The sequence below is a fragment of the Plodia interpunctella genome, chromosome 13, assembly GCF_027563975.2.
Source record: "Plodia interpunctella isolate USDA-ARS_2022_Savannah chromosome 13, ilPloInte3.2, whole genome shotgun sequence".
Classification (NCBI taxonomy): domain Eukaryota; kingdom Metazoa; phylum Arthropoda; class Insecta; order Lepidoptera; family Pyralidae; genus Plodia; species Plodia interpunctella.
Genome location: NC_071306.1, coordinates 1,855,027 through 2,431,742, shown reverse-complemented (window position 1 = coordinate 2,431,742; position 576,716 = coordinate 1,855,027). Strand labels below are relative to the sequence as shown.

General features: G+C 35.2%; 28 protein-coding genes and 1 long non-coding RNA gene across 59 annotated transcripts; 17 read left to right on the top strand and 12 right to left on the bottom strand.

Annotated features, from left to right (window-relative positions):
* Positions 1-13,451: 13,451 nt before the first annotated feature.
* Positions 13,452-50,001, bottom strand: LOC128674990 (uncharacterized protein). Of its 5 annotated transcripts, none has more exons than XM_053754031.2 (8): positions 49,647-50,001; positions 31,284-31,388; positions 23,152-23,235; positions 22,070-22,171; positions 20,004-20,127; positions 18,413-18,500; positions 17,952-18,050; positions 13,452-14,442 (listed from the first exon to the last, which is right to left on the bottom strand). In XM_053754031.2, exons 1-8 carry the CDS (start codon positions 49,705-49,707, stop codon positions 14,116-14,118), a joined length of 990 nt encoding a protein of 329 aa, XP_053610006.1. In that variant the 5' UTR covers positions 49,708-50,001; the 3' UTR covers positions 13,452-14,115. The 5 variants fall into 5 exon arrangements, with proteins under 5 accessions (XP_053610006.1, XP_053610008.1, XP_053610007.1 ...); XM_053754033.2 differs by having other exon boundaries at positions 20,019-20,127; XM_053754032.2 differs by having other exon boundaries at positions 23,161-23,235.
* A 26,129-nt stretch (positions 50,002-76,130) lies between these two features.
* On the top strand, positions 76,131-93,775 carry LOC128674850 (probable cytochrome P450 49a1). Of its 2 annotated transcripts, XM_053753797.2 has the most exons (11): positions 76,187-76,382; positions 77,184-77,262; positions 79,644-79,825; positions 81,193-81,326; positions 86,040-86,134; positions 86,707-86,817; positions 88,135-88,287; positions 89,737-89,946; positions 91,430-91,577; positions 92,125-92,364; positions 92,699-93,775. In XM_053753797.2, exons 3-11 carry the CDS (start codon positions 79,789-79,791, stop codon positions 93,014-93,016), a joined length of 1,446 nt encoding a protein of 481 aa, XP_053609772.1. In that variant the 5' UTR covers positions 76,187-76,382; positions 77,184-77,262; positions 79,644-79,788; the 3' UTR covers positions 93,017-93,775. The 2 variants fall into 2 exon arrangements, with proteins under 2 accessions (XP_053609771.1, XP_053609772.1); XM_053753796.2 differs by lacking the exon at positions 77,184-77,262 and having other exon boundaries at positions 76,131-76,382.
* Positions 93,776-101,467: 7,692 nt separating this feature from the next.
* On the bottom strand, positions 101,468-120,071 carry LOC128674766 (zinc finger protein 605-like). 2 transcript variants are annotated; one of them, XM_053753647.2, is made up of 18 exons: positions 119,446-120,071; positions 118,931-119,159; positions 118,058-118,344; positions 117,622-117,778; positions 116,676-116,833; positions 116,034-116,177; positions 115,156-115,343; positions 114,660-114,864; positions 113,259-113,318; positions 112,707-112,823; positions 112,057-112,146; positions 111,473-111,578; positions 110,733-110,797; positions 109,969-110,063; positions 108,994-109,114; positions 107,258-107,425; positions 106,756-106,934; positions 101,468-106,309 (listed from the first exon to the last, which is right to left on the bottom strand). In XM_053753647.2, exons 1-18 carry the CDS (start codon positions 119,569-119,571, stop codon positions 106,198-106,200), a joined length of 2,607 nt encoding a protein of 868 aa, XP_053609622.1. In that variant the 5' UTR covers positions 119,572-120,071; the 3' UTR covers positions 101,468-106,197. The 2 variants fall into 2 exon arrangements, with proteins under 2 accessions (XP_053609622.1, XP_053609623.1); XM_053753648.2 differs by having other exon boundaries at positions 118,970-119,159.
* Positions 120,072-120,520: 449 nt separating this feature from the next.
* CSN7 (COP9 signalosome subunit 7) lies at positions 120,521-122,335 on the top strand. The gene is made up of 4 exons (XM_053754039.2): positions 120,521-120,884; positions 121,062-121,314; positions 121,775-121,995; positions 122,120-122,335. The coding sequence occupies exons 1-4, from the start codon at positions 120,690-120,692 to the stop codon at positions 122,270-122,272; spliced, it is 822 nt and encodes a 273-aa protein (XP_053610014.1). The 5' UTR covers positions 120,521-120,689; the 3' UTR covers positions 122,273-122,335.
* Positions 122,336-123,439: 1,104 nt separating this feature from the next.
* On the top strand, positions 123,440-194,880 carry Ypel (Yippee-like). Of its 6 annotated transcripts, XM_053753111.1 has the most exons (7): positions 123,440-123,792; positions 147,679-147,730; positions 184,157-184,272; positions 186,106-186,242; positions 187,312-187,355; positions 189,103-189,211; positions 190,424-194,880. In XM_053753111.1, exons 2-7 carry the CDS (start codon positions 147,681-147,683, stop codon positions 190,511-190,513), a joined length of 546 nt encoding a protein of 181 aa, XP_053609086.1. In that variant the 5' UTR covers positions 123,440-123,792; positions 147,679-147,680; the 3' UTR covers positions 190,514-194,880. The 6 variants fall into 6 exon arrangements, with proteins under 6 accessions (XP_053609086.1, XP_053609090.1, XP_053609089.1 ...); XM_053753115.2 differs by lacking the exon at positions 147,679-147,730 and having other exon boundaries at positions 123,442-123,792; XM_053753114.2 differs by lacking the exons at positions 123,440-123,792; positions 147,679-147,730 and adding an exon at positions 159,277-159,551 and having other exon boundaries at positions 186,060-186,242.
* LOC128674530 (zinc finger protein 2-like) lies at positions 191,468-202,636 on the bottom strand. The gene is made up of 9 exons (XM_053753108.2): positions 201,676-202,636; positions 201,386-201,499; positions 200,695-200,820; positions 200,126-200,164; positions 199,499-199,634; positions 198,921-199,023; positions 198,159-198,285; positions 196,802-196,871; positions 191,468-195,747 (listed from the first exon to the last, which is right to left on the bottom strand). The coding sequence occupies exons 1-9, from the start codon at positions 202,221-202,223 to the stop codon at positions 195,496-195,498; spliced, it is 1,515 nt and encodes a 504-aa protein (XP_053609083.1). The 5' UTR covers positions 202,224-202,636; the 3' UTR covers positions 191,468-195,495.
* Positions 202,637-203,589: 953 nt separating this feature from the next.
* Positions 203,590-210,854, top strand: LOC128674529 (uncharacterized). The gene is made up of 11 exons (XM_064436317.1): positions 203,590-203,888; positions 204,279-204,363; positions 204,706-204,776; positions 205,207-205,525; positions 205,744-205,954; positions 206,412-206,494; positions 206,826-207,035; positions 207,511-207,672; positions 207,831-207,944; positions 208,517-208,619; positions 209,491-210,854. The coding sequence occupies exons 1-11, from the start codon at positions 203,783-203,785 to the stop codon at positions 209,668-209,670; spliced, it is 1,644 nt and encodes a 547-aa protein (XP_064292387.1). The 5' UTR covers positions 203,590-203,782; the 3' UTR covers positions 209,671-210,854.
* A 591-nt stretch (positions 210,855-211,445) lies between these two features.
* On the bottom strand, positions 211,446-213,268 carry Rpn6 (Regulatory particle non-ATPase 6). The gene has a single exon (XM_053753109.1). It carries the CDS (start codon positions 213,082-213,084, stop codon positions 211,819-211,821), a length of 1,266 nt encoding a protein of 421 aa, XP_053609084.1. The 5' UTR covers positions 213,085-213,268; the 3' UTR covers positions 211,446-211,818.
* A 624-nt stretch (positions 213,269-213,892) lies between these two features.
* LOC128674524 (uncharacterized) lies at positions 213,893-215,959 on the top strand. Its single transcript, XM_053753102.1, has one exon. It carries the CDS (start codon positions 213,898-213,900, stop codon positions 215,803-215,805), a length of 1,908 nt encoding a protein of 635 aa, XP_053609077.1. The 5' UTR covers positions 213,893-213,897; the 3' UTR covers positions 215,806-215,959.
* A 437-nt stretch (positions 215,960-216,396) lies between these two features.
* Positions 216,397-239,008, top strand: LOC128674525 (uncharacterized). Its single transcript, XM_053753103.2, has 8 exons — positions 216,397-217,280; positions 218,211-218,500; positions 228,362-228,509; positions 231,174-231,405; positions 232,744-232,856; positions 233,503-233,642; positions 234,418-234,592; positions 238,869-239,008. Exons 1-8 carry the CDS (start codon positions 216,917-216,919, stop codon positions 238,943-238,945), a joined length of 1,539 nt encoding a protein of 512 aa, XP_053609078.1. The 5' UTR covers positions 216,397-216,916; the 3' UTR covers positions 238,946-239,008.
* Positions 239,009-239,158: 150 nt separating this feature from the next.
* Positions 239,159-241,110, top strand: LOC128674527 (uncharacterized). Its single transcript, XM_053753106.1, has one exon. It carries the CDS (start codon positions 239,159-239,161, stop codon positions 239,990-239,992), a length of 834 nt encoding a protein of 277 aa, XP_053609081.1. The 3' UTR covers positions 239,993-241,110.
* Positions 241,111-242,614: 1,504 nt separating this feature from the next.
* Positions 242,615-249,660, bottom strand: BuGZ (Bub3 interacting GLEBS and Zinc finger domain protein). Of its 2 annotated transcripts, none has more exons than XM_053753104.2 (9): positions 249,415-249,660; positions 249,153-249,279; positions 248,799-248,925; positions 248,552-248,619; positions 247,824-247,948; positions 247,269-247,355; positions 246,613-246,886; positions 245,599-245,785; positions 242,615-243,196 (listed from the first exon to the last, which is right to left on the bottom strand). In XM_053753104.2, exons 1-9 carry the CDS (start codon positions 249,453-249,455, stop codon positions 243,105-243,107), a joined length of 1,128 nt encoding a protein of 375 aa, XP_053609079.1. In that variant the 5' UTR covers positions 249,456-249,660; the 3' UTR covers positions 242,615-243,104. The 2 variants fall into 2 exon arrangements, with proteins under 2 accessions (XP_053609079.1, XP_053609080.1); XM_053753105.2 differs by having other exon boundaries at positions 245,599-245,776.
* Positions 249,661-254,882: 5,222 nt separating this feature from the next.
* LOC128675001 (uncharacterized) lies at positions 254,883-258,385 on the bottom strand. The gene is made up of 2 exons (XM_053754047.2): positions 257,905-258,385; positions 254,883-255,878 (listed from the first exon to the last, which is right to left on the bottom strand). Exons 1-2 carry the CDS (start codon positions 258,089-258,091, stop codon positions 255,364-255,366), a joined length of 702 nt encoding a protein of 233 aa, XP_053610022.1. The 5' UTR covers positions 258,092-258,385; the 3' UTR covers positions 254,883-255,363.
* On the top strand, positions 256,127-261,347 carry LOC128675002 (uncharacterized). Its single transcript, XR_008405219.2, has 3 exons — positions 256,127-256,611; positions 256,750-256,826; positions 260,917-261,347. It is a non-coding gene; the product is annotated as an uncharacterized LOC128675002 (long non-coding RNA).
* Positions 261,348-264,195: 2,848 nt separating this feature from the next.
* Positions 264,196-318,269, top strand: Picot (picot). Of its 2 annotated transcripts, none has more exons than XM_053753940.1 (11): positions 264,196-264,540; positions 304,955-305,133; positions 305,654-305,772; positions 309,436-309,565; positions 310,006-310,093; positions 311,140-311,366; positions 311,886-312,035; positions 312,993-313,125; positions 314,331-314,452; positions 314,786-314,905; positions 316,410-318,269. In XM_053753940.1, the coding sequence occupies exons 1-11, from the start codon at positions 264,465-264,467 to the stop codon at positions 316,623-316,625; spliced, it is 1,560 nt and encodes a 519-aa protein (XP_053609915.1). In that variant the 5' UTR covers positions 264,196-264,464; the 3' UTR covers positions 316,626-318,269. The 2 variants fall into 2 exon arrangements, with proteins under 2 accessions (XP_053609915.1, XP_053609914.1); XM_053753939.2 differs by lacking the exon at positions 264,196-264,540 and adding an exon at positions 299,298-299,560.
* Positions 279,492-281,367, top strand: LOC128674932 (uncharacterized). The gene is made up of 2 exons (XM_053753941.1): positions 279,492-280,494; positions 280,631-281,367. Exons 1-2 carry the CDS (start codon positions 279,780-279,782, stop codon positions 281,320-281,322), a joined length of 1,407 nt encoding a protein of 468 aa, XP_053609916.1. The 5' UTR covers positions 279,492-279,779; the 3' UTR covers positions 281,323-281,367.
* A 108-nt stretch (positions 318,270-318,377) lies between the features above and the next one.
* Polr1A (RNA polymerase I subunit A) lies at positions 318,378-324,399 on the bottom strand. The gene is made up of 3 exons (XM_053753938.2): positions 324,239-324,399; positions 319,471-323,616; positions 318,378-319,255 (listed from the first exon to the last, which is right to left on the bottom strand). The coding sequence occupies exons 2-3, from the start codon at positions 323,611-323,613 to the stop codon at positions 318,452-318,454; spliced, it is 4,947 nt and encodes a 1,648-aa protein (XP_053609913.1). The 5' UTR covers positions 323,614-323,616; positions 324,239-324,399; the 3' UTR covers positions 318,378-318,451.
* Positions 324,400-324,812: 413 nt separating this feature from the next.
* LOC128674933 (uncharacterized protein) lies at positions 324,813-330,500 on the top strand. Its single transcript, XM_053753943.1, has 3 exons — positions 324,813-324,934; positions 325,025-325,311; positions 325,704-330,500. The coding sequence occupies exons 1-3, from the start codon at positions 324,875-324,877 to the stop codon at positions 325,954-325,956; spliced, it is 600 nt and encodes a 199-aa protein (XP_053609918.1). The 5' UTR covers positions 324,813-324,874; the 3' UTR covers positions 325,957-330,500.
* An 853-nt stretch (positions 330,501-331,353) lies between these two features.
* On the top strand, positions 331,354-333,688 carry LOC128674513 (uncharacterized protein). Its single transcript, XM_053753039.2, has 4 exons — positions 331,354-331,567; positions 332,187-332,369; positions 332,927-333,102; positions 333,452-333,688. The coding sequence occupies exons 1-4, from the start codon at positions 331,453-331,455 to the stop codon at positions 333,530-333,532; spliced, it is 555 nt and encodes a 184-aa protein (XP_053609014.1). The 5' UTR covers positions 331,354-331,452; the 3' UTR covers positions 333,533-333,688.
* A 113-nt stretch (positions 333,689-333,801) lies between these two features.
* On the bottom strand, positions 333,802-477,726 carry Pkc53E (Protein C kinase 53E). Its single transcript, XM_053753038.1, has 14 exons — positions 477,400-477,726; positions 351,991-352,022; positions 351,383-351,465; positions 347,287-347,398; positions 345,492-345,620; positions 345,008-345,204; positions 344,389-344,709; positions 343,950-344,123; positions 343,330-343,421; positions 342,172-342,365; positions 341,343-341,515; positions 340,731-340,895; positions 340,483-340,643; positions 333,802-340,104 (listed from the first exon to the last, which is right to left on the bottom strand). The coding sequence occupies exons 1-13, from the start codon at positions 477,582-477,584 to the stop codon at positions 340,491-340,493; spliced, it is 2,010 nt and encodes a 669-aa protein (XP_053609013.1). The 5' UTR covers positions 477,585-477,726; the 3' UTR covers positions 333,802-340,104; positions 340,483-340,490.
* Positions 477,727-478,758: 1,032 nt separating this feature from the next.
* Positions 478,759-491,870, top strand: LOC128674599 (rac GTPase-activating protein 1-like). Of its 2 annotated transcripts, none has more exons than XM_053753274.2 (13): positions 478,759-479,046; positions 480,119-480,321; positions 480,616-480,769; positions 481,398-481,558; positions 482,061-482,162; positions 483,993-484,119; positions 484,930-485,089; positions 486,462-486,585; positions 487,110-487,262; positions 487,925-488,175; positions 488,613-488,742; positions 489,412-489,539; positions 490,161-491,870. In XM_053753274.2, the coding sequence occupies exons 1-13, from the start codon at positions 478,935-478,937 to the stop codon at positions 490,192-490,194; spliced, it is 1,839 nt and encodes a 612-aa protein (XP_053609249.1). In that variant the 5' UTR covers positions 478,759-478,934; the 3' UTR covers positions 490,195-491,870. The 2 variants fall into 2 exon arrangements, with proteins under 2 accessions (XP_053609249.1, XP_053609248.1); XM_053753273.2 differs by having other exon boundaries at positions 483,990-484,119.
* Positions 491,871-492,106: 236 nt separating this feature from the next.
* On the bottom strand, positions 492,107-497,304 carry LOC128674600 (glycoprotein-N-acetylgalactosamine 3-beta-galactosyltransferase 1-like). Of its 5 annotated transcripts, none has more exons than XM_053753275.2 (10): positions 497,133-497,303; positions 496,743-496,791; positions 496,278-496,290; positions 495,714-495,833; positions 494,913-495,089; positions 494,315-494,420; positions 493,685-493,781; positions 493,481-493,586; positions 492,929-493,026; positions 492,107-492,531 (listed from the first exon to the last, which is right to left on the bottom strand). In XM_053753275.2, the coding sequence occupies exons 1-10, from the start codon at positions 497,258-497,260 to the stop codon at positions 492,394-492,396; spliced, it is 1,032 nt and encodes a 343-aa protein (XP_053609250.1). In that variant the 5' UTR covers positions 497,261-497,303; the 3' UTR covers positions 492,107-492,393. The 5 variants fall into 5 exon arrangements, with proteins under 5 accessions (XP_053609250.1, XP_053609251.1, XP_053609254.1 ...); XM_053753276.2 differs by having other exon boundaries at positions 492,934-493,026; XM_053753278.2 differs by having other exon boundaries at positions 492,401-492,531; positions 492,871-493,026.
* Positions 497,305-497,588: 284 nt separating this feature from the next.
* LOC128674594 (glycoprotein-N-acetylgalactosamine 3-beta-galactosyltransferase 1-like) lies at positions 497,589-502,967 on the bottom strand. The gene is made up of 7 exons (XM_053753267.2): positions 502,796-502,967; positions 501,826-502,151; positions 501,190-501,322; positions 499,921-500,026; positions 499,177-499,303; positions 498,558-498,706; positions 497,589-497,870 (listed from the first exon to the last, which is right to left on the bottom strand). The coding sequence occupies exons 1-7, from the start codon at positions 502,852-502,854 to the stop codon at positions 497,685-497,687; spliced, it is 1,086 nt and encodes a 361-aa protein (XP_053609242.1). The 5' UTR covers positions 502,855-502,967; the 3' UTR covers positions 497,589-497,684.
* Positions 502,968-503,038: 71 nt separating this feature from the next.
* LOC128674596 (glycoprotein-N-acetylgalactosamine 3-beta-galactosyltransferase 1-B-like) lies at positions 503,039-509,585 on the top strand. Of its 2 annotated transcripts, XM_053753272.2 has the most exons (9): positions 503,039-503,158; positions 503,281-503,372; positions 504,873-505,063; positions 506,455-506,569; positions 507,281-507,371; positions 507,701-507,803; positions 508,117-508,253; positions 508,399-508,570; positions 509,073-509,585. In XM_053753272.2, exons 3-9 carry the CDS (start codon positions 504,970-504,972, stop codon positions 509,189-509,191), a joined length of 831 nt encoding a protein of 276 aa, XP_053609247.1. In that variant the 5' UTR covers positions 503,039-503,158; positions 503,281-503,372; positions 504,873-504,969; the 3' UTR covers positions 509,192-509,585. The 2 variants fall into 2 exon arrangements, with proteins under 2 accessions (XP_053609247.1, XP_053609246.1); XM_053753271.2 differs by lacking the exons at positions 503,039-503,158; positions 503,281-503,372 and adding an exon at positions 504,373-504,607.
* Positions 509,586-512,078: 2,493 nt separating this feature from the next.
* On the bottom strand, positions 512,079-521,134 carry C1GalTA (Core 1 Galactosyltransferase A). 6 transcript variants are annotated; one of them, XM_053753265.2, is made up of 8 exons: positions 520,899-521,134; positions 517,000-517,130; positions 515,353-515,585; positions 514,707-514,845; positions 514,095-514,191; positions 513,544-513,670; positions 513,079-513,233; positions 512,079-512,729 (listed from the first exon to the last, which is right to left on the bottom strand). In XM_053753265.2, the coding sequence occupies exons 1-8, from the start codon at positions 520,902-520,904 to the stop codon at positions 512,559-512,561; spliced, it is 1,059 nt and encodes a 352-aa protein (XP_053609240.1). In that variant the 5' UTR covers positions 520,905-521,134; the 3' UTR covers positions 512,079-512,558. The 6 variants fall into 6 exon arrangements, with proteins under 6 accessions (XP_053609240.1, XP_053609241.1, XP_053609237.1 ...); XM_053753266.2 differs by lacking the exon at positions 520,899-521,134 and adding an exon at positions 520,626-520,845; XM_053753262.2 differs by lacking the exon at positions 520,899-521,134 and adding an exon at positions 519,166-519,756.
* A 1,922-nt stretch (positions 521,135-523,056) lies between these two features.
* On the top strand, positions 523,057-532,820 carry LOC128674592 (uncharacterized). The gene is made up of 6 exons (XM_053753260.2): positions 523,057-523,399; positions 524,110-524,338; positions 525,577-525,813; positions 526,632-526,970; positions 528,095-528,229; positions 528,730-532,820. The coding sequence occupies exons 1-6, from the start codon at positions 523,271-523,273 to the stop codon at positions 529,338-529,340; spliced, it is 1,680 nt and encodes a 559-aa protein (XP_053609235.1). The 5' UTR covers positions 523,057-523,270; the 3' UTR covers positions 529,341-532,820.
* Positions 532,821-532,920: 100 nt separating this feature from the next.
* LOC128674589 (exostosin-3-like) lies at positions 532,921-545,176 on the top strand. The gene is made up of 9 exons (XM_053753253.1): positions 532,921-533,784; positions 533,960-534,396; positions 534,575-534,847; positions 535,083-535,995; positions 536,488-536,687; positions 537,239-537,361; positions 538,668-538,854; positions 539,422-539,532; positions 544,905-545,176. Exons 1-9 carry the CDS (start codon positions 533,620-533,622, stop codon positions 544,983-544,985), a joined length of 2,490 nt encoding a protein of 829 aa, XP_053609228.1. The 5' UTR covers positions 532,921-533,619; the 3' UTR covers positions 544,986-545,176.
* A 106-nt stretch (positions 545,177-545,282) lies between these two features.
* On the bottom strand, positions 545,283-554,562 carry Pex14 (Peroxin 14). 2 transcript variants are annotated; one of them, XM_053753270.2, is made up of 6 exons: positions 554,330-554,562; positions 552,689-552,952; positions 551,710-551,924; positions 550,811-551,017; positions 549,745-550,031; positions 545,283-548,353 (listed from the first exon to the last, which is right to left on the bottom strand). In XM_053753270.2, the coding sequence occupies exons 1-5, from the start codon at positions 554,378-554,380 to the stop codon at positions 549,749-549,751; spliced, it is 1,020 nt and encodes a 339-aa protein (XP_053609245.1). In that variant the 5' UTR covers positions 554,381-554,562; the 3' UTR covers positions 545,283-548,353; positions 549,745-549,748. The 2 variants fall into 2 exon arrangements, with proteins under 2 accessions (XP_053609245.1, XP_053609243.1); XM_053753268.2 differs by having other exon boundaries at positions 549,753-550,031.
* Positions 554,563-555,045: 483 nt separating this feature from the next.
* Positions 555,046-566,824, top strand: LOC128674590 (calpain-7-like). 6 transcript variants are annotated; one of them, XM_053753257.2, is made up of 13 exons: positions 555,046-555,417; positions 556,698-556,834; positions 557,344-557,470; positions 559,066-559,228; positions 559,958-560,117; positions 561,467-561,649; positions 562,467-562,613; positions 563,106-563,333; positions 563,865-564,109; positions 564,590-564,792; positions 565,119-565,324; positions 566,208-566,431; positions 566,654-566,824. In XM_053753257.2, exons 1-13 carry the CDS (start codon positions 555,198-555,200, stop codon positions 566,796-566,798), a joined length of 2,388 nt encoding a protein of 795 aa, XP_053609232.1. In that variant the 5' UTR covers positions 555,046-555,197; the 3' UTR covers positions 566,799-566,824. The 6 variants fall into 6 exon arrangements, 5 of the variants coding, with proteins under 5 accessions (XP_053609232.1, XP_053609230.1, XP_053609231.1 ...); XM_053753255.2 differs by having other exon boundaries at positions 555,069-555,417; positions 559,949-560,117; XM_053753256.2 differs by having other exon boundaries at positions 555,069-555,417; positions 556,698-556,840.
* The last annotated feature ends 9,892 nt before the right edge of the window (positions 566,825-576,716 follow it).

The window sequence follows — 576,716 nt, the reverse complement described above, 5'->3', positions numbered from 1 at the left end:
ATGCCACAAGTAATCCGATACGATATATAGCGTTCTTGGTATCAATTAGTTTATAGTATCAAACCCTTCGATCTTGGACATAATAAAAACAATTGAATAACAGTAGGATCGCGTCAGATCGGACTTACACTGGTTTTTGACCGCGGCGTCGCTCGCGTAATTTTCCAACGGAAGCAGTTATTTTTCCGGGATTAAAGTTATCCTATGTCCTTCTCCGTACTTCAAATTGCATGTATGCAAAATTTCAAGATGATTGGTTGAGTAGATTGAGCGTGAAGAGGTAACAAATTTACTTTCATATTTATAATATAAATATTATATTATACTATATTATATTAAATTTATTTACATATAACGTAGTCAAATACATGTTCTAACCACCGTATATAAAAAAAATACGCGTATTTTTACATTTCTATTGTTTTTATTGCGATTTCAGTGGTGCAAAATGTCAGGCGCTGAATCTTGGGCAATTTATTACAATTTACATGCCTGAGCTCCATTCGAGTCGACTCGTTACTGATGCAGTAGTTGGCACGATGTAGACTTTATAAGTGCTATGATGTAAACGGAACATGAAGATCTGTCACGACTGGACTTCCTTGGAGCTACGTATCCGGAGTTGAAGGAATACATGCATTTCGCACCAGGTGATATTCGAGGGTTATGCAGTCCCTCTTTAGATACCTATCTGTTTAGTTGCTGGTAAGGCATGGGGTCAGCACAAAAGAGACGAATCTTTGAAGTGCGATCACAAACGAACCCCAGAGCATGATATTAATTAGTAGTAACAAAAACAGATTATAAACCCGCGTTCAGCTGTTTCCGATACGTTTATTTAAGATGATTAATTGTAGACATTATTTATATTTTGTCATATTCTTAAGAAGGAGTTTGAGTCTATGCACCGTTAAAAACGAATTTTAACTGTGCGTTTTTCTGCACACGTCACAGTTGATAATGATGCAACCCAACTAGTTTATAAGTCTTTAGTCGCCATACTCGTCTACATTAATCATTATATCTATGGTCAAAGTATTCAGCTCGGTAGAACTGAAATGCAGCAACTATTGTTACGGCTCAAAAGCATTGTTAACTAATGGACGGGGCTCCGCTGATTTGTATGAACGCATACATTAACTGGGTACAGTACAGCAGTTTATTTTAGTTAGCGTAAAATAATACGTGGAAAGAAATTCATTCAGTGATAACAAAGTAAACAATATGAGTATTACTGCACATTTATCCCGCCAGACTATACCACTGTATACACAAAAGCTTTGCCGCCTTTTACTATGTCGATTAAAACGTTTATTTTAGAGTACTTTATTAATCCTTTCAATAAAGAAACCTTACAAAAGTAAGCATTCGTTTGTGAAAATATAAAACAATGTAGCACATTCGGGTGCCAAAATATTGAGAAAAATCGTTTTCCATGAGATAAAAAAACTTCGAAAACGGTCGAAAAGAAGCTCGGAACATTTCACACGTGAAGACTTATTAAAATATGGACTTCATACAGGTAAGATCTTTAATCAAAATCAATCAATCATAGTCACTGTTGACGAAATAATGCAGACCATAACCTAAAATAGTGTTATTCTTTTCAGGATAATCCACTAAATCCTTCCTTTTTCCTTTAAACTCGCACTACGATTGCGTAGAACCTTCTACGCACCAAAAATACCTATTTTTGGTCCTAAATCTGCAACAATATTGAAAATTGGCGCTTTTTGCCTCCATTGGCAATGTTTGTGTACCTTAGTTGTAACAGTAGCGCCATCTGCGCTGAGCTTTGCGTAATATGCCCTATTCGGAATTTAAAATAAAAACTCAAATGTATAACTTTATTTTTGTTATTTAAAAATTTAATGGCCAGACACAACTTGTTATTAATTTTAAAAAAGTATGCTTGGTTTCGTTCGTTCAATGTCAAATATTGTACATTACGACAGTGACATATTTTTTAGCTAAGTTTTATTATGATTAAGAGGGATAATTTTCAAATCCTTTATTAGATATATATGATTATTGATATTGATGTTTTGATGATATCCAGGATAGTAGTTCATATAAAATATGTGCACGTAAAAGTGTGTGTTATATTTTACCCGTTCACCTTACATCGAATCCATTTAGTATATTTTGCTAGCCTATTCTTTTACTCACGTATCCAAATGTTCGTATTTACAAATTTTTAAATATACCTATTAGGACAAATCACACAGATTGAGCTAGCCCCTTATGGGATACTAACTCAACGATACTATATTTTTTAACAAATACATATATAAACATTAGAAAATCAGAAAGAGATTATTTCTATCATGGCCCGACCGGGGATCGAACCTGGGACGTCTCGGTTTAAGGACAAGCACATTGCGCCACCGAGGTCATCAAGTCGTTAGTGGGACACGTTTAGGCTTCGCTGGGATAAAACCAATAAATATACACCTAAACCTTCTTCTTGAATCACTCAGTCTATTAAAACCGCGTCAAAATACGTTGCGTAGTTTCAAAGATACATAGTGACACATACAGCGGGAATTGACTTTATTTTATACTAGCGACCCGCCCCGGCTTCGCACGGGTGCAATATTATGCATGTTATAAACCTTCCTCTGAAATCACTCATCTATTAAAACACCCGCAACAACATGTAGTTTTAAAGATATAAGCATACATAGGAAAGCGGGACACAAACAGCGGGAAGGGACTTTGTTTTATACTATGTAAAGGTAATGTTATAGTACATTTAATACCACAGTCTAATAAATATAACATCATATATTACACAGTGAAACAGCGCCGTACGTTGTTTGAGATAACACGAGAATGTTCACATTGTTATTCTAATTCAGCGAATGTAGTGAGAGGACGGTTCACGACCAAATGTATTTCTAAGTTCGAACAATAAGTTTTAAGTTTCAATTTTCGATGTCACCCCAATGTACCTTACATTGAGGTGACACCGAAAAAGGGTAGGTATATTCCGAAATTTAAAAAAAATCCTAATCTGAGGAGTTAGTGTGGGTTTGCATTTCACTTCTCACCATCGAATCGATTCGAAGTGAGACGCAGCGAACCAATCATATTGCGCTATTGTGACGCAACGACAACCACACTACGATGTGATTGGTGTAGGTACACGCACTTCGCCCACTGAGCGATATTTCCTTGTTGCCAACATTAATCTAGCCGCCATCTTGATTGGCCTGCAGCGTCATTTGGCGGGATTCATTAGTGTCAAAACTACGTCAGTTCAGCATCAAGTTTTCAAGTTCAAGTGTTTTTCGCGCCATTTTTGTCGATTCATAATATCCCTAAGATATTTCGTAATTTTCCCTATACTGACGATATTTCCTGTAATTTTCAAGGGAGAAAATGTCCGGACGTAGCTAGTCCTTTTGTGTCCGTAATTTTTTTAATAAAAAAAATTAAATTATTACTTTTTTAAATAAAAACTATGTTTAAAATTGCCTAGAAAGAAAGAAAGAAAGAAAGAAAACATTTATTTGCCAAAAACATGAGTACAAATGGTCAAAATGAATTAGACCTACACGTTTTACCGAATATAGGTATGCAAATATAATTAAATAAAGAGGAGCATGCTATCCACTACAAATCCAAAACAAACTATAATGTACTATACTAGCCCTAAATTCTATCAGAGTCTATCATTAAAGAAATCATTTAAAGTATAATAACATTTATCAGTTAATAAAGACTTGAGGTGCTTTTTAAATAGATTTAAATTTAAGCTTTTATATTGATTTGGAATTTTGTTGTAAATTTTCGGTGCCATACATACTATGCTATTACCGAGTAAAGCAGTTTTTGATGGGTGCATGCATAATCGATAGATATCTCGATGATTCCTCAATACAACATCAGCTAGACGAGGGAATAAATGAGCATTGGTTTTCACAAATGTTGCTACCTCAAGTATGTAAAGTGACGGAAGTGTAAGAATTTTGTGTTCTTTAAAAAACGGCTGACAACTATCAGTGCTTTGGAGTCTAAACATTGCGCGAATACAGCGTTTTTGCATTTTAAAAGCTATATCCTTATCCGTCGAATTGCCCCAAAAAATTATTCCATATCTAAGTAAGTATTGATTCCACTAAACCATGATAAGCTGTAAGAAGCGCTTTTATGTTTAATTCATTTGAGAGTTTAAATAGTACAAACGCCGAACTACTAAGTCTTTTACTAAGACCATCTATATGGGGTTTCCAGTTTAATTTAGAATCTATAGTTAGCCCTAGAAATTTTGTTGAATCAACTTCTTTCAACACATGGCCTTGATATTCTATTTTATAATTTTCCGTATCAAGCGGTCTTTGACTAAAATGCATTATATTGGTTTTGTCAAGATTTATCTTTAAATTATTATTATCAAGCCATTCAATTATGGATGTTAAAGTTGCATTAATATCTAATTGATAAATATTTACATCATTACATTTTATTGTTACCGTGCTATCGTCCGCAAATAAAGTCATATTATGTTTGGTAGTGTTTGGAAGATCGTTAATATATATTATGAAAAGAAGGGGCCCAAGCACACTACCTTGTGGAACACCATATAATATAGAACGTTCAGTTGATAAGTAATGTTGTTCCGATTGTGTTTTAGGATTGAATTTTGAAATTTCTGTTAACTGTTTACGATTAGATAAATATGATTTTATTAATTATCCTATAAAGTCGATAGGTTTATATAAGTTATGAACTACTTAATACCGGTGATTTGTATGTTGTTTCTGAATTTTACTTTTAGTAAAATAAAGAGTATTTATGGTATTTAATTTTGTATATGTCTTGAAATAGCGACCCGTTCCGGTATATACTCCTAAACCTTCCTCAGGAATCAACTATCTATAGGTGAAAACCGTACAACATTTTTTCCAGTAGATTTTTAGTTTATCGCGTTCATACAGACAGAAGGGACTTATTTTTATATCATGTAAAGATAACGATGAATTAACTTGCACATCTAGGTAACGGTCTAACCAATTTATTTTCTACTATACACTACACAGATTTTTTACGCAGTTACAAGCGATAAATATCCGTAAGCGAAACCCTTCCTTTTCTCAAATACCTTCGGGGAAAAGCTCTCTAAGAGAGTAGAGGAAAGAACAGCAGAGACTAAGCTTTGTACGATTCCTATCTTTATATTTCGATTTCGTTCGATTCGATTCGTTATTCTGGTTGTGATTTCGAGTGATTATGTTATGTAATATAAATGTATTTTTTAAATACTATTTAAATGGTATTTCATGTAATGATTGATTTTACGGACACGTTTCGTGCAATTACATCATTTACTTATGTGGACAAATCTAATCACTGTATATGAGCAAGTTGGTGTCAGATGTGTCGCAACGTCTATAGGTGACATAGGACACAACAGGGTAATAAACAGATTTCGTGCACTGAAAATGGTATGCATGTATTTAATATAAAAGGAAGATCGTTCTGCTTCTCTTTCTTTTGTATAGCTGCACGGCATCCGCTGTTGTTTTCGAAATCCGAACGACGGTTACTATTCTATTAGTATTTACCTCTTTTGTTAAATCTCCTCTATGTCCAAAGTGCGAACGCCGGAAGTGCGGCAAACCTACGCATCCGAATATCAAATACGCACATTCAGATGCCTTCACTCGCGATTAGATATAGGTTAATTTATTGGAAAATTACCAATGAGGGAATCAGAAATATATTCCATTTTTGTGGAATTTAAATACAGACTTTTTAAAAATGAAGGAAAGTGTAGTAAAAATAGATCTCTCTCTCTCTCATCTGAGAGTGTGTTCTAGTTTTTCTCAGCCAGCCCCCCAATCGCGCTGATTATTAGTGCGATTGGGAAGCTTTCAGCTCGATCGTAACTTAATCCCATCGTAACTTAATCCCAATCGTTCCTTTTTGATACAGTTTTAGTATCTCGAAAATAGTTTAGCATATTCTATGATCAAAATCTAATCTTTTTGCAGTCAAAACACCAAGTTTCACAAAGAAACTTGTAACCGAAATGTAAACTAAATAAATGCAAATGTTTATCTGTCTCTGTCTGTCTTCCTGTTACGCTTGCACATCTAAACCGCTGTGTCGATAGTGTAGAAATTTGCAATAGATACATGGTATAAGCTATCACGCCAAATACAAGCTATCAACATGGCGTGGGCAAAGTGTCCACCCCTGTGTGGTCGAGATTCCACCTTATCGTACAATTTAGTCATCAAGGCAAAAGCGAGTATGCATTTTTAAAGCTTGCGTGCAACACCCTAGACCTCATCATCAGGCTAGATTGAGGCCAAAGCACTCAAATTTTTCTTTTTACTGCTTGGAAGAGATTCTTTCATGAGATAAGCTTGTCATTGCCTTCTTTAAAATTTGTACTTTTTTGTATTTTATTATGTGCAATGAAGTTATTTCAATCAAACAAAACAAGAAAAACACAACAGAGTTGCAGGCAATAGCTAGGTTTAAATAAATGGCTGGACCGGTCGTGGTTCAATTACGATCCAGTTCAAGTTTTTAGCGAGATTGGGGGCCAGGACGAGCCCTTGTTCCGTTCACTGGAGCGTCCCGTCCCGTTATCCATCCGCATTGGATCCAATTATATGCGAATTAGATTAACAAGGTCTCTACTTTCAAGGAGTTAATTTATATTATTTAACATTTTATTGACTCCCTATAAATCGAGTTATTCCAAATTATTCCTTCAAGAATTAGTTTCTGAGAATATTATTTAAAAGCTTTAAACTCAATGCTCGTACTTGTATTCCTATTGATAGTTGTAATATGAAAATATAAAAAAACCACTACAGCTTCTAATTGTAATACCTGTAAATATATCAATATATTATCAATAGGTGTCGACATGTAGTCCGTAAAATAAGTAAAAATAAAACGAACTTTTCTTTTATTGGTTTCTGTAATTCACTTTTGTCCCTCTAATTTCGAAGACCCAAATCTCATTAATTAATTCAATTAAGGACATCGACCTCTTGTTCCTTAGTCCTAATGACAAACACTGCAATTCGTTCTAAGGGTAATTACACACGCCACACGGCGCGGCTCGTAAAGGTTTTATGGTATAATAAAGCCCTTTTAAGTGTATACCAGTGATTGGCTGTAAGTACTTTTGCTAATACTCGGCGTTTCCTCGGGTGATAACATAATTATACATCTAAAACTTCCCCAGAAATCACACTATATATTCGTGAAACTGTATAAAAATCCGTCCGGTAGTTTTTGAGTTTATCGCGTTCATACAGACGCGATAGAGGGACTTCTTTATATGTTAGGATAAGGATGGATTAAGTATTTTGATTCAATTTTGCTACCGAAGATACCGAATTCTATCTTGGATTTCATTCTTAATCGACTAGATCTTATATCATGAAAATGAAAGTTTGTGATCATATTTGGACATATTAATTGAAATCTGCTGACTTTTTTATTCTTTGATAAAGATACAAATAGCCTTATAAGTAATTGAATTAATTCTCATGCAATTGAAGTTCATTTCATAAATCTTCGCCAATTTTTTTCGAAGGTTTGAAACAAGTTCGATCAACACGTTCGATTGAACTTTTTCGATTGTTTTTTTCTGTGATTCAAAGAAACTGTATTAAAAAACATAAAAAAAAAACTGAGAAATTGATGATATGAACCAGAACTTTTCCAACTATGCTACAAAAACTTCGTCATTCGTCCAAACTTTAATAACACAGTTATTGTTATATTATTAAGATTGTTAACTGAAATGAAACTTTGACCTATAAGCTTATTTCTATATCCATTAACGTGTGATGGAGATCGGGGCGGCCTATTGTGGACTGGCCTTGGCCTCTGAGGCTGCTGTCGGAACACTGGCATAGACTAAGCAATAGTATTTTTTAGGCACATCTACAATATAAACATGTAAACAAAAATCATGATAAAAACTTACTTTTAATGTTTACATCAATTATACATGTACACAACATTAATATGTAAAGCATACAGTACAAAAGGAAAATATTATACACAGAAGGCCCTCTTCCAAATGGAGAACTTTAGAAATCGAAAGGAGCATCGTTTCATATTTAATTTCTCGTATTAGACTAACGTGTTACAGTATGATAAATGAAATTACACATTGTTACAACTAACATGCGAAAGGACTGACAACAGCCGTGGGACTATTTAAGTATTTGTATGGTATTTTTTTTCAAGTTCAATATAATTTTCAATTTGGTTCAACGTTAATGCTGATTTAAATTGTGTAGGAGACATGTCTGCGCTTACACACCACGCACGTAGCACTATCACTGAGAAGGATGCGTAAAACACCGATCTGTCATTTTCAGCCGTCAAAGTGTTACGCTTTGTTTGATTTACGGCATATTCTGGATTGGACAGATTCGTATCTCGACAGATTCGTTTGTTAGTCAAATAATTCAAACATACGGGAAATATAAGCTTTACTGAGAAACCCCACGAGGGGTCCGACTACCGTCTGTGCCTAAACGTCTGTGTGACACTGGGTCAAGTTCTCTGTAGAAACTTATAAAAAATCTTGACTATGTGGGATATTGTAGTGGCGTCAGCGGATTTGGTTCTCTCAACCTCGATTGTCTTAAGTGGTACTTATTAGGGGCTGTGACACCGCAAAGCCTGGGATTTAATAAATAAACCTTGAAATTGTAAAGACTAGGCTGTAATTTCTTTGCTTTTGTGAGAAGGCTGTGAAGTCGGGTTTATTAAAAAACTTTTTGTTTAACTAGCAATGTATGTATGTTCTGGTGGAATTTTGCAACTAAATTTTGAAACAGATATCTCCAACCGATTGCGCTAATATTTTGTACACACGTGTAATTTGGATGAAAATGCATTATTATGGTAAGCATGACCTGATGATGCGCCCAGAAGCGGCTTCCGACGGTTAACTCATCAACAGTTTACTGCACGGACATTATTTTTTGTCACACAATGAATGCAATAAAATGTCTGACAACAATAAAAACTTTTCTCAAAATGTAATTTTTGTTAAAAATCTTATTAGCCAAGATTTTTAACAAAAATTACTTTTATTATTTTTCGTCCAAAAACATTTCTTAGATGAAAAGCAAGAATGGCAATTTAAGGGATTTAAATAAAAGAATTGTGTATTTAAATTATTTATAATCTCTTCACATTACGATAAAATAATATAGATTAATAATTTGGTACCTGATTTGAATTATACTATGTACATCTTACGAAATATATTAACTATGTATTCACATAATGCTAAGATATTTTTGGTATTTTATACATAGTAACTATAAAAATTGCGTGGCGCTGCATTGCGTGTGAAAATAAAATTTAAACGACTGAAAAGTTTGTTGATTTCAAAAATAATTTCACGGTTTTACACTTTCAGGAAATAAAATAAATTAATATGCTTAGTATTATGAAGTCCTGATATTTTCACGAATGTGACGCGTATAGGATTTTGAAACTAATGACGGACGGATTAATGGTCATGGACCCGTGGTCCAACTGCTATGTCCAACTGATTGAACCAGGGTGCAACATATTGTAGTCCAAATTTAGATAGTATTTTTACCCACGATATAGTCCAACTGGTTAGCTAATCAATTCGATTTAGTTACAAACAAAATGTGTTTCATGAAAACAAAAGCTAATTGTAATGAAAAACTAAAAAAATCGAAATATTTACATTTAAGAAGTAAAGCTACATATTTTTATCATAATATATTTTACGATAATGTTAGATATGATCATTACATTTAGTCACGGTTTTTGTAGATCGTAAGTAGTTACTATCAAAAAATACTTAATCAGGTCTTCACTCCAATATTTCCCACAAGGGGTGACCCGAAATATTGATTTGAAGGTTGAGGTTAAACATAGAATGTTTATTGATTTTTCGTAAGGCTTATTAATTTTTCTATAGGCCCGACTGTTAGCTCGTGGTATATTGTAAATGTAAAACTATTTTTGTACCTAAATGTCAAATGTCAATATTTTTGTTATTTATTATTTGTCATGAATTCGAATTCGGTCTTTCATTGGTACATAATTTTATGTGGTATGCGATATTCCATTGATTTTATTGATGTAAGACATCTAATATATATATAACGTAGCCATGCATAGTAAGCTAAAATGGAAAAATGTGGACTTGAGATTTCCTTGTAATCTTTGTTCAAAAATGTCCGTTATTTTTTAAAATTTTCCAGCAACAAAAGCAGAAATATCGCAGACTTGTTTAACGTCAAGTAATTAGTATTAAGTTCGCCCAACAAACATCGCCAATCAACTCAATTGACTACCCAATAAACACGTAGTTTAAGGGCCAATTAACGTTGAACGGGGCAGAAAGTTTTGAATGTACTCGTACAAGGAATTTTCTTATTAGAATTTGGGCAAATATTTATTATTTAAATATTTCGAAATAATGAAAGGATTCCGATATAATTGTATGAAATTCCGATATAATTGATTTAAAAGAAAAATATATAATTTAGAGCAAGTTGGTAAGTAAGTTATAAGTAATGATGTGATTTAGAATAAGTAAGCGTGGGTACAGAAATGATTGTGTTAATTTGAAACTGAAAACTGTTTCCGATATAATGCATCTACATTTTCTATACATAATGATAATTTAGGTTATGATAATGTAGAATTAATATTGTTATCTTAACATACATATTATTCTATAGCATTTTAAAATTGATTGAAAGATTTCGGGGAGTAATTGACCAATTTATTATATTTTAAAAATCATTAATCTTAAAAATACGTAGTACTAGCTTTTGCCCGCGGCTTCGCCCGCCTGTATTTCTCTGCGAAAGCGGTTTTCATTTAAACTTCAACCCCTGGGGGTATTTAACTACATGCATACCACTTCATCAAAATTGGTCCAGCGGTTTAGCCGTGAAAGAGAACAGACAGAGAGACTCTCGCATTTATAATATAAGTATGGATATACAATATATTTCTTTAACTCTACATTTAACTTTGTATTTGGCCGTTATTTAAATATTCTAGAACCGAAGTTCTATGACCATTTATTCATAAACAATTACAACCTATTTATGTAAGTATATTTTATCCTTATCTCACTTCACAATATTTGATATTATTTGACAGTGCGAGACAAAACATATTTAAAAAATGGTTATAACTTTTTAATAAGAAGTACAGTTTTAAATTTTCAGTATATGCTTTTTGTGAGTGAAAATCTGTTTTTTTTTATTATTTTCACTGGATTAATCCATTTTAATTTATTAAAAAGAACTTGCGAAGTCAAATGAAAAAAAAAACTGTATTATAATATATTCTTACAAGTCAGGAGTAAAGAGTGAAAAGGACGAACGAGACAGGGCTAAAATAAAATGTATATTAAGAACTGATCAACTTAAAAATTAAGTGAAACTAAAAATGCATTCCTTAGTCGATAATTATATGGCTGACATATTATTATATGGCTGGATTACCGACTAAGAAAAATAAATCGATGGATTATAAAGGCATAAAAAACGCGTAAATATACGCGTAACTGTGTCTTACACTTTAAAGATGCCAGCATTTCGGTCACCTTTGGACCAGATAGCTAATTTAACTTTTGTTTTTCATATATTTATTGATATAGATAGTCAGCTGGACTTAAAATGGTCAAGTATTCTGTTTTATCCAATCAGTACGAGTTTGTTCCAGTTGCCGTGAACCCGGCTGGCCCATGTGTTCGGAGGCGAAGCGCTTTGTTGGCGAGATAGGACGGCGTTTATGGTGTCGTGAGTATGACTACCGCTCCGGATGGTGCCTGGTTCAAATGTCATCAATTGCTATCCAATGAGGAAACGCAGCTAGTGTAATGGGTACTTTTGAACCGGATACAATTCGGTGTGGCATTTTTGATTGACATTGCAATTATTTATGTGTTTTTTTTTTGTGTTAGTACAATAAGGTTGATTTTGGAATAAATATGATTTGTAGACAATGGTTATACAAGGGGACGACTTTAGAGAACAACATATTTACTAGTACTTGGTGATTTGAAACTTATTGATTTCTCGGAGACCCACCCTTAACTTAAAATGTGCCCGTGAAGGTCTAATTTCTGAATGTTTTGATTTTAACTTTAACAAAAAAATATATATTTTACATTGTACATTTGTAATAGAGAAAATAATTAGGTCGCTGTCATCTTGCAAAGCCCGGTATTAAGTTGCTGAGCATGCAAACTCTGGCAAAGAAATTAATTTCGTTTCCAACCGGGCGACCGTCGTCGGTGGCGTAAAGGAATGTAGAACAAATAAACAACATTTATAATAGAGGGAACATTTTTCTTGTATTTAAAAGGACTTCAAAGAAGCTCGTTATGGATGATGTCGGTGCCCAGGGCTTCTCCACTCATGGGGCCCTTGGACATTGACCGACGACTTTATATTCGTCGGACAAACATTGAAATATAACAGCTTAGTTGTGGACCTTAGTTAGTTGTTACACCAACGCTAATGTTCACATATGCCATAAATTCACTTGCGAATGAAGCGATGGTGGTCAGTGTGGCCACTCAGTCGGCTTCTACTTTAGATTTACATCCAAAAGGCGCACGTCTGATACTCAGGCACTGTGTGTTTGTGTTAATGTATATTCAGATCCATATATAAGCGCGCACATAGCGCTAATCTAAGTATATAAGTGTGAGCTGGTTTTGGGAAGAAATTGGGAATATTCATTCAATATTCTTACGTAATTTTCATCGATATTTAACGATTTTAATTTTAAAGTCGTTTAAGTTGTGTGTACACAACTTAATCGACTGTTATATTTCAAATCATTATGGCTGCCACTAGATGACGGTAATCGATTAGTTTTGTCACAAAAATGCCTTTAGGCGACTTGAAAAAAAAATCTGACATTAGTGTCATCAATAAATTCACTCGTAAAAATAAACTGTTTGCGGATTGGTCGGTCGTAGATGTTAATTTTTTTCGAATATTTTGAACGATTGTCTAATTTTGAGCCTGTAACATTTTCTATATATCTAGATTAGACATTTTAAAAGTAGCACCACACGTCTAAAGTCGCGTCGACCGCGCTATATCTCTACTTAAAGACAATAGATATGACGAAGAGAGAAAGAGACAAGGATACTAGACCTCTACTGGAGATATTTGAAGATCTTATTCTATGTTATAGTTTAAAAGTAAAAGAGATTTCTAAGTAGAGTACTAAGATTTTCTAAGTAAAAAATAGTTGGGGTTTTAGGAGTAGTTTGAAATGTTGAATTATTTTCAGATTTTTGATGGAAAAACGTAGTAAGTTATGTAGCTTTTTTGTGAAACTTTAGGAGCGAAAATCAATAAAAAAATACACGTTAACGCGGAAGGAAGTTGAGAGTGTGTAGAAAATGCATAGCACTATTATTAATTTTATTATTAATTGCACTTTCCTAATGTACGAGAGAGTGTCATTGAAAATCGGAAAATCATTGTTGGGAAGCTTACTGAGGCGTTATTATTATTTATTAATTACAACAATGAAACTAAGTTATATGACATATTTTATCTAAATGATAAAATAATACTTTAAAAGTTATAATTAATTATTTCACACACAATCTCTGAAACTAGTATATCTCATTTCTCACAAAAAAAACTATATAAAACTATTGTATAAACATACATAGAAACACACTATAGAGTATAGCTTATAGCTTTCAACTTAATACACACAACACCACTAAAATTAATTGCAACCAAAGAAAACAAAATTATAAGTTGCAACTATACAATAAAAAAATCTATTTAGTTTATGGTTGCAATATAAAAACACTCGAATTTTTGGTACGTACTACAGTAAATAAATTAAAACTGAATTTAAAATTAAAACTAATGACTTACAATAAACTAATACATTAAAAGGCTGCGGTGAAGTTTGTTGCGCCGCTTCTTCTTCACCAGCGCTTTGGAAGTCGGCAGTAGACTTAGTTTAAGTAATTTTTTGACGTCAATTAAGTGATGTATATGATCCTAAATTGAATAAAGAATTTTGAATTTGATTTTAAATTTGAAAACAAAAATAAATTTAATCTAAAAATAGTTTTTAAACGTTAGTAATTGTGAGTCTTCTAGGACTTCTTGGTCTGTTCAGATTCGAGCCGGATCCCCTCGCGTGGACTTGCACAGATCCTGAGGGCATATCAACAGCTGAATGTAGACTAGCTGCTCTTGAGGTCCGGGGGGAAGGGACGTAGACTCTGAGGTCGACGGCGCTGTGGAGACTAGCTGCTCGAGACGACCTCGGGGTCACTGGCCGGGAGTGGTCGGCGGGAGGCACCAGGGCGGGCAGGTCGGCTGCCGAGCGAGACCGCCGTGGAGGGCTCTCCGGTATGAGAGCCATGCCCCCCATGCTCCCGACGAAGACGGAGTTCTGGAAGAAAGGTTAATATTAGATTCCCTCGACCTTCATGGCCAAATGGTCATCATGCCGGACTGCTACACTGGAGGTCCCGGGTTCGAACCCCGGTCAGGTCAAGATAGAAAATGATCTTTTTCAAATTGACCTGGGTCTTAGACGTTTATATGTGGTCGTCCAAATCAAAAGGGACCTTATGGCAGCTGGCACTTAGGTCTTTATTGCCGTTGTTCCAATATAAAACAACGGCAATAATGGCCTAAGTGCCGGGCGCCATACGGTCTCTTGATTTCGACGGCCACATATATTGTATTAGTTATAGAATATAGTGTCGTTGAGTTAGTATCCCATAACACTTGTCTTGAACCTACTTTGAGGCTAACTTAACCAGTGTAATTTGTCCATATATATTTATTTATTTTTATTAGATTGTTGAAACAAGGGGGTGAATTTTGACGAAGTTTGTTGCGGGTGCTTTTTCTCTTGTTTTTATTCTACCAAACAGGCATGCGGCCCACCTGATGGTAAGTGGTCACCACAGCCTATCAACGCCCTCAACACCTTACTTTTTCTGTTTAAAGATTTGTCGAAGCGTATTTCTTAAATTGTGGTGTTTTTATACTCATTAATAAATTAGTATAGTGGGCACGTACTCGTATTTAATTGATAATCAAATATACACTTAAATTAAGCATCCCATGGTATTTTAAACTTAGATAATATAAAACTTGAATCTATAAGATACAATAATTCCTACCTATATCTATTAATCAGGTATTAAATTAATTAAAACCATTAAATTAAAACCATATATTTTTTAAATTCTATATATATTTAATATATTAGAACAAATCACACAGATTGAGCTAGCCCTAAAGTAAGTTCGAGACTTGACTTATATACTATCTCAACGATACTATATTTTATAACAAATACATATATAGATAAACATCCAAGACCTGGGCCAATTAGAAAAAGATCATTTTCCATCATGACCCGACCGGGGATCGAACCCAGGACCTATCGGTTCAGAGGCAAGCACTTTACCACTGCGCCACCGAGGTCGTCTAAATAAATATTTAATGAATAAATGAGAAAAAATATTGAATTATGTAATGACGAAGCATGTTGCTGATAAGTATTAGTAAGATACATCACTTTTAAACCACTAATGTGCAGGGTCACTGGTATCTAACGCATAACCTTCCAAAGGCGCATAAGGTACATTGAGACTAACATCTTCTGCGACTTTTGTCTAAACGTAATAAATACATTTTTTTTTCCATTTTTTAGTTTTAATGTCGTTTCTATAAAACGTTACCTCTATGTTCGATTCCACTACATAACGCTACAGTAACTGTAGGTACTCTCGTATTGCTTGACTATTACATAGAGTTAAGATATGTAGAATCGCAAATTAGGTTTTTTTATATGAAAAAAAAAAGACAACGAAAAGTCGTAGAATAAAAGTTGCTCGTTTTGATGTACCCAAGTAGTCTTTAGTAGGTTTTGCGTTTGATATCTGTAACCCTGTATAAGTCTGTGTTATAAACAGAGGGTGAAATTATGTTTGGTATCTCCCCGCAAACAATGGCTCATCTGATCGCGTATCCCGAGTGTCTACATCTGTACTAGGGCTGCCTTTATGACTTCTGATGAAGCTATTGACGTAGCTCGGCTCTACTTAGTGAATGCCAATGGTGTTGGCGTGGTTTGATAATGGTTGACAATGGTTGACAATGGTCGACAATGGTTGACAATGGTTGACAATGGTTGACAATGGTAGAAATTGGTTGACAATGGTCGACAATGGTTGACAATGGTTGAAATTGGTTGACAATGGTTGACAATGGTTTTGACATCCACGCAAATGAAATCCATGGAATTAGTAGTTACATTGTACGAAGTACTTACTAAATCCATGATAATATTCAATAAAAATTATGTCAAATATTTGTGTGTGTATGAAGTATATATTATGATTTTTTTTGTGTGATGTGTATGTGTATGTGTATGTACGAGTAGGTATTACATCAATCACAATAATTAAAATAGATTTTGGTGTAAGACCCATGGGAAATTACAACATTTTTTGTTTATTAAACACTTGCTGGCCCGTCCAGGCTTCGCGCGGGAAAAACCATATAAATTATTCACTTAAATCTTAAATTACTCTATCTATTAAAATAAACCGCATCAAAATCTAAGATTTAAGCGTAGGTACCTATTAGGGATAAAAAGACAGACATCGGGAATCGATTTTTAGCTTACCATCAACCTAATGTTTAAATTTAATGAAAATAAATTAGACATGATAATAATAATAATGTTAAATTGAAATTAATAATTTATTAGTTCAAGCGAATATTGAAGCGTCGAGAAGGATCTTTTGATCTTCAATGTAATTGTAAACATATTTAATTAATATAAATTACAAAATCTCTCACGGTTCCTCTATTTATTCCTCTATTTATTGCGACGACCTCGGTGGCGCAGTGGTAAGGTTCTAGCGACTGAACCGAGAGGTCCCGGGTTCGATCCCCGGTCGGGTCATGATGGAAAATGATCTTTTTCTGATTGGCCCGGGTCTTGGATGTTTATCTATATATGTATTTGTTATAAAATATAGTATCGTTGAGTTAGTATCCCATAACACAAGTCTCGAACTTACTTTGGGGCTAGCTCAATCTGTGTGATTTGTCCTAATATATATTATATTATTATTATACCTACTTACAGGTACTTATAAGTGAGTAATTACTTTGCTATTAGGTCCCAAATAGTATTCCGGCTCCAAATACTAGAATCGTCCAGACTTTTCTATTCTGCGCAATTTCTCTGCGCATTCAGGTCTCTCAGTACTTGTACATTTCACATCTATCTATCGTTAAGTTCATTAAATTACATTATCAATGACCTAATGTATATGTACTTGAATAATTTATGGTAATGTTTTCAAGTTGTATTTATTAAAATAATATTAATTTACTATACGCCTCGCTGTCTTCATACGTGTCGGTTACGGGTGCTCAAGCGAAAAGAAAATCTTTAAGCTAGTCTGTGACTATCCGTGAGTAAACTCTCTTATCTCGCGTGTTGCATGAGGGCTGACCTCAAAAGCAAAGAACAAACCATAACAGTTTGAAGAATCGGCTGTGATTTTACGACTGGCAGTCTGCTTACGTCACCACTCCTTGGAATCCAAGTTATTGTTGTCTTACTGTGTTTAGTCTTCCTTGCACCATTATTGCTAGAGCAGTTCGTTAGTATGGTAAGGTTACTTTTTCTGGTATAGAAAATACGATCCTATGATTAGATAAAACTAGATGTTACCTCGGGTTTCGCTCCCGCACTAATTTTGAAATAAAATATAGCATATAACAATCTTGGATGATGTACCTACCTTTTTAATGGTGAAAGAATTTTTGAAATCGGTTCAGTAGTTTCGGAGATTACCCGCCTCAAACATACAAGCTCAAAAACGCTTACCTCTTTATAATGATAGTATAGATTAAGGCAAATACCTGTCTCGGGCGGTGTGCTAGGTACCCACATGGCTGGTAAGGCGGGAAGGCACCGCCGCAGTCATACGACACACAGCCTCGCGAAAGCGACGCTCGGTGCTAGAAAAATATATAGTTTAATGTCATTCAAATTATCGATGCAAATAGAACAGTTTAATAATGTGATGCAAATAGATTTGAAGCTACGTATTCGTAGACATTTTAGTTACATGCAATGTTCTGACAACTATTTTTTGATGATCGTGTGACGGTGGACACGAAAAAGTGAAAAATCAATTATATTCTGAATTTGCGTAAAAAATGATATAATCAATAAAATTTATACTAGATCTGCAGCTCAGCCTACGGTAGCAATGTTTCCACATTAACTAAAATTGGGTCGGTTTAGACGTGAAAGCATGACAGACAGACTTTCGCATTTATAATATTATTATGGATAGAAAAGATGACATAGAACTCACATGAGGAGGTACTGAGACGGAAGCTTCAGCGAGGGCGCAGCTCTGTCGGTGCTGTTGTTGGAACTTCGGCTGGTACGGCTCCAACATCCTGCACATACAATATTGCCATGTTATCACACTAGAGAGCAGCACCAGAAAATTCGATGTAAACGCATATTAAGATATTGACAATGACAGCAGAAGTATGTCAATTATGTCAATTATGTCATCTTAGATCACATTCGTAATAGACTATTTTCCAATTAGTCAAATCAGTTGCTAATGCAAAAAACAAAAATTTATATGGAATTTGTATTACAGTGATATCTTGCGACACGTCAAATTTAGAGTCAAAAAGCATTTCTTTGAATTTGGTCGTAACAAAAAAAAATTGTAAATCGCATAATTAATAAAACTTATGAATTAAAGTCACATTTGATTATAAAATATATATTAATGAATTTTATTTCTTACACAGTCAAACAGCCAACAGATATTTATGATATACAACAATAGTTTTTTTTTAATCTAGCTCTCAGGTCCCATTGTTGGGCAAATTACCCCCTTTCCGTTTCCAACCACTTCTCCTCCTTATAATTTGTTCCCATATAGTTGGAGTCATATTAATTAATCTTATTAAATAAATGAATACAAAATTTTCGTATATATTTTCAACGCAAAATTGTAAAATCTAAACTGAATACTTCCATTAGATATATCGAAAACAGGTTATATCCAACTTCACGAACATAAACTCTTTCCACGATATTTCCTCCGATGAATCGAAAAATCTTTTTCAAAGAACATTTTGTATAAAATGCTGAATCGTTCCAGGTTGAAATGTGAATAGAATGGTGGAGTTGTGTTTTTACACCTACCTCTATGTCGTATTGTAAAAATATTTTCATGAACACAAACAATGTGTACGGATATAGAAGTAATGCAGTTTGTCACGAATGAAAATCGAAAAGTTGTAGAGATTTGATTCTCTCCAAAGTTTAAAAAAGACTGAAATTAAGGAACAATGTATGAAATGCGAAAAAAAAATCATTCAAATAATGAGGTTCCGTCTATGAGGTTATCAATACTGGTTTTATTAATCACACTTTTTTTTTAAATCACACATTAAAGTATCTACAAATATTTTGCGGTATTTATCTAATAGCCTCATCCGCTTATATTCTTTGAATTTTAGTTTCGGATGAGATGAAAAATCAAAATGTGATGACATCATTTATAAACTACACTGAGTAACACATGATCAAATTGTGAATCATGAAAATTCATATTCATAAAAAATATCAAACCTTCTGTTATAATATTATTCTAAGATTCTCTTTAAGTATCGTCTATAAAATTAATACAAAACATAAGATTTGAATTAAAAGCTGTTTGGCTTTTTTTGTTAAGTGTCAAAATGCGTGGCACTTTCTCTCTGTTTCATCTGAATGTTTTCCTGGTTTCTTCCACCAAGGAGCGTGGAAGCCCAGAGTCCACTCTCATACTTCTTCCTCTCATTGCGCGGCGTTTTGACCTAAGATGAATCTAATGGTTGTTACTTTTTACGAATACGGAGTAAAGTAAAGGAAAAAAAGAAAAGTAAGCTACGTACAGCTTATAGACGCACCTGATCTTGCCCCATCGGTTGAAGAAGAGTGCTATAGCAGCAATCCATAGAAGCAACACGAATGCTACGATCAGTGCTTCCTCTGCCCGCACCACCACGCCGCTACCATCTATGTGACATGACAAAATGTATGGACACACACAAACATATAGTTTTTACATGTATTGTTACTTACATTTGACGTGAAATCTTTTTTATTTTTTATTTTTTTTTATTTCAGTTTGGCACATAACAGTCATTATACAAGATTTTTACAATAAAATGAACGCTTATAGACAAAATCAGTGCCGAATCTTAAACTTATCTTTCACAGAGTTGATTTTTTCGAAACTTATAAGAATTAGAACAGCCATAATAACTCCACTGAAGCCATGCACAACTACTTATAACATAATTCTTTCTACGACTTTTTGAAGTAGTAAGTAACAAACGCTGTATTAAACTCTGTTGTTCATTTGTTTTGTGGTTGATTAATGACGTAATTTGGAAGATTTTGAGCGACCACCTCAATTAGAATCGATCGGGAGAAAACAAAAATGTCCAACAGTCTTACAGTGGAATTTAAACATAATGAGAACTTAGTTCATACAAAAAATTGTATTGTAGCGCGTACATTCGTACGCCATACAGCTAGTACAAACCGTGCAATAAACGTGCACGTTACGCATTAGATAATCGTTACTCAAATCTACGTGTTTTCCATAAACACCAGGTCAATTCCCGCGTCTATTGTTTAGATTTCCTGTTTTTTTATCAATAATATTTCGTGTTCGTTTCGTGTCGATCGATCTTGGCATTTGAATTAAGATATTGCCCGCCCGAGAATCGAACTGATGGTTTAGTGATGCATAATTAATGAAACTCGCTTGATAGACTGCTCAAGTAGACTTGGTATTGTATTACTTATTAAAGGCTTTAATAATTTTTTGTAGTTTTTGCTGTAAATATACAGATTTTTACTGGCCTAGTGTGAAAGGGACTCGCCTGTTCTAAAGGTTCAGTAATAGAGACATCAGGATAGATAGATATATAAATTATTTGTTTCTTCTATAACGCATAGTTTGCATAAGGCAGAAGATAAATTTCACAAATTACACTATAAAATAAATATACTAGTGGATAGGATAAAAGTCCCGATAAACAAACCGCACGTATAGGTTGAACGAAAAAATAATTTTAACAGCTCCCTTGACATGGGGCGGCTATCTTCGTTTTTGTATAAAAGTCAGCCAGAATCTATTAAGTTTGTCTTCTGCCATTTGTCTACGGAAACAAATAGAGAATAAAAAATAAAATTGTACATAACAGAAAATGTCTCCCGTGTATAAGTAGGTATACATAGTTTCAATATTGTGTATATACTATTCTTGAAGATTGTAACTTTACATTCAGGACTGGAGAAAATAGCAATTTTCTTGAAAGGCCGTCTTTTTTTCAAAGATTGGAATCATGAGAGATTGAAGAGAATTACTTTTAACTAAATCCCTTAAGGCTCGCGTCGCGCCAATGTTGAGTTTTTGCCAGCGCATCTTCTCAGCGTCGACTTCCATAACGGATATTATAAGTTTGAAATGGATTAACGGTGGCGACGTGGCGACTCTCTGTCACACCATTTTGTCACACTAGATATAGATTTTTCTTCACTGTATTTTATCTGGTCTGGTAAAAAAAGGACTTACTATAATAATTAATAATTAATTTTGCGGACGCAAGTTTGCTATAGCATTTATAACAATTAAATTTATTTTGTGTTTAGTTGAGCGTCCGCGAATGTGTAATTCCAGTTTTTCTCCTGCGGCAAAAGATGCTATTTATATGCTTCTTATTGTCGAGACGGGATGGCTATCAGACGGTGTGTGGCCACGCTGATCTCTCTGTTGTTTGCCTCGTTCAAGTCCTCCATAGTACAGGATGTGGTTCAGTTAGGACAGGATAGCAGGTGAATGTTGCTGGAGAAGCCCCTAGTTACGCTGTCGTTATTTTTTAAAGTAGGATTATACTTAATCCGACCTTTATAAGCCGGATTATAGTTTTTGTATTTATCTCCTTACCAATATCAGCTAAGGAAACGTTGGCACGAGGAGTAGAAGTGGCGGAGGGGTGCAGGCGGAGCACCACCTCCGCGGGGGGACCGCCGGTGGCGCCACTCCATTCTGCCGTCAATACGGTATACTTAGGGACGTTTGTTACACTTTATTGCACAAATAAAACATATACATATAAAGCAGTAAAAAAAGATGCGAATAAAGACGGATTTATCCCAGAAAGAAATTTCTTACAAGTAACCAATTTGAAAGGAAACAATTTTAAAGCAAAATGTAGTACGTTTATAACTCTCTCATCTAAACGTCGATTTCTTCCTCAGCCATAGAGCAATGGAGCTGATGAGCAATGAATATCCGCTTTAACCCGAAAGATACAGTTTTTCAACCAGATTTCCATATGTAAGGGATATCTCAGCATCTCTTAAAGGATTCTAGTGAACTTATAGTAGTGCACCAGGATCCCCTTACAGTAGAAATAAACCCCTAATGACAGTGCAATATTCAACTCTTCACACGACAACCATAGAAAGCTGAATCGCGCAAGAAGAGTTTTCAAGAATATACACATTAATACAACTTCTGATTTGACATCCCCGAAGATGTATTTGGTAAGTTGTATAACTAATGATAATGATAACGAAGAATCATCATCATCATCTGCAGCCCTCCGTGACCTACTGCTGGGCATAGACCTCCTTCCGTCTACACCAACCATCTCTGTAATGGGCCAGGATGGACCAGGATCCTACGCTCCATTTTCCAGTTCTGGGGTATCGTTCAGTTACAGTTTTACTCCACCTTCCATCATTCCTTTCTGGGCTGGGCACCTAGCTGGTGCTTAGGCCACTTCCATTTTAATGTCGCGACTCTGGAGACCACGTCTAGAACTTTCGTTCGACGACGTATCTCCAGGTTGCGCTCTCGATCTTGTAATTTGATGCCGAGCATGGCTCCTTCCATGGCTCTTTGCGCAACCGCAATCTTGTACATGGTTCCTTTTGTAAGAGTCCATGTCTCGGCACGTACCGATAACGTAGAATGTTAATAACTAAATACTAAGTTACGACACCCATCATAATCGGCTTTACCGCTCTCACCCGCGGAGATTCGCGACGAGGGTGCAGTCTGCTGTCGACTCGACACCTCGGCGGGGGTGTCCGTTCCTGAAGCTTCTGTTGGCAAAACAATTAAATGAGTCGTTTGAAGCTATGGTGCCCGCCCCCCGACGACTGCGTCAGAGCCATACCCCATTGCTACGTTGCGCTCCGTTGCGACCACGCAGCACATCGCAGCTCCATCGTCCTTCGTTGTTTTCTATAGGTTTTGATAATGACATGCATTAATGTATGTTGAAACTGCATATATTCTGCGTTGATCCGACAACGGACGTCAACGACGACGCACCGTAGCAATGGGGCATTGCTCTAATGCGTGGCTGACTGCGTAAGCGTAGGTATATTGTAAAAAATATGCAATATTATAATAGCTAATACGATAGGTTATACTCGTCTTGCTACTTTTTAGCCTAAATTTGAGGTTTGATTTACGTTACGTACGATTTGTATGGCGCATACGCATTTCATTTCACCTTAAGTCCGCACAAAGCTCGTAGAAAAAAGAATTTCATTCCGCTGTGATTAAATATATATAATCTAGTACGACCAAGGTTTTGGTGCCTAAGTACCTTATGACAGAATGAGACACCCAATTAACTTGTAAAAGCCCTCGGAGCAACTCAACCACAATTTAATCTGTTACTGAAATAGCTCGTTGTAAAGAGAAACTTTATTATTCAGTGCGACAGACAAGCGAATCGACTTAATTTATTTGTCGCAATTAGCATTTATATTATCCCTCTGTTTTATTCGCTGTACATTGTAGGCTCTTTTATGTCTGCAGAAAAAAGTAAAAGTCAATGTGTCAACTTGAATATGCCAAAAAGTTTTAAATTTCGAACGTGATTTTCAATCGGCCAGTAATATTCATAACAAAATTCCATGTTTTCATGCATTTTTTACATTTTGCACTTTTTCTTTTAGGATATATTTATTTTATGTGGCCAAAGATATTAAAGCTTAACTGAACATCAAAAATAAATTGCTACCATCTTGTTAAATGACAAATATGATCGAAATCATCTTTCGTCAAATGCGACCACTGAGATGTGAGCTTATAGATCCTATAGAGGTATCTGTAAATTTAATTCTTTGCTCTGCAGCCACATCGCAAAACTAGTTTAAAATATACATTAAAAAATGTACGTTCTGTATTTGTAAGAAAAGAAGAAATGGGACTTATCAAAAAAATCTTGAATTGGGCGGCTCCTTGGGTCCTAAACCTAGAACCCAGATGTTCTAAATCTGATAGGAATAGATTTTGGATTGGTTTGTGCATTAACAATATTGGTTATTAAAGTACGAACGTTATCTTTTCGAATTTTCACATATTTTCCAAACAACAGTGTCACAAATGCAAGCTCGAATATATAGTTTTTTTTAAAGGAGCAAAAATATACTTCATTGGAAACAGGCATAAAAACAAAAACAGACTGTTTTATTTTGATACTACAGCGATCTAGACAAACTGCATGTCTGTGATCACGACCCAGATTTTAAAAGTCGGCCTCCACTTTTCACGAGAAGTTGTAGGCAATAACGACCCTCGTAAAATGGCTATAATCCGCCAGAATCGACAAGATCGTGTGCATCCCGACGTCTTAGTACACCAGAATGGGAACTTTTTATAACAATCAGAATTCTGTGTTTTTAATTGAAAAGTTAAGAGTGTTAGAAAACTCAATAGTGATATACTATGTACCCCAGTACGTATGTTAATATTCAATCTATATATGTATTATTGTCCTTCAGCTCCCAATAGGCTTGGCAGCTGAAATACTGAGCAATGAGCCATGGCTCTGCCCCATCGCTGTCGTGCAGCGTTGCGACGATTCAGCACGTTAGCTACGTTGTGCTCCGTTGTTTTCTATATACCTATTCTGACCATGGAATTAGTACGTACTAACGAAGTACTTACTAAATCCATGGTTTTGACGACGTGCGCGCTGACGTGCCTTGACGTACATCGAGACTTCACACAAATTCTACGTTGTTCCGCGTTGATCTGTCGACGGCTGTCAACGTGACGAAAGAATGGGTCATGGCTCAAGGATATATCAGTACACTGCTACTATAGTAAGCCTATAGTATAATGTGATAACAAACAACCGGTACTACTTACAAAAAGGTTTTGTTTAACGACACTGTACAAATATTTGATTCGGTGCGGCATTCAACCTTCAGGCGACCAGTCAATCAATACTCAGGTAACCCAGTTTTATCTTATCAATTCATACTATTGATATGTGGATCGGTACTACTTTTGGATGAAATACTTACGTCTTTTATCACCATGGGGTGCCATCTTCGAATTGAAGTTTGGAGGTCAGCATACGGAAACCCTCGCGGCTTTGGGCCGCTATTTTCAGTTGGTTGTATCTAAGTCCGGTATATAAGATACGACTTTTAATATATCTTTAAACATATTATCGTTCACCTTTTGAGGAAACATCTAAAACACACGTCTAAAACAGTTGGTGGATTTAGAATTGTTTGTTGGCAATTAACTCAAAGTTTATTGTCTTTTTCCGAGTTTTATATGGTGAAATGAATTCATTTTTCACATATATATACACATACATGTATGGACAAATCACACAGATTAAGTTCGAGATTTCTGTTATGGGATACCATATTTTCTCTATTCTATTTTATATCATACACATGTGTAGATAAACATTTAAGACCCATCTAAAAGACAGTTTTGCATCTTGGCTTGACCGGATTCGAACCTCCAGTGTAGCAGTCTGGCACGATGACCAATGCTTCAGAGGTCGTTATTTCAAAGTGTAATCTGTTGATCATATTTTGTCAAGGCAACAGTCGTCGACGCGATGTAGGGAGTAATATATTTTTATTTATTTATCTGCCCTTGACTGTACTTGGTTCATAGATCAAACAAAAGATAAAAATACTTAGTTCATACAATGTCGAACCGAAGATATCGATGGCTTGAGCACTTAAGTAACGATTGGCAGTTTTATTAGTGGTTTAAATAGCCGTTAAGTTTAATTGCTAGGTTAACGACTGCGGTTTATATTACGTCAAGCAAAATGTTAGTCTTAAGATTAGATAATACCTACATTTACAAGTATTGAAAAAATAATTTTTTCATTAACATTACAAAATGTAAATGAATTTTTTTTTCCTAAAGTGGAAAACCTGTAAAAATTAAGTAATATTTATATTATACTAATATTATAAACAGGAAGAACAGGCAGCCTTTTATTTCGAAATAACGCGGACAACGCCGCAGTTAAAGTTATTATCTATAACTCATTCAACAAAAATAGACTTTTCCATAATATTCCATTACAGAAAAATACCTTTAAATATTTTTTCCCTCGAGGTGGAAAATTACAATTCATTTATAATTTCGCGTTTTTATGGTGAATTCGCGTAAAACATCGGTTAATTAATTCCTACGAATGTGATTCCCATGCGAAATGGCGCGCGGGCAGTATTTGCCGAATTAAAACATGTCTCCGTATGTCATCTATCAATTGACAGGCTCTACCCTACCAATGGTGGAGGCCGACGAAACCTAATGGGAGAAATCCTTTCGATATCGTATTGTATATGGCTAGAGTTCTGAGATACAGGCTTTGTTTAGTTTAGACACACTGGTGTCTCTTACAATATTTATATTACTTGTGGAGATCACATATTTCGAATTTTAATTGAATGCTTAAAATTTTGCGATTTGAACACTTTTGAATCTTCTTCTCAAGGAATAGCTAGTATGATACTTCCTCCATGACGCATTCTGGAACTCGTTTTGATGACAGCTATATATTGGTCAATACATGAAGATCAATACAAATTTAAATATGTACATTTATAATACTATAATATTAATACTCCCTAATTCAATATTAAAAACTTAAACAAGGTTAATTTAAGAGAAAGTATATTCGAGCATGAGCGACGACTTATAGTTCATCTAAATATCAGTAAAAAGAAAAGTACTGCTTCAAACATTGTTTAAAAAAATAGGAAGCTAAAATATTTGTTAAATTTAGCAGAATATTTACTGAAACAAAATCTCACTCAAAGTTTTAAATAAATTATTTTGATAAATTCAAGATTGTTCGTAACTTACGTTTACAACAAGGAGATTAAATTTCATCGCCTATTGGCAGGCAGTCATTGTCCTGTAATTACAATTTTCAAGAATTAAATTATATAAAGTCCTTTTTATTTGTGAACAGACGCAAATTGAAGTTTTTGGAGAAAAGGATACGGTGAAATTTGTTGCTCCGATTCTTCTTCACTTACGCTTTAGAAGTCGGCAGTAGACATACGAGTAGTTTTAAGTTCATTTTTGACGTCAATAAGTGATGAATATCATTCTAAGCTGAACAATTTTGAATTTGAATTATTTATTTATTAACAAGTTTGTTTCTTGTTTTCCTTATCTCAAAAAGAAAAATATAATGGTACCATTATAGGATCACTTAGTTGTCCGTCTGTCAAGACCTATCTCAAGAATATGTTGGGGTACGAAGTTGATATGAAATATTCGATAGTACCTACGGTCTCTTTCAGCTGTGGAAAAATCAAACTAGTTCAAGACGGTCAAAAGAAATGGCTGATTTTGGATTGAATAAAAATGTTCTAGATAGATTTAAAATCTACATGCGATAATTAATATAGCTTTTTAATGCACAGATTATATTTTATGCAAAATCCTATACGAGTAAAGATCGGGAAGCAGCTAGTTGTTTAAAATTATTTAGGTATGATGTGTCGAGAATCTAGTGAAGTACCGTGGTAGTCGCCGCTCCATACGTCAATTGAGGTGTAACGTTCACAAATTAATTAATACTCGCCGAATATTTTAAACGATTCGTTTTTTTTTTTAATTTTATATTTCACTTTTTAATTTGCAAATATTATGTTGTACGTTTAAAAAAATATATTTTATTTTGATTGCTACTGTTTAAGAGAATATTAATCTTTTAAACGATACTTTAATGTCTAAGCATAGTGAATAGAAAATCTGCAACAAATGGGACATGCTTCACAAGCATTAGTTTAATTTAGTTTTAGGACGCTCGCGAAATAGACACGAAAATATTGTGAATAGTTTAATTAAGTATTATTTTTTAAATATAGACAATGATCCTGTTCACTTCAAATTCTTACGGACCAAAATAAGTTTTTTAAAGAAAAATATCTAACAAAAATCTATGAAAAACTTTTTATATGCAATAGCAGTCTCATTTCGAATTAATAGGTTTCGGAACTCAACAGCAGTTGTTTGTGATATAATAATCGTAAAAGCGAAGCGTAAAGGGCAAGGACAAAATTGAATGAAGTACAATTCGATTTTAAAATGAAACGGAAATTTGTACTCGAAAGACTTGTGAATGAATTGTCTTAATTTCATTATTCTCTTCTTTCTTATTGGGTTTGTTTGGTAAAGCTGATATCAAATTTTATTCTGTCACCTTCATGACTTCTGTCATCTAGAAGCCGATCTGGAACACACTAATCAATCAGAATCCTCACATTTTTTCCTTCATCGGCAGTGTATTGGTATAAAAACTCATTTGGGACGTGTAGGACTTGAACTTGGGACCTTTCGATCATAGACTGATATCCACTAACTCTTCACGCACGCAATATACCTACACACACATAAAACATACCTACATACGTTAATTTTCATGGGAGCTGCGTGTTGCTACCCCTTAGAGTGAGAGTAGGTTGCAACAGTCAACTTTAACGTTAACTTTAACTTGCACAGAAAAATGTAAAATACCACATTTTGTCTAAACGTTGTCGGCTCGCAGGTTAAAGTTAACGTTAAAGTTGACTGGTGCAACTCGCCCTAAGTGCTACTAATTAGATGGATTACACTTGGGATTAATATAAATGTTAGTTTTGAGTACATAGGCGTAACTGCTTTTGTGAATGTCCTCATTAAGAGTGCTAGATAAGAGGGTTAGATAGCTATTATACTATTTAAAAATAAATACAGAAACGATTTAGGACCTATAGAAAAAAAAAACTGAATAAAGTGGAACGTTTCGTTCACATTTAATGTAAAGTGTAGCATTTTCTATGTTTTGTAAATAATAAAAATATATGGATAAATCACACAGATCCTGTTTACCCTAAAGGAAGTAAAAAACAGACAAAATAAATTAATAAAAAAAAAATTAAAGTAAAGTTTAGTGTGTCAAGGTAATATTAATATCATCCGCATCGAAATATTATCAAAAGTTATGATATAATATTGAAAAAATCAAAAATCGAATGGCCCAATAACAGTAATTGCTTGCTGTAACTATTTATCTATATTAATATCACAACACTTCCACAAATTACACAAGCAATATCGATTACAATGATAATAACAGTAAACGTCAATCACCGGCTATCATAAATCAGAATTGAGTCTATCTGTTGGGAACTATTCAAATGGAAACGTCAAAAGAATCGATTTACTACCCAATAATCGAGAATCATTTATGGGCCGATTTACAAAGAATTCGAAATGATAGAAACTTAGACGATAAAAAATGGTACAGACATGATAAAATAATCCCGATTTATTTATAAGGGATAGATCATCTGAAATATATTTTTTTATAGCCTATATTTTGTGTCCCACTGCTGGGCAAAGGCCTCCCCTTCGTCTTCCATCCTGAGCCATTTGTGGCCTACTACAACTACAACACTTAGATCTTTAAAACTATGCGACAAATTTTAATGCGGGTTTTTTTATAGATAGTAGTTATGGCGAAGCCGGCACGGGCCGCTAGTCTATACTATAATTATAAAGAGGCAAGCTTTTGTGAGTTTGTATGTTTGAGGTGGGTAATCTCCGAAACTACTGAACCGATTTCAAAAATTCTTTCACCAATAGAAACGTACATTATCCAAGATTGCTATATTTTATCTCAAAATTCCCACAGAAGCGAAGCCCCGGGCAACATTTAGTAATTTATAAGACTAAATCTTGTAACGAGAAAAACGTATTTATTATTATTATATATACCTTTTCATAAAACATAAACTAAGCCTTCCTTTTATCAGTCATCAAATTCCCTAATGAAATCGATAGCTCGATTGACATGAAACGAACTCGCCGAGTTCCGGAACACTGACTTTGCATAATCGATTTGATTTATGATCGAGTATTTTGGGGATCCAGTATCGGAAGTTTTCCTTTCAGTAATTGATGCATCATAATGAAGATAAGGGGAATTTTTTGGAAGTCTAATTAGAAGGAAGCTGATATAAGTATATGGAAAGCGGATAATTATATAGATAGGTGGGAAAAAAAAATATATTGAACTAACCCGAACTAACCTTGTTCTGACTCTCTCTCTCGTCTTAGTGTTTTCCAGTTTCGCATTTAATACAAATAAATCTGTAAGAGATCCCTAGAATAGGATAAGTCCACCGATGTACACAATCATTTTTGCGTGCTGCAATGAAGTAATTAAGTATATCAACAAACAATTCATTTGCGCACAGGTATACAACAAATTAAACAACTATAACTTGGTATGAACTTGACCATTAGGTACAGTCGAAGACAAGTTAACTAGTAACGCCGCGGTTAAGCCATTTCAATTCATTGGAAGTTCGCCAAATCACAAGGAATTTGGATATGTAGGATGTTCTGTTAACTGTACATTTGATTCAAAGATCACGCACACGAAAACGTAACGCCGCTGTTTCTCCGTAGGGTTTATAAATAAAGAAAGTTAGCCTTTTTGGAGCAAGTCACGCAATATAACCATTCCACTGATTGTATAGGTACTTCATTGTGCTTCTTGTAACTTGACAATACAATTGTACTTTCAAACTCTTATTTTTACGGCTAAAGGCCGATTCAGACCTATTCTATGGACGTATGCAGTAGATGTACGTATCGATGTGTCGCTGAGAAATTTTCTGTTCTATGTTTAAATTCTGACAGCTGTCAAACTTTAGCGAAACGCTCTGAGAAATACCAATAACCCTATTGGTATTTCTCAGAGCGTTTCGCTAAAGTTTCGAAAAAAAACCACCAAATCTGAGTTATTTCTTACAGACCTGTTTGAACTATTAGTTGTATATATTAATAAAATAGATATTGTTCTTACCTATCTGGCGTCGAGGCCGCTGTTTCCCCGGAGCTGAAGAGATCACGCCACGTTTGGCACGAAAGGCCTCCTTCCTCCGAAACCAATGATTGCCGCCTCCTTGCGCTAAAAACACGAAAAAGCAATATACTTAAACAAATGGAAACTACTTGTTCTATGACACGTATTAAAGTCGACTCTAAATTATATACATAGTACCTAGTTAGAATCATAAGATTATTTCCCGACTTATTAGATCCCTTTTATTAATTTTTGTAGCACATTTCTATTCTTATTCTATTACTAGCTTTTGCCCGCGCCTTTGCCCGCGTGAATTTTATAGCAAAATCTCAGTAATTATTTATCGCGTACTCTGTAAGACTGGTAAACGTAAATGATTTAAATTCGCATTTTTTCTCTTCTTTAGTTCAATTTCCAGTTTCCCGCTGCGTGTCTCGTCCCGCAAACTTATCCAATCCCACTTCCTGCTATGTAATGTAGATATCCCGTACCGTTTTCTACATATTGTGCCATCATGTTTTTCGCAATGTGTCCCGTCCCGTTTCCCACTACGTGTCTCCTTCCCATTTCCCGCTCCGACTCCCTCCCACTCCCGCTTTCTGCAACGCGTACCGTGCTCATTTTCTAAGACGTTTTACGTCCCAGTTTTTTATTAACAACAAACGTAAAATAATACAAAAAGTAAGGGCATACTTACTTTTTGTATTATTTTACGTTTGTTTTCAGCTTATTATCTTGAAAATTGTATTAAGTCCATACAATCTTTCGCCCCTCTTTTGAAGGTTGAGGGTTAATTTTCAGAAAAATCCGAAACACGTATTCATTAATTTGTTGTAAACAACCAAAATCCAAATTTTCATGTCAGTAACTTCAACGAAGCAGAACTTTCATATTAACAGTTTTCACCCCTTTTTCTTTCTACAAAATTTTAAAGTAAATCGGCTCCGTGGATTGTTATTTTAATTTTCCTACAAGACCCTCCTCATTTTCCGGGATGAAATGTCTATAAGATGTTAACCCGGGATTCCGAGGTATTTTTGATTCATTATTAGTTTTTCAATTATCCTACGGGAACCTGACCATTAAACGGGATGAGTATCTAAGATGTTAGCCCGGTATATAAAGTACCTACATACCAAATTTCAAGCAAATCGGTCCAGTAGATTTCGAGTGATGCGAGTTCAGACAGACAGGCAGACAGCCAGACAAAACTTTCCAAAACTATATTTTCGTCATCTATATCAGTAACTAAGTATATTCCATGAAGAATTTTTAAAAAAATCCAATGTACAAATTTGGCCTTTCTTCAATTTTATTATATGTGTTGATATGGATATTAATGATGATGATGATGATATTGATGATTGATATTGATTATATTTGAACTAGCATTTTCTAAAAAACTATTTTATTAAAGTTTTCAACATATAATTGTCACTGTAGTTAAATCCCATTAAGTCTGGGAAACATTTTAGTAACACCGGTCGCCTAAGACATATTTAATTCCGCCGACCCGTGACCTTCCCAGAGTACCTAGTCCTAACGAGTAGTCTCTATTATAAAATATATGTTTTTATAAGTTCAGGTATCCGGGGTAAACTACTCTAAAAGCTATTTTATTGCTGTGTGACATAGGGTTCTCAATGTTCTCATGGGAGTTAAGCTTAGTAGGTAAGTAGTTAGTATAAGTTATATATTCTTTGGTGGAATAAAAACTAATTAGATAACTTTTCAAGTCTTTGATTCTCTCTCATGTAAAAATATTACATTTTCATTAGTCCACTTAGTTTCAATACACTTATAAGGCCCATACTTGTCAATTGACGCCTTCGGAGAAAAGGCTGCGGTGAAGTTTGTTGCGCTGCTTCTTCGTCGACTGCTCTTTGGAAGTCGGTAGTAAGTTTTAACGTCAATATGTTATGTTATTGTCATCCTTAGTTGAATAAAGAATGTTGAATTTTTCTACCCCGATATTCCCAAGGGAGGAAAGCCCCGGAACGCAGTTTTATATAATTTGGTGATTAAAAACGAATTAGATAACTTTTAATCTTTGATTACCTCAACACCTAGGTCTAAAAACCCACAATTAGGCAGCTTTTAGTACGGTCATTAATCGGGTACGTAGTTCTGCCCCGCCCATGGTAATAGCCCGTAATGGTGGCCACGTAATGGAAACCGAAACAGCTACCTTTAGAGTAGCGGCATTGACCAGTTCATTACTCCTTTGAGTCATTGGTATTCTTTTATATGGGCTTCAATAATCGTACCTATAATTTGTACAATAATATTAATTTTAATTCATATTAATATTACAAATGTGAGAGGGTAATTTTTTATTCTTCTTTCACGTTAAAACAGAGTATTATTGACGATGTTTTGATGTCAATGATCTACACAGCTGTTATTGTGATTAATCCTAATTTATTTGTCTTTTAAAAATAAAACTCAACCGCATAAAAATAAATCGCAAAATTTCTGAATTCCATTCAAGTCGATCAAATTTGGGAATTGTTGTTCCCAGCCGATATGGGAACAATAGCATTTCCAAATTAGATTGATCAAAGTAATTCACGAGAGGATTATAGAGTGGTCCAATAAGGTTAGTAACCTTTACATAAAACTGTCACAATGTTTATTTAACACCTTTTTTTACCCAAAAAGTAATGGTTATCAAATCGTGTTTCAGAATTACGTTGTCGGTTTAAGGCCTTAAAAAAAAGAAACATAAAACAATACGTTATAGTGTTGCCGAAGGGGATCGTAACCATATATATCGATATTATCGATACAATTTCAGTGATTGACGATCGACAACGGTTGATGGCATCGTAATATTTACGAGTTCATGAGTTCGATGTCCGACTGTGCCTGCACTAGAATATAGGAATTTGTTTCTTTGTTTCTTTTGGCACAGTATACAGCCATAGTGTTTAAAAGAATTGGAAAGAAATCGAATTTGGAAATAGAACTGCAGCATAAATCGAACCCAACATTCTGGTCATTTTTGGAACTCTGGTCAGTCAGCAAGGCAGATGCAACAGATTTTTTATAACTGAGCTATCCAGGTCGGAGCGAAAGTCGAGCTATTTAACCATCCACGAAAACTAAATATTCCATCTGTATGTGTAATATGTACATATTTAATAGTATTATTATAATCATCTATTAATAATTATTAGGTGGTATATATAATATGTATAGTAGGTAAACTACATAACAAAAAATTGTGATAATTTTATCTTTTCTTGAATTTTAGTTTTTTCATCGAATTATTTATCAATTTGATTTTAGGTCAGTTCAATGATTGAAAGATGTAAAATTGATATTGATATAATTAAATTCACAAATTCTTTTGTTAATTAAGTCGATGCTACAGTATGATAATAAAATTAACTTAAAAATTGACCACAATTATAACTATCGGATAATATGTCTATAAAGAGCTGCGTTACGAACATTGGAGTTATAATGGAATTCAAACAGTTACAATCTACTGACCAGTTCGAATTTACGATTTTTGTAGACTTTATACAAAAAATTACATAGTTATGGAGTCTTTCAGATTAGACCAGATATTATAATGGATAGATTGTCTTATTGCGGCGACAAAATTGGGCGACAATTTTTTCTTCTAAGTAGGTATCTTAAAAAAACTAGATTAAAATCGATTCAGCCGTTTGTCTGCCACGATGCCATGGACTGACATATAGATACACAGACACATTAAACTTTAAACTTTTCTCTGGATATCGTCGGGTGTTTTATATAGTTAGATTTCGTTGAATAACCCAAATCAAAAAACAGATCACATAGAAAAAATAATAGATACCAAATTTTTTGTATGCCGATCCATACAAATAAACAGTTACAGTACAATTCTTCAGTGCTCAAAAGTCACAGGTGTTTGGTAGCCACTGGACTAGGTACAGTCAACCGCATGTCAAGTTATCTGATGATGTTGATAGGACAGAATTTATGAATTTCGACCGCATGTCAAGTTGTCCTTCTCTTATGCCGCGTTGATAGAATAGAATTTGATATGAATTTGAAATTCTGTACACTGCTAAATCCAACAAACGCACACAACATAACCCTTTGTAAGACAAAAGGTGGCAAATGTTAGTCTAGAGTCTACTGTTACTAAGCAGGTAATGTTGGATTGAATTACACTCCTTTGAGTCAGATTAACCTGTTTGCTGTGTAGGTTTGCGTGTTCAGAGGTGGTCTGCGGTGAAGCTTTATTTAACTTTACATTAAAATAACTTAAGATCACAATATTAAATCCTTAGAAAGAAATTACCGTTGATTTGTTTTTATCCAAACAAATATTTGACGATGACATGAACCAAAGGGGCTACCGTGAAACGTAGAACACATAGCATGTCATTACTTTCTCTCTTTTTTCTACGCTAAAACTATATGAAAAAAGAGACAACATGTGGACGTTTGTATATTTCGTGGTAGGCCTTCTTATATCTATCGAGTAATTATGGTTGAATATTTTTTTTAACAACCGCCTATTTTCTTCAGTCGGTAAAGCAAAAGGCATGGATTATGAATTCAGAGCCAATCAAATCATTTCAATAGCCAATTTGCGAAGAGAATGGGGGTGAAAGCGAACCCCCTTCTCTCGACGGAGCTAATAAGTACGAATTGCGATGTTTGCGATCAAACGAATGCTAACGCTCTCTCGTTTGTATAATGGGAGTGGAGTAGCTACTCTGCCCTTGCTGCTCTGTGTTTAACTGTTTACTCTGAATATCCTGATAAGTACTGCGTTTTAGAACGATAGTAAAGTGATTTTAACCTTTATGACACATAATGACGGTTGTTGGAATAGTTGAGATTCACAATCTCCTTCATAGTTGCTTAGCACTTAGTCGCCTCATACGACATCCACAGGATTTGGAGTGGTTCTATTCTAGGGCGGGAACGATACTCCTACAGGCAAACATAGAATCATAATTAAAAAACTGAATGCATTAAAGATTAAAATGCAATATAACCAACCAGAATGTCAATATTTGTCACAAAATTTAATTCCCATAATGGAATGGACGGTGGCTGAGTTCAGACTTTAATGCACGTAACATATGCAAGCAATATTTCATCTCGGTGTGTATGCTTCATGAAAGATAGATAAATTTCTTTGCACAAAACATGAGTACAATACAAAAAAGCTAAGCCTACATATTTTACAGTTGGCTGTTCTCCAACTAGTCAAATCAGATACTTTTTTCTAATGTAAAAAACACAATTTGAAACGAAGTTTGCATGACAGTACAGTTACAGTGTGACAGTAAATCGTCGAGGAGTTCCCACCTGTGGAGCCGTTCCTGGGTGTACTATTAGGTCATGGTTATCATACATACATTGTCATAAAAACCCTTGTAAAACTCAGGTAATTTTAACTAGAAAAAAAATTTGTTTTAATACCAAGATTTTTGTAACTTCTTACGCTGCCGCTTTTGAGGAGGACGCCAATAAACTATACCCTATATTTTTTATCTTATTACCAAAAACAATTATATATAAAGCGTATCAATTTTCTTGAGGAAGGAATTGTTCCCAATTTCAATCATTCCTAAAATTTAACTGGGATTTGTACTGACAAATAAATTATTTTAAGTTCGCTTAGTAACATTAATTATTATTTTTGTTATAATTTGAAAAACTGTGATATCAACTCGGCCGCTGCGGTCGAAGCGCTCTAGGAATGACCAGCTACTAGTACGAATCACAACTAAACTCAAAACTTTAAAGTCAAACGGAATCCAATTTTATTAGTCATTCCACGTCTAATATTGAAATTGGAATTTCATATTTCATTTTGTGGTCACAACTAGTTACTAGATAGCTATAAAAATATTTTATATCGAAAATAGAAGTCCAAATTCAATTTGTGGTCGTATCTCTATCGTCTAACACAAATATATATTGGCAATTCTATGCTTGGTCGGCATTTTAAATGGATTCATAGTTAGACCTCAAACGCACAAGCGTTTTTTTTGACGCGTTAAATAACCTTCAGGATGGAATATATGAGGAGCCATGTCAATATTTACATGTCAGTAGTCTCAATGTTGCGCTGAATGTTGGACGGTAGTTAAAAATGAGATGTGGTCGATTTTTTTAATTCGTGTGAACCTGGCCTTAGGTTAGGTTAAACTAACCTGTTCAACTGTTTAATGGGAAACCGTCAAAACACACGTGATCACATTATCGTTAGCATTTTAAGTAGACACAAAACAACGAGAGTATGTAGAGTAGTAATCATATTATTCAGAAATGAAACCCTTTTAAGGCACTTTTTCACGTCCATTTTTAATGAACATAGTAATTATAGAATAATTTCGTGACCTAATGCCGATTCATAGCTCAAAAGAAAGTAAATAAATCGTTTATACTCTGTACTCTCATCAGAGCGTTTTCCTAGTTCCTCCTCAGCCGGTGAGCGTCGGAGCCCAGGGTCCGCTTTACTACTAATTTCGTCTCCACTCCAAACCGTTTATTTGGTACATTGTGAATAAATTTAAATTATTCTTTACACGACTCTTCTATTTTACAACTGTCAATGTCTTGGCACCATAAAATTTACTACAAATAATTTACACATACCTAAATTGCTTCCTACTTTTGAAACATAACCCTTTCCTTGTAATTGCATTAAAAAAAAATTAGACGGTACTATGTATTTGGAGTGGGTTGCACCAGTAAACTTTAACTTTAACCTGCGCAGAAAAACGCAAAGTAGGCTATTTTGTCTAAACGGCGGCGGTGCGCAGGTTAAAGTCAACGTTAAAGTTGATTGGTGCAACTCACACATAATGTTATTTATTTACTTTTTTTAATTCCCGACTATTGCACTATGTAAAATGGGTCCCGCGCGTAACACCAAGAATTTAATTTACCTTCTTTCACACTAGTGTGAAGGCCGGAATTTAATTCTTCACATTAAGGTGCTTTACAACTGGACACTAGCGCCATCATCACATTTTTAGCAATTAATTTTATTTCTTAGAGAAAAATAATATTTATATTTTGATTATGCCACCTAGATAAAGAATATTTGTAGAAAGTATTACATATAGTTTTCTATTTCATTGGGTCACAGTCGACTAAATGGATTGTGACGCCCATGGTTTTCGATTTTTAACACGCTTTTATTAGTTCGACCTGTATGTATGTAAATTATATAATGGAATCTAAGGACTAATTTAACCATCTTCCAAGGATCGTAGCATCATGAAAATTGGCATCTTGTAGTTCTGATGACAATACAATAATATGGTACTGTCGAACTGATCGGATGATGGAGCGGGAAGATATGAACTGTAACTTCATGATGGAACATCGTATCATAGCTGTTTACGTGTGCTTATAAAAGCGTGTTTTTCTAGTGTTTTCTAAACTATTCATTTACTAGTTGTTCGCCGCGAACCTAGACCTCGCGAGCACAATAAATTTTAATGAGTTTTTAAAAATTTTGTAAAAACTCATTAAAATTTATTGTGTGAATATTTCATAAACGGCTTAACCGATTTTGTTGCCCCGCGACCTTAAAAAATTTATTGACAGATCCTATATATCTTTTAAATTTCATCAAAATCAGACCAACGGTTCGAAAGTTATCGCGTTACAAACAAACATACATGCAAAAAATGTATTTTTGCCCCAAGTAGAAAGACCTCGCTCGCTTTGCTCGCTCGGTCAATTAAAATGTGAAGTCTAGTGTGAAAGAGAATGAGGGTGGGTCAGCCGTGTGTTGTATTCCAAATGCAGAGCTTTATTTCTGTAATCATTGCATTTTGCATTTCAGTCTGGTTTGTCTGGGTCGCATAGAAAATAAGCGTATAGCATCATCATGAATAATAATACTCACTCATTTAGTAGCTGAAATTCAATTAAACCAATTCAAAGCAGTGAGTTTTTGAGGAAAAACTGTTGATTGAAGACAGAATGCGAACGCGGTGCGATTAATTTATATGCAATTGTACCGCAGACCAATATTTTTGGCCATAAGTTCAAATATTTGCCTGCGTTGGGAATCGAATCCAGGTTACAGTGATGGGTTGCGTTTACTTATGCCGTCCCAGATCTGTATTCCTAACAGCACTGCTAGATGTACAACTACTGCAAATAACATCTCTAAATAAAGCAAATGGCGCGCAAAATGCATGCCCGTGCATTGCTCATCCCGGATTATTGCGGCTTGATGCAGATTTCGGCTAAACGGCTATTGTTTCCAACAGCGAAATGCCGCGAATTTCAGTAATTGCTGCACTGTGTACATGCTTCAATTGTAAATGAATAATTTATTGCATGTATATAGTAATGTTGTTTCATTCACGTGTTATAATTTTGTTATAACTTTGCGTCCCCACGACTCAGGAGTAGTTTGATTTTATGATTTTTTTTTAAATCCTTACACAATTAAGTATATCCCACAATCGGCAAAGCCAAGACGAGGGGCGCTAATAATCATATAAAAATTCAATATACTTACAAAACGTATTATGATTTTCGGAAATAAAATTACTCTAATAATATACCGCAATGAAAAATCTGCAATGTATACGGAATCCGACAAAGATTGGCGAACTGTTCGTGGATAGTGTGAAGCGGCTATTATATTTTTACAAATTGTACTTTTGTGTAATAATGTTTGATTATATATAAATAAAATATACAAATTTTTCCGTTAACTATACTTTATGGCCGACAAATTTTGGCTTCAGGCCATCAAGCACTAAATGCCTATTGTTTTCACAAAACAGAATGGTCCCATATGCGGCTTGTATCGGGTATTCAGCCTTCAGTCACAGTATATAATAAACAGTTCGGTGTTGTATATGCACCGCGCTAACAATATTGCAGCTTTTATATTTTTAAAATCCTTTTTCACCAAATGTAAATCTTTCTTTTCGCCCTTGTACGTTTGGGGATTCGATTACAGCCATCCCTTGGCGACGATAAAGAAACCTTCAAATCCAAGAATTCCTTGATAACATTTCTGGAGAAACCCGCGACTATTCTGATAGCTTCAAGTACGTGGGCGAAAATCCGCTTACTTGAACAGAACCCAGACAGATTGGAACAACTTGAAAAAACTGCCCAATACTTATTTCATGAAGGTATTTCTTACGGCTGTGACATTTAGTATTACGGGATAGTATTAATCTTCTCATTTCCAAGGAAATAGGTTTCATTGTCAGTAAAAGGAAGGAATAAAACCATTTTTATTGGAAACCTTCAGTGGCCTATAATCTAGCGTTTATTTTCTACTTAGATCTTATTTTTTATTACAAAGACATAAACTAAGTTTTCTCTTTACGAGATTGTGATGACGGGACTTTCCTGGAGAAAATTCTTCTGTGATATCTCATCTTTGTCCATGTCCATTTATAGACACACTAGTGACCTGTCCCGGATTCGCTCGGGTAAAACCATAATAAATTACTTACACATCTGAACCCTCCTCAGGATTCACACACAAATCAAATCTCAAATATCAAAATCTACTGCGTAGTTAGATCTAAGCATAATGAGGACAGACAGAAAGCGGGAAGCGACTTTGTTTTGATACTATGTTGAGCACATTATAAACTTTTCACCTTGCATGCGGCCTTAGTGTGAGTTAGCAATTTTTCACTATCCAATCGATACGCAGTTTACCAATCACAGTGTGAAATTGTGACGCGACGATAACCTTATGGTAAAGTGCTGGTTTGCACTTCACTTCTCACTATCGAGCCTATTCGTAGTGAGACACAGCGAACCAATCACGTTGTTGTCGTTGTCGTACCGTCACAATGGCGCACTGTAATTGTTTAGCTGCGTCTCATTAGGAGTAGACTCTATGGTGAGATGTGAATCGGTAAATTTCGATCATTTTGATCGGCATTCCGACTGTCATTACCGTGCTTCGAAATAAAGAAACTTTCTAAAATCTTAAAAAAATGATTTTTATGATTTTTACTGTACTACTGTTTCATTTTATTAATAATATTTTACACCACCGCCAACACAGATTCTTTCATACAAAATTTCACCCCCTATTATAGTTATTTGGGAGTTGATTTTTGAAAAAATCATAAATTAGTAGTAAATAGATTTTTGTCTTTATTGATCGAAGTATGGTGGGTGGTATGGCTCAAACATTAGTTTGAGCACTTCGATCACCCACCCTCCTTTGCTATATGGGTTAATCCCAAATAGCAAAGTAGCGCTACGCTCACATATCGCGATGTGATTAGTTGAGTGCGTTACTGCCAAAAGATTCTATAGTGAAAAGCGAATTGTGACTCGCACTAAGGGCTCGCTGCTTTATACTTTTATATCGGAATCCAATTAAGCTCGCTCGCAGTTAGCACGACGACTGAAGCCGAAAGTTTGCACGCCAGCTCTCGTTATTAGCCGAGTTCAAAACTTTCATATTGATAACACATTTGCTGTTCAAACAGTGAAGTGGGGAAACTGTTTCATTGAATTCGACAGTTGTTTTTAGTTTTAATCGATATTTTAATCGATAAAATAAAGTTGTTATCTCTACCAGTAAACTGAAGTCAAGAGTTTATGAACATTTTAGCTTTTGAAAATAGAATTTGTCGTTTTTTACGCCGCCGAATGTATGTATATACACACATATATATATATATATACATGAACGAAGATTTGTATTTTCCATTTGTTAATAACTAGCGGCCCGTCCCGGCTTCGTTCGAGTAATACTATAATAAAAAATTAGCTTATGTTACTCCAGAACGTTTTGTATATATGTCTCAAATTTCATCAAAATCGTTTCATTGGTTTTCGAGTTTATTCAATACAAAGAAAAATACAATTCATTTCTCTATAAAATATTTGTATAAATAAAGAAGTACAGTAAAAGAAATTCATTCATATAAATGAATTCTTCACATATGTAGAGTTTAATTCAGGCGTTAAATAAACTTTCTAATTTACGTATTACACAATCACAAGTTTTTATTAATCTCTCTTACTCATAATACATTGTGAGTTAAATAAAAATGAGTGACAAATCTGATGACGCGCTATGAGCGGCCTACCGCAGAAACTTGTCATTTTGCGATCACCCTTCAAACCCACGCGTCCAAGCCACAAAAAACTGGTCACAGAAGTGTATTTTAGGTAAGTATTTATTCCGAATTCGCTTTTGCAAGCGGATTCGCCCGCGTGAATTTCTCTGCGAAAGCTGAACAGACATGATTTTCATACAAAATTTAACCCCCCATTATAGTCATTTGGGGGTTGATTTTCGAAAAAAACCTATATTAAAATGGTGGTCTTTAACGATATGCATGGCTAAACCGTTGGACCGATTTTGATAAAATTTTGTATTTTATAAAAATCGGTCCAACGGTTTAGCCGTGAAAGCTTGAATTCTTAGTAAACTGGACTGTCGCCAAAAGTAATTGACAAATCCAAACTCATAACCCTGAGATTACTATACAGTAAGTAGGTACTATAAGTACTCAAACATTCCTGACTTTAAACTGCGCATCAATAGATAGATGTATTCCTCTCAGCAAAACTATTGTCATAAAAACTTTGCACATAAAACTTACATTTATTTACTTCCAAACGATTTCTGCTGAATTTCACTTGCAATTGGCGGAAAATATCTCAGTTCAGACAATGAACGGATTTCTACAAATTTCATATAGAACAATTTGCAATAACTGAAATTGTGAGTATGAAGTAAAGTCAGAAGTAGGTATATAATATATACTCTCAGATTTGCTATGATTCATGGCAAAGCGAGGACGAGAGAGCTATGCATTTTGCAATCTACATTGTCTACAGACTTTCATAAAATAAATAAAAAATACAGCTCATATAACTACGGAGCCATAATCGGATTGCTATCATCTTGAGATTTTAAGAGCAAAAGGATGTTTCCGCCGACCTAACCTAACCTTTTTTATACCCCTAATTCTTGGCTACTTCTTTTTATTGCATTAGTCTTTGTTACATTAAATGTTTATGTTTTATATAATAACGTCTAAATTATGAAACACTACAATCTAAATATATGTAATGTAATAGTTGAGAGTTTAAAATTTCGTTTGACTTAAATATAGTATTACGCTTTAAGTACGTAATAACTAGATATATTAAAAAGTGGAAGTTTTTTATAGAATAGGGTGACAAACGAGCAAGCGCGTCACATGATAGTAAGTGAAAATGTACAAATGCAATACCATGAATTACAGGGGCGTTGCTGGCTTTTCAAGAATCCTTTTAAGTAGCATCGTCATTTCTTAAAGGTTTCAATGTCAATGAAATTATACGAAGAAAAGGCTGCGATGTAGTTTTTTTGCGCCGCTTCTTCTTCACCTTCGCTTTAGAAGCCGGCAGTAGACTCAGTTTTAACTAAATTTATGAAGTCAACAAATGGTGTTTTATTATCCGAAGTTGAATAAAGAGTTTTGAATTTGAATATACATACGAAAGTTAAAATAGTCACTTCTGTTAACAAAACTTTCGCCATATGTCTTGGACATGTTATCTTGTCATGCATAACATAACTACCGCACCTATTTATGAAAGCAACATTACTATAATCCTTTTTAATAAAAAACAAACGAGACGACAAAAAATTTACACGAAACGTAAACAAATACTGTTATTCAGCTTCCTTCTCTGAGACAAAGACCAGCTTGCTTGAAGTATTAAATTCAGTGGACGTTGGAGCAAAAAAAAAAACTAATTTGCCACAACTTGCCCGCTCCATTCATTTCCTCGCTTGGGCGAAAATATTTTTGTTTTGTGTTACACAAAAAGCGGTGAATTAAAAAGCCTTTTGAAAAATAGTTTTCTTTAAGTGTTACGAGAGAACGAAATTTTTATGTGAAAATATTTAAAGTTTCATTCTTAATGGAGAACTAACTTTTATTTAACTGTTTATTTAACTTAATTACAAAATATAGCGGGGTGTTCTACGTTTTTTCTACGCACATGTATCACAACCGTAAAAAAAGACATACACACAGAAAATACATGACCTAAAACGACCCAGAACCGCTTTGGAGCAGTTTTGGACAATAATTTTAATGACAATATTAAATTGGGAAAAAGGCTTGAAGACCAAGAAGTGTTAATCATACACACACACACCAAACTGACACATTTTTCATTAGTTTAGTATGGTTCTCAAACAAATGTACCTTTCAATACCTGAATAGCTTCAAAAGCTTTCCGCCAAGATCTTCAAACTGCATTTCACAAGCTGCGAGCTGGTAATAAATCAGGATAAATCGTGTATGAAATATTTAAACAAATATTCACGTCGGCAAATTGCCACGTATATAATACTCACATTATTTTTATGCTCATTTACGTGTATCGTTTGTTTTTATCTGTTTTTCAATACGTTATACTGTAACGTAAGTAAAATTAACCCCGTGTTTATTATTATAAACACGGGGTTAATTTTACTTACGTTACAGTTGTATATACTTATATAATATGTTGTATATACTTATACATTATATTATTAACACGAGGTTAATTTTACTGTAAGTTACTACAAATTATAAATTATTATATATAAAACACGTCTTGTATGTTTCGTAATAAAATAAAAATAATTAATTGTTTATTTCTCTCATTATAAGAGTGAGTCTTACAAGCTAGGTTTTATTATGCCCACGGCTTCTCCGTCCTAAATCCTTTTCCGTACTTCACACTATATGTTATTGTATGTCTTACTAACTCCAGTGGAAGTAGGAAGGATAACACCTTGTACACAAACCGAGGAAGCTAACAATTACAACAGTCCATCCAATCTAAGTTCTGATCTCATAGGATCAGATCTGTCACGGAGTCCGTGCCGCTTGTCTTTTCACAAGAGACGGATCAACTCGATTAAATATTTCGTACAGGCGTAATTAATCGCACGAGAAATACGCGTTGGAACAAAACGTTTAAGTGTCCGTCCGTGTACACAGCTGGGTGTTTCTCAGGGCGTTCCGACCGCTGCGCCCGCGATGTCATTACAATATTTCAAATTTTAACAAAGACAACAATTAGTTCTACTATCTGATTTTAAAATAAATTACCTGTGGTAATGTTAGTTTTATCGAAAGATCGATTTGGACATGATTCCTTCTTTAAGAAAATTGACAGCGCGGCCGCAGCGGTCGAAACGCTCTGCGAAACACCCGAATAAGCTTTTTCATCACGAATATATTTTAGGAGTGCTACTGTACATTCGATGAACAGCGTGTGGTTCTGCCCTAAAATAAGGCCACTCCATATTCTCCTGTGGATGTCATACGAGGCGACTAAGGGATACTTTGCATAAGCAACAGTAGCATTTCCAAGAAGGGTTGACATCACACAGGCGTATAATTGTAAAATAACAGTCCGAACGACACCATGCTTTGGATACGTCATATCAATAATGACGACGACCGATTGTTACATAACAAAATCAATCGCCATTACAATATCGATTCGTTTGAATAAAATATCCGAGAACCGCCTGTAAACGCGCAATTACTGTGAATATGAATGTGGACTCATATATCATTTAAATATTTAACTGTGTACGCATGTATGTGTATTTGTTTGTAGAATTATTCGTCTCTTAGAATGGAATGGATGGTTCTCTTTTAGACTGGAATAGGATTAGAAGAAATCAATAGCCTTTAATTATAAAGGTAGACAATAAAATGGAATGTTTTCTTAACATAACTTCTGAAACAAGTACAAATAAGTAAGGAAGCCAGAATAGCGGACGATTTGTTATTTATATCTTAGAGAAAACTGATGTCTACCTCTAAATTTTTTAAAACCACGTTTACTCGCGCACCGCGACATAAATAAACAGCTCATTCGTAAATTCGAACCGACCTGGCCTTAGGCCCCTCCGAAAAAGTATCTCTAGATATTCTATGTTATATATTTTATCTGTATACCAAGTTTCATCAAAATCCACCCTTTTTACATTTAAGGGTGAATTTCACGAGCGTTTTGAACGCCGCCATGAGCTATCATTAGTGTTTATTACCATACACAGTAGTCAATTTAATTATCCTATTTTAGAAATAAGTAAAGTACTGGTACAATGTTAATTTCATAAATGTTTAATTTAATTAAAATGATCCTTTATTAAAAAAAAAAATATGCGACACTAATGAAACGCCACACGCCGCGTTCAAACAGTCGTGAAATTCACCCTTAAATGCTTTCATTTTTGTTCATCCTTCTCAAATGTACTGTAATAAAAGTCACTCAGGTGTAATTGGTATAGTGTCAAGCTCTTTAGAAGATCATTCTGAAGACAACACGTGTGTTAACATTATTTTTAACTCGTGAGCAACTTACATGGTGTCTACAGATATCGTGTTTCTCTTTTACTCTTAAAAATAAAACGAAACTTCAATTATACTCCTAACTTCAAACCATTAAAATAGTAAATATTTACATGCTTCAAACTCCTATCATGGCTGTCGACGTAATTATTAAACTATTTATCACTAAAATTGTGTAACATTGTTCAATAAATTTACTTTGGAGACGCAAAGCGACCGCAAGATACGCCACTTCAACTTTGACGACATTGAAACAATTTTAAGCGTATGGTTTACTTGAAACTATATTGGTGTGGCCATAGATTTATATCAAATAAATATCGCAAGCTCACATCCTAAGTAGTCAGACCTTGCGCACCCTTAGTCTGAGGAGTTATCACGAAACATATAACAACGTAGCACGTCATTGCATTCTCTCTTTTTTTAATATACGATGCATATTCGAAGTGGGAAAGTGACAGTTTAGTAACGCGCTAATTGTTTGTATGTTTCGTGGTAGGCCTTCTGACTATTAAGGATGCCGAAGATTGTGCGAAATGAAGAAGAAAAGTAAAAACTGGGCTCCGATACTTAATGTCAGAGCGTGCTCAAAAATTACGTAGAGTGAAAGCCAGCACTCTTTTTTGGAGCTATTTTTATATCGCCATTTCTTCGACCATAAAATGTGTGATGAGTTATGAAGATTCGGATGTAATTTTGTGACCAGCCGCGTGCTTGGCGTCAAATATTTAAGGAATGCTGTCGTTGTCTAATCTTTAAGGCTTTCGTACTATATGCATGGAAGAATATGGAATAATCTTGTTCTACGGCGGTATTCATACTCCACAACTATATGAGATGCTGCTTCTCTCTGTGACTCCAAAAATCCCGAAGTTGACGTAAAAGTATGCGATGTGATATCAGTCAATACGTCAGTGGTACGATTGATAGACATCGTCAAAGTTAGTTGAAGTCTCGACTACACAATTTGAAGCATTAACAGCCTATTAATGCTTCAAATTATGTCAGTAAGATACGATGGATAAATAATATTTACATTCAGAACATTTCTGAGTTGGGTTAGATGTGACAGTTGTGATATAGGTACTTAGGGTGGGTTGCACCGTCAACTTTGACGATAACTTTAACGTGTGCAGAAAAACGCAAAGTACGTTATTCTGATTCTGGCGCGCTAGTTAAAATGAACGTCAAATTTGACGGTGCAACTCACTCTTTGTTAGTAACGATGCGACACGTATTGTATAGTTACTCAATCGTTGTATGTTATTGAATACTGAATAGGCAGCTGTTAAAATGGTAAAAGTTTATCTAGGCGCGTTATTTAGAGACTATTATACCACTTTCTGATAAAATATCATATTTTTATCTGACATATAAACTAACTGCTAAATAAATCTACAAGATGTGATGCCAGTCAACATTTTAACGCTATGTGTTCGATATGTTTCACCATATTTTTATGTAATTTATATTCAACTAGATTTTTCCCGCGGCTTCACCCGCTTATATTTCCCACATGAACAGTTATTTTTCCAGAGTAAAAGGTCCATCTCCACATTTACAACATGTATGCAAAAATTCAAGAAGATTGGTTGAGTAGATATAGCGTGAGCGTGAAGATGTAACAAACAAACTTACTTTCGTCTTTATAATATTAGTTAGGATGTATGTCTTTTTGATATTAAAAAATATATTCTCTATCTATTCATCACAGAAAGCAAGTTGCGACCGTCGACCGCGACCGCGTTCACAGTATTGTTGGTGCGAAATACAAAATACGTTATTAGCAAAACTCACAAACTCAGGAGATAGACTTTACTTCATAAACACCATGGTTGACGGTCGTGGTCATTACGTTGGAATGAAACACACAACAACTTTCCAGGCATTATTAATAGAGTGATTTGCCATTGCCTTCTCCATTTCACACACAAGTTAATATTCAAGAAGTATGCAGATTTCCTCACGATATACTCCTTCACCGGATGTAGCGGTGGTTTATAATGGCCACGAGTAGGATTTGAACCTGAGAACTTTGAATCCACAGGCGTCTTAACCATTCACACACTTCACACACGCTTTTATCAAACTCTAATAATACTGGTTACACTCGTAATTTCCGATGGTGATCCGTCATACTGGTAAACGCCTCAATATGTCTACCTTATTGTTTGATTGAATACTAGTTAGGCTACTAGTTAGGTTTGATTGATGACAAAATGTACCTTTTATTATGGTTTTTACTGTAACGTGAAAGGTTGAAGCAATAATGGCGACTGTGGTCGAAAGATCCCAAGTACGAATCTTACTCCCACCGTAAGGAAAATAGTCGATTCTTATTTAGAAAATTTAACATTTATCATGATAAGTGATATTCAATGTACAGTATTTTTTTCTACTATTTTATTATATGTATTGATTAGATATTGTCCGGAGTTGGGGCTTCGCTACCATTGGAAGTTTTGAGATAAAATACGCCACAGATAATGACGTGTCCTGTGGCGTCGTATTGGTCCTCACAAATGCGACCGAGTCGATACGCGAAGAAGAGGATAAAATGTATCAATAATATTGAGATGAAAAAAATTCTGAAACCTAGTGGGAATTGAGTATTGAGCTACGTATCAAGTAGTTTTTTTTTTTATTAAAAATATATATATATATATATCTTTTTCATTCGTGCATGCATCAATTTTGTTTCGCAACCTTTACCATACTTCCAAACATAAATTTAAATTAATCTGAGTACACATTATCTCATATATATAAATAGTATCATTATTCTTCATGCTACAAACTACAAGTTTTTCGATATAATCACTACTGAAGAGTAACGTCGAAAAACTCATTATTAAATATATTAACTGTCTAGCATATAACTATATTAAACACTCAAGTCGCTGATGTGGTTTAATGTAGATAATATATCTCCGGCCATAACTTTTTAAATTAGGTCATTAATTTCTCAGTTTTCATTAAAATACATTTTGTTAATGATGAAGTCTATAAAACAGGTACTCACTTTTTGCATTTCTTGTAATTTTTGCTTCATTTCTCAGTAAGTTTAATAATTCCACACTCATTTTATATTTCCAGTCATTTAAATAAACCTAATATTGTATGAAGAAAAAAAAAATTTAATTAAAACTACACTATATATTTTTAATATTATAACACAGTATTAAACCTAATATTGTATGAAGAAAAAAAAACTTCAATTAAAACTACACTATATATTTTTCGTATTAGTATTAGTAGATAATATTTTTTATTATTAAGATTAAATAAAAAATATATACTAATTTGAAATAGAAAAAAATGTATGGAAATGTCGTATTGAGTTTCGTAGCGCGCCTACGAGCGACGAGACGTGAGTCTACGCCGAACTCCGTCGTAGCACTGGCGTAGCACTCTCGTAGCGGTTTGGGTATCTATCTATGCGTAGTAGATAAAAAATGGGTTCGTAGTTCTGCTTACTAAGTAAAAGTCTTCTTTTCGGTTGTTAACACTAATGTCAGATTTTTTTCACATCGCCTAAAGTAAAATTTATGGTCTTTTTCGTTGTTAATTGGATAACGTAAATTATTGTTGTTATTGTAAATTGAATAGTAATTTACTTAAGAATTTATTTACTATTTACTTAAGAATTAAATTACTTTAAGAGTCTCGTTGTATTCATGAAACGTTTAGCTGAGAACAACGCGATGTTTAAAATCAATATAAAATCTTTTTTTCTTTTCATTGCTTAAAAAATATCTGTATTTTTCCATTAATTTATTACTCCTTTTACCAAAATAAAACAAATCTATTGACATATCGATAAATATGAAAAACACTTTCGATCACATATTTTAATATATTACGGAATGTGAAAATGACAACGGTTCATATTCTTTTTTTATGATATTAACTGAACGAAATCTTGAAACCCATCTCTATTGTCCGGATTTGATTTATTGAAGGGTATTAAGAAAATTATTGCCATCCCGTCCAGTAATCCTTCTTTTATGCTCCGATCTGACCTTAGCACTCCGGGACTAACGGGAGAATATTAAATGAATTTTATATGACAAAGGAAACTAATTTAAACGGCCGTGTATTCATAATTTATTAAAATTAACTTATGATGTGCCGTTTAACATGGGCGAAATGCGGGTTTTCATTTCACTTCTCACTATCGAATCGATTCGAAGTGAGACGCAGCGAACCAATCACATTGCAGTGTGGTTGTCGTTGCGTCACAATGGCGCACTGTGATTGTTTAGCTATGTCTCACTGCTAATCGATTCGATGGTGAGATGTAAGTAGCAAAGTCACACTAAGCACACCTGTTTCATGTTATTCATCAGCGGACTTTGGACTCAGTCGCTCAACAGCTGCAGATAGAACCGGGAAAACGCTCAGATGATAGCGAGAGACACGTATACACGTATCCCTCATGGAATAGAAAGAGGCAGGAGTTACGAAAAAACTCTAAGGCCAAATTCAGCTGTACACGGCAAGCCTGTTTGTGGAATTGAGATTTTAGTAGTGATAATACTTGAAGTATTATATAATCTGTGGTGACAAGTGTCAACAAATTTGTTGTGTGCGTTTCATTCCACGTAACGATATGTAAAACAATTCAATTATTTTTGTCTTTAATTGAAACTTATGATTGCATTGGTGAAGTATTTTTATACTACATCTTATATTTGTAGAACAGTAGGTACATCGAAAGTTGAAAGATTAGTTTGGACAAAAATAGGTTATAACAGAATGTTGATGCCATTTGATCCGTCGCTCGATCACAAAGTTTTCAGCTTTCAGTCGGCAGCTAACAAATAAAACTTTTTAATCGAAATCAAACAAACAAGAAACAAACAGATTATTTTGGTGGTCTCATACGTAAGATAAGAATTTTGGTTCGTCCGACATCGGAAACCGGTACTCTAAATTTCCTGTATAATTCTATATAAAATGACGTTCAGTTAATGAATAATTAAAAGAATGAGACGAAACTTTTGGTGTACAATATTTTTTATAAATACAAGTAATTGGTTTTCTACTATAATTTACTAAGTTATATATACCTTGAAGAAGTACTATTCAAACATTATGAATTCGCCGTTGCGCGACGCTCCATTTTTAGCGTTGTGCCTTTCCCATATTGCCATTATCCACATTCCTAATTCTGACGGCGCAGGAATAAGGAACGTTGAACGTCTTACAAAACCGAAGAAAAAGTATCCGTTGATGGAAATTTAGGAACGGCATGGATGTTTTTACCTTCCTTTTTTGCCTTTTTCTGTTTGGTCCTGAAGAAGCGGTGGTGGTGTAAGGGTTAAGACTCCCTGGGTTAAGCCTGTGGATCGAAAGGTACCAGGTTTGAATCCTACTCGTGCCAAATGTATTTGTATACCAATCTGACTCATGAACAGTTGTTTTCGTCGACCACCACTCGCTTCCGGTGAAGGAAAATATCGTGAGGAAACTATTAACTTGTGTGTGAAATTGAGAAGGCAATGGCAAACCACTCCATTACTAATGCCAAGAAAGTTATTGAGTGTATTTAATTCCACGTAATGACCACGGCCCTCAGCCATGAGGAATACGACTATGAAGAAAAAGAACGAAGACGAAAGAAGACTGACAGAGAATGCCTATTGTTAACATTTATGTTGTGCAATAAAGTTTAAATAAATAAATGTTTCAAATCAAATAAAATCTGTAAAATTTAATCTCTAAATTAAATGATGTTTACCAAAGCTACAAACTACTAGCTTTCTGGGAAATTGGTATCTGGGGATGGTAGATCACTAGGCATTATTCTCTTCTGATGTGGGCTTGGTGCAGAGCCAATGGGCTGCGTTTAATGGAATACGCCCGCATCGAGAATGTTCAACATTTCTTGCGAATGTAACGGCTTTATCGCGCTGTGCCAAATGCACAAACGTATTGTAATTTCTATTTTAGCTTCCAACACATTTTTCGAAGACTGTTTTATGTTTTGACTATGCTTGTACGCACTTAAACAGCGATTAGGAAGTTTTCACTTGCATGATTTGACCGACAATAACAGGGCAAGTTGAAAAAGTGTGAAAATAAAATGAAAAATAAAAGGAAATAAAATGAATTTTGAGTGAATGAATATCAAGCATGTTCAAATATTTTTAAATTGGAAATCTTGAAAATGACCGCTATCACTTCACTATATAGTATAATACAAAGACGCTACCCGCTGTCTGTCCCGCTGTATGCATGCTTAGATCTTTAAAACTACGTAACGAATTTCGATACTAGTTTTTTTCAATAGACAGTGTGATTTCTAAGGAAGTGTTTTGTGCAATTATAGTTTTACCCGAGCGAAGCCGGAACGAAGGTAGTGTGAAATAAAATTTATCAATTCTTGATGACCGGTCGAGATTCCTAGCCAATGGAATTTTCAATATAATTTAAAGGCAGAAATTAAACAAAATCCACTTTGATTTGACATTCACTTTAATGTCGGTTTATCTTACTGAAATCATTATTTTAATTCGATTCCCATTTGTGTGATTTATCTAGATTGAACTCGTATTTACTCAGCTGAACAAGTACCAAACTGTGATTGGTTTAGTTGTGTGATGATATAACCTTGTATTTTGGAAAACATAGTTTAATTATTTTTGTAACCGACATTGTTTGAAACTGATTTAGAACAATTGTTTTCGTTTTACAATTAATACATGTTTTCGTTCATATCACATAATTAAAGTAAAAAACAATTTAAATTTAAAACCTTTCAGATAAAAGTGAAAAAAAGTTTATTTTTTCTTTAAATTCCAATTCTAGACAGCTTAACATTCATTTCAAAAATCTAATCCTACAGATAAAATTGTACAAAAATAAAGATAAAAATATCGTTATCGTATACAAAATTGACATGGAATTTCGAATAAATGCTTTTCATTAAATATGAGTTTTTAATTTTTTGTTGTTTTGTTGGAAACCAACTCCAGGTCGGGGAGTCCCTGTAATGAATATTAAATCGAATACACGTTTTTAATCTATCTGGAATTTGTGGGCCGGTCGCTATGGATTACGATATTAAATTCTTGTTGAATATCGATATTTCATTATATAATTACAAAATTTCGATATACAATTAAAAAATAATTAATTCGAAAATAATTTCGTAATAATTTTGAATTATTACTGGATAATTTGCATTGTATGTATGTATATGCAATGGAAAATATTCGTATTACAAATTGATAACTAAGTACTCTCTAAAACTATTAATATTTTTAATAAATACTTTGATAAACCTAATGATATTATAGATCAATATTTTGCTTCATGTTTGCAATTATGTAAAATTAAATAAATATAATTATCACTGGTCTGGCACGTAATATAATAATCATCTTTGTTGTAACTAAACTTGATTTGCATGCTTTATTGCTAACTTGTGGATCTGATTATTTTATAAGACTAACTGTACATAAAATTTAGAAGCAAATAATTATATATTAAATTAAAATACTTTGTAGATTCTTAAAAAAATATTTAATTTACATTTGTACAAAAGATGGCGTATTTCTTCTAAAATTCTGTTTTTTTGTGTCAATATATAATTTTTTTCCTGGAGAATAGCAAATTCTTGCTTAGCCAAATAAATTATGTATTGATAAAATCTAGTCTCATCTAAATCTTAATAAGATCTTAATAAGGCTAATATCAGGACTGATGTCGCTACTTTTTGGTCAAAAGCTCTGAGTTATTAGTCAAAAATTTGACGCCATTTCGACTCACAAAGAAGAAGATTGACAAAATGATTGTTACCTGAATTTATAGGAAAAATTTTATCAACATAAACTAACTGACGACCTCGATGGTGCAGTAGTGCCTCTGAAGTGCTTGCCTCTGAACCGAGATGTCCTGGGTTAGATCCCCGGTCGGGTCATGATGGAAAATGATCTTTTTCTGATTGGCCCGGGTCTTGGATGTTTATCTATATATGTATATGTTATAAAATATAGTATCGTTGAGTTAGTATCCCATAACACAAGTCTCGAACTTACTTTGGGGCTAGCTCAATCTGTGTGATTTGTCTTAATATATTTGGGTATATTTATTTATAATAAATAATAAAGCATTTATTTGTCAACCATCACGTTCGCATTAATACTTGCTTGGTTAACTAAATGAAACCTTCAGACGTAAACTGTATACTAGTTAATAGGTTTATTTAAACCCGCGTTATAAAAATATAAAACATGTTGACCTTTCACACATTTCAACCAACACAAACTCATATTGCCAGCTATTTCTGAGTCACAAAAGGTTAAAGAAAGTTAAAAATAGGTTTATAATTTTCATATAACAGTAAGTTTATTTTGAAATGGGTTGAACGTTTAAATTTTATTTCAGAATTATGAGTGAGTTGCATGTTCCAATTTTGACGTTAAAATTAACGTCGTTTAGATAAAATGGCGTACTATGCGTTTTATGCGCTCTCAAAGATAAAATCGATGTTTACTGTACGTTTTATACTGAAATACAAACACTATGTATTATATAATATCTGATAGCTTACATGTTTGATTACCCTTGTCCTTGTTAGCGACAAAGCACGACGCAGCGCGACACATGTCAATATAAAAAGTATATATGTTTTTGCGGCCAATATTGGCGCCTTGATCACAAATTTCACGTTGTTTTACTTCACAAGACGCAAGTTACAACATTATGTTCATTGGTACACAAACCTTGGACCTTGGAACGTTACACCCTGGACTTCTTAATCACTAGACCACTAACGCTTCGTAATAAGTACAAGAATAGTTAAGTCGTACACGTATAAATTCACTTTATTTGTTTTACCTCTATTTGGGAGTTATTGGGAGACCTGGACGTGTCGAGAATATCAGGCAGGCCTGGTCGTCTGTCGTGGAGGGTTAACACAGGGTTAGCTGTCTGTCTGTTAATGCTTGATTACATATGAAACTACGTAGTTTCGGATATTACAATTTGAAAGAAACGAACCCAGTAGATTGTGGATATTTTTTGGAAAGATCGCGTTGTTGTATTTTCGTGCATATTTTATGGCTTGACTAGCGGCCCGTCCCGGCTTCGCTCGGGTAAAACCATAGTAAAATTATACACCTAAACCTTCCTCAGGAATCACAATATCTATTTAAAAAACCCGCATCCAAATTCGTTGTGTAGTTTTAAAGACCTACGCATACATATGGACAGACAGCGGGAAGAGACTTTGTTTTAAGATAGTCATTGATTATATGTTATGAGTGCATAACGGTTCACTAACGGTACACCAAAAAATCATCATATCATATGGCTTTAGATTTATGAGCAACTTTCTATCTTACCCTCGTGTATACCCGGTTGGTTTCATTTTCCGCTGTGACGCTCCGAAGCCCGGGGTCTACTTTAAAAGTCTAAACTAAAACTTCTTTTAAATTTCGAAGCAGTGATTTTACGATCGTCGTCCTGCCTAATGTTAACACTTAACAGTGGGTTGCACAAGTCAACTTTGAAGTTGACTTTAACCCACTCGTCACCGTCTATAAAATGGCACACTTTGCGTTTTTCTGCGCAATTTAAAACTAATGTCAAAATTGACTGGTGAGATTCAGAGTGGGTTTCATCAGTCAGTTTTGACATTAACTAAAACTCTATACGTCGGAGGTGCGCAGTTGAGCGGTGCAACTCACCTTTTGTTCTTCCTAAGCCACAAAGCTCGAAACCCAGGATCTTGTTGTCAGTTAAATATTTAGTAAAGACTGAACATTAAAACCTCATTATTTTCGGAGGTCACTTAATTTCAACATTTCAAGTAAGCTACTACCAGGTATTTCCATATTCATAGCCTGGGTTTACGACACATGACTGTAAAGACCCAAGTTTTCCTTTAAAATCCTGATTTATGCACAGACTATAACAAGGGTAGTGGCGATAAACTGAACGCCAGCACGAAGGACCAATTCCGTGGTTATAAATGTTTGTATGATATGATTCAACAAACTTCTAACATCCATTACGATATAGATAAATCAGAGTTATACTAGAGTCAGATACATTCGTCATTTCGGCTGACTACATCAGAAAGGCTGGTCATAAACGCGGGTGATGCCGCGGGCAAAAGCTTAAAAAAAAACTATAGTCAAATATCACTTCTTTTTAGACTAAAGTAGTAAGTTTATCATCGCCTTCCCAAACAAAAGTTTCCGCGACAATACCGCACGTATATAGGTACAAAACGTCCGGGATACGGTAGCAAAGTTCACGAACAAACTTAGCCCATATTTCGTAATAAATTGGTTGCAACGAAAATGTACAAACTAACTGAAAGTCGTTCAAAGTTATCTTAAGGTACATTCGTTGTCATTTATTTTATTGTGATGATAGCTCCCATCCTAAAACAGGACCATTCCATACTCTGCGATGGGTGTCGTACGAGCCGACTAAGGGATAAAAAGTCTCGACAGCTGAGAGAAAAAATCACATCTGAATCTTTCGGTTACAAATGTAACAGAAAATGAAAGAGATTGATAGGTATTAATTTACAGCATCATAAAAGATGTGAATATCTTATATTTACTGGAACATTAACCATTATTTTTCTAAGCAAAATTTCACAAAATCTTTCTTAGATATTGTGGCGAAAATTTAAGACCAACATACAAATTCCCATCAGAGCGAAATCTGGTAGCACAGCCAGTGAATAAAATAGAACCTCCTTTTATCTCGAGAGCTATAAATCAGTATCAAAAGCTCCGTCCAGAATCGCGTATTAATTATTTATACGGGACCACTAAACCCGTTGGAAACCGCGAATACATTACCCCTCACTTCACCGTTGGTCGGTTAAGATCTGTGTGGTCTAAGCTAGCGGTTTGGCCTCTATTCAAACATTCTGGAACATAAATAATTTTTGGAATGAGTTTAAAATGTTACTTGGTATGACGAAAGAAATTCACTGAACAAATATTTACATTTTAGTCATTTTTACAATCGATAATTTTAATAGTAGGACATTTTTAGAGCACTGGCCAGCATTCGGTTCGATCTATATTATCACTACTTGCTCACTTCCGTGGGAATTTCGGGATAAAAACTAACCCATGTGTTATTCCATATATGTTTCTTTTATCTATGGTTATTCCAAATTATATTCTACCACACTAAATTTTGTAACAATCCGTCCATTACATTTTGCGTGAAAGAGTAACAAAAATACCACCCATACATCCTTACAAACTTTCGCATTTATATTTGTATAGGAAGGAGGATGTCGTCTGTAGGCTGTCGAGTAGTGGATCCACTAAACGCCTTATCATAACGTTTTCTTGGATCATTATAAATAATAATGACCCTTATTTAGACTTTTATTAGAGTTTGATTATTCACAATTTTTATTTCACTGCACTAACTCCTAATGTGGGTGAATTTTTGAGCGTTTTGACCGCCGTTATTAACCTTCTTCAAATTTCAACAAAGACAAGAAACTTTTTACTACCCTAATTTATAAATAATAATCTGTGTTGGGGTGTAGTGTAAAATTTAAATAACATTTGATTTTTAAGATTTTAGAATGGTTCTTTATTTTGAAGGAGGATAATTACGTTCAAAAAATTCACCCCAGTATGTCACTTGCTGACATAGGCCTGCTCCAACTGAGGCTATTCCAATGGAACATTATTGGAAGTCTAGAAATGTAGTGTATTTGTTTTTTATTTAGTTTTTGTTAGTCATTGATATCGAAATAATACATATATAGAAATATTTTTTAGTTGTATACACACTAGCGCCACTAGGTAAAAATGTACATCAGGCATGAAGATAATAACTAAAACTATAAGATGCTAGTGTCTATGATCTAACTTCTATTATTTCCGTGATCTTGTCTCTGTTTTCTCTCTCCCGAGTACCTAAAAGAAATTGACTGCGTGTTCGTAAGAAAAACATTATTTTTAATTGTTAATTATAGTTTTTATATATAAATATTAGGACAAATCACACAGATTGAGCTAGCCCCAAAGTAAGTTCGAGACTTGTGTTACTATATTTTATAACAAATACATATATAGACAAACATCCAAGACCCGGGCCAATCAGAAAAAGATCATTTTCCATCATGACCCGAACGGGGATTGAACCCGGGACCTCTCGGGACCAGGGGCACTCACTTTACCACTGCGCCACCGAGATCGTCAATGCGCAGATAGAATTTCTTAAAAGTATAAAAGAATGTTATGTGTTGCAGGATAAGGAGTATGAGCCACAAAAAACTGACATTACCGTATTTACCGTGAAAGAACCTAAAAACCCAACCTACATTAAGATAACGTCACACATTTTGCAGACCAACGGGTCTGTCCGCAATGTTCGTCCGTGCCTAAATATCGAAAAAATCCGCGGAATGTTTTCGAGATCGGGCCCAGATATTACAGACAGACGCACAATGACAAGGGTCCAGAATTAGGGGTCGTGAGTAAAATATATTTTGCGGTTCATTTGTATTATGCTAATAGACTTGGAAAAACTTTGTTATTCGCAATTTTGTTATGATTTTGACAGTAGTTATAATAATTGTTGAATTATGGTGGAAATGAATCTTCTTCTCTATTAGGTCAAGATAGATCGATAGATTGATTTTTTGAAATTAATCCGGTTTTAAACATGTATATTTGTTATTTAAATAAGATTTTTTTTGTTCATAATTTAATATTTCACAATTTTCTTTCTCACTGAATGTGTTATTAGCAATAAGAGGTGTTAGATTTTATTCAAGTCGACGTTTACGATTACCTACCGCCATACATACTAATGAACAGAACTGTCCAACAATGTGTAGGATTCTTCACGATGTTTTCCTTCAGGCAAGTGGTGGTCTATGAAAACTAGCATACATGAGTAAGATTGATATACAAATTCATGTGTCACGAGTAGGATTCGAACCTGGGATCTTCGATCACAGGCGGACAGTCTTAACTTGGCCGCCACCGTTTCCAACCGTTCGAGTCATAGTATATTTATATTTTACAACCAGACTAAATTTTCTAACATACTGCTGCTGCGCTGCAGCGCCCTGGGGTTTCGCTCCCGTGGGAATTTCGGGATAAAAAGTACCCTATGTATTATTCCAGGTTATATTCTCACCCGTGTACCAAATTTCATAACAATCGGTCCAGTAGATTTTGCGTGAATGAGTAACAAACATACATACACACATCATAACAAAATTTCGCATTTATAGTATTGGTAGGATAGGATACAATCTCTCGTATATATATTGATCTTTCTTTAATTTTGTATTTTTTTCCAACTTTATTTGAGCGCTATGAATTATGCCGTTTAGGACAAACATGGAGAATAGTTCATGTAACAACATAATATTTCAAAAGCTCTTTCTTACCACATAATTACACCACATGCCTGATAGCGAGCCAGTCACGTAGAAGAAAAATGCACGAACAATCAACTGCAATTAAGTACAACAATTGCAATACTGTAATTCGGAAAGCCTTCGGAAAATGCTGTTTTAAGTTTTATTTCTAAGGTAATTACAGTTTTTTTTCCAACGAAATGGTAATTTACATTTTCGTCCGCAAATTCATTTCTAATTTCTGTTTCTAATCAAGTGCTTACATTATTGCCATCACTGATGTACTACTAATTTTTACGCTAAATTATTTGAATTGGCATTTTGCGTCATAATCTTTCTCTGACACTCGCCTAAAGGCTTCTGACATAGTCATGTCAACACACAATGTTAACACTATCAACTAATAGCAGTAGACTCATACACGATGCACGATGTGATGCACGATTCATCATGTCTTTCTATTACTGGAAGCAAGTGATGGTCTATGTGAACTATACATGACAAACTCATGTAGCACGAGTGGTATTCGAATCTGGGACCTTTCGAACACGGCGGACGTCAATGGAACACAACGCTGTAACCGATGTAGGTAATAATAACACTATTTCATTAAACGGTGGTCGAATTTCGCTATCATTAATAAAGAACCTCTATGAAAAATATCAAGTTACAATGTTTATAGGATTTTGTTTCGTGTATATTATTATGTCAATCAATCACCGTTTAAATTTAAACTAAGAAAATACCAAGACAGTTACTTACACAGATTATGTAATACTTCCAATAGTTAAGTATTGAAGATATTTTACTATATTCCACGGAGTTTGCTATTGAATTGGTAATCATAAAATAATACAAATTTAACATAAAACACACAATTTACAAACTGAAAAGCATTATTATTTTATCCTGCCTGTTTTAATATCACATACAGCCGGGATAAAAAATAATAAACTGTACCGTTATAATGTTCCAAACGTTTGCTTAGGACGGACGCATGGCGTGCCAAACATGTTATGAATTCATTATTAGTATCTTGTGAAATAAGTACATAAATGTAGTTTTATGAGAACTTTACATTATGTTCACGGTAAAAAGTATTAAATATATACAATATAGCGCTTTTGTATTTGAAATATATAGCTTATATGATGATATAACTCTTTCTCATCCTAGCGGGTTTCCTTTAATTGATTCGGCTTTGATTTAGCGACTAGCCTGCATGCCATGAATCGTCTTTCGAATAATAGTGGTCTGCATTATACATCCAAATAGTTCGATTTTCAAATCTAATAATTAATTTTTAAATATTATTTATGTAGTGGCCAGTTCCCGATTCTTATAGCAGTCCACGTAGTTATATCATTTCCAAGATGCTATCGACGTGACACTTCAAAGCCTTCTCGAAAATTGTTATGATTTAAAGATGACTATCGATTGTCCGTGTCGCGGTCTATTTCAGACGTTCTGAGAAATGACCGTAAAGCCTTTGGCTGTCGCATGCATGTAAATTGCCCGCTGTGCAACATTGCTATTCTATTTTGAGAGAATGGAATATATACTGTTATTCGCGTAGAATTCGTACCACGAAAGAAGTCCCGCAGATGTGGCGCTACCGTCACTGCAAACAATAATGTGGCCTATCCGTTAATGATAGTTGTCATGGACCATACCACGAATGAACGTGGTATGGTCTCTAATAAGTGTCTATAGGCTGTTTTTATATACAAAACTGCTGCTATTAAATATCAGGAAAAGGAAGTCAAGTGAAGTGAGAGAAGAAGTACCTAGGTAGTAGATGACTAACTATAGTTAGTATCAGTAAGATAATTCATTTCACATCTATCAATAACATATTGCCAGTGTCTTGGTATCGGGCTTCATTATCATTGTATATGATTTAAATTACCAACTGCGCTAAAATCTTTTTGCTGAAAAATTACATTTTTTTTTATTAAATACAAAACCTTTCTCGATTCGACAACTCGCCTGACTCGATTCAGCCGCAGTAAACCGATGCAATTTTCCCTGGGCATAAAACCCGACCGATTAAACGACACATACAGAGTTAACTGCTAAATATTGAACGCGATTGCCTTCCGACTCAAACGGACCTAAAGCTTTTATAAATTGGTATTATAGTCTACATATATCTATATTCATTTATATTGTAAATGTATGCATTTATATAATCAATTGGGTTATTATATGTATATAGGTATATATGTTCTTAACTATACTTATACATGTAAGTTTCGAACCGGTCATCAAGAAATGCGAATTTGTCGTCAGAACATGAAAGAAACAAGTTTGTTTGTTTGTTAGACAAATTAAAAAATACCGGACTTTCAATATTCATTTCGCTACAACTTTTTAACACCTAAACCGGTTTTGATCAAATAATATATAATATCTAAGAACCACCCCACAAAAATTAGCTATCAAATAAAAAAGGCGGCATCCAAATCGGTTCACCCGTTGATGAGCTACATCATGCATGGTATAACTTCAAATCTTGTACCTATGTATGAGCGGAAGCACGAATTAAACCCGGGCGAAGTCGCGGGTAAAAGCTAGTCCTAAATAACATACTGGACGATGTAACTATTTGCACTGTTGACAAATATGCAGATAATTCGATTTTGAAGATAGATATTTTTTTATGCGCCCCTCTCGCTTATGACGGCAGTATAGTTTGCAGTTGCGTGTGATTTGAATATTTTTCTCAATAGGATTCTAACCTAAACACATCACGTCTCACATTAGTGTCTAAAGTGTTTACCTTGCGGTTGCCATCCCTTTTAGTTTGCGCTGCCGCTGACCCTTCTTAGTATTCCTGTCCTTTACACAAATCCACCCAAATGCGACAAAATAAAACGTTTGAAAGACAGATATTTTCTTAAGTCGCAAACTTCCAATGTTCAACCCGCTGGCTCATACCAGCAGAAAATTCCGTTTTGTGTTTTATGAAAACAACTGTTACCTTAGTCTAGACTGTTAGAAGTACAATAAAACAGTTCCATTTTTATTTATTAGTTAAATAAAGTTAAAACAGTTCATTTGGACATAAATTTTCTTGATTTGAAAAGGAAAGATTTGTTGAAGAAACCCCATGCATAATTAAATCTAACTTTTCACTAATCTAACTTTCTAATCTTTTGTCGTCCTCCGTGGCCTATTGGTCATTATGCTGGAATGCTTCACTGAAGGTCCCGGGTTCGAATAGTTGAATGGATGTGTACTTAGTCAACACGAAACAGAATAAACATGAAGTTTCCGTGACAAAAATCTGAAAGGTCACACATGCATGTTATAATGTAACTAGATGCACCAAGCGGTATTTACCCGTGTAATTAATTTAAAAACTTACGTTTTTATACACAGTAGCACTATCTGATTTATAAAGCGCCATTGTCTATCAGACTTTTTGACCAAATCCTACGAGAATCGCGTACTTTCGGGATAAAAAGTATCTTGTGTTAATCCAAGATACCTCAATAGTAAATTTCATAAAAATTGGTCCAGCAGTTTAAGCGTGAAGAAGTAACAAACTTTCGCCTTTATAATATTAGTGGGATTATAGAAAAATAAGTGGATATAAAAACTGAATTATTGAAATTGCTATAAAACTATTAAGATACGTTTTTGTAAATAATAAAATTGATAAAAAAAATATGCAAAACAAAATTACTTATGTCTTATCTCCAAACATATTTTGGTTGGAGCAATCATGAAAATAAAACCAGCGCAAACCCGAGACGGCACGGGTCAGAGCGCTGCAATGCGTGATAGCGGTGCGTCAGAATTTGATCACTACTATTGTTCAAGCTATTGCTTCGGTGTAGGAAAACATCGCATCGTGAAGAAACTTACACTCTAGTTGATCATTTATCATCTAGCTGTAGCACGTCACTGCGTCCACACATTAAACATTTTTCGCGTCAGTTGCAGTCTGGAAGATTTCGGACTGTAAGCGATTGAAGACTCAAACAGCCCATCCATACAAACTTTATTCCATGCCTATCTTATTCGTATATTTATTTCTCATATTGACATAAGAGATTTATTTTTGGTAAAATGTATTTACCTACGTAATGACGTACATTTTCCTATTTAGGCAGCAGGCACCACCTTAGTTGTTCCACCTTATTTAATTTTGTTTTTACACAAAGGTTTATACCAAATGGAAAAAAATATCTTTTCACTTCGACTCCCCAGGCTTCGGTAAATGGGACGAAAAGATTTAGATTGTGACTTGCTGACAATATTAATAAATATTTACGTCAAACGGTCGTATTCCTTGCAAGAAAAAAAAGAGGGATGAGCTTCTTGAATTTTCTGTAGTTAATTTTCTTTGTATATTGTATGCAATGTACTGGATTAATTGTAAAAAAAAATCATAAGCAAACTCGTGACTGGATAGCATCATAAACAACAACGTTCGAAAAGAAATAAACTATGTCGCGTCTAGTGTTTCTCACAGCGTTTCAACCGCTGCGGTCGCGCTGTTTTGCTTTAAGAATTAGTTTTACTATATGATTTATTTAATCTGTGCTGTAGTAATGTAATTTATGGATGATTGATTCTGGAAATGATTCCTTCCTCAAGAAAATTGATGGATCGCGTAATGACAGCGCGGCCGCAGCGGTCGCATCGCTCAGCGAACCACCCCTCTACATTTGGATCCATAGAATGCGTTTATGTATAGAATGCTCGCGATTTCAGAATAAATTGTACCCATAAAAATGTCACGAGCGTTTACATCGTGGTACTTATCGACTGCTCTCCTCGCATTCCAAATGAGTGTACCATAGACTAACCAAAAACAGACAAACTAATAAAGAACACAATTACTTTTTTAAGGAGTACAATTGGTTTGAAGTTTGAGAGACTTAGCAAATACAGGATAGTGTGGCAAAACCCCTTAGACATGAAAATTAAAGTGGGCAATAAATGACTCTTAATAGATTGCTGATGTTCATAGACTGTGGTGTTTGCTTACCATCAGGAAACTATGTACTGTACTCTAAAACAACAGTAGGAGGAGAAGGGGTGCAAGTATAATTTCGGAAAATTACTTCAAACATTAATTATAAAATCATCATCATTTAGATTAGATGTCAAACTCTTTTAGGCGACTTGAATAAAGCTTGACACCAGTTTTAGCAATAAAATACACTCCAGCAATAAATAAACTTCGATTTATTAAAATAAATTTACTTAAAATTTTTATCATATTTGCCTGATTCTATATATTATTGCAATTTATATGAATGTCAATACAAGTTTTGTATAAATATACAACCCGAGAATTCCCACGCCTATCTTTACACGACCAAAACTAACATAGTATAGATATATTCGCAGCTCACAGGCATTTCTCTCTCTGTACTTTACAAACTCTTCGGGCAAAAACCTGTTTAATTGTCATGACTGGCCCAAAATCGACCTGTGCCCGTGCTTACTAATGAGAATAATGTTGCTTACCCGCCGTTTCTCCTTTATCCAGACTCCTAATTACACCGAACGAAGGGATTATTTGAAAAATATGCTAATGGAATGTGGAGCTTCCTGGATTATTTGTTTTGAATATAACCAAGTTCTTACGTTTCAGATTTGCTTAGCTAAAAGCTATGGGGTTTTTTCTTCATATAAGGGTTCTTTTTAAAGTTCAGTTTTGTTTTTTATTTCAAGGAGTCTTGAATGTATGCATTATATATGTTATAGAATATAGTCTAACAAAAATCTTGAACTTACTCTGAGCCTAACTGATCAATCTGTGTGATTTGTCCCTATATATATTTTAACGTATCAGCTATAGAAATTTAGTTTAAAATTGCTCATTCATCATCAAAAACTAAAAGAAACTTAATTGTCAGCCATATCTTCAGGCGTGCATCGTCCGTCATAGAAAAACACACAATAACCTGGAAATTTTGATGCAGACGTCTTCAAAATTATATTGATATCTCTTCAGCTCTAAATGTGCCATAAAATTAAACTGTCATCTTCAGCGAACGACCCCAGTAATAGCCCGACGCCTTGCGACATATAAACATACACTAGAATAAAACACGACAATCGTAAACAGAACGACGTAGTTGTACGCTTTATGTTTTATTGACGTTTCGCCGTTTTTTTTAAAAAAGGTCGTTTGACTGAGATGTCGGATAAAGTTTATGAGAGCAATCGTTATAAGGGAGAAATTGAGTTCAAACTTGTTCCACTGCATTATGCGGCATGAGCTTCCCGCTCTAGTAATGGTCCACGCCATCCTCGTAGTAACATACCTAGTAGGTAATTAGGAATAAAAAGTCTAGACAATTAAATATACAATAATAGTATACGCACAAATTATGTAGGATGTCCCTAAGGTCAATTTAGGAACTAAGTTACTTAACAATTAAGGATATTTGGTTGAGATTTTATTGAATCACTAGCTGCCAGCCCCGGCTTCGCACGAGTGCAATATTATGCATATTGTATATATAAACCTTCCTCTTGAATCACGCTACGTATTAAAAAAAAACCATCAAAATCCGTTACGTTCTAAGCATAGGTACATAGGAACAGACAGAGGAATGCGACTTTGTTTTATAATATAGATTACGATAATGGTTATAGCCAATCTTTATAATTTTAAGGTACCTATATTTTGTAAGCGGAGTCCGGGCTTCGACGCGTCACAACCGAGTATGAGTTAAACTACTTACCTTACCACGAGAGCAAAGTCACAAGACCCAATTAGTTGTTAAATAAATAGCCGCAGCTTCTCATCCTGATGGGCGAAAGTTGTTATCTTCAAAAACTTCCTGCGGACGCTAAACGGCGTGTTTTCAAGGACATTAATTAAGACTAGGGCGGGGGTCACACCGGCGCAAAAATTTGGTCACGATGATGAAATTATGCGGTGGAAGATATTTAAATTAAATCTGATGTATTACAACTATTAAAGAAGCTAAAATGAAAGGATATTTTAATTAATCCATAGTTCACTCCCACAGAAAATCGGCAGGATTTAAATACTATATATAGATAGAAATATGGCTGGAAATTCAGCAGTGTTTGATTATTTTGCCGACTTCCAAGTACTTATATACCTACACTATATAACGTATATAGATGCACTGCGCCCATAAAAAAGCATACGAGTAAAATTCGACTTCAAAGCTATTCAAATAAAAATTTTCAACTGTACCTTATTTTTGTGTGCTCATTTTCTTGTAAAAAGACAAATAGATACTCCAAGACGCCAGTGCAGAAACGCCCTTATGAGCAACATAAGGACAGGGCTGATTAACTGTGGCCTGCTCATCGCAACCTCGAGACTATCCACGCTGTAATTAGATTCTTACGAGAGTCCGCCTCTTTAGCAAGGAGTTTGCGCAGCCCTGTCTAATCTAAACTCATCCTTACATATTATAAAACAAAGTCCTCTAGCGCGTCTGTCTGTCTGTTCGCGATAAACTCAAAAACTACTGCACGGATTTTTATGCGGTTTTAACCAATAGATAGTGTGGTTCCTGAGGAAGGTTTAGGTGTATAATTTATTATGTTTTTACCCGAGCGAAGCCGGGACAGGCCGCTAGTATGTTATAAAGGGTTTTGTTTTATTAACTTCTTTTAAATCTAATGGATCACATCAAATAAACTTTTTAAATAAATGTTATGTTTATTTAAACAACAAATATTTCGCAAACACACGAATTGTCAGAATATAAAAACAATAAAGCCGTCTTGTTTTTTGTTTTAAGTTTTCGTAAAAACATTTCAGTCGTTTAAGTTACGTCAGAGAAAATATGTGTAGTAGGCTGAGAAGGACATCGAATGATCATTATAATCAACACTTATACTACATATGTAGATTTATGAACATAACATAAACATTATTAATGTTTTATAGTAAAAAAAATGCAATTTATTTTTCTATCCCTACTATATAGTAGGATATATATCCTAACTAATGTTTGGATACAAAACTTTCCTTCATTTTGCACCGCAACTCTCTTTTGCGAGTTGCTCTTCTCCCTCGCCCTCAAATGACTCACAAAAAGGTATAAAATAGACATTACTAACATGCATGCATGACAAATATATGTTCTAATGTCCAGATTTTGCTTCGGATGTACCTCGTATCTCACCAAGATCCATTAGTGTGTAAGTATACTATTTGTCAGAGACATGATGAGAAAATGGTGGCCATTTATCTGTCGCACATCACAAAAAGTGTTTAGTTATTTTGCTTAATTAAATGTCAGGATGATTAACCTTTGTAGAAATATTTAGTTCAGTCTCCATCAAGCAACTGGGAACCTAGTTTTATCAAATGAGATCATTTTTGCATAAAACTCCAATGGAAATAAAACTAAATCCATTGTTTTCTTGTAATAAGATACTACTGAAAAATACCTAGACTTTTCACAATACACTTCCAAATAGAAACTAAAATAGTAAATTACAAACTAAGATAAGTCATAAATATTTGAACTAATATTGGATTAAAAAATGGGAATAAAATTGTTGACTGCAACATTTTTCAGTCTGCAATTAAATAATTCCTACCGAATAGTAGAAAACGAGACTCGAATGGGTCTTATGAACGAAGGCCACACTGATCAACATATATGGCAACATAAACAGATATGGCTTCAGCAAATAAACAGTGCAATACTTTCTAATTTTCTCCCGGCTTCACTTAATTGAAACAGATGTTGGACATTTGTGGGTTATCCTACTAGATGTTACATACTATGAATACGAATGTACGCAAGCAATGTTAGAATTAAAAACTATTGAGATTACAAAGCGATTACAAATCCTTTATGTACACGGGTAGAATATAACCTGGAATAATACTTTTTATCCCCAAATTCCCACGAAAGCGAAGCCCTGGGACGCAGCTAGTTCTTCAATAAATTAGCCGAAAACGCACGCCTTTGCCTACTTGAGTTTCGTAGTATTGTCAAATCCTATGTAAAACATCGGTGTAGTAACTCGCCGCGTCATTAAAGTGAGGACGACGGAGCAATGGGGTGCGCCCTTAGGCATTAATGGGTTTACGATATTTACCAATTTTATTAAAGTAAGTCGGAATAATACAAAACCCTTTATTCGCGAGTGAAGTGTCGGACAGCATTTTTTTCATCGTGTAAACAATGAATTATCAGATTTTTCTACCATAAAATATCATACTTAAAAGTTGGCATTGGAGCGATGATATAAATCAATGTAATTTAAAAACCGTTATTTATCTTTTGTTACAATACAACACGCATTTTGATATTCATTAGATTATTTGATATGATTTACGAATGAAGACAGAACTTACCATAATTACTTACAATAAAAACAATTATTGATTTTTAACAAACGTACGAATTTGCGATGTGCTCAAAGTTTTAAAATTTCCTTATATTTTTTAATATATTTTAACTTGTTTTATTAAAATCAATGTTATCTTGAAAATGATTTCCAAGCTATATAATAATCTAATTTCAATATTCGTTGTCTGCAACGAAAAGCATTTCTTAGCACAGTGAAACTTATTTAATAAACCACAAACTGACTACATATTCCTAGTATTGTAGTTTCACAACAGAAACTTTTTTCCAACAGAAAAACAAGGCGTTGTACATTTTTTTGTGAGAATAATTTATGACGAATACTTTTCTTGCGCATGTTACACGTCGCATGGCGTCCTCACTTAGCGACGGAGAGCGTGTAAGAGTTTTTATGAAAAAATATTCTCACTGTATACGTCGTGCGTGTATAAAAACATACGGCGGCTATGCTGAAACAATGATGTGATAACATTTGGCTGAAAAGCATGCGCCATCTTTACGCCTACAGATAGCGCATGTTTCTCAGCCAAATCAATTCTGTTGTCGATGAAGTAACGTCTACGGTTTACAAAATAAGTAGCAAAAATATCGGCGACGATATTTTTGTTACTGCTAACCGTACTGAAGCAACGGGACGTTGCGTGGCAATGTAAAACGGAAACGGGACGAACTACGAGACGAACGGAGGTTTTCACTTTGCAGCTAATTCCAGAGTTAATTTGGCCGTATCAAATACAAATATGGGTTACTTCTGAGCCGAACGTTTGAAATGCCTCGACCGCGCTGTTATTATAATTTTTTAGTTTTTAACAACGACAAGAATCAATTTTATTACCAATCTGTGTTAATAAAATTAGTACACAAACAGTACTCCAGTACTGTTAATTTTATTAATATTTGATTTTAGAAACGATTCCTTTCCATTGGAAATTGACGGACGGTGATGACAGTGGACTTTTATGTGTTTGATAATGTCGAACTTCGCCGCGTCGACATTATGCCAAGTAGCATTTGTAGCTCAGCTAGGACACTAGGTTAGCGCTATGCGTACTCGCTTCTCATTCATATTTCGCGTGAATAATGGCAGCACTTAAACCGCCATTTTGAGTATTTTTGAGTAAAAAACTCAAATAGTATCTAATATTTTTTAATTTGCACTTGATTTATAGTAAGGATGAAAGGGAATGTTAGTGACTTCAATGAAAGCATCCTTTGTCAGACAGGATGAATGAATACTGTCTGGACATTTCTGAAAGTAAATAAAATCGCTACTCACTTTTTAGCTTTCCCGTTCAATTTTTTTATGCAAACGTTTCAAAGATTGAATCAACTGGACTCGTGTTACTCTTTCTTTGAAAATGTACACAATATTTTGCTGACACCATCGAAAACAACACGAATTTACATTAGACATAGTCTTTTCATCTAGAAACTTTTCATTTATTGACAGTCTGAAACGAAAGTCGTTAGAAAAATAACCAACTCTAACAAATGTAACAAACTCGACTGCCATCCTCTATTCAGTTCTACGTGTACCCTGGGCTTCGGGGCGTCGTGGCTAAGAAAACATCTGAGAATACCTCAGAGTTAGAGAGAGATATGTATATATTATATTTCCGTCAATACCAATTAACTACACGCCTTCAATGCGGTAATCACAAATCGGATATACGATCGAACAATGCTCGCTTTATTGAGATTTATGGATGATAAAGTACAGAGATTTGTATTTTTTTCGAATATTCACTGTCTATAAACACGGAGGGGATTCACCTAGTGTGTTACATAATTCACGGAACATAAGGGGCAAAATATATATATTATGTACTTGCGGTTCCATTATGGTGTCAGAGCGTAAGACTGTCAGCTGTTTCTCCGGCGCAGATTGCAAAAATCATTATCCATCAATATATTTCAACAGGAGATTTATGTCATAGGCTTTTTATATGTTCTTGTGGCGAATTGAGAAATAGTCCCTTATCCAAGGAACATACAAAGCTTTTAGCTTTTACGCCCAGTAGTTTCGGCCACCTTAGACAGCTATAATACCCCTAATTTCGATGCGAATGACGTACATACGTAGTTTCTATGTAACCTATTTTATATGAAGGACAGTCCAGAAATATACGTCGTCGATAGTGTATTTATTATTTATTATAACATCTAAAAAATCGCGCGGCACCTCGTCGCCGAATCATTGATACAAGATACAAGTTTTTTTCGTACAGACGTTGATGTAATTATACGATCAAAGAAATACCCATATGGTATTATGCAACGCACATATGACACAATATGAGAATGTCCCATTTATTGCTTATATTCGTTCCCAACACAGGTTCCCAATATACCTGCAACCTTTTCATCCCTTAGTAACAATTTATGAGATCAACGCGCAATGGCATTGATTCCGTTTGAGGACAAAATTGAATTTCTTAAATTATATTCTCTCTTCAATTTTATTTTATTTATTGATTTGTGGTACATAAATAAGGCTACTTACGTGTACAAGCTCCCCGACAAATGTCTCTATTTTGAAAAATCTTTTCTTGTGACATAACATAACCACGTAATGTACGAAGAATCGCTCATGGATTTAATAAGTTCTTACTGAGTACCTACTAATACCATGGATTCACTATAATAATTCTTATGTTAATAGAGACTAGAGACAATAGTAGGAAAGCGATCCCTGGACAACGATGCTCCATGGTTGAGGAATGAACCAAGAAAACACTCAAATGAAATAAAGTGAGTCACGTACAGTGAACAAAACTTGCCAATCATTTTTATGTCGAGGAATATATACAGAAAAAAATTATGATGAAAAAAACCACTTTTGACACGCACTGTACTGAATATTTCAACTTCAAAAATATTACAGGTATTGTTTCGTTTGTCTGTATTTTCCATACCACAAAAGTGTTAAGTGCTTACTGTGGACCTTTAAATGTTGAAAATTAATAAATAATAAATTTTAAAAAATTTTAGGACAAATCACACAGATTGAGCTAGCCCCAAAGTAACAGTTCGAGAGTATCCCATCACACAGTTCGAGACTTGTGTTATGGGATACTAACTCAACGATACTATATTTTATAACAAATACATATAGGTATAGATAAACATCCAAGACCCGAGCCAATCAGAAAAAGATCATTTTCCATCATGACCCAACCGGGGATCGAACCTGGGACCTCTCGGTTCAGGGGCACTCACTTTACCACTGCGCCACCGAGGTCGTCAAATTGAAATACAGATTAAAAATACTTACATACTTACTCAGGTACCTACCTATAGAAATTAGAAAACCAAATTCACAGTATTTTTTTCAGTGATGTTTCTAATAATATAAGGGCCTTCGAATAGTTATGAAACTAAAAAATTGTCATGAAATAGTTATTTCAATGCTTTTAATAATAAAAATGCGATTACCTTTTATCAAAACCACTCGGAGTCCTAAATTTTATCTAGTATACAAATAACATAGTAAACAACTAAATTAAACAAACGAGAAAAGTTTTCGGTGTTGATTGAAACGTGAAATGGAAAAAACGTATCGTACGAAAGTAAAATTAAGTTTTTGTGGTTTACAATTAAAGAAACATACGGGTTTATGTGTTGTATGCGGCGTTAAATTGTATAACAAAGTATTTACACTACATATTAAAATATATGACGGTATTATTGAAATAACCAAATATGATAGCTTAATAGTATAGTCGCGTAAACATATTTCTATAGAACCATTAATGTTTTCTATGAAATAATATATTTTAAGTTTTAGCATAGCCTATGTCACTCTTCAACCTTCAAACTATCTTCACACCATAAATAATCACAATACACTTTCGCATTTATAATGTTAATTTGGATGATTTGGTCATACGATGAACTCAAAAATATTTTTATTGAGTTTAGCCATTTGACTACGCGCGAGGCCCATGTGGTCTTATAGCGAATAACGCATTAATTCAAATCTCCACACTATTGTCAAGATATTGAAACGTAATGATGCTATTTCGAGGAAAATCTCGACTTAATGATGAAAGCTTTGTCGTGTCGCGTCAACTTGAGCTTTCAGAAACATGACACTCAGAACAAAGTGTCATTAACTTGGCTCCTCAATTTGAAAGATTGCTTTCACTGTAACCCTACTTGTGTGTGATCATTTTTAACCACCGACGACAGGGGTGACTTGTCTGTGTAGGCTGAGCTGATGAAATGATGCCAGCAACTTTTGGGGGTTTCTTGGGATATTTTAATGTATATTTGTATAGGTAGCCATATATATATATATTAATTCAAATCTCCACACTATTGTCAAGATATTGAAACGTAATGATGCTATTTCACGGCAATATATATATATATATATATATAGGTAGTTTTATTTCGAATTATCCTATTCTACTTATATATACTTATATACAATTGTTTTCCCGGTTACTTCCACCGCCATTGAGCGTCGAAGCTCAACGTAGGAAGTATCCGATCCTAAGAGTGTAGTGACATGAAAAATAGTAGATTAGTAATCATGTACCGACGCTGTTGCTGTCGTAATGTTTACATTTTAGTCAGTTTAGTTTTACAAGCGTATTTTTACAACATAATTAGCCGAACATTATAAGTAAAAAAGGATTCCAGCACCGCGAGGAAGTGTTTCCAGAAGGCTGGCAGCATTACCCCACTGCACCGAAATGACTAATCTAATAACAACAACTAACAAAACAGACATTTTTGTATATCTTATCTGCTGTAAAGTTTTACATAAGCTTGAGAATACTCATCACAAAACGCTCGAAGTTCCAAGGGCGGCGGGATCAAAGGAATGGCCTTGACACAAATCCACAGTCCCATGGATTATATTCACACGATGAGAGAAATAAGAAAATGCGATTGGTTTTTAAACAAATCTGAACTGAAATTGGAACAGTAGACAGTTTATATAAAAAAAAAACTGAAGATTTCATTGTTTACATATAATCAATTATTTTAAAATTTATTGCACAAATTAAAAAGTCAACAATACGTATGAATTAATCGAATAATATTACTGATTATAATCTGTATCAATACTAAAAACTGACCCTGTTTTTTTTTTATTTGAATTTTGAATTAGTCACATAAGCGAAAATATATGTTCTTTTTAGAAAATACATTTTGAACAATTTAAATCTTAATTCCTTGTTTCATTTCTTTTGAGTCCTTGTTATTGTAGGATTTGTATCTGTTAATACATTTATCGGTATCGGTACTACGATTCGTTTCAGTTAGGCTAATGCCTAACTGTTCTTAATAAGACAGTTAGGCATGTCTGTCTTATTAAGTCTGTCTTTCGTCTATCGTATAAATGTCTATCGTAGCTCAGTCAATAAATCATTTATACAATTATCTTCCTCATAACGAAATCATGTGGAATGAAACACATACAACGACTTCCTTGGCATTATTATTGAAACGATTTGCCATTACCACAGTGAAATGGAGAACCATTTCACACACCAAATAATTTATACACTAGAGTGCAAGTTTCCTCACGATGTTTTCCTTCGAAGTAATCTATGAAAATTACTATTTAAGAGTTAGATTAGTATACAAACTCTCAAGTGACACAAGTAGGATTCGAACCTGAGACCTTCAAGCTCACAGGCCTGAAAGCAATACAAAAAAACATGATTACATTATATCCCATCTTATTAGCAGAGTTAAACAAATGTATATCGTTCATTCCAAGAACACACGAAGGAATGGAATGTAAACAAATAGTTTATGAACTGCGACATCGCAGATTACAATCAGTAGCAGCAATTGAATCCTTGGTTCCAATCGGTCGTTCCTACATATGGATGTTCCTACCGGTTCAAAGGTCACCGCAGTAGGAACGGGACGTATGGGAATAGTTATCGATTCATTTCATCGATATTTTACTATAGAAACTTAGTTAAATTTAGTTAAGTGTTTTTTTTTATTTACATATATTTCATTAGTCTATGAACATCAGATTTACTTTGAAACTAAATAAAAGCGGGTAAAAAGGTAAAACTGAAATTTAAGTAATACGTAAATAAGTATACAATAAAGTAACAAAATTGTTTAAAATAACTTATGACTAACGATCCATTAATCTCACACTCTGATCACATGATTCGAGTGACTAACACTATAAATAATTATGGTTCATTGTTTGAGTTTGTTTATTGAATCCACATTTTTAAGTTTTTACTGTCCACAAATATATATATTTTCTAATTGTTAAATATGCTTACTATAAATTTCATTCAATATTTTATTGATATTATATTAGAGTTTTTATTGATATTATTTTGGATTGATTTTATATTAGAATATCCTTATCGTGATTGATAACTTTTACCAATCGATTATATTGCAGAGTTATCAGTTTCATCCTCAGATCGTAATAAAATTACCATGATAATATTTTTACATTTTTAACTGAAGTAGTCACGTCACACAAACGGAAAAGGGAAATGACTGAATATTACTCGAGATTAGAGTAGTGTAGCAGTATATTTAACCTCACTGATAAAATCAATAACACTTAAGTTTTTTACTTAGCTATAATTAGAAACAACACATCATTAATATAAGTTAACTGATATTATTAGTTATTGTTTTATTACTAATGATGTTATTATTATTAAGTTATTGGTAATAACTATTTATGATCATAAAGATAAAACTGCATGCTTACTAACCCTGCACAATTATGACATGCACTGCAAAATATAAATAAATCGGACGTAATAATATCTCATTATTGTTTCTTATCGTAAAAAAGCAGCGTCTAAAGACCCCATCACTACACTCTCGTCTTCATACCAAGCAGACGTGTGCGACCTCTAATTTCTGAACGACGCGAACCGCGTACTGGCAGTCAATAAAATTTAAAATAAAAAATACTAATAAAAGGACTGATTGAAAAAGTTTAAAAATATGGTCATGTGTCATTGTGTGATTTTGTGATTTTTTTTAAACAAGTGTTAATAATGACGAAAGTAACTTTCTTAGTTCGCCAATCATTGTAAGTTTTATTTTGTTTTTTTTTGGTTACCTACCTTATTTTTTTTTTAATAACAAATGTACAGTGCACTTTTTGAAATTTAATAAGGAAGTGAATTATATAAATCTCATTTTCGTTTTTTGCAGATACTTTCGAATCTGAACAAATTATTATTTTTTAACTAATAGTGTTGTCTGCGAAATCGCGATCACATTTATTTTTATCTTGTCTAATGACATACTTCCTGTATTGGTCTATTATATATAACATTACTTTTCTCACTTATAAATATAATATTTTTGTAGAAATAAAAAACCTACAGGTACATGTAAAAAAAAAATAATATGCTCCCTTGGATATGGATCAATGAATAGAATATTGAAGGCTTTGCCTAGCAGTGGGACAGATTAAGCAAAAATAGGCCTAAAGAAAGAACTGGTTGAGAAGTAAACAAACCAAGTAGGTACTAGTAGCTACAATAAGTAGTTTACGATTTGGTATTCGACCTTGACACCTCACCTGGATACGACAGAGTATCAAGTTTTATTGTACACCATACATGCCACAGATTAAACAAATACTTGACTGGGCATGACAAACTACATGTCATTAATTCCTAACACATTATTACACAGAAATAATTATGCCCTGATGATATTAACTAATGGGAGGCGTGTGGTTCCGCCCTGGAATAGGAGCACTTCATATCCTTGTGGATATCGTACGACTAAGAGATTCATGGCCAAAACAGCTGGCAACAACAACATTCCCAAAGAGGATTGAAGGCAGACAGGCGGCCGGTTGTTAAAATCTATTTTTTAGGCTTCCAGGCTTCGTGGCGTCACAGCCCCGAACACAAATGGGAACATGCGGAGATGAGAAAGATATATGATATATGATGGTTAGTAGAATGCAACTCGCCTCTCAGTCGCGGCCAAGTTGACATACATACTACAGTAATTTCGCACATCGGCATTGAAAATAAATCCTACTGACCTAATTTAACGAAGTACATACATTATGTAAAAAAACATTTAAATTTTGGAGCGGACAATGCCAAACAAACAAAAAGAACAAATTTGGCGGGAATCCAATGAGATTCGCAAAACATTTGACGATTATTTAACAATAAATATGGAACTTCACACGTGCATTTTTGTGTTCCTTTTTGCCATTATTAGATCTACGTAGGAAAGAAAAACAATCATATCAGTTCACAAATATCAAATTCCCAGTAACTATGTTATCAGAAATGGCTAAACAAAATATTGATTTGTAGCAAATAATGATAAATCACCATAGCTGTCTTCGGACATGGCCACCACCGCTTCCTCCGTGATTGCCTCTCCCTTCACTGAGCCTTCCTCATCCAGTTATGACCGACATGCCTCCTTACATCGTCCACTCATCTCTTTGCAGGACAATCTCTAGTGGTCTCTCTTTCTAGCGCTGTTTTCTCTAGATTTCTTTCTCTCTGTCTCACCATTCAATTGCTCGTTTAATCTATGGCTCGGCGTCCAGACGCGCAACATATTCATGTTCATTTTTATAAATATCCCGCCAATCTTCACTCGTGGAGTTCCCAATGATCATCATGACCTGAACAGCTCCAGTCTTCAACCTGATCCAATCGTTTATTAGTCAGATCCATAAGTTCAATGACAAAGATTATTTATTCGCAAAAACACGAGTTTATACATTATTTACAATGTGGTGTTAAAATAAAACTTAATCCTACATGTTTCACCTGGAGGGTATACAAATTTAAATGGAGAGCGTACTATCATTCCACAAAGTAAAATATATTTCGTTTGTCAATTTTAAATACAAATTATTGTAATAAAAATTATCACCACCTCATGGAAATAATATAACAATATCGAAGACGGAAAATTCAATCCGGAAAGATCTTCCAAAATTTTCCCTGTTATTTTCTACTCCGAATCAAAGTCAAAGCTAGTTTATAAAGGCCTATTAAATGTGGGTTTCTGCTAGGCAAAGTATAATTTGACAGAACTGTAGGCTTTAAATCTGATTTGAATGCGAAACGAGCCAGAGTTATCATCTTAATCCAATTACAGTATTCGGGCAATATTACTGAAGTTGTTGTTAATCTAACTACGTTTTGCATTGGCTTTTCTCCTGTAATCCTTCAGAATAACCACACAAATGAACTGTTTGCATAATCTAAATCATTAATTGATTTATTTACTTGTTCACTTGTTGTCAAGGACGATATACGTAACAATGGTCTGACTACTGACGATGCCGATGCTGCAGAACCCTGGGCTTCAACGCTTTGCAGCTGGGGATGAAAGTGAGAAAATGCAAATGAGAGACAGACAAAATAGACAACGAACAAACACACTTTGACATGTGGATTTCAACTATTTTCGTAGTATAGTGATACAATTATTAGCAAAACAAATAAAAATCAACCTTTGAACAATGATTACTTACTATAACTCTACAAATCTATGAAAATAAATTCAAATTTGCGTATAAACTTGAATGCGCACTTCATTAACAATGTATTGCTTACAATCTAAGTAATTCTAATGTGTGACTATCAACATGTTTTGTTTCACCTAGGTTCATTAGTCCAAATGAATACCGCTCTTGTACTCACAAGAGCGGTATTGTATATTACTTGTATCAGAATTATTATAACAACTCTGTTATAATAATTTTGATATTAATTGATCATTTTTCTCTTCAATAAACACAATAAAGATTTGTTGAGATTTTATCCAACTTTCTGCTCATTAAAAGTTGCAAAAGAAGTTCAAATTAAAAATATTTTTAAGTAAGTTTAAAATTTTAATCTTCTGACATCAGTTTATCTGAATCTGTTTATCTGAATCAGTTTATGCATAATTTAACAAATGTATTCATTTTTCAAACCTCTCTCTCTTCTGAGCTCATTCCGCTATCGTCTAATGAGCGTCAAAGCCCAGGTTTTCCTACATTTTTCTCCACGCGGTGTTCTTTATCTTTAATTGTCTACTTGACTAGGAATGAAATAAAATGTATACGCATTTAAATAACTAATTGTCACTTCAATTGATCAGTTTTATTAATTACGGTATTTTATTTCTTATTTTTTTGATCTTACTAAAGTGTATTAGAAATATTTTTTGACTCTAAAATCCGTGACCTCACAATCATCACTGCCATACAAGTTCCATATTAAATTTGATTGGTTGAAAAGTAGCCAATTGTAAGGTACGCATATTATGATGACATCTCACTACTCAAACAATCTACATTGATCGGCTGCAGGTTCCACAATCCCCGGCGGACCATCTGCTCCTCATCCAGCAGGTCATCGACTTCTCCTCAGAGATGGAAGGCAGCTGCCGCACCAGCCGTCGCTCCTGGGCCTCTGAAGCCCTTTGTCGACATCCCTGGACCACTAGCCCTGCCGATGTTAAGGCATTCCGCTCATGTCTTGCCTAGGATTGGTAAGTTAATTTTTTATTTTAGCCAAGAGAATATCTTCATTTGGACTATTATCTATCACGTATAACAGGTATTCTGAATGACATTCATTTCATCGTAGTATTTATTTCTATGTCGTAAATAAGTCGTTAGCCTGTTATCTGTATTCGTGTTAATAAATAATTGATTGACTGGCCGAAAGTACAATAAAATTGAAAACAACTTTTTGTGAAATAGGTATTGAATATTAGTCGTACGTTAGATCAACTGCAAATTTTATGCATTACTTTATCGCATTTGCTATTGTTATTCCGTAATGCAATTCCTTCTCTAAAGCTGTCAATCCAATTAGTGCAGGTTATGGCTACGAAAAGGTGCGTGATGTGGTCCCGCCCTACAATAATACCACTATTTACATGCTTCTGTGAGTAAATAATTTTAAACTTTTACGTTTCATTGTTAAACCCTTCGACCCTTAGGAGAAAATAAAGACAATTGAACAACAATAGGATCGCAGTACGATCGGGGCGCGCGGTAATTGAAGGGTCAATTTAACTTGCTGCCGTGGATGTTATTCGGTCGTAAAATGAGTGAGAGAGGATCTAAAAATATCAAAACAATAATCCAGAAAGTCGTTTCAGAACCAGTTACAGATTCGAGACAGTGCACTTTTTCAAACTTATGATTTATTTTTAGTGCTCGCCAGACCGGTCCAAATATTTTTTGCAAATTCTCTCTCGCGATACTTTTTATTCTTTGGAGATAGTAATGAAAGCAGACTTTGTATTTAAGTAGTTTTTAATGGGCTTCGGGACGTCCCGTCATTTTATTAATTAAAATTTCAAATCTTACAAAATTTCGAAGAGACGGGCACTCTTAAATTTTTTTTTTTCTAATTTTCATTTGTGTCTTCCATTATCAAGCCTTAAACTTTATATTAAAAAGTTAATACATCATTTTTACTGTGTTCATAACAACTGTAGGATCACGTTTACGTCAGTCATCTCAGAAAACCACACAAAAAATGCTTATTTGATAGAATGTATTATTGATTTGGGTTCAAATTTTCGTAGTTGTGGAGTCGATTGACCGCAGATAAAAATTGCATCTTCAGTGAAGGGGATTCTTTGTATTAAATAATTAATATGCGTTAATTGAATTGCTATTAATAAGTAACTATGTGGCTTGTGACAATAAATATGAACAACATTGAGTTAATACAAATGACAACAACAATAGCTGTGTAAAAATAAAACCATGCAAAAATGTGTCTATGACTCACTTTTAGATAATAAGCCTACAATTTTTAATTATTCTTCTGAGCACAATTCTTCAGAATACCCTTAAAACTTAATTCATATAGTTTTAAATAGACTATTCCTTTCAACAGGCAGTTTCCACCACACCGTCGGCCTAGGCCTCCTGGAGCGGCTGCGAAACCGCTACGGAGACCTGGTCCGCCTCGCCAAGGCGTCCAGAACCCGTCCTGTATTATACGTCTTCCACCCTGAGATGATGCGGGAGGTATGTCAACACTTTATATTTATTTCTATTGCTTGTATTTCAGACTGGATTCATTCGTAGACAGGCTAATAGTCACATAACAGCGATGGGAACAATGTCTCGATATTCCGTTTCTCCCTGTCTATGTCAGTAATTACTAGTATTACCAAGTATACATAAATTTACATTAATATTATCACGGCCATTTCTCATGGCGGTTCTAGCAGAGACTAGAAAGTTCTACTTGTCAATTAGTAAGCATATAATTAAATTAAAATAACTAATATTTTTTTATAAAATTATGATTATTTCAAAAACGACTTAACCGATTTTGATGCCCCGCGAACTTGAAAATTCTATTGACAGTTCCTACATACCTTTTTAAATTTCATCAAAATCAGATCAACGGTTCGAAATTTATCTTGTTACAAACATACATTCATACATATAAAAAATGTATTTTTGCTCCAAGTTGATTTGTTACTCGCTTCGCTCGCTCAGTCAGTTAATTTCTTTAAGAAGTAACAAATCAAAGATATATGAAGCAAATATTACTACTTCATGCAAACCGGTTCCTCCACCAGTCTACGAAGTAAACAACTGAGTCACGCGGCGTTAATTCATTCATGTTTACAAATTAATATTGGTAGTATATATTATTAAAGTAAATTAGGTCAACTGGGTAACTGAAGAGAAAACAAAATTTGTTTTCGTTCATTGCTCTAGTATATGACTAAGTTTTGATTCTGAAACAAAATAAGTACGTGATCTTTCTCGATAGAAAATAATTTTAAGAACAAAATTATTTTAAGGATACTAAACATGTAAAAGATGTACTTAATCCTAACTAATATTATAAATGCGAATGTAAGTTTATTTGTTTGTTACCACTTCACGCTCTATCTACCTACTCAACCAATATTCTTGAAATTTTGCATCCTTGTATTATGAAGTATGGAGGAGGACATAGGGTACCTTTCATCATCGTGGTTTATCCACGCGGGCGAAGCCGCAGGCAAAAGCTAGTAGGGAAGAAACGATCAAAAAAAGAATCTTAAGTAAAATCCTACTTATTCACCTATGATTAACTAAAAGTATGGTAAGTATAATGACAAAAGAATTACACATTAATAGATACATAATTTTATAACTATTTTATCAGTATATTGCAACTTCGGACACGCTTTATCTAATGACGCACGATGGGGTCATGTTTATATTAAAATTGGTATATTCTCTGTTATCTTTATTCTTGTACTCAATTTATTTATCAACAACGATATATGCAAGAAATTATTAAGTAATCGCTCGATTCCAGAATTTTTTCATCTCATTATTATTTTCAAAAATAAGTTTAAAAGTATGTGTGACATGTATAAAAATTCCATTTAAATAGATGCTTGAGTATTTTCAAAAAACATAATTGCTTGCTTGTAACAGTGGGGTATGTTGATTGGTTGAGAGCACCCGCTACTCTCTAATGACAATACTGTACGTCGGCGTGAGACGTAAAGAGATTAATTAATTCAGCCAAACTGGCATTGTCTCGATAGCTTATTAACATGTTCAATTTACATTACTTTTACGTTGGTTGTCGGGGGCTACTATGAAACACGTAGCACGTCGTTGCGTCCACACGTTCTCTCTTTTTTCACGAGATGGGAAAAAAAGAGGGCAATGTTAACGCAACGTATTACGGCCGGCCTACCTCGAAACATACAAACTATTTCGTGGTAGGCCTTCAAGAAATATCGAGACAAAAAAAATTTAGGACAAAATTACCAAAATGAATTTTCAAATTTTAATTAGAAATAATTTTTTTTCAAATAATTAACAAACTTAATATAATGAATGAGTAAATAATTTTCGCATATTAATAGTGCCATCACCAATAATAATATAAAAATATCTGTTTGAACTTTATCAACATTGTACGCATTTAACGAGCTAATTCACACCGCCAGCTGTTACATTTATTTATGACAGTTTCAAAATGTATACTGAAATACAATTAAATGTCAATAGTTTATGGTAATTGTTATTTCAACCTTCACCCCGTCACTACGAGTGGGTTGCACCATTGAACATTGACGGTAACTTTAACCAGCGCAGAATAACGCACAGTACCTATGCCATTTTTTCTAAACGTCAACGGGGCGACGGAGCGGCGCTAATTTTAACTTCCCAAAAAGTGGTGGGAACTGAAGGAGGCCAAGTACACAAAATAAATTTATTGAGCAAGACTGAAAATAAAATAAAGAAAAAAGATCCAAATTGTAAAATTACCATGTCGATTGTATGGAATTTTAACACACGTTGCAAGTGCACGGATGTATTATCGTGTTGCAGAAGTGCTGTACAGATGCACTCCTAATACCGTGCGATATTAGGAGTGCATCTGTACACAGGCCTTTATGTAACACAAAATTTTCAACCAAAACACGACGTCGGTGTAAACACCACCCAATATATAATATCTATTCCGGCAATTCGGTGCTGAAAACTGTTAATTGCTCTCCCTCCGCCGCAGCTGCTATATGTCTCGATTAGATGTTTACATTTATAGTTTACTAGCTTTTGCCCGCGGCTTCGCCCGCCTGAATTTCATTGGAAAATCTCAGTAATTTTTTTATCGCGTACTCTGCAAAACTGGTAAACATATATCCTACGGGAACCTGACCATATATCGGGATGAAATGTATCTAATTTTCCCACAGGACCCCTCATATTCCGGGATGAAATGTCTATAAGATGTTAACCCGGGATTCCGAGGCATTTTTGATTCATAATTAGTTTTTCAATTATCCTACGGGAACCTGACCATTTGCCGGGATGAAATGTATCTAAGATGTTAACCCGGTATATAAGGTACCTACATACCAAATTTCAAGCAAATCGGTCCAGTAGATTTCGAGTGATGCGCGTTCAGAGAGACAGACAGACAGGCAGACAGACAGACAAAAATTTCCAAAACTATATTTTCGTCATCTATATCAGTAACAAAGTATATTCCATGAAGAATTTTAAAAAAATATCCAATGTACAAATTTGGCCTTTCTTCAATTTTATTATATATATATTGATTGATGATGTATTGATTGATGATGAGTTATTGCTGTGACTGATGTGTCATTTCATTTTCCTTATAAGGCTGTAGATATTTGCTATGTAGACTCTTGAGGGCGTCGCGCATGGAAATGAATTTCCAATGTTTTGGAACACATGTACACTATCACTGCATTGAAATAACTGGTTTTATTCGGAATATAATAATAATAATAATACATAAAGTCAACTAAATATAGTTTTATCTGATTCAGTAAAATCGAGCACATTTTAGAATATTTTTATTGGCAAATGAAAAGTTTTAGTAGGTATTTCAAATTGTCTCATTTCATATTTATGGCATGAATGATAAATTGCGCTTATATTAATTCAGATGACTTAGCTTAAATAACCATTTGTTTTGTAATGTATCACATTTATATAATAAATTTACATAACACATTTATATAATAAATTACACTCCTTACTCTGTATCCTACCGCTGCCTAAATATTCCTGCAAACAAAAAATCTCTCAATTCTTGAAATCACTTGACTATGACAGCACTGAACATTTACTGCACCCTGACATATAACTAACGTGACTATTAATAAGTATTTACCTGAATTTACTGTTATATATGTTTACCTTCTAAGTTTATACCCTCAAGCTTATCAGCTTGTTTTATTGTTATCTTTGTAAGTACACTCTCAGTGTAAGTACACTCCTACAGTTTATTATTGTATTGTCTTTAGCCTTAGTAATAAGTAATAATTATGTTTGCTTAATTTTGTTTTTATTAATATCCAGGCTTTGTAACATTGTGGTATCAAACCCATCCAGATTGCACTGGTGTACACAGGTTCGCCTATATCAGGCACCAGTCTCCAGCAAGCTGCAGCACACATTACTTCTTTAATTAGTCTCACTGTAATGTTCATTAGCGTTTTGGAGAAAATAAAGCACTTTTTACTTTTACTTTACTTTACTTACTATAATAACCATATTTGAAGTACTATATGTTATTTATCATGGAACACCAGATTGGCACGTGTTATCTTGATGATTCGAGATAACATATATCCTTTGATCACCATTTTATCTGCACTTTTGGTATTCCTATCTATTTATTACAAAAAAATTCGTATGAGTAACTGTAATAGATATTTTTCGTTTCAGTTTAGTAATAAATTAATAAAACATATTCTTACTTCAATTTAGCATATTTCTGAATGTTCGCTGACTCCAACAATATGTATAATATGTATAATTGGTTATAATATAATAATCATACTCTTATCTCACTTTATGTGGGGTCGGTACAGCATGTCAGCGTCTTCCATTTCTCTCTGATGTTAACCGAACGTACTTTTCTCTTTCCCATACCGTGCAGAACACACTCCACCCGTCTAACTCTACTTCTTCCATCTATGAGTACAATACGGTCCAAAATGATTTATTGAATCAAATAGAAAATACAAAACAAGAAAATCTCAACACGTCCACGCCTCACAATGAACCTGCGCGTCAACGAAGTTTAAATAAAACTACGTACTTACTTACTTTGCCTTTTTTTGCAGGTTAAAGTTAACGTCAAATCTGATTGGTGCAACCCACTCTTAGTTTTATCTGTCACCTGTCTTTAATCAAAGCTATTTCTAGTAAAAAAATAAAATATTTTGTTGCCAGGTGTACGAGAGCCAGGCCACGGAGCCGCCTCGCTGGGAGCGCTCACCTCTGTGCGAACAGAGGAAGTCCGTCCCAAGCCTGTGTCCCATCTCTGGGTAAGTCATATTTGGACAATCTCTATTTAAAATTTTATCATCCATCCATCATAAAGAACCATTTAAACGTCCCCACTGCTGGGGCACCGGCCTTCCTTATGGATGGATAAGGAGTATGCACCCACCACGCGGGCCCATTGCGGATTGGCGGGTTTTAACGACTGAAAAATCATACAACTGAGACTAATGTGCCTTCTGAAGCACGGAGGAGCTCAAGATAATACTCGTATACATTTTAGTCACCCATCCAATGACTGACCATTGTGAGAGTATCTTAATCGCCACAATTACAGGCCGAGCGCGCAACCCCTTCGCCATTTAGTTCCCCTTATTTTTGTACAAAGGAAATAAGCGATCCATCTCACTCATCTGAGCGTTTTCTAAGTTACCTCTTTATACTATTTGTCTATAGTATGACTGCGAAAGCCTGACCTTATCTCTGTTTGAGAATACTTTTGTTGCTTAACTTGCCAAGGCCTGTCCCTTAGTCGCCTCGTACGACATCTACTATGAATGAACGGAGATCAAACAGCTTTCTATCTACAGTCAGTAACGGAACATTATTGTTTTAGGGATGAAACCAATGCCATTTGGACTGGACTTCGCATCCTCTTCCAAGATGGCACGATTTTGAAGAATTACGAGAAAGCGTTCGAAGAAATTGCAATCGACGCCACTGAGAGGTAAGAATTTTCCTTAATCCTATTTAATATTATAAATGCGACAGTAAGTTTGTTACCTCTTCAAGCTCTATCTACTCAACCAATCTTCTTGAAATTGTGTATACACGTAGTTTGAAGTATGGAAAAGGAGATGAGAAAAACCCCTTCATCCCGGAAGATTATAACCGCAAGCAAAAACTAGGTCTACATAATAATGCGAATTTGTATGTAAAGATATAATTTACTTTAACATAAACTTATCAGTGCACTTTGGCACACGGGCACAGATTAATAACTAGTCACTTGACACGGGTAAAATACACTTAATAACAATCATTTGTTTCTGATTCAATCCATATTGAAGTAAAAAAATAAATAAAATTATATTATGTACTTACTAACATGTAACTACAATACGAACTGCATACATCTGTAATCTATCGCACAATTATATAAACATAATATCGTGTATAATACGTTTACCAGCACGAGCTGAAACAAGCCATGAATCATACAATTAATAAATGTTTTTTTTCATCTGCTATGCCAGTCAATTGGTTGAATTTGCATTAATACAATTGCATCTCCAATGCAATTGCGTCAATGCAAATGCAGCGAACAGATGCATGTTCCTTTATTTATTTAGGTTTACCAACATTCCTTATTTACATCCATACTCAATTTTAGATTTTTACACAATACAGTTTACTAAATGTAATAAATACTTATAGGTAAACACGTCATGCATCAATATTAATAAGTTAGGGTAGATTAGGCTAACGAAGAATAGTTTATACAAAAAATTAACTAATTTGCTTAGTTTCTAGATATTGGAAAGCAGCTTTCCGTATTTCCTACCCAAGGAATCTGAATGAGTGAATATCCATTAGATTACGCAATTAGTTCACTAGTCTTCTAAGTCTTGGTACAGATGAATTTGCGCCAAATTTACTTCTACAGAAACAGGGACTAAGTGGTTCCTTTATGCCAGGATCCTCCTCTTTCAATCGTATTCCTCATGGCTGAGGGTCGTGGTCATTAAGTGGAATGGAGCACACATAACGACCATCGTGGCTACATTAATGGAGTGATTTTTAGATTATAAATTATCGAATAGAGTGCAGGTTTTCTCAAGACGTTCTCCGGAAGCAGGTGGTTACAGTGGTTAACATTCTTTATTTACAATTAACTATGAAGACTTTTTTTTTTCATTTACACAGAAAGTAATATAGTGTATTTGATCTGAATATCAAATACATACTACTTTCCGAGTATGAAAAATGTTTCTATAGTTTTTACTATTGTCGACACTTTTAATTTTTATGCCTTTGTCTCTAGACTTGGAGCACTGCGCTACGCAGGAAACGCTCTGAATGAGGAACTGGAGACTGAAATCTACCGTTGGGCGTTGGAGACGGTAGGCCTGATGATGTTCGGCCTCCGCCTGGGCTGTCTGGATGGTGATGTCCACGTCCCCACCCCTGACAATAAGTAAGTAGAAATAAAATATAGAAACATTGTTTTTTTTTTACCTAGTATAGTGCAAACGAGCATGGAGGTCGCCTGATGGTAAGCAAACACCGCAGCCCATGGACACCGGCAACCCGATACGGGTCACTGGTGCGTTGTGACTATTGTTTTATATATTTAAACTAGCTTTTGCCCACAACTTCCTATGTGAGTAAAAATCCGTTTCCCGTAGGAATTTCAGGAAATCCCTTCTTAGTGCACCCCTACCTAGACTGTCCTAGGAACCTGCACACCAAATTTCAGCTTTCTATGCCCAGTAGTTTCGGCTGTGCGTTGTCTGTCAGTCAGTCACTCAGTAACGCAAGACTTTTATAAATATAGATATTTTAGAAATATAGATATTGTAACAAACATGCGCTAGACTGGACCCCGATCAGCACGGGTCGTGGTCGAGCATTCGATCATAATCATAACACGTTTTTTTCATATTTTATGATCATATATTTTGTTATATTACCTACTTGAAAAAGCTTGGAAAGCCCTTCGGGCGTGAGCAAGAAACCGAATGAATTTCTTTCTGCACTTTTCCAAAGCAGTGGTCGTTCCGAATCCCATTCTAAGAAGTTGTCTATTTCTGCGCATACACATTTGACTTATTTGTAACGCATTTCAGATACGATAAATAAAAAAAAGCTAAGTTTATTTTCATAAAATACATCAAGAAAGTTTGTTTACTATCTTTAGAGGCCACTACCGATATTGTACGTAATTACGCATAATTAAATTGACCTTTACTGCAGATAAAAATATATTTATTGATTGTCAAATATAGCTTGCCGCTGTGAATAAGTCGTAGTACCCTGCGACGACGACAAAGTTGAGTGGTGCAAAGTTGAATTCAAAATTACGATTTTGTTGTTGCTAGGGCCTATATCTACACTGGTTTACTAAATTCATTAATTGTAGAGAAATATATTGCAACCATTTATCATCGTACGGTACTACGACTTTTTTACAGCAGCAAGCTATATTTGGCAATCAATGAATATTTATCTGCGGTAAAGGTCAATTTAAGATCTTGTATCTTATTATACCTTGTTATAGATATGTAATTTTTCGACGTTACAACACCTAATATATCAATATATTTATTGATAAATATATCAATAAATAAAAAAACGTCAAAACACCCTTGCGTTAACGGGTTAACGCTTGCGTTATATTTATGTTTACGCGCGTTCAATTTCCATACAATTTTGCAGTTTACGCACTGGTTGTGACTTCCGAAGCACAGGTGAAGAAGAAGCGGCGCAACAAACTTCACCGCAGCCTTATCTTCAAAGACGTATAAGATGACATACTGGTCTCCTGTCATGATAAGAAAATATATAAAAAAAAAAAAAACAAAAGTTTCCATTACTATTCAAAAATATTATATTAATATTACGTATATCTGTTATTATTTCATAGGACACCAGAGAAAACCTCAATGGACGATCACACGCCCGACCTATGCTCTCTCTCCAAGCGTTCCCTAGCTGACCTCACCCCAGCTGAGAGGTTGGTGCGGTGCACCCGGGAGATCGCTGATGGCAGCCACTTGGTTCGCAGTGAACACACCCTCAAGACTGACTCGCAGGTCTTTGCTCAAGCTCTAAAAGCATTTGACACACATATCAGGTGAGTTAATTAGCATGACATGAGACACAAGATCTCTGCTGGCTAAATCTTAAGCATTTATTGCATTTCATGTGGTTAAATAGGTTGTACCTATGGTTTAAAGGGTACATACTCGTATAGCTCAGACATGAACATGAACAAGGCTGAGAGCACAGCAAATCAAAATTCTGAGTTAAAACAAGTAGGTGAATTAAAATAGGTATTGGATTATCATGCATGTGTCATACGATTGTTAAACTAGAGTTCTCAAACTGACCTCTCCCTCTAGGAAACTAGGAGACAAAAGATTTTTTTTTAACTGTAATCATTCAGATTTTACCTACTAAAATACAGTTCGATGACTGTAATTAAAATAATTTGCTCTATAATAAGTTTAAACTTTCATAAAATTACTGAGTCGTAGCAAAAAAAATATCTACCAGTAAAATGCGCGCGCACGGTCAAGGTTAATTAATTACACGATTTGCACGAAACTATACCGCGCACCGCGCATTCTGTGCACGTTAACTTTCATAAATTGATGTTAAACTCGTTTAAATTAACCACTATTTTACAAACTATTTAAGAAAATTTCTGTCCTAAGTTCTAATTATAACTAAACCCCCTGTGTTCTTCGAATATTATTATACCTACCTATCCCCGAGGACATGCAAACTTTTATTGGCAATTTGGGTTTTTATCATCAATTAATTTATTTATCACACTTCATTAATATTCATAACATAAAGGTATTTTACACGTAGCTCATCATCGCTACATAGTATAAAACAAAGTCGCTTTCTGCTGTCTGTCTATTTCTATGTATGCTTAGACGGTATTATGTAGTACAAAAGAAACTGGTAAAAGATCAGTCCAACAATTGTCTCTACAAAAGGAAATATTAAATCTCACTATAAATTTTATTGCGACCAGCTGTTCCTTAAGATTGGGTCCCATATGGGGGAACAGATAAAATTCATCATTTAATATCTTTTAGTAGAGGCACATTCCTACGTACGTATGTACAGTCGAGGGTAGATAACCCTTACCCACTGAGTAACTTACTACCACAGAGATTTAAGGTATATCTGCTACCGACTGTACGGTGCAGTATTTATACTGGCTGAAGTAATGCGATCGAGATTAAGAGCAATGAGGAAAAATAAATTCTCATTTTATTCAATTTATGACAATGGAGACTTAAGTACTCTTCATTTTTATCAGGAGATTTCATTTCAAGCTAAAATGATGATAAAAATTCTAACAGTTTAGTTTAGACAAGTGGGAATTGACATACGAAATATTTCGTATCTCAATTTAATACATTTCTTGTTTCTGAACTTTAATTTTGATGATAAAATGATTCTGAAGATTTGTGAGCATGGATATTTCATCGCTGACTGGGCTTCGACACTATAGCGACGGAAGTAGCCAAGAAGCCGAGCGGCTTCTTGGTGGAAGATGGAAGAGAGAGAGAAAAACTCATTCTAAAATTTCTTTCCAGCCTGACTGACCACTTTCTGACGCGGGCTCTTCAAGACCTGGACTCCGGAGAGATGAGACCTGAACAAATACTTCTATACAAACTCCGACCCCTAGACAGGCGGATACTTCCACTGTCGTCTGATATCCTTCTTGCTGGAATTGACCCTGTGAGTATATTGTGGGCACCAATTATATTACAATAATCTTCAAAATGTCAAAATTAAAAAAATCTTAAAGCTGATTTTATTCTACTAATATTATAAGGTTTTTGAGGATGTATGTTTGTGTGTTTACTCGTTCACGCAAAATCTACTGGACCGATTGTTGTGAAATTTTGTAGACGGGTACAATATAGCCTGGAATAACATATAGGGTTGTTTTTATCCCGAAATTCCCACGGGAGCGAAACCCCGGGGCGCAGCTAGTTTTTCATAATACTTATATATTTCTAGAATCATCCAACTCGAAACAGAACTCATCATTATATTATTATCTCTCTCTTCCTATGTTATGGAGAAGAACGCAAGATCAATAAATCCGTAAATCTTTCCACCACACTTCGTTTGTCAAAGTGACAATGCATGAAACTGTGAAGATATATGTCGTGTTCACACAAAAACTGCTTAACCGAGATGTAATGAAGCTAGTAAGCTATAGTTAAATGTATTTATCCTACTAGATTACCTCTTTTTGAGTATTTCGTTTCTCTTCCAGCTGGTCCAAACAGCAATAAGCATGTTCTATCAGCTCTCCCTCCAAGCGGCACAACAACAGCGAGCCCACGACGAGGTAGCCTGGTCTACCGCCTCCAAAGATGCAGGTGCCGGTGCTATTGAGATGCCGTACATTGCTGCTTGTGTTAGAGAGGCTATGAGGCTGCTCCCAGCCACAGGAGGCGTTGTACGACGAAGCATGGAACCTCTCGCTGTTGGTGGTTACGAAGTACCTGAAGGAGTAAGTAATATAGACGAATAGATTAATAGTTTAGTCTTGTCTTGTGCTTCCAAAAAGGCAATACATAAAGGAATATTAACGTTTTATCCGCTCACGTACCTCATAAAATTTTTGATAGTCTTGCATTTCGTAGAATCTAAATAAAATTGCTATTACGGCCAGATTTCTGGTGACGTCGTCTGCATATCATATTCAGGTTGCTGTTCAATATTCCTTCGAGTAAATTCTAAAATCGAAGATTATATTTTTTGATTAACTACCATGACTCTTCTATACATGTCCCAGAGCTGTAACGCCTTCATTACTCAGTTTTTCTTATATATTTTTTCTGCAGGTAGACTTAGTCCTCGCACATGGTGTCAGCTCCAGATTGGACACAGAGTGGAGACGAGCGAAAGCCTTCATCCCCGAGCGCTGGTGCACAGAAGGCTGGGAGCCCATCCGAGCTTCCAAAGCCCATTCCTTCGCCTCCATGCCTTTTGGAGAAACCTGCCCAGCGACAGACATAGTTAATAACATGTTATCTCAATTGGCAATGAGGGTACTTGAGAAATACAGGCTGGAATGGCACGGACCCGCTCCGAACATGGCCACCACCGGGGTCAACAAACTTCAGCCGCCATTTTATTTCGTGTTGCAGAATGCGGCGTGATTAGCTGTGATATTTTTAGCTTACCTGTTTAGTGGTAATATGGTACGAATAGTGGCGTAGCTATAAAAGGGTTAGATTCAGCGGGACCCCAAAGTTCAGGGGGCCTCGGACTGAGACCAGCGACTTTTTTGTTGCACACACAGAGACGTAATTCTGAACGTCGAAAGTTGAATATTGTAACAGATTCTACCTATATTAGTGACCTACCTACCTATTAGTGATCTACCTACGTTAGTGAGATAAAAAATTTTGAAAATTTGATTGTAAGTTTTCAACCCGCCGCCCGCTTTACGTTAAACCTCGCTAGGAATGCTATTGTCGCTAATCACCCGCCAAGGCTATGTCCTACAATATGCACGGGAAAATATAGAGTGGTTCTCTTGTAGGACGCCACAGAAATATGGGTGAAATATTAAAGGCTCAAAGCCTGAAAGCCCATAGTCCAACTTGCCATGGAGATCAGCCCTGGTTCAGATGATCTCTAGCTACGCCACTGAGTACAAGTTACTCTATCTGTAGTTATGTAAGATAAAATGTCGTTTGCCATCGACACATTATGGTCATAATGTTAGACATGTTTTTTTTTATTGAGAAATTATAATTATAACATAATTACATGAAATGAATGAAATGACAAATGTCATTTGAGTGCTATGTAGTCATTTATGGTCATAGTCTGTATTCTAATTTGTATTAATAGAATGTAATAATGAGCAGATCTTTACATAGTTAAATAATAATAAATTGTATACCATAAAATGCTGTGCTTTTTTCATTTCGTCCATATATTTTCATATTTCCCTCGTCATGTTGAAAGATGTGGATAGTTCAGTTCACTATTGTGTATGCGACTACCTGCCACTAGATAGCGGTAGATAATCGTTAAAATCATGTCAGATGCCTTTAGTTGACTTGAATAAAATATGACACTGTAACACATTCGATATGAAGAATGATTAAATAAATATAATTAAACACATCAATATCATATTTACTTGATCTATACATATAATAAAACTGTAAGTGGGCTGTCTGTCTGTAAATAAAAGATAACAAAGAACAATAAGTACGGGGGGTCTTAAGGGACTAATAAAGGTTAAAAACATTTTTATTTTTGTCTGTTTTCTGCCTGTCTGTAGGTATGTTTGTTCGCGAATCACGCGAAAACTACTGGATGGAATTTGGATATGGTATCCACAGTTGTATAGTGGATGATATAGCTTAAAATCTAGTACAGGTTTCATCGCGACATGTTGCTTAGAATCCGAGATATTGACAATAATAAGTTATAAGCGGACGCACGAAAAACGCGAGCGAAGCCGCAGGCAAAAGCTAGTATTATAATAGAAGCATAATCAACAAACTCAGTAGTCAGCAAATAATGTCAGTCATTGATCACCAGTGGGGCGCGGAATGATCAATCTCTGTTAACACAAACAAAACAATTTAACGCCATTGTTATCTGACAACCGCCTGGCCGAGCCGAGGTCCAATTTCATACTTTTCGCTGTTCACCCGCGACTTCGCTCCCGGGAGATTTTCCCCGAATACTCTAAAGAATTTTGGAAAACCTTCCTGATTACCCGAAATTGGCTATTTTGACTGTGTAATAAATAAAATGCACAAAGGTATTTAAATTATACATAATTATTAACACGACAATTAAATGTCACAGTAATACATAAGTTTTATTAATTACGCGATTTACTATTATTTTGTAAAGTATATAGGGCATGTTATTTGAACCCAAAAATGTGACGTCACAAGATTTGACTATCCTACAAGCAAGCAATATTTTTTTGTTTATTAGAGAAAAAGTCAGATTTGACTAGTTGGAAACTAGCCGATGATCTCTTACGTATTTATCAAAATTAATGATCAATTTTATTTTCATTTGGAAAACAAACAGATAAAAAAACCATAATATTGAATTCGTATACAGCATGCGTATATAGTATACTTATATGGAATTGTGGCTGCACGCATTGCGCAAATTTCTAATTGTTTCTATAATCTGAGAATTGGTGGCTATCAGCAGCCAAGGTTTTATGTCCTACCTTCCTCTTACGCCTCTCTCTCTTTCTCTGTCTAGTCTCATAAACAGAGATGGGTTTACGCCTAATATTTTCCTAATTTCTTCCCAAAAAGTCCGACGTCAAACCCAAGGTTTTGGAGAAGAAGCCGGCTAAATACTGCGAGCAAACCCATTTCTGCTCATAAATGACTAGTATATTGTCATGCAGAATTAATTTTAGGCATCATAGGTCTATGAGAGAGTATAAAGGTACTTAATTCCAAAAACTGCCAATAAATCTAAATAAAAAATTAGTTACTAACAAGTCAAGATATTTCCAAAATTATAGTTCTAATTATGACAAATCAAAGGGGCAAATAACAATATAAACAGCATATTGACACAGCAAATGTAAGGATGTTTGAAATGAAAAATGCTTCTGAACATAACGTACTCAAATGCATTAAAGAAATAATCTGCGAGCGATGAAAGCCATCCGCCCACATCGCGACGTTGGGCCGTAACATTATTACAGACCTCGTAAATCTCTCAGGCTGAATAAAAAAGGACTGCAGAAGCCTTCTAATTCTTATCCCGGCCGGCAAAACGATCGGACATAGACCTCTAATATTTTTTATTAAGTTAAAGTCAAACTGGTGTTTCCTTACTTATATAAAAAATGTGAAAGTGTATTTGTTTGCCCGTCTTTCACATGAAAAAAGAGCTGGAGTTACATAGTAGGCTACCGCGGGTAACAGATTGTTATTCATAAAAATGTTAAAGTCTGTATACTTTAAGCTATACATATTTTGTCACTATCGTGATATCTTAGCAAAAGTATATTTTTATTGATAACAGGGAAAGCATTTATTCAGAAATCAGACCTTCACATGCACTTTTTCATGTCAATATTTATACTATGCAATCTGACCAGTAGATTAACAAACATACTCACATACTTACATATATACCTTACAAACTTTCGCATTTGTAATATAAGTAGGATTGGCTTTCTAATTCCTACTTAGTCTAAGACAAGAAATCGTCGGGTATCTGTTTTATCGCAAGGCGGAAAAGGACAAATTTCTATTTGACTTGGTGGGAATTAATGTCTGTGGTTATAGGATTACATTGTGTCTGTTTAGCATTTCACTAATTGATACAAGTAGATATTAGGTACATGTTGTGTTATCAGTATTTTTGTAAAATAAGTAAACTAATATTCTACTTGCTTTTTACATATTCCGTAAGTCTCCCAGATGAAATCCACATCTGCGAAGCTGTGGTTTAAATTCAGCGAATCAAATAGAGATGAGTCGAGTCGAGATGCCACTTGAGCGATGTCTGCATTTGCCAGGATTTCACACGAAGCGAAGGGCAATTTGATTTAAACGGTGCAACGATTTACGATACTATACCACTTACCTACTAATATGATTTTCTGAAAACTCTTCCATTCGTTTTAAGGAGAACATTATTTTTGTTTGTAAACGTAACATTCAATTGATTGATGAAATATAGGTAGTACATACCAATGGAATAAGGTAAAGTTAGGTTAGTCGTGCTGCTTGCAGGAGTTTGTGGTTTAATAATGTAATTTTATCTATGTCACATCTACCTACATAGTAATATATATAATTTCACAAAGCCTTCTGAATTCTAAAAATTCCTTGAATAATTTAACCTCAACAAAAATTTCATGTAGTATGAAAAGAGGTATTACATTATTGAACTTAATGTGTTCTTTTTAGAAAGCAGACTGACAAAGGCATAATGCGTAAAGGGACATCTATCCTTGTGACGTTATTTACCACAAAAATTGTGCTTTGCGGTTTACATTAGAAAAATGTGAATTCACAGACATTTTGTATCAAAATGAATTAAGTGGTACCTAACTTAAAATGTAGTTTTAAATCACGCGGGACTAAAACGAGAACAATCTCTTCGAAATAAATTTAATAATATGTCGACGGGCGACACGAGTCTAACCAAGGCGGAAGAAACTATGCAACCCAACTAATAGGAAGAGCTCACCGCTGTCCACTACTGCCCCTCCCAGAACAAAAAAATGTTTTTTGGTCGCTGGAATCCTACTAATATTATAAATGCGAAAGTTTGTGAGGACGTGTGTATGTTTGTTACTCTTTCACCCAAAATCTACTGGACCGATTGTTATGAAATTTAGTACATTATTCTATATTAAATAGGTACCTACGTAGAGCCCAGGCCTGTCACAATGACTCGCCCGGCGAATCGACCAGTATGGACGAGGGTTAATGGATGAATGACGGGCAGCTTCCAATGTGATTTGCATGTCTTCAGGGTTTTAGATAATGTCTAGTCATTACTTTTTGTTGAAAATCGAAGGCGGGATACTTTTAACACTGAAAAAACGGAGTCTCTAGAATAGATTAAGCGATGTAACTTTTGAAGTTTACCTGTAGGTAACAGGTAAGTCTATCTATAGCCGTTTGGGGCTGTGACGGTGCGAAGCCAGCCTAAATTAAGATTTAGATCCCTTATGATTGATTAAACAAAAGTGTGTGTAGTGCGAATTGCAATGTATCGAGTTGATTCGAAGTGAGATGCAGCTAACTAATCATAGTGCGTCATTGTGACGCGACGACAACCACACCGCAACGTGATTGGTTCGCTGAATCTCACTGCGAATCGATGCGATACTGGGAAGTGAAGTACATTCCGCACTTCACCACCATCTCTGCCTACCATAATACAACTTACAATTCCTGTATAGGTACAGTCAACAGCAAATAAATTATACCCTGCATGAATCTCTGCTTCTGATATCTGACGCTGCGCTAATATCGGCGAGTTTGCAATGAATTTGGGTAGGTTGATGTGCAGTTGACTGTACCCAAGTACTCAATTTTGGAGGCCTCAATAATTCTCCACTGACTCCAGTGAACAAGCTATCTCTCAGCAACTCGGGACGAAGTCGACGAAACTCAATTAATATTGAAATTCTTTTCCGCGTCAACTTGTTTCATTATGGACGATTATGGGAGGCCTTTATTGAAAAACCCATTTTCTTTTTCGTCTCAAAGTTAGGTATTTTAAGAAAGTACCTAGCTACATTATCACTTACTTAGAGAACAAATAAAAATTAAACTAGTTTAATTAACCTACCTAAACCCACAGCCTAAACGTAATATAAATATGTTTTGTTGATAAACAACCTGCATTTTTATTGATATGAGTGTAAGTAGTTAGGTGGATTAACACACGAAAATAAATTATAATCAAAATAAATGTAAATAATGATATGTGTGCCTAATTGAGTACCTACTTACCTTACTAGTTAGTAATCTGTGCTAATAGCTTTAAACTTCTTTTCAAATAAGTAATACAAAATGTCCGTCGATGCGTAAATTAATTAAAAGTCTCGCATGGACAACCCTTTGAAATCTCCAGACAATGGTTTAGGTACTTTGAAATCGATGCCAAAAATGCTTTTTGAGTTTGTGAATTTGTGCGTTTGAGGCGGGTAGGTAATCTCCGATACTCCGATTTCAAAAATTCTTTCACCATTAGAAAGGTACATTATCCAAGATTGCTATAGGCTATATTTTATCTCAAAATTCCCACGGGGGCGAAGCCCGGGGCAACATCTAGTTAAGAATATATATGTACTAACATAAATTTCGCAGTGTTTTTATACTTAGTAGGAAAACATCGCAGCAGCCAGCAAATTGCGTAAAATTTGCTTAAAATTATAACCAACAAAAAAAAACTAGGAATTTCATAGGTATAAGTAACAGATGTTAGTCTACTAAGTAGGTCATACATAGGTGGGTATGGGAGATGCGAGAAGACGGATACTTATATCAAATATCTTGTATGGAAATTTATTCCTTTCGAACCAAGTCTACGAAAATTTAACCTTGTCAACGACCACAAGCAGACCCGAGAGTGCGTTTTTCACAGATTGAAACAAAGAAGTTTCAATCTGTGAATCAAATCTCGATTTCAATCACATCGTATTCGTGCTGTTATGAACACTTCTCTTCGTCGTAAACACAGTCAAAAAGTAGAGACGGCTGGTCGGGAAGCTCACACAAAAACTAAAATAACCTAATTTGATATAAGTAGGTAGGAGTTACCGGTAGCAACGCTTTCTCTAAAATCGATAAATACTTAGGTACTTTCCTAAATAGGTATGCACAGGTCGTTTTAAGTGATGGTTACGAAAGTGTAAGTTACTGGTTATACTCTTTCTAATACGAATACGTACCTGGATGATTCGCAGAGCGTTTCGACCGCTACGGTCGCGCTGTCATTATAATTTTTCAAATTTTAACAAAGACAAGAATGACTTTTACTATATGACTTTACATAATTTACTCTGTACCGTAGTAATGTAAATTTTATTAATTGATTTTGGAAATGATTTCTTTCTCAAGAAAATTGACGGATTGTAATGACCGCGCAGCCGCAGCGGCCGAAACGCTCTGCGAACCACCCACCTAAGTATTCGATATACCGTGGTACATTTCGAGACAGGAGCTACGAGCCTATAAAAATAAGTATAGTTTTTTTATAAATTATATTTACACTGCATCTACTTTGTTCTTAAAATGTAGAATGAATATTTTAGCCATATTCTAAGGCTCCGTCTAGACTTTTTCATTTTATCCTGAGTCGTAACCTAAAATTGGGCGGTCTGGAACTGCCAGATTCCATCTGAACCTTTTACCAACGACTCCCAGCGGTGCAACTCGTCCTTGTACCGCTTGTAACAAAGCGAAACTCTTGCACTATATAAATTATGTGGATTTTTTTGATATATGTAGGTAGACATCTGTCTGTCCGAACTTAATCTAGGTAAGTAGTTTTTTTACCATTTTCGAGGCGAATTCTTGCATATTATAGTTATAACTAGCGACTTGAGCGGGCTTTGCCACATGCAAAGCCCGCGTCATTTCATAGTATGTATAAACCTTTCGGGTATATTATTACAGTGAACACACAGCATCAAAATCCGTTGCGTGATTTAAAAGAAGAAAGCTTAGAAACAGACAGACAGAGGCGACGGGCGTCTTTGTTTTGTAAGTACTATGCAGTGATCTGTTCTCTCACTATTGTCAAACTTTTTGTTGAAACAGCTGGACATTTCGTATTTAATCCTACCTATCCTATGATACAAATGCCATGTAAATACCAAAATATAACGTATATCTCTACAACGCCTGCGGAATTTAGTAAACTATGGATTTCCACTAATTAGGTACAAGGAGATATTAATTAACGATATTCCCGTCCTAATCCTGTTCAGGGTTACATACTCACGTTACCCGATTCATGTGAGATCACGACATGGCTTTTTCGTACTATGAAATGTTTCGGATGTCATATAACTCGATCTTTGCCTACGAGAATATTTTGACAAGGATCTCATTGTAGTATCATCCTAATAGGATTAGGTTAACTCGTTGCTCATATCTCGAAATTGTATGTGGCTCATAAACGCGCCCTGGAGACCGCCCCCGTAGAACACAAATGATTTTCTGGAAGGACGCGCGGAATTGGTTTATTCCTGGGAGATTAGCAGTCCAATTTTCATGACATACACTAACTCTGACGTGCGATTCCCACCCTACCAAGAATGAAATCAGATATATCCTCTAATTAGAGATTTAGAACAGGAAAAGATTTTATACTAGGTACGTACTCAAAAGCAAAGTACATGCAGTTAAGGCGTATGGAATATGCTCATCCCCCGTGAGTCCAAGCTTATATTGCACTTGAAACGTCTAAGTAAGCCTTCCAAATTGAAAAGTAACATGCAAAGAAGAATATAAAGAAGCTTAAGTACACCAACATTTGTAAATTTGCATAATGCATCTCACTATTTCACAAAATAATCGAAATATACGCTTATATTATGTACTATATATATTTGTTCTTTATATGTGAAATATATACATCATAGGTACTAAGGATACCGAGCAAATATTTTTCAAAAATATATTACGAATTATTCTACAGACTAAATCTATAACTTCTCAAAATCTTAAGTCATTCAAAATTAAAACATCGTAACTCCACTTTAAAATGTAAGGCTGCCCCGCTCCGATCCCCCGGGTGTTATAAATTCATAGCCAACGCGGTCCCGAAAACGTTCTCGACTCGCTGAAAACTTTATGAAACTTACGGTCACCACGCACGCTCAGAACGATTTTCTGAACAAATCTTTGATACTTGATCCCAATTTAAAATGTCGTAGCACACTTTTCTTTCATTCTAGAAGCCCTTTTATAAGCGACTTTAAAAAACGGATGAGGGTCTTAATTCGTCACAATGTTTTTTGTGTTATTCAAATAATAATGGTAAAATTTATGATAAACTGATATGATGATAGCTGGTACTCCTTCATGATTTGGTTGTATTTAAGAATGTTTTATACAAAATAACACAAAAACTGATTATAGCATGTATATTTTCATTTAATATAAAAAAAATTATAGATAAACTATATATATTTACATGTAAGTAAATGGCAAACAACTTGTCAAGATCCAACATAAGTCACAAGATAACATTAAAAATGGACGCCCGAACAGGATATTCAGGGAAATCCAACTAATACTGCCTACATGGAAATTTTATTATGCTGAGAAACGATATTCTTGTTTCTTACTCCGGTAAAACGCCAATAAATTAATAATCTGCTATCCGTGATAATATTGCTAAGTGGCAATATTAATAAATAAATTATTTATGAATAGAGTTTATAGTTGACGAATATAAAGGACGATGCCAGCTAGCCGGTTTTTGTATGGAATTATGACGCAGGCGTCTACGCAGCTGGCCACAATCATATAGAAAAAAGCGCACGCGATACGCAGTCTGTGTGCCTTAAAGTCAATTTAATTAGTAAAGTTAATGAAGACGTAAGCATGTAATGATAATCAATTACCGCGTGTGTCATTCATGTTCGCCAACTAAACGTCGAATAAAACACCATTCTAAAACTCGAGGAAGTTTGTTGAAATGTTATTTCCGCAATAAAAGGATGTATAAAATTTAATGACGCCAGCATAAAAAACAAGAACAAGTTTTAACAGCATTTAAGGTTATCTATTCTATCCGGAATGAGGGACTTTATATTCACAAAGGAAACTTCACACAAATAATTCGTTACAGCTTTGAAAACTATAAAAATTATATTCAAATGTATGCTGGAACATAATACCTATGTTCTTTAAATTAAATACTTACGTATACGTTTATGTCAGTAAAAAGTATGATACAATATTTAAGCGCGCGCTAGGTGTCATTCAGTACTATTAGTTTGTATGTCTATTTAATACAAATTCAAACTTAAGGCAATGAGAACACGGCACATTTTCCAGTGACATATATCGTTCATCATCTAAGACATCTACCACAGATTATAAAAAACGCTACACATCGATGGACAGTTTCTTTTACAACACTATTTGCTTCGAAATCACATTTAGAATTTAAATTGACGTAGTTGTATGGTAATTCAACTTTTTCTTTTAACAAATTCAATAGTAATAAGACATTTTACATATAAGAAAAAATATATATACTTTGATTTTTGACTCATAAAAATATTGAAAACATAAAATACGATTTAGGAACTACACAATATGATGGCTCTACAAAATAAAGCCATAGTAAGAGAAAAGTTGATTATTCGATTACTTTCTTTCAGATATGATAAATTTTAGTTTAAAAATGTTTAGACGAATGGAAGACTTAAACAAATTAATAACGGTTACGGAAGTATGCAAGTAGAATTACACAATGTATGTATATTTTCTATTGTCATCATTTAGGAATTTTGAAAAGATATTTGAGTAATTGGACTAATCTAGAATTTAAATAATTTAGGCCAGGACCCGTTAGTTTACGTATTAAGTAAATGTACACGATCTTGACATGTCTTTTATATTGAAATTCACACTTTCAATTTAAAATATTCGCACATTACAGTCTGTCAAGAAAATGAAAATAAATATGGGCGTTGTCTCCTGTCGGCCGGCAACACTGGATGTTTATCAACCAATCTTGACCATTCTATTTGGTAGTGCAATGGCAAAATAAATATTCTTTTTCAAATCCGTTTTCTTCGTCTTCTTGACAGACTTCAAATAATTCATAACAAAAATCAAATAAATTTTCGTAAAAAGCGTAAAGTGCTATGATTTTGATCTTTAGTGTGTATATTTCAATAAAAAGACTGTTTTACTTTTGTTTACCTTTTTAAGTACCTAAAAACGGGATATAGATAGGGTTGTGACAATGTGTAGTTGGCATTACATAATATTTGAATCTTAGACAATGTTTACCACCGGACCCAGACAGGCATAGAATTAGACATCCCTATCACAGACTAGATACACAAAAAAAAATCAGAAGTCTTCCTTTTTTAACCACATGAATGCAAATAACAATATAATTGGGAATATTACACAAAGCTCGGTACAGATGGCGGCACCTATACAAAACACCCGTTGCCATGGTGAACAATCAATAACATTTGTCATGCTTTGGAAGACTGTCATTGTCAATGTCAAAATACGCTGTTTAATTATAGTGCTGCACCCTGGCGAGATAACATTGCAGAAATATTCCCCTATTCAGTTCTGAGGCATGCATAAACTATAAATAATTTAAGAGTGTACCGATCGCACACTAGTGACACCATATTTTTATCGATTTCTGAGAAAAATATGATAGTGGCGGTAGTGTGTATTTCTCCTGTGCTATAAAAAAAATTAGAAAAATATTAAATTAGTTTATTTTTTATTTACTGAAGCTTTCTATAGCATGCACGCCACAAAACCCACCGAATTAAAAAGCTGTCAAATTGATCTTAAATTATAGCTTACAAATAAAAATCTTGAAAATTCAGATCTAACATAATTATCTCTATTTCAAATTTGAATTGCACACATCACCTGCCATTACTCATGAAAAGCGAAAATAATATATTTGTGTACTTAACTGAATCTTATTCGACGAGGCCGTTAAAAATACATTTAAAAAAACTAAATGCGATACATACAGGGGGATTGTACATTTTAATTACAAAACCGAAATCGGCGCCGTTATAAAACGTTGATATGTACAAGTTTGCTATTCTAGTAACTACAGTAACAACTAAACTAATTTACAAGAAAAAGTGGTATTCTGTCTTTTTACAACGCCCCATATGTTCTAAATTTTAGAACATTCCCATTAAGTATAATACAACACTTAATTTTCATTATTGCCATCAAAAATTAAGTAAATTTCGCATTAGTAGAATAATACACCAAATGTCAACTAGATATATTTCGATCAAAAAAGCCTGTCAACTATTCGTTAAAAATCATCAAAAATTGAGACTTATAAATATTATGGTTCATTTAATTTATTTAATTTTATGTAAGGCTGTATAAAATACTTCCAAGTATAGCTTGCCAATGTATAACTCGTCTAAGTTAAGATGACAGGGCCACTAATACAGTAGTATGCCTCGACATTTCAACTTAAAACTATAATGTTAATCATGATAACTAAATCCATGACTAGCTAATTAATGCTTAAGTCCTAACCAAGTCAGGCGCCTTCTCTTTTTATTACATTCGGAACCATACAAAACTTTCGATATGGCCTGCGGAATAGTAGTAAGAATATTTGGATTAATAAAACGGAGCGCCATTGTGGCATAAAACACGCTATGCGTGTAATATCGAGTATGGCATTTACGCACCGGGCGTGGAATCTATACATAATTCCATGACAGCATATGTTAGCAGCAAAATTATTCGGTAATCATTCATTTCTAGGCCTAAGAGCGCACAATGAATTATTTTTCTTATGACACGATTTTGTGACGGCCTATTTTTCGCACATGCCCGCTGTTCTATAAACGCTTAAAAATTATCACGCGAAGAAGTCACAGTGCGCGCAAACAGAGTCATACATAGCAAATTTTGCTGTCATGAGAAAGCACTATTACCTTGCATTGTAAATTATAAAATAAATACTGCATTGTTTACAGACACTGAACAAGAACAGTGCAATTTACATATTCTAAGGAAGACAAAGTCTATAATAGAATAAATTCATGTTATGAATCACTACTTTCGTTGGTTATATATTATATCAGAACTATGTTTACTGAAAACCTGAAGAAATTTTTGGCTGGCTGTCAGAAAATATTTTCAACAATCTATGCAAGTCTACTGTGTTATGTCAGTTTTATACCACAGTATTGTTTTAAGAAGAGATTTGATAGCCAATACAATGAGTGCTGACGTAATCTGTTTAGTTCACTGACAGAACTGTTTTTATTTACATTCGAAACCAAAGTTCGATGCCTTATTACACTGACCTTGTCACTGGAATCATATCCACACTATCAAACCATTGATCAGTCATTGGACGAGAAGAATTTATATTTCAAAATCTTATTCTAAGGTTTTCTGTACAAAAGACACATTTTATTGGCGTCCAAAACCTTATTGGGTGCAAATATAGTTACAATGACATTTTTCACTGGTCTCACATATCTTACAAAAGTTCTTCCCTTCTTACTCAGAAAAAAATTCAACAAGTTTATCTAAACACATTTGTCCCTTTTCAATATTATAGTAATTGAAAGAAAGAGACAAAAATACAACTACTGGTTGAAATTATTTGTGAATAAGAGGGTTTAAGTTTCACTTCACTTACATTACAGATATTCAAAAGTACAAATTGTACTTTTTGCTACTGTGTCACATTATAACCACTCAATGTGGTCCTTTGATTGTTCACAATATTATTTGTCCACAAAATCACATTCTGATGACTTGAATTGACTATGGTGATAAGGCCCCCTGGTGGGACAGAGGGCGCCATAGTGCTTCGCCACCGGGTGTTACTGCGCTTCAGTTGACAGACTGTTTTCAACTCCGCTGCAACTGTTAGCCGCCATTTTTGATTAGATCGACCAATTATCTCTTGCCTTAAGGTATTCTGGTATATTTCTGGGTAGTCGATCCTCCTATTCTGGCTCCATTTCCCCGAGACTCTCTGCCACTGCCCCACACACAAGCACTTAATTTCCACCACATCACTGTGCAATTTGTCCATCACTGGGGTCCCAGTGGCACTGTTGGAAGTCCTCAGCTCCCTCTCTCTTCACTCAGTCCAGTTGTTGGACTTGCACCACTGACGTTGGCGGTGGGATGGAGATCTCGTACTTCACCAACTCTGTCCCTAGCACTAGACCCCGAGTTACTTCTTTGAGCTCGCCACTGGAAAAAGACAGTACAAATACTCCATGTATAATTATCACTTGTAATTCGTTTCGAGTAAAGTCGGGGCAGATAAGACTTATCTTGTTCTCAACTATACTTGAATTTGTAGAAAAATAAATCAAGTGAAATTTCTTATATACATACATATGTAGCAATTCTTCTTATATACATATATATATTTTATCTATAACTAGCGTCCCGTCCCAAATTAATTCGGTTACTCACACTACAACCATAATTTTTTTCAAAGTTGCCTATGTTACTCCTGAAGTTTTCTTTTCTGTGCCAAATTTCATCAAAATCGGTCCAGCACATGAAGTTACCCTGAATGAAGCCCTATGGCGCGGTAATAGCGGCGAGTTGCAATGAATTTGGGTAGATTGATGTGTCGTTGAATGTACACGTATCCCGTATTAATTTATTTATTGTATAGCATCGGTTACCTGTTGGTGTGCCTCTTGTTGTGCGCGAGCTGAGCGGCGAGCGCCTTGTCGCGGATGATGTGCAGCTGCGGCGCCACCACGCGCCGCCCCACGCCGCCCACTGACCCCACTGACCCCACTGACCCCACGCCGCCCACCACTATTTGGTTGCCGATCACTTGCCCCGATCTGTTGGTTACCTGGGAAATAGACGGAGATTTAACTTATATTATTACTTCGACGCTTATATTGTACAATTACGTGTGCACTTCGCTTGAATAAGTGAGAAAGCGACCCCTAGGCTCCGACGCAAGCTATGGAAATAACTGGAAATGCGCTCAGACCCCATGATATCACTGCACGTACATGTTCACTTTTCTGTTTTTTGTTTTCATTGTACCCCGTTTTTAAATGTGTCTTGATATCAATAAATTAATTATCTATCAATTTATCAGTGTTAGCAATTAACATACTCAAGAAGAAGAATTTATCACATAAGAGAGAGAGAGAGAGAGAATCTCACCAGTTGTATATGCGTGGGCTGGTCGTCCTGCAGTTCCAACCTGTTCTGATGCACTTGGTGCACTTGTTGAACTTGCTGAACTTGTTGCTGGACTTGTTGCACGACTTGTTGCGCAGCTTGTTGGGCCTGTTGTTGCGCTTGTTGGTTCGCTTGCTGTTGTGCTTGTGACTGAAAAAAATATAGTTTTGGGTTACAGAATTTAATTTTTTTAATGATTTATTAAAAGCTGACGCGAAAAAAGCATAGGGTGTCACAGCTGCTTCTCCTCCCACGCAGTTTGTCAAATAAATGAAAGAGCTCTTGGAGATTCTGATCTTAAGCGAGTGAAATTCCAGAATCTTAATTCCAGTCTTAGAAAGATCTTCACAATGCTCTAAATAAATTAAATTTATTTTGAGACGAAAAAAGCGTGTGTTAAAATAGACCACACTCGGTAATCATGAATTTACGAAAACTTCATGAAGTAGTTTTTAAAAAAGGAATATCAATTTATTATACGTGTGAAGAAAAGGAAATGCGCTGGCCGGAAATAAATGACAATATAGTATTATGTCAATGTCATCGATAACTGCAGGATGTTTTTTTGTAGACGAGAACTTTTATTATAACATATTATATTGTCAATCTCAACCTTGACGTTGGCAAAATCATCGTTTTGTCGAATGATGGAGCCATAAAATTAAAAATAAAAACTTTTAATTATTAAAAAAATGTCGTCTTTGATCTTTGCTTGAATAGAAGAAACAAAAGTCGTTACAGTTACATCATACATTCAGGGGAGGTAATTTCATTATTATAAATCTAACTCTGAACGAACAGATCTGACAAACAAAAAAGGCCCTTTGTATTCTAATGAACAAGAGAAAGGGTTCTTCAAAGACAGACATGATATGTGAATACCAAATAGATTGGTAGATTACACACACACAGCACCCTGATTTTTAGGAGACTTTTCTAAATCTATGATTTTTTACTCTTTATAGACATTCACATTGGCCCGGGTCTTGGATCTTTATCTATATATGTATATGTTATAAAATATAGTATCGTTGAGTTAGTATCCCATAACACAAGTCTAGAACTTACTTTGGGGCTTACTTTGTGTGATTTGTCATAATATATTTATTTTTTATTTACATTCGATTCCAAATCTACAAAAATAAAACAAAGTTTGCAATTTTCTTCAAAATGAGTTTCACATATACTATACAAGTAAGATATAAAAAATAACTGCTTTTCACAAGTCTATTTGTTATGTATTCATGCACAAGTTCATACACGACGCCACGATTGTTAGCTTATTATCATCTCTTTTTTCTTCTTTCCTGAATATTAATCAATCAATTAGTTTCTTCAAATTTAAAATATATTTAGTACTAAATACACTGCTAACTAGAGGTCTCTCTGATAGTAAACAAACGCTATAAGTAATAATATTGATTTCAAAATCCTGAGGCAGAATCGATTCGAAGTGAGACGCAGTGAACCATTGTGGTGTGTTTGTTGTTGCGTCACAATGGCGCGCTTTGATTGGTTAACTACGTTTCACTGCGAATCGACTCGATGGTGAGATGCAAAATAGCGAAGTCGCACACAGGTTATGTTTACTCGCGATACTTTCTGATACTCGACTACCTATTTGAAACAAATACGAAAAATTCAAATAAAAATCATATATTCTATAACGTAGGGCTATATACATAGGTTGCTTATAAATGACAAGATAACAAACTTACATTCCTGGGCGGCAGGTCCATGTGCTGCCGCTGGTGCAGCATGAGATGGTTCTTCTGGAAGAAGGCCTTGCCGCACTGATTGCACACGTGCGTGCGCAGCGTGCAGCTGCCGTCCGGGTGTCTGCGGGTGCAAGCCCAGTGTGCGGATCAGTATTGTTAAGTATTCACAATATTTATACAATTACAATATTATAATATTGCTCTACTATTTAAATATACTTAGGCTAGTCATTACTTGAGCATGGCTCAACCTAATGACTATCCAGACTAATATTATAAATGCGAAAGTAAGTTTGTTTGTTAGTTACCTATTCACGCATTATCTACTGGACCGATTGTTATGAAATTTGATACACGGGTAGAAAATAACCTGGAATAACACATAGGGCACTATTTATCCCGAAATTGTCACGGGAGCGAAGTCCCGGGACGCAGCTAGTTGTGAAATATTTTAATTTACTAGCGCCAACATCAGCTTTGTTTCATTTCTTTTATTTTTATATTAACTTTTCCATTATTGTATTATGCCATATTGTAGTTTAATGTAAAAATATATACTTATAATAAAATTGTGGTGTACATAAATCATTTAAATCATTTTGCCAACATTTAAACTAATAATTGTAAATGTGATTGTGTTTGTTTTGTCCTTCTAGGAAATTAATTAATATGACTTTTGCTTTGGAAATAGCGGGAAGATTGCAGAGGTTTCATACGAACCAGTGTATTGTAATTTTGACAAAATCAAATGTGAAGAGATATCACAATGTACACAGAGAAAAATAAATAATAGATCTGTTATTTAACGTTTAAGACCAGAGATGAAAGAACTTTTTTCGAACGAAGACTTTTTTCTCCCAAGGTGGAATGGTTTTTATTAAAATTTTCCATCCGCGTTCGTGTTCCACTTTCACATCAAACATAGAATATGATTGTTTCCCTGCGAATGTCGTATAAAATAAAGCAATAAATCACCTCCTTTGATGCGCCTGCAAGCCGTGTTTAGCCGCGAACCCTTTCCCGCAGTCCACACAAAAGTGGATCTTAGGCCGCGGTTGTGCTATATGATTCTGAATCAAACAAACATCACTGCTTATGTAACCATTTACTCGATTACTCGATTGTAATTTATATAGTACTAGAGTCGACCGGCTTGCGGCCCACCTGGTGGTAAGTGGTCACCGCAGCCTATGGACGCCTGCAACATAAATGCAACGCCGACACCGAATGAATATTTTCACCCTCTTTTTTAACTGGCGGGGTCGCCATGTAAAATTGGGACATGTCATTGTGAATATTATATTACCAGCGGCCCGCCCCGGCTTCGTTCGGGTAAAAAACCATAATAAATAAGTAGCCTATGTCAATCTTGAAGACGATAGACGAAAGTCTATCTTTGTGCCAGATTTCCTCAAAATCAGTTCAGTAGTTTTGACTTTATTCATTAGAAAAAAAAAACAAAAATACAAATCTTTTCTCTTTAATATTAGTACGGATTCATTATTATGTGTCTTTAATGACATTAAAACCAGCAGTTAATAGGTTTGCCGATTTTGCCAGGACTAAAGAGAAGCGGCAAAGGCAGACATTTGTTCACTATGTATAATATTTTTTTATTTTTTTTTATAATTAGTTATAAAAAAATAAATAGCAGAGAGAAAATGGAAAAGTACTAAATAAGAGAATTTTAATGAATGTTCTAGATATTAATAGTACGAGAAAATAAGTGTTTCACCTACCGTGGCTATAACTTGCGTGTGTACAACGTTGTTGGGATTTGACGATATTATTTGAATGGGTTGATCTGAAATAAATACAAGTGATAAACACAACATATTTTTGCAAATTATGTTATTTCGTGATTTTTGTGTGCCTTCTTTGATAACATACAATAACAACATTGTTATACAATATATTTAGTGGATAGCTGTGGAAGTGTTAAATTTAATTATTTTATTGATTACAATAAAAAAAAACTTCTAAATGATGAAAATCAACGAATGTTTAGATGCTCATATTAATTCATTTTGTAATTAGTAGGGAACTTGTTCATTGACAAAGTCGTGAAAAAAACAGACGAACATTATTTTTAAGGGATATTTTTATGCCAAGAGTTTTCTTATAAGTCTTATTATGTAAACAATGTTATGTCTTTTTATGATTTACTAGCGGCCCGTCCCGGCTTCGCTCAGGTAAAAACATAATAAATTACTACACCTAAACCATCCTCAGGAACCACACTGTGCAGTAGTTTTTGAGTGTATCGCGAACAGACAGACGCGACAGAGGACTTTGTTTTATAATATGTAATGAAGCAATATGAATTACAATATATTAGGTGTGAACAAATTTGATTTATATTGAGCAACATTCAATATAAATCAAGTACTGTGAAGATTGTTTACATGTTGGGTTACAATAAAACATTTGAGTGTAGATACAGTCAAGAGCACATGAAGGTGTAGAGTGCAGTACATACTGTGAGCGGTGACCAGCCCCGGCTGCAGCGCGGCGGTGAGCGCGCACAGGTCCGTGACGCAGGTGCGGTCGCCCGCGTGCAGCCGCACGTGCAGCGACAGCGCCTCCTGTGCACACAAACACACCACACTACTGTACAATCAATCCACCGCTCATACCCCTTCCTCGGATATGTCCGCTTTTTGCATTATTTCCTACGTTTAAGTCAAAACAAGCAACACACTAAATATCAGTGACGAAATAAGAATATTGTAACAGGTTAGTCCACGTTGGCAAAAAAAAATAACACACAATCGAAAAAAAATGGATATAAAAATATACGTATTAAATGTAAATTATCTACCAATATTGTGAGGATATATGTGTGTGTGTATGTCTGTTACTCTTTCACGCAAAATTTACTGGAGGGACTGTTATGGAATTTAATACACGGGTAGAATATAACCTGAAATAACACATGAGACCTTTTTATCCCGAAAAACACACGGGAGCGAAGCCCCAAAGCGCAGCTAGTAATACATAAAAATCCTACTAGAACAAATTACATATACCGAACATTTTGTATTATATAAAACCAAAACTGACCTTAGTATTGAAGCAGGAGCCACACTCCGGACAGACATACTGCGGAGACGTTTTCGCTTCTGACACTATTTGTCCGTCAGCGCCGATCACCTACAACACAGAATTAATAAACCATCTATACTAATATTATAAAAAGGTAAGCGTTTGTGAGTTTGTATATTTGAGGCGGACAATCTCCGAAACTACCGAACAGATTTCAAAAATAATTTCACCATTAGAAAGGTACATTATCCAAGATTGCTATAGGCTTATATTTTATCTCAAAATTCCCACGGTGCTTCGCCCCGGGCGACATCTAGTTATGTATAAAATGAAACGAACCTGTGAACCGAAAGGTCCCATGTTCGAAACGTACTCGTGCCACATGAGTTTGTATACCAATTTGACTCATGTATAGTAGTTTACATCGTCCACCACTTGCTTTCAGTGAAGGAAAACATCGTGAGGAAACCTGCACACTGGTTGATTATTAACTTGTGTGTGAAATTGTGAAGGCAACGGTAAACTACTCTATTAATAGTGCCTAGAAAATTGTTGTGTGTGTTTCATCCCACGTAACGACCACAACCCTCAGCCATGAGGAAATACGACTATGTACTTAAAATGTACTTTATGCTCCATATAAATTTTGTTTCTATTTCTAAGGTTACCTGAACGATTTGCGGTTTGAAGTCGTCCTGTTTAATCACAGTCTGTTGTTGTTGTTGCTGCGCTTGCGCTTGTTGCTGCGCCTGTTGCTGGGCTTGCTGTTGGGCCTGCTGTTGTGCCTACGGACATCACGCAATGTTAGCTACGCCGTTTAGCTTCAGCGTTTATTTTGTGCGCCCCCGCTCATAATTTACATATCGATATCTTGGGTTCTGAGTAACGTATCGCGATTAAACCCATACCAGATTTTAAGTTACACCTTCCGCTATACAACTGTGAAAACCACATCAAATTTTAACCATTAGTTTTTACGTTTTGCGCGAACTAACAGCCCATAGTTACAGTTTTAATATATGTATACATATATGCGAAAGTTTGGAAGAATGTAATGCCTGTAGGTTTGTTACTCTTTTACGCAAAATCTACTGGAAGGATCGTTATGAAAGGCACACAGGAAGAATATAACCTGGAATAACACATAGGGTACTTTTTATCCCGAAATTCCCACGAGAGCGAAGCCCCGGGGCGCAGCTAGTTACAATTAATTAGATTACCTGTTGCTGTGCCTGCTGCTGCGCTTGTTGCTGGGCTTGTTGCTGCGCCTGTTGCTGCGCCTGCGCATATCACATTATGTATTACCACTCTTGCAAATCATTGTTTCAAGTACAATGCGTCTGCGCAGTGGACGATTTAAAAAGGCCATTTTTCCGTTGCGTAGGCTAATTATAGACACGCCAGATCCCACATCTCTTGGCAAGCATTGTACTTGAATCAGTAACTTTATACAAATGCGAAAATTCTTATGCTATAAAGGGTGCAAAAATAAACACGCAAGGTGAAATGTACCTTATGCGTAGGGCGCCAGAGTCGTTAATGGCAGCATCCTCTTTGTTACTTGTATACACACACGCGCTCACATACGCTTGTAATCGAAAGGTCCCAGGTTCGAATCCCTATCATGCCACACGAGTTTTTATACCAATATGAGTCATATTGGTATACAAACTCAGTATTGTAGTATTCATAGACCACAATATGGTAGATTTTTGAAGTTCCACCACAATATGGTGAATTTTTATATGGACTTCCGTCGTTTTTATCTTTAAATCTTCGTATAATGATCCAGCTGCATTGTCACAGTCTATGAATCTTGTTACTTGATATTGTTTGATTAAACATATTTCTTTTTTGACCTTGTCATCCCGGGCGGAAATCGTAAAAATCATGTCAGATACCTTTCGGCGACTTGGAATAAAATCTGTCACAAATGTCATCAATAACACACTCGATAACAAAGGAAGAAATAACGCAGTTTTCTACGGGATCGAAACACGCCCCCTGGTGGCAAACAGGTGGAGTTGCTTCGATCTCAAAGAAATCTGCATCAAAGTTAACGCACTGCGACATATGTTCTTCTAAACATGTGTTCACAGATTCTCATAATTTTTTAAGACCAATTCGATTTTCGTCTTGTCCTTGAGAGGGTTATGTTTTAATTGTCATCACTATTACTACATTGTATACAACTAAATCTGTTGTTTCCGTCTATTTTTAAGCTTTCTTCCTTTAAACCACGCAAAAGATTTTGATGCAGTTTTCACTGTTATTTAGACAATTTATTCCCGTATGTTTTTACATATATAAATAATAAATGACCCCGTGTGAAGCCGGGCCAGGTCGCTAGTAGAACTTGTAGCATACCGCTTTATGATTGTCATTTACCAATCTCTCTCATCTCAGGTATATATTTAGTCAAGAAACCACGGACAAGAAAATAATACATAACTTGAGCACAGCCACAATGAAAGGAGCAAGCGTTACTAAAAGAGTGTTTCCCGATCCGCAAGGTGCGGAGCCGCGTACCCCACCCGTCTGCCTCAGCCCCGCGTATCGCCACAAAAGCTAATGAAATGGCAATAAGGCACCACTTTGTTTAAATTCGTGCATGAACCTACCTGTTGTTGTGCCTGCTGTTGAGCTTGTTGTTGTTGCTGCTGCTGTTGTTGCTGTTGCTGTTGTTGTTGTTGCTGTTGTTGTTGTGACTGCGAGGAGGAGGTGATACAGTGCCTGGTTATCTTGCAGTGGTGTTGCAGGTCCTCTTTCGATTTGAACGCCTCGCCGCATTCTATGCACGCCACCACGCCCTCTCCTGTGTGTATTCTGAAAACGTAGAAAACGTTTTACAAATTCGATTAAGGGGCTATATGCACGCAAAAAAAATATATTAACAAATTATGCTACACTAAGTAAAGGATTTAATTAGGAAATATCATATTTTCCAATATAAAATGTATGTAGACAGTTTAGCAAAGAGATTGTGTAATGAAAATCTATGTTACTATCTTTTATAATCATTGAAAAAAAATCTTTTATAAATTTTCTCCGGCCGTGGTTCACGTGCCGGAAATTGCGATCAATGGCAGTCCAGATTTGTGTACAGCAGACACTCACTTCATGTGCGCGACCAGCGTCCGCTTCTGCAGGAACTCCTTGCCGCAGACGACGCACGCGTGCGGCACGCGGCCGTGCACGCGGCCGTGGTTCACGAGCTGGAACTTGCGCGCGAACGCGAGTCCGCAGTCGCCGCACACGAACGGCGACAGCGACCCGTGGAAGCGGCTGTGCATCACCAGGTGCTCCTGGGGTTGTCACACGTCCATCATCATGTACGAGTGTGGTACTCAGAGCGTTACGACCACTCCGGCCGCGTTGTCATTAACACACGTTAATTTTCATAAAGAAGGAATCTATTCCAAAATCATTATTTCATAAAATTGACATTACCACGGTGCAGACAGCACTAATTGTTGTCTTTGTTAAAATTTGTACAAATGGTAATGACAGCGCAGCCGCAGCGGTCGAAACGCTCTGAGAAACACCCACAAGACGACTTAGGCCGATCTCACACGACACTAGCGCAGAGTTCCACTGATAAGATACGCGATGATAGAATATGCGTCGTGTGCAAAGCCTAATGAAAATGTATGCCGGCGACTCACGAGCGACACGTAGCGTACCTGGAAGAGATTCTAATCTCCTGCCAATAACGTCGTGTAAGAAAGGTCTAAAAGACACAGCCAGACAGTTATGATAACAATATCCAAGGATAATCGACTGTTAGGTAGGCAGTCGGTTGTAAAGTCATAGACGAAGCTTGCAGACATCAAAGTACATTTTATTTAAATCTACCCCAGACTTCGTGACGTCACAGCCCCAAATAATAATAAATAAAACAGTAAACTCGCCGAAGAAGGGAAAAAGTGATACCAAGAATTCAAAAATGTTACGACTGGCGAAGAAACTGGATAAACACAATGTTTACTACACACCTTCTGCGCGAAGCTCTCCCCGCAGTCCCCGCAGACGTAGGGCCTCTCCCCCGCGTGGTATTTGCTGTGCGTCACCAGGTGGCGCTTCAGCGGGAACCCTCGCCCGCACTCGCCGCACACGAACGGGCGCTCCCGGCTGTGGACCTATATCACACATAGTACTAAATCATCGTGTGGCTTTACACTATCGACAAACAATTCGCCAAATTTTAGCGATTTCGATGTACATTGATGGTTATTCCTGGCGGTAAATAAAAGCTTTCATACAAACTACGCAATGTACGTTCATACGCGTTCGCCGACGATGTATAGCCGGTATTTCATTAACAAATATTTTTTAAGAATTTATTTAAAATGCAGACATGTGACATGACAATATAAATTAACTAGTCGTTGCCGGCGGCTCTATCCACAGGAAAAGTAGGCAATATCTCTCTCGAGCTCTTCAAACAAAAATCACTTCAATCCATGCATTTTGACTTTCACATTTATTTATTGAATAATAGACGGGAAGATTTTTTTCAGCTGATGCATCCAAAATTAATTTTTGCATAGTCAAAAGTATACTTCTCAGATTTTTACTGATAACTTTATTCAAAATTGATTTATAATATTAGTACTTATGTATACAAATATATTTACCCGTGAATGCGTAACAAGATGGTGCTTGAGCGTGAACGCCATCTTGCACTCATGACAGCGGTACGGCCGGTCGGCAGAATGCAACAGCAGATGTGTGTTCAGACAGTGCTTCCTTGCAAACGCTTTGCCGCAGTGGACGCACACATGAGGCCTCTCCCCTGGAAATAGAATTTATTATAATTTCTCATTTTCACTAGACAGAGAAAACTATATGGACGTCACAAGCAAGAGGGGCGCTTCTAACATTTCTTTATCAAAATCGAGTTTTTTTACGCTGTTATTAGATACAAGAAAAACGTATTAGTAGATTTAGCGTAGATTTTATTTCGTATTTCGAAAAAAAATTGTGTACGACCCTTTTTGCTTATAGCGGCACATTTCGTCATATCAACGTCTCGCTTGCTCATCTGCGTAATGTTGATTCTTTACCTCATAGGTTGAATAATTTATGGGTCATGTTTTGTTTACGTTTAGTAAAGTAAGAAAGTAATTGAGCATGGCTCACAATATATATTGAGTAACTATTAGTGTTGTGTGTAACGTTTTTATAATAAACAAACACAAGAAAGAGAAATATGTATTAGAAATACATAAAGGGAAATGGGACAGAGGGCTAATATCTTGTGTCGCGACCAAACGGTTAGGCGTATTTGAATAGTATTAATCCTTTGTATATAATTGTTTTATATTATTGGCTCAAATGATGAGTATTTTTTCTTTTTTATTAAACAATAAATAATTTTTTTTATCATTTTTTTCAAGTCTGTTAATGCCTACATCATAACTAATGCACTGAAATATGAATTTGATCTTAAAATCTCAACTGGTAGGTTCAGTGACATAGCATCATTCATACTTTACATAATCACCTTCATTTGTCCCTATTTAATTTCCACAGCCATGTGGAATTGTGCATATATATACTAATTATAATTAGCAGTCTTACCAGTATGCACTCTAGCATGAGTAGTAAGGTGGTGTTTCAGCAGGAAAGACTTCCCACATTCGTCACAGGAATATGGCCTCTCTTTTGGGGCTGCTGTGGCCACTGGTGTCAACACAGCTGTTGTGTTTAATAGTTCATTTGCTTGTGAATATACAGTCTGTGGAAAAAGTATGTAATTATTAAAGTAAATAAAATTATGAATGTAATTTTATTTTAGGTAATAAAATAATACAGTATAAAACCAATCAAGTGGTGGGTATCACCATAAAAACAAGTTTCTAACAAAAATAAGTCACATACAAAAATTCCCATAAATAATTCCTCATAAACAAATATTGTTGGTTTTATTTTATCAATGTATGTATATAATGTAAACATGCACAGGACATGACAAACTTTTATGCCCTGTACAAAAAAAAAGTAACTCAAAGAATACCTTGGGTGAGTTATTGGCGGTCCCTGGCTCCTGTTTAGTATGCAACAGATGGTGTTGTTGTATTGTATTAGTCTGTATAGTTTCTGTTTGTTGCGGAGGCGCCTCATTGATAGTTTTTATGGTGCCATTCAGTAATGTGTGGTTCAACTGTGATGCATCTATAACAGACGGTGTTGAAATACCCTGGGCCTGGAGTGCCCGCTTCATTAGGATTTCATTGCATTCCTCTGCTGTTAGTTGAAGAGGACCCAATGGTGTCATGATTGTTTTGGTTCCAAGATTTGCAGCTGAAAAACAAAATGTATGATCAATATCTTGTAAATATACTGTAGACAAAGATATGCTTAAGAAAACTGAGTAAGATACAGTCAACCGCATGACATGTTAACCTGCATGATCTTCATCTAATGGTAATAGTTGGCTATTTGGCAGGTTGATGTGCAATTGAGTGTACATTTAGGAGCATACACTTTTTTAATAATTGGTGATTGGTCAAATTTAACTTGCAGGATTTGTACTTAACATACATATCCTGCAAGTTAAATTAAATAAAAGCTTTTAAAAATTTGCATAATTTCCCCCATGGAGCTCTGCGTTCAAATGGGACAATAGACAAAAATATTTTTACTTGTTCCAAATTACATAAAATGTCAATACATATTTAGAAGAAATTCTGACAGAATAGATAAAATCTGATCTTTAGAAAACTGAAAGACACTTTTACCAATATTAATTTGGTTTCTAACATATAACTAAAACAATCAGCTTGGCAAAACAGGTTTCAAAATGTAAGCTAATTTTATACAGCAGTACCTACACTTAAATCTCAAACCACTGAATTTGATTTGAAATTATCAAATGGAAGGAGCTTACTATGTATAGTAGTAGTTTGATTCTGTTGTGAAACTCTACCAAGTGTGTGCACAGGTGTGTCGTTAAACACAAACATGGCTCGCCGGCCCTGCACCGGAGTCCCGGTTGTGACCACCCTGGTGACTTGCGCTGCGGCATTAGAAACAGCTGCTACTGTTACATTGCCCACTTTCTCTTGAACCTGTGGGGTTTTGTGTGACATTACAGTCAAAGTTGTCTCTGGGGATACCTGCAAAATAGTTTGTATATAATTTTTCTATAGGTTATGTATTATTTATATAAAGAGTTGAATAAATATTTTGTATTATTTTAGAATATTTGTGAGAAGCAGAATGATTGTGTGTGTGACAAAAATATTATGAACTCAAAATCTTAATTTAAAAATCTAGTTAGATTCTTGAAATCTTAAACAGACAACTTGAACAATTAGGTACCTATGCAGAATAGAACAAAAGAAGTGTCTAATTGCTACATAAAAGTTACGCTTTTTGAGGCTTAGGAAATGTAAAACTTACACTATTCCCTATGGTGTAACTCAAACTGCTGGGCGTCTCCACTTCACCTTTGGTTGGATCGGCCGAACTAGTGAAGCCCCAAGAGTAACCGAAGCCCGAGACATTGCTCGGCGTTGGCATACACATTTTCACCACAAAATTTCTAAATTTACATCTAAAAACAAACCCCACTAACACAAATCCACTATTTGATGGTAAACATGAACACTCATGACAGTTTGAACATTACGAACATGTATGTACACTTTCACAACTACTAACGCACAACGCACTCATCAATCAAAACGCCGACAAAACGACTTTTTACAATAAATTCACTTGTAAAGTTAGCATAATAGGTAGAGTGTAATCAATCGGCCAACAGATATTCTTTTAAATTGATCTATTTTATTCAATGTAAAAGGCGGCACAAGACAACGACGCTACACACGAAAGCCAGCGACATCGACACGCAAGTTAATTCGTGTAAATGTAACACTTTTACGCCTTTCTAATATATAAAAACAATTCATTTTATCATGTAGATATCAAATAACTACAAAAATCTTTGTATTATTGATTAATTCACAATTCTATGAAAACAATAAATTCATCTTCGCACACACAAAAAACCGGACGCCATTTTATTGTTTATGGCAATTTTGTTTTTTTTTTATGTATATGAATTGTGTCTCAGATATAATTTATTTTATGACCGATATTAATTATCTTAATAAAAATGATAAATAGTTGCGAAACAGCAAATTGAAACTTCTAATGTATAAGTATCTACATTTATAACTTCATGGGTAGAATACATAGATATAGAATCCCAGTGGTAACCTATCTTCTAATTGGGTTTGAACCTGACTTTTTGGGAAAAAACTGGGCGTAAACCCCTTTATGGCTACCATGTAAGATAAAAATACTATTAATTTTGTTTTCCGTGTGGTTTTGTCAATCAACCAAAAACATCTCTGGATAAATCTAAGGATAAATGGCAGTAAATTTTCTTAGCATTATATTTTTTTAATACCATAGATGAACTTAACACAGCTGTTAATGTCAAATCAGCCGAATGTCAACAGTTTCTGTTAGTGTGTGTGATGTGATGTGAAAATATCTATCACAATAGGAACGAAATTTTTATTTATTATTCTTGCTCAAGTAAAATATTACTTGATAAATAACTACGTATTTTCAATCAATAGCTATAAATTATAAAAATAGAATCATAACACAGTTTCAAAATCTTATCGGCCACCATGAATCCAATGTCAATGGACCGAGATGAACCATCTTCTTTGTTGTCTTTCTCCACGAATCATCCCCTGGAACAGTTCGTGCTGCTAGCGAAAGGTGCCAAGGGCTCGGCATGTGCGGAACTTATAAAACAAGTTCTTGAAGCACCAGGCGTCCACGTATTTGGAGAATTACTGGAAATGCCGAACATACAAGAGGTTGTTTTCGTTCTACCTACTTCTTATCTCATTTATTTTTGTTGATATTACGTAGCATAGAATGTGCTTTTTTATTACCTACTGTACTTTGAAGAAAAATGTGTGCTAGGTAATTGATTGATGTTACTCATTATCAATTTCCTGTCTAAAACAATAAAATTGTGTTTTTTTTTTCAGTTAGAAACTGGACCTTACGCATCACACTTCAAAACTCTAAATCTCTTTGCTTATGGCACCTACAAAGATTATTTGGAAAACAAATCTGATTACTTGGAGTTGAGTCCGGCACAGTGCAAGAAGTTGCAGCATTTGACTATAGCCACTCTCGCCACTCAGGAGAAGTGTATCCCATATAGTGTACTGCTTAAGGAACTGGATATAAAAAATGTTAGGGATTTGGAGGATCTCATTATTGAAGCCATCTATGCAGGTACTGATTAATATATTTTTTTAACACAGCAGTGTTGTAGTAATTTTTAAATTATACAGTCATCAATGTGTAATCGGATACAATTATTCTCTAAAAAGAGCAAGGAATGGTGGTCTAGTGATTAAGACAGTCCACCTCTGTATCAATAGTTTGGGATACGATATGCCAAATGAGTTTGTTACCAATATGACACATGTTTAGTAGTAGTTTTTGTGGAGTTAGGTTATTAGGAAAATATTGTGAGGAAACCTGCACTCTAGTTGATAATTTATCACCTAGTGAAATGGAGTAATCACTCCATTAATATTGCCAAGAGAGTTGTTGTGTGTGTTTCATTCCACTTGACCATGACCCATAGTCTTGAGGAATGTCTATGTATGGAAGGATTCTAATATTCTTGTAGTCTGATCTACAGCTACAGAAGAAAAGGTACAATAAATATTTTTCTTTAATTTTCTAGACATAATTCATGGCAAGTTGGACCAAGAATGCAAGCGTGTGGAAGTTGACGTGGCCCTAGGCCGTGATGCCCGCCTGGAAGATGCTTCGTCCATAGCTGATGTGCTAGCAGATTGGTGCAATGCCTGCGAAGCTGTGCTCAGCTCTGTTGACAGGCATATCCAAAGGGCTAACCTTAAAAAGGAGAGGTCTATTAGACACCAACAAGCTATTGAGCAAGAGGTGGGTTACTCTTGTTTTGTTTTACAACTATTAAATTCTATTTTTATTTTTTTAAGGTTAAGAAGAAACAACAAGAAATAAAAAATGTTGTTTTATAACTAAAACAATTTATTTAAAATTTCAGATACTATACATAAAGAAAACATTGAAAACTCAGGCAGAAAACGAAGAATCAGCGACGGGGGGCGTCACGGAGACTCACGCTGCGCCTAAAAAAAACTCAGGCAAAGGAAAAACCCCTCGGAATGCAGCTAAGTTCTGGCAGAAGAACACATAATACAATAATGTATAGTTGTGATAATGTTAATAAAGATTTTAATTATGCCTGTATGTAATAACATTGTTTCTTGTTTATTTTCACCCATCGCATTTTCAACTATCGATCGCAATCCTATAAGTACAACAGTATAGAGAACTTTATAAACTTCGTGTATTATTACATTCAGGGCTGTACTCTTTGAAGCCTCCGGTCTCCGGTCTCCGTATAAACCATAAAATTTTTATTAATGTAATTTTTCGCAATCTGACCTAAACCCTGCATGGGCGGACTGCCCATGCAGTGTTTAGGTCAGAATTAGTTATTATTGCCTGTAAGTTGCCAAGGCAATGCATGTGTCTCAGTCGTACGATAACCACGAGAGGATATGGAGTCGGAGTTTCTTATTCAATATTAACAAAGGCATCTTGTCTACGTCTCCATGAAATTCTAGGACCGTTATGGTCTGGACTGGGTTTGGAACCTACGTACCTATATATTTTCAGAGTTACCATTTTATTTATTGCGTAGGTACTCCGTCGGAGTATCTGCTAATTCCATGATTGCTGTGTTGCGTACTATTGAAATATTCTACTATCATGGTAGTATCTACTTATATCGAAAAAGTATGTCTAGTACCAACGAGAAAGGATGAGACCGTAGACAAAGAAAGTTTCCTTGCTCTTTGGGTAAGACCATCTACAAATATTAGAGTTATGGTTTCAATTTATTCATGTAGTTCTTGTTTCTAGACGTATAAACTAATATCGGATTCTTATATCAACTTCCACATTGTACTTATTTTAATATTATACAATATTTTTCAAAATATCACACCAAACCTTTGCATCAAACTCATAAAATAAAGCGCCTATGATTTAGTAATCTATAGCATTAACATTTTAGTAACATTACTATGTAAATACTGCAGGCGCAAAATTGTATTCTGAGTAAATGAAACTCAATGATTTTTAATATGATTAATTTCCGGATAATATTCCAAACAAACTGTACTAATAAATATCGACATTTTCCTATAGATATTTTTGGGAAATTATACTTAGCAACCCCCAGGTATATGCCAAATGCAAGAGTAGGCAAGTCGATTGCGGTTCTCTAGGAATGGGACGGAGACAGCGAACCACGCGAATCGACTCGGCCCGAGTTCTGCCGAACCGTCCTCTGTTTTGTTGACGCAGAAGCGCAGCAAATAAAGTGCGCAGGCAGTGCAACGATTATTACGTTCGCAGGCCACTAAAAGTGATGTAAATAATAAATAAAACTCAAAACATTATAAACAAAGACTCGATCTAGTACTTACTACGCGCGGTTCGTTTAAAAAGACTAAAAACCGTGTCGTGATTTTTATTAGCACCATAGCAACCGCTCAGCGTGAAACTACGACACAAGTGACGGTCGATTTAGTACAATGAATTCGTGATAATTTATCAAAATAAACAAATTCAGGTGTTTGCTAGAGACATTGTTGTTTACCAGAGCGCCGGAACTAGAGGCCCTTCGCGTATTGGATGAACAGAAAGGCAAGTACGCTTTGCCCTTTGTTAGGTCGCAGTTAGTCACCTTTCGCGTTACTCAGATGTTCATGGTCAACAGTGTTTACTTAATACTCTTTTGGAGACGCGACTTACTACGTATATGTACCTTCTGCAATGACATTAAAATACGATTGTAGAATATATCATTATTATGCAATAGATAATTATTGACAATATTATAAATAGACAAAGAACAAAGCCCTCGTTTGTCCGCCGCGCAATTAATTCATGTGCATCTAGTTTACAATAACACTCATTAATGCCGCTCATGATTATTAGCGTGTAATGAATGTTATGATTGTGTGGGATGGAGTTTCTTTGTTGTCCAGGCAGTCAGCTGTTCGCGGGGACACGGGCAAGGGGGGGCAACAAGACTGGTCCGACTGGTCCTGCGCGCGCGCGATCTTTATTTTATTACTTTTATAGGTTTTATTCCCTTTGTGTCTGCAGCTTTAACAAGGGTCATGAGAGTCGTGTGTCGACCCCTTATAATCAAGTTTTACACGTCAAATATTACTCAATTCTCCCCCGGGCGGCACTCGGCTCTGTTACAATAATACGTTTTTTATACAGCCACGTGCGAGCCAGTCTGCGTTTTTTTATCTTAGCTTTATTTAACATCGTATTAAAAATACTATATAAAGAAGTCAATGCCCGGTTTAACAATTTCAAGGCGTAGACTTGGGTTGAACCTTGGGTTTACCTACCTGTAGTAATATTTCGATTCTGAGACTTATCTCCGACAAGTATCCCTGCCGAATGAGCCGCCGACATAATGTTTTGTTAATGAGTTTTTCAACGACAGAAACTAACATCTACGAACGTTTCGCCAACAGAACGATTCATTCATGGGTGTTTCAACGACAGAATCTTTCACTAAACTAGGACGGATCCATCTACAAATCTTATGATCCGAAGGCTTATATACGTGCCTTGCGAAGCGCAGAATCATCTTTTTGACGGATAATCAGATGATTCAGGCCTGCAATGTCCTAGCCAAACTGATAATTTCACAGGCTCGGCAGGCTCATAGCGATATGTACACCTTGGTATGACAGTAATGTGCCATGGAGTAGTGTCTCTTAGTTCTGTAATCTTCGAACCTAGGAGACCTGATGATCTTTTTTGGTCATCTGGCCCTACAAGGAGAAAGGTTCCCCATCTGTTTAGTCAGATAGGTACCTATATGACAAAAGAGATAGAAGTGTGTGAAGGTGAAATAAATATCACAATATATACCTATCAGCATAGACGCGTAACATAGAAAAATACATCAATAGCAAAAAAATAATATCAGCACATAAATAAGTTATGCGGCACATAAAGGCTTCTATGATCTACCCATATAGGACAACGGCACAGCTGCTAACCCTTATGACGTCAGCAGCCCTAAGACTATTATATCACTATGCCCTTCCTCGTACAAGGTTTAACATGCATTCATAATAGTAACCTAAATAACTTTGTTTCCAACGAGCCGTGTTCTGATTTCGTTCACAAGCCATGATGAGTAATAAGGTTATAATCTGAGCCTGTGTAAAAAAAATTTTAGATCATATTTATGGATCATATCTATGGATATTTCATGGATGGATTGAAATGTTGCTGGATTTTAAGCCAGACTCCGGTCTAATCCATCTCTGCTCACAGAATTGTACAGTATCTAGATAGATACAAGCTAGGTAAGTTTTTACCACACCTTGATTTAACTTTTTTAGCCTTGTTTCCCGTGGAACTAATTTCGCCCAGCCGGTTGTAGAACCTGGGTACGCCCATGAATTGTTTGCTCTTTTTTGAAGTCTGTTGACATTTTGCGGAGTGCACAGTACAGAGTTAGGCCAAAATTATGTAATGATGATTTAGATGTTACAGTCAAGAACTTTATGAACTTAAGTAACTTCAGTGAAAGTTAAGGGTTAGTATTAGGTTAGTTTAGAATTTCAGAGGATAGCTCGGAAATAATTTTTCTCTCCTTCGACACATGGCACCGTGGACAGTAGCCTGATGTCTACATGTTTAAAAAATGTTTGTTATATATATTGATGGGACACTTTTTATATTTTTACAAAAATGTCTTCGTCCTTGGTAGCTAACTGCGTCAAAATGTAATTTTAATTTAACAAAGCATGCAAATTATTTATATACATAAGCTCACCATAAAAGCTAATTAAATCAAGTAACTAATAAAAATGTATAAAAAAAATTAACACGCAAACTTAGCTTACTTAATTGTTTAGTTTAATTAACGGATTTTTAGCTGATGGCCGCTGTTCTGTGATAATGGGAAAAAAATATAGTATCTATCCAGATGTGTAATATTAGTGCGTAAGGTAGCTCCTACACATACCCACTTAAATTATAGTACCTATCATCATCCTCCCATCCCATTTTATGTGGGGTCAGTCTCCCCCAAATCTCCGACCTGTTACATTAGGTACTCTTAGCTGTGGTCGTTCCGAAAAGCTAGTAGTTTGTAGCTTTGGTAAATAGGTATCATTTAATTTAGAATATGAGGTAAAAAAGTGCCTGTGAAGGCCTAATTCTGAATAAATGATTTGATTTTGATTTGATTCTGATTAACTTAACATTCCTACCCTTAATAGGCAGAATATGCTGTTGGTAGGTACCTTATTATTTTAAAAACTCTGTATCACCATGTTCTAAGAAATACATGATATATCTGATAATTTCCGGCTAAATGAGTGATTTTGATTTGATTCTGATTATGATAGCAATATAGGTACTGTCGAACGCACTCCATCCATCTCTTCTTTGATCTTCCTCTACTTCTTTTTTCCATTCAATTCCATAATATAAAATTCTATGAATGTAATACTGATATCATTTATCAGTACAATCCAAGAGATCCTGAAATAGTGAGACATGATTGACTTTTACAGTCTGCAGCAGATATCTATGCTATATAAGAAAGAACACAGGGTGGCTGAGGGTGGCTATAGTAGGTAGCTATTTGTATGTCAATCATTAATTTTACATTGTAGCTGGAAGCAATCTAAAAGCTATTTCGAGCTATCATTACTTCGCGATCTTATAGTTTCTTAGTGTATATTATACAAAGTTACTATGGTAAAGTCGACAGCATAACAATCTAAAAAAAATGCTAAATGTGTCAATTTATCTATTTGCAACGGTGGTAGTCTGTTAACGAAAGTCTCCAGATTCGAATCCTACTCGTACCACATAAGTTTGCATATCATTATAACCTAAATTTTCATAGACCACCACTTGAATCCGGTGAAAGAAAACATCGTGAGGAAACCTGCACACTACTGGTTGATTATTTAGTTCACTGGTATACATGCGACTAATTGCCACTCTGACACCAGTGTTAGCAATAACTACCTCGATAAGAAAGAAAGATTACCTCGGCATCTCTTTACTGTGGTATAATAATGTACCCTGTATGGATCCATGCATACATAGTCGAAATGTTGTTGACTGTACCTATAACCTATAATCACTGGTTAACTAACCTTGGCAACACGCAAGAATTTACTTAATTCTCGGTTATATCCGATGCTCTTGAAACGTCTAGACGAACTTGAGACTGGCTGGAATAATGAAGCATATTATTTATTTACAAAGTTCTGTATCCATTGGGTAATAGGATCGCTGCACTTCTTGTACTCACTCATAGCAAGAAATTTGTTTTAATACTAGCGACCAATGATGCACGGGGTTTAGATTGGGAATAAATTGTCTAAATAACAATTAAAGAAATACAACAGACAATAACAATAAAAAAAATGCTGAGTCAAAATCCATTGCGTGGTTTAAAAAAATAAAGCTTAGAAACAGACAAACGCAGTGGGCGACTTTGTTTTATACTATGTGGTGATACTTTAACTACTTGGGTAGTTGATCTAGTTGAAACGATGATCAAGTTGAACCATTAAATCGATAAGGAATTCAGTAAATAAGCTTTTATTCCTCATGGCGGGTATGGTTATGGCCGCATTACGTGCCTGTAATTGCGATAATAATAATTGCTAGAAACATTGATTAAGGTGTGGGTAGATTTTTAGGGTTCCATACCCAATTCAGATTGGGCATACATTGCTGATTTTTCATTGCAGAAATTAAAAGCTCTCATACGTACTATCTGGGCGTCTGAGTTCGGCGTTATTTTGTGGCCGGCATAATGGCCTTGCAAAATTGCTTTGATTAGCTGAGAACGAGAGATGGGATTGCGGCCGATTTTTGGGGAATAAACTGGGCAAAAACTGGGCGTAAACCTATCTCTGAGTGAGAATCGAAACCGCATAACTAAATGTACAGTCGCGGCTGCGGTTGGAGATTGTGGTCGCACTCGGCTGCAGCGCATTTATGCTTGTGGCCTGGTGTCAAATTACGGGGAGCATTGTTCCCACCAAGCATAGTGGCGCTCTCTATAGGTACCTATAGGTACTATTTTATTCTTATACTAGCAACCCGCCCCTGGACTTCGCTGGGGTTAAAACCTTTATAAAACTTACAACTATACCGTCCTCAGAAATTAACAGAAATCGTATAAAAAATCGTCCGCTGGAATTTTGATGAGAGTGAAAATCTATATACCTATACATATAAACCAAAGGGCGAAAATTTGTGTGACAAATACGCGATTTAGCTGCAGGCGGAGATTCGGTGGACAGCTAGTATCTCTATAAGTAACATCATTTTGTTCATCAGTTTCTCGTCTAAATGTCTACAAAATTTATATTATTAATGTTCATCTTTTGTCCTTTTGTTGACAAAGTCAGTTGTTGCTTTAGAAAGCAAAGTGCATCGCCCCAGCTAACGCCACAATACCAGTACTGTCTACAACGAACCTACATAGTTCTCTATGACGTGGAAATAGTGGTGTGATTTCACTGAATTCGAATGGATTGATGTGGTGTTGACGGTACTATGTTTCAAAGGCCTAGGTTTTCCCGTGCACAGGATGTATCACGTGACTTTTGTAATCACAGCAAGGAATATCAGCTTTCTAATGTAGACAGCTAGCTGAAATCCTTTCGTGGTGAATCATCACCAGGCTTGATGACGTCAAGGATGCGTGCCAATGGTCTGACAACCAGAGATGCCGACGACCGTGCGAAGTGGAGACGAAAAAGTAGGAAAGCGGACCCTGGGCTCGGACGCCCGAAGTCTGAGAAGAATCGCGAAAATGCTAATGAGAGAGAGAAAACTTAAAAATTCAAAAACTGAATACCTGATGTTTTTACGGCTCTTTCCACATGTAATTCTGTTATGTGACCAACACACACGAACAGTAACAGTACTGTCAGCTTGCAGTCCTAAATGATTTTATTGGCATCTTGTATTTTTAATCGTGAGGTGTGATTAGTGATATGCCGCCGGGGAATTCTCTACAGCAAGCTTCCAGCAACAGTTTATTTAGAAATGTCAACAGAAATTTGTCTTTGGCTAACAAACTTTGATAAACACACTTATCACGCAAACAAACAAGCTAAAAAGTAAAGTACAATACACCCGACCTATGTTTAATTCAACAGACGTTCTCATTACATTGGTTCAAATAAAACTATAATGATATATGTTCAAATAAAACGATATTTTTTTTTTTACAAAAATGTCATTTTGGGCACAAGCCTGTATTGTGGTTATAGAGATCTTACTGCATTCAATGCGCTACAAAAAAATCATGTCCGCGCAGTTAACCATTAAGTGAGGAGTTCCTTCGTTATTCGTTATATGTTGGTGAATTCTCAGAACATTGTTTTAGGTGCACCCTGTGGGTGCACCCAATGTCTCACCAGTAGGACACACAAAACACCTGTATGATTGTTCTTTTCGCAACAATTTGCGCAAACAAACCTAAAAACAATGTTCTGAGAATTCACCAAAGCTGTAATTCCAAATGAAGTTATAATTTATACAAAATTTCACACAACCAAGGTCCGTCTTCCGTTTGTTTTCAGCATTTCGTTTAGAGATTATTTCCAAAACACTGAATAAAGAACCTATAAGATTACATATTAGTAACACGACTTTATCCCATGCTGCATAAACAGAGCCAAGAGTCATGAAACTAGAAGACCACATTTAGATAAGCCCTTTATCCCACGTGGAACTATTTAGCTTCCGTGGGCGTAACTGCGTGGCAACACCTAGTTTAATTCCGGCTAGTCCAGCAACATACTATGACGAACTCAGAAAGACGCGAGAGACGAGAGCATTTATTTACCGCAATAAAAATCTAGCAGCGTATACCGAATGTGCCAAAGTTGGCAAACTGTATTATTTAATGTATACCTACCGGAATAACATGGATTGATCGAACTTCGCACGACACGAGAACAATACAAAGTTTTTCCATGCTGCAGCAAGGGGCAACCCTAAACGCGATTGACTTTCGCTATCATCGCATCCCTGCAATGACGTCACCGCCGCCCTACATTCCAAATGGCTGCAAGTTGCAACCTAGATTTGGACGCAGTTTATCTTTGTAACGAGTTTTTAAAATGATTTTATGGGCCAGATGTGGAATGTTAACACATTTTTTGTATGAAGGCACTGTTACGTATGATAATGTATAAATCAAAATGATTTTCGCATTTATAACATAAACAGTGGCTTGTCCCGGCTTCGTTTGAGTAAAAACATAATAAACTACACACCTAGACATTTCTCAAGAATTACACTATCTACTGGTGAAAACCGCATGAAAATCCGTGCAGTAGTTTGAAATTATCGCTAATAAACAGACAGACGCGGCGGAGAACTTTGTTTTATATTATGTAAGTTACCTTTTCTCCCGGTATTCCCACGTTGTGCCATAACAATTCTTATTTAATTCTCACGTTCTGGGGTGAACGTTTCATTAATATGAATATTCCGTTAATGATGCCATTACAAATGTAATTAAACATGTTTATTTGTGAGGTTATCCCGACTAACTGTTTGGGTACTTCGATCAACGCTCCTGACCGCGCACAATTAACAATAACAACAAAACATTAAAACGTTCAAAAAATAGATATGTATTTTATGTAATTTTCCTAGAATTCCGCTGCGGGGCAAAAGCCTTTTAAAATATTTTAAAATTATAATTTTATGAAAATTTTCTTTGTTTAGCACCATAGATATTATGTTCGATTTGACTAATCGGTAATAGCATTGAAGGATCAAGTATTTATTTCAAGAATATATCAATGTTCACAGCTATCAAAGCAATTTTTATTTATTCTACATACAGGAACAACGTTTTTGTCGGCGAATTTCTTTTCATATCTCTCTACTTTCAGCCATAGTTTTGTCCTTCCTGTACGACACTACCTCCTTTATGGTCCATTATAAGCCCTTTTTGGCTTTCCTTTTCCTCTTTTCGCTTCTATTTAACATAGAAAATGCGTTGTTTGTTCATAGTGGTGTATCCACTTAATCAAGTGCACCTGCAAGTGCATATTTATGTTTTACAAATAAATTTAAAAGTATAATTTCTTCTTCAATATTAAAATATAAATACACATAGTAATTATAAAACATTAAGTATATCAGTCACGCATCACATTGTTTAGGATTGTTTACTATAATTTAAATGATAATCTAATCAAATAGTAAATACATATGCAAAACGTTTCATTCGCGATTGATAAAAACATTAATTAAAATCTCAACAATAAAATCCATCTTTTAAAAAAGTCCCACTATCGCGTCTGTCTGTATGAATATTATATACTAAAAAACTATCGGACGGATTTTTGTAAGGTTCACCACATTGGTGAACCCTAGGTTAGGTGTATAATTTATTACGGTTTTACATCTGGTTTGTAACAATAATGTAAGTAAACAATAAGAAAGTCGTTGAGCGTTACTTCTATACATTTTTTGTTTTATGTGTCTGAATAAATCATCGGATTTACCTGGCTCATTTGCTCGGGAAAATAGCCGCTACAGGTCTTTCCTTGAATTGGTATATTAACCAGTGGAAAATCAAAGAGCATTTGCAGAAGCTAATGTTTTTACGGCTCTTTCCACGGATTTTAATAAAAAATTCCCCGATTTCAGACCTTAGTAATTATTTATATTAAAAAGTATATCAACCTCATTTCGACCCGCTATGTGAATTTTTGATTTGAAAATCAAAAATTCACACGAAACTGACGAAATGCGATTCGCGAAAGTTACTTAATCAATGTAATAGTTATACATTCCTCTGTGCAACTGTTTGTGCCAAAATTCTCCCCAAGCGGACGCGTCCTCTCCTCTGTCAATTTCCTGTTTTTCACACGGGAATCTCGCATTATGTGACTCATGCAGTTTTTAACAATTGAATTTTTCCCGCGAATTCTTCCAAGAACAGTGCGTTGTGCAGCTTTTGTTATTGTAAACAAATTAAAATAGCTCTCACCATCTCGCTTTGATACCTCGAATGTTTATGAAGCAATTTGGCAAATGTTACAATTCATAGTGTAGCATGATTTTTTAGTCGTCCAAAGGCTTTTTATATTCCTGTAGGTAGGTACATCATAAACTTACTAAATACAACCAATGCAACACCGGCAACACCGCAGTGTGGCACAAAATATACATAAAATCCCAGAATACAGTTTAATGACGGGAAGTCCAATCTCGACCCATAGCTAAGCTAAGAGGTTAGCCGACCGCAGTCCTAGTAATGATTTACACAGATTATGTAACCCACTTGGCTGACCAATCAGGGAACAGAACACTCCATACCGCATCAAACCAAGTATGTGAATACTTACATGAAACATTACTTAACTTGATGAAATTTGGCATAGAGATAGGTGAAACCTTGAGGAGTGACGGGGCGAATCGCTAGTTAGTATATAAAGAATTTAATATTGAAATAAATTTGATAAATAAATATAAGTAAAGTCTCATTATATTAGTCTTCTTTAATCTATTATATATTTATTCATTGTTCTATAACAACTTGTCTGTATGTTTATATATTTCTTCTATGTCTTTTTATTTTAATATTTTATTTTTTTGTCTAATTATTTAATACTATTAAGTTTACTGCACCCTCTTAGTTTACTTGTGTCTCTTTCCATCCAAAAGTTGGCTGGAAGAAATTGCATCAGCGATAAGTCCGCCTTTGCACTCATTATGTTTGAATATCTTGTTGTAACTGTACTCCTTTGTGAATGGTGCAATAAAGAGTTTTATCTATCTATCTATCTATAATTATACTTAGTTGTAAATCACCTGCAGATTGAGTTAGCCCCAAAATAAGTTCGACATTGTGTTAGATGCAAAGTCAAATATTTGGTCTTGAATGTTTACTTATATTTTATAACAAATACAAAATATAAATAAATATTCGATCAATCTGAAAATGACAATTTTCTATCTTGACCTAAGCGAATATCGAACCCGGGAGATATACGTTAGCAAGCATGACTGTTATGCCACGGAGGTCGTCATAATGTATGAATATGATTAATCCCACTAATATGTGTTAGTTCGTGAGGAAGTATGTGTGTATGGTGTGTATGTTGTTACTCTTTCACGCAAAATCTAGGTACTGCATGGACGTATTGTTATGAAATTTACACACTTAGAATATAGTCTTTTATCCCGAAATTTCCACGGGAGCGAATCCCTGGGGCGCAGATTGTATACATATAATATTACGACAGATTAACGATTGAATCTAAGCAACACTACCATACAATAGTAATGACAGCGTCTATAAATAAATAAATAAAATAAATATATTAGCTCAAATCACACAGATTGAGCTAGCCCCAAAGTAAGTTCGTGACTTGTGTTATGGTATACTAACACAACGATACTATATTTTATAACAAATACATATATAGATAAACATCCAAGACCCGGGCCAATCAGAGGTAGTCAATAGTCAGCTGCTGTGTTACATTAATGATTAATCTAATTTACTAACGTATAAGTTAGCTACTAAACTAACGAGGAAGCGGCCTTACAATGTTGCAAGAGGAAGGAAAGATTAGATGGCCTACTTTCCGAGCGGAATCAACAGTCGTTTCGTCAGTTTATAGGGTGATGCGTTACAAGTACCTTACAAACACACACTCGTTACTGCGCTATATCTGAAACGTTGCACAACTGAATTGGGTTGTTTGTAGGGTTACCATAGCTCAGGATTTGTCCTACTTTTTTTTGCGTGTCTATTGCAAACACTCTATTGGATACTAAATATATACATGCCAGAACTTAGCCACTTCGATGTTGCTAGCTTCCTGCTTCAGGATTTCAGGATTTGTCATGAGGTTTGAGAATATTAGGACAATTCCAAGGATTGCGGCCGGACTTCCATGCTAACTATAAATAATCAAGTTAAGAATTTTATATTTTGACTTAGATAAGAGAAATATAAGGGGAGATGTGGTATCTGACGAGTTTAGTACGAGTACCGATGTCTCCACATTTTCACACATTTGCAATTGCACACACCCAAATGAAAAATCTCAACAGCAAAAAAATTAATACTCTTATTAGTATGGATATTCAAAAATGCAAAACCCCAGAACTGGAAAACGGAGCGTAGGACATCCGGCGGCTAGATGGATCGACGATGTAAAGGAAATTGCTGGCAACAACTGGATTGGGATGACCCAGGACAGAGATGGTTGGCGGAGACGGGAGGAGGACTATGCCCAGCAGTGGGTCACGGAGGGCTGCAGATGATGATGAAATGCAAATATAACAAGACTACGTGATAAAATGTCAATATATCAAAAAATGTGGGAAGTACGTTTGTTTTTGTGACTCTGTTTGCATTTGTGTACAATGCAATAGAAACATTGCAATGGAAACTCTAAACAAAATATGCACTATGTATCTATTACGGAAATTATTTCATATACTACTAGTCTTTCACACGGTTCATATTAATATAAAAAAACGTAGTATTTTAAAATTAAAGTTGACGTTACCCGTTACTTAGTGACTACATACGCGTACTCTATCACCACCATCACATTTTTATGAAATTCTTTATACCGGTAAATAAAATAATATATTAGATTTTATTAAACAGTATTATAATTTTCCAATACACAATGTAGTCAAAGTCGGTTTAGTAAACTTCTAGGCACGGATGAAACACAGGCGGAGTTCTCATTCCGTCCACCAGGATCCCCTAACTCGATCCCCCAGGGGATCCTCGTGAACTCATCTGTTCATCAGGATCCTCTTTAACTAAAAGTACATAAAGTCAATGTCACACTGAGTATTTTATTGAAATTAAAATACTTTAAAAATTTAAACAGGTAACAAATTAAATTAGAAAATTGTAAAATAAGATAAATTACCTATATCTTAGGTAATTTATCTTATTTTACAATTAAAAAAAAATGTTATATCATTATTTAATAATTCTGTGTTTCCTGTATAAACTTCACTCTCATAGATCTCATCTCCGCTAATAATAACGTTCACGCTACAAAAACTCACACGAAGGTAAATGTAGTAAAACTAAGTTTACTTCTAAAGTAGGTTTACCGGGAATTTCAACGCATACCGTGGGGATTTCAAGAAATCCTTCCTAAGCTAAGCTGCTAGAATATTTGATGAGTTATGATATCACCACTGGAAGTATTGTGTAATCTGTGACTAATACGTTCTCGGAAAATAGAGAAAACTAGATGTTGCCTGGGGCATCGCTCACGTGGGAATTTTGAGATAAAATATAGCAATCCTGGATAATGTACCTTTCTAATGGTGAAAGACTTTTTGAAAAAATTCAAACTCACAAACGCTTTACTCACTATAATAATAGCATAGATTATGAAAAGCTCAACGAATCCGCATAGGATAAGTGGTGGGTCATGGCGTGCTCTTGGCCCATCCACCCATAAGGAAGACCAATGCCCCATCAGTGGGGACGACTATTTTCTAGCAGATGAGATTATGACAGCAACTTCGGAGGGGGTTTCGTAAACTTTCAATTCAGTTTTTATTGTGTAGTTAATTTGTAACATTAGCTGTGGTCCTTCTCGGCTGAAAATAAGGAACCCCAAGGGTTAGCGAACCTCAAATATGACCTCAATGTTTAATTCAACCTGGATCTGACGAAGGTCGCATTTAGGGCATCTCCGAAAATATACGACCCTAAAATATGTTACTAAAAAACGCGCTCGCTTTGACATGAACATGAACAGTTGACATTAGTTCTGTTACCCTGCATTGGTCTTTATGTGGTGGTAATAGTGGTGTATTTGCAACGAATTTTGGTAGGTTTATGTGCTGATTACTAAAGAGTATTGTACAAACGACGTCTTTCATATCCTCGCGTGTTACCTCGATGGTGATACCGAAGCCTGGATTTAGTCTAAAAAATATGCCTAAAAATATTGAAGATTCGGCTGTTGTTTTATAACCGGCCATATCTCTTTGAGAATGCTATTCTTTCCTACTAGTTATTAAGGTTATAATAGAAAGTCGCCAATAATAAGTACTATTTTTCTACCGATTTTACAAGTAGCTCGGGACTAAGCTTACTAGTCAAGTTACTATGGCTAGCAGCACATCAACCTACCCAAATTCATTGCAAATTCACGCTTATTACTGCGGTATAAAGGCCCATGTTAACTTGATATGAAGTCTGACTGTACCAACGGCTTCAGGCAAAGAAACCTTGCTGATTAGTTCTACATTAATAAGGCTGAACCTTCACAGCCTATGGCAATAATCCCCAATCGATAGATGATTAGCTGCGCTTTGCTTTTCAGGGACGCTTCTATTAGAAAGCAAATCTACTTACGTTAGTTTTATAGATTAAAGGATGTAGGTCAACAATGAAATAATTTTAAACAAGTTTTTTTTACAAAAAAATCATTTTTGCCACAAGCTTTTATTGTCGTCAGATCTTATAGCTTTTACCGGCTGACAAAAAACCCCATACCCGTGCTGTAAACCGTTGAGGAGTTCCCTCGTTTGGAGCTGATCCGGGCTGCACCATCAGGTCATGCTTATCATAATAATGCATTGTCATGGAAACTGAAGCGACGTGGGAAATTTCAACTCTGTAGGTCAACTGGGAGTAGGAGAAATCTAACTTGCAAGATTTCATTCCAGACAGACAACGGGACAGGTGAAACTAAATGTTTTTATTATAAGCCGCGTAGTAATCGATGTGGCAATTCATGATAATATTATACCTCTACAAGACTTTGACCAATACAATTAACGCCTTGCAACGCATTAGCGTTATTACTGGAAGTATTGTATAATCTGTGGCGTTATGAACACAGACATACACTTGACACGACACAAAATAACTCCTCATATCCATAGACAAAGAAGACTGTGTATTTGTGCTTATGACAGATTATATAACGTTGTTTTCAGATTAAGCCAATTAGGCACAATGCCTTAACAATCAAATATAGTTACTTGGCAACCCTGCCTGTGTTAAATCCTTATGACTGCAGAGATGTTAAAAGCTTTTGGAAGCTAAAGTATTTTGTAGAGAGCTTAATGGTAATTGCTTTTTTATACAAGACACTGCTGTGCTTTAGTGTATTCTAATTTTATAAAGTTTCATTTGAATACCACTATATCATCGTCGCAAAATGGAAGAGAATTTTATGAGAGTACAAAAGTTCATCATCAAAATTACCACCATAAATTCAGCAGTTTTTGTCCCATTGATTCGATCAGATACAACTGTCTCCTCACACACTCCGGAGGCAACTCCATTACCATCCATTATATATCCTGATCCCTAGTCAATATTGCTCCAAGCTTCCACGTGTACTACAGAACATCAACACTCTTGGTTTACAAACAAGACCCTTGTAACAGTACTAAACAAATAAATTATCGCCACAATTGTTTACTAGAGAATTACATGCATTTTTGTTTGCTTCAAACGTTAGGTTTATTTTGTTTTGCTACGCATGTGTACGAGTACGTTATGTAAGGAACGCTATGTGTAACTGAACAATCATTTAAGTGACAATCGGTGATAATTCAAGTGGTACTTAAGTATTATGTAAGCGGCGGCGCAGTGCGTATCGGCGTATTTTTTTAAATGCTTGTGCTATGAATGAACCCCGAAATTTTAGTCAACATTTTCTATTCTATTACGTGCGGGAATGGAGTGATCTTAATTCTAAGGTCATATTTGTCATGTTTGACAAATGGCACAATAATATGCATGCGAGATAGTCTGAAAATCAGTGTTGGACTTTCACGTCCAGCGGAATTCTGAGATGTCGCCATTTGTGACAAGCGTTCACAAGTTTTTCTCCGTTTCATTGTTGTTTATTTTATTATATTGTTATTATTCTTAGATCTGCGTCTTTTTACGAATAAACTATGTTTCTTCTATTCTTTAAAAAAAAGGTTTTAATCTTTTATTAAACGCATTCCGCAGTATTGGAGCTGAGAATATATTGTCGTTTTTTCATGCACCAGTTTCTATTGGTACTGAAGCTATAATTTTAAGTGTTTCTACTGACAATTTACGATGGCGATAGATATAATCAACATCGTGATAAGATTAATCACTAAATACTAAATATCATTTCATGCGTATCAATTTTCACTTGGGGAATTTCTATTTTTTTTTAATTTAACTGGCTGGGCAAAGATTTTCGTCTATTCCACTCCTAGTCCTATTGAGTTGTCCCTTATACCACTATTTTTCCAAGAACCGCGAGACCCTATACTTGGACCATATAGGTAGGAACAAAACAAATTAACATTAGAAAGCAAAAACAAAACGCTCTGTGTCCTTTTTGGCCGCGGGAGTGGAGCCCAAGTACTAAAATATTCGTCCAAAAATCTATTTATTAAAACTAGAGTCTTTTTTAATAGTTTTGAGAACTTGTACAAAATTTTTAAAAGACAATGTTATTCTCGAAGTTCAATCTAAAATGTTCATAATTACCGATGAACGGGAACGGGGAGTAATAGGAAGACCAAAAAAAGATGGATGCGATCATCCAACGGTCAGTGTCAAGGACAGCATGAACACGAAATGTTGAATCAAAAGGTCGAAGTGGAAAGTACTAACATATTATATTGACCTCGCATAAAAGAAGAAAATACGCAGACGGAGTTTACCTATGAGCGCCACTGTAATTAAGAGGGCTGGCACTGGCCATTAAGAAGTAGGTATGCAGTTATTGACGATCATTCCTCCAGTTCCTGTGGCATCGCTCTCAGCCTATTTTTAGTCTGTGACGCAAACTGCATGTAGGAATAGGAATACAAAATATAGAGAAGTTGTAATGATACCTGAAAAGATACTATTTTTACGTTATCGACAAATGTAATTATTAAAAAGATCGACACAAGCAATCCCTTGCCGTGCCCTTTAGTTTCATTAACTATCGTAATAATTAGCTTAGCAATAGATTGTCTAATTTGTTTGTCTAAGAAGATTGATTGTCTGATGATTCAGTAGGAATCGTTTCAAAACACGAAGTTTAAACTTTGTCCACAGCTTCTCTTATTGTTAATATAGTATCTTCTGTATTATTTTTAATTTTATAGCCCAGGAATAGGACTAAGTGCTCCGCTATGCAGATCAGATAGGTACACAACAAGCTATCAGGTCTGTCAACATTTGTAGCGCGGATTTGTCGAATTTGCAATTTGTAGCGACAGCATAGCTAATGCTTGTGGAACATAGAATCCTTGTAAATACTGGTCTTTGTAAAATGGCTTTTACGAAATGATAGATATGAATAAAGTGCAAATTAGTAATAATAATTAGTTACATTGTAACAACTGGTTGTGGTGTATTATTGTGATGAAAAATTATCTTGTGCATAATATAGATTCAGTTCAAAATTTTTATTTCAGACAGAGTAAATGTCATGTTAGTAACAATATTGACAAAACGAACAAGGGAATTAGCCTAAAGCTAATCACAAGATAAAATGAATCACAACTTAATAAAGAGTACTATAGCGAAACTAACCTTCGGAACCATTGATCTTTTTATTTATCGTAGCCTACTTGTAGTTGGTCGCTACGTCGACCTTTAATATGTCGCCATATTTCCTCCGGTTAAGTAGTAAAGGTTCCCGACCAGTCTTCTAGTCCAAACGGTATCCCCTCGGTATCTTAATACTTTCTAGAACTTCTTGGAGCTGCAAAGAGAGAGTCATTGGCTCAGTAAAAGTTAAGCAGTTATTCTTTTCAACCCCTTTTTTTTAAATTCACTTATTTTTCCAAAGATCTAGTCGGATATCGATTTGATGTGATCCTTGGTAAAATACATAAAAAATTTGAAAGTTATTGCGCAACTACTTAACCTCGATCCTTGACATCAGCGGTAAGTAGACAATGAAACCGAATCATACTGAATGTTTATACGTTTGATCCACATATGCAATGCCGTTCAAGGATGCAGTTTATTACATTAAATGTCAAGTATCAAATCGCTACAACAGTCACTATCCCATTCGAGGTACCAGGCTCTTATAAAATTGAAGAGCACTTGCGTCCAATAAAGACTGTCGAAGCGTCCTGAACCGGCGTGATCTGGTGTTGATGAGTCTTCGACCCTCTTTGTTCTATATGTTCTGTCCATTTATATCCATAATGAGCCATGAGTTAACGTCTATTGCCAATTACCAAGATTGCAGGAGCACTTATAGCTTGCTGCGTAACTCGGCTATATTCTTTATGCGTGGTATCTTGTAATGTTTTTTTCAGATTTTTTATTTTATCCAATAGGTATGTCAGCAGGTTCAAGGAGTATTACATTGTTTTATCAGTTACGGTTTAGTCACTTTCTCCAATTTGGAATTTTTGGACGATTATTTAAAATTTTAATACTAGGGCTTGCCTTTCAAGTTAAGTGACATCTTTTTAAATTGTGTCTTGCAATATAAAATTGCTTTCTTATAAAACACAGTGTCATCATCAAATCAATAGCAAACATACATAACACAGAATTCCTTTACTCCATGTCGTCCTTTACTGTCAGAAACCGTTCACGCTCGTTGTTATGTGGGGCGCAGTTATTTGTTACGGTTTCCATTTGGCCCAGTTACAGATAAAAGGATTTAAATAATATTTCATTCCAACGTTGTGAAGTGTGCAAACATTTTTGACCTATTTTACAAATTTATTGTTGTAAGATTCTTCCGGGATGCCGTTAGTTCTGATAAAGTACTAGGATTACATAAATTAGCAGAGATTTCAGTTGAACTCGCGGTCACATTCAACTAATTCATATATAAGAGTACACGTCCAACTGCCTAGTAGCAGTAGTAGTAGGTGTTTTAATACTTCTACGTCGATAAACTCAGTTTGTGTCTTGTATGCAAAGATTCTTACCTAACCTTACTTTTTAAATGTTATTTTGAAAACAGCACACATCCTACTTCAATTATAAACTAATCCTTCTAATATTATAAATGCGAAAGCTTGTAAGAATGTATGTGTGTATGTTTGTCACTCTTTTACGGAATATCTACTGGACGGATTATGAGATTTGGTACGCGGGTAGAATATAACCTGGAATAATACGTAGGTTTATCCCGAAATTCCCACATGAGTGAAGCCACGGAGTGCAGCTGGTAGACTGATAATGTTAAATTAAATAACTTGGACTGAGCGGCCGTTTTCAGCTGAAACTGATAGTTTGCAGCAGCAAGAGAAGTCTAGTGCTTGTGACCTAGGCCGAGAGGTCAACTCGGGTCGCTCCGGCCTGAACTAGGTCACAGGTTATTGCTTCGCCGCACCAATGGGAACCAAAATAAACTGGTTTGAATTATAAACGACATGCACGGATTGCGATGCAATAGGCTGGTCAATACTGGCTGTATTCTGTTGACTCCTGTTTTGGTAAACGATTTAGCTTGGCATTTAATACATTTCTGCCCGTATGGCACTTTTATGCTTGAAATTAAACCATATGTGACCTTCTATGCAGAGAATTAGAAGAAATGCCTGTTCTGTATACCTGCAATAAACGCTATGAAGTTAATGTTGGACTCCCAGCGACCCCTGGATACAGAAAAAGTGATTCCCAATCTCATAAATATCCCTGTGATTTCATGACTGTCTTCAATTGGATACTAGGAACACAGAAAGTGAAATGAATGGAATAAATGTGGTGAAAATATTTGTTTTGAAAGAAGAAACTTTAAATATGTTCATGTGTGCCGAACAAAGGACGTTTGCTACCAGGGAAGCAGAGATCAATAAGAAGTGTGTCGCCATTGTTTTGAGAGATGCAGGTGAAGCCGAGGGCACGAGGTCAAGCGCCGACATCCCTCCTCCCGCTGAATGCTGAATATAGGTCGCGGCTTGCCATTCTGCCATTCATCTAAACCGTGTCAGTAAACAATCTTCCGCTAAATATAGTTGTGTGACTACGTCAGCCACAATTTCACTAATTCTTCTGCGATCATTTCTATAAAAACCAACAGATGAGGACGGATGTCGATCTTCATTGGTTTAATTGAACGCAACCTTTAAGTTTTATTAATATTTCGATGTACATAAAGAGTTGATATGATTGATTATTATTTCACATTTCAATTCAATTACAGTACTTCGTCTAACTTAAAAGCCGTAACTGATCCATATCTGCCGATATACAAATCGGTAGATCTAATATCAAGCTACAGTCCTTGCATGGCAATATTTTCAGCACACAGTTAACCACCCTTTATAGAGGTACACCATGCACACTGTACAGAGTACTGCAATGTACACGTACACTGTACAGAGTACATCTCCTGTACCCTATTTAGTGCAAATAAATTATTTTGAATTTGAATTTTTTGAATGTGCAGGTTACTTTTGTTCCAAGGTCTAGCTCTGATCAAAATGTATATACACATGTCCCGTATATTCAGAACTTGGTATCAGATAAATATAGGTACTTCGTCAATAAGTCGACTGCAAATTAGTTGGTTACATTTATTAGAATATTATTAAGTCTCCCGAATGAGTTGAATATTAAAGAGGCATTTAGAATGTTCTGGAATAGAGGACGGGCATTCACCCCATCTCCCTAAAATTAATTTGGGAGATCGAAAATGTATTTATCGTTAAGAATTTCGCTGTCTAGCCCTCGAGACTAAAATTTCAGAGGTCAATCGCCGTCTGAATTGCAAGGAGAGTACCAATACTTATAAGTATTTATAAGTATTTTACAAAAAATATTTTAACTGATTATGCCAAACTAAAGAATTTTATTAGAAAGTATACTACTTATCCATTACACAATATGTACAGTTGACTAAATCGACAACCGCAGTCACCAAAATTCGTTAGTCAATTATATACTAAAATCCTATATTTAGTGTGACATAATGTGTTAAAATATATTTTTTTACTTTTCGCTAAGTAATAAAATGAATTGATAAGAATGTTATGGTGGCACTAGTGTGCGCGTACGAAGCGCCTTAATATCATCCATGGTGGTCTGAAAAACATGGAATGTGCCACCATTATATGACGAGCCGATAAACATATTCCATTCATCTTAGTCGTATAACTCGACCTTTCTCTATTTTACGTTAGTCTTAAGTTAAAAAAATAATAATTATATTTTAATAAACCTTGGCACATTTACTTATTTACATATAAATATAAATTGTGTTGTTAATAAAAGAGCGTTGTCTCTTGGCACAGGCATAATGCTTAAAAGGAGGCATCAATCTAAAACAGAGTTATCACTGTAAACCAGTTTTGGAAAATAAAAAATTATTATTATTCTCTGTTTCTTTTATATACTTACTCTTTTATATACTTGAAAGTATTTGATTTGTAAAATGAATAAAATCTGGACATGATCAGCTCTTTGACCTAATGAGACGAAGTATATTATGTTGTAATCGGTATTTACTTGCTAGTACAGTGAACCACATCCGTACTAATATTGTAAATTCGAAAGTCTGTCTGTTTCGCTTTCACGGCTAAACCGCTAATCCAATGTTGATGAAATTCGGATACATGTAGTTAAAAACTCCGTTCAAACATAGGCTACTTTTTTCCAAAAATCAACCCCCAAATGACTATAATGGCCCCCCCCCCATTAAGTTTGTATGAAATTAAATTCACGCTGGCGAAGCCGCGGACAAGAGCTAGTTACTTATAAATATAAACAGGTAAAGTAATAAATTAAAGAGCAGATGAAGCTTAAACACAATGTGAGTTTATTGAAGTTTATTTTAAAGCGCAATCGTGCATTTCCCGATGTGCATCATTGTGGCGGCGAGTATGTCTGCACCGCATTTTATTGTTTGATTCGAACGGGGACCGCGAACTGAATGGAGGTAGTTTACGGCGTAAGAAAATATTTATTACTCTATTGTATGTATTTCTCCGCACATATCCGAAGCTAAAGCAGAAAGAAGAAAATTAAAATTTTAGTTTTCTTTGTATGGAGATACATTTTTGCATCGCGCTTAAATTTTGATGAGGATCAGCCGTTGAAATTATGGCAGTAAAGTCAAGTCCGTGCTTATATGACCCAAGTGCATTGAACACTTGGCCGCCATAGTTTTGTACGTGATCGATAAGTTCATTTAATGTAGTTCGATAGATCGAAATAAACTATTTATCGAACTATATACTTATTATTTATTTTAAAGAAAGGTGGAAAGAGAAAGCAGTTTTGTTTCACTGCTTTTTCTTGTGGGGGAACAGTAAACAACTAAATATAGAAATAATAGCCCTTGCCCGCGGCTTCGCCCGCGTGAATTTATCTGCGAAAGCGGAATAGACGATTTTTATACAAACCTTCACCCCCATTATAGACTGGGGGTTGATTTTTGGAAAAAATAATTAGTCTTTGTTTGAACGGGGTCTTTAACTACATGCATACCAAATTTCATCACAAATGGTTCATTAGTTTAACCGTGAAAGCGGCACAGACAAACGGACATTTCGCATTTATAATATTAGTATGGATAAAAAAATGAAACAAATAATTATAAAAGAAATGTAGAATAAATATGCATTCAACACACAAAGCGCATGTGTAAGTACATGAAATCTCCAATTGTTTACAGCTCCATGTAATGTCAGTGATTTATGCCAAGTTGCGTGCTCATGCGCTTGCTTCATTGCAGCGATGCAATGACCTTCCATAAACAGTCTTTGTTCGATAAAGCTTCTCAAATAAACAGTACTACGGCCATAAAACGCAAATTTTATGCGATGGCGGCTTCATTTGTTGCATTATGATTGTCTTGGCTTACTAAACTTGAAAAACCTCTACCTACGTTACGTTCCTACGTAGGTAGATCCCAGTCAATCCTAACTAATATTATAAATGCGAAAGTAAGTTTGATTGTTTGTTACCTCTTCACGCTCTGTCTACTCAACCAATGTTCTTGAAATTTTGCATAAATGTAGTTTGAAGTATAGAAAAGAACATAGGATACCTTTCATCACGGAAATATTACTGTACCTGTGGTAGATTTTCGTTCGTGAGACCATCGAAAAAAGTTGGAGAAAAATGGCAAACTGCACTTTGATTACGGAAGAATCGAATCGCGATTCAATAGAGAGTAGTGTCAGTATGACACAGAATAATATTTTTCCTGACATTCACACTTCATGTGACTGTCAATAATCAATAGCAGTATGTTTGTTTGTTTGTAATAACTTTATTGCACGAAAATAAGTACATTAATCAAAATTAATACAAGAAAGATACATTGTACAACAACGGACTTATCCCATGTAGGGATCTCTTACAGTCAACCGGCGATAGGTTGAGAGGACGTGTATACAGTAGCGGGCTAGTCAGAAGTAATAACGTACAACATGAACATAGAAGACTATAAATTGTAAGAAAATAAATAAATATACTTAGGAAAAGTGAAATCTAAATAAATAAATACATAAATATATATAACAATAACAAAAAAATACATAAACAGTACACATACAGTGTGCCACAGAATATCTAATATTTTTCTTCACATTCAGACAACACGGTGTGAATTTTATTAAACCAATAGGATTATTAGGATTAAGCGATAGTCATCCAAACCTTTTTGAAATTTAATTGATGTTAAAAATAGCACCCTGTATTTTATGATAATAACAAACACAGAAAGTGCCCCCATGGAAACGTTACCTCGTCTCTGAGACAAGTTAATGTGCTAGTGTAATCATCTGGCTCGCATCGCATATTTATAGAGTTTCCGGTAGCTTCCGACTGAATTATGTACAGCTATAAAGCCAGGGCCTTACTCCTGAAGTATCCTTCAAACTGCAATGAGCTTTAAGTTTTATGTATGAGAGGCTAAAATAGCTCAGCACGGTACTTGTATTTAGGCACTCTATTACATGAGAGAGTGTATGCTTAAGTAAATAAATTAGATCCACTGATACAACATTGAGCCAATAAGAAATAAATCAATTTCGGCCTTTTACTTAGAAATTTCATATGATTATTTGAAAGATTTTTCGTAAATATGCATAAATACTAATGTGGCCTAAATTACACGACTTCCAGTCTTGCATCGTCCCTTTCTCTTAATTATCAATCCAGCAATAAAAATATATATAAGTACCTGCAAAATAAAACAGTTCTTCTTTCTTCCTCTCTTTCGCTATTCTTTCTCACTTTTTATTCTTTTATTCATTATTTATTTTAATATGAAAATCCTCTGCTTCTATTTGACACAAACAATAGTGGATGCAATTAATCGATTTAAAATCGTCGGGCACAGACAGCAATCCATTAACATGCATGGTCTGGAAAGTTGAGGTCTTTGGGGAGTCCGAATCGATTATCGAAATTGATGTTATTTAAAGAAGTTTTTCAAATAAATTAAGACATATTCAATGAATTAGCGAAGCTTCAGGAACGTGATCAAATTTATTTCACCTTTAGGAAGAGCTAAATTCTTGAGTGAGTGCAAAAAGTACTTTGTGACTTTTATTTCCATATTCCAACAGAAGCAAGGCTCTTCGACGCATATAATCATTTATATCTACCATGATTCTAAATCCTACTAATGTTATAAATGCGAAAGTTTGTAAGGATGTATGTGTTTGTATGTTTGTTACTCTTTCACGAAAAATCTACTGGACCGATTGTTATGAATTTTGGTACACGGGTAGAATATAAACTGCAATAACACATTGGGGACTTTTTATCCCGAAACACACACGGGTGCGAAGCCCCGGGGCGCAGCTAGTCATTCTATATATTAATAAATGATTTAAATAACTGGAAAAATTGTAATACATAATTAGTTCGTAGAGGTCTTGTTATGTTGTTCGTAGCACTTCGTAGCGCCTCGTAGCGCTCGTAGTAGTTCGTAGCAGATCAATACATACTTCTGATTACTCACATGATATTGGTAAAGTGCTGTTTAAACGCATACAATATACATACCCATATACATCCACACAAACTTTTGCATGTAAGTATAATATTGGTAAGATAAATATGGAGTATTAGATAGCGTAAACTATTATATAATCGCAGGCCATCTTGCAAGATGATTTACGTGCTGTATCATGTCAACATTGACTAATGTTGGCATGTATGTATTTCGCGTATCAGTCACAGAAATCAATCGATCATCGATCAATGTACTGCATGTCATATGATGTCGTTTATGTGAGTCATGATTGTGTAGGACAAGATTCATTTATTTATTTGATATGATTTTTTTTTTGTTTACATAAACATACCTAATATTTTCATATCATCTTCAAGACTTTATGAATGTTTTGTAACGGTTGAAATTTAAAAAAAAGCAATAAAATGCTATTTTTTTTTTTAAATTTAAACCCTTGTCAAGAACACACAAGTGTTCTTATAAGTGTTAAGTGTTCGTATCAATAGTAAAAAATAAGATTTTAACGTAAAAGACACATCAAAATTTCGTTAGGCGACCTGTTATAAATTATTACATTAATAGATAATTTTACTTTGTTTTACAGGTATGAAGTATGAAGTTGATGCGAGTGCCGAGAGAAAAGAACTGAGTTATGGGTAAGCGTATATATACCCTCTTTATTATAACAAAATTAATCATTAAAATACATTGCGGAGAAACATGATGAATTTCTTTATTTATTTCATTGCGTATGAATTTACTGTGCAACTATAACGTATTATATTTTAACTAGCGGCCCGTCCCGACTTCGCTCGGGTAAAAACACAATAAATTATACATCTAAAATTTCCTCAGGAATCTCACTATTGGTGAAAAACCGCATGAAAATCCGTGCAGTAGTTTTTGAGTTTATCGTGGACAGACAGTCAGACGCGGCAGATGACTTTGTTTTATAATATGTAAGGAAAATAAGGAAGTGCATCTTTATTCCAGCTTTATGTATTCTTCAGGAGTAATAACATAATTTAATTTACTAGTATACAGCTATCTCTTTCATGTCTACGTTCATCTGTTTACATTTTCTCCTGTGCCAAGTCGGAAAGCGTCCTTTGTCGTCTGTGGCGATGAAATTTGTTATTTTGTGGATATCCTGGCTAGACGGCACTCCTTCGTCTGGAAACCAGACTGTACCTATCTCTTTTACACTTGGGTCCTTTTCTGTGTGCGTCTCGTTTTATTCCTGTAAATCGTTGCAACTTGGCAGTCTTTTGTTGTCTGCACCCAGGATCCATAAATATTGTTTTGCCGATGTCTCGCCGAAGTGCAATCTTGGTTGCATTATGTGTAATCATTATTTTTTAAAATTTGTTTCCATCGGACCCGCTATACAATAATGCTTTGTGTGGGCTGGTGAGTATTATGCATTTGTCTCCACCGTTCTGCGCATAGCAATCGCTGCAGTTCAAGCACCCCGTGTGCAACTGCATCAATCTATCGCGGGGATATCGCCTGATGATAATTGAAGCCGCGTGCGCATCGAATGTATCACCCCCTTTATTAGGATGAGAGTACTTTCGCTTGTGTCATTTTATTCTCCCGGCGTCGATGAGAATGTGTTGTTTGTTGGTCCCACGTTTCTCTGTTTGCAGGCAAAAGACGTTGTTAACTTTTTAATCTTTTGTCAGTTGTTCTTCTACATATATCAGCTATCAAAGCCACGTCCTTCATATTATTATGGATTTTTTGCACTTGCACTTTTATATTCTGGAGTTGTTTCTATAAGAATTATTTAATACGAAGTTGATTCCAGGGAGCGGGTTGTATTTAGTGTTGAAATTAATTCTTTTTTTCAAAACCCGTTCATTACTTTATTATGAAGGACTGTCCAAGGTCGATTGATTTTATTTTATTTTTTGATATTAAATTGCGACACACCATGTAGTGATTAATTATATTTGTATAGAGTCTGCATATTTTGTAAAACAATGACTGTAGTTAACTATTAAACCTCAAAACTTGAGATATACAAAGAATCTTAAAAAGTTGCTCTAATGTTTCAGATGATTGATGTCCCTTTAATACAGAAGGTGATTAAAAATGTTGATGAGTTTTTTATGTAGCAACTTTGTTAAAATGCTACATTGTTTGAATAAATTTCCTTACCAAGTATTTACACCGATTTGGAATTGTTTTTTTTTTTTTCATTTTAAATTTGAGTAAGTAGGTAATATAAAATGACTTTAATTCGAGATTTTTGGAAAAGGTGAAGAAACATGTGTTTCTAATTTTTAAATATGGAACACGCCGAGACACAAATATATTATTTTATTACTGGCTGGTATATTACACTAACAATATCGTGGTATTTATAGCTATGAATATCGATTATTTAGATAATTAGTCCTTAAATCATGTCCTGAATGAATATTTTATAAATTAATGTTACATATAATTTGCGTTGTAAAGTTTTTATTTCGTTATATTCAAATCGTTTTAACCATTTAATAACCAACATAATTTTTTGCACGAAATTGAGCGTGAAGTGGATCTATTTTAGTTATTCGCGGGAAACCGCGAAAATTCCGAATGGCTGCCTTCGAGTGCCGCCATTACAATAAATCTGTTGTGTCTGAGGCAAATCTCTGTATATATTAATAATTTTCTGCATTTTACTCAAGTGGTTATTAGGAATTAAGATTATTATTATTATATTAATGAGAATGCGTTTTATTTTGACTATTTCTTTTACTTTTTTTAAATTTATTATGATGATGAATAAAATGGGTTAAAGGAACCACATAAAATTGTGCAAACATTTTGTAATTAAAGAAAATGTTGAATCCTTTGTGTGTTACGATGAAAATCGTATGTTTTAATATATGAAATTTAATGGAGAAATCTATAGCAAACCACTTAAAGCAGTTTTGAATACAAATATTATCTTTACAGACACACTGACTAATCAAATGTGTCGTTCAGTGGCAAATAGTGGTTTACATTGTAAAGGACTTGCGTCCTTGATTTGTCTCTTGGCTCAGAAAAGAATCTAGGCTATGAAGAACTTTAGATATATTAATTTTAAACCTTGCTTTTTTGTAGTCGTATTCCTCAAGGCCGAGGGTCGTGGTCAATATGTGAAATGAATCTTGCAACTAAATTTTGAAGATATCTTCAACCGATTCAGATGAATTTTTGTACACACGATTAGTTTGGATGACAATGCATGAGCATTATATAGCATAGCTACATATGTGGGAACTCCACAACGGTTTACAGCACGAATATGATTATTTGTCGCACATTGAATGCAATAAGATCTCTCTGACAACAATAAAAGCTTGTGTCAAAAATGTCATTTTTGTAAACTTATTTCTTTTAAAACTACTACGTTTTAATTAAAAGTGAATCAAACAGTTTAATTTAAGGCCGTGTTCGATCGGTCGAGACAAAGCGATGTCAACGGCCGTTCGGCTGGACGATGACCGGCGGAAATGCAGGTAGGTACACCAGCTGAAATGAAGACCATGTCTGCTCTGGGTCCTGATTGAGTATGATTTGTGTTATATTTGACTTATTTTAACCACTGAGTAAATAGAACTGAAAGAAATAAAATTCTTATTCGTCGCAACCAACACAGAATTACCATTAGTAAATCAACGCTCGGCTTTATCTATCAACTTATCAATATGAGAGAGAGTACAAAATCTGCTTCCCAGGGAGGTTTGACGTCTAGCAGGCGGCCGGTTGTAAAATCATGACCGATCGGAAAACTTTGATGGTTATTTAAACGCTGGCCCCGGGTTTAGCGGCGTCCCAGCTGGGAACTTCATAGATACAAGTTTCTTAATTACAATGTAACGCTTATTACTCCCAACCTCAAATAATATAAAATCACCGCTTGAATTAAAAAACTGCAATCGCGTAACCTTGCCACTTTGGCGGATTCTGTATGCATTGCTGGTTATTCATTGCGGTATAAAAGCGCTCATACCAACTACGCAATGTTCACAGTTCGGCGACAACGTGGAGCTGGCAGTAAGTTTTTATTCGTAAAGGTAAAATAAATAATACGTATTACGTATAAAACTTCGCCCTGACACCGATATAATGTAACAGAATCAATTGACACTTGTGTAGACATTTGTAATGTTACACTCAATCTAACCTGGTCACCATTGTTTTCTAGTTCGGTTTACGGGTCAGGTGAAGTCAACTATTTTGGCAATTTAAATTAATCAAATTAAGCAATGCCGCATTATACAAAATTACTATATTTTATTTTATACAAAATATATGATAAATAAAATTATTAATGCATGTCGCTTGTTTATACAACCGCGAATAAAAACAAAGGACAAGAGAGAAAACATTGGACATATTTGACTCTGGCCAGTTACTTTTTGCAATTGAGAAATAAAAATAAAAAATCTAACACATATATTTATTAGTAAATCTATTCGATAATTTCTATAAAATAAGGCTAGTAAAATGTACCTAAAGCTTTACGTCGAACGTCTACTAAAACCACTTTTGACTAAAAGCAGAGAGAGTCGAGAACAACTACTCCTGTTTTTACATTTCAATGTAATTATTACAGCTATTTTAGTTTTATTGTACTAAGTATGTGCCTTGCCGATTCACAAAAGGGAATTCAGAAACTTTATTGCTAATCGTGGATTACACTAAAGTACAGTCAAATCGACATCAATATCCCCCGAGGATCTCTATGCTGCAGTAACAAAAGCGGCAATGAATATCGGTAGCTCGATCGGCCTTTGCCGTAGACTGTACATGTGCAATGTGGATTTAAGAGTGAGTTACCTGCCTTGATTTAACCTGCGCGACCGACGTTTAGACAAAATGGCGTACTTTGGGTTTTTCCGTGCAGGTTAAAGTTAACGTCAAAGCTGACTGGTGCAACTCACCCTAAGTGCTTCACTGTTGAAATTCTCTAGCCAGACTATTTACTAAGCTAGATACTTAGCTCAGATCCAATCAAAATGTATTACAGCTGCACAACCTACATGGTCGTAACCGTAACCGTAACCGGAGTATTTGAATTGATTTAAAGGTTTATATTTAGAAATTGACATAGTTTGTATCATAGTTGGATCATCGTGATTACACCTGTGTGGTTGTAACAAGCTGGTGTGGCGTGTTCACGAGTCTGCAGAGGGCAATACACTGAACAGCTGCTACTACTTCTACTGAGAGATTTGGCGCCAAAGACAAACAGGTTAGGGTTGGGTAGGATAGGCCAACGGCAGCGGCTCGTTTTTTAAATGGAATTTTGGTTGGTTACTTTGCGTACGCGTCCATATATAGTATTGTACAATGTATGCAGCACGTGCTTTACGTGCTACATATAAATAAGCATAAGAATGCTTATTATTATTAGCCGGTGAAGACACCGGCTTTATTGTGACCACCCTACACATACACAAATAAATTATTGGGAAATTTATGTCCCCCCGTTAATACTGCACTAATGTGAAGGTGGATAAGTCCTGCTCAAATTCTAAAATGACACATAGGGACTTTATATATCGAAACAATGTGAGCGATGTCCTGAGCGTGTCAAGTCAGTAGTGGAACCACAGAACTTTTGACTTCTGTAGTGGAACCCGTTAAATGGAAACATTGTAAAAACAATGGTCAATGAATCTTGCGATATGGAACAATAAAACGGTGGGTTGCCTGCACTGGCCAACTATAAGTACAAAACACTTACCGCTTTCGGTTTGACTCACTGGTGCAAAGGCTGAAAAGCTGAGTGCTACCATGAAACATTAAACTCGTAGCATGTCACACACGTTCTGTTATTTTTTGCACGATAAACAAATAAATATATTATGACAAATCACACAGATTAAGCTAGCCCCAAAGTAAGTTCGAGACTTGTGTTATGGTATACTAACTCAACAATACTATATTTTATAACAAATACATATATAGATAAACATCCAAGACCCGGGCCAATCAGAACAATATCATTTTCCATCATGACCCGACCGGGAATCGAACCGGGGAGCTCTCGGTTTAAAGGCAAGCACTTTACCACTGCGCCACCGAGGTCGTCAACAGATTTAGACGTTAAATTTTGTACACCTGTTAGTTTGGATGATAATCGTCGTCGTAAAAGTTGATAAATAAAAGTAACACTATTATTTTTATTAGGTTTTTTATACTGTACTTATGTTATTACCTGAAATAAAATGATTAGATATGTAATAATTAAAAACATGTCAATCTAATGATAAACTTAATACAATTTCAACGGAGTGCGCTATCTGACAAATTATGGACTGGCCCATCAATAATTTATGAGGTCACGTTAATAGGGCTGACAGTTGAACGGTGAATGCCGTACGTGTTACAAAAGGTTTGAAATAGACCCGAATCGCATGACCGCCGTTCACTTTGACCTTTAAACTATTACCTAACAGAACTACTTAAGTAGCTCACTTATGAGCGGCATTTTGTTTCCATAGGGCCAAGGGCTGAGGGCCTATGATATGCGCAGTGAGGTATTTTAGATTTAGCGTCTTCCTTACAGTCGTATTTATATGGCTGAGGGTCATTAAATGGAATGAAACACTCACAACGACTCTCTTAGTAATATTAATGGAGTTGTATGCCTATTGCCACTGCATTTTTCTATTTCATATGCTAGGTGATGAATGGTAATTATCACTGAAGAATAACACGCGATGTTATTCTTCATCGGAAGGAGAATATCGTGAGGAAACCTAAGGAAAACGTGTGGCCGTTAAAGAAAACTACTAAACATGAGTCAGATTTGTACAAAAAACTCATGTGGCAGTAGGATTCGAACCTGGTACCTTTCGATTACAGGCGTCTTAACCACTGGACCACCACCGCTTCAATATTGGCGCTAGGAGCCCGTAAAATATGTGAAACATATTTAAATTTTTTTGACGATAGCATTGTTCTTTTGTCCGCCATGTTCAGTGCAGTGGCACCCAAAAGGCCAGAAAAAGGGTAACATTTACACGAAGATTCGACTATGAATCTCTAAACGGTCACCTGTCTGACCTCAACCCTCATTGGCAATATCATTGTTGCCTATGAAATCTGCCAAGGCTTTTTATTCCTTTCCTAATTCACCTCGGTATACGACCGTTATGCGCGTCGAACAAAACAACTTATAATAGAAAATGGAAAAAGGAAATCAGAAGCAGAAACTAAAACTGAAATGAAAAACGTGTAAGCTTTAGTAAAATACATATTATAAGGTCGAAACATCAGAAAATCAACAATTAATTTATCTACTACTAGCTTCCGACATCCGTAAGGGTTGGTCCTACCCTAGGTCGGCGCGACACGATTTTGACGTTCTGTCGTGGTAAAAAGCAATTCTCATTACTGCCTAGTAGTGTTTTGGTGTGAAAATGATATTATCAGCCGTGTCGCGGCCAGGTTGTGCGTCATTTGTCGCAATCAATATATGACCTGTGACGTGGACTCGGTCTAAATCCTACTATTTACTTGCTGAAAATATAACCTATTATCCCAATCCCAACTTAATATTATAAATGCGAAAGTTTGTTTGTTGTTTGTTACCTCTTCACACATTATTTACAGGACCGATTGTTATGAAATTTGATAGTACACGGGTAGAAAATAACCTGGAATAACATATAGGATACTTTTTATCCCGAAATTCCCACGGGAGCGAATCCCCAGGGCGCAGCTACTATTGTTAATTTATCAATGAGACAGACACTCACTGCACCCTTACATCACATGTAGATTCTGGACTGTACCATATATAACTCCGCCCATACCTCTCTGAAGTCGCGTCTGTGGGGTCTGTCTGTCTGTATGAATGAACGCGATAAACTCAAGTACTACCGGACCGATTTTTGTACGGTTTTCTCCAATAGATAGTGTGATTCCTTAGGAAGTCTTAGGTCCATAATTATTAGCGAAGCCGGGAGGGCCACTAGTTTAATATTAGTATGGTACTTACGTACTTACAAGTAAGTTGCCCAAATTGAAAATCAATTAAAACAAATCATTAGCTATATTATAATATTATGAAGAGGAATGATTTGTATTTTTGTTTGTAATGAAAATATTCAAAAACGACTTAGCCAATTTTGATGAAATTTGGCACAGAGTAAGGCGAAACCTTCAGGAGTGACGTAGGCTACTTTTTATTATGGTTTTACCAGAGCGAAGCCGGGACAGGAGCGGGACGCTAGTTAGCTATAACATTCTTCAGTTAGGAAATAACAAAGGACATAAAATTGGGAAGCTCAAATGTAATTTGACGGTAGATTGACTCGCGTTCGTGGAAGCATCAATGAAGCCTTGTAATAGGGATGTAAGCGAGCTCCGCTATCCGTAGCTGCCATAGTAACCGGATATCCGATAAATAACTAATAAATATTTCGAGTAGCAGCGGGGAGTTTCAATCAGATTAGCGATTAGAGTACATATGTATAGTACGCACAAACCTACACTCCCCTTCACAAGTAGTGGAAATGATTTAATTGTTACCACAAGCAAATACTCTATTTAAGACACTATTTACACATATACTCGTAAACATATTTTTAATGGTAATGATAACACAGAATAGTTTGCGTGGCTCGGCTTTGGAGCGTTCATAGCATAAAACATTTAGTGCGCGTTTTAGTGTAGATTAGTGTAAATATAAATTCGATGTTGGTATTGATATCCATATCCGAAAAATCGTTTAACATCCTTGGTTGTGATAATAAAGGCGACGATTCTGGGAGGCTTCTTGGAAATCTGTAAACAAATTACAATGACGCAGGGTGGTTACCGGGAAAAACATTTTTGTTTGAATGATACTATTGTATTATATTGCCGACTGTAACTGAATATTTAAATATTTCTATTACTGGGGATCATGTCCATCTTTACGATCAGATATGGAATATGGGCCAAGATCCACCTATAGGGTACACAGCTGATTAGTGGATCGTTATTAAAAATGATACTCGTGTATGCATGCGGGCAAATAGAACAACTTTTCCATACTTTTACTTCGAAGATCGATGTAGTACATACAGTCCACAGAACATCTAGCTATCTAAAACCATTACAACTTCGTCGTGTCAAAAAATTAATACAATAATAGTATATTTTGTAAATAAATAGACATGATAATCTATCATCGTCGTGATAATCTATACTATTAAGTATTATAAAGAGGTAAGCGTTTGTGAGTTTGAGGTGGGTAATCTCCGAAACTACTGAACTCAAAAATTATTTCTCCATTAGAAAGGTACATTATCCAATATTGGCTATAGGCTACATTTTATCTCAAAATTCCCACATGAGCGAAGACCCGGGCAACATTTAGTAAGATAATAAAGTACTTGTGACCGCTCTGTAAATCAAACATTCCCGAGAAACTAAGTAAACTAAATTAGATTTCCGGTTAGAATCAACTTGTAGGTACCACTCACATAGAAAACATTCAATTATAATTACATTATTTACAGAAAAAACCCCGAATCCAATCGCAAACTCCCAACGCAATTTAGCAATAAATTGATACCACAGAGCCTTCCATTCGTTCTTACGAATTACGATTGTACATCGCGGTTTAATCGATTCTCCAAGTGGTAATCAAATCGATTGACTACACAAGCCGCAGGCCGGTCGCAGTCTGAATACAGTAAGTACAGTTTAGCATTTTGTCCTAAAAGTCCTAAGTTTGGAATTCCGTATTCGTCCCACTAGACCAAAAGTTTATGGGAGACATTTTGACTGTTTGACATCTGTCATACCTAGGACTCAAGTTATATTTTACAAAGTATAGTGCTCTATAGTATTGGAGCGCATCTAAGCTTGAGTAGATAGATTGTACGTTGAATGATATAATACTAATGATGAAATGAATTGATAGGTATCAATGTAAACCGATTGGTTGGATTCTCTACGTGTCTGCGATACACCATACATCTATCTTCAAAAGTGTTTGTACACAGTACAGCTGAAATGTGTGCAATACAAATTTCTCTGAAAATAATGTTTTTCTTTGTGTGTTTATTTATGTGTTTAGAAAAATGATATATATATATATATATATATATATATATATATATATATATATATATATATAATTTTTCACGAGAAATTATATGTAATTCAAGCAATAGGTTTCTGGTGCTATTTAATATTGGAGAACAAGTTTCCCAAGAGGCCTATACTATAGTACTCGTATGGACGACATACAACTTGTAAGTGATCCCGAATTCCCGGGACTCGTCAGTTCTCGGAATATACGAGTACATATATACTTATTACTTCATATTAATTAACCTCTGGGCGATCTTAATAGATAAAATATTAAATTAATGTGTTTTATTTTCAGAATTTAAGATATTCGGTATTGTGACATTGAATCAAATCCAAATTCGTGAAGGACTTTATAACGTTATTATATAAAATGTTCTGCCCTTAAAATATGTAGTTCGGAGCCTATACGGAAAGAACTAGAAATAAAGTATGATAATAAATGTGAATATTACACGAAAGAAGCCACGGACGCGCATGCACTTTATGTTAATTTTGTATGCAAACATTCGGGAAAATGTAGTAGAAAAATTTTGTATTGCATTGGTATTTCCACCGCGTATTAATATATTACTAGCTTTGCCCGCGGCCTCGCCCGCGTAACTATTTGTGGCTGCGTCCGCTCATAACTTATTTAAGATTGACAATATCTCGGGTTCCAAACCATCCGTTATACAACTGTGAAAACAGCATTAAATACCATCCAGTAGTTTTATCGTGATGTGCTAACAAACAGTCTAAAATAAATTGTTTTGGCTTCTATTATTCCCATAAATACCCTCATTACTTATTTTTCTTTAATATCTCCTATGTACATAGTTAATGTATTTCTACGTAGAATTCAAATACTGGCAATAATTAATACGATTGATAGCCTAGTTGGCATACATAGGCTAAATGCGAGCACAGCAACTATAACAAAATTATTGAGCTTGTTGATTACAAAATTGGTTGTTGTTGTAAGTAACTTTTAAACTTTCGCGTTGCATAATTATATATAAAGAACAGGTATTAAACGCGCACATAGGTACCTTTTTTATTTCCCAGACGTTTCGGTCCTTGTTACGATTACAAAGGTCCGTGGTCACTGGGCGACCGACTCAGCGTGCTATAGCGACGACGTCTGTCCGGTAGAATCTACTTCTACCACCTTTGTGACAAGGTTCGAATCGTCTGGGAAATGAAAAACGTAACTGATCATGACCTCGTTTTCGTAGTTGTGAGGCATCGAGAGACAGGGCAATCAGATGTATGTGCCACAGAGCCCTGAAGGTAGCCTGTGAGGGATGAAGTATATGAGTGCATTCATCATCCTTCTTCCTCACCACTTCCCGTTATTTTGGGTCGGCGCAATATCTCTTAAGTGTATGAGTATATTGGAGTGCATACGCTCGTATGCTATATTATTTATTTAGGTGCAGAGGTAGGTATACTGCGTGCTAACGCTCTGGTGACCTTTCACAAACCGACAGCCACTAATTTAACCGAACCACATATACATAAGTTGTATTTTTGCTTGTAAAACGTCAATTATCACTACCAACACCACGTTTACTGTGACCCCAATAGTCAAAAATATTGATTCAAAATATCAAACTTAAACCTAGACAAAGTCTTCTTTCGTTACCATTGTCTTTTCGCTTGTTTCTGGTCATCGTTTCCTATTCAAATCATTTTTCTAGACCAGACAAATATTTTCTGGATTACGTTACCTATTAGTTTTATTTAGACTCCATTCAAACAGAGCCCAATTATCTGTTACTTTTCATGTATGTTACCAAAATTCATTAGAACGAACACGTTACAATCAGCTGTCGGTCTGCTGATAACGAGGCTGATAAGGTTGTTATTGTTATGGTGCGTGTAACTGCGACTGATTTTCCAATGTAACCGATCTGGGCAAATAACGGTTTGAAACGACACCGTTTGTCTTCGGCTGCGGCTACGCTCTCGCATGGATGTACTGCGTAGTAAGCGTTCCACGGAACACTTTTGCTGCGAAATAGAATGATTATAGCGAAATCTACAAATATACTCAATGTTTACGTGTTCATTCACACGCGCTTGTGTTGTGTGCGTGTGGCGTCTTTGCGCATGCGCAAACGGCCGCAAGCGAACTCTTTGTTTGTTGACAAGCTGGCTACGCCGCGGCAGCACAGCGGGCGACGGAGCACTGTTCGCGTGTGGACGTTAAGTTCGTCAGACGTGCGTTACGTTCTCCCAAAAATCATTCTCGTTATCGCAATCGTTGGCTATATTTAGTGCAGTTATTTTAAAGATCTTATTGCCTCTTCTGCGTAATATTTAGTGCACAGTGTTTTGTGGCGAGCCCTTGTTCTGTCACAGCAAAGAGTTTTTTCTCCAAGTTTTAAAATTACACGTTCACTACTGTGCCAGAAGGTAAGTATTTTTGGCGAGTTTCGTTCGATATCTGCGTGTATTTAATTTAAAACGTATAAATACACTAGAACGTTCGGTTTCTAGTCATTATTATTAGCAAAATTGCAGTTTGTCAAAGTAAGAACGAAGCCGCCGATATAATACTGATAGTGATATGAAAAATCATAATATTGGTGAATTGTATACAATGTGTCGATGTCTGAATGCATTTTTAGAAGAAGGTCTATCATTGACACCCCTTTAATAAAATTTATATTGAAATGCTACCTTTGGATGGACTTTATACATATTTGGCGAACAAATAATTTCATTTCACCCACTGTAAAATCGCTTATACATAATTTTATGGGAATAAAATAATGGTATAAATTTACCTACTTTACAAATATTAGGTAGGTACATAGATAGGTACATAACCTATGCGGGTACACGACCTAAACAGGCAAGTTCACAACGAAATTACAGTCTAAAATAACTGCTGACATTAATGTCAATGTCACTTCAATCGGAATTTTCGTTACAAGTTTTTTCTCGGATTTTCCGATTAACTTCTTTGAGAAAAATATTTTCAACAATTGGATTTGTTTTAGATTCGGAATCGTCCGAAACTAGAGAACAATTTCCTTTTAATTTTTCGATAAATGGGTGTCTCTCAAGGTAGTATTCTGGGACCACTATCTTTATTTTTCAATAGATTACTTATAAGATTTTGAATTTAAGATATTTGACAATAAAGGCAATAAGCAAGTAAAAATAATACACTATGCACATAATAAATGGCTTAGCCAATATTCAATACAATTATTAACTTTTTTGTAGATAACGCATCGTTATAGACTATCACTAGCAAAACATAAGCAACGTAACAGGCTTGCGACACAAGTGGAAAAGATGAAGTTCAAAAGATGGTCATTCGGCGTTGTCGCACGATTTCACTGGTTATATGAGCTGCATACGTCCCACTGAACCCCAAGACAACAGCCTTCCACTGCAGATAGATACAGTTATAATTCGGCTGCCGTACAAGGCGCATAGCGGTACCTCTTATGGTTCTCTGATCCCCTGCTAACGGTACCGGCTCTGGTGCTCAGTATAGCACTACATGACACTATGATTCAACTTTTTGCGGTCACAACCGTTGACCTAGCAAATGTATACTTATTGAACAGTTATGTTAACATGTAGGTGATGTAGGTGTGGATTTTTGTGCCTTTCAAGTTTTCAAATAACACCACAATTATTGTTCGAATCCTATTCAAATCCTCTATCTGCAAATATGGTATAAGTATTCTTAATACTAAATGCAAGCAAAGATGCCGAAAACAAGCATTTTGTTTACGTGAGGTTAACATTCTTATATTATTGCTGGTGAATGAAACCAAAAGATGAACTTGACAATGAAATTCATAACACGTGTCCGTCCTCCTACTACCAAGCTGAGCATGTCACAACAATCCATAATCTCCGCTTTCAAGCATCTTAAGTTACAAATATTTGCATGTTTCCTTTGTACTTCCTGCTTCAATTTAATGCAAATTGCGTTGTTATTCTAATTTCAGATATCATTATGTCAATGAACTAATCCATAACCTACTTAAGTGTAATAGACTGATAACTATCATAATCAGAGGTGATAAACCGCTTTTCACTTTTGCACCAAACAGTCTAGAAACGACTATTTATTATTGTGCCGATAACAAAGCTATCTTCAAAACAAAAGACGTCTCAATCTTTAACGACACTTTTTATTTTCATATTGTAATCCTAGGATTTCACAATATTACCTGTAAAGTATCATTTTTTGTAGTTTATTGTAATATTTAGTTCATATTTTTTTGACATCCTCTCTGATTGAACTAACAAAGCAGTTCCAAAAGAAACTTTGAATGATACTTCATTGCTATTTTTTTCTTGTAGCAAAACTAAATTCATTGAGCGTCCTATTGTGCACTTCAATAGTTAAGTGAAAAAGTAAGTTAACACCAACACCCACACCAGGTTTTGTGTAGTATGTCGACCTTTTTCGTGGAATATGTTCGTAGTATTTGTGCATTTCTTTAGAATAACTTTTCTACATATAAACTGCTTACTGCAGCATTTTGTTAAGATAGTGTTTACTTAATGTTTTAGAACCTATCATGACCCTTGTTTTCATATAGCTAAGAAGAGTCATATTCAACATAACCCTGCAGATAGAGTTTCAATCACTTCCTTTGTGGGTTTTGTGGCCCCCATTATGTCTGAACATTATCTTTGTATAGTACCTACTTACGTAGTAGGTACTTACGGTACTTATGTAGGTTTAATCCAATTTAGAGAATTGTTAAAAATATTTACTCAAATTTGATTACAACAATGCTAATATAGTTACAGATTAATATCTGGTGATCGTATAATCGCCCGTTTTAGTCGTAAATGGAAAATTTGTTTTCTAAATTAATTTGTCGAATTCAACATTGATTGAAAATTATACACAACCGGTTTCAAAATATCTGTTTAGAGAAATCGCCACATTTTAACCTTTGTCCGCTGCCTGGGGTCAACAAGGACCGGCGCAGTGAAAGTTTATAGACTAAACTAAATACATAAGTTAAAATTACAATCTGAAACAAACTTGTCAAATTCTGCAAACACGGTTGTTTAGAAACCAGTCTAGATGTATTTAATATTTAAATAAATAAATAAATATAAATATATTAGGACAAATCACACAGATTGAGCTAGCCTCAAAGTAAGTTCGAGACTTGTGTTATGGGATACTAACTCAACGTTACTATATTTTATAACAAATACATATATAGATAAACATCCAAGACCCGGGCCGGGGATCGAACCCGGGACCTCTCGGTTCAGTGGCAAGAACCTTGCCACTGCGCCACCGAGGTCGTCGATTCCAACCGATGTTGTTTTTTTTTCCTTTTGAATTCTGTTTTATTAGAAGGTATTTATATCCGTACGATCCATTCATCTACTTCATCTTCAACATGTCCCAATTTATTATCTTTTGACCCTAATAATATTCTTGCTCTGGAATTTTAAATACGTAAAAAGAACAGATCTCTGAAATGTGTTTTTTAATAATTTGGGCTCACAGCTGAAAAATGATGGAAGTTTAATTTGCTTCTGTAACATGAAACCTATTAGTGAAATTGTATTTGCAAAAATGATATTGTTAAGCTTCTGCGAGGTAATAATATATTGCTTGAAAGCGAAGCTAAAATAAATTTTGTTATATTACGAGACTTGGGAATTTTTATTGTCACAATTCATTGTGCTGCGACAAGACAACCTTTAGTAGGTCAGTGACCTCACCTTAGGTTAGTCTGAAGGCTGAGAGAACGGTTTTACGTTTCAGAGGTTTCAACTCTTTGCTTAGACAAACTAACTTCCACATTATTTTGTATCCTCTCTCTTGTTTGATTAATATGCATTACATTGCATTTGTACGATTGTTATGCACGGGTGTTAAAGTTTGTGCATGTTTTTTTTAATATTTCAGATGTATTGTATTTCCATCTGACATATAAAAAAAAACTTCAAGGTTGTCGATGTGTTAAATGAAACATTGTTATGATTGTTATACATTGGTGTTAAAGTTTGTTCATGTATATTTACATCTGAAATATAAAAAAAAGTAATTTCAAGGTTGTCGGTGTGTTAAAAATGTTCAGTATTTTTTTTAATGTCATTAGTGATCTTTCGGTCTTTATTAAGCCTAGTATCTCTATCTTACCTTTCAGACACTCACCAAACAATCAAAGTAAGTTAGATCAGAACTAAAAGTTCAAAATAAACTCCCGACAAAGAGTGTCCTCTAAAAGTGTCACAGTATTTGTACAGTTGCTTGACACTGATTACTCAAAATTGCTGCTCGTTTAAAACCTATGCCATTAGTTACACACATTTCAATGAATAAAAAGTATCTAGACCATTTCAATAACGGGATTCGTCATCGCTTTTGAACTGACTTCTGTACTAGCGACCTAGTTTACTAAATTTTTCTATTTTAATATTCTGATTTTCATACTTTCACGGACAAGTCCAAGGGCGCAAAATTTTGACTATGAGTCTAATTAATTCAATATTCTGTATTCACTATTATATATCCTCAAATTTCTTCTCAAGAAATTTAATATGCACAAAGGGTGAATAAACAATTTCCTCGTAAAGCTGCCCAATCCCGCGCTGTATAATTTGATGTCTAAAGAAGTATGCAATATGTAAGACTCAAATCAGACGCGTTGGCGAAACTCCAACGGGTTCAAGAAGAATATTTCCGTTGTTCTGAAACCCTTTGTAAGGATCTACGACGCACTTTCTATCATAATGCGCCGTAAATCTATAATTAATAGCAAATTGCGTTGCGTATGCGCATAATGTACTTCCCTTTTCTATTGTAGTCCATTGTCGTAATCATCTTATTTGCATAAGTCATACTTTTTATTGACTATATTTGGTAATATACCATCGCTCAGGCAAAGATATGACTGTTGTGTGTTGTGTATAAATGTTGCAAAATTTGCCTCTCATAATTAATGCGACAACCGAGAATTTAAAATTATTTTCACAAAAATCACTCCGAACAAATTGTACTAATAATATAAATGAGAAAGTTTGAAACCTCAAACTGATGTTTTGATGGATCTTCGTCTCTTACGCAAAAAATAAACAGATTACGTACTTCGAAATATAAACAAAGATAGATACAAAATAATACAAATGATGGGGTGAAAAAAAATGAGTATATAATATATGCTGCACGATTTACTCCGTTCATTTTCACAATTTCATAGCAAACGAAGCCATTCATTTTGAAGCAATAAAGGAGTCTGGACCATCTCCCCGTCTAGACGTGCGTGAACGAGACTCCCGTCTAGTCTGCAATTTTATATCCTCTCCTAGGAACATCACTACCTCCATGTGGCGTCTACCACCCCGTCTCATTAGTTTGAAGTTAGATTCAATAGAAATAAATAACTTGGGTTGGTTTTGGGTTCTTAATTGTATTTACAACTCCAGCGGTTCCATCTTCAACATCATTTATTACAGTCGTGTTTAAAACTTAGGTTCTGAAAACAAAACATACATACTTAGGTATACTTAGGTACTATACATAACATATTTGTCGCAAAAATTTAAAAGAAACAGATCAAAATGTCTTTTATTTATTATTAACGCATTTTAAATTTAGGGGCTGTTATGATTTATTTTTCTTTCAGTATATTTGTATTTTAATGTCGACGACTTTTGTAAATTGAGATTATTTAACGTCGCGTCTGTCGCGCCAATCTTTTTGCATCCCTCTACTGTAGGGCTGTCTCGCGAAGCTAACAAAATTTCATACTTTTCAGTTGTTGAATAATTAAGGTAGAAGTAATTATTTCCGCATCATAAAGTAATGGTTGGAAAATTATTTTTTTATAGACATTCAAACAACTTCAAAACGTCCTTGACTAAATATAAGATCGCTTTTCGATAGCAATGATAGATTTAAATATTTTTGACTCGATTTGTTTGATTCATTTCATTCAAATGGTCACGATATTTTCTTTATAAATTCTTTATTCAATTTAGGATGATATACATAACTTATTAACGTCAAAAAATTACTTAAACTAAGTCTACTGCCGGCTTCCAAAGCGCAGGTGAGGAAGAAGCGGCGCAACAAACTTCACCGCAGTCTTTTCTCCAAGGACGTCAATTCACAAATGTAGGTCTTATACATATATTAAAAAATTACATTTAAATTACAATTTGTCATTTTGTCCACATCCTGCAAATTACCAGATTTATTATGGTCTAATGTAGCAATTGTGAGAAACATTGATGGTCGGTACTTTAAAATAAAATTAATCCTTAAGTAGAATAGAGAAAATCCACGAAATTTTAAATTTTACGCTGGAATTTTATACAGGCTAATAAATCCTTTCAGCTTCAGAGAAAATTCATCAGCAAAGTTATCCGTCGTTGACCCAATTGAGCTAAATTCCTGTATTTATTTTTAACTACATAAATCTGGTGAATCATCGTATTATTGCGAGGACGCTGCGGTTCGGGGCCAGTAACCGAGTAATGTGGAGGTGCCTCGAAACATTATTAGCCTTCGGGCTCGCAGCTGCGACGAGCGATAAGCGAATTTAGAGAAAGTAATAAAAAATGGAAGACTTCCAACATTATTCGTTCGAGTGCTTTTGCTGTACTTTGACCTTCTTTTGTTGATTGAAGAATTAAATTTCATACAAATTTTTGTATTAGGTATTTCAGAATGTCTTTGATCGTTAGAAACATCACTGAGAACAAATGGTCACAGTTTCTTTAGTCCGCTTGAAGAACCTACAGTGATGAAAGTAGTGTAGTTTCGAAGAAACTATAGAAATACTAGAGATCAAAGTCAGTTGGATCATTTCAACTGATACAATTGCCTCAGTTGAATCGTTGACATCGACATTTATGCTTAGTCACATTGATTGGAATACTGAATACTTTTATGATATTTCCGCGATTAATAACATAGGTACCCAAAATAGCATCAAGTTTATTAAAGTGTGATTTTGACCTTGAAAATTTAAAGTTTTATTATCTCGGTATATATCCCCGAGCACTATCAGTACAAACCTTGTAATGAAAACTCAAACTTCGTTTATTATGAGAGAAAGGAGTTGATTCGACAATCTTATCCTTTCTCGTAATTTACATTTAAAAGTATAATAAATAGTGATAATGATTTGTATGTAACTTTCTCGCGGACGTTGATCAAAGCTCTCACCTTTTCTTCATTAGAAAATGATGATTTTCTAATGAAGAAAAGGTGAACTCGCATAATCTATAATTTCAGATGATGATCTGAAATTATAGATTATGCGAACGAAGTCACCGGCATTTTACAATGCCGGTATGGAATTTAAAATAAGTAACTGAAAACTTTTAAGAACGAAATATTCGATTACCAACCAGTTACTTCAGAAGTTTTAGAATAAACTATTATAAATGTTAACGCTAGAGTTTCTATTAAATATGTTATAGAAAGAAAATGAAATGTAAAAAAATTATTTGTAGAATTTTTTAATTAACTATATGGTGAAATCTTGCAATTCAATTTTGAATTTCAATCTTCAAACTATTGAGCTAAAATTTTCTTTACACGTTTAGTTTTGTTGGTAGTTAATTCTAATGCTTAACAATAATTTGTGATAAGCTAAATCTAATGGTGGACTGCACACACACACTTCACGCGTTGTTTTGAAACAAGATCTCTCTGACGACAATAAACGCTTGTGTGAGAATTATTATTTTTTACGTTATTCTTTCGTCTATTTATTAACGCTATATAATCTACCTTTACATACTTAATCTGTAACAAGTCCTAATCGCTTCAATTGACTGCAACATGTTTCGTTGACCTGCGATCGATATCGACACCTACTTGGGTTTCGTTCACCCCCTCCATCCTTGATGATACGAGTATGCTCGGCCAGTGACACTTGCACGGGTTGCGGTTCAATGATTTAATCATTCGCACCTTTTTGTATCGATTTAATTTAAATTCTAAAATCTACTCGATTGATTTTTTTATGGGCAACATTAAATTTCATATCGTTTGATCGATGACAGTTTCATACGCAATTATTATTCAAACTTTAGTTTGATACTTTGATCTTTAACGACAGAGTGATAATCTTTCTTTATCTGCTGTTAATCTTCTTAAATGTATGCAAAAAATATTTCCATTACCTCCGAATTTGTAATTATTTATTACTAGGTTTTGCCCGCAGCTCCATCCAACTCAATTTCCAATGCGCAGAGATATAATAAAAATGATTGTTGTAGCCTGCTTGTTTTCTTAGCTACGTAGATCTAACGTTAATCCTTATCGATTTTCACTAATTCTAACTGGAAGTAATGCGTCATCCATCAAATTTCTGCACGAATGTTAACCCGATTATTATATACGCAAATACTGGAGGATATTTATCGACCTATCACAGATCTCTGCAAAAATAGGACTACCATCAACACATCAGATAGACCTACCCAAATCATAGCTTAGTCGTTATTACCACCCCATACAGCTCAACGTAACATGATAAATTGAGAAGACGACTGTACTGTTTTGATGCAATATTTGCTTGCGTCGTGTTTCATACTTTGTTTGCTGATCTTCATTATATGTCTTCGAAGTAACTTCTTTAACTAACACGTGACGTTGGAGTTTCTACTTATCATGCCTCTCGTTCTGTTTCTTGGCTTTTATTTTAGATCTCAATACTAAGTAACATCACTGGCAAATCTAATCAAGCATTTATAAACAACAGATTCTTTGCAGATTTAGTCTTACTAATAGGCTCATTTGGCTATTTGTTTTTAGTTTCCATGTTTTTTACATAATTATAAGTAGCTACATTATCAGTTTATTAAATTAGACTAGCTACTAATTAATTTTTTTGCTCTTGAACACCTTCAAGCAAGGTTAAATGACCGACTGGTAATGAATACGTTCAGACAAAATTACAAGATAAAGCCCCGCTGCGTAATAGATAAGTAAGTAGAATTGGAGAAGCCTCTTTGTATAAAAACATATATTTTTCTACTCAAATTATGGGCTTATTAATTCGAACATGTTTTAGTATATCTAGGCCCCTGTGGCCTAATATGGAACATGTCGCCGGTCTCTCGCACCGAAAATCAAATAAAGTATTACTTATTCGACACGACTTTTTCATGTTGACTCTGGGCATTAAGCATTTTGTGTATATGTTATAAAATTTTGTATTATCATCCCATAACAAACTTACTTTACGTTTAACTTAAATTGTGTGATTATTTAATTTATTTTTTATTTAATTTATTTTAAATAATTTTCGCAATGTTATGAAGGCATGACAGAATAGTTCTGTTCTGCGTTCTGAGAAATTTCCACAGTATTTTTTCTAAAAATTTAAAGCGGCGAGAGAGGTACATGATATCCAACTGCTGGGATGGTAACCGCTGAAAGTAATAACTTCAAATATTGCAGAGAAGTTAAAATAATTTTGAAATATTCAAATGTCCATTGCACCCCTTTCCTAATGGGGTGAAATGAAAATGAAAAGCGAAACTCCAACGAGCGAAGGTGCGTGAAAAAGTTTATACTTAATAACTTTATTTCACGGAAATGCTTAAGTACAAATTAAAATGAATACAAGAATTATACATAGACAATGACGATTTATCCTATCTTTTGTTTAAAATTGAACAAATATGGTAATATACATATGGTGTGGATGGCGTACATCTAAATGCGTGGTATTGCATCTTACATCTCAGCGATTCGTCGAAAAGTTCTTGCTATTATAAGATAAACTATAAAGAACTATTTGCGTAGAGATTACTTGCATTGTTATTGTAGCCTGTCAGCTGAGCAACGCTTCATTGCTGATTAATAAGAATAGTGTGATATCTTTTAACAATGATGTTAATCATTGTCAGCTGAAAATTGTATTTTAGTTATTCTGCTACGTTACTAGAATTTCCTTTGGTGAATTGTTCATTTTCAGAAATATTATTAAGTACAACTTGATAAACACTATCCCTTATAATTTATGGATATTTGAATCTAATTCGCTAACCATCATTTTTATTTTTATACCTATCAGGTATGAATTATGGATGAATGAACTTAACTAACTTCAGCGTAAGTTCTACGCGTTACAAAATATCACATTTTGTATTCAACGAGCAAAAGAGAAACTTCACTTTTCAAAACTTAACTCTGCCAATGAATAATTAATAAATACCTAGTGAATAAAAATTTATGAAAGTGACAGTAATAGTAAAGAATAGCCGTAACGGCCTATCATTACATCATTTTTAGATATACTTTATCAATAAATATGAACTAACTATAACTACGCTCATTTCAATACGATGAGTTTCAAAACATTGCATTAACATACTTAATAATAAAACTCAGGTTAAATCTGTGTACACGGAAGACCTACGTGTCGAGAGACCTACAAATCCAACCGGTCCAACCAGTATTAGACCCGACGAAGAACCTGTCGCTCTTAGTGATTGTAATCAATTCGTGCTTCAACTCATACAAAAACTCTTTGAAAAGACGCGACTAACGACCCCAGTCTTTGTATCTCGAAGCCTTTGAGAGATTTATATTTTGCTCCACAATTATAAAGATATGATCGTGGTACTTTTTAGAAAAGCAAAAACAATACAAAAGATGTCTGATGATTTTTATCACGTCATACTCACTTTTGAATATAAGTCAGGCAAAAAGTTTTAAATTATCTAACAGACAAACACATCCGGAATCAACTTCACGTTTCATTGGATCGTTATTTATAAGATATTGTCACAGTAAATTCTTGATTAACCTCTTATTTTAAACAAAGGCCTTTTCCATTTACATGATGCTCTGTGTTGTCTTCACCTCGACACGTAATAAAAAATCTGCTGTCTCCAAGTCACCACACTATAGGTTCACGGCCATTTAATTGTTTATGTTCGCCTACACAGCTGTTTTTACCATCTGCTCCCGTGATACGATCTATAATTGTCTTTGTGTCAATGTGGTAAAGTGTAAAATTGCTTGTAATTAGTGCACAAGTCATGAATAGTGGAGCTATTACAGGTTCAGTTCTGGATTGATCGTAATTCAACCTTCCTTTAGCTATCTTTTGCTAATTGTCCTGTTTATGAAGGTTCCCTGTAATTATTCCATTATTTCTTATAGCGTTTCCTAAACCGTAACAAATATTTGCGTTCATTCGTTTACCTTTTAGGAAGATGAGATTAGAAGATAAAGAAAAAATAATGAAGAAGAACTAGAACAGGTGGAGGAAATTAGTCTTTACTCACATTATCTGTAATTGATCACATGATTTGATTAATTCTAGAAAAACTCCAACACTCCAGAACAGATGGAAACGTGATTTTATTAGTGTAATAAATAATATATATTGTCAAGTCACGAAAACACGATCCACGTGGAGTTTCAATGTCATGACTCCACGTTATCGTTGAAACCCTAAACTTATTTGTTTCCATTGCCGGGTGGGAGGTCCCGCTACCCGCCGGCAAACAGCTGACTCCACTTGACAAGTTGTTTGAGATGTCACCTCCCCGGTGTCTAATAATATGGATCGATCTTATGGGATACCACCCATGGGTTTGTTAAACATAAAGAATCCTCCCCTCTATAAAGGTTCTTTCGTTAAAAATATTGTATAGATGCAGTACATTGCGAGACTAATGGCTACTTCTAGCTCGATAATAGTTTAATTAGAGGAAACGAAATTGTTGTTTTCCTGAATTTAAACAGAGTTATTTTTGTACTTTCGACTTGTGACTTGAGGTTAGTATAAATCGAATGCGTATGCACTGCATATGCATTCGATATAGCTGCATATTATGCAGCTTGTATGTATCACGATTATGTGGAATTTTACGCAAAAACTCATCATCATGATTGCACTTTTGACATGGAAAGAGTATAAAGCTGATACCACAAATAGTTAAAACAATATTTACTTACATGATATTAATTTTGCTAGTTCAGCTTTCTTAAACTCTATTCTCATAAGTTTCATCTGAAAATATACAGACCATTTAAACAGGGTTAGAAGGGAATATATACCGATCCTTAATGTAATTGTGGGTGGATTGTGTACCTAACACTTTATTCTAGATCTTTCCGATAAATCGAAGGTGTTTGTTTGAATTCATTGGGTATTTTATTCAATGTTAATTTGCTCAATGTATTCAAGTGGACAAGAAAGTCCTTGTAACCACTCACTGATGTCTATTGTACTGTATGTAGTTATGAATATCTCACATATTTATCATTAAAAGCATTTATTGGTGAATTACCAATCTCTTCTTCGATCACGTGAAATATATATATATATAAATAAATAAATAGTCCTATAAGTTTACAGCTACCTGTATAGTTTCTTTTATATTAATTGCCTTCTTTATTAAGTTCAGTAGAAATAAATCCTTTATTTTGATATCATCAAATAATGAAATCGATGTAAAGAAAACCTATCTTATCTCACAAATGCGTAGTACCTCTATTGTATAGTTATAGCTACACATGTCCGGCGGTTGAACAAAGGATTTATCTATGTTCATGAGTTGTAAAGCCCTAAATCCTTCCACTTATATATCTATACTCAATATATATATAGATAGATAAAACCAGGTCCTCCATCAAAAAACCTTTCAATTTAGAACGAATCCACAATATTTCATCATTGATGCTACCATATGTTCATAACATTAGTAATACCGTTACATAAGATGCAATAAAACTGTTACACTAATGAAGAACTATAAAATATTATCGCTCTATAAAGCTAATAATAGGCAGTAAACACAAGATAAATTAGTTATTCAAAGGATTAACATCAACTGCGTTATATTGTTTTCATTTGTAGGTATTGAACGAATCAATATTCAATATATAGTTGGAACTTTGTATTCTTTCTTCTCTTGGCTGAGGGTCGTGGTCATTACGTGGGATGAAACACACACAACAATTTTCTTGGCACTATTAATGGAGTGGTTTGTCATTGCCTTTCACATTAGTTAATAATCAACCGGTGTATAGGTTTTCTCATGATGTTTTCCCTCACCGGAAGCAAGTGGTGGTCGATGAAATCCACATAGTTAAGGCATATATAATCACATATAAGGTCCCAGGATCCGACCCACAAGTCTCAGCCATTACACCACCACCGCTTCACTTGGAAGTTTGTCTACATACAACCATATTCATAATGTTTACCCAAACCCTTGTAAATGTTATGTACAGGTATTTACAACTCTAGATTGGACAATCTCAAAAACTCTCCCTTGTACACTTATAAAGCCGAGTGAAGATAAGTGAGCTAAGACAAACTACAATTTATTCATTCACATTTTTTTTTCATTTTTTTTATTTCATGGATCTTCAATTTTTTTATTTCACCGTGGCTTTAGAACAGCTAAAGTGTACCAAGAATTAACCTTAAGACATAACTTGGCAAATTGAATCATTTACTGTTGAGACGATGGGCCCATAGGGTCCTGAGGCAAAATCCATTTTGACTGAGATTTCAGCGCTTCTCCGTGAGGTATAACGGGCGATCCAAGGGCGGGCAGTTACTTTGCACAGAGGATTGCCATAGCGGTTCAGAGCTGCCAGCCTTCTTGGAACCCTTCCAAGCGGCGACGAGCTGGAATCTCTTTATTATTTATGATTATAAATTTTGTAAAAAAAATATGTAATTTAATGTTTTATAAAAATAAAATTGAATCATTCCGAATCGGTTATATAAAATGAAGCAATTCCTAACCATCGTATTTCATTTAATTTGCCTTGTGAGTGAGTGGTTTTCGGAAAATCTATTTCGATATCTCAATTGATTTGCGTCGTCAACTACAGGTACACTTGTTGAAAAAAAGTACCTAAACTAAGCTTATTTAGACTTGTCCATTCTAGATTTCTCGGAGACACTGTTAAGTAAGTGCTAGTTGGGAATTGAATAACTTTTCTTCACAAAGCTCCATTTTTTGTGTTTCCTAAACATTGAGAAACCTTACCGTTTATTATTCAATAATATCGATATCAATGACACTATAGTCATAGGTAGCTAAAATATCTGATAGTTGGAAAGTTATCTCCTGTTCATTCACGCTCCATTGGAAGCAAATTGACTGAAAATTATCTTTGATATGCCTGCGAGGTAGCAATTTTTAAGTGGTTTGGAAATTTTTAAATCATATTTTTTTCTTCTTCTGCATATTATTATTCATTTACCAACATCACCTAATTGTAGCTAGACTGACATGTCCTGCGAAACGTGTTATGCTTGTGAGATACCTATGCTTGCTGTATCTTGAATTAGCATTCTACAATGTAAGCACCATGTATTACGTGAATGCCCTGAAGTTTCGCAACAAATTTAAAGGTGTGGCGACGAGATCTACCACGCCACATGCACAACGGCGCAGATGGAAAAAGCCGACCAAACGAAACGAATAACAAGCCACACAAGTGATCCAGGACACTACGGACAGATGGCACGATGGTCGACTCACTATGGACAGCTAACAAGCCTAGACCGCGCAGACAGTGCGTTTTCGATTGGAAGCATAAATACAACCTCCGACATGACACCGTCTGTCGCGTGCGGTTCCCCAGGCGCAACACCTAGCCTGGCGGGAAGATCTTCCCTTTGTGGCGGTCGAGCATAATCACCTGGCTCCCGCTACAAAGGATACTGACATGTATTTCTTACCATTCTATTTGAAAGTTGTTTGAGAGTTTCAGACAGAAAATAAAAATAAGCGTGAAACATAAAGTTATCTTATAGGTATTACGTGTTCTAAAATAAATTTTCTGAACTGGTTCTATTACTATCCTTTATTCCATCTAAGACCTCATTTGTAACCTTTACCCTCCTAGATTGCGTAGTAAATCCCGCGACTTTGTACACTTGACGCGAAAATACCTTCGTTTCATTACATTCGTTCATTCGCTGGACCGTCAACGTAATCTTTCCGCTCGGTGGACTGGTGAAATCAATTTCATTACGCTAGCCCCAGGCGTTTTCTACAGTGAACTTCCATTATTACTAAATATTCGATTTAATGATGATTTACTTACTCACACACACACACATTTATGAAGCGTCCTATTCCAAAAAGTCTTTGATTATATGCTGTCCAATAGTTCATAGTCTTCATTATTAATATGTTTTCTATTCCACGAACTTGTACAATTATCACTATTATCAAGATCAGAATCGTAGATATTATTAAGTCTGGTTAAATGCATTAAAAATAAAGTTAGGATTCCTAAATATAGCTCAAAAATGAATCGATATATGTCCTTATATCATTGCAAGTTGGTAAGAATGAAGACTGGAGACGTCACCGAGGTATGTGGACGTTTTCATCAGTTTCCTGCCAGCGTCCACATTTGGCACAAACACACAAATACGTTCATTGACATTTAGCCAGAGTATATTTAATATTTCACCACTACTTAATACAATAACGCATGCATAACACAAATTATGGAATGATATGGAATATGGAATGATGAATGCTGTGATAAATTAACTGAAGACGAGTCATCATGAAATCAGAAAATGCCCAAGGACTCAAATGGCTGACATCAATCGTGAAAACTATCCCTAACTATCTGAAGTTGCGATATTTTTCTATACACTTCAATACCACACATAAGAATGCAGTCAACGCCAAGAAGAGCACAACACATACCGTCTCAGATGATCGTATTGAGAGCGAGTGCATTTTCCACGCCTTGCTCATATTTCTGTGGCGAATCTGTAAATGCCACATAGACAATTCCGCTTCCAACCGTGAAAATTGTTAAATTTTTTAATCACTATACTGTGAACCATTCGGATTAGTATTAAGGAATATTTGCAGCGAAAAACTAAATGTCTTTGTGGCAGTTAAGAAAAATTAAATACATAATTATGAGTTGAAGATGAGGATGGTCAACCACCATTGCGAATTTTGTGCCCATCCTACCTAAATAAAATTGACAATCTTGAAACCGGCTTGAATATAAACACAACTAAACCATGAAAAGGTAAAAGCTACCGATTCGACGCTCAACACGAATTGTCATTTCCAACCACAATGCCCAAAATAAATCGCTATCGATTGTATTTTGTTCAGGAACGTTTTATCTACATTAAATAAATATCCTCTAGAAAAGTATCTAAATCTCCGGTCATTGTAATCTTCATGGTCACTCTAATTTAGCATTATGACATCGTGTCATTGTCTTTGATTCCATTAGGTCGGTTTAATAACATCTAGCTAATACAATAGTTAATAGTACTCTAGGCATCGAGTGGATCACCGCGGAAGTCGTTTCTATATGTCGTTTCTGCAACTGCAGCGAAATGCCAAAGGTAATAACTGCTAGAGATTGATGCAATCCAAATGAAACTTTAAATCAATGGCATTCGAACGATTTTCTATCGTACCTTATACATACTGCGTAGCCGGTTTGCTTTGGTCAGATTATGTAAATGGTGAACAACAGCTGTGAGCAAGCGTGCTCTATTCCATGAAAGTATATCATGATCGTGCATTGGATTATAGGCTATAACGGCAAAGTAATAAAGGAGATAATGAAATTGTATAGGCTAATGCGCAGAGCTGTTATCTGGTTGCATAAGAGCAAGGGCTATTGTGTCTTTATCAGTTGTTGTCGTGACTTGTTTATATGACGCTATCGACTCAACCCGAGGCGCGCGTGTCTGGCTCTCGTACCATAATTTTCTTGAATGCATTGAAATCTATGTAAAATGGTGACATTTTGATTTTCTTGAATTTCTTCCGCCCCTGAAATATAAGTTCTTTTTAGTTATTTTTTATAGTAGATCAATAATGCTCTACCTAATAATTAATTACTGCATCAATGTGGTCAATTAGCAAATGTTTGAAGCCTTATACGATGTCGGAAGTAGTTTTTTCTAATCACACTGAAAACATACTACTTATTCGTCTTTAAGTATAGTCTTCAAATGAGTTTCACTTCGTAAAGACGTGAAGTTAATAATTCGTAAAGACTACAGTCAAAACAAAAGAAAACGAGAAATATTTAACCTAAGTAAGCGTATCTCACGCACAGCAACCCAAAAAATAAACGTAGGGAAATATTGTTTCCGTCGAACGTGGGCCGCTCACCAATCCCAGGTGTTGCTGTCACGAATATGTTTACACATATCAACATAAACTAATAAAGAAATATGCTTTATTAAATAATACACTTTTTTCCCCATATCCATGGTGCAATGGACTACTTTCTCAATTTCCCCTGAGGTCGTAGTTAAGTCGTGACTTGTAAACTCCTTTATTTAACAATAAACATCGAAGATTAGCTAATTCTTATTATTTAAAAATATTTGCAATAGTATATAGATCACAAAATTCGCATTCAAATATAAAAATATAGATCTATACCCATATAGATCTATAATAGATCTTGAAACCGCTAAATTGAGAGTCAAGGTTGGTCTGCTGATCTTCCCGCCACCTTCTAATTATAGACGGATGAAAATAAATGGACATTATTGCAAGTATTATTGCATCTGTTTTTGAAAGTAGTTAGTAGTTAATTTGCAACGTCGATATGTAGACATACAGATTTCAAAAAATCAAGATAACTCTTGTACTAAATGTCATCGAAATTTCCAAGATTCTTTGTATTAAGGATTAAAAAACATCGTATATCCTCAGAAACTTTCGAGTTAATATATAATAGGAAGAAAACACATTCATATGAACTCTCACAAAATGATTTCTCTTGCGTGAAATTTGTCGCTTATAACTTTTTCCATCAACTGCAATCGATACTGGAGTTCACGCAATAATACAGAGAAAGTTCCATAGGTCCGCGGCGGTCACGCAATGTTGGATTGTGACCAAGCAGAACTGTGGATCTAAACTAATGAAAATGTTATGGGAAAAGTTGCAAATCAGGTCAAAAAGTAACACTAACATTTACATCATGTGTTGATTGAACTTTTTATTGCACCAGATGGAAAGAAAGAAAAAACGTTTATTTGCTCAAACATATTAATACATACAGCGCAGTACAAATAAAAACAAATGTAATGCTTGAAACAAAATGGTCTCCGCTCAGCATATGATATTGGTGGTAGTGCTAACTACGACACTTTAGTTAGATAATATATTGGACTTAAACTACGAAAATGTGCATTTTGTCAATAGTTGAGAAGTCTTGATGAAAATTCTCGATAGTAAGATGTATTTTAATGTATCTTCCTTATTAATTTGAAGTCCTTGGAATCTGTTGAAATCTTATTTACATTTGAAATCAGTAATACAATTTCCATATCCAAAATGGCGATGGCGAATTAGCTCGAACTGGGTCGGTCCAATTTTCCAATTATTTGCAACAATTTGCCAGTAATGAAGTAGTCGTATTGGTTATCATTCGCAAACATTATCTTGTTTGTATTGATATCTGTGACACAATTCGTCGTTTTGCCGTTGACAGACTGCGTAGGATAGTCTTATCTATACTTTACGACTTAGCTAGTTGGCGATGTCTAGGACTGTATTAATTTCGTCTATTTGCTGTATTTGGATTAGGATGTAGTTTGGTTTTTTGCACGTTTCTTCCGATAATGATGATGATGAAAGAAAAGTTGGAGTCTAACATAGCACGACATAAAAAGTAAATACAATTCTTTTTAAGCACGGCTATTTGTGCTTTTTCGGTTATGATCATTTTTATTGAGGGTTTAAAAATGTCCTCCTCTCTCTGTAATTTGCATGTTTGAATGTCTATAGCAAACTCAGATTTGTCAGAGTTGTCATTCACCTAGGAGTATGGTGGTTCGTTGATTTAAATACTTCGTTTTCTTCCATTTTGATCCGTTTTACTGTTAATTTTTAAGTGTTTTTCCTGTTTACTCGTCATGAAGGCTTTTCACGAGTTCCATTTTATTTATATGATCTTTTCCTTCCATAATCTTCCTTTCAATTGAAGGTAAAACTATTCTAGTGGTCAGTGCAGAACAGACTTCTCTTAAGCAAGCGCAATTGAGTACTATAGTATACCATATGCAAGGTGGAAAAAGAAAAAACTACCTAAAGGCTAGCTAACGGGCTATTAATGCACTTAACCATGACAAAAAAGGAATGACTGAATCACTCTCATCTGTACATATAATTTTCTGACTCAACATTGGTTTCAGGTGGCGGGTGCGCGTTATAATCAAAAATTACATCTATGCCGATTTGTAAATCTTTACCTACAAACAATTGTTAGCTAAAACTATTAAGAGTTTCGTTTCCAAGATCCCTAATTGTCCAAAAAGCGATGATATTTATTAGTAGATTTAGTAGATTCACGACCCACCCCGCTCCAAAAAAGCTAATTGAATGAAATATATAATCAGGTCATTTTATTGAGAAGGTATTCATCGCAATCTTCGCAATGGCATCTTCTGCTGTAGTCTAATGCTATAGCAAATGAATCAGAAAATAATAAACGTTAACATATCGATAACAGTACATCATCATCATCATATCGAGTGTGTTATTACTAACACTGGTGTCAGATTTTATTCAAGTCACCTAAAAACCTTTGACAAGACTTTTACGAATACTTACCGCCATCAAGTGGCAGGTAGTCGCATACACTAGTGAACTATACTGTCCACCAGTGTGCAGGTTTCCTCACGATATTTTCCTTCACCGGAAGCAAGTGGTGGTCTATAAAAACTACTACTTGTCTATATGTGAGTCAGATTGGTATACAAACTCGTACGGCACGAGGTGGATACGAAGCTGGGACATTTCGATCCACAGGCGCACCACCACCGCTTCACTGATATGAGTACATCGTTTAAAGGAATGCAATATCGCAGACAAAACTCAGTTACGCAAACCTTTATTTGCATCGGGAGGTTAAAGTTATAAAATACAGGTCCCCAACCGCAACACGACAAAAGGCGTCATTTAATTAGCCTTCACTTAGATGTGTCAACCAAGTAATTTCCCAAGCGTCATATCATTATGTACTGTAATGCATTGTCTATCGGTGCATTGCGAGACAATGGCGGCTGGTTGCGAAAGTGATCGGAATCGAACTCACGACCAGCGGTATTTTGAGGTGGAGACATAAATATTTCTTGTTAGGACCATTAGGACATTCTAAAAAATGCGAGGTTTCATGTCATCGGACAGTTATCGATAGATTATGAAGTTGTTGATGCTAAATTTTGAATGCTTTTATCGCTCAATTTTTTTTGGGCAGTTTACATTAATCTTCACAATGGTGAATCTTATATACGCTTACTATCGAACATTTTCGCCAACACATGATCGTACATTAGTAGACAATGACTGGTATAGCAATTGAAACGAGTTTTAGAGGCAGTAAATATACCCAACTCAATTTCTCAAGGAGCTCTCGGCCATATAAATCTGGTTGAATCAATTTAGTCCACGTGTTTGTAACCTAGCCTGTGTCAACTGTCCCTAGGGCCTCGATTCGTTTGCAAAAAGCGAAAGTATTTGCATTTGATGAGAAGGAATGCTCTATTAACTACTATTTATTTTACAATCAATATTAAAGAAGGAAGCAATGTCAAGGACGGTAGGCGGTATTCCTTCTTCGATGTTAAGTCCTTCTATAATATCAGTATAAGTAACACTTGTAATACCTATTGATAAATTTTAAACTAGGTAAACAACAAAGACAAAAACTTCTATTCTAAAATTCAGATTGTGGAAAAAGAATTTTCCATATTCTGTTTTTTTTTTTTGTGTTGACAACCCTAGCTACGCCAAACAGTCTGTGGGGCGCACGTGCGCTAGTGGTTTCACAACAACTCTATGAACAACATAACTATATCATAGTTCAAAGTGCATTTTGTGAACGTTTGGCCTAATTTCAAATCCATAGCCACGTTTTTTCTATATGTAAAACCATACGCGGCTTCGCCTCTTTTTAAGTCAAAATTTTCGTTGAATGATTATCAGTTCTAATTATGTAATATAATATGGCTTTTATCAAAATACCTAATAACTATTAGTCTTTCATTATAGTTTCAGCCATTTCCGTAACTTTGAAACAATTCACCACACTTTAGAAAATTGGATTGTTTTGTTAATAGTCTGCTCGGCAAAATTCGGTCGTTTGGACATTACATTACATAGTACATACATGGAAATTGTAATAGGTAGGTCAATTGTGTTGACTGAAATGCAGGTATCATAACGTTAATTGGTTTAATGACATGATGCCATGTCGTCCACAATAATAACAAACGGGTTAATTAAAGATTAGGATAGTGAGCAATCATTCTAATTGCCAGATGACCCGGCAGGCAGGAGAGTTGTATTAGGTACTCTAGTTTTTTTTTTGTAATGTGGCTTTACATTTTTGTCCTGCATTTTTTAAATTATGTTTCCTAAAATCAACTTGACTAAGTTCATTTTAAAAATGTTTATGCCTTAAATTAAGACTTGTTTGAATTTATTTGTATGAAGATTGACGTAACTGCACCTAAAAACTCAAAAATTTACTTGAAGTTTTTGTCTAATTCATAATTATCTATTCAATAAGTATAGTCCAAAAATAAACATAGGTATATTTATAAAAAAAGTATCTGTTATAGGTGTACATAAAGCAAAGTTAGGTTAGATATAGCTACACCATTATAACTCATTATTATTATATCAGCATAAGTATATGTAAAAGATAAGCTGTGCATGGGCACAGTAAATATGATTTTACATAATTTGACATACGTTGAATTTTACCCGAGCGTGGAAACTGAAAGGAACACATTCCACTTTGTGTTGGGCGTCAACTTAGGTCCAAACTAGATGAAACTGTTCTGTGGAGTGGAGCAGGCAGACAGGCTAGTGCAGGTAAACCAGGTCGAGCTTATTTCCAAACAGCTTAAATTAGATTGATCACTTGCATATCAAGGCTCCATTTCCACTCTGAGATATTGATCTACCAACCTTTCAATAACGATTCGCGGATTCCACAGAAATAGTGAATAGTCGAACGCTATGGCAGACAAAAATCCACGAACTACTTCTCATTATTGCAGACACAACAAGCCTGTTCGAATAAGTCTGCCATACATAGATTTGCACATTGACCAATTGCAAACTTTGTCTATTCGTTTAATCAGTATTATACCTTTTAGTTTCAAGACCTGATTCGGTTTGTCTGTCCACTAAGACAGCAGTCGACAATCAGCGGGATTTATTTTATTTTGTCTGTCCTAAGAGATAGAAACTTTATTCTGAATCTGTATCTTTACAATATCTATCTATATAATAGAATCTATATAATAGAATCTGTATCTTAACAAAAGTTCAACCAGCCACTTCAATGTCCAGATCGTATAATGCCGTGCGAAATATTCACCACACATCGCCTACGTCTGCGGAGTGATTGTCAATCCATCTGCTCTTTATAATGCAACCCACGCTTAACATGACACCGTAAAGATGTTTTCGATCGCTTCTGTAATATAAAATGAGACACGGAATAATACATAATCCGGAGCAAGACTTGAACACAGCGGTGCAAGCAAACATGATCTCGGGATAGATCGAGATAGGAGAATTTGAGATGGAATATTTTTCAGGAATATTTTGTCCATTTCGGTGTTCTTGAAATTTACGGAGGAAAAAATCTTGTGTCACAAAACGGCGTAACAGAGTCAGTAGAGATTTAAATAGATGCTACATGTTACCTAACAAATCTGAATTAACTTCGGAAGAGCCTAAATATACCTCATTTAGCAAAATAAAGGCTAGTACTACTTAAACCATTCATTAACAATGACAAGTACGGTCCAGTGTAAACTGTAATGAGTGATGACATTGCCCGCCCGCTTCAGTACCTCAAAGTCGGTACTTACTTAACAAATGGTTGGACATTGTAACTACCCACGAGTACAGTGAAGGGCATGTCAAATTGCCCTGTATCTACCGCTATTATCTAAACAGTAGTAATAGCCGTGAATTTGCTATAGATATAGGTAGAATATTCTGTTGACTGTACATATTTACTTGAAGTATGGTCAACGCACTAGCGAGTGGAGCGAGACGGCCTTGCCGCTCTGATACTCCTCATGCCGCCTGAAAGTTCAAAGACTTCATAGTTTCACCGCTAGTGTAGGAGAAGCCAAATTCTATTTACCTATTAGGAATGAAAGATTACGAATCCATGCAATCCTGACTGATACACATGAATGACGCTTCAAAATAATACTTTTGTTCAACTAAAGTGTACTTAGGTGTTTCATATAGCATTATTTGAAAAATTCTAGTAAGAATATCAAGTAATCAGACATATTTATCTATTATTTATATTAGATATATTTATTAATTTCACGAAGGTTAAGCTCCTCACCATCGTGGAGAGCTTAATCAGCTTACAGCTTAATCATCATTAAGCTGTATACGTCATCTACTTTGTCAACCTCGGGACAAAATAACAATTTCTCCGTAGTCAAAAACCAAGCTTCTTTGAAAATCGCCTTTGAGCTCTGACTCATGATCAGATTGTCAGAAACTGATATTCTTGTACGTGTCCCACCTATATAAACAACCTTATATCTGATCCACGTATGTCCAACATGTGCCCGAAACAAAACCATGAGAGACTTGATGATTTAACAAAGACAAGAAACAATTTTATTACCAGACTTTTAATAGTAATCTATACTGGAGTAATGCTAAATAATAATCTTCGATTTTTGAAATGATTCTGTCCTCAAGAAAATTGACCGATGGGGCGGTAAAAATGCTCGTAAAAATAGTTCTCAAATATGAATGTATGAATAGTATTGAGGAACATATGTAATTACCTGATTTATGTATATACATACCTGACCTGAGATATATACGTTTTTCAATCTTAGTGGTCACGTACACAGCAGGAAAACCGACAAAAAGCAGACGTAATTCTCAGAATAAGTTTGCAAAAACTGCATCTGTGTTTAAATTTAGTAGGGACGAGCCCCGTCTGACAGTCGGTAGACTTCAAACGATACGGTGGAATCTCAAATTAGGTCTCATATCATATGAATAATCCACCACTGCGATCTTTGTTATAATATTTGCCAAAGGTTCTAGAATTCATCCTTGGAATACTCCAAGGATATACGTCATTGACATACATCAATAATCAATTTTTGGTTCCTCCAACTTGTTTCTTTTAATATAGAAGTTTGAGATTTATACATTTGTAAACAATTTTCAATGTTTATATTTAATTTTAAATATATTTAGACATAACTTAAGCAAAACTATATGTTTAATCCATTCAACACCTATAAGGAATCATAAAATGCATCAAACTTGCTGACTCTATACTCACTCAGTCATTAATTTAATTCTATTTTGTCGTACTTGTTGAGTAAGTGATGGTTATTATAACAAAAGGAGTATTTATGTATGTGGCCACGCTGACCGCATTGTCATTGACCTCTTTAAGACCTATGTACAGAAAACATTACGCGAGCTATTCTAACCTAGGAATAATTTTCTGTATCCATCAATGTACATATTTACCAGTAGGTACGGTCCAATACTATATGTCCTTTTCTCTGAAATCCTTGATTCTTCAAATGTGATGTCAGTAATATTCTCTTGGCTTGAGTTTTGGAAGCAAAAAAAATATTGCCCACTATTTCTTTAACCCTGAACATATAGTTCAGACTTTATAATGTAGGCATTATAGTGCTGGATAGCCGGGGCAGGGACGATAATGTTACTGTACATTTCTTTCCCTCAAACCTCCAATTCCTTATATAAATGACTTTCATATAAAAACATACATATCACACCTGTTTCCCTCGATCCTGACAAATCTCACTTGTTCTATACTCATCACTCTCAGAAGAATGCATTCTCCCCTGTTATGGAATCTAATATCTGAGATTCGCAATCTTCGTTCTTCTAGGTCGATCCTGACTTTTCCATTCACCACCGCTTCACAAATACTGAATCTGTAAATTATGAAAAACATATGCTTTGTATTTTGGAAAATAACATCAGTATTCGTTTGTCCACAGAGGGTGGCGGGCTCGAAGAGAGAGCGCGTGCCGCGAAGCAATAGCGCGCGCGGCAGGTGACCGACGGTCTGCGCGGCTGATGTGGGCGGCGGGTGCTTGCTGCTCGCGACAGGCAGGTGTGTACTGGACCATCATCTCTTGTACAGGGATTGACGTTGTGTATGCGACTACTTGCCACAAAATGGCGGCAATTGTAAGTCATGCCTTTAGGACTTGACCAAAATCTGACCCATATTAGGAATAACATACTCAATAAGAAAGGCCCCTCATCTCGGTATCAGCAATCTAGAGAACATTACTTAAAAAGCTACAAACTACTCGCATTTCGGAACAACAAACGCTGAGATGAAATGGCAAAATTGAATCTGGAAAACTCCATCAATTAATTACTAAAAAAAACTAGATTAGGTTTGGCAGAAGCCATTTCATTTTCATTACTGTAGATTATTTTGTTTTCTGATAATACGTACCTATACGTATTAACGAAACAACGGGGATAATTCATTTTGACAGAAGAGTAAATAATCTGTAACACAACTCCTAAAATAACTTTTTTCTTGTCTGAGATGCCTACACGAAAATTTTCCTTGATCAAAATGAACTCAAGTTATTTATGAATCGAGACAAAAATCTAATTTAAATCTAAGTAAAACCTTGAAGCTCGCCAGGCGGATGATCACAAGGTTATTCACTTAATGCGCTATACAAACAGCTATACTGAGTTCGTTGACATCACTAACATACAATATTGTACCTAAATCTTTTGCACAATGTTTTGAATTCGGAACATTTTGTGTCACCTCTAATTGCGGCGTAGAAAGAATCAGAAAAAAATAACCTACTAGTTTTTCATATGCTTATCGAAAGTCATGAAAAAAATAAACTTGAAGATATAACTGATAAGAATAAATAAATAGATGCTACTTCGCTTCATATTTCTTTAGAACCTAATCACCTACTGATACTTGACCTTTTCGTATCACAGTTAGAAGAAAATAATTTTAATGAATACGCATTAAAACATTCAAGCGATTTGTGTCATTTGCATAAAGTATGCATGAAACAAAGAAAAGTTATTTCCATATCAGTAAACAAACTTCGTTAAGTACCTACATTTCTGGGTACCTTATTCATAACAACGGCAGCCTGAATCATTTATGAAAACACCCCTCAAATTCTAATGAATGCCGTTAATGTATTTCTATTTTGGATCATACATTAGTCACTACACAAGTCAATCGATTTGTACAGTAAGCCACATAAATGTATTCCGAATGACTCTGGGTTGTGTATCTAAATGGAATCCTATCACACCTTACATCATTATTTTGTCGACTGTACTTATTCTAACCCATTTTACTTTACTGTGGAAAAAATCGGGTACTTTATGTATATCTTGTGACGTAATATCGCATGAGTGCTGTTACTTATGCCCTACGTGCACTATACCAAAGTTAGCGCATTCAGGATTGCAATCATCATCAATCATCAGCCTACCCTTATCCCACTCTATGTGGGTTCGGTACAGCATGTCAGTCATTCATTGCAATGTAGGTACCTATTTTAGGTGATTATCATGATTAATAGAATTATATACCTGCTTAGACCAGAAGATCATCAATTTTATTATGTATATATTATCGTTATGATGATTCATCATAATAACTGGGCAGATACTTCTGATGAAATAAGATACTGCAAACTTCAAAGTTTTCTTCTAATATCCTTCATATATATATGTCAAATCGAAAAACATTATTATTAATATTAATTTGTAATCCCAAAAATCCATCTTCAATCTGCCTCCAAAATGCCAAAATATAACCTCTAAAATCCTGAACGCGTTAATCATGGTGCACTTAGGGCAGCTTCCAGCGTTGACGCTGTGTCTATTGGTAGCTAGCAGGCACTCATGCGTGACGCTGTGTCTAACCGTGGCGCGGTGGTAGGCGAGGGCGCAGGCGCCGCCACCACGGCGCGCACGCCGGTCAAGACCTTCCAAGCGTACCTGCCGCCTGCGCACAGGACTTACAGCTGTATACACTGCCGCGCGCACCTGGCGAGCCATGACGAGCTTATCTCTAAGGTATGTTTTTACTTCTTTGGATTTGTGATCTTTACTCTCTTGCAAGCCAATATCTTCATCAACATCATATATTTTAATTAGTCATCTTTGCAATATTTTTCATCTATATGTTTTTCATCAGAAATTCATTCATTTACTCTAGTCTCACTCCTTCGAGTCCTAATGTTATTGATGCTTGGCTTTATCTTATATTTTTGTTTTCTTCTTCAATAATAATAATAATCTCCTTTTTACCCCTTGCATTTTCGGAGTGAACCTTGCCCTACTGCAGCAGCAACTCAATCTTTCCATCGTCTATTTTATTTATTTCATGATTAGTGAGAGTTCACGCTCTTTTCAGCTAGATTTGTGACAATTTTTTTTTTCATTGTTTGCTTGACTTGGTTGACACGCTATGTTCATACGTTCGATGTTGATTATTTCTAGATTCGCTATCATTTCGCTTTTCCTTATCACCACTTATTCATAGATATCCTCACCTTGAGATTTCTATATTTACATGTCCTTCATATAGATTTTCCGGATCCTGTCCATTCATGTAACAAAAAAATCTGAAATTAATAATGTCTTTTGGATTTAAAATATTAGGTGACACATATATGAAAATTTTATGAAATTGTACTTTTCTGTCTGTTACTATTTTTCATAGTTAATACTTTCGTTAGCCATCATTTATTATTGCGACAATGACTTTCGTGTGACGTTTATTGTAATCAATCTCAACATAATAAACGTAACTTGATTTGAATAACAATCAAAACAAACGACTTAGCCAAAACAAAAATGTTTTTGTACTTTCACTAAACATCGGACACATTGTTACTGGCTTGTTGAAGAATAAGCTACCTATATACAACAAAATATATGTATACATATTTAATAAATAAATGACATAAATATATTTATGTACAAATTGAATATATAATGAATATAGATACAGTAAAAAATGTCACGAGAAACTATTCATGCTTGATAGAGAGAAGATTGAATTTGTTTTTTATTACGTATGAATGCATTTTATAGTGATTTTATACTGCAATCGTTCTAATGTATTTTTGTTGTTTTCCAGTCGTTTCAAGGCAGCCAGGGGCGCGCGTATCTCTTCAATTCAGTGTAAGTGCTTCTTTCATTTTATTGGCTTTTATTAACAAAGTAGTTTAAGCCGAAAAAATAAGCGTCAGTCCAAATACGGATCGTTGCCAAATCCAGCGAAAAAAATTAAATAGTTAATGAAGTTTGAAACTTAAATTTGGAATTCTTTTCCAAATTGAAATTGTTATTCATATTACGTAAATTAATTTCTATATGTTGTAGGCTATACAATAAATAAATAAAATTGTGGCCATTGGGTACATACTTCTAACCGGATAGACAATATCAATTTGTGTTAGTCGCAACGTGGTTAATAATTTGTGTGTAACAAATCCATGCTTGTTGCACGAGTGTCATGCATATTTCATATGTGATATCGCCTCGTAGTCCTTGCATTCTGTCGATTTCAAAACCATTTGCGTTGTTTGCTTGGTAAATGTTGAATTCAACGTTTGCAACGGGTTTCTATTTAAGCGAAAATATTTTACGTAAATGATTGATGATGGTAAGTTGAAGTAGATAATAAATAGACAACACACAATGACTCACATCACTAACTATATAGGATATATAAACACAAAATCAAAGAACACAAAATCACATGTAACTAACGAACTTTAAATTATTCACTCAATTCAATTCACGCCGAAAAGGCTTTTGAATGAATAATTAAAAAGTTAACATTGTCTTGTTTATTAGACGATTCTATAGAGAACGTTTTAATGTCATTTTCATGAGAAGTTACTGAACCATTAGCCTCTCAAGGTTCTACCTGTTGCACTTACATTCAATACAAGCGCGAAAATTTCAAAGACTTCGTGCTTATCGAGTACATTTTACACAAAATTATGTTCCTGCGAAAATAAATCCCTGTGTTTGGTCACCAATCGATATCAAAACTTTTTTTCAATACTGTTTCGTGCATGTCTCGATTCAGCCAGTCATTCATATGCGTAGGAGCATTATTACTTGTACCATTCGTCCATTTCCTATTAGGATCTCATTGTCCTCACAAATTATCACAGAAGTCTGAAAAAAATCTGTGAATATCATCAATAACCTCATCGACGTAATGTTTAATATTTTGCGGTTTCTTTAAGAAATTGAGACAAGAATTTTTATTTTCTGTATGCGTGTTGTATTTTTTCGTGAGCGTTGTTAAGAATTTTATCTCATCAATCAGTTACGATCACAAAATAGGATTGTTGTTATAGTTACGATGCTATGCCGAGATCCCACTGTCTTGAGGCTTTTATTACCAAGTTACATGCGATACGTTACAACTTGCAATAAAATATACTAGGCTTTAAAATCTAATGGTAATAGCGAACCTCACGATACTATCGTGATGTTGGATGGTCGATAGTAACTAACCAGTCTATACTAATCGGTCAAATAGTCATAATAAAAATCATTATTCTTCTCAGCACAATTTTTCAGATTGTCCTTAAAACTAAGCTACCAAAGTTTGGAAATTGTGAGAGAATTGTGTCTGAGGTAGGTTTCAGAACAGAAAGAAAAACCTGTAATACAACACACCACGTTTACGTGTAAAGGAACGGAAAGGAACACTTCAGTAGCATAAGTGTCGTAATTTTTCCAAAAACTTTCGATGACCGACCCCAAATAAAGGTAGGAAAAAAGTTATTTTTCCAAAAAGTTGCTTGGAAAAAATTGCTCACATCGAGAAAGCGGCCACCACGGCACGACCACGGCAAAATTCTAGATCAGTGTATCTACAGATTTTTTACATGTAGTGTTGTTTCAGTGTGAACGTTGGCTGCGGGCCCGCGGAGGAGCGCGTCCTGCTCACGGGGCTGCACGCGGTCGCGGACATCTACTGCGAATGCTGCAAGACCATGCTTGGCTGGAAATATGTCAGTATTCTCTTTTCTTTATGCCACTATACGCAAACAGTTTACCGAATTTTGGCGGTTTCGAATTACAATGCTGGTTCTTACTAGCGGGAAAAAAAGCTCTCACATAGAAACTCCGCAATGTATTGTACCATCATTCGCATCAGCATTTATTGAGTTCGCCGATAAGGTCAAAGAGGATACGTGGATAAAGTATAGCCGGCGTTACGTTCAAAAATCATGTTAATATAACGAGTGTAACGTTTTTCGCGCGTTTTTCGCTCACCAGTTAACATGAGAATAGACATTTACGTAGGATTCGTATTTTCATTAACGAAATCATCATGTCTGCACAGAGCAACAGAGATATAAAGTAACTTTTTTTTATACGATACGTAGGTACATTACAAGTCTAGACAGAGACGTAAGTTTGGCTAATTCTTGGCGGACATAATACGCAGCGCGCGCGACCGAAATCAATCAACACAAAAGTTTAAGATGCCTTTACCCATAGTTATACTTTTGTTTGGCTAGGACGTATGTAGGTATTTATACTTAATAGAAATTGAAGGACACGATAATTAAATTATCTACTCATTACTGCTCACCGTTGCATAATATTAATATGCAGTAATTATCGGGTTGCTATTAGCTTAATCTGTGATGAGATGCCCCCTGACCTCCTGCCTCGCATGCCCTAGATGATAGGTCATTCAGTAAGGTCACTCTATATACCAATAGTAAATCTTGATAAGAACTGTTGCGACGCAATTTTGTAATCAAAATTGACATAGATAAATACGTAAGTATGTTTGTTTGGTAGTTAATAACGTCTTTTTTTTTAAGTAGCTATAACATGTCTCACTGCTGGGCAAAAACCTCTCTCTAACGATGAACGTCTATAATAATAAGAACGTCTAGCGATGGAAAAATGATTTATGCACAAAGTACCTAAAATGCAAGATATGCATAAAAATCCTAAAAATCTTTCGTCTACAAATCGAAATGACTAAACTGCACTAAGTCTCTCCAATGTGTAGGTAGTGACTAATCTTCATCGATTACAAAACTGGATGGAGGTTTAAAATTCGTGTTCGTGTAAAAGTTAAAAATGGTTTATAATTCGTGAGTGAAGTTTTCGCAACATTTGATAAGACTATTTGGTGTTTAAGTTTTCTTCTTTGGATACAGATAAAATCTCTAATATCTAACCTCACATTTCTATTATTTCAGGAACACGCGTTCGAATCAAGTCAGAAATACAAAGAGGGGAAGTTCATAATAGAACTGGCACACATGGTGAAGGAGAACGGATGGGACTAGGCGCGATGGCGCGCGTGATACGACTGGTGGGGAGCGAGTGGCGGTCATGGATCTTCTTGGACTGTGTCAATCATTGACCGAAGGCCTGACTCGCAACTCTGAAATGCACCAAGAGTGTTCTTTTCGGCTATAAACGAGGCCTGAGGCATCATGAGCCCGCGACGGCTTGAGCCTTCGTGATGAAGTGGCTGGCGAGACCACTCGCCTTTTTAGGTTATATAGCCCCCACCATTTTAAAAAGACATATCTCTAGAATGGTGAATCGACGAATTCTAAAAGATATGTCTTTTTGATGAAGGGATAGAGCGTCAGATCACGGAAGCGTAAATCGGAAAGGTTCGATAACTACTTATTTTTATCACACTAATTAATTACTATTGGGAGATTGAAACTTGCCGATTTACACACCTGCGGCGGTCCGCGCGACAGTGAGGATATAGCCTTATGTGCTCTTTTCATACTATAGTCGGCTTCTGCGCTTCAACACCGCCAGTCATATGTTATCGTAATAATACATAAGGTACCGATCTCAACGGCCCCGAGCCCTGGGGCTATCGGCTTAGAATTTATTCTAATTTTAATTTGAAATGTTAATTTCGGCCGATTCGGCGCACGCGCCGGGCGTTTAGTACATCGTAAGTTGTCTTAGTTTTTATATTACGTACTATGCATTGTACTATTGAGAGAACACTAATACTTTCTCTTGTCCCCTTTAACCTGTGATAAGTATGTTAGTATAGATTTTTTGAATTTCTTGATCGATATTTTTTCAAGAAGTTGCTCAGCGGTGTCAGAAGTGGTTCCTAATGATTTCAGCTGTACAATTTGCTTCTTATTTTGTGAGGAAACTAGTCGAAACGTTTATTTTATGGAATACAATTTCCATTTTATTTTACTTTGCGCCTGATTTAGTGATTTTTGTTTAGTTTTAGTTTGACATTTCGACGGTTCCTCTTTTGCGTTTTTTTTTTTAAACGGTACAGTTGACTTTATGTATTTGAGAAATTAGTTTTTAGTCGATGAGAAGAAATTCAAATGACGTATTTTGTAAGGATGTTGGATAGGAATGGCGGACTGTTTTATTATTCATTTATTATTATCATTGAAATGTATTGATTAGAACCATTTATCCATATATTTTAATGCATGGTACTTCATTTGTAGAAGCATAGAGTCTATAAGGAATATACGCTTCGAATGAATCAGTTGCTGAGCCGATCTGATCGCCGAGAATATACGAGGACGTCCGACTTTGATTAAAGAGTACCTACATGTATTCTTGACTTCTTTCTGTAGAAATTGTCAAAGATCGAAATAAAAACAATCACTGTGTATAACATTCAAGTCGTTTTATAAATCTGTGACATGCAATTTTCATTGCATCCTCAAAGTGACTCTTGGATTAAGGATGCAGTGGCGTAACTACAACTGGTGATAAATTCTTCATATTTGGAAATTTCTACATAAGAATGTCAACTCGAGAAATTTTGCCGTCGCATACCATTTATCAGAGCGTTGATAACTGCCACTAGTATATATACGATTGTAATATACATAACTGTAATAATACAAATTCATCGTAAGTCTTAGTGACGCTGGTTTGATGTATAAGATATTTATTTTTACAATAACATGTTGAATTTAAATGCTACATTAATCTCGGATTTGTTTAGATAATAAGACGTTTGTCTGATATCGTTATAGCCTTAACTGGTTTTGATTGTTCATCTACTTCTCACGTGGGTATATAAAATACAAAAAAATAAAAAACATATAAAATAATTCCATTAAAATATGTGCTGCGTACGCGCATGCATATGCCTTCAGTGTGCACGACAATGCTGCAACCTCAAAAAAATGTTTCTCTTTTTCCTGACACTGTAAAATGCTATTTAGGTCAAACCAAATTAACTTGTATAAAGCATTGATGTGGCATTAAATATTTACAAGAACAGAATAGCCTCCCCTAGCTGCTATCTTGCATCCATTATCATAATCAAGATTTGCAAGTCTACTGTTTCAATAGCAATGCAGCCATTTTCCTATTCGTTCCCACACGAAGTTGTTTATTTAACCGAGCTAACTTTTGAACCAATAATGGCTCTATAACTGGCTAGGCTTCATTACAATGCGTGTACATAAAATAAACATATTTATATCTGGCGATAGGATCATCATGGTATCTATAAAAAAAAAACGAAAAATAGACGTGGAATCAAAACCGGCAAAAAGGCGTATTTGTGACTGTGAGATGAACTGTGTGACCATAATAACTTTACACCGAAGCTTTTAAAAGTATAAATTATGTGATGCGAATAGAAAAATAGAAAAAAATGGGGTGTTATTTTTGTAACAGTAGATATTTTTCCACTATTCCACAAGCAATGCATTGTGAACATTGAGAATATTGTCTATAATTTTAACATTTACATACCTACGCAATACCGTCAACGGCCAATTGAATTTTGGCCATGGGATGTATAGATGTAAAATAAAATATATCGAATCTAAAATGTTAAAATTATATAAATATTAACGTGATTGAAATCAAAAGCACCCCATGTATGCGCAAACGTCTTCATATATCGAAATATATTGATATTTTGAGTACCTACGTTTGTATCACGTCGTTCTATCATATTCATTTAATGTGGTAAGGTTAATCGATAATACGCATTACAAGTTCACTTGTCCGTATAATGTAATCGTATTAACTGTTATCATAGGTTTAAAATGTTAAGAGTTATGATGCACAATGTTCAGTGAAAATTATCGAAGAATAAATAACAAATTCCATTTCTCATTCAATATTTCACAAAATTATAAAAGAAACCTTTAATTTCTTTTTAGCAGATCATTACTTAGACGACCACAAGTAATTACTTAAAAATCGATTAACGTAATGATAAGAATAAGACACATTAAGATAACCATAAATTGCTTTGTGATTGATGTTTTATCAAGTTTTATTTTGTGCAATAACAAGTTCACATAAACAACTAAATTGATTTATTGATAGTCCGAACTCGTATTAACAATTAAAATCTATTACATTTTCACCTTGAACATTATGCAACTAAATCGAAAATTATTGAGATTGTCACAGTAGTTTAGATTTAACACTCTTAGACCTTTATCTTTGACGCCGTTCAACATGACACTATAATAAATTTAAAAAATGTGCGAGAAAAAATACATATAAAAAAAACAAGCTAGATTTCTGTGAGGCATAATTAAAAGTATTTTTCTACTCGATCGTTTAGGGATGCTGTTAGATATTTTTGGACCATTATTATGATAAAAATGATCAGTATTCGCTCGGAGGGAAGGTAAAGAGTATAGTTAGTTTTGTTGGATGTTGGTGACGTGGTTGTTGTGGAGATTAGTGATAAACGCTTTTCTAGTTCTATATAAATGCACCCATAAAGTTTAAAAGCAGTCATGGCATTTCTGAATGGTGTTCATTTTATGTCGCTGAAGTAACATTCCATAATACGTTTCAGAGACTGGAGTGGGAGATTGTGATTCGATATAGACTGTCGAAGCTTTTCGCAGTAAGCCAAACCAATCACACAGTATGGTATTGTGAAACGATGCGAATGAACCATGCAAAGTTTCAGTGTTTATCGATTTACACTCTAGCGCTACGGTCTTTGATCATCAATCAAAACATCTTATTCATCACCAAAGTCCACTAGTGGACATACATAAGACACGTCATCTAAATCAATCAATGCATATACAATTCTATTATTTTTATAATTTATCGCAGTCATCGTATTCTAATTCATCACAGTATCGAGTTTGTATCAAAAATTCATCGTATATTGTCTTATTTTCTCATATTTATCACTTCAAAATCACGTCATTAAAAACATATTTAACATCAATCAAATCACAAATAAACATCTACCAATGATTAACATCTATTTACGGTTATCATTTTATTGGATAAGTTCACAAAAATAAATTTCATTATTATTTCATTACTGTCATACACTATTGGCGCCTAAAAAGCCATCATTCATTCATTGATTTTGCCGCCTAAATAATCCTTCCATTAATTTCATTCATCAACCGCCATCTTGGAAATGCCAGGTCGAAAATGGTCTTGGAGTGTTGTCTATGACCGGGGAGAGCGTATATTTAAAAAAGGTGCATTTTATGTACATTTCGCATATAAATTAAGGTATCCAGTTACATGTTTACCGGAAACCGCTTAATATTTTTGTATTTTCCTAGTATGTAACGAAGCATTATACATTTTGTGGTGTCTTCTAACGTGTATGCATTATGCTATAGATGAGTATTTCGTAAACATTTGGTTGAAATAATAAGTGCGTAATAAAACACTTTTCGTATTAAAATTCATGTCTTTTATTTTTTCCATGTCATCACATTATTTACATGAAATTGCATTGTAATTATTTTTCTAGCAGAGATGGGTTTACGGACAAAATTTACGCCCAGACGCCCAAAGACGCAAGTTTATGCCCGGACAGAAACTGGGCGTAAATATTATTGCCCGATTACCTATCTCTGTTTTCTCGTAAACCTTACCATTTAGATGCTCAAGTACACCCCAAGTAAATCAACTTTCTGTGATAAAATCTGACACCTGTGCCAGTAACACTCAACCTAGGAGCGTAATATGAAGCAAATTATTTTAAAATATTCAGACTAGCTCTGGACAAAGCAAAATTTAACCCAACATCCAGCAATGAGTAGGCATATGAAAATGATGTTCCTTCCAGAAACTCTTCACCAAAACAGTTGACCGAACAAAGAAAAACCTAATGTACGAAAATATGCTAATATGTAAATTTTTCTCTACTATAAATTTGAAAAAATACAAACAAAAAATACCGTCAATCTCATCAGACTAAAACCCAAGTACATACCAAAAACCATTCTACAGCTTAGTCGTATAAATAACGGTCAAATAAATCACAATTCACACGGAACATTTCAACACTTCACTTTCACTTAGTTCTAGATTTCCCGCCGAATTGCTTTTGAAGCTCCGGGTACATCTCGACACAGGCGCTCGAGTCCAGAAACTCCACGATGTCAGACTCGTTCATACTGTTCTGGTTTATTGTGTGGTCGACCATTTCGTCTATATCCAGGGGCTCTATTTTGACATCATTAATCATCATGGCGTCAGATTTGAGCACTAATATCGCTTGTTGGAGCTGCGTGTCCGTCAATGTTGGCAGGGTTTTGAAGAACATCTGAAATTGAATATTTCTTTAAGTTTTAAGGAAGACCTTTGCCCAGAAATGAAACAGTAGAATAAAAAAGTTTTCTTCAATTTAAGATTATTTTAACTATCAAATCTAATATAAAAAGATACCGCGGCCAAGTTAGATCTATCATACTTAAAAATATAGAGACAATCACCTATTTATCCCTTATGAGGTAGACAAAACCAAGATTTCGAAACTCGAGGACATGTTTAGCAAGCTTATAGGTGCAATTGATATCAAATAGTGACAGGTTTACTCATCGCCGATGGAATTCTCCAGTTTATAACCCTTTCCCCTGAATGACTTTTACAACTTGAATTGACTATTGCGCGTGAGAAGAATTATACTTATGTTATTATAACATGCTTTTTTTAAATGTGTGTCATTGTGAGGAAAATACATGATTTCTCAATCAACTGGATTATTCTGTTTTTTAACTGGAATATCACTCCCAGACTAGACATAGAAGACCTAATTTTTAATTTTTTTATTTGGAGGAATTCACCTATCTCAAAGATATTTTTTTATTATTGTGGTTTACACAACATCTCCATACATGTCCTCTCAACGTAAATCGCCGGTTGACAGTAAGAGATCCCTTCATGGGATAAGTCATCAAAATCAAATAATTTACTACAGAAATTAGGCCTTCACAGGCACTTTTTCACGTCATATTCTAAATTAAATTATGTTTACCAAAGTTACAAACTACTAGCATTTCGGAACGACCACTGCTAAGAAGAAATGCCGAAAGAAACTCATTCAAACAGTGTCTATTATTCCAGAAGGGCTTACCACTTTTAAAATATAATTTTTTATAAATTTGTCGGTTGTACATGTACCGTTCTTGTATTAATTTTGATTAATGTACTTACTTTGTCGTGTAATAAAGTTATTACAAACTAACATATCCACATCACTCTGTTGGTTGACTGTGTAGTAGAAAAAGCCCAAGGCTAGTTGTAAAATTATTGTTTACAATTTTTTTTGTATTAAAGTTTAATTAATAAATAAACATCTACTTTAGATGAAAACGTACCTTGCGCGTCATGAGCGTCATGCCGTGAGCTGTCCTCATGTGTTGCTTCAGAAGCGACATTCGCGGATACCTGGAATATTTTAATATATTACTGTTATATACAGAAAATCAAAAACCTGGAATATGGTCGTATGTGTATTATGGTGTTTTGCGCATCAGACTAGCTAGCATATCTGGTCTAGTGATTCGTAACATCTCATGTCAGCAATATAGGTGACATTTTACAGTTAGCTTAGTGCGGGTTTGCATTTTACTTCTCACCGTCGAATCGATTCGAAGTGTGACGCAGCGAACCAATCACTTTGCGCCATTGAGCAACGACCATCACGCTGCAATGTGATTGGTGCGCTGCGTCTCATTTCGAATCGATTCGATGGCGAGAAGTGAAATGCAAACCCGCATTAAGCCATTACATTAAAGTCTGTTGCATTTTAAGCTACCCTGTAACTTGAAATGCTGATATATGTCTGTGTGATGTTAAAAAATAATCACTACATATTACAAAACAAAGTATTCTGTCGCGTCTGTCTGTCTCTCTTTTTCATCTGAGCGTTTTCCCTGTTTCTTACACAGCCGTTGAGCGTCGGAGTCCTGTGTCCACATTCCTACTTTTTCGTCTCCACTTCGCACGTTCGTCTGCATACCTAGATTTCACACCCCGTCTATCTGTTCGCGATAAACTCCAAAACCACCGAACGGATTATTGTACGGCTTTCACTAAAAGAACAGCGATTCCTTGACGACCTCGGTGGCGCAGTGGTAAAGTGCTTGCCTCTGAACCGAGAGGTCCCGGGTTCGATCCCCGGTCGGGTCTTAATTGAAAATGATCTTTTTCTGATGGGCCCGGGTCTTGGATGTTTATCTATATATGTATATATTATAAAATATAGTATCGTTGAGTTAGTACCCCATAACACAAATCTCGAACTTACTTTGGGGCGAACTGAATCTGTGTGATTTGTCCTTATATATTTATTTACTAGCATTTGCCCGCGGCTTCGCCCGCGTGAATTTCAGAGTAAAATCTCGGTCATTTAAGAAAAATGATGAAGAGTATGTATACCAATTTTTAGCTTTCTGAAATTGATATTAAGTTCCATACAATTTTTCATTCCCCTTTTGAAGGGGTGGAGGGTTAATTTTCAGAAAAATCTGAATTTATTAATTTGTTGTAAACGACTAAAATCCAAATTTTCAAGTCACTAACTTCAACTGCGTAAAACTTTCATATAAAAGTTTTTCACCCCCTTCGGGATAGAATTTCCAAAAATCCTCTCGTAGTGCTCCCCTGAACTGTCCTAGGAACCTGTCCTACGCCCAGTAGTATTGGAGTATAGGAGGAGACAAGACAAGACACCTCTTGGGACAGATCTGGCAGGCGCAGGGCGGCGGCAGATGCAGGTGGTCGCGGCCCACGTGCAGCCGCAGCGCCGCCTTCTGCGCGTACCGCTTGCCGCACGCGCTGCATCCGAACTTGCGCACCGCTGCGCGCATAAACACGCAAACACAATCACAAACATTCTTTATTTGCAAAAACATTACATTTTTTCTCAATGTGGTGTTAAAAGAAGAACTTAATCCTACATGTTTCACCGTCCACGAGTATGCAAATTTAAATTTTTGCATTGCATTTCGGAATGCATTTCGGAACGACCACTGCTGAGAAAAAATGCCGAAAGAAGCTCATTCAAACAGTGTTGGTCATGCCAGAAGGGCTTACCATTTTTTAAATGTAATATTGATTCATTTGCAATCAATTGAACTGATTAGGGAATGTTAATGAAAACACATCTCAATCCTATGTAACTATCGACGGAAAAGTCTACTATAGTTATTGATTGACAATAACAGAATTAAAATAAGTTTACACAAGCTTTTACTGCTGTCAGAGAGATCTTAGTACATTCAGTAAACCGTTGAGGAGTTCCCTCTTTGGGAGCCGATCCTGAGTGCAACATCTGCATATGAAAACTGAATCATATGATTTCAACTATATAAGACATGTGGGACTAAAATAAGAAAATGTCAAATGTAATCAAACACTGCGTGTTTAACGCAAGATTTGATTACAGTTAAACAAACGTGGTGTCAAAAAACTAAATAAAAGCTTATAACTTACGTGAATGCGTGTCCAAATGCGCAATAAGAGTGGGTTTAGTCTTGAACGGGCGCTGGCAGTGGTCGCATATAAACGTTTCGTTCTTGTGCTTCTGTAGATGGCGCTACAATGTAACAAATTTCATTTCAGTTTCAAATATATGATTGTTATAAAAGATATGTTCAAAAAACGAATCTTCGTTTTCAGAGTCTATGACATTCACAGCGGACCAATCACATTGCGTCATTGTGACGCAACGACAACCACTCTGCAATGTCATTGGTTCGCTACACTTCGTATCGATCGATGGTGAGATGTGAAATGCTAACTCGCACTTTATTCAGATAACAATAGATGATGAATGACGCATGCTTAGTGTAGGCGATTGAGTTTCTCTCAATCTCAGCGTTTTCTCGGATTCTTCCTTAGCCGTTAAGCGTCGGATCCCAAGGTCCTCTGAATGCTGTCTTTTTGTTACACACACTATCCATTAAAAAACTCGCAACAAAATTACGCAGATTTAAACATCTAATCATACATAGGGACAGACAGCGGGAAGCCAATTCGTTTTATACTATATAGTGATTAGTGAGATTTACCGCGAGCGCAGAGAAGGATGTGTAGGCGCAGGGGCACTGGTGACAGCGGTAGGGCCGCAGCCCGCGGTGCAGGTTCTCGTGCGACTGCAGGTTGTTCTTGCTGTTGAACACGGCCGAGCAGATCAGGCACGGGAACCTGCCACAACACATTTTGTTCCACATTAGGGGTCATAAGTATTAAGTCGTATGTATGTGCGAGTGTTAAGTTTACTGACACCAATTAGTGTCAGTCTAAAATTATGTACTTAAAAGTTATCAAAATGCGAGCAGAGTTGTACCAAGGCAGGGGCTACCGTGAAATATAAAACACGTAATCATTGCGTCCACACATTCTCTTTTTTAGGGTTTTGTACAAAAAATAACAAAACGGAACCCTTATAGGATCACTTGTGTGTCTGTCTATTAGTATGTGTCTCACAGTTAATTTGCTATGTTAATCTACTGAACCAAATAAGGGACAAAATCAATATCAGGATCTAAAAAGGGACAGCATGTGGATTTTATTAACTTACTGCATGTTTCGTGGTAGATCTTCAAAATGTGCCTCATGTAAACAAAACTAATCAAATGTAAACTAATCGGCCTTAAAAACATATCATAGAACCACAAAGATAAATTATTACTCACGATTTTTTGACGTTATTAGAAGACTTCTTCGGGAGATACCTAAAAAAATATATCAGCATTTAAATAAATAATACTCTCTACAAACGGATCTGGTAGAATGTGAATAATAAAACAGACTTCACAGATTTCGACGTCAACTCTTCATTGATGACAACCCTAAGGGAGCCATCAAGATTTTACTTAATCTCGATATCTACCGTAGCTAGTTGAGACATCAGATCTCGCAATTATACCAAAGGCAAAACTCTTGACTGCGTCCCAATGGACCCGTTGAAGAAAATACGTAGCAACATAGTAATAGCCAGCATAGTTTAATGAGATTCATACAATTATTGGCTTTATTTGACGCGTGCGCAATTAGGGCTGCCACATGATGACTTTCAGTTATCCACTGTGCATGTTTATGTATACATTTTATTTACCTTTGAGTTAGCTCCCAACACGCTAACAAATTGTAATATGTATGTTGGTAGCGGCCCGCGCTCCCCACACCCCTCACAAGCCCACCATTGAGTGAAAAAAATTATAAAAACTGTAGGAAAAAAAGCAGAGTAAAGAAATGGACTTACTTTTTAGCTAGACCAAGGTAAGGTCGGCTGCGGCCCTTTCTGCCGAGGAAGATGGCGCGGGCCTTCAGCACTATGTTGGCGTCTTTGGCGCTACAACGTTTCTCGTGCTTGTACAGATTTGTACAGCTGAAAATGATGTATGTGTTATATATCATCACAAGTTGAATAAAGAAATTTGTATTCACATTTATCTGACTAAACACTAGTTGAAGATAAGCAGGATATACTTGTGTGTAACCATTGAAGAACTGGGTGAAATGGTCCCAGTTCAGGACTGATCACCCGTCTAGTGCTTGCACAGGCATTCCCAAAAGTAAAGCATATTTCTTCAATGGTTATTATTATTATAATAACCATTGAAGAAATATGCCTTATAGGTCTAGCCAAAATGATAAAGGCCAGCTAAATCTATGTCTATCCAATTAAACACAGGTAGCACTTTAGTCAAATTAGCCGTACCATAACATAGATATATTAATAAAAATACATGTTTATTTTGATTACCATTTTTAATTAAAGACCAGCAATAAACCTCCAAAAATAGACAAGACAAGAATCTTATGAACTCATTGATCACTTCTTGTCATTGTTAATAAGATCAGATCAGTGCAATGACAGAATAAAGTGTATTGATATAGAACTGCCTTTATAGCCCTGTAAAAAGCTGCCTGTCCATGTCTGTGTTACCAACCTTCTGAAATCAACTCCGCAAGCGTAGCATACGAGGTAACGCTTGCCGTGCTTCTCTTGCCAGTGGCGCCAAACCGCCGGCTCCGACTCGGACACTGCACCACATTTCACACATCTGGAAATAAATTGTCAGATACTAATCAGACAAGTTCACGAAGTCCAGGGACCACTGAGCAACACCTGCGTACTTTCACCAGTATTACCTCAGTATACTCACTGTAGTGTACACTTATGTAGTGTAGGGGTTGCAAAATAAGACTACAAAAATAAATTTAAAAAATGAATACTTACTCATACAAAATATCATTCATAACAAAATAATCCCTTGGTGGCAGTGGTCTCTTCACAGATTTCATTATCGCCACTAAAGTCTTTATTAATTGTGTGTAATTTTGCCTTAGCTCCGGATACTCCTTCCTCAAGTCTTCCACAAATGATTTCCGGAATACTGCTTTTCTTCGCTTGCTCCCCGAATCACTATCTGTGTGAAAATCACTTTCATTCCCCTCGGGCCCACTAGCACCCACATCTTCATGAATATACTCATAATCAGGGTTCATGTATGTTTTATCCAGCTCATCATTATCATCTTTCAAGTATTCTGTTTCCAAATACTCAGGTTCTGTTTTAAATTCTGTTGGTTGAAATTCTATGTATTCTCCAAGTTTAGACGCAACTTCAAGAACATCTTCTACAGACAACTTTGTCTGCAACTCTGAAACTTCCTCGACCTCTTGTTTTATTTGCAAAGGTTTCGGAATTTTGCCACTCCCGGTCCCGCTCTCCCAATTCTCGTCATCACCAATGATAACCACAAAAGTGTCGTCCTCGTTCTCCATCTTTGAGAATTTAATAGTCCTATCGGCTATCCTATTATTGTAAGTGAACAAAACAAAGTCTACAATTTGAATCAAAAGTTCCCAAACTTAATATTACTTTGACAACCGCCAAAAGATCTCCATAATGTTTTTTTCAACGGGGCGCAAAGGTGAGATGGTCGCGATCGTCACATCAACGTTATTCCTCATTCGACTCAAAATAGCTTAAATATAGGTAGCGTAAGCTTTTGTACGTAAACAGATAATTCTAACGTTGAAATACATAACACAATACTAACGAAACCGTAATAGTAAGAATCCCATAGCAAACTGGACTGGCAAAGGAAATTTTATCACGGGAAAATTACGCAGCCATTACGATATGACATGAGCGACATGACGGAAACAAACTTTTTCCTTTGCCTTCACGAAGTGTTGTGCCACCGTGTCGATAATAGACAAAAATAATCCAGTAACTATTAGAGTATTGCGTCATTTTTTAAAGTGCGACATAATGTAAATGTTCTTGTATCTGTAAGTGCTACACATTAATGAGTCTCATGATGAAATGAAAGATTAAAATTATTGGTTAGTAAAAAATAATAATTCGTTAATTGAATTTTGGAATGATTCTACCTCATTTTTGAAGTGAGGCTGTTTGCTTAGCAAAAATAAAAAATCGTTTTTGAACTGCACATTATGGGTGAAAATCGATCGAATGATACATTTTTCGTGATTATTTTATGTTTATCCTTAATTTTCGAACGAATTGATTGCATATTTTTGGTGCAACACTACAAAACCTAATCAGAATTTTTCTGGTTTAGTTTGTCTATAGATGTATTAAACAGTTCTAGATTATCCCATCGCGCCTATAGATACGTGTCATAGTTCCAACTCCCCTTACATCACCATAAATGATCCGTCTCCCCAAATTTTGCCCCAAGTTTAATTGTAACACATCTCGCTAGCTTCGATCGCTCGGTTAAAAAAGGAAATGTTATGATTTCAGAATTCATATTTTTGTTGTTGTTATGTATACATGTATGTAGTTGCGATATAATTTCATACTTTTTTATTCCAAAAAATATTTACTTTTTGGGGTGAATTATAGGACGCTGGCAACGTTATGCGGGCGAGTGAGGCGGCAGCATTGAGCTCAAGCATTGACAGGCGTGGAAGGGGTGCGGAGAGTTTTCGTGACACTATCCTTCGTACTAATGTTGTCGAATGCTGTATCTGGAACTATTTAACATCTATGAATTTGTCCTAAGCATAAGCCTAATTCATAGAGTATATAAGCTTGTCAGTTGACATGACAGCATGACAGAGACTTTGAGTATTGACATGATTGGATTGTTGACATTAGGTATCTATCATTTGATTCTTCTGTCTGTCTAATTATTATTATTTTATTTTGCCTGCCAGTTTGTTTGGTTTATACATTTGGGTTGTTTCATAGTTTATTCATAGCTTTAGAAAGGGCGCGCGGGATTATTGATTTTATGAATAGTTTTTGAAATTGTATGGAGATATCAAATTCTTAATGCGATTAATAAATCAGAATCTTGTAGAAAATCATGAGTGTCTTTAATAGTTCAAACACTTGTTCATCCAAATTTATTTGTAGCCCTGCATTGAATTCATTGGAATCTTCATTGCATTTAAGTTTATCTAGCTTTAAGGGTGAGTTCATCACAGAGTTTACATCTTTTAATAGAATCTTGTTTCAACTTTCATCCAATGTAAAAAAAATATTTGGTGCACCCTGAGCATCTACTTCTGTGTATTTATCATAAAAAATAATTGTTACTACATAATTATCTTACTTTGTCCAATCGTATACCACACAGGTTTGAAATAAAATAGCCTTGTTTTCAAAGCCTTTGGGTTAGGTGATATATAAACAACACAAATGTGAATTTAGTTGGTAAAAATTTCAAGTTTTATAAAGTTAAGGGAATATTCAAGAATAACTTATTTTCTCTTAAAATCTTTCACTTCACAAATTCTACTCAGTTATAATTATTTAAGTATGTTTTTGAATTTTCCATTAGGTTTGCATTTCATTTACAGATATCTTATTGGAATTTGAACAACTTTATATCAGTTCAGAACACTATAAAACACAATTGGTAGAACAAAAAGAAAAATGTGATAGGTAAGTTTGGTAGTTACATAATTTTATTATGAATATTCTTATAAGTTTCTTGTGATATTTAAAATTGAATCCTACAGTGACCATACACAACTTTAAATTTTAAATAACTGGTAATACATAGGCTATAACATAAGTATTGTCATATTATATTAGCAGATTTACAGTGAAGTTTTGTCTAATCGGGCCAACAAATATTGTAACATACTATCCCTGTTACTCATTAAAAAGTTATAGCATACCTTATGCTAAAATATTTTTTGACACTTTATAATATTTGCCATAGAAAGAAACAAACACAAACATTTTACATTAAAGTGTAAATATTAATGGATTTGTTTTTAGCAAATGCTGCAAGAGTTCAGAGGCACTAAAAGAAATTATAACTGCTAAAGATAAAATAATTCAATTAACAGGTATGTTGTACATCTTATTATTAAGTTTTGCTTTAGTTTTGTTATGAGGAATGACATGGGGCCTATTTCCAGCAGTGGGAAAATGAGAATGATGATGTGGGTCCAGTTGTCAATTCTTCCTCTTTTCGAGTCGAAATAGTAAACAAATTATATTAATTTAGACCAGTATGTATCATCATTACCCCACCTGTCCTCAATGTCAAATATAACTGAAAACCCTAATTTGTTTAATAGTCTGTCTGTCGCTTTCATGTTTAAAATGTTGGGGCGATTTTAATGAAATTTGGAATAGTTTATGAATGGACAGTAGGATACCACATGCGAAGCTGCCGGCAACAATCAGTCGGAATATACTTATAGCATACTGGCATGCTCCAAATTGACCAGACCGCGAATAGAATCATAAATGAAATAATTGTTCTTTTTATAGCTTCAGCTCTAACAAAGTTAAATGAGACCAAAAACCTCAACATAATAAAAGAAATCTTCAAAATTCTTTTTGGTGACACCACTCAACCTTCACCAATAAAAACTTCAAAAATAAAAAAGGAACTACAATCTCCCACTTATAGTCCAGATAAAGATACACTATTAAGTTCTAATGTGGATGTAAAAGAAGAGTCTGTTTTGGAAATCGAGGGAACACCCACTGGCCGTACAAGTCCTATTATACAGCCAAAAAAATTACGTAATGGACTAACTAGTAATTCTTCCGATTTTAGGGACAAAAAGAAATGTCCTAATGACTGGTAAGTTAAATAAAATTTAGTGTAAACATTTTTTGGAAGGAGATAAATTGTATTCAAGGTAATTAAATGCAGAGGTAGGTATAATATATTTTTTTAACCTAATATTATATCCTAATATCATAACTAATATAAAATGCAAAAGTAATTTTGTTTGTTACCACTTTTTAAACTTAAGCGTTTTATTATATAGGGTTTATAATCTTTAAAATTTTCCACAGGCCTTCATCTGAAACCAAAGCGATAAAATTAGTTTTTCCAACTTCAACACCGACCAAAGGGAAGAATGTCCAAGGGAGGAATCTCCGTCTGAAGCAGACCAAGTTTCAAGTGATGAAGATGAAACAGAGTAATACAATAGATGTGACGAGTTCACCAGAGTTCACTGGTGGGATTCGAGTCGCTAGGAGCGACAGCTTGGTCGGCGTACAGGTATTATTTATATCACTATATTGGCATTATATTCATAGTTTTTCGATGGCCTTACTAAAGGCGAAACATCCTCCAGCGTTCACATTGCTGTCTCCGAAGAATGCACTAGTCGCCTCGCCCAAGACTGTCCCTTACGTTTGGTACCTTCTCGATCTCCTGCCTGAATGATCCACTCCGAAAACCTGTTGGGCATGTAGACGAAATTGGGGGGGGGAACCCGTACATTAGAGGCGGGAAGTTGCATTGTCAATATAGTCAGGGTTGTCACTAAATATGAAAGACGTGATACTGTGCTTGTATTAATTCATTTTATTTTCTAAAAGTCAAGCCAAGTCTTGTCATATTAAGGGAGCCAAAGCTGCCCGCCCTTCTCGCATAGTCGCACAGATTCTTTTTTTTATGTATAACACAGATATACTATATAACATTATTTATCATGATATTTTTGTATATTCAGCCTTTGATCAAGAAAGAGTCAATAGAAAATGAAGATACAATACTCCCTTCACCTACGAGTGGTCCTACTAACTTCTCAGCGTCGTAAGTAACGATATCCTATGGTGAAGTTTGTCGCGCGGCTTCGTCATCTACGCATTAGAAGTCGGCGGTAGACTTAGTTTTAAGGAAATTTTTGACATCAATAGGTGATGTTGTATAATCTTTAGTTGAACAAAGAGTTTTGAGTTTATTCTCAAATGATTTGGCGTATGGTTCCGCCCTAGAATAAGACCACTCCATATCCGCCCTTGGGTGTCGCATCAGGCCACAAGGAACAAAAGAATCTGAAGCCAATTCAAAATTTAAATTAATTCAAAATTTAAAGTTTAGTTGAAATAAAAAGTGTGCCATTTAATTTTTTTATGTGTTCCAGATATAAATCTGCTGTCAAAAGTAGCCCTAGTAAATTCAAGACACCTTTACTATCCAATGATAGTCTTTTATTTTATCACTTGTTATCTGATTTCAATCGAGACAATTCTCGATTGAAATCAGATAACGTACTTACAGAAAACAAATGTGACGAAAAGGAAACATCGGATATAACAATTGAAGAATCAATTAATTTGTTACAGCCCAAGAGGTGAGCTAAATTATATTTTTTATCTTATAGATTCATAGATGAAGATATTCAATCGTTAATCTGTGAGAGTAAATTATATTTAATACCCGGAAAATATTTATGAGCAAAAAAAAATAAACCACACCTCAATTTAATTCTTTAAGTAGTACAAAGGCATTTCTTGAGCTTGCATGAAGTACTCTAGACCTGAACTTCGCTTCCCATCAGGCTGGATAAAAGTTAGCCATATATAAAGCTTTAACATAATAAATTAGCTTGAATTCTATAGTTTAAAAACCTAGTGTCTATGGGCTGGGCACTACTTTTGGATATTGTTCATCATCATCGTTAAGCATTTTTATTCACCCGCTGGGGCACTGGCCTGCATTATGTATAGACAAGGAGTAAGCCGCATGACTCACCACGCGCGGGCCCAATGCAGATTGATGCATATAATTTTATATATATTTATTGCTCTTGTTGTGTAAATTTTCAGAAAAAATGGACTAAAAAGACAATCACCTGTAAAATCTCCCTTTATAGACAAAGACGTAACAGAATGCGAGACACAGAAAGACGAAAGTTTGTCTTTATTGCATCATGTTAATATGTTAGAAGCCAATCAGGAGAATATCACACAAAAAACCCCACCGAACAGGTTCGTGAAAAAAATAGTTAATTTTTCCCATTTGCCTACAGCCAATATAGAAAAAAAAATTCGCGCCATTTTCGCTGTGTGTGTTGTCAAGTTTTAAGCGGTAATTTTTATTTTGTGCACCTGTTTTTGCATTATATGATTGCAATATTTCCTTCCAGCCCCAACAAAAGACCACTAGCGGAGAACATAAACGTGATCAACTTGCCCGAGGACGTCCACATCAAATCGAGTATGTCGTTGTTGAGTCGCGAGGTCAAAACTGAGGATAAGAGGTTAACATTGTATTTTTTAATCTTTTATTTTATCACTTGTTTGTCATGTTGATTGTCGGATGTCATTATGTAATGCCAGCTGCACACTAACTCAGACTACGCGAATAAAATGAACATTGCATAGTATGAGGGCTTTTATTTGCCGTAAAACCAGCAATTTTCGCAGAACCCGCCTAAGTTTGGCGAATTGTTCACCGGTAGTGTACGGGCATAAGGTGAAAAAGACAGCAATAATATTGGATATAGAATCAGAAAAAAAGAAACCGCCATAGAATTACCATAACTTATCTGTACTAATATAAATGTGAAAGTGCGTTTGCATGTCATTCTTTCATATCAAAACAGGGGATACCTATTGAATTTTGGCAATTAATAAGGTAGTAATTATATTTACGCTAGTAATACTATAAATATGAATAAAATACAATTAATAAGTAGGTTTTAAAAGATCATTATCTAAATGGTGCATTGGAAGGTATTACTTTTTGATAAATATTTGGAAAGTGACATAGGTTTACTTTTAGTTCATGAGATCCTAAAATACTTGTTCAGACTTGGAATTATATTTGCAGAAGAATGCCCTATCCCATGGAGCCCATTTATAAAGAGCCGACAGTGAGGAAGAAAGCTGAGAAGCGAGCCTTGCCGGGCTGGAGCTGTGACGAGTGTAAAAATGTGAGTTTTCACTTTGTATATGATCTGAAAACAGTATTGTACATTTTTATTGTTCAACAGTAAAAAGTATAATTTAGTGAAAAACACTATAATACTGTTTTTAGCAGTACAGTTGGGAACCCTTGTCATAAACCTATGTCTGTACAATCCTAATTCTAATAAGATGCATTCCTACCAAGTGTGTTGGCTGCAGGCTGCAGTAACTTTATATAAAAGGTATCTGCGAATCACAAAAGCCTTATTTTCTGGTATCTGTCCCAGTTTACCAATAGTGTGCAGTCGACGTCGATTTATCTAATGATTTTGGGAACCACTGGTAATTTTTTTAGGGTTCCGTACCTCAAAAGGTAAAAACGGAACTCTTATAGGATCACTTCGTTGTCCGTCTGTCTGTCTGTCCGTCTATCAATCACTTTTTCTCAGGAACGCATAAAGATATCAAGTTCAAATTTATACCAAATTCCCAGGTCTACGGTCTCTTTCAGCTGGAAAAAAATCAAACTTATACGTTAACGCGATCAAAAAATATGTACCTAAATACTATGCTGATATAGGAAAAAATCCAAAAAATGCTAATTTATACTTACATCACGGAATAAAAGTTATATATGTAATTAGTTTTGTACAAAATGAGTGCATACGCCCTAGGTAGCTACGGGACGACTAAGGGACTAATAGGCAACCATAACATTCCCAAGGAGGGTTGACGTTAGGCAGGCGGCCGGTTATAAAATCACAGCCGAATCTTGAAAATTTTGTACAGAACGTCGAGTTTAACTCTCACTTGACCGGTTTTGTTTTATAGTATATTGTATATATAGTTTTCTTGGTCTACAAAACACTTCTTTTCTTACTACAACAAAACTTTCAGTTCTACGCCGAGCTATACAAGGACGACCCGGAGATGCTCGCGCAGAAGATGCACGAGTGCTCCAAACACCGCGGCAGGAACAATCCTGTGCGACCCAAAACTCCTGAGGGGTTCTGGAACCCGAGGTGGGACGTCCCGAATAACACTGAGGAGTTTAATAGGAGGAACAATGCAGTTTGATTTGTATTTATTGTATCTATAGATTTACGCAAAATATTTTCTTAGTTTATTAAAAAAAACAATTGCGCCGGACTTTTTGGCTTAAATTGGGAAAATATTCGGTGCTAAATGGGTGCGTCTTGAAAGTGAAGAAATTAAATGAGGGTGTTGTACTCTGTTGGCGGGCAACACTGCATGTTTAGGAGCCAATCCTGACCATTCTATTTGGTATTGCAATGGCAAAAAAATGTAGTTCGTCCAAAATCTGTTTTCTTTGCTTTCTTGACTTGTCTCTAAAGTGTTTATGTAATCTATGGGTTTACTCCCAGATCTTTATGCTTATTATATTTCATGACAGTACAGAATATGAATAAATGTGATAACCTTCATTGTAGAATAGAAAACATTATTATTACAAATAGCAATCGAAATACACTGGTCTATGGATCACAATAATACTGTGTGAACAATACGGCTACTAACCACTAGATATCGATAGGTAGTCGTAAAAGTCATGTCAGATGCCTTTAGGCGACTTGAATAAGAATACTTGCAAGAATTGGATAAACGCAGATTGTGCAGTCAATAGATCTATAGACATCACCATCACCATCACCATCACTCGACCAAACCTGCATTTGGATAAACTGTTTGATCTTGTTTTATCAAACTTCAGTTACCTATGTTATGTTACTTTCTTATATTCTGAATTAGCCAGTCTCTTCTCCATATACTCTGCTATTTTAAAAATTCCATTAATTTTATATTTTTCTGTGTGATTTGTGTCCTCACTTCCCATTGTTATGCAATAACGTCATTTTAAATTTTATTCTCCATTCGACTATTTTGTGTTGTACTATTAAATTAAAATAGATAAATTATGAGAGCCAACCATAAATACCCCTAATGATCATGGGTATATTCTTGAACAGTTGTATCTAGTACAGTTTTAAAATATACATTTGAATAATAATCACAATTAATACAAACTGTGATCAAAAGCGTGAATTAGTTTCCATTTGCGATGCGATGTACATTGACCCTTCTAAAGATGACGTCATATAACAGAACAGAGTATAATTAAAACATATAGCGTACCTTTCTTACTTTTTCGAGAATTTAATAGTTTTTAAGATAATTCAGGAGGATATTTTGTAAGATTTTATAATGTTATGCAAAATAATAAAAATATACTTTTTAAAATATGTTTCGAACACTAATTTCTTTTACTGAACGATTTATTTAAAAATTACTTTCTAATATTCCATAGCTAAATAACACTGAATCCTTTATAGTTACACGTTAGTTATATTATACACACTTCTATGTATACCGGCAAAGTAGATATAGTTTTTTCTGCAATATAAACGTGACATCTCTAAAAGGAAACTTGTAGTAGGTCATGAGGACTTAACTCCTAAGTACCTATTCATTGCAAGCAACTCCCAAAAAGGGCTTGGAAGGTTAGTGGCTTAGATACACTTAGGTGCTGTTACCTATTGTTGTAGTTCTAAATGAAATATATGTGGGCAACGAGAAACAGCTCACTGGTCTGTCCGAAAACCCCCCTTACCCTCTAGTAGCTACTCCACCACAATCCCTAATTTAAAAGATATGGTGTATTTAATACTAACTTGTAAAGTTTACAGAGAGAACATAAAACATGAAAACAATTCCCTCATACATATGAATTAATATAGCACACAGTGAATCAGACAGGCATAAGTGTGCCAACAGTTAAAATAACATGACTTGCTATATCTACAGAGTGGGTGTGAGGTCAAGCAAGAACAACATTTGGAGAACACCTTTTATTTTTATATCAATAAAACAGAATTACATTAAAAAAGGACAAGTTATAAAATCAAAGACAAAGATTAGAATTTCTTTAAACTATTACATAGTTTTATAATAAAATAAAGCTACTAATGATGCACAGGCTTCAATCATCACTGAAGCTTCAGCCATTCCCCGATTTCTACAACACTTTTTCTGTTTTTTTTTAAATGATATTTCCATGTCACTATTTAACTTACATTGCAGTGGAAATAATAAAATTTTGTTTTGTCTCGAAAAATAGGTTTCATTTACAAATCATTTGAACTGAAAATTTATGGTTACTTTGATATACATTATACTTTTAATGCTACAACAAATTTACATGAAAGTCTATGATAGTTTCTTGGCTTTCTGGTAAAGAGTATCAACAACCTTGCTCATATGGTGGATGGTCTCAAGTACAGTCTCATAAGTCTTCTCTAGGGGTGACTCGTCAAATACAATCAGGACTCCCTCTCCTTGATCTAGGATTCCATTCAATTTCTTATCCAAAATCATTTGAGACAGTTTCTTCTCAACTTGTACTACAGGCAAACGAATGCAGCGTGCCACATGCTCCACTTGTACCCTCATGTATGGCTCAACAATTCTACATAGATTCTGCTCCAACATTGTGTCATAAAGAGCACCAAGATGTGCGCGGACTACTGCATCTTCTTCCAACTCCGGTTTGTAAGTTTTAAGTGCCGCTTGGAAATCAGCAAGTGATCTCTTGTGGGAGGCTGTTGCAACTGCCCGCATTGCTTCCAACTCTTTACCTGCATATTTGAGGGCTGCCTTGCTGCCACAAACCGTACCTACTTCTTCAGCCTGGTTCAACATAATTTTAGATAACAACATGTACTTCAAACCAGTCAGAGCTTTTGGGCTGTCAGCTCCATCATAACCTTCAAATGCTTCATAGAAATAAGAGTAAGCAGTTTTGAAATCACGCTCATCAGCTGCATGAAGTATACCAGATTGTAGGTCGAGGGCTGCTTGCATTTTAGGAGGACAGTAGATTGCATTTGCAGTGGTCCTGGCTGAGGTCAATGAGGCACGAGCTTTAGGCAGGTTGCTAAGTGCATGATAAGTTTTACTCTCTAACAAAAGTACTTCCACTAACAAGTTTTTATCATCTAACTTCTTGAGTTCCTTGAGCAGTGCTGTGGCCAGGTCCAAAGCTTCTGTATACATTCCTGTGTCGAAGTAGAGTGCGATTAATCTGGCCTCCAAACTCTGTCGTAGAAACGTGCGGCGTTCTTCTTTGGCCCATTCTATACACTCTTTACACAGCTGGACTTCTATACCGATGCCAGCTTCCAAATCCAGAAAGAAATCAACCAATGAACGCACCAACTTTGCAGCTTTAGCTTTACTGATGAGGCTAAGGAAAGGTCTAGTTGCTTTTATCAATTCAGCCAATTCCTTAGCTTTACCTTCCTTCTTGTACTTCTCGCCGAGGTTCAGAATCCCTTGTTCCTTGGCCCTTATGTTTTCTTCGTCATCTTCGGGCACCTCGCCAGTGCTAACCATTTTGTCGGTCATGCGGACGTCTTCGTCTCTGTTCGTCGACGATGACACGCGTGATCTCTCGAATAACATCGCTCCGGCCATGTTATTTATATTTATATGCTTATGCTATAAAAAGGAGCTAGATAAACAGTAAAGGCGCACTAAAACGACTACACTTTTTCTTTGTAATTTTGTATTATCGCAAAGTCATTGACGACCTCTCAGAAATAATTCGTAGACGCGGATTGTATAGTGTTGCCAGTATAAAATACCACAATTTCTACGTTTCTCAATATCAAAGACAAAGAAAACTAAAAACGATGATGGGCTTTACATTGATTATTACTGTTCCGTTTTTTCTCGTGTATTTCTAATAGGCTTTTCTCTATCTTTTTTAAGCAAAATAAAATAAGTCTAGTAAAGCGTAATACGTCCACACTACGATACGTAACTTCATATTAACACACACAATTTAAAATTAACCGAAATATTCCTGAAACCCTTGAAATTAAATCGCCCCTTAAAAGCCCCTAGGCCTCAGTCTACTGAGCCAGATGGTAAATCCACCACTGTGTAATAGTTCCAAGATAATTTTGGATAGTGACAAAGGGTTTAATTGGGTTTGAAGATTCCTTTGGATTTAGATTATGAATTTATTTTCTTTAGTAAAAATTCATTGGACATAATACGTACGACGAATAAAACCTTTCGGATAAAATTCATAATTTGGTCTACGAAGGTTTTCGTTCAATTTCAATTGTCATTAATAAAAACGAACAACTAACGATGTCACATAGACGAGACAATTATCGTTTTTGTAAACACGTTTATAACACAAGCCCCGTTAATTCTTACGAGCTAGATATATAATTATAAACGTTCAATTTCTTTATCGTTTCAATTTATGTGATAAAGATGAATGCTGAGAAAGATGTGGCATATTTATTCGATTTCACTAAAGAAGTAAAACAATTTTATGAAAACCCCGTTATATTTTTAGTGAGAAAAGATTACACTAATATAATATTTAATACTATGTGTAATATGAGATCAGCTATTCATGATGCTAATAAAAATCGTATTATAGATATGATTGTTGATTTTCATCTACATTGGTTGCACTCTGTTTATGAATTAGAACAATATAAAAGTAAATTAACTTACGAAATAAACAGGGATGAAATATCTAACATGATAAATTTCACTATTGAATGTATGGAATTCAGGCTGAAAAAATACATTAAGTACATGGAAACACATAAAGTAGGTCTGTCTTCTGATGTTCAAGCTAATATACATTCTGACATTGAAATTGTTGAGGAAATGCATAAAGAAGTAACTGATATCCTTTTAGACAAGTTGCAAAAATATAAAAAGTATACTATTGAAGAATGTTTTGGTAAAATTGGTCAAGAAGTTGATGAAATCTTCATATATGTTGATAAAATACATGATGGACTATCAATACTATTAAGTAAATATTTAAATATGAACGTCCCACATTTATCTGGAGATTTGACTAAAACACTACAACAAATTATCGACGAAATGCAGACATCAAACAAACCAGCTTGTAAAAAATTCATACAAGAGCTAAAAGTGAAGGGCAAGGAGCTAAATTCTATGATTCGCGGTACAGCTGCCCGTAATCTTGAGATAAGCAAAGTGGTTGAAAAAATTAATGTCCTTGAAGAACGAATAAAACGTCTACAAACTGAGCCATCTTCAGCTGGGCTAATGGCTTTAGTACACAAAAAAGAATATTTAGAGCAAAGGTTAAATTCTTTAGAAAACCTTAAGATTACTATAAAACAAATGCATGAAATGACTGATACTGAACTTGAAGATATAGCTGAAGAAGATTTATGTGTATGTGAAGATTTTTTTCAACTTCGAATTTTCAATCATAATCTTCCAATAGAAGAAAGGGATCGGTTAGTTACTGAACTTTGTTCTTTATGGGATTTAGCTGTTTTTGGAGAAAGGAGTCGTAAATCTATAATCTCAATTCTAAGTGCTGCTGATATGAGAGAGGAATATGCAGATGAGTTAGGAACTTTTTTCATCGATGGACATAGCCGTAAAATATACAAATTTCCTGATGATGATGTTTTATATCAGCCAAATGAACAAAATGAATTGGTACCACTCTCGGATGATGCTGAACATGTTTATTTTTTTGATGAATGTGGGCGGTATTTCATTGATCCTCAAACAAGACAAAGAATTTATAAGGCTCATGCAACTGCGAGTGAATATATGATGGATTCTTCAGGCGTTCTTCTAAAATTAAAGGAAGAAAGGGATGGTGTTGCCTATTATTATGATAATTATGGCCGTTATTATATAAACGGTGAAGGTAAACACATATACAGAGATGTAGATGCTGTTAGTGAATATGAAAATGATGGACTTGGCAATTTAGTACGTATTCGTAGTCAATTGGATTTATTTCAACCATGTCCTGATGATGCTAACGTAAGTGATGATTTTAAGTATTTAAAACGAGCTGTTGGGCCTGCTTTACGTGAATCTATAGCCGATTGCATTCTTCGCCAACCAGCAGATCCAATAAAATTTTTGTCGTCGCGATTACTTAAGTACAGGGAGAATTTAGAAATGAAGGAAAAGCGTGCTCGAGAACAAGAAGCATTGATGGTTGAAAGAGAGATTAGAATTGCAGAGGAAAGAGCTGCTGCTGAAAGGGCAGCATTAGAAGCCGCTTTACTTGCGCAGGGAGGAAGTGAAGCCAGCTATGACTCAAATTTGATTAGATACCAGCATGAAGATGGTGCAGCATCTATCGGGGCCAGTTCTAAATAATCTAATAATTTTCATTTATGAATTCGTAAAAAAGGTTATTTTTTATTTTAAAATTATTATTATTTTAAAGTTTGATTTTTCTATTTTTGTGATTAACTTCACTAATTTATCTGCTTACACATATTCAAAATATATTTCTCTTCATTACATTGAATTATTTTCTTCATTATTTTAAAAAGTTTTGTAGCTGTATATACAAAAGTTGAAATTTATTTCTGAAAAACAATGTTCAAATTTAGTAGGTAGTAGTTTCCCATCGTCTACAAGACGGTAGATTAACATAACAACACGTTTTTTTCTTATTTATTCTATAAATAGTGCTTTACTAACTACAACCATTATGAAAAACCGTGAGTGACACAATTATCCGTAAAGCTTTTTTATGTATTTCCATGGTATATAGTTCTTTTTCTAAATCTAGTAGGTATGTTCTTTTTTCTTTTCGTTTAAAATTAATATACTATTAGACCATAGATCATGTTAATCTCTTGTACGAATTACTTACTAAATCAATGATCTAAAATATGGATCATAATTTGAAATTCGATGTCAACATTTTGTCATTATGACAGAAGTCATCGTGACAGCTGATTATGATTGTCGGCCATATTTGTGTGAATTTCCGAATCATACGAAACGAATAGGTATTCGTTAAAGTTTAGTTTAATTCATTCGTACCTACCTATTGTCGGGAGGACAGTTCAATACATACTGTTTTTTTTTAGATTAAATCTGATCTGTCAACTTTTATTACTAAGATGCTGAATTAAATATTAGCTCCCCAAATTTTAAGATAGTTGAAACGTCGATAATGAAGTGATAGCTAGCAGTAACATTCGTTTCTTGTGCCTACGTACTTCCTAGAATGATTAATCTTTCGGGGCAAGGTTCTTCAGTATTTTGAGCATATTATTATGAATAATAGTGACGTATCGACCGATGTGTGTTGTTATCACGCGCCAGTGTGAACGCGAAGACTCGCGGTGAAGGTTCGAAGGGCCGCGGTGCTCATACTCATCGAATACGATAGACGACATAACATAGTGATTAATAATTTGTTTTTCAACTGATGGCCTTTGGTAGCCGTGTGGTTCGGACGTAGAGTGCTGCAATGGCTCCAAAACCGCCTCCGCCTCCGGGTCCTCCGCCACCGCCGGGGCCTCCGCCTCCTCCAGTTTTCAGTGGAAGTGCGAAATCAAGTTCATCTGATAACCGTGGTGCCTTGTTAAAGGACATTAGACAAGGTACGAGATTGAAGAAGACTGTCACAGTGGATAAAAGTGGACCTTACATACCTGGAAAGTCTTCAAGTGTGTTAAATAATAGTTCCCCAAGTGTTCAACCCACTCCAAGTGCTTGGAATGGGGTGCGGAGTGCTGCCCCCATACAGAATGGTGGTGGTAGTGGACCTCCCGGTCTGGGAGGGTTGTTTGCGGGTGGGATGCCGAAATTGAGGCCTACAGGCAAATTAGCAGGTTTGTTTCATAGTTTTAATTCATAAAACCATTTTATACATTTTATTAACAATTTATCCTACTAAGGATACATATCCATATTTATGATGAATGTCTGTTTTTCAACAACTCTTATTATCAGTTCTTTTTTATCTAATCTTAGATAAGTAATTAGTAACTATATTAAAGCATCTACCACAAGATTTTTGTGTACAAAAAAATACAGTAAACATGTTAATAGACAAATAACTTGTTTCATAAGTTATACATACAATATTTTTGAAATATGGCTGCTTGCCATCCTCATGTCATGAATGTAACATATATATATATATATATATATTACATTCATGACATATACATAAATACATAAAAAATAGCTTTTTTATAGTGATATGTAGATAGAAATGTTATGTAATGAGAAAATTAATGATCTGAAATAATAAATCTCATCCTGATTGGTAATAATAGAACTGTATGCTAATACAGTGTTCAATGATTTTAGTAATTTTGTTTTGTCTAATATGTTAGGTTATAAAAATGATATGTGAGTTACAGGCATCATACTACTATGAGCCTCATCGGAAGATGAGGCTTGCTGCCATTTGACTGGAAAGTCAACTGGCAGCATAGTATTGTAGTACAAGGGTTGGATAATGTTATAACTGCCCTTAAATTATCTAGAACTTAAATCAGGTCACAATATGATATTTTATCAGAAAGTGATGAAACAGACCCTACATCTTCCTTGTTTATGTACTTGTTTCTACTACTGACTAATAAACATTTTGAAATAGGATGAATATTTTGATGATAACAATTTTGGAAATCTGTTAAGCGCTTAGCAGGCCTAGTAATTGTTATTATTATTGCCACAGCATGGAATATTTAGATGTTACTAATAATATTACAGGAACTATTTGACAATACACATCAGATATATTTTTTTAGGCACGACACCTAACGGCCAAGTAAAAAGCGATGCTCCACGGTACCCCCCGCCTTCACAACCTCCCCCTCAGCCCCAGAAGCTGTCTCCGGACAGGTTCAGGCCTGGCGTTCCTCCCGCACCGCTTAGCAATGTCAGTTCTCTGTCTGCGGCTTTGTCAGATGCCATCGCAGCAAGGGACTCGCCGAGAGATCCCCCGCCGGCTCGGCCTCCAGTCAAGAGGCAGCCGAGCGATATAAGGACCAGGGGACCGCCGCCACAGCCCCCTGTACAGAAGTCGCCTATGCCTTTGGTGAGTTGACATTCTTGTTTATCAATTTTACAATACTCTTTATTGCGCCAAAGAAAAATACAGAAAAGTTATATCACACAAAACAAATAAAAGGCACAAAGTAGGACATAAAGCTAAAACGATCTTTTCCAATGAACATTGTGAGACAAGAAGGTAAAATACTTGAAAGAATATGTAAATCATTTTTTTAAATATATACCCAAATGTATATTAACTATAAGAGAATTTTAAGAATCGAATCGATTACGTAAATAGTAAAATAAGCTCATCCCACGTTGTTCATAAAAGGTAAAAATACGCTTAGTGGGGGGACCTACGGCGCCTCCGCACGGGTGCATTCTGTTTTTGGTAACATGTTTATTTTTACGTTCCTCACACGCCACGATTTTAAATAAATTTATTCGACTTCGATTTTAAATAGATTTAAATTCTAAATACGTTTGCAGATGTTTTGCTACTAGATGGCGGTAGGTAGTCGTAATAATACGTTTGCAGATGTCTTGCTACTACTAGACGTAGGTATTTCTTATATTCGTAATAATCATGAATTAATTTTAACACCAGTATTAGCATTAATGGTATATTCGGTAAGAATGAAGTTACTAAATAAATGTTTTTCTGTTATTTACAATATACTTATATCTTAGTTATGTAAAAATGGATTCTTTCCAGGCTTTTGGGAAGAAAAGGAAAAAAATACCGGAAACGAACTTGGAGGCCCTTGGATCTTCCCGGCAAAATACCGGGAGGATATAGTCTCTGGTTCTGTAGGAACTTCTATACTAGTATCCAAATATTAGTTGTTTTCCTTGTCCAATATGTGTAAATAATATAGGTGTTGAGTCATTGTCATTCATGACTCAACTCTTATTACTTGGAATAAAAAAAGTTTGATAGGCCTACAACCACGTTGTATCAACACGGTTGACAACGGCCTAGGTCGTGGGTTCAATTCCTAGTGCTGACAAATGTTTGTTTATTACAACACTGCCAGTCTGCACGATTCTGAACCTTGATGCTCATAACGACAACTTACTAAAACGTCTATTGAAAATTTGAAAAAATGACAACAAATACTTCGGTATTTGTTCTTCGCATTGTTCGAATGCGAAAGGATTGTGACATTTTTACAAAAATTTAAACTTACTCTGCTATGTTTGCATGCGATCAAAATACTTTATGTGAGGGAAGCAACTCATTTTAGCAATGTAAGGCGTTGGTTTATCGTGGCCGAGTTTCTCTCCATGATGAAATTCGTAAAGGTCGACCCTTAATTGCCTCCTAAAAGCGGCCCTCTTGAATATAACTCAGATTTTTTTTGTTTCTTCCATTCCTCGGATCACGCATTTGCATATTGCGTTGGATGACATTGTTGTTATATCCGAGGTTTGTTGCTCAGTCTCGAAAAGTACACAAAATACTGAAGGGATTTGAGAGATATTTTGTGCACTAATAGAATATATCAAGGAATAGCACAAAGAGAAACTTTATCCCTAAATCCCCTTGGGAGTATAGCCGCGGGGCAGAATCACATCAATTTTGGATACTTCATTATTCATTTACGCACTGTATCTATTTCTAGTTTATTCAACCGAGATTATCTAACACAGTAGCTTGAGCTAGAATGCCAATCTACATACATTCAGATGCACATATTTTAGTAGAAAATCTGGTGTTACTACGCCTGTTAGTGAAATTTCGCGTCAGCCGCGCGTCCTTCAGCGGAATCTTACTTGGTTGAATATTAATCAGCATAGGTACTTCATATTCATCAATCCGGTTTGTTTATATATGGCTTTTATTAAGTTGTTTATAAATACAATAGATATGTTCAGGTTTTAAGTATTATGTAAGTTGAAGTTTCATCCAAAAAGATCTTCCTGTTAACAATGATTTTATTTAAAAAAAAAAGATATTTTGAATATAATATTTTCATGAGTGCATCGTTTTCTGTGCCTGTGTAGTAACAAATCGTTTTATAAACTGGAATTTCCTACTGTGTAATAAATATTAAGAAGCACGAACCAGGATAGTAGAGGAAGGTATTCCTTCCTACAAGTGCGTCAGTGCAATCCTGTTATTACAGGATTGCACTGACGCACTTGTTGATTCGTTTGATTCCAACAATAGGAATATTGTGTGGAAACGGAAAAGTAGTGGAATAACGGAGTTCCCATATGAATTTGTGAAAACCCCAATCGAGCGAATGAACCACAGAAATCGGTATAATTTGTTCGTAATTCTGTATGCGACTGATTCAGCTAGGAATACGAGTGCATTCCCGAACATCATAGCTCATAACTGCTACAAAAGGATACATTCCTCTAGAATCAAACGATGGTTATTTTGTATAAATCATGTTTTCATTTACTCCATTTGTAAGCTTGCTTTGCTTTAAAAAAATATTTGGTAACTATGTCAAATAGTTACCATAAATACATTTTAACTGCATAAGCCACTAACACAAAAGTCCTGTCTAGATAAAGTGCTGTGGCTACAAATTTTGTTATGAAGGAAAAACATTCTAAATACAGAAATAATATTTCATTTCAAAGTTATATACGGAAAGGCACAATATAGTTTTTCCTCGATGGCTGTTATAATTTAAGTATTGATGTAATGTAGGAAAGTGTTGTTATCATTCACTTAGCGATATCACTGTTTACCTCGTTTTATCAAGCGTTTACGCAGCTCTGTCGTGGAAACATTAATTATGGTTGTTTTAAATGGATCATTTACAATTTGTCAAAAACATTTTTAGTTTCATAACCTTTATATGTTATTGTTGTTTGCTGCGCCCCGGGGCTTGGCTCCCGTGGGAATTTCTACTCTTATACCTTTAACCATATCAAAAATCGGTCCAGTAGATTTTGCGTGAAAGAGTAACAACCATGACGAGCTATAACTATTTTATTTTTATATGTAAACGATTGATGATGATGATGATTTGATGATTTCGAATTTTATTTTTATATGTAAACTGTAATTGTTACGTAACAAACTTACTTTAAAATAATTTTGTTTGTTTTGTATGAATACTAATTGGGATTTAAAATTTTATATGAAAAAAGAATTGATTCACAATATTTTTTTCTGCAAGAGACGCTGACACATTTTGCAATTCTAATTGTGGCACTTGAATCTTTAGTGCAACATGCCTCAGAATAAGTAATAGAGGGCTACCACCAAGCGAGCGGAAGTCACGTGCTGCAGCTAGTCAACATAAAACTTTCTCTGTATACTTGGATGACATAACGCCTAGAGTCAATATATTTTTATGGAACCTACGTCTCATCCATGGGAAATTCCAGATATGAGTTATTGCTATTATTATGAGTCTAGTCTTATTTAAATTTTAATTAATGTGTGTTTTAATGTAAATACCGATCAAGAAAGGAATTGAAATAAAATACCTATAGGGAGGTACAGTAAAATCGTGGCGTGTGGTTCCGCCCTATAAATGGGGCAACTCCATTTCCTCCCGTGGATGTCGTACGAAGCGAGTAAGGGACACACAGGCACCTAGGCAGCTTATGTTAATCAAAATCTTACACATTAAATAATTAATAAAAATGAAGAAAGGTGAAGAATTCATCGTAAATAATTACTTGTTAACATAAAATTACATGCGCAAGATACAATATAATTGTAGCCATAAAAGATAACGGTGCATATCGCGAATTTCGGCGCCCATCATACTGATAAAATAGATTTTTCATACACATTGTTGCTCGATTTTAGTTTCCAATGACGCGCCAATTTCAATAATGGATTCTTTTATTTTTCGTCGACTTTATAAGAGTAAGTTTTCAATGTCAGTGGAATAGTTTAATTTGTTTACGTTTGTTGCCTTAGGGTCTGGACCCATTGCTGCGTAGGGCTCTGTTGTTGTCGTAGTTTCGACGTACGTCGGCGCACGTCAGTGTCAAAACCTTCTTTATAAATAACGTTGAGTCGTTGCAATTTGCAACGTAGTTCGACGGAGCAATCGGGCCTAGCATTTTGGCGCTATTTTCATTTCACAGAGGTTCATATATTGTCGCTAGAATTGTTAACGACTGTACCCTGTACCCTGGGCAATTTCACACTTGACCTGCCCACTGTACCTGCCAGAGTACACCATTTAAATTTCTAACTTATATTTTTTGATGTGATGTCTTATATTTTTTGGTTTTATTCTGTTCTATTAATTTGTTAGCCAATAAGTCAATAAACAGCAATTAATTTTACAAAAATCTTGTAGTTTAATTTTGGGCGTTAATTGGTTCAGCCGCAAAAGTTGTTGGTTATTGTTTTCTTGTCGTTAATTTGATCCCCAGTTCATAAATGGCTACTTAATCATTATAATCTTGGTGAATGTACTACGCGTTTTGGTCACATTCATTTCTTTCGCTAGGAATATCTAGTTTTACAGATATTGTATCCGCTTATAAATGGTGTTATTATTCGTAGAAACTAATCTTCTTTTTGAACTGATAAAAGTGGTACATTTAATAATCAAATCTATGAAATCAATAATCTTTACATATTATAAAACAGAACTCTGCCGCGTCTGTCTGTTTGCTATAAATTCAAAATACCGGACATTTCGATGCAATTTTCCGGCGAAGTGCAAGCCAGCATTTAGGATATATATACATATAGCAAAGAGTTTATAGACGCTGAAATGTTATCTCAAATATTTCATTATCCACTTTCAATGTATCTTATCTCGTGACCTCACTCACATTTTGCGATCGTCCGAATTGCTCAATATTGTAGGAATAGTTTCCTTCATACTTAGAAATTATTATTCCAAGTTAAAAGATAAGTAAGCATTAATTTTTCCATTAAGAGTCGGGACTTTTTTATAGATTTTTTTCTTTTTTATAAAGGCCAGTAACTTACTTTCGTTTCACTATTGGCTTCGAGAGAAAACTAATAAAAGAGTAAGACGTGTAAGCACATAAAAGTATGTACATGATGAAGACAGAGCCTGGTATGAACAGATACTTAATTAGTTTTTATCTTTTGCTACCTTGTCATGGGTACTTTCATTTCACTATTTGAATATATACAGTTATAAATAAAAATGAATAAATACAGTTACAGTATATTCAACTATTAAAAAATAGAAAATAAATTATAAGTAAAATCTAAATAATATATAATTAAAATTAAACATTAACTAATTAAAATAGGGGTATTAAACTAATCATGAATTGTTTAGCGAACAAAATGAACTAAAATAAAAATGCTCTTTGAACAGGGTAGATACCATGAAACATAAACCACGTAGCACGTCATTGCGTCCACACATTATCTCTTTTGTAAGTACAAGATATGGGAAAAGAGACAGCATGTGGCCGTAGTAACGTGCTACTTGTTTTCATGTTTCATGGTATCTACCCTGATCAAAGAGCATTTTTATTTTAGTTCATTTTGTTCGCTAAACAATTCATGATTAGTTTAATACCCTTATTTTAATTAGTTAATGTTAGGCCTATAGGCCTATAGTAGACGTCTTCTCCGAGCGGAGTCATCACCTGAACTTCTCTTTTCAAAATATTTCCGCGCGAACTGTTAATTTCTAATTTAATAATAACTTCTAATTTTAACCAGGTATCCCAGGTATAACCAGGAGTCATGATTAAAAATAATATTACTAAAAATATTCAGATTATTTCTTAAACTAGAAATGACTTTGCGATATTGCATTACGTTATTTATCCATTCATACAATAATGGATGCAGAACAAATCACTTGTAGCTTCCAGCGTAACGATTCCAACAAATTTTCCATTGATAAACACAGAAGGTTGCAGAAGTACATCAGAAACAGCCATGCGTTTTCCATGGCCTGTAGTATGTTTGCGTGTGTCCAGTGCTTAGAATTTGTTTGTTTTGACTCCAATTGGGAGAACAAGCACTATTCTTTACAACAAAGTCCTAAAATAAATTTCAGATTTCTTCAATCTTATTCCAGTTTTTGGATCTCAACTAATATCCTAATCCTATCCTAACTAATATTATAAATACGAAAGTAAGTTTGTTACCTTTCACGCTCTATCTATGAAAATTGAAAATTTGCATACATATAGTCAAATTCAAATTCAAAATTCTTTATTCAATTTAGGATGATATACATCACTTATTGACGTCAAAAAATTACTTAAACTAAGTCTACTGCCGGCTTCCAAAGCGCAGTTGAAGAAGAAGCGGCGCAACAAACTTCACCGCAGCCTTTTCTCCAAGGACGTCAATTAACAAATCTTATACATATATTACAAATTAGGAGGACGAATTTACATCATTATTACAAATGTCAAAATTTGGATGAATAAATAAAATAAAAGTTTTATTTCCAATAAAATTATTGAAAATTGTCACACAAAATAAATATAAATAAAAGCTAAATGTATATAAATAGTTTGAAAAATGGAGCATATAGGGTGTCTCTCATCCCGGACATTAAATGTTCCCGTGGGAAATTTACGCGGGCGAAGCCGCGGGCAAAAGCTTTCTTTCTTAAATAAAATTAGTAAAATACAATTTGTACCTAGTTTATTTTAGGTAATAATTTCTTACAGTGCCTTTTATTCGGTAGACTATTCTTGTGTATTAAACTTCCATGTGTAAAAAAGGAAAAGTGTTCTTAGTAAAAACTTGTTTATCAAGAATCGAGACCAGAATGTCGTGTAGTTGAAACCTTGGCAGTGTTTCTTGGTACTGTACCATTTTGCAATGAAGCAAAGCAGTTGATATGCCTGGTATGGTGAATCGATTGAATACGGAAATCTGAAAATTAGAAGACGCTTTATTTTGGTGAAGTCATCTAGGACAGGACGTCTAGTAAATTGAGCAAAACAGCTGATCAACATAATATTTTTCATTAATCGAACCAACTTTTTGGTTGGTCCGATGGTAATATTCTATTACTTAGTTTTCATTATCAATGAAGATTTTAACAGTAACATATCTTTAAAGCCTGTTTATATGTTTTTGGGAAAAAATTAATTCCAGAATTAGAACGGTTGGTAATTTGCGAGGTACTTGTACTTGTCCCGCTTATCAAAAAAGGAAACATAAAATTCAATTGGAAAATAGAATAGATAGAATACCTTTTATTGCATACACACACATAAACAACAGCACAAAACTGGAGGTACTCAGTGGTATGCTGAATAAAATAAAAAAGTCATTTTCTTGTCAAAATTTAACAGTAGCGACGAAATTTTGTTTTTGGTTAAAGTTCCCCAGTTCATTCACACATAAATCTTTATAATAAACGGAGATACAAAGAACAGCTGCAATACAAAGCAAAAACAATGATCGAGATGAGTCATCAGATCATTGATATTCAGAGTCTGAGATGTCAGTGTGACTAACACCGTATCATTGATGTCCGCGTACACTCAACTGCATATCATCCTACCCATTCATTGCAAATTTGTCGCTATTACGACTACATAAAGGGCATGTAAGAACTTGTGGTTAACTCTACAACTTGCGACACTGTCACGTTGTTTTGCAAGAAGGTTACAGTCATCGAGCAACCCTCAAATACGGTTGAAGGCAAGGCCTAAGGAAAGTCGGCCAAGACCGTGTGGAACCCGGCCAATTTCCAATTTACTTTAATTAATTAAGATTCGGCAGTGTTTTACGTCCGGCCTACGTCTGCTTGACGTCAATCCCACTTTGGGACGAATGCGAAAATTGTACGGATTTGTCTGAAGGTGCTATAAGTGCTTCTCAGCTGTCAAAGCTGTTTTATTGTCTCATATGCATAGATAGGTTTAGGCCCAATATTTTCCTAGTTTATTCCCAAAAAGTCCGGCTACATCCGATGGGTTTTAGCCGGACTTTTTGGCACATAAGTAGGTGTTCCGCCGGACTATTTGGGAAAATATCGAGTGTACTGTAAACCCGTACGTACAAGTCGCACGACATTCACTGAAGGTTGCGGATTGGCCCTATTCTAAGGCGGGAACCACATACCGCGTTACGTGTACTGATATCAAACACAATTTCATCATGATAGTTTAAACAGGAGTTAGTTCAACACAGTTATACTCGTTTTCTGTGGCCTGTAGAGGGGGACCGCGGACGTCCTGAAAAACAATTAACTGGAACTGGGACAAAACAGCCCGTCGCATAGTACATACATTCATGCGGCAAAGTAATTTTAATGTTTAATTACCATTACATCAAATGAGTTGGGTTTGTGTGTTTGAGGCGGGTAATCTAATAAACTACCGAACCGATTTAAAAAATTCTTTCACCATTAGAAATCTACATTATCCAAGATTGCTATAGGCTACATTTTATCTCCAAATTCCCACGGGAGCGAAGACCCGGGCAACATCTAGTGATAAATAAAATAATATGGAATAACAATTATCTCAAAATAAAAAAAATCAACTGATTGATGCGCCTATTTTCACTGACAACGAATATTTTCGATTTTGAAAGAAAATGCTGGATGCGCCAATCTTGCTTCCTCCTTACAGTCGCGTTTCCTTATCGCTGAGCGTCGTGGCTATTAAGTGGAATGAAACAAGACTCTCTTAGCAATATTAATTGAGACGTTTGCCATTGTGTTTTCAATTTCACAAGCTAGGTGATTTATCAAATAGAGTGCAGGTTTCCTCACGATGTTTTCCTTCACAGTAAGAAAGTGGTTGTCTATGAAATCTACTTACTAAACATCAGTCAGATTGGTATACAAACTCATGTGGCACAAGTAGGATTCGAATCTGGGATCTTTCGATCACTGGATCACCACCGCTACGTACCTACTGCAGGTTATGACGGCAGTATTATGTGCTGAGAACACAATCATTCGTTTATTCCTCAAAGTGACACTAAGCATTCCAGCGAGCGATACATTAATGAATCATTGGAAAAAATCGATGACGATGATGACAACAATCAGTTTACCATTGTACACCGGTCATGCTGCCACCTCTACACAGAACAATGGTTACTGCATTAATAAGGTTAAACTCTGACATAATTGATATAATTATACCGCAAGGCTATGTAAAACAGTTTGCTAGGACAAGTGGTACTTATGTATTCTTTCTTTCTTCATTTATTTGACGATTGATGATAAATAATGACCATGGTATTAAGATTTATGAAGATACCGGTTGTGTTATATAGTTTGAATAAATCTTCACTTGCACCCGGTGAAGGAAATATATGATATATGTATATTGAGGGTACCTGCACACCGATTAGCACTATAGTTCGCTAGTTTATTTGCGATTGCTTGCCATTAGATGGCGGTAGGTAGTCGTAAAAGTTATATCAGGCTTTTTATTTCCAATTCAAGGGCTGGAACCACACCGCCACTTGTTTCAAGTATAACAAATTAATGATCTATGAGTAAAATTGCGGTTTACCTTTTGACCTCTTGGTTTATTGTTTACTTGTGATTCATCCGCATTTACATATAGAGGACCTTATTTATTACCACAGAATATATAACCATAGAGATATTATATATCTACTTAGTTTATTTATATGGGTATTGAGTCACAAGAATGAGTCACAAGGTCAATGAGAATATATATTAAGATTAAAAGGATTATTTATTTAAATTTCTTATCATAGTGGTTATCCTAAAAAGCCAATCGCTTCACAAAGCACTAGCGCCCCGTCCCGGTTTCGCTCGGGTAAAAGCATAACAAATTGTGCATCTAAAGCTTCCTTTTAAATCATCGCATCTAAATCCATTGTGATACTTATGGACAGATAGCGAGAAGCGATTTTGTCTTACAATATATACTGCAAGTCTTAACATTTAATAACACTAATTAATAAACCGTTTTTGTTCTAAATTTGATATTATTTTAATATTGTCATGTCCGGTTCCAGAGTTCATCAGACTCCGTGTTGACGGGCGGGTCGATAACGGACCGGATCACGAGTCTGCAGCAGCAACAGTCGGAGCAGATCAACCCTCAACATGCCACGTTACACAGAAACAAGAGCTCGCTACATTCCGCCGGACAAGGCGCGCTGGGTGAGTTGGAGCTTCAGTGTGCGTAGTGTGACTTTGCTATTCATATCACACCAACGAGTCGATTCGCAGTGAGACGCAGGTAACCAATCACAGTGGCCCAAGGTGACGCGACGACAATCACACCGCAATGTGATTGGTTTGCTGTGTCTCACTTCGAATCGATTCGATAGTGAGAAGTTAAATGCAAGCCCGCAATTCGCCCTCAGTTCTTCATCATAGCGTGTCTACTCGGCAAATTAGAGTTTCACTGAGATCTATAAGCGGTGGTGGTGCAGTGGTTAAGCCCGCCTATGGACCAAAAGGTCACAGGTTCGAATCCTACTCGTGCCGCGTGTAATATTTGTATGTTAATCTGATTCGTATATAGCTAGAATGAAGTATAGGAGGAAAACGTCGTCAGGATACCTGCATACTGGGACTATTTGCCTTGAAATTGAGATCGACGAATTCCTAAAACGACAATTTCCAAAAGAGACAACTTTCAAAAACGAGGTATATTAGGTATATTGGGATGGACAGTCCAATACTGAAGCACTTGATAGGAGTTCATCTTGGCTTCAACAGGCCAGGTTCCAATTTGTCCCGTAGATGGTAAGTACTAACATAGATATAGGTAACTTTTGTGCTAACACTTTGTATGGATTTTTGTCCGTAATAAAGATTTTTATTATTATTGTTTACTAGTGTGTAAATGAACTTGTCCCTAGATGCCGAAAGGTCGTAAAAGTCATATCAAATGCCTTTAAGCGGCTTGAATTAAATCTGGCGCTATTGTTCTCAATAACACACTCCAGAGATTAGGCCATTTGCTTCCAGTGAAGGAAAAACGTCGCGAGGAAACCTGGACTCCATTGGTTTTAACGTCTGCAAATACAGTCGAGACCAACAGCTTCCGAAGCGCGGAGCTGCTCAAGAGCACATTCTTGTCACCCATCCAACGACTGACCGTTACTACCAAGTGGCTTCACTGCCATACTATCGCAGGCTAAATGCACGAAACTGTACCCTCGAGCTCCTTCAGTAAATCAATATATTAGAATGCTAATAGGTCAGTAGGTCGATAGTTACTCCACCTTAAAATCTTTAGGACGACCTAATTCACTGATGCCACGTTGCCAATTTTCATCGATTCTTCTACGCTTCAGTTATGTATGGCCTTTTGATGCGAAATATTGGCACTTACGAGACAATTAATCTATAATAGATGGGTGCTGCAGCTTTGTTGGGAAAGAATTGGCTACTGTAAATTGTTAAGCATAGGTTTATTTCTCCCCTATAACATTAGTGTGAAAGGTTAGTGTTGAAGTCTTCACATTTTCTTCAGTCATACATTTGGCGTCTCCTGATGTATCTAGTGATTACATGTAAGAACCATCAGAATTTCTAAATGAAAGAAATATCTTCAGATGATGTATTTCTCTTGGGACTTGAACCCCTTTACCTCAAGTTTATGGGTAAGTTATACATATCTAGTAGTAACATGCATTAGTGCAACTATATATAAGAAAAGTCCTTTAAAGTATCAAGTGAAGGTTGCAGGACCAGTGAGGTGTGCAAAGTTCTTCATGCCACAATTAACTCCACATTGTGCCCTTCTCACCCGTCAAATAATGTGTAAGTTTTAACTGTGCTAAATAAAATATAATAGGAAATTCAATCGTAAAAAAGGAACTTTATTTTTTTTTGTGTGTTGCGTTTAATGATGGCCAGTGTTTTGTTAGAATTAAAACTTCCTAATTACCAGGTTATTTTGCTAATTGCTCTAGTACGCGCTGTATTTTGCCAGTGTATCAGTTTTAGCTGAATGGAACACTTATTGTGGAATATTTTGAAGAAGTATAATCAAATTCGTGTATTTATTTTGAAGTGAAAGAAGTTTAAGTGTTTGGTAACGACGTTTGCGTTTTTAGTTTCTCCCTTGTCATCCCTGTGGGTGAGCAAGTGTGTCTAAATAATGATTTCCATTTTATTTTCGTCACAAAATGCATAGAATGAAAACAGTGCGTGTGGTGTGAATCGAGACTAGACTACAGTACTTCTGCTTTTCCATTACCATAGACGTTTTAATTTTCAATATATATTATTGTAATTAATGTACAGTTTCCATTGACTGTAAACCATAGACAAATAACAAAAGAGAAGAGAGTTTCAAATGGGTTTGGCATCGGTGTAGCGTTTTCGGTTTTGCCATCGACACGCAAAGAAGAAGAAAACGGTTAATTTTGTCTATGCTTACATGTATATTTTTATATTAGTTGGTAAAAAAATTTTGTATAAATAACGGATTGGTTGTTGCAAGTTTTTATCAATAAAATAATTGTAATTCGAGACTCATTAAAAAAAAAAACTAATTTGCTTAACAACAGCAGTGACTCATTGAAAAAGAAGTAATAGTAAAATAGACTTCCGATGAAGGAAAAGATATGTAGAAACCTGCGCACTGGTTGACAGTTTAAGTTCACTACACGTGTATGGACTAAAGGACTAAAGGCATTTGACATGAGTTTTACGACTACCTACTGCGTCTAGAGGCAATTAGTCGCAAAAGTCATGTCAGATGTCTTTAGGCGACTTGAATCTATAATCAGAAATTCACACACTCAAAAAATAAAATTATTAAAAAAATAAAAACAAGAAATTCTAAATGTGTCAAATGTTTTCCAGGTGGCAGCATGACGTCACTGTCGTCTGCGCCCCCGACCCCCAGCCCCGCCCCCTCGCTCTCCGCCTCTGACCTCTCGGAGCGACCTCGACTGAGCTACGGGAAGCCGAACCTAGCGCCCAAACCCCCCTCGCTGGCTCCCTCGCCAGCCACTGAGAAGCCGTCACCGCCTTTGAAGAAACTCGTTATCAATGGGAAGGTAGCCACCAGGACACAGAGCATGAGGGTGCCCAGGTAAATGTTGTGTTCCTCTAAAATAAATCTTAAAGTATGTATGTAGGTTAACATGTTTATTTGGGAATCGTGTAATTCGTTGTGTTGTTGAAGCATGAATATGTTTACACTCTTCTAAAACTGCATTACTCATTATTATTGTATGTGTGGCACTTCTAAGTGCCACATTTAGTTACTTTTATTTATTAGATTTTGTTTTGTGGGATGATAGCATGCACTCGATTTAAATTTGCATACCCGTGGACGGTGGAACATGTAGGATAAAGTTTTTCTTTTAACACCACATTGTAAAAAAATGTAAACTCATGTTTTTGCAAATAAATAATCTTTGTCTTTGTCTTGTCTTTGTAAAAGCAGATATCTTCAGCTGATTGATTAGTAGTTATATGTTATATCAGCTACGCCCCGAGGCTTCGCTCCCGTGGGAATTTCGGGACAAAAAGTACTATTAGTACTAGTATTATTCCAGGTTATATTCTACCCGTGTGCCAAATTTCGTAACAATCGGTCCGGTGGATTTTGAGTGAAAGAGTAACAAACAGACATGCATACACACATCCTCACAAACTTTCGCATTTATAATATTAGTAGGGCTGTGTAGCAGCCATGAAATACAAATTTTAACTGTAATTGACAGTTATAGTTTGCCAGGCGATTGCCGACGTTACGTCATTGATAAAAATATTGATATGTATACGAGATAAAGGTCGGATCAATTCTTTGGATGCTAGTATTATTTTGGAGGGCGAACTCCGCTTTTGATTCAACCTCTGCCGAATGCGGTAATATTATATAATACCTTAATTCATTCGTTTAATCATCCGTCAATTCGTTCATTCTATATTCCATTCATATCACCGTTTTTTTCATTAATTTGGCCTGGAAGATATTGCATATCTTTCTAGATGTCCTATTGTTTAAATTTTGTTTTTTATCTTGCTTTTCGTTCAATTGTGTGTTTTTATTTTTATTTACTGAATTTAAATAATAATTCAAATTTTTGCCTTAAATTTAGTTCAAACGAGCATTTATTTAGTGAATTTAAAACGTATGTGATGTTTTGTAACGTGTTGTGAATATTGTATAAGCTGCCCGCGACTTCATTCGCGTTATTTCGCGATAATAGGTAGACTAACCCTTCGAGTCTCGAGATAATAAAGACAATTGAACAACAATAGGATCGGGCAGCGCGAGAATTGAAGGTTCAAGATACTTTTAAAGGTCATACATCAATACAAAACTTAATCCTAAAAACAAAATAAGTTCACTATTTTATAAGTTTATTTTCAGAATTTTAATTATTTTTGCATTTGATAAAATAATTGATGTGTATTGCAGATCCCCGCCGGTGTCTCCCCCCTCCCCGCAGCCGGGCGGCGCCCCCCGCAGCAACCTCCCCCCGACGCCCGCGCACCCCCCCATCGGCACCAAAGTACCCGCCAGCCATTTTGGTGAGCGCTTCATAAATATTATTAGTTGAATATATGTTTCATGAATATATATTTTAATACTACTAGCTACGCCCCGGGGTTTTGCTCCTGTGGCGAATTAGGGATAAAATGTACCTTATGTTCATGGTATATTTTACACGTGTAACAAATTTTGTCGAAATGCGCCCAGTAAATTTTGCGTGACTGAGTAATAAACATAACTTAATGAAATTTCAAAATTTCGCATTTATAATATTAGCGTGATTGAATAACTAAAGATTTGGATAACTTTCATTTGTCATTGCGGTTGTAAGTTATTCTAGTTTAGTAAAACATGGCTTGATCTCTGTGACGAATAGTATGAAAATAATACATCTGTCTCTGTCGCTCACATTGCGAATGTATCATCCTGCTGTCACAGGTAGCAAACTATAACTAGAGTTGAACAGGATATTAATGAAAATAAAATAAATATATATATAGTTAGCCCCAAATTGAGTTCGAGACTTGTGTTATGGGATACTAACTCAACGATACTATATTCTATAACATATACATAAATACATAAGCCATCCAGGTCAATCTGAGAAATATCATTGTTCATCTTGACCTGACCGGGGTTCGAACCCGGGACCTCCAGTAGCAGTGTTATATTGTTGTATGACAGGCACGCTGCGGGTGCCGCGCGGGCTGCGGCCCCCGGGCGTGTGCCCCCCGCCGCCCCCGGGGGCGCCGCCGCCACCGCCGCCCGCGCGCAACGCCTCGCTCAACGCCCCGCCGCCGCCGCCACCACACAACAGGCAGAATGTGAGTATATCTTGTTTTATGATTACTTAATATACTCGTATTACTTCTTGCGAATAAAGTTGCTTATTCTATTTGATATTGGTTAAAGTTTTTCAATGTAACCACAAAATTTGATAATAAAATGTCGTATTAGGTGATTTAAGATGAGAAATATAATGGAACATATATATTGTTATGAAAGCGTAAAACTGTCTAAAAAACTGGGAATTCTAAATTCGATCAAAGACAGATGTGATCGAGAAATAATGTAGGAAGCAAGAAATAGTGAGCCATATAATCGATAAAAATAAAGTTCACAATCGTATACAGGAGATTCCGTCAAATCTTAGTTCATGACCCTCATTATACCTGCGCGATTATACATGAGACTTGAGGACTGTTCGAGATTGAGTGTCATTATATATACTGGGTTACTGGTATCTAACGCATAACCTTCCAAAGGCTTCATAAGATACATAGAGACTAACATCTTTTGTTCTACGACTTGGTCTGAACGTAATAAATTTAAAAAAATCCTTGTTTTAATTTTAATGTAGTTTCTATAAAACGTCAACTCTATGTTTAATTTCGCTACATACCGTCACGTGTTTCTCGGCTATTACATAGAGTTGAGATGTGTAGAATCGCAAATTAGATTTTTTTTATATGAAAAAGAAAAAACTACGAATCATCGAAAAGTTGTAGAATAAAAGTTGCTTTTATATGTGCCTAAATTAGTCTTTAGGAGGTTTAGCGTTCGATACCAGTAACAGTAGCGTGCCGCTGCCCCACGCAGAGCGCAGGCGCGACGGAGCCGCAGGCGCCGGCGCCGCCGCAGCGCGCGTCGTCGCTGAGCGCGCGCGGCGCGCTGGAGTCGCGCTTCGCGGAGCTGTTCCAGCCGGCCGCGCGCTTCCCGCCGCCCGACCCCTTCCTGCGCATCTCCAAGGGCTACGGCAGCGCCTCCGTCGCCGGTAAGTAGTGCTACGTCGCCCGGCGGGCTCGGATCCATCCGTGACGACTCCACATTATCGTCGGCGCGTAGGCACGAATAATGCGTAGTTTGTATATGTCTTTTTATTTGCCGCGATGAAAAGTCTGCTATGTTCGCCGAAACCGGCAGTGTGGAGCCGGCGCGGTAGATAGTCGTAAAAGTGATATCAGAATTCAGACAGTGTTGGTAATATAATAACACACTCGAAAATAATAAGACGAAGATCTATACTTCGCCTTTGAGCAAATTACAGCTCCTCAGATTACTTACTCTGAAGTTCATCGTCTTCTAGTTAAACTTGATTTAACCCTGATGATTGTTGAAAAAATTATACAGGGTGATTTGTTATACATTGGCATTATTTTATCTACATTCTCAGCTCAGTCGATGGTATTGAACATGTTTTTGTATGGAAGCAACCTGGAATCAGCTGATCCATTTTCCACAACTTAGGTATTTAATCTTGTATAGAACAGCATTTTTTTTTCGCGATTTCGGAGTTACTCTCATACTAAAAGTTGTTCAGAATCATGAACTGAGCATGTAGACAAAATATTGCCAATGTATAAAAAGTCACCCTGTATTTATTCTCGTGTTGTGCAGTGTTCCATTTGCATCTAAACACAAAAAAGAATCATTTCGTGTTTGACTTGCAACGAAACTTTTTATTCAAAAATAAAAATATTATACGTCTATACTGTGAAATATCACAGTGTAACAGTATAACAGATTATGCGGGTCGGCGTCAAACCAATTTGACATTTAAAATTTATTGTTGAAAGTTCAATACAGCTTAACGTCGACAGCTGACGTTTGTTTCTTCAGAGTAGTTTTATTTGAGGTGGTTTTCGTGCGCGTGCTGTGATGATGGGCATATGAATGAAGATAAATATAGTATTATAACATTATATTTAACAAAACAATATATGATAGAAACCTATTTAACTGCCAACCGAAATTAGTGACTCAGACTTATTAAGCCACAGCATCGCGCACACTAAAAATAATTAAAATTATGTATGAGGGTTGGTCGCAGCTGTTTTAATCCATATAACTTCCAATGCAATAATTTCACCATTGGTATTTTTTAAACTAATTCCTTAATTAGCAACTAATACAAAAATAACAGATTTCTATACAAAAACGTTTTGGTTAAGTACAAACTTTCAATAACCGAAGACAAAATTATTACCTTTTAACTCCTTTATCAGCTGTTATCAACCTTGTATAGATAGGTAATTGTTGTCTATGGATGGATATAGAATAGAATAATTATTGTGTATCTATGCGTAGACGTGCTACCATAGTGATATACTTAATATTTCCACAAAGTGTCTTATAAAATTCGTCTAAGACGAGTTGTTATGAAGTTTCGAAGTTTTACTTGAAGTTGACATTTTAAAGTTTACTACTTCGACCGAAAATAGCAATTTATTTTAAATAAGTTGGATTTTACTATATTCGGTTCATTGTACGGATGAGTAACGCACATTACGCTCCGAGTAGTCATGTAATTGAGTAAAGATAGTATTATATATACCTTGTAGCTTTATGTGTAAGTGCAATAGGTACAAGTCATGAAAACTTGCATAATAATTAAGTATTTGTAGTGTCAGTTAGATTATTGTATGAACCAAAATTAAGTTATCCTCTGGGAACTATTGTAGTTAGATGATTGATTTATTTTTAAATATTCTTTTGTTTCGGTGCATGTATGCATGTGTCTTCATATCTCAAGAGGCCTTAATTCTAGACTGAATATCGTAAGCAGCGATGTGTCGCCGAGAAGTTATGTTCTCGGAATTTCTTGAAGTTTCTAGGGAATTTCCGAGAATATTACCTCACTTTTCCTGTTCATTCTTGTTCGAGAACGGCACATCGCTATTCTTAAAATATTAATAGGAAACATTAACCCATTCCATATTGGGTTATCCATAGTATTGCCCAGTCCTATGGCCTATACGGATCCGGCTACAAGAGTAAGTGTATGTATTATGGGTGGGTTATAGTTCACAGTTAACAATTGCGACTGTACTGTTTATTAATTATCTGATTACACAATGCAAATAGCTACACAGATATACTTACATAAAGATGTTGAAGATGTTTATTAGAAATATCAATTATTGCATTTAAATACAACTCATTCCATAAATTCAAAATTACTTTTTTTATATTTTTTACTATGATTGTCAGTATTAAAAAAGAGTGTTTTCACATTCATTTCAATCGCATTCACTACACACACAATTCCATTGGCTGATCACATTCAAAGTATTCATTGAGATACAACCATAACAAACCATTCGAATTCAGTCATCTAATACCAAATTTTCTATAAGTAATTTATTTATTTTTAATTATATTATTTTTATATTCTTCGCAAATGTATATGGATAGTTATAGAATGGAATGTTTAACTTTATGTTGAGTCATTACTGTAAAAGTATCTATTATTTAGTTTAGTTATTATAAATTTCAGGCGACTTTACACGTATCAAATTAATATGCTTTTTACTTGTGTATTATATTAAAATTATTTTAATTACTTCCTCTCCCATAACACGTAAGTTTATATATATTTTTTTTCTAAATAGTAATTCGCCCAATGGATTTGATACGAGTTAGTGCCTATATCTATGCGCATACGACAGTTGTGACATTCTTTTTCTTTGATGGAACTCTCGTTGTGATCATATATTAATATAGTGAGGTGCCATTTACTGCAGAATTCAGTGTTAAGTGACGGCTTATTTATCGATTATATCACATCGCATTATATTTTCACTAAATGGCTTACATTTTCGCTTGCGAGTTGCATTTACGATATTAAGAATATTTTATTTGCAAAATGCAGTTTTAAGCCAATTGTTAGATAATGAGTCTTTAAAGTTATTAAAAATCTCCGTATATTTATTTACTTTGGTTATGCCGCGGTTTTTATGAAAATCTTGTAAATCTTTTGAGAAATTATCTGACTGTTGACATTTTTTTTACGCGGTATAAGGCATTTAGTGAAGCGCGTCACACGCTTTATGTTGAAGAAGTAACAGGTATTGTGATAGTGATGTGTACGAAGCTTAATATTTATATTATTTTTTAATAATAAAAGAGTAATTATTATTGACCAGTTGTTCAGTATTTCATTGTTTAACCTAACATTTGTCAGCTTATATGTGATGTCTATGCTTCAAAAGAGAAATGTCTTATGATACCTTTTCTCACGAACTTTTTAATTTATAAAAAGGTTATAAATAAGACTGATCTGCGTACGATTCGCATGTAACCGTGGGTAAGTGTATTTTTCTTACATAATGCATGACATTGTAGATGTACTAACATAAAAAGTGGCTTAACACACTTGTACAACGAATTTATACCTTTTTACAATTCCTTACAAGTTTGTAAATGCCCTTATCATTTCCATAGATATTGACTGCCATGTTACGTGAATTGAAAACATTAATAAGACACCAGATGTTTTTTGATACGTCGTCATATGGTAGTTAATGTGCAACACACTTGCATGATCATGCATGCTTGCACGTCATTTCGCACGCAGCATGTACGGCCCAGGCTGACGAAAGCATGAAACTTATTTTATATAAGATTTTACTTGTGTGTAGGTTTTAAAATACATTAATCGATAATATAACTACCAGTATAGACTACTCTATAAAACAAAGCTAGGTTTTTACCATTTACAACAGTTTAGAGCTTTGAAGCTAAATAATCATGTCTTGTTCTTGTAAATACCCATACTTACGTCTGTAAACTAATATTTAACAATGTCAGATCGAGTATGAACATTTCATGTCAACGGTCAGTTTGTAAAACAGACTGGACTTGCTGACTAATATTTGTTGTAATGTTTTTATTCGATCAGAGTTCATTTATTTACAAAAGTAAACTAAAACTCGACTACAGAGAACGTCTTATTGTGATAGATTGATGCAGTAATTGACTACCCAACCTAATTTTGGTTATAGATACCGGATTTAATTCATCTCTTTTTGTTTTAGTTTACTTTTTAAAGAAAAATAATTTAACAAAGTTTAAAAGGCAACGCAAGAGTTCATGCCTTCAATGCCCTAGTTACATTTGTTGGTATCTCGAGAAACTAGTTTTTTTCAGAAATACAAACAATAGTTGCTTTAGGTTAAAAGGGAACATTACACATAAGAACAGCATGAAAGACTTGAACTCGTGCGTTTACTGTTATTGTCTGTTTGTGACCGATATGTTTGTGGGCACAGCGAACAAAGCGATGGCGCCGCCGCCGCCGCTGCGCGTGCCGCTGGGCGGCTGGTCGGGCACGTCGTCGGCGTGCTAGCGCGCGCGGGGGGCGCGTGCCCCCTCCCCCGGCCCCGCCCCCGCCCCCGGCCCCGCCCCCGCCGCCTCCTGCGGCACGCCCCACCTCGCGCCCGACGCGCACCCCGCGCACGCGCTCCTCTCCGTCGCCAACGCCCTCCTCTTCCCCGCCAACACTATCGCCACCAAGAAGGACAACTCGGACTTGACCGTCCTACCTATAGACGAGGTCACCATGCCGGAGGAAGACGTCAGCGACCTGAGGGATGTCGTCGATGCGATCAACAAATTATGCGAGACCATGAAGACTTCGCACTATGATGACGCGGAAACTAATGAAGGAGCGGCTTGCGAACCGGAAATATGTAAAGTTTATGAGGAATCCGCTATTATTCCTCAGCATACAACCGCCATCTCCGATCAGCCCGAAGTCGCCGCTTACGTTTATGAAGAAGCGACTATAGTTCCACAATACACAGAATACTATACAGATTTGATTAGCCCGGGAGAGATATCCGTACAGAAAGTTGAAACGTATACGGATACGGTCAACCCAGACGAATTATTAGTTCGAAGAGTAGACTCTTATCGAGATATAGTCATCCCTGAAGAGTCATCAGATCAAAAAGTAGAATCCTTTAGGGATTTGGCTACTCCCGAAGAAGTACCAGTTCAAAGAGTGGAAACTTATCGTGCGGAAAGATGGAGCGATTCTCAGATTTCGCTGCCCGGACAGACTGAGGACGTAGAAACCGTGACGTCCGATACGGAACCGGCGGCCGCACAGTGCGAACCGCTTAGCGAAATGTATTATACGGCTTCTTCTGAAGTGTCTCTTTTGTCCGATTTGGAATTACCAGATAAAGCTCAAATTGATAACGATTCCTTGCCGGAAAAGGACTCCAAAGACGATAGAAAAGAATGTGTGATAGCGGGTCACGTGGCGGCCATGAGGGAGCGGTTCGAAAGTATGACGCGCGCCAACACGCCGTGTCCAGACCTGATGAGGTCCATGTCGCCTTCCCTAGACTTTAGGAATATTACTCCCTCGCCTGATCACTTAGGATAGTTAATCTTCAAGTGTGTTCCAATGGTTCTTTATTATAGATTAGTTTTGTGGATGGTCTTGTAAAGGGTTGGTATCAGTATTTGTGTAAAATTGCTAGTCCTCGTCTTAAACACCAATTTATAGAAACGTGCCAAGGTGTCATACACCGGTAGCTAAGCGGTTGTGATTATTTTCCGTAGCTCGTTTGATCGCAATTAACAAAAAGGTACATATCGAGTGTTTAGTTGTTGTTTAGCCATTTTCAAGGCAATAAAGAATTATAGAATTAGGTGAAGGCTCGCTAAGAGTTAGTTAATGTAATCATGTAACGAAATTATGATGCAAATTATATCCCATGTTTATCGTGATTTTGGAAGCTCAAATTTTGTAGTTTTATAATTATTACAGAATTGATTAACATATTTAGGTATATACCTATATAATATACGTCGTGTAACTCAGACCAAGTAGCTTGTATGGCCAATAGCCAATTCAAAAAATCTTGAGTTCCGAAAAATAAAATGGATTTATACGCAACTTTTCAAAGTGAAAGACACAAGCCAATATTCATTTTATTTTTCGATCGAGAAACAGAATATTTTAGAAAATACAGTTATATGAGGAGAACGATTCGTAGACAGAACAAAAAAATAGAAATTTTAGGCGATATATATTTTTCTTCATCCAAAACTTGCCATAAAATTTGTGCAGTGCAAAAACCATCCTAATTTTTATCTTTAATTGGTGCAAACTGAACTAGAACATAGAGCTCCCAAGTTATCGTTTTGCATTATTCGTTGCATTTTTGAAGTTGCCATAAATATATTAAATAAGTTAACGTTGATAAGTTTGTTGCGACATTGATTTTAACGTCGTTTACTTTGAAATTATCTGTTGTGAATTTTCTAACGTAAAATATTTAATTGGGTTAAAAGATACTTTACCGTGATACTAGTTTGATACGATAATTTTTATAATTTTTATTAATTTATAAGCCCGTTGTAATCCACGTACTTATCGTAAGGGTTTGGTATTAATAGTCCAACAGTCTAGTATAGTAGTCTTGTATTGAAATGTGTTATGTGTACAGATGGAACCTTTATTATTGCAATTCAATATACAGCTTTATTAATAAATAATGTTTGTTATTCAACGAAATCAACCAATAATCCCTTGAGAATTAATACTTACCAGAAGGTGATATATAACTGCACTCTAGCGCCACCATCATGATTTTTACAAATTTCTTGTTTATTAGCAAAAACTAAAAAACATCTGAATTATTCTATAACTAGCTGCGCCCCGGGGCTTGGCTCCCATGGGAATTCGGGACAAAAAGTATGTTATTCCAGGTTATTTTCTACCCGTGCACCAAATTTCATAACAATCGGTCCAGTAGATAATGCGTGAAGAGATAAGAATCAACAAACTTACTTTCCCATTTATAGTTGGAATATATTAAAGAAATTTATTGGATAGCATACAGTTTTCCATTACACAATGTAGTCTATGAAGATTTTGGTGGCCGTGTAGTGGATTGCATGAAAATGTTTGGACATGTGATGAATGTTTTTGGGCACATGGCAGGAAACATAGACAATTGTGCAGTAAATTATTGGATAGCTAATTATGTATTTTACTGGGATTTCACAACGCCTGTTTAATTGTTCACAAAAATCTCAATTTTACCAGACTTTCCAGAAAGTGGGCACCCTGAATGTAAAACACGCAGCACCAGCCATTGATATGCAGCGATGGTCACATATTACTTACTACACAATGTTGCAGGGGAGACTAAAGCCACAGATACACTAGGGAATATTTGAGGCGCAACATATCGTTCTTTCCTTATCATTACAATTTGCAGGAGTGATATAGACTATGTGCTATATCACTCGAGTCAGTGATTATGTTGCGCGTCAAATGTTGCTTAGTGTATTCCTAGCTTAATAAGAGTACTCGTATTATGGTAGATTTTTAGTTATGCACATTTCTGTAATCTGCTAGGTATTCAAAAATTATTCAGATCAAAAATAAAAACAAAAAATCCTACCCATGGAAAGTTTCACCATTATTAATGCATATGAAATTGGATTGATGTATAATCCAATCTGCACAATTTAGAATATTAATAGTTGAATGAGATTTGTGGTTCCTCCTGTGTTCGTGTCTCAGATTATAGAAAAAGGTGTGTTGTTGTGTGTTGAAATATACCAAAAATATCAATTCTCTCTTATGCTCGGTTTCAGAGTTTTTTAACGGCAGTTTATTTATTAGATAGCGCTATTCCAACCAACAGCGTGATTCGAATAGCGCTATCGAATAGATAAACTGCCTCTAACCCAGAAAACGGGCATTAGACAGGCAGTGTATATTGTTTAGTGTATGTAACTATAGACTATAGATATGTATTGCTGCATTTGGTTACAACACCAGTACGCACTATCATGTGGAAATTATGGGTGCATATGATAACGACATTTTGACAATGTGATGTGAAGGAAAGTGGTAGCAATTAATTAGCCGTTCCAAATATTAGGATTTAAATTTTTTATAACTTAGTAATTTATAAAATTTTATATACAACGTTGATACATAAGCACATTCATTCGGAACAGCCAAGGAATATTAAATAAAAGTAAGTTTCAAGTCCACAGCATTTATTGAGTAAAATAGTCAAAATCTACAAGAGTAGGCAAACGTCACAACTTCATGTGGAAATGCTTAAGAAAAATTCAAGGCAGATGATAACATTAACAATTCAATCTCGATTATCCTTACACACATCTTAACACCAGAAATTAAGTATATTCACTACTGAAATCTGTCGACAGTCTATGCGAGAGCCGGTGATAGAATAGATAACGTAATCGCGGGGACAGGGGGCCGGAAATCCAACAACGCTAGTTGTGACTCGACTCGTCGCCTGCGGTCGGCCGCCGCGGCCCGGTCCGCAGGGAACCCCGGCCCAACCCCAGCGGGCGACCGCGGTCACCTGTCCGGCCTTACCTGGCGTTAGTTCCCGACACCGCGTTATATATGTGACACAGTTCAAGCGGACGTTAACTATAGCGAGCGCCTACCTTCGCTCGCGTCGCCGTCTCTGTCAAACGGTTTGCGTTGCGAGCGGCGGTTACCGGAAGCGGGGCTGCATCATGGGAAGGCCGGGGACTCCGCCGGGAAACATGGCGCCCATCGGCATCATGCCGCCCGGGAGCAGCATACCTGCGCACACGAGCCGCGTTAGTGAGGGCCGCGAGAGTGCGGCAGCAACAGGGGACCGGGGTCCAACACGCGGCGGCGCCGGTGTGACTGCTAGCAATCGCCTGTCGGACCGCCGTACATCCATGTGCCCGCGCGACCCGCTCTAGCTAGTGCTACACGGGACCTATATACTTCATTTGCGTAGGTACGTCAACATTCATTACTCTCTTATTGGACAATATCAAAACAGATAGTCTATTTAAAAAAAAGACACCCACGATCATATGAAATCATGTTGAGAAGAGAGAAAACACAGTTTACAGAGTTAGTCTAATATTAAAAAGTGAAGAAAGTATCACTTTCAGACCTTATGTACATCGATTGCGAAGTGACACTTTGTATTATTTGACATCTATTTGTATGTACCCAAACAAATGAACTATAAATACGGATGGCATGTCGGTCTAAATACGAATGATGATCGCTAGACGGGACCTACCGAGCGGTGGTAGCCCGGTCGCACTCTGAGGTCACATGTATGCACTCAATGTGGCGATATAAGGTGCAGTATAAGCAAAGGAACACAGGTAGGTAGGATAAATAATTCACATGAAAAATCACACTTTCAAAATAATCGGCGATGTAATCGTATCCGTAGACATGCATGTTTCAGTGTGATCGGAGATGGTTGCTCGTAGAATCCAATTCAGCCAACGACTATTAACTCGTTCGTTTCATGCACATTGTAAAGCGACAAACTACTGAACGTAAATATAATATTAGTGTACCCACCCGTGAAACCGACAAAAAGTCATATTTTATATGACACTACGAGAAAATCGAGACAGTAATAAGATAAGAGCTACTACAATAAGCAAATCCATTAAGGAATGTGAATAAAATTACCGCTCAATAATCCGATCCCCGTGAGGGTGGCACATCAAAATCACAGTTTAACTCTTGGAAGTGTTTGCCTAGAGGTCGGCTAGGGGGGGGGCCGTGTTAGTGGGTGTTAGGATGAGTTACAAGCTGTTATGTGTTTGTCTATGAGATGAGACAATCGAGTGGGCTGCCGGCCTCCGCACGTTGCTTATATTAGAGAAATACAAGGCACCCACCGAGCGTCGCCGGCAACTGGATCTGCCCTCATTATAGCGAAACTATTGCAGAGCTCGCCGCGCTCTTAAAACATAATCCATTTGCACAGACAATTAATTTCATATCTAATTGGATTTAGGAGTTGTCGTGGAAAATAGAAAATACTATGAATGCATTACAATTTATTTTTTTAAAAGTCAATAAACACTATTTTCCACGTCGATAAGTTTGCTAACATTATGACAATCTCGACTGCATCTATTGAGCAAACATTCAAATGAATGCTTCAGTTGACACACGTTACAATCAGTAAACAAGAAGTTCACTCATACTTAATCTTAATAAAGTTCAATAATAATACTGTTGTCTTAACATTGCCGTGATGAAAATGTTATCCTAAGGCAATTTCATTAGAATTATAAAAAAATATGGACGCATATGTGATGAGTCTACACCTGTTTCCTCTCTTTAGAATGTGATGACCAGTCTTTCCAAACATTTCGTAAATAAATTCATGTTGTACATCATAAAAATTTAAGATGTCGCAATTTTGGACTAAGTAACATCAAAAATACATTTTTTTATTAAATAATTAAATAGTGACATTTGTTGTGCGACATCAAGTTAATAAATATGAACCTTAAATCCTAATTCCTATATGAGAATTACAAAACTTTCAGAATATTTGACACTGCTTATCAAGATTAAAAAAATTGATGACAGTGTGCCAAAGAGGCCACAGACAATAGTATCACTTCAAATTTGATATTATATTACAAACACACAAATGGAATCTAACGGTAGCGATCGAACTTTATGGAACAACTATAATGTAATCAATACCTGCTGATATTTGCAAATTATTGATAAAAACTACACAACGATTATCATAAAAATTCAGTATACTAGTATAAAATCACAATTATTTTTTATTACATTACATACCAGCTGCTGCGCAATCTGATAGCCGAGAACGGTAACAATCATATTGGCTGTTATAATAGGTTTCTCATTGAAACCAAATCAAATATTTTTAAGAGAATTTTTATTATAGTATTGGTACCGACCAATACTGTTATATTCAAAATTCACATAGAAAACATTTCATTTGGCTTCAATCAAATCTATTAGATTACATAAATACGATTTCATTGACATTCCATTACGAATATCAATGGAATGTCAAAATGATTTGAACACAAAAATCGTTTGCACACGAAACGTCATTGTCAAACCTAGCAGCAGCCGAAATAGAAAAAAAAAAAGAATGTCAAAATTTGCAAAGACCGCAGTCTACCGATAATAGTTGAGGTAACCATACTGACCGGGCTGTATGGGGCGCATGAGGTTGAACTGCGGCATGACGGGCAACATGCCCATGACGGGCGGCATGGACACCGGCACGCCCACGCGCATCGGCTGCATCACGAGCCCCGCCGGCGGCAGCAGCGGCCGCCGCAGCTGCCGCGCCGCCGCCACCGCCGCCGACATGTGCGCCGCCACCTGCAAGTACTGCGGTGCTTCATCTCTTATGCTGCTGGGGGCGAGACTCGCGTGCTGATATTATGTGGCCGGCGCTCCACCAGCCAAGGTGTGCCCACACACTATCGACAAACGGTTCGTCTAATTTTGCCGTACAAGTACATTGATTTTTCCTTGCGGCAAATAAAAGCTGCACACTGAGGGATCCGTGTCACGCCACAGAAAGTGCTGTTTATGTGGTGTCATATTTGGTGAGATGTGTGAAATCTCTCGTTATTTTGACATCTGTGTGTTTACAGTTTTATTTGTATTCAAGAGTTAATATTTACCGCATGAACACGAACTGTTTGTCGATAGTGTATAGCATTATGGAGGACAGCAAAAATGATCAAGTCAAATGTAAGCGACTCCCCTCCATAAGGCACCTTTTCTCGTGGAACGTCACATTTGGTGGTTCCTTTGTGATTGTTTCTATTGTTACGTTTATTTGAAATTTGTTACTTTTACTTTAAATTCATAATTGCCCAATTGTAAAATAGTTTTACTTGTATGAACTGAATGTTTTACTAGGAAGAGAATTTACAACATTACAAAACGCAACCCAACGTCCCAAAAGCCAGAACTCTAAGGTAAGTAATTCGATAAAAGTCTAAACATTTACTCATGCTTTATCAAGACAAACTTTAACTTACACATCGATCTCCAAATCAATAAAAGAAAAAAAAAAGATACCTACATTTAAACTATCAAAATAAAAATAATTAAAGCTCCCGTAACCAAATGAACAAAAAAATCTACCAAAAATCACAAAAGCGACCACCACCGTTGCGGGCAAAAGGTAAAAGATAGAATCTCACCTCGGCCTGGCTGGTGCTGGGGGTGATGATGGGCTGAGCCATCTGCGGCTGGCTGTGGGGGGCGTCGGGCTTTGGCTTGGGCCTGTAGCGCGGCTGCCGCGCGCGGATCTCCTCCAGCGACACATCTTCAGGCGGATGTATAATTTTGGAGCCGGCCCCTGTGGCGGTGACGAGCGGACACGAGTTGGCGGCCGGAGGCTTCACGTCCCCGTTCTCCTTCGCGTCCGCGCCCGCCGACGTCGACGTGGTGGGCGGGGCGCTGATTGTGGCATTGCTGCGGTAATGTGGGGACGTGTTAAATGGTATTGAGAATTTTAATAGTTAAGGTTTCGAGTTGTTTTCCAAATAAAATAAAAAATAAAGAGTTTCATCCACGTTTACACCGGCATAAGGTGAAAAGGATCCAGATTAAAATGTCTCCAATCTTCTATTTACTCTTTATAATACTTCTTATTAAAATTAACAAAAAGTATTTTTAGTAATCAATCAAATATTTATACATTTGATATATATATAAAGATACCCATAAATTAATCAAATAAAATATTGCTGATTATTTTGCATAATATTGTGAAATCATTATTGACATTGAGGAATCAAGAACTGACCGAAACCTTCACCAAAATCAAGTTATGGTAAGTTCTAAGTGCTCCTACCTGTAAGCAGGGAAGGTAGGCTTATTTGGTGTTGAGGTGGGTATACTCGCCGCAGGGAATAGAGGACGCATTCCAGGCATCATCATCCTTAAAAAGTAAAAAACAAATGTAGGTATATAATTTATTAGTATAGTTTAAAACATACTATCCATATCCATCCATACTAATATCATAAAGAGAAAATATCTGTATTTTTGTTTCCTTGTTTGTAATGAATAATCAGAAAAACTACTGCACCAATTTGCATCAAATTTAACATAAGGATAGACAAAATCTTCAGGAGTAACAGAGGCTCGTTTTGATTATGGTTTTAACCGAGCAAAGTAATGTATCTCCTATGTTTCCAAAATGATCATAATAGGCAAATTGATATTAAAATCCCTAAAGAACCTTATGTAAATTATGATGTATTATAACCACTCAACTGCAATAAATGATAAGTTACTGTATGGTAGCAGATGTTACCTTCAACTTCAAATAAAAGGAAACATTCCAAAAATTATATGATATCAATAGCTTAGCTTTTAACTGAATAAAATTTAAATGGTGCCTCACCTAGGTGCCTGCATAAATTGAGACATCATGGGGTTCATAGGCATAGGCCCGTACATGCCCGGGGGCACGGGGCCCATTGGTGTGGGGAGGATGCCAGGTGCCACTGTCGACGGACCTGCTCCTAACTGAAAACAGTTTACTAATGTTTACTTCATTCTTCAATATTAAAATTTTATTTTAATATATGTAACAATGATTCTAAATATAATAGAACTCAATATCACAAAAGGAAAAAAATAGAAAATTGCACTAAGTGACAAAGTTATAATCAAAATATTTTTTTCATAAACTGAAGGTTGGTCACCATAGCCAACACCTGCAAGAACTTTTGTCACAGTATCCATATACAGTAGTATATTATACTGTACAGTATTAAATATAGTTGACAACTAGATAACACATGTAAAATGTAATGACCCAAGAGATATTAACTATTTCATTATGTAGGTAAGATTTTTGTATGTCAACCAACATGTATCATAAACTTTGTAATTGTCAAAATAAAATAAACTTTTAAAATCTTATAGCATGGGAATGTTTACATAACAAGTAACTACCTGTATAGGTACCTACCTATATTATCTATTGCACATTAGATTTATGCCAACTTTCATAAATAGCCAATCTATATTTAATCAATAATATTTCAATAATTTGACTTACTATTGTCATTGCCGATAGTTAAAGGTTTAACCTTTGTGAAATACCTATAATAAAAGTTCCCTTACCAAGGCCGGCGTTGCTTTTTTCTTTGCCGCCGGTTCATCATCCTCACTGTCCGACCCCTTGCCCCCACCTAAGGAGTTAAAGTGTTATAGTAACAAATAATAAAAAACAACATTCGTCTACTCACCATTGTTGGAACTAACTACACATCCATAACATGTAAAGACTACAGTGCCTGGAGTAAATATGAAGACTTAATACATACATTCAGGTCCAACTGTAGGTGCTCAAAATAAAACTTTTTTATACCTGACTTCTGCTTTTCATGCTCCTTCACATCCTCAGGTGGGATACCTTCCATACCATAGATTTCTATTTCAATATTTGACCTATTTGGTAATGAATTTGGAACCTTATCTATGGCTTCTTTGTGAACCTGAAAACGTAAAAAATAACACTTAAGTATTTAGATATGCATATTTGTCTAAAATTATAAAGGCAAAACATACAATATTATAAATATTTACGTATTTCAAAGAGAAGTGCACGTAGACAAGATTTCTTTAAAGATATTAGTAGGTACAAAGAGTTAAAAAAGGAGCTAGGTATGGCGTGGGCGGGCGGGGCGCTTGCCAAGAAGGTAGGGCGTGCACATGGACTCACCTGCATGCAGTGTATTGACAATCCTGGCCCAGTGTACAGCTTCTTGTGACAAATATGACATTTGAAATGTTTCGCCTTTTGATGTTGGATCAGAATCTTTTCGTCGTCAAATTCCCTGTTACAATACCTATGATAATGATGCTAAGGAAATTATTGTAAACACATAACAAATAATAATTGTAGTTAAAAAAAATAATTTCTTGACCTAATTCAATTAAGGTCATGTGCAAATCTCACAAATATTGTAGATTGAAAAGGATACCAGCACCAAGGTTTAGAAGCCTTCTTCTTCTTCCTGCCCATTGTCTTGAAACACTAAATAAACCTACGTTTATAAACTTTTAATATTAATGCTTAAAAATACGTTTAATCTATAATTATATCACAGTTATTTCTTCCCAATTTTTTATCAAAACAGTAGGGTTATACACACAAAACTTCACGAATTAACTCAAACAAAATGGCGGAGAGCAAAGAAGCAAGCAATGGCGTAGCGAGCCAGTCAGCGAGAAGAATGAATAGAATGAATGAACATAGACAATTCAAAGACAAATCTATATTTGTTAATAGCAACACCAGGCCAGTATTAAAAAGGCAGAGAAAAATATAGACTTCGCCATGTAAGTAGGTAGAGAAAGGTCTGACGGGGTCTATCCCCGTCATATATTTAGAAAGACATGCATCTCAGACTTGTACCCGTATTGTATACATGGATTTAGTAAGTACTTCGTTGTACGGAGTACTTACTAATTCCATGACTCCACCGTAATATCTTCCGGTTCTCTCATACAAGAAAGATGTTTTTGTCATGGAATGAGTATCTACTCCACGGAGTAATTCCATGGTTTACTATTATAAATACTGAAGAAACGACATGGAGCGCTGACATCTTTTGTATATCAACCGTGCACGGGGCTATTTCTAAATCTATGATCTCACTCAAGACGTGTCCGTCCCAATTTGCCTGGCAATTTGTAAGCGACTCACGGGATTGGGTGGTTTACATAATTTATTAGTTTAATCACAGATATCAGAACCATATTTTAAGCTAAATATCGTTCTGTCAATACCAAATGTTGTAAAGTGGTAGTGACAAAACATAGGTACTTTCAGCTTAAAGTATGCTTTTATAGTTACGGACGGAAATACAGTTGCAATGTATAACACTACCACACAACGGGAATTATTTTCCCGATGTGTCAGTATTACAAATCGCGGTCGGATTGAACTGAAAAGTTGTACATATACATACAGCTTGAGTAATATAGAGTAGAAATTAATTAAAGTGAAACAATTTTCCATACATAATTGTGGTGAAAAAATGCTCCATATATAATTGTTGCCAAACTTCAGCATTTTACGTCAAAAATGTGACAGTTACGAATAATTTTTTGTCAACTCTTTATGGTTAAGCTTTACACACGTTTAGTTTGGATGACAATTTATGACACGCATGACCATATGGTGCACCCAGGATCGGTTGCAGACAAGGGAACTTTGCAACAGTTTTACAAATACAACTTTTATTCGTGACTTTAGTTTTGATAGCGATAAGTATTCTGACCAGAATTCTCTCCCAACGAAAGAACTACTAAACGGTTACCGCACGGGCAATGACTTTTGACCCAGGATGGGAAGAATGTCTTTGGCAATTGATTGTGAATATTCGCTGATGATGTGTCCGGAGCGGAGGGATAAAAGCTTGTTCAGTTATTCATATTATTGTATTATTGCTGTTAGTTTTATTTCGGATGCCCATTGATAAGCCAAATGATCAAGGATACGTGTTATAGACTAGTAATACTTGATTACTAATCAAATAAATATTAATATTATTTGCAACCGTTTCTGAAAATATAAATTAAAACCTAGTTACGCTTATAATGTGTGTACTGGCTTATGATGAATGATGAGAAAAACACTCACATCTACCTAGGTTTAGGAGGCACGGCTGAAGATATTATGTAGGATTAAGCCTATTTGCCATGCACTTTACAGAGATGTTATTATCAGATGTTTGACAAGTCTGTGGAGAAGTCGTGAGCCGCTCATGGGGAGTCTTGGGTGAAGGCATGAAATTCATGAAGCGGGGGCGTGCTTCGAACGCGCATTTTGATTGGTTGAAATTCGCGCGTCATTCTCGTAATAAGTACTTATGTTTCTGTGTGGGATAAACTTTATCAGTGTTTTTTGTAACGAGTGCAAATGCTGATTCTTTATCTTTATATAGGCGAAGTCTATTATAGGAAGATGCTGTCGATATTAAATATTTTTCGGCCGAGTCATTTTTTCTTAGCTTTTGCCACACCTCTGCAGCTATGAGGTCATTAATACTTATAAGTAAGTAATAAATAATAATAAAGTGATACTAAATTAATATTCTTATTGATAAGCATGGTTCAGGCTGTTGGTTTAGGTAATATAAATTTCATACAGTCAGCAGCGCATCAAGGAAGTTGGTTAGGTACCCAATTCAATTCCATACAATAGCATGACTTGCTGTTTGTTAGCTATATGCGGTTTGTTTCAAAGAGACTCAATTGGTATCGTAGGGTTCGGCCCATCGAGTGGCGTACACTTCATTATTTTCCAGTTTGCTCCCAAAAAGTCTGGCTATAACCAGTTTGCACTTGACCTATTGGGAAGAAATTGGAAACATACTAGGCGGTCTGTGCTAGGCGTACACCATGGAATTAGTAGGTACTCCATTGTACGAAGTACTTACTAAATCCATGGCGTACACCCATCTCTGGCCGGTCCACCACATGTTTGACAGAAACAACTAATTTAACTAATAAATGAGAATCTTGCTTAGTGTGATAATGAATGATTAAGAATGCGTTGTTATTTGTACACATACAATGTTTACGTTCTTTATTGATATTCAATTTGTTTTGGGAGCCGGAGGTGTACACAGAAACATTATGATATTCTCTTCCACGTGACTCTTCTATGGGTGAGTAAAACATTTGAAAGAAATTACTTAATACAAAAGTCTTACTATACTTCTATACAAATCTGATAAAGAGAACGTGTTTGTATCAAGTTTGTGTGTTAAGTGGTATCTTAAAGTATCTTCGTGAACTATTCTTTCACAAGTACGGAGTTACATTATTTCTACTTACGGTTCTTCTTATTATGATATATGCACGAGAGCGAAGGCCTGGAACGAAGCTAGTGAAAGAATATAAAGATCTAGTATAGGTACCTATTGGTCTCATTGGCGTAGATAGCTTGGATCGGCCCAGGTACAAAAACGGTCAAGGATGGGATCCCACCCCAACTAACACGCTATATACCAACTTTCGCAGTTATGTATGTCATTTTTTGAATGGATCTTAGAAAAAGTATGTGTGATCTTAGAAAATGTAATGACAACGTTCAGTTGACATTGTTTGTCATGCAAGTCAGTTGCAACTCAAAGTGCATACAAAATGCGAAACCTAATCAATTTACTCTGGTAATATATTAATTACTTCAAGATCAAGTGTTTTACATAGTGTTCTAGTGATAAACATTTAGGTAGTGGTGTAAGTACTATGTAATATATGTAACTGTGTTCAAGTATGTGATAAACATTTAGTGGCGTACTATGTAGTATATTTAACGGGTTTGAGGTAGAATGCATCCTGATGAAGGGGAGCCGCCTGTGCCCACCGTTCAGAGCAGCTCGGCCGAAACTTATGACTCCATCACAGCAACATGTAAGTACGAGTACAATAGAATTAAACACTGTTGAAAAATATGAAAAATATAAGTATTTGTTCAGTTATTTCATCAATAAATCTAGGCGGGGCCAAATATTGGGCCTCAATGCTTGATTGGGTCCAAATGGCGTTTTTGTTGAACATGGAAACCCGGTCTGAAATAATATTTACTACCGATCCGTCGCCGCTTCGCTCGGGTAGGTGAAAACACCTAAATCTCAGGAATCGCACCATCTATTGGTGAAGAAATAAAAGTTACGTATGATTTCATTCATTTCGATAAAATATTGATCTTGACTTCCTATCTGTTTTAATCTTGCATATAAGAGGATACAAAAAACGTTGACGTTCATACACTTGAACATTGGCAAGCATAGGCGTTAGTAACGAGATATACCGACCTATTATCTTGTTATAAATGATATGGCACCTCTCAGCCACCTGCCTAGTCGTCACATCCGGGCGCACTCGATCTGAGTATATCGTTATAGATGTTCTTGTTCGTCGGTTCCGATCACGAATTAAAAAAGTTTTGTGATGCGAGACTGAGGCAGACGGAGCAGGAAAGCATCCCATTCTGAACGGAAAATTAAATAAGTCCCACCCGCTTTACGTGACGTGTGCGCGACTAATGGTAGCTTTGACCATTTTGATACACCAAGTATTTGACTCATGGTCCATGTAGACTGTATTTGCAATCGTTAACAAATCTGCATTGGGCCGTGGGTCATGGCCCAAATCTTACCCACTTACACTCATTACTTACATAGTAGAATTACATTACACACTAGCTACATATACACTACATATATGTAGTATATACACTACATATTATGTAGCTAGATAAAAAAAAACATGAGGCACGTAATTCTACTGCCCCATAAATCTATCAACAACATAAAAGTTACGTAGTAATATTTTTATTTCGCGTACGTAATACTGAACGTTAGTAAATAGTGATTGGCAGACGCACTTATTGCCTTTAGTAGATTTCCATATGAAGTAATTATTGCAAGTTAATGTGGTAACTATAGAAATAGAATGATGATAAATTAGTAACAGCGATATACAAGTTACCTTTGCAATTTATCGGTAGATTGTACGTAGTAATTAACCTATAATAGTAAGAATTATTATTGTTGCCATGCTAAGTACCTAACTACACTTTTATCTTAGTAGTAGTATTATATTAGTGCCTACGTAGCTAATAGGCAACAACAGCATTCCCAAATAGGGTTGTCGTGAAATCACTGATCATTATTCAAAATTTGAATTTTGTTTGCGCGGACCTTGGGCGTAATAGCCCCGAATATAAGGAACAGATAAGGATGAGAAAGAGTTGGATTCTTTTATTATCTGCCATCATAACATCAATATAATCTGTAGTTGCTGACGAGGAAAGTCAGACAGCAGGAAAGTAACTTGGATTAGTTGAAGCGGCGTACAAACACACTAAATAGATTAAGTACTTTTATGATACGAAACCAAGTATCAAGTTGAGCTGCGTCTAAGCGATAAGATAATTTTATTCAAACTAACGAAATGATTTAACTTAATGCAGGCATAGTAAAATAAAAAGTTAGTGTATAGTGTACCTAGGTATACTCACCCAAAGATCTAAAGAGAGATATGAATGAGTAAGACTGTAACAAAACATTCACGTCAGTTCTATCAGTTACATGCATTTAGCGGCAACTGGCCACACAGCAATGTCAATCAAGGCAGTCGCTAAAAAGGTGGGAAGCGGGAAAGTTGTGCGAACTGTGCAAAGTTGCTTTTGCCGCCAAACTGCCAATATTCTATCACATTATGGTTAAACTGAGATCTAGCCTAACACAGATCTAGACCAATCGCGATCTAGTTATTTGTCTATCTAGTCTTATTGAATGTCGTCGTAAAACATCTAAACCTTCTAAACTTCATAAACGCTCGAATGAAATACTTAGTACAAAATATATAGTCTTATGACGTTTTTCATTCCAAATGGCACGCACGAGGGTTGTGATGAAATCATGACGCGAGCTTTGGACTTTTAAAGCTCACTATAATAAATCGAACACATAGGACACAATACAACAAAGGATTAGGTCTTATTTTGTAGTCACGAGTTTGCAATAACGATCACGAGTTAACTTAAATACTTCATTAAACAAGGAATGTGATTGGCACATTAGTAACACGTTAGGTGATCAAATATGCCAATTATCGAACGAACACATTTTCATGATGATAAGCGGTTTCTGAAGCCATCACTCGTAAACTGCATGCCATCGCTTATTTTTTCATTTACAAGTAGGTATGCTTTTTAGTAACAAGTATTATAAATACGAAATTTATATGGTTTCTTATATCAATCATGCCTGAATTGTCGACGAGAACAGTGATTCTAGATAGTTATTAAATAAACTATATTGAAATACGAGTACTTTGTTGATTTACTTACAATACAATTTTTGTTTATTTTTTAAAACCAGATTACCAATTTCTGAAGTATTTCGTGTATTCTAAAAGTTCTCAATTTTTCGTCTTTTTTCTTTTTTCATAGATCGAATTAAACTTAATGTCTGAATTTGAAAATCTAAGTGTTCGTCAGCATCAAATTCTTCTAAAGATGGCAGTATACCCCTGAAAAATGACAGCATAGGTGTTTCACCAAAAGATGCTGGTGATGACGTTGGTTTCACTGAATTCAATTCAATTTCATATTCATCTAACGATCTCCTTTTCTTCGCTGAACGGGTTCTTTGAGAATGAGAATTATCTGGTTGACAACTAGTGCTGACAAACTCTGGCATTTCGTATTCGGCTGAAGATTTTGCTGGTTTCTCTTCATCTTGATCAGCTTCTGTATCAGCCGCGTCATTATTGGATGTGCTGGGTTCAAATATTTTTTCTAAGAATGACAACTGGTCACTGTAAGGTGGTTTTTTACATGAGTTTGAGCCAGAAATTTCATATCTTCGTCTCCATTTCATCCATTTTTCACGTTCGTTGGTCCATTTTTTTATTAACGCTCTTCCTGTAAATATTACACAGATTAAATCATAGTTATTGATAAAAATATCAGGTAGGGATATAAACGGATGTAATACTAGGCAGGAAGTCCAATCAAAAAGTTGTTGTCAAATGGTTTTAGTTGGCCAGTTTAGTTTGTCTGATGCTGTGTTGCTGTAATCGTGTAAACTAAGCTATACATATTTATTTTTTACAATGGCAATACCCAAATATATTTGTCAAATTTCAAATTTGTCAAAGTAGGTAGGTAGGTATTTAGGCACAGACCAATGGTCTGTGTACCTAGGTATAGGTACCTACCGTCATGGCAAAGTGCAAACTTGGTGAGATTTTGAAACAACTTTTTGAAACTTCTATAATTCGGCAAATCATTTACATAGATACTAAGCATTGTGGATTTGATATCAAAGACATTATTGGAAATAAACCAAAGATAAGGGATAATGAACAAGTAAATTTTAATATGGATTCGAATTTGAAACCTCAAACAATATTAAGGTCCTCTAAATTTTAATTTCACATACTCCATTAAACTTTCATAATGATGAGATACCTATTCGTTGCTTCGACTGCCCTTGCTAATAGCTACGTTTTCTTAGTAAAATGAAGAGCCATGCATCACCATGGTATCATCAAACAGGATTTTATCAAGATCCTTATTGTGAAGATAAAATAACAGCGAAATCCAAAAATACCTCTATAACTACACCGGTCAGCACTCATCTATGCACTTATGGGTAGGTACCACCATTCATGAATATACATTTTACATACATAATACTTTCAGTTTAATGTTTCGCTTATTGCAACTAATTATATTGCTGTAAATTATTTCGTAGAAGCTTGATATCTATACTATATTTTCTTGTCTGTAGTAAGCTGGCTGACTCACACCCTGACTGCAAAACAGGGATGGAATGAAACAATGAGAAAGGGTACAGAGAAGCTTACTGTAAGTACTTATCTTACTAAATTGTAGTGGTTTATCATGTTTAACTATGCCTACTTTTATTGAAATACAGGTTTTTATTTCATTTTACCTTTTAAATATATACACTGGCTGTAGAGTAGAAAATTTGGTTTTAAAAAGGATTCAGCTTAATATACAATCATCATAAAATAATAATAATATGTACTGGTCTCATAGTTATCTACCTACTTATTAAGGACAATAAAAATTGTCATGTAGCCTTCTTGCACCTTTTAACAATATGTATGAAATAATTAATTAGCGACCCCTTGTGAACCTTGAATTTAAAATTAATAAGAAGTTTCCTTCTTATAGTTTAATAATCTAAATTGTTGTCTTCTTTTTTGGCCCGCTAAAGTTAAATCTCATAAAGTACACATACATTAAATAACACCGTTCCCATACCTCATAAATAGTCTTGTCATAAGTAATCTCAGTCAATAAATAATCTGAACAAACATATTAATTGTGTTATCAAATAGAAACAGAATCTTTATACATAATATGCATAATTTTTTAAATAAAATAAATAAGTATCAGTAATTACCTCAATATGTGTAACATGTATCTACTTAATATTTAGACCTTTTTAATTAAACTTGCAAAAGAAAGATATAATTTCCTTACCTAATGTGTATTTCCCTAAGTATATGAAAATGTAGGCATGCAATGGCTTCAAATACCTAGCTATATAAGTGTACTTGTATAGCTATAGCTATTTTAAGGTGTATTCCACTATTTTTTCCTGCCTCTAGCCTAGATATATCAATTATAAAGGTCTTTGAAATCTTACATTTATTATTCATGTAATAAACCTACAACATAAATTAAAATATGTTTTGTCTCACTCTGTCAATGTCAAATAACGTATAGGTGGTGGGGCAAAACATATTTTAGCTAAATAGGTAGGTGGTGATTTTTTTAAAATAATAGAGTAAATATCTAGAAAGAGCTTTTTCTGATATTATCCTAGTTTGGTTTGGAACTCTTTATATTTTATTCTTCTCTGGTTTATACAGTATATACCTACCACTATAATTAAATACAACTAGCTACTAACCTTTTTCATTCTGTTCGTGTAAACTCAAGCATTCAAAGTTGTCTAACAATAAAACGCAGATCTCATGCCAGGCCGCAGTTTTCAGGTGCCTAGATTTGTAATCCTCACTAGTTTTATCCCATAACATTGGCCTGAGTTCTATAAGGCTTATCATGTGGTCCAAATCCACATTTAAACTGTCTTCCATCCTAAGAATTATGTTGAAAATACTTCGATTGTATCTAAAACAGTATTGGCGTGTCTAATGAAGACGTCTTGCGCACAGATACAAAATGGTTCTGACGTACGTTCCGTTCACGCACAATTGGTACAGTAGTGTTTATTAAATATTTGTTAGTAAACGCCACTATTGCTAATTAAATTATTGAAGAAATTGATATGAGTTAGGTTTATTAATTTTTGTATGTATTTTGTTTTGTTTCAATGCGATTTCGGCGTCTAAAATAGTTCAATAATTACGCTATGCGTTCCGTTTCATTTTGTGGAGACATGAGTCGACCGATCAGACGGGTTAGTATCACACACAACTTATTGATCCGGCGAAGAATTTTGAGATAGTAGGTACTTCTTGTACGAATGTCTCGGTATCTTTTCATTATTGATATGGTTTGCTTTGAGGAACTCTTTGTGTTTATATATTGAATTAGGTACCTATTGGTTGTAAAATTACTTGTATTTTACAAGATTTGTGAAATTACCCGTAGGTAACGTAAACTTTTGTCTCCATCAGATAACCTCCCCTCTGATATGTATCTCACAAAATATGTCTACCTACATTTTAAATTGTACCTGCAATATAAATATCGTATAAAATCTTTTGTCTACATTTTAAATTGTACCTACAATATAACTATCGTATAAAATCTTTTGTCTACATTTTAAATTGTACCTACAATATAACTATCGTATAAAATCTTTGGTATAGCTGATCGAAATATAATAGTCCCAGAGGGTAGGTAGGTACTTACGGAGATGAAGGACAAGGTCGCGAGAAAATACGCACGCGAAATCAACCTAGTAATGAAAAAATCTATTAATTTGGATTGTATGATTTCACTTCATGCGAAACCCCACGTGTTTCCGTTCACTCGTTACTATATTTGTTTAGAGTAGAACGGACTACACGATTAGACAGGCAGGCGCCTTTTGTTTATTGATACAGTGTGATGACAAAACATAAACTTGTATGCACGACAGTTAGGGCCCCTGCCTAGGTCGTGTGTATGTTTATTGTAAGCAGGTTCTTTGTTATGATAGCTTCCTGGAAATTTAGATTTCTTAGCGGGTTCACGAATGTGTCCAAGTCTACTTCTGTATAACTACGTCAATATTCAATCTTACTTCATTTGATTGCAGATCGTAAAGTTGAAAATCGGTTATATTAGTAGCTTAGAATATAGATATTGTTTTCTGACATTAGTCGAACATACAAGCACAGTTGTATATGCTTAACAGTGTAGAAAAAAAAAGTAGTACATAAATGCAAAAAGTCTTTAAACCATAGTTTAAAGACGAGAGACGTGAAGTAACAACTACTTAGTTAACAAAATCCACAATCTGATTCAGTGATGTAGACAGAAATTACAGGATAAAGTCCTACCCCTATTCTTCTGTCTGAGTAGGATTTTATCCTAAATTCAAAATTCTAAATAAGCATATTCAATGGCCTTGTTGCACTATCTCACATTGTGTTCTCTCCAGGTGTAATAGTAATGTGTCGTAACGAGTACTTTTCCATTGAACAGTTCAATAGCATTATGGTTGCATAGAGGTCGTTCACATAATTCGCATGCCGCCGGTGTCCAAAATAAAAAAGTATTGAGCTACATATTTTGTTACTAACGTTTTGAATCGTTTGTTCGCTTTATAACAGGACAAGCGTTAGTGATCTTACGCATTCTTCTTCATGACATGACATGTTGATGATATTTCCCAGCGACTTTTTCCCTAACCGTTGTTTTATAGATGTGGCGTATAGTTGGGCAACGTAGTCAGTGTTCGATTATTCGGGGAGAGGCATCACATCACACTGGTATAGTAAATATTCCACTTGATCCTCGGGGGCTTTTGTGAAATTAGTTTCTTCCTTTCAATCCCTCAAGTCAACTACTGTTAAGTTATTATCCTATAATCTGTGTCCAAGCCGTAGTGTACTTTTATGAACTGATAGACTGGTCTGACACCGGCCCAATTAAATAAATAGTGAATAAATATATTAGGACAAATCACACAGATTGAGCTAGCCCCAAAGCAAGTTCTAGACTTGTGTTGTGGTATACTAACTCAACGATACTTATATTTTATAACAAATACATAATATAGATAAACGTTAGATCATTTTCCATCATGACCTGACCGGGGATCGAACCCGGGACCTCTCGGTTCAGAGGCAAGCACTTTACCACTGCGCCACCGAGGTCGTCAAATTGAGTTGGCAGACTGTTCAGCGTCAGCCACTATTCATACTGAAATAATTATATTTCAGTTATTTAAATTATTAAAAGTTTGTAATAATGAAATTATAGTCATTTTCGAGATTTTTAAGCTGTATTCTGAAGCAAGTATAAGACGCGACTTTTGCCGCAATTTTGTTAGACAATTTATATTAAATAAAAATAATAATAATACTGGCTATAAACTTTATAACCGGCATGTTTGGTAGTACCGAATAAATTTGAGGACAGAATAAGTTTGTAAGCGTTTCATAAGGACGTCCACTGCAGATGTTAACCTTCAGAGTTATTTATCCTGTTTCGTATTTCACTTGAAGTGCCTGCCACAGCAATAAAAAATACTAATTTGCATAAATATAGTGCATCGAGAGAGGAGTCTGATTTTGCAAGAATTATTGCAAGAATTTCACAAAAATAACGAATATAGTTAGATACTATATATTCCATTATATATTTCATGTTATTTCATAATTTATATGACAGCTCTGTCCAGTTGATAGTAGAAAACTGATTGGAAACTTGATACGATACAAATCTTAATTTAAAAATATTCTTGAAGGTAAATTAAAAAGAACAAGAGGTTCAGGGAGACCAATATAAAGGAGATCAAAACCTGAAATGTAAAAATAACAAAGAAGAAATACGACAAGAGTATAAAGATTATTTCATTATTCCCTAAAAATAATCATCACCGAAAATGAAAAAAAAAAAGATAAAAGTAGCTAGCTCCTTAAATTATGTACCGCCAGTTGTCACCGGTGCCATCCAGATGTGGTGTCCCAAATTTGGTACACCGTCTTCACCTCGCCCCTGCGTGCTGCGCATACGCAATTAGTGAGGAGAATGTTTCGACGACACTAAGAAATGTGTAAATACCGACAACAATGACATTGTTCTTGACATCGAAAGTGGAATGACTTCTTATTGTTACTACTTTTAGTAAATTTGAGGAAAAAATATACGAAAAAGACGAAATTAAATATTGGTGAGGAAAAGGAAAAAAAATTGACTTGTCTATTTTTTTTTTGCCCTAGTATAGTGGTTCTATTCAAGCGCTCTTCTCCTTCAATCTTTCTCCATATGCTCCCGTGGATGTCATACGAAGCGACTAAGAGACACAGCCTAGGCAGCTGATAGGCAACAATAGCATTCCTAAGGCCTTGACGTCAGCTAGGCGGGCGGTTGTAAAATCACAGTCGGATCTTCAAAATTTAAAGGATTTTTTTCGCTCATAACCCCGAAAGCGATCGAGATGCCATCCATTCAGAGATGAGACGATAAAATTGTTGTCAAAGTTGAATACTTTTATGGCAAGTCTTACACTACTTACATACTTCGGAATCTAGCTTGTTTTAACAATGTTGTACCCAATGAGTTGTATTACACATTTTCCCCTGTCTTATATAGTAATTGTGTTATCTTCCGGATATTTATTTGTGTAAACACGAACGCAATACATTCTTGTAGCTTGATGCCAGGTATGAATCACTCCGTCCTCCTCATATCATAAGTATAATGAATGCCTTTTTTGATGAACTAGATATAATGCTAGTGCTTCGAAAATCTAATTACATGTGTAGCGGGTTTAGATTATTAACTTTATTATTCGACTAGCGGCCCGTCCCTGCATGCATTACTCGGGTAAAACCTAAAGTTTTGTTAGGTACTCCGTGGTTACTCCTGAAGGTTTCGTCTGTCTCTGTGCCTTCATTACAAACACAAAATACAAATCTTTTTATAATATTAGTATGGATATGACATCCTGTATTGACGAATAATCAAATATCTTATATTTTTTGAATGGTTCTCACCTACCTTCCTTATCTCTTAATAGTCGTATTCCTCATTGCTGAGGGTCGTGGTCATTACGTGGAATGAAACACACAACGACTTTCTTGGCACTATTAATGGAGTGGTTTGCCATTGCCTTCTCCATTTCACACACATGTTGATAATCAACCAGAGTTCAGGTTTCCTCACTATGTTTTCTTTCACCGGAAGCAAGTGGTGGTCGATGAAAACTAACTACTACACATGAGTCAGATTGGTATACAAACTCATGTGGTACGAGTAGGATTCGAACCTGGGACCTTTCGGTTCATAGGCGGGCGTCTTAACCATTACACCACCGCCGCTTCCACCTTCCATATAAAGATTGTCAAATTACTGGAAGTATTGTAGATGTAGAGGAGATAATTTGTGGTGACACTCTTTATACATAGACTATAGCGACCCGCCCCGGTTTCGCACAGGTGCAATATTATCCATGTTAGGTACATTATGTTATAAACCTTGCTCTGGAATCACTCAATCTCTTAAAAAAACACGTAACAAAATCCGTTGCGTAGTTTTAAAGAAAATATGAAAGAAGCTAATATGATAGGGACAGACAGCGGGAAGCGACTTTGTTTTATACTATGTAGTGATAGTGATTACAAAGTCTTCGATTTCAATTTTTTTTTTCCAAGACTATTTCCAATTGCATTAAAAACCTAGGTAATTCTACTTAGTTAATAGCTTCAATATGTCACGTTACTAACGTGTAGGTAGGTGGCATATAATATGACTAGTGATTTTTTTTTTATAATTTTCAATTGCAGCTATCACATAATCACCTTGGCATCGCTATTCAGCTCACAGTCCGTGTTTCATTCAACATGATGTGTGTACGTCTTTATACTTGAATTCAAATTGTTCGTGTCGTACCTAAGTTAATTTAATAACTATCAGAATAAATTTAATTTCGGCGTTATATCGTAAGAAGGCTTTTTATTGGTTAAGTACTTTATTTCATCGTCGGGAGTCAAGCTAAAGGGGACTACATTTGCAAGACCTCATTTATAAAAATTTCTCATTCATATTATTTATTCATCTATTTTTATAAAACAAATTGAAAGTTATCCTACTAATATTATAAATGCGAAGGTTTGTGAGGATGTGTGTGGGTATGTATGTTTGTTACTCTTTCACGCAAAATCTACTGGACAGATTGTTATGAAATTTGGTACACGGGTAGAATATAACCTGGAATAACACAAAGGGTACTTTTTATTCCGAAATTCCCACAGGAGCGATGCCCCGGGACGCAGATAGTCTGTTATAAAAATTGATGATTCATCTATTTTTTTGATAACATTTAAAAATTTATGAAAATTATATTATTTTGTTAAAATAGAAGGCTTTAAATATACTTTCTTTTCTTTTGTCATTAATGTTAGTTTTATTACTGAGTCACTCAGTGTAACGTCGTCATAGGGTGTCATCATCATACCTGTTAAGCCAACAACCTTTATCTCAACCTCATATTGAGGCAACCCACACAGCTCCGACGATTAAAATAGATACTGTTAGTTCATTAATCAAAATACGACACCTATTATAGACAACTCTTATCTCATTTTCGCGTGTTTCCATTCTTATCGGCTGTGACGCCCCGAAGTTCAAGAGTCCGTGGAAAAAATAAACCTTTAAAAAAAAAAAAATAGGGCTGTGATTTTACCGATTTTACCCTGTTTCGCAATATTGTTTCTGACTCTGTCAAGCCTTCATCTCCCGTGGTTGTCTCATACGATATTTTCGGAAGGGTATGAAATGGTTCTATATTAGTGCGGTCTCGCTGATACCTAGGTTTAATTATTAATTTCCCACAAAAAAAAAAACACGTTTTATACATGTTGATCGTCGATGAGACAAGTAAAATCGATGATTACTGTATTTTAAAAACAAAACGATATTTCTGAAAATATTTGTTGCGATATCGAATAGGCAAAGGGTTCATGTAAACAAACGAACAAGACGTGCGAATGCCGGTAAAGCCGCGTGCGTCTGTAACTTGCGTGGCTAATGGCTTAAAAACAAGGCTGGCTCGGTGTTGCGTGACAGTCGACACCAACCTTCGCGGCGAGACGCGGCATGCACCTGCGAGCATGACGATCTGACGCGCGCGTAATCACACGTACCTGAAAATTCAAATTTTAAAACGTTCTAAATGTTAACACCAATAAAAAATATAGGCCAGAAATAAAGTGCCAGTGTCGCAACATTAAAATTTTGATTTTTAATATATTTTTTATTTTTTATTTGCGATTTGTTAATTCATTAGTGAAAATGGGGTTGAAACCTGAAGAAGATAAAAGGCCCAGCAAGTTGGCTATTATGGAGGATGATGAGCCGAGCCCACAAAGTAAGTTTTGAATAAGTAAAAGTTTATTTGCATGACAAATAGAAACTGCTGTATACGTTAATTATGATGAGTTAGTGAACATTAAGTAAGATTACCTAGGTATTCACTTTCCAACGTTAAAATACTTGTTTCTTGATTTCTAGAAAGGGCCAATATTTTATTCTGAAAAAGTAATAAACAAGTACGGTAAGTACTTGTACCAATCTTTCTACGTAATTACTTTTTAGTAATCATTTCGGTGACATTTTATTTTTTTACACACTACCCTGTTACCTAAATTAAATAAATTTACATCACATTTCTATATTCACTAATACTTCAATCATTCGATCCATGTCTATTAAGATTCTAGTCCTCAAATAAAAAGCGTTTAAAACGTATAATTAAATATAGGCCTTGTTTTCATTACCACTCAAAAATTTTTAATTACGTTTAATTGCGATAATCAATAAGAACAGCGAGGTTTTATGGATTAATAATTATGAAATTAAAAACGTTATATCAGGAATAAAACATACATTTATACAACCAATTGAATTAAATATCTACAATATAGATGATCCGAGAAATAAAGATGGAACCATGTTTATTTAATATCATTGCTATTCATGCTAACTTAATCTCTCTTGCAATAACTCTAATATAAATAAATCTAATAAACTTTTATAATATCTAATTAAAAAAATATATACACTGCTTACTTTGAAACAAGAATATGAGCAAATATATACAGGCTATTTCAAATGTCAGGCTTAATTTAAATGAGATTAATAATCGTTTGTGATAAAATTAAAAAAACCAGGAGGACCACTTGCTTACTTGATAGTAGTAAATGTAGAAAAAATCTATATCAACGTACTGGCCTGTGGGTAGACGAAAAAAAATCCAATGTCGTGCTTGCCTTCAATTTCCATTCAGTGTTCTTTTTATATTGTTGATGGTGAATGTCCTTTGGTCATTTAACATAATTTATGGAAATTAATTGCGTTGGATTTTAGTTTTATTATGATTAAACATATTTTCAATATCACAAGGCGAATGTACTCTAAAATATATATCGTTTAGCAACAGTTAGTGTCAGGGATGTAAATAAATCGTAGAGATTGATTATACAATTATTTTCTACTAAAATAGCATAAGTGTTCTAGCACTTGCCTATATTACTTGAATAATTTTTTCATTCATTCATACCTACATCAAATTTACTTTTCCGAGTAAATACTTTGAGAAATGTTTCGAAAAATGACTTCTGCAATATTTGCATAACAAAGTGTAGAGCTTTCAAAAACCTGATATTGAATTACATTAGCATTTAGCTAATGACAATAGTGATTAAATACTTTTTGTTTTGGTGATATACATCAGTATTATCGTGAATTAAGTAATATAATAGTAGAAATATTTAAGTATTTTTAACGGTATTTTTTGCAAGTGTAGTAATTTATATTAAAGTGAACATTTATCGTAATTTAAGTTTTGTAGATGACAGATAGATAAATCATCACGTATGTATTACTTACGGGGTAGACAGGGCTAAGAATTGAGAAATTTGAAGGCCAGGTTTAGCTGTAAAAAATAGACGCAGGAGTATGACAATATTGTGAAATAAAATCCTGAAAAGATAGAACATAGAACCTAAATAAATAAACTTGTAATTGAAACTTTAAGTTTTGATGACGTAGAGGTATCATGAACTACAAAAGTAAGTCGGAGATTATTCGTAGTTATTTAGATTCATTGATAGTGTTAAAAAATCCAATGTTACGGGAGAAAAAAATATTACTTTGATTAAAAAAAATGTCTGAAATTAACTATTACGGAGCAAAACAGTTAGGTATTATAGTATATTATTTAGCACTGTTTATTTTGAACTGCATGGAAAAACCTAGGTTCGTATAGGATAAAGAAAATTAGGTTAAATTTTCTAATCAGTCGGGTAGTAGTACGTGGGTTTGCTCCACCGCGCCCACTAATTCTAGCCTAGGAACATTCTAAAAAAAACCAGCGCAAACGGTAAAAGTATATTATGTATCCGATAAGTCATTCTAGGTATGTATTACTAAATATATCAGTGGCTAAACGCAACTTTTTTCGAAAAGAAGTTATATTTTATTCATACAAAAAATTATCACTTTAATTTATATCTAGGATTTTTTTTCCATATTTTCGTACACACTTTTACATTGTAGGGTGCCATCGCAGAAACACCAAACTATAAAGAGCCATCGGCTTTTAAAGTGGGAAGGTAATTGTTTTATAATGATATATAAGATCTATTGTTATTACAATAATGCCTTTTATTTTGCGTACCGGACGGACGGACGTAACTTTATTTTTAGTAATACTGCACATGAAGCTACAATACAAAATTTTATAACTACCAATTTGGATAGGATTATCCAGACTCAAATTTTCTGATACAATTATTATATTATGTAAACACAACATTGCAATCATTATCATAACATAATATAAAACAATTATAAAACCATTTGTCTGTGTATGCATGCTTAGATCTTTAAAACTAGGTAAGCAACGGATTTTGTTGGGGGTATTTTTCATAGATTCAAGAGGGAGGTTTTTTATGTAATGCATGCTCACGCACTCGTGCGAATTCAGCGCAGGCCGTTAATAAATAATAAATAAAAAGCAAATATTTATACAGAGATCCAATTCCATATAATAAACATAGTTCAATGATTGACAATGACATAATTTCATTTTGCAGTAACGCTAATATAGTGTCGCATTTGTACGCCAGTACGTGACCATTGCAAAGTAATAATGGAGGTTTTACGTACATTGTTCGTTTGTTGTACGCGATTATTTTTTAATGTTTCGTCTGAATGTAGAAATGTACTGCACAAATGTTTGTTATGTAATGTAATGATAAACAAATTGCGCTATAAAACGCCGAGGTGTCCGTGTCGAAATTATATCGACAATATCAGCTTATATTATGGTTAGTGTAGCTTCCTGTAGTTTATGTAACCATTTAATTATATTTTTCCGTAAAAAATATTCGAAGAAGCGGTGATGGTCTAGTGGTTAAGATTCCAGACTGTAAACCGAAAGGTTCTAGGTTCGAATCTTCGATGAATACTCGTTGAGTTTGTATACCAATTTGACTTATGCATAATACTCGTAAGTAGTAGGTAGTTTTAATAGACCGCACTTTATGTGAAGAAGTGATGGAAAACATCGTGAGGAAACCTGCACATTAGTTGTTGGTTTATCAGCTAGTGTGAAGAAATTGCCGTAATTATGAGGAAAATAACAATTTCCATCTGCCCGTGTTATCACTGACCGTGAATATGTTCACGTGCGATCTAATTTCGAAACATCGAATCAAGTTAACGATATATCTATATTGTCAATAGACTCGATAAAGAATTGCGAAATGTTTAAAGAGACATTCGATTATAGTTATATTTTTCACTGCATGAAAATTCATGTCAAGGGTGTTCTTGTAGGTGCCTATTGAAGCCCTCTCACGAAAATGATTAAATTTAATGCCTGTTACATACGTTCGGTTTTTTAGTTTGCAATGCATAGTTGAGAATATTGATACACCCTTTGATACAAAATAGGCCTAATTTTGTTATTCTTCTTTAACATACTCCTGGTATGCCTTATGCAATAAGCTTATGCATATATGGTAAGAGGGAAAAATGACTATGGTAAAATTTACCGCGACCCATTAGTCCACAATTTTGTTTTGTTTTTTTTAATGGTCAGAATCCAGGTACAATAATCGGCGTACCTGTATAGTTTTAAAAGCTTTAAAAATAGATAATATGAATATGATTCGTTGGTTTTAAAAACAAAAGGTAAAAAAAAAAAACTTTGGATTGTCATCCTCAAAAAAATTCCTCGAATATTATCATCATATAATATCACATTATATCACTTGTACTTTGAGAGTTTAAAACTAATCTATTGAAAAATGAGATACCTCTATAGGTTTGTTGCGGGAAAATTTTCCCGGTTCTTTTTAGGGTTCCCACTAATCTTATGAAAAAGAATCGACATTTTTCAACCATTTTTTGCAAGGACCGTAAAATGTATATATCCAGTTTTTGTCATTTTATGCAAGCAGGAGTCCAAGTTTACTTTAGTAATTGTAGATACTTTTATTATATTTATAGCAAATGAGAATTGACTAGGTATTTTGGTACGCCGACATAAGTCAATAAATATTGAAGAATACTATGATTTTTATATCTTAATTTATCTTTGAATTGTGTTGGTTAATTTACTTAGGTACCGTATTCCTTGTCACTCTACTTCGCCTTACAAGACGGATGTCAGTATTTAAGTATGATACATATTAATAATGATAATCTCAGTTAAAATTCAACCGGTCTAAGAATTAACCATTATTAAAAAGAACACGTATTCCGTATACCAAAATATAAAATAGTCTGTATCATTTGAGATAAAACGTATAGTACTTACTGTTACAAACCAGACAGACAACCAAATACCAAGTACTTCTCTCTTACTCTTCCAGTAAGACATTCCTGGCTGTGACGTATCAATGCCCGGTTCGTTTGAAAGATCTTTTTTTATTTCGGTTGCGATTTTAAGGGCCGGCCTGAATATAATGAAGTGATCCTATTTTAGGGCATCCAGCCAGAGTACAAACAAAGTAATCATATCACATTAGGCTAGGTGACATATCACCTATCGCCAATTGGCGTAGATTTTTAGTTCCATCTTGTGTCATACACACATAGCTTACATAAAAATCATCTATGTACAGCGATTGGAACAACTTTTACAACGTGTATACAAACAGCTTAAGTGTTTATGGAAATTGATGTGTCTAGTATAAGGTGTTATTTATCAAATCGACAATCAGTGTTACTCGCAAAATAACACATTATCACGATCTCGCTTGCATAACGCGATGCATTGTATAATAGCTAAAAGCGACTGTAGATAAGTTCCCCTACATTTCGATATAACTCAATTTTATCGATGCAATAAAAGTATTTTAATAGTTATCGGTAGATCTCAACGCAATATAAGTTATGATTTGCATGACTGCCCTAGAAATGAAAATAATAATATCGTATGTAAGAAGCATTAAATTGTTAGGGATGCCTTGTATGCTTATGCTTTCCTGGTATAATTTGACTAGGCCTGGCCTGTGGTTTTGATTCCGTGGGAATTCTGGATGGTCAAATATTTTGTACCTGTGCTCAAAAATACTCCAGGCACAATTGTTTGTGGGGTAAGAAACGTGTCTTGGGGAACGACTGTTACCTTGGTACAAAGACACATCTAGGTGTGCCAAACATAAGTCGTTTTTCACTATGACACTGCCAAATGATACTAATGAATAGCTAACCAGGGAAGCAAAAGGAAAATGTAGGAAGTTCTATTTCCTTTTGCATAATTCAACCTCTTCATCGGGTCATCGTCATGTATCAGACTAATTAATGTTAATAATTTATTTACTCAAAACGTGCCAGCTTTAATATTAATGTTTCCCTGAGCCTTAGGTTAATAAGATGAAACGAAAGTATACTTAGTATCTCAACTAAAAATATTTTCACAATTTCCTGATGTCTTGTATATGTATGTATATCTTTTTCACAGATTGTAATGAAAATAAAAGATTGTTAATTTTTGGAGTGTACCTATGTAGCTTTAATATTGCTATAACGTTGCGTATATACATTATATAGTATTTATAAAAGCGATTTTGCAATGAATTTGGTGAGTTTATAATGTGCGGCTGACCATACATAACGTTTATGGCGGTTCCCGGATATCCGCAAAGCTTCACTTCTGTCATGCTATCAAGACGGGAAGTTTCCTCATAGCTGGCAACCACAGACTTATATTTTAACCTCTGGCAACATTATGTGCAATGTGTGATGCAAGTTAAATAAAATGCAACGTGTTTTATGCGAATTACTTTATCCCCGACCTAAATTTACTTAGCTTAAAATACCAAAACTTTTTGTCTTGTTAGAGTTGTTTTTCAATCCATTATTGTCTTTTCACTTCCAACTTTTATTTTTAAGGTTAGGTTGTAGTTTTATATCCGAATTTTATGAAATTGTTGTAGAAAATGTATCTGCCTATAACTAACTTAAGTGTACGATAAGTATTGGAGGTGTGCAGGACACAGGCTAATCGTAGACTCGCCTAGGTGTCTTTTAGCACTACTATAGGTTCACTAATAAATAGAAGTAAGAAAATGCACGGCTTTTCACAGTCCAGGATTTATTGTCTATAACTATACTATACTATATTCTTAGTCTATGCACTATTCTATTTATAATCTATCACTGTCTATCAATTACTGTCTATACATATACACAGTCTCTATCTGTAATTAATACAATGAACTATGCTATCGCTTTTAATAATCACTGTGCACTCTCTAGGTGCTGGTATCACTGCACTGTACTGTGTCTAACACTGTTTCTAAAAGACTGACTGAACACTAACTAAAATCTGTTTACTGAAACTGTAACACTGTTTACTATAACTGTTCACTTTAACGAAACTGTTCACTGTTTCTTCTGTGCTCAAATAAAACTGACTGTTTATCACTGAAACTGACTGAAAACTATTATTATAACTACTATAATTGAAAACTTTACTGGAACTATTCACTATTTCTTCTGTACTCCACTGTTTTCAAGAGACTGTAGACTGGAACTGGTAAAAGAAAAAACTGTCCTGTCGAAAGACTCGGAGATTCTTATATACCCAGACAGCGACGAGCAATTTCCTGTTGGAACATTGTAGAAGATTCCAGTAAGAACTTTTTAGAATATAATCGAACTTATAGCGGAAGATTATGATGTTTGCCTGGTACTGTAAGAATGAAACGGCGTAAAGGATGTATTTACTTCTCTTTCGAACCTATTGCAAAATGGGCGTTTCTAGAATGTTGGCTATTGTTCTGTGTGTGTGTGCGGAAGGAATGCTTGTAATTGGTTCTGGAGCATTCGATTATTCCTGTCTCGTTCCTTCTTGCTGCGATCTATATACTGCTTTCTGTTTTCTTTTGTTGTAGTAGTTCTAGATTTTTCGGCCATCTTTGCATTCGTTATACTAGGAGTATAGAAGTTCATTGAATGTTCATTGATGTAGCCTTTCTCTGTTTGTTATATTTATCTGTCTTTGTCTATTACTTTACGATTTACTACGCTACATACTCATACAACTCTTCGGCCATCTTTACATCCGTTGCACCAGGAATACAGAAGTTCATTGAATTTTCATTGATGTAGCCTTTCCCTGTCTGTTACATTGGAATTTATTACGCTACTCACTATGAACTTATGCAATCCGCTTGTGTGAGTGTTGACGTACTATTTTATTTTTTATTAATGAATGAGTTGTCGCGTACAGGAGGGATACCCTTGCCAAGCATTAGGACACCTAAAATAAATAATAACAACTTAAAATAAATTTTCATGTTTTTTAAGTTGTTTGAATTTGCGCAAGTCTTGTAATAAATGGATATGGTTGAATAACTAAATCAATATTTAATCAAGCCGGTTCACAGTCATGAATATAAATGTATAATTTTTTTTTACAGTTATTACGATAACCAATGATAAATCACGCGGCTTCGCACTCATGTGATTTTTCCACGGGAACAGTATTATTTTTTTAATGATATGTTATATAGCCATGTCGTCTTCTTACTCTAAAATTCTCTTCCCGCGTCGATATTTCCCAAATCCTACAATTTAGGGATCTTCAAGTCAAAAGTGCGTGTGTGTGTTTTACCACGGCATAGAGATCATGGTAGGTCTTGACATGCAGTCTACTGTACTTTGTTGTTGGAGTAAATAGGATTATTTTGGTTATTACAATGTGGATAATGACGACTTAATCGAAATACGAAATTTTGCAGGGAATTTTTGTAAATTAAACTTAATGCTGCTAAGAATTGAATTTTCTAAATTGTATCGCTGAGAGTGAAATAGGGGGCGGAGGTTAGTAAGATAAATATACAAGATTGTACTTTTTACCGCAAGCAACAACTTGTCAATATAATAAAGTAGTTCGTCAAATTTCCATTCGACTTGAATTTTTTTATCAACGCGAATTGATACTGGCTTTGTTGGGTACTCGAGATAAATCTTTGTTCAAACAACTCAGAAGTCGAGGCAGTCTGCATTCCGTATCGTGATTTAATCTTTATTATCAAAACGAAAATATCGTAAATATGGATTAAATCTAGGAAGTAGATACAAAATGTCTGTATAAAGAATTAAAAGAGAAGTTTTTTTTTTAATTTTGCTATTGTAAAATATAATTATCGACTGATTTATACAGTGACTTATTATTAAGTAATTAAAAATATTATAAATATTTTAGATGAGTATAATCTTAGACTAATTAAAAGTAATTCACTTTAATGACTGTTTCATTATAGTCATTTTAGTTTGGAAGCCCTTTGTTTTTACAATACTACAATTATATTTAACTTGTATGTTCGTTTGCATGCGAAGTTTATTTAAAATTTATTTTCATTAGCACATGCTAATGAAAATAAATTTTCTAACTTCGGGAGGGAAATCCCGAAATTCGCACGGAAGCAAAGTCACGAGGCACAGCTAGTAAATAGGAAAACAAAGAAAGAATACTATGAATAACGGATTATCCACATGAAATAACTATTCATATACCTACGGCAGAGCGCTGGTAGACCTGTCCTTGTAAAGTCGGCATGTGATGTGGGACAAAATATATTAGGCCCTGTCCAGTGTCTCCTCGTGGCAAAATGGCGATTTCTATAGTTTTGATGACCGGTATCCTAATGGTCATCATGCTGGGACCCATCCGTGGAGGTCCTAGGTTCGATATGATCGATCTGTTCGATGATCTTTTTCGGATTGATATCTTGGATCGTTATCTATCTATATATGTATGTGTTATCAAATAAATAACAGTCTCGTTCTTACTTTGGGGATAACTCAGTCTGCGAGCAATAAGCAAACCGTGCGCAATATGAATTATAACAAATTATTTGCAAGAGTAATTTCTCCTGAACAAACACGTATTAGCAATAAATTGTACAGGATTTATCAGACGTACGGCCATATATACCTAGATGTGACTAGAGTGATTGCAATTGTTCAAGCATCTGGGCGCATAGACATTTACGAGTCAAGTTGACATTGGCATTATGTAATGTAGGTATTGAATAGTAATGTTCACAGTGGCCGTCGTTTCGAATTGCAAGATGTTTTTAGTTGAGTCACTTAGTCGAATACTAGGCGGCATTGAAGAAAAATATTTTGTTACATAATTCTATGTCCTATTTCGTCTACATATAATCAAGACAAAGAGTATTCGAGACATTCTTCTTATGGAGTATATTGCTAACATACTTAGTTAGATTTTATAGGAAATCGCGAGCAAAAGGTACATATAGTTAACTACAGCAATACTTTTTGGAATGGCGTTTTATATATATTTCTAAGAAAGTTAGATATTCGTTCCACGGTGTCGTCTCCAGGCGTTACATGTCGGTGTCAACTTAAATAGTACCTTGTAATTCACTACTTTATTGTGTTGTTCGCATCTGCAATACCGAGATCGTGAAGGTTGACCGGTAGACCTGATGAGGAAAGAGCTTTTAAATGAAAAAAAAGCACTTGCAAACGCAAAGCATTTAGACCTTCACAAGCGTTTTTAAGACATATTTTGAATTTAAATCCGTATTTCTAATTTCCATACCAAGAAAGAAAAATTTATTCGCAATAACATGATTACATACAAATTAGTGTTAAAAGAAAAAGAAACTGCGTATGCGTAAGTCTATCTGTCGCGCGTTAACCACTGAACCTTGGCAAATTTTGGCGAAATTCAAAATATTGTTAAGTCAAATATAACCTATCGTGAGCGGGCAATAATTAGTTATAGAATAGTTCTTAAGGCTACAAAATAATTGCAACAAGTGTAGCAGGAAAAATAGTAAATACTTCGGTACCAAAAACATGATCATTATTGTTATCCCACTTCCTAGAGTCTATACAGCCTCCCGCACGGATGGATGAAGCAGTTAAAATGAGGTTCCAACACCTGTTATGTTTATAAAAAATCATGTACCTAATAAACTTTTTTTAATTTTTTATAAGGAGTACCTATGGTTGATGACTCATCGTGGGGACTAAATGAGCATTTTAACGACCATTGTAAATATTATATTATACTTCACTACATAGTGAAAACAAAAACACGAAGTTGCTTCCCGCAACGGATTTTGATGCAGGTTTTTTTATATACATAGTGTGATACCGAGGAAGGTTTAAGTGTACTATTTACTAGCAGCCCGTCCCGGCTTCGCTCGAGTAAAACCACTGGTAAAACCATATATAGATAATCAGATTTAATTCAAAATAATTGAAGTTCAGGATTCGAACCATCAACAGTGACAATGTGAATTCAATGGTGTTTACCGCTAGGCTGTCTACCTACTCATGTCTTTAGTTGACGAAGTTTCGACTGGGATTATTAACGAATAATCCCAGTAACAAAAAAAATGAAACCCGTGTTTCAGGATTTCTTAAAATTTTACCTTTAGAGTAGTACCTTTAGTGAGGGTGAAAAGAAATAACGATTTCTTTTCCCTTATTTAACTACTCTAAAGGTAAAATTTTAAGAAATCCTGAAACACGGGTTTTATTTTTTTTGTTGCATAGCATACATGCCAATTTTTAAGTAGATCGATAAAGATTTTCGTTATTTTTCATACAAACTTAACCCCCAATTTTTACCCCTTTAGGGGTCGAATTTTGAAAGTTCCTTTCTTATCTGAGCACTACATAATAACCTAAAGCTACTGCCCTGATTTCGGGTTTATAGCTTCTATAGTTTAGGCTGGGCGTTGATTAGTAATAATCGCTTGTTCTTTTATGTTAGTGTAAAAGCCCGTATATAGGTAAATCTTAGGTTTTTTCAGAAAACCTTAGGATTTACCGGCATGGGTTGGTAAATGTAAGGATTTATAAATAATTGACGATTTTTTCGGGCTTTTGCCATTAGAATTTAGTATATGCTAGGTTTTGCTATTGACGGCTGGTAAATGTTGGTTTTGGGAATAAAACAATGAGTAATTCTTATTAATCATTTATTTTTCAGTCAAAACACACATTTTTAAACACACATTTACATATTCTTAGGTTTTACTGGAATATCTTAGGATTTACCGTAGTTCGTGCTTTTACAGTAACATATATATATAGATTATGGTTTTACTCGAGGTATGGTTTTGCTATAAAGTTTTGAGGACTATCAGCACAACATGTCTTTTGAAGTAAGTACCATAAGAAGATTGCGGAAAGGAAAGAATTTTAATTCCATAATATTTGTACAGTCAACGGCCAAGAAGTGATGAACACCTAAACAAAGTTGAAATTACGCCTGTAGTACCGCCGCTTAGAGTCCCGAGCAGGTCAACTCGACGTGTAGTTGTGTGTACGCGGGAACGGGTTCGAAAAAGGCAAAAAGCAATTTGTCATCGTCAATTTTCGCGCTGACGAGTATTTCGTGTTTGGTGCTTGGGGGTGAATGACCTAGGAAATTTTAGGTCTACCTCTGTTATTAAGCTCAGATGCAGCAAGTCATTATCTCCCAACTAACCATTAGTTGAAACAGATAAATTTATGCGGTATAAAAAAGTAACCCAAAATAATAAAATTACTCTTAAATATAAATAAGAATCAAATGAATGTTAATTCAAATATATTTGATTAGCCTAATATTAATGACAAAATAATACAGACATATTTACATACAATATGACCTATATCCTACTTCCAAAATAACGGCATTATGTACCTGTATGCCTTTTTGTGTGCACAGCTTGTATTCAAATTCATACTAGTATAAAATTTTTGAGTTTCAATTCATCATTTTGATTATTTTGACTTTTGTATCGGCGCTTTTTTGGAGAACCTTACAACTTTCTCCAAAGGTGATTTTAATGACCACTTATATCACAAGGACGAAATGTGACATTCAAGAGGTAAAGGTACCTTATGGTCGTATTTTATACGGGCATATTTCTATATAATCTGCTACTCAAAAAACTATTCAGATCACAAATTAATTCACATACAAAAGCCATCCTAGGTAACTTTCTTCATAGTCGTATTCCTCATGACCGGGGGTCGTGGTACGAGGGCTGCTATTTATGTATCCGGAACTGGCCAATAATTCTAGAATATTTAAAAAGTAATTACAACATTTGAAAATAGAACTCTTCGGCTAGAGAATAAATATTTTTCATGTCCCTGTCATTTGTTTTTTTCAATTGGCGCCAATTTTGAAAATAGCTTGTCTTCATTGCCATGGATTTAACTCGTGAACATTTTCGCGCGATGATTTATTATGATTTTCGGCGTGGTAACTCAAAAACAGTGCATCGAACAACTGATTTTAACTTTTGGAGATGAAGCACCATCGAAAACCACTGTGTATTATTGGTTTAAGGAATTTCAACGTGGACGGTCTATGCTCACGGATGAAATTAAGGAGGGTCGTCCTAAATCGGTAGTGGTACAACAAAATATTGATGCTGTGCGACAATTAGTAATGCAAGATCGTCATGTTACATACCGCGAGATAGAGGCGTCTCTGGGCATTAGTATGACGAGTATACACGCGATATTACACGAACATTTAATTGTTAAAAAAATTTGTTCGCGTTGGATTCCGCACAACTTGAGCGTAGATCAAAAACAGGCTCGTGTCGACTGGTGTAAGAAAATGATAAAAAAATACAACCGTGGCACGTCAAAAGCTGTTTATAATATCTACACAGGTGACGAAACCTGGATCTATGCTTATGACCCTGAAACTAAACAGCAGTCAACGGTGTGGGTCTTTCAAGATGAACCGAATCCAACAAAAGTTGTTCGTGCGAGAAGCACTTTAAAGCAAATGGTCGCTTGTTTTTTTGGTATCAACGGACATGTAGCTACAGTGCCACTAGAGAATAGTAGGACGGTTAATTCTGAATGGTACACCACCATTTGTTTGCCAGAAGTCTTTGTCCATTTCACACAAAAGTTAATAATCAACCAGTGTGCAGGTTTCCTCACGATATTTTCCTTCACCGGAAGCAAGTGGTGGTCGATGAAAACTACTATACATGACAAACTCATGTGGCACGAGTAGGATTCGAACCTGAGACCTTTAGATCCACAGGCGGTCGTCTTAACCATTACACCACCACCGCTTCCTAATTTAACTTTATCTGTAAAAATATGGTAAAGATTTAGGGGTAAACCTGGTGATTTGTTATCCAAGGACCTTATATCTACCTATTTCAGGGACCAGTTCTACCCACTTAAGGTTTTTATTTGTGTACTCAAATCAAATGTAACTAAAAATCTTATTTTTTATCGCAATATATATGCAGTGATGAAGACATGCTTTACTTTATTGCTTTAGTATAGCTATATTGCCCACGACTTCGCCGCGTGAATTTATAGCAGTAGTGAAATTTTTCCTCCGGGACGATTGGTCTTTATTGAATAGGTGATAAAATCAGTTTAATACTTATAATATCAGCTGGGTTAACATTAGAACTTTGTTACTTTGTATTGTAAATAGAGAAGTATGTCATTACGTAAGCAATTTGAAAGTAAGGCAACAATTTTAAAGTAAACTAACATATATTGATTAAAAAATGAGCAGATTTACACGAATACGATAATATTATCGATTTCTTTATCATGCAAATAATTATATACTCACAATTTTATTACCTTAAACATAATAAGATCACAAATAATTAACATTAATGATCATTAACATATTTTAATATTCTTCTTGGAATGTTTTGCGGAACGGCATTATAATTTAATTAATACCAATTTAATTAACTTAATTATATGATCTTAATTTCAGACACGACCTTTGATTTACGACATATTTGCGAAAAGCATTCCACATCTTAGGAAAAACACTGGAAAAATATTGAATAACTACTACTAAAAAAATACAGAAATACTATTTTATAAATTGAGGGTAAAAGTACACATTACTTCATTAGGAAACATTCCTATCCAACTGTGAAATACTGGCATTAAAATTAATTGAATGTGAACATTTTTGTTTTAGTCATAGTGCCGACGATAGAGATATATTTATCTTTTTAGTTAGCTATAAAATAATGCATTAAGTTCCATATTTATATATAAAAATATATGTTGTTACATGGGACAGTAAAGTTTATTAAATAAAAAAACAGTTCTACATACAATTTACTCCGTTCTCACTATTGTATGATTTGAAGACACGGTTTTATATATAGAAATAAGACAATCATAACAAAATATACTTATTTGTATTCTAAATACTTTTTGACTTAATATAACTTAGTTATATCTTTTACGCAAAGTAAGAACAAAGAGTATGTGTTTTGGTTTCCCTTAAGTGTCGTATTGGGTCTTCACAATCTATTATAAAAGCGAAAACAGCGGCGACACCGTTTGCGATGAAATTTATAATAAATTAAACAAGGGAATGGCTTTCTCTCTCTCTCTCTCTCTCTCTCTCTCCTGAGCGCTTTCCCGGTCACTTCCTCATCCGTTAAACGTCGGAGTTCAGGATTCGGTCGGGTTTATTATGGTTTTACACTAGCGAAGCCGGGACGGACAGTTGTTAGTAGATAGATATGTACTACGTACCGACATAATATGCTTCTTCTTGTCTTTGACGATCTTAGTTCTACCTAATTATGTAGCCTATTATGTTGGTAATAAGCCATAGTACAATGCGCCATAGTAAACAAGAATAATTGTTTGTTCCGAGTGTTAGTCACCTGAATTGTCTGTCTGTAACAATACCAACAGATTCCACACGTTCACTGGCACATGTAAACAGTTTATACACTGTCCCGTATTATAAATATTATACATATGCTTGCAGGGTATTTTTTAACAATGCACATATTTTATATATTTGTACTACTCCACCAAAACAATTAGGCGCATGACAGGAATGCGGTTTCGGCGCCCGTACCTCGTCTCACCTCCCCGCGCTCTCCCTAGTGACGCGCAGTCGTGTACTCGCGCTCTGCAGTTACACCACGTGCTTTCGCGCCTCCTAAAATTTTCGTTGTCAGTTGGGTTTTTGTTGAGTTTGTGTTGTTAATTTTTGTTAAATAATTGTTATTAATTCATTCTGTGTTGTTTAAAAGTCCCGTGTTGTTTTTGTTGTTGATATTTTTTGTTAACCTCATAATGGGTAGGAAAAAAACTATCCGTGGGTCCGAAAGGACAATGATATTAAAAGTATTACATTTTTTTGAGGAAGAAAAGTTGCATGGAATAGCTATTCCAATATCTCAAGTGGAAAAGCGAGTGTGTACGGCTACTGGCATTAGTCGACGCACATTGGCCAGAATAAAAAACGAGGAAAAAGAAGTTTTGGAGAAACTAAGGCTTTCACCACAGCCGGGTACGTCAAGCGAAGCCCCAACAGAGACAGTCAAATTACCCACTCCAGGGAAAAAGCGAAAACAAAAGAAAAAGCTGGAAATTGATGACTTCATGATTTGTGCAATTAAAACAAAAATTGAAAGCTTTTATGACGTGTACAAAGAAGTGCCTACATTGAAAAAAATTTTAAACGTTGTTAAGAGAGATCTTAACTTTCCTGGTCAAAGAGAGACCCTGCGAAAAATTATAACAGAAAGTTTGGGATTTAAATTCAAAAAGTGCTCCAAAAAACGAGACGTGCTCATAGAAAGACCTGAAATAGCAGCGTGGCGTGCACGTTACTTAAGAAGATTAAAAGAAAACGACGACTTGGGCCCGGAAAAAAAACCTGTTATTTTTACCGATGAAACATGGGTCCACTCGCATTACACTGTCAACAAGTGTTGGCAAAGTCAAACGGTCCCAGGCATAAGAAAAAACGATAGTGCTGGCCAACGCTGGATAATCGTTCACGCAGGTAATACCCAATGAGCTGTCTTATTAGGGTTCCATATAATTAATATTTCTGCACGTACGTGATATTCTACTTTAATAATTTAACTATTGTTCATGTCACTACACTGTTTATTAATGTTTATATCTTTGTATTTCAGGAGGAGAGACTGGGTTCGTCGAAGGTGCAGACTTATTATACAAATGTAAAAGTAGTAAAGGGGATTACCACGACGAAATGGACACAGAAAACTACACGAAATGGTTAACCGAAAAACTAATTCCAAATTTGCCACCTAACAGTATTGTTGTCATAGACAACGCGCCCTACCACAGCAAGCAATTAAATAAGCCTCCTACTATGGCCGCTCGTAAACAAGACATGCAGAATTGGCTGAGCGAGAGAAACATTACGTTTGACCCGCGAATGACAAAGGCTGAGTTGAATTATATTATAATTCGCAACCGACCGGAAAAAGAATATTTAGTGGACAAACTTTTAGAGGAGAGCGGTCACGAAGTCCTCAGACTTCCACCATATCAATGTGACCTCAATCCTATTGAGTACATTTGGAACCTGGTCAAACAAAGAGTCGCCGACAAGAATGTCGATCAGTCAGAGAGACAAATCGAAAAACTAGCCAGGGAAGCCATACAATCAATAACGCAAGACGATTGGAAAAAAGAAATTAATCACGTGGACCGGTTACGGAAGGCGTACTGGGAAAAGCAAGGTTTAGAAGACGCAAGAGAGTTAGTCATAAATGTAAATGACGACAGCGATGACAGTGATTTGGAATCACATTCAGATTTTGAAAGAATGTCAGGGATTGAAGAATTAGATTCTGATTAGAACAATTTTTCAAATTATTCCAATAAATAAAGTACATTTAATCAATTAGGAGTTTTATTATTTCCTTTGCACACACAGTTCTCTGTTCCCAAAATAAATAAAGTATAGTTATAATATACACATACTAAGTTGTATTCACAATAGTTACTTACCAGTTTCATACTAGGTATCAGCGAGTCTCGAATATTCCCCTCCCTAGCTACAGTGACGCCATGTTTGCCATGTGCCTAATTGTTTTGGTGGAGTAGTAAGAATGTATTTGCATTATGTAATGTACATAAATATACAAGAAACAGAATTAAACACTAGTAACGGCGGATTTACTCGTGTCCCATGGAGAGATCTCTTCTAGTCAACCAGTAAGAAAAGACAAGGCATAGTTATAAACAGAAAGCAAAAGAACCAATACAACAATGAAAATAAGTTTTCAAATTAATCCACACTACTAATATTATAAAGAGAAAATATTTGTATTTTTGTTTGTAATGAATAAACTCAAAAACTGCCGGGCCGATTTTTATGAAATTTGACACAGAGATAGGTCAGTAGTTACATATGCTACTTTGTATATGGTTACGGTTATACCCGAGCAAAGCCGGGGTGAGCAGCTAGTCCCAACTAATATTATAAATGCGAAAGTAAGTGTTTTTGTTACCTTTTCACGTATTATCGCGACTACTGGAGCGAGTTTTATGAAATTTGGTATACCTGCAATAATATATAGGGTACTCTTTATCCCCAAATTCCTACGGAAGCGAAGCCCCGGGGCGCAGCGAGTCTGCGCAAACTACATGCGCGTGCCCACCCGATTAGCAATTCTATTCAAATCGAAAGGTACACACAGCTAACAAGGCTGTATGTCACTGATGGTCACTTGTCCCCAGTGATCACTTTCAACCATGGCGACTTATATGACGTAATGGTATTGGCAATAAATTAGGTAAAAACTCGGTATTATAATAACAAAAGGTGTTTTTTCTGTCCTTGCGCTGTGTTCATGTGATGAATCGTTTGATATAATGCCAATAAACACATTGTTAGTACTTAAGTACTACCCAATAGTCTGATGTCTGTTGTCAATGAAGAATTAATGATGAATGAAGAATTAAAACTGCCAACATACGTCGCACAGGTATGTCTTTTTCTTAGTACATGCCAATTATTATTCCTTTCATTTTTCTTCCGGGTGTTCTACAGGAAGAAATTTCTATAAAAGTTTTATATTTACACTGTTATGTTGTGTACATAAATTAATAAATAACAGATTTAACAAGTATGTTCGCATTCAGACAGCTTCAGAGCATGAATAGATATAAACTGACTTGATGGCAGCTTCCGATGAAGCCGTCGAAGTGGCTCGGTTCTGGCAGGAATATATGTAGGTAGCATCCAATAGAGCGTTGATTTGCCATCGACACGCAAAGAAGAAGAATAGATACAAACATAGATAAAAGAAATATATATGGATACAAAGCTAAAAATGTTTGACATGTCGAGTTGTCAGTGTTTCACGGATTGACGAATAGAGAAGCAAAAAAAAATGAGCGTTTAAAATACGCTTGACTAATTTTCACTTGACTAATGTTTACTTACACCCTTCTAAAACGGCATTACTCAGTAAAAGTATTGTATGTATGGGCACCTAAAATTTATAACAAAATTCCACAGCTATATAAAAATCAGAATTTAAATTTATTTAAAAAGCTGACCTGAATGTTATTATAATTTGAACGATTTTTTTTAATGATACACTCAGATAAAAAAATAGTTAATTTAATTACTTTTATTAGATTTTGTTTTGTGGGATGATAGCATGCTCTCCATTTAAATTTGCATACCCGTGGACGGTGGAACATGTAGGATTAAGTTTTTCTTTTAACACCACATTGTAAAAAAATTTAAACTCATGTTTTTGCAAATAAATAATCTTTGTCTTTGATGAATGGTACCTACAACATGCAGTTGTGGCATCATGTCATGTCCCTCAGATCCAGAGGCAGACCTAGGTACAAAGGTCGTCTGAATGGGTACCCCATTCTCATCTATTTCTGCAGCCAAACAGCAGTGCTTGCATGGTTTGATGGGTGAGAGAAGCAGAGAAGTAATTATAGGGTACTGTGGCAAAAGATTCTAGGCCATGCTTTTGTGTGAACCCCCCTGGTATTGCAGGTATATAGGCTGTGGTGGTCACTTACCATCAGGCGGGCTGCATGCATGTTTGCCTGCATGTTTGCTGATAGCATAAAAAAATACTGGTTTCATTCGTTGACGGAGCGCATAGCGGCGGGGTAGCGAGGCCGCGCTTAATCTGAAAATATGGATTACTGCATTTGCATTCGTCAAAATGTGTCAATAATAATAAGATAGAACAGATATATCGCTGGATTTGTTATCATGGTCAGATACTAGATAAGACGTCATGCCTCTCATATCTTCTGGCGGATCAGATGACAAATAAAAGGTTTATCTTGAGTGATTTTTCCTGGTTCATAAGTAGGTACTTATTGAATTTTTCAGTTTCAGAAAATCGTCACTAAATAACTTGGATCAACTCAAGTTTTTTATTCTCGGTTGCATTTTCGGTCAAAATTTCCTGGCATCATCTTTTTGAATATGTTGTTGTTGCCTATCTGTTCTGACGGTATTTTATCCTTTAGTCGCCTTGTACAATGCCCACAGGAGTCCAATGAAGTCCTATTAGGGCAGGTGCTACATGACTCAAAGTAATTCTAATTTTCTTCATAAATGTTTGTCACATTTGATCGGCCTATTCAGTGGTCAGTGAAGGCTCGACTTAATTGATTTTTCTTTCGATTGTTTTTTCTTCATTCCGAGTAATCGTGTCCGACAAGGTTATCGATTAGTTTTGCGTTTAAAAATACTCTTAGTTGATCGCGGTTACTTCCACGTACGTTGAAATACTTATTAGGTATTAATAATTTTTAAATAATTTTTAAAAAATACATATTTTAGCGTTCTTTCCGAAGCATAAATCGTCAAATAAAGTACAAAATAATGTTCTTTTTTTTTCAGTATGTTAAGAAAGAGGAATTTTATACGATAAGAGAATTAAAATCCCGTCTAACCCAAAAAAATATTTCAACGTTGAACCTGTAAACCCTCTTTGTGATAAGAATTATACCTTAAAACAATAAAAGCATCCCATTTACGGAACACTTATTTAATCCAGATCAATGGTTCCCAAACTTTTATTTATCACGCCTCTGCAGAAGTTTATTCTATCTAGCGAGTAACATCCTTGAAAGTGTAGGTGGAAACAAATTGCATATACTTACCGAAGATTTATTCCTATTAATTTTAATAAAATGGTCATTAGGAACATGATCAATAAGTCGAAGAATTTATAAATACGTAATGCTACTGTCTTTATGAGATGGCTCATGCGCAAAATGTCCTATGGGTCTAAAATTTAGTTTCTCGTAATGTCTGTATCGCAGAATGTTTCTTATTAAATTATAGATGTTGCCTATTTTCCTATCTTTGTAAAAGAGACATAGTGCGCATGAGCCGAATAGAACCAATGGTCTTGAGAACAAATGTGGTACCTACCAAACATGTTCCCCAAGATATTTTTCAAATGAATTTAAAATTATTTATTTTTTGTTTCTACGTGTTGTGTATGGTAAACTATAATTACGTGCGTACGTATTTCGAAGTCACGTGGTGCTTTGTTTACATGTTCAGTTCTTTACTTGTTTGACAGGCTTTTGCTAGGTAATGAATATTAAAGCAATTAAGAGTCTTTATCATCGCAGCAATCGAATAATTATGGTTTGTTCTGGTATGGTTGAGCTATTGCACGTAGCCCGCGGCTATGTCCGCTATTGTCTATGTTTGATTTTGAGTCATTAACTTCATAAAATCGGCCCAGCGGTTAAGCCGTGAAAGCGTGACAAACAAACTTTCGCATTTATAATATTAGTTTGGTAATATGGACATTGATTTTGCAAATGGACAATGCGGACAGGACAAATTTAGTCTAATGGTTGGTAATGCTTTCTATTAGACGATAAGACTCACGTTAAGTGGTTTCTCTTTAGTTTCAAAAAAAAATGTACCTGTGAAAATATACTTAATATGTGACAACGGATTTTTCAACGCAAAACACAATTGATTAGAATAGGATATTTACATGGCACGCGTTTTTATTGCATTTGAAGCGCTGCGCGATCCCTTAATGTATTTTCTGTCAGTTAAATCATGGTTTTAGCGGTAATTGAAACATTTATTAGTTGCGGTTACACTCAATATATTATGATTTACTTGAGACCACATTTTATGAATCCGTATATAATACATTAGAATAAATTCTGAAATAGTTGGACCTGTGATAAATCAAATTTAAATACTTATCTAGTAGGTACCAGCACCTAGAGACATCTTCAGCGTACACTCGGTACCGCCCGGCGGCACCAGGCAGGACGCTTCTCTCAATAGGCCCTTCAGGCAACTTGAGCAATACCGCTCTGACCATTTTTCGAGTAACGCCCAAAGCCGAGGTTCGTTCCCACCTGGGAGCCCTTTGAGCTGTTACTGTTTCGGCTGTACGGTCCTTGGGACTGTCGATCAACTGCAAGTAGACTTAGATAAAAAAACATATTGGTTTCTTTTAGTGTGACAGTGATGTCTTATTGCCATAGTTACGATAAGTACATAGTGAATAAATAAATAAATAATGTAATAATAATAAATAAATAAATAATGTAATAATAATAAATAAATAAATAAATAATGTAATAATAATAAATAAATAAATAATGTAATAATAATAAATAAATAAATAAATAAATAAATAATGTAATAATAATAAATAAATAAATAATGTAATAAATAAAGAATGTAAATAAATAAATAAATAGTGAAACTGTGGAACTAATAGCAATTTTGTTGGGATAAACAACAGAGAATAGAATTTAATATAGAAATTACGAGAAAAGTCATTTGCAATTATTTAATGTATTTTTTAACATATTCAATAACTTTACTGCGACAGAGCAAGCCTGCCATCGATTCTCAATGCTTGCAACTATCGCTTTGAAGCAAGTTTACTAGCGGCCCGTCCCGGCTTCGCTTGGGTAAAACCATAATAAATTACCTATACACCTAAACCTTCCTCTCGAAACAATTCAATCAATTTAAAAAACCAGGATCTAAGCATACATAGGGACAGACAGACAGCAGGAAGCGACTTTGTAGTGATAAATAAATAAAAACACCGGATAATATTTTAATGACTTCGGTCGACTCGGAACCCTGTGAGTTTAGGTCACAGGTTTAGGTTTTAGGGTTGTAAGCCACTAATTATAAAATGATTGATGTGCGGCGGTCCACAAAAATAGCATAGTAACATTCAGTACTGTTGTAATGTTATGCGACACTACAATAACGCAAAAAATATTGCATCAAAATTATCATGACACATTATGACCTTTCTGTCATTTCGCATGTTAGGTTCATTATTCAGCCGTAATTAGTTATTCCATTTTTTTATTATGGCATAAGACTATTATATTTGGAATAAAGAAGTGATCAACAATTTAGGTAGGTACTATTCAAGTTACGTCATTCCACTATGTAACTATACATAAGATGAATATTTAGGGTATATAGGATGATTCTCATCGGATTTGTTCCAAGTCATCTTAAATTATCAACAAGATTAACAGTATTGACGTTATCAAGATTTCAGGAACCGCGAGCCGCTGTCCCCTTGATAATATTTTCAATAGTGTTGACAATGATCTGATAAGTGTGCACATAAGTATCATAGAATGTACCACGTCATCGCTTACGTCAATATATTTAAAAAAAAAAACTAGCTTCTGCCGTCGGATTCGCTCGCGGTTATTTCGTGTATTATCCGGGCTCGGTCACCCAAAATTATCCAACATAATCGTACGCCACCGTCACCGAACCCGCGTCAGCTCCCGCCAGTCGTCAGCAGCTCGCAGGTCCATCTCCATGTCGCTCCAGCAGTCCTAGACCTATTGGTACCCAGACAGACTCTCTTCACTGCACGACATTACTCCATCCTCGTAACGTGGCCAAGCCAGCAAAGTCGCTGTGCCTTGGACTCGCCTATAATATTAGGTTCGTTGACTAGATCTTCTACTTCGACATTAGTCCGGATTATCATTTAGGCTGACAATGTCTAGTCTCTTACAATGTCTGATGTGTTAAAGAGTTCAGTGTCAAAAGGTCCATATCCTAAAATGTTCAGTGCTTCAGATCATATTATAGTTCGACAGCTAGATAGCTGATATTATCTTGTTTTATATATCACAGAAAATACTACTTACTTAAATGAGATTTTAGAGAGAGACAGAGTCTAGACTAGATTCAGGACTCGTATGTTCAGTTTCTGGACCTGAAATTCCATCGCTCCGATGATAGAGAATCTCTCTTTCATCTTAGTGGAATACCAGGTTTTTTCTCGTATAATTAACTTTATTACGTTATATCTAGCACGTGCCCGGCGAGTGAGCGTGGAGCCTACTCGTGACTGCTCGTGAGCCAGTCGTTTACGCGTTTTATTATCCTAATTGAGATACCTATTTGCTTATCATTCGCAGTTTATGGTTGATGCGACAGGGGTGCTGACATTACGTGTAAATAATCTTGATCAATAAAATTTATTATGTTTTTTTACCTCGCTTCTTCCGAATTAAAAATTTTGCGATAAATTTTCGCAACTGGCACAAAATTATAAATATTCTATTTTGCCACAAATGAGGAATATACAAAAGTAATAAAACATTAAAGGCACAACGCTTTTGATTTCGTTTTGATGCCTCTTTGAAGAATCTCACAATAGCATCATCACATTTCTTAAATACCGAAAATCCAATCAATCATGACTTTGCATATTTCAACAAAAACAAAGTCAGACTTATCGCTAGACAAGAGACAGACGGAAAAATAAGGTTAAAGGCCTTTCCCACCAGTCAGACACCAGAAGAAAATATTAAGTATATTTAAAAAATGCATAATTACATGCTTACTACAATCTTCTGTTAAAAAAAGGAGCTTTGGACTGAACCAAAAAGGTTTCACAGAATAATCCAAAAGAATCTTCATCTTTATGTTTTTTGAATGGATATTTTTGTCCTTCAGCCAATTTGACACGCCAATAATCACAGCATCTGAAATGCAAAGCAAATCAACGATTTTTTTGTGTTATTATTTTAGCTTGATTATTCATAAACCGTCGAAGCGGAATTATTTTTTTTACACAGCTTAAGTTGGCACTTATTTATTTGAATAACTTTTTACAAAAATCATTTGTTTCGAACATTCGACCCACCAACAATCTTCTGCCGCCGGCACATCTCACTTTGACACAAGCTTTTGTGGTCGCCAGAGAGGTTGCGCAAAATTTGAGAGAAAAAAAAAACATGTCCTTGCAGTAAACCATTGTGGAGTTATCTTGCTGGGAGCCGTCCTCCAACAGGTTTTGCTTATCTCAGTAATACAATGCCAACGGAAATCTGAATTGAAGCCACATATAACTCTGTTTTTGAGTGTTTGGTGTTCGAGTATACGAGACGAGTATACAAAAAGTGCCCTTGCCAGAATCTCCTATTGGGTGCACCAAACAGTCATGCATATCATAATAACGTATTGCTTTTCAAACTAAACGTATATACATTTTATTCTAAAGATTTAATTTTGGAGATAATAAGAATAAGAATATATCTGTATTATTTATATTATATTTCTACAGGGTTAACTTTAACGGTTAACTTACTATTCGTTTAATTATATCGGTTGTAGATATCTGAAGATGAACAACACAGCGACATACGAGCTACAAACTTAAATTGCAAGTTATAACTTTTAAAAACTGTATTGAAAGAAACTAATAAATGTACATATTTCTCATTTGTTTATCAAACTGTATTCGCTATGCATTTGCGTATTTTACGTCCATGTAGAAATTCTGAAACATGCCATTTCTGTTGTGCCATATCGTGTAACTCGTGCATATGATTTTCCTGAAATTAAAAGTAGACATATAAATAATTTATTTTGAGCATAAAAGATAGTACAATGAAATATGATTATGCAATACAATTAACAAAATTTTATTCAACCAAAAAGGTACTTATTTCACTGCCAGTAAACAAAATAGAACAAATATGTAAAAAGCAACTAGAATCTTTTGTTTCCTTGTGCAGTTACTCTCACAAAAACAAACGAATTTATTACAATTTCTTACAGTTTAAGTTTTGTATATTTTTTCTATATAATGACTAAACACAAAAGCATTCACTATTTGGCCAACACCTGCGTCTGCGCAAACATTGTTTATTTGCTATGATTATTCAATGTTTTACTAATGAGGTTCAATTTCGATAAGAAGTATTTTTTAAAAGTTATAATGTCATTCGGGCTTGTACTATTTGCTTAGTTATTTTATCACTGAAGGTGTGGGCCGTGCATTTTTTGTAACAATGAGAACCTTCCCCAGGAATCACACAATCTATTGGTGAAAACCGAATGAAAATTCGTGCAGTAGCTTTTAGTTTATCGCGAACAGATAGACAGACGCGGCAGTGGACTTTGTTTTATAATATGTAAGGATGTATTATATTAATTGCACAGGTGTGTCTTCGTTCTAAATTTCCCATTTTCTTTGCTTATGTCTTCCTTCGCACGCTGCACGGACATGATTGTTTGTCACGTATAATGCAACAAGATCTATCTAACGACAGTTGCTTGTGGTAAAAAATTCATTTTATCACTTGTTTTATTAGTAACCTAAAATCTTACTTAAAATCCTACTAATATTGTAAAGTAGATGTTTCCCGGGGCTTCACTCTTGTGGAATTTTTAAGATAAAATACATATAGCCTATAGCAATCTGGATAATGTAAGATACATTAAGGTACATCTAATGGTGAAAGAATTTTTAAAATAGGTTCGGTAGTTACGGAGCTACCCGCCTCAAACATACAAACTCACAAACGCTTATCTCTTTATAATAATTGTATTGATGGATGGATATGTATGTGTATGTTACTCTTTCACGCAAAATCTACTAGACGGATTGTTGTGAAATTTGGTACACGGGTAGAATACGTTATATTCTAATAAGAGAATAATACATAGGGTACTTTTTATCCCGAAATTCCCACGGGAGCGAAGCCCCGCAGCGCAGCTAGTGTATAACAAATTATTCGTTGTTGTTCTGTTGTATAGTTACATACAAGTAATGCACGAAATTTTTCTTCTACTTTATTCAATTGCAATATATTCATTACAATCTAAGTATAGTACATTAACTTATTTCCACGCATTGTCATTGTCTCTGTCTATTTGTCTATGCGGCAACCAAGCTTATCAGTCATTACTATCAGTTCTAACGGTAGGTAGGTTTTTTCAAGTGTTTTGTCTGTTTGTCCATTCCATACTATTTCAAAACACCATTGGTCATAATTTAAAAAATTGTAATGAATTTTAAAATCAGGAAAAAAATATGGCAATATTATGGGTAAACAAATGATTTCCTTTTCAATTAAGCAAGTACTATAATACAATTGACGTCAATGTAATTTTATGATGCTGGCAACATTAATTGCTTTTAATGATAGGTAGGATTTTAAACCATAGTTTTTGTAACTTTTGGTGAGATAAACAATTAATGGTTAGTTGAATCAGTTCTATTTCGAATTTTATTGTTCTAAGGGCAATTTTGACTGACCTACATTGTTTTTATAAGGAAGGCCTGGCTCACCTCGAGAATAGTTTTTGGATTAAGGGCGTTTCAGAATAACAAAAGAAAAATATTAACAATTTATTTTACTGAAAACAAAGACAAGAATAATTTTGATATCTATGGTAATTTTATTGCGAATAAGTTTTTGTTTTCGAATTACAAAAGTTGATATCCACTATATATATACTTATATTAGGTATATGGGATTAGTACCGTATTTGACCCGTCCCGTATTCGTATATACGTATGTCACTCTACCTATTTCTTTGTTTGTGTTGCGTTTGCGAAATCGTCCTAATTTTAAGAAATACTTACCTCGACCTCAAATCTCCTATCCGGTGTAGTCCAGATTTGACGGACGATTACAGCCTCAATTTGTCAACCAAAATTATCACTATTTTCATATCAAATTAACGTATTTCAATTGTGATCCATAGAGTAAACATTGTTATAACCCATGTTAATCTTCCGACCATATTACGTTTTCTGGCATTTAGCACCAATTCGTTAATTGGAAGACCGTCCAAGGTGGTTTGGTTACTTGGGTCGCGTGTTTAGATTTCATGATTGTTTGCTATAGAAATGTATTAAATAATTATGAGTTTATTTACACGCTATGAACCCATATATACAACATACATGTAATGTAGCTAAAATCGTTATCGATTGAGCATGGGACTGATAAACTTTCTGATAAAATGTCTTTGTTCATGTATAAGTACCATAAATTACGAGTAAAAATATTTTAAGCTTCGAAAATTATCTTCCACAAATATTGGATATAGACTTTTGCAAATAAGTCATTTAATCGTTAAAAAATTACATATTTTTTTTTACTAAACTTATAATTATGGGTTGGAAGGGTTCCAAGAAGGCTGGCAGCATTACCCCTCTGAACCGCTATGGTAATCCTCTGTGCAAAGTAACTGCCCGCCCTTGGATCGCCTGTTACCACACGGAGACGCGCTGAAATCTCAAAACAATCTTTTGCAAATAAAATACAATGTCGAATACTTTATCTTTCAGTTGACAAACAGAAACTTAATCAGAAAGCAGTGAATCAAACAGATGACAGTAATGGTTTACGTTGGTTACAAAAACTCCCATGTTATGTCCAGTTCATGCCCTGGCGACTGGCCACAGTACCCAAACTCACTTGGACTAAAGTGAAAAGGGTACCGCGAACTTTAGCAGATACGGTATGCATTGCTGGTTTTTCATTGCGGTAAATAATAGCACTCATATAAACTACGCAATGTTTATGCATTCGCATCGCTTCAGCGATACTTTCGTTAAATGCCCGAAAATACAAAACGATCCAATGAATTTTTTTAACTTTTGTCTGACTATTTATATTTAAAAAATGGTAAGCCCTTCTGGCATAATAGGGACCAACACTGTTTGAATGAGTTTCTTTCGGCATTTCTTCTCAGCAGTGGTCGTTCCGAAATGCTAGTAGTTTGTAGCTTTGGTAAACATCATTTAATTTAGAATATGACGTGAAAAAGTGCCTGTGAAGGCCTAATTTCTGAATAAATGATTTGATTTTGATTTTGACAAATGGAGATTGTACATCCGTACTGCTAAGCATCTAATTATAGTACTTACACATTTCCTCAATATTCCTAAGTGAGATTATATAATTTCTGCCTCTGTTTACTCATCATCCATCATCATATCTCTTTTCTGAGAGCATTCTCAGTTCCTTCCGCCACTTTTCTACTTTTTCTTCGGTTTTTCTCTCGGTTTTCGGCATTAGGTATGATTTGCCAGAGCTAACCTTTAAAGACATCAACTCATCACATCTTGTGCGCTCTGTATATAATAAGATATTTAAATATTAAAACTGTATGTCATCATCTTAAGACTATGACACAAAATTTAAATATAGCAAGGAAAATAAACGCAATTTGTCCCATTTACCTGTCCTCGATTTGTATCGAGTCGCATCGCCCTCTCGATCTAGATGGCATTGTCAAGGCTCGATAGACACAATTCGATTATAGTCGATTATATTACCGATTCATTCGCCCTCGCCGTTATCATCCCAACGGTACACTTGTCCTAGAATGTGTTGTACCTCCGTCTATTGTCATGGTACCGCATGATATGATGGTCTGTTCTAAACTTGATGTCAACTTTTCGTATTGTAGCCTAAGTGGTATAATTTGTCTCAAAGGATTCATAATTTATTTAGCTGTCTCATCAACGTAACGGATTTCGATCATAGTTTATTTTATTTATTACTAGCTACGCACCGGGGCTTCGCTCCCGTGGGAATTTCTTAAATTTTTAATGTAGTTTTTATATTAAAAAGGATCAGTCATAGTCAGACAATTCCTTCGAGTGGTTTATTTTTATATGCCATATTGAATGACGAAGTTGTATGTTAACGTTGTTAACTTTTGGATTAACTCTGTCCCCCTCTGACAATAAGCAATAAAACGCATACAAACGAAGTACCTTTAGTACTCGCCAACTCTGGCTGAATGTCCACATACAATGACGTACATACACTATACAAGATATATATGTAAGTACGAGTCACATCATTCGTTTCACTGAATAGTCTGAATGAGGATGACTTCATTGCACGCGCCATCTGAGTTCTATAAAAATTAAATCGTATACTGACTAGAAAATAGAATTTGTATGGATGTTTTGGTCTATCGATAGACTATATGATGACAAACTAGCCACGCATACTTGAAGGCCAAGTGCGAGTAGGACTCGCCCAATTGGGGTTCTGTAAACTGTAACTGCAATCCGCAAGCGTACCTATATCAGCAGCGATGTTTTGCTGATGTTATTAATTTTTATATTGCTATAATATCAAAATACAAAAAATATTTTTCCGATTTTGCTAAATGTGCTATACCAGTATAATGTTGTTTCATTTAAAGATTTTATTAACATCTACAGCATAAGAGAGATATTTTTTTTTGAAATAATATGTTTGTATTTTATTTTACAAGTTGAAAGATGGGGAATGGACATTTTACTTTATATATGTTTCAATCGATGCCTTAGAAAAAAATCGATTTAGGAAATCAATTTCTAAGAACGTTGTCAGAAACGAAATCAATAAGGCATGGCGTGTTTTTGTTCGACTACGATACCATAAAAAGACGTTTTCCCCCCTCCAATAACAAAATATTCTTGATCACGGATCAAATTAATGAGCAAACAACACAATACGACATAAATGTGCTTATTAATCAGCTATATACTCGTATTAAAAGCGTGAATGAATAAATAAATAATTTATTTTATTGACGTTAATACCCATAAATTTATTGCTTGCTACACTAATAAATGACCATACTGTTTGTTAAAAGTTCTAAGATTGTTAAACAGACGTTGTTGTGCGTGTTTCATTCCACGTAATAACCACGACCCTCACTCATGAGGAATACGACTATGAAGACGACGTCCCGCATCCGTATAGAGCTATGCTCCATACGTAGGTTTAACAAGTAAAGTTTAAGTCTCTTTCCGACTGATTTTTATATGTAGGTACACCTATGATGTCAAATTTAAATTTCTATTTTCTTATCTTTTAATACTTCTGTTGTTTGGTATTTCATTCGTCACCGAAGAAAAGTGTTGATTTTCATGTTGTGAACTGTAACAAATGTATTCACAATAATAAACGATATAGCACGTGTGTCCTTTGCGCGTTATACGTGCACTTACTTACCATGTGAATAATGATAAACACGTTCTATGCTAGTGGGAAAAATGAAATCATTTAAGTACTACCTATATGTAACTGTAACGAATTTTAAATAATATCAAAAGTAATTTTAAAATTCCAAAATCAAGTGCAGGTATTAAACGCGCACGTACCTTTTCGCTTTTTCGGTCATTGTAACACGATCCGAAACGTCCGAGATATGAAAAGGTACGTGCGCGTTAGGTACCTACCTACATTAACCTACATTTACTTTGAATAGTAACAGACTCGGCCTCTGACCTCTCCCACATCGCAAATTATGCTCTTGAATGAATCCACGACAATGGAGCTATGTTTGTTTGTCAGTGCGCCCGATTGAATAAACACCGCCCCATATCGTCTTATTGTGCACAGGATGTAACAGATTGGCGGCCCACACCTAACGGGTCGCTGGTGGATAGGGTTGTTATGAAAGCATCGATCGATCTTAAAATTATTTAATATTGCTAATCTCGAGAATGCTCGGAATACAAATTCTAGAGAAATTTCTTTTTTGATGTTTCCTATGAAAATTTGTCTTGGAAATCTGCGGGAATTCTCAAGGGAAGACATTTCCGAGAACAGAAAATTTCTCAGTTACCATCAACGGCACATCAACCTACTCAAATTCATTGCAAACTGGCCGCTATTATCGAGGAATAGAAGATAATGCAGGGTAACTTGTTGTGCTGTTCATGGCTAATAGAATACGATAATAGTTATTTTTTATGATACCACTATTATTACGGCTGTCAAAGTCACGGCAAACATTGTATTTAAATATAGATAATATAAAAAATATATAATAATATTCTCAAATATTATAATAATATCTATTCTCTCTCTTCTGGCATAATAGGGACCAACACTGTTTGAATGAGTTTCTTTCGGCATTTCTTCTCAGCAGTGGTCGTTCCGAAATGCTAGTAGTTTGTAGCTTTGGTAAACATCATTTAATTTAGATTATGACGTGAAAAAGTGCCTGTGAAGGCCTAATTTCTGAATAAATGATTTGATTTTGATTTTGATCAAATCGGACACCAGAACTTTAATTCTGTTCGTGCCACAGAAATTAAACGACACATCAAAGTATCCAAACTTATTCAAATTACGCCCCGCAAAAGGGTTCGTACAGCAGAACCCAGCAATCGGTTGACTATACCGCCATGTCAAAATATTGGCATTATATCCTATGATATGAGCAACTAGCTAATACTTTTTTATTGCGCATGCCAAAACATCATACTCAAACACATGTCAAATTCTATATCACCGTGGCACGATCTCTAAAAATATACTTACTGATATAAGTATAAATAAGTAGGGATAATATAAATTACACAAATTAGGTTATTAGACCCAAATTTCGAGACAATTCTCGTATCTTGTGTTATGACTAACTTACAATACTACATTTTGTGATAAGTATATAAAATAAATACCAGGAACCAGGTCAATTGGAGAAGCGTTATTTTAGATCATGACCTGAGACCGACCGAGGTGGAGGGTCCGGCTAGTAGGGCGTGATGACCTGAGGCTACAGAGTTTGTCAAACGAGAACAGTAAAGGAGTATTAAGTGGTATGGTAAGTACCACTGGTCCATAATATTATACAGACAGTCAACACCTCGCAGGTCTCCATCCACCTCTACAGGCATGGCGCGGAATTTGGGTAGGTTGATGTGGTACTGACTGTACTTACATATTATTACGGACAGAAGCGCACTAAATTACGTAAATATATATGTTGTTTCATAACTCACCAAGATAGTTAGTACCTAAACAGTACCTAAACGGTACACAATAACTATTAGTATGGTTGTGGTTTTTTATTTCAACTATAAGTAAATACACTTTGCCTGGGTAGAATTTATTATTATCATTAGGTATATATAGTAAATAAATATATTAGGACAAATCACACAGATTGAGCTAGCCCCAAAGTAAGTTCGAGACTTGTGTTATGGGATACTAACTCACCGATACTATATTTTATAACATGTACATATATAGATAAACATCCAAGACCGGGCCAATCAGAAAGAGATCGTTTTCCATCATGACCTGACCGGGGCTCGAACCCTGGACCTCACGGTTCAGTGGCAAGCTCTTTACACTGCCTAACATAACTGCCTGCCTTATCTTTACTAACTATATTCCATTCCACATAAAATAAGGGAGATTTCGTAATATTCTTTCCCTTCCTAAAACGAAATAAAGACATCGAAGGTCTTTTTATGATGAAAAGTTTTAATAAGAGCGTATTCCCATTGTGAACACACTCTAAAAGTTAAAGAGAATTACGAACAAGTGGCTCCCTCTGTGTGAAAAGCGTGGAACTTCGTCTGTAACTTTTCCGACCGATTCAGTCAGTTGATTTCTCAGCATGACGTTATCAACACTATAATTCCGCGAAACGTTTCTAGATGGCGCTACTGGCTTTAAACTATGAACAGTTTAGGTAGGTACTTAATTTTTATTTGTATTTCGGAATATTTTTTCATCTTTATCAGTATCTAGTTTGCATGTTTATTATGTACAGCCAACAGAACATAAATCTACCTAAATTAGTCGCTATTACCGCCACTATTAATCGTGAAAAGGATACACTTGTAATCATAAGTATAGTGATTGACTGTATAGTTTGTTTGCTGCTATACCTATAGTATCATTTTCATTAGAAATTGAAACTTAGATTATAAATCCATACTAATATTATAAAGAGGAAAGATTTTTATTACGAAGTATTTTTGTACTACTGGGTCGATTTTGATGAAATTTGCCACAGAGATAGGCATAGATAGAGGAACCTTCAGGAGTAACTTAGGCTACATTTTATTATGATTTTACTCGAGCGAGCCGCTAATAAATGATAAGGAGCGAATAGGGTTAACCGTATGAGTCATCTTTATCGAACAAAAACTAGTAGTCGCTAACGATCGAATCGTAATGGATAGGCCAGTGAACTTTCCTAATGTTCCTAATGAAAAAATGACAGTGTGCGGTCGGACGTGCAGACAATAGTCAAAACGATGATGAATAATGTTTTGCTTGATGTTGTTAAAACTGGGACACGTTTTTGACTATTTAATCGTGATAAGAATTGCATTACTACAAGTATGAGTTGGTTACATACGAGTACAAATAAAAGTCCTGACTTATGAAAAATTTGGGCTTTTTCAATTTTTATGCTCCAGTGCAATCTGTTTAAGCGAAAAGCAGAGTGTCACTCTCCAGCTCTCTCAATCCACTGCTCACTTTTATCGTGAAAGAAGGACAAATAACTTAGCTGCCTGTCCCGGCTTTGTTCGGGTAAAAACATAATAAATTATACACTTAAACCTTCCTCAGGAGCCACACTATCAATTGATGAAAACCGCATGAAAATTTTTGAGTTTATCGCGAACAGGCAGACACATAGTCGTGGCAGAGGACTTTGTATTATGATATGTTTAAGGAAAGGACTATGGAGTATGGCTCAGATTTTGCCCAAAACTGGGATGACGTCGATATGGTGCAGTTTCTCGTATTCAAAATCTGTGCACAGTAGGAAGTTACATACATAGCTCCTATTTCTGGAATTCATGGAAGTTCTAACCACATAACGACATTTTAAATTAGGTTTCCGATTTTACGATAACCGTTGTAAATTTATCGTCACATGGACTTGCATTTAGTAAGCGGTAACGTTTAATATGTCTCGTATATTCATACTCATCCATACATTACATACCTGAAAATTGATCAAACCAATAATTTTCCGTTCACAAAATTACAAATAGGGCGCGAAAATATATGCAAATAATGCCATTATTTTTCAGCTAGTTAAAAAGCTTTCTGCGGATCCTCAAAATGATAGGCACACCGTAATTAATATTCTTTTTGATGATAGAATCATCAGATTGTTGTATTTACTTGAGCTATCCGAAGGTGTATTTAAGTGATGTTGGAAAATTGTAGTTTTCATAAAAAAGTTAAAGCTGAAGTACGTTTCGTTTTGTTGCGCCTTACAACGTTTGATATTGATAGAACGAGACAAAACCTACGTTTTAGCTTAAATTTTGCGTCAAAATCAAATCATTTATTCAGAAATTAGGCCTTCACAGGCACTTTTTCACGTCATATTCTAAATTAAAGTAACTGGTAACATTGCGTTATTTTTTTTTTACGAATAAGAAGGTTAAGTGGTAACATTGAATTAAGCGAGTAGGCAATACACTCTTCACGCGTTTATCTATGTTGTACAATAAATTAATGTTAATGTTCTTTACACGATGAATGATTCAACTTCTGATGTAACTATTGTAATAGGTTTTGGACGCACTGCTGAACTCAAAATCAAGTTGGTTAAAGTTGAAGAGACACAAGATCAAGGCTACGCCAAATCATTAATCATAGCGGTACTATTTCTTGCAAGCATCAGTTTCAGCGTTCAGTAAAACCGGCTCACGTCATAGTAACATGCTCCGAGCGCGTGCTCCGCCCCTCCACCCGCAGGCCCCTGCGGCGTCCACTTATATTTACAGACTCGACGACGCGCGGAACCGACGTCTTGCAGTCGGCTTCTCCAAATCTCACATTACAACCCTCGCGATGCCTCCCTTATGCGAAAAACCAACTGTTGCTTCACTAAGCAACGTCACGTAGCTAGGTGACGGACGTTCATAGCCTAATTTAAGGATTATTTTCGCATTTTTCTCGCAAAATGGTGTCGAAATCGCGCGGTGGACACGTGCTGGTGTGGGAACAGCCAGGGTTGGAAGACCAACGGCCGGCGAAGACCGGTGAGTTTCAGATTTTCAAGTTTTTCTCTCTCAAAGAGAGTTCCGATTTCCTCCATAATACGATTAATTAATGTAACTAAAAGGCCCTTAGTTTTCCCGATGATGTCATTGGAGGCAAAACGGGTAATCACGCGATGTATCGAATATACCCAAGCCATCCCATGCCTCAACGAGAATGACTTTGTTTAGATAGGTATTTTATTATCGATGTATATCGATCATCAATTTTAGAAAATATATTATGGACGATTTTTTGAACATTAGGTATATTTTAGTGATCTCTGTTTTTGTCAGTAAATGTCTCTATTTAGATCCTAATATAATTATTTTTTTGCTGAGCCAGCAATCTATCGCAATTATGTCATTTTTTGGCGTAATTATATGTACTTAATTTGACACAGTAATTTTCCTGCAAGCTCTGCTAATTCACTAATGTGTTTATGAAATGGTACATTTAAAAAAAAGTAATTCTAAAGTTATTTGCTTACACCATAAAGGTGTTCCACAGGGATCTATTTTAAGACACTTGCAATTTTATTTATTTAATTCGTATTAATGGTATTAAAATGTGTGCCATTTATCAGACTTAAAAGACAAGGGTTCCCGTTGTGAATAAGGGAGAAGGAAGGATGGTGGTTCTAAGAAATAATATCGACTTTCTGATGCAGTCTACTTCTATATACCTAACTTTCTGGTACGAAATACACTCAGTACTAAGACTATGCACATATGTAGTACTTAAGACTATGCACATATGTAGAAATATCGTGGTATTTGACGCATTAGGTACTAAAATACTTAGGCACTAAAAAAATCCCAAAGCCAAAATTTAATCCGAATAACAATATACCATTAACCACAATCAAACTCACAATCCAAGCGATACCACGGCAATCAGTGTCATTATCACAAATTATAGAGCAACCAACGCCCTTTATGGACGAAAAATTCGCAATTTTCCGGAAACACAATACAGGCAAGTGCAAGGCCGGGACAACAATAGTTTCATTGTTGTTGACACAGTTTTGAACATGATCTGGATACATGATCCGCGTAATGAGATCTCATTTCTAGTTTTTACTGAATTAGTTTAGTTTTTATATTCTTTTCCAAGTTGCCAGTAAATTTGTTATTGGTCTTTGTAACGAGTACTTTACAAGTAATTTATTATTAGAATAATCGATTCCATAATTTAAAATATTTAAGTAGTTATTGGTTGTCATAACTAAATATGTTTATACCATGCTCGATCAAAAATCTCTGAAATAAAGGAAGGAATTCCTTATAATATTCTTAAAGTGTAGTTATAGAATTATCATATTGAACAACTAATAGCGAGGTCGCTAACTATTTTGGTCGTTCTAATTGGTTGGTCAGTTCTTACAAGCTATCAATATCAAGATATAGGCGAGGCGTCATATTCAGATGAAAAACCATTGACCGAACACGTAATTTCGGCAATTTAATTTTTTAATAATTCAGGCAGATTTCCGAATCTGGGATCAGAATTGAGTCAAGATTTTCGTTTAAACAGAAGGGAATCCAACCAACTTTTCAAAATAATTTGGATATTGTAAGAATTTTTCTATCTATGTAATGAGATATTCGAAGACTTAATTAAGTAATTTAAATTGTTCATGTAAATTTAAATTGCTGTGATGTTCATTCACTATTGTCGCCTTCATTAAATATACTTATGTAAGTTTAATCAAGTCTTTTTATACGTGGAATTCCTGAATATAATTTCATGAATCATGTTCAAGATAGAAGAGTAATACAATTTGTAAAGTAGGATTATTTCAAAGACGCAATAAGTAAAGTTAACATACTTGATCAGTCTTAGCTTTACTTTTACCATAGTAAATGTCATTGAATCATTTTGATACGAAACGATTAGTCTTAAACGGGGTCTTATACAGTTCCAAGTATTCCAGCTTCTGCGTGATACGCCTAGTTGCCAATTTGCTACACCTATTGGACCTAATGGATGTCATCCTCCTTGCCATCCTTCTGATTACATCAAATTACTTCATCATCTTCATGTCAGGTTACTGTGAAGTTTCTAGAATGGCAATTCTTACAAATTTATTAGATGTCTTTGATTTAATGATGCAATTATCCTCACAACAAGAGTACCTATTGAAGTCCATCTAAAGAAATAAGAACATAAAAATTTACCTCAATTTTTTAAATTATTAATAGATAAAATATTTGTTTGGAGATCTATTTAAACGAAAATAAAAATCCAACTAGACGCAAACTCTAAAGTTACACAATATCAACGTCATCGCTAGTGCCAGTACTGACAATTTTTTTGCCACCTTATAGATAGGTAGGTAGTTGCTAAGTACTCACTCATTATTAATTATTTTTGATATTTAATACAAACTTGTGACATTTCGTCATATAATGTCTTCATCGATGTTATCTTGTCTTTGTATAATTACCTTTAAATGGTTATGAACAGACATTATACTCAAATATTTTTACAGAAAATATGAGCACGTTTTTTGTCAAAGATGACATCTTAAAAAAGGCTAAGTAACTACTGAATCGTTTACTTGCAAAGGATAACTACACGACAAGTACCAAAACATCGTAATTTATCTTTTATAAATTGACGTTTCATTATTTGTGTAAATATAAACTTTTAGAGTCATGTACCGTTTATATCAGCATCATTTACCAATGCAAAATCGTCATGAATAGAAATGAGTTATATGTTATGCTGTTTTCTCAAAACTTTATGACGTCTGGGACTGCGGTTCGTTTTCTAATATCATGAGCGAGCCACGTGAGAGAAGCCGAATTTATTCGCATACATTTGAGGGTTTTCTACGAACGTATTTTTAGTTTTGTTCATTACTTCATAGGCTTGTCTTTCTTCAACTAACGCAAAGCTTTTTGTGAAAGGGAGATGCACCTATTCTTGCAAAATTTGTATCATGTCAAAGAATGAAAATGTCTGGGGGTTTTCCAGTTTCAAATTTCTGTCAAATAAGTCTTATCAATGGGTTTGGTTAATAACTAAATTAATTACTTATTTGATATAAATATAATTAAATTCGTACGTAATTAAAGTTACGTGGATGATTTTTTCCATAAAGGAAGAAAGAAAATGTGACTCTTTTATCCTGTCTTTAATTTATTTGCACTTGACTCGAAACGTAATATTGAGAATATTTACAGAAGCACCACAAATGCAGCAAGTACCTAATGAGGTTTCTTGACGATTGAAGTTGAATATAAATCAAACGGGACTATCAATGTTTTCATTATTGTCAATTGTGTATAGATTGAAACCAGACATTCCTACTTAAAGTTATGCGTATAATCATAAATATTGTGATTGTGTAACGCACACGTGAAACAATTAGTGGCCTTCGACCGTCAACCCATCAGTCGTCACTTCGGTAAAAAGTGAAATGACAAACGTCTCGTCGTAGATCTAAGTATGAAAATATGCGAGTTTTTATCTACCTGTAGCTGATAATTAGCTTTTAACGAAATCCTTACAAAAATCAATCCCCCGGTCGCGTATGCCTGTCTGTATGAATACGATAAACTCAAAAACTACCGGACGAATTCTTATACAGTTCGTCAATAAATAGTGCGATTCCTGATAAAGATTTAGGTGTATAATTTATTATGGTTTAAGCCGAGACGGGCTGCTATTTTAATTAAGCATATTATATAAGCCCTTATTCCTGTCATACTCAGTCTGATTAGGTCTTTCTTTCTGCCTTTAAACTTCTAAATACAGAGGCACATAAATTACTTTGGCAACAGATCTGCTCCCGTCTCGCTTGTCTACATTTTTGTCTACGGATTCTTTGTTCTTAGTTTGAAATTCGCGAATATTTTATCCTACTAATTCTGTAAAAAATAAAAACAAACGTGAAAGTTTGTAACGATATAATATGTGTGTATGTCTGCTCCTTCTCGCAAAATCTACTGGATGGATACTTATGAAATTTAGCTAGAATATAACCTGGAATAAGACATAGGGTACTTTTTATCCCGACATTCACACGGGAGCGAAGCCTGGACGCAGTTACTTATACATAGATATTGTTTTGTACATAGATAAAAGAAATATGTTTTGTACTTAGCAGCCTAGTATCTAGTTATTTTATAAGGGTTTTTAAAACTAAATTAAAATGAAACTACGAACTGCCTTGTCAGCATCAGCACTTTATTTATCGTCAGCCATAGAGGAAACTATAGGTATAAATGTCTACGTATGAATGCCTCGTGTTTAGATGAATAAGCGTTTATTTCCAACTGTGTACGGTAATTAGTGTAGGTACATAATATAATATCTCATGAATTAATATTTTGTTAAAGCATTTGCCGCCAATGTAAAATAGACGTTTTGGCATCGTTTTGACGTTACGCGCTGTTTCGCGCGCTTTTCCTTGCCAAGTGTAAGGTTATGAAATTGCGTGTGAAATTGTAACTAGTCGCTTAAAAACTTATAGCCCGATCGTTTTATCTGTTTGAAAATCATTTCCATTAAGGTACATAGTTGGTTTTTATGAAATTTGCCGAGAAAAATGCTGATATTCAAAAAATATATTTGTATTGATTCCTGAAACGGCTGAAAGATGTTATTTGATAGTTAGTTGGATTTTCATGGCTCAAAGAGTGTATTAAAAGAGTGTACTTATAGGTATATCTACTTAGTTGAATGCAAGCGAGAGTATTATAACCAAACCTAGACTTTTCTGTAGTTAACGTCAATAAAAAGCAATAATCACAGTTAATAAACTTATTATTATCGATAGATACAGCAAACCAAAACAGTTTGCTTTTGATGCGGTTTTATTTAGATTTTTATAGCCCGATGGCTAGATGCAATAAAATTAATGATTTGTTAGTCTAGTCACATATATCTGTAGCTATTTTAGTCGTTTATTAGTTTTTACAACTAATAATTTCCGTTCGAGTTAACGAAGACAAAACCTATGAGAGAAAACCCTGAATTAGGTTTGATAGTTTTTGGACCATTTATAGATCACATCTAGGATTTTAATAATTGAGTCTGTCTGCTTTGTCAGACACGAGAACATATAGGTACTTGTAGGTACTGTGTGAGGAACATGTAGGTGAAAGTTATTAGAACCACGAATTAGGTATTCCACAATCAACACCACCCTTGGGATTTGATCTGACTCTAAGTTCCGCAACGTAAGACCATTTACGTTACGTAAATTACTAAAAATAAATTAAAGTGTAATATTTATCTGTGAAAAGAAAGGTGTCAGTGGTAGATGGAATTGTTTTTAAGGAAATAAGTATGAAGTGGTCTTTATTTAAGTGCATACCATCTTTTTCCAACTTCAATTTGGCGATCTATCAAACGAGATTTAACGATATCTTCCTTGTTCACAGGTGGTCTCGGCACGCGACACTTCGTCACCTTCATGCTGTTCCTCGGCATGGCCAATGCCTACATCATGAGGACCAACATGTCTGTAGCCATCGTCGCTATGGTCAACCACACGGCTTTGCCCGTCGTCGCGGAGGCTGTCGACACGGAGTGTGGAAACGTCGATCCAAATAACACTAGCGTAAGTTGATCTGTCATACTACATATTGCCAGCGACACGACAATAACTCTAAAAGATGAAGAAGGAATGGCGCGTCTATCATGAGGACTAACATATCTATGGCAATCGTCGCGGATGTCGACAGTGTGGAAACGTCGATTCGAAGAAAACTAGCGTAAATACGCTGTATGTCAGGACGATAATGATAATAAAACTATGGTTATAGAATCTATGGTTAACAAGACAATACTACTGGTAGTAGCTGAGGCAGTCGACACTGAATGCGGTAATGTTTATGTAACAAAATTAGCGTATATACGCTTTAAAAACATTTAAGAGATACACTCTACTATAGAATAGAATCCATCTTGTAAATTTAATGTTAAAACAAACCTCCAATTTTCCAATGAGGAAACCATGTTTTATATCTTGGCTGGTAGAAATAGAAATTTTAAAATTTCCAAAGGTACCTAATTATATAGAAATTTCGACGTAGTTTTCACCTAAAGTATGATGTACTATTTCTTATCTTTTCTTGCAGTCAGCGGCATCGCAGGACGGCCAGTTCCTCTGGACTTCGACACTACAGGGTTATATTCTCTCTTCCTTCTTCTACGGTTACGTCCTTACTCAAATCCCCTTCGGCGTTCTCTCTAAAAGGTCAGTAAGCGCAAACACACATTATTACTTCATATTTTTTTTGCAAACTCGATTGATTAATTATCCCATCCTGCTTTTAAGGAATGGCATAAAAAGTACTTATGTGGTAAGCGCATATAACCTTTCTGCAACCTCAATCAGCCGATACGGGAACTCCTCATACACTTAACGACTTGGGCATGAAATTTAATACAAACATGCATAGATTTAACCTGTTCTAAACGATTATAAGGTTGACAATGAACTAATGTAATAATTAAAATTTATTGGTAGAAGTAATAGCATTAGCGATAAGTCCGCCTTTGTGTTTATTTCTTCAGTTACAATAAAATTAGGTAGACCGTTTCTTCGCTCACCACGCTGGGTAGGTACGTATTATTATATATATTTAGTGGAGAAAAATCTATTTTTTCCTCTATTACTTTATCGAGATTAAAAATCTTTATTCTTAAACGCTCATACCCCTAAAATCATAATTTTAAATTTAATAAAATCATAATTTTAATTTAATTAATTTTTATGTTCACACTTACCTTTTTTTTACAATTAAACGAAATTATGACGGACACGGAACCTGGCTAGAAGGAACGATGGAAGTTGGAGTAAAGCTGTAACTGAGTGGTGGACAGCTAGATGGGTCGACCATATAAAGGAAATTGCTGGTAACAACTGGATAAGGATGGCCAGAGGTGGTTGACGTAGTCTGAAGGAGCATACCCAGCAGTGGGTCACGGATGGCCGATGGCAAATGATGATGATGAAGGACGGATGTTCTACCTATCATCAGCGCCCACGTTAGCCCTTATTTGTACAGAACCAGGAGTTCCTTTTATAGTTTTATATTTGTTATTACTCTTACGCAATGCACCCTGCTATATTCTATTAAATTTTATTTTTACTCTATTTTATTTTACTATATTGTTTATTTCAATAAAAATGAGCGCTGTGGTTCACGTCACAGCACGTAGCTGAGCTGGCAATCTTTTCATTTTTGAAAAAAACTGTGCTTACGTTTTTTTTTTACTTTTCTTTCTTTCACTCACGAGTTAGCAGAACTAGGGTTTTAGGCAGTCCACGGTCCACGCAGCTTTTTAGCGAAGTGGTTTATTTCGGAAGTGATATGCAGTTTGCCGCTCACTCCTGCGCTCACGCAAAATAGACACGAGGTTGCTGTTATTAGGGTAAGGCCAGCTTCATTTGACGTAGGCACTTAGTACCGAAAAAGTCATTACAGCTTGATTTATCGTTACGAACGTTATAAATATACACATATAAATGTTGTGGGCACACATCAACCCCCTTGAAAACAAATCTAAGTTTGTCCGGCTAATTTTATGTTCACACTTACCTTTAGCCGAAGTTCCGTTGTATACGCATATAGACATGTGTGTGGTTTGCCTGCTCCTTATTCTTTTATAAATCATAAATAAATATTAGGACAAATCACACAGATTGAGCTAGCCCCAAAGAAAATTAGTTTTATTTTTGTATTTTGATTCAGCCGGTAAAAAAAAGTAATTCTAATTAGCTCTGATAACGAACTTTACCTAACGTAAACGATTGTAGGAATAGTGAAAATCTTTTGTAGATGAATCATTGCGTTCTAATTAACAATGGTATACTTTTTATAAGGAGTTTAAAATGGTGTTTCACTTTCTTAATCTCCATTAAAGTTATCATTTGGGTCAGATATACCTATGTAAGCAAACTGTATGCGTAAGCATGACCTCTGTTTACCGACGACTAAGCCAAATTAAATTAGGCTCTTTGTGCTCATTTTGCTTCAAGAGATTGGGATTTTCTCGATATAATAATAACTAGGTATAATAGTGAGAAGCTAAATAAAAAAATTCTACATCAAGTAAGGCCATTTAGACTGAGTGTAGGTACTGGTTTCGAAGACACCTATGACGTCATTGGTTATGACGTCACTATAACGCTCGTTGAATTAATAACGACTCTTGACAGCGACAAATTAGATTATACGAGATTTGAGATCAAATTTGTGGCGTGTTCACTTTTCGGCAAACGGTCCGACCAAAAAGTGGAATTTCATCAAAAGCGCCAGTTTAGTCTATTGGTTCAGAACTGGACGCTTTGGAACAGTCCAGTTTATGCATGTGTATGATGTTGAATTTATTAATGGCGTAGATTAAGGCCCGTGCTGCGGTATTGACACAACATACTCTGATATACAACGTATATGAACAAGTAAATGGTGATGTGGCGTGTAAAACAGGAAATAGATATAAACATAAGAGCAGAATATATAACGAGAGAGAGAGAGAGAGAGATCTAATCTCATCAGTAAGACACAGATCCACAAGAGATAAGTCTCTCTCTTCCATGAGCGATTTTCTGCTTGCGAGCTCGAGTGTCGGAGCCCAGGGCCCGATTTTCTACTTTTTCTCTTCCACTTCGCACTTCTGGTCTTCGGCGTCCTTAGTTGTCTAGAATTAGTATTTTTTATTAGCCTATTGTGTCCCACTATTGGGGAAAGGAAGCAGAAAGGGGAGGCCTTTCTGCCACATTTCCCGATCCAATTCAAGCAATTGGATACAAATTCAAATAATTAATCAAAAGAAAATATATATCCCGACTGTGGAAAATCATCATTTTCTTATTATGCAAATGTCGACTTGTATTGTATTTAGGAGGAAAAGCATTTGTCTAGCAGTGCATTTTCTGCAACAGTTGATATCGTAATTTTTTTATATGATCTTCTTTCTGTTCTGTTAGACTTTAGCCTCTTTATCTATAAAAAAAGTTAACTTACACTTTAAGCTGTTTTGTCACTATCGCACTTTATAGTATTTGTCATTCACAGAAAGAGATAAAACATACTTTAGCTTAAAGTATGTTACACTGAGTTTCAGAATATATTTAAGTATGTTTAGTGGTAAAAAAAACCAGCCACACGAAATGTTGATTATACCGTTAATACATAAGTTATACCTAGATACTTATCTAAAATGGACGCTACAACTATCTATCTTGTTACATATGTTTTTACAACCACATAAAACGATCACATTAATCAACGTCGAAGCGAGCGTCATTTTACGATAGCCTTATTGTGGTGTCATGTGTTTATGACTCTGTGGCCACACTAGCGAATTTCTTTTTTTTTTTCTTCGAAAGCGAAAGACCTTTCGCCTTGACGAATGGATCCGTCCTGGAATAGATCCATTTAAATCCTCTTGTGGACATCGTACGTAGCGACAAAACGAAAATAGCCTTGGCAGTTGATAGCCAACAAGAGGGTTGACGTCAGGCGGGTTGGAAAATCTTCAACATTTTAATGTTCTTTTTTATTTGCAAGCTTTTATTTAGTTTCACCTGTCCCGTTGTCTGTCTGTAATCAAATCTTACAAGTTAGATTTCTCCTACTTCCAGTTGACCTATAGAGTTGAAATTCCCCACGTCGCTTCAGTTCCCATGACAATGCATTATTATGATAAGCGTGACCTGATGTTATAGCCCGGGTCGGCTTCAAACGAGGGAACTCCTCAACCGTTTACAGTACAGCACGGACATGGGTTTTGTGTCAAGCGTTAAATGGCATAAATCCCTGACGACGAAAAAAACTTGTTTTTAGCTGAATATTAACTGGTAACACGCGAAGATGGCTGAAATATGATGCTGATGATGATGCGGTTTCAGGTACGGCGCTCGGCTGTTCCTGGGCGTGGGCATGCTGATCAACTCAGTGTTCGGTCTCCTGGTGCCGGTGGCGGCCGAGGCCGGCGTCGAGTGGCTTATCCTGGTCCGGTTCATCCAGGGATTGGGCGAGGTAATGTGTCCAGGAAGCGTGAAGTTCCCGCTCTAAAATAGGACGACTACGTATCCTCACGTGGATGTCGTGCAAGACGACTAAGGGATAAAAGTCAGCTGACAGGCAACGATAGCATGCCAAAGGATTTTCGTCGGTCATCAAATCGCAGCCGAACATCCAATTTTTTTACTAGCGGCCCGTCCCGGCTTTGCTCGACTAAAACATAATAAATTATACCCCTAAACCTTCCTCAGGAATCACTCTATCTATTGGTGAAAACCGCATGAAAATCCGTGCAGTAGTTTTTGAGTTTATCGCGAACAGATAGACGGACGTGACAGAGGACTTTGTTTTATTATATATAAGGATAAGGAAGCAGGAACACACGCTTAGCATGTGATAGAATCTTTTTTACCAAGTAGGTCACACGTCTCACATAAGTATGTTTATCTTTACAGGGACCAATAGTTCCGTGTTCTCACGCTATGTTGGCTAAGTGGATCCCACCCAACGAGAGAAGTCGGATGGGTGCAGCTGTATATGCTGGTAAGAATACGAACAATTCATAAGTTTTGTTTTGTTCTCAATTTGAGAACAAAACTTATGGAAACAAAAACTGTGTTCACAGTATAATATGAAATTCAAATTCAAATCATTCAGAAATTAGACCTTCACAGGCACTTTTTCTCGTCAATTTTTATATTTATAGTTATAGTTATTTCTCACAAGCTACAAACTACTGGCATTTCGGAACGACCACTGCTGAGAAGAAATGCCAAAAGAAACTCATTTGAACAGTGTTAGTCCCTATCATGCCAGATCGGCTTACCATTATTGTTTCTTACAATGTTTTTTTTTTCTAATAATATATAAAAGTACATAATGTACATAGTCAAAAGGTATATCAAAACAGGTTACGATTGTGATCCGAGTGCTGATTATAATATAAAACACAATTAACTTACATGAAAATATATGAGAAACTATGTTCTGAGAATTAATATGTTCAGTTAATTAACTTATTACAAGTTCATAAATTAGACTATTTAAGCTAAATAATCTATGGTATTAATGCATATGATACTATACACAATATTTAATTACTCTATACGTTCGAATCGAATAAAATAAGGACAGAACGAAACGAGCATAAATTTATTTCCTCACTATTTTGTGGCACCGATGTTTCAATTCGTATAAAGTGCAGTGCTAAAAGTGAACTCATTTCATAGCGTCATTCAAGTGAATTTTCAGTCTTCTCAATTTATACCAACATATGTCTGTAGCTACCAGTTACGACGCCACTCTCTCTTGGCCCTGGCAGAAGGGGCAAATTCCAGACGTGCTTGCTTGTCATCAATCAAGGATGATATGCGTTACTAATGGTCTGTCTAGGGACGCCGACGACTGTGCGAAGCGGAGATGGAAAAGAAGAAAAGCGGACACTGTGCTCCGACGTGTGAGGAAGGAACCGGGAAAACGCCCAGATAAGAGAGAGACCAGTTACAACCTCACCCTTATTGACGCACTATCCTGATGTTTCTTGAGACTATGAGATGTTTCTTTTCAATTCTTATATTATCTGTTCCCAGGAGCCCAATTCGGCACAGTGATCTCCATGCCCCTGTCAGGCTTGCTGTCAGCCTACGGTTTCTCGGGCGGCTGGCCTTCCATATTCTACGTGTTCGGCCTCATCGGCACGGTCTGGTGTGTGGCCTTCCTCCTCTTCGTCTCCGAGGACCCGGAGCAGTGCAAGAATATCAAGGAGAATGAGAAGAAGTACATTCTTAGTTCGCTGTGGGGCGCTGCTGGATCCAGTGTTAGTGTTTTGTACATTGTTTTCTACCTTTGTCGACCTCGGTGGCGCAGTGGTAAAGTGCTTGCCTCTGAACCGAGAGGTCCCGGGTTCGACCCCCGGTCGGGTCATGATGGAAAATGATCTTTTTCTGATTTGCCCGGGTCTTGGATGTTTATCTATATATGTATTTGTTATAAAATATAGTATCGTTGAGTTCCCATAACACAAGTCCCGAACTTACTTTGGGGCTAGCTCAATCTGTATGTATTTATTTATTTATTACCTCCGTTCAGTTTTCTGTCAGAGATTTAATTTTACACTTTGAATCTTCAATATTAGGCGCAAGTCGACAGCACATCAACTCAACCAGATTTATTGAAAAATTGCCGTTATTTCTGCAAGATTATACGTGCAAGATAAATTTATATGTGTTTGATTACATAGTTTTTTAATTAAGTTATCGAAGCTTCATTTGTTGATATTTTAAATAATGTTCTTAAGATTTTGACATCAAAATAATGCAATACCTATATTTTGCAGTCACCACCAATCCCATGGAGCAAGATTCTGATGTCGATGCCGTTCTGGGCGATCATGTTGGCGCACATGGGACAGAACTACGGCTACGAGACCCTCATGACGGAACTGCCCACCTTCATGAGACAAGTGCTGCACTTCTCCATCAAGGATGTGAGTACCGATTTATGACGTAGTTATTAAGCAGACCCGCATCAAAACCTAACCTGTTGTCCTGTCCCAACTGCCCCACTGCACTAATAGAGAATTTGATTGAGGTCAACGAAAGAGCGTTCGGCGTGGCCATATACTGGTTGAACACCGTCTGAACAGCCATTCCGACTCGACAAGAAAACCGCATCAAAATTGCCCTGTTCGTGTGCGTTGGTAGACTTATAATTCTTATTTGAATGCAAGGGTGCATTCAAACGACAACCTTTAATTGAAACTCCCTTTGTTACCAGTTTTCAATTCGATCGATGAATCATACAATACAAATATAGACCATGATTTTTGTAATAACGTAGTAGGTGTGAAAGTCAATAAAAGCTGCAAGTCCCCGCCTGCTCGAGACCATTAATCATGTCGATTGTGACCGCGGAGGTCAGGGTTCGAGCCGGGTCAATTGGTTGATTGAATCACGTCGCGTGTCCAGATACGTTTAGCTGTTGAGTCTGCCAATTTGGCGAATTGACAATTGCGTGACGATCATTAGCTTGTTGGTAGATTTAAATTTTATGTAATTTAAGTTGGTTATTTAAATTGTATTATAGAAGTAAACACTTATTATTCTTAAATCCTATTTTCGTCGTTACTTAAATCCTATTTTCGAAACTTATAAATACGAAAGTTTGTAATATGTGTGTTTTTTATTCTTTCACGTAAAATCTACTGGACGGATTGTTATGAAATTTGGTATACGGCCAGAATATAACCTGGAATAACACAGATTTTTATCCCGAAATTTCCACGGAAGCAAAGCTCCGGGCGCAGCTAGTATATTTATTATTAATTTATATTGCCATCAATTTTATACGACCCCTGTTATATTTTTTATTTCATCGATAAATACCCTTGATTTTTTTCCAACCGTCGTTTACTGTCGTGATTTAAATGATTGGTAAATTCCAGAACGGCTTCGTATCAGCTCTCCCGTACCTGTGCATGTGGCTGTTCTCCATGTTCATCTCAGTGGTGGCGGACTGGATGCTGGCCAGCGGCCGCCTCAACCACACGCAGGTCCGGAAGCTCATCAACAGTATCGGTGAGTGTTGACCTTGGCGATTTTAGCAACTGGTCCTAATGCTCCTGAAGATAATTTTGATTTTGACGTGACAACGTCTTAAATTAGGTTGCGGCTGGGAGTCACTTATGAAAAAGTGTAACGCCCGGTAACGTTACGATGAGTCACCGAACGAGAGAGAGGCCCGCCGAATGCCTTGCGTCTCTCTCCCACTCAACTATGATCGGTCTGCCGCGCGCGTAAAAAGACGTTGTCACGTAAAATCTTCCCCGTAAAACCGACTTTACAGGCAACCATTTTTTTATATTAATTTACTTTTATTATATAATATGTATATTTGTCTATTGCATGTCAGATATGAGTAATGTGAGAAGCAATATTTATTCCACCATATATGTAATAAATTACTTCATTTCTAATCTCAACTAATATTACAAATGAGAAAGTAACTTTGTTTGTTACCTCTTTACGCATTATCTACTGGACCGATTGTTTTGAAATTTGGTACACGGGTAGAAAGTAATCTGGAATAACGCATAAGGCACTTTTTATCCCGAAATTCCTACGGGAGCGAAGCCCCGGGGCGCAGATAGTGTGCAATAAATGATTTCTAAGATTGAATAACCACATGCTTCTTACGACTTTAATAGTTGAAATTCGATGGTTTGCTATTGCCTTCTCCATTACACTATCCGGAGTGATATCTTTAGCTAGATTATACATACAAACAAATATTTATGAGCACAAGTACTAATATTTCACCACGCTAGGAATTGGATCCAGGACCTCCAGATAGCGGACGGGTGTGTGGTTGTGTCGTTTCGTATTTGAAGCGATGGTGGTGTGATGGTTAAGACGAAGGTCCCAGGTTCGAATCCTACTCGTGCCACATTACTTTGTATACCAATCTGACTCATGTATAGTAGTTTTCATCGTCCACCACTTGCTTCCGGTGAAGGAAAACATCGTGAGGAAACTTGCACACTTGATTGATTCTTATTAACTTGTATGTGAAATGGAGATGGCAATGGCAAACCACTCCATTCATAATGCCAAGAAAGTTGTTGTGTGTGTTTCATTCCACGTAATAACCACGACCCATGAGAAGTACGACTATGAAGAAGAAGTGTGGTGACTACTCCACCACGTCTTCTAAACGATAGAACGAACCGTTTTCTGGCTCAATTTTGAATTCTCGAAGTCAATAAAAATATATTTTCCTTCAGGTGAATACGGTCCGGCCATCGGTTTGTTCGTGGCGGCCAACACGGGCTGCAACCCGGCGGCCACGGTCGCCGTCCTGGCCATCGGCGTCGGGCTCAACGGCGGTATTTACTCGGGTTTCAAGGTGAGAACTCATTTGACGAAGTAACGAAGCCTTGCATTTCACTTCTCACTATCGAATCGTTTCGAAGTGAGACGCAGCGTAGCAATCACCTGGCGCAATGTGTTGCGTCTCACTTAGACCCCCTAAGAGTATGGTGTTCAAATCACGGGGGGGAGGTCAGATTTCTCTGTGGCAGACTGTACATACAAGAATGGTAAAGTTAAGTGAGAGATTTTCGACAGATTTGCCCTTTCGGGCATGCGATATTTTTCAATAACAAAATTATCAACACATTATTAGTCAATATTCATCACTGGCGTCTCTTTCTTCTCTTATACCTGTGTGTTGTTCCAGGTGAACCACCTGGACCTGTCGCCGCGGTTCGCGGGCATCCTGATGTCGTTCACCAACTGCCTCGCCAACCTCACGGGGCTGCTGGCGCCCATCGTCGCCGGATACATCATCGAGGGCCGGGTCAGTGCTTGCCTTTTATACTACCCGTACTTGATAGCTATCGTGTTTAATTATCTCTTTTCTCCGCAAGTAGATAGGATGTTAACAATAATTTTAAAATTCGGAAGATTCGGCTGTTTTTTATGTACAAATTTCTTTACAGCCCTACTGTTAGATAATTCTTTTAGCATTATGTCCACCTTTTGTACTTTACAAATTGTATTTTGTGCAATTAAGTTTAAATAAATAAAAAGCCCCGTTTTTATACAACCTGCCTGCCTGAAGTCAATTGCTTGTGAATGTTTTCTTTTTTGCTTACAAATCGAATTGTTTTTTCAGAAATTAGACCTTCACAGGCCTTCCTTTTTCACTTCATATTATAAATTAAAATTTACCAAAGCTACAAACTACTAGTATTTCGGTATACCTAGGATGTCTTAGTCGCCTCGAACGACGACGTCCACGGGTGGATAGTGATCCTATTCTAGGGCGAAACCACACTTTTCCGTAATGACAGTATTCACTTGTTTGTTATGTATTGCTATAGAGCTATTTAGTTACATATTGCTATAGAGCTATTTAGTTACGTATTGCTATAGAGCTATTTAGTTACGTATTGCTATAGAGCTATTTAGTTACATATTGCTATAGAGCTATTTAGTTACGTATTGCTATAGAGCTATTTAGTTACGTATTGCTATAGAGCTATTTAGTTACATATTGCTATAGAGCTATTTAGTTACGTATTGCTATAGAGCTATTTAGTTACGTATTGCTATAGAGCTATTTAGTTACATATTGCTATAGAGCTATTTAGTTACGTATTGCTATAGAGCTATTTAGTTACGTATTGCTATAGAGCTATTTAGTTACGTATTGCTATAGAGCTATTTAGTTACGTATTGCTATAGAGCTATTTAGTTACGTATTGCTATAGAGCTATTTAGTTACGTATTGCTATAGAGCTATTTAGTTACGTATTGCTATTGAGCTATTTAGTTACGTATTGCTATAGAGCTATTTAGTTACGTATTGCTATAGAGCTATTTAGTTACATAACAAACAAGTGAAATAATAGATCCCAAATAATAGATCAATCTGAGAATGGATTTGATGTTTTGGATGGATTCTATCGAATTCGTTGTTATTCATTTGCATATTGAAATTATGAACTTATTTACTTGAGTTTATTTTAAAATAAATACCCGGTAGGGTGATGATGGAATATGATCTTTTTCTGATTGGCCCGGGTCTTGGATGTTTATCTATATATGTATTTGTTATAAAATATAGTATCGTTGAGTTAGTATCCCATAACACAAGTCTAGAACTTACTTTGGGGCTAGCTCAATCTGTGTGATTTGTCCTAATATATTTATTTTAAAATAAATAATGTGTCATCACTAGGGGAAAGAAGTCACTAGTGTCTAAAATTTGGTTTTCTCAGTCCTATGTCATAAAGAAAATAGTCCTATAAAAGAGAGAAAATAAAGATTTTTAAACGTAATTTTTCTTTTTTTTATAGCCCACACAAGCACAATGGAGAATAGTGTTCTACATCGCGGGTGGGGTCTACATTTTCTGTGCAACATTCTACAACATATTCGGCTCCGGTCAGAGACAAGATTGGGACAACCCGGCCGAAGACGAAGCTATAGCGAAAAAGGCAGCCGACAAGAAGGCCGCCAAAATCGAGAAAAAGGCGGCAAAGAATCAAACTCAAGCGGAAACAGCGCAATAACGGGCATTAAAAAGTTTACAACGCTATACAAACAATACTGGCAGTTAACTAAATACAAATATTTAACTTTTATAAATACAAATATTTAACTTTTTAATTTTCATAAATACAAATATTTCACTTTTTAAAATAAGAACCTATTCGAACATTTTTAAATAGATTGTTTAGATTTATGTCGTCAAACATAATAATAACTATTGTTAAATATTCATTTTAGGTTGTGTTTGTTAAGCGTTACAAATCCGATTGGAGTTTTAGCTATTTATGTAGATGAAGGCTTATAGCTTATGTTTTTGTTTAAGATATTTTTTTTTATAAATTCCTCACATTATCTTTATGTTATGTTCTATCTAAGATTAGTTTTGTATAATTTTTTACAGATTCAAAAAGAATATTTTATTTGAGTGATACAGTTTTGTATCGATTGTTATCTTTACAGTAGTACTTTAGATTTTAATTTGATATATCGAACTTCTATCTTTTTAATTTGAATAGCGCGCACATCAATAGGGCTGTGATAATCTTCGTAAAGTTGTAGCAGCACTCCAATCGGATAGACTTTTCAGTGACTCGTTGATTATTAATTATATAATTTCTATTACCAATAAAGTATTTTAAATATGTGATGAATGGAAGGAAAACTCGGGTCCAAGGGTATTAAAATGTTACCGTCCTTTGCCAGTGACTATAAAACATTTTTGTGGCATAAAAAAGAAATCGTGTCATTTATTTTTGTCGTTAAAAAATAGTGCCATCGTTTCAGAATTTGCATTTGAAAACTTTCATTAACTCGAATAACCGACAAAATTAGAAATGTTTAATATTAATTGTTAATACCAAAACTAATTATATTCATAGACTTAATGGAAACTGCTCAAAAAAAAAAGTGAATTAGGCCCGACAGATTAAAAAAAAAATCATTTTGTCTATGAGTGAGTTAGTGCCAAACGGTAATTTTGTGTTGTTATTAATTTCGCTGCAAGCGAGTTGTTGCATTAGATAAGAATTTTAAATGTTTTATTTGATTAAGACTACTATTTATGGATTTAGTTATAGTTTATGTGACGTCATCAGTCGCTGCAAGCCCAGGAGCTAATGTGATCATTCTGTTTTTTAAGTTAGATTTTAAAATAATATAATTTAAGATCATAGCCGTAGACAACCTGCTGACAAACGAAGAAAATTAATACTGGCCACACTTAACTCGAGCGATAAATCAATAAACAAATCGAGCTACGAAACGCAGCATTATTTTGAAGTTCTATCATATCTTTTCGAGTTTTCTAGTAGCGACACGATTGTTCGAACACGCATTTATAACGTGTTTAATCTTAATCAGTCGAATTGAATTAAGCGTGGCCAGTGTTATTTTTAATATGGAATTGGAAACTAGTATTTGAGCTTCCCATTTACTAAAAAAAAATCATTTGAATTAAAAAAAGAACTAAATATAATCAAATAATGAAATCACTTGTTTATGTTACAACCTGTGCCTAGTAGGTAGGAGTACAAAAGTCCACGAATTAATTAGAAGCGTTGAACGCAACTATACCGATACAATTTTTAGTAATTTTGGATACATCAATTTTTGTATTTGCCCTCTTGTAAGATAATAAGTTGGAATACAAAAATGTTATAGAATCATCCTATAGTTTCATTTTACACAGCCCTTATATGATGTACTCGTAAACTTTATCATCTATATATCCATTATTATTTTAGACGCTGTCTAGAAAAGAAAATAAAGCAACAAGTTATTTAACAATATTTACTGATTTAAGTCAGTACATATAAAACAATTATTTCCATAACGACTTCTTGATTATTTACTTAACTTCACTAAAATGTTGCAAGCTGAAAGCGCCCGTGCCGCATCGACAAGGCTGTCCTACCATAAGGCAACTAGATGCCGAACGAACATTATCCTTCTTCGCATTCAAAACTGCTTCTTTCAAAAATATCAGAGACGACTCAAAAGACATCTGTTGCAGTGGAGAAGTTGACGCCTCCATGCCTTTCCTACTCATCGGCTCAAACACTCCATTAAACGTCATGTAATCTGCTACCAGCGTCAAATGCCTAGGATCTACGCCAATCCCATAAACATTGAACACATTCTGTATTTCCTTTATGATCACTTTGTTAGCCGCTTCTATGCCGTATGTATTCGCAATAGCGTGAACATCGTTACTGTACAACTTATTTACATCCAGCAAAGCGTTGTATTTAAACATTTGTAGGATGTTGATCCCTTCTGTTTTGATATAGAGTACGTCCTTTTCTTTATTAGTGATTGCTCTTTTGATGTTTTTGACTTCGTGGATGACCGATTTCGTTGCGGCGTCACGCACTGCCTGAGAAAGGTCAACTCTTAGGAATGAAATCGGGAACATTACTGTCAGCTCACACCATAGATGGTTTTTGGTGTCGTATGAATAATTTTTAGCCTCCTTGATGCTGTTGACAACGTCGCTCATAGCCTTCATTTCTTTGGCCGTGATTTCTGGGGTCTTCTCAGTATTCTCCTCTGGTTCGTCGCGCAATTCCACTTCATCATCCGACTTTTCCTCTTCCTCTGATTCAGGGTCTTCATATTCTTGTTCTTCAGTTCTTTTCTTTCTAATTTTAGTCTGAAATTTTAAAATGTTAATTAGCAACCTTCTTATTACATTGTAATATTCATAATTATCATTTGCAGGTAAATAAGAAGCTTTTACATTAGTAAGAACAATTTATAAATAAACTCAAGAACCAAGAAATCCATTATAAGTTCAGTCATCATTATTATTGCTGTTATTCGGCAATTTATTAACATTAATTAATAACATTATATGATTTTACTTACATCTGTATTGTCGTCATCTTCGTTAGGGGCTTCATCATCAGAGCTGTCGTCAATGTTAATCTTTTCTGCTGGACTCGTTCCCTCGTCTTCATCATCACTGGCAGCTGCAGTGCGCCGCTCTTTCTTCTTCTCTGAAGCCCACACCACTCCTGCACTCGCTTTCGCTTGCTTCCTCACCGTTGTAAACATCTCGGCAAAGAACTTGTTCTCCATATGTTTTACGATCTGCCGCGGCTTCACAGCGTATTGAGTACGATACTGAGAGTGAGGCAAAAATGTAAACTTCATCGTCGTCTTCAATTGCCTTTCCGGCCGCGTCATTAACTCACATTCCACATCCACGTTTTCTAACACGTCCGCAACAGTGACTCTGTTGAGCTTTTGTCGTAGACGCTCTGCTTTTTTCTGCACATCGGGAATGTCACTTCTAAATGGAATATCCATATTCGGAGTTTTAAGCTTCGCAGAGGCTGTCATCAGAATTTCTCTTAGACGAGGTATACCTAAGGTCACGTTCATGTCACCACGACCGGCGAAATGGAAAGTGTTCAATGTCATCTGAGTGGAAGGCTCTCCAATAGACTGCGCAGCTAACAGCCCTACAGGCTCGCCTGGCGCCGCCATGGATGCCAAATATTTGGCATTCATTACTTCCACGAACTTATCATTCTCCGTATACGTGTCATAAATATTGATTTTGCGATTATTCAAATATTTTTTTATTATACCATCTAATTGTTCAGTTATCACACCAAGTTTGTAATCCGGTGCAAATTTACCAGGTATGGGTTCAGGACAAGACTTTCGTTCATATTGTTTTCTGTCGTCTAAATCTAAAGTACGCCACATTTTCTCCAATTCCCAATAATAAGGATCCCTAGTCCGATCCGTTGGTCTATCAGCAATTTCAATGTCCTGCTTAGCTTGAGCACAAAATTCCAGAAAACCACTTGTCCTATGTTTTTGTAGTGGGTCACCAAATTTCTTTTTCCATTTCTTTAAAGATTTTTGTGCCTTTTTGATAGCCTTCGGATTTGCTTCTTCTTTCAACATATTAATAGCAGATTCTGGAATTACGGCTGCCGAATTTTCATCAAGGAATTTTAGTTGTTCCGATTTTAGATACTGGCATTTCAGTACATCAAGACCATCTTCTCCATAGGCAAACTGAACGACACTGCCATCGGAATCGCGAACAGTATGATCATATCCTACAGTCAAACTTTCAAGATGTTTGATCAGACATCTTTGTAAGTAACCCGAGCGACTTGTCTTCACGGCAGTGTCGATAAGACCTTCACGACCAGCCATACAGTGGAAAAAGAATTCCTGTGGTTGAATTCCCGTCATAAATCGGCCATCAATAAATCCACCCGCTCTGGGAGAGATGTCGTAAGGAGGGAAACTGGGCAGCGAGCGGCCCGATATCATAAGAGGTGGTCTTTTACCTTCCAACTCAATTTGACCCAACAAGCAGGAAATCTGCATAGTATTGACTGTTGAACCTTTAGCCCCTGATTGGACCATCAACTGAAGGTTATTGTTAGGAAACTTTTCCAGTAAACCTTCCGAAAGGCAAACTTTATTAATATTATTTGTGTAGGAGTCGAGCATGGTTTTGTATTGTCTGTCTAAATTTGCTCTAAATTTCGGATCTTTTGTATGCATTTCCTCGATAACATTTTTTAATTTGTTATCATCTACATCCACAGGCAATTCTGTAGCTTTTATGGCAGCAACCCTCCCAGCATCTCTAACTAAACAAACATAATCATCTCTTTTATTGTCAGACTCGTCAACAACTAAAATATCTTTTACACCAAGAGTAAATCCTATCCACTGTAAATAAAATGTAAAAACTTTCGAAAAAGAGCTGAGAAGTGAACTAGAACTGTCTCCTCCATATAATTCATACATACAATGTACCAAACCGTAAGGTGTAGCACCATAGTGAGTTTTATCTAACACCCCGCTAAGTAATTCTCCATTTCTTATGATAACTTCAGCCTCTGACATAATATTTTCATTAGTAAAAGGTGTCCCACCAGCTTTCCAGGTCCTTGGGTTTGCCTTCAACCATGCTTTAGAACTAATTTTAGCTTTGCCAGTTATCGAGAGACATGCCTTTCCTTTTGGTATAGTATTAATAATAATTGTAGACAAAACTTGTTTCCCAGACCACAGCTGTCTAGGTTTTAGGATTGTAGGAGGTAGCAACTTGATTTCGCCTCTGTGATTAGATAGAGCTTGGAATACAAGCTGTTGATAATCTGATTTTGAGAAAAATACACCCCTCAAAGACATTCTTACTCCCGATATGACATGATCCTGAATTAGACCACTTAGTGGTGTACCATCTTTTGGAACAAGATACTGTTTCGTTACAGACATTATATTAAAGGCCTCACTTCTTGCTATTTCATTTTGAGGGAAATGAGCATTCATTTCATCACCGTCAAAGTCAGCATTGTATGACTTACAATTTGCATAATGTAGCCTGAGTGTTTTTTCACCTTTGAGAATTCTAGCTCTATGAGCCATCATACTTGGTTTATGCAACGAGGGCTGACGGTTCAATATCATGATGTCACCATTTATCAAATGTCTATGTACTTTCTTAAGACCTGATGTTTTGTATTCATCTGGCGTAAGCAGTCTTTTAGCAAGACTTTTTCTTTTTTGAATTGAATCAGGAGGAATTCTTATTGTCCTACCATTTTCTATTTCTAGTTTTTCAGCTCCTGGATGAACATTTGGACCATTAATAACCATTTTTCTTAGTTCATCTACATTATATTCAGTAACTGGTACAGGGTATGTAAGCTTTTTGGCAAAGGCATCTGGTACACCTATTTCATCTATATCAACATTCGGATCTGGGGTGATGACTGATCTTGCAGCGAAATTAACTCTTTTACCCATCATGTGCATTCTGATTACACCAGTTTTCTTTTCTAGAATTTGCTTCAACCCTAATGTGGTTACTCCAGAAGCATCGCCAATAAGAAGATTATTTACACTTTTTTGGAGCTCTTGCCATACACTGTGTAATTTTTCAGCTGGTGCACTACCTTGTATACTATTGAAAGTATATCTTGGCTTGGCATCTAACTCATCTATTGCTTTCTGTTGGTCTTCAGAAGCTAAAACGTGTAACACAATTCTAGCACCAAAGGCATGATTCAAGATTGCTTTGTAAATATTGGTCTGGGCATGTTCAGTTAATTCTCCTTGCAATACATTGCATGGCCTCACACAGGGTGGAATAACGGGAATTACAGTCATGAAAAATAAATCAGTAGCAGGTTGGCAGTTGGAAGTGTTCAGGATAGGAAGACAGTGGCGTATAATGTCCTCATCATTTTCAGCAATATTTGTGCAAATTTTTTTTATTTCATCTGGCATTAATATTTTTATGCCCTTTCCAAATGCACCTTCAGCACTCAAATTATACATTATTTTTCCATCAGATGTTGTAACTTTTATCAATTTGCTTTGACAATAAGCACATTTTTTCGCAACATTTATACTTTTAAAGTAGCCATTTAGTATTTTTGATCTCAGATTGTCTGTATTTTTGTTATGAAATACTTCAGCCACAGCATCCTTCTTTTTTAATAATTTTTGGTACTTTCTGATAACTTTAGTAGTTTTTAGTTCACGAGTCTCTGAATCAACTTTAGATACTTCACCAGAGTAATTCTCTAGATCTAAGGCAGCAGTAACATGTCCCGCATCAATAAGCTGCAGCTGCAGTTTTAATAAGAACTTCATTTTATCATCCATCTGAATTTTAAAACATTTAAGGCAGCTTATTCTGAATATAGTATAAATGCTTTTTAAAAACAGTTGATTAACAACAACTACTGGGAGCTCAATGTGTCCAAAATGTCCTGGGCAGTGTAATAATGGATTTTCACAGGTCCCACATAAATCGAACCTTTCCCTGACAGGCCCTAAGCGTGAGTCATACAAACCTGCAGGAGTTGGGTTTCCCATTGCATCAAAAGAATTCATGTTGGTGATCTTGACAACACTGAGTTTTTTGATTTCTTCATCATTGTACATCAAAAACTGTATAGAGTCGGGGTCGACGGAATTTAGCCCAGATAGGGTTGATGCAAAGGATGGCTTCATGGTCATGAACTAAAATATAAATTATATTATTGTATAAAAAAGGATTTTAAAAATTTAACATCAAGACACAATAATTTATTCAACTGTCACAAAAACAAGAGCAGAAAAACCGCAGATCTTTAACAGTGAAATGCAGTATGAAATCTTTGTAAGGTACAGCAGTAAAATGGTCATAAATGCTTTTCATTTATCATCTTGGAAATAGGTACGGGCGCTAAGAAGCATTAATTAAAAAAAAATATGGTTCTACAAGAGGATTAGTAAAGTAACTAACATAGTACCTACTAAACATAGTACGATTCAAATATCATTCAGTCTGTAACACATGCTGTTTGAATTGATGTAACCAACTCAAAACTAACAGCGTGAATGATTTATGATGGTTTCGTAAAGTAAACTGTGATGTTAAGTATTGTGACACAATATTATTATTATACAAACCAACGAGGTAATAAACAACGTTAAGGTGACATAGTTACTGATTGATTTGAGAATTTTTCTGACTCTGCTTCTCTATTCCAAAGCGAACCTATCAACTATCCTGAAATTGCCACAGGACCAGAACCCGGCAACTGATGGTAGGTTAGTTCTAGGTTATATTATTAACTTGTAGGATTTACAATATACTTACTTGCTAAAAACCGAGTTGTTTAAAATAAAAAACATCGACCAAGCGAGAAATGATTAATTTACGCAATAAATCCGATTAGACACTTTTAATAATCATTTTCCGAGAAGGAGAAACGGAGAAACACACATGATTTATTAGTGCCTTTGACTTTGACAGTTAGTGGACTGAACTCTGTACTGGATTGGACTTTGACATAATATGCCATGTTAAAACAAATGAAGGCTTTGCATTTTTTTCGTGCCTGTTGGGCCAGGCTAAAATCAAACAGCATAACGCCCCGACGACGGTGCATCACGGTGCTGATTATAATGTTATTTAGCGTTACTTTAGTGTGAATTTGACATAGGTACGTTAACAATGCTTCACAGATTTAAAACATAATATTTTTTTTTTATATCTGTGCAATGTTAGCACTTATATTTGATGTGACAGGGGATGTGGCTACGTCAAAATTTTTAGAGAATGCACGAAACGGTCAGGAATTTTCTCAGTGGCACAACGCTACGCGCACAGATTTAAGAACATATATTCTTATATCTGTGATGTAATGTGTGACTAGACGTGATGTGATTTACATTTTACATAAATAATGGCTAAAATAATGGCAACATTGCACAAATAAAAAAGTTAGTCAACATGGCGGCGCAAGATGAAGTTGACGTATGTGAAAGTTGGGAGGATATGGACGAAATTGGCGTAAGTTTTCTTAAACAGGCCGTCCCTGACCGTTATTTACCAAGCCATTTCAGACACCATTATATTTAGAATGTCGCTTCTCTGTTTCAGTTAGACCAGAAGATCAAGCTCATGTCAAGTGAGTGTGCGCCAGTGACAAGTCTAAAAGGGTGCAAGGTTACTGTTGAAGAAAACGCGTGCATAGGATCACAGTGCGTAATGCCGGAGCCAGCTATTCGTATACTGAAGCGTCCGTCGTCTTCGGCGAGCGGGCAGCTCAATGGTGAAAACCGCTCGAGGCCCGTGAAGACCTTCGAACAAAGACAGAAAGAATATGAAGAGGCTCGCCTTCGAATACTTGGCGAAGCGCGAAGTCCAGAAGATGTAATTGACGACAAGTAAGTCTCTAACTCATTGTTCAAAGTTTACATAATCACTATGGCACTTGGATTGATAACAATGATCAGTATATCAGTCTTCAATAAATCGCAGTTCTGTTATTATATAGATTGCCCTTTTCGTTATTTTGGGTTGGACTGGTGTTATGTTTTGGACGGGTGCTTCATGTAGGCTCACAACTATGTATTTAATGTGCAAGATACATGTACAATATATGGGGAATTGTAGGTGTAAGCCAAATTCAAGTCAATAGGTACCAATAAGACAAAATGATGCTCAACCTCTATAGCAGTTATAACAAACAATCAAACATCTCATGCATCTGCAAAGCTGTTACCTATTATTATTATTATTATGTAAGTATATGATTTATTTTTGTGTTATATTTCAGCCTGAGCCGGTTGCAGGACAAACTTCAAGCTAACAATCTCAATGACAATCAAAACAGTAACAGTGGTAGTGGTAAAACAAAAAACTGTCATAATGACAACGCTAAAGGGAATAAGCAAGAACGTAAAGTACTTGCGAGGCTGCCACCGGGAGCTACCCCTGCTGGTGTCTTCCCCTCCCCTCCGCCTCGAGGAGTTCTCGTCATAAGGACCCCTAGAGGTCCTGATGGAACAAAGGGCTTTACAAGAAGGTAGCACCAACCAATATTGATTATTTTATAAATATTTCATTTAATTTAAGTTCCATCCATTTGACTTCTCACATTTGTCAATAATTTTACATTGGTATGATTTTATTTCACAATTTAAAATTTACATGTTCACTTTTTGTTGATTTGTTTTGCCAAAGTTGAATGTTGGCTGACATGAAATTCTGTCTGTACACCCCAACAGTGGACAAAAACTTGATACTTCAGCTAAGTCTTTAAATGCTTGCAAAATATTATTTTTGAATGTCTGATTTGTTAAGTTTAAAGACTATGAGGTATTTTGATCTGTTTTTGTCAGAAAATAGATCTTCTTCTCTTTCATTTTAAAGTCAAAATTCAAAATTGAATTTTAAACTCAATTATAGTTCTATTTTAAATATTAAAAATTTTAGTTTGTGGAATAAAATTTCAAATTTATGTGTGCTCACTATGGGGAACAATCATAACATTTGTATGCTAGACTAAATATAGATAGTAATTATGGACTTTCTATAATAAAGTTTGAATACTTTATATTCATCTGGTTTTCTGATTTTATGTTGAGGTAGTCATTACACATGAAAAGATAATAAAGTTTAACCTACATTTAAATGAGATCAATATTCATACATATTGCCATAGGTGTTAAATATTGGTTATAGCCTAGACTCAGAATAAATTTGGATTATCAAATAGATTGGCAACACTGTTCAGTTATCTTTATAGGAATTGAGCTGGATTGGAAAATCAGATTTAAATAAAGTATAATAACTTCTATATCACACATGATTGTAGTTGATGCAACAATAAATGGAGGAAAATTCAAAATATTTGTCAGTGTGTGTATTTGTCAATATTATCACACTAAATGGTTTGAAGACCAAAAATGGTCCATCTGGCAGTCCATAGATTTGATTTCATTAAACTCTGCTTTAAACTTACCATTTTATTCATAAAGAAGTTGAAACATAAAAATATGTTCTACAAAATTTATATTTTGCCTTTTTCTGTCAATGACAAATATTACGAATAAGACAGTTTAGTATTTATTCAGTGTGGTCCCAAAGATATCCTGAAACCTGACCTTCGACAAGTCACACAAATTTCTTGTCACTGGTGTTAGTTTTGATTTTTCCACCATGAACGCGTCAAATATTTACAACTATGAAAAGTTCAAAATAATTTTAGTGGTTTTAAAAACGAGAGTATATAGTCTACACAGTACGATCTCAAATTGTAATGTTAATAAGGCCTATTTTACATTGTTTTTAAGAGGACTACAAATTAGATTGAATATAGTATTTATCTTGAACAATGTCACAATATAAGGTTGGCACGGCTTTTGTAGACTTGGGTCGTAACATCCAATTTTATAGTTTTTAAATCTCATAAAGTAACTGATAGGTTTTACATAAAATCGTCTGAAGGTTATCATAATCAATGCTTGACCTTTCTGTTTGTTTTGTTTTGAAACAATCTTCAACTATGTGATTGAAGAGTTGTATTCAAAGGCTGCACTCAAATTGTATTTTACGTCACCAGTCTACAAATACCATTAAGTAGATGAGAAAATGACATCAAACTTCATCAACAATTAAGACTCTAAATTTGTAAACACAATCATTACCAAATTGTTCGTAGAATGATAAGCGTTGACAAATTTAAACAAACCGTTTTTATATGCAGTTTTTGTACATTGTATAGAATATTTCTTAGGGTAAGATACTCCGTATTTGTATATTTTTAACGCTACTATTCTGTTTTTGTTACAAGGGCTTTGTTTGTGTCAATCAGTTTAATTTTATCACGTACCATTTATTTAATTTGTGGCGATTTTCAAAATATTTGTGTTATTTTTTTGTCACACATTTTTGTTTTGAAATTTGGATTTGTGATATGTATTGCATGATTAATTCAACAGAGCCATTATTAATATAACATAATGATAACAAAACTAATTTCGTGTGAACAAAGCATAATAATTTATCAAATCGACAATGACTAGATTGACACAAGTCAGCTTGTTTAAAGAGTGACTGAGGTGCGTGTACGGTACGGTCGTCCGATTTATTTCAATTATAATATCGTTCCTAGTTGCCTGAAGTTTCTAGTCTTAATGTCCTATTTCGGGAATTTATCTCGCACCAAATATAGAAGGACCATTTCTCATAAACCACCTTATGATAGAACACTATATAGGGTTCAAATTAGAAATACCCTTTTTATGGGAGTGATAAAGGTTAATAGTAATTCCTATCAGGCTTATTGTTTAAATCAGGATTAGATATTTTGAATAAATCTGGCCCGACCAATTTAGCATAAGTATATTGTAACTGAGGATTGTGATATAATATAATCGTCTTATAGCAAGACTTTTTGTAAGTTACAGGACACTTGCATATTATATAAAGCATTAATTGTTGACATAAGTACTATGGAATAATAGTGCATACGTTTAACTATAAGGCGAGGGGAAGCGCATTTGTCTATAGTCCATTTTTAGGTACTGAAATTAAAACAATTTTGACATGTATTTTATTTAATATATGTATACTTTACAAGTGCAACATTGCGAATGAATAATGTATTTTATAATTGATGTAAGTATATCAATTAAAAATTACTGACTTGTATAAGTGTGTATATCAAGATATGTCTGGATTGTTTAATTTCCCGATTTTTCTGTTTTCCATGAATTGATACGTATCATATGCTCTCCCACGACACATCGATTGACTAAAGTGAAATAGCACATCATGCTTCTCACTCATGTGAATTGTACTAAAAGAGAAAGAGTTATTATGATGCTCGTCAAATTTTAATGAATTGAAAGCTAGGTTTCATTTTGTCTTTAAATTTGTGCATTTTGACAAATGCTTTGAAGATTAATCTTAATTCTAAAAGCATTTGAAATTGAATCAACAAGTGTCAAGGAAACTGATTATTTTATCAGCCTGTTAAAATTGATAATTAGAATTAACTTCCTGCGTAACGTGTACGCTTTTTTGTATGGAATTGGGGGCTGGATGCGACGATTGCGTTACAATTCCATACAAAAAGCGCACGAGTTACACAGTAGCTGTGCATCGGCCGTTAAAAACAGTAGCTTTAATATAGGCATTTGCCCGCGCCTTCGCTCGCTTTAATGCAAACCTCGGGAGTTTTCAGGATTATATTTGACGACTCGTGTGCATAATATCATGAGTTGTTAACTAGTTAATGCATGAAATCGTAACAAAGTCACATTCGCTATTATAATAATAAAAGTTGCGATGAACTGGGATTATGAATATGGATTTGTTATAAGAAACGGTTGTGCGGAATAAAAGACGAAAGGCATGCGTAGTATTAGGCATTTTTATGCTGAATATATCGTTGGAGACCCTGTATACGTAGACTATTAACACTACTCGAAACGAAGGAATTTGTTTGGTACATGGGTATCCTTAATTTTACATTTATGACTAGAAAATATTTATATTTTTACACTTGACCGACAATACCCACGGTTTAGATATAGCTATTTTAAGTTTTATTTATTGGGGATCCACGATCGGGTTTACGTAAAAAACAATTTATTATTACAATTAGTGAAATTCAAAAGATATTGTTCGCGTTAAAACCTTGAAAATTTGTAAATAGTCTGTTCATATTTTGTGAACAAATGTTTAGTGCCAATTAACGTATTTATTGCTTCTGCTAGTTTTCGTATGATTAGGGGAGTGGCCTTTGTGGAGTACTAACTCAAGAAGATAAGATCAAATAGGGTCGTTTTCATTAGAATATTATTAACTTTTTGCCATATTTTGTACGTTTCTGGATTCCTGAAACTTTATAATTACTTATACGAAAATATTGCCGTCTAATATATTCTAATGAAATGAGACCAAAGGCATAATAGACTTCGCGTAAAAAGTGTGCCACATTACTGTACGCCATGAAATAGGGACTTAACGGTATCTTTTTGCTCGAATGGTAACGATCACATATAGCGCTGTGATTCGCATTTGTTTAATTGCCCAGCTAGACGTTCTAAAATGGATGTCCTTAAAGAATACAACATAGAAACTACTGGATAGGTGGCTAGCTGATATACTTACGTTACACACATACATATCAACATTAATCAGCCAATCATAGACCGACACATGTTCACGTCGCGCCATTTTGTTGTATTCCTTCCTTCTTGTTTTACTGTGAAGGGAATTTGAACAAAAGTACTCGAAATGACTAATTTTAAGGCAATGAGCTGAGGGCAAAGACATGTCGAGGTTACATCGCTGCAATTCGCGCAGAAAAAAATATTAAAGGGATTGGAAAGGTGTTGGTTACACTGAGTAATAGAATATCGTTTTATCATACACTGTGTAACCTATTTCATTCTACAATACAAACATAAGTTTGATGTAAATTTACAAATGTTTTGGTATTCCTACCTTGTAACTGAAGAATTTCACAGGGCGCCCATTTAAAATATATATTTTTATATATACCTAATTGGGAAATGGGATTTGATTGTGATTATTATATATCAGACAAGACCCGGAAAAACTATTATAAAAAAATATCAATAATAAATTAATTTTAAGCCTATCTCGAGAATTGAGTGTCTTGCATTGCAGATAATCATTTCTTGTTATCTTTTGGCCAATATTTTCAATTAATTTTGGCCAACTTTAGCCGTGCCCTTGCTCTGGTGAATTGAATGCCCCAAAATGCTGATTTTCTGGCCTTATAATAATGGGATCTATTCACCCGCCCCATTAGTTACTCTCTTTATTTTTAAGTAATAGGTAATTTAGTTATAAATTATATTTTAACCGAAATTATTATTAAAAATGTTAAAATTATAATTTGTTTTATTATTTGTAGTTTTAAACGTCTACTGGTCTTTCATTATGTTGCAATAAAAATGTTTTGTTGCCTATATGGCTAATATTATTGACAAAACAAAATTAAACACAAAAATTACAAACTTAACAATTTTTTTCAAACAGTCATACACAGTCACATCATAGAGATTCTATACAGCGTTACACCACTTGGTAGGTACAAAAATCTGTTTTAATCTGTTAAATTTGCATCTCAATTAGGTACTATTTCAACTAGTAATTTACTTTAATTGTACGTTGTATTTACTGTTAGGCTCAATCTATCAAGGCATTGACATTTTTGAACCAAGGATAAACACTCAATAGACTTAATTTTTACACTATAACGTCCTGTTTATTAATTGCATTAAAGTTACATAGAATTAATAAAATTTATCTCATAAGATTATCGCCAAGATATAAAATTATATGCAATTGCCGCACGTAAACTAATTAAACGAGTTTTTGAATTTACATAATCTTGCTACAAATATCTTAATAAATTCCATCTTGTATTTATCAAACAAGTTTTATGATTTCTTGTTTAGTTTATTGTACGCTGTCGTCGAATCTACACACATTTTTTTGGAAAAGTCGTACAATTTTCCAAAATCTATATTTTCCAACCAAGTATGGCTGGTTTAGAAAATTTAAGTGAGCGAGACAGAGCAGTTTTGAGAAGTATTTTTGATCCTACAGCGACGATCGGTGATGTGGTAGATGATGGTGACAACTTTCCTGAAGACGGTATGTAGTCTTTGTTTATTATTAGAAACCATGTGGTTTGTTGGAGAGTAAAATGTACTTACCTAAACATTGAAATACTACTGCGTTTTGACGTCAAAATCAGTATCATACCTAGGTAAGTAAGTTCTTTGTGGCTGTTGAATTGTACAATGTTGTGTAATATCCAACTTAACATAAACACGAAAACAAGTTTTTTTGTAACATCCCAACTTAAGATTATAAATGCGAAAGCAAGATTCTTTATTTGTTACCTTTGCTGTATATCGTTCAATCTTCCAACCAATCTTCTTAAAATTTCTCATATTGTATAGGTTGTTAAGAGTGTGGAGAAAGACCGACTTCCTTTCAAATGGCTGGAAAACACATTTTCCTATCAATTAAATTCTGTTTCAAATAAAAAAAACTAGATCAAAATATGTTCAGCCGTTTGGCTGCTACGATGACAGACGCTACTACGTTAAATTAATAACTTTAAAAGAAAAAAAAACCTTTTAGACAAGATTAATCTCGTTATATGCTATCAGAATCAAAGCTCACAAACCACGTAAAGCACGTTCATTCATATTTGTCTGGATTCGGCGATAGTGTTAGCTAGCATAAGATTAAACGATTATTCCAGAACAATCAAAGGAATCTGACGAAGAGTCCATCAGGCTATCATCAGAGGGCGTTGGCTTAGCAGAGGCTGGTAGACTGGAGGAAGCGCTCGAAACCCTGACAAAGGGCATCCAGGTGGCTCCCGACAGAGCAGCCGGTTACAACGACCGCGCGCAGGTGTTCAGACTTATGGAGAAGGATGATGGTGAGCCATTTACTTAAGTGATGTCTTCAATTCGGCAAATATTATTTACTTATATATATTACGGTATTTCGTTGCGGTACCTAAAAAAACTCTCACACAAACTATGTAATGTACGTTGACTTACGTCCGCAACAGTACGAGTTTGCCGATAGTGTACCTAATTGGATGCGATTCTGTGCCTTGCTCCTACTTTTACTGTACTATCTGTGCCTAACTCATTCTGTGCTACTCCTCTCCTCTACCGTTACCAACTACGACAAAACGACTATTTGTCGTTCAGAGTAGATAAAATGCCTCGATAAAATTTTGTCGTTGGTCGCATGCTAGCCCTGCAGGGGGTCATAGCGGAGGCATTATTTCTAGCCATCATACTAGTTCCTTTATATGGTTAAATACAAAATTGAAAATGTCTCTAATAATAGTTCATGAGTCTTAATAATAGGTACCTACACCAGAAATATTGTACGAGACCCTTCTTTATTTTGATTTTCTATTCCATATGTTTACACTGTATTCTTGCAGATAAATGCTAATGTAACGTCATTATTTAATTATAGAGGCTATGTCGGACATCGACCGGGCATTGCATCTGACGGAAGGCAAGCGTAGCCGCGCCCGCGCGCTAGCTCTGTGCCAGCGCGGGGTGTTGCTGAGGAAGCGAGGCGCAGACGCCGATGCGCGCGCAGCGTTTACTGAAGCCGCCAAGCTTGGCAGCGGATTTGCTAAGAAACAGGTACGAAGCAAAAAACTTTTATAGCCGTCGCTGCTTTTTTTGTTCTAACTAGGAGGCAAACAGGCATGCGGCCCACGTGATAGTAAGTGGTCACCACAGCCTGTGAACGCCTGCAACACTATAGATGAATTTTGACTAGAAATTTACTATTTACTAGAAATTTAAATTGTTCCTGTTTTAGCGTTTTTTTTAATGAATAACAGAGATAATATATATCCTAGATCCTGGTCTACATTATTTATTTTAGAAATTACCATTATATGGTAAACAATGAGACGTTTTAAAAAGTGATAGTTATTTAGTTAAGTGCTCTATAGAAAGAGAGGTTATTTGCTTGTTTTTGTCTCAGGTAGTGGAGCTGAACCCTTATGCTGCACTTTGCAACCAAATGCTGAGCCAAGTCATGCGTGGGGAGGACATCAAACTATGACAAGCTAAAGTTTGGTTGTACCAGTCACTTTTGACTTTAACTTTAGCTTGCGCACAAAAACGTAAAGTACGTCGTTTAGTTTCGCGGCGCACAGATTAAAGTTAACGTCAAAGTTGTCTGGTGCGACCCACCATAAAATATCATGATCACTTTTTATTTATGTGTATTTGATTTAATTGTTGATTGATTATAATTGTTAACCCTTCATTAAATTTGATTGAGTTTATAGGAAATCGGCTGTTAAGGTAAAACAAGTAAAACACGTGACATCTAATGGATTAGAAATGTATATTGTTGAGTACAATCGACATTCACATTCCAGAAAACCCCACAAATCCAAGAGATCCCTTAATACATATCTGCTTTAGGGATGACCCTATCTTCCAATGACCCCAATCTTTAGAATATCCCACAATAAAAAACCGCAATGTAATATTTTGGGCATTTTAAATATTCTTACTTAGCGCCTCCATCACATTTATATTTATTTATTTGAGAAAACTAAAAAAGTGGTACTATAATCCACACAAGATAATTGATTTTATAAGAAAATTATTATATCCGAAATCCTTGTCGTAAATTGTGGCTACATTTTGAAAAACGATTATACTATCTGATTAAATCCTTTAGGTATCTAGCGTAGTATAATCTATATTGTGTATTTTTTTAGTTTTGTCTATAAATTAAAACAAATCTATAAAAATGTGATGGTGGCTAGTGAGACGGGAGCGCCTTTTCAATTCTAAACGTCACATCCTGTTCAAGTTAAAATTTATAAGTGATTTTAAATCCTTGCGTATAGTTATTGATATGAATTTTTCGACTTGCTAGTAGATCCCAAAATATTCCATACTGGGTGCTTCATGTGATATTATAAAAGTTGAGGATAATAACAGCTTTATTTGAATATGACGAATGATACTACAAATCGAAATACTGGTCTACGCTATAATTATAGAATATGCAATAAAATCTCATAAACAAGATTGTGTGCAGAATCACTCGAATATTTTGTTAAATAATTAGATTTCCACACACAACCGTTACTTTTAATTGGTTAAAATTCAAAATGTTACATGAACTTTATCCTAGTGAGAGGCGACGGTAAATAACGTAAAGTGCACTTTGAAATATTTTAAAATCCACGTCATTGATATTTGCGCCTTATGGAACCATAGATTTTGGCACATCGATAGACAGCGTAATCAGAAACAAATGTAGTTAACATACATGTTTAGAATAATTCTATAATAAATAATTCTATAATAGTTTTTTGCGTTTAAATAAAATTTTAAAATACATATTACACATTTTTATTTTTTACTACAGCAAATATTACAAAAAGATTTGTATTTTTGTTTGTAACGAATAAAATCAAAAACTGCGAGACGAAACTCGGTACAGAGATAGACTAGACCTTCAAGAGTCGTCTACCTTTTACACCGAAAAAAAAAAGCGCTGGCGGCTGCTAGCTAGTCTCGAATAAAAATAAAACCATATTTTCCCGAATTGCTAATGTTCATTTAAAATTCAAAAGCCGAAATGAAGGCGCAAAAGTCAACCACGTGCTCGTGAAGGATGATATCTCAGAGACAGTTGCGACGTGAAAGTACATACGTAGATTACAAACGTGGAAACAGTCATAAATATTAAAAACACTGTCCAATCACCTGCCTTAATACAAACTGGACACAAAAATTGCTAAAAATAAAAGGGTATCTCGATTATATTAAAAATATATAAAATTAAACATGTTAATTTTGCCTGTCTGGTTAAAATCCATTTTTTATGTTGTACAGCCAACAAATAAAAGTTATAAAAGAATTCGCAATGTGAAAAATAAAATGATAAAAAACAAATACTTACAAGGCAAAATTTCAATCAATTGTTGATGATTACATAAAAGTGATTGGTTTTAATATTCAATAGAATACTACTAATTAATATGGAAACATATTTACATATATTTGGCACAGGTGATGGTGCATCGACAACATCGTCATGTAAATTTTTAAACACGATCAAATACTATTAGTAAAATTTAATAAAAAGTATACTAACACCTGTATATTATCTACGGGCTTAATCTACGTAGAAAGGGCGATATTTAGGCCTATATTTTATGAGATTTTAAAAGAATATTATTTCAAATGTGAAATTAAAAGCCATACAATAGTCGGCGATGTCTGCCCCGATGACTTCTGGCTCTAAAGCCCAAGAGGTAGCACGTCTCTCCGTATCTAGCTCCAATCAAGCACAACACTCGCTTAAAATGTATAAATTCTTAGTAAATGTTTGGGGCATTTTTTATTTTAATCATTTGTAAGTAATTTGTAATCGAATTCCCAAAAAAAACACTACACAAAAACTAAATTCAACATTTTACTATATAAGTACTGCCATTAGCAGAAGTAACATTGCATTTCTAGCTTTTTCATGCGAAAACGTACTCGAGTTTTGCTTTTGACTGTGCGTGCAACGATTTATAGTAATGTCATTTTCTATTAAAATGTATTAAACACTTTTTGTAAACGATTTAAAACTTATTGTATAAGCATACGAACTTGATACTATATTATGTAATTATGCTTGTATTGGAGCTATATTTCCTCACAATGCAAGATAGCCATTTTGTTGAAAGTTAAGCTATTAGGAAAATATAAGGAAGATCAACCGAATCTACCATTTTAATGCTATTTAGAATACTAAATAATATCGAGATATTTAAATAACTAATTCTCACTGAACACATACAAATAAACTATTAATAAAACGGATTATTTAAGCCAACTGACTGAATCTTCTGTATGCAAACGCAAAGTTTCTTAAAATGACAAAATAAAACATATTTATATTAAATAAAATTAAAAATGAAAAATGCTTATTTACAAGTGAGATCTTATATGATTATGTGGTTAAATACGTTACATACTACAAGTTTCATAAACTTTTATACTATCATGACCAAGTCATAGTAAATTTATGGATGTCAAGGCGTAAGCTAGCAGACACTAAGTTATAGTTGAAGAAAATGCTAAGTTGGAGAGAAATTCCCGTTAACGTTGGATAATATTGAACTGAATCCATTGAAATATATATTTTTAAAAGCCTATTTGTGTCCCACAAGTCCCACAGCAAAGGCCTTAAATATAACATTTTTTTTTAGCTAGATAATGATTCTAAAACTGACCTGTTACAATTTGAGTAATTTCTAGTATGCAGTGATCACAATAATTTTAGTTACGTAATAAGTAGTTACTACGGATTTCTATATTATACCCTGAAGAAATTTATTATATAGAGAAAACGGAGTGAGGTAAGGGATATTAATATAACATGTATGTATTTTAAGTGATATTAATGAAATAACGAAATGACAAAGTGCCTTGATGAAATGACAAATAAAAAACAAAATATTATGTTTACGATATCACTCACAAACGATCAAGAGCAAGGAAAGTCAAAAGGTTAGAAACGGCGCGAAAATAAAAATAAGCTATATGTTGTATATCTTAAATATGGCGCATTATATTTTAATCAATACATAATGAAGTTGTGAGTATCTAAATTATATTATATATATCAGCTTAATACTATTTTATATTAGTGACTTTCAATATTAGCATAATTCAAGATGTAGCAGAATGTAAGGTTGCACGATTATGTTTTTGTAAATAAATCTTAAGATTTTTTTGATGTTTTAAGATTTTTTAAAATCTTAACTTTAAAATGGAATTTAATTATTTTAGAATAATCTTCACTAATCTTTTCTAAATATGAAATCAATCAAAACGTTAATTCTTATCGCTTCAATATAATATATAAATTAAATAAAGCGAGTTTAATTTTTTTTAATAACAATATTTTTTCCCGTAACGTCTGTTATTTTCTAAAACTACTGCTGGGATAAGGACGTGCTCTCTCAAGAGTTGGTGCATATTTTGGAAATGCAAGCGGCGCGTTTGTTACTTTGACTCCCATCTCCAGCCGTTTATTCTATGATGCCGGCCCATTTTCGCAGTCTAAAATTTTTGAGTGCTGTCCATTTATAATCTGGCAACACTGTAGTGTGCGTTCTGAATCTGGGGCATATTTGGATGTGATCCAAAAACTAAAATGTTCAGAACTTACATTTTGTTTATTTTTTTAAAAATTTTCGTACGTAGAGCGATGTAAAAAATACATTGCTCTTCAAACAAGTAAAAAAATTGAACGCGAAAACAATTTAGCGATTACAGAGCTCACCTTGACGAACTTAAAAATGCGTTCACGCAAGAAATGTTAAACGATAAATAATAGAAACGGTTAAATACTGAATAATGTTTAGACATGTAATGAAAATGAGCCAGCTATGTAATCTTATCATCTATAAAGAATTTAAATAGCCTAGTAATTTCTATACTAACTAGTATATATGAAGCAGCAGTGTCATTGAATATTTATAAATACACGATGATAATATTTGAAAGTGTTATTAAGAACTAATTTAAGAGCAATGTGAATAATTTAAGCTTTAGTCTTTAATAACACCACCAAAACTAATTACTTAAGAAATTAAAACACCTAAAATGACATTTTATTACAATTCAATTTAGAATCAAATGCTTTCTCTTTTTAAATTCACATTTTTTTTAATCTATCAAGAGTGTTAAATTTTTAAAAGTATTTTATTAGCGATATTACCAAGTTAATAAGGCTATGTTATGTTAGTAGACGATTGCTGGCAGCTTAAGCTGCTTTTATGGCGGTTTTAGAAGGCATTCTATATAAATCTCTTGTACACACCACGGACCAAATATACATAAGAACTAGGTGTATCAACTTGCGCACAGCTACAATGAAAGGCCCAATGTCTTCACGTAAAATGACGGGGAGTAGGTGCCTTATGTCGCCATGGCGGAACCGAATGCCCCACTCGTCTGCCTCAGCCCCGCATATCGTTATACAATTTTTCTACCAGCAACTTATAATAACGTATGACGTAGTGTTGTTCCCATTTATTATTATTTTTTCACCAATATCATATAATTCGAGTGCACAATAACATTTTGTTTCCAATTTTTCAGTTATTTCCCTTATTTAATTGGAACTAAATAGTAGAAATATTTTATAATACTCATCTGTGTTATATGTTACGATGTGATAACAGCCTATCTAATACCGCCATAAAATGGCGACTGATTAAAAACATTGTACACATTTACAATACAATATCCAACACACAAGTAAATGAACATATACACTCACACAAACGTACTCACAACAATCACGAACGTGATTATAAGAACCATCACAAAATGCAATCACGATAAACTTAAAAGTAACATACATAAAATAATAAATTAACATAATTATAGACAATGAAAACTTAATGTAACAGCTTGATAAATGAGCCGTTCTATAAAATATAATAATACTCTTTGGCCAAAATAATATACCTTTTCAAACCTTAATAAATCATTAAGCTTTACAAAAACGCGTACAAAAATTATTTCAGTGCGTCGTAAAAGTCATAATTCAAATCACGCTACTTGTAACCACATTGCTTCATACCAAAAATCCTGACTGAGCTGAAATGACTTTTCTGACGAACTGTACGGCCTTATTTTGATCGATACTTGGCCATAATTGCGCATGCGCATCGTCGAATGAAAATAAATCTTACAATAATTGAGGATTTGTTTCTAGAACATATAAAATGGCCATTGTCAACAATAAATAACTAGAAGCAAAATATGAATGCAACGAGAGATTCATAAATTTTGAGTCTTGAGATATATCGATAAAAAACAACTTTATCGATAACTCCTAGCGAACTGCCATCCACACGACACGACAACACTATTTACAACACTGATATGTGTCAAGATGAAAATTAAACGCATTTCACCGTTACGTCAATAATCATGCCTTAATAAACCTTACACTGTCGACATAAGGCATATTATTGAGCAGCAATCTCGCCGAGTGAGCGAATAAACTACAAGGTGGCCCCAAGATGATATATATATATAGTTAACACGGAACCAGATTTTACATTGTGTTAGCAGAAATGCATGATTCATTTTAAATATAAAAGATAAACAAAAATACCAACATAACGAGATTAGAACGAGAGAGCTTTGCAACTTAACTAAAAATTCACGCGTTAAATATTGCTTTCTAAAATTCGTTGAGATATCAATTGCAATATTATTGCAGACCAAATCAATAAATTATTGCGAAAACACTATATAACTTACAATTAAAATGTCTAAGTCATGTCGTATTGGATGGAAAACGAGAAATTTACTAAGAGGTAATAATATAAATTAAAATTAATATCATACGAGAATGAGCACGTCTCCGATTTCTTTCAATTTCTCTACGTTAGTTTCCGAATTCCCATTCGAGATAATACTTTACAGATCGTGACACGAACTCAAGTAGTCGAGAATGAGCGAGATAGCGAGCGACTGGCGCTGAGAGTGACAGAGACAGTCGATAGTGAAGAGTAAGAGTTCGCGCCTCGAAGTCGATGCGTGACTTGAGGGCTAAGTTAGCTCCTATGATGAGAGAAGAGTGGTTCAACCCTGAAACAAAATATTAATTACTTACTTAAATAGTCAATGTAATTTACAACACAATATAATTTAATGGTTTAATGCTTAAAAATTATGTTATTTTATTAAGTCGAAGGTCGAGATTCATCATTAATTCCTTCTCCAAGTTTCGGCAATTCATCTAAGCATTGATCGTTAAGAAATTCTAGCAGTTTGTAGCTTTCAAAATGATGTGTACCATACTATACTAATAATTATAAATGTGAAAATCTGTCTGTACGGTTAAACCGCTGGACTGATTGATGAAATTTGGTATACTGTTTTTTTTTTTAGAAAAATCATGTCTGTTCCGTTTTTGCAAATAAATTAGTGCGGGTGAAGCCGGGGGCAAAATTAACCATAATTTACCTGGTAGTTCAGACGTGCTGCACGAACTCTGGGTTGAGGAAGGAGAAGCCCATGAACTCGGTCTGGTCGAGGTTCATCATGAACAGCTTGTCCGTGGGCGTCAACTCCGTCTTCTCCTGAGTGAACTGCTTGTCGAAGTTGGACACGTCCTTGCGGTGTTTCTGTAATTATAACAATACATCACTTATACATTTCTCTTAACTTTTATTGTTGATAGCATAAAAAAGAAATTTAAAAAAAGAACGTACGATCTTAGGTTTGAAGGGCGGCTGCACGTCGCGCGCCTCGATGCGCGCCCAGTCGATGCGACGGAAGAACGCGTGCGTGCGCACGTCCTCCGCGCCGCGCGCGCCGCCGCCCAGGCGCTTCGTCGGGTTCTTCGTCAGGAACGCCTTGCACGCGTCTTTGGCTTCCTGGATTACACGACGAGGATTTTAATTTCAAATAAACTAAATTGTATGAATGACTGGCTGCGCTCCGGATCTTCACCCTGGAATTTCGGGTTAAAAGTTACCCTATGTGTTACTCCAGGTTGTATTCTATCCGTGTACCAAATTTCACAACAATCCGTCCTGCGTGAAAGTAGAGGGGCACTCTTTGTTTTTTTTCACTTTTAGACCAGCATGAAACGCCCATAAAGTAGCCTGTTGTCACTCTCAAACTATCTCACTACTACAGATCTATATTATTATAGAATACCCACAGATTTGTATAAATCTTTGCTATCTCTACACCATAAATCAACCACAATTTAAAAGGCATATCAATTATACCTAAATATTTCGTTCGTCAGGCGTTACCTATCCAATGCTCCATTTTGACGTGAAAGACATTAACATTAAAAATAATTCATGCCTCACCTTGCTCAATGTCTTAGGGTACGACACACTATTATCCGTGATGGCAGCGAACAGTTCTTCTTCATCTTCTCCGTCGAACGGCGGCTGCCCGACCAGCATTTCATACAGCAACACCCCATACGCCCACCAGTCCACCGACTTCCCATACGGCTGGTATAAGATGATCTCAGGAGCTGGACAAAGATTTTATTTGCAAGTTTTCATTTCTAAATCTTTTTGGAAAGATATCTCTAGACAGACCCTTTCTGTTAAAAGACAAAGATAATTTATTTTATTTGCAAAAACATAAGTTTACATTTTTTACAATGTGATGTTAAAAGAAAACTTTGGTATGCCATGCTATCATCCCACAAAACTAATAAATAAAAGTAACATTATTATATCGATCCTATTTATTAATGTCATTTTTATCTGAGTTCGTCGTTAAAAAAATCGTTTAGATTATAATAACACTTATCAATCAGTAACGATCTGAGGTGCTACATGACGTGTGAAAATATAAATGAAAGACATAGATACAAATAACAAGAGAAGCAAGAGCAAATTGTTAGCGATCTCAGAAATTTCTTCCAAATAAAATTGCCACACGATGAGGGACAAAATGTCGAAAATATAACGCTGCGATACGTTTCTCTTTATGTATTTCTACATAGGTTTCTCTGTCGTGTACAGTCAACAGCAGCAGCACATCAGGTTACCCCGCATGAAACTCTATGGCGCAGTAATAGCGGCGAGTTTGCAATACATTTGGGTAGGTTGATGTGCTGTTGTCTGTACGAGCGAAATGGAAGATATGCTGGTGGTCAACTGGTTGCACTGTACAACTTACCTATATAGTCGGGAGTGCCGCAAAATGTTTTAGTGGTTTTGTCGCCAGTGATTCCCTCCTTGCACATGCCGAAGTCGGCGATCTTGATGTGGCCATCTTGGTCGAGAAGGACGTTATCCAGCTTCAGGTCGCGGTAGACGATGCCGCGGGAGTGCAGGAAGAATAAACCAATGGCGATCTCGGATGCGTAAAACCTGGAATAAAATAATTTGAGAAAATCTAAAAAAAATTTCACTCACCTAAATATACTTCTATAACAACAACATTTACGCTTGTCTGTATGTTTATATATTTCTCCTATATCTTTTTTAATTTAATATTTTATTTTTTGTTCATTTATTTAATATTTATATAGTTTACTTCACCCCCTTAGTTTACTTGTGTCTCTTTCCATCCAAAGGTTGGCTGGAAGAAATTGCATTAGCGATAAGTCCGCCTTTGCACTCATTATGTTTGAATATATTGTTGTAACTTGTAACTCCTTTGTGAATGGTGCAATAAAGAGTTTATCTATCTATAGTTTTCTCAAATTAGCCTGGAATTGCACCAGTGAAAAGGTCGTATTTCTAGTCCAACCCTGTTATTAATTAAAATCGCAAGCATATACCTATGCTTTCGATTTTATTTAACGAATTCGATTTAAGCTAAAATATAGTTAGTATTTATTTAAGTATTTGTGAAGTATAGTTAGTCACTATCGTACTTTACAACATTGACAGAGTGAGACAAAACATACTTTAGCTTAAAGCATGCTTTAATTTTTTTGTGAATAGCAGGGCTGTTTCTTTAAAGTTTATTGTATCTTGTTTTGCATGCTTATACGTAACCCATACTTAATATTGAAAATATGATGAACACGAAAATATCAGTGAATCACCGGAAACAAAACATCGATTTTTACAGGAAAAATTTTACGAAACTTGGGTCATGCTTAATGATCAAGTTTACACGTTATAACAATTAAATGAAATCTAATAAAAAAATTTGTTCGAAATGCTTGTGAACGGTGTTGTTCATATAAAGGGACAAAATAATGTTATTTAAATTATAATATGAAATTTTATTTTAAATCCTATTAACGATAGAATAGGATTTAAAATATAACTGAATCATCAATATTCATGTGTTAGTAACAAAAAATAGACTATAATCACTTACACAGCCACGGGTTCCTTGAACTTTCCACACTGTTGAATTTGGAACATCAAATCTCCTCCATTCACGTATTCCATCACGAAGTACAGTCGGTCCTGGATTAATAGGAAAAGGACTAAAATTTGGCAAAGAAAAGAACTGGAACGTTTGCTTAAAATGATTAAGAGACGATCGTCCACTATCCATAAAAAACAACTTACATTAAAATAATTAGTTTACTAACTATAAAGGCGTGTGTGCGCGTGTGTAAAGCGACCAGACCTTTTAAAACAGATTATTAATTTTGTTTTCATTAATTAATATTTTTAGGTACTCATTAGTACGTACTGAATTTTAATTTCTGATACTTCCTTTGGCAAAGCCTGCGTCAAGTGTTTCCGCTTCTTGGCTTCACTACTCAATGGTTTATAAACACATATTTAGGGTTTTGGTTCCTGGAATAGGATGTCCATCTCCTCTCGTCGTCTTACAAGACTTCAAAATTTAAAGATTTGTCACGATGATCTCTACGAGTAGCTTAGTTTCGAATGTTAGTTACAGCCTCAAATGAAATGAACTCGCGAGTATTAAAGACTTCCAATCCTTATTATTATAAGAGATTCCATCCAATTATAAAAACATACCATTGTCTGGAAGCAGGAGTGCAGCTGCACCAAGAACGGCGGCTTGTTGCTCAAAGCCAAGACCCGCTTCTCCACCATGGTGCACTCCACGTCGTCGTCTTGGATGATGATATCCTTCTTCAAGATCTTGATCGCGTACAGCTCATCTGTGCCGCGACGCTCTGCTAGCATCACCTGGAACATTTAGCAGATGTGATTGAGTTATTTGATTGTTTGAATAGTTATTGCTAATGTTGGAAAGCAGCATAGGCATACCCTAATCACACAGGAGATGGAATGACGACATCTTGAAAAATGTGGGATTGGATTCGGCCCAAGAATGCGAGGAGCAGAATAGAATGTCAAAAGAAGCTAAGGTACGAAACGTAAAGTAAGATCCATAAGAGCATAATATGAAGACATTTTACAGGCGAACAACTCCTCAGAAGTAACGCCTTACCTTACCAAACGACCCTTTCCCGAGCACCATAATGAAGTTGAAATCGGATGCTCTGATGACGTCAGCGGCGGCCATGTTATGTGGGACTTCTCTGTCTGGCGGAGGGGGCGCCCTGCGCGCACCAACACTAGTAGCCCTCATTTGAGTCTTGAGCTGAGCTAGGTCTGTGCCTTCTTCTGGTACGGGCACGTTGTAGAACTCTCCCTCTTCCTGGGTGAGCAGTTTGAACCAGCCCTCAGCGGGGGCTTTCATCAGCTCGGATATGCCGAAAGAGAGCGAACCCATGAAGTCGTTGCGCGATGTGCGGTCCCAGTCCCACACCTGAAATGTTTTAGGAAAATTTCAAAGTTCTGAAAGTAAGCAATGCTCGAGTCAGAGAGTTCTGCTCTTTCCTAATATACATGTCTAAACACTTTGGATGAAAACTAGGTATACAAAAAAAAATAAGTATGTAATAAATATTTCTTTTTTATGTTTCAAAAGATCATCTATTGTTTCTGTTTAGTTATGATCCAGCGTCTTCAATTAGTTACAGCTTTAAAAAACAAAGCTGATATGAGTCCGCATACTTCTCAGCTTCATCTTTTAAAGCTGAAAAGAAAATTGAAAGATACCCTACCTCAATAAGCAATCGGCGGTCCTTGTCCTCAGACTTGAGGTCGAATGCCAGTTTCTCATTCCACACCGGGTTGAGCGTGCTGCGGATGGTCTTGGTTTTTTTCTTGACATTGTCCGAGTCCGGGATCAGCTTCATCTTGACGTATGGGTCCGATAGGCCGTTCGGGTCCATTGGGATCAGGTTGCGACCTTGCTTCACTGAAAACGACACAAAATATGTTTTATTTTAGCCAACTATTTATTGTGTATATTTTATTATGTATAAAAATTAAAATAATATTTTACGCTACTCATTTTAAAGTTATCGCCCATTGCTGCCGACGGGTCAGAAGTTCAGAACAACCAATGCTTTAATGTTTTCATTAACTCAACTAGTTTAATGAAAGAAACTACTTATCAAGTAGTCGCTAACTATGGCAATGAGAGTAATCCAGAAGAAAAAAAAACTGACAAAATTAAAATGAAAGTTATGTAAATAAAATTACCTTCAACATTGAGCTTGTTCCCCACACAAGCCACCACAAGTTGGATGCGCCCGCGCCTCTCGGTGTGGTCGCAGCCGCATAGGTTCGGAACAGACTCCTCGCATCGCTTGTGCACGTTCATGTCACATGCTAAATCGAAAGACATGTTATAATACGTACTTGATTAAAACTAAAATGAAAATACTAGTCACCCATCATTAAGACTGGAAGAAAAGAGGAAAGAAATTGACTCGTATTTTAATCATAATGTATTAAACAATCATTGTAAGAAATACGATAAATCATAGTTCTTAAAATTTTAGTCCAGTAGAACACAGAATATAGAATATTTTTGTTAGAGTTACTATATCTAGTCACATAAACGATTTAGCACAAGCAAGATGCATTATATAAATCATTAGATAAAGAAATCCTATCACAATATACAAAAGATCATTGAAGAAAATACATCAAAATTTTAGCTAGTGCAAAGAAAAACAAAAGGTTAGAAGGGATCAGAAAAACTTAAAGCGAAGTTGATGTTCATGCAAAATTTTACGAACAACTTGGAAAGAAGTTGTTGAAAAGACGGAGTTTACATTAAGTTGAAACTTGGAAGAAACTTTTCAATATAACACTTTACCGCAAAGTTTAAAAACTTAAAAATTAATTGTAGGAATGAAACGCAGTGGATTTGTCATTATGTATTTGCGTGCATAAACTATATAGTATTGGCACTGGAAAACCAATAAACTTTTTCAGTACTTTTTTATTCCAACCGATACAGACAATGCTGGAGTTCAAATTCAATTTCAAAGTTGAAGCTGATAATTTAATATTTGGGATAAATTTAAAAGAAATACAAACTAGCAACTAATACGAGCATACTAAATATGTACAGACAACTGTTACAAACTACAGTCATTCAATAACTAAACTTCATGCTTCAAAGATTTTTTACAACAAGTTCCATAAAATCTGCTAAGTTTCTAACAACGAACTAAATTTAATTAACTTTAAACGAAATCTGTTTGGCTTTCTGAGACATCTATTGATAGATTAATTCAATACGAAGTTTGGATGATGCTAGACTTAGTATTTCAATCTATTCTCGGGTGTGCTAAGAGATTACGTGAATCAATCAACAATTGATAAAATTTTCTCGTATAAGTACTAAGAATATTTAATAACTTTGACTTTAGAAATATTACTGCATAATCTTTATTTAATATACTTATAACAACAGCTAATGGGATAATATCGAGTGATTTGACCACATCCAGTGAAGTTTCAGGCATATCTGATCCATATATTTCTACAGGGTCACCCCAGGAACTAGTTTCCTCGGCATTGGCACATGTCCATCATTATAATGACATATTTTATACCTCCGCATTTATATCCCTGGTGCGCGAGGCCGTGTAGCATTGTGCCACAATGGTCACAAAACGTTGGAGCTAGGAACGTCCAGTTATTCCATTTGTGGGGCGCGTAGGCGGCCTTAGCAACAACAAATCATAATTAATACCAGAAAAAAATTTGGATACGGCGCAGCATTTAAACTGTCTTGTAATTAAAAATCTCCCGAAGAAGGAAGGAAGAATTCACAAAAATACTCTAATTATTATGTATAAAAATCTACAAAAATGTAAAAAAGATACAATACAAAGCATTAGCATAAAACCACCACCGAAAACAAATCTGAAAAAGAAGCGGGCACACATAAAGCAGTTAAGAGATCCAAGCATATTAGAATTGTAGAAGGCGTATCATCAAATAAAGTTAGAGCGTCTTCTGTCTTCTGGAGGCATGGTACCTTGACACTTGAGGCCCTGGTGGATGAGCCCGTACAGCAACGACCCGCAGTGGTCGCAGAACGTCGGGGAGGAGTATGTATGATTGCGGAAGTTGTGCCGAGTGCGAGTGTCCTGTCGATAATGTATTTAGATGACATCGCATGCATATCTGATATTTTTTATATGAGCCCATATTTGCGTGCATTGTTGGAAGTTTACAAATATATCCCCGATGCAACACTTGTTATGCTTAAAATAGCTGAGCATTCATAATTTAATGTTATGATGTACATAAGTTACATGTCTCTATTCCTATCATGTATTTATATTTTGTATCACATTTTATCATAACAAAGCGTTATCCGTCAAACAAATCGGTGGTCATGAATATTTATTTATTTATAATCCTGAATTTCCAAGTTTAGCGGAGTCTTCTTACATAGATTTTACTTATCTTTGTTCATAAGATAAAGAAAAGTAAATACTACGAAAAATATTGTAGAAACAGGTGGTAAGCCCTGTTAAAGCTTGTCACAGACATTTCTTTTGTCGAGGTTTTATTGGATCCAATAAATGTTACTTCCAAGAAGATATTTCTCTTGTTTACTAAGAATTTTCAGCGTTGTTTTCGATTCATCAATACTTGGGCTTGGCTGGCTTTGTCTCATTCTGAATTAGTTTTAGAAATATCTAACATTCTATACTCGACGACTGTAATCTCTAAATTTAATCATTTATTTTAGGAAAGTCATCTTTTCTGATACTAACCGCGAAGCGTCAACATCTCGAGGCATCACATTGATTTTATCTCCTTTATCTATCATATTCCAAATTGTAGTACAATATTTTGCACGTGTGTCAATTTTATCGGACCTTTGTAATATTTTTAATATAGTAAGTTTTTACTTAGGTATTTTTACCTAACCATTCAAAACTTCGTTTATTAGTTAACTAACTGTCGAGTCTACGAGTAACTTTAATTATCATATTTGCAAATTCGAAAGCTATTTGAGTTTCCGCGATCAAGTTTGATATTCATGAAATGGAATGGAAGATCTAGAAATGACAGAGAGACATTTTCATTGCTCCTTAATTATATTCCGGGTGCTGCAAAGCTGACTAACAAAGTTATAAATGAATGAGAGGTAGAATAAAATTAATTGCACCTTTTTGAATTCTAATTGCATCAAAATGTAGTAATATTATTTTTTTAATACTATATTGGGCCTAAATGTTTTTCTCCCATCGCATAATAGAACTCTGTGATTTCCTGAATGAAAGGCTTTTTAGTCATGTAATTATCATAAAAACGCATTATCCGTTTGGTTTTTGTATACTAACCTCATTAACATTCAATACGTTTTATCTTCATCGTTTTATAGTCGCACTTCTCATGGCAAGAGTCGTGGCAATTATGTAGAATGAAACACAAACACTTTTTTGATAATGATGCAGCAGTATGTCCAGTAGACCACGAAGGTCTACAATATGTATTATATATGTACATCCTAGAGTATACACAACATGGCTCTAATTAACTAACAAGCTTTTAAAACACCGTAATAGCTACAGTGGTCGTAAAATGGTGTTTTTAATGTAATTAAAATGAAGTACATTACATCCACAATGTAGACTGAGCGCTTGGTAAGTACACAGCGTCATGTTGGCACGCAAATAGAGTGACCACCATATTACGAATTAAATTTTAAAACTACGGATAAATACCACAATTTCTATGTGAAATTTTTTGATCAATCCTCCTTTTACCAGTTTTTAATTTTATTACTTTAATTGATAAGAATTAATTTTTTTAACTGTGATATTGCCTCTTTAGTAGAACGCAATTTCATTTTCGCATCTTTTATAAAATCCTCTGATTTTCTTTATTTACTACCAATAAGACTTCTGAAATTCTGATATTTCGCAAACTGAAAGCCGTTTCGCCACAATTCGGCATTATATTATATAAAAAGAATATTTCAATAATTTTGTTATACATTATCACACTGATATCATGTTTTTTAACTGATTTTCAAAATAATAACGAGATAAAAAAATCTGGTATCGAGCGGGAATTAAACCCACGCCCATGTCTATCCAGAACAAGGCCGAATTGGAAAAGCGATTCCAGAAAATTTATATTCTCAACATCCTGATGTCTGAGGACAAACCCTGAAATATGGCAACCCTACACGCGGGGTGTATGCGAAACAATTAATATTAGGTCTAGTTAATTCTCATTAGAGGAGTGGCTCTTTGTGTTATTAATCTATTTTCATATCTGTAAACATGTAAAAAGAAATAGTTTCTTGGCGTTAAGTACTTATGCCATTTTCGAATTCAAACCGCTATGCAAATAAAGGAATCAAGCTTTTTTGTGAGACAAATCAACCTCAAAATGTGTAATTGATTGATGTTTTGGATTTTATATATGTTTTCCCGAATGAATGATTTCACCTCTCAATTCTTCAAAATTCACGTTGTGTCAATTCGAATTTAGTTCTAGTTAGTTCGAGTCTTGTGTTATGGGACTATATTTTATAACAAATACATCTATAGATAAACACCCAAGACCCGGGCCAATCAGAAAAAGATCATTTTCCATCATGACAAGGCCGGGGATCGAACCCGGGACCTCTTGGTTCTGAGGCAAGCACTTTACCACTGCGCCACCGAGGCAGTCTGAGTGATGAGGCTTGAAACTTTATTTTTTATTAGTTTGAGTGTTTAACCTTAATCTGGCCTGATAGGAAGCAGATACGAGGTCTAGGATGATACACGCCAGCTCAAATAATGCCTCAAGATATATTGTATGATTTGTACAATTTTATATTAATTAGGTACCTACCTATTCAATTTGTGAAATTAATGGAAACATTAAAGTAACAGTACAAGTACAATTAATAAATTCCCTCTACAATTTACGAGAGAAAAGTTATGAATTTGAGGGGTTTCACAGTTTCACTAAAACGGAACGCCCACTTATAAAAATTGAGAAAATATTATGTTGCCCTTCAAAACCCTAAAAGGAACGCAATTATGAGTCTAGACGAGTAAATTGCTACAGTCAAAGGGAATTATTTTTCTAGATCTATATATATAATCTTTGGTTTCAACTTAATTTTCTTTTTTTATTTATCACTAGTGGTTTCGTACCTAAACATTCCTCAGGAATCCGTATAGTATTTTTTGAGTTTATCGCAAAGAGACAGACGACATTGTTAATATGTAAGTATCCTTACATATTAACGGTGTCGTTTGTTTCTTAGGCAAACGAATATACGGGTTACCTGATGGTAAGCAAATAGCGCAGTCGATTGACACCAGCAACCCAATAAAAGCTAATGATGCGTTGCCGACCATTGCACAGTCGTGCTCCGACGACGCAGCACGTCACGGCTCTGTTGTTTTCTATAGGTTTTCACAATGACGTGCGTTAACGTACGACGAATCTACATATCTTTCCCGAATATATCCTACAATGGGCCTTTGTATTTAAGTATTAGGACTATTAGGGCCGTTATAAAATATGTATCTATATCTTCTACTTTAGAATCGTTGACGTATCCCATAACACAAGTCTTTCGACTCCAAAATCGAGGGAACACCTGTGCCCAAGCACACGACTCGATGATACAGCCAGCTGGCTGACGGACTTATTTACATAGTTGGTTCCTACCGAATTTCGAACGCCCCAGGGCAATTGTGAGAGCTGCGGGGAGGGGTTGCTGCTCCCTACTCTCCATACGACGCCTTAGGAGACAAATCAAGGGCAAGGGAAAATAAGATTAATTAACACAAACACGTCTTTTGTTTTGCTGACAGTCCTAACTGCCGACTAATGTTTCACCTTAACAACTGTATGGATCTAATTAAACTGTGCTTTGGGGTTAAATCTGTTTGGATTTGTCCGTATTATTTATTCAAATGTATAGTTATCACCGTTGGACACTCTACAGCACATGAAGTGCACACATGAACCTCTATGACGTTGTAATAGCGGCGAGTTTGCAATTAATTTGAATATGTCGATGTGACTTAATAATTGATTGATTGTGAGTTAATAATTTTAATTTATGTATTTAATTTAAAGTTATAACAAACAAAGTATCTCACGTCTGAGTCTGCCCCTTTGTCGGCGCCGGGACAGGTGAAGGTGACATACTCGTGGCATCTCTTGTGGACCACGAAGCTGCATACTGTGGCAAAAACAATATCATTTAACGTTAACTCTTATTGCCGGTTGTATTCTAGGCTATGAAGCTCGGGCAATCCCAAAATGGGACGTCGTCAAGCTTGCCTGAATTTGGGAATGCTATCGTTTCCTCTCAAACATGTCGACGGAATAATTCTAATCCTAACTAATATTATAAATGCGAAAGTAAGTTTGTTTGCTTCTTCACGCTCTATCTAATCAACCAATCTTCTTGAAATTTTGCATACGTGTAGTTTGTAGTATGGAGTAGGACATAAGGTACCTTTCATCCTGGAAAATTAACGCGGGCGAAGCCGCGGGCAGAAGCTAGTGTGCAAATAGATGCCGTCTGTGGACCAGCCATTATTTTTGGTTGCCAAAGCGGCATGCTTCGTTAACAAATTCGACAAGATAATGTCAACACAAATATTTTTCTGAAAGTTTTTATTTTTGGTCACATATGGCCCACCATGGCCAGTTATCCTTGTCGGTCTGTATGTACTACTTCAAATTTCATGTATATTCTTACCTTGACACTGGAATCCTTGTTTACCAAAGCCCCTGTAACAATAAAAAACAAAACAAATTATTGTTTTATTTTTATCACTGATTTTAGCAACATTGAAATTAGATTAACGTTCTCCATTCATCGACATTATTTTTAATATCCTTTTTACAATACAATAATTATTTAAAATTTAAATATATACAATAAATTTAACTATTATTTTCCTATTCGTCAATATCGTCTTACCTATTTGATTTATTCATCGAATCTATGAATTTCTGTATCGAATACAGAACTCGAGTTGATTCAAGACTCGATTGCTTTGATCGGACTACATAGAATTTAATCGAAATGCAGAAATTGCAATTACTGCTCAGGAGCTCTACCGACTGGCACTGACATGCCCTGAGCCAAACACGAATGTAGAAATAGATAAGACTGATATAAATAACAAATTCGCAAATAATTACTAAACATTATATTATATTAATGACTAAACATTTTGTAAGAAAATAAAAAAATAAAAACTATACGTTAATACAAGGGGGAAAACCTGTTATTCATAAAAAAGTTAAAACATACTCTTCGCTAAAATATGTTTTGTTTCTTTCTGTCAAATTAAATATTATAAAGTACGATAGTGACAAAACATATTTTAGCTCGTGTGAAAATTTTAACTTGGTAGAATTACAAATTTTTTACTCAAAAAATTTCAAATTTTGCTCGCAAGTTTCATTGTCATTTGGCAAGCATGTCGCTGAAGCTGCGTTTAAATAAAGACAGAGATATGGGTATTCTGTTGTCTATGAAACTTATTAGTCTATGGCTACCGGCTTACGTGCGCTGCATAGCAGACGGACCAACGCAATTTCAGTGGAGGGCTATTTCCGGGATTGCTGGTTACTGTCGCGCTCAAATATGCTTGTAATTATCTAATTCTATTTAACTGTAATTTGGAATCATTCGTTTCTAAAAGTTTCCTTTGTAAGTGAAGTATTTAGTTCCCGTTTAGTTAGATCGTGGTTTTATTGAACCACTATTGTGTGAAGAGAGAGTCCATCACGTCGTTCGCTTCTTGAAAGCCTATGGTTAAAAAAATTATGTGGATTTTATCAAAGCAAAGTTAACAAAAATAAGACTTTTTATATATTATTATCTATATATTCTTCCAGACAAACTTTTGATATAAATCTTGAAGAGGAAACAAATTATTGCATGTCAGATCAAAGTAAACTGTTAAAACATATATATACAGATATAAATATTATTTCAATATTTTAATAAACAATAGTTACTAAACAGATACCTAACAAATAAATAAATATAAATATATTAGGACAAATCACACAGATAGCCCCTAAGGAAGTTCGAGACTTGTGTTATGGGATGCTAACTCAACGATACTATATTTTATAACAAATACATATATAAATAAACATCCAAGACCCGGGCCAATCAAAAAAAGATCATTTTCCATCATGACCCGACCGGGGATCGAACCCGGGACCTCTCGGTTCAGAGGCAAGCACTTTACCACTCCGCCACCGAGGTCGTCAAACAACAGCAGTTTCCAGAATTAACCAAAATATTTCAATTTCTACAGCTCACTGCGGGGTGGGTGTATGTAACAATTATTTGACCGATATTATGCAGCTTGCAGCTCTGCCAACCGCACCGCTGCAATATTACGTCCAATATAAGGCCAGGTTTGTATAACCTCCACCGCGACAAAATATTCCGAGTAAATGTTTAATTTCAGATAAATTTTATAGCCTTTTCCCTTGATCGACTTTTACAATATGTGTGGGAAGAGAAGCACCTGGCAATTTCTATGTCTCTATACTAAATAACAGGTATTGAACGCGCGCACATACCTTTTCTATTTTCTAGGCGTTTCGGACCTTGTTACAGAGGTCCGAAACGATTTGCGCGTATAATTATGCAACGCGAAAGCTTAAAAGTAGTTAAATTCTATGTTTTACCTTCGCTCTCAATGTGGAAATTTCTATGATTGGTTTTTGTACTTTGTCTAGTACTTAATTAGGTCAAAGGTCACGATGAGCATATTGGATACCCTTAAAATGTATAACTCCACCCCACGCGTATAATATGTAGGTGTGCAAATTTCGACATTTGGACAGGGCATGTAATAGTAAATGTCAGAGTGAAAGGTCACGTTATTTACCAGAAACATGACAAAAACATGATCGTGTAGGTTTTTAGGATAACGATCAATCATCAATATACAGTATGTAACAAGAGACAGTAATAGACATTAATATATTTTCTATTTGATCATATATATATATATATATATATAATCACAAGAAAGGAACATTCCAAACATTTAACATGTGATGTGACACACAATTATTCTTATGTGTCGCGCTGCAGCAAGTCCAAAAGGTCAGGACCCAGCGGGCTTTTGCTAGCGAGCAAAAGCTGGTTTTCAATCAGACCTTAGGTCCAATCGTAAACGAGGTTAATTATAAGATTTATAAAATATAAAATATCTTACCTGCTTCAACCTAAAACTTCGCATAAGGTATCATACTTATAAATGTGTGTATATTTTAACTTTTTCTTAGCTGATTGAAGCGTCGACGTTGTCGATCTACAGCCAAAAGTAGTGATGATAGAAAGCTACAATTTAATTTTCATCACAATGTTTTCCTTCACCGGAAACAATCAGTGGTGGACGAAAACTATACTAGAGTCAGATTGGTATACAAACTCGTGCGGCACTAGTAGAATTCCAACATGTCACCTTACGGTTCCACAGGCGTGGTTAACCATTGGACCACTATCGCGTCTATATTATTATTTAGTCAATAAACAAACAGCGCGACCGTTTTTAATGATATTTATTACTTCGCTTATACAGGTAGGTGTGAGCGTCTATGCCAAAAATATAATAATTTACGATTCGGCTCGCAGTCCAAAAACCGAGATCAAAGCGGTGGCAATAGGAACCGTACTACTGATATATGACGTTGGAGACCGAATCTGCCACAAATGTACGTTTTCATAATGTAGAGGACAGTAAAATCTGTTTGAAACTAGCTTTTACCCGATTTCGCCCGAACATTTATTTACCAGGATGAAACTGATATCCCATGTCCTCCGTAATTCAAACTACATGTATACAACATTTCAAGAAGATTGGTTGAGCACAAAATTTTAACGTTACATACGTGACATGTAAGTTACGCGGAAAGGTAACTAACAAATAAACTTAGTTTCTCATTTATACTATTAGTTAAGATTAGAATTCCACACAGACTTGAAAGTCGCAAATGCAAAAGTTATCATATCTGTATGAAATTTTGTCTTTGACAAGTGTCTAATACTGTTTGTTGGTTTTCAAATTTTCTCTAAAATAGTTTCAAATATTGCATTAGCAATGTAAATAAAGTACCTAAATAAAGATTGATGATATAAGCCTATTATCAAAATAATATTCAAAACTTAATATTTTAACATCTAGGTAGGTATATCCTGTTATTTGGTTATTTTAACCAAGGTTTCCATTGCAACCATTTTCTTATTCCAAAACTTTCACTTACTTAAAAATTATAATGATGATAGCAGAAACTTTACCAGCACAATCATTATTTTATTGATGTTTCAGAATTTGAAATTCGAATGCGCAGGCGTAGAGCATTCGAATTTCAAATTCTGAAATAAATAAAGTACTGGCTGGCGAAAATTCATTACAAAAGGACCGAATCGAATACAAACTCTAATCGAATACAAATTCGAATATGGAAATAAGATTAGGTAAGCGGTTGTTTGAAGGACTCTAGAAACCTAGAAACTGGTGGAGCGTACAATCGGAATCTCGTTTGAAATTCAAAGTTTCTACCAACTTTATGTTATTGACGGCATGACACGATCACGTAACGACCCTTCTATCAGAGACCTTTATTAGTTACTGCGACATGTGCGCGGGGCTTCGTTCCTGTGTTACGGATTTCGGAATAAATAGTATCCTATTGTATCCCGGGGTTATGGGGATATCTGAAAATGATATTTCCTATGACTTGCGGTTGCTCTTAGATCCGCTCAACGCTCCGCGACAAAAAGCTTATTTATTACACTCAAATTATTTCCACTCCTAAAATCACATCAATCCATTGCTAAAATTTTGATTTGCTTCATTTTGACGTGATAGAAGTACAAACACACTTCCATATTTAAAATACTAGTATAGATATGGATGGATCGATCTGGACACTGCAGTCTTTTAGTATCGGGAAGCATGTTTGTAAAATAATTGTGATAATGCCCTTCTGTGTCAGTAAGTAAAAAACGATTTCTGTGGCTATACCAGATTTCGATATACTCACTCACAGTTTATGATATTGTTAGAATTTATTTTATTTTTATTAAAACATTGTACTATAGTCATGACAAAACGGTACCTTTGTTGAAAAATTAATTTAAAACAATATCAAGTTCTTTTTAGTTTAGCGTAGAAAATATTTTAACCATATCTTAGATTCGTCAGCCCAATTTATTGAAGAAGGTTCACCCACAATAAAGGTCAGTTAATTTACAATATTCGTAGGAGTTCAATTTTGGTATAAATTGACCTTAACGAGACATATAGAATTTGAAGAACTCAAAAATGGTAATAAAGCTGAGCCTAACTAAAGTAGAAACTTCGTCAAAGATTGTGTACAAAACACATCTGCTAATCTTCCCGATACTAGTCCGGCTTGCTTCGCATAAATTACTAGTACTTAAATCCGATAATGCTTCCTGTCCCGTTGTGTAAAATAGGAAAGGAACAGAAAGGTAGACTTTAATGTTCTGGAGTAAACAACTACAAATGATGTTGACAAGCATTAATTGATCTCAGATATGTTAGAAATTATATAATAATAGGGGTATTATTATGTCTAATAACAATATTTCAAGAGGTTAGATTCCAATCAAGATCTCTTTTCAAGAATCATGCAAGTGTCATCTCTGTCTGAAAATCGAAGTTGAAGCTGATACTCTATGCTGATGGATAGGATCAAAGGCATGTTAATGGCATGACTATTGAGGAAAGAGAAAAATTGGGAAAAGGACCCTGGACCAAGACGCTCTATGGAGCAAAGACATGGACGCGGAGGAAGAAACTAGGAAAATGCTCAAATGATAGCGTAAGAAAGTCTAATGACGATGCAGAGGATGGAAATCGATTCTAACGTTCAATTCTATGGAAACGCCTACATTTTTATGTTTATCTAGCCTGTGGTTGTGTCCCATTGTTGGGCAAAGGGCTTTCTTCTTATAAAAATGTGTATGCTGCCACACCCGACGGATATCAACCAAAGTCAACCCGCCATCTCTGTCGTGGTCTTTCCCTGCTTCTATATCTTGCAACGGAAATCTATTTACATAGGAACAAATTTATTAATTCAGTGAGGACGTCGCTGCTGTTGATCAAATTTGACAAGAAAATGATTGTGCAATATAGTTTCAATGTTAACAATGTATTCTTATTCCACATTGAAATGTTTGTAATCACTATATTGTAAGGCCGTGTCCAGTCGACTTTACGTCCTCGAATTACTATTAGGCCCTTAAGTTCTCGCTGAATTACTAATTGAACTCCCACATATTTTCCGAAACTAATACGCAAACTTACCGGGGCGTTTAATTTAGTAAATGGGTTGGACTTTACGGATGTTTCCAAAGTTTAAAATTTCTAGAAACCTCTTCGGTTTCAGTCTAACTTTAATGGAGTTATCAATAGTTTATGTATTGAAAGCGTCGAGAAGAATACGACAAAGCATCAAAATTAGCGTGAATATCAAATCTTTTTCTAGTCAATTTAGATCTGTCACTATTTCAGAATCCCATCCACCAATAAACCTTTATCCAGCTAAACGTCGTCTTCAGTTTTCACAACTCTTGGCTCTGTCTTCTCCATCTCTAGTACTATATAATAACTGTTGTACTTTAGAGTAAATTATAATCTTAATACAATTAGCGTCATCTAGTGATTCGAGAGCGCAAACTTTTTATTTACCTTGCTAGTCTGTGGATCTTGTTTTGACAGTTCCGTTCCCGGGTGTACGTCCTGTCTTTTTATCTTGAAAATTGTTATCAGTTAAGTACTGCAGTTAAAATAAAGAAAACTAGTTTCTCAGTAGTACAAATTCTTTTATTTCAACATGGTAGCAGAGCGTAGTTATCAAGATAAATCAGTGTAAAAAGAATATACAGTAAAGATACGAAAAAATATGAGAACACGATTGAGGTTATAGACCGGCATTTTATTGGTAACAAATAAAAAAATGTGAAGAAAACTAGTTATCAAAGTAATAATCATAAAAATGGCTAAACAAGCAAGGATCGAAGATATAATTTTACCTATTTTTGATGGAGCAAACTATTCAAGTTGGAAATTAAGGTTAGTAACTTTATTGGAATACAAAGAATGTCATGAGGCAGCCATTTGCATAATGCCGGCGTCTGTTGAAAGTGAAAATGCGGAGAAGGAATGGAAAAAGAAAGATTTAAAAGCAAGGACCATTATAATGAGTACAATATCTGATAAACAACTAGAGTTTGTCAGCGAGTGTAAAACAGCATATGAAATGATACTTAAGTTCGACAAAATGTATTTAACGCAGTCTACAGCTATGCAAATAATATGTAGAGGAAAAATTGAAGAGATTAGACTTAACAATTATAACACAGTAGAAGATTTTTTTGTGGATTTTGAAAAAACAATAAATGATTTTAAGATGGCTGGAGGAAAGCTGGATGAACCTGAAAAGTTAAGATATTTGCTAAGAGCGTTACCACCAAGCTATAGTTACATTGGGGATTTCCTAGATGTTATTCCAGAAGAACAAAGAACAGTTGATTATGTACAGTCTAAAATAAAAGAGAAGAATATGACTACTACTGAACCAAACAATAAAAACAATGTGAGTACATTTGCTACAAAAACTAGAGCGCAATGTTTTGTCTGTGGAAAAACTGGCCATATTAAGAAGGACTGCTGGCATGCACCGAAAAATACCCAAAGACAACAAACTTACCAAGGAAGACATAATTTTAATTCAAGTCAGCGAGGACTGCAGAGAGGTCACAGCAGAGGTGGTTCCTACAGAGGTCGTGGCCGAGGCAGAGGTCAAGGTCTTTCCAGTGGTGAATTTTCAAAAAACTTTTCATCAGAATCGTGGACGGCTCAAGTGTGTAATTCAGAAATTAATCAGGTAACTGAAGATACTGATAAGAATCATTGTAATAATCATATTGAAATTAACTGGCTTTTGGATAGTGGTTGTACTGATCACCTAATAAACAATGAATCCTACTTTTTCAATTGCATAGATTTAAAAATTCCTGTTGATGTGAAACTGCCAGACGGAAAAATGTTAAAAGCAACTAAATTAGGTACTGTCAAGGTTTATTTTGAAAATTATTATAATGTCAAACATGTAGATTTAAAAAACGTTTATTTTGTCAAAGGTATAAAGCAGAATTTGTTAAGTTTTTCTAAGATAACTAAGTATTGCACAATAGTAGCTAAGAATGAAAATGCAAAAATTTATAATCAGTCTAGAGAATTAATTGTTGTTGCTAATAAATTAAACGATTTGTATTGGATTAAGAGTTACTTATCGAACATCTATAAAAATGAAACTTATGCACATTCAATTGAATTAACTCACAAAGAGAAATGGCATAGGGCACTTGGTCATGTGAACTTTCAATATTTAAATAAGTTGATAAATGATAAATTAGTAGATGGTTTGCCAGATAAGATTGAAAACACGGAAATGAAATGTTCAAATTGTATTAAAAGTAAAATGTCTAATGTACCTTTTCAAAATAATAGGAAAAAGACTACTGAAATTTTGGAATTAATTCATACCGATTTGAATGGTCCGCATAACACAACAGGATATGGCGGTGAAAAATATTTTTTAACATTTATTGATGACTATAGTAAATGTACAAGAATTTTCTGCATTAAAAGTAAATCTGAAACTGCTAATTGCTTTATAGAATTTGTAAATTTAGTAGAAAATAAATTTAATAAAAAAGTTAAGAAATTACAGTGTGATAATGGCAAGGAATATTTAAATAAGGATATATATGCAGCAAAAGGGTATAGAATTGTTACCATGCCCACCCTACGTCCATGAATTAAATGGGGTAGCGGAAAGATATAATAGATCTGCTATGGATATAGGTAGATGTTTAATGAGAGAAGCTAAAATTCATAGAAAATATTGGCCAGAAGTAATAAAAACAGCTGCATACTTAAAAAATCGAACAATTGCAAATACAGCTGAAAATAAAACTCCTTACGAAATATTTTTTGGAATAAAACCTAATGTAGGACATTTAAAAATTTATGGCAGTAGAGTTTTTGTCAGGGTTCCTGAAGTTTTAAGAAAAAGTAAATGGGATGATAAAGCCCAACTAGGAATTTTAGTGGGTTATAATGAAAATGGTTATAGAGTTTTATTAAATAACAGAATAATTAATGCCAGACATGTTCAGGTAGTAGAGGACAGTACTAATTTAATTTGTTTGGAAAAACTTGATGATCAAAGAATGAGTGATAATAATTTAGATACTAGTGTGACTTTAAGAAATATGTCAAATGACATTTTAAAAACCGATTATGAAAGTGATGAAAGTTTTCAAGATGCAGGTGAGATAAAATCTAATAATGAGGATGAGGAGGATAATAATGATAATTTAGATGATAATAGAGATAAAACTGTACCAGAAGAAGTACCTAAAAGAAAAAGAATCCCAGTGGCTAGGTATGGTAATCCAGTTACGCATTATATATATGTAAACTATGTTGATGCAAATGTACCAAATACATTTGAGGAAGCGATGCACTCCTATGATTATAAAAAATGGCAAGTAGCAATGAACTCTGAAATAAATAGCTTAAATAAGAATAATACTTGGAAAATAGTTGACAAGCCAAAAGATAAAAAAGTTTTAGATGTTAAGTGGGTTTTTAAAAAGAAGAGCAATAATGTGTATAAAGCTAGATTAGTTGTAAGAGGATTCCAGCAAAAGGAATTCATTGAAAATGTGTATTCACCAGTAGGAAAAATGCAAACATTGAAAATTTTATTGTCGTACAGTTGTAAAAATAATTTATTTATTGAACAAATGGATGTCGAGACAGCATTTTTAAATGGACATGTAAAATCAGAAGTATATGTTAAACAACCAGAAGGTTATGAAACTGGAGATAATAAAGTTTACAAGTTGCAAAAGGCTCTCTATGGTCTCAAAGAAAGTCCTAGAGTATGGTATGATTGTTTTGATAAATATATAAAAACATTGAGTTTTGTTAGAAGCAACTATGATTATTGTTTATACGTAAATAGTGCAAGCAAAGATCCAATATACATATTAATATTTGTTGATGACCTTTTAATTAGCTGTAAAGATAAAAATAAAATAGTAGAGATAAAAACTAGTTTAATGAAAAGATTTGCAATGAAAGATTTAGGTAAAATTAAAAGCTATATTGGCATAGATATTGATTATAGTGATGATAAAAAAATGATGACACTAAATCAAACAAAATATATTGAATCTTTGGCTGCAAAATATGAGTTAGAATATGCTAAGTTGTATGATACTCCTATGGAGACAAATTTAAAGTTGGAACAAGCTATAGAAGTAGATGAAAATATAAAGTATAGAAATTTGATAGGTGAATTATTGTATATTAGTACAGGCACACGGCCAGATGTGGCATACAGTGTAAATTATTTGAGTAGATTTCAAAATTGCTATAACCAAACACATTACAAATATGCATTAAGAGTTTTAAAGTATCTATATAAGACCAAAGATTTAAAGTTAACATACTATGATAATGTAGATACTGAAATATTAGACTGTATGGTAGATTCTGATTACGCAGGAGATAATGTGGATCGAAAGTCTACATCAGGCTATATAATAAGACTTTTTGGAAACTTAATTTTTTGGAAAACACATAAACAAAATACTGTAACTAAATGTTCAACTTTTGCAGAATATATTGCTATGTCAGAGGCTGTAACAGAAATACTTTTTATTAGAAACTTGCTAAGTGAATCATTTGATATTAAATTTTGTGTACCGATTAAGTTGTATGAAGATAATTCAGGTGCAATATCAATTGCTAAGTTTGGTAACTTTACCAAAAATTCAAAACACATTGAAGTGCAGTACCATTATATAAACGAGAACTATGAAAATAATATAATTGATATTGTAAAAATAGATACAAAATTTAACTTAGCAGACATATTAACTAAAAGTTTAGATAAAACAAAATTTTTCAAAAACAGATATGAGTTTAGGTTAATCTAGTATAATTAGTATATACTTACTTAAGATTTCAATAAATTGTTTATATAAAAGATTTAAGATTATAAATTTAAGGAGGCGTGTTGTACTTTAGAGTAAATTATAATCTTAATACAATTAGCGTCATCTAGTGATTCGAGAGCGCAAACTTTTTATTTACCTTGCTAGTCTGTGGATCTTGTTTTGACAGTTCCGTTCCCGGGTGTACGTCCTGTCTTTTTATCTTGAAAATTGTTATCAGTTAAGTACTGCAGTTAAAATAAAGAAAACTAGTTTCTCAGTAGTACAAATTCTTTTATTTCAACAATAACTATAATAAATTGTTATATAGATGCTGATAGAGATAGACAAGGAATTTAATTAAACTAATATTTCATCGGGTTTTCGTAAAGAAAAGCAAATTAACATCAATTTATAGAATGCCAGCAATACAGTATTAAACACGATAGGGTTAAAAGCATTTAGAATATACTAGAACAATGCATATTCATGCTAGCTTGGGTACTTGTAATTTTTACCTACAAAAGGGTCTCGAAAAATATTTTTAGGTGAACATTAAAAGCTGAAGTAAAATGTATTGTGAGATGTTTTCTCTGTGCTATTGTTCGTTGTTATAAAACCTGGCGCAGCGTCAATGAAGGGGTGGATCGGGGTGGGGACAATTTTACAGACCAGTGGCGCGGGAGCCCTGATTGGAGAACTGATGATGCCCGCTTAAATTGTTTTCGACTTGTTGTGGGTTCCATACTGAAAGATTAAGGAGATTGTTTGGGTTCGGAAGTGAAAAGTGTGAGGGAATATCGGGAGGGACTGGTAGAAGACAAAAAGAAGAGCTAGGAGGAGGTAAAGAATTTGAAAACACGTATTTTGTAACAGACGAAAAATGGTGCTTTTTAGTGTCTAATGATTATAAGAGAGAAGTTTGACACAGAAGAAGAAGGTGGTTGTTAGAGGAATGCAGACGATTGTCACTATTACGAAAGGTGAACTTTAGAAGAATCAGATTGGTAAAGGAACTCATGTGACTACTTGTTCAAACCTGGCACCTTTCGTTTACTTAACCATTGGTCCTTTAAGAGTAAATTCAATAAGCCTATATAAAACGACGAAGCACAATGGAGCGGCATCGCGCTGCGTCGACGCTACGGAAGACGACGGAGCAATGGGGCCGAAGCCTTGATCGTTAAATATTGCACCGTGATAACACGGTAATCATTTATTCGAAACGAGACAATTTGCCAAGCCAATGATCTGAGAGACACGACTGGGGGCCGGTGGGGAGTGAAATCGAATATTTGTCGTTTTTCAAAACAACGTTTTAAAAAAGGAACCGATTGTAGATCGATTTTAAATAGTTTATTTTATTCATTTTTCACCCACCACTTGTTTTAAAAAATAATTATTGCCAATAAAACTTACTTATACAAAGCACACAATCCTACTAATATTATAAAAGCGATAAAGTTTGTGAGGATGTGTGTATGTTTGTTACTTTTTCACGCGAAATATACCGGACGGATTGTTGAATTGAATTTAGTACACGGATACAAAATAACCTTAAATAATATATAGGGTACTTTTTATCCCGAAATTTCCACGGAAGCAAAGCCCTGGAGCGCAGCTAATTATAATAAAAATACTACCCTGGGTAGTACCTGGTTAAACAACAGCAGTGTGAAGATAAATTAGTGAATTGAGTTCAGAATTTCATTCATAAGTAGCGACAATAAATTGTTATGATGGTGGGCAGCGTTGGCGCTGGTCCAACTCCTGATGAAACGGAATATAAAGGAGACTGTCACGGACAGAATTCTGTTTTGCCGCCAACTGTATCCCTACTTCCCTGCACACTAAAACCATAACATTTTTATCAATTTCTTCTATTTATTGTTACAGACACGAGAAAAATAATAAAAGAAATTATAATGTGAAAAATAAAATTATTTCTACAAAGACAGCGTTATAGAAATTAATCCATTTTTATGTATATCAAAAAGATATACTTCAAAAAGGTAAAGGTACATTATTATACAGTCACATCAACAGCATATCTACTAAATTTATAGCAATTCGCCCTTATTGCTACGGTATAAAGATCCATGGCGGCTAACTTGATATACGGCCGACTGTACGTGCCAATTAACAAAATTGTACGTTCCGTATTTGGAGAAATGAGAGGTGAAGTAAAATAATTTTATTAGACGAAAAATCTTTGTTAAGATATTTATTTTTTCCTCATTTATAAACTGCCTTTCTAGCTACATTCAAAGCAAGATTAACTCGTAATCTTCTTGTAAGGAAATGGTCCATTAGCCTAAGGAAAATTGGTTTAATACAGAATATATAACCTTAGTTTATCGCTAAATAGCTAATATTCTAAGTAAATGTCGCCATGTTTGTTTGCGTTAATGATTTCTTTATTATATTTTGACAACATAGTAAATACTGAAGGCCTTCCACGAAACTGTTGGAGTACATTTATCCAGGTAGCAGCGAAACAACGTTGGATGTTTTTGGATATAATTGATTATACACCAAACATGGCGAATACACAGCGCAAAGAGAATAAGCGCGGACCAGAGAGAAAAATAGATCGGATGTCACAATCTACATTGACATTTAACAGCGTTTGGATACACATGGCCCGTTACTAACTTCCACATGTTGACGCAAAGCGTACTTACACTATATGGGTTTTTTCCCATACACTATTCTTATAGTGTATGGGAAAAAACCCATATAGTGTAAGTACGCTTTGCGTAAAAAAAGAGAGAACGTGTCAACGTGTTCTACGTGTTTTATGATAGCTCCGCTATATTAACATCACAGAATTAATTGTTTTTACGATTATATCATAAAGTAAGATTACGTGCTCAGACGGCGACGAGCGTAAACCATAGGTTGCGGTGACCACTTTCCTACAGGTGACCAGGCGTGCCTGTTGATCGATATTAGCGCTTCGCCCCTTTTCTTCTCGTGATTCTAACACGCGTTTCTCTTTCATGTATGAGTGAAACGACAGACAAGACATGACGATGTCGATGTGCTACGGAGTATCTACTATTTCCACGGTCGATAGTTTTTCTATTCATTCATTCCATTCTTACATGTAGGTAACAGTCGACAAAAAACTGTCATAGTCAAAATGTTGCTGTTTATATTTAAATATTATTCTAGCGTTACACACCAGAGCGTGATATTCAGTGATATAGCAGTAATATTACCTATGGGTGTTTTTTTAAATAACAGTGTGGTATTCCGTGCAACACGTTCCGTACAAAACTATCTCTAGCGTTGTTATTCAGATAGGTATTCAGTTTGATGGTGATTGTGTCGCGACGCATCCGGCGGACGAGAGCGCTGTCTGTGTCTTTGCGGTTAAATGAGAATATTCTGCTAGCTGTGGTGGTCCAGTAGTTAAGACCGTCCGCCTGTGATCGGAAGGTCCCAGGATTGAATCCTACTTGTGATACATTATTTTGTATACCGATGTATGTTAAGGCAACGACAAAGTGAACGGACGGTAACGTCTAGTTTGGATGACGATGCATTATTATGCTGTGTCACAGCCCTATAACTTAATGTTAACAAGTAGTGTAGAGAAAATAGAAATAAACAGTATTAGTTTGACCGCTTCTAAGCACTGACGTTTAATTTAACATTACCCCTTTCTATCAGCATTACCGGATCGTGCACCCACGAACGGCTCCAAACATGAGGATCCTCAACGGTATATTGCACGGACAATTTTTCACATGTTGAAAGCAATAAAATATCTCTGACAATAAAAGCTTGTATCAAAAATGATATTTTTGTAAAAAAACATAAATAAAAGAAACCCAATATTGTTGTGAAGCCGCCCACGTGCTGCAGTGGGGCCATCTTTATTGCGCAATAAAAATAAAACAGTCAATTTAAAGTGTCTCGTTGTTACAAAAGACAACACGCGCGAGTATTATTAATGTTACAAACTCATCACCACAAATTAAAGAAAATTATCTAAACAGATATGCCGTTTTGAATTAGATTGAAAGGGAACTTGAATAATACAACACACATAGCGCGAATGTGTCTGTTTGCAAGAGATTACTGAGAGAGATTACTTTTCTTCTTTCATCTTTTGTTAACCTATGATTCACAATTAAAAAAATTAATTTGAATTACAATGTTTTTATTTTGTATTTATTGCTTGAAGTTAAATAATATAAACAAATACCTACGCAGTGAATTACCTCGAAATGTCACCAAAGAGAGACGAATAATGTTTTGTTGTGTGATAAAAAGTGCATATGTATCATTGTGCATGCGCATTGTATATTAAGTATATAGATTGCAACTGTGTTCTTGCATTTCTGTTAATTCAACACTACATATGTGACGTTCCACGTGAAAAGGTTCTTTATGGAGGAATGTCACCGATCATCATAAAATGGTATAAAACAAAGTTCCTTCTCGCTGTATTCTTAGAGCAGGTTTGTAGTATGACTACTAGCTGCCCGTCCCGACTTCGCTCGGGTAAAAACAAAATAAATTAGGTATACACCTAAACCTTCCTCAGGAATCACACTATTTATTGGTAAAAATCGCATGAAAATCATGCATGAAAATATTTATAATATGTAAGGATTGAAGAGGAAGATTTTGGTGTACAATTTCAATTATTATGGTAATCCGAGCAATGCCGGGACGGGCCGCTAATACATCATAATTATTTTTCTGTAACAAGGCTATTTTGTGTTATCGTTTGTAACTATTATTACGCATCGGAGTTGTTTCAGCGGTCACATAAATCAACGTGTTGAAACAACAGAACACTTCGACTTTTGTCCTAGCCAATGTTACGTGTAGTTATAACATATTGGAAAATATTATACACTAGTTTTGCCCGCAGCTACGCCTGCGTGAGTGTTAGATCGAATTGACGGATCATCATCATAATTAGTTCATCATCATAACAGCTATAGAGCTGTCAGAACTATTGATTGGCTGAAGAACGTGATGAAACGGACGCGCGAGTCTTATAAATTTTCTCAAAGCGTTCGACATTTGGACGGAACCTGGACAGATTCCATTGCCCTTGTTATTGTAAATAATCTTCAAATTGTTATTTTCGCAGGAAAACAATCGGCTTAATTAGCAGAGCTCCCAAGTGGTTTCGGCTTCAGATAATTTGAATTTCGAGTGGCTCGATATTCGAGCACTGGATATTATCGTGATTCGATTATACATACAGTAACGGTTATTGTGGCGCTGTTTAATTTTAAGGGACATTCAGTTTCAATCATTTTTTCGGAACACGGTGCCATGGGGAAATGAAGGCATTTAGAGGCGTTTTGTTTCAATCTAGAATTGAACCACCCTATATGCTCCCGCGAATGTAGTACGAGACGACTAAGGTACCCATTTGAGTCATCATCATATAGTGTGTTATTGTTAACACTGGTGTCAGATTTTATTCAATTCACCTTAAGGCATGTGACATGACTTTTTTAAGACTATTTACCGCCATCTAGTAGCAGGTAGTCGCATACACACTAGGGAACTAAACTGTCAACCAATGTTTTCCTTCACCGGAATCAAGTGGTGATCTATGAAAACTTAGTGCGTACTATATATGAGTCAGATTGGTTGGACAAACTCATATGACACGAGTAGGATACGAAACTGAGACCTTCCGATCCACAGGCGGGCGCCTTAACCATTACACCACCACCACTTCAAATACCACCCATTTGAGTGAGTTTTTTATATGTATATGTTACGGCTAAACTCCGAAACGCTTACACGAAATGTTCAGCGGAAAAATCATGTTTTTAAAAAACCTAAACTGATCTCAATTGGTTACATCCAGATGTAGTCTTCTTACGACGAGTGTCTTAGGGTCCACTTAGGTATACACGATGTACACCTGTGCAGATCTTCTGTGTATCGTGCAAATTTTTGACTACACAGTCACAGATGGTCAAATATACAATGTTACAACATTACGTATTTTCCGTAAATGATACAAAAATGTGTAGACCATTAGGGGCGCCGTCGGTGTCCACATTTGTTACGACAAGTGCGGCAGTCAGCAGCTACACGCTTGTCTAACTAGCGGATAGTTTTGTAGAACACGTCCAGAGAAGTCAGAACTACTCTCGAGAACTCGTTTGCACTGCAAAAGTTGTTTATTTATCTTCGTCTTTTGTTCTAAGATTGTGTGCAAATCACTGTTTTGAAGTGAAATCTCCTCTAGGACTCCGGTACATCTCGCCGGATCCGGGGTTTGAGGAAAAAACGTACGAATATGTCTGTGTCCTGTATCCCATCCCAACGCGCTAAAATCTAAAGGTGAAAGTTTTTGGGGCGAAATAAAAGATTTGAATTTTGCAATGAATAAACTGAAAAATTACTAGACCAATTTTGATGAGATTTGGCACAGAGATAGTTAAAACGTATAGAAGCAACACACAATTACTTTTCTTCTATGTACTGACACTGCCTACTTAACGTTTTATAATCTGTCTGTATAGATTATAGTAACATATTTTAGCGTTATATTCTCTTATGTTCCGATTCGCGCATTTCTTGGCAACTATTGACTCTGTAAATCTTTCAGAATGCGTGTACGCAAGCAGAGCTGTTATGTCGGTGTAATAATATTGATCAAACGCATGCAATATAAATTTGATATCACTTTTGATTTTCTTCCCCACACACTAGCGCCACCATACTGTGTATGCGGTACTTGCCTCTACATGTCGGTAGGTTTATAAAAGTCATTTTAGATGCCTTTAGGCGACTTGAATAAATCTGTCACTAGTTACTTGTTACTGTCACTGTCACTTGTTAGCAATATCCCACTAGATCGTGTTTTGTCTCTATCTTTAAATTTCATATATTACATAGTGCGATAGAGACAAAACGTATTTTAGCTTAGAGTATGTTTTAACTTATTTATGAATAACAAAATAAAGTTTGTCCCAATTTTATTTTATTCATTCGAAATGAGATAATTTTTAAAATATAACCAAAATTGTACCAATATGGTACCAAAACAAATTCTCGAAGTTGATACTATATTTAAATTGTGTTCTTGTATTTTAGAATAGGATGCTGGGCTTCAGTCTATTGATGAAGATTTCCTATTTAAACCACGTGGATCGATAAGGAAATTGAAAAATTGCAACGTTGAAACTGATCCACAAATATGTTTTTTTTTTATCTTGATGTTCTGTCTCTCTATTAATCTATGAAGCACTTCTCGCTCGCTTGTCTTGTTTTTGCATTACAAAAGAAAAAACGAGCATCATAATTCGAAAGCAATTTCCGTGGGAATGTTTGAATTTTGCGCTTACATCATCAACCGAAAATGCGGTTCATTTTTCACCCCCGTGGCTGTAACAGAGGAAATCAGTGAGCCGCAATGGCAGAAAAAAAAAACAAAGTACGTACCTACTCGTTGAAACTGTACCGCTTCTCAGATTCAAAAGTGGAACGAGGCGGGCGAGGCGTATTTCATGCCAGTTCCACACAATTCTCGTCAGATGAAATATCGATATAGTAAATATGATACTTTTATTCGATTTGAAACAATTCACATCTCTTGATTTCTGTTACGTTTGTAAATTTTTAGGACAAATATTTAGAGGTGATTTGTAAACATCCTAATAATAAATGCGAAAATTTGTGAGTATGTCAGTATGTGTGTATATATGTATGTTTGTTACTCTTTCACGTAAAATCGATTAGACAGATTGTTATGAATTTTGGTATACGGGTGGAATATAACCTGAAAGCGAAGCCTCGGAGTGCAGCTATTTGTATTATTACAACAAAAGGATTGAATTTATACATATGTCGAATAATTTTAAATTCGAAAGGAATCTCAAGGTTTATCCCGATCCCGGTATTTTATAACTGGACACACGGCGATTTTAGCGAGGCAAAACGATCAAAGGGAAAATAGAAATTACTTTACATTATCATGGGGCGCTAATTAAATAAGAGCAGAATTTAATTAACATAAATACAACTAAATCGATCGTTAGGCGGACATAATTTATGCAATCGATTTTGTGTTTAATTAAAGAAAAAACCTTTCTCAATGGGTATCAACCTAAACTGTCCCAAGGTGTGGCTCTTGTGGGAATTTCGGGAATTCTTGCCTTTGTCTTAAATCATCATCATATCGAGTGTGTTATTGCTAACACTGGTGTCAGATTTTATTCAAGTCGCCTAAAGGCATCTGACATGACTAAACCGCCATCTACGTGGCAGGTAGTCGCATACACACCAGTGAACTAAACTGTCAACCAGCGTAGAGGTTTCCTCACGAACGGTTTCTTAAGGATAAGTAAGTATTTTAGAAAACAACTACATTTGTTTTTTTATATTATAGGAGATAGGTAGGATTAAACTAACAAACATATCAGCCTTATTATTCTTAGTTTAGACAGAATAGATATTTTTGAGAATTCGGCTTTTATGTTGGATTTTCAGTCAATACAAAAATGGTTATAGTATTCTAATCTGGCTGATTTTAGAATGTATAGAGGCTATCAGTTCTTTTTATACATTTCTCATTTTAATATGAAAAAAGGACAAAAAAAAACAAACTTTCACATATTATTTCGGATTTCTATTAGTCCCTTGATTAAATAGAATGGCATTGAACTCTGACCTCCTAGGGACTGTGTAAATAGTACGTTTACACATTAAAGATTTAGCTGATATTATCAACGGGCACCATATGCAGTTGGCAGGTATTTATGTTAACTCTCTCTGATAATGCTATTTGTTGCCTATCAGCTGATAACTTCATATACATTAGTTACTTCGTAACTCGTGCCATGGGATAATGTGAAGTGGTTTTATTAGGGTGAGATTCGAACCACACGCCACGAATAAAACTCTCAGCAAAGCGATGCTAAAATTATTTTTTTAATCTATGTTCAATTGGTTATATAACAAAGGAATACCAGATTATGATGTATGGTAGCAGTACAAAGGCCCGTGCATACCGAATGCTTATCCAGCAAGTGCACAGCTAAATTGTGTGGAATTTTAACGCATGTATACACGCAGGCCCGCAGGCATGTTATACGACCGTGCAGCAAAAGTACTGAATAACGGTCAGTGTGTACGGCAACCTTATTTTTAGACGAGAAAATGCCGACTAGCTTTGCCACCCTGACGCAGATACAACAGAGCGAGAATGCGGGGCTTGTATCCATTAAAAACATCTCGCTGTCCCTTTTGCGCTTACATATTAATGTCAGCGACAGTTAAACATTACGCAAGAATGTCTTATACCCTAACACACTTACATCACGCATTACGCACTTTTTGTCATGGTGCCATCATTTAAAAAATTGTTCTGTCATTGAGATCCCACCAATTGCAGACTTTGATTGGGCTGTCAAAGTTTAATACGGCCCCTTGTGACATCAACGTTTTTCCCCGTCGAGTGTTGAAATTAATTACGAATTTCGCAAAAAGTTACCGACAAAGTTTTGGGAGCGTATAGTAAATATCTAATGTACAGAAAAGTATACAATTTAGTATATATATAAACAAAATTTGGACAAATTGTTCTTTAAATATAGAAATTTACGATTTTATTTTCATATATTGAATTGGTCACCGGACGGCGGTTCGCTGCGCCCACTGGCAGGTTCGTCATGTATAAGGATGTCGTGTGATCGATACGTAAAATATATACCTTACCTACATTATTATCATATACTCCATATATTAATATCGCTTCAAATTGATATTGAAATATAGGAACTGATAAAGGAAATATAGGAACTAGATATCGGCTGTATTCACATTTATTTCGCTCGGGAAAATTTTTACTACCTATAAATAATATACCTACACCGCAGGTGGTGGGCGGTGGTCGTGTAATGGTTAAGACGCCCGCCTGTGGAACGAAAGGTCCCAGGTTCGAATCCTACTTGCCACATGAGTTTGTATACCAATCTGACTCATGTATAGTAGTTTTCATCGACCACCACTTGCTCCGATGAAGGAAAACATCGTGAGGAAACCTGCACTGGTTGATTCTTATTAACTTGTGTGTGAAATGGAGAAGGCAATGGCAAACCACTCCATACTACATACTCCTTAATAATGCAAAGAAAGTTGTTGTGTGTGTTTCATTTCACGTAATAACCACGACCATCAGCCATGAGGAATACGACTATGAAGAAGAAACCGCAGGAGTACACTATATATTGGTGAAAATTGTACCAAAATTCGAGAAGACGCATCTGTTTCTCTATAATTTGTGCAAACCACGTTGAGTCGCGATGAAATATTCATTGTTGGCACCCCGTGATTTTCTCTTGCTAGTAGTTTGCAGCTTACGGAATAAGTGATTACATCTGCGAAGTGTTTATTCTAGTGGAGGTGACGAACAAATATATTGTGGAGAAAACTTGTGAAAAGAAGAAGGAAAAGGTTAGGACACTTGATACGGTAAGATGTCTTCTTCATATATATTATAGAAGGAAACGTGGAAGAAGGAACAAGACCTAGGAAGACAAGACATAGTTACACCAGACAAGTTAAAGAAAAAGTGTCGTGTCGTATCAAGAAGTGAAGGAGTTGCCTTTGGAGAGAGAACAATAGAAGACTCAACCGACATAGGCCTCGCTCTTAAATTACATGATGATGACAGAACGTGTTAAAATTAGTGCTAGTTTTTTTATGGAATGGCGGCAAACGAGTAAGCAAATCACGTGCACCACCAATATCAGAGGAGCTTTGCGGGCTTTCAAGAAATTTACATGTTCCTTAAAGGTTTTAGTGTTTCCAACTATTATTGAATGGCGAAGGGAGAATATATATATATATATATATATATATATATATATATATATATATATATATATATATATATATATATATATATACACATATATAGATTTTTAAATTATCTATATAAATAGACAAACGTCTGACAATCTATAATATAATATAAATAAACGTTTATATTATATTTAAGTGAACTAGTTGAAGTGAAGTCAATAGCACGTAACAGAGCGTTGAGTCGCTGCGATGTTGTTGCTCAAACATGTGACCAAATTGATCCATATTGAATTGATCCAGCCGATCAGTAGGTCAAATGCTATTACAAACTAGAAGAAAAAAATATGACGAATTGAAAGCGTAAATAAGTTTTTGCGAAGCTTGTGTAAGCTTTAATTGTTGTCAGTCCTTGCGTTCAATGCGTGACAAAAAAATGATGCCCGTGCAGTAAACCATTGAGGAGTTTCGTTGTCGGGAGCCGTTATTGAGTGCGCCATCAGGGCATGCTTGTCATAATAATACATTGTCATCCAAACTAAACGTGCGTACAAAATCTCAGCTCAATCGGTTGAAGATATATTTTTTAATATGGAACTGCAAGATTCCTCCCGAACATAGCAAATACAGTGCAAATTGAATGAAAGCTTATAAAATGTCAATATTTTTTTTGTAACTTTATGGAGATTTTATATCAGCGATTCGGGCAAGCCTATTTTTTATACGTTCATTTCCGGGCACGGCTTAGTATAGAATATTCCAGGAGACTGCTAAAAGGTTTTCCATTAAATGCAGTGGGAGGTTCCTGCACTGTGTCTATCTCGACACGGATTTTACAAACAATATGTGACGTTCCACGGGAAAATGTACTTTATGGAGGGATTTCTACCATAATGTACATTTCCGTGGTCGTCGACGTGTTTAATTTTATGACATAAACGACTGAAATTTGTCATGTTTGCATTCTGCCGTTCTTCGCCCAAATACTCTTAAGTTTTACTTGCTCATTAAGTTGTAAACGACTACCTTTCATGAAGAAAATACATAAGTTTGTAAAGAGTGTACAAAAGCTATCAATAAACTGAATAGTGGATCAGGAAAAAAATGTGCTTTGATCCACCAATGGACCTAGTCGAAAGAGAGATTAAATTTTATTATATAGAGAGCGTTCGTTTCGTTTTCTAGAAGAGAAATTAATCGAGGGTGTTGTCCTTAGCTAGAATTGTTAAATGGACGTGTTTGAAAATAATCAGCTTTTTTCTCGCAGATGAGATGATGCCAGCAACTTCTGTCTGAGACGGAGGATTCTTAAATTTTTAATATAATTTTATTGGTACAGTAAACTGGTGAAAATAAGCTGAGCAAGAAATTGGTGCTGTTAATCATCAGAAAACAAACACAGTCTACGTACTACGAGTACATTAGCCCAGTACAATGGTGCTGCAAGCTTACCGCATCCCGTAATCGGATTTACCGATACGCGGGAAATCGAACCCGCGTACCACGCTCTGGCGATATTACGTTACTTTTTCTAGTAGATGATACTGATAAAGTGGTACCGGTTTAGTTTAATATAAAGATTTAATTAATGTGGAAGCATAAAAGCAGGTGATGGTATTTTAATTAAGTATAATGAGGACGCACGAATGAACCGCATTCTTCAGTAATGACAATATTTTCATTGAAATATGAAGACTATGGATTTTTAATTAAAATGAAGTTCAGAATCGATAGATTCCCTGATATAATAACTCAAAGTGATCTTCATAATTGAAGATTTGAAATTTTTAAATTTAATCCATTTCCAACCCAACCATCGCTAATCCGAATTAGCCTAATCGAGTAATATCGCACGATAATTTGACATAAAGTATTATGGTTCGCGCCATCGAATGAATAATAAAGTATCGTTCATTACGTTCGTTCGTTCAGTTCTGACCTGTCACCTGTTCACCGTATTTTTTTAAATTTTATGGCCATGTGTTTCGTGTAGATTTTTATTGAAAACCCACAGACCATAAATGGTCTGTGTGAAAAGTTAGATTACACACAGAGCATCATGTATGGTCTGTGTGATGTATATAAGTTATAGTGACATTTGGTGCATGGTTTGATCGATATGTAGTTCGATTGAAGGTACTAACAAAGTCACTATAAAAGGTTGGAATAAAAGGTTGAAATCAAGCAATTAACTATATTTATATTACGATGAATATGCTTAATTTCCCTGTTGATTTCGTAACATCTTTTTATCGGTCATAAATATTTTGCATATTATTTAAGCCATTTAAAGTTTATAAAGCACCCTCAATTTTAGTTAAATGTCCACTTCGTCATTACATATTCAATTTTATGCAAAATTAAACAGTAAATTGACATATTCTGCAACCGTGCATAAAACAACACCATTGATTTTATCTAACAGACAGAATCGCTCTAAGCTCCCAAGGGACGGGAAATCGCTACATTTCAATAAGTTTTCGTTTGTTGCGAAAGCGAAAGGGAAAACATATGAGGTTTACACTTAGCGTGGTATCTATAGAATATTCCTTTTGCATACATTGTATATGGAGGTGTTAAGAAAATCTGCTTTTTTTCAGAGCCATAGTGAAAGAATAAGAAGGATATAATTCAGTATAAATTATTATATATACAGGGTTACTGGCATCTAATGCATAACCTTCCAAAGACGCATAAGGCATAGAGATTAACATATTTTGTTCTACGACTTTTGTCTAAACACGATAAATACAAACAATATATCCTTTTTTAAGTTTTAATGTTGTTTCTATAAAACGTTAACTCTATTTTCGATTCCGCTATATAACGCTACTGTATTGTCACGTGTTGCTTGGCTATTACATAGAGTTAAGATGTGTAGAACGAATCACGAAAAATCATAGAATAAAAGTTTCTTGTTTTGATGTACCCAAGTAGTCTTTAGGAGGTTTTGCGTTTGATACCAGTACCCTGTATACATTTGCCAATATTAAGTTACTCGTATAATGTAGATAATATGGTAGAGTAGTTAATGACCCGACGTAAAACATAGGCCAAGTGAACGGAGCTACCGGCAAGAGTTAGTTTATAATATTAGAACAAATAAAGTATAATATTTCGAACAGAACTCGACTGAAAACGTAAAGTTTAAAGTGAAGCAAGCAAATGTAAAACGGAGCGAAATGTTTACGAGGCTCTGGGGACCCTTACTATGCTCTTCAATTTCTAGACTAGCCGAGCAATTTTCAAATAGCAATATGTTTTTAGTTTTTTTTTCGCGCGAATTTACTTTTGAATTTTCTATTTCTTAAAAAGGTTAAATAATATTTACACTCTCGCAAATACGCAGGTGTTTTGTGGGGTTTATTTGTGTGTTTTGGGTAATGGATGGTAAATAAAAAGTGTCGATACGAATATCATACATGCTAAAGGCAGTCAAGCTTTGATGCACACTGGTCTTGCAAGGCTGGTTGGTAGGCTTTTACTTTGAATCTGCTGGAACGATTTTGATGATTTTTGGTATGGATTGGTACGAATAAAGTCGAAGGTCCGAAGTCAAATAAGCAGCTACTATTCTAACGAATTAACTTCAAAGAGTCGGTGTAAGTTTGCATGACAAAGCTCCCTATACATTTCGCCGCGGGCTGTACGATAAACAGTAAGTAAATAAATTTGTCCTTGACTGTACCCACATTGTGCAGGGTCAAATGTCCACTGTAGGACCAAACTCGAGCCAGCTCGACCCACATTCGCCGGTCGATGTGCGCGCGCCGCAACAGGTGAGCCGATTCAGACGATATGCGTTGTTATTGATGTGCTCATTTAATTGGTCTACTTTTTAATTTTTACGGTTATTAATTCTGAATTTGAATTATGAAATATTTAAATTACGCTTTGCTAGCTGGTTTTAATTAATTTGTGGGTGCTAATTTTGTAGTGTAATTTTAAAATTACTTACCTAGAAAGGTTTCATAAATATGTTTAAACTAAACAAAGGAATATGCTAAAATGTATATCTTATTTAATAATAAGATAAAAGCCTACGTGTAAAAAAATCACACATTTTATAATATAACTAAATATGTAACCTAAAATTAAAAATATTATATGACATTCTTATTTTGGGGCAATTATATAAACAAAGACATCGGACAAAGAAAGACTGAAAAAGTGTTTATAAGCAAAGACAAAGTAAGAAAGTTTATTCGATTGTATTGTACAGGCAATTTTCAGCGAAAATGTCCAGAGGCAATCACGCTGATTCGCCAATTCTCTTTTCAATCCAGTTCTAATTACTCCTAACTGGTATTCGCCGAATCAAACCAGTTTGAACTAGATTTTCTGCGCTGTATCGGGGAATCGACAGTGTTTTACAAGGCGTATCAAAGTTTTTGAGATAATATTACGAAGTTTGAGTGAATCGTAGATCAAAACAGCTCATTAAAAGTTTCGTCTCCTCTATTGTACAGGGTTCGGGCGATTTCGGCGTAACACCTTTTCGACTCTTGTAATGATACTGATGTAACATTTTTCTATTTCATTAGAAAATTTCCAGTTATTATTACAGAATTTCGAGATTCTGGTTAGTTCTATTGAATATTGATGTCAAAACCACTTTCGTTAAATTCATAATATTGCTCTGTAGCTGGACCTAAATTTTAAATTATTATTTTTTCCTTATTATGACAAACATGATGACCCAGGATCAACTTACAACGAAGGAACTCCTTAATGGCTTGCTAAATGCTACAAAATCTACTTGACAACAATAAAAAGTGTAAAAAAATATTTATTTTTAAGAAAATCGACGACGTTCACTTTGTGTATAATTAATCTTTCATATTTTACAATCATAACAGATATTGTATGATTGTAATGCCACAATTGAAAAGCCAGTAGTTTGTAGCTTGTCAGAAATAACTATAAATATAAAAATTGACGAGAAAAAGTGCCTGTGAAGGTCTAATATCTGAATAAATGATTTAAATTTGTATTTGTAAAATATGAAAGTTATAACTTGAATGTAATCAGTGCCTGTATGCCTATAGAAATTAATAATGAATTGAATCAATATCAACAAGCTCAGGTTTGTATAAATAATGCTTTCGAACGAAACCTTTGTAGTTCGGGTATCCTGCTAATATTTCATTGGCTTGTACGATTGCATGACATATTATTTGATTAACAATATTAATCTGTACTTATATTATAAAGAGGTAAGCGTTTGTGAGTTTGTGACTTTGTATGTTTGATGCGGGTAATATCCGAAACTACCCAACCGATTCCACAAAATCTTTCGCCATTTGAAAGGTAAATTATCTAGGATTGCTATAGGCTATATTTTATCTTAGAATTCCCACGGGAGCGAAGGCGAAGCCCCAGGCAACATCTAGGAGTAAATAAAGTTTGACCACAACTTGATTCAGGGTAAACAACAATCAGAAAACTTACAAATGTGCGTGCGGTCTGAGGGTTCACTTCTTGAAATTCTATGAGTATATAATGAACATTCGAACAGAATTAAGAAAGTTGGAATTAGATTAGTCACTAGGTAAATAAAGATTTATCTGTGATGCCTACTCATAGATGAATGAATGACCAAACGAACAAAAACACAATAATACAAAACAATCACAAACTAATAGACAAAAATCATAATAGTACAAGTGATAGTGAGTAAGCAGTGACTGCTTAGTTATCACTTGCATCAAATAATGATCTGTGGATTCGCTTCGGCAATATGGGTTTCTGCACAGTATAAGTCTGTGGGTTTCTGTGTGTTATGTTTCTATGTATGTTACACTAGCTGCGTCCCGGCGCCTCGCTCCTGTGTTAATTTCTACCTGTGTGCCATCCGTCCAGTAGATTTTGCGTGAAAGAGTAACAAACATACAAACTTTCGCATTTATAATATTAGTCGGATTAGGATATATTTATGTTTATAAGCTTACTTTACTTATTATAAGATATAACCACGAAATGGGATGAAATTTTTTACGACCGTGAAAATAAACATCAATAAAATAAGCAGAATATTTTAATGTACAGTCAACAATAGAAATTCATTGCAAATTCGACGCTATTGCCGCGGCATAAAGATCCAGGCAAATTGAAATGCGATATCAAAAAGGTATCCAGTATTCTACCCTGCGGCACACCCAATAAATTATGTATACGGTAACCACATTTTGACCTTTATGTAACTACATTAGCGGCTTATTTACAGCGAATTTGAGGACATCCGTGGCGTAATGGTCAACACGCAAGTCCGCTATCGGTCCTGCGGGTTCGATTCCCAGCGCGGGGCAAATTTTTGTACCTTTTATCATATATACACGTCTACGGTTCTGGTTCTGTTGTGTCCATTTCTGTGTTTGTGTCCATCTGACCCGCGATACAAGCTTGGTGCGTAGTGTGGGCCGTTGAGTGTATTATATTCATCATATTCATTATAAAAAGAAGTCATGTCGCGTATCTGTATAAAAGCGATAGACTAAAAAAACGACCTAAAGGATTTTTTATTGTTTTCAGCTATTATTGCTGAATTTTCTGAATTCCTAAGGAAGGTTTAAGTGTACAATTTACTAGCTGCGCCCCGGGGCTCCGTTCCTGGAATTTCGGGATAAAAAGTACTTTACGTGTTATTCCAGGTTATATTCTATCCGTGTACGAAATTTCATAACAATCGGTTTTGCGTGAAAGAGTAACAAACATACATCCTCACAAACTTTCGCATTTATCATGGATTATGGTTTTACCCGAGCCGGGACGGACCGGTACTGTGTGTACAAATGCGTAGCACGTTACTAACTCCCACATGCTGTCTCTTTTTCCCATATCGTGTACGCATCGTAAAAAAGAAACAGCATGTGACCACAACGACGTTTCACGGTAGCACGGTAGCACGAGTTTCATGTTTACAGGATGAGCTGGACAAGGATGGGACAGGATGGGATCTGTCCCATCCTTACCCAGCCCATTTAATCTATATCATTAATAATGTAAAACCTTAATGAATTAACCAAAATTACACATTCGCATACCGTCATAGCCTCAGGTGAAATACAAAAAGCCACTCAATAGCCTGTGCAATAGGGACTAAAATGGTTTGATTGTAGAGTGTTTCAGTCAAAATAATCAGTATTGGGTTGGATAGAAGGGACATTGAGAGTGATGTCTCACAGAATATTAATTAGGAAAACTGATTTTCATTTCAGATATTAGCTATATTAGTTTTCGTAACCTTTGCTTTATATTGCTGTATTATAAATTAATTAAAAAGAATATATTGATTGCACTTGCTTGAAATATTACGGCACTTAAATAGTTAGTGTTTTAACAAAGTTTTTATTATGATGATTTGAGATATAATAAACCTCATAGCAATCTGGGATAATGTATCTTTCTAACGGTGAAATAATTTTTGAAATCGGTTCCGTAGTTTCGGAGATTACCCGCCTCAAACATACAAACTCACAAACGCTTACCTCTTTATAATAATAGTATAGAGAGATAATAAGATAATTAAGTTATAAAATCCCTACTCTTAATGTTTGTCATGCATTAAATAATTAATAAGTAACCCCGAACATCTGAGGACAATAACAGATTTCAGCTATTTATATTTCGTGATTCTAAGATGAACTGATTTAACTGTACCTATTGGTGGGCTAAATTGGTGGAATTGACACGTTGCTCGCCCATCGCATATGATAAAAATCTCCCTTGCCTAAATGATTTAATATTAATATTAGGTAGTTCATTAAACTCAATTCATCAAGATACACTAATTAATAAATGAATAATTAAATATGCAAAGTTAAACTTTGCATATTTAATTTTCAAATCATAGGATAATGTATAGGTACTCGTGTGACTTACCAGTTTTAAACTTAAAGCAATTTAGGTGGAGCGCTCAAAGTTAACTCGAAAACTAATTAATTCTCAGGAGTTCCATAATGAAGCTCCTTCATATGGCAAGATTGTATTGACAAACAAAAATCACGAATGAATGATCTCAAATTGTAATTATGTTTTATGATAATTATTTTGAGTAACTTTTGTTATTAGGGGTAATAAAATGGCGACTGAGAATAGCAGGAAGATTTACAAAAACTTCAGCTTTTATTGTTGTGGTTGGCAATAAACGACTCAACATCGATCTATGGACACAAAAGGGGAAGTCTTTGCCCAGTAGTGGGATAAAAAATTGTTATTGCCAATGTGGAATGTATAATAAAAACACATGAAACAACTTTCTCGGCTATATTGAAAGAGTGGGTTTTTGCAACTAGGTATACTCAACAATTTGGGCACATCGTGGACGTTGAAAAAACACCTCATCCTGGACTTGGTTTTTAGTCGAACCCAGATTATTTATATGCAAAAATTTGAGTTTAATTTTTTTTATAATGTGGAAAAACTTAATCCTACATGTTTCACCGTCCACGGGTATGCAAAATTAAATGGAGAGCGTGCTATCATCTCATAAAACAAAATCGAATAAATAAAAGTAATTAAATTAACAAATTTTTTATCTAAATCTATCATTAAAAAAATCGTTCATATTATAATAACATTTATCAATCAGCAAGGACCTGAGGTGCTTTTTAAATAAATTTAAATTCTGATAACTTGTTGTGGATGTTCAAATAGTTGGTCTATAATAAATTAAAATTAGCGTGTAGTGGTAATGAAAACAATGATGTTGAACTTCCAAAATAACAAATCGTAATTTTACATGTTAAAAACCATCGGCGGCAATCTCATCTGTCAATATAAGGAAATATTTAACCCTAGAACACATTTTGATTTATTCTTTTATTAGTGGCCAGTGTACTGAACATAAAACCTGGCCAGTGGAATTTTGTTATAAATTTTAGGTGCCATACATACAATACTTTTACTGAGTAATCAGACATCGAGCTCCTTGAGGTATTTGTAAAACCTACGATAGAATGAAACCAAAGACAGCATGTGGATGTTAGTAACGTGTTACGTGAGTATGTCTACGTGGTAGACCTTCAGAGCTTACATAGTATATAATTTGTATCGGCCAAACCCGCCCTGCCCGAGGGACCTCTGTAATTATGGACAAGGGTTGGACGCGCGTAATGATCATTTCGTAATTATATGAAAATTCTTAACTTTCTGTTCTAAGACACCTTTTTCACGTTTATCGTTTAGGTTTTTGCTGTAGAAAGTATTTTGTTTTTTATTCTCTACTGGCTATGCTAACTGTATGATATTAAATTTCTATACAACAACAACTGAACAACTGAATATGGAAGAGAAAGGGTCTCTGAAGCTGTAATTAAATACATACATGAATAAAAACATGGCCGATTCAACGTATGGTGCTCTTGTGTGAAAAATTACGTAATTTTGGTTGCTTTTGTAAAAAAATATACTAATGACATCACTTATAGAAACTTATGACAGCAAACAGAACTGGATTACACAATGTATTTAATTAAGGGCTATATAAAGGCACAAAATGCAGTTTTACTCGCTTTTACATTCATATTTCGGAAAAATGTCACTAATATTATACAAGGAAAATATGTTTCTGCAAATATGAAACCGTAAAGTTTTACATTTCAACTCAGTCCTCTCATAAAGAGGCGAACATAAAAGAAAAACATACAAATATTACACAGAAATAAAACGAAACAACCTGAAGCAAATTCACCGGGACATATTAAAATCTTAATTGCGTAAGACAGAACATGGCAACCTTAAAGAAAATTTAATAAATACACATCAAGGAGCGAGCGTAAGAGAATATTTTAATTTATAACTTTATGGTGTGTTTACATGTAGCTAGCTAGCGGCTCGTCCCGGCTTCGCTCGAGTAAATACATAATAAATTATAACCCCTAAACCATTCTTCAGGAATCACTCATCTATCGGTGAAAATTACATGAAAATTCGTGCATCCGTGTTTTTGAGTTTAACGCGAATAGACAGACAGACATACGCGGTAGAGGATTGTGCTTTATAATATGTAGGGATGGTGGGTTTACATGTAATAGGGGAAGGGGGGGGGGGGGCTGGCTGTGACAAACCGCAGACCATACATGCAGCCGCAGCCGCAGCAATGTTGATGGCGGATGGTATAATGAAATATTATTTACAAGCGGCCCGTCTCAGCTTCGCTCGGTTTAAACCATAATAAATTATATACACATAACCTTTCTCAGGAATAAAAGTATATATTTAAAAACCCGTATCAATCCGTTGCGTAATTTTAAAGATCTAAGAATACATATAGAGATAGACAGCGGGAAGCGACTCTTACTATGTAGTGATAAACAGTCAGTTCAAATTTTGCGAAGTGAAATTTCCTAGTGTCAGTCTTATCTAAAAATGGCTAACTAACAAAATGAACAAGTGTATTCAACAAACAAAAGCTTCCTCCGTCTGACTCTGAAGTTGTTAGCAATCTCACAAATATTTTATCATAAGAAAATTCTTAGTGTTTATGATGAGTCAAATTTTAATTGGAAAAGGCAAACATAAATCGGACAGTACCTACCTATATGCCCAATACGTGCCCTTGTCGGTCGGTCGAACTCACCTTTCTCTTCTTTGCATACTTATTCCCGGTTGCTTTCGGGTTTGTGAGGCCAGAGCCGAAAAAAAACCTTAAAATTTTGAAGATTCGGCTGTGATTTCACAACCGCCTGCTTACCTTATGTCAACCCTCCTTGGGAATGTTATTGTTGCCTATCAGCTGCCTAGGCTGGGTATCCCTTAGTCGTCTCGTCCGACATCCACGGGAGGATATGGTGTAGTTCTACTTTAGGGCGGAACCACACGCCACAACGGCCGTGTGAACCCACCATTACTAAGTAAGTATTATTTTTACTTTATACGTTAATTTCTACTATCCGCTGAGTTCAGGAAGTTTCTGTATTCGTCCAGAATTTTTGTTGTGAGAATAAATCATCCTCAAATTCCATTTCGATTCTTAGATGGATTTCGTCTAGAAAAATAGAATTTTAATAAAAATACAACTTGGATAAGGATAATAAAATCTGCCCTAATTAATTAAGATTTTGTAGCTTTTATACAGTTTCGGTATACGTGTCCCATATCCTCTGATTAGCGATTCACACAATGAACACGTGTGCTTATTTTACGTACATGTGACATTGGACGACACTTCGTCGAAAGTTCATGAAAATGCTATTTGTTGTTATTACACATTTCTAATTACAGTTTCTCAGAGCTCTTCGACCGATGCGGTCGCGGCGTTATTACAATTTTTCAAATTTTAATAAAGACAAAAATTAGTTTCCCTATCTGACTTTAAAATAATTAAACTGTACTGTGGTACAATTTTATGTGCCGTGGGAAATTTAGGATAAAATATAGCCTATAGCAATCTTGGATAATGCACCTTTCTAATGGTGAAAGAATTTTTGAAATAGTTTCGGTATTTTCAGGCATTACCCACCTCAAACATACAAAATCACAAACGTTTACCTCTTTATAATAGTAAATAAATATAAATATATAAAATAAATATATTAGGACAAATCACACAGATTGAGCTAGCCCCAAAGTAAGTTCGAGACTTGTGTTATGGGATACTAACTCAACGGTACTATATTTTATAACAAATATGTATTTGTAGATATATTTGTATTTGATTTGTTTGTATTTAGATATATTTGTATTTAGATAATATGTATTTGTACATATATAGATAAACATCCAAGACCCGGATCAATCAGAAAAAGATCATTTTCCATCATGACCCTACCGGGGATCGAACCCGGGACCTCTCGGTTCAGTGGCAAGAACTTTACCACTGCGCCACCGAGGTCGTCAATAGTATAGATTGACTTTAGAAATATTCCATCCTCAAGAAAATTGACGGATCGTGGTGACAGCGCGACCGCAGCGGTCGAAACGCTCTGAGAACCAACCTTCTACTCTTTTTACCATCAATATATTCCTCAAACGTATTGAGAATATTCACTCATCGATTCGTAAAATGTATTCCGCCCGCTCCTACTTATTTCCTATATCATACGCGGGGAAAATAAGGAAATGAAATTCTTCTAGAAATATCCATGCCTATATTTTTGTGTTTACGTTTTTTTAGAAAATGTCGTCTTAATTTTAATAAAATGTATCATTGTATATTTCATCACTACAACATAATTTTTAAAGCAATATTGTAATTAATATTGTATTTAAGTATAGCTTTTAGTGCTAAACGCGTCGCTGAGTAATGTATTTGTTCTGTTACTTCAAATTGTGTTTATTATATATGTATGTGTTATATATTGTGTTTATTATTATGATACGATGAACATGTAAAAATCGTAATGTAAATTGAAAATGTTCTAGACGCTGCGACACAAGCATCGCTTAGTGCAGAGTCCACAGTACAAATTATAAATTGTAAATCTAACTACTAAAATGATTCTGTCAATTATTGTACTTTTTTCTTTGGTGAATAAAGTTATTATTATTATTTTAGACGGAATATTGTTTGATTTTGTTACAAGATTAATAAATAATAAATTCGCTAATTGATAGTACATAAGTTTACGTCTTACATCATCATTGAGGCCCGTGTGAATGGCATTTTAGTCTGTTTCTTATCGAGTCAAGATTTTATTCAAATTGCCTAATAGTATCCGATATGACTACCTACCGACATTTTCGTTCAGTAAAAGTAAAGTGCAAATATACGGAAAAAAAATATATCGACTCGCCATAGGGTACTGAACTGTTCCAAACGAATGCTTAAGAATATATCAACTAATAACAACAACGGATGATCACATGTCGATCTGTCTTAACAATTTTTTCATATCAAGAAGCACGAAGATTCAATGAAGGAAGCACGAAGTTCGAGTTCATATATTTTGTTTACGAATGAAATTCCCGCCAAAATTGATGCTTATAAAAATATATAGTTTATAGTTTTTAATTATGTATTCTTTTTGAGACTCATTCTAGATTCGAAAAAATAGAACGCTTTTCTGTAACTCTTTGATTAATATTGTAAACTAAGTTTAACGGTGTGGGTCTCACATTTATTTACTTGTTGACTGTGAAACTTCCAGTTATAATTAGTGTGGAACTGTTTGTTAAGCCAAATAGCCTAGTACAATACAACCAAAAAATGTTGCTCAAACAGCTTCAAATATTTTTTATGAAATTTGGTATTTGGTAACTGATTCTGAGTGATCTTGCATTTACCACATACACTACATTTTATACCAAATGTACGCGTTTTTCAAACTCAAAAAGTCTGATTGATGATTATTGATAGGGTATGAAAAAATATTATTTTATCAAAATTAAAATGTTTCATAGATCTTACCTGTCAATAAAGCTCACTGTAAAAAAAACTTTACTGCCCCAAGAGAGATCTGGCCTTAATTCAACATTATACTATATTATGCTCCCTATAAATTATACACCAAAACCAAAAAACTCCTTCAGGATTAGGAATCACATTATCTATTAGTGAAAACCGAATGAAAATTTGTGTAGTCGTTTATGGGTCGATCGCAAACAGACAGACGCGGCAGGGAACTTTGGATATGCGAGATGTATGTTTGTTTGTTACTCTTTCACGCAAAATCTACTGGACCGATTGTTATGAAATTTGGTACACGGGTAGAATATAACCTGGAATTATACATAGGGTACTTTGATCCCGAAATTCCCACGGGAGCGAAGCCCGTTAGTAATTTATATGTAAGAATATGCGGTACGTACAATGGCGATCTATGATCAATATAACCTATTATTAAATATTTGAAAAGAGTTGATTACGAAGCGCTTTCATGGTGCAGACATTAATGGACTTATTAATATTAATATTATAATCCTCATATCACAGATTTATTCACAGAGACACAGTCCGATGTCGTCTAGTTCGAGGACGGGCTGTTGTGGACGCTGGATGCTGACTGGGACATTTTTTCAACTGTATTAAGTATAGTTTGGCTGAATAAAGTTTATTATAATTCAAGTTAATATATAAATCTGTATACTCCCCATTAAAAACTAAAGATGTGTCGGTTCTCTCGTTCCGTATTACGGTTTCTTTTATGTCTGAGTCTTGATTGATCATGAAAGCAGTCTTTTTTTAAAAAATACCTTTTAACTATTGGGTGAGACTGTGGCGTATCCCCACAGTCTCGAGACGTGAGTGATAAGTGGTAAGATGGCAAGTAAAGATAGCACACAGATTTTAGATTAAAACTTTGATAAGAGAACAAACAGTAAATTTTATTGTAAGAAACTATTTTTTAGAAAATAAATAATAAAATATTAATAAAATAAATCATATAATAGAAAATGTTATAACAAAGTTAGCCGTTTCTCGTTTGGTATCTCTCTCGTTTGAGCGTATTCCCGGCTGCTTCCACAGCCGTTAAGCGTCGGAGCCCGGGGTCCGCTGTTTGGTATGTGCACATGGCGTTGCTAAAGATCTTGTAGCACTACTATTAATACTAACTTACTACGAACTTCGTAGCATGTCTACGACGCGTGTAGAATTGCTACGATATTGTCGTAGAGTGTAACCAACACGCTGCGACAAACGTCCCTTGATCGATACAGATCCAAATTTGGAATATATATTATAATCTAACTAGTTGTTAGATACGCGAACTTAGCCCTCGCGAACACAATTAAATTTTGATGAGTTTTTACAAAATTGTGAATATTTCAAAAAGGACTTATTTAACTGATTTTATGCACCACGAACTTGAAAATTCTACAGACAGATCCTACATACATTTTAAATTTCATCAAAATCCGAACGATTCGAAAGTTATCGCGTTACATACATACATACAAATAAAAAACGTATTTTTACCGCAAGTTGATTTGTAGACATTGCTCGCTTCGCTCGTACGATCAATTATGTTTTTTTCATACTTACAACACCTTGTTTAAAACTCATCTTCCAAATAGCGGCGATGTATTTCAAACTTCTTAGTTCTTACCTGAAACAAGCGACGAAAATGTTATTGATAGGTTTTTTCACGACTTACTGAAAATTCATATTGATTTGTTTGCCAAATAAGTGTACAATGGTTGTGTTAAAATTATTACAAAAGTCAGTTACCTTCAACTCTTACCGTTTCATGGCTTCATGAGTTAGTCTCAAAGTAAGTTCGAGACTTGTGTACCTATTGTAACTCAACGATATTTCTTAATATATACATATATAACCTATACCAACCAAACGATAACCATTCAAAATCCAGGTCAATCAGAAAAATATCTTTTTCTATCTTGTCCTGACCAGGGATCGAACCTGGGACCTCCGGTCTAGCGATCCGGCGTGATGTCCATAAGGTCATAGAGATTCTATTTTTGTAAAAAATGAAGAAATAAACACATATTATTGAAAAGCAATATCAAACAGTAAAATATTTAAAATGTCGCCAATAACAACGAGAAATCCTTTGATGAATCGAACAAAGTGAGAATTTCAAGACGTCCCGTAAAGTTAGACGTTTTTTGTCTATCGAGAACAATTCCAAGAGCTATCGATGATTCACGAAGAGACTGAAGTATCCGTTACATGATAATAATACCTTCTATTAATGGAAGGTATATAAATAGCAGTAACTTTTAAAGTAAATCTATTGTTTATTTGGTGGTTGACGCCGAATATCCCAACTAGCTGTTCGCTATGAACTTAGACTCGCGAACACAATAAATTTTTACAAAATTGTGAATCTTTCAAAAATGGCTTAACGATTTTGTTGCCCCACGAACTTAAAAATTCTATTGGCAGATCCTAGATACCTTTTAAATTTCATCAAAATCAGACCAACGGTTCGAAAGTTATCGCGTTGCAAACATACATATATATGAAAATATGTATTTTTGCCCCAATTAGAATTGTAGAACAATAAATGCGAAAGCAAGTTTGATTGTTTGTTACCTCGTCACGCTCTATCTCCTCAACCAATATTTTTGAAATTCTGCATACATGTAGTTTGAAGTACGGAGAAGGACATATGGTACCTAACTGTTCCCGTAGGAAATACACGCGGGCGAAGCCGCGGCAAAAAACTAGTTAAATTATTATCAAAATTCTCAATGCATAAACATTGATTGATCGCGCAGCGTTCAGTTGTTCACCTAGTTTTAGCGGACCTTAGGCTCCGACGCTCAATGGCTGCGAAGGAACCGGGCATACGCTCGAGATGAGAGAGAGAGAGGAAGAGTAAACGAGCAATATTCATTCGTGTTCTCGAAAAATAATTTAACGATTCCGTTTAAATTTGGAATACAGTTATAATATATCCAAACCCATGTCTCGAAAAATTCGTCATTTAACAAAAATACTGAGAGCAGAAACAAAAATCACTTTAATAGAGGTCGTAATATATAAAAAAATATTTCCATTCAAATTGGTCTGAAATAATTCCTAATCAAATGCGCCATGTCGCCTATTGTGAATTTCTATTCGCCCATTTTTCATTTTCCTCTAATCCATTCCTTCGTTCATTCAATTGAGATAATGAAGGTATTGACTGTGTCCATTGAATTATAAATTTATGTACGCAGCCGTTCTGTATGACTAATTTATGTATATCTGTCTATCCTTTTTTTTTTTCGAAAATACAGCCCCCAAATGAATATTAAGGAGGGGGAAATTTGTATGAAAATCATGTCTATTCCGCTTTCGCAGAGAAATTGACGCTGGCGAAGCCGCGGACAAAAGCTAGTGAAATATAACTATGTCATATACACGTTTAGACGTTCATCATACTGTTTACTAATATTATAAAGAAAAAGGAAATTTGTATTTTGTTTTCAATGAATACAAACTCAAAATATACCGGACCGATTTTGAGGAAATTTGGCACAGAGGCAGAAGAAACCTACAGGAGTGACATAGGTTAGTTTATTATGGTTTTACCCGAGCGAAGCCGAGACGGGCCACTAGTCTGTAATATTATCAGAAATCCACGTTTAAACTGAAGATCTCAGGATGTCTGTCACGTCCGTCTGTCAGGATCACTGTCCTTTATTATCATCTGCCATAATTTCTTGGCAACGTTTAAGAATGCTTTCGCGAAGATTTTTTACGATATTATGAGATTTACGACGCGGAGACGCAGCGGTTTGTCTTCTTTATACTTTACATTATATTTTAGGAGTAGCGTCAATTTTTGATGTTTGAGATTTTTACAGGTTTCCGTCATTAGTCTACTCTAAGGGTTCGTTGCACCAGTCAACTTTAACCGGCGCGCCGTCGTCGTTTAGACAAAATGGAGTACTTTGCGTATTTCTTCTCTCTTTAACCTGCGCGGTTAAAGTTAACGACAAAATTGACCGGTGCAACCCAACTTAAAAGTCAAACCGGCCATTGATAAAACAAGTCTTTGTATTGAAATTTTAGATGACTTAGGCACACTATTCTCCGAGTCAAAATACCATTATAAATGGTAAAGTTTTGATATGTTCGAAACAAAACGAAAAATCTGAACTGATTTCGACAAAATTTTATATACCACAGTCAAGAAATGAAATTGAATTCTAATTCTTTGTTCTCATAGAAATTTTCACAGATAACATTTTGATTTTGTGAGATGGTAAACGTAATGCCTTCGACGATATTTGGATCCGCTAGAATTCAATAGAGTCCACCTGCATCCATGTCTCAACCATATTTTACGAGACCATGTCGGCCAGGCCGACCTTTCCCGCACGACAAGGGTCAGCAATATGAACATTCATTACCAATATTTTATGTAGCACCAACTTTTCTGACGGAAAACCTTTATAACCCAGCGTCCTAGCTGAGCAATATATGCGACAAGACAAGACAGTAGGCTCTATCTCATCCTCGCTATTTCCCGGTGATATTCGGAGGTGTGGCGCCCTGAAGCCCAGGGTTCATCAACAACCAATCAATTATCATGATTTTGCCGTGCTTTTACAACCGGCTGCCTGCCTGACGTAAACCCTCTTTGGGGATCTCTGTTAAGGCATGTGTCCCTTAGTCGCCTCGTACGATATCCAAGGGACGGTCCTATTCTAGGGCGCGACCACACGCTACATATTACGTGATGTATTCCACACTGATCCACCAACTAAGATTTACTTGGAACTTTCTTCGTCTTGAATCCACTGCTTTACGAATAATCTTATTGTAACTACCAAGTAGTCCACTTTCTAATGTTTTTTTTGGATCATAATTCATCAGCAGTTGATAAAACAAGGTTTAAGCTATTCTTTGAACACTTAATTTAAATTACTCATGTTCTTTGCAAATACATTTTTTCAATGCACCACGGGGTTGGGTAAATGGAGTTTTAGGAACAATGCGAGCCATTTTAATCGTACTAAATCTTTCAGAGGGTACCTGTCAAGGGAATGCCCTTGGCCCTCTAATATGAGGGCCGGAGTGATTTGCGTAACTCCAGATGTCTACGCTCGGGATATTAAATTGGTTGAATACTTGGGACTATTTATTGATACTGTTATTATGTTGAAGCCTTGAGTTTTATTTCTAACGAACTTTCTCAGACGCAAATCTCTCAACTAAGTGCTTAGTTGGTTCCTTCACCTGGGGGCTTACCATCGTCACGTTAATCACGTAACGCGATACATTTTGCGACCTAAACTGGTCTACATCGCAAATTCCTACTATTAATTTACAGTATGAGTGCGATTCATTGTAGGTCCCTAAACTGAACTGAGTCGCATTTGAATCGTGTCGTAAAAGATGATTATAGGCGTGCGGACACAGAGCCAGCCCAAGTTTCACTTTTCTACTTTTTCTCTTACGCTTCATGATCTTCGGCTGCTAAGTTATCAGACCACAGACAAGCGCATCATCATTTGCGAGAATGTGTTTGAAATGAAACCGGAAACAGAGACAAATTGCTAGACCATCGCCTATGATAAGATCTCAGGTTAAGTGCCATTTCCCTTGAGCACCTTGCCAAGGCCTACTTTAGATATTTTTAATTTTTAAGTGAGATAGATTTTAGTTCAAATTAATATAATTTTGTGTTTTTATAATAAATGTTTGTTGTATATTTTTCCCTTGATTGAATTTTACAATATGCACTGGAAAAGAATCTGGTTCAATGCTTTTATTCTATTACTCTCAGGCGAGCATGGAAACAGCTTTTAAAAAATAGAAATTAATAAAAATAAAATCTCTTTGTTTTATTATAATAAATCCTTTATTAACATAATCTCTATCTTCCCTTAATATTAAAATTAACAAGCGCTAAGTAATACAATATTTCAAAATTTCACGAGCCATTGTTCAAACCAACATTATAACATTGTAAGCAAGCAAGTAATTATTTAATTAAACAAACAATTACCCCCGAAGGATGATAGCTAGGCAATACTGGGTATTTCATCTGCGAAATGAGTTTGTTTTGCCTGGAATCATCTGGAAATATCCGGAATTTCCCAAGTTGTAATATCAATTTCCGGATACTGTTTCGTGTTGTATCAACGAGAGTTATTGATAAATTGTGGACGACGGAATGAGATCAATTTCAATAAAGTTGAAAGGTTCAGGACTGAAGGACAGTTTTTACCAATTTTCATTTCGATGGGTGAATACGGGCGGTCGTTTTAGATGTTTTTATTTGACGTATATCATTCTGACAGGGATAGTTCATAAATATAGTATGTATCACATGTTTTTCCTTTACGAGGTCGACAGAGCCAAGAGCTACCAAACTCAAAGACCACGATTATGTACTGTATGGTGACTTATATTGCTTATGAGAACATTCTACATATCTTTTCCCTTGTTTGACTTTTACAATCTGCGCAGGAGGAAAAGCAGCTGGCATATTCTGTGTTTTTCTTTAAATTTAGCTCCCAGACCTAAACCACCATGGAAAACGTTATTAATTTCAAAAATAACATATTTATATATTAATATGTAAACATATTTCCAACGAAAATTGAAAATGTTTAAATCCTACAAACTCGATAAATGGTTAGGTATTTATCAATCCTAGGGTTCAGTTTTCGTACAATAATTTTGCGGTGAAACCTATAGTTTTTATTAGTTCCACTTTAAATAAGACGTACCACATATAAAATGCAATTATTTAGCATGCAAGTGAAAGAATATGCTATTATGGCCTTTCAGCGGTATTCATGCGACGCATTCAGCTCAGTCAAGAGGTGTCTCCAGAGGAAGAGGTTAGGGACATGCCAAAATTATGCGCGTTTTACACGAATAAAAGATACATTTTATATTCTTGTTTTTTATTTCACTAAGAATATGTGAGAAAATGTTTAAAAAAACATTTTATTTTTGTATTGCATTTTTTACAAGCTTTTATTAATTTTGTCATTGTCACACCGTTAATGTGTTGTTATGTGTACGTCAAATCTTGCAAGTTAAATTTCAACCGATTCTCCGGATCTAAAAGTAAATAAATAAATAAATATATTAGGACAAATCACACAGATTGAGCTAGCTCCAAAGTAATTTAGCTTTGTGTTATGGGATACGAACTCAACGACACTATATTTTATAACAAATATATATTTCAATCAAAGGCCAATCAGAAAAAGATAATTTTCCATCATGACCCGACCGGGGATCGAACCCGGGAGCTCTCGGTTCAGAGGCACTATACCACTGCGCCACCGAGGTCGTCAAGAAGCAGTCTATATCGCTCACCACCAACCCAACCTGTCTCCAAACAAAAATCACTTTAATAAATTGCTCCGACTTTGACGTTAAAGAAGTAAAAAACAAACGTATATTGATAATATTAATAGATACAACATCGCATCACCTTGATGTCCATTTTTTATTTAACTTTGTGTAATAGAGTTTCATTTTAAGTTTTGTTTTATGAGTTGGCAACCCTGCGGAATGCCGCGCGGTACATACGAGTACGAGGCTAATGGGGACGCACAAGCAAGGATTTACATGTGAATGCGGGGACGGAAGAGGGGCGGGGGTGATCGGCAATTCCATGCAGACATACATTCTGGAACGGCTTTGTACGGATTGCACGTGATTGAATTCAACAAAATTGGTCCTTCCAAGCGGATGTTGAATCAATATGATGTTATATGTGCGAGAGAATTTCCTTTTACACAATATTTAATCTTTATCTTATAGCAGGGCAATTAATTATACGTGTCAATTTGTATGGTTCCGCACGTCAAAAACTAAAAATGTTATATTCATTAATACCTTTTTGAATTAATTGCATACAAATACCGTAATTTAAATGAACTTTGCAATAAACTAGCGTACTTCATGGCTCCGGCCGCGTGTGTTACTCGCAGGAACAGTACTTTTTTGAAAGGTAAGAAAGGTATCCTTTGTCCTATTCCGCACTCTTAATTATAAGTATACAAAATTTCAATTTAATTAGTTAATAGATAAAGCCTCAAGGTTCCGAGACAAAGAAATACAACAAACCAACTCTTCGACTGTGAAACCTCCAGAAGTGAAATAAGGTCAAACTAATAACAAATAAAACATCTATCACATTTATGATATTAGTATAGCTTAGTCGAGATAGGTACACACATGCATGCCTTCGAGTGTTTTGTTAACCAAAATGATCAAAGGCCACGTTAATTTGATCTTCAAATGAGCGGCCATGTTTGTTTGTTGGATCACTTAAGATTATTTGGGCCATGCACAAGTAAGGGTGTGTGATGTGGGCTTTCTACTTCTAGCGGTCGATTGTAACAGCCATTAGCTACCTTTTAAGTAAGTCATTTTAGTGTATATAAATATAAATATATAGGGACAAATCACACAGATTGATTTAGCCCCAAAGTAAGTTCGAAACTTGTGTTGTGGGATACTAAACCAACGATACTATTATATTCTATAACATAAATATATAGATAAACATCCAAGACCCAGGTCAATCTGAAAAAGATCATTTTCCATGTTGACCTGACCGGGGATCGAGCCCGGGACCTCCAGTGTAGCAGTCCGGCGTGATGACCATTAGGCCACGGAGGTCGTCAATATGTAGATCTAAAATAATTGTAAATTTGTTTATTCTTATATAACTCTATTCGTATTATCTTAGAATTGACTTACAAAAACACATTTGTTTGTGATCAGTCATGAGGGACAGAAAGCTATAGGATGCGATGCAATAATAATCAACAAGAATTTATAGAAATCCCAAAAACCATGACTGAAGCCTGGCCTGGTGTTTAAGTCATATTTATTTTATTTCTTTCCTAAATGCAAAAGCGGGTATACTTGTAATTCACGCTAAAACAAGTGGACAGATTTCGATTGTGTATTTATACACACAATCCTGTAAAAACACATATATATATGGTGCTTTTGGTTTTCCATAATTCCCACAAGAACGTAGCCCAGAGCGTGATATAATTAGTGAAAATATAAAGCTTTTACCAACGTAATTAGAAAAAGATTCGGCCACTGCTAATTGGTCGGATTTACGCTTTTTAATTTTCTACAGCCAGTTACATTAAGTAAATAAAAAGGATGTAAATAAGAACAGATCTAATTGGCTGTTACAGAAATCCTAACAAATCGACGGTATTCGAATTTTTAAGTGGCAAAGACGTGAAGAATGCCTGAGTGCTCTTGATTGAAATTGGGAGCTGCTAGGCGACGGAATCTTAACTTGGAGGCTCTTCGAGGATTATTTGTAATAAGTAAAAAAAATAACTGAACATTGATATTATATATGAGTAGAGCCCGAGGCTTCGCTCCCGCGGGAATTTTGAGATAAAATATAGCCTAGCCAGCCTAGCAATCATGGATAATGTACCTTTTTAATGGTGGAAGAATTTTTGAAATCGGTTCAGTAGTTTCGGTGATTACCCGCCTCAAACATACGAATTCACAAATGCTTACTTCCTATATAGTATAGATATATCTAATAATATTATGTATTTTATATGCCACACTCGTCTGTGACTCATTCGCAGTAAGTTATACCTAACTCGTGTGACTAAAATGTAAGATATGCTGAATGAGACTTTTTGCCCAGATAAACCCAGCACATCATTTGTGACAACTCTGCTTACTCACTTTTACATATATTAATATAACATGATCTCTATCTTCATGCTTGTGATTGTTTTGTGTTATGTTTTAATTTTTGGCAATAATTAGTACATTCATTCAGCTATACTATTATTATAAAGATGTTAGCGTTTGTGAGTTTGTGACTTGTATGTTTGAGGGGGGTAATCTCCGAAACTACAGAACCGATTTCATCATTAATAAAATAAATAAATATATTGGGTCAAGTCACACAGATTGAGGTAACCACAAAGTAAGTTCGAGACTTGTTTTATGGGATACTAACTCAACGATACTATATTTTATAACCAATACCTATATAGATAAACATCCAAGATCCATTCCACTCCGAAAAAGATCATTTTCCATCATGACCCGACCGGGGATCGAACCCGGGACCTCTTGGTTCAGTGGCAAGCACTTTAGCACTGCGCCACCGAGGTCGTCATTACGTGGAATGAAACACACACAACAACTTTTTTGGCACTATTAATTGGTTTGTCATTCTCCATTTCACACACGTCTTAGGCTAATGCCTAATCATCGATTTATAAGGTAATTATAATTAATTACCTTATAAATCGATGATTGGTGTCAAAATACCCTTTTTTATCGGGAGTTATTTATATGTCAGTAAAGAACACACGAAATCAGTACAAGAGTGGACTTAATAAAGATACCTCGAATGGCGATAAATCAATCGATATTGGTCGATTCCTGATCGCGACTCGATACGTCTCTATTCATTCCATCTCCAGCTCAATCGATTACCGGCGAAATATGTCTATTTGTCGTGAGGTAAAAGGTCGATCGCTGGGTTTGCTCCGCTTGCTTCCACTACGTTTGCTCCTCTTGCTTCCACTACGACGATAATGAACAACATTGTACTAGCTATAATTAAAATTTCATGTAGATCTGTGAATTTTCATCTGAAAATAATTGATTTTCAATGGAATTTGAATCCATGTCTTTGCCACTTGTCTTTATAATTGTCATGGAACCACGTTTTCCTCATAGACTATTCCACTTATGACCGTGCTGTCACTACTGCGAATGAAAGCCTGCCCTACTGCGTGTGTACTGTTTATGTTGTATGATAAAAAAGTTAAAATAACAAAGCATTACGGATCATCCATATTATTTTTATTATGATAATTTAACCTATGTCAACTGGGAATGTAAGGAATATATAGTTTTATTTTTACAAATCACACTGATCGAGTTAGCCCCAAAGTAAGTTCGAGACTTGTGTTATGGGATACTAACTCGACGATACTATATTTTATAACAAATACCTATATAGATAAACATCCAAGACCCGGGCCAATCAGAAAAAGATCATTTTCCATCATGACCTAACCGGGGATCGAACCCTCTCAGTTCAGAGGCAAGCACTTTACCACTGCGCCACCGAGGTCGTCATCTATAATATAACATAAAGGAGAGATATCTATAATAGAACATAAAGGAAGACAAACACAAAGACCGTTGAAAATGGAGAAGAAAATAAAGTTGAAAAACGGGCCAGAACGAGGACGCTTTAGCTGAACATAAGAGAGGCGAGACTCAGATGACGGAGAGAGAAAAACTCAACTATGGAACTACTTTCTCTCTCATTTCCTCAAACACGATTCCGAGGCCACGAAGCCCACGTCAGTGTAAAAAATAAACCTTAAAATTTAGTTTCAAAAAATCGAAAATTGGTAAGTGCAAGGGGGAGAAACCATCAATTCCGGCGATACACCTTATTTTTTGTAGAAATAGAATTTCGGTTAATATCGTATGTGTTTATTTTGTCTCCCTTTATTTTCTTTGAAAACCCTAATGGAGAGGTTTCTGTTACATTGTCGACCTCGGTGGCGCAGTGGTAAAGTTCTTGAAACTGAACCGAGAGGTCCCGGGTTCGATTCCCGGTCGGGTCATGATGGAAAATGATCTTTTTCTGATTGGCCCGGTTCTTGGATGTTTATCTATATATGAATTTGTTATAAAATATAGTATCGTTGAGTTAGTATCCCATGACACAAGTCTCGAACTTACTTTGGGGCTAGCTCAATCTGTGTGATTCGTCCTAATATATTTATTTATTTCTGTTTTCAGTGAACAGAGTCCTCGCTGTTACGTGCTTCACTCACATGCAAGTAATGTTTTTGTACGATGTTCGAAACAAGTCTAGCATATATATATATATATATATATATATATATATATATATATATATATATATATATATATATATATATATATATATATATATATATATATATATAGAGATTATATATATATATATATATATAATTTCTCTTTTGTTAGATCGTATAAATTAAAAAAAGCTAAATAAAAATAATTAGAAATATACGGATAAAAATACTATAATCTATTGCCACCGAAGAATCTCGCCGCCATGCACGTGTGTAAATTGCTTTTACATGATCCATACTAATATTATAAACGTTAAAGTTATTGTTTATTATGTTATATTATAAAAAGAAACTGTTGTGTACATATTTTAAAAAGCAATCCACCTGACGCGTCTGTCTGTATCAAATGAGCGCAATGAACTCAAAATCCGTAAAAAAATGTACGGCTTTCACCAATGAAAACCGTAGAAGATTTAGTTATTTGTGGTTTTAGCAGAACGAGTAAAACCACAAATAAATTACACAAGTAAATCGACCGGGCTGGGGCGGGTCGCTAGTTACTAATAACTGAAAATTGGACGAGAAACATATAGTAAAGTAAAGTAACACAAACACTTTTTTTAACTTCTTATTTTAGCCATTGTAATAACAGAATATACGTCTATTTATTTAGTACTCTATACAGACAGACTGTAAATAATACTTGAAACTATGCTATATCGAAAGTTAGATACGTTCTAAAGTTAAGAGAAATAAAACAATACAACTCTGAGAGCAGGATTCAACCCAGCCAAGTGGAAAATTCTTTCTCGCTTGCACACCTTTGCTATTCACATAGAAACATCATTATTTTCGACTTTCAATTTGAAGTTAAAAGGTCTAATTTCCTTTGGCAATGTATTTAAGCTTCTTTGAGTAAAATGTAATAAGGCTCAGTATTAGAAAAGTTTATAAATCCATGTTGGTAGACTTGATATAATCGATTTTATAGGTCGCAATCATGTTACGAGTATATATGAAGTAAAATAGAATGTTGTTATTTTTCTGGAATTGATCGTTCTAATTGCAACGAATGTGTGCGTAGTGCGACTTTGTTATTCACATCACACCGTCGAGTCGATTCGCAGCTAACTAATTACAGTGCGCCATTGTGACGCAACGACAACCAATAGCAATATGATTGGTTCGCCGCTTTTCACTTCGAATCGACTCGATAATTAGAAATGAAATGCATACCCGCTCTCTGAAATATGTTGGGAATTTCACAAACTTACAAATATATCAACTGCAGGCAGCAATAAATGGATTTATTACATACGGGTGATAAATCGGCGTCGAAAATAGGAACAAAAGCCATCGAAAGCGGGCCTTTCGAACCTTTCGTCTATTAATCACCTTCAGTGGTCGACAGCACCTCCCAATGGGCATTACGCGTGTTAACTTCAGTTCATGTTATAGCTTAATAGGCCGGTTAATTCTCTCTTTAATCTTCGCGTGTTAGTCTTTAGGGGCTGTGACGCCGGGGTCATTGGTCAGCGAAAAATGTAGTATTAAAATTTCGAAGATTCGGTTGTTATTTTACGTCGACTACTAGCGAATAAGCTGTGTCCCTCAGTTCCTCGTACAGCATTCACGGATATGGGGTAGTCCTATTCTAAGCGGAACCATGTACTGATTTCATTCTGTTGTAAGGAGTGATTTAGAAACAAGACCAATGAAACACGTTATAAAATATATGGTTATGCATCAATGGAGTTTTATTTCTTATAAACCTATTAAGTTTAAAAGAGATTAAATTCCATTGACATCAATTTTGACGTCAATCAATCATTCACGTCAAAATTTATTGAAAACTGTCCACCGCCAACTTCGAAAAGCGCAGGTGAACGAAACGGCGCAACAAACTTCTCCGCAGGTTTTCTAAAGACGTCAATTAATAAATGTGGATCTTGTATATTTTTGCGGTTAAGTTTAGATTGCAACGTTTGAGATTGAGACAAGTAAACTCGAGTTCTTGTAAAAATGTATTGTCTGATGCTGAGGAGAAAGCATCCGTCAGGACGGTCGTTCGAGGTGCAATTTGCAACCACGTCAGTTAAACGCTGTAAAGTAGTTAAGTTCTTGTTACATCACTAATGCTCTGAAAGTTACAAATAAATAGAATAGGATTTGCTTTACAATTATTCCTCACAGATACACTTTGGACTTGTACACTTAAAACACTAATGTTTTATAGATAAAGTTTTATATTCTCTAGAGATACAAAGGGAAAAAATAGAACTTTAATTTAAGAAATTCTACAATCATTCAACAAGCGTGTGTATCACGCACATTACAACAGAAAAAAAATTAATGGAGTGCATGTGCTGTGTTTATATCACAATACTATAAATAAATAAATACATATAGTAAATGTTTAGTATTAATGACTGTAATTCGACGACCTCGGTGGCGCAGTGGTAAAGTTCTTGCCACTGAACAGAGAGGTCACGGGTTCGATCCCCGGACGGGTCGTGATGGAAAATGATCTGTTTCTGATTGGCCCGGGTCTTGGATGTTTATCTATATATGTATTTGTTATAAAATATAGTATCGTTGAGTTATTATCCCATAACACAAGTCTCGAACTTACTTTAGGGCTAGCTCAATCTGTGTGATTTGTCTTAATATATTTATATTTAAAAAAATTTGAAAATGCCCTATTAACACACAATACATCAATAACCGTCGTTGTGTTATGTAAGTAGATGGCGCTCGCGTTTGTCAATGTCGATTGATTAATACTAATTAAAATGTTCAGCAATTGAGTCAATTTTAATTTTAGCACATACCAGCCGAACTGATTAACGTTATGAAATAGCTTTTCGGTGTTCTAATAAACAAGTTTCAGGTGAAACTCAAGGTCTTGCTTACACGTAAACTTCAGACATTTTACCTACATTGATTTATTCCGAAAGTCATACTAAATCTACTAAAATTGAGCATCATTTAAATTGGACAATATGTAATAAGGTTTCGATGGTATGGGCACGTTATGGCATAGAAGAGAACAGAATTTGAAATTGAATTAAAAATGAAGTAGAGGAATGTAACAGATCGGAAAATATCAGACAGTTTAATGACGGTGAAACATGTAGGAATAAGTTTTCTTTTCACATCACATTGTAAATAAAGTAAACTTATGACATGCTGTACCACACAGCACATAAAGTGAGATAAAGACAGGCGGATGATGATGAACACCATACGATGCATTCGTGTCATTAAGCTAAAGATAATAATACTAATTAATAAAAGTTCTTGGGAGTACTGCCTCTATTCTTACCTATAGCTTCACGATTCGTGCCCACCAAACTGAAAAAAATTACCCAGCAAAATGGGAGCATTTCAATAACCGTCGCGGCGTGATAGATGGCGCTCGCGTCCGTCAATATCGTTTGATTGATTGGGTCCGCCAAAAAGGACCGGTCGGTTTTTTACAAGTGAACCTTGATTGAACATCTGGTTTAGTCGTGTCGTAAAAGGGTCATTATTGTCGGGGGGGTATATTATTTTTTCATGATTTACACATTTATGTTGTGGTGTAAGGTTTTTATATTTTTACATTAATTGTATCAAAAATTAATAAAGTAATATGTTCTTTGGGGCTATGTATTGTATATGCATAAGAGGAACAATTTTTATTCAACAGAATCAGTGAGACAAATGAAATGAAAATATTTAATCACAAGAACCAAAATCTAACTACTCCAGAAGAAAATCTGCACACAAAACGATGGAAATTAATCGGTCAATTGTCGCTCAATTGATCATTAATTATTTCTTAATTGATTGTTAAAATCTGAGATGTCTTGTCGAAAATATTTTTTATAATGGTATAAAACTATTAATAATAATCGACGAGCATATTAGTTATCATTTTCACTGCATATTGTAAAATTATACATTGTCATACAAACCAAATGTGTGTGCAAAATTTCAGCTCAATCGGTTGAAGATATCACCTTCAAAAATAAGCTGCAAGATTCCATTCAAGACAGTGACATAGTTATATTGCGAATTAAACAAAAGCTTGTAACAAAGTCACTCCACGCTGTTTGTCTGTCCCTATGTGCACACGATTTAGATCTAAGCACTTAGATATTTAAAATTAAGCAACGGATTGTTATGTGGGTTTTTTTATAAAATAGTAGTATTAAGGTGTACAATTAAAAAATAAAATAAATAAATACTAAAATACTGAAGATCGAACATTTATTTATTTATTTATTTTGTAAACAGACATCTTCATTAGCCCCAAAAGAGTTAATTCGGATTACTTAATACTTAGCGTAAACTCGATAAATAAACAAACAGACCAAAGAGTTTAGAAGCGGTCTAATGCAGCGAAATTCTGAATTGTTTACAGCAGCAGCGCCATCTTGCGCTGATTATGTGAATCGCTGTACACGACTCTTCCATTACTACGTGCGGGCTGGTGTGTCGATAAATATCGTACTCGAATGAGATTAGTGTAGGGTTAAGTTGCTTTATGTTTCCAGAGTAATCGCGTGTGCGAGGGAGAAGCCATATGTGAAACGTTTGTTCGGCAGTTGCAGTTTTGACATTTTTAGGTTATGTAAAGAGAATTGTCAGAGTCGTTAAATGTAAATAAATAATAAATACACATGGATAAAACATACAGATAGCTTTAATTGAAATGTTTAGAGTAAATTCAAATACACTAAATCCAAATATTATTATACACCAGTGAACAAATTAAACGTGTTTTAAGCAAAGATGCTTTCAACTTTCGTATTAGATGCCACCAGTTTATGTCACATGGCATCGCTGTAGCTGACACATCGCTGTCATTTAGTCTAGAGGACGTCTTTCTAAGAAATATTGAAGTGAATATGCTTTACTTATACTTTACTAGACGAGCCCATAGACAGAAAGAATACATCGTAATATCTTAAATAAACACAACATATTAATCTGATCGAGTTGCCCAATATTGTCTAAATGAGAAATAATTGTTTTAGTAGAAAAATATATCTTTCTCTCTATCGAATAATAAATTCAATCGGAAGTCAAAACTTTTGTAAGTGCGAAGAGGGTGGATAAAAGGGGACGTACCCAAAAGGTTCAAGAAACAATTTAAATTTTATGTTCCAACTTATAAATTCAGTGTTACCATGAATTCATTGCTTTATACTGGTCCGAAAATAGAACTATTTGATGATATGGACCTATGTCAAACTTCTCTTTTATTGGCTTGTCAACTCGGCGGATTTTTGTTGAGGATGAGGACATGTGTGACGTTCCACGGGTGAAGGTACCATATGGTCGATTTTAGTTACACACTAGCTGCAACACCGCGCAATTATTTTTTAAATAATTACGTAACAGGTAATTATTAAAAAAAAATTCTTTGTTTTTTGCACAAATGAGCCATCTACTTCATAAAGCGTCATTGACTATCAGACAATTTAATTAATCCTATGGAAATCGCGTAGTTTCGGGATAAAAAGTACCAGATGTGTACCAGCTTCCTCATCTCACTCAATAAAAAAATCATAAAAATTGGCCCAGCCGTATTAGAGTGAAGAATTACAAACATACTCACACCTTTATTGTATTAGTGGGTTTTATCTGTTACTCCAAAACTGCTTTTTATGTTTCTATTATACTTTATTGTTGCAAGTATAAACATACTTATAAGCAAATGGCGAATGCTAAAAGTATTCTCTTTCAGTTAACCATTAGGACAAATAGAAAAACTATTGAAATAAAAACACATACAAAAAGGTCCTTCCTTTTACCCGTAAAACGTCACATATAAATCAAGTAACTCACTCATTTAGCTACAAAAAATAGCAATTATGAATGATACTTACTTTTACAACACAAGATTTTTTCTTCAAATATTTATAGAAGACTATATTTCTTGATACAAGTAGTACCTAATGAGCAAAAAATCGCGTTCAAAATCTTTTCAAATTTCGTCAATAAAAGGCAATCTTTTGGACACAAAGGAGCCTTACGTTCATAAAATTACGTGATATAACGTCGGTCGAACTAATCGAATTCAAACCAAAACTTGGCCGCAATAACTAACATGACCATACTTCCCGTCTTGAGTGGGACTGTTCCATTTTTTTGATCATACTTATATTAATAGTATTGTCAAAAATGTCTCCCAAACCTAGGGACAACATATTTATCAGTATATATCTTTAATAGGCGAAGAAACATATTGTCCTATTATTGTTATTCCTAACGCGAATAATATAAGGTAAAAACCTATTATATAGGCCCATGTTATTGTAATATAAATTGCTGCCTAAAATAGAGAAATATATAAATAAAAAATAATATTTATTTTTTACTATTTCTTACGAAAATTTTAAAAATATACACGTATTTAGAGTTTGTCCCTGTGAATTTATAACAAATGGTCGCATTAGCAATAAACCGCACGATCAAACGGTGACATTCTGGATGTTTCGCGAACATTCTTTGACGAATTTCAGCTCTCGTTTCGGCGGGTCATTTGTCAAAGGAAATATCTTTGGAAACTTTTGTTTCGACGATTGTGGTTAGCAAGGTTGACAAGGAAGCCTATAAAAGTTAAGCTCTTTAAGATTTTGTTCACCATTGACATTTACATCTGAAATGATCAACGCCTCTATCGTATGTGTCATAACCTGTTGATTTTCCATTATAAATTTTTATCTGTGAAAAAATCATGGCAGACAGATTAAATATTTAATAAATTAAAAAATACATTATCTTCTTTCTGATTATGTAAAAAAATCATTCGATTGTTTTATTCCATAATTGTCAAATGTTGTTATGAGACTTTTGTATGGCCCCTTGGCATAACAGATCCGCCGTGTTGTTGTCAGCAACTGTAACGTCTTCGAGGCTTTTTCCACGGCGCGGACTGGAACTGCTGTAGCATATGCTACGTCGTACTCGATGAAGCTGGTAGCTGCTATGACAAGGGCTACGAAAGTTGGAGCAGAGGTTTTTGAGATGAAAACTTCTTTAGCGGCTTTGCGCACTTTTCATAATGGGTAAAAAATGTTAAACTCGCGTCAGGACACGTGACCCTGATCGAAAATTCAAAAATGCACAACGTTGAAATTCAAGTTTTCACTTCTGCCGGCACTCCCGGAGTGCAAGTCGTTTTTTTTTGCCTGCGCAAAAGCAAAAAGGCCTATAAGTCGTACTTATATTGCACAAGCGAACCATAGACATACCAGGTCCTAACTGTTGTGGCACGCATTGTACAAATTTTCTTAATGACTGCTTCAGACTGGCTGCTTTATTTCTGATCTAATTATGTTTTGTGCGGTGTTCTGCAAATCAATAGTACTTGAGCCGGGAGACAATAGCAACTGGGTGGGGTTGACCTCTTTAATGGCATTTGAATAAGAAATATCTATAGCCTATATTCAGTTCACGAACAGAAGATGTCTCTAGAGATTATCTTACTGTGGCTAATTTGATGGATTGATACTGAGAGACAAGGAAAGAAAGAAATATTTATTAACATGCAGTTCGTAACTTAGCGAAAACAGGACTGATTTGCCTTTGTTTTACAAAGATTATGTACTTATGCATAATGCGAAATTTTAACGTTTATGGAAACGCAACTTGATACACGCCAAATAAAGTTCGTAGCATCCCAGCTTCAATTGTCAATGGTCAATTGGCAGAACTCCGTGCAGAACGGAAGATTATGGCGTACTTTCGTTTCGGAGGTCAAGAGACCCACTTTGGGGTCACTGAGCCAGCGTAGTAAGTAAGGGTCCTAGCTTCGCTGTAGCACACTCCACAATTCTGTACGAAAGATTACGATGACACAGCCCACATGTAAATTTTGTACAATACTACATCGAACTGCGTCGCGCTGCCTTGTCGTATTTGTAGCTCAACTAGGACGTAGGATTTGCAATAAAAAAATCTTAAATATTTAACAATGTACTTATGCATAATGCGAAATTTTAACGTCTATGGAAGTAAAATTGTAACACTTATAAAATTGACACAGACTCATGAAACATTTTATCTTGGGTTATTAATCACATGTAAATGAAATAAATGTTTAATTTATCCACGTGTTAAAAAAAAAAAAGGCTTAGCTAGTTCCGAACGAACCGAACGAAAATTCCTTTTCATTTTTTTTTTTGTAATTTTTGTCTTCATTTCATGCAAAAGTTGTGTATTACATCAATTTTGTCAGAGGCCATTATAGTTAATGGATTTTTGAGCACTACTTTGCATAAACATGATTTATAACCTCCTTCGGTGATACGAAATTTATTTAGGTGTACATTAAGACTGAAAATTTTTAGAAGAGCACGTTTCCATTTAGAATAATAAGTTTATTGTACGTAATTAGTTTTTCATTTTCGAGGTAAATTTTCGAAAATTAAAAATAAACTGGTAAGATACTTTTTAAATTAATTAATGTTGACGAGCATTTATTTAGTTGCTAATAGAAAACTTGCATTTTTATTATTTCAGATTCATATTTTCAGATTTATATATATATATATATATATCTGATAAATTAAACGGCAATTATATATATATATATATATATATATATATATATATATATATAATTGCCGTTTAATATATATATATATATATATAACAAATTAAACGGCAATTATATATATATATATATATCTGATAAATTAAACGGCAATTATATATATATATATATATATAAATATATATATATATATATATATAATTGCCGTTTAATATATATATATAACAAATTAAACGGCAATTATATATATATATATATATATATATATATATATCTGATAAATTAAACGGCAATTATATATATATATATATATATATATATATATATATATATATATATAATTGCCGTTTAATTTGTTTATCAGATGTAATGAAAGAAAAATATCAAAAATCTACGCCTTTGATTTAAATCGAATCGTCTTAAAAATCGGGCTTATCGCACTGTCGTAGGCGTAACAAAAAATGCCACCTTCAAATATATATATATTGAATTTTGACATGGAAATCACCCTCGATTCCGCTGGATGAAAAATTGGGTTGGAAAAAACCCGGGTGTCAACCCACGGGACGCCACCTCCAAAACATTGCAACAAATTGAGTGACATTTCACGCCCCTGTTTCTTTATTCCTTCTGTAATTTTATTGTAACTTGATTTCATCTTATCTTTTGTAAAATAAATATTTGTGTATTTGTGTCAGATCTAGTTAGCGATATCGGTTTTTTAGTAAATAACATTTTTTAAGTACTATTGATTTAAAATTATTACCGTGATTAAAAAAAATATTCTGATTGCAAAAAATATCCTGATATTTAGCAATTGTATTACGTACATAAAAAGGAATGTTATATTGGCCCGTACCTGTGGTATTTATGATTTGTGCTGTGATTAAAAAAAATATTCTGATTGAAAACTTTTTAAATTACGGACTTATTTTTTTTACATTAGGTACTAATTGCAATTCAGGGGGGTTTCCCTAGATATTTTTAATTAAACATTTATTTTGTACGGTAATTTTTGATTAATATGATTGGTAGGTATTATTTAATTGCTACTAAATACTATTAAATACTTTACTGCTATTTGAAATACGCGAAATATTCTGTCGTTTTAACTTTAACTCAAGAACCTTATAGTAAATCGTTCTGTAGACAAACAGTGTAGACATTAATATTTCTATGCTTCCCCTGTCTAGTAACTAGATACAATACACGACAATTTACCATGACATAAGATGGATTTTTTTCTTGTCGCAGTACGACTTTGATTTGCGAAGCGTGTGGCATCGCGAAGCGTGTCACGCGCCTCTCTTATTGTACCATTTCATCCCTAGTTCAGAAAATGCTGTATTTTCCACGTGTGCGGAATGGTTGTCATTTTCACGAGGCTACCAAATTATCTAAGTCACAGTTAGAGAGCACCATCAATTCATTATTTTTTTTTGTTTAAAATTCCAAAATCAATTCATCAAAAAATATTTTGGATAGTGATTATCTCTTCGACAACTTAAACAGAACACAGAAAATAATTTTAAGGCATATATAATAATGACACATGATAAATCTATTTTTTTAAAAGAAGCAGTTATTCTTTTAGGTATGTAATTATATTATTTATTTCATTCTTCAAATAAATGCTACCAATCAATAATTATTGCTTACGAGTATATTATGCCGATTTTCACCAATAAAGAAATAAAAGATTTTAAATGTTTAATGTAATTATATTTGTAATTTTAACGGTTATAAGTTTCGCATTTTATCTTTACGGGTGATTTTCCTGCTTCAGTGTACTTCTAACCTAAGGTTCGTCGTTTAAAGACAGTACGTTTTCGGAAAATCCATAACATTTTCGAGTTGTCCATATCATTTCACTCTGGGCGGATATTTAGCAATTGTATTACGTACATAAAAAGGAATGTTATATTGGCCCGTACCTGTGGTATTTATGATTTGTGCTGTGGTTTTATTAAACCAGGCCAGCCCTCGCATCCACATGTTTTACACGCCGTAAACTGTGTCGTAAAGTTTTTCTGAAGTCCTCAGAATATTAGTAAGAAGCAAATTCAAATTCAAAATTCTTTATTCAATATAGGATGATATACATTACTTATTGAAGTAAAAAAAAATACTTAAACTAAGTCTACTGCCGACTTCCTAAGCGCAGGTGAAGAAGAAGCGGTGCAACAAACTTCACCGCGGCCTTTTCTCCAAGGACGTCAATTAACAAATGTAGGTCTTATACATATAGATATTAAAAATTAAGAGGACGAATTCACATCATTATTTAAAAAATGACAAAATTTAAATAAATTGTTAAAAAATTGATAATATTTTCAATAAAATTATTGAAAATTGTCAAATAAATGTATATAATATACATAAAACTACATGTATTAAACGTACGTAATACATATGTTATGAGGATACTGCACCATGCTTGGGTCAAACATTCTTTTCATTTACATAATCATCGAATTTGTAATATGCCTTTTTACAAAGCATTCTCTTGTTCGAGTGATAAGAATTTTTAAGATGAATTTTATTAGATGAACTTTGAACGGAATATATTCAACTTTAAGACATCAATCTTAAATTAGTTTATGTTAATAAAGTTTATACATTAATTGATATACGAATATTTATTCCATTAAAAAAGCACAACACAAAACAATCACAATTAAAAGAAGAATGAAGAAAACTTAAAGTAAACAGCAACTAATTCATTTAATTGATTTAGATTGAACTTATTGGTCACAAACCTCAGTGGATTTTTCAATTACAACACTACAATTAATAAAATCTTTTTTTAAACAAACGCTAAAATATGAAAATATACTTCAGATAACAATGACACGTTTGTAATTCGGCTAGGATTGCGTTCAATTGAAGTATATTGCTTTGTTTTAATGAGATTTTTGTCCTAATGCTTGAAAAAACTATGTAATGTATGTCGATGGACCGCGCTCATAGACCGTAGCGTCCCTTTATAATGCTACGGATTAAAAAACAAATGAGAATCGACACGACACTCAACATTTGAAACAGAGCAGCTTAAACACAAAATGCCTCTCATCATTTAAGCTCCCTTTAAGTGAAAGGCCCTGTACTAATTTAAGGGATATTTTCGGCCCTTTGTCCTGTTATTTTGCTGTTTCGTCATTTGTTATGGGATTCGTAAAAAGGGCAATTAAAATTATTTAATGTCTGCCAGCGGCTGAGTTAACGTTGAAATGAAAACAAAATTACGCTGTATATACTTCTACGCAGCTATGAATAAATTATATGTACACTAGCTTTTACCCGCGGCTTTGTCTGCGTCAATATCCCGCGGGAAATGTACTTGTTCCTGGAATGAAAAGTAGTCGTGTCCTTCTCAAGAAGATTGTTTAAGTAGACAAATCGTGAAGAGGTAAATAAAACTTACTTACGTCGCGCTGCCTTGTCGTATTTGTAGCTCAACTAGGACGTAGGATTTGCAATAAGAAGCCGTGAGCCATAGATAAAATAAATATCCGTGAGCCTATGATAGTGTGGCTGGGTTTTTTTAATTTGGTCAATCAATACTTCCTTATCCATACTAATATTATAATTATAAAGAGAAAATATTTGTATATTTGTTTTTTTGTTTGTAATGAATAATCTTAAAACTATTGGGCCGATATTGAAGTTTAGCCGTTTAGATTATAAAGGTACATTATTCAAGATTCAAAATTCCCACGGGAGCTAAGCCCTGGGCAACATCTAGTATGGAATAACACGCCATCTATTCACTGTATATCGAATTAACAAAAAAATACGAAAATTTAGGTTATAGATATTTAATTCAGATATTTCTGATCATTATTACCCATGTCCTTCATATTTCTGATATAGGGTGGTTCGCAGAGCGTTTCGACCGCTGCGGCTGCGCGGTCATTACAATCCGTCAATTTTCTTGAGGAAGGAATCATTTTCAAAATCAATCAATTCACAAAATTGACATTACTATAGTACAGAATAATTAATGTAAAGTCATATAGTAAAATTAATTCTTGTTTTTGTTAAAATTTGAAAAATTGTAATGACAGCGCGACCGTAGTTTTCGAAACGCTCTGCGAACTAGCCTATAACGTAAGCTACACGAAATTCATGTAGCTACTATACTATTCGTATCTCCATGGAAAGGTCAAACGAGAGTGATTACTTAAAGTAGTCGAGCGAACTTGTTGGCAGGTCTTAGTTATTCATTTGAGCTACGTGGCTTGCGTACACAAGGTAGAAAAACCTTTGGTAAAAAGCCTGGATCGGAAATGGTTTTCTATTTTTATTTTAATAACTAGCTTCTGCTAGATGCTTCGCCCGCGTGAATTTCCCAAGAGAATATTTATTTTTCCGGATGAAAGTACAAACTATTTTCAAGATTAGGAGATAAAGAGTGAAGAGGTAACAAACAAACATACTTTCGCATTTATAATGTTAGTCAGTATTAATATAGTATCAAGGCAAAATATTTTATTCAATACCAGCTTTTGCCCGCGGCTTCGCCCGCGTTTACTTTATGCGTCCGCTCATAATTTATTTTTGCAATATCTCGGGTTCTAAGTATCGTATCGCGATGTAAACTTTACCAGATTTTATGTTAGAGGATCCGCTATACAAGGGTGAAAACCGCATCCAATTCCATCCAGTACATTTTGCGTGATGCGCGATTCAAACGTACAAACAGAAAGACAATGTTATAAGAATTTTCGTTAAAGTATTATTATTATATTATTAAGAATTTTAATTTAAAATTTGTCGTGAAAAAGTTAAGCTAATAATTTCTAGATAAGTGCTATAACTTTTGTAACTAGAATAATAAGAAGTATTCAAATTGAAACAGTGAATATTCAATGTTATTTAGGAAACAAACTTAACTTTGTTCATTGCAGTATATTACCGACGAACGTGAGTGAGTTACACCAAATTCAGTGACTAAGTAATAATTCAAAACGGCTTAAGGTCGTGGTCGCGACACACTTCGGCGACACGTTAAATAATAATGTTGCCTAAAACGGAAAATATGTAGGGTACAGAAAAACCTTTATTTACAAATGTGAGAAAATGTGGGTTAAACTCGTGTGTAGCTTGTTGTCCTTTCTTTCTTATCAGTGAGATCTTTATATTTATTAATTGAAAAATTTTATTGCACAAAATAAAAAATATGTACAAAACGTAGTCTTAACGCCATATAGCATTATCTACCAGTCAACCATAGACCAAACAGAGATAGCAAGATAGTTGTGTCATAAAGTGCAACTGACCAAAAAAAATTACTCAATTTAAAATAAGATAAAATAAGAGCAAAATCTAGTCCACAATAAAACTATGTGGCAAGTTGACATTGTCCTAAAACTTAACTCCAGCGTTTATATCCCGCAACAAACTTATAATTCAAAATGGCGGCGACACACTTGGCAGACACGTGAAATTATAATGGCAGTTTGCAGTTGGCAAGGCCAGTCTGTTTTTGTTTGAGCCGTGATGTTAATAGAATATTGGGTTGTACAATCTAAAAATATCCTGAAAACCACAGCCTAACTTTCATTTAGCTCCATTCTCCACCAATCATATCATATCTTGCCTTTCGGCGACTTTAATAAAATCTGACACCAGTGTTAGAAAATATTCGATAAGAAACACTTTATAAACTTACCTTTATAATTAATGGGAGCGATTTTTAGATGTGACAAATATTAATATCTACTGCTCCTCGGCCAGGAACTTACCTGGAAATAATAATATAAATTGTATTAATCAAATATTGATCACTCAAAAAAAGATCACTCAGGCGGAGCTGCAGGTAAAAGCCAGTACCTATAGATATATAAATGGCAATAATATTCAAATTATAAACAACTAGATGTTGCCCGGGCCTTCGCTCCCGTGGAAATTCTGAGATAAAACATAGCCTATAGCAATCTTAAATTCTTTTCTAATGGTGAAAGAATTTCTGAAATCGGTTGGGTACTTAGAAAATTACCTGCCTCAAACATACAAACTCACAAACGCTTACCTCTTTATAGTATACATGAATAAAATAAGATTTTCATATGCCAATACCGCAGACATAATTTTTAAAATGTTGCCATATTTAAACCAAATGATACGAATACAGCCCTAATAAACATACCCCCTGTAATACTGAAGTCGGTCCTGAAAAATCACATGCTTTCTCCCTTCCACACAATACCAAAATATATTTTATCTCTCTCTGTCATGTAATAGGTTGTGTTCCGATTTTATGAGAAGCGCACGTAAAGACAACATAAATGACACGAAAGGTTTATTAGTACTTAATCTGATGTGCAATGCTTTTGGCTATTTATAGCTAAACTAGATTTAGCCCACGGGTTCTGCTTAAAATGATTTTATGTAAAAAGAAGTCTTTTTCATTTTCTTTTGTTCCCAGTTTAATTCGTAACTATCTCTTATCGTAGCGTTTTCTCGGTTTCTTCTTTAGCCGTGGAGCGTCGGAGCCCTGGGTCCTCTATGTTTAATGCGGAACTGTGACGCAGCGAAGTCCGGGTTTAAGTTTAAAAAAAAAAATGATTACCCCAACCAGCAACAAAAAAATTCTATATTGATATTTTTAATAATTTGTTTTTCTTAATTTGTTACATTTTATATAATATAAGAAATAATTGACGTCAGTAATTTACATAAAGCCATGAATTTAGTAAGTACTTCGTAGTACCTACTAATTCCATGCATAAAGCACGCCTAAAAACACTACCGACTTCGGAGCGCAGGAGAAGCGGCGCAACAAACTTCACGTTCTAAAGGTCTATTCTTTATATTTGTTTGGAAATCTTCGTGTGTATTCGTTTTCTCGACAGGCTCTCGCAAACTCATCCTTGATGACACGTAAAACAAACTCTGGGGAAACATTGTTTCGTCAAGTTTAGTGCCGCGCCAACTTTTACCTCGCCCATCCATATATCATTCCGTCACAGACTGTGAGCACTTTTATATAGTTTTCTTAGTCTTTTGCCCGCGACTTCGCCGCGTAAATTTCCCACGCGAACTATTATTTTTCGGGGATGAAAGGTACCCTATGTCCTTTTCCATATTTCAAACTACATGTACGCAAAATTTCAAGAAGATTGGTCTAGTATATAGAGCGTGAAGTGGTGACAAACAAAATTACTTTCATGATTTGATTTGAAGATATTGTTTGAGGATTTCATGTAAAAGAAAATGTCACATACTTCGAACATTACTGGTACAATTGCTGAACTAATCGAGTGCAATAAAATATTTGGAGAGATTTATATCTTCCATTCTGGTTTATCTCTGCCAAAATATTTGACATTGGTGAATATAGTCATAAAAAAAATATGACGGAGTAGTTATGTATAGGGCCCCCCATAGAGACGTAGTTCTGATAAATGCATAGAGCATATTCTCTGCAATCGCGCACGCATTGTTGGACCACCGCGCGATGGTGACGCTGCAACGGCCGACCCTAGTTCATAAGTTTAAGCTAAAGTTAAAAAGTCAGTCTGTAATTTGTTCTCTATTCGAATACATGTCTCTACTAAATTAAAAGTTGTTTTTAAAAAGCTCCCGTTCACACGCCGTAACTTAACTAAGTATAACAATGTCTACAATCAAAAAATTATAAATGCCAACTTGAAAAAAGAGTAATTATAAAAATGCCAAAATGTCCAAATCTTTCTCAATAGAATCTTACAAACTTTCAATCAGACTCAAGACATTTATTATCTAAAAGTCCGACATCGCATCGCGTGTATTTTCTCACGGTTTAAATGAGATACAAGTCGTCGCACACCTTTACGTCACAAACGTATTTATTTGTTCAAATTTATATTTTCGGTGTCACAGACGTTCGAAAATTTATCACCGCCCAACCAAAATAGAAGATCTCGAAAAATACGTGTCCCAGGTGAGCAATAAACATGAAAACAATTCGACGCAGCGTGATACACCAAAATGAAACTAGGAATCTCTTTCATAAAAAAGGCTTACATCTAACCATCAGCTTCACGCTTTGCCAACGTATTTAATGATAATTAAAATTCGTCAAAATATAAATAGATATTATATTATACAATCACATACAATACATATATAGATAAACATCCAAGACCCGGGCCAATCAGAAAAAGATAATTTTCTATCATGACCGGGGATTGAACCCGGGACATCTAGGTTCAGAGGCAAGTACTATACTGTGCCACTGAGGTCGTCAAAATATCCGTATGTAGAAATGAATCCGCAATATGCATCGTCAGATATTATGTGTGTATGTAAACACAAATATATTCGTCAATAAAAATAATGTATATAATTTATCTAAATGCACACTGTCGCATCCCATCGTGCAGCTTTCAATCGTTCGCTTAGGACAAAGCTTAGGTAAATCCGACGGTCGGTTCCAAGTGATTCTTTTTCGCCTGTAGTGCTATCATCTTGTTTGGTAGTATCATTTTACATCACCATCCACCACCAGAATCTTTTGGGGGTTACTGACAAAATTTCATGAAATTTTCATTTACATAAATTATCTATTTTCATGAAATGAAATTTGATCAACAAACAATAAAAAAGATTACTGCTGGCTGCGTAGATAAATCGTGAAAAAGTTAAAAAACAAATCACAACAACGGGTGTGATAATAACACAAATGCCTATAACCTTAAACGTTCTTACAAAACTTCTGAATTCTGAAATACTGGCAACACTTGGGTAGAACGAAAACGTTTTCTTACGCTTAATATTCAATATTGTTCCCGCCAATTCTTGGCAAATTACGCCAGTTTTAACTTTCCAAGTGCTTCCGTTGTGAAATTGCCGAATATATTATTGATGAAACTCAAGCCTCGGGGATCTATTACTTGAAACTAATTTGCTTTATATTCTCTGAAATAATTACAATATTGTAACGAAATACGGGTTAAATATGAAAGAAACATCACGTGATGTTTCCCCTAGTTTCGTCCAAGATCCTCCTCCTCCTGTGTAGCAGTGCAGCATGATGATCATTGGGCCACGGTAGTCGTCAAGAATAGTCTATAGAAGTAGTTTTTGTACAGAAATCTCTAAAAGAAACGGAGCCCCAATGCGCAGTTAGTACAGTCACAGCGTCATGTTACCATAAATACACCTCTGTGCGGCGGTAACAGCGCTGAGTATTGCAAGTGTACAAGTAACTGTACGTATAATATGAGATCTAAGTGCATGAATTGCATGGAATGAAGACAATCCATTTAGAACGTAGGTACACAAAGTACAAAGGCAGCTCCTTAGGGTTTACCGTCACGAAACCCGCATTATTCCAAATTAGTATGTAGGATACCGATGCACTTGTGAGGATACGGTCGTTATAACCCCTATTAACTTTCATCTTATTTAAACATTGTTAACGATAACAGACTGCTGCTGTTAGTTAATTTAACTTTTAATGAAAACCTAGTTTATGCACGTGGCTTCGTCCGCGAATATTTTCCACGGAACAGTTATTTTCCGGGATTAAATAATACCTTTAATGTTTATGTCTTTTTTATTAATATGCGAAATTTCAAGAAGATTGGTTGAGTAGATAACACGTGAAGAGGCAACAAACAAACTTACTTTCGCATTTATAATATCAGTTGGGATATAAAATTGTAATTTTATTTTTTCTTCATAGTCGTATTCCTCATGGCTGAGGGTCGTGGTCATTACATGGACGGAAACACACGTAACAACTTTCTTGGCATTATTAATGGAGTGGTTTGCCATTGCTTCTCCATTTCACACACAAATAGTGTGAAGGCTTTCACGCTATGGCAATTCCTACAAAAAGCACTCTGTATTTCTCATTATTATTTCTCTTTCTGTGTTTCTCAGAGCGTTTCGACCGCTGCGGCCGCGCTGTCATCACAATTTTTCAAATTTTACCAACGAAAAGAATGTGTTTTACTCATCCTATTCGTACGACTCCGTAGTATTGACTAAATTCATGGTTTTGACTATCTGAGTTTAAAATAATCTGTACTTTGGTAATGTCAATTTTATGAATGACTGATTTTGGAAATTATTCCATTCTCAAGAAAATTTAACGGATCGTAATGACAGCGCGGCCGCAGCGGTCGAAACGCTCGGAGAACCAGCCATTTCCCGCCAATTCTTTCACGTTTCTTTTCACTTAATGTGATCCAAAGGGCACTCGAACATTCTTCTGACATTTCCAATTTCAATTAGACTGTTTACATTTGTTTTCTCCAGTTTACTTGCGAATTTTTTTTATATTTCCCACTTCTTGTTGATTGTCTTGTGTTTATTTAAAATTGTCTTTGCGTATTTTAGGAGTTTCTGTCGCTGCCGGCCTTTACAGGAAAAGAATATAAATGTACAGAAGATGTGAATAGTCAGCGTGCAAGATTTTATTTTAAAAAAAATAAACTAAAGACACTACTCAACGGCCGACGCTAAGCTCCAAGCTTCTTGCATCGCGGATCCAATGGACACAAACACAGAAACGGGCACAACACACCCAGAACCGCAGACAAATATTTGTACTGCAAAAGTAAATTTTGGTTTGATTGAGATAAAGTATTCCATGGCAGTCTGGGTGCAAAAGAAAAACAGAATATTCCAGCTATTTCTCCTCCCGCGCTGGTTGTAAAAGTCAATCAAGAGAAAGGGCTGAAAATATAGATATTTCTCATAAGCGATAGACTATCAATAAGTCACTATTTATACACTATACAACAGTTATTAAACGCGCATATACCTTTATTATATTAATTATGCAACGCGAAAGCTTAAAGGTATTTAGAAAGTCACTATTTAATCTGAATTACACTAATAAGTGAACGTCAAGTGTTACCAAAATTCGAAGGCTATGTTACCCCGTAAGAGATAAAAATCAGAAATTTTCTTTTTTTTATAATATTTTGACTCTATTTTTACCTATAAAATAACCTAAGACAAACAATCATAAATAATAGAATAGAAATAAATCTATTCAAAAAACTACAGACACACACATAATAACCAAAAAAGAAAATTAAGATAAAAAAAAAACAAATCGTGGGTAAGTACAAGAAGTGATTATGGGTGTGTGTGCTGCAGTAATCTAAACAGGCCACAACTCAGTGATGTTATTTACTCTAGGAGCAATACACTGATTTTTAGTTGGAGACTTTACTACTAAGTAGGTGCTGGTGCGAAACATGAGTGCAGTAATATAGTGCTTAATGAATGACATAATTATATTTTTAAGTATCTACTAAAAATTATTTCGCGCGGTACAATATAACAATTTTTTGTAAGCATGTATAATATTTACCTGGAACAATTAAGTTAATAGAACAGATTCTTCTTCATAGTCGTATTCCTCATGGCTGAGGATCGTGGTCATTACGTGGAATGAAACACACACAACTTTCACGGTTTGCCATTGCCTTCTCCATTTCACACACGAGTTAATAAGAATCAATCAGTATGCAGGTTTCCTCACGATGTTTTCCTTCACCGGAAGCAAGCTACTATACATGAGTCAGATTGGTATACAAACTCATGTGGCACGAGTAATATTCGAACCTGGGACCTTTCGATCCACAGGCGGGCATCTCAATCAATTATATTACACCACCACCACCGCTTTAAATGAACAAATAACCAAGCAGTAGGTAATACGTTGTATCCCATGGTAGTAAATGGGATTTGTATCTGCCTAGCTGGAAACAATAGTAATATATTATTCTATAACCCCGTCGAAACCATCGCTCCCCAAAGTTGTGCCTAATTTATTAATATTCCGTCGACGTTAAAGCGCCGAGCCTAAATTGTTTTGCATTTTCCCCAATACAATACATAATATATATCAACGTTTGCGCATTTACATAGGTACTCCTTATTTGTTTAGAAGAATTATGTACAACATCACATAAAGCTACCAAAATTAATTGTAAATTCGCCTTTATTGCCTTTACTCCTTTTTAACATGAAAGAAGGACAAACACAATAATATTAGTATGGATATATAAAAGATACACGCTTAAAGAAAGATAAACGTTTCTATCCTTTACACTACAAATATTCTCTCTGTGAGTTTTCTATCCATTTCAATTCGAGAGATCAAGGTGGCTTTTAAAGACAAATGAACGGATTCTGATCTAAAGATGGCCTTCCATTGTTGTATTTTTCAAGTTAGAACAGGTAAAGCTATATAATAATTAATGTAATAACTATACTAAGTGAATATTTAAAACATTTGTAAAATGTCTTTGTGAAAAATACACATAAAAAATCACTAAGCGCAAAAATCCTCCTGGTTTGTGAGGATGTGTGTATGTATGTATGTTACTCTTTTACGCAAAATTTACTGGACCAATTGTTATGAAATTTGGTACACGCGTAGAATAAAATTTGGAATACACATTTGGTACTTTTTATCCCGAAATTCAAGCCACGGGGCGCAGCTACTGCGATATAAATGGTCATAACATAAGTATACATTTTTTTTCACAGCTAAAAAGTTACTTGAGTTGAGCTACTTGTATTTGTTCCGTTTATAAAATAGCCAATTATGTTATCTAAAAATATACGAGCAATATCGTATGAAAGTTATACAAGTATTTCTATAAATCTACTCGCTGAGAGTGGAATGAGGCCCCAATGTTAGAATTTTTCACTGTATTGGAGAGGGATCAGGGATTTCCTTATGTACAGTGCCAATAAAGGTGGATTCATGTCTTGTGTTCGTTTGATGTGGTGTTACGTGTAAACAGATCAAAGCTGTATCATACTCGTATAGAGATACTCTAAATATCCGAGTTGATCGAATTAACTGAATGATGAATAGGAAAATTTAGCGGACTATTTGAAGTTTATAGATAATATACTGTTTCATCAAAATCTGTTGTGCGATTTATTGATTAACATATTAATAAGTATTTATGAGCTTTTCATCTCAACTTTTGTGTAATTAGCAGAGGCAGTGAATATATATATTTACTAGCTATCCTAATATTATAAATGCGAAAGTAAGTTTGTTTGTTACCTCTTCACTCTTTACCTGCTCAACCAATCTTCTTGAAATTTTGCAAACACATAGTTTGAAGTACGGAGAAGGACATAGGGTACTTTTTGTCCTGAAATTCTCACGGGAGCGAAGCCCCTGGCGCAGCTAGTAAAAAATCATAAAAAAGAAGAATTTAAGAGAGGCCTGCTGACCAGTATTGTGTTATGAGTAGATGCACAATTGCGCAGTAACATACAGGTTATTGTATGTATACGTAGGAAAATTGTAACAGTGTTACGAACGTTATCATGTCGTAGCATTCGTAGCACGGAGCTGCTAGAGTGTTTACGCATTTTGTTACAGAGATTTATTCAAACACTAGCTGCTATTGTTAGTGCAGCTAGTGTAACAAATTGTCACCGATAATCGTCGTTTAGAAAATAAATTCCTCTTTCACATTCAAAACTCTTTTTCAAAGAAAGTCGTTAAAAGTAAACATGATACCACAGAGTGTTCCCTGAAGTTTTACATGGGATATATATAAGATAATATGCAAGTTGCATCTTGAACTATTTCCACTATGTGTATGTTAAGTATGGTAGAATATAACCTGGAATAACTTCCAGGTTATATTTTACACGTGCACCAAATTTCATAACAATCCGTCCAGTAGATTTTGCGTGAAAGAGTAACATACACAACATGCAATAATAAGATGTCTCTGACAACAATTAACAAATATGGCATTTTTGTAAAAAAAAAAACTTATTAAATTAAATGTAAATGATATAGCTGAAGAATTTGTATTGTTTGAACGCGAAAATTATTTCTGTGCATGATAGCAATAATACCACAATTAATAGGACGGCTAATTTAACATCAGACAGGCAGCCGGTTGTAAAATCTCAGTTCATTCTTCATTTAAAGATCTATATTATACACGGGCCCTGGACTCTGGGGCGTAACTTTGAAAAGTCAATTAGACAAGTCATGTTCTTGTTTAACAGTTACGACGCCCTTAGCCTACTATAGAGTATTTAAGTCGTTCCTCAGTAGGTTAACCCGACCTGGCAAGTGGGCCTAAAAATTCAATGAACATAGAACATTTTGAAAAATTTCTTAATTATAATATTATAAAATCTTGTCTCATATCCAAAGATATTTTTTCTATGAAGCTTCTATTTTTTTATTAGTATTATCCCAAATTCTGTGGACTTCCGCCGCCCTTCTCGCTTCTCACTCGCGGAAAAAAGCGAAGTACTTTCGGCAGACAAAAGTAATGTTCATTGCGATTACGACCTTATTGCCGTCAAATCAAGGTCAATGGTTAGTTGTCATGCAGTCGACCGTACGCCATTCAAGATTCAAGATTTAATAAGGACATATTTTACCTTGATGGTGACATTACGAGAATTAATACGGAGCATAAATCGAGACGAGGAAGGTTTTATGGTGTTTAAGTTTTAAATCATTATTAAAACGATTCATTTAATTGGAAATCATGTAGAATTTATATCAAACTAGCTGCGCTCGCTTCGGGGCTTCGCTTTGCTTTCCGAAGCTTCGAAAGCTTCGGAAATATTGTTTGAAATGATTATGTTTGTTACCTACACTTTCACGCCAAATCTACGGGACGGATTGTTATGAAATCTGGTACAACGGGTAGAATATAACCTTCCCAGATAACACATAGAGTAATTTTTATCCCGAAACTCGCACGGGACCAAAGCCTGACTTTTATGTATATCTTTACAAAGCATTTTTTATGTATATCTTCAAGTGAAAATGCATAAGTGAATTAGGCGATTATATCCTCTGTCACAAATGTTACTTAACATTTGAGAGAGAATATAATCACCTAATTCCAACATTTTATCATTTACCTTTCCTTAAAAACAGATTTATAGCTATTGTTAACGCCTTGTATATGTGTGTATTGCCATACACACACACACACATGCACGCGAAGATGCTCTCCCCACTCTCTTAACGGCCTCATAACGATACGTACGTGTAACACGTTCATTTTTGTAACTGCCTAAATTATAGATTACAAGTTTAAAATATAATTTCAAGTTTTATTGAAGAATCCACATAGTAACCACAAAGAAGTCGTTTCTAGTTTGTCAAGGTATATCTATCTAGTAATAATGAGGAAAGCTATACAAATAAATTTGTATAGCTTTCAACTTTACCCAAGCAATAATCCAATCCAACCCAAAATCTAAGTATATCTGCGTAATTCCATCAATTCTGGATCCCTGACACGTCTATGATTATTCAAGAGTGCCTTTGTTACAGATATCGGAATAAAAAGACTATTAGAATCGTCATGTTATATTAAACCTACCTTAAGGGACATTAAATAAGTACTTACATAATTAAAAACACATACTATCGTTTGTGGCCACGTTATATTAAAAACACGTAATTGAAAATGTAAGTATGATCTAATTTTGTGAATGTGAAGATATGCTTGTATATTAAAGAACTTCTTCTTCTTCTTCTGTTTGTAAGGGTGAGTTCCACCAGTCAACTTTGACGTTGAATAGTAACCTGCGCGTCGCTGACGTTTCGAAAAAATGGTGTACTTTGCGATTTTCTGCACTTGTGCATAAAAGTTAACGGTGCAATCCTCTATCAAGGATTTTATTTCGTTCTAATTATTTGCCATTTCGACCAATGCATCCATTCTGTTCACATCAATCATACACTATTTATCTTTTTGGTCTTTCTCTATTCCTATTGACGGGGCGACTTGAATAAGAGACTATTTTTTATTATCTCGTAGTCGCGTCGACGATGACCGTCCTGGTCCGCGTCTAGTCCAGCACCCACAGTCCTCCGTCTCAGTCCATAGTCCTTTTTTTCCTTAGGCTGTCATTATTTATTTTCAAAGGTCATACATAGTGAGTCAAGCTGAAAGCCATTACACCTGTAACGCTTCATTTTAATTTCTAAGATTGTTTATGACTCGTATGAATTTGAAATTAAAATAATTGACGATTATCTTGTAAAATTCGTATATAATTCGTTTTCAGAGTTGTTACATAGGTGGTTCAAAAATTGCAAGTAATAATCGAATGAGAGAGATGAACGTATAAAATGAATCGATCGAATTAAAGATATAAACGTATGAATGAGTGGATCGAATGAAGATGACAGATGACAGCTCTTCTATATGTCACTCTGACATATCGCCGTGGGTGTGATGATGTGCCGCGTAGTCGGTAGATGGCGCTGTAACAAAGATCATTTCAATGTTTTCGACACTTCTTTATCTTTATTTGTGTTTCTGCGATCTCAGTGTATAATTTACGAACTCATCATGAAGCCGATTGCCACTGGGGGGATATTAGACAAACATCACAGGACTAAATGATTTCCCTCCAGAGACTATCCAGGTGTTTAATCTGTACTATATGTTATTATAAAGAGTTAAGCGTTTGTGACTTTGTATGTTTGAGGCAAATCCACTCAAATAGATGGAGTGGTGCGCCATATACCTTCTCCATTTAAATTTCTCAACTAATAGAAATGCAGGTTTCCTCGCGATGGTTCCCTTCACCGGAAGGTTTCCTATCTACGAAGTAAATGAATATATGAAAGTCAATTTTATTATTATTCATTTGAGCAATAAAAGGTAACTGATCTACATCAACTAACTTAAATCACAGTTTTGTTTGACATCAATATGTAAAGCTAAGTCAGAGTGTGGTTGTAACGGTTGTAAATCCTGTAAGTGGATCTACTCGGCTTCCGAAGCCGTGTGGCCTCGTCGTGCTAATCCTTCGCCTCGTAATACATTCTACAGGAAGTGACTGACATGGGTCATGTGGTTTTTGCCAATAACTAGACCAGCACTATCCATAATGCTAACAAATATTATGAATGCGAAAGTAAGTTTGTTATTTCTTATATCTTCACGCTCTATCTACTAAACCAATCTTCTTAAAATCTTGCATACATATAGTTTGAAGTTCGGAGAAGGACATAGGGTATCTTTCTTTCATCCCTGAAAAATAATGGTTCCCGTTGGAAATCATGCGGGCGAAACCGCGGGCAAAAGCTAGTAATCATACAAATGCGAAAGTCTGTCTGGTCTCCGGAAAGACGGATCAAATGAGAGGAGTTCCCTGATTAGGAGCAAACACTGAATGTGGCAACCATTTCATGATGCCCTACCAACAAACTATCATTCCCGATGGGTTTGTAAAGTCTCATGTCCCTACTGTTAAGCATTGAGACGATCTCTCATCTGGAGCCATTCCTGGCTGCAGCATCAGTTCATGCGTATCACATGCATTGTCATCAGGACTAAACCAGCATATAAAATTTCAACTGAATTAGATATCGGGAAATTGGTAACATTTAACTTGCAAGATTTGTACTTAACATACATACATACAAGTCAGGTTAAGTCAGTCAAGCTTTTAATAAAAAGCTTTTAGAAATGCATAGATGATAGAGTGTATATCACATTATGTATATCCTACTAATATCATATATGCGAAAGTTTATGAGGATGCGTGTATGAAGGTATGTTTGTTACTCATTCAAGCAAAATCTATTGGACCGATTATTTATTTTTATGCGGTGGTTCTTAGATATGATTGATCAAAATCGGTTTTAGCATTTCAAACATTGTAGCGAAATGAATATTGAATTGAAAGTAGAAAATTATTTCTAGTTTCTAACAAATAAACAACGAATTCGTGAATAGAAATTTACATCACGACGCATTCACGGGATAATAGACCGTAAGAGGCCGCAATAAAAAATCAAGTTCGTTTCTACTCCAGTCTCTCAAACTTCATCATTTAGAGTGCCGAGAGCTTGTACACATGATAAGTTGATGGCATAAAGATATATAGGAGTAGACGCGTGACTTTAACAATATAAGTAACTGGTTCCGTTGTTTAGAAAAGGTTTTTTTCATAGACATGTATCGAGATACATGCTGTGGCGTGTGGTTCCGCTTTAGAATGGGACCACTACATTTATTCCCGTTGACGTCAGCTAGTCAGCTGATAGGCAACAATAGTATTCCCAATGAGGGATAACGTCAGGCAAGCGGCCGGTTGTAAAATCACAGCCGCATATTCAGAATTGTAAGGTTATATTTTTTATGCTGACTCTTCTTGCTTCGCGCGCTTCCGTAGGAATTTCGAGATAAAAAGCACCATATGTTTCACACCCAATTATAATATACTAGTTTTGCCCACAACTTCGTGTGTGAGTAAAAATCCGTTTCACGTGGGAATTTCAGGAAATCCCTTCTTAGTGCTCCCCTATACTGTCCTAGGAACCTACACACCAAATTTCAGCTTTCTACGCCCAGTAGTTTCGGCTGTGCGTTGTTTGTCATTCCGTCACTCAGTAACGCAAGAGTTTTGTATATTATATAGATTGAGTGAACGAATATTGATTGATTGATTGAGTGAACAATTGCACATCAAAATCCGTCCATTCGTCACGTGATTTCGCGTGACTGACTAACAACCAGTGTCATTCAGTTTCACGAACAGAACTTTTCGAACTCAAATTTGAAGAATCGAACTAACATACCATAGAATTAGTAAATTAACGGTAATTTACGTAGTAGTACGGACGGTAGTAGTACGGACTACTGAAGCAGAGAAGAACTAACAAACAACTCGTTGGCAAAGCATCGTTAGAACATATTACGAGTATAAAACAAAAGTCCTCTACTGCGTGTCTGTCTATCTGTTCGCGATAAACTCAAAAACTACTGCACGGATATTCATGTGGTTTTCACCAAAAGATAGAGTGATTCCTGAGGAAGGTTTAGAGGTATAATCTATTATGTTTGTACCCGAGCGGAGCTGAGACGGGCCGCTAGTTGTACTATAAAAATATCGGAATAAGATAAATCGAGCCCCAAAGTAAGTTCGAGACTTGTGTTATGGGACACTAACACACATAGTACATTTTATAAGAAATACATACATAGATAAACATCCAAGACCCGGGCCAATCAGAAAAAAATATTTTCCATCATGAACCGACCGGGGATCGAACCCGGGACCTCACGGTGCAGAGGCAAGCACTTTACCACTGCGCCACCGAGGTCGACATTCAAACTACATTAGTATAATAAAAAAAATATACTTACCTACATGGATCCATACTATCGGATAAGAAACAAAAGAAAATCAACTAGTGTTGCCTCCACAATGGATCTAAACTAGAAAATGGTGGTTTATGGCGGCCTATAAAACGAGGTTTATGATATCATATCACCTTTATGTGACATCCGATTTAGTGGATATTAGGGGCCGTCCATTAATCACGTGATCTTTTTACGTTTACTTTTTACGTTACTTGATACGTCGTGAGGACAATTTTTACTTATTTTTATTTCTTTTCTATCTGGAAAGTCCAAAGAAATCGAAAGGTAAAGGTATCTGATAACCGCACACTCCTTTCGCGACAGGCGGGTAAATCGATCAGGTTCGTACGTCATCCACGTTTATAGCCGCCTTTGAAACGGCCCGTTGGACCGCGACAACCCTATTAACGGCGGCACAAAAAATAATGTCTCAATTTTATTTTATAAACGCGGATTCCTATCATTTAGTACTTATTAATTTATCATAATTTCTTTACTCTCTCACTTTGAGACTTGAATTAATAAAACACACAACAGAGTCAAGGTGACAGGGGAAAGGTCTCGATATCTCTCTCAAATTATTGATTTTCAAAGCCAAATGGGAATAATTGATGATATGACGTCTCTCTGTTTACGGATTAGACACATTCTCAAGCCTACGAAACGGGTATAATCATATAAATAAATAATAGATACCTATATCTATCATTTCATTAAAATAAATGAAACAACATTGGCCGCAAATAAAAAAAAAATAAACTTTTAAAACAAGGGATAAACAAAACACAGTAAACGGAGTAAATATTTAAACATATTTTAAACATTTAATGCGAACATAAAAGTTAATAAAAATATACTTAAAAAAAACGTAAAATTTTTACGATGACTGTTAAAAAAGTGACAGGTAATGATAATTCGAATTTAGAATTCGGCTATTGTATATTCTCCCGACGCGACGCAAGCAAACGATGTTGATGGTTCGCTTCGGCGTTGTTTGAGCTGTGTGTAGTAAACTAACAAACTTCTTGTTTGCCAATCATTGAGAAATACTGCTCTAAAACCAAGTTTAAAACATTAAATAAGACGGAAATTCTACGACTTTGGTAGATTTATTATGCCACACACCCTAGTTGCCAAAATTTGAAATTAATTTAAACTACTATTTAAAATTACAGATATAATTTAGATGTGTGTGGTCTAAATATACCAATAGGCAACAAAAGCAATCCCAAGGAGTGTTGGCTTCAGGCAGGCGGCCGGTTGTAAGATCACAACAAATTCTTCAAAATGTTAAGTTTGCCTGAAACCATGCCTGAAAAAAGGCCGCTAACACGCGAAGATAAGAGAAACAATTACAATACAGCATTGCAATGCAGCACTCTACTGAAATTATTCCGAATAAATTTAAGGATAAATTTAGAAAAACATATCAAAAGACGACCTCGGTGGCGCAGTGGTAAGATTCTTGCCACTGAACCGAGAGGTCCCGGGTTCGATCCCCGGTCGGGTCATGATGGAAAATGATCTTTTTCTGATTGGCCCGGGTCTTGGATGTTTATCTATATATGTATTTGTTATAAAATATAGTATCGTTGAGTTAGTATCCCATAACACAAGTCTCGAACTTACTTTGGGGCTAGCTCAATCTGTGTGATTTGTCCTAATATATTTATTTATTATTATTATTATTAAAAGCCTGGATGCGTCACTTTTCTTTACAACGCGACGTACTAAAGTCTTAAGACAAGAAAAAGACTAAAAATATTTCAGTTTTTCCCGAAGGTTGTCTGACAAAGAATTCATTTAACATTATGTCCGCTCTTTGTACCATAACTTGGTAAATAAACAAAAATACAAAATGATACCTTCGCAACTAAGCCCTCTCGGAGACATACCGTAATTGCATCCAGGAGATACCTAGGATAGAGAATAGAAATTGCAATGGCGCAGCTGCGGATTGCACCTGCTACTGATTATGTATTGCACTTTGTACTGGCAATCTTAAGGCTTTATTTTATAAATATACTACCGACTAGTCCCGACTTCGCACGGTTTAAACTATAATAAATTATCCCAATCCCAACTAATAATATAAATGCGAAAGTAAGTTTGTTTGTTACTCTTTCACGCATTATCTGCTGGACTGATTGTTATGAAATTTGGTACATGGCTAAAAATAACCTGAAATAACACAGGTTATATTCTAGCCAGGTACCAAATTTAATAAAAATCTGTCCAGTAGATTATGCGTGAAAGAGTAACAAACATATATACACACATACATTCTCACAACCGTTCGCATTTATAATATTACTATATGTAAAGCAAAGTCAAAATGTAAATAAAAAAATTAATATTCTGTGCGTTCAGAGTTATTCAATTTACGTTACAAACTGAATGAAAATGCTTTGTGAAGCGGCAAAACCGCCGATCTATATCAACGACTAGATGTGGCCCGGGACTTCATTCCCGTAGGAATTTTGAGATAAAATATAGCCTATAGCAATCTTGGATAATGTAACTTTCTAATGGTGAAAAAATTTTGAAATCCGTTCGGTAGTTTCGGATATTACCCGCCTCAAACATACAAACCCACAAACGCTTACCTCTTTATAATAATAGTATAGATTGACGATTGGATTTATTTAGCTAATATAATTTAAACATGAGGTATCTCACAACAAAGCTCGCTAAATAGAGCTTTGTCGCCCAAAGCGCTAATCCTTCTGTAGATGGACGAGAGACCCCTGGGAATACTTGTCTTATTTGCGACTAAACGTGTAACAGCAGACAGATTAGCCTAGGGCTGTCCAAATTATTTATTTTTAGGTTTCTATCTCAACTAGGTTTTCACATAGTATGCCCACAGCTTCATTTGTGAGTAAAAATCCGTTTCCCGTGGGAATTTTAGGAAATCCCTTCTTAGTGCTTCCCTACTAGTATTGTCCTTGGAACCTACACACTAAATTTCAGCTTTCTACGCCCAGTAGTTTCGGTTGTGCGCTGCCAGTCACTCAGTAACGGAAAAGTTTTATATATTTAGATATATATTTATAAATTATTAATACACTACTGTATAGATATAGTGGTATATTTATTTATGTTCCAAATCATATCTCCCGTTAATGTGACCCGCTCATCTCCACGTTCTCTGAGCGGAGACTCCAGCTATGTCTGGAAAATTGTTAATTAAAATCAAAGAGTCAAAAGTACGTATATTACGACAAAAACCGTTCATTTCTTTATTGACATTTTTTAAAATCATTTATTTAATACAAGAGTAAAAACATTCACAACAGTTAACAAACCGCACATATACAACAGTTAAGAAAATGCGGCAACCTCCAGGTATGTTTGTGTTGGATTAGTTACATTTCAAATATTTTTTTATTCCTTATAAAAATCTTTTGTAAATTAGTATAAAAATTCAAATTGTCCTAAATTACAACTTGTTGCAAAAACAAAAAAATCGTTGGGGCAACCCTGAATTAGCACAACATTTCCGGGCCATTGGTCCGCAGCGAGAGGCTGCCAGTCCAATTGGGTTGTTTGATACAACTGCGCATACATCACAGGACTTTGGCTCTGTGATTTCACAATATTTTTTTTTAAATAATAAACTCGCTGAAAACACAATTATACACCTAAACATTCCTCCGGAATCACAGTATCTATTGGTGAAAACCGCATGAGAATCCGTGCAGTAGTTTTTGAGTTTATCGTGACACAGACAGACGAGGCACAAGTATATGTAAGGATAAGGATTAGGTTATATAATTGTCGTGCTTGTCTTACGAGGCTACTAAGTATTAACTGTTTTTCAAAATTGAACAGCCTTGACGGCTGATAGGCAATAAAAGCATCCCTAAAGAGGGTTGACGTCAGTCAGGCGGACGGTCTAAAATCACAGCCGAACTTTCAAAAATTTGCTGACAATGTAAATCCTCGCGGTAATGCAATTGTTTTTTTTTTTCATGTTTTGTTTTACTTTTGATTACTTACTAAGTTCATATCTGTATCATGCAAATAAACGAAGGTTCTACTCTATTCCTTCTTTTCGTTTTGTAAATTTCCAGGAAGCCAGGGTCGACTCGAGTTGTCCTGACTATTCATAAAATTCTAATCAAAGAAAATAGTAGCTATCTCTGGATAGAGATATTCTAGTCCTATTGGCGGATGCCAATAGGACCTCCAGAGCCTCGTAAACCATCCTGCCTTCGTGAACAAAATACAAAACGCGAATATTTTGCCTAAACGTCAACGGCGCGCCGCAAAAGTACCTACAAGAGGTGCAGATAATAAAAAAATAAAAAAAAGCATATTTTTTTTTACGATTTAAAAGAGATTTCTTGACCATAAGTACTTCTGGAATATTGCGTTGGAAAATTTTAAAATTCAAATATAAATTCGTTTGCGTTGTCAGTGCGCCGACAACGCAAACGAATTTATATTTGAATTGAAGCTGTCAAAATAATTACGTTTATAAGAAAATTATAGTTATTTTATGTTATTATTCGACAATAGCAACGCAAAATATAGTTTTTTCCAAAAAATGTACAGTCTTTCAACACACACGTCCGAATATGGCCGAAAATCGGAGTGTTTCAATTTGCCTCCGATTATACGGTTGGAGGCTCATTGAATTGTAAATGGGATAATATTCCCAGTTCATTAATATGTTGATATCTTTGTGTATATACGCAATAAACTGATATTCCCGATAGAGCGCAGCACTGGCGTTTGGTGTAAAGCGTGTAAACCATAGATTTAGTCTGAGTTTACCTACTAATAGCGCATATTACACAAAGCTCAGCGCAGGTGGCGCTACTGGTACAACTAAGATATACGAATCAGGAATAAGAGTTACAAATCATTAATGCCGCACAGGTTCAAAACTATTGACACTAATGGCCGAGCCGACACGGTCTTTTTTCCGGTTCATTTCCGGGCCGGATCCGGCGTCTCATATTGCACATTTTACGCCTGTGAAAGGGCTGGCTGTTTGTCAACTTGACAGCTTTTATGGATGTACATAATGCCATTTTATTGTGATCCCTGAACTTTGGGTGAATCGACCGTCGATTGTCGTGTTAAAGTAATGAATAACCGTTTCGTTTTATTGGTCGGATTTTGATAAGAGCAATATAAAACAGAATAAAGTGTCGAACGTAAAATAAAATTGTTTTGACATGTCTAATGCCACATCCTAAATATATAAATGCAAAAGTAAGTTTCTTTGTTACCTGTGATCGTTGTGTCCCATAGCTGGGCAAATATAATATTTTTATTAATAATGTTTATAATAATATTTTTGATTCACCCGTTTCATTCTGTGAGCTCTGACCATTTTGATAAGGATTGTGCCACTATATTCTCGGTCTACCTATTCTTCTGCAGCAGTCCGGACTCCAGAAGGTAGAATTCGCCCACATTTCTGACAAGAATATACTGTGTGTTAAATAATTTCAAACCGACCTTCTCCAAGCGAAACATGACATCTACGTAGCGATCCGGTAATATTCAGTGAAAATATCATAATCCGTGTAATATTTAATGTGCTTTCATCTGACGGCAATGCCGTCGCACACAGACACAGACCAATGATCCGAATACTGTGGAAAATTCATTGTATTCGCTTATTATATTGTAATGTGTTTCTCTCATTTGAGCGTGGTCCCGAGTTCAGTCAAGGCTGTGATGCCCAAAAGCCTAGGGGACGATTAATAAATAAACTTAAACAAAGTAAAATAAAAATGGTGTTACTTTTCAACAAGAAACTTATCACTATTACAAACAAATGATAATAAATACCAGTAATATAGAGGGCGAAATGCTTGTTTGCATTTTACGTCTCACTAGAATCGATTCGAAGTGAGTCGCAGCGAACCAATCACATTACGGTGTGGTTGTCGTTGAGTCACAATGGCGCACTGTGATTGGTTAGCTGCGTCTCACTTCGAATCGATTCTAGTGAGACGTAAAATGCAAACAAGCATTTCGCCCTCTATATTACTGGTATTTATTATCATTTGTTTGTAATAGTGATAAGTTTCTTGTTGAAAAGTAACACCATTTTTATTTTACTTTGTTTAAGTTTATTTATTAATCGTCCCCTAGGCACTACGCACACAGCAGTATGCAAATGTACTTTTTGAAGATTCGCCAGTTTTTCACTACGGGTTGTGAATGCGGGACGAATGAGATACCAGCTGGTGACAGACTGACGGACCGACAGGCGGAGTCTTAGTAATAGGGTACCATTGCTCCCTATGCGTGTGGAACCCTAAATAATAACATCCAATAAGACTTTCTAGACATAACGCTAATTGTTACCAAAATAATCAATCAATTAAGCAATAACCCGGCAAATTTCAGAAGACTGTTAATCTCAATCAGTCGATATCATTTATCTCGCTTTATCCTCTCGACGATTGGATGACAAAGCAATCGAGCCACAATTATCTAGCCATCGTTTGAGTAGAGCGATCGCGCAAACTCGTAATTTGTTTTATGACTTTATTACACAGAGAACACCATCCTGTTTCTTTTATTACGCAATCTTAGCAAAAGGCTTAGAACTCCGTCGTAATAATTAATTACACATCTAAACCTTCCTCAGGAATCGAACTATCTATTGGTGAAAACCAATACAAAAATTCGACCGGTAATTTTTGATTTCATCGCGAACAGACGTGGCAGTGGACATTGGTTCTATATAATATAAAAGGATAAGTCTTTTTTTACAGAAATTACAAGTTTTATAAAAGCTTTTATTGCAAGCAGTCAGAGAGATCTTATTACATTCAATGTGTGACAAAAAAAAAAATCACGCACGGGCATGGTGATTTTTTTGTCACACAGAGGGCGAAGTGCGTGTTTGCATTTTACGTCATTAATTAAAGTTTATTTTGCATGCGTTTTATAACATACTGTTAGGTATTTGAACGATCCACACTCTAGGCACCAATGGGGCAATTACGAAAGTTGTTACAATTTTATGACTTCTCATCTGTACAAAGAGAATTTAAAATGTATTGTTATGCACGGTTGAATGTCAGTTTTAGGCTCCATGTATCAAGACATATGTTTATGACTTGGTTTATTTCCGACGATTGTATAATACAGACTAAATGCTTAGTGCATTTAGTTGTAAAACTAAATATTGTTGTTCCAACAAATATCAATGACAGAGAAACTCAGTAAACAGAGATTGGGACAGACAGGATCTTCTTTTGTTAACCTCCGACAACAGCCAGAGGGGTCTTTAGCATCGTAACAGCTAAACGGCTGAACCGATTTTATCTATTTTTATGTGTGTTAATTGCTAAGAATCGTTAACAATGAATCAATCATAAATTTCCAGAACAAAGCATTTGATCCTAAATTCATATTATCCACATATATATATATTGGCATAGGGTTAAATAATTTATTTCACAAAAGAAAAATATTTAAACATTTCCCCTTCGACGAACACAACATAAATATTGTCTACAGTCTATCTATTATGTGATAGATTTTTCAAAATTCTATGGTAGATTTCTAACACTAAACTTGAACCGTTTTATAATCATATGTAATTAATCGCTTTCTTATAACTATGTTACGGAATATAATTACGTCCCTAGGGGCATAACTAAATACGGCTTTTTCCATCTTACCGCGACATATATACTACTAGATTTTGCCCGCGGCTTCGCCCGAATTTCCCACGGAAACACTTATTTTTCCGGAATGAAAGGTACCCTATGTCCTTCTCCATACTTCAAACAACATATATGCAAAATTTCAAGAAGATTAGTTGAATAGATAGAGCATGAAGAGATAACAAACTTAATTTCGCAGTTATAATATTAGTTAGCATTAGGATAATACATTAATGAACAGGCTAGCCTTCTAATTAAGTGGCTAATTTAACCAGATAGCTGCGACATATATGAAATCAAACACGAAATTTTGTTTGTACCGGATAATATTGGCAAATCAAATCATTTGTTGAGAAATTAGGCCTTCACATGCACTTTTTCACGTCATATTCTAAATTAAATGATATTTACAAAAGCTACAAACTACTAACATTTCGGAACGACTTATATTGGTATGTCTTCTATATATGAATATGGAGTATTACTGTACATTTATCCCGCCAGAGTATGTTAGGTACACAAAAGCTTTGTCGTCTTTTGCTAAGTCGATTAAAATGTTTATTTTAGAGTACTTTATTAATCCTTTCATTTCATTGTGTAAGCATTCGTTTGTGAAAATATACAACAATGTAGCACATTCGGGTGCCGAAATATTGGGAAAAATCGTTTTTCATAAGATAAAAAAACTTCGAAAACTATGGAATACGCCTCACGCTGTAAAATTTTCGAGCCAGTAAACGATCGAAAAGAAGCTCTTCACACGTAAAGACTTATTAAAATGTGGACTTCATACAGGTAAGATCCTCAGTCAGTAAAGATCCTCAGTCAAAATCAAGTTTATATCAGTTTATGACCACAGTTGACCTGATAATGCAGAACATAACGTAAAATAGTGTTATTCTTTTCAGAAAATTTCAGAAAATTGGCGCTTTTTGCCTCCTCCTTGGCAATGTTTGTGTACCAGTAGCGCCATCTGCGTTGAGCTTTGTGTAATATGCCCTATTGGTATAGATAATACACTTTATTACCAATAATTGAGTTGAGTCGACGTCGTCGGCCCCAATCAATTGCGATTTGATTGAGTCGAATTAGAGCGAGCTGATTTGTATTGTCGTTTTGACAGCTAAGGCTTGAATCGACGATGATTTTGTTATTTGTCTGCCTGTGAAATAGATTTTAGGCATCATTATATCTATATTTTGAAGATTTGACTTCCTGTCTGATGTCAAATCGCTTAGGCATTTTAGCCCTTAGTCCGTACGTTATACGATGAACACAGGATGTGGAGTGGTTTCTACAATCCACTCCATATCCATCCGTGTTCGTCGTATAACGTACAGTGAACAGCGCATCCACCTACCCAAATTTATTGTAAACTCGCCGCTATTACCGCGCCATAGATGTTCATGCAGTGTAACTTGATGTGCTGTTGATTGTACGAAATCGTACTAAGTCCTATGACTTTATTGTGTTCGTTCGATATTCATTAATAATTTATACACCTACATCGATACATATTTGTGAACGAAAAAAATTAAGCTATCCTGGATTTTCGTGTGACTCAGTAAAAGTTGACTATAACCTTAATGGTGTGTAGAATTATAGTTTCAACGTTGAGCATATTGTTAACGTACCTGGAAAAGAAATATTGATATCTGTAAATTATATCTGAATGTATGTATCGTGACATCGTGATACTTGTAAAAATTTTATTTGATATCTCCGGCATGTGTTACGGTTGATATTTTGTAAATCTAGATACAGACTTCACAATCATTCAATTGGGTATATGCTATACCAAATACCTATTTAGAATGTTAAAGTGAACATGTAACCCGTTGGTGTGCCTTAATTCAATAAAAAAGAACGGGTTGTAGGTGTAGAAATTAAAATTAAAATTAACGTTGTACATTTTTGACGTTTGTATTTTACATCTCACAATCGAATCTATTCTAAGTGAGAGGCAGCGTACCAATCACATTGCGCTGTTGTTGTCGTTGCGTCACAATAGCGCACTGTGATTGGTTAGCTGCGTCTCACTGCGAATCGACTCGATGGGATGTAAATAGCAAAGTTGCACTACGCACAAACGTCTTCTGACGAGAGTTTAAATTTTTTTAAAAAAACACAAAGCCGCTAAATATGTTTTCACTTCAAAAAAATATTATTTGTCTACATGCTCAGCCAATTAGTACCTGGGATCATTACACAACATTTTGTTTCCTTTTTCCCTCCCACACAAACGCCTACAATTACGAAAAGTTTCCGAACAGAGCCCTTTTGAGTCCGCAATAATTGGGATCCGTACGGATGAACGCTTGCCAATTGGAAACAAATAATAAATTGTTCCTTATTTTTGTCCTAATCTTAGCCCAATTATATTTTAATTGCCGCCCAAACTTGCTTGCGTATTAGATTTATGAATAGAGTATTTATGCCTATTAGCAACCAAAAAAATATAATACCCTATTAATATAAAGAAATGATATCCTGTTTGTTTAGGTACTTTTACGACTAAGTACTCTGTTGATAGATTTTTATGGCAATATGTATTTTATGTATATGTTATTTTTATAGATTATTTTTGATATAGTTTATTATTTGCATTATTGTGACGATATGTCTTTACAATATTTAATAATAGAACACGAACGCGTTTAATTTTACGACATTTTTATCATTAGATTCGCGTGCCGTTCCATTTTTTGTTTTGCTAATACCCGACGAGGTTCATATTGTACCAAACTGTACACAATGTGTCTAGAATCGATATCAATATCGACAATAATTAATTTATGATGAGGTTACGTACGATTCTTTTCGACTTAGTTGGTCGGATGGAGTCTACGATGTAGGAATTGGGTCCGACAAAAGATTCCTCTATTTACATTGCTACCATACATACCCGATGTCCTGATAATGTATAATTATGATGATTACGACGTCGACGACCTCGGTGGCGAAGTGGTAGCCTCTGAACCGAGAGATCCCGGGTTCGATCTCCGGTCGGGTGAAAATTGTCTTTTTCTGATTGGCTCGGGTCTTGGATGTCTATCTATATATGTTTTGTTATAAAATATAGTACTGTTGAGTTAGTCCCATAACACAAGTCTCGAACTTACTTTGGGGCTAGCTCAATCTGTGTGATTTGTCCTAATATATTTTTATTTATTTATATATAATTGTATGAATTGTTTTGTCACATAGTCCCGTTTTCCACTAGCTCAGGAATAGAATATTATGTTCATATGAGTACTAATTTAATAGTGTCAGTGACCTCGACACACATCGCGTGTTAGTCACAGGATGAGTTTATAACTGCCGTGAGACTATTTTACGAATGGTTGAATGGATCTGGTTATGTGAGTATTCTCGGTGTAAATGTATTCTTCAACTAGCAGCCCACACTGGCTTTACTCGGGTAAAACCAAAATAAAAAAGTAGTCTATGGCACTCCGGAAGGTTTCGCTTATCTCTGTGTCAAATTTCATCAAAATCGGCCTAGTCTTTTTTGAGTACAAACAAAAATGATCTAATGTGTTAAAATATCCTGTGTCTGTGTAATTCGTGTGATTTGTCAATATATATTTTATATTTTACACATTTTTACATTTTACACAGATTTTAGCCACGAATTAAGTTCTAAACTTATGGGATACTAACTCAGAGTTACTATATTTTATTTGGAAACATATAAGTATATGTAGAGTTAAACATCCAAGACCCAGGTCGATTTGAAAAAGATATAATTTACTATCTTGACCTGATCGGGGATCGAACCAGGGACCTCCAGTGTAACAGTTCGGGCATGATATCCATTAAGCTACAGAAGTCATTGCGGGCACGATAAAATTGGCGGTACATCCAGTAATTAAAAATAACAGATATTCCTTCTAGATCATTCCCCAATTCCAGAGTCACTTGGGAACTTGACTCTGCAAGTTCGACAAAGATACATAACGAAGGATGAATAAGCCAAAACGATCCATTCAAAGGAAAGTTATTCGGAAAGTTTCATTTCAATTAATCACGCCAATGAAGGCGTTTATAGATCAGCCAATCCAATCAGGCGAGGAAACTAATTCCAGTTATTACCGGATAAAAGCAGCTCGGACCGGCTTGATCCGGCACATGAGCTAATTTGCTGATATTAGTAAAATCTATGCGTTTGTCCGGGGCTTGGTTGTGGTCGTATCGTACATAAACTACAGAGGGACCGCAATGGAACCTCTACAATTTCCGGCATTTTTACGATTGAAAGTTTGTGTGAAAAATTACGTTTTAACAACGGCAACATTGGTTTCTCGTTCTGGATCAAGAAAATTTCTTTCATTCTTGCAAACAAAAGAAAGCAAAAATTAAGGAAGCAATATTAAAGTGGAGCAGAAAAAGTTAGCAAGTGGACTCTGGGCTCCGACTTTTAACGACTGAGGAAAAAAAAACAGGAAAACGATCAGAAGAATGATGTCGGACAGAAGGATTGAATGTTGACCAACTTTACGAGCTCCAGTGTACAAACTTATTAAATATAATATTTTTCATATAATAACCAAACGACTTTTATAAAATAATCCCTTAATTTTAAACAATCCCATAACCATTTAGTGACCGTGTTCATCGAATAAAATAATAGGCCACTTTCGTTTATATTCATTTCACTACTTACTTATCTTTAACACAATAATCGGGAACTTAGAATGAATAACAGGTAGATTTACAAGAGCAATAAACACGAAACGGTGAGCAAACACGCAAAGGAACTTAACAAAATATTAATACGAGTACGTAACTAAGACTATGTGAAAAGCCTGGAAATATATTTCATAATTATGATAATAATGGATGATAATCCAGCGCCCAAAATAAACCATAATAAATCGTACAACTCAAACTTCTTCGGTGAAGCGGTGGTGGTGTAATGCTTAAGACGCCTGTGGATCGAAAGGTCCCAGGTTCGAATCCTACTCGTGCCACATGAGTTTGTATACAAATCTCACTCATATATAGTAATTTTCATCGACCACCACTTGCTTCCGGTGAAGGAAAACATTCCTGAGGTTATTGTCATTTAATTTTCACACATTCAAAATTTTTTCATTCAATTTTTTTTATTAATTAGTAGAATAACAATAATATATCGTTTTGGTTCGTTTGGGTACTAACAGTACAGAAAGTTTCAGTTTAATTAATGACAATGGAAAGCTACACGAGAAATTGAAACAAAACAATGTAAAAACTCAGTACTGATTTCAATTCTGCTTACATACTAGATTAAATGAACACTATAATAATTTTATAACGCACTGTACACTCACATGATCACTATTGTTTTTTAGAAAAATAATTGTTTACATTTCACAATTTAAAAGCATAATATAGTAAAATATCATATCTCGCCGTTGAAAAAATCATAATAAATTCACAAACTTATTACAAGAAGTTGCATAAAAAGAACTTCAGCCGCATAGATCACCCAATCCGCTATCTAAACGGACATGTTCATTTCAGCATACGAAACAGGTCATTGGGCGAAAAAGGAACAAGCCGCCATATTGGAAACACAGATGTTCAAACACGGACAGCGTCGATACGCTGCGTATTTTTTTAAATCCTCCCTTCTGTCTCTTTTGCCACTGCATCCAATATTTTGATTGGAACCATTTTTATTTTGCTTTCGAGTTATACATATGTATATGTTATAAATATCAACTTTGAGCTTTGTTTATTTCGATTTTTCGTTGTATTAAAAACATATTATAGCTGAAATTTTACGAATAACGAGGCTAGCCTTTATTGACATGACCTCATACTCTAATCATTGAGGTCGACCTGAAAAATTTGTGCCTATGGTTTAAAAGATTTTATTGTAGCTACAATGATTGCAATATTGATATTTTTGCAAATTTAGTAAGAAAAATGCCTGTTAAGGTAAATTATATATTTATTTTTCAATCTTATTTCGCAAAGCTGCTTAACTGCCCTAAGGCATTAAAACATAATACGGACTATTCAACCGCTTCGTCGGAAAATACACCTTTCTGAAAATGTTTTCTGGTAACAGTGGCACAGCGTTGCAGAATGTATAAAGGCCTTTTTAGGTTATGTTCCTGAAAACGTCCAGATATAAACATTCTGCGATGAAACACCAAATTGTTAACGCAAAATGTCCCCTATTTTGCGAAAGGGACATCTTGCGAAGAAGCGTATTCTACTAGTAATTTGACATACTTTTTTAGTTACCTCATTTTTCTATTACTGGTTATATTACTGACTACACTTGTCTCTACGGATTTACATTTTAGATCTTCATATATTTATATCCGTTACATATATCCAAATACGGGTCGTCCCGGCTCATAAACGCAACAAAACGCTTCATACACCCGAAACGATCGCTTTGTGAGCCGGGTCAACACTACCGGAACGGGATATCGAAGGGACGAAAAGACCCAAGCCTTTGTGCCGAGATGCAGATAATATCCGCTGTGAGTTAAACAACAGAATGGTTGTTTTTGGTTAAGCTTATAATACTCGCATGCTCAATTGTTTATTCAAAATTAACGTATTCTTACTGCTGTGTCTTGATTTTACGAGATCGACTGGATATTAAGCACTGCCTGTTTACCCGCGACTTCGTTAGCGTAGCCAATTAAGTAGTCTTATGCGAAAGTTTGTAAGGATATAAATGTCTATGTTTGTTACACTTTCACGCAAAATCTACTGGACGAATTGTTATGGAATTTGGTACACGGGTAGAATATACTCTGGAATAACGGTATTTTTTATCCTGATATTCCTACGGGAGCGAAGCCTCGGGGCACAGCTAAGAGAACTTAATTAAGAGAACGAAATAAAAATTAAAAACTTCCATTAATTTATCAACATGGCGTCACGCTGCCAACATTAATTCTAATCGTACAGCCACTGTTTGACGGGTAACCCGGTTACATTTTAATAGTTATATTTTTATTTTTAATAAGTATATCCATTAGTTAAATTAGAAAATTAGGAGATGATGTATTATGTCATGTATTATTTTTTAACTACTCGGTTAAGTATAATCTTCGAATCGTGGGAATACGATATAGATCAGAGAGTACCAAAGTACCAGTTTTCATTTGTATACCTGTGTACCAGATTTAATCATGTATCATCATTATATACTAGACCAGCTTTTGCCCACAACTTCGTATGTGACTAAAAATCCGTTTACCGTGGGAATTTCAGGAAATCCATTCTTAGCGCTCCCCTATACTATCCTAGGAACCTACACACCAAATTTCAACTTTCTACTCCCAGTAGTCTCGGCTGTGCGTTGTCTATCAGTCAGTCAGTCACTCAGTATATATAGATATACTCAAAGATATATCTTCAATCTAATAATGATTATATATCATAAATATCTTCAATCGGCTGCAGTAGCCATTACACGGTATCGAGATATATTTGTAGTCGTTCAAATGTAAAGGGTAACGAATACAAAACAACGGCAATACAGACCTAAGTGCCTAAGACCTAAGTGACCCTTTTAATTTGGACGACCATATTATCGAGATTTTTATAAATTAACCAGATGATTATTGGAGCTTCGCTTAAGTCGCTGAGTTTCGTCAGCGACTTGGGGTACTTTTAATCCCGCGTGGCTTCCTACTAGTGAAAGAAATTTGGAAATCGATTGAGCATTTCCGAAACTTTCCTACCCATATAAATCCCTAAGTATTTATTAACATACGTTGTTCCATATAATATTAATACAGAAGTGTTCATTACACATACATACATTTTCAAGTATCATAAATGTACCTGGCAAAGCCAATTGCATAAAAATAGATCCTTCCAAATCATTCAGGATCTACGGCTCGAGTCCAGGTAAAAAGTACTTTATCAAAATGAATTGAGGTTAGGACTATTCAATGGGGAGTCGTAACGCCGATGTAACTGTTTTACATAATAGAATAAGGCAGGCAGGGCAAGGAAATGGCGAAGGCCAGGTATTTTTCGCTACTATTTTTATCGCGTGCAGTATTTTATCCGAATGGCTCTTACTTTTGAAATCGAGAATGCCCCTGGCTAAAACATCTTAACGCTTTCGCAATTTTTTTTAATGTTCACTGAATTCTAAGCATATGTTCATAATATTTCAAGAAGAATAAAACAGATTTCGTTCAAATATGTAATAACACTTTATATTTATATCAATTTATTTTATTGATAAGATGAAATTAAAAAAGTATTACAAATTAATAGCTAAAACTATAAGTCTAAGTTAATATATTTAAAGTCCGTTTTATGAGGGACTTTTTCCCATCTCTAGCTGGCAACGGCGCGATGCGATGTGACAGCGACCTAAATAAAATTTCCTTCACGGCCCATATAAACTTATTTTACGTGCCATCCGATAAATAACCTTTAAACAACGACATACGATACAATTTTCTATGCGGTCGGGTGCAGCGATCGGTAAACTATAACGCGATCAAAAAATAAGTTAATATTTAATACTCGGAGGGAAATTAAGGGAATTTGAGCGTAAATGTGAAATAATGAATTAGGTTTGCATTTTCTTATATAAACATTGAATATTTTGCGACAAATAGGTTTTAAAAAATAAGTTAATACCTCGAGCAGGAGTTCGTGGTGTAGCAAAAACGGAGTGTTTTTTACACGCGTTTGTGATGTTGTGTTAAGAAATCATTGGGATAATTATAAAAACTATGTTTACACCCTTCTAAAACGGCATTGCTCAGTAAAAGTATTGTATGTATTCGACGACCTCAGTGGCGCAGTGGAAAAGTGCTTGCCTCTGAATCGAGAGGGTTCGATCCCCGGTCGGGTCATGATGGAAAATGATCTTTTATTTTTCTGATTGGCCCGAGTCTTGGATGTTTATCTCTATATATGTATATGTTATAAAATATAGTATCGTTGACTTAGCATCCCATAACACAAGTCTCGAACTTACTTTGGGGCTATCTCAATCTGTGTGATTGACATTAAAAATGTATAACAAAATTCCACAACAATATAAAGATCAGAATTTAAATTTATTTAAAAAGCACCTCAGGTCCTTACTGATTGACAAATGTTATTATAACTTAAACGATTTTTTTAATGATAGACTCAGATTAAAAAATAGTTAATTTTGTTACTTTTATATCCATTCGATTTTGTTTTGTGTGATGATAGCATGCTCTCCATTTAAGTTTGGTGGAACATGTAGGACAAAGATTTTTTTTTAACACCACATTGTAAAAAAATTTAAACTCATGTTTTTTTTTTACAAAATAAATAATCTTTGTCTTTGTTAACGTCAGAGGTATAAAAGTTACGTGCTTAATTAAATACTTAAACATAAAACATTATATTGACTTGGTTATTACGCCGGAATTTTTCTCCCGCGTCTTTCTGATAATAAATTGGATGCGTGTATAGGGTTAGCTATTTTCAGTTTATAGATTTACTATTACAGTCCACGTCATGTACAGTTTAATTTGATAGAGGAATATAGTGGGGGACTAAAACTTTTTCCAATAATTGGGCCGTCAAACGGAAAATGAATTTTCTGAATAATCGAATCCATCAGTTTCGGTGGTTTAAAAATCGGTCAGGTGCGACTTGGGCTCGTGCACCGAGAATTAAAAAAAAAAATTGAATGGAATTGCAGATGCAACAGATTTTAATGTTTTTCGATGTTGGTACAAAATAAATTTGCATAAACTGTGTCGCAGGTCCAACACCCTTAACAGATTTCCAAAACCTAAACTAACTATGTGTTCCATAAAATGTGCTATTTTTCGACAAACGATTTAAACCAGCGCGACTAATCTGCATAGAATAAAACTATAAGTGGACTATCTGTACTAATCGGTCTTTATGTGACTAATAGAAGCCAAAACATAACAATTATTTGTAGAATTACTGTCTGTCTATTTGTTCGCGCATCTCGCATAAACTATGGATGGAATTTGTCGTAGTTTTCACAGTTGTATAGCGGAAGGTCTAACTCAAAATCTGGTATAGGTTTCATCGATACGTTGCTCACAAGCCCTTCTGGCATGGTGGGGACCAACACTGTTCAAATGAATTTCTTTCGGCATTTCTTCTCAGCAGTGGTCGTTCCGAAATGCCAGTACCTTGTGTAAAATAACTATTTAATATAAAAAATGACGTGAAAAATTGCCTGTGAAGATCTAATTTCTGAATAAATGATTTGAATTCGAATTTAGAACCCGAAATATTAACAATAAGTCATAAATGGACGCACGGAATAAACGCGGGCGAAGCCGCGGGCAAAATCTAGTACCAAATATACGTATGTATTTACATATGCCTACATATGTTCAAAAACGCATCGCGTTGCTACCTTGTAGCATTTGTCGTTCACCTAGGACGTCGATAAACATTGTTTATCGCACATTCTCAACATTGCTACGCCGTAGCAGTAACTCATGCTACGCGCGTAGCTCCGTAGCACGTCTACGACTCTTCACTAATGCATACAAAACTTTGCAAATTGATTTACATGTTCGTATAAGAAAGTTGTCTGTCTTATTAAATCTTCTACATTACACTAGCTGCGCCCCGGGGCTTCGATCCTGTAGGAATTATTTCGAGATACAATGTAGCTTATGTGTTCATGTTATATTGTACCCGTGTATTAAATTTCATAACAATCGGTACAGTAGATTTTGCGTGAAAGAGTAACATACATACGTTATAATTTAATTAACTAGTTAAAAATAATCTAAATGAGATTGTTGAACAACAGAAGGAGTTATAAGTTTAACGTATCTGTATGTCTGTGGCATCGTAGCATCTAAACGGCTGAACCGATTCCAACCTAGATTTTTTATTTGACAGATAATTTAATCGAGATTGATTTTAGCTATATTGGGAATATGTGCGTACAACAGTTTGGATATCGTCAGCTCTGCCAGCAACTTCGGAGCAAGGTTTCTTAAATTTTTAATTTAGTTTGGTATATTACTAAGATACTACTTACAGTTTAAAAAAATATATAAGCAGACTAACCAATTCTATGATACAAGTGACAAAGACAAAATGTAAACTCATGTTTTTGCAAATAAATAATCTTTGTCTTTAAAAGATAATATTAAATATTAATCAAGGAATGGCCACATTAGGGCGCCATACATTATTGTGACAGGCCTTATGAGGCCCATCGGGGCGTTATGTCCACGTCGACATAATGACTTGGTGTGGTCCATAAATTAGGATATGTATGGTCCATTATTAGGTTATTTCACTTTAAAAATATATATATATCTTATTACTAACTTTAACCTACGGCTTCGCCCGTGTGAATTTAAGGGTAAAAAATTCATACTGTATAGTCCAACCAATAATGAAAAAATAGTTAATGTTGATTATAATAGCGCCTCTCTCCTATATCGTTTCCTTCCACCCCAAGGTTGGAAACTGGAAGAAACTGGAAGAGACCGCTTTAGCGATAAGTCCGCCTTTGTAAGGCACTTTATTTTATTGCTATAAAATAAATTGGATATTTGTATGGTGCTATTTCTTTTTTTTTTTTGTAAATTTCGCTTTATAAAGAGTATTGTATTGTATAAGAAAAATGTAGCTATCGAATCAACGCATAATACGTAACATATAGAACATTCATATGCAGCCCTCCATGACCCATTGCTGGTCATAGGCCTCCTTCCGTCTCCGCCAACCATCTCTGTCCTTGGTCATCCCAATCCAGTTGTTGCCAGCAATATCCTTTACATCATCGACCCATCTAGCCGCCGGATGTCCTACGCTCCGTTTTCCAGTTCTGGGGTACCACTCAGTTACAGCTTTACTCCACCTTCCACCATTCCTTCTAGCCAGGTGCCCAGCCCAGTTCCATTTTAATGTCGCGACTCGGAAGAGCATGTCTTGAACTTTCGTTCGACGACGTATCTCCAGGTTGCATGGGAACTTGTAATCTGATGCCGAGCATGGCTCATTCCATGGCCCTACAGAACATTATAGATAATTATTTTTTAATCTAGAGCGTTTGTCCAAATAAGCTGTGCAATTATACACAGTAACAACATGTCCGGTCCTCCGGTAGCCGTCCGGGCCGGTAATCCGGACCAACAGGTGGAGACGAATGGCGCCACCGGCGATAAGCCTGACCGGGTGAAAAGGAAGTTCAGGTGGCGAGGAATTAACGGTTATAAGAATTAACGGTTGAATTAATGGATATTTATGGGAGTGTTAATGGATGTTATCAAAACTTTAATTTCCGTTTGCATTATACAGATGGTGGCAAATAAAACTGACCACATTGTGGTTAAGTTGCTTTGGTGTGGGTCAGTTTTTATGTCATGTTAAAAGTACATATTTGATATAGGACATAAAATAAAAGAAATTTTTAAGTAAGGAAAAACTACGCGGGAGAAGCCGCGGGCTAAAGCTAGTCCAAACAAATACTATAAATGCGAAAGTAAGTTTGTTACCTCTTCACGCATTATCTGCCGGACCGATTGTTATGAAATTTGATACACGGGTAAAAAATAACCTGGAATAACACATAGGGTTATTATATAACCCTATGTGTTATTCCAGTTAGTTATTCCCCATATTTTTTATTTCGAAATTCCCACGGGAGCGAAGTCCCGGGGCGCAGCTGAAAAAAAACATTAACGATTAACAAAAATGACTTCCCCAAAGCACTCCCAAACGAATCGCACTTGCAAAAAACTACTCAGAATGGGCTTCTGTTTCGGTGTGCGAAACAAAGCCGGCCTATTGCTTCTATCGTCCATTAGTTTGTCCCTAAAAGCCTTATTTCCTGAATTGATTCGTGACAGCTGAATACAGAGATTTCTTACGCTCTAATGTACCAATGTTAGAAAATATAATATTTTCTATTTATTTATTAATCTATGTATGTACACATCAAACATTATAGACAAGCTTTTGCATGCGGCGTGCGTGAATTTCTTTGCGAATTGACATGATTTTCATACAAACTTTCACCCCCAATAGCCTATTTTTGAACCCCGGGTGTGCAATTACATGCATACCAAATTTCATCCAAATCGGTGCAGCAGTGGATTACATGATAAAAATTAGTACAAAGTTCGTATTTGAAATGGAAACTCTTTCAGTTTTCTATGTTTAAGCATTTCTAATATGTGTAGATTTTTATTGGTGGTTGTTATTCGCTACGGTCGCTCGTAACTCGCTACGGCGTAGCACTGCTCGTAGCTCGTAGCCATGTAAATGTTGTAGGTTAAAATAGATAATAAATATATTAGGACGCACAGATTGAGCTAGCCCCAAAGTAAGTTCGAGACATGTGTTACGGGATACTAACTCAACGATACTATATTTTATAACAAATACATATATAGATAAACATCCAAGACCCGGGCCAATCGGAAAAAGATCATTTTCCATCATGACCCGACCGGGGATCGAACCCGGGACCTCTCGGTTCAGTGGCAAGAACCTTACCACTGCGCCACCGAGGTCGACAACGTTGTCAATATGCAACGTTGTAAAATTACTCTTATTATATTTCTTGAGTTTCATTTCATAATGTTCTTGATTATATTGAAAAGAGATGTAAAGAAAATCGAAGTAAGAAAAACGTATATAGTTGTATGATTAAAGTAGAATTTCCATTTGGACAAACTGATATTTGCAGACTGGAATACTTGTAATAACAGACTTATATTATAATAAAAAATTATAATAAGAAAAGTATAATAAAATTTAAACCAACGACCCAGAAAGTGGTAGATTTAACTATAATCTGACAAGAGTTGATATTAAAGTAATACATTTAATCTAACAATTAATTACAACAATCTTGTTCACAATACGACTTAGCATATTACAAGCTTTTATTTAACTTATATGTTAGTATGTATGGAATCTAATAACTCAATTATGAAGCACATATCTTGAACCGATTGAGCTGAAGTTTTGTACACAAGTTTTTACTTTGGATAACAATGCCTTATTATGATAAGTATGACCTGGTGGCGCACCCAGGAACGGCTCCCGACGACTCCTCGACGATTTATTGCATGGACATAATGCAAGATATTTCTGACAACAACAAATCTAGTGTCAAAAAAGTATTGTTTGTAAAAAACAAATTTGCACGTCATCTCATACATATTTGTCATAATTCCGGAGTGAGTTTAGTTCAACTCGCCGACGCACCCGCAAGTGTGGCGCTAGTGTTCGAGTGAATTTTACAGAATGCAAATTAGCCATATCCGCGCGGAATCCGACGTGAGTTTTTTGACGTCTCTTACAGAATCGAAACACTGGTAATAAATTCTTAGAGTCGTGGAATTCATGTATTAAATAACGTTTTGCACAAACCCGTCGCGACATACTCGCACAAAAGCCCACGCGTGGGAATAAGTAAATGGAATATGTTATCAGCTAATATTGTTCACTGTATTCGTTGCCCGGCGTCCTAGATGAGCAAGAAACGCGGCAAGGCAACGCGATGCTGTTGACGTAATCATTCAAATTGTTCAACAAAATTTATGGTAAGGAACAACTTATGGTAAGGAGTCAACATTATTTGAGAAATTTAATTGTACAGACAAAGCGTAACGAAACTTATACAGAAGATGCTCATACCACTGAAATATATATATTACCTATAGTTTAGCTGGACCATTATGACTGATTCATTCTACTTTATGGTTTATTAAATAGGTAATGCTTTTAGCTTTAAGTCCACCTATTATATTTTTAATTGTAATTCTGTATAAGCTAATAATAAAATAAACAAATTATATACCTAAGTTGATTTAAGTAAATTTCCTAAATTGTATGTCATCATCTACTAAAATTGTTAAAAAAGTCGAACACCGGATATAATATAAATAGGAATTAAAAGGAGAACGCAATAAATTTCATTTTGTTTCCTTGGGTAAACACGTATCATCATAAAACGTGTCGCGTCGCATCGTTCAGCATACCGCCGCTTAGCTAGGACGCATTGTAAGCATACATATTTTAGATAGAACTTAGTGTTCGCATTTTACCATCTATTTGTTGAAATAGTTCAACCTCAGTAACTGATACAAATAAGCAGGCTAAAATTTATAAGATTCGGCTGTGATTTTACAACCGGCCGCCTGGCTGACGTCAGCCCTCCTTGGAAATGCTCTTGTTGCCTATCAGCTGCCTAGGCTGTGTGTCCTTTAGTCGCCTTAGTGTTAGTAGTTAGTTAATCTACACTATAATTATAAAGAGGTAAATGTTTGTGAGTTCGTATGTTTGAGGCGGGTAATCTCCGTAACTACCGAACCGATTTTAAAAATTCTTTCACCATTTCAAAGTTAAATTATCCAAGATTGCTATAGGCTATATTTTATCTCGAAATTCCCACGGGAGCGAAGACCCGGGTAACATCTAGTAATTTATATGCTCATAGCCTCATACTACTATAAATCGTAAAATAATAAAATGTACATTTTCCATTATGCTATTCGCGGAAAACCGATGCATATTGAATCAATACCAAAATGATTTCAGGCGAACATGAATTCAATAAATTGAATATGGAATTTCATAGCAATGTATGAATAAAAAATGGCCGCCCAACATCCCCTTGCAGCGGTTGCCGTGGTTCAGTGAAATAAGAATAGATGCAAACACTCGTATTAACTCAGCCGTAGATATACATTAAAATTAATAGGCTTGACTCGATATTTCATAGTACAATTTTAAAACTAATAATTGCTTTTCTTTTCCTTTTTGGAATAAGCGCACTAAATATATTTTTTTAAATCATCTTCGCTCGGGTCATTAGCTATATTAATTCTAAATATCATAAATATCGGTTTACCGGTAATAGACACCCGTAACAGAAAGAAAAACGGATAGACATAATGCTACAACTGAGACGATTTACACAGCAACTGAACAATGGGAACAAGCTCTGAGATTATAAGGACACACATCCGAACTCACATACTTATGTGTTAACCCCAGTCCGAACCAATGAAAGCATTTGAGAACAAAGAAAAAAACGTAAAATTATGAGGATTGCGAAAACGACGTAGTAAAATTTGAATAGGGCATTTTCCCGAGTTCTCACGAAGCAACGAAGTAGCTATAACAAAGGGTAAATGTTTTAAGGTTAGATCGACAATTGACAGTTGAAGAGTTGAAGTGAATCGTGCTCGAATCTGTGGAGACTTTTCCCAGTAGGGTGACCAAAGCTGTGGATATGGAATTTCAGGATAGCAGAACATTTTACACATTTCGTGTTCGTCTTTCTGTTCATTGTAGTGGAAAATTTAAAATATTTTTATTTATACATAATTTAGCGGATCATTTATTTATTTTCATTTTTTTAGATACTCCGATTGAAATAAATAAATTTCCATTTGTGTCTTTATTTTCATAGATTGAAAAAGATTTTTTAATGTTCAATTTCATTCGTACAAGAAAGAGTATTAGAAATACATGAGAAGAAACGAGACAGCGGTGATATCTTTTGTCATCACTAGCCCGGCCCAATCTGCCATTACGTATGAGATTAGCCGAATTAGGCCGGGAACATGGAATTAGTAGGTACTGTAGGTACGGAGTACCTACTAATTCCATGGCCGGGAAGTTATATGGCTATTTTCTATCTAATTTGGCTTTCTATTTATATAAACTCGTCTGTCGTCTATACAGTTTGTCTCTTGGTCTTTGCTATAATTTAATCTATCTAAATACATTGAATAATGATTAGTTTATAATAACTCATAATGTTGAAAGATATAAAAGGGGCAATAAACGTTAATGAATTTGTACAAGACGTCCTATTTTCACAAAACAAATAAAACACGCCTTGCAGTCGTGTAACGGGAGTTTGAAAATTGAAACTGAAGCAAATATTTGGGTTGGTTGCGGCGTCCTACGCGGCTTTCACAAATTAACCACACTATAGAAATATATAATGAATGAATGGTTTGAACAACTCAACGTACACAAGCTTAAATTGCTTATAAAGCTTATACAGGTTGACTTTTTATACATTGGCAATATTTTGTCTACATGCTCTGTCCATGATTCTTAACAATTTTTAACATAGGAGTAACTCCGAAATCGCGAAAAAAATTCGGCTATTCTTTACAAAGTTAAATACGTAAGTTGTAGAAAATGTATGGATCAGCTGTTTTTTTTTTTGCGATTTCAAGGTTGCTTCCATACGAAAAGTTGTTCAGTACCATCGTCTGAGCATGTATATTAAATAATGCCAATGTATAAGAAATCACCCTGTACTCCTCACTTACACCTACGTCCTCGAATAAATCCAAATAACTCGATTAGAACTGATTATGAACAAGGATGATAAAGTCGTCGATCGCATCTGATTACGAAAAATAGTTTCGACTGTTAAAGGGTTCCCGACGAGGGTGGACGTCAGGCAAGCGGCCGGCAGTAAAATCACAGCCGAATTTTCCAAGTTCAAAGGTTTATTGTTTACGCTGATCACGGGCTACGCGGAGTCGCTGGCCCGAATGAAACTAAGAACATGCAAATATCATATAGAGAATACGTATAGACATGTTAGAAAAGGAAAAAATCTGCTAAAATGTAGGATACAAGAAATGAAATATATGAAATAATATGCCTCTGTTATTCACTTTAATTTATGCATGCCGTTAGTACACAGCCTGCAACTGCATAGAAGAGATACAAAACTGGGGTAAACGAGTAACAAAATTAACGAGAAATATTTACAACGATGAAATTTTTTCTCCGACAAATAACATTGGTACAAAATATTTTTTGAAGCAAACAATATTACGTATGTCAGCACGTCAATACACACGGCAGTGTATTCATCTTTTTGCCATGGTAATAGAGGCTACTTTGCAATGAATTTGGATAGCTAGATGCGCTCAATGTGTAATTGAGAAAGAATTAAATGAACATTGTGTACGTTAATTAAATAATCCTCAGAAACACACGACTGCCAGCAACTCTTGTACAACACTGCAGAGTTTACTGGGTGGAAGTTTAGTCGTATATTGAAACTTTGGCTAACAATATCACACAATGTGCCTTTGCGAGTTCAGTTTTAAAGTCATTAATCCATGGATCAACTTTACGTCACTTAATTACATTTTGTTGATGGTGGCAAACTGAACTGACAAATACGACCAACAAAGCAGAGCGCGCGACGCGTTGCGACACCATCAAACGTTTATCCCATCCATTCCACTAATATTATAAAAGCGAAAGTCTGTATGTTTGTTATTTCTTCGCGCTCAAATTGCTGGGCAGGGAAAATAACTGATCGGTTAAGATCAGGACAGAGAGAATTAGAGACTAACATGTTGACGACCTCGGTGGAGCAGTGGTGAAGTGCTTGCCTCTGAACCGAGAGATCCCGGGTTCGATCCCCGGTCGGGTCATGATGGAAAATGATCTTTTTCTGATTGGCCCGAATCTTTTATGTTTATCTATATATGTATTTGTTATAAAATATAGTATCGTCGGGTTACTATCCCATAACACAAGTCTCGAACTTACTTTGGGGCTAGCTCAATCTGTGTGATTTGTCCTAATATATTTATTTATTTATATTTATTTATGTTGTACCAACCCCACATAAAGTGGGATAAGGGTAGGAGGATAATGCTATTAATAATGATATTATTATATGTATAGATGATCTCTGGATCATAAATACCTAATCAAATAATTCCCGAACCCATTAATCCAATATTGTGAAGTACTAATTATTCCGAGCCGTGTTCGCAATCAGTAGGTATATACAACGTGGGCTGCAGTAATCCAATACCGAATACAACTTCATGTTAAGCGATGCGGCCCTTGTGCGTCGGTAATAAATGTTAATTTCTTTGGCATGTTGACCGTACACTTTCAACAAAATTCTTCGCATATCGAGTTTGAACGGCCCCGTGGTCCGCAGATTCCGAGAATTCCTATTGAATTTTGTTGAGGTTCAATTGTTTCCACTTTGACTGATCGAAGCGGGCGACTGCATAGTGGCCGTACTTTTATTTATATTAATGCATGCGCGACGGACAATCCGTGAGGAAATAATTCCGCCAAATATGAAGAGGATAAGCATTAATGCTTATCCTCTTCATATGATATAATGGTTCATGGATATAATGATTTTAAATCATTATGAAGCCGAAGTTAAAATTATTATTTAAATTAAGGCGCGTGCCACCCAAAAAAGTTTCCTACGTTTGTGTTGTCGACATGAATTGGTGACAAAAGTTTGCAATTTTTCTTTAGTGCAAACTCACATTTATAGATATATTTAAAGGAAGAATAAAAATAATTGTCGCTTTATAGCGCTACTGTGCGCGTACGTAGCGCCTCGAAGAGACAGTCACTCCATCATATTTTTCATTCAATTTGTTTCTTAGCGAAAAATGATCTTGATATATTATGCCACACTAGATAAATAATTTTATAAGAAAGTATTATAGCTTTCCATTTCATAATGTAGTCGCAGATGACTTCATCGGAAACGGTGGCAACCAAAATCCGTTCAGTCAACTGTGACCATATTGTATTATAGACAACTGTAATACTAAAATTATTTATCTAGTGTGGCATAATCTGTTAAAATACATTTTTTTTCTCGCTAAGAAACAAATACATTGATAATATGAGATGGTGGCGCTAGTGTGCGGCTAATAGGATCTTAATTTATTAAGGTCCTATTAGTCGCTTTAGCGAATGCACAAAGTAGCTTTCTATATCAACGAATTCGAATAGAATCGAAGAAACGACGTGAAGATACATTAATCTTAATCACTAGGTCACTGGGTCCCCGAGACCCATTCAATGGAAGTTTAGATTAATGGGTGCTGGAACTTTTCATTTGGACTTAAAAAGAACTAACGACCACTGAAACATGGCCTTATAAAAGACATAGGAAATAGACGCCGCGCCGCGATATATAATTTGTGTAAAAAAATCAATAACGTATTCTAATGTCTCTCTCTCTCTCTCTCTCTTTTGAGCGTTTTCCCAGTTACTTTCTTAGCCACACAGCGTCGGAACTTAGGGCCCGGTTTCTCACTTTTCTTCTCTACTTCGCACAGTCATTGGCATTTCCTTTGTTAATGGCGTATCCTACTAATAAATTTTAAAGTGCGAAAATTTTGATGTGAGGCTGTTTGTTACTCGAAAATTGTACTGGACGGATTATGATGAAATTTGGTACACAGGAATTTAAGCTAGAATAACACAGGACAGTTTTTCGAAATTCCCGAAATTCCCACGGGACGATAACGAAACGCATTTAATGGAAAATATTTTGGATCTAATTGGTAGAAAATATTTTGGCATTTATTGCCTAATAGGCCTTCAAGCAGGCAGGCCTAGGACTAAACGTTCGGATGAACTTAGGGAATTCTATAAAAGATGTATCGAAAGGCCAGGAACAGGGATAATTATAGAATAACAAGGGAAGGGAAATGGAGAGAGCCCACCAGTGGGACATGTTGAAGCTATATAAAAAAAAACGGTTAGCACTCGGAGTGTGCCGGCAGAAGTGAAAACTTGAATATTAACGTTGTACATTTTTGTCGTCTTATGAATTTTCGATCAAGGTCACGTGGCCTGACGCGAGTTTAACATTTTCCATCCGTCACAAAAAGTGCACAACGCCGCTCTAGAAGTTTTTACTTCAAACAATGTTCAAGTATATTTAATGAATATTATTCGGATAGAATGATATCTGACAACGTTGTAGACATCGACGTCAATCAGTCTTTAATTTCTCGCACGGGCAGCTCGCGCGATTTAAAACTTGTGATATAATTCATGATCGTCCATTATTCAATTAGTAATTACACTTTTAGGTCTTACGCGAATGTTATTTATTCATTCACAATGGCACTGACCGACACAGATTTTTCGCTAAACTTATGTTTAGCTCCTAATGCATTCCTGTTCCTACGAACATAAAATTATTAAAGAATCTTCAATTAAATTTTCATTGACGTCGTCACGTCATTTATTTTCTATTATTTTTAGGATGAACTCATCCTAACTGCACTGCACCGTCAAATTTGACGTTGAGTTTAACCGGCACGCCGTTGACGTTTGGCAAAAATGGCATATTTTGCGTTTTTCTGCACACGCAGGATAGCTAAGAATACAGAAAAGTACTTGACCTTTTATTATGGGAAAAGTACATTTACCTTGGGAAAATCACGCGGGCGAAGCCACGGGTGAAAGCTAAAATATGAAATTTGCAATCTGTGACGCTAAACTTGGTTCTTCGGAACAAAGTTGAGAGCGAAAATGATTTTCCGGATTCGTACTTAACCCGGATCGAAGTTTGCGCAAGTACTTATCGGCTACAAGTTTCTATACTTAGGGTGAGTTGCACCAGTCAGTTTTAACGTTGACTTTAAGAGCCATGCCCCATTGCTCAATCGAGCTCTTTCACGTTGACATCTGTCGACGGATCAGATCATCGCAGAAGAACGTAGAAACTGTATGAATAAGTTTCGACGTAGGTAGTATGTACATCAACGCACTCAATGTCAAAACATATAGAAAACAACGGAGCAGCAAACTTCTACGAGGACGACTGAGCATGGCTCTAACCTGTGCACTGACATTTATATAAAATGGCGTACTTTGCGATTTTCTGCACAGATTAAAGTTAACGTCAAAGTTGGCTGGTGCAACCCTCTCTTACTATAATACTTAACCAGTTCGGCATGGTTTACGATAGCGTCGATTTATCTGAATATTATCGAAGAACATTTATTACCTGACTATGACTAGCTGTTGCCTGCGGCTCCGTAGCTTATGTCACTCTCCACCCTTTAAACTATATCCACGCAATACGATTTTTAAGAGTCCGTCAGCTAGTCAAAAAAAAATTAATTTTTGTAATATTTAAAATGACCACATATATGTATGAAAACAATATAAAGAGAGTCATGATATTATCTGTGTCCAATGAGAGCAGTAATGCAATGTTTATATTTTCCAAGTTTATTATTGTCTCGTCCAACAATGATGGCAGCAGACCAAACAATGAACTGCATGTGGCGCTGTCCTTACGATGTCTGTTTGTACAGGAGATAAAGGCCATACGTTAGTAGGATGACAGCACTAAGCACAGTAAACATAGGTAAAACTGGGTGAAATTTAAATGAGGCAGTGTGGCTCGTGGGTTCACTTTCGGCGGTGGCTCGTGGCGTCACTTTTTTGGTAGTAAATTTTTTTGTCACAATTTATTGTCCCACTGAGCGACTTCCTTGACAACACTATTGTTGCATGTAGCTGCCAAAGCTGTGTACTTTCGTCTCGGAATCACACGCAATCGTGTTCCGATGGCAATGACTATACGTCGTTAAATAAATATATTAGGACAAATCACACAGATTGAGCTAGCCCCAAAGTAAGTTCGAGACTCGTGTTATCGGATACTAACTTAACGATACTATATTTTTATAACAAATACATATATAGATAAACATCCAATACCCGGGCCAATAAGAAAAATATCACTTTCCATCATGACCCGACCGGGGATCGAACCCGGGACCTCTCGGTTGTTCTTGCCACTGAACTTTACCACTGCGCCACCGAGGTCGAGGTCGTCATTATGACAAGCATGACGTGGACTAGCGTAGCACGACATTGCGTCCTCATGTCCTTTTTTTATATACGATACGTACGATATGGGTAATAGAGATAGCATGTGGATATTAGTAACGAGCTACGTGTTCGTGCGGTAGGCCTACTGCTGATGTACCCACGATTGCCAGAGACAGTTCTACACAACTATCAATTATTACACGAATTTGATTTCTATCACGAATTTAACCCTTACGACAAATAAAAGCAACCAAAACTATTTTTTATGCTATTCGTTTGAAAAATACATACAATTATGCTATTCGTTTGAAAAATTGTTTCGCTAGTTAGATTACTAATGCCAAAACATATGCAAGCATTCTGAGTTCTCATACTTTCCGTGCAAAGCTTGTCTCTGGCCGCAATAAAGACATGAATATCCAGGCCGCTGTCGGAAATTCAGCGGAAACAATATAAATATGCTACCTCTGATCCCGCACAATATGAATTCCAGAAATTGTCTCACAACAACCTCAAATTAACAAGGATGTAGAATAGTACCTACATTGCACACCGAAAAATGAAAGTAGCCGATTCTAACATGGTGTATGTTGAGGCCTGAGACTTTAGTCGAGGGTCGCGAACAAATGAGTTGTGAATCATACTTTCTTTCGAGTTTAAATGCTTTATACGACACATGTCTACGTGAATAATTAAAAAAAATTAACATATGTTTTGTCAGTTAGTCAGCGACATCGAAATATGAAACCAGTCATAAGAATAGAGGAAGTGATACTATTTAGAACCGTGACAAGTGGAAATCCATAACCTCTGTCTACCCCTATGGAAAACAGGGATGAAAATTTGTATGTATCATCAGCTAAAACATAAATTGGCTTAAAGTGAAGAAATCTAACTATTATTTCCTAACATATTACAAAACAAAGCGCTCTGCCGCGTCTGGCTGTATGTTAGCTTATGATAAACTCAAAAATTACTGCACGAGTTTTTATGCGATTTGTACCAATAGATAGTGCGAGTCCTGACATATGTACAATTTATTATATTTTTACCGTCTTAGCCGGGACGGGCTAAGTTCTCAATAGAAAAGTGTTTGGCGAATCGCTTTTTATTTTCTGTTGTCTCATTGTTTTATCACAAGACGTATTTTGTAATTCAGATGACCAACTTTATTAGTCTCTTTGGCTGCTACTTGATATTTTATTTACCAACTTCCATATTGCGCGTCGTAATTTTGTTTGATCTTAAGTAAATTATGAAGTCGCTCCGTCCCAATATAATTTTGAAGGCGAGATGGGATTAGTTTGAATTATTTTATGTACTATGTCGATAGCGCCTCATGATTTTACAAATGTTACTTCAGAATAGACATTTATCAGAAATAAAATAGCATTTTTCAGAATAGACGCATATAAGGCTTTGGTTTTTGAATTAATTATTGATTTTTATTGCAAGTACACTAGACAGTGTTCTAGACCACTGAGCTATCGAGACCACGCCAGTTCGGCTGAATACATTCGTCTCTTTCATCTCACGCCGACGTACAGTATTTTCATTAAAGAGTAGTAGGTACTCTTAACTATTTATTCATTTAATAGGATGATATGCATTACTTTTGACATTTAAAATTACATGAAACTAAGTCTACTGTCGATACAAAGCGCAGATGAAGAAGAAGCGCCACCAAAACGTTGTACACTACACTACGCAATAAGGTTTGGTATAAACAGTCTCACAAATATTAATAGAATTCCAAACACACAATGAGAACTTTGCACGTTCGCGACTCCCTACCTAATAAAATCACATAGGTCCTAATAAAATCACAGCTGAATTGAGCATAAATGATAAACGAAGTTAGCAGATTGTAAGCTCGCCTTGTTAACACAGAGCACTGACGGATACAGAGGCGGCAGTCGAGTTAGATCACAGAGTTAGATACACGAATTATGAAATTTAACAGTTTACTCTTAGTAGTAAAACGGATTAAAAATTATGACAAAGGTTGAAAAATACACAAAAAAAAAGGATATCAAAATTTAAATGGAATTCAGCGACGGTACAATTAACAAATCGTGACTGTGTTGCTATAGAGACTGTGACTACGAATAAGGAACACGAATGATGTGGGTTTGCAAATTTTTATGATATAGAAAATTATAATATATTATAACTTTATAGTTTAGAAGAAATGATAATCATTAATACTAACGACAGTTTCATTAACCATTCTCAATCTTAAATCCAACCTGCCTTTTCAGATCTTACTTACCGTTTTATCGTCCACCACTTCGTCTAATAATTCAACTTCTTGGCACACTGTTTATAATTAAGTACATATGAACCCTGTCGGGTATTTGCAAAATTTTAACAAAACTGAGCGGCGAACACCATGTGACGAGAGTTTGGAATGTCCATTACTCGTATTAAAATAAATCTAAAATATTAATTAGCTCGTAACAATTTACTTGCATTGCAACACCCACATAAGATAATGATAGTATTATGCGTTACAGAATCGTGAATTTATCATAAGACCGACTTTATAGCACGTAATAAAAGACAACCGGTTATCTACTTTTATTGCATCTGTAAGATTTCGCTGTATCGTAATATCGACATTATATTCGAATGAAACGAGATATTATGTCTTTTGGAACATCAGTACAGTATCTGATTAATCTGTTTTTTTATACCAAGGATGCAGACCCTTGATGTTAAGTGGTAACTGCATACTGTCTATAAACGCTGCAACACTAGGCGCATTTGATGCACAGTACCTACCCCTGTAATCACACTGCCACTTTCCCCCTTCGAACCGAAACACAACAATACAATAATATTTATTTCTTGAAACTACATAAATAGATTTGGATCTACATTTAGATCTTTTAAACAGAATATTACCAAGCAATAATTCAAAAAAGGTTATCTGCTCAAGCTTAGGAAGCAACCGCGAACACGCTCAGATGAGACAGACAGTTTCTCGTTATTTCATAGAGTGCCCGGCGCAAAAATATTAGTAAACTGAATCTGACAACATCAGTCTGTACAAAAAATCCAAAATTCTTATTGTCTGTCCTCTCCATGTCATCTTTGGCGTGGGCCTTGAAATTTTTATTACAATTGAACTTTATGCCCAACGTGTGGGTTCGCGGCGTAATATTGATGTTGGCGAATTCCGCCCACTGTTTACTGTTTACGCGATGGCTTCTTTAAAATTCATGTTTTATTATCCAGACATGAGATACCGACGTCTAAAAATATGTTCGTTGTCAAGACCGTTGTTACGACAGTATTAAAGATTGGGAGGTTTAGACGTGGATTGTTTGTATAGTCGACTTTTGATGCACGTTAAACATAACTATAAGTTTACATATACAGGGCACGTTTCGCCGCTTTCTGAAAAAGTTTCTGATAGCCTTAGATATCAAACAGATAGCGCAAGTGTTGGATAGGGGTAACTGGCAGCTAACTTTGTACATATTTAGGATTCAAACGTTCAATGTATGCGACTACTGACGATAGATGGCGCTAGTCGGAGACGTCAGATGCCTTCATCTTATGAAGAAAACCTGTGTCAGTTATAATCACTGACCTTCCTTTATAAGGAGTATAAGCATTATAAATCCATGCTATTAAGTTACTAATACATTTTAATAATCAGTGAAGGGTGAGGTTTACTATAGGTTCCTGTATAATTTAATTAAAAAAGGGCAGATGTAACAAAAATATCCACAATTTTGGCGACCCATACGACCTTAATAATGTATGAATATGAAGCCCTATATATTCGGCCGGCGGGTCTGATTTTGTTCATTACATTTTAGCTGAGATTCCATTATTACTACAAAACAGACACTTACCTGGACCCATACAACCCAACCCATGTCGCTAAAAATTCAACCTTAAGTGTTACACTTACGGTTCAAAATTGCAATTATTATGGTTTAACAAAGGCCCGAAACAGGCGCAAGGACGAATCCCGTCACAACTGACTAATCAATGAATACCCCTAATGACCTGGAAGCTGCCAAATGAAATGACACCTTATAAACTGGTGAGAGAGTATATTTTTGATGAGGACGATGGAAAAAATATTGGTGCTCTTTCCTATCACGTAGCGCTCAGGCATTTTCATTTCAATTGGTAGCCAAGGAACAAAAAGGTGTGGAGGCGATTGCGATTATATAATATTTAGAGGACTAACGAAATGGAAGCCTTTCAAAAATTCTATAACACTACGGGTGATGATGCCTAAATTGATATATTGTCTTTCTCTCTTATCTGAGCGATTTTCCCGGTTATTTCCTCAGCCATTGAGAATCGTAACCCACAAAAAAAATGTCTGAAACAGTCTTTACTTAGAAACTTAAATGGCTTAGAGACGAGTATTCTGGCCAGAACAATAAAGGCAGACATATCCAAACAAACCCCAAAAACATCAGACACAGATTCAAGACTCCAGAACAACTTAAAATGTTCATTTCCAGATTTAAAATATTCAGTTTACCTTTGAAACTCGTGTTTGCTTAAGATATTAAAGCTTGTTTCAAATTCCATATGAAAAGAAATGCGATCCAAATCGCAGGTATCACCTGTGGATTTTAAAACTAATGAATCTATGCTAATATATTAAATTATAGGATGGTTAATGTTTGTTTTATTAACTTTAAAACGGCGCAATGTGATTTCTTGTGTGGAGATATTTGGAGTCCTTTCAGCGTCCTGTGGTCACGTGTCGTACGACGCGACTAATGGACACATAAGTCTTGATAAGAATAATAACATTCCCAACGAGAGTTGACGTCGGGCAGACGGCTGGATGTAATATCACCACTTCAAAAGAGTATAGTTTATTTTTTTCGCCATTGAGTCACATCCTCGTATGCAACCGGAAACACTCGTAGATGACAAAGAGAGATAGCTGAGAGACCTTTTTGCGTGAGGGTAGCTACTTACGTCACAGCCCCAATTCCTTCAGTAGAAATTTTAGGACAAAAAATACCCTGTGTAATTACATGTTATATTCTAGCCATCCAGTATAATATTTACATGAAATAAGAAACATTCCCAAATAGGTTTGCGGGTTCGTGCCGCTCTCTTTATGAATAATAAATGGTACAGAATTTACAGGGCAACAGGCCAAGGCAGTTACTGTTACGTAAATGCTGGCCAAGGGCGCACAGCGGCCGTGAGCGACGATGAAGAGATCATCAATGTACACTTGATGGTAGATCTGGTAGTTGGGAAGATTAAATACTTATCGTTATCACTCCCTTTGTGCCGTGAAAATTTATCGTTTTCTACTTATTTTGGCTTTTATTTTTTAATTAACACGCCAGTCTTCCACTTTATAAACCACCAAACAATCTCACCTCTCCTTTTAATTTGAAAGAATTTGTTTTTAATGTAACTGTTTCCTGTAATACTTACATGAGTATATAAACATTTATATCTTTATATACTCATGTAATCATGTTAATAAACAAACGAGAAATAAAAGAAAGCTCTGAAAACTTATATCCACTTACGTTATCCTGTTTTTGAGGAAGCACTTACCTGTAAAAATATTAATGAATTTATAGTAAAACATATCAAACATAACAACGCAAGCAGCTAACGCATATTTCAAAACCCGATACACATACACAATGAAATATTTAAGAGGAAAACGTAAAGGGAATGTAACGTTCATTGTTTTCGCATAATAGATAACAAAATCAGATTTCGACGGTACACGGGAAAATTGCAAACTGAAAAATTGTACAAAGAGTTTGTGCATTTTTAAATTAAGTCTTTGTAACATAGAGCACGTTAGCTGGCCTCGGGCAGAATCTATTTAGTTACAATACAATGTTTGATACTGCACCGAAGACAGAGGGAGAGAGTCCTAAAGCGAAAAAAAAATCTTCTCTTGAAACTAGTTATAAGTTAGTTACCAAAGTACACGAATACCTATTTATACAACTAACATGCGGCTTCGTTCGCGAAACTCCCTAATTTCCCACGAAAACGGTTATTTTTCCGGGATGAATCGGTACTCTGAACTATATATAACGGCGCTGCTCTCAACTGCTCGGTTTCATCTGCAGAATCACCAAAGACTTCAGAGAGACCCGCAGTTTTCTACATCTTTATTACTCGCTTATACGTAGCATACTTGAATATAATTCTGCAGTTTGGTCTCCATTTTATGATGTGCATAGCAACAGAATAGAAAGGATACAGGAGCGTTGTCTAAAGATTGTAAGCTATAGACGTGGTATGGGCCGTGCACTCACATCGTATCAGGAACGATTGGAATACTTTCAAGTAACCTCTCTTCATACACGTCGAGATATAACTAATCTCATAATACTTTATAAAATTATACACAACCATATTGACTCGTCCAACCTTCTTTTAGCTCTTAACTTCAATACTCATTTTAGATCTCGAAATCGCAACTATAATGCCTTTAATCTTCAAATTTATTCCAATAATACGTCTTACTATAATCCCTTGGTCAGAATGTGTCGCCAGTACAATGAAATCTTAGCCTCTAATAGGGAAATAGACATTTATTTGTTTTCACTGTTTAAGTTCCGGCGGCAGATAATGGAACATTTAAGGAATAATTGACTTTTCTTTTTTCATGTACTTTTCATTGTTTAATCGTTCTCTCTATATTCAAAATTATTCAAAATTGTTATCTACTGTTTGTTTTGTTCTAAACTTGCTTTTTAGCTTTCTAGCGTAATTATTATCTAACCTTTAAGTTTAAGCCTTGTTAGGCATGCATATGTTTGGATTACTATTTAGATCTACACTTTTATATGTTATTATTATATCTTGCTCATGATTGTAATCTGTTTTGTGTGCTAATAAATAAATAAATATATGTTTACAAATTTTCAGGAAGATTGGTCGAGTTAATAGAGCGTGAATAGGTAATAAACAAACTTACTTTCTCATTTATAATAATAGGATTAGGACATACTCGCATTCATTCAGTACATGACAAGTCACCACGAACAATACAATAATTTGAGTATGTTTATATGCTGTTGAGAGTATGCAAAACTTGTACATGTAGTATTAATCAAAATAAGGTGACAGAATAACATGTACAATACAATCGCCCGCATGTCGAGTTACCCTGCATACCTATTCCTTTAGGCCGCGGTAATTTGAACAAATTTGCAATTTAGTTTGATAGTTATGTTACTATATATACAACAGGCCTACCATGTACCATATAAACACGTATCACGTTACTAACGTCGACATGCTGTCTCTTTTTTCCTATATCAAGTAAGCATTGTGTAAAAAAAAAGAACGTGTGGACGCAATGACGTGATACGTTTTATGTCTCGTGATAGCCGCCCTGCAACCAGTAACACGGTTCCAAAAGAGATTCCAAGGCTGAAAGATGTAAAAATAAAACGATTCACAGAACATTCAATGAAGTATACGTTCATTTAATGACACCCCAAAATGGTCAAGTCCAAGGTCACTGAAATCTACTTAAAAAGCCATTAACCTACACGCAGCGGATGCTTGACGAAACGGAATATTTAGAAACAGGAGCGCTGGGTTCATTAAATATGGATTTCGCTGGGTCTAATGGACATCGCACTGTAGTTAAATATTGCACGACCTTTGAAATGCTCTGATGTCATGAAGGGCATGGTAGTTAAACCAGGTTTTTATTTAGCATTTGTGTGTGTTTTTGTGTTTCTCAATAGGCTGCGAACCCAAATGGGTCGAATATAAGGACAGCCTGACTTCAAGATTACTTTTCGGGAAAATATTGAATAAAACTTTTCAATGGCATCAACACGCCAAGAAGACCACTGTTTGCAACATCATGCTCAAAAATAAAAATAAAAAACAACTCCTTTATAAGTGTACCTACTTCAGAAGTGTAACTAAAGACTTGGCGAAGGCTCTCAAAGCCTTCGGAAGCCCCAGGGGCCCTCGCCTTATTCTGTGTAATTAAATTACTGCCGACTTATCTTTTGTGCCGTGCTGTCAACGGCTTAAACGTTACAGAGTGAATTCATTTGTTATAATAGCTTACTTGTGGTTTCGATCTTATATCCTGTGGGAATTCTGGGAATTGAAATTTTGAAAACGGGATTTAGGTCATTTCGCGTGTTGCTATTGTAAATTATTGATTTTAGCGATTAACGTCAATTTTATCGCTATTTTCTAGCACTCTTATGTGCTTCTAAGTAAAGATTGGTAAATGGTCACGAAATTTAATACAAATAATAATGGCCCATTCATAGTTATGGATGCTTCTCAAAATTTCTTATCAACAGATCTAGAAGGCCGTAGACGGATTTTAGTATTTCGCTAATGTTAACGGTGCTAAACAAATTCAGTATAATAGTAACCATATATTTTTTATTCAACAGCAGAATTTCATAATCCAGTGTTTGATCATTTTCGATCGACTGTTTCAACTCCTCAACATTTTAATATACATTCTTTTCTGTCTGTAAACGTAAAATACACTACTGAATAGAACGCAGTTTCAGAAAAAAATACAAGACAAAATGCAGTACTATTACTACCACCCAATAAAAAAAAACTGATCGAAGAAACACTATCCGTTCCCTTTGTAGACGACAGTTCGCTACAATTAAAAGAACTAAACTGTATCCATTACCAAGAACCTTTTATTTTTATGCACACCTGTATTCTGCTCATTTAAAATGAAATTCTAGTAGCCTGTTAAAGGGAATATCGATCTGCCTTTAATTAACTGCCGCTATTTCTTATTTGCTACTGCAATTAAATTAAATATGCAGTCATCATCATCATATCGAGTGTGTTATTGTTAACACTGGTGTCAGATTGTATTAAAGTCGCCTAAAAGCATCTGACATGGCTTTTACGACTACTTACCGCCATCTAGTGGCAGGCAGTCGCATACACACTAGTGAACCAAACTGTCCAACGGTGTGCAGATTTCCTCACGATGGTTTTCCTTCACAGGAAACAAGTGGTGGTCTACAAGCCAGATTGGTATACAAACTACAACATATGGCGCTTGTAGGATACGAAATTACGAATATGCAGTTACTTTTGCGACAATTGAATACTTTTTTTTCAATACAATTCTGTTCTGAATACTATTTTCAATTATATTTCTAAAGTGTTACAGAAATAAACGATAGGAAAGACTAAAACGAGAAATAAAACAAGATTCATGGAAACTGCCCAACAAGAATAAGAAAAAAGGAATGGAGCTGAAGAAAATCAATTCCCACGCAACATTACACAACCTTACAAAAAATACAAAGAAAACTGACACTTCAGCAAAAAAAAAATAAAATACGAAACCAAAGAAACCCGCGTCAATCCAGTTATATAACAATATGTGCATTAGCGTAAAAGACAACAAATAACTATTTGATAGAGGACCGAACGGTGAAGTACTATGAATACAAATACGGTCAGCCATTTTTTCTCATAAAATTGCTTTCTTGGATATCACGCTAGAGATGGCCCGAAGTGATTTGGCCGGCGAGCCCTCGCGGTCGAACTAAATAGACGAAAATTTGGTCAAAAACTGAGCATTACGAGAAGGAAATGGGTACATTTTTCAAATGTGAAGTTATAATCCAATAGATTTTACAATCGCACCTATATGGAGTTTTATCTGTAAATGTAGATTCTTGACACGTACATTTAAATTATTCCCCAGAGATACCCTTTCTGCGTTAAGACACTTTTGAAAAAAACTACCCTTTTATTCACGAATATACGGGAAGCTAAAAACTCCACGTGTATCTATAAAGGGGTCTTGATTGACAGACGGATAGACAAGCAGCCCTATTTGTGTACCTTGATGGTAGCAATCCAAAATAAAACATTACAGGTACATAAGTCATGCCATTCAGTTTATATTGACAAATATACAATAGTAGAACTCAAAATTAGAATTAGAATTTAAGTTTAGCATGATCAAATTATGCATTGCTCATTTCTAGTAATCTTATGACGCTGTGGATTATACAAAACGCATTATTCTCCAGAATATTCGCCACATCTCTATCGCACTTGAAATGGTCCGGTGCTTGAGTTGAGAGTCCATTGAGGAAGACCGTGTGTTCACCTACCCTCACTTTATGACCGCCTGGACCCACAGTTAGATGAAGATTTATCACTTTTTCGATTGTTTTGGATAGATCTGTTTTTTTTTTACATTTCAATAAATCGGTTATCACTAGTTTAGGGTTCTGTCGATATCACCTAATTGAACGTTGATTCGGTACTAATCTCAGGCTAAATAGGCATTAATAGTTTTTTTTAGTTGTCTGTGGTTTGAATTAGGACAAAAATACTAATATAACATCAAAAATGCCATCTACTGCCCTACATTTTGAGCTTGAATACCGTGTTCGCTGAATTTATTTTGAAATTGGTTGGTAATGATTAGCCCAACGAATCGGCGCTCGCAATAGAAAATTACAAACCGTTTTACGGTGAAACGCTTTTTCTTTTAGTCGTAACGAAACAGGCTACTTCTAAAATCACCTGAATCCCTCATAAAAATGTAAATTACTCGCTGCGCACGCTATTCCCAAATATTACAAAGGGCAGGGCCTAAAGCAACGCTTTATTAGCCGCTGTTACTTTTATGTTACATTGAGTGATGTAAAGATTTCGCGTTATACAAATCTCTTGAAAAATATATTCTTCTTGTTCCTTTCTTTGTGTCCTGGGTTAAAAACTTTCAATACTAACCAATTCAAAAAATAATCATATAATATGCTAACATTTGGTGATGTTACTGATATGCTTGCTCTTGCTGAACTTTTGCTTTAATAGTAATGCATAATAGATAAGATCTAGTACACGAACGTCGATTTATTAGTTTACGCTAAGTTTCTATGAAGTTCTGAAAGTCCGTTTTTAACGAGATTAAGATTTTATTTACACATGGACACGGACTTAGTTTACGTCTCAGAATTAAACACAACAATAAAATTCATTGTGACTTCTGTATATTTAAATAAAAATGGTTTACAGTCGTAAAAGAACGTGGAAGTATATACAACTATTAACTCAACGAGGTAAAAGTGCCACGTTGGGCGCCAGAAAGTTTAGTTAGGTTCTTTCCTAATAATACAGTAATATGTGGAAAAGCGAGCGAGTTGTGAATAAAAAAACAGTCTTCAAATTCGAAGAATCTTGCATAGAATTATTCGGTTACGATTAATAAAATTCCATGTAGCGTGTAGAATAGAACTTACTACTCCCGTGGATGTCTTACGAGACGGTTGAAGGGCACATAGCTTTGGCAGCTGATAAGCAACATTGCATTCCCAAGGTAGTTGCGCCCGGTAGTATTTTCAAAATTTAAGGACTCACCCAGGATTTCACGGCATCATAGCCCTTTCTGTCTTTTATAAGAACACTTATTGTTGAAATTTGCAAATATGAGAATTGGTAACAACAAAACCAAAAACAGATTTAGTTCTACAACTTATATTTTCTCTCACGTCGATAATTGCGTTGTGGTCTCAGCACTTGAACCTTTTATATACAACAGCGGGTTGCTTTCGCATTTCTAACCATTCTGCTCCAATTTGGGATTACAAACACAGCGTAATGAGAAATAAATTGAGAAGTGTTTTCGCAGGAAATAAGTATGCTCGAGCGTTTGTGATGTATAAAGACAAATAGAAATAAAATCATGGTTACAAAATATATATTTAAGGCCCAGATATGGCATGGGAATTAATAATGTACATTTCGTCTGATGTCACATGAAAGTGGTGTTAAAAATGGAAACACGAGTTAAAAAAATCAATTTGTCCAATTTAGTGCGCAATGAACGAATTTTGGCAGAAGTTGCCCAAAGCTAAAAGCTGAAAGTCTTCATGCAATTATTTCATCGTTAGTCTAGAACTTAGAACTCAACTTATAATACATATAAGACGATAGCTAACCAGTGCCAAACCCTGGAGACTCCAGGGATAGACTCACTCATGGCTGGAGGGAGTCTGTCTTTCACTTCAAAGTTTTCCCGGTTACTTCCCAGCTGTCAAGCATCGAAAGGGTCTGCTTTCCTACTTTTTATTCTCTACTTTGTACGAGTATTGTATGTAAATAGTTGACTAAAACAAGGTTCATGTCCGGAGTTGACTTTTCACATGGTCGGTGTGTTCACAAGGACAAGGGCACGACTTTGAAACTTTGGAATTGTTAACTACAACAATGTTTCCAACATACAACGTTACAGCTAATATTTCAGAAAAAGAACAACTAACACGAAACTTTTTGGTCAAAACAATTCAAAACACAAATAAATTTTACATTGAACGGATGAGCTCGATACGTATTGATAAATCTTTAGATGTATTACCTATTGTGTACTTCTTTTATACTTTTGACAAATACATATTTATCATATTATGAAAAACTCTTTCAGCTTTTCTTCACAATGGAAACCTTTCGAATAATACAGCTCCAGGAAAGATAAAATTTATAACTTAAAAAAATTCCGACGTGCCTTATATGTAGATGTGGCTTCGTAATAAACAATTCCGCAGATGGTAGTAATGATTTTTCAATAAATATCATTCGAGCGAATTCTATTAATGACCTCACTGATTGAGGTAAACATTTTTGCGAACAAAGCGCATTTATATTAGATGTTATTATTGAAACAACACTGGTATTCCCTAGAACTGTTGGACGTCAAACAGCACCTGCAAAAACAATGGAACATCTGTTGGTGCCTACTCGGTTGCGTAATTGTTTGACTAATTAAGGTATCAGCTCTTTGGTAAATTGGTCATAAAATGATTAGATTTATTAAAGGAACATTTAGCTCCGATCTCATAAATATGGGCAGATATAAGATGATAACGATGTATCAAACTTCTGCAAAGTCACGTCCCGCGATCAATTTGAACGAAGACTTGAAGGAGTAATTTTTTCCAACGTAGGTCAAACCAAACCAAGTTCGACGTGGCTTCGAGATGATAGAGAAATAGTAGATTAAACCAAAGTAGACCTACAGGTTATAACATTTATTCAATATCATTAGAATATTCTGGTAATTATTTCGAATATTTTGTTTATACCTATGGAGTTAGAAGTGTTATGTGCCCTTCTATATTAGTTTAGTTTTCAAATCCATAATCTTTCATCCATAGCCTAATCTCATGGGAAACAGGCGTGATAATATGTTTGTTTTTAACCTTGAATGATGATGATTTTAGAGAAGTAATTACCGATGAGATAACGTTAATTGGTTTCAGTGTCATATTAATAAAATCAATCTCAAATAATTCCAATTAGGTAGGTACTTATAATTCATAGCCATTTCATCATTGAACGCAATTAAGACATATTCTGAAGATTTAATCGCCAGGTATTTGTAATTACACAATGTATGCACAGTTTCAATCATCGATCGGTGAAACTGTTACATGCTGTAACAAATCGCAAACCAGACACGGAAATCTTGACACTTTTATTTGATATTTTGAGTTCAAATTCTCCTGTGTTGTAGCGTTGTTTAAATAGACATTTAGCGTTGACAATGATGGATGGTGGATCGTGAAAGAAACATTAAACCAATCAGTAGACTGGCTGTTAACTGTATTAGTTGATACCTATGTGATCTGTTATTTGATATTGTGCCTCGATATTGCCACGAGGTAGCGTAATCATGTAACGATCGTGTTTAAATAGAAATAAGATTTGAGTTCAGTTTTCGTAGATAAAAACGAAATATTTTTAGGTCAAGATGATTCGAGAATCAGTCTTAAAGATCAATCAAACAGGTTCGACTATGTTTACAGAGTTTCTTCTCTCTCTTCCTCACCTGAGCATTCTCCGTTTTCCTTCCTCCGCCGTGGAGCGTCGGAACCCAGGGTCCCCTAAATCCAAAATTCCAGCTTCTAAGATACGATATCGCGAAATTTATACACCTACGTGATTTGTGTAACTAGCGATACGTGTGTGGATACAATACTAAACACTTTAGTATAATATACATGTGTCACAAGTTAACAAGTGGAAGTGAAGGGAGGAATTCAGAATAAATGAAGAGAAAGATATCAAAAGTATATTAATCATAAGAAAATAATTAAATTGAAAAGTGAGATGTTTTAGACAAAATGGCGTACTTTACGTCAAAGTTGACGTTACAACCCAGCCTAATTTTGTAAACGCGCGACGATTATTCCTTGAGCCCGCTGTCAGTGCACTTGTTTTTGCGCCAGAATTCGTCAGACAAACGATCTCGACGTCAGAAGTTGACAACCGGGTGACAACATCTTCTCCCATGTGATACACGATATTGTTAATTTTGTTACGAAGACTTTTAACGCAATGTTGCGTGGCTAATTTTGTTTACAATATTTACTATTTTTAAAACTACTGCAATAAAGCTGAGCTGTTTTTGTTTTTTTTTTTAGATTACATCGTCTAGGTCAGCATTATTTTACTTGAACAACCTAATCGATAACGTAACGTGGAATTATTGATTTAAAACTTACATTTATATGATAACATTTAATTTATGTACCTTAAGATCGATGAAGAAAGTCTCCAGTGTTTGCTGGCAGACCATCTATACGGTATCTACACTTACCTCGTGACAGATTTTATAAACCATTAATGATCTTATTTAACGACTACATTAGTCATGATGACATTATAGGGTTATAGGCAAGTTCATACCAGTATTTTTCCAGTTTAGTCCCAAAAACATATCGATTGCGCTTGGCTGTTAGGGAAGAAATGCGCAAACTTAGCTGACCTTCCGACCAATTCGCAGACCAACTATGTCATTCGTGGGGAATTTTAAATATCTGAAAAATACCATTATTACTGGTACTTTTTATCCCAAACTCCTAGTAGAGCGTAATAGATAAAAGAATAGCGTGCCATAACACAGTATACATTTTAGACCGACTCCAGACTAATCCATTAAAAATACTATCTCTAACCCAGAGATTGATAGTCCAGAGTCCCGCTGAGTCACTCGCCCATCAGCACTTACTCGCTATTAGGTGATGTGATTCCTAATCTACTAGCAAATGCCGAAGACATGACATTTGCAAAAACCCCCAAAAACTAACCTTTAGGGATGCTTTATTACTAAATAAGGATCCTTATTGACTGACCGATCTACAAATTAATTTTGGGCAAAAATACATTTTTTGTATGCATGTACGATAACTTTCGAACCGTTGGTCTGATTTTGATAAAATTTAAAGGTAGGTACCTATAATCTGTCAATACAATTTTGAAGTACGTGGAGCATCAAAATCCGTTCAGTCGTTTTTGTAATATTCACAATTTTATACAAATGTAACAACTAGTTATGCATAAGTGAGATTTGTCAGAATCGTGGCAAATGAAAATCCCTAGTCTCTGTCACCCTCATGGGAAACAGACGTGATAATTTTTAATGTGTGTATGTATTATAGTAGCCAGTCAAAACACAAAGCGTGTACATACCGTCAGTATTTTTTGTCTAATGTTTCTTGAATACTATCTGTCGCGAAGGCATGTTGATCTATATAGATTTGTAGATCGGTTCCCAATCTATCAGCAACTAAATTCCCAACTTTATCTATATACTTATCAGATATTTTATCCCACCCGAGATGCCAGAGGCACGCTTGCAAATAAGAACCCAAACCTGTTGCTACGTTGTTCTACGTCGACGACGGATCAACGCATGAGTTGTGGAGTTTCGAATGTCAAATCAAAACCAATGTAAAACAATGGAATGGCTGCGTAGATGCAATGAGGCATGACTGAGCAATGTGAAGCAGTCTGCAATTGGCCGTTAGTCTGGTTGTCTAAACCTCAAGGTTCAAATCTAATATTCATTATTCTCAAAAATAAAATAAATACAAATGTTATACGCTTTATTTACATGTCGCTTTAGAAACATTGCTTTGGCATTTTCCTGTTCAGGGGTACCCTTAGGATGGATGAGGAAAACGTGTCCCGGAAGAACTGAATCAGCGAGAGGATACATGCGTAGAAATAACAAGAGTAAATTAGCTCGGTCATTTTGGTTGGCCTAAAAAGGTACAAACAGAACTCTTCTACGATCACTGTGTCCGTCTCTCCGTTCAGTTTGTCTATTTTTTCACTCCAATAGGACCTCACTTTAGATTCGCATAGTTAATATTGATTTCCCGAATTTTGGAAAAAATAGTTTATAGTTTATTTAGAATTGATAACCGTGCGACGATGTGTGGTGTGTGGAGACGAAAAGTTAGGAAAGCAGACTCTGGGCTCCGACGCTCAACGGCTGTGAAGAAACCGTGATAACGCTCAGGCGAGAGTTTAACATAACAATCTATAATTTCTACAGCCGCACAAGGACGCGCGCCAGTCAGCATATTTCAAGATAACGACGTTTTTTTTTTTTTATTCACCGTGGGAACGGCCCACGGTGAATCATTCTTGACCACATTTTTTTTACCCTAATGATCGAGATCCGAGTGGGTTTTTTATCAGGAAAACCTCAATTAAACAAGATATCTTATTTAATATTTATCAAATCTACGGTAGAGGTATAGTCAACAGCACACATCAAGTTACCCAGCATGAAGCTGTATATCGCGGTAATAGCGGCGAGTTTGCAATTAATTTGGGTAGCTTGATGCGCTGTTCTACTTAATTGCTATAAGCAATTTTCTTAATTTAAATCTTCACTGGTCAGGATAGGGAGTCGGGAATTGAGGACTTCAGAGGAAAGGGCACCTGGAAAAGGAGACAAATGTTAGGCATGGGTTTATTTTCATCTCACTATTGAATCCAAATTATGAAAACCTACATAATTATGGTGATTAAGCCATTTCCGTAAGAAATGAAATTGTATTTGCAAGATGTTTAAAGTAAATAAACTGATTGCTTGCAACAATTCAATTCACCTTTAACCATCTTTATTTAATGTGAAAAACAAAGGAAAAACAGCATCATACGGAACTTGTGTGTGTAGAAAGACTACAACAAAAATCACGTACTTAATTTGATAAAACTAATCTTAACGCATTAAAACAACCAAACATCACATTAAATATACCTTATATATTTCATTTTTTAACCAATCAAATAGCCAAATTTTTTAAATTATTGAATCAATTAACAGTGCTCATGAAAGATGACAAGTCTGAAGGATATATTAACATTTGTTTTTATTAATATATTTTTCTGCTAACCTTGGTCACCTATGATAAAAACAAATAAGTATTACGTATATATAATCCGTATAACCGTGGTGAGTTGCGGTTTTTTTTAAGTACACTAATTGGGACATTGTTTTTTTTTGTCGACGCACGGCATTTGTACAAAAAATATAAAAATACATGTTGTCATTATTCTGAATTGCTTACTATTTACTAGAACACTAGAATTATGTACACCTATAACATAATTTATCCAGTCCATCAGCGAAACTAGCATTAAATTATTTTAAAACAAGAATTTACTTTATTACATCGTTAAATGTCCCTTACTACGCATTATGGGACATATTGCGGCATCAAAAATGTCGTGATCATTATCGGTTTTTTTAAAGTAAAAAATTTAAATCCCCCTTCACAAGGTGGCTGAATCATAAGGTGCTCTTCATGGAAGATAAGTTATGAGTTTATTTGTTAGATAAATGAAAAAAATCCCGACTTTTCAATAATTATTTCTCTACAACTTTTGAACGGCTGAACAGATTTTGATCAAATATATCTAAAAACCACCGCATAAAAATTTGCCATCAAATAAAAAAACCGCATCCAAATCGGTTCACGGAAATCGGACAGTACAGATAGACACACTTAACGGTCAAACTTATAAAACCCCTTTTTTGCGTCGGGTGTTAAAAATGTACCTAAAAATTAAGAGAAAATAGAACATGTATGAATGAAGAGTACATGAACAGCACAGGCGAATGCCAGGTATAAGTTTAACACATAAATTTCTAAAAATAAGGGACAATTGCAAAAGGTGAAATTTGGCAAAAAGGAAATTTTGCAACGTAGCCCTTGTTTAATAGGCACAACAAAGCCAAACAAGCAAGCATACGGCCGTAAACATTTACAGTAGCCAACGACATAAAATCAAATATTACCTCTGGAATAAATATCTACGTTTAATAACGTCTGTGATTTACATACAGACGTTATAAAATTCTACTCAACGATATTCGAAACTGTAAATTATTTCTCAAGCCAAGAACTGTCACTAGGTGTGATTTGCGCGGGAACCCATTCTGTTTTAAAAATAGCGTCACGCAATCATAAATTCAAATATGTTTTGCGTTCAAAATAGACTAGAATGGTAGACAGAGAAAGCTATAAACCCCGTCATATCTTCCATTTCGCTCAATAAAGAGATGTGCGTTTCCTAATCCTCACTAATATTTTAAATGCGAAAAAGTAAGTTTGTTACCTCTTCACGCTCTATCTACTCGACCAATCTTCTTGAAATTTTGCATACATATAGTTTGTAGTATGGAGAAGGACATAGGGTACCTTTCATCCCGGAAAAATAACTGCTCCCGTGGGAAAGCACGCGGGCGAAGCCGCGGGCAAGAGCTTGTTACAAATACACGAGACGAAACGAGACAGCGATGACATCTTTTGTCTTTATCACGCGCCGGCCGGCCCAATCTGCCATTTGTGTGAGATTAGCCGAATTAGGCCGGGAAATTGTGTGGAAATCTTCTAGCACATTCGGCTGCACTCGTTCGTCGTCTATATAGTATTCTTGGTCTTTGAAAATTAAACACAAGTGGAATAATGTTACATTGATAGTTGACGTATCTCGTCATATTCTGTCATTAATTAGACAAATAAGTGGCGTGTGGTCTCACCCACTCCCAAATCCTCCCGTGGATTTCGTACAAGGGGACTAAGGCACACATTCCTCAACAGCTGATAGGGAACGACAGCATCCCCAAAGAAGGTTGACGTCAGGCAGCTCCGAATGTAACCGAGAACACGCGTGGATGAGATAGAGAATCAGACAAATAAGAATTTATGTCTCGAACCTTGAGTTAAATTTGATTATCATTTATTTCACGCTATGTGGAAATTAAGTTAATTACTTACAAATGCAACAGATAAATACCATCGTACAACATGTACCTATGATCAGATCAGTATATTGCAGTTTGAAATAACTTGATACCATACTAGTGTGTGTTCATGGTCAAACGATTGAAACTATAATTAAATATATTTAATAATAACAGATGGTCGTTGAAAATGCCACTTAAATAAAACTACAGTTGCTATTGATATAATGGCACAACAATGGTAGGGAAAAACCTTCTGATTCAAAAAAAAAATCTACAAACAATTATAATTTATTTGTTTTTGCATTAACGATGTAATTTCTATCTCTGGAACTACCTGTAGACATTAGAGAATCAGTTAATTTGCTACAAATCTATGTTTTCCCTTGCCTTATTAAGTCAGAACTGTTTAGCTAACAATTCATATATATATATTGTTCAACAGAATTTTAGAGGTAAAAATGTAAGGGAAAACATATTTTATGTGTATTATGTTTGAGAAATTTCAAGCAGTGGTCGAGTGGAAGAGGTAACAAATAAGAGCTGGTTACCTGCATTCATAAATTAGTTTACTCCAAAATTATAATTAACTTTTAATTGCAATTATAATCGTCCCCTTGATAAAAAAGAAAAAAAATGTTGCAATGAAGGTTAGCAGTTCATGTGCTGATCAATTTAATAACTCTGGAAAAATCTCCGGAATGACAATAAAAAATACTCATAATGAAAATACTGATTGCCCTTAAAGAACTTAAAGATAAAGATAGGAGAAACATTTTTGCCACAATCTTTTTAGGACAATTCAATTATTAAGTTCCAATAACATTAGGTATACTTTAGCATAATATGTAAATGTGTTTTGCTTAGCAGTTTTTCTTTCTTACTTCCTTTCTTTCAATTCTGTCTTGAATATAGTGTTCAGTTAATGTATTTCTCCGACCAATCATTTCCATATTTTTTTTTTCAAGTATAATTCTGACCAGATGCTTAATGGTGCTTGATAAAGATAATAGATTTATAAAGATCCTTTGCACATTAAATTTTAAGTTTTAAATGTATAATTATATTTTCTGTTTAATGTGTAATAAAGGAATTTGTTTTGTATTGTATTATACCCTGAAGACTTATATGTTGAAATGGGACTGGGCTGGGCATGAGTATCAAATGCCAAATTACTACTGGACAAAGATATCACCTCATTGGTCCCAACAAACAGAATGAGAGAATGTATACACATAAATCAAGAGCCAGCTGATGAGATGATTTGGACAGGGACTGGAAAAATTCCAGACCAGATGAGCTAAATGGTCTGGTCGAATTTGCTCAGCAGACACTTGCGGGGTCTAAATAATAATTCTGTTTACTTCAATATGGTTTTAGTTCCAATGTTTATTCTTTATTTTTCACTTTTGTTTTGGATAAAGCCGATTATATACTGGTCTTCACTGGAAAATTCAGAATTTGCCCTAACTAAGACTGTGAAAATTCTATACCGTCCAATCCTGAACCAATTAAATTGAAGAATAGAATTTTGATTTATGTAGGTGTCTTGTTAAGTTCGGCGGGTTTTAATACAAAATCATCACTATCTTGAAAACATTACATAATAAATACAAAAATCTAAGAAGATTCTGATTGGAACTACCTTTACACATATATAAAGAAATTTTACAAGTTACCGTTAATAAAATAAATTGTTGAAATTTATAAAATACAGACCAGGAATTTTTTGTCAGTCTAATGAAAAATTTTAACTAAACTTGGAATTAGGCACATTTTCTTGTTATTTTTACAGAGATGGCAAAATGTGCCTACACAGATTATGCAAAATAGCAGTAGACATAAATAAAGTCGGATATTGTTATTCAAAGCACAATACAAGCCAAATTTGGTGAATGACATCAATGCAATAATTGCATTTAAATCACACAACAATCATTTTTTAATTGCAGACATTTGGCATTGAGTGCATCAGACAAAGCCCACGTTATCACTAACTGGGCCACTAAACTCGCACCTGATTACTGGCGTTCCGCATTGTAAACAAATGGTTTATTTTTAATTTCTCGTACTAGGTTTAAAAGAACGTTTCTCTTAACGCAACAGAAATTTAAAAAACGTACATACCATATAAAATCCTTGCAATGGGAACAGAAGGTTGGCTGCTTGAAGAACCTCGGCATGAACTTGTGATCCTTCACCAGATAAACATTCTTCTTCTTCAGCGCGCCCTTACGGCCTCGCAGCCGGAAGGCCTGATCTACCCGAACTTCACCACCACCATCATCACAATTATTTTCCTCGTCCGCCATGGCAAATCGCAGCTGGAGCGCCGGCGGTAGATTCTATCACAAAATTAGCTAGACTACGCGACCGAACCGAACAAACCACCGTCCTCAACCAAACGTCATTGCGCTTTGTAAATTTTGCGAAAATATGCCAGACGCAAAATCAAAGGAAATGGAACAACTTCAGTCAGCTGTCAATGTCAGGCAAAATATAACGAATGTTGCCAAGTAATTTTGTTATTTCCCCAATGCAGAGGTAAGCATGTTATCAATTATTTTCAGTTCCTTCCTTCTATATCCTCACTAAATGTTATCAACTTATATGCCATTTTCTTAAAATATTGTAAGATTTGCCTTTTTACTTCATCTATATGGTGTATGGCACACCAACAAAACAAAACAAATATGGTTGGGATTTAATTGTTTTTAAACAATTACCTACAAATCGTATCAAAGTCATATGTTATAAGCATTTTCTACATTTTGTCCATGCATGTTAATTTTAAATAATATTTATCAACGTACTTTAAAACGGGAATTGCGTATTCGGATTTCATATGGATGAAAGGAACGCAAGATCGATTTAAACCTATAAATTTCTTAGCCGAATAATTTAAACACTCACTTTAAAATGTCTGTATGATTATTTAATTGTTTATTTAAATTGAAACACTAAATAGTTTTTTTTGCGTTGGGCGAAAGTTTTTAATAGAATCATATGCGTAGTGAGTCATCACCTAAAACATTTTATTTTGTCCCGTCATGCGAGTGTGAGTAGTTTGCGCTTTCTTGTTAGAACCTATGTCCTATTCTATCTCCGAAAGCCAACAAAAGATAAATCTCAAAGATGAAGCTTCGGTTTGACGCTGCTCTTATGCTACGGTTACACTTCTATAATGTACATGTGCCGCCGTCTCGCGTTGATAATATGGTAGAGGTAAGTATGAAAAAGGTATAGGGCAATACTGAACAATCTGTGTTCAGAAAAATAAGATTAATAATAGTTATTTGATTTGGTTTATTTATGTCACGTTAAAATATTTTGGTACCTGATGTAGGTGCAAATAATAATTTTAACAAATCGGTTCAAAATACCTACTCAAAATATGCTTCGCGTAATTTGAACTGTCTTCTCTTCATTCAGCCTTTTTAGATTTTTCCGATTTAGAGACGAAAACGTAAATGTCAAGTTACTACCAATCAACTGTCATGTCTACAAAAGACAAGCCGTTAAAAATTTTCAATTCAAGTTTGCGGTTTAATGAAGGAATAAGAAAGAATTATTTTGTTTACGTTTTGTGAAATGTAATTTTCATGTGATTAATTTATAAGATTTGTTGTTATTTATCTATTAGATATTTGAAAACGAACAAAATGAGCACGGACAACTCAGAATCGGGGTACAATATAGCGTTGTCTCTCGTGGCGCAATTTGACGATATAAATCGTTTGAATGGTGTTCTAAACGACGGAGCAGCAGAAGAATGTGTGTATTTTATATTATTTTCACCATTTTATTGAGTATTAGATGTACAATGTGTTACTAACATGTGCTGTAAAGTAAAAATCTTCCCTACCCGCCCATTATTATTAGTGACACCTACGCCAAACGTTCTATGCTGTACCTACCTACCTACAAAGTTTATATGCTTTATCTATATTTATCTACTGATCCTAACCATATTCAGTTACTACCAATCATGTCATTAAAGCCTGCATACTTTTCAAATCAATATAGGTCTGCCCTGGGTTCACACCTAAGGCTCTGACGCTTAACAGCCAAGGAAAAACCCAACTTACTACAATCAGAATGAATGAATGAATTTACTCAGAAACAAATTTGAAAACACCAAACTTTCTTTGGGTACATTTGATTAAGATAACAAATTTTAGGAAATCTGTTGAACCACATTTGCATACAACTATTTTTATTGCCTAGAATTTATTAACACTCAGCGGATCCTTGGTTAACTATGTTTCTTTATTTCAATGATTCCTCAAATTTCTCGCCAATCTTCCTGACACATTGACTGACTGCTGCCAATTTGCTTTACACATTCTTTAAAATGTAAAACACTGTACTTATGTGTTTTCACTATATTAAATATTCTTCAAATATCAGAAGTACTGGTAATATTTTGGTCTATATAAAGTAATTAACATATTGTTAAAAGAACTCATTCTGTCTTGTCTGTATGAAAAATGATATGAATATGAATGTGATAAACTCAAAAACTACAATGGATTTTTGAATGGTTTTCACCAATAGAGTGTGATTCCTATTCATATCCATAATTTGTCATGGTTTTACCTGAGTGAAATAATAAATAAATAAATATTAGGACAAATCACACAGATTGAGCTAGCCCCAAAGTAAGTTCGAGACTTGTTTTATGGGATACTAACTCAACGACACTATATTTTATAACAAATATATATATATATATATATATGGGGCCACCGAGGTCGTCAGTGAAACCAGTATGGGATGCTAGTTGTCTATATTTTTACTCCTGTACTGTTGCCACGATTAAAAACTCAACAATAATTGCTCACAGGTTTCCTAGCATTTGCAAAGCAAATGGAATGGGTCCGATCCCAGTGGGCATCGGCCCAGGCAGAAGCGGTCCGTCTCCAGACAGAATTGGATGAGGCGCTCCGGAAACTGGAGAAATGGGAAGCCAAGTTTACACACGTCCGGAAGCTTCTAGATGGAGAGAAGAGGGAGAGGAATATTGTGCTGAAAAAGTATAGTGAATTGGTGAGATTTTATTGGTTTTAACTTTATTTACGTAAGTACTAGATTTTGGCTTGTCAATTTCCCATGGATACATTTATTTTTCTGGGATAAAAGGATTTTTATCATTGTGTTTCCTTATGTGGTCTAATGGTGCACTAAAAAAGGTTTTTTCAAAATTCATCCTCTAAGGGTGTAAAAAGGGTGTTCAAAGTTTACATGGGGAAAGCAGATTATTTAAAGAGTAAATATTTAGCTCAAGGAAAAATCACGCGGGCGAAGTCGCGGGCAAAAGCTAGTACATAAATAATATTCCAGAGCAAACTGCTGGAGATGGCGCGAGACCTGCTCTTCAACGACAACCGCGCCAAACTGAACGATGAGACCCTGCAGAAGCTGGCCTTCCTCAACGGCACTGCTCAGCAGGATCACAACGCTAAACTCACTGGAGTGCCGGAGTTAAACTCCACTGGTGAGGAACTCTGTCTTCTACCTTTTAAACAGATGTGTAAATAGTAATATGGCGTCAAATTTCGTCAAAACCGGTACAGTAGTTTAGCCGTGAAAGCAGAACAGACTAGACAGACTTTCTCATTTATAGTACTAGCAGCTATGTGCTTCGCTCCAGTGGGAATTTCGGAATAAAAACTGTATTATTCCAGGTTATATTCTACCCGTGTACCAAATTTCAAAACATTCCGGCCAGTAGATTTTGTGTGATACGTACATACATACATAGATCCCCACAAACTTCGTATTTATAATATTATAAGGATTAGTATTGGTTATATGTACTATTGGTAAATAAATATATTAGGACAAATCACACAGATTGATCTAGCCCCAGAGTTCGAGACTTGTGTTATGTTACTAACTCAACGATACTATATTTTATAACAAATACATATATAGATAAACATCCAAGACCCGGGCCAATCAGAAAAAGATGATTATCCATCATGACCCGACCGGGGATCGAACCTGAGACCTCTCGGTTTAGAGGCAAGCACTTTATGACTGCGCCGTTCGGTCGCCGGTCGTCCGTGGTTATGTGTTATGTATGCAATATCACATATTTACACTCCAATTATAATCCCCAGGCACATTGCTATCAGAGATGTCGTATTCGCGTTCAGAAGACGACCTGGACATCTCGATCGCGTCCACTCGCCGCTCGTGGGTGCAGCGCGGCGGTTGGACCGCGCGCGACAACCCGCCCGCGTCCAAAAAACGCCGCTCGTCTACCTCATCCGCTACTAAGGTATGTAGCTCAAATATGGTGCCAATACCTACTTGGTAAAACTAATTTTGAATAATAATGAAGTGAAAAAATTCTGTAATCGAGCGGGAATTGAACCCACGCCCCTGTCTATCCGAGACAGTGCACTTGGTAAAACTCCCTGTGGAACATATTTCTCATCGGTCTACTAGCAAATGGTGTAGCTGTAACTGCTATGCGTATTATGTTAGGATTGGAACAAAAGCATTTCGTAATAGCTATTGCGATATATCATTTAGCACTCTGTGCTACCTATAATGGAGTACAGAATACCAATGGTGAGTGAGGTTAGACATGCTTACGCCCGAATCTATCTCACCTTAGCTGTTTCCCCGGTTACTTCCTCAGTTGATGAGCGTCGGAGCCCAGAATATGATGATGAAATCAAAATCAAATCATTCAGAAATTTGACCCTCAGGTCATATTCAAAATTAAATGATATTCACCAAAGCTATAAACTACTAGCATGTCAATTTGTTTGTAGACGGTAGAATTGCAGGGCGGTAAGGTTCTAGCGACCGCCACCACCACATTGACGCTGGAGCGCGCGAACACCAACCACGACCTGAAACCGCCGCAAAACTTCGTAAGTCCTATGTAGTAGACGGCAGAAATCAAAATTTTAGTTAGACTGAAGGCGTGTTGTGGCCGATAGTTTGATATGTTACGGCTAAACACCGAAGTGTATACCAGTGCACAAGAGGCAGTATAATAACAGGGTACTGTGGCAAAAAATCCTATGCCCCAAAGTAGGCAGTCCCAAAAATATCAGCGCATACGATTTTCGACTTTATTGACTTCATATGATTTCTTTGTTATTTACGTACTTTTAGTTGAAATAATGTAACTTGTTAATAAAGTTCAAAAATATGAGTTATTAAATTAAGAAAATTTTATAATCGCACGTAATATTTAGCGACTAGCATTAATGTCAGGTCTAAAAACGCTCAACATTTATTCAATTAATCACCATTTATCTGTGACAGGCTGCACGTAGGTCCACTATACCTACCGTGCAGCCTGTCACAGATAAATGGACGATAAAAGCTAAAAGTAGGTCTAGCTGATGATAAGTATGATAGACCCAGGTGTAGCCACAGAAGACTGGCTGCACCTAGGTGCCTAGGTGTAACTTACCAATTCTTATACCAAGTCACCCATCAAAAACTGCTTTACTCGGTAATAGCATAGTATGTATGGCACCGAAAATTTACAACAAAATTCGAAATCAATATAAAAGCTTAAATTTAAATCTATTTAAAAAGCTCCTCAAGTCTTTATTAACCGATAAATGTTATTATACTTTAAATGATTTCTTTAATGATGATAGACTCGGATAGAATTTAGGGCTAGTATAAGTACATTATAATTCTTTTTTGTTTTGGATTTGTAGTGGATAGCATGCTCCTCTTTATTTATTTATATTTGCATACCTATATTCGGTAAATTTAGGTCTAATTGATTTTGACTATTTGTACTCATGTTTTTGGCAAATAAATGTTTTCTTCCTTTCTTAGATTCTCTGGGTTCAGCCGTAACATACGTAATTTTAGATTTCTGTGGTAGTAGTATAGGAACTAACATAGTCTAATGGAACTTCATTTAACCCGTAATCATCTACTTTGGTGGTGTCACTCGTTCGTTTCCTTCATTCGTTTAACAACGGCATAGTAACCAACAGTATCCTGAGAATGGTGGCCAGCAGACTAGACTGCACATATGTTCACCACTGTTGTGCCATCTCACATGGGATGGTACAGCAAGTGATTAAATATTAATTTGCATTTTATTGTTTTTGTTTTAAAATATGTTACTAACAATAGCTCGAGGCTAATGTACTACTAACAAAAAATGGATAAAATTCTGAATAAAAAAATATTAATATATTATAATTTTTTCGGTCGGGTCATGATGGAAAATGATCTTTTTCTGATTGGCCCGGGTCTTGGATGTTTATCTATATATGTATTTGTTATATAGTATCGTTGAGTTAGTATCACATAACACAAGTCTCGAACTTACTTTGGGGCTAGCTCAATCTGTGTGATTTGTCCTAATATATTTATTTTTATTTAATATATTTACACATGCACCGATTTAAGGGACTACAGAAAGGGATGCAGGTATTTAAAAGAAAGAGGACAACCTTCCTTTAAATTAAATACCTGCATCCCATTCTGTAGTCCCTTAAATCGGAGCGTGTGTAGCCGGTCTTACTTAATATAATATTAGTCAATATTTTTCGTTATTATTTAGTTATCTACTAAGCTACATGCTCCTCATTTAATCATTAGACCCATGTAGATTTACCATTTTCGCGAATATTTATTTATTTCATTCTTTCTTCCTTCCTCAATCATACATATATGTATATATATTTATCAGCACATAACAGCCTGTACAACATTTTTAGCAGCCAATATCGGAGAGTAGCGACGAAGCGCCGCCGAAGTCCCCGGCGCGGGTGTCGGGCAAGCACCGCGTGCAGCTGCACGAGCGCGCGCACTGCACGCCGTGCACGCCCACCGCACCTCCGCGCACGGGTCTATATCTCCTACTTATATAATAGCTTGTTTCAGCTCTTTCTCGTAATGTATCAAACTTATATATATGCATACCACGAAATTATTTTTAAACAAGTTTTTTTTGTCGTCAGAAAAATCTGATAGCATGTTAAATGCTGACTGACAAAGAACTCATGTCCGTGCTGTAAACTGTTGAGGAGTTCCCTCGTTTAGAGTCGATCCGGGCTGCACCATCAGGTCATGCTTATCATAACAATGCATTATCATGGAAACTGAAGCGACGACGTGGGAAATTTCGACTCTGTAGATCAACAGGAAGTAGGAGAACTCTTCATATTTTGATTACAGACAGACAACGGGACAGGTGAAATTAAATAATAAATAAAAGCTTGTAAAAAATCTTTTTCGTTTTTGTGCACAGTATCTACTTTATAAATCGCCATTGACTATCAAAGTTTTTGACCAAATCATATTTTTATATTTTGGGAATCGCGTAATTTGTCGACCTCGGTGGTAAAGTGCTTGCCTCTGAACCGTGAGGTCCCGGGTTCGATCCCCGGTCAGGTCATGATGGAAAATGATCTTTTTCTGATTGACCCGGGTCATGATGTTTATCTATATATATGTATTTGTTATAAAATATAGTATCATTGAATTAGTAACCCATAACACAAGTCTCGAAATTACTTTGGGGCTAGCTCAATTTGTGTAATTTGTCCTAATATATATTTATTATTGATCTAATTTCGGATTAAAAAATACTCTTATGTTTTAAACGAAACAATTTTTTACCAATTTGTTACATATATATATATTTTTCTATTTTAGATTCTGACAGCGTATCAGATACTCCGCGTTGTGTCCCTCAGCGTACTCCAAGCGTGGTGTCAGCGCAATATGGCGGATCACCTCGCGCGAGGCCGAAGCTCCACAACTTTGTGTCCAAGAACTTCTACAAGAGGGAGAAGTGCGGTCCGTGTGGGAAAACGTGAGTACCACTGTCTCTTTCTATAGCATAGTGGGCAAACTAGTATGTGGCTAGATGGTAAGCAAATACCTCAGCCGATGGACACCATCGTCAGATACATTGCCGATTTTTTAACCCCCGACGCAAAAAGAGGTTGTTATAAGTTTGACCGCTAACTGTGTCTGCCTGCTTGTGTATCTGGCGGTTTTTTTTATTTGATATCAAATTTTTATGCGACGTTATCTAACGTCGCATAACATATCTATGTTTGATCAAAATCGGTTCAGCCGTTCAAAAGTTGTAGCGAAATCAATATTGAAGGTCGGGGCTTTTTAATAACAAATAAATTTATTAAGAAAGCGATACTTTTTTTTTGTAAACCCTATTATTCAAACTATTAGGGAACACTATTGATTGAAGTTTAATATCTTATTCTCATCTAGCGTTTTTTTTTCGGTTTCTTTCATAGTTTTTTTTTTGCTTTTTTTTTGTTCGACTATTACGTACTTGAGTTAAATATAATGTAATGTTATTTTCTATGCAGGCGGCATATTATCATCTGTTAACCTCATCAATTCCCGCGCGGCCCGATCTGACGCGATCGTATTGTTGTTCAATTTTTTATATTATTTTTTATCTCCAGGATATAAGAGTTAATGCGATTAGTTAAACGGTGGCCACCAAAACCTTCATAGTAGACTGTGACGTACATTGTGTAATGGAAAATTATAATACTTTGCAATAAATTCCTTTATCTAGTGTAGAATAATTTGGTAAGAGGATTGTTTTAATTTTCGTTTGTAAACAAATTGGTAAAAATGTTTTGGTGGCCCTTGTGTAAATAATAATAATAAATAATATATTAGGACAAATCACACAGATTGAGCTAGCCCCAAAGTAAGTTCGAGACTTGTGTTATGGGATACTAACTCAACGATACTATATTTTATAACAAATACATATTATAGATAAACATCCAAGACCCGGACCAATCAGAAAAACATCATTTTCCATCATGACCCGACCGGGGATCGAACCCGGGACCTCTCGGTTCAGTGGCAAGAACCTTACCACTGCGCCACCGAGGTCGTCGTCGTGTGCAATTATATATCGCCATAAACTGGATCGCTTTAAGATATGATAGTATATCCCCCTGTGATGTGTTTAAATCGTCGCGCAAATATTGTTAGTCCATTTCACCATCCATTTTACGATCTAAACTGAATTGAATCGCAAATTCGCACAATCGACTTATTTTTAGTATGAATGCGATTCATTTTAGGTTCCCAAATTGAACTCAGTTGCTTTGGAATCGCTCTGAAAAACTTGACGGTAGACGGCCTACTGCAGGTGTCGTGAATTATACGTAAATGAATATATCCGTTGGTGTCAGGATCGGTTTCGGCAAGGCGGGCATAAAGTGCGAGTCGTGCCGTGCGCAGACGCACGCGGAGTGCCGCGCGCTGCTGCCGCTGCCGTGCGTGCCGCCCGGGCCCGTGCCGCACAACAACTGCGCTGTGAGTTTACTTTTATTTGTACTAGCTTTTACCCGCGGCTTCGCACGCTTTCATTGTGTGCGTCAAAAATAATGTTTGTCGATATTTCGTGTTCTAAGCAATGTATCGCGATATATCTGTGAATATATATCGCGACAACTGTGTAAACTATGCAACTGTGAAAACCTGTTGCAAATTTGCAATTTTCAAAATCCAATTAATGAAGAATTTTTACTAATCTAAAATTTCATGTGTCTCACCTCAAATATGACGAAATTCCATACAAATTGTCAACTCCTATTTCACCCCCTTAGAGATGGAATTTCCAAAAATACTGCCTGAGCTGTCGTCTCCTACTCACATTCACTATCTTCCTGCCAAATTCCATGTTCATTGGCTCAGCAGTTTTTGAGATTTCGTGATTAGTGAGTGTGTGAATGCTTTTCGCCTTTATATGTATAGAAGAATAAGCAGATATACTACATTTAAAGCAAATAAATATGAAACTAGCCCGTCGTCTTTAGTCTTTGTCCTCAATTCAATAGCAACAAGGCAGCATCGCGGACTACGCCCCCCGCTCCCCGCCGATGGTGCCCGCGTTGTTGGTGCACTGCGTCAACGAGGTGGAGAAGCGAGGGCTGAGCGAGAGGGGGATATACCGCGTCAGCGCGCTAGAGAAGGACGTCAAGAGGCTCAAGGTCGGTAGAAAATCATCGGCTCCAGATATGCTTACTCAACGGTTTATTGCATAGCCATAGACAAGGGCCTCTAGCTATAAGCATAAAAATTTAAGCCATAATGTAACACAGCATACTGTGCTATGGCGTAATGATTTTTAAGCGTAAGGTTCTTACGCATAATGGTTTACGCATAACAATTTGAACCATAACTGCCTAACTTAATCAAACCTAAAAGTTAATTATGCCACATTTTTCCGTATGCCAAAAATCGATTATGCCTTTGACCTATTATGCAAAAATATTGTATGCCAAAATCGTTATGCCATAGAACAATAGGACAAAATAGTTTATTCGATAAAAAGTGGCTCTCATAAACAAACTGTATTAGTAAATTTGGGGTAAAAATACATTTTTAGTATGTATGTTTGTAACGCGATAACTTTCGAAGCGCTGCAGTCTGATTTTGATGAAATTCAAAAGGTATGTAGGATTTGTTAATACGATTAATAAGGGATAGATTAATAAGGGTTACTCTTATTTTATGTGTCTTTTTGAAACTCTTCCATAGAGAAGTGCATGAAAACATTTTTTTTTCTGCCACACATTGAACGCAATTTGATAACAATTTTCTAAAACACATATATTCAATTGTAAGTTTATCACAAAGTAATCGATTGCAGGAGCGCTTCCTCCGCGGCTGCGGCTCCCCGCAGCTCGCGAACGAGGACATCCACGTGCTCTGCGGCTGTATAAAGGACTTCCTGCGATCGCTTAAAGAGCCTTTAGTGTCCAACACGCTGTGGGGCGACTTCATGAACGCGGCCAAACTGTCGGAGCCCAGCGACGCGACCGCCGCCGTTGTGCAAGCGGTCACACAGCTGCCGCAGCCCAATAGGGATACTCTAGCGTTCATTGTGCTGCATTTGCAGAAGTAAGTGGTTCTATTTGACACTGTGATCGGTATATAAAACGCTTATAACTATCAAATAACATTCCGGACACGGAAACCGAGAAATTACAAACAAAGAAAAGGTTATAGGTAACTACTTACTTTAACGCGACTTACACTAGCTTTTGCCAGCGTGATTTTCCCTTCAGTGAAATATTTAGACTCTTTAATCTGGTTTCCATTTACAAACTTTTGACCCCCTAAATTTGAAGTTTCTAGACACAGCGGTTGGGGCTGTGCGTTGATATGTCAGTCAGTCATTCAGTAGCTTCTTTTATATCTATAGATGCATGTATTGATGTCAAAACTTTAATTAAAATAAATTAAGTCTACTGCCGACTAGCAAAGCGTGTGTGTAGAAGCAGCACGTGTGTGAGAAATGAAGAATTTTGAATTTGACATTTTCAATTATCCCCAAGGGTGGCAGAGAGTCCAGAGTGCGAGATGGGCATAGAGAATTTGTCCAAGATCTTCGGCCCCACCATCGTGGGCTACGGCCTCATGACGCAGGCCGCTGAGATGTACACCGCCACTGCGCAGATGTTCAATGTGAGAGTCTCTTTCTAGCGAGGGCGCGGACACATTGCTCGGTCGCGCTCCGTTGTTCCGATATCCGTAGGCAACGCACGTGTTGCAACGACGCGCGTCAATGTCAAAGCAATAGAAAACGTATGTGAATTCTGTTGGATGTTTTCTAAAAACTTTTTTGGAGTCATGGCTTTAAGTATTCGTTTTATCATCTACTAATACGATAATAATCTATACTTCCATACTAAAATTATGAATATAGAAATTGTGTTGGTTGGTCCTTCTTTCTTTTTTCTTCGAAACGGAGCATTGGATTCTCTCTTATACGTGTGTCCGACGCCCGAAGCCCAGGGTTCGGGATGTCACAGCTCCGAATGTAAAATCAGCCATTAAATTTTGAAATTTTAGCTATACTTTTACAACCGGCTGCCTGCCTGACGGCAACCCTTTTTAAAGATGAAGAAAAATGCGTACACGCACGAAAGGATTCGGAGTGGTCCTATTCCAGGGCGGGACCACACGGTGCAAAACGGAGCATTGGATTAATAATACTTATTTGGACTGAGAAAAACTTTATTTCTCTGAATTTTTTTTAGCTTTTCTCTGATTTTTTTTCCTTTTCTAGCCCACCTGATGGGAAGTGGTTATCGCAGCCTATAAACATGTCTAAATATCATGATTGTAACTCAGGTAATGCAGCTGTTGCTGCGACTGCCGTCGGACTACTGGGCGCAGTGGGCCTGCCCCAGCATGGGGTCCCCCCTACAGCAGACCTTCACTAAACCCAGAGGATTCTTCTTCTCGCCCGCTGACACTGGGTAATCTATATTCTTATACCCTTCGCAGGACACTCAACGTCTATAGACGTAATAAAAATTTAACTGCTTTTTTGTCACGTTTAGTGTCCGTGAAAGGTTTAATCTATTATATACTATAATAAACATTTTAATATGTTTAAAGTTATTGGACCATCATTTATTTCAACTTTATTGTACAACTGAAATACTGACTGATTGAAAACTGAAATATGATATAACTAGCTGCGCCCCGGGGCTTTGCTCCTATGGGATTTTCCTATCAGATTTTCAAAAGTACCCTGTTTCCTTCTTCGTACTTCAAACTACACGTATGCAAAATTTCAAGAAGATTATTTGAGCAGGTTTAACGTGAAGAAGTAACAAACAAACATACTTTCGCATTTATAATATTAGTTAGGATCGGATTAGAATAGATTGGATTATTGCTATAAGGTATTATATGCCTGATAAATTGGCACAGAAATAGATTAGCTTCAGGAATGACACACATTTAAAAAATATAGATTTACATAACATAGCTTTGACTTTCTGGATATGATCGAACATTTTTTATCTTTACTCGAGTTTTACTTATAAGAACCCGTTCTTGCCGTTTCTCAATTAAAAAAATTTTTTTTTCAGTGTGGCGCGGAAAAAGAGAAACTACTTCCAATAACGGTAACCTAATTTTTTTGGGGTTTTCTCCATGCCTATAGTAGCCGTGGATGAAAATGGCTGTTTTATATAGGTATATAGGTAGATATTATATAGTTTGTATACGTTGCTCTTGTATATGTTGTTAGGCTTATTTATTTCTGAATAAATGTTCCACTTGACATATAATTCCATATTAAGATTTAGTACGTCATTTGATTGCTTTCATCGAGTTTTCTTTATTTTGTTTATAGCTTCCATTACTTTGACTTCAAAAGTTATTCAATTATTAGTACTAAATATTCATGCATAGGATCTATTTGCATGAAAGAAATCTCGCGGTAATCTATGCGTGGTGCGACTTTGCTATTTACATCTCACCATCGAGTCGATTCGCAGTGAGACGCCGCTAACCAATCACAGTACGCCGTTGTGACGCGACGACAACCACACCGCAATGTGATTGGTTCGCTGCGTCTCACTTAAAATGGATTCGATAGGGGGAAGTGAAATGCAAACCCGTAATTCGCTCTCTGATTGGCTGTTGTGTTGCTGTCAGCGACTGGTGTCGTTTTCATAATTTGTTTAATAAAATATAAAAAACACCTCGATCACTTCAATTATAAGTAGGTATATATTTAAGGTAATACCAAAGTACAAAATTTTGGTCGTAACACGTATAGTCTATGCCTGTTAATCATAAAAAAGATAAGGCATACTCTAAAGCATGTTTTGTCTCGTTCTGTCAATGCCAAATTTTGTAAAGTGCGATGGTGACAAAACATACTTTAGCTTGTGGTAATGTTTCTATTTTATGAATAGGATAGGAACACAACTAACATTTTTTTTTGTAAGTACATCACTAAATTCTCTGTCTAAATAAGGTTTTTTTAAGGTGGTCAGGCATTTACCACCAAACTGTAAACCATTTAAAATATAGATCTGAGTTTTCAGAATTGTTAGCTTTTATTTTTTGAAAATTTAGTTTTAAGTTTTGTACTTAATTAAATTAGGTTTGTTAACCATTTGATTACTCTTGTATCGTTTTAGGATATTAGGTTTTGATTATAATTATCGCTGTATTCAACAAACAATATTTCACAAAATATACGTAATATATCTTTAGAGTATTTACTTAGTAAATAGGTGATGGTAAATGCTTCATATATAATTTTTGTTTATATAAATAGACATGCAGAAAAACATTTTCGATTATAAATAAAATTATTTCCATTTTTTATAAAATAGTTGTAATACTTATCAAAAGCGATTTTTGCTATTCTGTAAATATATTAATTTGTATCTTGCAGCTTTATTTTTGATTATATATTATATGTTACACTTAAACACCAAAGTGCGGCTATATCTAGGTTTAGCCGGTTAGACCTAAGTATGTTCGGATAGATCTAGATTTAGCTTTTATCATTTCAATTAGCCCAAGTAGCCACACAATGGTGTTTAGCCGTGACGTATACATGACGGTTATAAAAGACATATACCAAACAGCATTACGTACACATATATTGTATATATATACAATATCAGTTAAAAATACTTTTTTCACTAAAAAAGCATATTAGATTTTAGTTTAAAAAATCATTGCGCTAGTCATAAAGACTAGAAGTTAAGATTTCTCTTCAAAATGTAAACTGTTTGTATTATTTGACTTTAAATGAAATAAAATCTAACGCAACTTTTTTTTTTGCTTTAGTCTCACTTTTCATGATGGCCTTTCTCAAAGCTCCAAACTATGGCATTCGGAATGATTACTGCCTAGGAAGATATTTAAATTTGCGCAATCACTCATCTTTTGACGCCTTGACTAGATATCTTCTCGATCAAGTTAAATATCAATATAAAAATAAAGTAAATATGCAGGGTTGTGATGAATTTTGAGTCAACATGACAAAATATTTAGTAAATCTAGTCCTCAGTTTTCTAGTAGACTTATGGGAAATCAAAATTTTTATTTGTTATTTCATAGTTTATACTATATGTCAACATTGGATTGGGATTTATTTTTTATTGTAAATAATAAACATCAGTCTCCGATCGATGATTTGGAAACATTTAAACTTTTATTTTGTATTTAGGTATTGGCAGGTGACCAGCGTTCCTTTTCATGCCAAGACACAATGCTGAACAAAATCCATTTTGGTGCAAACTATATGTTTAACATGTGTTATTTTTGTGTCATTTTTTTTCTTTCTGCCAAAAAAAATTATTTATCCCCATCAGGTATTTCATAGTTGTGGACAATGCCAAAAGGTCTCAAGTGGTACACGAGGAACTCCATCAAGTATAAATAAGTGCTCGTTACGTTGTGGAATGATATTGCGTAGTCTGCGGCTCCGGATGACTAATGAAAAGAAAAATATATAAATTAATATATAAGGAAAAAGCATACAGATTGAGGTAGCCAAAGTTACAACAACTAATTCCATATCTATTATATAATAAATTAATCTCATTAATAATATAAAAGCGAAAGTTTGTATATATTTTAAGATAAATTGTCTGCACCTAGGTGTAACCTGCGACCGATATATGTTAGAGATGAAGTTAAGATTACCCGGCTAAAGTAAGTTTGACCGCTGCATCGTGGCAAGAAATATCGAAAACGAATGAACAAAATATTTATTACGTCATGAAAACTTGTTTAAAAACAATAACTCTTTGCGGATATATTCAAAATTACCTTTAACCGTTCCAGATACAATTCATGAACACAAAATTAAAAATAAAATCGTATGTACAAAACCCAAATATGGTGGACTGTACGGGAATATACGCCCGCGGCCCTTGAAGTCCCGAGAATCCAGCATTTTTATGTTTAAAGTACGGAGACATCGTTCTAAAAAAATAAAAACCTCGCTTTATCTATAATTCTACTAGAAGTCCAGATTTTCTCCTGAAGAATTATCAAAAAATACGTACAGTCTGTCAAGGAAGTGAAGAAAACTGATTTTAAACGAACTATATTTTATTCTAGTGTTAATACTCAATAGAATGCTCAAGATTGGTTGATAAACGCACAGTTTTGGCAGCCAACAGGAGACAGCGCCCTTAATTATTTTCATGACTTTCTTGACAGATTGTAATAAAATAAAAATTTTGTGTTTTATAGACTTCAAACGAGAGTTGGCCTCTTTACGCCTTATATTTGCTCATTCTCACTTGGTTAATACAAGTATGATATTTGTTGTGCTGTTTCAGTTTAATACATCTCGGAGTGGGTGAGATAGTATACGTTGCATAGCGGATACGAATGGTCATAGATTACTATTAAGAAATGCAATAATCCTTACCGATTAAAATATTTTCCGATTTTGGTACGTTACAAATGTGTGCTTTGTTGACAAAAGTTTTCATCGTCTCTCTGCTAAATATGTACCCAGCGCGAAAATATGGCAACTGAAAGTGCAAAAACGTGGGTAAAAAATAGCGTTTGAAGAAGAGCAATAGACTGAGTTATCTCTCTTAATTAGAGCCTTTTAAAGAAAAAAAAATACCTTTTCTGGATTATCGTCAGGCATGCAGCTGAAATAAACTGCTTCAGAACTAGAATAGTCCTTTAACATATATTTGAGATTTTCTATAATTAAGTACCTGAAATGAATATGAGGCTGGTTAATTAAGACAAACTGACTTTGGTTGACTGGTAGAAAAAACATTCGCGAAAAATGTCCGCCTTTTAAATGTTTTTGTTATAAAATTAAATAAACAAAAAGGACAACATCAAATCATTTATTCAGAAATTCGGCCTTCACAGGCACTTTTTCACGTCATATTCTAAATTAAATTATATTTACCAAAGCTACAAATTACTAGCATTTCGGAACGACCGAGAAGAAATACCGAAAGAAACTCATTCAAACAGTGTTGATCCCTATCAAGCCAGAAGGGCGAAGACCATTTTAAAAATATAAACACAGACGACAAGCTAACGCAGGCAAATGTGAGAGAACATTTCAACGCAACTTCCCGGTCTTTGCTGGTACGGCCACGTCTTGGGTGGACCGGCAAATTACGTAGAGAAAAAAAATGTCCAGCCCTGGCAGAAGGGACAAACCTAACAAATGCTAGCTTGACGTCGTCAAGGATAATCGTCAAGGTAATAAAGTTTAAAAATGTCTCCTTACGTAACATCATCAGCTCGTACGAACCAGTCCGCTTCTTCGCTGTGTTTTTTGTAGATGTCCTGGAACGCCTCTATATCTCTGTTCCAAAGATCATTCTCCTTTATGGCTAAAGGAGATATTTGTATTAGAGTTTGATATTGTTGCACGAAACACCAAGACACCAATATACAGGACTACAGGTATCAAACGCAAAACCTAAATACTACTTGGGTACATCAAAACAAGCAACTTTTGTTCTACGACTTTTCGTGATTCGTAGTTTTTTATATAACCTAATTTGCGATTCTACGTAGGTACATCTCTTAACTGTATGTAATAGCCAAGCAACATGATACGAAACGGAATCGAACATAGAGTTAATGTTTTATAGAAACGACTTAAAACTAAAAAAGGAATATTTATTTTTAGACATAAGTCGTAGAACAAAAGATGTTAGTCTCTATGTACCTTATGCGACTTTGGAAGGTTATACGTTTGCTATGTAGGTATAATTTTCATTTTTTTCACAACATACATAGGTTATTATTACTAGTAGCGGAGGTAAGAGTGTTAAAATGCAATAATTACAAATCACGTAATGTATAATCATGTCCCTTACCAGCCTCAGTCCTCATAAAAATGAGTTTGTCACATCTTTTCCCCCAAGTTTCTTTGATGAGTTGAACTCGCCGCTTGTATCGATAATTGTCAGTCGTAATCATGACAATACAGAACACGCGAACCTTTCCTGCTATAGCTTTGGCCACTCTTCTGTCTTCGTCTTCATGTCGATGTGCTAGGAGATTAATAAAAAGGACAGACTTATGGTTGTATGGAATTGTAAAGCGTGTTGACGCGAGTTAAAAATTCCATACAATTTTGCCTGTGCTGATTACGCGTGCGGTGTGGACTTGCCCGTTATAGGTTTGTTTCGTAGCATTTAGTTAACTTATGTGTTTTGTCTCTGTCTATTTCTTCTTCGTGTCGACTTAAATAATTGGACTATTGAGAAATTCTCGGGAGGGGCTGTCGAGAAGGTGAATATTGCATCAGATTTTTACACGGGCACTGAGAGCTATTTGCGAATCCGCACTAAATAATTGCTTTTGCAAACTTATAATTTTTGTAAGTTGTAAAGGTATTGAGCAAAAATTCTTTATTGAACCCAAATTAATTGTAACAAGGTACAATACATTTGAATGATTGAATGAATGACTCTGAATGATTTTCTCGAACGCGCCATATCGAGGCAATGTGCCCAGAATGCTAGTAGCACTTCCCCGCTGCACTGCGTGGATTATACGATAAGCAAAGTAAGTCTACTTGAAATATTAACATCACATTCAAAGATATTAGATCAAGACTGCAACCTAATAAGCCCAATCGTTAATCAGCTGATGGTAAGTGTACCTATACTTACCAAAAATGGGAAGTGATTGGGGCCAGTTATCCTCGTAACTTTCGTCTTCGCCATTTTGGTAAGGCAGAGGGATCCAATGGTCAAGTTTCCAGTACAATTGAGAGTCTTCACTCAAATCTTCTAAAATATTCGAAAAAAAATCTTAAATGCAAACTATTTAACTAATTAAGAGATGGGTATTTTAAAATGACTGAACGTTATGTTCATCAAATATAGTCAAGAACTATCTTACAGAGCTTACCTACTAAAAAAAAAAAAACAAAAATTTGTTAGTGTATGAGGGCTATGAGTCGCTGACAAAAAAACACAAACAAGCCTTCTCGTTTGTTCTTTCAATTAAAACTGTAGATAAGTACATTAACTTCCCTTTCTTACATAGAATGAATAGAAAATTCCTCTTCCTTAGCCAAAGGTACACAAGATACTCATTCGCTAATTTCTACTCTTTATATCTATGAACGTATAAAAGTTCGTATGCCGGACGTTGCATAGAGAAACGCACAGTAAATGCATAATTTTTTTGCTGCACAAACGTTTTAGTTATATCTAGTACATTGTACTTACCTACATTCCTGGACTAAGGGGCCATTCAAGTATTACGTAAGGAGTTTTAATTATAACATGAAGAAACATCAAAAAGGAACCAAGGGAAAAAGGCACTGGCTGATTGTTAGCATTTGAGTTGTGGTGCTGGAGGATACCAAATAGGTATATGGAAAGAAAAACGAATGAATTAGTGTTGAGATATTAAGCAAGCGGACTAAATTTTGATCTGATGCCTTGTATATAATAGATATATTTTACACGTGTATTTTTTATGTGGGAGTAAACACTATTTGTTCTCTTATGAGCGAGGGAAAGATATCTATCAAAATTGAAATTTGAATTATCATTGAATGATCAAAGAAACCAGAATAGAAATGTGCAGTGGTGTGAAAAGAGGTTAAGTGATTTATTTATTTGAAATTACTTTTTTATTACTTTCAATTGGTGGTGGGGGTAATAGTAAGAACAAAAAACTATTCTCACGTAATGCTTGAACAGCTCCTGAGGCAAAAATCGCTGTTTTGTCTCTTGTCTGAAAAAGAAAAAATCTTATAGGTATTCTCTTCTGCATCTGAATAAAATTAAGTTTAGTACATATATGAAAATATCTAGGAAAGTGTCAGGATAGTTAGCAGGTAACATACGGCCGAATACCTAAAACGGGAGGTCATTGCCAGGCTATATGAAAAAACTAAAATAATGAAACCTAGACAAACCATAAAGACGTGTACCAAATTTCATAACACGTCCAGTAGATTTTACATGAAAGAGAACAATCATTCACACACACACATATACATCCTTACAAACTTTCGCATTTATAATATTAATAGGATAACAACCATAGATAAAAGAAATATGACAACAACTCACCGGAAAAATCTTGCCTGTTGCAGTTTGAAGAGAGAGACTGCCAGTAGTACACCGACCGTGTACCCCGCAAGCCATATTTTAAACAATTTCAAAATACTGTTCTTGAGGAAAATATCTGATAGCAACATGTTAGGATCGTAAACCGCGTAAAAGTAATTATTAAAGGCTGTTAATTTTCTGTAAATTTAATTAAACACTCGAAATCGGAACTAAATGTGGCCCATGAATTTTTTTTTGATAGAACATATAAATATATTTTTGGTCTCGATATGAGAAAAAAGTTTAATAATAATTCAACTTTTTCTAGTGTCGAGACCTTTAAAGGACAGTTCATTCTTCTATAATAAAATAAGAATAGAAACCGTTCAAATCAGTTTTTACACCTAATTTTTATAACAATACAATAGTTCCTAATTTTGACTATACGTTGAGACGAGACAGAAACAAACACACAAACATATACTTTCGCATTTATAATATTAGTTAGGATTTGTTAGTATTAGGTGTAGGTACAAAAAACATGACACAGGTGTTAATTAAATGAACATGCCTTTATATTGTTTGTTTATTATAAGATTTTTTTTGTTTAGTGTTATATTTTCTAAAATTATAATGTGTGTCGTAGTTGTAACTGATGCCGAAGGGTCTAAGGTGGTAGATGAAATACTCCAGTACATACATCAAGCTTGAAGGCACGTAATGGAAGGTTACCGCTTGTTCTGAGCAACAGCCGCGGCCCTGCAAAAGGGAATATTGAAGGGATATCTTTACTCGAATGCGTAGTAAAGATTGTAATATTTTCAAGGTTCATTAATTCATTCACTCATTGATGCATTCACTCATTCATGCATTCACTCATTCATGCATTCACTCATTCATGCATTCACTCATTCATGCATTCATATCCTCCCTGTCGTATCCGTTAACTATGAATCCTAACGGCGCCGACGAGTCTTATATGGTAGGCAAACTTGATTTAAAAGATCCGTTTACAGGGTGCACAGTGCAAGGTTCATACACAGCACATCAACCTATCCAAATTCATTGCAAAATCGTCGTTATTACCGCCTCATAGAGATCCATGGAGAGGCGTTCAAGATAATGCAAGATACGCAAGATAACTTGGCACGCTATTGATTGAACTTATATAATTGACTACAAAATGGCGGAAGTGGAGGTAATTAACAAAACATCATGAATTATATTTATATAATTACCGGGAAAGGATGATATAGGGTAAGGCTTATAGTTATCATCCGTCATGACTATAGATGGGTTGACTCCCAGTTTCTTCCCAAAAAGTGAAACCCAACTGGCAGATGGGTTTGCGCCGGACTTTTTTGGAAAAAACTGGAAAGAACTGGTCACACTATCTGACATGAGTCACGTCAGAAAGTGTGACAGTGGTAGAGATTCGGCACCCACCGTTTTGCCTCTATGGATATTAGTCCAGTACCAGTCGTGGTCAATCTTTGGGATGAGAAGGTTGTGTGGGTTGTCCGGGAAGAGTCTTCCTCGTTGGTACGGGTCCCTTGTGTCCACAGCCTTCACGCCGATCAGGCTTAAACATCGAGCTGAAATGGTCATTGTGAACTGTGATCAATTCAAACGTCTATTTATGGGGGTTAATATTATATTAATATTAAAGAGAAAATATTTGTATTTTTGTTTGGAATTAATAAACTCAACAACTGCTGGGTTGATTTTGATTGATGAAATTTTGCACAGAGATAGACGAAACCTTCAGGAGTAACATAAGCTTTTATCCGACGGTGGACGGTTATACATATTTATAAATAAGTAAAGTAATGGTACAATGTTAATTTTATAAATGTTTAATTAAAAAAATATATTCTTTATTTCAAAAAAATGTGCGACACTAATGAAACGCTGTGTTCAAAAAATCGTGAAATTCACTCTAATATGTTACTGTTCTCTGAACGTAATGTATACATTGTTGGTTTTTCATTGCGATTAATAAAAGCTCTTAAACAAATTACGCAATGTACAGCGCGACATTGTGGAGCTGGTATTACATACGAACCCATTTGTTCGTCGTCGACCGACATCGGGTCAGCGTAGCACCGCTTGCGTCCCTGCACGGTCTCCACAATGAGACGGGTCAGGGCTTCTCTGCTCAATACAATGCCCGCGCGGCTGCTTCGGAACACCTGTAATATTGGACATTTGATGATGATTATTATTTATTCATTGAATAATAGGACCGACAGTGTCCAAAGTTATAGCTAAATAGAACTTTCAAGACTAAATACGTAGGGTATGTAGACGCAGTTTAGTTAGCCCCAAGGGGACACTACATTTTATAACATACTACCTGCGCCCCGGGGCTTCTTTCCCGTGGGAATTTCGGGATAAAAAGTACCCTATGTGTTAATCCAGGTTATATTCTACCCGTGTACCGATTATAACAATTCGTCTATATACTATTCGCCTATATAAAGGATGTACCTACCTATGTGTGTGAGTATGTAACTTACACAAATAGGTAGGTATATCCTTTATAATATTAGTAGATAGGATAATATAGAATCCAAATAAATCTGAAAGATATTAATTTCCATCTTGACCTGAGCAGTATCGAACCCAGGACTTCCACTGATTTTTTGTGAATGCAGAAAGAGTGACCTAGAAAGCAACTCGACCTTCAGGAAAAATTTAAAAATTGATAGTAAGTAAGTAAACTTCTGTTTTTCCATAAATTGGCTGTTTGTAATTTCTAATATTAGTTCCCTGTCTAAAGTAGGTGTCATTTTCATTCTGTGCATACCTGTTTCATATAAAAAGCCGGACCCTTGACACTAGATCCAAAATATATAGGTTCTGTTGTGTTATGGTTCATTAGCATATATCTGAGATTTTCCAAAATGACGTAACTGGAACAGAAACTCAACATAATACAATATGACCAAATTGTATTGACTAAACTTGACTATCCCCCAGACTATATTCACTCGATCTTCTCCACCCATTAATGCTCTCGTATTAATCTGTCTAAATATCGCAGACCTTTACCTGCACACATTCACTACTTTACTCAAGTACTTACTAAAAGCGGGTCCGCTGCGTCATGTTTTGAACAGAACATTGTTCAAAAACATAATTTTATCGTTGTAATTTATGTTTTTGAACAAATGTTATGTTCAAAACATGGCGCAACGGACCCGGCTTTACAAATACACAACATCCACCATAACACTAGCTATCGGTGAAAACTGTACAAAAATCTGTACGTGTAGTGTTCGCGTTCTTACAGACAAATAGACGCGACAAGTGGATTTACTTATTTTTGTAAATGTAGGATTATTGTGAAAAGATATACTTGTAGCGGGAGCCAGGTGATTATGCTTGACCACCACAAAGGGAAGATCTTCCCGCCAGGCTAGATGTTGTAGATGTTGCGCCTGGGAAACCGCATGGCTCCCGCTACAGTGACATATCGGACGTTGTATTTATGCTTCCAATCGAAATCGCACTGTCTGCGCGGTCTAGGCTTGTTAGCTGTCCATAGTGAGTCGACCGTCGTGCCATCTGTCCGTAGTGTCCTGGATCACTTGTGTCGTGTTATTCGTTGCGTTTGGTCGGCTTTTTACATCTGCGCCGTTGTGCATGTGGCGTGGTAGATGTCTTCGCCACATACTCAATACTGTCTCGCCGTAGGGCACACGAAATCAATTTAAATTAATATTATACTTTAACCTATCGGATTGTTGACAATCCCATGTCTACCTATATAATTATTAGATCATTTATTAACTAGGTCCCTATGACCAAACCAATTTGACCTTTCTAATATTATTTAGTTAATTCCTGAACTACATGTATTTTGCATTTTTGTTGAAAGTAGGTCGCTGTGCCATGTTTTCAACAGAACATTTGTTCAAAAACATAAATTACAACGATTAAATTATGTTTTTGAACAATGTTCTGTTCAAAACATGGCGCAGCGGACCTGCCTTTAAATGCTGACTACAACTTTGAAAATAATGAAATAAACTACTTACCTATATACAAAATCAAGTGGACAATGTCGACTTACGTAAGGTCATCCGCTTGGAGAAACCAATCAGCGTCGAACAAATGGTTTTGATAGATGTACCGGTGAGCTTCCTTCATCATTTTCCACGAATTTTGTGCCGAATCTTCTACCTTTATCGCTGGTAGTTCCGCGTCTGAATAATTTATTTTATCATTAACCAGTTTTTGGCCGAGGCTTCGCTCGCGTTTATTTCGTGTTCCAATGAATTTTGCTCGAGTCTTTGGTCAATTTCGTATTCCAATGTATGAAAATATTTTTTTAGGATAGATACGTACTTAGCTCTTTTAACATTATTTATATTACATATCTGTTTTACTAGCCGCCCGTCCTGGTTTCGCTTGGGTAAAACAATAATATACACCGAAACTTCCTTAGGTGTCATACTATCTATTAAAAAAACCCGCATCAAAATCCGTTGCGTAGTTTGAAAAATCTAAGCATACATAATATACTTGTGTTATGAGATACTAACTCAACGATAATTCTATAACATATACATATATAGATAAACATCCATATTGACCTGACCGGGAATCGAACCCGGGACCTCCAGTGTAGCCGTCCGGCACGATGACCATTAGGCCACGGAGGTGGTCGTAGCTAAGTTCACCAAAAAAGCAACAACACTATTCTTACCCCCTTGGGTGCTAAAGAAAATTAGTTTATTACACCTTTTCCCCCACGTTTGTTTTACGTGTATGGCTTTTACGTCGTGGTCAGGACTGGTCATGACCAAACAGAGAACCTTGACTCGCTCCCTCAAAGCGTCCGCGATAGATGTGTCATCTTCAGCATGCGCTAATTCTTCCACATCATCATCGTCATCCGTGATTGGTGCTTTTTCTTCTTGGTCAATGACAGGAATGAGGACAAACACTTTTCCTTGATCGTTATCTTGCATTGTAGTATTTATATAATCATTTTTTAATGCAGATGCTTCTATTTCCAGTCTCTTGAATACACTGAAATACGATTGTAAAAATTAAAGATTAATATAGGTACATATCGGTAATAGTCTGTCCAGAAACTGAAGAAACTGGCAGCTGGCAACTCTGACCGCCTTATTAATAAACATTTAATTCTCTGATTAGGCTTGGAGTAGTATATCTTTGTTTTGTCCCTCTCTCTCTTTACAGCATTTGACATTGAAAGAACGAGACCAATACAAAGAATAACTATTCCGAGGCTAATCAGAGAATAACGCTTTTATTAATAAGGGAGTATGTGTGTATCAACCAATCATAACAATTGTATTCGGTATTACAATGTCATTAAAATGTAGTTCGTCAAAAATCCGTTTTCTTTAGTTTCTGGACAGACTGTAACTTGAAAGTACGGTATATCCTAAAGGAATACCGTCCACTTAGGTACTTAACAGAATAACAAATGAGTCACAGATTTATCTAAAAGCCATGCCGCATTGGTCAGTCGTGCTCCGTTGCGATCACGTTGTAGCTGTTGTTTTCTATAGGTTTTGACACTGACATTTATTGACGAACGTCGATACTTCATACAGTATCTACTTTGTTCTGCGTTGATCCGTCGACGGACCTCATCATAACGAAGCGCAACGGATCAATGGGGCGTGGCTCTACCAGGTACCTACCATTTAACATTGCGTCTTAATAATATTACGATCATTATTATCGCTAATTGTAGATCCATTCTTTCTCAGTTATTACTATCTTCATCTGTTTAGAAATAGTTTATGAATAACGAGTTTCTGTTTAGAAAGACACCAATCAAATGCAAGTTTCCATAGGGTATGTTTAACATTATAATGTTTTGAAAACAATAAGAGATGCCCAGTCCATTCCGCCATTCGTATGTAAATATTGGATTGATTACATTTATTGTTTATAACATTATCATTCGTCACTTAATAGTGTAAGTAGTCAAAAACAAATTTATACATCTGATAAAATTGGATACATCTGCTTAACCGCGTACTAAACTAAAAAAAACTAAAGTAAGTAGTACCTTTGTACTTAGTTTCCTATTTGTAAGTTTTATATTGTTATATATTGTGTACATAAATCAATAAATATTGAACACTAGAATTAATAAGTACATAATTGAAATTATTCCAAGTTTTCAGCTAAGCTATCCGTGAAGTATAGTCCCTCAATCGGAGGACCCAATCCATCATCAGATTGATGCTTGCACCCTGGCATCTCTAACAAGTAAGTAGCTACCTGCATCTACAAAATATACGTAAGTAAATACATACCTAATATATAATAAGTCTCATGTTTTAATTCAATATGGTATTTGCTGAAATGGCGCTGGTCGCATGGTCTTACGCGCAGCAGTTATAGAAGAAAAATTGACTTTTTTTTTGAGTATGCCGAACGGACGGTTCACGAAGTCATCAACACAATTTAATTTATTTTATTTTATCTATTGGGAAAACATGTACACCTATTTTTAACACATTTAATAAACATTTAAATAACTATTAAGTACTATACAAGTTCTTCATCTAACCTGTAAAAAGTAGATTATTTAATTATGAAGTTCATTAAAGTCATACATATATCCACTTTAAGATGTATTGCGCCGTCAACTTTGACGTTTACTTTAACATTCGCAGGAATTGTCTAAACATAATGGCGCGCCTAATTAATTCAACATCAAATTTGACGGTGCAACTCACCCTTATTAGATAGTTCAAAAATATTTTTCTTGCTTAAAGTCATTTATATACCTAGGTACTTTCACAGTATCTCAACTGGGCTAAATAAATTAAAAATAATTGATTGACCGAGCGAGCGCAACGAGCGAGACTACAAATCAACTTGGGGCAAAAATACGTAGGTAGGTTTGTAACGCGATAACTATCGAACCGTTGGTCTGATTTTGATGAATTTAAAAGGTATGTCGAATTTTTCAATACAAATTTTAATTTGGGGGCATTTGTTTTTGAAACACAATTTTGTAAAAAAAAATAGGTATTGTGTTCGCGATGTCAAAGTTCGCGGCGAACAATTATTTATTTTTATGTACCTACTATAGGGTATAGTTACCTATATAAAAGGGTTAACACGCTTAGTTCGTGAGAAAACTACAAAATCATTTACCATATACTTACAGAAATATATCTATATATTTTATAAACATAATTCCGTGTTATTTCAAACAATCACTGTTGTACATCAAAATAAACGTGAATAGAAATTTATTCTAATTAATATCTATTGTTATTTTATGAAAACTGGTTGCAAGCACTTTGAAGTTGAAATCATAATCATTTATAATATAAAAGACCTATAATATCAAAAATCCTCCAATAATATGAGCATCTTAACTTTTCGTAGGTTCTGAACGTTATTAAAAAATTAGTGTGATTTTGTGAATAAATCTGTACAATGTATCGATCTACAATATTAGTATTTGTTTTATCAACATTAAAATTCACGTAAGTTGTTTTTAATTATAAAAATTGTATGCATCTATGATGTGGCCATATAATATTATGCTAACTGCGCCCCAATTAAATTTTGATTAAACCTACCTTAGGGATCATAGTATATCTAAAGTTGAAAAGCATACAAAAATCCGTCCGGTAGTTCTTGAGTTTATCGCGTTCATACGCGACATGGGGACTTTTTATAATAGGTTAGGATAAGTATTTCACATAATAACATTGTTTTAGATTTATTTATTTATAGAAAATTTTTCAGAAACCTCTTTGAGTTGGAACAAACTCAAAGTCAGCTTCAAAACGAGACTGTGGCGAGGTTGATATCCGAGAAAGTGAGGTTGCTTTGTGGCGTCGTAATGGGCCTCGGTGCGACCGTAGCTATGGATCCGCCCGCGATCGCCATTTCCGACACTTGGGGGAAGCGGTGCAACCATATTCTTTTTATGAATGGTAAGGTTATGAAGGCCCAGCAAACTAGCTGCGCCCCGGGACTTCGCTCCCGTCGAAATTTCAGGATAAAAAGTACACTATGTCTACCTGGAACAACCCAGGTTATATTGTACCCGTACAGTAAATTTTGGGTGAGAAAGTAATAACTAATTTCAGTATTTTCATAACCTGAACACGCACAAATTATATTTTGGCGGCACATACTTCCACACACATAAGCTACCTGACCATGAACAATATTTCTCTCTCCGATTATTAGTATAAAATTGTCTTGCTAGAACAACTCCAGCAAAAATTCGTTCTTTCCATTAAAAAAAAACTACCCATACATAGCTGATTAGGCACGAATTATAGTTTCTATTCATATTTCTGTAGGAGATACTTTCTAGCTGGAGTAACGCACATCTCACATACATCCTCAAACTAATATTACCTAGTAGGATAACAGTAAGCGTAGGGTAACGGTAGTTTGGCAAGCAGTGCCAGATTTACCAGTAGGCTGGATGTGTGTAGGATGTCGTAGGTCGCGACTAAGTTATATAAACTTAACAACTGAAAGGGAACAACAGCATTCCCAAAGAGGACACGACAGGCAAACTTGCCGTGAAACTACAGCTGAATCTTCAAAAATGTTGTTTATTTTTTTTATCCAACCCTGGGCTTTAAGGGGTCACTACCAAGAATGTGATGATGAAGCGGTGGTGGTGTAATGGTTAAAACGCCCGCCTGTGGATCGAAAGGTCTCAGGGTTCGAATCCTACTCGTGCCACATGAGTTTGTATACCAATCTGACTCATGTATAATAGTTTTCATCGACCACCACTTGATTCCGGTGAAGGAAAACATCGTGAGGAAACCTGAACACTGGTTGATTATTAACTTGTGTGTGAAATGGAGAAGGCAATGGCAAACCACTCCATTACTAATGCCAAGAAAGTTGTTATGTGTGTTTAATTCCACGTAATGACCACGACCCTCATCCATGAGGAATACGACCTGTGAAGCCAAGAATGTGCCGAGTTCTATTCTAAGGGCGGAACACGTTACGCATATAGTTAATCCTCCTCTATCAGTCGTATTAGTCATGGCTGAGGGTGGATTGAAACACGTTACGGCTTCCTTGGCAACAGAGTGGTTTGTCATTGCCTTCTCCATTTCACACACTAGATGATCAATTATGGACTAGAGTGCAGGTTTCCTCACAATCTTTTCCTTCACCGAAAGCAAGCCGTGGTCGATGAAAACTATTATACATGAGTCAGATTGGTATAAAAACTCACGTGGTACGAGTAGGATTCGAACCTAAAACCTTTCTGTTCCCAGGCGGGCGTCTTAGCCATTACACCATCACCGTTTCAATAGTAATTAAATTATAATCAATTTAAATACAGAGCCGGATACTATATCTTTGAAACCACCACTCGGGAAAGATCAGCATCATTTACTGTACATGTATTCGAAGGTCGGTTTTATTGACTGGTTCCTTCTAACCATGTCTTCAGAATGGTGAGTTGAATGTTCGCTGAATCAAAATCATTTGAAGTTATACAAAATCCGATTAGTCGTGATTTATTTTTAATAAGGTAATGCGAGGCGTCTTCATCACAACCAATTGTTTATTATATACTACATTTTGCCTGCGGCTTCGCCAGCGTGTATTTATCTGCGAAAGCGGAAGAGACATGATTTTCATACAAACTTTCAAACAAACTTGAGAAAAAAAGCAACATATGTTTGAACGGGGGTCTTTTACTACGTGCATACCAAATTTCATCAAAACCGGTACAGCGGTTTAGCCGTAAATAGACAGATAGACAGACAGACTTTCGCATTTATAATATACTAGAGGCCGGTCCCGGCTTCGCTCGGGTACAAACATAATAAATGATAACCCAAAACCTTCCTCAGGAATCGCACGAAAATCCGTGCAGTAGTTTTTGAGTTTATCGCGAACAGACAAACAGACGCGGTAATGGACTTTGTTTTACAATAATATGTAAGGAAGCATGGATAGTATGGAAGTATGGATCACAGAAATAAGAATATTACATTGAAATGTTATTAAATATCATATGGATTGTTAGAATGTAATGGCGGCTCTCGTGTGCGTTTGCGCCATTTTGACTCAAGACAGAGCAAGATGTTGTGATTGTCAAATGTGAAAATGATTTTTCTTCTCATGTTCTGGTATTTTGTAATAACTTATTATTTTTACAGCTACGTGGTGATTGAGAATCTGAGGTACTTACTGGCAGATTACGATCCAAACGACGCGATTTTTTTCATGCTGACAGTTAGGGAAAAAGCGGTAACCTTTTTTTTTTTAATTTGGTTTGTCAACAATAGTAACGATTACATGCCATTATAAAAAAATATTTGTACAACCTCTTACTGACAAACACTACAGAATTATATTTATGAACTTTTTTCACTCTCTTAGGGGAGTTTCTACCTACGAAGGGACACATAGCTTTGACAGGTCTTCAGCATTCCCAAGGAGGGATGACGTCCGGTAGATGGACGGTTGTAAAATCACAACTCAATATGTTCAAAATCTTAATGCGGGCTACATACTTATTATCGTCGGCTATTTTGTCTTCTCTTTGTTCCTACCGTATATTTTGTGTTTCTTTCCAGAATATAACTTACGTTCTAAGTCAAAAAGCTGTCGAATTATTTTTGAAGACGGCACTAGACACGACTGCTTGTAATACTTCAAAAAACGACATTGTTGCAAGGAGTAAGGCCACTTCTTTATATGTATATTTACTTCTAAAACTAGTGGACCAATTTTGATGAAGTTTTTACTTAATTAACTAATTCTCCGCCTCCCACTCGAAACTAATCCGCGCCTTCCCGTCAGTCTCATCTCAGCCATCTCAGATCTTACGATTTCACGTAAGTACGCGAACATTGGCTGAGCGCATAGCGACTCGTTCACGTCACAGAAAAAAAAGCGAATCTCTCTCTGGTAGTGAAATAGACTGAAACTCAACTGTTTTTAGAGTGATCGATTTATTTTTCTAAAATTAATAAATAACTTTTAATTTCAGTGAATTGCTTTAGATCCATTGGCATAAAAAGAAAGGATGAACAGGACTATTTACAACGCGATCTTTTCTTGTCGGGAAACGTATACAGACGAAATACTAGTGGAAATTTTTGGAATTGTCGTAATTTACCTGAAAAGGTGAGAACACATATTCTTCTACGTGATGAATTTACGCTGGCTGAGCCAAGCCAAAACCGTTTACACCTGGCTTACGCAGGCGTAAATGCCCATCAAGCTTTATTAGGTAAAAAAAAAAACAACCTAATTCGTTTTATATTTTCAGCCACGTGATTGTTATTCAGACTTCGCCATTTCCATGGACGGTGTGGACTCGAAAATGAAATATGTCTTAGACTATTTTCTATACACATTGAAACCGTATGGCATCAAATTCGGCGGGAAAATGCCCGCCATTTTGGGTGAAAATAGACAATTCCAATATGGCGACTACCCAAGTAAATAGAAATCTTCCAAGCTTTATACACTTCTATATTATTTATTAAATTTCCCGTGTCAAGGTGAAAGTTATTTACTACATGATTTTTTTATTTGAGGTTGTGTAAATTATTTCCTAACGCTTTCTTATCTGTGGGGGAAAGTATGAAGTCTATGGAATAGGCGGATTTTTAATAAAATCATTTTTGCCCTTGCAATACCTAATCGAATGATCTGGATTGGTTAATGGGAGTTTCCTAGTGTTGCCAGCCCAAAGCATACAGCGCCCTTTCATTTCTTCTCTATATACACTAAGTAAAGTAAATAAGAATTTATCAATTAGAATGTAGATTTAGGGATTGGTATATAGGATTTACTCTCTATAAACCATTAGTTTCAGTTAAAATTTTGAGGTTCAACGTAACCAAATCACAAAGTTATTACTTTCGTTCGTTTGGTGTTAGGTGTAACTATACCATTTCAAACACTTTTTTTTAATTAAACAATCGTATTGCATAACAGCCAACATAAGGAGCTTGGCTGGTGAGAAGAAATCGCAAGAAAAATATAGACATAAGTGGAACAGCATGGAGGAAGATTACCCCCAAGATGATTCTATTTCCAGCGAAGACAGCAAATAACTTAATTTAATTTTGTAAAAGTCCCAGGGCTATTAGACACTTTTTATAAATACTCTGCGTTAGCAGCCATCGTAATATCTTCCATTTCGTTCACACAAGAGAAACGAGAAACAGGACAGAGTACTAACATTTGACGTTTACGCTGGCCCCTCGTCTATAGTATTTTTTGTCTTTGGTCATTAACCAGACGCACTGAAGGAGGAATCGTTTTATAGGAAATGATATGCGGCCAATCGTATAAGAACGAGTGTTTGAGGGCCGGTCCTTTAAATTACATCCAATAACAATCACAACAATATTTTAAGATAACACTAATATTAGAATTATCCATTTGTGTTTATTTAAACTACGTGATTATAATAGTTTAAAAAATAAAAGCTTTTTTTTATTATTATTCATTTATTATTGCAAAACAACACTTTTTGGTAGCATAAACGAATTGAGCAAAAAAATTATATCAATTGTTAAATATAATAATATTAAATAATGGTCTTTCAAAAAGAACACATAATAAGAAATCAATATATCAGAAATGCATATGTAAACATACTCTATTTGTTTAGGGTATATAGGTTAATTTTGTCATACGTTTTTCATTATACAAAATTACTTTCTACGCGCTAATATTTTACGCTCTAATATTCTATTTTATTCATCCATCGAATATCAAGGTCATCGCTCGTCACACACTCTCAGTGCAACACCATGCAAGCGAGTTTGAACTTTATTGACATTACCTGCTTCTTATATTTGATATATTGATACATTTTCCCATGACATGACACCGCTGAATTGCAATATATTTAATTTAAAGAATAAAGCAATGCCAACAAGGTTCACAATCATGTGCATTAAAAATTAGAGCGTTGTCGCTATGTTATAATAAGCGATATCAAAATTTACTTATTATACTCTAATTATAACTTTTTAATTACTTTTTTTTCGTATTTTACACGCTTTCATCAATCTGTGGAATATACGCACACACACATATGGAATCACATTACATTCCTATTCATAAAACAGTTAAAAGCATACTACTAAAATATGTTTTGTAACTACACTTTAGAAAAGTTGACATTGACAGAACGAGACAACATACTTTAGCTAAGTAATGACTTAATTAACTTTGTTATGAATAACCCGTCTTAGACTAGATTGCACTTAAAGTTAAAATGCGGTAACTTAGTTTTATTAGAGCCTCTAACTTAAATTAACATATTCTTACTACACAAGATTCTTTGGTAACATACATATTCATTGTTAAAAATAAGAACTTGTATCAATATGGTGCAAGAGCGTGTTTCTCAGATCGTTTCGACTGCGACTGCGGCCGCGCTGTCATTGCGATCCGTCAATTTTCTTGAGGAAGGAATCATTTCCAAAATCAATAATTCGTTAATTGAATATCTTGCACGATATGAGATGGGTTTATACAGGGTTAAAAAGTTTACACCCAGGATTAACCCATATTATATAAACCCGTATGCTAATTTGAAAAATAATAATGGAAAGTGACGTTTTATCCTTCAACGTTGTTGTTCGTATAAATCTAAATATGGATTATACACACTTAAAGAAGCTTCAAAATTTACAAATAACTAACGTTGATCCATTAAAATAAATGCTAAAAATTACCCTGATACAAAACTACTTTCTCACATAAATAAATTAAAATTGTAATTGTTTTGATACCACAAAAATCGGAATAATTATTTCGAATATGACATGTGTTTCATAAATTGAATTGAAACAAATGACATATTTACACAAAATGCAAAATTCACCCTGATTCAGTTATAGTTGTATCACTATAATAAGAAATTAAAATTATATTCATAGCCATATAGATAATTACAGTAAATATCAGACTAATTGCCGTATTGCACATAATTTTTTGGGCAACAGATTCGACATAGCATGTTCTTGGCGCTCAGAATGTGGTTATAACAGATCTCTGTATATTAGACTAGATGTTGCCCGGGGCTTCGCTCCCGTAGTTATTTTGAGATAAAATATTGCCTATAGCAATCTTGGATAATGTTCCTTTCTGATGGTGAAAGAATTTTTGAAATCGGTTCGGTAGTTTCAGAGATTACGCGCCTCAAACACTACTCAACACACTCATAAACTCACAAACTTACCTCTTTATAATAATAGCATAGATATTTTATAATAGATAAAATGTTATTGCTAACACTAGTGTCAGAGTATCAAAGATATTTTCATAGTGAAGAAGGACATACGTTTTAGATTTTAGAATTTGCAATAAAAATTATATTTTTTTGCATAACGATTTGTTTGGACTATTATGGTAATGAAAATCTGATACACAAAAAAATTGATAAAGATATTTTCATAGTGAAGAAGGACATACGTTTTAGATTTTAGAATTTGCAATAAAAATTATATTTTTTTGCGTAACGATTTGTTTGGACTATTATGGTAATGAAAATCTGATACACAAAAAAATTGGCTGATGATTTAAAAGCCACCCAGAACAAGAATATAACTTTGATATAATCTCTATTAGGTACTAATCTATTATATTATATAAGTAGATAAAATCTATATACATAAAGTACACAAAAACTACGTTACGGCAATTATATTTATGTAAAGATTTTTTTTCTTACTTTTGTTAATGTTTACAAATGCGAACAGATAGCTTCTTCGGTTACTACTGTGATACGAAAATCAAATAATATTTTTGTCAACATATCTCAAGTTTTGATTTTCATTTAAAAATGTCAATCATGTTTTACGTGTCTCAATCACTTTGTCTTTTTAAAAACGTCTTTTATAAATAAACAAATACTAACTAAATATAAGTTATTACGATCACACATATTTTTGGTATTATAGCCCAGCGATAATCTCATTAAAAAAAAAACAGACAACGCCAATATCTTAATCTTTTGCATTTCCATTTTTTAAACAAATTCACCCCGGAACCTAATCTAATTTTTGGCAACTTAACCCCTGTAGGGGGTCAAATATGATAATGGGTTCATCTGATTCCAACATTATCCTGATTAGATTTATTTTCCAGTGATAACTGTCTAATATTAATAAATTGAATTTCTAAATCACTGGTCAAAATTTACATCCCCTATATACACAATTATATCACTCGGACAACATTTGACGTATAAAAATCAAATTGATCCCTTAGGGGTTAAAATAGTATGCCATAATTATTTTTATATAATTTTACGTCAAAATTATTCAACTTTGGTAAATTACTGTATAAAAGAACTGTTCATAAAATCACCCCCCAAGGGGACCAAATTAAGCAAATCAATTTATTTCCTATCGGATGGGTTAACTTACTGAATTCTATTATATAACTTTAAATAATCACAGTTCAAGTAGTAGCGATTTCTTTGGTATCGTTCCGCAGTATCTTCGGAAGTTCGCCGTTACCGAACCTAATGCCGTAGGGTCGCAGGTGGTATATGAGATAGTCCATCACATACATCATGTCTGGAGACACGTAGTGGAAGGATATCGCGTGGTCTGAACAGCAATCGAGACCCTGGCAACAAGAATCATCAATATAAAGTACTTGCTACGCCCAGGGGCTTCGCTCCCATGGTAATTTCGGGATACAAAGTACCCTATGTGTTAATGTGTTATTCCAGGTTGTATTCTGCCCGTGTACCAAATTTCATGACAATCGGTCCAGTAGATTTTGCGTGGCAGAGTGGAAAACGCTCAGAGGTTCACTTGTCACAATCACAATGCGGTGTGGTTGTCGCTGCGTCACAACGGCGCACTGTTATTGGTTAGCTGCGTCTCACTGAGAATCGACTCGATGAAGAGGTGTAAATAGCGAAATTGTACTACAGATACAGATGATAGAGAAAGATAGTGAATATACTCACGTCTTCGGTAGGATAGTAGATGTAACGCCAGTACCAAAAGTCCTTGTCCTTGTTGGGGAACAGGTGGTCGTGGGGCACGAATGGGAAGAATCGACCGCGGTGATAGTTGTCACGCGAGTCCATCGCCTTCACACCAATATTGTCCAGACACTTGCCTGTGATTGATTTGAAAATTACCTTTATTTATTTATTAAAAGAAAATCAGTCTAATTTGCGATTCTACACATGTTAACTATAAGCAACACGAGACAGTACAGTAGCGTTATGTAGCGAAATCGAACATAGAGTTAACGTTTTATAGAAACGACATAAAAACAAAAAAAAAAAGGAAAATGTTTGTATTTATTAAGTTTAGACAAAAGGCGTGCAACAAAAGATGTTAAGTCTCTATGTACCTTATATACCGCATTTGGAAGATTATGCGTTAGATACCAGTATCCCTGTATATATAGGTTTGAAACTCACCCATCTCTGCGTCTTCTGCCCCGTGTTCGCTGGCCTTGCAGAGCTGCGGGCGAGGCAGCGCCAGGTTCACGAAACGCTCCAACGCGTTCCGGCTCAGTACATAGCCCGCACCGCCGCTCATGTAACCCTGAACATTATTTCTATGTGGTTAATTAAAACAATTATAGAAAGAGAAAAAGAATGAAAGCTCTTTTCGAATGACAGGGACGAATACGTTTTAAATGATTTTCTTGCGACACATTTTCTCAGCAGCTGTGGTTCAATAATGGTAGTAGTTCGTAGCTTTTTGATACAAATATAAATATTATTATGAATAGTACTATATTTTACCCGCGGCTTCGCCAGTGTGAATTTCTTCCCACATTATAGTGATTTTGGGGTTGATTTTTGATCACAGTTGAATTTTCAAATTTATTTTTTACGCCGAATCGCCAGCATTACTTCACCGCCCCAAATATAATCAGGAATAAGCAGAGATGACAGAAAGATTCTAGATAAAGATTAGCACTTATTGACATTAACTTATATAAATTAAGCAAATCATCACAGACCTGCTGTGTAAAAGGCTTGAATCGACATCCAAAATAAATTGGTTCCTTGGGATCGTAATCGGCCAACATGTATCGTAGATTTTCTACTACCACGTACCTAAAACAAATTCATATTTATTTCAAACTATCATGTCATTACATGTATTTTTTTAAATTACGTTTTTATGCACAGTAGCGCCATCTACTTTATAAAGCGCCACTATCAGACTTTTAGACAAATCCTACGGGAATCGCGTATTAAATTTCATAAAAATTGCCCCAGCCGTTTGAGCGTGATGAAGGAACAAACATACTAAAACTTTCGCATTTATTATATTAGTGGGATCATAGGGTGTTTTAAGAGTAACAAATATAAGCCCATTTTAGTGGCTTTTTGATGTTGTTTCAAAGACTTCTATTCAAAAATAGCTAGCTAGCCCACATTTGGTCAGCTCATAATTTATTATTGTCAATTACAGACATCACTGTCACTGTCACTATCTATACCAGATTTCAAGTTAAGACCATACAACTGTGCAAGCAGCATCAACTTCATTCAGTAGTTTTTGCGTGATATGCGATCAAGTGTATGGTTTGAGACATCAAGCCATACACAAAAATTTATAAACTCACGTATCATCGTCGGCCTTGAGGAACCAATCGGCTTCTCTTCTATGTTTCTCGTACACATAACGGAACGCCTCCTTCGTTTTCGCCCAGAGGTAATCACGACCCTCGTGCACGGGTAGTTTGACCGCAGGTAAAGATGCATCTGAAACGTTCAAACTTAAGTGTTATTCCACTATTTATATCAAATAAAAACAGAATTCAGAAACTCAACTAAATATATAAACGCACAAGTGTTGTTAGTTATCTTATCAGGTTTAGCTAGGAAGGACACAGGGCGTTTTTCATCCCTTTCATACTGTCAACGGGAAGCCTTAGGTAAAAGCTAGTTATCTATATTATAACATAACTTTGTAATCTCTATGTCCAGTTTGTATCCAACTTTTCTATTAGCGATTAGAATTTAGGTATTTTATCCTCCTCTTTTAAATATTCCACTGGCGTAACTACAATGCAAGTCGGGATAGTTACGGGCCCCCAGCGACATAGGTAACCCACGCAGGGCAATGGCCTGATGCTGGGCCGAATATCCGGGCCAATAAGAAAAATATCATTTTAAATCATGACCCGACCGGGGATCCAAACCTGGACCTCAGGGTTCAGAGCCAGGCACTTTACCACTGCGCCACCGAGGTCGTCAAAATGCGCTTACCTTCCTCCGTGCTCATAAAGACCAATTTATTACACCTCTTCCCCCACGTGGCTTTCACATGTTTAGCCTTCTTGTAATGGTTGCTGGGTTGTGTCAGCACCCAGCAGAGAACCCTGACCTTCTTTGCCAGTTCATCGGCAACCGTTCTGTCTTCATTTTTGTGGGCCGTTTCGTCTGTGCCATGCTCAACCAGATATGAAATCGGGTGCTTATCCAAATCTCTTGCCGATTCTCTGAAAATATCATTACGATTTTTGCGCCGGTTGGTTTTTAGTTTAGTTTGCATGAAATAGAATTACTCGTATTTTAAGATTATTTTTATTTCGAGAGAAATATCTCCAGCTCTCAACGCTTTGGCAATTACGTCCTGATACATAAAATTCGCTACTGTGACGCGACTTGTGACAAAATTCAGAGCAACTATTCTATTTCACACAAACTGTAATTAGGCTGGAATACGTTGGCCGGTATTTGAAAACTTAAAATTTTAGCAAATAACTCAACATACAGACTGCGGTATGCCCAAATGATGATATGGAGTAATTTATATGAGTTTTTTAATTATTAGCTTGCTCATGTCACTGCAAATGCTAAAATTGACTCAAATATGTATTAAAAAAAGAATCTAAATGATAAATGTTTCAGATAATCTGATAATTTAGGTAAACCTTGATTCTGTTATCTTTCACGATAGATATTACTAGAATTGTGTCCAAAATCGCATTAATTACTAAACTTTGATAAGACGACATTTAAAGGCTAACACAAAAAGTGAATAGCTTATAATTAATAATAATTTAAAATAAAATATTTAATATAAAAATTATATGGCTAAGTACATTCCACACACTGATATAATATAAAAAAGATTGAAGATGCAAAAAAAAAGTATAAACAATTTATTGATACTTTAAAGCAATATTAGCATATTCATTAATCTGTGTTTTCTAAACAACGATCTGCGACATGTAACAATGAATAAAAATATTATAATGTTCAAGCAGCGAAAACAAAAATCATTGAGCTAAAAATACTAAACCAATACTGTAAAATGGTAGTATGTCTATGCCATAATACGAAATTAACGTGCAGGAACATACGATTCAATTTACGAATGGCAAAATAATTGATAAGAATAAAAAAAAATTAAGCTTTTAATATTGAAAAATTTTTTTAGCTTCATTGAATTTCTTCGATTTGACCCCACAACAAAATTGTATCAATTCAGCTAAATTCACAGTCACACAATTTATATACAACTCGAATATAATATTGGCAGTAATAATTTTTGGTCGCAATTCCATTAATAAAGCGATAGTACAAGAAAACAATCGAATTTTAGATATTTCAATCAAACATTTATAAATATAATGTAAATAACGACAATAGCTTTTTTTTTCAATTAAACGCCAAAATATGATCACAGCAAAAAATGAAAATAATTGCATACATTTAAGATTGTTTTATGACCTTGTTTCCTTACCGTTTATATAAATTATTGACCTTATACGTTAATAATAATTAATAAATTATAAGGAACATACATACACATGCTACATAAAAGACACAAAATATCCATAACATGTTAGCACATACAAAAGCGACATGCAGAAAGTGAATATAAAATTTTGGCGCCAAAATAATTACCTGTACTGAGAATATGCTATATCTCTGCTGTGTTCTGTCGATGTTAAGAATATGTATGCGACACTAAATCCAGCAGATATCCCAATCGCCAATGTTAGAACAAAACGGCGACCCATCACCCGAGATTCTGCCTGTACGTATATTAGCAAAAAGATTTTTCTTTTTTTGTAAGTTTCATTTTTTACATTAAAAAAAATGTTTAGATAAACGTCTACATTTGTAATTTTTTATGGAAAAATAAATATTGATAATGATTTTAATATTTGTGAAATTATTTAATTACATCACACAAATTAAGATTTGAAATTCTAGAAAACTAATTCTACTTAGAACTGGGCAAAATATAATCAAACTGTTTACTAAATTTAAGGTACCGACAAAAAGCAACATGTGGCAGACTGATCATTATCCTCTTAAAATAAAATTGAGACGTGTGTTCGCGCGACGAATCAGTGGTAATAAGCCAAACTTTGTATGTGACAGATTTTGTTTAAATTCTGAGTCACAGTTTAAGGCGCTCATGCTGTACAATACAATAACGTCTTCATAGTATATTGTTTTTATTTTTTATTTTGATAACATACGCAGGTAATGTCCGAGTATGATTTACATAGATGATTCATATATGATTTAATCACAGAGTCAGAATTTGTTTACACAGTGATGCTTGAATACAAAAAATGATTTTTTTCATATGTTATCGTTTTCTTAATTATTTAAAGTGTGAAAAAAACATCATAAAAAACAAAATGTAGTTACATTTAAAAAATATATTGTTATGGCACATAGTTGAAGTTCTTTTCTAAATATTGTTATTTTATTTGAAAGTAAAATATTTATGAATTTAACAACCTCTATTAAAAAAAATCTATTTTGCATACGTAATTTGAAAAAAAAACGCACTCGCCCGTTTAAACTAAATTAAAATAGACATGGACTCACCAAAATTTAAAAAATGTATATTAAAAAATAATAATGCAATGGTCCATTTAAAAAATATTTTCAATTTCATCAGCAAATCGAATCAAACTTATTGGACCATTTCTTTCTAGCTTTAAGAGCTTTAAAGACTAAAAACACATAGTATAACACGAGAAACATTTCTGCCATTATAGAATTACCCTGATAAGGCCCATCGCACAAGATTCGTCTCGGGATCACGTTATATGACTAGAAGTGCTATAGAAATACCATCCAGCCATTGTATTGAAGACGAATGACAAATTTCGTTATGTGTACACACATTCTGCTTGTCTGTTTGTTTCTTTTTATGATGAAAAAATGCCATTGGTGTATTGTTAAATGTGTTTAGAGATGGCCTGGTGAGATTCAATTGATAAAGTAGATGACAACACCTTTTTTTAAGATTTATCGTAATTGTTAGAGTGTCTTATTAAAAGTTTACTGTAAGAATACATATTTTTACAATATGAGTGCAAGTATATCAATGTGTGTGCTAATATCCTAACTAATATTATAAATGCGAAAGCGACCAATCTTCTTGAAAATTTGCATATAATGTAGTTTGAATTATGGAGAAGGACATAGGGTACTTTTTCATGCTGAAAAAATAACTGTTTCCGTGGGAAATTTACGCGGGCGAAGCCGCCGTCAGAAAGCTAGTTCTCAATAACACATCCAATCAATAGTTCACATGATACAAATAGGATATATATGCGAGCTCTGCACAATGAGAGCATTGACAAGGCCATATTGTTCAGGCAATCAACTACTGACTTATCAAAATACAGAATGAATGGCCACAAATTTAAACAAACAATTGATGTCCAAAGTTAAAGTTAATAAAATAATTTAAGTTCAATCTCTAAATGAACTATTCCTTGGAGTGTAACATCTGTTTTGCTATACTACATGCCGGTGTGTACACATAACATTTAGAAGTGTGAATATGAAATCAGTATGATCGGTCAATTTATACAATAAAATAATTATATAATCTTTAAGTATATAACACTTATCACCATTAATATTTGAATTTTGTATAACTAAGACACATACATCCATTTTGGCCATCAGTAGAGAATTAAGCACAAAAAAAATGTAAACTTATAGAAATACAATTCAACACTAAATGAATTCGATAGATTTTCTGTATAAAGTAATTAAAATTGAATTTTCATGGTTCATAAAAATATAATGGCATACCGGCCACAATGGAAAACGAATGAAATTAAACATGTTCAGAGGCTTGTATAAAAATGTGCCTTTTACATGTTAGCTCTTATTGCAGGTGTGCTTCGTTGCGGAATGAATAATTGCGGCAATTAGAGAAATTGTTACTGCAATAAAATGTTCCATAAAACTTGTGGTTAATAACCGATAGTGTGAGATGCAGATAAAAAAAAGCTAAGCAATCTTTGTTATATGTTGAACAGTTCAACAGTTCCTAAACAGTCACATAACAATGAATGCAATGGTATTCAAAGTATTTATTCAGAGATTGGACCTTCACAAGCATTGTTTAAGATAAAATTTTAAATTATATACTTCTAATATACTTAGTTTTAGGTCAAGTAGTTAAATCTCACGGCTAAGGGCCACGAGTCATTAGACAGCACACTCGACAAATTTCTTGGAAATATTAAAGGAGTGGTTTGCCTTTCCCTTCTCCATTTCACACACTAGAATGATATACAAACTTATGACGCACAAGTAGGATTCAAACATAGTACTGGGATTTTGGAACACCCACTGCTAAGAAGATATGCGGAAAGAAATTCATTTAACCGGTATCTTAAATGTAAATGTGTTAAATGAAGTCTTTATAATACCATATAAATTGGGACTTCTTATTTAATTTACGACACTTAAGATCTTATAATATACTTTTAGTTTTTAGATACAAAGGCACAATGTTAAAACCAATATTACAAATACAAACACAACACAATGGTTTTAATTTTTTTTTTAATGAAAATCATATAGCTTTAATATCAGAAATATTATTTATTTAGGTACCATGTTGCATTAAAACTAATTTTTAATCAAAATACATCTGAGTAACATAAAAATAAGCCAACAGAGAAAACAAATTAATTTTATGCAACTAAGATACAGAAATGTAAAACAAACTCATAAAATAAGAACTCCATGACTTAAATTTAAAAATAATATCTACTATTATTATTTAATATTTTAAAGAAATGATCCTAATAAATTATAAGGTAATATGGTAGGTAATTATTATCTAAATCAGTACACTTGCGAGATTAATGCTTCATATATGCATCTACATTTTAAATTATCTTGCACGGATCTTAATACTTCAGTAATGAGATTCAATGAGTTTGATTAGGATGCTGTGCTATAGACTGTGTATAAACACTTATTCTATTACTTACATGAAAAAAGTTAGCACAAAATATTATTGTACCAATAAATGACTCTTAGTGAAAAAAATTAGTACAAAAGTTCTAATAATACCATTGAATAAGTTAGTATCACATAACACAAATCTTGAACTCACTTTGATGCTAACTCAATCTGTGTAGTTTGTCCCTGTAGTATACTTTATGTATTTAAATTATAATAATTTTATCAGAGTAACTACTTTTTTTATATACTGCTTATAAGCTGCTAGTCACAATTAAGCTGTAGCTACTTACTGGACAAAGTTAATATAATTTGTCTGCTATTTCGACTCCAAAAGAAAGATATTTTAAATAATAAAAATATATGAAGTACTGTTAATACTGATTAAATATAGTGCCATGAAGTTACAGAGGATGTGCCCCGAATTCTTTGATAACACTTCGCATATATTTGATAAATAAAACTGATAAATAGAACTGATAAATAAAACTGATAAGTAGAACTGATAAATAATAGGTATTTGTAGGTATGAAATGAATTGACTCAATGAATATTATACAACTTACCGTCATATTTGATACTATTACTATTTTTTGGTTTTATTCACACTTCCATGAGTAGGCGCAGATTTTCGTTTTAGCAAGACATGTTTGTATATATTCAATAAACATTATTTTGAGTACATGTATTTACTTATCTATTCGTTTGTTGCAACAAACAGAACATCAAATCAATCAAGTAAAATACAAGGTCAGGCAACGTCGTCGGTCGCTTCGCTAAATTTTGTATCGCGTGTGACAAGCGTCTGACAGATAGTTGACAGACACAAGTACACAAATAATATTGACAATGACATAAAAATATACAATGATTATGGTGCCATTCTATCGATAGCTATCGATGTTTTTAAACGATTATATATTATATTATAAACTAGCTTTTGCTCACAACTTCGTATGATATGAGTAAAAATCCGTTTCCCCTTAATCCCCGAAATCCCTTCTTAGTGCCCCCCTACACTGTCCCCCTCAGTACCTAACGCAAGAGTTTTATATAGGTATATAGATTATGAAAATTATATTAGATATTATATATTATTATGTGGTATCGATAGTATTATATAGACACACTGTCATGTCTTTATCCGTGGAGTAGCCAAAGGCAAGAGTTGCGGTACTCTAAAGCCACGTTTAGCTACTAGCCTATGAGAAGAATTTCAAGTTTATAGCCCTTACCCTTGATTAACTTTCAACCCTGCGCGGGAGGAGATGCAGCTGACACATTCTTTGTTTTTCTTTCGTTCCCAAAATTCAAAGAAATTCGATAGTATTGATTTGCAATAGAGATACATTACATAGTATCGATAGTGTTGATTTGCATTATCACTTGTGACGACCATGGAATTAGTAGGTACTCTGGAGTACCTACTCGTACGGTGACGACATATTGGCATTCCTAGGCGCATCGCAACTAATGTCACTTGTATGACGACTTGTGCCCCAGCCATGGAATTAGTAGGTACAGTACTTTCCATGGCCCCAACACAGAAATCACAGGTAAGAACATTATGTTCTTATATCTATCATATCATACATATGTATGACACATATGTGTCTATACCACAGTAATTGTCTTTTATCGAAACCTATACAATCAAAAAATAAATTAACCGGCACAATAATGGTTTTTAAATCAAATCATTACATGTTATGTGTCAGTCATGAAAAGTGGATTCTCTACGATAATCCGAAACGCTCATCGCAATGGCTGGACCCTGGCCAGCCAGCCCAATCCTGCTCCAAGCGAAAATTGACCCAAAAAAAGTTACTTGTAAGCGTTTGGTGGTTTTCGTTGTTGTTCATTACAGTCGTTCAGACAGCAGACGTCTATTGTCAGCAATTGCAAACTATGATGGAAAAGCTAGCTGCTAAACAACCGAGGCTGGTCAATTGCTCCACGCCACTGCTGCTTCACGACAACGCTAGACCACACACTGCACAACAGACGGCTACCAAATTAGAGGAGCTTCAATTGGAATGTCTAAGACATTCACCGTACTCACCGGACCTTGCTCTAACAGGTTCTTCTAAGGGAAAAAAATCAACTCCGATAGGGAAGTCCAAACCGCCTTCATAGATTTTATTGATTCCCGTCTGAATGGTTTTTTCAGTAAAGAGATCAATGAACTACCTATGAGATGGCGAAAGTGCATAGATAATAATGGTTCTTACTTTGATTAAATAAATATATTATATTTAAACAATATTCGACTTTTTGTTCCTCCTATACCAAAGGCCAATTTCATATGTAAGGACCTAATATGAGGCGGTAAAGATGTAAATAGTACAAGCATCAGCGATAGCGTCGATTGCAAAGTAGGTGACATGCGGACGGTCATCGGAGTGTCACGAGACGGTGAAAGCGGCCGTCTGCGCGGATTTGGACAGATTTCGACCTCTCGCGCGCAGATGCTGTGCAAGGTCCGTTAAATCTCACGATACGAATGCAGGAATACACAATAGTATCGATAGTGTGGATGTGTGTGGATTTAGTAAGTACTTCGTTGATACTGACTATCCATAGTATTGTTATTATAGCATTGCACCAAAACGCCTATATATTTTAAAACATAGATTTAGAAGGGCACCGCGCGCGGCAAAACGCTACCGATTCGATAGTTGATTGACTACTAAGCAACAACGCTAGCTGTCAGTCCAGCTGTCTGTCTGTGCTGTGATTGGCCGCGTCCCGGGATGATCATGTCATTACTTCATTGATTCAGTCAGTGAAGGATTGAGATTTGAGTTTAAGAAATTGCGTTTTCTGTTTATTTTTCTATTTATTTGATGGACAACATTTGGCTAGAAATGTTATCCTAATATATTAACGGCAGGAACATGTTTTGATTTCAATTTGTGTCTTTATTCGTATATAAATAATGTGGCGATTGTGTTTTTGTTGTACCTTTATTTTGTCACTGTATACGAGTTTTGTTGTTGAATCTAAACAAGATTTTTATCAGAAATGTAAAGAAAATATAACAAAGACGCTCAGTTGTAGTACCCAGGCAAGTATTTCTATTATTCACTTGTTTTTTACTATGGGACCAAATACGTCAATAGATACGTACGTACAGTTTATCGATTTTCCTATGAAAACAACCTCTCTTTGGTCTATTTATAAACCACCCACATGGATCTGATTTTGAGTTTCTATGGAATATAATCGAGTGAGATCTTTCTAATGATTGTAACTTCTAATGGAATACCTATAAAAGGTGGTTATTATGCACCCATATGACCTTGTGGATTATTTTAACTAAGTAACTAACCTACTTAACAAAACATACCTATGTTTTGCCCGAAAATAATATAAATTGTAATTCTTCCAAATATACCAGCATCTGCAACATATGATCTACATAAAATATGACTAACTGGTCTGTGTCTTGTCATAGTTATATCATGGAATTTGTAAGTACTCCATTGTATGAAGTAATTACTAATTCCTTTAATAAAATAAGATTAATTAAAATAAGATCTGTCCCACTAATCTACACTAAAGAAATTTGCATAAAATCGGACATCAGTGTTAGGCACCAATTTCACACTCGATAAGAATTCCTCAATAAAAAATATTATATTCATACAAACATAATATGTATCTGAAAAGTGATGTATAAACGTTGGATTTTCCATATGGCATTCCCACAATCAACCATAAGACCAATACAGAGATACAGAGATAGCATGTTGTTTAACAATATTTCTTTTTCAGTTTGCTGAATCAGACGTTGCACCAGATGCAGATGTCTGCAAGGTCCTGCTGTCGAAGCCCTTGAACAACTCGGAATGTCGTGAGATGAGTTTTGGCCCATTTCAGTCGGACAAGCTGTTCAATGCGGGCATCGGAGGAGTCAGTCTCAGACCCTATATACTAGACAACCAAGGAAGCAGCTTCAATTTCACCGTATTGAATATTACCTTCACCAGTATTAAGTGGAAAAGTAAGTTTTTACAGTGTCAGATTTATTTTACTACGCTATTTTCACTTCACACTAGCTACAGATTTCGCTATAAAAAGGTCTCATTGTGCTATTCTAGGTTTTCTTTTTAATTTCATGGCTCCAATCATTCGACAAAATGATGATTTTGCCAATGTCAAGGTTGAGATTGACATGGAAATCTACACATGTATTTTTAATTTAAAATCTGTTTCTTCCAAAGATTAGCATTTAATAAAAGCCTTATTTATCAAATTATTACACTTTGCCCTGTGATAAAGTATATTTTATCTCAGTGACAAAGCTTGAACTTGATAGTAAAGGTTCCAACTGAAAATCAGTGTATTGCTCCTAGAGTAATAACATCACTGAGTTGTGGCCTGTTTAGATTACTGTAGCACACACACCCATAATCAATGTTTTGCACTTACCCACTTTTTGTTTTATTTTAATTTTAATTTTTTTGGTTGTTCTGTGTGTGTCTGTAGTTTTTTGAATAAACTTAAATAGGTTACTATATTATATTCTTAGTTAACTTAAATATTCAAATTCAAATTCAAAATTCAAATTCAAATCATTTATTCAGAAATTAGACCTTCACAGGCACTTTTTCTCGTCAATCTTTAAATTTATAGTTATTTCTCACAAGCTAGAAACTACTGGCATTTCGGAACGACCACTGCTGAGAAGAAATGCCGAAAGAAACTCATTTGAACAGTGTTGGTCCCTATCATGCCAGATGGCTTACCATTATTGTTTCTTACAATGTTTTTTTTTCTTTCTAATAATATATAAAAGTACATAATGTACATAGTCAAAAGGTATATCAAAACAGGTTATGATTGTGATCCGAGTGCTGATTATAATATATATATATATCGATGTGAAACACAATTAACTTACATGAAAATATATGAGAAACGAGATGACCAGTTCCCTCTGGCAGCACCCGTTCACGAGTTGACGCATGGGACAGCCATCGCGTAGCTCAACCATAATAGAGGGAACCTCAAATAAAATAGGGAATAAAAATAGAAATCTTTTCTCATGAATAACAGGGTTAGTCTATAACTATTTCTACATTGCCCTAAATTATTTAATTGAAATTACATTTCTTTTACTATTTTAATAATGTATTGTTATGATTTTCAAAAAGTTATCTTTAAGAGATTTTAACTTTGCATAAATTGCATCAAAAAGTTATAAAACAAATGACATAATATTTCCAATTTCATCTCCAGCGATGAAGTTTCGCTTCCACGATCCCAGTCGTCCAAACAGCTACCATTGCCGGAACATAGAAATCAGTAAAGACGCAGCTATAGACGAACGGTCCGTGTTGTACTACGACTGCTACTGGTCTATAACCGATGGGGACTACAATGGCACAAGCCATTACCTGGACTTTGAGGCTTCAACAGATTATAGTACTAACCGTGGCCAGTATTTCTTCAATATACCCAATATGCAGATGCTTAGTAAGTACCGATTTTTAAGTTTGATTTTGTTGACATGTCACACATGCTTTTTAACTAAGGTCCCGGATGGACAGGGGCGTGGGGTCATTACCTGCTCGATTTCAAAAATTTTTCATGTCAATATTATTTTCAAAAAACTACTAATTTTTGTTTCAATATATTTACCGAATATGTCTCTTCATAGTCGTATAGTCGTTCCTCATGGCTGTGGGTCGTGGTCATTACGTGGAATAAAACACACATTAATGACTTTCTTGGCACAATTAATGGAGTGCTCCATTTCACACGCAAATAGATAATCAACCAGAGTGCAGGTTTCCTCACGATTTTCCTTCACCGGAAGCAAGTGGTGGTTGATGAAAACTACTACACATGAGTCAGATTAGATTCGAACGTGGGACCTTTCAGTTCACAGACGGGCGTCTTAACCATCACACCACCACTTCTTCCCACCATCCAATATGTACACTAGGTTTTTTTGCTTACAAGTCTTGTTATGTAAATAATCTATGTCTTTGTGATTATATATATAGCAATATAATAGACATCTTAGGAACATTTAAATTTCATGGTATTTTCTCCACCACTTATTCCACCACCCTGTCTTATCTGAGCGTGTTCCCGATTGCTTCCTCAGCCGTTGAGCGTCGGAGCCCGAAGTCCTACATTTTCGTCGTCGGCATTCCTAATTGTCAGACCATTGTTATTAAGTCCACCTATGTTACTTTTGAACATTGTATTTTGTTTAAAGTTTAAATTACTATAGAAATATACATGCAGTGTGGGAGCAAGAGTTTCACAGTACATTTTATTTACAGGCACAAAAGTATCGGAAAACGAGTGGAAGCCGTTCCTTTACATAGAGATACTGTCAACCGTGTTACGCCTTCACATAATGCCGCCGCCATCACAACTATCGATCAGAGGTTACAAGATCGAAGTGAGAAAAGGCTGCCTTAAAGGCAAAACCGATTGTATGGAAGAGGTTGTCAAAACTGCCAATTTGACCATACTGGATCGTAACGAGGAAGTTACATACGACTATTGCTTTATCAGAAGTCCTGGTTCTCATTATTTCGTGGTGACTCCGTTGCATGAGCAGTGTAATGGTTTAAAGGGCAGATGTCAAGCGGTGGCGAGCCCGAAGATTGATATCAGTAAGTTTATTTTCATTGGTAAATTATAAGGAAAAGTTATTGATAAATAACATGTAGTTATAATTTACAATTTTTTAAATGACTGTTTGTTGCCTCAATAAAGATAAATAAATAAATAGTCTTCACAAACAAATAGTCTTCATATAAAAAATCCATCCAGTTGTTTTTTAGTTTATCTCATATCATACAGACAGACACAGCAGGGGGACTTCTTTTTATAATATGTAAGGATTTACAAACTTCTATTTAAATCATGTTACAATGTATTCACATCTATGAGTAACCATAGTATAAACAAATACACATTTAGTACTTAATTAAAACATAATATTATATTGCGCAGCAATATACTTTTTCACATATTGTCAGATATTGATAAGAGACTGTGACTCACTGAAATAGAAGCTATTATACAATAAACAAGTATGTTATGGTCACGTATAGGTCAATAAGTATTGTTATCACTGTATTTGGGTGTGTAGTGTAATAATATAATGCTTATTTAAAAACATGCAATGTTATGTGATTTGTAACATATTGTGATTTATCAAACATGAGACAAGTGGTGGTTCTCAGAGCGTTTCGACCGCTGCGGCCGCGCTGTCATTGCGATCCGTCAATTTTCTTGAGGATGGAATCATTTCTAAAATCTATCTATATATATAAAACTCTTCCGTTACTGTGTGACTGACTGACTTACAGACAACGCACAACCGAAACTACTGGGCGTAGAAAGCTGAAATTAGGTGTGTAGGTTCCAAGGACAGTGTAGGGGAGCACTAAGAAGGGATTTCCTGAAATTCCCACGGGAAACGGATTTTTATTCACATACGAAGTCATTCATAAAATTGACATTACCACAGTACAGATTGATTATTGTAAAGTCAGTAAAACTTAATTCTTGTCTTTGTTAAAATTTGAAAAGTACTTTCTACTAAAATTCTTTACACAGCATAATCTGTTAAAATATTGTTTTTATATTTCGCTAAGAATTGAAAGGAATTGATGAAATTGAAACTCTAGTATAAGCGCCTTAACCATCGCTATACACACATCACTGCCTTCAATTCTACATGTTCCCTTCATTACTTGTGAAACTATGTAATCAATGGTATTTGTTTTAGCAACCGATGAACACAAAACACTAAACATCTGCATAGCGAGCGTAACGGCTCTGGTAGTGGCATCTCTTTTCGCGTACTATCTCGCTCTGCGGTATATAAGAAGGTATTGGTGCAAAGACTACCGATTGGCTGGAGGTAAATCACTTTATAATAAATAAATAATTTTTTCATTTCAATATCTGACATGATAAAGTTTTACAATAAATATTAAAAGCCTTTTAAAAAAAATAGTTACATGAAAACAATGGTGCCCGAACTGGGATGTAAAGTTATTATATGAAGTTATAGGTAATACTGAGGTTAGCTTTTTGGTGCAAGGTAATATATTGCTATGGAAGAGCCATTTAATGGCACTCTTGGGCGTTGAAAGGTATAGTCTGATAGAGATAGCACTATACATACCTTGAATCAAAACACCTTTCTCACAACCAATGACCTCTCTTATTTGAGGTTAATAAACCTAACTAATATTATAAAGAGAAAATATTTATATTTTTGATGACATTTGTCACAGAGATAGATGAAACCTTCAGGAGTAACTTAGGCTACTGTTTTTATTATGGTTTTACCCGAGCGAAGCCGGAGCGGGTCGCTAGTAAATAACCTTCAAGTTTCAATTTTGACTTTTTTTACAGGCTACATAATCCCACCACCGACAAAAGTGCTCGTAATATACCCCAACGGAAATCGCTTACACGCAGAATGCGTCGCTTCCTTCGTCAGCTACCTACGCTCCGAATACGGCTATGACGTCATGTACGACGCGGACATAAACAATACAAATCATAGAGACCCATTCATCTGGGCACAAGAGGCATTCTCTCTCGCGTCCCATATAATATACATCGTCGGGCCCAATGAAGAGAATAACCAATACGGAAATATTTATGAGAAACAAATAATACCCGCACATAGGAACGTTGATATCTTGCTATTGTCTATGGTCAAGGCGCTACGCTCCACGAGAAGTTCAAAACACATTTCGAATATAAAATTCGAACATTCGAACGGACAAATGCCGATCGAAACGAAACATTGCAAAACCTTTTACTTGTTAAAAGATTGGAACAAAATGATCACATATTTGTCCAAAGATTTGATACCAGCGAAACAGCTGTCCCGCACGGAGAAAGGTAAGTGCTTTATTGACGATTTGAATAGGGCGAAGAAATTGTTAAACGGGAACATTGATGATGTTATAGTTAGATGCGAAAAGAATTCGTTTGAGAAGAAAATTTTGGTGTAAATTTTTGATACGATTCAATATGGGGATTAAGTATTTTTGTGGCATTTTTTATATTGTACTGCCCTATGCCAGAAGGGAAGGATATAGTGTGATGGCACTACAGTCAATAAAGATTTTTTGGAAGGAAGGGGAGGCCTATGCCCAGCAGTGGGACACAACTACAGGAAAAAAAAAAGTCACAGATTATTTAAAACTAGCTGCGCCCCGGGCTTCGCTCCCGTGGATATTTCGGGATAAAAAGTACCGTATGTGTTATACCAGGTTATTTTCTACCCATCTACCAATTTTCATATCAATCGGTCCAGTAGATAAACAAACTTATTTTCGCATTTATAATATTAGTTGGGATTGGGATATAAAAATTAATGTCTATGCATGAATATGTCTACGGTATGAGTTTATAGATTGATAGTAGTGAGGTATATTTGAGAAATTGTGCCCCAAACATACTTAATCTCCTTATGATGTTGAATAAAAATTGTTAAATGGTTAAAAAGTGTTGAGAGAACTTTGATTTGACAAACTGTTTTCATGAAACAAGGATTGTTATTTAACCAACAAAAAGTTATATAACAATGAAATATGGAGCTATTTTTATGAGTTTTGTAATAATATGAAGACCTGTTTTCATTCATTCATTAGGTTGTACAGTCAACCCCCCAAGTAATCTTGCATTGTATGAACTTTATGCGGAGGCAATAGCGTCGATTTTGCAATGATTTTGAATAGCTTTTTATGCTGTTGACTGTACAAACGTAACGTGTCGAATCCAAGTCACGTGTCAACAATCGAATTTCGCATTTCTCATCATACGTATTTTTCTAAATCAAATCTCCCGATATATTATTTTAATTTGTATATTTGGTTCTTTAGTTATTTTTGTTTTTATAAGTCCACTTGTCTCACAGACCGAATGTGTCTAATGTTGGCTCCACACTATCAACGAACTCTGATAGATGCCGATGCGTATGTATGAACATTGCATAATTTGTATGAGTGCTCTTATTTACCACATTGATAAATTAGTAATGTATACTGAATCCACCAAACTTTGGCGAACTGTTCGCGGATAGTGTGGAACCGGTATAAAATTTGTGAAAACCTGTAAGGATTAATTTTAATTTCTCTGATTAGGTTTAGGATGTGGTTTGGTTTTTTACGTTTAAAATCAAAATTAGGACATTTTATTATAGTATCTACATCATATGTTTAAAAATTGTTTTATTAATTTATATACTGTATTAAGTTGCTACTTTTGATTGTCAAAAATTGTTTGTTCATAATGTTTTTGATTAACTTATTTTTTTTTATAGGAATATCTTAAAATTACTCTTTATTGTGTGCATTATATTCTTCTAATCCATTGACCTTAATCCTGTTTTGTCCTGGACTGGTCAATTAAACTTAAAACGTTGTATTAAAGTTGTATTTTTGATGTATTTAGGAACTAAGTCTACAGTGTGTTCCCTTCGTGCTTTGGGACCATCGGTGGTGGGTGATATAAAGACATTTTAGGCACTGGCCACTATTTTTCTTCCAAAAAAAAAAAACAGAATACAAGTCTACTGTTGTTCTGTTTAAAAATTCAGTACTCATATAAATAGAAAAGGAGTTTTGAAAACAATTGATTTGTTTGAAAAAACTCATGGCTCTCCTGAAAGACATCGTATAAAATCGTCAAATAATTCAGAAACTTTTATCATCCATCGGCCAATTTTTGGTGTAGTATTCTGGAGATAAGGTACCTTAGACTTTATTTAGTTTTACTTCACTAATGTGTCTTGTATATCTTAAAACATAACACTTAATTTTATTATCATTCGTGCATATACTTCTATCATAATTCCACGTCACTGTTGATATGTGGGATTGTGGTTTTATTGGAAAATTGGTTTTATAAACCTAGGAATCGTCACAGCGAAATGAACTTTGTGATCTACGTGATAAAGTGCAATATCGATCACATTGATTACTCGAATCTTTCTGAAATGGCGTAGAAGTGATCGTTTCCAAAATGGTCATAATAAGGTTAACTATTACTAGAATATCGGATTTTGCACTTTATTATAAAGCTCATAGAGTGTATTATTTAGTGTTCTTAAATAAATAAATCAATCATTTTTACTTCTTTCGGTCTACGACGACCAAAACTGACTGCTGACTGCTTCAGATCTTAACTTTTTTTCTTCAATGCCGTTTTGCTGTTTCCCTTCATTTCAACGGATGTTCATTGTTCTGAGTGGTTCTTGACAATTGTCAGTCGCATAGAAGATCGGTCAGGGCGTCGCTGCTGTTGAACAAGAAAATAATATTTCAAAAAGACTCGATGGTTTCTAATATTGATTACCTAGCACGTATACGCACGTAGTATTATGAAAAGGTGATCCCGGATTCCCATACTCCTCATCCGTAAGGAAGGCCAGTGACCCAGCAGTGGGAACATTAAAATTCCGGGTAAAAATTTGAATTATATCCCAGTTAGAAGTTTAACATGTCTGTATATGTATATCTGTCCGTGGCATCGTAACAGACAGACGGCTGAACCGATTGTGATCTAGTGTTACTAAAGGTAATTTAATCAAGAGTGTTCTTAGCTATGTTTGGAAAATGTGCGTTCATCCATATGGAAATCAGCTTTTTTCTAGTAGATAAGGTGATATCAGCAACTTCGGTGGGGGGTTTTTTAAATGTACAATTTAGTGTTTATATACGTCTGTAATGAATGAAGAACAAAACGGAAGCAGTAAAATCGTGAGTGATCACATTATGAGATTACTATAACATTCCTTCGTTTTAACTTTTCTTCTTGGATGTGCCATAACAAGTCTTTTATGGGTGTATTATATATATATCAGTATATGGCTATTTAGTTTGCAAATGAGGGCCGTGTTTTTTTAATATTTGATTATTTTCGTTGTCAACAAGATTTGTTACATTTTAGTGTTGTCTCTGCCACCCAGTATATTCGCCATTGAGAATTGATTTTTTAAGATTTGCTAAATAAGTAGCTGTATACGTTTTAATTTTCTTTTCTATGGCTAAATAATTAGTAATTAATTTTACATTTTAGAATTTTGCCTTTTAAATGATCATTGAAAAGTTATATGTCTTTTCTTCTATTTCAATCGCTAGGTAAGTCTTATATGTTATGTAGTAAGGTGTTAATGGTGTATATTGGATATCAATCTTACATTAAAGCCATGTTAAGTACCTTATATTTTCCTAAAGCAGTGGCCAAAATTGAACCTTAAAATGTAGCATTAAGGTTAAAATTTCTACTGCTTTAAGAGGGGTAAAGTATGATGAAATATATATTTTAATATCACCGAGTTATTTAGCCAGTTTGTAAAATTAAGATGTCTATTGTTGATCTCAAAACCTTTGAAGTGTGTTCTATTGTATCGTATTACAGGAACTTCAATTATTAAGCTCAATATGTATCTTGTGATGTATTTTTGTAATAAAGTCATACATATTGCATAGCTGCGTTTTATTTCAAAGGGTTTTTGTTATTATATGATTTGACCTGAATAATGATTTTGTGGAAACTTGATAAAAATATTGTTTTTTTTTTGTTTAGGTAAAAAAATATACAAAAGAAACAATGCACAGATGGCTTTTCAGGATAGCCTGTCCTATGCATACGATGACAGTAGGACATAAAGGTACAATTTTGAAAAATTGACACATTTATTTATTTAATGAAATAATAAAATTTTATATTGCTCAACTATAGCGATTATTATGTTCATATTAAATGTTAAAGATACCTAATAATTAATAAATAAAAGTTATACATGTTTCTTTATTGCCATGTCTCTTGAAATCGAATTTTAATGACAAAGCATTGTATTATTATTATATTGATATTACCTATTTATTATTTTCATTGCCCTATATGTTTAAGGGACGGTCGATTTATCTGGATTATATGGCGTATTCGACAGGACTTTAACCTATTTGAGTAACACGTACACATTAACTTCTAAATGCAAAATGTATACTCGCTACAATGTACAAAACCGCAATATATTATGTCTTATCAATGTAGGCAACGTTGAGTTCTCCTCAATTAAGTGCACTTGATTAGAACTGCGCAATTACAGTAATAAGTTACAAGGACTATATATAATCAATCATACGCACACAATGTTTAGTACTATTCGTAATAAAGTCTTTACAAATTTTCTGAAATGGTTCTTTATCTAGTTCAGTAACATCAGACGTCAGAAGTGTAAATCTCTCACACAGAAAATGTAGAATAGCGTACTCTGGAACAATGAGATCAAAGAAGTATGTAATGGAAAATGATCACTACCAGAAAATGTCGCTACACGAACGAATACTATTGTGGTGGCATAAGAGAAAGTTACGTATGATCGTTATAATCACAATAGTTTTCGTATTAACGATGTACTATCGTAATAATATGGCTAATTTTGGGGTCAGTTTTGCATTTAAGTATTTATTTAATTTTATTTTATAAAATCCTACTTTCACTATGTTATTCTTTCGCGTCCAATTGTGTAGAAAGGGGAGTAGTCTGAACGATAAAACTTATTGAGTAGCATTTATTTTGTAGAGAAGTATGTCAATGTTCTTTTATAAATGATTTTCAGGAATTAAAGCACAAAGAAAATAAGAATGAACTACTTGTACCGTTAGCTATTCCAATTGTAGGGAAGATAGAACCGACAAGTGACCCGAGCAAGAGCCAAGCAACACCAATCATATCATCTACATATAATACATCATCTGAGAAAAAACTAAATGTTCCAAAAGCTGCCCCCAATTTACCATCTGAAATCCTTTTCTCTAAGCCTATTGAGCCTTGCAAGATGTTTTCTTGCTTTAACCACGGTCGCTGTAACATCACAGGCGGGTTCCCCGTGTATTTATACGATCTGATGATACCCTATCCTGTCACCAACCGGATCACGAGTTATCATTTGAGGCAGATGTTGAGTTCCAATTATTTACTTACAACAGATCCCATTTCAGCTTGCATATATGTTGCACTTGTTGGCGAATATAGTTATAGTGACAAAAGTAACATGTAAGTTCGTTCTCTTTCTTTCTCACAGTATTCCCGGTTACTTATGCCGCCATTGAGCATCGGAGCCTAGTACAGAACAAGTTCATTTTATTTGAATTCTATACCTAAGTAGTTAAAAATAAAATGTTTATTTGACAGACAAGAATTAGACAAAGCTTTTACTTACTCTATCTTGCAGGTCAAAAGTATCACACAAATTTTCAAATGAGAGCACTTTAAGGAAGTTGAGGTTTTGGCGACGCGCTGGTCGTAACCATGTTTTGATAAATCTGGCGCAAACCAGATTCCCAGAAGATTCTGGAGATGCAATACTAGCTCAGACCACTTTCAAGCAAAACCACTTCCGACCAGGCTTTGATGTCGTCATTCCTCCAATCTTTGGCCCCATCAGCGGGGATGTGTGGGCCCAGATTACACCTATATCAACGCCTAAGAGAAGATTTATTCTCAGGTGTATTTGATGTACTTTAGTGTTTACATCTTTTATTCCTTTTCTGAGTTTAACCTTCACGTTTTCTAAGTTTTTTGAGTTTACTCCAAAAGATCATCTCCATTTTAATTTCTTATTTTACAACTATTTAATCTTAACGTATTTTATTAAAATGTATATTTAGGTATGTAATAAATTATGTAGAAGCCTCACATAATCTTAATTAAATATACATTATACTAATATTAACATGTAGTTTTCAGGGCGTACCTGCTGAGATGAAATCAAGCCAACACCTTGGAACACTTATACGGATTTTATCCAAATTGGGAAAAACACGTACTCAAATCAATGGATTTTATATACAATTTCAATGTGAAATTATTGATAAAAAATTTGACCCTATTTCAGACTGGTCATTATGTGGTAATCGTGAGTCTAGAAGAAAACTACTGAGGAAGTCTACTTTTGTCCTTATAATTACACCAGACACGCATGTTTCAACTTATTTACTACAAACGAGATTATTCGAAGCTTTAGAATCTGGTGCGATTCCAGTCGTACTTGGGGGGGACCGGATCCATCTGCCTTACGAGGAAGTATTAGATTGGCGTAAAGCAGTAATTTCATTATCCATATACAGAGTCACGGAGCTGCGTTTGGTTTTAAGCACCATATCGTACGAAGACATCCTGGCGTTTCGGAGACAAGGTCGTATGTTGTGGGAGAGATATTTAGGATCCATGCAAGTGGTTTTAGACACTTTGCTAGGAGTAATCCGAAGCAGGTTAAATATCCCACCGCGACCGATATCACCAATGTTTGCTTCTGTTCAGAAATATGAGACTCCAAATATAACAAAAGTTGGTGGGATACCGTCGAAGTGTTTCAAGAGGAACTTCACAGTTGGTTTGCTGAATGGCTATGAGCAGTGGAATGTGTGGGGGGATCCTTTTGTGCTGTACCCTCATTTACCGTGGGATCCTATAAACCTTCCAAAACCCCGGTTCGTGGACTGGTCTGTAAAACCACATTTCCACAAATCGTGCAACGAGCTGGCGGGCGACTACCCTGTTGAACAATTTACAGTTGTTTTACTGACTTATGACAGGCCAACTATGCTGTCCCATGCTCTTGACGCGCTTTCGGCAATGCCATATTTGAATAAGGTGAATTATGTTTACAAGCTTTTATTTAGTTGCGCCTGTCCTAATGCTTGTCTGTAATTAAACCTTGCAAGTTAAATTTCAATTATATCGCTTAATTTGCTAAATAAGAGATTCCAGGGTAAGGAATGCTGCCAGTGAAGAAAAACATCGTGAAGAAACTTGCGCTCCTGTAGATACTAGAGCGGCACTAGCTAGAGTGTGATGATGACAGTAATGGTCATCCAGTACGGGAAATAAACAATACATATTATTGCTCGTTGTGTGTGCCATGACCCTCAGCCACTTTCACTCAATAACCAAATTTTATTTCGTTCACAAGTTACGGACTACAAGAAAATGTAGCCTCATCGATTGCCTTATCAGGCCCATTGAGAGAACCATTAAGAGAAGCAATGTGTGACTTGAGAAAAGATGAGCCATAGATTGAACTCTTATAGAGTCAACGATTTCAATCGCTTTGTACAACAAATTTAAAGTAAATCTGATTTTTAGATCATAGTTGTTAGCAACGGACCGAAAAAGCCGTCAATGTCAGATTGGCCTAAGACTGGGGCTCCTATAGTCCTGGTTCGGGGCAAGAGGAACTCCTTAAACAACCGGTTTCTTCCTTACCACTTGATAGAAACAGAAGCGGTGTTCAGTGTGGATGACGACGCTGTGCCAATGACAAAAGATATCTATTTTGCTTTCAAGTAAGGACCAACTCGTTTTTATACTCGTACAAACGTACGTACTTTTTTTATTTGGTAGTGTGAAACTGTTATTAAAAAGTAAAAGTTAAAAAGTAGACAAGCGGACCCCGAGCTTCGCCGCTCAACGCTCAAATGAGGGAGACAGTGTGATACTTCTATTCTACTTTAGGTAAGTTTAATAGGAACTACAAGAGAGGCGTGGAAAAGATCTCTTTGCTGCTCTTTTTCTTTGTGCATTAATATTTTCTCTTCTTATTTAGGTTCACATTGAAATCTTGATACTATACGACTTCTGCCTTCTTTTTCAGTTGTCTCTAACTCTTCCTCGGTCTCCCTGGACTCCCTCCCTTTATTCGCATAATATGAGATTATCTAAATATCAGATTCTCAAAATTCTTCCCTACAAGAATATTTTTCAATATGGCATCGTGTTCTGTGTTCTATGTTACCTACTACTGTTTTTTTGTGAATTATAGGTATTAATTACTGGTATTAATATATATATATATATATATATATATATAATATAGAATTTCAATTTGTTATTTCAGAGTATGGCGTGAACATAGAGATCAAATTGTTGGTTTCTTTGGTCGAAATTACGAATGGGACACGAAAAAGAATAAGGGATTCACATATAGCAACAGATATAAGAAGCGTAGTAAAAAGACAAAGTATGTAATCAGGTTCGAATATTCTTGTATACCATGTGTTTCTATTTTTTATGTACTTATCATGTGTAATCTATGGTAGTCATTACGTGAAAAGGTAGTCAAATAATTTATTTATATAACTAGGGACAAATCGCATAGATAAATAGATTTACTTAGCCTGAAAGTAAGTTCGTTATTGATGTCACAACATTTCTATATTCTATGACAAACACAGAAGTATTTATCTAAATTATATAAATATAAAAGAACCAGGTCAATCTGGAATCATATTTCATCTTGACTTGATCAGAAATCGAACCCGAGACCGTAACAGAGAATAATATCGTCACTACATATTTCCTTTTTCTTTAGAGTTTTGTTTTATGTCTATTCAATTTTGGCAATATATAGGTTATTATTGTTACACAATGCCTATTATATACACGTTCTGAAATAAATGGTTACATATGGAAAATTCTCCACCGACAATAACGAAGTTCTTAAATTAATTGATTGATTGATGGAATCCTTATGCGATAATCCTTCTAAAAAGGGGCTCGTAAAAAGTTTCCGTATTACACTGGAGATGACTTTTTCGAACTGTTATTATAAATAAATAAATAAATATTAGGACAAATCACACAGATTGAGCTAGCCCCAAAGTAAGTTCGAGACTTGTGTTATGGGATACTAACTCAACGATACTATATTTTATAACAAATACATATATAGAAAAACATCCAAGACCCGGACCAATTCGAAAAAGATCATTTTCCATCATGACCCGACCGGGGATCGAACCCGGGACCTCTCGGTTCAGTGGAAAGCACTTTACCACTGCGCCACCGAGGTCGTCAACCTATTATTAACATGACACTTTGCATAAAGGATCTACCCGAACTACCCAAGGGTATCGTATCCACTTCGCATGAATAGGGTTTTGTAACACTCTGTATAACTTGAGCTGGTGACCTTTTAGGCTTTAATTTTCTGATTTTCCGTATGAAATTCCTCTAAAATCAATATATATATATAACTCTTCCGGTATCGAGTGACTGACTGACAGACAACGTACAGCCGAAACTACTGGGCGTAGGAAGCCGAAATTTAGCATGTAGGTTCCCTGGGGAGTGTAGGGGAGCACTAAGAAGGGATTTCCTGAAATTCCCACGGGAAACTGATTATTACTCGTATAGTTACGAAGTTGTGGACAAGAGCTAGTTAGGTATATCTTAGTTTGAGCATAATACGTACTAAATGTGTTTATCCGAATAAAGTTTTTCTTTCGTTCTATGAAAATGTTCCTATGGTTTCAATTTTATCCTAGTATAGCACAGTTGTGTGAAGTCAGCATGGTTCTCACGGGTGCGGCGTTTATTCACCGCTACTATATGTGGGCTTACTGGCGTATACTGCCACAGGCTATGAGGGATTACGTAGACGAACTCATGAACTGTGAAGACATCGCTATGAATTTTCTAGTCTCGCATATTACAAGAAAGCCACCGGTTAAGGTAAAGCTATCCCTTTTTAATTTTGCTTCTTTCATGACTTTCGATCGGAAAATCGTAATCAATTCTATCAATTTTATTGCCTGTATAGATAGATAGAAAGAACAAAAAGTTGAAGGCGTGGAGACAGAGACAAAAACAAATGCATACGACAAAGTGGAAACGTAGAAAAAAATCTGTAAGTAATGTAAAGGCACAGCATAATAACAACAACAGTACAGTAGGGCAACTTCTTGCCCTCCCCCTGACTACTGTTCTGCCCACATTTAGTTACAAGGACAACTGTACAACACGCAAACCAAGTAAATACCACATATGTTCCCGAACACACTGCGATTACAGCGCAACCTGAGCTTCTAATGTTATGTCGCGTCTTATGTTACGTCACGTCTTATCTTCACGGCCAAGAGCAAGCCGGACTCGCTCACGAATGGTTCCGTAGTAACAAAAAACTTGTTACCTACCTAATATGCTACGGTACCCTTGGTAAGCAAGTTCGATTTGCTCTTAACAGGTTTTTTTATGATAATGGTTATATAATGATGTGATAACTTTATGATAAATTTTCAGCCTGCGGCCCAAGGAACCATGCAATCGAATAGCAGTGGATCATACAGGAAATTGTCGCACAGTAAATATCACTATAGAGACAGACATAAATGTTTGCAATTTTTTACAAAGGTGAGATATGTTAAATTGAAGCAGAGTGTAGTGTGGGTGGCGAGAGGCAAACACGGAGTAGTTTGTATAAGCATTTATTTGTTAAAATAAAGCTACACAAATCCGAAGGAATTATAATAAACACTAATTAATATAAAAGGTCGGATAGCACGTCCGGCCATGACAGATTCAAAGGAAGAAGGGAGAATGAACCGGATACGTCAAAATACAAATGTTGTCATACGTTTTAAATGTTTAAGGGATACCATATACTAAATGGGGTTACCATATAAAGCTTAACACTTCCCCTTATACCTTATAACATTAAGTCAAATAATAGGTACTACAAATACAATCAATATTGTATATAACACAAAAAATAATAATAATTCGACAACACAAATCATACTACTTATGTAGAAATACATCGGGTGTCAACATATTCATGTCATTAATGAAACAATAATGCTTTTGTTTACACAAAGGTTTGGTCAGAACATCAGCTATCATTTTGTCAGTTGGTAAATATTTTACAAAAATAGACTTGGACTTAATTAAATCTTTCACAAAATGAAATCTTATGTCAATGTGTTTAGTCCTCTTATGACAGAACTCTTTACATTCCAGAAGCTTTTGAGCGCTCTGGTTATCATTATACACAGTACAGGAAACCTCCTCTGTTATAAGCTCTGATAACAAATTTTTAATAAAGGATAAGTCTTTACATATGTCACCTATTGCCAAATATTCGGCTTCGGTACTAGACAAAGCAACACATCTCTGTTTTCGAGATTCCCAGTTGATTGTACTATTTCCTAGTTTTATGACAAAACCTGTATAGGATTTTCTGTCATTCACATCATTGCCCCAATCGGCATCAGTGTATCCTACTAAATTAAAATCAACACTCTTCATAAAACATAAAGAGTGGTTAATTGTACCAGCTAGATACCTCAATATTCTCTTAGCCGCAGTCCAATGAGATTTATCAAAGGAATTGTTAAATTGACTCAACTGGCTACATGAAAATGAAATATCCGGTCTAGTACATACAGATAAATACATAAGACCACCCATAAGTTGTCTAAAATTATAGGTTTCATCTGTCAAATGCTCATTTGCATTACTATTCTTTGTCAACTTAGAATTTAAGACCATAGGTGTACTTACTGGTTTACAGTTTTCCATATGAAATCGTCTTAACAACTTTTTAATATATTCTGACTGATCTAAACACAAAGTATTTTTAGTCCTATCTCTAGTGACTCTCATGCCTAGACAGTTCTTCAATGGTCCTAAATTTTTAACATTGAATTTCATTTGTAATACATCCAACAACTGCCTTTTAATTAAACTATGTTTGCTATAAAATAAATAAAAATCATCAACATACACAGCTATAACAACAAAGTCTTTATCCACTTTCTTTGTATAAATACATGGTTCACATAGTGATTGTTTAAAACCAATTTCAGTTAAAACATTATGTAATTTCTCATTCCACATTTTACTGGCCTGTTTTAAACCATACAAACTTTTCTGAAGTAGACAAACTTCATTTGAATTGCCATTACAAAAACCTACAGGTTGCTCCATGTATATGACTTCATTAAGCTCACCATTTAAAAATGCAGTTGTGACATCCACATGATCAATCTCCAAGTCCATTTCATTTGCTAATGAAAATAAAATTCTCATAGAGGAATGCCTCACTACCGGAGAGAAAGTCTCGTTATAATCAATTCCCTGCTTTTGGGTGAAACCCCTGGCAACCAGTCTAGCTTTAAACCTATCAAATTTCCCATCCGCGTCATGCTTTAGTTTGTACACCCATTTACATTTCACGATGTTAGTGTTAGTAGGTCTAGCAACCAGTTTCCAAACCTGATTATTCAAAAGAGATTTGTATTCGCTTTGCATTGCTGCAAGCCAATCTTCACGGTGTGGCGAAGCCATGGCTTCGTCATATGACATTGGTTCCTCGTATAGAGCATGCTGACTGAACATGCCATAATCATAATCACCATACCTTTGTGGTGGACGTACATTACGCACAGGACGTTGTGACACCCTCGTCGTAGGTTCGACAGGTACAAACTCTTCCCCTCCATCAGAAGCCCGGCCAGACGATGTCATGCTATCATAAAACTCGTCGGCATCAGATTCTTCATTGGAGTCTGAAGTAGTCACATTTTCTTTAGAAGATTCTTCCTTGTTGACATCCTCGGCATCTGTACAATGAGAAATATTTTTATTCGAATTCTCAATAACATCATCATTTCGAGAATTACAATTATCATTATTCATCAAATTCTCTTGTATTGAATTAAAATAATAATTATTAATATTATCACAGTCATTTACTGATACAGGTACATTTTCATAAAACTTATTCTCTATGAACACCACACTACGGGAAATAAAAACATGATTAGGATTAGACGGGTCAGATAATCTATATCCTTTGCATGTTTCGCTATAGCCTACAAAAATAGCCATTTGCGCTTTAGGATCTAACTTCCTACGTTTCTCAGATGGAATGAGGTGATATGCGATGCAGCCAAAAACCCTGAGATGAGCCAGGTCCACGGGCAAATCAGACCATGCTTGCTCAGGCAAACGACCTGCTAAAGCCTCAGTGGGTGATCTATTTTTAAGATAAATGGCAGTCATTACTGCCTCTCCCCAATAACGGTAGCAAAGTCCTGATTCTGCTAGCATACACCTGACCTTATCCATCAGCGTTCTATTAAGACGCTCACTAACCCCGTTTTGTTGTGGACAGTAGGGCACAGTACTTTGATGTATAATACCTTCCCTTTTTAAATATTCAGAGAACTTGTTACTGAAATATTCACCACCATTATCAGTTCTCAACATTTTAATATGCAAACCCAATTGATTTTCTACTTGTAACTTAAAGGTTATAAAACAATTAATTACCTCAGATTTATTTTTCATAAGGTATCCATAAGTTTTGCGAGTGCAGTCATCAGTAAAGGTGACAAGATATCTCGCCCCTCCCCAGCTAGGTTCCTGCATTGGACCACAGACGTCGCTATGAATCAACTGGAGCGGCTCAGTTGCTCGATGTGCCTGCCCACCGGGATAAGATGCGGCCGACATCTTCCCCTGAAGACATGGTTCACAGCTCTTCAGTTTATCTTCATCCTGAAACATGATACCGCATGCACGTTTCCGAAGTTGTATCATACCTTTTACACCTAAATGTCCTAGACGCCTGTGCCATAATTCTGCTGATAATCCTGCTGCTTCTGTGGCTCTCGGTGATTCCTGGCTCTTATCACCCAGGAACAAAGAGTGCTCCTTCAGTGAGGACTTGTCATTCCTTACATTGACATTCACACACAACATATATAAACCATTAATACATGCAACACATGCAATTGGGTTGCCAGATGTTTGACCTTTATTATAAATGGAACAGCCCTTATTATTAAAAACTACAAAATAATCTTTTTCAATTAATTTGGAAACGGAAATTAAATTACTAGACAAATGCGGCACATATAGGACATTAGACAAAATCAAAGGACTCACCTGGTTGTTAATAAACAATTTTATAGTACCAATCCCTTGACTTGTTAAAGTCTCATCATTTGCAACTTTAATTAAAGTTCTATTTGGTTTAATGTCCACAAAGAAATTGTGGTTATTTACCATATGGTTACTAGCACCGCTGTCTAAATAAAAATTACTATCAGGTACAGTCAGGAACGCTGACACTAAATGTGTCCTATCAACTGGAACAGTCACTGTCTTGCTGGCTTTCTTTTCTCGTTTTAATTTATAACAACGCGCCTTGGTGTGTCCCTTTTTACCACAATGATTGCATATTAATTTCATGGTCTTCCTAGATACAAAAGCCGAACCACCATCATTAGAGATCTTGCGAGCATATTCTTGTAGTAATCTTGACTTTACCAGCTCGCTCGAGAGCTGATTTGTTGCAGTCACCGCTGCCAAACTGGAGACAATTGTGTCATAATCCGACGACAATCCACTCAGCAAAATTTCGGCGACCTCAGCATCTTCTATTTGCCTTCCTATGTCAAGTAATTGCTGCACCAATGTGGTCACTTCTTCTATATATGAAGTCATTGAATCAAAATCATTGTATTGTATCTTATGCAGTCTACGTAGCAAAAGAACACGTCTATATAGTCCTTTATCTTCAAATATATTTAAAAGATTATTCCAAGCTTCCGCGGCAGTATTGCAATGCCGAACATATTGATATAAACAAGGTTTTATAGCGAGACATATGCGCGCCAGAGCACGCCGACTGTTACCTGCATCATTGTCGCGTCCCTCGACGACGTCCCAAAGTCCTTCCAATATTAAAATATTTTGTATTGTAAATTTCCATGTGTGGAAATTTGCCGGGCCGTCCAATTTCTCTATTCCTTGAGTAGAGGCCATGATGTGAGTCGGTTTCACCGACGTATTACCTTCAACAGATGCCATTTGTTGTTGTTCTGAATGAAGTGTTAAATCGGCCGTATGTCACGTTAGGCGGACGCTATTCGAAACACAAAACTAGTGTAAATTCAAGCCTCATCAACAATGCCACCCACGTGCTGGTTACATAACCTGTTAAATTGAAGCAGAGTGTAGTGTGGGTGGCGAGAGGCAAACACGGAGTAGTTTGTATAAGCATTTATTTGTTAAAATAAAGCTACACAAATCCGAAGGAATTATAATAAACACTAATTAATATAAAAGGTCGGATAGCACGTCCGGCCATGACAGATTCAAAGGAAGAAGGGAGAATGAACCGGATACGTCAAAATACAAATGTTGTCATACGTTTTAAATGTTTAAGGGATACCATATACTAAATGGGGTTACCATATAAAGCTTAACAAGATAAAGGGAAAGTTTACTACCTATTTAAAGTTATTCGAAAAATTAAACCAAATTAATTTAGGGTTAGGCACTGGTATCAAACGCAAAACCTCCTAAAGACTACTTGGGTACATCAAAACAAGCAACTTTTATTCTACGACTTTTCGTGATTCGTAGTTTTGTTTTTCATATTTAAAAAAAATACAATTTGCGATTCCACACATCTTATATAGCCAAGCAATACGAGACAGTACAGTAGCACTGTGTAGCGGAATCGAAGATAAGTTTTATAGAAATGACATTAAAACAAAGGAGTTTTTTTGTATTTATTACGTTTAGACAAAAATCGTAAAACAAACGATGTTAAGTGTCTATGTACCTTATGCGCCTTTGGAAGGTTATGCGTTAGATACCTTTGACTGCAATTTGGAGTCGCAAAACTAATGATAGTTTATTGTTACAATCTAGCTCTAATCTCAATCTTCGTGTTTAATAATTTGTAAGTTTACCTTTTATTTTTTTAGGTTATGGGCTACAATCCGCTGCTCACCACACATTTTCGTCTGAAGTCTTTCCGAAAGATGCCATTAGACGAACAGTTTTAAGGATGAAATCGACAATCAATTACCTACCAAACACTCGACATTGAATCACAGCTCAATTTCAATTAAGTTGTATTTTAAACCGAAGACCAAAACTATAAACTAATAATATAGATTTCCATAAAACTTACCGGCCCAATTCTCCGGAAAACAATGATTTTTTTTTTTATTCGGTGGACTTCAGGACATAAGCCTCTTCCCTTATATAATTATAGTACATTATAAACTCCAAACCATAGCAGATTGCAAGGTAGATATACTTTACGACGTGTTTACGACCTCTAAATAAAATAAAATGCATTATTCAATTTTATCATTGGTTTATTTATCACAAACACTGATACATGATAATATTTATAAATAGACACCCATTTAGCAATTTTGAAGAGCATACATTGAATACTTTCTTGTAAAATTGTAAATTAACCTGAATTTTCCAAGGCCCTGTTCAAAGTATGAAATTTATGAAAATATCCAAAATATGCTACAATATGAAATAAAAATGTATTTGCATAGATAGTAACTTACATGATCACACATATTGTACAGAGTTACAACAGTTTATAATATTTATTACTGAATATATAGTTCTATGTATAATGTTTAGAAACTAAAAAACACATTCTGTGAAAGTTTCAGGTATCTACCACCACGGTATATTAATAAAGGTTCCATTTTACCCTACGGCTACGAAACCCTAAAGGACGCAACATACGATTCTTATAGGCTTATCACGCGCAATTTTATTTCAATATGTCTATATTTAAGCAAATCAGTTTATACTGACTTGTTCCTTTTGGATGCGATAGAAAACTTGACTAAAAATAAATAACGTATGTGAAAGGCATATTAATACAATAAATTAATTTTCTAATCAAGCTACAACTATAATAATTTCGGCAAATTATATAAATATATAAAACTCACAAATCAAATTACACAAATTATAATGAAGTTTAGACATGAAATGTGGTCAAGGATGATATGCGTGCCAGTGGTCTGATAACTGAGGACGCCGAAAACTGTGCAAACACGAGAAAGGGTGAAAAAGCGAAACCTGGTCTCCGACGCTATCTTAGGAAGCAATCGGGAAAAAGCCCAGGTCAGAGAGAGTCTCAGAATGATTGGTAATGCAATAAAAGTATGAGTCAAGGAAGAAAAAAATCTAATTTAAATATCTTAAGATCAATTTACAAGATCCAATGTCATATCGCACGGAATGTCTGATTTTAGTCTTTATCCCCAATGTGTTAGGGATCATTTTGGATTGGCAAGAAAACCTAAAGGTGGAACAAGGTGGTATATTTATTTCTTCCATATATGCGCAAAATCACTGTTATTACACGAGGTTATTATTTTTACACGAGGCATGAAGGATGGAAAAAAGCTATGGTATTTCCTTTTTCCCTTAGTTTAGAAATGGAGTTTGTTTTTCATTTTTATTGTAAAAGAAAAATAATATTTAAATGTTTATTGTTTTTTTATACATAATATCACTAAGTTATTTCAAATGAGCAAATCAAATTCCAGAAATAGACAGCAAACATTGAATTATTATGAGCAATTAAAATTCAGTATTAGTACTACGAATACTATGATTATACAGTATTATTAAATGCAGGTACTTATTAAAAATTGGAAATGTTATAATTCGTAACAATATATTTTACATGAAATCATAGAATCCCGCGAAACACTTTATAGACTGTAATTTTGTAAGAATTCTAGATCTAAAGAAATTTAACTTCTTTACCTAACGCTTCATCGTAAAATGGCCCATTTGCCAAATATCCCCTGGTCGCATCCTTACATATTATAAAACAAAGTCCTCTGGCGTGTCTGTCTGTTCGCGATAAACTCAATAACTACTGCAAGGATTTTCATGCGGTTTTCACCGGTAGATAGTGTTAGTGTTAACGGTAGGTTCCTGGGGAAGGTTTAGGTGTATAATTTATCATGTTTTTACCCGAGCGAAGCCGGGACGGGCCGCTAGTATTGCTATTATTATTATTATTTGTATTACAATTTATTTATTAAAGGAACATTATGGGACCAGGTGACAGTTTGCGAAAAGGGCATTTTGCGACGAAGCGGTTCTATATTTCAACAAAAAAACAGAAATTGACTAATAGTTTTGGGCAAGATGGAAAGTCAGCAATAAAAAATATGAAATCATTAAATTGTATTCAATATCAAATTAATCTAGATATTCCGTTATCTAGTTTTTAATTTAGTCTCAACTTTTAGTCTCAAATTTAAATAACAAGATGAAAAAAAATCAGGATTCGAGTATGGTCTCGATAGCATAGTACTCACAAAGACACTGTCCCACATAGACAGGGGCGTGGGTTTGATACCCGCTAGTGGCCTGGACTTTCCGTCATCAAATTTTTATATTTAAATTTAGTTTGTCAAAGCATTTGTGACATGACATACATATAGCAATATAAAATTCAAAGTTTTAATTTTACTATTTAATTACAAAAAACTTAAAGTCCTTTTTTATCTTTCATATATATATGTTCTTCTCATAATTATCCTAATAAATACTTATACAAGTCCATATTATACTTCGCGGAGTACTCAAATTATTAACAATCAATATGGAGTGTGTATAGTTTTTGCACTAAACACACAAACAGCCACACGGCCCGCCATATATTCTTCTACATTATGCCTAAAAAAACTACTAATCTAAAAGCAAAGTTTGTATTTATGGCTCCATAGATATATTAACAATATTCCATAGCCACAAAATGGAGATTATTGTATTCAGTATTTAGACTTTAACTGGCCCATTGCGGAGTGGTAAAGAGGTTTGAAAACTCATGCCACATGAGTTTGTATACCAATTGACTTGTGTATAACCTAATCGCGTACTTTTCATCGACCACCACTTGCTTCCGGTGAAGGAAAACATCGGGATGGAAACCTGCACACTGGTTGACAGTTTAAGTTCACACGGTATGCGATCACTTGCCACTAGACGAGGTATAGAAGTAAGTAGAGTCGTAAAAGTAATGTCAGATGCCTTTAGGCGGCTGGAATAAAATCTAACACCAATGTTAGCAATTAAAACACACGAAAAGAAGGAGACTGGTCCAATGTTATATTTAGCGGTATTGTGTGTAACTACTTTTAAATTTTCGCGTTGCTTAATGATAATATATATTAATATGACAGGTATTAAACTCAAATAAAAAAGGTATGTACGCGTTTAATACCTGTCGTTTAATATATGGGATTGTATGTGGTTTATAATTTACCTGTCAGTTTATAATATCACTAATAAAGTTCATGATTTCATAATAACCCTGAGACATTTCAGACAAGCTCGCTGTAGAATGTTGCACGAGATATTGATTCATGTTCTGAAATAGAAGAAAATATAAAGTTCTTTACAAAAATGACATTTTGGACGCAAACTTTTTCAGGCAGATAAAATAATGCATGAGCCGTTCCTGGGGCGCATCATCTGGTCATGCAATCTGGTTATGGTGCAAACATTGCCAACGGAGGCAAGAAGCGCCAATTTTCAATATTGTTGCAGATATACGAACAAAAATACCTTCTACGCTAATCGTGGTGCGAGTTTAAAGGAAAAAGGAAGGATTTAGTGGATTATCCTGAAAATAATAACACTATTTTAGGTTACGTTCTGCATTATTTGGTCAACTGTGGTCATAAACTTATATAAACTTGATTTTGACTGAAAATCTTAATTGTATCAAGTCCATATTTTAATAAGTCTACACGTATGAAGTGTTCCGAGCTTCTTTTCAACCGATTACTGGCTCGAAACTTTTACAGCGTGAGGCGTATTCCATAGTTATCCAAGTTTTTTTATCTTATGGAAAACGATTTTTCCCAATATTTCGGCACCCGAATGTGCTACATTGTTGTATATTTTCACAAACGAATGCTTACATAATGACAGGATTAACAAAGTACTCTAAAATAAACGTTTTAATCGACATAACAAAAGGCGGCAAAGCTTTTGTGTACCTAACATACAGTGCTGTACTCGGGATAAATGAGCAGTAATACTCCCTATTCATGAATAAACAATCATGTCCGTGCAGTGCTCTTGTTGGGAGCCGATCCTGGGTGCTCCATCAGGTCACGCTCATCATAATAATGCCTTGTAAGGGAAACTGAAGTTGCGTTGAATATTAACTCTATAGGACAATCGTATGTGAAATTCAGCAATATTTAATTACACACATCGGGACACTTGAAACCAAGGATGGAAAAAGTGTTGGCAATGCTACATTAAATTTAAGAAAATTACTTGTCAGTTTGACTTTTGACAGTTCTGACATTACATTGTGACAATTGACATTACATTGTAAAAACTTCACTTCCTATATACTTTTCTTCTTAAATAAATAAATAATAATAAATAAATATATTAGGACAAATCACACAGATTGAGCTAGCCCCAAAGTAAGTTCGAGACTTGTGTTATGGGATGCTGACTCAACGATACTATATTTTATAACAAATACATATATAGATAAACATCCAAGACCCGGGCCAATCAGAAAAAGATCATTTTCCATCATGACCCGACCGGGGTTCGAACCCGGGACCTCTCGGTTCAGTGGCAAGAACCTTACCACTGCGCCACCGAGGTCGTCAAATCTATATCGCGTTCTTCTATATCGCGTCTTTTATCAGCGAATAAATTCAAGTTATTTGAAAAACCAGTTTATTTTTTTACCTATAATACAGTCCAAGGCAAACAAAAAATATAGCTCACAAACTCACTCGTCTTCGCTTCTTTCATTGTCGGGCACACCATTATAATCGTAATATGCCGCTAAATCTTTTTTATACTGCGCCCTCGATTCGGCTGCTTTTATTTCCCATTCAGTCCGATTAGTCATTCTACTCCAAACTTCGCATCCTTTTGATACTAGATCATTATCCCTTAGCTTAGGGTTTTCAGCCTTCATTTTTGCTATGAACTCGTCTAAGAAAGTCATGTAGGGTGACATTGGTGGGTCGGGTTTAAGAATTACTATATTATCTTTCGCTGGCATGCACCTGATGGCAAATATTTATTTTTCAACGAAGAACAAAGACAGAATGAAACATAGTTATGAAATTTGAGCGATATTAGGTGAAATAAACTAGTCGAAAAACGCGAAAATCGCACTTATATTTATTTGCTGTACTAAAGTCCATCAGTACAGCAGTCACAGTTAAATGGGTAAGTTTTTGTTGATAATATTTTTTTTAATAAGATATGCTTAATATTTATTTAAACTTGATTTATTCAGAAAAGATGTATGCTGCACTAGGAAGGATTATATTATAAAGTGTTCCAACATATACAATGTCTTTACAAATTAATAATACGGACTTTAGTGCCCACCATTTTCAGTTCATAAAATTGTAGAATTATGTCGAATAGAAAACTTTTTCTTATTAAATCCTTTATTTAGCATAGCATAATTTGTTAAGATTATAGTTTTCATTTCGTTAGTAAATGAAAGATATTACTGAAAATTTGATATTGGCGCTAGTGTGCAGTTAAGTCATGAACTAGCAAGGTTTTTGCATTACTCACATTAGTTAAGAGTACCTACTACTCTCTAATGAAAATACTGACTCACGTCGGCGTGAAACGTAAAGAGATGAATTAATTCAGCGGAACTGGCATGGTTTCGATAGCTCAGTGGTCAAGAGCACTGTCCCTGATAGAGTGGGGCGCGGGTTCAATTCCCGCTCGATTCCAGAATTTTTCCATCTCATTATTATTTTCAAAAATATGTTAAAAAGCATGTGTGACAAGTATGTACAAATCCATTTAAATTACTCACATAATCTCCAAGCTGCTATCACTATTTTTCGTGGCCTGCTCCCCTTCGCTAGAGTTGGATCCGCCTGATTCTGACCGCTGGCTCCTGCTGCGATGTGGCTTCTTCTTCTCGTCTCCTGCCGCTTCTGTCGACGTCGCCTCTTCAGACTGACGCTGCCACGCCGGTATTGACGGCGGTTCCGATCGCTTGATTGTGGGAAATTGGTTCCTGCAATAATGAATGATATTTCATAAAATAAAAAAATAAGAGTTTTGTACGCCAAAGAAACCGAATAGCAAAGGTGGCCGATAAGTACCCAAATCATAAATAGTGTGCGTTACTCCAGCTAGAAAGTATCTCCTACAGAAATATGAATAGAACCTATAATTAGTGCCTAATCAGCTATGTATGTGCCCGGCATAAAACATTTGTGCCTATCGTCGTTTTTTTTTAATGGAAAAAACGATTTCTGTTGGAGTAACGTTGTTCTAGCAAGACAATTTTAAACTAATAATCGGAGTGAGAAATATTGTTCATGGTCAGCTAGCTTGTGTATGTGGAAGTATGTGCCGCGAAAATATAATTTGTGCGTGTTCAGGTTATGGAAATACTGAGATTTGTAATATATGTATGAAACCGCCGCTTTTTCGTAGCCATTCGTATTTGGTCGGATAACCAGCCGTTATTTGCATGTTTCGTTTTCGATTATTATCTTTTTACATGTGAGGATGTTTGTAAGTATGTTTGTTACTCTTTCACGCGAAATCTACTGGACGGATTGTTATATTGGTACACGGGTAGAATATAACCTGGAATAATAATGCACCCTTTATCCCGAAATTCCCACAGGAGCGAGCCGCGCAGCGAAGCTAGTCTTTTATAATCTAAACTTGTAGCATGGAAGATTCATCCATAAATACCTATTGAGCAATATTCCTTTTACGGAAGAAATATCAGACTTGATATTGTCTAGCTGCGTGCGTAGCGCATTCTGTTGTAACGACCCTTGCATTTCACCCCGTAATGAGGACACGTTGGAGTTCAGTATGTCTAGTGACTTGCGCAGCTCGTCAATGCATTCCGACGTCGACTTGCGTTTGGGCTCTTCCACGAATAGCAAGTGTCTTATGCAGTTCTGGAATATTGAAATGTTTTATTTTAGTTATCACTTCTAACCTAGCGTGTTATGGAAGTTATAGAAGCAGAAAGAAAGTGTTTGCCCAACAGTGGGCTTAAAAAAACCGTGTGCAGCCGAGAAAGTGTCTGTGGTTTATAATATGTCTCACTTGCATTTGCACTAGGTTTTATATTATAGTGTTAGCTACCTACAATAATATTTATCATTATAAATAAGTCAGGTTTCAACTTTCTTGCATTTCTGCATTGTAACTTTTTTATCCTGTCGACTTTTTAAAAATATCTATTTTTTGTCAGTTGCTTGGTGTGATGCCAGCCTCATGGGGAAATCCCATCATGTCGACTTAAAAACTCCAGGATTGCTACTGTCTTACTTTATAACCTGAATGCCTTGAGAGAAGCTGCAAACACAGCTAAGTACAGCAGGCACAGGATGGTATTGTCTGGAAGGACCATAGTCAAGAGAGTAACAGCTACTGGTTACGTCACGTCACCTTCATCTGGGTGAATTTCCGAGCGTTTCGACCGATGCAACCGCGCGTCATTGTAAATTTTTCTAACTTTAACAAAAACAAGAATCAGTTTTACTATCCGACTTTAAAATCATTAATCTGTACTGTGATCAATGTCCATTTTATGAATGATTGATTTTGGAAATGATTCCATCGTCAAGAAAATTGACGAATCATAATGACGGCCAAGCAGTCGAAACGCTCGGAGAGCACCATCTATGAGCATACAATGATTATGATGATGACTTACTTTATAAAACCAGTAACAGCCATAAGCAAAACCTCCATAGATGATCAAAGGCAAGATGTTTTCCCTAAACCAGGACCTCCTTGTGTGGTGGAAAAGCAAGAGGTCTGGACTCAATGAGGGCATCTCCACTAAATCACCACATTTCTCTAAGGCCTTTTGTATTTCAAATTCAGTTAATCCTTTGCTACGTAGGAACCGTTCTTTGCTTTCCAATGTGCATCGCTGGACGTTTGGATTTGTTAAGAATTTCACTGCAGTTGTTATCTGAAATAAATATCAGTAGTAAATTATATTATATATATACATACACACACAGCTTTCTCACAAACTTTAGCATTTATAATATATATATGTATATATACATGTGTATGTTTGTTACTTTTTTACACAATACTTGATGGACTGTTATTAAATTTGGTACACATATATAATATAATCTGGAATACAGACATTGTCTACAGTTAAAAATTCTAACTCTTATATCTTCCCTGTATGATTCTCAGCTGTGACATATTGAAGTTTAGAAAATTCTTCTTTGAAAACATGTTTGGGAATGCTATTATTGTTTTGTTTAATTTTTATGAATAGTTTTCACTATATTTCTTCTTTTTCTTACATTTCATAGCTTAAAACTGTATAGATCACCCAAAAGTAAATTAATAATTTGGGTGAAATGGTCCCAGTATGGGACTGATCTGAGTTTGGTGCTCGCACATAAGTAACAAAAAAAGTAAATGAATAATTTAAACGTCACACAAGAATAAGTTGTCCATTTTACAACAATTAAAAATATAGTATAATTTCACCTTAATCTTAATGTGACTATTTATCATATCATAAATTATGTAAAAAATGAGTACAATTTAGAAATTAACAAAGGTGATTATTTCTAGAGTAGTTACTGATAGCTTATCAGGTAGTAGGATAGGACTATCGGCAACTTTCAAAGGTTAATTAGATCACTTTCAATCTGGGTTTACAATATATGAAAATTATTCTACTTCGATATTGAAGAGAATAGAAATGGTATTTCATGAAGTGGTACCAGACCAAAATGAGTTTATCGCAAACAGACAGACGGATGCGGCAGAAGACTGTTTTATAATATGTAAGGATGCTGACCCCAGATTTTGCAACACCACAGCTTCAAATGCAACCAGGAATTCAAATTGTACCTTTTTTTGTAATAATGATAAAATGAAACTGTAATATGAATCTGTAATATTATTCTGAAACATGACCAGATGGGTTGGATTTTAAGCTTGGTTGGATATTAAACTAGCAGCCACACAAAAGGAGGCAAGATCACGTGTACCAATGCATATACCAAAAAATTTGAGGTCTTATTCTGTCGAACAAGTGTGAAAGAGAAAAAAAACTATCTAAAATTGCAACATCAACCAAAACTAAATGGACTAAAGTGGTTAGATTTGACACTAGAAATACACGCGAGAAACAAACGCATAAATTAACAAAGTCTATTAGAGTAGGACGATTTCTATTGTGAAAGAGTTCGAAGGTCATAATGAATAAAAAACCACATTAACCTGTTGGTAAGGAAAAGATGTACAGAGAAATGATTGAACAAAGAACAAATGAGCCAATTTGCATTAATTATATGATCGAATATTGAATAATTACCAAATTATCACGAATTTCGGCACCTGCATTCGATAATACTTCTGCACTCATTTTTGTAATATACAAACGCTTTTAGAACCAATTACAATTAAAAAGTTTTGTTAGACACGCAATTTAAGGGAATATAAAGAAAATACTTATCGTATGTATAGGATAGAACAGAACCCTACAGAATTTTAATTTTTAGAAAAATTACGTATGACAGCTTCAAAATAGTATAATTGACAGTTTATTTGATCGAACGATTGTTAGCAAAGCAAATAAAATAATGACTAATTTACATTGATCCAGTAGCTGGATGGAAACTGGATCAAACTTAAAAATAAAAATGTTTTATTAAAAATTGGATGTTGCCCAGGGCTTCGCTCCCGTAGGAATTTTGAGGTAAAATATAGCTTATGTACCTTTCTAATGGTGAAATAATTTTTGAAATCGGTTTGGTAGTTTCGGAGATTACCAGCCTCACATACAAACTTACAAACGCTACCTCTTTGTAATAATAGTATAGACGAATAAATTTTAAAAAGGGAACGCAATTAACTCGTTAACATATTTTTATATTTCTTTACTTCAGGCTGTATGTATTGCTGGAGTAAATGGAATAATTGCTGTATCAGCTGCCACTGGATCCAGTTACTAGATAGATACGATTCATCCATAAGGCTGCCGACCTAGACAGCTGATGAGAGATAAGAGAGAGTCAATGTCAAATTATTGAAACGTCAAATTGTTCAGTCAAGCTGTAAACAAAAGTGAGGTAGTGGGTGTGAATGAAATAAGTAAAAGTACTACATTGTGAATTTCTAATTTATATCAAATGCATTTTCTAGTTTGTTCCTGATTTGTCCCATACCATTACTTGGATTTCATGATGACTGATTTATCGGATGCTTTTGAGGCGTTGACTCTAGCTGTCCGTTTCGATCAGATGAAGGATACGGACAAAGCAGTGCTATGTTACAGAAAAGCCGCCAGGTTTTTAGATAGAGGTCTTTCACAGAATGTTGTGCCTACTGAACAAATACTCACATATCGGAATAAAGTCAAAGAGTGCCTTGAAAGAGCCACGGACCTCGAAGCTCAGAAAGGTATGTGTTTATCTTGGTTTAGGTGGTTTAGTCATATATATGGATTGCCCGCTATGAGTCATTGTTGAATATAAGTATGTTAAAAGTTATCTGTGCCTACTTTCAATTTAGATAAGTTAATCTGGGCTGTTTCAAAGTAGGCTTTGTATTAACATTTTTCATTAGTTTTTATTATAACATGAAGTTAAGTTTAATTAACCATATTTATGTTTATAATATATCATTATTATTTATGCAAATGAAAAAAATAGTCTTAATTACCATCATCTCATAACATAATCCACTTTGCAACTTAAACTGATCTGCATCGCAAATACCATCGTCTTTATTTATAACATGATTGCGATTCATTTTAGGTTCCTAAATTCAACTGAGTCGCATTTGAATCATTCCGTAAAAGTTGATGGTAGGCCTGCAGGCAGCTTTTAGCAGCTGATTCGTGAATGTTCCATAGTTAGACAGAACTGAAATTTCTATAGTCAATTCATTGTATAAATTCATTTCACTAATCTTAATTATTAATCCACAATGTTATTTAATACTAATATAATAAACTAATTTTAATTAATAACTAGCTTTGCCCAAGATTTCGCCTGCATTTAATTTGTGTGTCCACTCATAACTATTTATTGTCAATTTGTCAATATCTCGGGTTCTAAGCAATATATTGTGATGAAACCTATGCTAGATTTAAGTTAGACATCCTCTATACAACTTCAAAAACCGCATTAAATTCCATCCAGTAGTTCATGTTCATGTTTTGTGCAAACAAACATAGTCCACTTACAGTTTTATTATATGTATAAATATAGATATAATAAACTACAAAAAAGTATTTATCTATATAGAGATAACTAAAGTTGATATTCCCTGTTATTCACAAAAAAGATACAGCATACTAAAAAAGTTTTCATTCAAATCCGTCCAGTAGTTCAGACAGATTTTTTTTTTCAAATTTTTACTCTGTTGCTGTGACTCTATAACCTAGTTTTATTTTTATGTAAATTTATTCAATGTACAGGATTTTTTTTTACTGTTTTATTATATTGAATACATATATTGATTATTTTTGTTTGTATTGCCTTGTTTTTGCGCTTGTCACTCGCCTGTAAAAACTACAAAATGTATAAACTGAAATGTATAATGTACCTAACCTACTTAGTATTATAACTAAACTAAATACGATAACTGCTATCTACTTTTAAGCATTATTCTCATTTAAGTGGATTTATTGTAATTTTTTGATGATAATAAATTCTTTAAAACCTATTTCTTGTCAGACAAAAACCAGCAAGCTGAGAGTGAGAGGGTGCTGCAGGAGTTTCACTTTTTGATGCAACAGGCGCTGGGCGCTGATGAGGCGGGACACAAGGATGTCGCACTAAACTTGTACATGCAGGCTGTGGAACTTGCTGTCGTAAGTGTTTGTCTTTTGTTTTTTAATTAATAATTTGAGTGCTTTTCCTCAATCTAGCTTGACGGGAAGAAAACGTTGTATATATTTGTATATAGATACAAGCAAGCTTTAAAAATGCCTATTAAGTCTTGCTTGATCGCTATATTGTGAGATTCTGGAAATATCAATCTGGGGAGAGCAATATCTCATTTTTGTTTGTTATCGGTTGCTTTCTAGGCTGTTACTGTTCTACACCCAGGCATATAGTTGAATAACAAACATCCTTTCGTGTTTATAATCTCGCTCTTAATCTCTGCATGTTATTAAGTGCATCCAGGTCTGTGACGCCGCAAAGCCCAAAGTTAGTGTAAAAATAAAGCCACGAATACATTAGGAAACATTTGACGCGCAACATACTGTTCTTCCCTATTATGCGCCTTTGGAAGGTTATGCGTTAGATACCAGTAACACTGTATAGTATATATAATGTATTCAAAGACAATTCAATAAGTATTTGTATTAATTTACAGAAATTAAAAGATGATTCAGACAAAACAGGAAATTGCAAATCACTTGCGAAAAAGGCTTTAGATCGGGCAGAGGAGTTAAAAGGAATTAAATTTAGTAACTTATCATTGAATGAACCACATACATCTGGTAAGACTTTCATTCACACATTAATTACACACACGCATCAGCTCGTAGTGTGTTATAGAATAAAATAATGGGGCAAACTCAAGAAATTTGTCAAGGATGATATGCGTGTCAATGGTCTCATCATCATATCGAGTGTGTTCCCTTCGGCCACATTGGAAACTATCGTTTGGAAACTGGTTTCCTAACCAGATATATTTTCCTTTTTTAGAAACCGGGTTTCCAATAAACATACATAATTCTCTTTTGGAAACGGGTTTCGAATAAAGAGAGATAAATCTTCTTTGGCAACATCAATCAAAACTATGTACTTACTAGAAATGGAGCATGCAAATAAACTTTTTTCATGTGAAGGTAGGTTTATTGCTAACACTGGTGTCAGATTTTATTCAAGTCGCCTGATATGACTTTTACGACTACTTACCGCCATCTAGTGGCAGGCAGTCGCATACACACTAGTGAACTAAACAACCAGTGTGCAGGTTTCCTCACGATGATTTCCTTCACCGGAAGCAAGTGGTGGTCTATGAAAACTCAAGTCAATCTATGAAAAGTCAGATTGGTATACAAACTCATATCGCACGATTAGGATACGAACCGATTACACCACCACTGCTTTAGTGCCAAATGGTCTGACAACTAGGGATGCCGACGACCGTGCGAAGTGGAGACGAAAAATTAGGAAAGTGGGACAACATTCAGACGAGAGAAAGAGAATGTTATAAAATAAATAACTAAATGTTCTATTGTTGTATATAAATGTGATCGTTCAAATCAAAAGGGACCGTATTTCCGTTTATTGCCGTTGGTCCAATACAAAACAATGGTACAAGGTTCCTTTTGATTTGAACGACCATATATATATATATATATATTACAAATAAAAAAATAAAAATAAAAGTAAGCCTTTTGGTGAAATCCACTCTAGCATAACAAATATTATGAAGATATTTTTTTTTATGCTGGGCAAAGACCTCCATGACTATCTCGTCCAAGCCGTATTCTATACCAAATGGATCCATTGATCTGTGAAAAATATGGTTGGATTTGGTTGTTTGGTTATCGATATTATTTATGACACCTTTATTTTAATTGTAACAAATATTAAACTGTTTATCAATACATATAATAAAACAGTAGAAAAAAATTTCCTGTACATTGAATAAATTTACATAAAAATAAAATTAGGCGATAAAGTCACATCAACAGAGTAAGAATTTGAAAAAAAAAACTGTCTGTTTGTCTGTATGTCTGTTTTTTTGTCTGTTTGTACCCGCTAATCTTCGGAACTACTGGACGGAGTTGAATGAAACTTTTTTTGTTATATAGCTAGCTGATGAACATTTTCTGTTGAGGTATAAAAATCGAAGATCTGGAACACCTGAAGAAGAGTCATAATAGTTAAAATAAATTATAGAAAATATACTTTTTCAGTCTGATTAGCATCTTCTGTATGTCTGTATCGTTACATTTGTCTGTACAATTAAATTTCTCTAATAATTTTGACTCCTTACCAAAAATTGTTCGGCCACGCAAACGAAGTCGCAGGCATCAGCCAGTTACAAATAACATTGTAAAAATGCCACACTTCTCCACAGCTGTGACCCCAAACAAAGCGGTTTTGCAGCGAGAACAAAGTGTCAATCTAAAAGTGGCGGGGAAACACGCGTATACAGATGAGGAGAAAGAAGTTCTGAAGATAACTTCTCATATAAATAATAATACATTCTATCCGTTCATGGATGCGGATTTATCTGAGAGGTACCTTTATTATTTACTAGACGTTGCCCAAGGCTTAATTTTAAATATAGCCTATAGCAATCTTGGATAATGTACCTTTCTAATGGTGAAAGAATTTTTGAAATCGGTTCGGTAGTTTCGGAGATTAACCGGCTCAAATATGCACACTCACAAACGCTCTTTATAATAACAGTATATACTGGTAAGTACAATTGATTAAATTGATTTATCGTGTTTAGACACACAGGCGCGACGCGACGTGACGCGACATTTAAATCGTAATAAATGACAGAGTATTAATTGTAAAAGCGTAACAGACGGACACTCCTATATTTATCGTAATTATTAGTATGAAGAAGATAGAATTAATATCTCATCTCGGCACATTCCTGATTATGTTCGGGCCGTGAACTCGCGAAGTCTAAAGTTAGCGTTAAAAATGATAGGATTGTGGTTTTACAACCAGCCGCCTGACGTCAACCCTCCTCGGGAATACTGTTGTTGCCTATCAGCTGTCTAGGCTATCTGTCCCTTAGTCGTAGGATATCATTATCATCATCGTTACAGCTGCTGGGAATAAACCGTTCTTAATTAAAATGTCATGTGCCTTTTTTTTCTAAATTTTTTGACAATGCTTCAGTGCTCCTATTTTAGGGCGGAATCACACGCCACAAAGAAGTAAGGATTAATATGGATATCCACTTAAAGGTTTGTATAGATATAGTTTTAAAACGATACAAGTATTTACAGGTTCCAGTACACCATACCGTTTGAAGACAAAGCCAGCGAACTGAAGTTGTCGCAGAAGCAACGGAAGGAGTTTGATTGCTGGGTCCGTCCACACGAGATTTGCACAGATCCAAAATTGATTGTCAACGAGAGCGTAGACTGCTTCAGTATTAAACAGACTGTGAGTACTTTATGTGTTATACTCTGGACCTTTTAATTGGACCTTTAATTTTTATGCTATCAAGCAGGTAAACACGACCTCGGTGGCGCAGTGGTAAAGTGCTTGCCTCTGAACCGAGAGGTCCCCGGGTCACGATGGAAAATGATCTTTTTCTGATTGGCCCGGGTTTTGGATGTTTATCTATATGTATATGTTATAAAATATATTATCATTGAGTTAGTATCCCATAACACAAATCTAGAATTTACTTTGGGGCTAGCTCAATCTATGTAATTTGTCCTTATATATTTATTTATTTAATAGGTACCCGTTAAGTGGTTACCACAGCCTATCAACGCCTGCAACACCAGGGGTTGATAGGCTGTGGTAACCACTTACCACTAGCCACACGCGCGTTGCCTACTTTGTGGCCTAGGATTTTTTGCCACATTACCCTGTAATTACACCGCCTCTCTCACCCTTCAAGCCGGAACACAACAATGCACGCACCGCTGTTTGGCGGCTAAAATAGATCGATACTTCTTTTCGTATAATTTTGTTTTACCTAATTTACTTTGGAATGACAATGTTGATAGAACTTTTGTTACTTTAATTTTCAAACATTACATGATTATTTGAAAATCCGATTAAATTTAATCAGATAATTTTCAGATTAAAATAAATCTAGATTATGATTAGGATTACAGATTATTTTTCACTAGCGATCCAGACTGGTTTTGTGGGGTGGTCAAATATCATGTCTTTTTCGATTTCGGTGTAAAGATTTAAAAGTAAAATTTTACGAATTATCAAAACTCTTAAAACACGGGCTCCATGTGGGCTTACTGCGGTTTTGCTATATACATCTCACCATCGAGTCGATTCGAATTGAGACGCAACGAACCAATCACAGTGTGTCATTGTGACGCAACGACAACCACACCGCAATGTGATTGGTTCGCTGCATCTCACTTCGAATCGAATCAATGGTGAGAAGTGAATTGCAAACAGTTGAACGAGAGGACTATTCAGGATCGACCAAAATGGCGCACGCTAACAATGAGATCAGACCGAATAATGAGGAGACATGGAAAAGAGAAGAAAAATAAAACAAATATCTTTATTTTCGATTTTTTCTACCAGGTACTGCGAGGTGGCTGGTGTTTTAAAAATGACCCTATATAATTTAAAATGTATAAGTATCAGCATTTACAAAATGTGGTCGTCCAAATCAAAAGGGACCTTACGGCGCCCGGCATTTACGCCATTATTGCCGTTGTTTTGTATTGGAACGACGGCAATCGAGACCTAAGTGCTAGTCGCCATACGGTCCCTTTTGATTTGGACGACCACAAATGTTTTGTCCTCAGATAGTATCAGATTGTTCATTCGTGGCATCTCTGGCCGTCAGTGCCTTGTACGAGAGGAGGTTTCCTGACCGCAAAAAGATCATTACCAACATTATCTATCCCAGGAATAAACATAATCAGCCCGTGTACAATCCGTTTGGGAAATATATGGTCAAGTTGCATATTAACGGCGTGAGGAGACGGGTTGGTGCCTTTAATCATTATTAGTCACTTCACTTTTTAATTTTATGGCTCCATCGTTTGGCCAAACGATGATTTTGCCAATGTCAAGGTTGAGAAAGACACTGTAATTATTACTAAGAATTTATTAGTCACTACATAGTATGAAACAAAGTCGCTTCCAGCTGTCTGTCCCTATGTATGCTTAGATCTTCAAAACTACAGAATTTTAAAATAAAATAAAAAAAAACTACAGAAAAGATTTTTAAAAAATAAATAGTATGATTAAAATGGACTTGTTATACGTGTCACACGTGCTTTTTAACTTATTGTAGAAAAATAATAACGAGATGAAAAAAATCTGGAAGCGCGCGGGATTCATCTCATTATTATTTTCAAAAATAGCACGATTCCTGAGAAATACCCGAGCGAAGCCGGCACGGGCTACTAGTATTAGAAATCCGAAAGTCTGTCTCCGCTTTCACGTGAAATTTTGTGTGAAAATACGACCAAAGACAACTTAATTGGTTATCACACAAAAATATTTGTCATATTAAACACATTAATGAAATTATGCTGTCAGTAGTAATTGTTCTACGATACGTTTCTATTGTTAGATACGCTGAAAAAGTCGCGGGTAAACAATTTCAAGATGAAAAGTACCCTATGTGTTATTCCGGTTTGTATTATACACGTGTAACAAATTTCATAACAATCCGTCCAGTAGATTTGGCGTGAAAGAGTAACAAACATACACACATTATATCCTCACAAGCTTTCGCATTTATAATAGTAGGATATAGGATGTGTATTGGATGACGTATGTATATTTTTATTTCAGGTAATAATAGACGACCGGCTACCTTTCAGCCGATACGGCCGTTTGCTGTGTTCATACTCTAGTAACAAGAACGAATTTTGGGTTTCTATACTGGAGAAAGCGTATATGAAGGTCATGGGTGGCTATGATTTCCCTGGCTCCAACAGTGTAAGTATTAAATGAATGAAAGAATGAATGAAATGAAGAAGATTGAGAAAAGTCAAAAAAGTAATTGTTATATGTATAACGTTTGTGAGATTTTATGGAGAATAATAAATATTTACTTTTTTAAAATTTTTTTTATTAAATAAACAATATGTTATTTCAATAATCATTCAGTGGTCCAATTCTAGGTCGGCCACACCACACGTCAAATCGAATCATTTATTCAGAAATAAGACAGTAACTTTTTCACGTCATATTTTTATATTATATAGTAATAAATTAGCTTTTGCCCGCGGCTTCGCCCGCGTGTATTTCCCACGGGAATTTTTCCGAGATGTCCAATTACGTGTATGAAAAATTTCAAGATTAGTCTTCAATGGTAGAGTAGATGATGAGGTAACAATTGAAATTACTTTCTAATTTATAATATCAGTTAGGAACTACTGAGATTACGGACTTAGCGACAAATGTGAATATAGTCTTTGATTTCCGCAGAATATAGATCTGCACGCGCTAACAGGTTGGATCCCGGAGCGCTGCGCGATACGTCCGAACGAGGCGAACTTCAACGCTGACGCACTCTACGAGAAAATCCGCAGACACCTGGCTGAAGGCGACGTGCTGGCGACAGTCGCCACCGGACCGCTGTCGGATGCGGACGCGGACCGGACCGGATTGGTCGCCACACACGCTTACGCTGTACTAGACGTTAGACTTGCGAATGTGAGTATAATTCTGAGTTACATAATTAAATTTACTGATATAATATCCCAATCACCTCTTCGACTATAAACCAATGTTCCGTTTTCAGCAAATAAGGATACACTTACATAATATAAAATGAAGTTCCGTGTCGCGTCTGTGTATTCGCGATGAACACAAAAACTACTGCACAGATCCTCATGCGATCTTTATCAATACATAGTGTGATTTCGGAGGAAGGTTTAGCTGCGTAATTTATTATGTTTTTACCCGAGCGAAACAAAAATTATCAAACACAAAAATGTCCACGCAATTTCTTGTATAAACATATCTTTTGTGGTCCTTCGAGCCGGATAAAAGGTACGGTCGGCTGCAAAAGTGTATATGAACTTTTGATCATACAATACCGACGCAATGTATACCGCATACATATAGAACTACAAACATTTTTCAGTTAATATTTTCTTTGACGCCTGGTATGAATATATGTAATATGAATAATAATTTTAAAGTCATGAAATTTTGATCAAAAGTGGTGTTCGTATGTTACAGGGCGTGAAACTCCTAAAACTAAAGAACCCCTGGTCCCACCTGCGTTGGCGCGGGAACTATTCCGAATTAGACAGTGCTAATTGGACGCCAAATTTACGTGCCCTTCTAAACTATGACCCTGACAGCGCGGCTCAGTATGACAACGGTGTCTTTTGGATTGATTACGCTAGCATATTGAACTTTTTCGATGTTTTCTATTTGAATTGGAAGCCGGACTTGTTTAAACAGACATTTTGTACGCACCAGTAAGTATGTATATGTAACTAAATTCCATTTTATCTCACAATTGGAGAGACATTTTTTTATATTTTCTTACATGTTAAATCCTTAGGCATGACCTGCCTGGGTTTCTCACTTGGAAGTTTTCTCACCATAATGAATATTCAGATTTTGACGAATTTTGGGTCTGAGCTAGATTAGATTTTAGAAACAGTTAATGTACTTGGCAAATGCTGGCTGATTTGGCTCCTGATTGGTTGAATGAATGGTTATCATGTCGGACTGCTACACTAGTTTATCCATATAATGTATATATTATTATTAAGAGAGTAAGTATAACACAAGTCTCGCACTTACTTTGGGGCTAACTCAATCTGTGTGATTTGTCCGCATATATATTTATTTAAATCAAAATTAAAATCAAAATCAAATCATTTATTCAGAAATTTTTAAGAGCGAAGTGCTTAATTAATGTATGAATTTTTAGATTTGTTTTTTTTTTTTAGGAAATGGGACGCCGGCAGTGGGCCCGTCAAAGACATCTACACAGTTGGTGAAAATCCACAATTTTCTTTACACGTGCAAGGCAAAGGCGCTGTGTGGTTGTTGCTGACGAGGCACATCACGCAAATAGACGATTTCAGGGACAATAAGGAATATATCACGTTGTTGGTTTATAAGAACAATGGGCGGAGAGTATATTATAGACGTAAGTATAATATACTTTTAATTTGTATAATTAATTCTTGTAAGTTCAATTATTGTGGTGTATTACTCAAAATTTCACAAAAGCTGTTCTAAAACACGTGGTGAGAAACGATCTGAGATATTTTTTTTGAAGATATTATTTTTCATAAGATTTAATTGCAATAAGTATATTATTTTTATATAAAAGATTTTTTGTTACATCTTAATCCCGAGGGAATTCGATAAGTAAAAGTTTAATAGCGGGATTTTGGCAACTATTTACATTACCAAATCATTTTTATGTATAATGTGAAGTAATAATCAAATAAAACCATATTATTTATCCAGAGGAGCCCCCGCCATACATCGACGGTATTCCCATCAACAGTCCCCACTATCTCTGCAAGATAATAGTGGGAGATAACAGTCCAAACAGATACACACTCGTAGTGTCACAGTATGAGAAGTCTCGCACGATATTGTACACTCTACGTGCGTACGCGACCTGCCCCTTCGCTCTAAATAAACTGGAGACTTACCCTTATACCACGAATGTGAGTATTCATTGTAAACATAAGTAATAAAAAAAAATTAGTGAGAAACATATGAGAAATCAAAAATCTTCCTTAATATTGTATACTATAAAATCATTCGCGATCTGTCCCTTCTAAGATTATTTAGACTTACCCTTATACACCCTTATACCACCAATATGAGTATTCATTGTAAACATAAGTAATAAAAAAAACTTAGTGAGAAACATATGAGAAATCAACAATCTTCCTTAATATTGTATACTATAAAAGCATTCGCGAGTTGTCCCTTCTAAGCTTATTAAAACTTACCCTTATACCACCAATGTGAGTATTCATTGCAAGAAAAAGTAATAAAAAGATAGGGTACGAATAAAATATTGAGTGAGAAACATGAGAAGTAAAAAATCTTACGTTGGTGTTATGTACTCTAGGTGATTCGTTTATTTGCTTTAAATTAATTGGAGACTTATTAGTGGCTAGTTCTAATATATTTGACGCATTGTATTTTTTTTACCCTTACAATTATAATCAAATACATGGTGGCATAGTGATAATTTAAAAAAAATATGAGAAATTTAGAATATATGAGAAACATAGTATCTACTATATACGTATTCTATCTTTTGTTATTTTAGTACGAGTATTAATGATACAAAACGTGTTTTCCAAAAAAAATTGTTTTAAACGTTTAGAATATTGCGTTGATTAATTTTTGTCAAAACAAAATCATATTTGTTTGGTTATGAATTTAGAAAAACTATAAGAATCACACAATCTACATCACGTGGTTTGTCCGAGTTGTTATCCTTTTGCCGTATACTAAACGAGACACAAAAGATTAGTTTTTATTAAGTCTATACATGAAAGTGTCCATTAATGATAAACAGTTGGTTTCAAACAGATCCAAGGCGAATGGTCGGGCCGCCACGCTGGCGGGTGCGAGAACCACCGGCAGACGTACCCCAACAACCCCAAATTCACGATAACCACACCTGAATCCACCGCTATGGTGGTGGAACTGAGAGGGCCGAAACAGTATAACATAGGCATCGATGTGACTGTCGAAGCGTTAGACGATCCTAACGTTACTGCTCCGTTTTTAAAGGAGTCTTCCGGGGCTTACAGGTAAAAATACATTTATGAAATCGCTAGCTGCGCCCCGGGGCGTCGCTCCCGTGGGAATTTCGGGATAAAAAATATCCTACGTTGTGGAAAGTGTATGGATCAGCTGATTTATTTCGTGATTTGAAGGTTGCTTCCATACGAAAAGTTGTTCAGTACCATCTACTGAGTATGTAGGTAAAATAATGCCAATGTATAAGAAATCACCCTGTATATTGCCAACAGGTCTGGCTACGCAGTTCTCGACCTGCCCAGCCTCCCAGCCGGTAGGTACATTCTGACCGTGTCCACATTCTACCCGGGTCAAGAGGGTCCCTTCATCATACAAATACGGACTACTAACAGGATTACATACACGGCGCGCAACTAGAGGGCGAGGCGTGCGAGAGTTGAAGCCAATCTATTGAGGTGAATGAGTGAGTGAATGATTTCCGTTCACGTTCTACCTGAGGCAAATAGGGCCCTTCATACTACAACTTAACAAGATTACATAAACGACACCATACTAGAGTGCGAGGCGTATGAGAGTCGAAACGAATCTATTGGAGTGAATGATTTTCGTTCACATTCTACAAGACGAAGACAGCACGGTGTATCTGTGCTACAGACTGGTAATGAAGGTTTTTGGGGCGAATGACATTGAATGTGTGAATGAAATATTTTTTACAAATTAAGTCTTTCGTAAGCACTTCTGTTTCTAATTTGAAAACAAATATTACACCTCTTTTAAGCCAAAAGTACATCTTTCAGCATTAAAATGGGCTGTGTCTTATTTAGTTTGTAATGATCTGATTTGCATTATAACTAGTTGCCTATTATTATAGTTTTTTTGGTTGCTGTTGTAATTATATGAAATCAAATAATTTCTGTTTTAATGACGGAATAATATTATCGTGTAAATACTGTATTAATTTTGATAACGCTGGTTTCTCACCTTAGTTTCTCACTTCAGTTTCCCATCTTCGTTTGAACATAAATAAAACATAAAATCAAAAATCAAAAAATCATAATTCTTTATTCAATTTAGGATGATATACATCGCTTATTGACGTAAAAAATTACTTAAACTAAGTCTACTGCCGGCTTCCAAAGCGCAGGCGAAGAAGAAGCGGCGCAACAAACTTCACCGCAGCCCATAATAAACTTTCTAAGGATCACCTGGGCATCGAATATTGTGCAAGCGCTTAAATAGGGCCGGCCACCAGGCATTATCGAAAGCAGCCTTGATGTCCAGGGAAACGGCTACCACTTGGTGTTTTTTGTTCTTGGCCGTTTTAATGACAGTCAAGGCTCTCTCTAGAGCGTCCGTGGTTGAGGTTTGGGCTTTAAAACCAAATTGCTCCTTACTCAGTGACTCCTCGTTTTCTGATTTGTACTCGAGTCTTTTAATAATCAGTTTCTCGAGAACTTTCCCGAATACAGCTATTAGTCCAATTGATCTGTATGAATTGAGTTGGTCAGCTGGTTTGTTTGGCTATTTCTTGCTTCCATGAACTTGGAGTGTTCTATTTCCAGACATCTATTATAGAGTGCTGTGTAGAAGTCAGATTGAACCTCAAAGGTTTCTCGGCAGATGTCAAGTGATCATCGCCACTGATTTCTAAAGTTTGACAGCATGGTGTTTACGGTTATTAGAATCTTTACTTTTAGATTTATATTTTTATTCCCTGATATTTTTTCTTTTCTAAGTCGTATATTTATTCTAAATCGTTTTAGTGGTTAAAGTTTGGTCACACATATGTCTGTTATGTGTCTGTTATTGCTTGTCAATATGTGTAAATCATTAAAATTGTATTTAGGTATATGTGGCGTTCCACTTCTTTGGATTCCTCGTGGATTTTTGACAAGTTTTGGGGATTATAGAATATATTTTTTTGAGGAGCAAGTTAACATAATCATTGGAGTTATCCTAAAGGAACACTTCATGTAAATTGTAAAACTTATTGCGAACTCAAACTGCCATTAAACTGTCAAGTACGCAGCGGGCAGTAAAAAGTTAAATATGTTAAGCGTTTTCTAATTGCTTGTATGCAAATGTACGTTGTGTTGTGTCCAAATAGCTAGAAATAGCTGCCCCTTAAACAAACCGGAGCTGCATTAAAACGCTTCGATTTTTGTGCAAATAGTTACCCACTTCGGTTTTGAGTATTTTTTTATCTGAATGAAATATACCCCTGATCGTTTTTAGTTATAAAATATTATAAACAAATATTAAAAAAAGATATATAAGAACCGACGGATCTGTGCGGCCAAGCTGTCATTACAATCCGCCATTTTTCTTCTAAAGATTCATAAAATTAACATAACCCTAGTCCAAGTTAATGATAGTAAAAATAATTATTGTCTCTGTCAAAATTTGAAAAAATGTAATGACAGCGGATACGGATAGCGGACAGTGGAACGAATGATCCTTATCATGTTTTAGACACAATAGTCACAGTAGAAAATATTTGAGGGAGCTGTTTCTTTTTAGCTGGCAACACTTATAATATTGACCATTATATTATAGATTCTAGTATTGCAATACAAAATAATGTAATTCCTTTTAAATACCTTTTCTCTTTATGTTTGTACACTGTGCAGTTTTTATATTAGCTATTTCTCGCGACTCTGTACGCGGGTATATATTTCTTTTTGTTCCCGTTCCCGTGGGAATTTTAAGTCTATTCTGGGTTTCTTACGTCTTTCATTTCAATCTTGTGAAGTCCACTCTTAAGTAGAAATATATTGAATCGATATTATACACACAAACGTTTTGTTTATGGCGCAGAATGATGAATGCAATCAAACTGAATGGCTTTGAATTGCCTACGCTTGATTGTCCCATCTCTTTGTATATATTATATAAAACTTGTGGCCAGCCCCGGCTTCGCACGGGTGCAATATTATCTTGAATCACTCTATCTATAAAAAACTCGCATCAAAATCCGTTGGATAAATATTATATCCGTTAGATAGTCCGTAGTTTTTAAAGATCTAAGCATACCTAGGGACAAACAGACAGCGGGAAGTGACTTTGTTTTATACGTAATGATGCAAATATAGTATCCTTGAATTAGTATCTCATAAACAAGTCTAAAAACTACTTCAAGGGCTTCCCGGTATGTGTGATTTGTGATTTGACTCCATATATTTTTTTATAATATAAATTTTTATGTAATGTCGTTAAAAATGGAAAATGTTCAATTTATTATATATATTTTTTATTTATTCTTATAACCACAGAAACCAGAGTTAATAGGTAACATTGTAACTCTGAAACAAGTGAAATGAATGAATGAATGAACGAACTTTTATAGTACACAGAGCACCATATAAATTAAGAGACGGATTTAAATGAACAAATTGTAATTGTGTTTGGAAGATGAATTTGAGTAAAACTTTTCTTTTGAGTCTATTAAATCTATATTTAACATCATATCAGTAATAATCAGGGCTCCATAATGTTGACTCTTCTCCTTGCACCTGTGATAATTAGCTGTAAGGAAAATCACAGAAATGAATTTTTATTAGTTAAGTTTTTTGAGATTAAATATATTTTGCTAATTATTATTGTTTTTTATTTTCCCCAATGGTGTTAAGAGTACCTAATCACCGTATTTACGATCTCGCGGTGTACCGGGTTCATTCTTGGCTATAACGGCGCGAAGTTTGGTGACAGCTTACAAAAAGTACTATAAATTTTGAAGATTCGACTGTGGTTTTACGACAGGCCGTATGCTTAACGGGAACCTTGGCTACGCTCCCGTGGGAATTTCGGGACAAAAAGCACCACTCCAGGTTAGATTCTACCTGTGTACCAAATTTTAATTTCGATTTTCAAATAAATGTTCTCGGGGAAATTTACGCGGGCGAAGCCGCGTGCAAGAGCTAGCCTATATATGTATAAAGCAATGTACGGATCATGGCAAAGGCATGCTCTTGCGGCGTTGTTAAAACGAGCTTTCTATCGACTCGCAATAAATTGTAGCGGGCATGAGTAATTGTCCTGCCCGGGCTTCGAGCATCGATCGACGACATTTCAGCTGCTGCTCGGAGTAAATGCTGGCAATTTTCTGTACACACAAACAAATGGAAGATCAAACACTCGTAACACGTTTGATCTGATTAAATTTCAACTTTAACACTCCGGAATAAGAAACTTTTGCCGGCGACCTAGCGATCCTTCGAATTATGAGCGGTGGTGCAAGTTACAAGCGAATACGAGTGTCTAATGTTACGCTAGCTTATGATGTCGAACTAGAAATAAAGACAGACCGATGATATATTATTGCTGATATTATTGATTATTATATATTTATTGATCCGTAGTTACTTATTAAAAAACTGGTAAGTAGGTATTTATCTTTGACCCCGCAAGTAGGTATAATTAAATTATCTAGCATGTTATGGTTTTAATGCTGATTACAAACAAACTTGCTTTCGCATTTATAATATTAGTTGAGATATAATATTAGTTGGGATTGGGACTATTTATAGACAGACTACTCAATAACTGTTAGAGTGAATTCCGCTGTGATCTTTAACTTTGTACCACCGCATAAATGTTTTATAAGGGTGTGCTTCAAAGTTTAATTCCACTGGCAGTGTGCGATTCGCTCATTGTTTTTGTAGGGCCTAATTTCTATGCCTGTACCTACGAGTCAAGGTTGCATATTCTATTTTTACGGGTGTCATGGAGTCGACACAGTTTTAAAGTACCCAAACAAAGAAGCGGTGGTGGTGTAATGGTTAAGATAAGCCTGTGGATCGAAAGGTCCCAGGTTCGAATCCTACTCATGCCACATGAATTTGTATACCAATCTGACTCATGTATAGTTTTCATCGACCACCACTTGCTTCAGGTGAAGGAAAATATCGTGAGGAAACCTGTATACTGGTTGATTATTAACTTGTGTGTGCTGTAATGGAGAAGGCAATGGCACACCACTCCATTAATAATGCCAACAAAGTTGTGTGTGTTTAATTCCACGTAATGACCACGACCCTCAGCCATGAGGAATACGACTATGAAGAAGAAACAAAGAAAGTACTTACTTCATATTTTTATTTATTTCTTCCGAGTCGAAATAGCTGACAAATTATATTAATTGTGATCAGTAGTAGCCAGTTCATTCGCCTTCATTTTTTTGGACCAAGAAGAGGGCAATGTAAAGATAAAAAATAAAGTCCTATTGAAAAACGTGTTACATGTGTTATTACACCTAAACCTTTCTCAAGAATTATTGAAAACCGAATGCAAATCCGTGCAGTAGTTTTTGAGTTTATTGCGAACAAAACAAGACAGACGCGGCAGTTGACTTTGTTTTATTATATGTAAGGATAGGATAAAACAGTCGCAACTACATACCTATTACAATATGAATAACTGAATTTTTATCATTCAAATTCAAATTCAAAATTCTTTATTCAATTTAGGATGATATACATCACTTATTGACGTCAAAAAATTACTGAAACTAAATCTGTTGCCGGCTTCATGGAGTTTTAATTTAACAAAAGCATAACTCGTAGCCAAAGTTAGCTCATTACGAAACGACGACGTCGACTTCTCGAAACGTCTCCATTAAAAAATTGGAAAAGGCAAAGAATAATAAAGATATTCCAAATTGTCGCATTTATCCGCAAAACCGAAATCATTTCCTTTGAATCAACAAGATAGGGCGTAAGAAGTTGATTTTGCATTATATTTCCCGGCATTGAGCTCTGGACCCGACGTCATGGCAACCAAGCGTCCCATTGAACTGGGGGAATGAGGGTGTTGCAAAATATAGAATACACAGATTTTTTACCAAATCACCTATACTAGTTTTTTACCAAACAATCAAGGTTTTACAAAAACGTCGTTTTTGCCACAAACTTTTATCTTCGTCAGAGAGATTTTGTTGCATGCAACGCGTGACTTAATAAACTTTGTTCGTGCCGTTGAGTTCCCTCATTGGGAGTTGATCCTGATTGATTGGATTGGTCTGCCATCAGGTCGTGCGGATCATAATAATGCATTGTCACGGAAACTGATGAGAAGTTTAAAATTAATTTAAATTCCCTTTTTAAGTGTAGTGTGCCCAAAGTTCAAGCTCAATTTATTCAAGTAAAATGCTAAAAGTAATTTGTTAGTTGGGGATTTTGTACATCGGTCAACACTCAAGTGGTTTTGCTCTCAATGACCTTTGAAAGCGTATTATTATGCAAGGCAGACGTGTTGACCTCTGCTCCAGTGGGGTCGTTAAAATTGCGTGTTTTCACATAAAATCCGGCTACGCTAATAGTACTACTCGAGCGTAAAACCGCTTCTTAAAATAACTAAAGCGTAGAAGTATCCCCTCCTCTTTACAATTCGATTATTCTTCTTCACCTAATAATATACCTAGGTAGTATGTAAAATTGTTACTAACATAGTTTCTTAGGTGATCTGAATAAAAATGATTTCATTTCATTTTTATTTTTTGCTCAGTGAAGTCTGGTCTGCCAGCGTTATGGGCACATTACCTGTGACACTTCGGAAGATTATAAGAAGTTCTTATATTAATCGGGCTAGTTCTTATTAAGAACTAGTTCTTGCCCGCGGCTTCGCCCGATTGAATTTATCTGCGAAAGCGGAACATACATGATTGTCATTCAAATTTTTACTAGCATTATTTTCATTTTGGAGTCGATTTTTGAATAAAAAGTAGCCTACGTTCGAACAGGATTATTTTACTACATCCATACCAAATTTCATCAAAATCGGGCTAGCGGTTTAGTCATGAAAGCAGAACAAATTGACAGACAGACAGACAAGACTATCGCATAATATTAGTATTATTGTTATTTAATTTTATGTTTAAAAGTAAAAAAACATTCTTCTCAATTCCACATATTGTCGCGGCAAATTCTTCGTGGCGTTGACCACATCTGTGACTGTGTACACTGTGTCTGCGCGTGTTCCCGCCACAGAGATGACGCAGCAGAAATGACCGCCATATCCATCAAAATTAATTAAACCGTAATACAAACGGGAACGCAAATTGTAATACAATTAGTTATTTTTACATTCTGATTGTTTTTTTTTTTTCATAAATAGGTACTGGCTGGTATTTTTCAAAAATGATTTTTTTTATTCTAACGATTTTTTCTTCTGATGGCAAAATAGGGACCGACAATGTTTAAATTAATTCTTTCAGCATTTCCTTTCAGCGGTGGTCAATTCGAAATTAGTTTGTAGCTTTTTGAGCTTGTTCGATATCTCATAGCATACTTCCGGTTTCATAGACGGCTGTGACGGGCGCCACGAATCCCTATTTTGTAATAATACAAAATGATAAAATACGACCTCGGTGGCGCAGTGGTAAAGTTCTTGCCACTGAAGCGAGAGGACCCGGGTTCGATCCCCCGTCAGGTCATGATGGAAAATGATCTTTTTCTGATTGGCCCGGGTCTTGGATGTTTATCTAATATGTATTTGTTATAAAATATAGTATCGTTGAGTTACGTGTAAATAAACCTTAAAATTTTGATGATTAGGTTGCGATTTTACTACTGACGGCCTGACGTCAACCCTGTTTGGAAACAAGTACTATTGTTGTCTATCAGCTGTCAAGGCTATTTCTTATTCGCCTCAGGAGGACATAGAGTGGTGCTATTCCAGGGCGGAAACCACACGCCAATCAATCTTATGTCGAGTCCTTTTTATGTTGAGTTGTTTAGTTAAGTTTAACTAAACTAATTATTTTCACGATGTTATATTAGATTTATTATATTCTTATTGTACCTTTGAGTTTCGTGTAGACTTAATAACATTATTATAGATTAATATTAGGTTAGTTAACTCTTCTCCGTAAAGTTTTAACTTTATAATAAATATTATAAATCACTTATAACTTAACTTTATAATATAAATCTATAATATATGTTATATATGTAAGCCGCATGGCGCCAGAAACATGGGTCAGAAGAGTGACTACCTTGGTCCCGACTGATGGGAAAAGATTGCAAGGCAAGCCGAAGGTGCGATGGTCTGACGAACTGTCCGCCTTCTATAAGGATTGGCAACAACTGGCGAGGAATAGAAGTGGTTGGAAACAAAGAGGGGGGGGATTTTGCCCAGCAGTGGGTCCTGAGAGCTACATTAAAAGAAAAAGTTATACTAATGTGGTACCAACGTACCACCAAATTATGTAGCACCAAAAAGCTAGTAGTAGTAAATAAAAGTAGATAAAAGAAACCCGAGTGGGATAAGAAGAAGGTCAAGAAGAAGAAGAAGAAAAGAAACACCGATGATCGTGTAACAGCATTCATAGACATCTGTGCTCTGTGTTGATCAAATATTAAATGTTGGTAAATAGCCTGTACAGAACCAACGCTTAAAGTGTGGACTTGCTTCAATCTATGTTAATACAAAAAGATTTCGTTTTAAACAAAGTTTGAGTAATGTTAGTCGAAAGAATGGGCTGAGAATAGGCTAACACGATTAATTTTTTATTAGATAGGTAATCACTAAGGTGACTGATTTGAATTCGATTGGATAAATTAGATTGGATAAAGGAGAGCTACTTACAGGCCAACAATGAAACGGTCTGATAAATTGATGGTATGAGACATGCAGCGTGTGGTTCCGCCCTAGATTCCTACCTTATCGTCCCGTATGTCGTACGAGGTGCCTAAAGCCTTAACACCTGATAGGCAATTGATTCCCAAAGAGGGTTGACGTCAGGCGGGCGGTAAAGTCATAGCCAAATCTTCCAAATTCAATGGTAATTTTTTTTACGCTAACCCTGGGCTTTGAGGCGTCACAGTTCCGAATGCAACCGCGAACTAAGCAAAATCGTGCTTGTGTTGGGAGTTCGTGGCTCGTGAATACAGAAAGGTTCATTTGTGAGTAAACAATATGGCCGCTTATTACTGCATTTGCTGGTAAAACAATACAATAAAATAACAAAATGATAACAAAAATATAGTTACATCTATCTATCTGTGTGTTTGTCGTTTGTGTGTTTGTATGTTTGTGGCGGGTAATCTCCAAAACTACCGAACCTATTTCAAAAATTCTTTTACCATTAGAAAGGTACATTATCCAAGATTGCTATATTTTATCTCAAAATTCCCACGGGTCCGAAGCCCCGGGCAACATCTAGTCTATAATATTTTAACATAGGTAATTATTGAGCAAAACGCGGCCTTGATTTTAAATATTGGTTGTGTACCTACTACTAGCGGCTCGTCCTGACTTTGCTTAGGTAAAATCATAATCTTAACTAATATTATAAATGTGAAAGTAAGTTTGTTTGTTACCTCCTTCGCGATTATCTGCTTACCTAGCTTGCTTGCTTGCTTGATTGCTTTTATTCGTGAAATTTTGCATACATGTACTTTGAACTAAGGAGAAGGACATACGTACCTTTCATTCCGAAAAAATGAATGTTCCCGTGGAAAATTGCGAAGCCGTGGGCATAAGCTAGTAAATTATAGACTTAAACCTGCATCAGGACTCACACTATCGATACGCGAATAGGTAAATTAAAAAAATTGGAAACTAATATTGCTCGTGCTCCGACGCATATGTACTTGATCAGTTTTGGAAGTCAAAATCCTATCAGTAAATCGACTTAGAGGTAGTTCTACCGTAACGATTTTGTTGCGAAATATTGTTCTGAAACCCAAAACCGAATTACAATTGATTATATCTAACAAACTATAACATGTAGTGGGTACGTAGTTCTGGAATATGTTTCTATTGAGTTACCGTCGAAGTGCCTTCAGCCGAAACGGTTATTGAGAGTGAGAAATTTCAGATAGAATTTACGATTCAAGGGTTTTCAAATGTTTCGACTTTGTTTAGTTTTAACAGATGAAAATTCAACAATGAAGAACCTGAGATTAAAACCATGTTGTGTACAAAATATTATGTTATCTGCCATTTTGTTTCGGGGCGGCCATTTTGAATAAACCAGAACAATATGACTTTAAGATAATGAATAAGTTTGTATCAAGAATATATTACAATACATATCGTTTCCATTTTGATCGTAGATCAGTTAAATTTTTCATTGATAATTTATCAGATTTAAGGCGCTTTGTGCCCGCGCACCAGCGCCACATCACATTTTTATCAATTTTTATTTCTTGGCGAAAAATAAAAAAAAAAACATTTTAACAGATTATGCGAAAAACAGTTAAAGAATTTTAATAGAGTGAGATGGCGATAGTGTGCGGGCATAAATCACCTCAATGACCATCATTGGCAGATACCTAAATATTTTAAAATAAGTAGGTACTTACATGAAAACTTCTAGGAATATATTCCCTCCTT

Bases quoted from the DNA above. Each gene is read 5' to 3' on its own strand.
- Pkc53E (XM_053753038.1), bottom strand. From the start codon at position 477,584: ATGGCGGACGAGGAAAATAATTGTGATGATGGTGGTGGTGAAGTTCGG. The intron at 351,466-351,990 runs GTAAGAATATAC...TTTTTGCCACAG, and splicing joins ACAAGGATTCCAGTGTCAAG to TATGCAGCTTCGTGGTCCAC. The intron at 342,366-343,329 runs GTAAGTGATTAT...ATTTTATTCCAG, and splicing joins TTCAAGGAACCCGTGGCTGT to GTTTTACGCATCCGAGATCG.
- LOC128674513 (XM_053753039.2), top strand. From the start codon at position 331,453: ATGGCTGGTTTAGAAAATTTAAGTGAGCGAGACAGAGCAGTTTTGAGA. The intron at 332,370-332,926 runs GTGAGCCATTTA...ATTTAATTATAG, and splicing joins ACTTATGGAGAAGGATGATG to AGGCTATGTCGGACATCGAC. The intron at 333,103-333,451 runs GTACGAAGCAAA...TTTTTGTCTCAG, and splicing joins GCGGATTTGCTAAGAAACAG to GTAGTGGAGCTGAACCCTTA.
- LOC128674596 (XM_053753271.2), top strand. From the start codon at position 504,558: ATGTATCGATCTACAATATTAGTATTTGTTTTATCAACATTAAAATTC. The intron at 504,608-504,872 runs GTAAGTTGTTTT...AAAATTTTTCAG, and splicing joins TTATCAACATTAAAATTCAC to AAACCTCTTTGAGTTGGAAC. The intron at 508,571-509,072 runs GTAAATAGAAAT...ATTGCATAACAG, and splicing joins CCAATATGGCGACTACCCAA to CCAACATAAGGAGCTTGGCT.
- LOC128674527 (XM_053753106.1), top strand. From the start codon at position 239,159: ATGCCGGAGGAAGACGTCAGCGACCTGAGGGATGTCGTCGATGCGATC.
- LOC128674933 (XM_053753943.1), top strand. From the start codon at position 324,875: ATGGCGGCGCAAGATGAAGTTGACGTATGTGAAAGTTGGGAGGATATG. The intron at 324,935-325,024 runs GTAAGTTTTCTT...TCTCTGTTTCAG, and splicing joins AGGATATGGACGAAATTGGC to TTAGACCAGAAGATCAAGCT. The intron at 325,312-325,703 runs GTAAGTCTCTAA...GTTATATTTCAG, and splicing joins GAAGATGTAATTGACGACAA to CCTGAGCCGGTTGCAGGACA.
- LOC128674766 (XM_053753647.2), bottom strand. From the start codon at position 119,571: ATGTGTATGCCAACGCCGAGCAATGTCTCGGGCTTCGGTTACTCTTGG. The intron at 116,834-117,621 runs GTAAGACTGCTA...TTCTATTTCCAG, and splicing joins TCATGCTAGAGTGCATACTG to GGGAGAGGCCTCATGTGTGC. The intron at 112,824-113,258 runs GTAATCTAATTA...TGATGTCCGTAG, and splicing joins AGCAGCAGGCACAGCAACAG to GCACAACAGCAGGCCCAACA.
- Pex14 (XM_053753268.2), bottom strand. From the start codon at position 554,380: ATGAGTGCAGAAGTATTATCGAATGCAGGTGCCGAAATTCGTGATAAT. The intron at 551,925-552,688 runs GTAAGTCATCAT...TCAATATTCCAG, and splicing joins GCTGTTACTGGTTTTATAAA to AACTGCATAAGACACTTGCT. The intron at 551,018-551,709 runs GTATTTATGGAT...TCATTATTGCAG, and splicing joins AAAGGAATATTGCTCAATAG to GAACCAATTTCCCACAATCA.
- Polr1A (XM_053753938.2), bottom strand. From the start codon at position 323,613: ATGACCATGAAGCCATCCTTTGCATCAACCCTATCTGGGCTAAATTCC. The intron at 319,256-319,470 runs GTAAGTAAAATC...TTAAAATTTCAG, and splicing joins AAGATGACGACAATACAGAT to ACTAAAATTAGAAAGAAAAG.
- LOC128674932 (XM_053753941.1), top strand. From the start codon at position 279,780: ATGGGTAGGAAAAAAACTATCCGTGGGTCCGAAAGGACAATGATATTA. The intron at 280,495-280,630 runs GTAATACCCAAT...TTTGTATTTCAG, and splicing joins CTGGATAATCGTTCACGCAG to GAGGAGAGACTGGGTTCGTC.
- LOC128674594 (XM_053753267.2), bottom strand. From the start codon at position 502,854: ATGGATCTACAATTAGCGATAATAATGATCGTAATATTATTAAGACGC. The intron at 499,304-499,920 runs GTATGCACAGAA...CCAATATTACAG, and splicing joins CGGCTTTTTATATGAAACAG to GTGTTCCGAAGCAGCCGCGC. The intron at 498,707-499,176 runs GTTCGTATGTAA...TGACCATTTCAG, and splicing joins GGTCGACGACGAACAAATGG to CTCGATGTTTAAGCCTGATC.
- LOC128674530 (XM_053753108.2), bottom strand. From the start codon at position 202,223: ATGGAGAACGAGGACGACACTTTTGTGGTTATCATTGGTGATGACGAG. The intron at 200,165-200,694 runs GTAAGTCCATTT...ATATTTTTTTAG, and splicing joins TACCTTGGTCTAGCTAAAAA to GTATCTCCCGAAGAAGTCTT. The intron at 198,286-198,920 runs GTAAGTTATAAG...TTATGCGCGCAG, and splicing joins GCATTTGGACACGCATTCAC to CGGTGCGCAAGTTCGGATGC.
- LOC128674529 (XM_064436317.1), top strand. From the start codon at position 203,783: ATGAGTGTCTTTAATAGTTCAAACACTTGTTCATCCAAATTTATTTGT. The intron at 205,526-205,743 runs GTAAGTTAAATA...AATTTTCCACAG, and splicing joins AAGAAATGTCCTAATGACTG to GCCTTCATCTGAAACCAAAG. The intron at 207,945-208,516 runs GTTAACATTGTA...TTATATTTGCAG, and splicing joins GTCAAAACTGAGGATAAGAG to AAGAATGCCCTATCCCATGG.
- Rpn6 (XM_053753109.1), bottom strand. From the start codon at position 213,084: ATGGCCGGAGCGATGTTATTCGAGAGATCACGCGTGTCATCGTCGACG.
- LOC128674524 (XM_053753102.1), top strand. From the start codon at position 213,898: ATGAATGCTGAGAAAGATGTGGCATATTTATTCGATTTCACTAAAGAA.
- LOC128674990 (XM_053754031.2), bottom strand. From the start codon at position 49,707: ATGAGTGTGGAATTATTAAACTTACTGAGAAATGAAGCAAAAATTACA. The intron at 20,128-22,069 runs GTAAGGAGATAA...CATGTCACATAG, and splicing joins CGTTTCCTTAGCTGATATTG to ATGGTAGCGGCGTGGTGGTG. The intron at 14,443-17,951 runs GTATTTGCCTTA...CCTTTCTTCCAG, and splicing joins TAGCACACCGCCCGAGACAG to AACTCCGTCTTCGTCGGGAG.
- CSN7 (XM_053754039.2), top strand. From the start codon at position 120,690: ATGAATCCAATGTCAATGGACCGAGATGAACCATCTTCTTTGTTGTCT. The intron at 120,885-121,061 runs GTTGTTTTCGTT...TTTTTTTTTCAG, and splicing joins AAATGCCGAACATACAAGAG to TTAGAAACTGGACCTTACGC. The intron at 121,315-121,774 runs GTACTGATTAAT...TTAATTTTCTAG, and splicing joins TATTGAAGCCATCTATGCAG to ACATAATTCATGGCAAGTTG.
- LOC128674599 (XM_053753273.2), top strand. From the start codon at position 478,935: ATGAGCACGGACAACTCAGAATCGGGGTACAATATAGCGTTGTCTCTC. The intron at 479,047-480,118 runs GTGTGTATTTTA...AATTGCTCACAG, and splicing joins CGACGGAGCAGCAGAAGAAT to GTTTCCTAGCATTTGCAAAG. The intron at 486,586-487,109 runs GTGAGTTTACTT...TCAATTCAATAG, and splicing joins TGCCGCACAACAACTGCGCT to CAACAAGGCAGCATCGCGGA.
- C1GalTA (XM_053753261.2), bottom strand. From the start codon at position 519,033: ATGGCCAAAATGGATGTATGTGTCTTAGTTATACAAAATTCAAATATT. The intron at 514,846-515,352 runs GTAAGCGCATTT...TGAACGTTTCAG, and splicing joins CTTTATGAGCACGGAGGAAG to ATGCATCTTTACCTGCGGTC. The intron at 514,192-514,706 runs GTGAGTTTATAA...AATTTGTTTTAG, and splicing joins CTCAAGGCCGACGATGATAC to GTACGTGGTAGTAGAAAATC.
- LOC128674590 (XM_053753254.2), top strand. From the start codon at position 555,198: ATGATGACTGATTTATCGGATGCTTTTGAGGCGTTGACTCTAGCTGTC. The intron at 559,229-559,948 runs GTACCTTTATTA...AAACGATACAAG, and splicing joins GATGCGGATTTATCTGAGAG to TATTTACAGGTTCCAGTACA. The intron at 562,614-563,105 runs GTAAGTATTAAA...TGATTTCCGCAG, and splicing joins ATTTCCCTGGCTCCAACAGT to AATATAGATCTGCACGCGCT.
- LOC128674525 (XM_053753103.2), top strand. From the start codon at position 216,917: ATGGCTCCAAAACCGCCTCCGCCTCCGGGTCCTCCGCCACCGCCGGGG. The intron at 217,281-218,210 runs GTTTGTTTCATA...ATATTTTTTTAG, and splicing joins GCCTACAGGCAAATTAGCAG to GCACGACACCTAACGGCCAA. The intron at 228,510-231,173 runs GTGAGTTGGAGC...AATGTTTTCCAG, and splicing joins CGCCGGACAAGGCGCGCTGG to GTGGCAGCATGACGTCACTG.
- LOC128674589 (XM_053753253.1), top strand. From the start codon at position 533,620: ATGAGATCAAAGAAGTATGTAATGGAAAATGATCACTACCAGAAAATG. The intron at 534,397-534,574 runs GTAAGTTCGTTC...TCTATCTTGCAG, and splicing joins TATAGTGACAAAAGTAACAT to GTCAAAAGTATCACACAAAT. The intron at 537,362-538,667 runs GTATGTAATCAG...ATTTTATCCTAG, and splicing joins AAGCGTAGTAAAAAGACAAA to TATAGCACAGTTGTGTGAAG.
- Ypel (XM_053753111.1), top strand. From the start codon at position 147,681: ATGAAGTATGAAGTTGATGCGAGTGCCGAGAGAAAAGAACTGAGTTAT. The intron at 147,731-184,156 runs GTAAGCGTATAT...GTTTGTCCACAG, and splicing joins AGAAAAGAACTGAGTTATGG to AGGGTGGCGGGCTCGAAGAG. The intron at 189,212-190,423 runs GTCAGTATTCTC...CTATTATTTCAG, and splicing joins CCATGCTTGGCTGGAAATAT to GAACACGCGTTCGAATCAAG.
- LOC128674850 (XM_053753796.2), top strand. From the start codon at position 76,348: ATGACGAAAGTAACTTTCTTAGTTCGCCAATCATT. The intron at 86,135-86,706 runs GTAAGTCATATT...TTATTGTTTTAG, and splicing joins AGCCTGTGTCCCATCTCTGG to GGATGAAACCAATGCCATTT. The intron at 86,818-88,134 runs GTAAGAATTTTC...CTTTGTCTCTAG, and splicing joins GCAATCGACGCCACTGAGAG to ACTTGGAGCACTGCGCTACG.
- LOC128674600 (XM_053753275.2), bottom strand. From the start codon at position 497,260: ATGTTGCTATCAGATATTTTCCTCAAGAACAGTATTTTGAAATTGTTT. The intron at 493,027-493,480 runs GTAAGGATTATT...TTATTTTTTTAG, and splicing joins ATCGGAAAATATTTTAATCG to AACGATGTCTCCGTACTTTA. The intron at 492,532-492,928 runs GTACATACGATT...TCTTTTCATTAG, and splicing joins GTCCACCATATTTGGGTTTT to TCATCCGGAGCCGCAGACTA.
- LOC128675001 (XM_053754047.2), bottom strand. From the start codon at position 258,091: ATGGAAGACAGTTTAAATGTGGATTTGGACCACATGATAAGCCTTATA. The intron at 255,879-257,904 runs GTTAGTAGCTAG...TAATATTTACAG, and splicing joins ACACGAACAGAATGAAAAAG to GAAGAGCGTTAATAAAAAAA.
- LOC128674592 (XM_053753260.2), top strand. From the start codon at position 523,271: ATGTGGCGATTGTGTTTTTGTTGTACCTTTATTTTGTCACTGTATACG. The intron at 525,814-526,631 runs GTAAGTACCGAT...TTTTATTTACAG, and splicing joins ACCCAATATGCAGATGCTTA to GCACAAAAGTATCGGAAAAC. The intron at 526,971-528,094 runs GTAAGTTTATTT...TATTTGTTTTAG, and splicing joins GAGCCCGAAGATTGATATCA to CAACCGATGAACACAAAACA.
- Picot (XM_053753939.2), top strand. From the start codon at position 299,482: ATGGTGTCGAAATCGCGCGGTGGACACGTGCTGGTGTGGGAACAGCCA. The intron at 310,094-311,139 runs GTAAGAATACGA...ATCTGTTCCCAG, and splicing joins GGGTGCAGCTGTATATGCTG to GAGCCCAATTCGGCACAGTG. The intron at 312,036-312,992 runs GTGAGTACCGAT...GGTAAATTCCAG, and splicing joins TGCACTTCTCCATCAAGGAT to AACGGCTTCGTATCAGCTCT.
- BuGZ (XM_053753104.2), bottom strand. From the start codon at position 249,455: ATGGGCAGGAAGAAGAAGAAGGCTTCTAAACCTTGGTGCTG. The intron at 246,887-247,268 runs GTAGGAGCACTT...ACATTACCGCAG, and splicing joins CCTACCTTCCCTGCTTACAG to CAATGCCACAATCAGCGCCC. The intron at 243,197-245,598 runs GTCAGTATGGTT...TCGTGTGCGCAG, and splicing joins CATGCGCCCCATACAGCCCG to GTATGCTGCTCCCGGGCGGC.